The sequence below is a fragment of the Pongo pygmaeus genome, chromosome 20, assembly GCF_028885625.2.
Source record: "Pongo pygmaeus isolate AG05252 chromosome 20, NHGRI_mPonPyg2-v2.0_pri, whole genome shotgun sequence".
NCBI lineage: Eukaryota > Metazoa > Chordata > Mammalia > Primates > Hominidae > Pongo > Pongo pygmaeus.
In genome coordinates, this window is record NC_072393.2 from 4,074,030 (window position 1) to 4,628,136 (window position 554,107).

Below are 554,107 nucleotides of genomic sequence, written 5' to 3' on the forward strand. Positions count from 1 at the left end.
GGAGGGGACCACGAACTCCTGACCCAGGGGGAAGAGGACCTGCCACAAATTGGGAATTTAAACACTCACTGGGCACAGTGGCTCATGCCCGTTAAATCCAGCACTTTGGGAGGTCGAGGTGGCCTGACTGCTTGAGCCCAGCAGTTTGAGACCGGCCTGGGTCACCTAGTGAGACCCCCGTCTCTACAAAAAATGCAAACAATTAGCTGGATGTGGTGGCACACACTTATAATCCCAGCTACTTGGGAGGCTGAGGCAGGAGAATCGCTTGAATCTAGGAGGCAGAGGCTGCAGTGAGCTATCACGCCACTGCATTCCAGCCTTGGTGACAGAGTGAGACTCTGGCTCAGTAAAATAAAATAAACACACTGAGATGCAAGAAGGAAATTGTTTTTATTGCATTGAGGACTTTTCCAGAAGCCTGGTGGACCCACGTCTCCCTCCAGCCCCAAAGGCAGTGCAAGTCTCTACTGATCCCCCACTTCAAGGTGGGTCTCCTCTCCTGCAGGGCCCATGGAGGAGGGGTAGGGTGGGGTGTGGGGGGCCCGGAAGGGAGGCCCTACGGACAGAGGGAGTTCACTCCTGTTTAAGCTGGAGACCAGGGAGGGCCCAGCCTCACCTCTGGACAACACAGCAAGTCAGAGGCTGGGGTGTGGCAGGGGATCAGCTCTCAGCTCCAGGGTGTGGCTTCTTCCCGGAACTGCACCAGAGGCCCCTGGAGCCCAGGGAGGGACCAAGGAGGGCAGGTGCAACCCCTGGCCTGGAGCACAGCTCTCAGAGCCCTGAGGCTCCCGGGGACAGAAACAAGTAACAAAGTGAGACCACGAGAGAAAAAGAATCCACAGTTTCTACAAAAAGCCCCGCCCTCCCCAAGCACCCTGGTCAGCTCGGGACCACCTCGGCCTTCACCCTTTTGGGGGGTCTGTGGGGGGCAGGGCTGGTGGGCCGCTCCCGTTTGGGGCTGGCGGGCTCTGAGCCGTTGTGCTGGGCGCAGGGCTCCTGCTTGGGGCCGGCGGGGATAGAGCCGTTGATCCAGGTGGGTGATTCCTCCTTGGGCTCCAGCTTGGGGGTGGGCGGACGGGGCAGGGGTGGCAGCGCCTTCTCCAGCACACGGGGGCCGTCCCAGGCGGGGATCTCCAGCCCCAGGTGCTTCATGAGCCGGGTCATGACCTCGTCAACGTAGCCATGGATGCGGAGGTCAGCATGGCGGTCCTGCCGGGAGGCGGGATGGGTCAGGCGTGGGGGGCAGAGGGTGCATGGTGGCCCCGGGCAGGGGTGGGCTCAGACACCTACGTGCTTGGTGGGCTGCAGGTTGACGATGACCAGGCGGCCTCCCCGGCGCTTGGTAGCCAGCGGCAGGTTCCCGCTGGGTCGGATCTGCAGCGATGTGCCCAGCGTGATGGACAGGTCGGCGTTCCTGGGGCCGGGGAGCATGGGCTGAGCCTGATGCCCTGCTCCTGCCAACATCCCGAGCCAGCCCTGGGGGCCGGTTCACACCTAGGCCATCTGTGCTCACTGGGGTGCTCAAGGCCAGCCCCACTCCCGTGTCAGCCTTTGGGATCCCACTCCGCCCTCCTCTGCTGTCTGTTGGCAGGGTCATTGATCTGGGCGGGCCCTTAGACACTTCTGGGGAGTATCACAGTGTGGTAAGAGCTTGGACGCCTAGGGTGGGACCCTGGCTCAGTTACCTCCTGGCTGGGCAGCACTGGATAGAGGAGACACCTGGCGGAAGCCTTGGTTTCCTTGGACAGCACCCACCCAGAGCCATGAGGTGGGGGTGTGTGTGTGTGTGTGTGTGTGTGTGTGTGTGTGTGTGTGTGTGTGTGTGTGTGTGTGTGTGTGTGTGTGTGTGTGTGTGTGTGTGTGTGTGTGTGTGTGTGTGTGTGTGTGTGTGTGTGTGTGTGTGTGTGTGTGTGTGTGTGTGTGTGTGTGTGTGTGTGTGTGTGTGTGTGTAGCCCCTGGCCTGGCCCACCTGCCCCAGGAAGCCTCCCCTGACTGCCTCTGAGCCTGAGCCTCAGCCACTGTCCCGTGCTTCTGCCATCGTCCCACCCTGCCCCACCATGGGCTCCCTGGGGGTGGGGGGGTCACACCTGCTGGCCTCATCGGCGAGTGCCAGGTCCCGGTCGGGCAGGGAGTCCTCCCAGTCTAGGATGGTGTCCCTCAGCTCTCCCCTGCAATGAGGAAGCTGAGGAGAGTCCGCAGGGGCTTCGCAGCCTCCCCTGGAGCCCAGGGCAAGGGTGGGGGTGGCTCACCTGCAGGCCCGCAGCCCCCTTGCCTTAGCTACGGTGCAGAGCCGGCCCGTGGCCTTCAGGCCCATCGTGCCCACGACTGTGTCCCGGACATACTGCCTGTGTAAGGGAGGAAGCGGGAGGATGGGGCCAGGTCAGCCCCCGTGGGTGACTCTCGAACTGTTTCTAGGGCGACGTTCTCCCAGGGAGGTGGGGGGTGGACAGGTGACCAGAACTAGCACCCATCGACACGGAACGAGAAGCCTTCCACGAATAACGGGCTGGGATGCTGCTTGGTGCCCGGAGCACAGAAAACAAAGTGGGAAACTGTCCCAGACAAAGGGGCTCGAGAGACAAGACCCTGCATGGATCCCGGACCAGGAGAAACAGGAACAATTGGAGCATGGGGGCGACAGGCCGAGTCTGGATTCGGGATTAGAGAAGGCGACGTCCACTTTACTTTTCCTGACTTTAATAGTTATACAGGGCCGGGCGCGGTGGCTCACGCGTGTCACCCCAGCACTTTGGGAGGCTGAGGTGGGCGGATCACGAGGTCAGGAGTTCAACACCAGCCTGGCCAATATGGTGAAACCCTGTCTCTACTAAAAATATAAAAATTAGCCGGGCGTGGTGGCGGGCGCCTGTAGTCGCAGCTACTCGGGAGGCTGAGGCAGAAGAATTGCCTGAACCCAGGAGGTGGAGGTTGCAGTGAGCCAAGATTGCCCCACTGCACTCCAGCCTGGGTGACAGAGCGAGACTCTGTCTCAAAAAAAAGGAGAAACACAGAGATAAGAAGGCCCCTGTGGCTGTAGGCCCCGGACCACCAAGGGTAGCTGGCTACCACCAGCAGCCAGGAAAACGCAGGACAAATCCTCCTCTACAGGTTGCAGAGGCGCATGGCCCTGCAGACACCTGGATTTTGGACTTCTGGTCCTCAGAACTAACTGCGAGATCAAAAATTTCTATTGTTCTAAGCTGCTCATCTGTGGCAGGTTGCTACAGCAGTGCCAGGACACGGATGTACCCCCCCCAGGAGGGAGGCATGGCCCCCCCAAATCCCTCCAGGAGGAAGGCATGCCCCCCAAATCCCTCCAGGAGGGAGACATACTCCTCATATCCCCCCAAGAGGGAGACATGCCCCTCAGATCCCCCCAGGAGGGCCACACCCCAGTCCCCCCACACCCTCTGGGTCTCTGGGACATCAGCTTCGACCCCACCCCCTCTGGCAGAGCCCGCCCTGAGGGAGGGATGGCGGCTGCATGGCTCACAACGTGCACCTGCCTGGGGGCAGCCTGGCAGAGCCCCCGCCCCTGCACCCAGGTGGCACTCACGTCTTACACTTGGCACATTCTTCCACAAACATGTTCCCGTGAAGCTCTGCCAGTTTGTCCCTGTGGGAAGAGAAGGAAGAGGCTCGATGCTGGGAAGGGCTCCCTGGATGTCCAGGCTTTGGGGCTGGTGCTAAGCCCCTCTCCTCCAGGAAGGCTTCCCAGACTCCTCTCCCACAACATTGATCAACTCCTTCTTTCTGGCTCTTCTAGCTCCTGGCTCCACCATTCATCTGCTGTGCATCTCTGGGCAAGTGGCCCAACCTCTCTGAGCCCAAGGAATCATTAACCCCTGAGGCTGAACCCACCTTAGATAATGGGAAGCCCTTTCCACTCACAAAATGCCCGTCCCCCTCCGAGAGCATATGGGAACCTCTTGATGTCACCAGGTCAGAAGCACAGGAATTCGAATTCCCAGTTTATCATGGAAGAAACCGAGAAAATGAGTGGCCCCGAAGCATGAGATCCAATGCCAGCTTTGTTTCATCTATTTATTTATTTTGAGACAGAGTTTTGCTCTTGTTGCCCAGGTTGGAGTGCAATGGCACAATCTCGGCTCACCGCAACCTCCGCCTCTGGGGTTCAAGTGATTCTCCTGCCTCAGCCTCCTGAGTAGCTGGGACTACAGATGCATGCCACCACGCCCGGCTAATTTTCACCACGCCCGGCTAATTTTTTGTATTTTTAGTAGAGACAGGGTTTCACCGTATTAGCCAGGATGGTCTCGATCTCCTGACCTTGTGATCCACCTGCCTCGGCCTCCCAAAGTGCTGGGATTACAGGCGTGAGCCACCGTACCCAGCCTAATTTTTCCATTTTTAGTAGACACGGGGTTTCACCATGTGGTCAGGATGGTCTCAATCTCCTGAACTCGTGATCCGCCCGCCTTGGCCTCCCAAAGTGGTGAGATTCCAGGCATAAGTCACCACACCTGGCCCTCCTTTGCTTTTTTTTTCTCGAGACAGAGTCTTGCTCTGTCACCCAAGCTGGAGTGCAGTGGTGCCATCTCGGCTCACTGCAACCTCGGCCTCCTGGGTTCAAGCGATTCTCCTGACTCAGCCTCCTGAGTAGCTGGGATTACAGGCACGCACCACCACGCCCAGCTAATTTTTGTATTCTTAGTAGAGATGGGGTTTCACCATGTTGGCCAGGCTGGTCTCGAACTCTTGACATCGTGATCCACCCGCCTCGGCCTCCCAAAGTGCTGGGATTACAGATGTGAGCCACCATGCCCGGCCCCTCCTTTGCTTTTATAAGCAGAGAAAAATCTCTTCCTCACCCCTCACCCCTGGCTGCCGAGCTCCTCGTCTCAACAACTGACCTGGCTGTCACTGGTTGCCCCAGGGGTGAGACCCGGCAAAGAGGGCCACACTTCTATTAGGAAATCAGCCTGCCCCAGAGCACAGGTTCACTCCAGTGTCAGACACGTTTAGTGTCAGATTAACAAAGATGGATATTAAAAACACAACAGGCCAGGCATGGTGGCTCACACCTGTAACCCCAGCACTTTGGGAGGCTGAGGCGAGCAGATCACCTGAGGTCAGGAGTTCAAGACCAGCCTGGCCAACATGGAGAAACCCCATCTCTACTAAAAATACAAAATTAACTGGGCGTGATGGCGCGTGCCTGTAATCCCAGCTGCTAGGGAGGCTGAGGCAGGAGAATCGCTTGAACCCGGGAGGCTGAGCCAAGATCACACCATTGCACTCCAGCCTGGGCAACAAGAGCGAAACTCAGTCTCAAAAACAACAACAATAACAACGACAACAACAACAACAACAAAAACAAACTGCAACTTCTAGACCCTGACAGCTCTCCTCCCCTTAGCCCCATCCCGAGGGAAATTCTGCCACTGGCCCCGTCGGGGACAGGTCTGAGCCACGGGACTCAGAAATCTCCATACACTGGGCCAAGAAAGATCCAGAGAACTCAGGGCTAGAATCTTATAGAACCAGGAAAGGGGACTCTCCCCCCTAAAAACGCAAACACGGTTTGTGGGGCCCCAAGCGCTTTCCTGGGGGCAGGGCCAGGGTGTTACCTGGGGAAGCCTGAGCGCACATGGAGCCCGTCCACGTTCTGGCTGACCAGGAAGTGGAGGAGGCCCACGCGCTCCAGCTGCACCAGCGCCATGTGGGTCTGCGTGGGCCGCGCGCTCTCAAAGGTGGTGTCGAACTTGGGGGCCAGACCTCGCTCCTCCATGGTCCAGACTCCGTGGGGACCCCTGAAGGTGGCAGGCCGGGAGAGATGGACGGGGAGAGGGGAACAGAAAAAGAGACAGAGGGAGAATCAGAGAGGTATAGAGAGAAAGTTGGAGAGAGAGAAAATCAGGAGACAGAGAGAGACAGGGAGACAGAGAGGGAATCAGAAACAGAAATAGAGGGTGAGTTGGAAGAACAGGGAGAGGGGGACAGAACAAGACACAGACAGAGAAATAAAGAGTTAAAGACAAAGAAAGCAAGTCAGAGACAGAATTGGAGAGAGACAGAGAGAGGGAGAGGCAGAGAGAGAGAGATGAATTCACAAGAAGGCAAAAATGACTTATTCTATTCAACCAACACTGCTGCTGCAATGAGCCCTGACGATGCTCATGTGGACCCAAGCCCTGCCCTCCAGAAGTCCTTGATCTTAGGGGAGACAAGTGGACACAGATCCTCTGGCCCCAAGAGTCAAGCCTGGACCAGAGGAGGTACCTGGGTCTGGGGAAGCCCAGTGGAGGTGGGGGCCCTGGGGCACGTGGAAGGGCTTCCTGGAGAAGGCCAAGCAGTTTCTTGAAGGGTGAGAGGGAAGATCAGACAGAAGGGGTAAACAAAGGCCTGGGTGCTGGGAAGAGCCCATGAGTTTAGGAGAAAATGCAAGTGTTTTGGGGGCTGCAGCAGGAGCAGGAGGGGCTGAAGTTGGAGAGGTGATTCAGGGCTGGGGCAGGAAGGGCTTCAGCTTCCAGCACAAGGTATTCAGAACTCTACACTGCCTGGCAATGGGGAGCCACAGCAGGTTACGGAAGAGGAGAAGGAGGAGAAATTCACGCCTTGGCTTTTTTTTTTTTTTTTTTTTTTTTGAGATGGAGTCTGGCTCTGTTGCCCAGGCTGGAGTACAATGGCACGATCTTGGCTGACTGCAACCTCTGCCTCCCGGGTTCAAGCGATTCTCCCACTTCGGCCTTCCAAGTAGCTGGGATTACAGGTGCCTGCCACCACACCTGGCTACGCTTGCAAATATGAAAGACTATATTTCCCAGCATCCCTTGCAGCCAGGTGTGATCAGGTGACAGTGTTCTGGCCAATGGGGTGAGTGGAATGCTGGTTGTGACAAGGGACACATCTTTTTGTTTTGTTTTTAGACGGAGCCTCACTCTGTCGCCCAGGCTGGAGTGCAGTGGTACGATCTCGGCTCACTGCCTCCACCTCCCAGGTTCAAGCGATTCTCCTGCCTCAGCCTCCCGAGTAGCCGGGACTACAGATGTGTGCCACCACAACTGTCTAATTTTTGTATTTTTAGTAGAGATGGGGATTCACCATACTGGCCAGGCTGGTCTGGAATTCCTGACCTTGTGATCCACCACGCCCAGCCAAGGGACACATCTTAAAGGGAGTACCCAGGACACATCCAGGAGGAAAGCAGATGAATGGGTTCTAATTCCCAGATGTGTGTGGCTTGCAGGGAATCCCCTGGCAGCCTGGTGGGCCTTGCCTCGACTTCCCCTGCACACTCACAGACCTGAAGTCGGGGATGCCAGAGGCAGTGCTGATGCCGGCACCCGTGTGGAACACCACATTGGAGGACTGCCAGACCAGCCTCGCCAGTTCCCACACCTTCCGCTCCAGCTCCTCTGGGGGGTCGAAGATCTATGGGGGGAGAGAGCAGATGGAAGGGTCAAAACAGTTCCCCCAAGTGGCAAGGTCACGCACGAGCCACAGACTGAGCTGTCCCTGTCTTGCCTGAGGGAGGAAAATGGACTGGAAAAGGCAGCTTGTCCTCATACCCCTCCTCTGCCTACGACCTTCCATGCCTCCCATCTGCCTTGTCAAAGCCCTAGCCCTCCCCACGGCCCACCAGGCCCTGCACTACCTCCTCTGCCCTCTTCTCCTCCCTCTCCCCGCCTCACTCTGCTCCAGCCACACAGGTCTCCTCCCTGTTCCTCCATCACACCAGGCACAGTCCCGCCTCAGGGCCACACCCTTTAATGCTCTTCCCCCAGATACCCACTGGCTCCCTCCCTCACCTCCTGTAACTTGTGGCTCAGATGTCACTTCAGTGACAGTGACGCCTCCCTTGGCCACCTGGTTTCCATGCAACCCCTAGTCAGTCTCCCTTACTAGAAAGAGGGGTTTTTAATCTGTGTTGCTCCTGGCTGTGGCCTTAGTACCTAGAAAGTGCCTGACCCACAGTAAGTGCTCCATAAATGTTGGTGGAATAAAGTGACTAACAGGCCGGGTGTGGTGGCTCATGCCTATAATCCTAGCACTTTGGGAAGCCAAGGTGGGTGGATCACTTGAGGTCAAGAGTTCGGGCCCAGACTGGCCAACATGGTGAAACCCCACCTCTACTAAAAATACAAAAATTAGCCGGGCGTGGTGGCAGGCGCCTGTAATCTCATCTACTCTACTCAGGAGGCTGAGGCAGGAGAATCGCTTGAACCTAGGAGGCGGAGGTTGCAGTGAACCCAGAATGCTCCACTGCACTCCAGCCTGGGCGACAAACTCCGTTTCAAAAATAATAATAATAATAATAATAAAAGAAAGTGACTAACAGCAACAGTGAAGAGTGGGGCTTCTGGATGGGCGCACACCATCGGCCCTTATTAAATGCATGAGTCAGAATGCATGGGCCAGCCTTATGGAATGGGGCCATCTTCACCTCGTTTGCAGAAAGTTTGGAGATGGAGACCCAGAAGGGAAGTGACTTCCCCAAATTCCCACAGTGCGCGGAGGGGGCAGCCGATCCCTCCACTTCCCCTCTGAGTGGCTGGAGGGATCTTTCTGGCACATTCTGTCCAGGCCCCTCGCCAGGGCAAAACCCTTCCCCATCACCCTCAGGATAAAGTGCTAACTCCCTAGCCTGGCATTTGAGCCCCGTCCTGGCCCGGCTCTGGAAACCTCCCAGGCCTAATCGTTCTCCAGGTGTGTTTATTCCCACCTCCCTGCCTTTGCGCCTGTCGTCCCCTCCTCCTGGAACTACATCCCCTCTCTCCCCGATCAGCCCCGACAGGGTGGCCACAGAGTTGGGCGTGTTCGCGTCCCCCGGCGCGCAGGGGCGTCACTTCCCGCCCCTTCCTCACTGGGAAGTCCCTCCCATTGTCTAGCCTCAGTGCCTCCTGATATTCCCACAATGTCCCCCTGCCGTCCGGCCGCTCCCAGCCCGCGGCCCTGGGGTGCGATGCTCGGGACCCTAGGACGCGCTCACCTCGGGAAGGCCGCACTTGCCCTTGTCCGCGTACGGCGACAGCCCCGCCGCGTAATTCACCGACATCCTCGACTGCCCCACGGGAACAATAAAGTTTCCCTTGTTGAGGCCGCTTCCGCCGGAAGCGGGGCGGGGCGGGGAAGAAGGAGGAACCGCGTTCGCGTCCTGCGCACCCGGCCTCCTACGGCAAGGCGCATGCGCCTCGTGCTGACGCCGCAGGCGACATGGTAACTGCTGTCAGAAGGAAGCCTGCCTCATTGCGTGCCGGTGTTTGTGGGGCTTGGGAAGGGGCTGCACGTTGACCCGGGCGGGAAATTGGGGCGGCCGCCCACGTGAGAGTTCTCCAGTCACCTCTAAAATGAGGGACACAGGCTATCCATGCCCCCACAACTTCTTTTACGGACTAGTAAATTCCATAAGGACAGAGCCGGAAAGCAGGGTCCCCAGTCTAAGGGTTTTGAATGCCACTCAGAGTTATCTGAATATCTCATTTGTGTGTGTGTCTCTGTGTGTGTGTGTGTGTGTGTGTGTGTGTGTGTGAGACGGAGCCTCGCTCTGTTGCCCAGGCTGGAGTGCAGTGGCGCAATCTAGGTTCACTGCAACCTCCGCCTCTTGGGTTCAAGCGATTCTCCTGCCTCAGCCTCCCTAGTAGCTGGGATTACAGGCGCCCGCCACCACACCCAGCAAATTTTTGTATTTTTTAGTAGAGACGGGGTTTCTCCATGTTGATCAGGCTGGTCCCGAACTCCTGACTTCCGCCCGCCTCAGCCTCCCAAAGTGCTGGGTTTACAGGCGTGAGCCACTCTGTCTGGCCAAGTTATCTGAGTATCATCCAACTGGAGGTTCTGCATTCTGTAGGACAGGTCCTGCTCAAGGTCAGTGGGGCTGGTGGCCTGGAGGACTCATTTAAGAATCATGTGTTGAGTACCTACTTTGTACTGGGCACACTGGAGAGCAAAGGTAGTACCATCTATGCCCTAGTGGCTGGGTGTGGACACAAACATGTGACCAGGTAATGGTGACGTGGTGTGGTTGGGATGCAATGGGTGATGCAGAGGGCACAGGGCAGTGAGGGGGCTCACAGGAGGCACCTGACCCAGGCTGGGGGCATCTGGGAGGGCTTCCTGGAGGAGGGGATGTTGCAGCAAAGATCTAAAGAGTGCATGAGCTGGACGCAGTGGCTCACGCCTGTAATCCCAGCACTTTGGGAGGCTGAGGCAGGCGGATCACCTGAGATTGGGAGTTCGAGACCACCCTGACCAACATGGAGAAACCCTGTCTCTACTAAAAATACAAAATTAGCTGGGTGTGGTGGCCTGTAATCCCAGCTGCTCGGGAAGCTGAGGCAGGAGAATTGCTTGAACCCAGGAGGCGGAGATTGCAGTGAGCCGGAGATTGCGCCATTGCACTCCAGCCTGGGCAACAAGCACGAAACTCCGTCTCAAAAAAATAAAATAAAATAAATAAATAAAGAGTGCATGAGTCAGGTAGAGCCGGTTAGGGGTGACACGAAGTACAGAAAGAATGTTCCTGGTGGGGGGAACAGCAAGTGCAAAGGCTGAGAAGAGAGGAAGAGCATGGCTCCTTCCAGAAACTAAAATCAGTCCAGTGATGATAGGGAAGATCGTGGGTGTCTTCCCGCCAGAGCCAGTTGGCCAGCAGGCAGTCCGCTGCCAGCCTGTCTCCTCCCTCGGCTCATCCCCGGCCCCCTGGGGCGGCCGCCTGCTCAGAGCCGATCAGGTGTCAGAGTGGAACGGCTGGAGCTGCTCGTGGCCCAGCTGGGAGTGGGTAACCGGAGCCGGCAGTGGGCACTGTGGCCGGGAGCTCGGGGCACTGGAGCTGCAGGAGGTAGGGGAGGAAGGAGGTGGGAGAGGCCCAGGATGGAGGATCCCCTTATGGCCCCAGGCCCCTGAGCGCTTGTATGTGGGAGAAAGAAGCCGTGCTGGGTCCCAGCCAGGCTGCGGAGCTACCTAGGTACCCTGACACACACATGCACTCGTTCACCCACGCACTTCCCACTTGCCGGCCTGTGCCCTGCCTAGCTTCCTCCAAGGCGGGTGCTCAACATCCCACCCGGCCATCAGGCTCTTCTTATTTACCATCACCTCTTCCAGCAAGCAGCTCCCTAAATTTAGCAGGCATTTCTCCCTCCCCCGAACCCACGGATTGTCTTCTCCTAAGCAGCCTGTGAACTCCTCTGTTGGGTGTCTTATTACCCCCTGCTTTGGGTGTGATTGAATCCTCCAGTCAGAGGTAGAAGAAAAAAGGGTAGGTAGTGAGTGAATGGGTACTGGTGGAGGGGTAAATGAATGGATGGGTGGGTGGATGGATGGGGGGCGAATAGATGGATGGGCGGTTGGGTAGATGTATGGATGGATGGGTGGATTGATGATTGGGTGGATGGATGAATGGGTGGGTGATTGGGCGAACGGATGGAGGGATGGATAAATGGATGGATGGATGGATGGATGGATGGATGGATGGATTTGTGGTTGGGTGGATGGATGGAGGGATGGATAAGTGGATGGATGAGTGGATGAGTGGATGGGTGGGTGGGTGGATGGGTGGGTGATTGGGTGGGCGGATGCATGGATGGATGGATGGATGGATGGATGGATGGATGGATGGATGGATGGATGCTTGGGTAGATGGATGAAGGGATGGATAAGTGGATGGATGGGTGGATGAGTGGATGGATGAATGGTGGGAGTTGGTAGGTGTTTGAGTGGGTAGATGGATGTGTGGGTGGATGGATGTGTGGGTGAAGCCTGATTAAAGGGTGATGAAGAAGCATGAGAACATGAATTGGGTGGGTGAGCTGTGGGTGGTGGCCAGTGGGTGGGTATACAGTGCTTAGGTGGGAGGATGGATGGCCGGGTGAGTGCATAGGTGGTAAATGCGTGGAGGGGTGGCTTGGAGAATTCACGAGTAGGTAGGTGGACAGGTAGAGGCCATCCCAACCCCTACTCCCTGGTAAGAAGCAGATACAGATTCTCCATCACAGAAATCCCTTTCACACATAGGGCCTCACAGTCACACCCCTCAAAAAACACACCCCCTCGAGATAGGCCTGCCTGACCTCCGTGCCTGCACATGCGGAACGTAGAATAGGCCCAGGTGGACAGAAATGCATGCGTGCACACACCCCACACTCACGTCACACACGTGCATGCAGCCATCGCCCCAGACCTCCACCCACTATGGGTGAATTGCTGTCCCATGGAGGTTCCCTCTGACTATGTAGCAAACATGCCTCTGTGCTGAGAGCCCTCAGCCCTGGCTTCAGTCCCCAGGGAGCCCCTGACTGTTGAAAAGGACAGAGTCAGCCCAGACCCTTCCAAGCCCATGGAGCCAGGGCTGAGGCAGAGGAAGAGACCCAGCCAGGGTAGGCGGGAACCCAATTTGGGGAGTTAGATCTCTGCTTGGGAACGAGAGGCAAAGCTGATCAGAGCAAGGGATTTTGGAACTGGGCTTTGAAGGATGAGTAGGAGTTCAGGAAGAAAAAAGAAACCATTCTAGGCAGAAATAACTGCACAGATAAAAGTTAGAAGACCAGAAAAGGCTTGATCTGTTTGGACAACAGGAAATACCAGTGAGATGCATTTATTGAGCCCCTCATGTTTGGCCAGGCTCTATGTAGGGACCGTACTGAAAACTGACCATGAGTTGGTCAAGAAAGGATCATTTCTGTCATTGTATAGATGAGGGAAGTAAAACAGAGAGGGCAAGTAACCTGCCAAAAGACACACAGCAGGTAGGAGATAGAGCAGGTCTGTGTCTTGCTCTAGGAGCCAGGATTGGTCAGGAAGGAGGAAGTGGTCCTTTTGTGGAGGGAGAGGCAACGGACCCTGCCGCCCACCAAGGACTGGTGTCCCTCACCTTACCCCCACCCTTGCCCTTCCTCAGGTGGCCTGGGGAGAGGAGAAACGCAGGGCACCAACCATGAAGACTCTCAGGGCGCGATTTAAGAAGACAGAGGTGAGTGTGAGGCCCTAGATGCCCGATACACCCCTGCAACTTCAGCCTTCTGTCTCCTGGGGCCTGGCTGAAGATCCACCCTTTCATTCCAGTACCCACCTCTTCTCCTTTCCTCTCTGCTGCCCCCTAGCGTCCTGACCTCTCCACTGCTCTCCGTACAAGCTTTCCAGCCTAGGCCTTTGCCCAGGCCCTAGTCCGCTCCCCATGGAATACCTTCTCGCCGCGTTGCCACCTATCAGACCCTCCTCATTCCTCACAATTTGGCCCCAGTACCACCTCCCCATCCAAACTCCGCTCTCCCCGGCCACAGTGACCCCTTGCTTTTCCAAGGACCCACTTTCCCGAGGACCCTGATCTTTTGCTTTGGTGTGTATGTACTCAGCACGTATTTATATAGCAGGCGCTGTTCCAGGCACAGGGGAATCAGCCAGGGAATAGGGCAGGCAAAAATCCTTGCCCTCGTGGAGCCGACCGCTGAGTACGGGAGATGAACACGAAACAAGATAAATAAGTGACAATGTGTATTTTGTGTCGCGAAGACAGACAAAGCAGGAAAAGGGAACTGAAGCATCCAGGGCAGGGGAGGTGGCTGCAGTTTTAAAGAGGGTGGCCAGGGAAGCCTTCCCAGAGAAGGTGATATTAGAGAAAAGATTAGAAAGGGAAGGGGAGGGCTGGGCATGGTGACTCACGCCTGTAATCCCAGCACTTTAGGAGGCCGAGGCAGGCAGATCACTTGAGGTCAGGAGTTCAAGACGAGCCTGGCCAACATGGTGAAACGTTGTCTCTACTAAAAATACAAAAATTAGCTGGGCACTGTGGCGGGCACCTGTAATCCCAGCTACTTGGGAGGCTGAGGCAGGAGAATTGCTTGAACCTGGGAGGTGGAGGCTGCAGTGAGCTGAGATTGTGCCATTGCACTGAAGCCTGGGCAACAGAGTGAGACTCCATCTCAAAAAAGAAAAAAAAAGAAAAAGAAAGGGAAGGGGAGTGGGGGAGAGAGTTTGCAGGAATTGCATTCCAAATGGCTGGAACAGCCAGTGCAAAGGCCCTGAGGTAGATCCACCTGTCTTCTCTTGCATCCGTGTCTTCGGCTATGAACTCCTAGAAAGACATGCTTCTTCCTCCATCATCCCCACTTCCTCTCAGCCCCCTCAAGTCCCTGTGGCGGCCAATTCAGGGCACAGATGGGGAGGATGAAAGTGAGGGCTTTCACTTCAGGGACAGGCAATCAGCCTTCCTGAGCACCTCTTTGTGCCTGGCCTGGGTGGGCAAGCTTGACTTGGAGCCTTTAGTTTTCCTACCATGGGATACAACCTCCCCATTCAGTGTGTCCTGGAGAAATCAGGGAGTCTGCCTGGAGGAGGTGGCGCCAGAGCAGAGCCTGGAAGAATAGGGAGGATTTAGAGAAGTGAAGGCAGGCACGTGAGGAGCGGGGCACGGACCTGTGTGGGTAAAGATTTGGAGGCTAGACCAGGTCTGCTTGATTCACAGGCATAACAGGAAGATTCTCTTGGCAGGAGCAGAGAGTGCGAGTGAGTGGGAGCTCAGGATCTTTGAAAGCCATTTTTGAAAAGCCAAAAAGAGAGGCCTGTGGAACAAGCCTGGATTTCATTTTTTATTTTATTTTATTTTTGAGACGGAGTTTCCCTCTTGTCGCCCAGGCTGGAGTGCAGTGGCTCTATCTCGGCTCACTGCAACCTCTACCTCCCGGGTTCAAGTAATTCTCTTGCTCCAGCCTCCCGAGTAGCTGCGATTACAGGCATGCACCACCATGCCCAGCTAATTTTGTATTTTTAGTAGAGGCAGGAGTTCACCATGTTGGCCAGGCTGGTCTTGAACTCCTGACATCAGGTCATCCACCCGCCTTGGCCTCCCAAAGTGCTGGGATTACAGGCATGAGCCACCGCACTTGGTCCAGTTTTTTTTGTTGTTGTTGTTTTTGTTTTTTTTGAGACAGAGTCTTTTTCTGTCACCCAGGCTGGAGTGCAATGGTGCTATCTCAACCGACTGCAGCCTCCAACTCCTGGGCTCAAACGATCCTCCTGCCTCAGCCTCCCAAAGTGCAGAGACTACAGGCATGTACCACCAAGCTGGGCTAATTTTTATTTTTTGTAGAGATGGGGTCTAGCTGTGTTGCCCAGGCTGGTCTTAAACTCCTGGCCTCAAGCGATCCTCCTACCTCCCACCCAAAGTGATGGGATTACAGGCGTGAGCCACTGCGCCCAGCCAAGCCTGGGATAGAATCAGGTGGCTCTGAGTTCAAATCCTTTCTCTGTCCCTGGTGTCCTGGGTGACTCTGGGGATGTCATTCCCCCTCTGTGGCTTCCTTCAGTTGTTTCGGCTCATTTGATTTGATGTGATTTCATTTATTTTTGAGACAGAGTCTCACTCTGTTGCTGAGGCTGGAGTGCAGTGGCACGATCTCTGCTCACTGCAACCTCTGCCTCCTGGGTTCAAACAATTCTCCTGCCTCAGCCTCCCAAATAGCTGGGACTACAGGCGCCTGCCACTATGGCTGGCTAAATTTTTTGTAGTTTTAGTAGAGACGGGGTTTCACTATGTTGTTCAGGCTGGTCTCAAGCTCCTGACCTCAGGTGATTCACCCGTCTCGGCCTCCCAAAGTGCTGGAATTACAGGTGTGAGCCACTGCACCCAGCCCATTTTATTTTATTTTAAAACTAATTATTAATTATCATGTTCCCATTCATTTCATTATTCATTTTAATTTTATTTAAAACATTTTAATTTAATAACATTGAATTCACTTTTTTTTTTTTTTTTAAGTTTTTCTTTCTTCCTTTTTTCTTGAAGGAGTCTCACTCTGTTGCTCAGGCTGGAATGCAGTGTTGTGATCTTGGCTCACTGCAACCTCCGCCTCCTGGGTTCAAGCGATTCTTTTCTTATGCCGTAGCCTCCCGAGTAGCTGGGACTACAGGTGTGCACTACCACGCCCAGCAAATTTTTTGTATTTTTAGTAGAGACGCGGTTTCACCGTGTTGGCCAGGCTGGTCTCAAACTCCTGACCTCAAGTGATCTGCCCACCTCGGCCTCCCAAAGGGTTGCCATTACAGGCGTGAGCCACCATGCCTGGCCCTAAGTTTTTTTTTTTAAGAAATGGGGTCTCACTATGTTGTCCCGGCTGTTCTCAAACTCCTGGGCTCAAGAGATCCTCCCGCCTCAGCCTCCCCGTAGCTGGGACTACAGATGTGCAATACTGTGGCCGGCTTATTTATTTTCATTTTTGTTGATTTTTGAGCACTATAAAGAACATAAGATGTGCTTTGCAGGTGTCAGCTCATTTAATCCTCACCACCATGTTATGAGGCAGGAGCTTTTATTATCTTCATTTTATAGATAAGGGAGGGAAGCCCAGAGAGGTTAAGACACCTGCTCAAGGTCACACAGCTAGGAAGTGAGACACAAGTCTTCCTCCAGGGCTGCGCTACTATCGACATGATTGGCCTGGAGGTGGGAGGGGAGTGCATTGATTGAAAAGAGAACGGGTGGAGACAGACAGTGGGAGAGAAAGAGGTGAAAAACGGCCCATTGACTGCCTACAAAATGTGGCAACGGGTGAGCTTCATTCACTGTGGAGTGATCCTAAAATTTTTCTTCCCATGTGGAATCAATTCCTCGATTATAGTTGACCCTTGAACAATTACAGCCCACCCCCCTGCACAGTCAAAAATCCATGTATAGGCCGGGTGCGGTGGCTCATGCCTGTAATCCCAGCACTTTGGGAGGCCGAGGTGGGTGGATCACAAGGTCAGGAGATCCAGGCCATCCTGGTTAACACGGTGAAACCCCATCTCTACTAAAAATACAAAAAATCAGCCGGGCGTGGTGGCAGACGCCTGTAATCCCAGCTACTCGGGAGGCTGAGGCATGAACCTGGGAGGTGGAGCTTGCAGTGAGCTGAGATGACACCACTGCACTCCAGCCTGGGCAACAGAGCGAGACTCCGTCTAAAAAAAAAAAAAAAAAAAATCTGGCTCGGCATGGTGGCTCACGTCTGTAATCCCGGCACTTTGAGAGGCAGAGGCGGGCAGATCACCTGAGGTCAGGAGTTCGAGACCAGCCTGGCCAACATGGTGAAACCCCCTCTCTACTAAAAATGCAAAAATTAGCCAGGCAGCCAGGCATGGTGGTGGGCACCTGTAATCCCAGCTACTCAGGAGGCTGAGGAAGGAGAATCTCTTGAACCCAGGAGGCAGAAGTTGCAGTGAGCCGAGGTCATGCCATTGCACGATTGCCCAGCCTGGGCGACAGAGCGAGACTCCGTCTCAAAAAACAAACAAAAAATCCATGTGTAAGTGGACCTGGGCATTCAAACCCATATTTTTCAGGGGTCAACTCCTAAATGCTTTTTTTCCCCAAGCATTCCTCAGAAGTAGTAGCCACTGGTAAACCAAGCCATATGATTGCTTAATTTCCAAAGCATAGTTATATTTAATATTTAAATCAATCTTTCAAGAAGTGTGGGTGGCTAAAAAGAGATGCTTCATTCGGGATGTGGGTGTGTTTTGATATGTTTGCAATGGGAGGGGTCGGGACAAAGTCAAAATTGGATGGGGACAGGATAGGTGTTAAAACCTCAGACGGGTGTGAGGGCCTCTGAGGGTGTCTGGAGCTGGAGAGGCCTGAGGTTGGCCCACAGCCTGGGCTGGAGCTGTTGCAGCAGATGGGAGGCCTGGCTGTTGGTGGGAAGCTGCAGGACCTCCATCCTCCCCTCCCAGAGCACCTCGCCATCCATCCCTCCACCTGCCCTTCTCCAGTTTCGCAGCAGGTGGCCGGAGTCAAGTTCAGCTTTTGTTCAGCAGCCCCGAGGGAAGAAAGCAAACACCCATGACTGCAGGGGCCCGGCCTCCTCCTGTCCCTGGGACCTTGTGTTTCGTGTCTTCTAGCCACTGCTACCCCTCTCCTCCTCTCCTTAGGGCACTCTCCGTGCCTTTCCTGGTCTCTAACACCGGCTTTTTCTTATTTATGTATTTACTTTTATTTTATTTCTTTTATTTTTATTTATTTACTTATTTTTTGGCGGACGGAGTCTCGTTGTGTTGCCAGGCTGGAGTGCAATGGCATGATCTCGGCTCACTGCAAGCTCTGCCTCCCGGGTTCAAGAGATTATCCTCTCTCAGCCTCCCAAGTAGCTGGGACTACAGGCACCCACCACCACACCTGGCTAATTTTTGTATTTTTAGTAGAGACGGGGTTTCATCATGTTGGCCAGGTTGGTCTCGAACTCCTGACCTCAGATGATCCGCCTGCCTCGGCCTCCCAAAGTGCTGGGATTACAGACGTGAACCACTGTCCCCAGCCTATTTATTTATTTATTTTGAGACAGAGTCTTGCTCTGTTGCCCAGGCTGGAGTGCAGTGGTGTGATCTTGGCTTACTGCAACCTCTGCCTCCCGGGTTCAAGGGATTCTCCTGCCTCAGCCTCCCGAGTAGCTGAGATTACAGGTGCCTGCCACCACGTCTGGCTAATTTTTTTTTTTTTTTGTATTTTTAATAGAGTTGGGGTTTCTCCATGTTGGCCAGGCTGGTCTCAAACTACTGACCTCCAGTGATCCATCCGCCTCAGCCTCCCAAAGTGCTGGGATTACAGGCGAGAGCCACTGTGCCCGGCCAACACTGTTTCTTTCTTCAGGGTCCCAACAGTTGGCATTGCTTACTCTGATCCCCCTCGGGCTGTCCGTGGGCCTCAGTGTTTCCATCCATAAAATGGGAGTTACCTGGAGCTGTTCACCTGGGGCCTCACTGACCTCCTGCCTTTATTTTAGGTTTCAGGAAAATCTCCCAAGTGGGAAGATTGGGGTTTCTAGAGATTCATAGACTGCATACATCAATGCTTCCTGGAAAGTCCTCTTTCTCTTTCTGTCTTTTTTTCTTTTTATATTTTTATTTTTTACTTAAGTATGCATTTTTTTTTTTTTTTCAAAGATGAGGTCTTACCATGTTGCCCAGGCTGGTCTTGAACTCCTGGCCTCAAGCGATCCTCCTGCCTTAGCCTCCCAAAGTGCTGGGATTACAGATATTAGCCACCACGCCTGGCCAGGCCTTGTATTTTCATTTTTCACCAAGCCCTGCAAAACCTATAGGTGGTCCTGCATGGAATACAACAGTGACTAAGATAGACAAACATCACTGCCCCTAAGGAGGTGACATTCTAAGGGGAGATCAAGAGGAAACAAGCTGGGCGCGGTGGCTCACGCCTGTAATCCCAGCACTTTAGGAGATCAAGATGGGAGGATCACTTGAGCCCAGGAGTTCGATACCAGCCTGGGCAACATAGCAAGACCCCATCTCTTCAAAAAAATTCAGAAATTAGTTGGGTATGGTGGTGTGTGCCTGTGGTCTCCAGTTACTCAGGAGGCTGAGGTGGGAGGACCACTTGAGCCCAGGAGGTCGAGGCTACAGTGAACGGTGATTGCACCACTGCACTCCAGCCTGGGTGACAGAGCAAGACCCTGTCCCAAAATAAATAAATAAATAGAAATAAAAAATGAGAGTAAACAGAATATTTTTTAAAAGGTATGTAGTATCTTAGGTGGTGATAAGAGGCCCGGTGTGGTGACTCACGCCTGTAATCCCAGCACTTTGGGAGGCCGAGGTGGGTGGATCACTTGAAGTCAGGAATTCGAGACCAGCCTGGCCAACATAGCAAAACCCCGTATCTACTAAAAAATACAAAAATTAGCCAGGCGTGGTGGCGGGCACCTGTAATCCCAGCTACTTGGGAGTCTGAGGCAGGAGAATCGCTTGAATTCGGGAGGCAGGGGTTGCAGTGAGCCGAGATCCTCCACTGCACTCCAGCCTGGGCGTTAAGAGCGAGACTCCATCAAAAAAAAAAAAAAAAGAAAAGAAAAAAAGCAATGGAGGAAAAATATAGCTTAAGAAAGGGCTGTCAGAGAAGGGCTCTTGGAAGAGGCATCTCCAACAGTGGACAGCAGTAAAGAAAGCAGCCATGTGCGCGGTGGGGCAGGTGCTCCAGGCAGAAGGAGCTGCAGAGGCCAAGGCTCAGAGGTGGGACCCAGCTGTTTGAAGGACAAGAAGGAGGCGGCTATGGCAGCATGGATTGCACCAAGGGAAATGTAAATGGAGATGATGGCAGATGCGGTGGCTCACGCCTGTAATCCCAGCACTTTGGGAGGCTGAGGCGAGTGGATCACCTGAGGTCAGGAGTTCAAGACCAGCCTGGCCAACATGGTGAAACCCCGTCTCTACTAAAAATACAAAAATTAGCCAGGCATGGTGGCGGGCGCCTGTAATCCCAGATACTCGGGAGACTGAGGCATGAGAATCACTTGAAGCCGGGAGGTGGAGTTTGCAGTAAGCAGAGATCATGCCACTGTATTCCAGCCTGGGCGACAGAGTGAGACTCCATCTAAAGAGAGAGAGAGAGGGAGGGAGGGGGAGAGAGAGAGAAAGAAAAGAGAAGAGAAGAGAAAAGAAAAGGGAAAAGGAAAAGAAAAGAAGGTAAAACTCCATGAGGTCAGGGATCAGGGACTGGCAGAGAGGGGCTGCTCAGAGAAGGGTTGGCAAATGTTTTCTTAAAAGGCCAGAGGGTAAATATTTTTGGTTCGTGGTGCAGACCAGCCTCCGCTCTGCCATTGCAGCCTGAGAATAGCCTTTGACTATCTACACTTTATTTTTCATACCCTCCATGTGGCATCCACCCATCTGTAAATGAATGGGCAGGGCTTGGCCCCAATAAAACTTTATTTATGGACACTGAAATGTGAATTGTTTTGTTTTGTTTCGAGATGGAGTCTGGCTCTGTCACCCAGGCTGGAGTGCTCTCAGGTTACTGCAACCTCAGCCTCCCATGTTCAAGCGATTCTCCTGCCTCAGCCTCCCGAGTAGCTGGGATTACAGGCGTGCACCACCACGCCCGGCTAATTTTTGTATTGTTAGTAGAGACGGGGTTTCACCATGTTGGCCAGGCTGGTCTTGAACTCCTGACTTCAGGCGATCAGCCCAACTTGGCCTCCCAAAGTGCTGGGATTGTAGGCGTGAACCACCGCGCCCAGCCAGAAATGTGAATTTCATATCATTTTTCACGTGTCAGGAAGGATGATTCTTATTTTGCTTTTCCCTCCCCCCCCAACGACTCACACGTGTAGATACCATTCTCTACGGAAACAAGCAGTGGGCAGGATCTGGGCTGCTGTGAGCAGTTTGCATTTTAAGCTGAGTGAGGTCTCTGGAGGCTTTTGTGCAGGAGAGAAGAGATCTGATGCAGGGTTTTGGAAGCTGCCTCTGGCTGCTGGGGGAGAAGGGACAAGGCGACAAGGTCAGAGGCTGGAGACCAGGAAGGATGCGCCCCAGAGGCAGAACCTGCAGTGATGGGGCTAGACTATGGTGGTGGCTGTGGAAGGGGTGAGAAGGGGCAGAACAGGACACAGCATGCAGCCAGTGGGCTTGGCTGGTGGACCGGGTATGGGGCAAGAGAGAGGTGTCAGGGTGATGCCAGGGCTTGGATGAAGCCTGGAGGGCTGATGGTATCCATGGTGCACCTCAGTGGGCTTCGAGGGGCATTTGATCTGATTGATTGATTGATTGATTGATTGATTTTTTTCAGATGGAGTCTCACTCTGTCTCCCAGGCTGGAGTGCAGTGGTGCGATCTCGGCGTGAGCCACCGCGCCCAGACTTTTTTTTTTTTTTTTTTTTTTTTTAAGAGAGAGAGTCTCACTCTGTCACCCAGGTTGGAGTGCAATGGCACGACTTCGGCTCACTGCAAGCTCCGCCTCCTGGGTGCACGCCATTCTCCTGCCTCAGTCTCCCGACTAGCTGGGACTACAGGCGCCCAGCACCATGCCCAGCTAATTTTTTGTATTTTTAGTAGAGACGGGGTTTTGCCATGTTGGTCAGGCTGGTCTCGAACTCCCCGTCTCAGGTGATCTGCCTGCCTCAGCCTCCCAAAGTGCTGGGATGACAGGCGTGAGCCACCGTGCCTGGCCATTTGCTCTGATCTTGTATGGCATCCGGGAGGACAAGTGTAGGAGACAGTTGGAAACCGAAGCCCTGAGCTGGGAGATCCATTTCGGTCTCTTCTCTGGAGAAGCTTAGAGGACCTCCCCACCCCCAAGGGTGAAAGGAGAGAAGAGTTCCAAGGACACCCTCCTTCCCAAATGTCTGTCACTTTCCATTTTCCTGCCTTGGTTCCCACTCCTCCCTCCTCTTGTCCAAAGGTGTCTAAGAGGGCCGGGCGCAGTGGCTCACGCCTGTAATCCCAACACTTTGAGAGGCCAAGGCAGGTGGATCACGAGGTCAGAGTTCAAGACCAGCCTGGCCAACATGACAAAATCCCGTCTCTACTAAAATACAAAAATTCGCTAGGCGTGGTGTCGCGTGCCTGTAATCCCAGCTACTCGGGAGGCTGAGGCAGGAGAATTGCTTGAAGAAGAATTGCTTGAACCCGGGAGGCAGAGCTTGCAGTGAGCCGAGATCGCACCACTGCACTCCAGCCTGGGTGACAGAGCAAGACTCCATCTCAAAAAAAAAAAAAAAAAAAAAAAAAGTCTAAGAATAATCACGGACCACACCGACATGTAAATGCTCAATGCTCACCTAGCCCTAAGCCAGTGGTCAATGTGTCAATGGAGGGACACTTGCCAATGTTGGGATATCTGTGGTTGTCACAACTTGGAGGCGCTCCGGGCGTGGAGTGGGTGGAGGCCAGGGATGCTGCTCAGCACCCTGCAGTGCCCAGGACGGCCCCACTCTAGAGAAAGATCCAGCCTCAAATGCCCACAGTGCTTCCTTGGTGCCTGTCCTATTATCTGTCTCATTTAACAGTTGAGAAATTGAGAGGGAGAATTTCAGAGAGGGAAAGCGATTAGCTCGAGGTCAAACAGCAAGGATGATATAACCAAACTGAATTCAAGTCCCTGTCGCCTGTCTGCTGGGTCGTTGCTCTGGAAGACCTCGTTTTTGTTTTTTTTGTTGTTGTTGTTTTTGTTTTAGTTTGTTTGTTTTTGTTGTTGTTTGTTTGTTTTGCAATGGAGTCTCGCTCTGTCACCCAGGCTGGAGTGCAGTGATGCGATCTCAGCATACTGCAACCTGTGCCTCCCGGGTTCAAGCGATTCTCCTGCCTCACTTCCTGAGTAGCTGAGATTACAGGCACCCGCTACCACACCTGGCTAATTTTTGCATTTTTAGTAGAGACGAAGTTTCACTATGTTGGCCAAGCTGTTCTCGAACTCCTGACCTCAGGTGATCTGCCCGCCTCGGCCTCCCAAAATGTTGGGATTACAGTCGTGAGCCACCGCGCCTGGCCTCCAGGGCTCCTAAAATGCCAACTACCTGTGCTCCCAGAGTCTCCAGGCCTGCGAATGCTGCATGGCATCCAGTAGGCGCTCAATAAATGCTTACTGCGTGAAGAAGCATCTCCCCCAAGTGTTCATCTGATGCATGTTTGTGGAGCACCTGCCATGGGCCAGGCAGTGGGGACGCTGCAGTGACAGAAAGGAACCCAAGGCCCCTCCTCTACCGGAGGAGCCGCGGGTCCCAGGAGTGGCAGAAATTGACCGGAAATGGCTAGAGAATGTCAGAGCTGCGCCGGGACCAGCTAGCTCTTTCTGTGAGGAACGAGTCACAGTTTTATTGTGCGCTTACTGTATGCTAGGCACTGGTCGACTGAGTGCTGCGCAGGTAGTACCTTGGAATCCTCCCGGTAACCCTCTGTAGTAGGAACTATTTATTATGAAACCCATTTTACAGAGGAGGAAGGTGAAGTCCAAAATAGGTAAGTCTGTTGGCCCAGTCATATAGGTAGGAAAGGCTGGGGCAGGGGCGGGGTGCTGGATTCAAATTCAGGTGTGTAGGATTGCAGCTCCCCATTGGCGAATGAATGAATGAATGAACGAATGACTGAATGAATGAATGGGTGAGCCAATGAGTGAATGAATGAACGAATGGGCGTGCCAATGAATAAGCAAATGAGTGTGGGAATGAATGAATGAATGGTGCGGGAATGAACAAATGAATGAATGGGTGGTGAACAAATGAATGGGTGAGTGAACTAATGAATGGATGAGCCAACAAATGGATGAACAAATGAGTGAGTGAATGAATGCAGGAATGAGTGAATGCAGGAAGGAATGGTGTGAGAATGAATAAATGAATGAGTCATATAAGAATGAACGAATGAACAAATGGGTGAGGCCAATGAATGAATGAAAAGGTGAGCAAATAAACAAATGGGTGAACGAATGAACGAGTGAATGAACGAATGAATAAGTGAATGAACGAATGGGTGAGCCCGTGAATGAATGAACGAGTGGGTGAATGAATGAATGAGTGAATGAATGAAAGAGTGAGCAAATAAACAAATGGGTGGAGGAATGAACGAGTGAATGAACGAATGAATAAGTGAATGAATGAATGGGTGAGTGAATTAATGCATGAAAGGGTGAGCAAATAAATGAGTGAAGGAATGAACAAGTGGGTGAAGGAATGAACGAGTGGGTGAACGAATGAACGAGTGGGTGAACGAATGAACGAGTGGGTGAATGAACGAGTGAATGAACTAATGAATAAGTGAATGAACTAATGAATAAGTGAATGAACGAATGGGTGAGTGAACGAATGAATGGGCGGGCCGGTGAATGAATGAAAGAATGGGCGAACGAATGAATGAGTGAATGAATGAAAGTGTGAGTGGCGAGAGCCCTGCCGGCCGCGTGGCGGTGAGAGGCTGCGGACGTCGCGGGCCCGGAGGCACCTGCGCGCCCTTGGCCGACTCGGAGGAGGCGGAGATGGACGCCCGCGGGTCCCCTGGAGATGCAGCTGGCGGCCTGCGCTGGTGAGGGAGCCGGGCCCCCGGCGCCGCGTCCTCCTCATCCTCTAGGCGACAAGGTCAGGAGGGGCCGGGGCGGCGCCCCCTCCCTCAGCCCCCAGCCCCCTACCTGGGTCTTCCCAGTCCATCCCGTGGGGGAGGGGGCTGGCGAGGAGGGCAAGGGGGAGGGGGCGGCACCAGGGAGGGCGGGACCGGGCGGGCGGGGCGGGGAGCTCCGGCAGCGCCCAGCCCCGCCCTCCGGCCGCTCCCCGCGGTCCCTCCAGCCCCTCCGGCTGCCGCCTCTTCTTGGAAACCCGTGCGCCCCCCGCGCCCCGCGTCCCGGACGCCATGAAGCAGCTGTGTCTGTGCGCAGCCGCCTCCTTCGTGGTAGGGCCCGGGGAGGGGGCGCAGGAGCGGGCGGGGCGCGGGTACCTCCTCTCCCCTCCCTTCCCCGTCCCCGGCTGACCTGGACCCCCCCCGCATTCCAGACCCGGGAAAGATGGGCGGCGTGGGGCAGGGGGAACAGAGGTTGGGGCAGCTTTTGGGGGAATGGAAGAGACATTTGGGGAGACATGTGGACACGTTTTGGAAGACACTTTGAAACAAATGGGGACATTTAGGAACATTTAGAGGGCATTGGGGGGTGCAGTTTTGGGAAAACATTTTGGAGACAGATGGGGTCATTGAGGGGACAACTTGGAAGCTATTTTGGGAGAGCCGATTTTGCGAAGAGGTAATGATTTGGAGAACAGTTTGGGAGAACATTTGAGGGATGTTTTTGGAGGATATTTTTGGGACATGACGGTATCATTGGGAAGGATGGTTTTACAGAACACTTCAGGAATTTGGGGGAGACATTTTGTAATGCATTTCAGGCTACAGTGTTGAGGGGAGAAGCCTTGGGATGTTTAGGGGACAGTGGTGGCATTTCAGGGCAGTTGTGGATAAACAGGGCAGAGGATGGTCCTGAGAGACATTTAAAGGGGACTTTTAGGGGTTCAGATGGGATTTTGGAGGGTAGTTTGGAAAAGACTCATGGATCCGTTTTCTGGCGGCGATGTTGCAGGGGTGGCTTTCACTAAGGGATGAATTGGGGGACAACTTTTTTTGTTGTACAGAGTGGGTCTTGCTGTGTTGCCCAGGCTGGTCTCAAAATTGCTGGGCTCAAATGATCCTCCCACCTCAGCCTCCCAAGCAGCTACAGGCATGAGCCACCATGCCCTGCTGATTGTTTTTATTTTTTGTAGAGACGGGGTCCTACTATGTTGCCCAGGTTGGTCTCAAACTCCTGGACTCAAGCGATCCTCCTACCTTGGCCTCCCCAAATGCTGGGATTACAGGCGTGAGCCTCCGTGCTCAGCCCAGGGAACAACGTTTTGGAAACAGATGCCAGGGGGCTGCTCAGGGGATGATGCTGGTGGTGGGCTTTTGTTGGACAACTGGGGTGATGGGCCTGGGGACAGAAGCTGGGGGCCGCAGGCTTGGGGGACACCGTCTGAGGACCCCTCGCCCAGGACCACCTCCCCCTGCAGCTGCGGTTCAGCCCCACTGACCTTGGCTCCTGCCCGCCCTGCGGCCCCTGCCCCATCCCGAAGCCGGCAGCCAGAGGCAGGCGCCAGGCAAGTGCCCAGGGGCAGGTGGTGAGAGCCCAGAGCCCCTGTCAGGGGGCGTGGGGAGGGGACAGCAGCCAACCCTGCCCCACGCACCTCTGGGCGTGCCCTGCAGAGTCAAGACTGGGGCAAGAGTGACGAGAGGCTGCTACAAGCCGTGGAAAACAACGATGCACCTCGGGTGGCCGCCCTCATCGCCCGCAAGGGGCTGGTGCCCACGAAGCTAGACCCCGAGGGCAAGTCCGCGTGAGTGCCTGCGACCCGGGAGTGAGATGGCTGAGGGGTGGCAACCTTGCGGCTGAACCCTTGTCTCTCACCTCCAGGTTCCACCTGGCGGCCATGCGGGGTGCGGCCAGCTGTCTGGAGGTGATGATAGCTCATGGCACCAATGTCATGAGCACGGATGGGGCAGGTACTACCAGCTGGGCCCCGGGGAGGGAGGAGGAACTGAGCCCAGGTGCCCAGCCTGAGGGTCCAGCCAGACCCTGCTCCCAGGTCTCAATGTTCTCTGCTGAAAAAAGGGGAGGCTCCCTCTGGTGCTCCTCCCCTGCCCCCAGGGAGACACACGGGCATGTTAGGATGGGGCGGCCAAAGATAGAGACTGTGGCTGGCACCGAGCAAAGCCAGTGGACAGCTTGTGGATGGGGAGTGACTAGGATTCAGGTATTGGTTCAGTTGGGTGGGGAAGTAGCTGGCATGGGGAAGTAGCTGGGGCTTGGGGGATAGCTGCAAAGTTTCTGGGGTTTTGTTGTTTTTTCTTTTTTGGGGGGAGGGACAGGGTCTCCCTCTGTCACCCAGGCTTGAGTGCAGTGGGCATGATCTCAGCTCACTGCAATCTCCACTTCCTGGGCTCAAGGGATCCTCCGACCTCAGCCTCCCAAGTAGCTAGGACTACAGGCGCACACCACCATGCCCAGTTAATTTTTCTATTCTTAGTAGAGATGGAGTCTCCCTGTGTTGCCCAGGCCGGTCTTGAACTCCTGGGCTCTAAGTGATCCTTCCACCTCAGCCTCCCAAAGTGCTGAGATTATAGGTGTGAGCCACCATGCCCAGCCTGGGGAAGTTTCTAGAAAGTGACCGAGGCAGAGGAAGAACTGGGGCTTGGGAGATAACTGGGACCATTGGACGAACTAAGCTTTGAGGTGCATCTGGGATGTAGGAGTATCTGAGATCAAGGAAGTGACTGAAGGGAACTACTTGGAGTTTGGAGGAGGAACTGGATTCCTGGGAGTAGCTGAGCTTGCAAAGTATCTGGGGCAGGAGAATAACAAGTAGAGTTTGGGGAATATCTGAGGTATGTGGGATAGCTGGGATCTAGGAGTAGCTGGAGCTGTGGGAGTAGCTTGAGCTCTTGAAGTAGCTGGGTTACAAGGAGAACTTGTATGTATGTATGACTTAACTGGGGACTGGGGAATAACTGAGATAAAAATGTGCCGCCAAAAGGAGTAGCTGGGGCTCAGGAGGCAACTAGGCATGGGGACACCGTCAAACCTGAAGCTTTAGGGCCACAGGCATAGTGGGCAGGGTATATGGAATAGCTGGGGATTCGTGGAGCATCAGACAGGGACAGAGTTGACATTTGGAAGAGGAAGGGTATACGGATTGGCAAGAACATATACAGCAACTGTGAGTTGTGAAGGGCAGAGCTGAAACTTTGGTGTAGTTGACCCTGTAGAGTATCTGGGGACATGGGGAGTAGCTGAGGCACTAGGGCTTGAGGAATAGGTGGGTGTGGACAGTCGCTGAGATGGGATTGTCTGGAATACAGACTAGCCATGGCTTAGAGAGTCTCTGGGTACAGGGAATAGCATGGTTTTGAGAAGTACCTGATGGCCAGGCACAATGGCTCATGCCTGTTAATTCCAGCACTTTGGGAGGCTGAGGTGGGAGGATCGCATGAGCCAAGGAATTCAAGACCAGCTTGGGCAACACAGCAAGACCCCTGTCTCTACAGAAAATACAAATAAATTAGCCAGACATGGTGGCACTTGCTTGTAGTCCCAGCTACTCGGGAGGCTGAGACAGGAGGATCGCCTGAGCCTAGGTGTTCAAGCCTACAGTGAGCTATGGTCACACTGCACCCTAGCCTGGGCGACAGAGCAAGATCCTTTCTGCAGGGAAAAAAAGACAGAAATACTAGGGTTTACGGACTTTGCTAGACACAGAAACTCATCACAAGTAGTTGACATGGCTTGGGGAGCAGCTGGGAGCTACTTGAATACCTGGAGCTCCAGTAAATCTTCTTTCCTTCCCCAGGTTACAATGCCCTCCACCTGGCGGCCAAATACGGGCACCCACAGTGCTTGAAGCAACTACTGCAGGTCATTTACTTTCTTATCTCAGCTACTCCCTTGGCCCCTACTGCTCCTGAGTTCCAGCAATTCCTTGAACCCCCAGATGCTCTATGAATCCTAGATATTCCTTGGGCCCTTTTACTCCAGAACCCTAGCTACTCCCTGGATAACCAGATACTCTCAGACCATCCACATGCTTCTCCTATTTAAGATGTACTCCCAAGCCGGGCGCGGTGGCTCACACCTGTAATCCCAGCACTTTGGGAGGCTGAGGCTGGTGAATTGCCTGAGGTCAGGAGTTCGAGACCAGCCTGGCCAACATAGTGAAACCCCGTCTCTACTAAAAATACAAAAAATTAGCTGGGAGTAGTGGCGTGTGCCTGTAATCCCAGCTACTAGGGAGGCTGAGGCAGGAGAATCCCTTGAACTCGGGAGGCGGAGGTTGCAGTGAGCCAAGATCACGCCATTGCACTCCAGCCTGGGCAACAAGAGCGAAACGCCATCTAAAATATATGTATATATATACTCCCAATGCCAGGTATTTCCTGAGCTCTGTTTCTCCCCAAGCCCTAGGTCCTTTCTTAGCCCCAGACACTCGCGGAGTTCCCAGCTACTCCCCAAATTCCCAGCTGTTTCTCAGCTCCCAGCTATTTTCTTTTCTCGCCAATTTTCATGAAAGTGGAGTCACTTGGGGGCCAGGGAAGGGTGAGGCTGAAGTATAGCAGAGCCCAGGGTGGGGAAGGCAGTCCTAGAGAAATCAGGCAGCAAGAAGGATGGCTCCGCCTCAAAGGACTCGCCCCATCCCCAGGCTTCCTGCGTTGTGGACGTCGTGGACAGCAGCGGGTGGACTGCCCTACACCATGCAGGTGGGTGCAGCCCAGCCCTGCCCTGACCCCGTAGCCCAGAGGGTGCTAGACTTGGGGGTTATTCTACCCAGGGCCCTAGGGACCTGACCTGCTGTGAAGCTTCCTGTCTCCTCCTTTCTTTTTTTTTTTTTTTGAGATGGAGTCTCACCCTGTTGCCCAGGCTGGAGTGCAGTGGCGAGATCTCAGCTCACTGTAACCTGCACCTCCCAGGTTCAAGCAATTTTCCTGCTTCAGCCTTCCAAGTAGCTGGGACTACAGGCACCTGCCACCACACCTGGCTAATTTTTTTGTATTTTTAGTAAAGACGGGGTTTCACCGTGTTGGCCAGGATGGTCTTGAACGCCTGACCTCAGGTGATCCACCCGCCTTGGCCTCCCAAAGTGCTGGGATTACAGGCGTGAGCCACCGCTCCTGGCCTTCCTTTTCTTTTTATGAGATAGGGTCTTGCTCTATTGCCCAGGCTGAAGTACAGTGGTGCAATCATGGCTCACTGCATTCTTGACCTCCAAGGTTCAAACGATCCTCCTGCCTCAGCCTCCCAAGTAGCTGGGACCACAGGCATGCACCACCATGCCTGGCTAATATTTTAAATTTATTTGTAGATACAGGATCTTGCTATGTTGCCCAGGCTGATCTCAAACTCTTGGGTTCAAGTGATCCTCCCACCTCGGCCACTCAAAGTGCTGGAATTACAGGTGTGAGTCACCTCACCTAGCCTCCTCCTGTTTTTTTTTTGACATAGAATCTCCCTCTGTCGCCCAGGGTGGAGTGCAATGGCGCAATCTTGGCTCACTGCAACCTCCACCTCCGAGGTTCAAGCAATTCTCCTGCCTTAGCCTCCTGAGTAGCTGGGATTACAGACCTATGCCACAACACCCACCTAAAATTTTTTTGTATTTTTAGTAGAGACGGGGTTTCACCATGTTGGCCAGGTTGGTCTCGAACTCCTGCTGACTTCAGGTGATCTGCCCGCCTCAGCCTCCCAAAGTGCTGGGATTACAGGCGTGAGCCACCGTGCTGGCCCTTTTCCTTTTTTTTTTTTTTTTTTTTTTTTGAGGTGGAGTCTCGCTCTTTTGCCCAGGCTGGAGTGCAGTGGCGCAATCTCGGCTCACTGCAAGCTCCGCCTCCCGGGTCCACGCCATTCTCCTGCCTCAGCCTCCCGGGTAGCGGGGACTACAGGCACCCGCCACCATGCCTGGCTAATTTTTTTGTATTTTTTAGTAGAGACGGGGTTTCACCGTGTTAGCCAGAATGGTCTCGATCTCCTGACCTCATGATCCGCCTGCCTCGGCCTCCCAAAGTGCTGGGATTACAGGCGTGAGCCACCGTGCCGGCCCTTCTCCTCCTTTTTTATTACCTACTGTATGCCAGGCACTGGAGCCCATCATAAATCCCGGTTACCCTTTGAACCACAGGCTATTAGCCCATTGCACAGATGAGGCTTAATGAGGCTGTCACTTGTCTGCAGCAGATGTCGTAGGGAATCCAGGTCGTCTGACCTCAAGGAGCAGCCGATTGTACTCCTGGTCTTTGTGAGGATGAGGAGAGGTCCCTAGGGTTTAATTTCCTTTGAGGAGCTCCTAGGAGATAGCAGAAAAACCATAGCTCCAGGCAGCTGGTACCCTCATAATCACCAAATCCAAACTCCTTCCCAGAGGGAGGGAAAGGGACGCACCGACTTGAACCAGAACCCAGCCCCCGATCTGTCCGCTGTCCCCGTGAAATTCAGGCATGGCTTTCGCAGACGACTCAAGAAACATCTGTTCTTTCAGAAACTCAGAATAAATTTGGGCTTTTGGGGTTTTAGTCACTGGGTGAGAATTCCCTGCAGTTGGAGTATGCTGCCACCTAGTGGCGGCAGTGCCTCTGGTCACAATATAGGAGCCCGTTGGTTTTTGTCATTCAACAGTTACTGAGCACTTTGGGAGGCCCAGGCGGGCAGATTAGCAGAGGTCAGGAGTTCGGGAATAGCTTGGCCAACATGGTGAAACCCTGTCTCTACTACTAATAAAAAATTAAGGCCGGGTGCGGTGGCTCACGCCTGTAATCCCAGCACTTTGGGAGCCTGAGGCAGGCGGATCACGAGGTCAGGAGATCAAGACCATCCTGGCTAACACGGTGAAACCCCGTCTCTACTAAACAATACAAAAAATTAGCCAGGCATGGAGGCATGCGCCTGTAATCCCAGCTACGTGGGAGGCTGAGGCAGGAGAATCGCTTGAACCCGGGAAGTGGAGGTTGCAGTGAGCCGAGATCGCGCACCTGCACAGCCTGGGCAACAGAGCGAGACCCCCTCTCAAAAAAACCAACCAACCAACAACAACAACAACAACAAACAGTTATTGAGTACCTATTGTGTGTCAGGCACCGTTCTACGTGTTGTAGATAAGGTTTGCAGCAATCAAAACCTCATACTCCCTCAGACACACAGCAGGTATTCAAATAGAGTTTGTTGACTGAAAAACAGATTTTTGTGCTTAATCAGACTGTATGTCAACCTGCTGGAATTCATACCCAGGGGTTCCAGAGACCATGCGCTTGTCTCAACTGCACAGCCTCCTGGGGAGCCTCCCTGTCTCCGCTCTGGTCCTGTGTAATGGCAGTAGGAGGGATCTCTTAAAATATAAATAGACCAGGCACAGTGGTGCACGCCTGTAATCCTAGCACTATGGGAGTCAGAGGTGGGAGGATTGCTTGAGCCCAGGAGTTTGAGACCAGCCTGGGCAACATGGCGAAATCCCATCTCTACTAAAAATATAAAAATTAGCCAGGCGTGATGGCTCATGCCTATAATCCCAGCTACTCGGGAGGCTGAGGCAGGAGAATCGCTGGAACCCAGGAGGCGGAGGTTGCAGTGAGCCAAGATCACACCCCTGCATTCCAGCGTGGGTGCAGAGGGAGACTCCGTCTCAAAAAATAAAAATAGGCCATGTGCGGTGGCTCACGCCTTTAATCCCAGCACTTTGGGAGGCCAAGGCGGGTGGATCACGAGCTCAGGCGATCGAGACCATCCTGGCTAACACGGTGAAACCCCGTCTCTACCAAACATACAAAAAAATTAGCCGGGTGTGGTGGCGAGCGCCTGTAGTCCCAGCTACTCGGGAGGCTGAGGCAGGAGAATGGCGTGAACCCAGGAGGTGGAGGTTGCGGTGAGCTGAGATCAGGCCACTGCACTCCAGCCTGGATGACAGAGCAAGACTCCATCTCAAAAATAAATAAATAAATAAATTAATTAATTAAATAAATACATAAACATATAAACGGGGCCGGGCGTGGTGGCTGCAGCCTATAATCCCAGCACTTTGGGAGCCAGAGGCAGGAGGATTGCTTGAACCCAGGAGTTTGAGACCAGCCTGGGCAATATAGTGACATTCCATTTCCATAAAAAAAAAAAAAAATTAGCCAGGAGTGGTGGTGCACGCCTACAGTCCCGGCGGCAGATTGCTTGAGCCCAGGAGTTCAAGAAAAGCCTGGGCAACATAGCAAGACCCTGTCTCTGAAAAAATAAAATAAAATAAAATAATATAAAATAAAATAAAAATTAGCCAGGCATGGTTGCACATGCCTTGTAGTGTGGGTCTCAGTCCTGTAATCCCAGCCCCTTGGGAGGCCGAGGCAGGAGGATCACTTGAGCTCAGGAGTTCGAGACCAGTCTGGGCAACACAGCGAGACCCCGTCTCTACAAAAAGTAGAGGGAACCACAGTGCTTGGGACTGGCGGTCGGCAGACCTAGATCCTAGATCTGACTCTGCCTCTCACCCCAGTGGGTGACCACAGGCCTGGATGGGCCTCAGTTGCTGCATCTGTAAAATGCAAAACTTGCCTTTGTTACAAATTCCTCAGGGCACGTGGGAATTTCTCATGAAATAAAGGAGCAGGGTCACACCCAGGCAGAAAGTCCCCAGAAAATGTCGAAGTCTCACCCTGTGCCTACTCTTCCCCCTTTTGTTTTCCTTCCTTTCTTTTCTTGGTTTTTGAGACAAGATCTCACTCCGTCACCCAGGCTGGTGTGCAGTGGTGCCCTCATGATTCACTGCAGCCTTGAACTCCTGAGCTCAAGCGGTCCTCCCGCTTCAGCCTCCCGAGTAGCTGGGGCCACAGACACACGCCACCACACCCAGATAATGTTTGCATTTTTTTTTTTTTTTGTAGAGACAGGGTCTCGCTGTGTTGGCCCAGGTTGGTCTCAAACTCCTGGACCCAAGTGATCCTCCTGCCTTGGCCTCCCAAGATGCTGGGATTACAGGGTTGAGCTACCGCACCGGACAACCTTTTCTCTTTTGCAGCGGCTGGTGGCTGTCTCTCCTGCTCAGAGGTGCTCTGCTCCTTTAAGGCACATCTAAACCCCCAAGATCGGGTAAGCTTCTGGGATCTCTTCGGGGAAGATGTTATGCTTGAGGCATGCTGCCACCAAGTGGCAGTATCTCAGGCACCCTTTGAAAGTCTGAGAAAGTCTGAGGTGAAACTCAAGGGCAGTTATATAGGCTTCTGCACCTCCCGGGGGTCAGTTTCTCATGCCATCGCATCCCTCCTCCTCCCTACCAGTCAGGCGCAACACCCCTCATTATAGCAGCTCAGATGTGTCACACAGACCTGTGCCGTCTCCTACTGCAGCAAGGGGCTGCCGCGAACGATCAGGACCTGCAAGGCAGGTGAGCATCTCCCCTCCCAGCCAGTCCACCCTATGCTGTGTGACCTTCGGCAAGACTCTTAACCTAAGTAAGACGATCTAGCCAGCCTCCTCTTCCCAGCCCAGCCTGGGTGCTGAGGTGGGCGTGGGGGCTTGGGGGATGTTCTCATCTCCTCAGTAGCCGCCTCCCCTCGTAGGACGGCCCTGATGCTGGCCTGTGAGGGGGCCAGCCCCGAAACAGTGGAGGTCCTGCTGCAGGGCGGAGCCCAGCCGGGCATCACCGATGCGCTGGGGCAGGACGCGGCTCACTATGGCGCCCTGGCGGGGGACAAACTCATCCTGCACCTTCTGCAAGAGGCGGCCCAGCGCCCGTCCCCACCCAGTGGTATGCAAGCCCCACCTCCCCAATGAATTTGCTTCTTGGCAGCTTCTTGTCACTCCCCTTTTCTTTATCGTGAATAGTTTCAAGGTACCCCCGATTGGCTGCATTCTAGGAGGTCCCAGAGCTTACCCAATTCTACTCAGAACAGTTTCAAGGAGCCCCAGGGCATTTAGAGTAGTCTGGGAGGGGGTCTGCTTCTGCTTTCCTGGGTCATCTGTACAGTAAGAACTTTGCGTGTCCTAAGAAGGGCACCCCCTGCTGGGCAAGGTGGCTCATGCCTGTAATCCCAGCACTTTGGGAGGCTGAGGTGGGCGAATCACTTGAGGTCAGGGGTTCAAGACCAGCTTGACCGACATGGTGAAGCCCTGTCTCCACTAAAAATACAAAAATTAGCTAGACATGGTTCAAGCAATTCTCCTGCCTCACCTTCCTGAGTAGCTGGGACTCCAGGTGCCTGCCGCCTAAGTCCCTCACACCTGGCTAATTTTTGTATTTTTAGTGGAGTTGGGGTTTCTCCACGTTGGCCAAGCTGGTCTTGAACTCCTGAACTCAGGTGATCCACCCGCCTCAGCCTCCCAGAATGCTAGGATTACAGGCATGAGCTACCCCACCCAGCGTATCCTCTCTTTTTAACAGCCCCAAGTCCCTCTCTCAGCACTCTACCCAAGCGCCAGATTTCTACCTTAAACGCCCTGATTCTTGGGGAAATCGGGAGCCCCCTACAAGTCCCTGGGGCCCACCAATGCCCTTCCCGGGCCTGGGAACAGAATGCCTGACCCTGCTTCCCTCTCTCCCCAGCCCTCACAGAGGATGACTCAGGCGAGGCGTCATCTCAGGTATGGACCCCTAAGCAGTGAAGGAGCCCCTCCTCCCTGCATCCACACTAACTTCTCCCCTGCCCCAAGCTCTGTGAGAAGAGAAGGAAGTTAGACCTGGGAAAACCTGTTTGGAAAGAATGCTACCTTCAGGGTATGCTGCCACCAAGTGGTGGCAGTGTGCTCAGCCTAACTCCCAGAACTGGGTGAGAATACTGGGGGGATGGGGCCAAATTATGGGGCTGGGGTGGGAGGGCAGTGGAGACTGAGGTTGTTGAGGGTTGATGTCTTCATGGAAGGAAGCAGATCTGGCCTCTTCCCCTCTTTCAGTTTTTTTGTTTTTTTTTTTCCCCCCAGACGGAGTCTCGCTCTGTCGCCCAGGCTGGAGTACAGTGGCTCGATCTTGGCTCACTGCAACCTCCACGCCCTGAGTTCAAGCGATTCTCCTGCCTCAGCCTCCCTAGTAGCTGGGATTACAGGCACCCACCACAACTGGCTAATTTTTGTATTTTTAGTAGAGACAGGGTTTCACCCTGTTGGCCAGGCTGGTCTCAAACTCCTGGCCTCAAGTGACCCACCCGCCTCGGCTTCCCAAAGTGCTGGGATTACAGGCATGAGCCACTGAGCCTGACCCCTCTCCTAGTTTTTTGTTGTTGTTGTTGTTGTTTGTTTGTTTTGTTTATTTTTTGAGAGATGGAGTCTCGCCCTGTCACGCAGGCTGGAGTGCAATGGCGTGATCTCGGCTCACTACAACCTCTGCCTCCCAGGTTCAAGTGATTCTCCTGCCTCAGTTTCCCTAGTAGCTGGGACTACAGGTGTGTGCCACCACGCCCAGCTAATTTTTTGTATTTTTAGTAGAGTTGGGGTTTCACTCTGTGTTGTCCAGGCTGCTCTCGAACTCCTGACCTCAAGTGATCACCCACCTTGGCCTCCCAAAGTGCTGGGATTACAGGTCTGAGCCACCGCGCTGGTCCCTCTCCCAGTTTTAAAGCATCTCTGTTCCACAGAGGAGTGAAAACGTGTGGGCAATGTGGTCTAGCCGGGGAAAGAACTGAGGGACAGAGAGGAGCAGAGAGTAAAGAGTAAGATCTGGAACTTACAGGGAGTTGGTCTTGTCTGCGTTTTGCTGGGATAAGTAAGGGGGAGGAGGCAGGGGCTGGTTCCATGTTCACGGGAAGTCAGGCCATGGCTGGGGCTGGCTGGGTTGGTTTACTGTGGGGGTGGCTGGCATGGGCACCAGATCGGCCCCCTTCACTCTCTCTCCCCTCCCTTCCCAGAACTCTATATCCAGCCATGGAAAGCAGGGGGTCCCCAAGAAGCGGAAGGCGCCTCCACCTCCCACCAGCATCCCCATGCCGGTGAGAGACGCTCTGGGCACGGGAGGAGGCGTGGGGAGCCCCCAGGCGCAGGGAGGGGCTCTGGCTGAGACCTGGGATGGGGCAACCTTAGGCCCCATCTAAAGGCCGTGGTGGGGAGGGGAACAGGATGATCGAGATGCCTATGAGGAGATCGTGAGGCTGCGGCAGGAGAGGGGCCGCCTCCTGCAGAAGATCCGGGGCCTGGAACAGCACAAGGAACAGAGGCAGCAGGAGGTTAGGAGGCCTCGGAGATTTGGGTGTGGGCCAAGCCTGGGTGGGGTCGATGCAGACATGAAGATCCCCCTACTTTTCTCCCACCTTCCCTCCTCCATCTCTCTCCCTCCCCACCCTGCTGCAGCCACCTGGGCCTCCTCGCTGTTCCTCCAACTCACCAGGCGCAGTCCTGCCTCAGGGCCTTTGCACCACCTGTGTCCTCTGCCTGGAATGCTCTAGCGCAGTCCTGCCTCAGGGCCTTTGCACCACCTGTGTCCTCTGCCTGGAATGCTCTAGTCCCAGATGGCCCCACAGCTCTTTACCTCACCTACTTTATGCAATAAGCTCCTCGCCAAAGACACTTCCCATGCCCACTTTCTTTAAGATTGTAACATCACCCCCAACCGCCCCCCCAGCCAACTCGCTAGTTCACTTTATTTTTTATTGATTTTTGTTTTGTTTTGTTTTGTTTTTGAGACAGAGTCTCACTCTTGTTGCCCAGGCTAGAATGCAATGGTACAATCTCGGCTTATTGCAACCTCCACCTCCCGGGTTCAAGCAATTCTCCTGCCTCAGCCTCCCAAGCAGCTGGGATTACAGGCACCCACCACCACACCTGGCTAATTTTGTATTTTTAGTAGAGATGGGGTTTCAGCACATTGGCCAGGCTAATCTCTAACTCCTGACCTCAGGTGATCCACCCACTGCAGCCTCCTAAAGTGCTGGGATTGCAGGTGTGAGCCACCGCGCCTGGCCTCTTTATTTCCATCTGCAGCACTTACTGCTATTGGGCATGCATCTGTTTTATGTGTGTCCACCCATTTGACTGTGAGCCTGCGAGGGCAGGCATGCCTGGGCCACAGTATGGGCGTCATCAATATTGATTGGGTGAATGAATATTCAAGTGAGTGTGTGAATGAATGGCCAAAACCAGGGTCTGCCCCATAAGAGGCACCCAGTAAAAACTTTCTGGCTGGGCACGGTGGCTCACACTGGTAATCCCAGCACCTTGGGAGGTTGAGGTGGGCAGATCACTTGAGGTCAGGAGTTCGAAACCAGCCTGGCCAACATGGTGAAACCCCATCTCTACTAAAAATACAAAAAAAAATTAGCTGGGCATGGTGGCAGGGGCCTGTAATCCCAGCTACTTGGGAGGCTGAGGCAGGAGAATTGCTTGAACCTGGGAGGCAGAGGTTGCAGTGAGCCAAGATCACACCACTGCATTCCAGCCTGGGTGACAGAGCAAGACTCCATCTCAACAACAACAACAACAACAAAAAAACAAAAACAAACTTGTTGAGTGAATGAGTGGATGGAACGGTGCCTGGCGTACAGCAGGTGCTTAATAAGTACTTAGTAATTGGCCAGAATGGTGCATACTGGCACACAGCAGGCACTTAATAAATACTTAGAAATGAATGACTGGTCAGAATGGTGCATGCTGGCACACAGTAGGTGCTCAATAAATACTGAGTGAAAAGTCAGAACAATAGCTGGCACAAAGTAGGCACTTAATAAATAGGAATGAGGCCGGGCACAGTGGTTCACACCTGTAATCCCAGCACTTTAAGAGGCCGAGACGGGCGGATCACGAGGTCAGCAGATCAAGACCATCCTGGCTAACACGGTGAAACCCCATCTCTACCAAAAATACAAAAAATTAGCTGGGCCTGTTGGCGGGCGCCTGTAGTCCCAGCTACTCAGGAGGCTGAGGCAGGAGGATGGCGTGAACCCGGGAGGCGCAGCTTGCAGTGAGCCGAGATCACACCACTGCACTCCAGCCTGGGGGACAGAGTGAGACTCCGTCTCAAAAAAAAAACAAATAAAATAAATAGGAATGAATGGGGCCCAACATACAGCAGGTGCTCAATAAATATTTAGTAATGAGTGAGCAGGCAGAATGGTGCCTGGTACACAGCAGGCACTCAATAGTAATGAGTGAGCGGGCAGAATGCAGTAGGTGCTCAATAGTTGCACGTGGAATGCGTGAATGTGCATGGAATGGAGGCTACGAAGCAGCAGGTGGGGCAAGGAGGCCTCTTGCCCAGATCCAACCCCCTGTCCCTGTTTCTCCCGTCAGTCCCCGGAGGCCAGCTCCCTGCACAGCCTGGAGAGACAGGTAGGTGGGAAGGTGGGGAGGAGCCGGCCCTCCTGCTGCCCAGCCTTTCCTCCCAGAGGCAGCTGAGCCTCCACTGCTGCTCCCAGGTGCAAGAGCTACAGCAGCTGCTGGTGGAGAGACAAGAGGAGAAGGAGAGCCTGGGACGGGAGGTGGAGAGTTTGCAGAGCCGGCTGTCCCTGCTGGAGGTAGGAGCAGTGATGAGTCAGGGCTGGGCTGGGGCTGGGTGGGGGAACTTCTCTCCTGCAGCAGCGACAAGACAGTCACACCAGTGCATGCACAGCCTCACACACGTGCAAACACACGCACCAGACACATGCACTCACAAACCCACAGTCTCGGCCGGGTGCGGGGGCTCACGCCTGTAATCACAGCACTTTGGGTGGCCGAGGCGGGCGGATCACGAGGTCAAGAGATCGAGACTGTCCTGGCCAACATGGTGAAACCCCGTCTCTACTACAAATACAAAAATTAGCTGAGTGTGGTGGCGCGCGCCTGTAGTCCCAGCTACTCTCGAGGCTGAGGCAGGAGAATCACTTGAACCCGAGAGGCGGAGTTTGCAGTGAGCTGAGGTTGCACCACTGCACTCCAGCCTGGGTGACAGAGCCAGACTCCGTCTCAAACAAACAATCCCACAGCCACGTGTACCCATGCACATTTACAAATGTGCACAGAGAAAGGCCCTTCCTTTCTTCCCCTTCTCCCTCCTTCCTTCCTTCTGTCCTTCCTTCCTTCCTTCCCTCCTTCCTTCCTTCTGTCCTTCCTTCCTTCCCTCCTTCCTTCCTTCCCTCCTTCCTTCCTTCTGTCCTTCCCTCCTTCCTTCCCTCCTTCCTTCCCTCCTTCCTTCCTTCCCTCCTTCCTTCCTTTCCTTCCTTCCTTCTTCCTTCCCTCCTTCCCTTCCTTCCCTCCTTCCTTCCTTCCCTCCTTCCTTCCTTTCCTCCCTTCCCTCCTTCCCTCCCTTCCCTCCTTCCTTCCTTCCCTCCTTCCTTCCTTCCCTCCTTCCCTCCTTCCTTCCTTCCCTCCTTCCTTCCTTTCCTTCCTTCCTTCTTCCTTCCCTCCCTCCCTCTTTCCCTTCCTTCCTTCCTTCATTTTCCTTCCCTTCCTTCTTTCTTCCTTTTCTCCTTCCTTCCTTCCCTTCCTTCTTTCTTCCTTTCCTTTCTTTTCCTTTCCTTTCCTTTTCCTTCCTTTCTTCCTTCCTTCTCTCTTTCCTTCTATCCTTCCCTTTTTTTTTTTTTGGACAGAGTCTCGCTCTGTCACCCAGGCTGGGGTGCAATGGTGTGTTCTCGGTTCATGGCAACCTCTGCTTCCCGGGTTGAAGCAATTCTCCTGCCTCAGCCTTCCAAGTAGCTGGGACTACAGGTGCGCGTCACCATGTCCAGCTAATTTTTGTATTTTTTGAGGGGTGGGGAGGATGGAGTTTCACTCTTGTTGCCCAGGCTGGAGTGCAGTGGTGCAATCTCAGCTCACTGCAACCTCTGCCTCCCGGGTTCAAGTGATTCTTCTGCCTACCGCAGCCTCCTGAGTAGCTGGGATTACAGGCGCACACCACCACGCCCGGCTAATTTTTGTATTTTTAGTAGAAATGGGGTTTCACCATGTTGGCCAGGCTGGTCTTGAACTCCTGACCTCAGGTGAACCGCCTGCCTTGGCCTCCCCAAGTGCTGGGATTACAGGTATGAGCCACCACACTCAGACCCAGAAAGGAGTTTTCTCTAAGCATATGCATCCACGCAGGGATGGATAACCACTCTCTATGCACGTGGCAGAGCATGGTTAACAGCAGGCACACCCACAAACACACAGTTTACAGACACGCAAGAAACAACGTCCAAGAATACATCACCACACACGCATGCATTGCACATGCACCCGTCTCATGCAGTCACACACAGACAACATGCCCACAAATACATACACATGCAACAAATATTTCTTTTTTTTTTTTTTTGAGACAGGGTGTTGTTCTCTTGTCCAGGCTGGAGTGCGGTGGCACGATCATGGCTCACTGCAGCCTTGACTTTCCTGGCCTCAAGTGATCCTCCCACCTCAGCCTCCCGAGTAGCTGGGACCACAGGCGTGTGCCACCACACCTGGCTAATTTTTTTCTTTTTGGAGAGATGGGGACTCACTATGTTGCCCAGTCTGGTCTCCAACTCCTGGCCTCAAGTAATCCTCCCATCTTACAGGCATAAGCCACCAAGCCCCGCCAGTATTTCTGAAAACACACAATTATGCAAACATGTATACATATAGACAATCATACACACAAACACAGAGATCCACAGGCACATTCAAAACACAACCACACACACACCAGACTAAAGCATGAAGCCGGACACGGTGGCTCACGCCTGTAATCTCAGCACTTTGGGAGCCCGAGGCGAGTGGATCACCTGAGGTCAGGAGTTTGAGACTAGCCTGGCCAACATGGGGAAACCCCATCTCTACTAAAAATACAAAAATTAGCCGGGTGTGGTGGCGGGCACCTGCAATCCCAGCTACTCGGGAGGCTAAGGCAGGAGGATCGCTTGAACTCAGGAGGCGGAGGTTGCAGTGAGCCGAGATCACTCCACTGCACTCCAGCCTGGGCGACAGAGCGAGACTCTCTCTCAAAACAAATCAACAAAAAGTCATGCATGTAATCTCACATAGTCACAGGAAGGGAGGGGCCCCAAGGCACACCCACAACACTATACCCACACCTATGGTCACAAAGACAAACCTCCAGCCAGCTCTTTGCATGCCAAATGGATACTGTCGCATCCACCCTCATGCCGACAAACACACCCACAGGTAACCACAGCCTGCCCCGAGGTCCCCTCACCCAGGAGGGAGACGCCCATGGCACACAGACCAGGAAGCTGGGGGATGCTGGCATACACCAGGCATCTGATGAGGAGTTAGTAACCAAAATATGTAAGGAATTAATGCAACTCAATACCCAAAAAACAACCTAGTTTAAAAAATGGGGGCAGGCTCAGTGGCTCACGCTTGTAATCCCAGCACTTTGGGAGACCAAGGCGGGTGGATCACCTGACGTCAGGAGTTCGAGACCAGCCTGGCCAACATGGTCAAACCCCGTGTCTATTACAAATACAAAAATTAGCCAGGCGTGGTGGTACATGCCTGTAATCCCAGCTACTCTGGAGGTTGAGGCGGGAGAATCACTTGAATCTGGGAGACTCACTGGGAATTACAGTGAGCCGAGATCGTGCCACGGCACTCCAGCCTGGGGGCAAAGAAAAAAAAAATGGGGGCAGGCACAGTGGCTCATGCCTGTCATCCCAACACTTTGGGAGGCTGAGGCAGGAGGATCGCTTGAACCCAGGAGTTCGAGACCAGCCTGGGCGACATGATGAGACCGCATCTCTGCAAAAAAAAAAAATAAATAAATAAATAAAAATTAGCCAAGTATGGTGTTGCACACCTGTAGTCCCAGCTGCTTGGAAGGCTGAGGTGGGAGGATTGTTTGAGCCCAGAAGTTGGAGGCTGCAGTGAGCTATGTTCGCACCACTGCCCTCCAGCCTGGGTGACAGAGTAAGACCCTGGCTCCAAAATAAAATTTAAAAAAAAGTGGCACGGGGAGTGGGTGGCAAAGGACATGGAAGGTGCTCACTAAATCCTTGTGGGCCAAATGCAGCCATCTGGTGCTCGTGGGAGACATACAGATATGTGAACAGCCCAGTCCCCACTGGAGTCTTGGTGGGGACACACAGGGGCTGAGAGCAGAACCCCGAGCTGGACTCTGCTCCCTACCCCCAGAACGAGCGGGAGAATACTAGCTATGATGTGACCACCCTGCAGGATGAGGAGGGTGAGCTGCCTGACTTTCCAGGTGAGCCCCCACCTCCCCACGCACTCCCAGCCACCTTGTCCCCTGGGGCCCTGGGAGACGGAGCCTGGGCCTCTGGGTGTGGGGGAGTTTGAAGCTGGGAGGGAGGTTTGCACTCATCCGTTTTTTAAATTCTGCTTGCCTGAGCCTGCCCTGGGGACCCTGATCCACCACTCCAGCCCCCCACCTCCTGTCCCCCTGTGGCCCAGGCCCCCGGGGCCTGACTCTGTGTCCCCCTCCAGGGGCCGAGGTGCTGCTGTCCAGACAACTCAGCCCGTCGGCCCAGGAACGCCTGGCCTCGCTGCAGGAACAGGTGGCTGTGCTCACCAGACAGAATCAGGAACTGATGGAGAAGGTCCAGGTAGGGAAAGTGAGGTTGGGGACAGATCTGAGGACCTAGGGCTGGTTCCCTGAGGTCAGGGTGGGCAGGGAAGGTGGCAAGGCTGCCATGTGTCCCCACGGTCACATCAACTCCTGCTAGACTCCTGCCCCCCACTCCACTCCCCAGATCCTGGAGAACTTTGAGAAGGACGAGACACAGATGGAAGTGGAAGCTTCGGCAGAGGTCATCCCTCTTGCTCTCTATGACTCTCTCCGGGCTGAGTTTGACCAGCTGCGCAGGCAGCACGCTGAGGCCCTGCAGGCCCTGAGGCAGCAGGAGACACGAGAGGTCCCCAGAGAAGAGGGGGCAGCCTGTGGGGAGAGTGAGGGTGCTGGAGCCATGGCCACCAAAAATGGGCCAACCCACATGGAGCTAAATGGCTCAGTGGCTCCAGAAACCAAAGTTAACGGAGCCGAGACCATAGATGAGGAGGCTGCAGGAGATGAAACCATGGAAGCCAGGACTATGGAAGCCATGTCCACGGGAGCCAAGGCCACGGGAGCTGAGGCCACAGGAGCCAAGGGCACACAAACAAAACCCACAGGGGCTGAGGTCAGAGAAATGGAGACCATAGAAGAGGAAGCAAACATGGAGACTAAGCCCACAGGAGCTCAGGCCACAGACACAGAGGCCACGGGAGTGGAGGCCACGAAAACAAAAGCAGAGGAAGCAGAAATGCAGGCCTATGGAGTGGGTGCTGGGCAAGCGGAGCCCCCAGTCACAGGGACCACAAACATGGAGGCCACGGGTTCTAGGGCCACAGGGGTGGAAGCCACAGGAGTCAGTGCCACAGGTGTGGAGAACCCAGGGGTAGAGGCCACGGTCCCGGGGATCTCTGCTGGCCCCATCCTACATCCTGGTGCCGCAGAGGCCTCGGAAAAGCTTCAAGTAGAGCTGGAGACCAGGATCCGTGGCTTGGAGGAGGCGCTCCGGCAGCGAGAGCGGGAGGCAGCTGCGGAGCTGGAGGCGGCCCTGGGGAAGTGCGAGGCCGCGGAGGCCGAGGCGGGCCGGCTGCGAGAGCGTGTCCGCGAGGCCGAGGGCAGCGGGGCCAGCGGGGGCGGTGGCGGTGACACCACACAGCTGCGGGCGGCCCTGGAGCAGGCCCGGGAGGACCTCCAAGACCGGGACTCCCGCCTGCGGGAGCTGGAGGCGGCCTCGGCCTGCCTGGATGAGGCTCGGGCCAGCCGGCTGCTGGCCGAGGAGGAGGCCCGGGGCCTGCGGGCCGAGCTGGCCCAGCGGGAGGAGGCGCGGCTAGAGCAGAGCCGGGAGCTGGAGGTTCTGCGGGAGCAGCTGGCCACGGCCAGGGCCACGGGAGAGCAGCAGCGCACGGCGGCCGCGGAACTGGGCCGGGCACGGGACGCCGCCGAGGCCCGAGTGGCTGAGCTGGCTGCGGCCTGCGAGGAGGCGCGACAGGGCCTGGCCGAGCTGCGGGAGGCCTCCGAGGCCCTCCGCCAGTCCGTGGTGCCGGCCTCTGAGCACCGCCGGCTGCAGGAGGAGGCCCTGGAGCTGCGGGGCCGGGCGGCCAGTCTGGAGCAGGAGGTGGTGGCCACGGGCAAGGAGGCCGCCCGGCTGCGCGCGGAGCTGGAGCGGGAGCGTGTGTGCAGCGTGGCGCTCTCGGAGCACGAACGCATCGTGGGCACCCTGCAGGCCAACGTGGCCCAGCTGGAGGGGCAGCTGGAGGAGCTGGGACGGCGGCATGAGAAGACCAGCGCAGAGGTCTTCCAGGTGAGCAGGGCTGGTCACCACCCGGGCCCCACCCCCATCGGCCACGTGGCGGCCTGTTTTAGCCCCGCAGCCTTGAGGTGTTTTGACCCCATCAGTTTTACTTGAACAGACCTACTTTATTTATTTATTTATTTATTTATTTATTTATTTATTTATTTTTGAGATGGAGTTTCACTCGCGTTGCCCAGGCTGGAGTGTAGTGGTATCATATCAGCTCACTGCAATCTCCTCTTCCCGGGTTCAAGTGATTCTCCTGCCTCAGCCTCCAGAGTAGCTGGAATTACAGGCACCTGCCCCCACGCCCAGCTAACTTGTATTTTTAGTAGAGATGGGGTTTCACCATGTTGGCCAGGCTGGTCTTGAACTCCTGACCTCAGGTGATCCACCCACCTCAGCCTCTCAAAGTGCTGGGATTATGGGCATCAGCCTCCGCGCCTGGCCTTGAACAGACATTTGACCCTGCAGCCATCCTGACCTCTTGGAATTTTCCACTTGTGTTTTCTCTCTTTCTTTCTTTCTTTCTCCTTCCTTCCTCTCTCTTTCCTTTCTTTCTTTCTTCATCCCCCTTCCCTTCCCCCTTCCCCTTCCCCTTCCCTTCCTTTCCTTTCTTTTTTTTTTCAGACAGGGTCTGGGTCTGTCTGAAAAGTCACCCAGTCACCCAGGCTGGAGTGCAGTGGCACAATCATAGCTCACTGCAACCTCCACCTCCTGGGCTCAAGTAATTTCCCCACCTCAGCCTCCCAAGTAGCTGGTACCACAGGTGTGCACCACCATGCTCGTCTAACTTTTTAATTTTTTGTAAAGACAGGGTTTTGCCATGTTGTCCACGCTGGCCTCAAATACCTGAGCTCATGGCCAGGCACCGTGGCTCATGCCTGTAATCCCAGCACTTTGGGAGGCCAAGGTGAGTGAATCACCTGAGGTCAGGAGTTCGAGACCAGCCTGGACAACATTGTGAAACCCCGTCTGCACTAAAAATACAAAAATTAGGTTGGCATTGTGGCACGTGCCAGTAATCCCAGCTACTGGGGAGGCTGAGGCAGGAGAATCGCTTGAACCCGGGAAGCGGAGGTTGCAGTGAGCTGAGATTACACCACTGCACTCCAGCCTAGGCGACAGAGCAAGACTCTGTCTCAAAAAAACAAAAAACAAGAAAACAGTAGCCGGGCATGGTGGCACCTGTGGTCCCAGCTACTTGGAAGGCCGAGGTGGGAGGATCACTTAAGCCTGAAAAATTGAGGCTACAGTGAGCCATGATCTCACCACCACACTCCAGCCAGGAATGCAGCTCCGGAGCAACAGAGCAAGACCCTGCCTTAAATCCAAAATCAAAAGAACAAAGTAGAAGGGTCGTATGAATTCTGGGGTCTAGCCTCATTGGAGTCTTAGTGTCCTGAGAGTCACGCGTGGGCTTGGGCCGCAGGTGCAGCGTGAGGCCCTGTTCATGAAGAGTGAGCGACACGCAGCCGAGGCACAGCTGGCCACAGCAGAGCAGCAGCTACGGGGGCTACGGACCGAGGCGGAAAGGGCTCGCCAGGCCCAGAGCCGGGCCCAGGAGGCTCTGGACAAGGCCAAGGAGAAGGACAAGAAGGTGGGTGCCCCCTCTCCCACACTCAGTCAGGGAGGCATCCACTCAGCAGAGGTTGGGGGCAATCTACAAAGGTCCTCACTGCAAGGGCCTTGGAAAATCAACCCATTTTTCAGAAGGGAAACTGAGGCTCAGAAACGGAAGGGGACCTGGCGTGATCTCGGCTCACTGCAAACTCTGCCTCCCGGGTTCATGCCATTCTCCTGCCTCAGCCTCCCGAGTAGCTGGTACTACAGGCGCCCGCCACCACACCCGGCTAATTTTTTTGTATTTTTAGCAGAGACGGGGTTTCACCATGTTAGCCGGGATGATCTCGATTTCCTGACCTTGTGATCCGCCTGCCTCGGCCTCCCAGAGTGCTGGGATTACAGGCGTGAGTCACTGTGCCCGGCCTCACGCATTACCATTTTTAATCTTCCTGCAACCCTAAAAGCCAGAAAGCTTTTTTTTTTTGACAGGGTCTCACTTTGTCACCTAGAGTGCAGTGGCGCAATCTCAGATCATTGCAGCTTCGACCTCCTGGGTTCAAGCGATCTTCCTGCCTTAGCCTCCTGAGTAGCCAGGACTACAGGTTGCAGATGTGTGCCACCACGCCTGGCTAATTTTTTTGTGTCTTTCTTTTTTTTTTTTTTTGAGAGAAAGTTTCACTCTGTCACTCAGGCTGAATCAGTACAGTGGCATGATTTTGGCTCACTGCAACCTCACCTCCCGGGTTCAAGAGATTCTCCTGCCTCAGCCTCCCGAGTAGCTGGGACTGCAGGCGAGTGCCACCACACCCAGCTAATTTTTGTATTTTTAGTAGAGATGGGGTTTCACCATGTTGGCCAGGCTGGTCTCGAACTCCCGACCTCAGGTGATTCAGCCTCCCAAAGTGCCGGGATTACATGCATGAGCCACCATGCCTGGCCTGTTTTGTTTGTTTTTTTTTGTTTGTTTGTTTGTTTGTTTTTTTTGGTAAGAGACGGGGTTTCGCCATATTGCCCAGGTTGGTCTCAAACTCTTGAGCTCAAGCGATCTGTCTGCCTCGGCCTCCCAAAGTGGTAGGATGACAGGCGTGCGCCACCGCACCTGGTTTCAGAAAGTATTTTTGTCCCCATTTTCCAGATAAGCAAACCAAAGCTTTAAGAGATGAAGTGAGTGGCTCAAAGTCATGCAACATGTCACTGGACAGGAGACGAGACATCCAGAGTCCCAGGCGCTTCAGCATAAAGAATGACCCAGCCTCGACTCACTGTGTGACCTTAGACCAGACACTTCACCTCTCAGAGCTTCAGTTTCGCCTCTGTAAAGGGAGGGAAAAATTGCAGTTAGGATGATGGTTTATCTGTAGCCTGGTTTCTTCCCTTGCGCACTGTGGACATCAGGGCAGGATCATTTCCTGAGCTGGGGCCGTCCTGGGCATTGTAGGGGACTGAGCAGCATCCCTGACCTCCACCCACTCCATGCCAAGAGCTCCTCCACGTCGTGACAACCACAGATGTCCTCACACAACACCCAATGTCCCCTCGGGGGGCAGAATTGCCTCAAGTTGAGAACCCCAGATCTATAGTAATAATAAGGCCCAGCATTTATTGAGTGCCCACTGTTGACCAGGCACAGTTTAAACTTAATCTCTGTGCAGGATCACAGCAACCACTAAGTTAAGATCTGTTGGCTGGGCACAGTGGCTCACGCCTGTAATCCCAGCACTTTGGGAGGCCGAGGCAAGTGGATCACCTGAGGTCAGGAGTTCGAGACCAGCCTGGCCAACATGGCAAAACCCCGTCTCTACTAAAAATATAAACATTAGCCAGATGTGGTGATGGGCACCTGTAGTCCCAGCTACTCAGGAGGCTGAGGCAAGAGAATTGCTTGAACCTGGGAGGCGGAAGTTGTAGTGAGCTGAGATCACACCACTGCACTCCAGCCTGGGCAACAGAGCGAGACTCTGTCTCAAAAAAAAACAGACAAAAACAAAAAAACATGAAAACCAACCTTAGCTTGTGGGTTGTATAAAAACAGGCCGTGTTGGTAACCATAAGCATCTAAAATATAAATAAATAAATACAATTAAAACAGGCTGTGGGCCAGACGTGGCCCTCAGGCCAGAGTTTGCTAACCCCAGGGACGGGACCTTCCCTCAAAAGCCTTTATCCCTGGCCTCTTCCTGCGGCTGCAGAGAGGTCCTCAGCCCCCAGCTCTGGGCTTAGGGTGATCGCTGACAGCACCCGTACCCCCAGATCACAGAACTCTCCAAAGAAGTCTTCAATCTTAAGGAGGCCTTGAAGGAGCAGCCAGCCTCCCTGGCCACCCCTGAGGTGGAGGCCCTCCGTGACCAGGTGAAGGATTTACAGCAGCAGCTGCAGGTAAGGGCTGGGTCGGGCAGGGGCCGGGGACCATCGGGGTGGAGGAGTCCAAATATTTACCAATCAGCACAGCGCAGGTGGGAATCCCAGGAGAGGGGCTGGGGTAGGCAGGTGGGGTCCACATCACATGCACGGCATGGACAGGAAATATTTCCTTTATTTTTTTTGAGACAGGGTCTCACTCCATCGCCCAGGCTGGAGTGCAGTGGCACAATCTCGGCTCACTGCAGCCTCCGCCTTCCAGGTTTAAGCAATTTTCATGCCTTAGCATCCTGCATAGCTGGAATTACAGGCACACACCACCACACCCAGCTAATTTTTGTATTTTTAGTAGAGATGGAATTTCGCCATGTTGGCAAGGCTGGTCTTGAACTCCTGGGCTCACATGAGCCTCCCAGAATGCTGGGATTACAGGCATGAGCCACTGCTCCTGGCCACCCCCCTCCCCGACCTTTTTTTTGGACATAGGATCTTGCTCTATTAGGCTGGAGTGCAGTGGTGCAATCATAGCTCACTGAGCAGCCTCAAACTCCTGGCCTCAAGCAGTTCTCCACCTCAGCCTCCCAAAGTGCCTGGCCATACATAGATATATACATTTTTTTTTTTTTTTGAGCCAGTCTCACTCTGTCACCCAGGCTGGAGTGCAGTGACACGATCTTGGCTCACTGCAACCTCTGCCTCCTGGCTCCCGGGTTCAAGTGATTCTCCTGCCTCAGCCTCCTGACTAGCTGGGACTACAGGTGTGAGCCACCTTGCCTGGGAAATTTTTTGGTTTTTTTTGAGACAGAGTCTCACTTTGTCGCTCAGGCTGGAGTGCAGTGCACGATCTCGGCTCACTGCAACCTCCGCCTCCCGGGTTCAAGCGATTCTTCTGCCTCAGCCTCCTGAGTAGCTGGGACTACAGGCACGTGCCACCACGCCCGGCTAATTTTTTGTACTTTTAGTAAAGACGGGGTTTCACCGTGTTAGCCGGCGTGGTCTTGATCTCTTGACCCTGTGATCCGCCCGCCTCGGCCTCCCAAAGTGCTGGGATTACAGGCGTGAGCCACCGCGCCCAGCCAATTTTTGTATTTTTAGTAGAGATGGGATTTCACCATGTTGGTCCAAGCTGGTCTTGAACTCCTGACCTCAAGTGAGCCACCCGCCTCAGCCTCCCAAAGAGCCGGGATTACAAATGTATGCCACTGTGCCCTGCCATATTTTCATATTTTAGCAGTCGGCCATCAACATACAGGCTTGGGGTGCAAAGGGTGCTTTTTGGTGTGTTTTGCTCGGTGGGGAGGTGCTCCTGCTCTTCTGAGCGCCCCTCCCTCATGCCCACAGGAAGCTGCCAGGGACCACTCCAGCGTGGTGGCTTTGTACAGAAGCCACCTCCTATATGCCATTCAGGTGAGTGGCCCAGCTCCCGGGTGCCCGGCGGCTTTGGGCATACCACTGTTGCTCTCTGGGCCTCAGTTTCCCCTTCTATACAGTGGGAGGCTGGTCCTGGGGAGAGGTTCGTGGCATGTGGGAGCCCCCCTGTGTGCATTTCCCTCCTGGCTGGCTTGGTCTATGGGAGTGGCGGAGGGACTTGGGGCAGCCGTCGGGGGTACACTCAGGGTCTCCCTCTACTCCCCCAACCCTAGGGCCAGATGGATGAAGATGTGCAGCGGATTCTCAGCCAGATTCTGCAGATGCAGAGACTCCAGGCTCAGGGCCGCTGAGAAAGGCCAGGCCTAGTGGCTACACTGACCACACCCACGCGGGGACCTCACCCCCTGCAGGCCCCTTGCAGACCAGCTTCACTTGGCTTCACTTGGCCCTATCCAGGCCCATGCACTTGGAGACCAGCCTGGGTCCCTGCCCGACCATCCCCAGCTGGCTCCATCACCCCATCTGGTCTCTGCACGCACACACTGGTCAGTCTGGACACGGGGCGTGACTGCCCCTCCCCCACCACCGGAGAATCTGTGAGTCCCTGTGTCCTCCACATCCAGACGCCAGCCCAGGAATAAAGGCATTCTGTGCGCAGGATCAACGCGTGCTGTCTGGTTGCTGGGCTTCCATTGCGGGGAGGGGAGGGGGTGGCCCAGAAAAGGAAGCACTCACACCCCTCCCCACCTACCCCATGCCACAGATCAGCCATCAGGATAAACCCCATCTTTTTTCTTTCCTTTTTTTTTTTTTTTTTGAGATGGAATCTCACTCTGTCACCCAGTCTGGAGTGCAGTGGAATGATCTCGACTCACTACAACCTCTGCCTCCTGGGTTCTCGTGATTCTCCTGCCTCAGCCTCCCAAGTAGCTGGGACGACAGGCGCCCACCACCACGCCCGGCTAATTTTTGTATTTTTTCTTTTTTTTGAGATGGAGTTTCGCTCTTGTCCCTAGGGTGGAATGCAGTGGTGTGATCTCGGCTCACCGCAACCTCCGCCTCCTGGGTTCAGGTGATTCTCCTGCCTCAGCCTCCCGAGTAGCTAGGATTACAAGGCACGCGCCACCAGGCCCGGCTCATTTTTGTATTTTTAGTAGAGACAGGGTTTCACCATGCTGGCCAGACTGGTCTCGAACTCCTGACTTCAGGTGATCCACCCACCTCGGCCTCCCAAAGTGCTGGGAATACAGGCATGAGCCACTGTGCCCAGCCTTTGGATAAAGTCCATCTTAATGCAATATTTCAAAAAGGCAAAATGGGTGCAAAAAAAGTGCATGCTGAACTAAGTATGGAAATGTTAAAGAAAGGACGGATTGGCCGGGTGCGGTGGCTCATGCCTGTAATCCCAGCAGTTTGGGAGACCAAGGTGGGAGGACTGCTTGAGCCCAGGAGTTGAAGACCAGCCTGGGCAACATGGGGAAACCCCATCTCTATCAAAAATACAAAAATTAGCTGGGCATGGTGGCGTGCACTTGTGGTCCCAGCTACTCAGGAGGCTGAGGAGGGAGGACCGCTTGAGTGCAGCAGTTAGAGGCTGTTGCACTTCAGCCTGGGTGACAGGGCAAGACCCTGCCTCTAAAAAAAGATTAAAAAAAAAAAAAAAGGAAAGAAAGATACTTTCCTAAATCCTAAGGCTGGCCATGGTGGAAGCCCCCTGCCCCCAGCCTCTCCCTGCCCCTCGGCAACTTCCCCGAAATCCCCACGGGTTTCTTGGCGTTTTTCAGCAGAGGGGAGGTGGGAGTGGGAGTGGGGATCCCCGAGCCTGTCCAGCCTGCCCCTGGGGGTTTCCTTGTTCCTGGGCATACTGATCGCTGGGATATCTGCGGTGGCAGCTGCCTCCCCAGGCCTGTGCTCCTGTGTCTCTCTCTGTCTCTCTTCTCCATGTCTCTGTCTCTCTTTTTTTTTTTTTTTTTTGAGATGGAGTTTCGCTCTTATTGCCCAGACTAGAGTACAATGATGTGATCTCGGCTCACTGCAACCTCCACCTCCCAGGTTCAAGCAATTCTCCTGCCTCAGCCTCCGGAATAGCTGGGATTACAGGCACGTGCCACCACGCCCAGCTAATTTTTGTATTTTTAGTAGAGACGGGGTTTCACCATGTTGGTCAGGCTGGTCTCTACTCCTGACCTCAGGTGATCCATCCATCTTGGCCTTCCAAAGTGCTGGGATTACAGGCATGAACCAATGCACCCAGCCTCCATGTCTCTGTCTCTGTCTCTATCTCTTGGTCTCCATCTCTGTCTCTCTTGCTGTTTTGTCTCTCTGTGTCCCAGTATCTTTGTCTGTGTCTTCCTCGTCTCTCATCTCTGTCTCTCTGTGTTTCTTTTGCTCTGTCTCTGTCTCTCTCATCTCCCCATCTCCCATCTCTCTGTCTCTTTCTATCTCTGTCTTTTTTTTTTTTTTTTTTTTTTGAGACAGAGTCTCGCTCTGTCGCCCAGGCTGGAGTGCAGTGGCAAGATCTCGGCTCACTGCAAGCTCCGCCTCCCAGGTTCATGCCATTCTCCTGCCTCAGCCTCCCGAGTAGCTGGGACTACAGGTGCCCGCCACCACACCCGGCTAATTTTTTTGCATTTTTAGTAGAGACGGGGTTTCACCATGTCAGCCAGGATGGTCTTGATCTCCTGACCTTGTGATCCGCCCTCCTCGGCCTCCCAAAGTGCTGGGATTACAGGTGTGAGCCACCACACCTGGCCTTTTTTTTTTTTTTTTTTGGACACAGAGTCTCACTCTGTCTCCCAGGCTGGAGTGCAGTGGCGCGACCTCGGCTCACTGCAACCTCCGCTCACTGCAACCTCCGCTCACTGCAACCTCCGCTCACTGCAACCTCTGCCTCCCGGGTTTAAGTGATTCTCCCGCCTCAGCATCCCAAGTAGCTGGGATTACAGGTGCACACCAAAACGCCCGGCTAATTCTTGTATTTTTAGTAGAGACGGGGTTTTACCATATTGGCCAGGCTGGTCTCAAACTTCTGACCTTGTGACCCGCTCCCCCCACCCCCCCCTTGGCCTCCCAAAGTGCCGGGATTAGAGGCATGAGCCACCGCACCCAGCCCTCTGTCTTCTTCTCTTATCTCTCTGTCTCTCTTTCTGTGTCTCTCATCTCCCCGTATCTCTATTTCTGTCTTCCTCTCTTGTTTCTGTCTGTCTTTTGTCTCTTTCTCTGTCTCTGTCATCTCCCCATCGGTCTTTTTGTTGTTGTTGTTGTTCTTTTTTGAGACGGAGTCTCACTCTGTCACCCAGGCTGGAGTGCAGTGGTGTAATCTTGGTTCACTGCAACCTGTGCCTCCCAGGTTTAAGTGATTCTCCTTCCTCAGCCTCCGGAGTAGCTGGGATTACAGGCGCCTGCCACCACGCCTAGCTAATTTTTGTATTTTTAGTAGAGACAGGGTTTCACCATGTTGGTCAGGCTGGTCTCGAACTCTCAACCTCAGGTGATCCATCCGCCTCGGCCTCCCAAGGTGCTGGGATTACAGCCGTGAGCCACCGCGCCCCACCATCTATCTCTTGTCTATCCTACTCTCTCATCTCTGTCTCTCTGTGTCTCTCTGTCTCTGTCTCTCATCTTCCCATCTGTGTCTCTCTTTCTCTGTCTTACTCTGTTATCTCTGTCTCTGTGTCTCTCTCATTTCCCTATCTCTGTCTTCCTCTCTTATCTCTGTCCCTCTGTCTCTCTTCCTCTGTCTGCTCTCTGTGTTTCTCTTTGTTTCCATCATTCCGCTGTCTCTCTCTGTCTCTGTCATCTCCCTATCTAGCTCCGTGTCCTCCTCCTCTCGTCTGTCTCTCTGCCTTTCTCATCTGTGTCTCTCTGTCTCTGTCTCTGTCATCTCCCTGTCTCTCTATCTCTGTGTCCTCTTCCTCTCATCTCTTTCTCTCTGCCTCTCTCATCTGTGTCTCTCTCTGTCTCTGTCTCTGTCATCTCCCTGTCTCTCTGTCCCTCTATCTCTGTGTCCTCCTCCTCTTGTCTCTGTCTCTCTTACTCTGTCATCTTTGTCTCTCTCTGTCTCTGTCATCTCCCTGTCTGTCTCTGTGTCCTCCTCCTCTCATCTCTGTCTCTCTGACTCTCTCATCTGTGTCTCTCTCTGTGTCTCTGTCTCTGTCATCCCTGTCTCTGTCTCTGTCATCTCCCTGTCTCTCTATCCCTCTATCTCTGTGTCCTCCTCCTCTCGTCTGTCTCTCTGCCTCTCTCATCTCTGTGTCTCTCTCTCTGTTTCTGTCTCTGTCATCCCCCTTTCTCTGTCATCTCCCTGTCTCTCTCTCTATCTCAGTGTCCTCCTCCTCTCGTCTCTGTCTCTCTGCCTTTCTCATCTGTGTCTCTCTCTGTCTCTGTCTCTGTCATCTCCTGTCTCTCTATCTCTGTGTCCTCCTCCTCTCGTCTCTGTCTCTCTGCCTCTCTCATCTGTGTCTCTGTGTCTCTCTGTCTCTGTCATCTCCCCGTCTATCTCTCTGTCCTCTTCCTCTCGTCTCTTTCTCTCTGCTTCTCTCATCTGTGTCTCTCTGTGTCTCTGTCTCTGTCATCTCCCTGTCTCTGTCTCTCTCTATCTCTGTGTCCTCCTCCTCTCATCTGTCTCTCTGCCTCTCTCATCTGTCTTTCTCTGTGTCTCTGTCTCTGTCATCTCCCTGTCCATCTCTCTGTCCTCTTCCTCTCGTCTCTTTCTCTCTGCCTCTCTCATCTGTGTCTCTCTTTGTCTCTGTCCCTGTCATCTGCCTGTCTCTGTATCCCTCTATCTGTGTGTCCTCCTCTTCTCGTCTCTGTCTCTCTGCCTCTCTCGTCTGTGTCTCTGTGTCTGTCTCTGTCATCTCCCTGTCTCTCTGTGTCCTCCTTCTGTCTTCTTTGTCTGTCTGCCTCTCTCCCCTATTTCTGCCTCTGTGTGTCCCCGAGCCCCTGCCTGCCTGCCTGCCTGGGGTTTCCCCGGCTTCAGGGCAGCGGAAGGAAGGCCAGCAGGACATGCTGTGCTGGGAAAAGCCAGCAGGTCTCCACTTCTCCCTTTCACACCCTCCTCCCACCACCCCCGCCCTCGGGGCCTTCCGAGCAGGGGTGGCCTGTGCTCCCCAGGGGGCTGGGGCTCCTCCACACCCTAATTCATCTCCCTAGCGGCCCCACGAGCCCTGCCAGTGAGTCAGACCTGAAGGAAGTCGGGGAGGGGGCGGGCCTTGACCCTGGGCTGGGCTTTCCCCTGGGCAGGTCCCAAGTCCTCACCTCCCCTCTCAAGTCTCCCACGACATTCCCACCCCCGCTCCTGAGAGCAGAGCTGGCCGCAGCCATGACCCCGCAGCTTCTCCTGGCCCTTGTCCTCTGGGCCAGCTGCCCACCCTGCAGTGGAAGGAAAGGTATGTGGGGCCCCTGGGGGGCTGGGGGGCCCAGGCAGACGGACATGACACGACGACTGGCCTTGGATCATGTCTGGGGTGGGAACTCACACGCCTCCTGTGTGCCCACTGGTGGGATGGGGTTACCCTCCCATTGTACAGATGGAGGAACTGAGGCACAGAGAGGCAGAGTGCTACGTTTGGGGTGGAAGGATGTCACCTTGTGAGTGACAGGGACTGGCAGTCACAGCTTAGAGGTATCCATAGAGCTACACAGACATAGCTACACAGACATGCGAATTTGAGTCACAGACATTCATTTTGTTTCTTTTTGGTTTTGTTTTTTGAGACAGAGTCTCACTCTGTCACCCAGGCTGGAGTACAGTGGCACCATCTCAGCTCACTGAAACCTCCATCTCCTGGGTTCAAGCGAGATTCTCCTCCCTCAGCCTCCCGAGTAGCTGGGATTACAGGTGCCCGCCAGCACGCCCGACTACTTTTTGTATTTTTAGTAGAGACAGGGTTTTACCATGTTGGCCAGGCTGGTCTTGAACTCCTGACCTCAGGTGATCCACCCATCTCCCAAAGTGCTGGGATTACAGATGTGAGCCACCACGCCCGGCTGACATTCATTCATTTTGCACTAGAGAACATTTCCATGTCCTTGAAGACAAAATAGTTACAGCAGGGCATGGTGGCTCATGCCTGTAATTCCAGCAATTTGGGAGGCCAAGGCATGAGGATCACGTGAGGCCAGGAATTCGAGACCAGCCTGGGCAACATAGTGAAACCAGCCCCCACCAATCTGTACAAAAAATTAAAAAATTACCTAGATGTGGTGGCACGTGCCTGTAGTCCCAGCTACTTGGGAGGCTGAGGTGGGAGGATCGCTTGAGCCCAGGAATTGCAGGCTGCAGTGAGCTATGAGTGTGCCACTGCATTCCAGCCTAGGTGACAGAGTGGGATACCTTGTCTCAAAATAATAATAATAATCATAATAATTTATAGGCTGGGTTTGGTGGCTCACGCCTGTAATTCCAGCACTTTGGGAGGCCAAGGCAGGTGGATCATCTGAGGTCAGGAGTTTGAGACCAGCCTGGCCAACGTGGTGAAACTCCCTCTCTACTAAAAATACAAAAATTAGCCAAGCGTGGCAGTACATGCCTGTAATCCCAGCTACTCGGGAGGCTAAGAATCGCTTGAACCCGGGAGGCGGGAATTGCAGTGAGCTGAGGTCACGCCACTGCACTCCAGCCTAGGTGACAGAGGGAGACTCCCTCTCTAAAAAAAAAAAAAAAAAATTACAAAAGAGAGAACACAGTAAAATCTCTCCCTCTTACCCGGGTTCCTCTCTCTAGATGCTTAAACCTCAGCTTCCCTATCTGGAAAATAGGCTAATAGTTCTCACCTAGATGCATTGCAGTGGGGATAAAAGATGACAGATACCTTTTGTCCATGTACCTATTTATTCCGCAAGCCTTTATTAGGCACCTACCGTGTACCTGGTGCTAGCTGGCATTGTGGCAGGAGCCCAGCGCATGGGAGGGCTGTGACAATCTGGGGGTAAACCAGAAGCTCACTCTTTCTGTCTTCCTCCAGGGCCCCCAGCAGCTCTGACACTGCCCCGGGTGCAATGCCGAGCCCCTCGGTACCCGATCGCCGTGGATTGCTCCTGGACCCTGCCGCCTGCTCCAAACTCCACCAGCCCCGTGTCCTTCATTGCCACGTACAGGTCGGAGAGCCTGGAAGGGGGCCTCTGGGACAATGGACTTCCTGGGGAACCCAGAACTCTGACCCTGAGAGTCCTGGGGTCAGGAAAACTGGAGAGCCAGACATCCTGAACCCTAGGCCTGTGGAATTCTAGGGCAGCCCCATCCAATAGAAATATACTTTCTGGGCCAGGCACAGTAGTGCATGCCTGTAATCCCAGCGCTTTGGGAGGCCGAGGTGGGCAGATTGCTTGAGGTCAGGAGTTTGAGACCAGCTTGGGCAACGTAGTGAGACACTGTCTCTACGAAAAATTTTAAAAATTGGTCAGGTGCAGTGGCTCATGCCTGTAATCCCAGCTACTCCGGAGGCTGAGGCAGGAGAATCGCTTGAACCCAGGAGGCGGAGGTTGCAGTGAGCCGAGATGGCGCCATTGCGCTCCAACCTGGGCAACAGAGCAAGACTCCATCTCAAAACAACAACAACAAAAAAAACCTACTTCCTGGGTTGGGCACAGTGGCACATGCCTGTAATCCCAGTACTTTGGGAGGCTGATGTGGGAGGATCACTTGAGGTCAGGAGTTTGAGGCCAGCTTGGGCAAAATAGTGAGACCCTGTCTCTACAAACAATTTTTTAAATTAGCTGGGCGTGGCCAGGCGCGGTGGCTCATGCCTCTAATCCCAGCACTTTGGGAGGCCGAGGTGGGCGGATCATCAGGTCAGGAGATTGAGACCATCCTGGCTAACACGGTGAAACCCCGATCTCTACTAAAAATGCAAAAATTTGCCAGGTGTGGTGGCACGTGCCTGTAGTCCCAGCTACTCGGGAGGCTGAGGCAGGAGAATCGCTTGACCCAGGAGGTGGACGTTGCAGTGAGCCAAGATTGCACCACTGCACTCCAGCCTGGTGACAGTGAGACCCCGTCTCAAAAGAAAAAAGAAAAAGAAAATTAGCTGGGCATGTTGGTACTTGCCTGTAGTCCCAGCTACTCTGGAGGCTGAGGTGGGAGGATCACTTGAGCCCAGGAGTTTGAGACCAGCCTAGGCAACATAGCAATATCCTGTCTGTATTTAAAATAAAAAAAATTAGCTGGATGTGGTGGCACACATCTGTAGTCCCAGCTACTTGGGAGGCCGAGGTGGGAGGATCACTTAAGCCCAGAAGTTTGAGACCAGCCAGGGCAACACACTGAGACCCCCGTCTGTAGAAAAAAAAATGAAAATTAGCCAGGAGTGGTGATGCGTGCCTGTAGTCCCAACCGCTCTGGAGGCTGAGACAGGGAAGATCCCTTGAGCCAGGAGTTTAAGGCTATAATGAGCTAGGATCATGCCACTGCACTCCAGCCTGGGCGCCAGAGGGAGACCCTGTCATGAACGAATGAACGAATGAATGAATGAATGAATGAATGAAGGGATGAATTAATGAATGAATGAAGGGATGAATGAATGAAAGAACGGATGAATGAATGAATGCTGACATCCCAGAAACCTTTAGAATCCGGGACCCTAGCATCTAGCTTGGGTTGTAATCCCCGACCTGAACCATCAAGGGGCACCGTGATGTTGGGGCCCATGCCCCGCCCCCGGGGGGTGGCACGGCCACCACCAGGACCCCACCCCGCGATCCCCATCGGCTGCCCCATCCTGTTCCTGCCTCTCCTTGGGGTCCCGGGTCAGGCCCGGCAGTAGGAGGTGCTGAGGCCACAGGCGCTCCCCGAGGCGCTCAGCAAGCCCCACCCTGTGCAGGCTGGGCATGGCTGCCCGGGGCCACAGCTGGCCCTGCCTGCAGCAGACGCCAACGTCCACCAGCTGCACCATCACGGATGTCCGGCTGTTCTCCATGGCTCCCTACGTGCTCAATGTCACCGCCGTCCACCCCTGGGGCTCCAGCAGCAGCTTCGTGCCTTTCATAGCGGAGCACATCAGTGAGTGGGGGCAGCAGTGGGGGTGGGGGCGGGGCTGCCGTCTCCTTCCAGCTCCCCCCACCCCACCTCCCACCTGTCCTCCAGTCCTGTGGCTGCACCTTCACACTTCAGCAAAAATCTGACCCCTTCTTCTCCCTCCTCTACCAGTACGTGGAGCACCCCCATCATTGACAGCCCAGTCATCCTGAGCCCTGGACCCCACAGTTTGTCCTTCCCACAGCAGCCACCAGGGGGCGCCTGAGAGCACCTGAGCCAGGGCCCGTCCTTCTGCCTACAGCCCTCCATGGCTCCCACCTGCCTTGGGGTCAAAGCCCAAGTCCTTCCTACTGCCCACCAAACCCTGGACAACCTGCCCTGTCCCCTCCACGCCCTCCCCTCCTCCCTGTCTCCGCCTTGCTCACGCTGCTGTAGCCACATGGGCTTCCTTGATGTTCCAACATGCCAGGAATGGTTCTGCCCCAGGGCCTTTGCATAGGCGGTGCCCTCTAGCTGGAACACCTTCCCCAAAATGTCCCCATGACTTATTCCCTCACCTCCTTCGGGTCTCTGTGCATACATCACCTCCTCAGTAAGGCCTCTCCTGAGTAGATTATTAAAAATTGCAAGCCCTGGCTAGGCTCAGTGGCTCACACTTGTAATCCCAGCACTTTGGGAGGCTGAGGCAGGCCGATCACCTGAGGTCAGGAGTTTGAGACCCGTCCTGGCCAACATGGTGAAACCCTGCCTCTACCAAAAATACAAGAATTAGCTGGGCATGGTGGCAGGTGCCTGTAATCCCAGCTACTCAGGGGGCTGAGGCACGAGAATCACTTGAACCCAGGAGGCAGAGGTTGCAGTGAGCTGAGATGGTGCCACTGCACTCGAGCCTGGGCGAGAGAGCGAGACTCTATCTCAAAAAACAAAACAAAAATTGCAGCCACTGCCATTCCTGCACTCCCCAGCTTTCTTCCCTATTCTGTGTGACCTATGGATTTGTTTATTTCCTGCCTTCCCCCTGACGGATTGTGAGTTCCATGAGGACAGGGGTCGGTCAGTTAAGGTCACTGCTTTGTCCCCTCTGTGGCAGCCCCAGGCACACGGTTTCTCAATAAATATTTGTTGGTTGAGCCAGGCATGGTGGCTCACAGCTACAAGGGAGGCTGAGGCAGGAGAATCGCCTGAACCTGGGAGGCAGAGGTTGCAGTGAGCTGAGATCACGCCACTGTACTCCAGCCTGGGTGACAAAGTGAGACTCCGTTTCAAAACAAACAAACAAAATATATATATATATATAATATGTTGGTTGAATGAATGAGTGAATGAATGAATAACTGGACTTACTGTCCCCTGACCCTGCTTCCTGCTTCTCCATCAGTCAAGCCCGACCCTCCAGAAGGTGTGTGCCTAAGCCCCCTCGCTGAGCGCCAGCTACAGGTGCAGTGGGAGCCTCCCGGGTCCTGGCCCTTCCCAGAGATCTTCTCACTGAAGTACTGGATCCGTTACAAGCGTCAGGGAGCTGCGCGCTTCCACCGGGTGAGGAGGATGAGGGGGGAGGCTGGAAAGGGTGGTGCCTGGCAGAGGGAATGGTTTTTACCAAGACCAGCAGGTGTGCTGGGCTCTCGCACATAGCTTGTGATTCTGGGTGCATTGAATAAGAGCAGTCCAGCAATGTGATTCCTAGGCCTCTACCGAAAAGGATGGAAAGCAGGGACTTGCACAAGCCGTTGCACACCCGTTTTTGTTGTTATTATTGTTTCGAGACAGAGTCTCGCTTCTGATCTCAGGTGATCTGCCTGCCTCGGACTCCCAACGTGCTGGGATTACAGGCGTGAGCCACCGAATTGTTCACTTGATTGATTGATTGATTGAAACAAGGTCTCGCTCTGTCACCCAGGCTGGAGTGCAGTGGCGCGAGCTCAGCTCGCTGCAACCTCCGCCTCCCAGGTTCAAGTGATTCTCCTGCCTCAGCCTCCTGAATAGCTGGGACTACAGGCGCCCACCACGCCCAGCTAATTTTTGTATTTTCAGTAGAGATGGGATTTTGCCATGTTGCCCAGGCTGGTCTCAAACTACGGAGCTCAGGTGATCCGCCTGCCTGGGCCTCCCAAAGTGTTGGGAGTACAAGTGTGAGGGCTTCATCTGGCCAGAATTAGCCATTTTAAAGTGAACAATTCTGGCTGGGCAGGGTGGCTCACACCTGTCATCCCAGCACTTTGAGAGGCCAAGTTGGGAGGACTGCTTGAGTCCAGGAGTTGGAGACCAGCCTGGGGAACATAGTGAGACTCCCATCTCTACAAAAAATTTAAACATTAGTTGGGTGTGGTGACACACACCTGTAACCCCAGTTACTGAAGAGGCTGAGGTGGGAGGATCACTTGGGCCTGGAAGATTGAGGCTGCAGTGAGCCGTGTAGGCACCACTGCCTTCCGGCCTGGGTAACAGAGAGAGACTCTGTCTCCCAACTTAAATAAATTAAATAAAATAAAAAGCATGGTTAGGCGAGGTGCAGTGGCTCCTGCCTGAAATCCCAGCACTTTAGGAGGCCAAGGCAGGCAGATCACTTGAGGTCAGGTGAAACCCCATCTCTATTAAAAATACAGAAATTGGCCGGGCGTGGTGGCTCATGCCTGTAATCCCAGCACTTTGGGAGGCTGAGGCGGGCAGATCACGAGGTAAGGAATTCGAGAACAGCCTGACCAACATGGTGAAATCACAGCTCTACTAAAAATACAAAAATTAGCCGGGTGTGGTGGCATGTGCCTGTAATCCCAGCTACTCAGGAGGCTGAGGCAGGAGAATCGCTTGAACCCGGGAGGCGGAGGTTGCAGTAAGCTGAGATCATACCACTGTTCTCCAGCCTGGGTGACAGAGTGAGACTCCGTCTCAAAAACAAACAAACAAACAAAAATTAGCCAGGCATGGTGGCGGGTGCCTATAATCCCAGCTATTTGGGAGGCTGACGTGAGAGGATTGCTTGAGCCTGGAGGCAGAGGTTGCAGTGAGCCAAGATTGCCCTACTGCACTCCAGCCTGGGCAACAGAGTAAGACTGTCTCAAAAAAAAAAAAAAAAAAAAAAAAAAAAGCATGGTTAATATAGTGGGACCAGGGGTAAAGGGAGGTATGGGGTCCTATCCCAGAGGTCCTGGTTTAGTCCCGAGGAGGAGAAAGAGGATTATAGGGATCAGGGCTGTCCTGATGAACCAAGACCCTCATGGGTGAGACATCCACAGGGGCTAGTGTGGTCCAGGAAGGATTTGTGAGAGAGGTGGCTCTGGGGGTCAAACAGACAGAGGCCGGGACTGGGAGGAGCCCACGATGCTATTTGGGGTGGGGCTGCACAAGTGGGGCCAGAGTCCTGGACTGGAGGCTGCAGGGGGCAGGGAGGACTGCAGGCTCCATTGTGTGGTTCTGTGCACAGTGGCCCCTCTCCATGTTCTCGTTCTAGTGACCTGACGCTCTCTCTTCTCTCAGGTGGGGCCCATTGAAGCCACATCCTTCATCCTCAGGGCTGTGCGGCCCCGAGCCAGGTACTATGTCCAAGTGGCGGCGCAAGACCTCACAGACTACGGAGAACTGAGTGACTGGAGTCTCCCCGCCACTGCTGCGATGAGCCTGGGCAAGTAGCAAGGGCTTCCCGCTGCCTCCAGACAGGACCTGGGTCCTTGCCACCCTAAGCCCCGGGACACCTGTTGGAGGGCGGATGGGATCTGCCCAGCCTGGGCTGGAGTCCTTGCTTTGCTGCTGCTGAGCTACTGGGCAACCTCAGATGACCGATTTTTCCCTTTGAGCCTCAGTTTCTCTAGCTGAGAAATTGAGATGTACTACTCTCTCCTTTACCACAGTGCGGGACTGACTGAACTGTCACTGTGAGATATTTTTTATTGTTTAATTAGAAAAGAATTGTTGGGCTGGGTGCAGTGGATCGCACCTGTAATCCCAGTTACTGGGAAACCGAGGTGGGAGGGTGGCTTGAGGCCAGGAGCTCGAGACCAGCCCAGGCCACATAGCAAGACCGCATCTCTAAAAAATTAATATAAAATAAATTAGCCAGGCGTGATGTTGTGTGCCCACAGTCGCAACTACTTGGGAGGCTGAGGTGGGAGGATCACTTCAGTCCAGGAGGTTAAGGCTGCAGTAAGCTGTGATCACACCACTGCCTTCATGTCTGGGCAACAGAGCAAGACCCTGGTTTGTTTGTTTGTTTGTTTGTTTGTTTGTTTGTTTAAATCATAGTTGAGGCCGGGTGCGGTGGCTCACGCCTGTAATCCCGAGGCCGAGGTGGGCAGATCACGAGGTCAGGAGTTCGAGACCAGCCTGACCAACATGGTGAAACCCGGTCTCTACTAAAAATACAGAAATTAGCTGGGCATGGTGGCCCGCGCCCGTAATCCCAGCTACTCAGGAGGCTGAGGCAGGAGAATCGCTTGAACCTGGGAGGCAGAGGTTGCAGTGAGCTGAGATTGCACCACTGCACTCCAGCCTGGGCAACAGAGTGAGACTCCGTCTCAAAACAAAAACAAAAAAATAATAGTTGAAATGAAGACTCCAGCTGAGTATGGTGGCTCATGCCTGTAATCTCAGCACTTTGGGAGGCCGAGGCAGGTGGATCACTTGAGGTCAGGAGTTCAAGACTAGCCTGGCCAACATGGTGAAACCCTGTCTCGACTGAAAATACAAAAATTAGCCAGGCGTGGTGGCGGGTGCCTATAATTCCAGCTATTTGGGAGACTGAGGCAGAAGAATTGCTTGAACCCGGGAGGCAGAGGTTGCAGTGAACTGAGATCACGCCACTGCACTCCAGCCTGGGCGACAGAGTGACTAAGACTCTGTCCGAAAAAAATATAAAGAAATGAAGATTCCTCCCTTCAATTAGATGAGATCCAGCGAAGAATAAGCCCTAAACCAAAGGACACAGACACCACAAATCCCCACTCCCATAGTGTCAGGGCTGGACCAGGGGACATCATGGGCCTGGGGATGCCAGGGTGGGGTGGCAGGGATTCCACCTGGAGTGGGACAGTAGAATCCATTCAGGGGCAGGTGCGGTGGCTCACGTCTGTAATCCCAGCACTTTGAGAGGCCAAGGTGGGTGGATCACAAGGTCAGGAGTTCAAGACCAGCCTGGCTAAGATGGTAAAACCTCATCTCTACTAAAAATAATAATAATAATGCAAAAAATTAGCCAGGCGTGGTGGTATCCGCCTGTAATCCCAGCTACTCGGGAGGCTGAGGCAGGAGAATCGCTGGAACCCAGGAGGTGGAGGTTGCAGTGAGCCAAGATCGTGCCACTGCACTCCAGCCTGGGCAAAAGAGCAAGACCCTGTCTCAAAAAAAAAAAAAAAAAAAAAAAAAATTGGCCGGGCTCAGTGACTCACGCCTGTAATCCCAGCACTTTGGGAGGCCCAGGTGGGCAGATCACGAAGTCAGGAGTTTGAGACCAGCCTGGCCAATATGGTGAAACCCCATCTCTACTAAAATACAAAAAAAATTAGCCAGACATGGTGGCACATGCCTGTAGTCCTAGCTAATCGGGAGGCTGAGGCAGGGGAATCGCTTGAACCTGGGAGGGGGAGGTTGCATTGAGCTGAGATCGTACCACTGCACCCCAGCCTGGCAACAGAGCGAGACTCTGTCTCAAAAAATAAAAATAAAAATAAAAATAAAAATAAAAATTAGCTGGGCTTGGTGGCTCACAACTATAGTTCTAGCTACTTGGGAGGCCAAACTGGCAAAATCGCTTGAGTCCAGGAGGAGGAGGCTGCAGTGAGCTGTGATCGCACCACTGCACTCCATCCTGGGTAACAGAGAAAGACTCCGTCTCAAAAAAAAAAAAAAAAAAAGCCATGCGCGGTGGCTCACACCTGTAATCCAGCACTTTGGGAGGCTGAGGCGGGCAGATCACGAGGTCAGGAGATCAAGACCATCCTGGTGAACACGGTGAAAGCCTGTCTCTACTAAAAATACAATTAAAAAAATTAGCCAAGCATGGTGGCGGGCGCCTGTAGTCCCCGCTACTCGGGAAGCTGAGGCAGGAGAAGGGCGTGCACCCGGCAGGGCGGAGCTTGCAGTGAGCCTTAGATCGTGCCACTGCACTCCAGCCTGGGAGACAGCAAGACTCCGTCTCAAAAAAAAAAAAAAAAAAAAGAGTATTTCTAAAAAATTTAGTAGATGCCAGGCACAGTGGCTTACGCTTGTAATCCCAGCACTTTGAGAGGCTGAGGCGACTGTATTGCTTGAGCTCAGGAGTTTGAGACCAGTCTGGGCAACATAGTGAGACCCCATCTCTACAAAAAATACAAAAGTTAGGCAGGCATGGTGGTACATGCCTGCGGTCCCAGCTACTCTGGAGGCTGAGGCAGGAGGATTGCCTGAGCCCAGGAGGTTGAGGCTTCAGTAAGCTATGATTGTGCCACTGCACTCCAGCCTGGGTGAGACAGTGAGACCCCGTCTCAAAAAAAAAAAAAAAAATATTAATAGGGATGGGGTCTCACCATGTTCTTCAGACTAGATTCCAACTCCTGGTCTCAAGCAATCCTCTCACCTTGGCCTCCCAAAGTACTAGAATTACAGGGCTGATGAGCCACCATGCTCAGTCCATTTTTTATTTCTGACCTGTAAAACTATAATAAATGTGTGTTGGGCAGATGCAGTGGCTCATGTCTATAATCCCAACATTTTGGGAGGCTAAGGTGGGAGGATCACTTGACCCCAGGAGTACTAGACCAGCCATGGCAACATATCAAGACCCTGTCTCTCAAAAAAAAAAATTAAAATTTAGCTGGGCATGGTGGCATGCACTTTTAGTCCCAGCCACTTGGGAGGCTGAGGTGGGAGGATCTCTGAGCCCAGGAGCTCGAGGCTGCAGTGACTACGATCACAGCACCACACTCCACCCTAGGTGAAAAAGCAAGACCTCTCTCAGAAAAAAATATAAATAAATAAAACAAATGTGTGTTGTTTTCAGACACCAAGTTGATGGTCATTTGTTACAACAGCTGTAGGTTCCTCAAGCATCACCTACAATTGCCCCTTTCCATCACTATCCATGGTCAAAAGATAAAGCTGCAACCTTGGCCAGGAGCAGTGGCTCACACCTGTAATCCTAGCACTTTGAGAAGCTGAGGCAGGTGAATCACTTGAGGTCAGGAGTTCGAGACCAGCCTGGCCAACGTGGTGAAACCCCATCTCTACTAAAAATACAAAAATTAGCCAGGCGTGGTGGCACACGCCTGTGGCCCCAGCGACTTGGGAGGCTGAGGCAAGAGAATCGCTTGAACTCAGGAGGTGGAGGTTGCGGCGAGCTGAGATCGCGTCACTGCACTCTAGCCTGGGCAACACAGTAAGACTGCATCTCAAAACAAAACAAAACAAACGCTGCAACCTATATAGTTCAGAGATCTGAAATGGGTTTTCTTTGAAATTCTGGAATCAGGCAACACCTCATTTCATCAAATCGAATTAGCTACTAAAATGCCAGGTGTTTGGTCTAGGTCTTGCTGCCCTCCGCACAGGAAGCCAATCACCGAGGCAACAAGGATTGCCAGGGAGGAAGGCTTTATCCTGCCACTGCAGTCAAGGAGAAGGGGTGGTAAAGTCCCACATCTCCCTGACCAACTAAAATTGGGGAGTTTATATAGCTGGGGAATGGGAGAAAACAAATTCAGGGAGGGTGTTAAGGAAGTAATCTTGATGTCTGATGGGGTCTGGCCTCTCATTGTCTGGATGTGATGATCTGATGAGTTTCAGTTCCTTGCCTGATGGTCAATTTCCTGAGGAAGGAACCGAGATGAGACAAATGTAAGTTTCAAGTTTTAAGACTAGGGAGGATCCATTTCTATGTTTATTCAAATAATCATAAGTATTCGTTTTATGGAACAATTGGACCAGTTTCAGAATGTTTCCATGAGCTGAGCAGACAACATTAGGGGTTCTTTTTCTTTCTTTTTAAAGTCTGTTAAACCTTCCACTTTTTTTTTTTTTTTTCTGAGACAGAGTCATGCTCTGTCGCCCAGGCTGGAGTGCAGTGGCGTGGTCTTGGCTCACTGCAACCTCCGCCTCCCGGGTTCAAACGATTCTCTTGCCTCTGCCTCCCAAGTAGCTGGGACTACAGGCACCCACCATCAAACCCGGCTAATTTTTGTATTTTTAGTAGAGATGGGGTTTCACCATGTTGGCCAGGCTGGTCTTGAACTCCTGACCTCATGATCCGCCCACCTCAGCCTCCCAAAGTGCTGGGATTACAGGCATGAGCCACCATGCCCAGCCAAACCTTCCACTTTTTCAAAGCAGGTTTTATTTATTTATTTTGAGATGGAGTTTCACTCTTGTCGCCCAGGCTGGAGTGCAGTGGTGATCTCAGCTCACTGAAAAAGAGGTTGGTTTTATAGACACAAAAAGGCTGAGTAAAGCAGAAATAGAAAACAAAAAGTGGATTGGTCTTTTCAAAGTTACTTTTCTTGTCAAGTTTAGAGCAAAGGAGACTTTATCGTGCTGGCTAAAACAGACCTGTTCAGGGACTTTTTTTTTTTTTTTTTGAGACAGTCTCACTCTGTCACCCAGGCTGGAGTGTAGTGGCACAATCTTGGCTCACTGCAGCCTCTACCTCCTGGGTTCAAGCGATTCTCCTGCCTCAGCCTCCCAAGTAGCTGGGACTACAGGCGTGTGCCACCTTGCTCAGCTAATCTTTGTATTTTTAGTAGAGACAGGGTTTCACCATGTTGGCCAGGATGGTCTCAATCTCCTGACCTCGTTATCCACCCGCCTCCCAAAGTTCAGGGATTACAGTCATGAGCCACAGTGCCTGGCCTTCTTTTTTTTTTTTTGAGACAGAGTCTGGTTCTGTTGCCTAGGCTGGAGTGCAGTGGCACGATCTGGGCTCACTGCAATCTCCACCTCACAGGTTCAAGCAATTCTCGTGAGTCAGCCGCCTCCCAAGTAGCTGGGATTACAGGCACCCGCCGCCACACCCCGCTAATTTTTTGTATTTTAGTGGAGATGGGGTTTCACCATGTTGGCCAGGCTGGTCTTGAACTGCTGAGCTCAGGTGATCCGCCCGCCTCTGTTCATGGATTTGACTATTCCCTCCCTTTCTCTCTCTCCCTCTCTCTCTCTCTCTCTCTTCCCACTTCCTTCCAGTTCTCGATTTCTTGGAAAACCAGAAAAACAACTTAGTTTCAGCTTGGTGGTGTAAAACTTCTGCCTAAGGGACTTTATTTTGGTTTAGTCTTTTGGGCCCTAGTGCAGGAACTCAGTCCAAACCAATGGCTTCCTGTAAACTTTATTTAACACCGTTCCTTGTCCCATATTATTGCCTTCCCGGTACCAGAAAAAGGGGTCCCTGGCCGGGCGCGGGGGCTTACACCTGTCATCCCAGCACTTTGGGAGGCCAAGGCGGGTGGATCACCTGAGGTCAGGAGTCTCAAACTCCTGTTTGAGTTGCCTGGCCAACATGGCAAAACCCCAACTCTACTAAAAGTACAAAAATTAGCCGGGCGTGGGGGTGGGCACCTGTAATCCCAGCTACTCTGGAGGCTGAGGCAGGAGAATCGCTTGAACCCGGGAGGCGGAGGTTGCAGTGAGCCAAGATCATGCCACTGCACTCCAGCCTGGGCGACAAGAGCGAGATTCCATCTGAAAAAAAGAAGAAAGGGTCGGGCACGGTGGCTCATGCCTGTAATCCTAGCACTCTGGGAGGCCGAGGCGGGAGGATTGCCTGAGCTCAGGAATTCGAGACCAGCCTGGGCAACATGGTGAAACCCCGTCTCTACTAAAATACAAAAATATATATATTAGCCGGGCGTGGTGGTGGGCGCCTGTAGTCCCAGCTACTCGGGAGGCTGAGGCAGGAGAATTGCTTGAACTTGAGAGGCAGAGGTTGCAGTGAGCTGAGCTCGAGCCACTGCACTCCGCCTGGGCGACAGAGTGAGACTCCATCTCAAAAAAAAAAAAAAGAAGAAAGAAAAAGCGGTGCTATCCAGACCCCAAGAGAGGGTTCCTGGATCTCGTGCAGGAAGGAATTCCAGAGGAGTTTCAGAGTGCAAGGAAAAAGGAGGGTTTATTGAAAGCTACTCAGTTGGCCAGGTACGGTGGCTCACACCTGTAATCCCAGCACTTTGGAAGGCTGAGGCAGGTGGATCACCTGAGGTCAGGAGTTCGAGACCAGCCTGACCAACATGGAGAAACCCTGTCTCTACTAAAAATACAAAATTAGCCGGACGTGGTGGCACATGCTTGTAATCCCAGCTACTTGGGAGACTGAGGTAGGAGAATCGCTTGAACCTGGGAGGCGGAGGTTGCGGTGAGCCGAGATTGTACCATTGTACTCCAGCCCGGGCAACATGAGCAAAACTCCTTCTCAAAAAAAAAAAAAAAAAAAAAAAGAAAGCTACTCAGTTACAAAGTAGGGCATCCTCAGAAAACAAGAGGAGGAACACCTTGTCTTTGTTTTAAGGGTTTTTTTTTTTTTTTTTGAGACAGAGTCTTGCTCTGTCACCCAGGCTGGAGTGCAGTGGCACGATCTTGGCTCACTGCAACCTCCACCTCCCAGGTTCAAGTGATTCTCCTGTTTCAGTCTCCTGAGTAGTTGGGATTCAGGCATGTACCACCGCGCCCAGCTAATTTTTATATTTTTAGTGGAGACGAGGTTCACCATGTTGGCCAGGCTGGCCTTGAACTCCTGAGCTCAAGTGATCCTCCCAGCTCGGCCTCCCAAAGTGTTGGGATTACAGACGTGAGCCACTGTGTCCAACCGGTTTTAAGTTTTTCTTATATAGTGGTCTTATCTGTGTGAAAGCTATGTCCACGTGCGGTTGGGCTGACAGCGTGAGAAAATGTAGTACTTTGTCGACTTAAAGAAAGTTATCCTGGCTGGGTGTGGTGGCTCACACCTGTAATTCTAACATTTTGGTAGGCTGAGGCCAGCAGATCACTTCAGCTCAGGATTTCCAGACCAGCTTGGGCAACATGGCGAAACCCTGTCTCTACAAAAACTGCAAAATATTAGCCAGGTGTGGTGGCATCTATAGCTCCAGCTACTCGGAAGGCTGAGGTGGAGGATCACCTGAGCCGGCAAGTGGAGGCCGCAGTGAGCTATGATTGCGTCACTGTACTCCAGCCTAGGTGACAGAGCGAGACCCTGTCTCAAAAAATGTACATACATATCCTTGCCATTTTAGTGCCTAAGTACATTACACCATGACTATAATGATATTTTCTTTCTTTCTTTCTTTTTTTTTTGAGATGGAGTTTCACTCTTGTCGCCCAGGCCGGAGTGCAATGGTGCAATCTCAACTCACCGCAACCTCCGTCTCCCGGGTTCAAGTGATTCTCCTGCCTCAGCCTCCCAAGCAGCTGGGATTACAGGCATGCACCACCACGCCCAGCTAATTTTGTATTTTTAATAGAGACGGGGTTTCTCCATGTTGGTCTGGTTGGTCTCAAACTGCCGACCTCAGGTGATTCGCCCACGTCGGCCTCCCGAAGTGCTGGGATTACAGGCGTGAGCCACCATGGCCGATATCTTTTTCTTTTTTACTTTTCTTTTTTTTTTTCTGAGATGGATTCTCGCTCTGTCGCCCAGGCTGGAGTGCAGTGGCGCAATCTCGATCTCAGCTCACTGCAACCTCAGCCTCCTGGGTTCATGCAATTCTCCTGCCTCAGCCTCCCAAGTAGCTGGGATTACAGGTTCCCACCACCATGCCTGGCTAATTTTTGTATTTTTAGTAGAGATGGGGTTTCACCATGGTGGCCATGGTGACCAGGCTGGTCTCGAACTCCTGACCTCAGGTGATCCACCCTCCTCGGCCTCCCAAAGTGCTGGGATTACAGGCATGAGCCACCGCTCCCAGTGACTATAACGATCTTAAAAGCATATATTGCTATGCGATATCAGGACATCTGGACCTTCCATCGTTGTAGGAGTGTGTCTTCCTAGGCATTTTTAAGATGTTTTCTCAATTGTAAACATCTTATGACCCTGGGTCGTGACTGGCAGCGAATGCGCTTTGTTAATTTTAAGATGGAGTTGATTTTTGGCCAGGTGCAGTGGCTCATGCCTGTAATCCCAGCACTTTGGGAGGCCGAGGTGGGCAGATCACCTGAAGTTAGGAGTTCAAGACCTGCCTGGCCAAAATGGCGAAACCCCGTCTCTACTAAAAATACAAAAATTAGCCAGGTGTGGTGGTGCGTGCCTGTAATCCCAGATACTTGGGAGGCTGAGGCAGGAGATTCACTTGAACCCGGGAGGCGAAGGTTGCCATGAGCGGGGATCGAGCCACTTCACTCCAGCCTGGGTGACACAAAGAGACTCTGTCTCAAAAAAAAAAAAAAAAAAATGGAGTTGATTTTAAAATGGTGTCACCCTGGCTCTCCTATGCGCCTGTTTCCCTAACATTCTGATCATTCCCCATGCCCTGAAATGGTCTTTTTTTGTCTATTGTCTGTCTGTCCCATCAGACAGTGATCCCTGTGAGGATGGGAATCTTGTGTCTTCTCTTTTTTCTTTTTTAAAGTAGCGATGGGGTCTTGCTATGTTACCCAGGCTGGTCTTGACCTCCGGGGCTCAATCACTCCTCCCACTTCAGCTTCCCAAAGTGCTGGGATACCAGAGGTGAGCCACCTTGCCTGGCTGGAGTCTGAGGTCTTGTTCTCTCATGGGTCCGCATTTAGTGAGCAGGTCATCTTGTTAGAGGCATTTGAAGCAGAGCGACTCCATTTTGAGTAGGGGCTGGGTAAAACAAGGCTGAGATCTACTGGGCTGCATTCCCAGACGATTAAGGCATATTGAGTCACAGGATGACATAGGAGGTTGGCACAAGATACAGGTCATAAAGACCTCGCTGATGAAGCAGTTTGCAGTGAAGAAGCCGGCCAAAACCAAGATGGGGACAAGAATGACCTGTGGTCGTCCTCACTGCTACACTCCCACCAGCGCCATGACAGTTTACAAATACTGTGGCAGGCTGGGCGTGGTGGCTCACACCTGTAATCCTAGCACTTTGGGAGGCTCAGATGGGCGGATCACTTGAGGTCAGGAGTTCGAGACCAGCCTGGCCAACATGATGAAACCCTGTGTCTACTAAAAACACAAAAATTAGCCAGGGATGGTGGAACGTGCCTGCAATCACAGCTACTTGGGAGGCTGAGGCAGGAGAATCACTTGAACCCTGAGGTGGAGGCTGCAGTGAGCCAAGATCGCACCACTGGAGGAGGAGGTTGCAGTGAGCCAAGATCGCACAACTGCCCGTCAGCCTGGGCAACAGAGCAAGACTCCTCAAAAGATAAATAAATAAATAAACAATTGCCACAGCAACATCAAGAAGTTACTCTATATGGTCTACAAAAGGGAGGTATGAATAATCCACCCCTAGTTTAGCATATCATCAATACATCACCATAAACATGGGCAACCAGCAGCCCTTGGGGCTGCTTTGTCTGTGGAGTAGCCATTCTTTTATTCATCTACTTTCTAAATAAACTTGTTTTTGCTTTGCACTGTGGACTCCCTGAATTCCTTCTTACATGAGATCCAAGAACCCTCTCTTGGGGTCTGTGTAGGGACCAGCCCCACAGGGTCGGTGGGTCTCTCCCTGTGTGCGGCGACGAGAGAGTGTAGAAATAAAGACACAAGACAAAGAGATAAGAGAAAAGGCAGCTGGGCCTGGGGGACCACTACCACCAATGCGCGGAGACCAGTAGTGGCCCCGAATGTCTGGCTGCGCTGTTATTTATTGGGTACAAGGCAGAAGGGGCAGGGTAAAGAATGTGAGTCACCTCCAATGATAGGTAAGGTCACGTGGGTCACTTGTCCACTGGACAGGGGGCCCTTCCCTGCCTGGCAGCCGAGGCAGAGAGGGAGAGGAGACAGAGAGAAAGACAGCTTACGCCATTATTTCTGCATATCAGGGACTTCTGGTACTTTCACTAATTGACTACTGCTATCTAGAAGGCAGAGCCAGGCGTACAGGATGGAACACGAAGGCGGACTAGGAGCGTGACCACTGAAGCACAGCATCACAGAGAGACAGAGAGACGGTTAGGCCTCCGGATAACTGCGGGCGAGCCTGACTGATGTCAGGCCCTCTACAAGAGGTGGAGGAGCAGAGTCTTCTCTAAACTCCCCTGGGGAAAGGGAGACCACCCCCCCCCCCACCTTTCCCAGTCTGCTAAGTAGCAGGTGTTTTCCCTTGACACTTATGCTACCGCTGGACCACAGTCCACCTGGCAACGGGCGTCTTCATAGACGCTGGCGTCACCGCTAGACCAAGGAGCCCTCTGGTGGCCCTGTCCGGGCATAACAGAAGGCTCGCACTCTTGTCTTCTGGTCACACCTCGCTATGTCCCCTCAGGTCCTATCTCTGTATGGCCTGGTTTTTCCTAGGCTATGATTATATAGCGAGGATTTTTATAATATTGGAATAAGAAGTAATTGCTACAAACTAATGATTAATGATATTCATATATAATCATATCTAAGATCTATATCTGGTATAACTATTCTTGTTTTATATTTTATTATACTGGAACAGCTCGTGTCCTCTGTCTCTTGCCTTGGCACCTGGGTGGCTTGCCGCCCACAGGTCTGGATCTGGACCCCTTTCCTGGAACAATCTGACACAGAGGAAACGTCCATGAAAGGTGGGGAGGAGGCTGGGGAAGGAATGGGATGGGAAGTCCTCTTTAAGGGGAAGGCACAGGTGGGCAATGGAGGGACATTTGGGAGACACTGCGTATGTTTAGGAAGTGGGTTTGCAGCCTGATCTTTAAGTCAATGTCTGTGACTCAAGGGTCCTCCAGGGTCCTCTTAAGTCACCCTATGTGTGGCCCCAGCCCCATGTGAGAGTTGCGGGCACAGGAACGATGTGTGGATTCCCAGAGCCCAGAATACAAGGCAGGTGCATAATACATATTTGCTCAATAAAAGAATGAAGAACAAGGGCTGTCGCGTCGCGCAGCCAGGTCACGTTACAAAATTTTAACGAGCCGCTGCCCGCTTCTAGGGGGCGCAGCACACTATACAAAATTCTCCAATTCCACATGGCTCCCGGAACCCTTATTTCGCGCTACTCAGGTTGCAACTCCGGAGGGAAGACGACGGGACTTCCAGCTTGATAGGCGGGGATTGGAACCAATGAAAGAGGTCTGCTGTGTATGCTGCAGCCAATAATAGAGGCTGAAGGAAGTGACGTTTACGGAAGTAAGGCTTCCGTCGGAAAAGCTTGATAATTACCCAGCCCAACCATTTCTCAGGTGCTTGCGAGGTGATTAGCAGGCAAGGATGTCGGAGCGAAAAGTGTTAAACGTAAGTGTTGGGCGACTGGGGCTTTCCAATCGGAGCAGGACATCCCGGAACTCCGGGAGAGGGAGGAGCTTCCGGAGATCTCCTCTTTGGAACCCTTCTTTTCCAACGGCCTTCCGCGAGATGGGGCTTCCCAGACTCCTCCCCAGACTCCTCCCCATCGCCTTCCGTGGGGGGTGGGCCTTCGCTAAGTCTTCCCTTCTGGGCTGGGGTGTAGCTACTCACCTGTGGGACGTGGCTTGGGCTTTTACCCAATCCCTTCACCAGATAGGGTTTTTCCCGGAGGGAATGATCCAATCATGTTATCTGGGGGCGGGGCTTCCTTAAATACTGGCGGTCGTGTTGTGCCCTCCTCTTTAGGGGCGTGGCTCTGAGAAGCCCCGCCCCACTTGGGGACTGTAGCCAATCGTGTTCTTTGGAGAGGTGTGTGTGTGTTTGTTTTTACTGGGGTCTGGTCATGCAGATACCCTCTGCCTGACAGTGGCCAAGATTCCAGACTCCCAGAAGAAAAGCAGAGGTTCAGTAGAAACTATACTGTTGGCACACTTCTGTTTTTTTGTTTTTTGAGATGGAGTTTTGCTCTTGCTTCCCAGGCTGGAGTGCAGTGGCACGTTCTTGGCTCACTGCAGCTTCTGCCTCCTGGGTTCAAACGATTCTCCTGCCTCAGCTTCCTGAGTAGCTGGGACTACAGGCGCCGGCCACCATGCCTGGTTAATTTTTTGTGTGTTTTAGTAGAGATGAGGTTTCACAATGTTGCACAGGGTGGTTTTGAACTCCTGAGCTCAGGCAATCCACCCACCTCAGACTCCCAAAGTGCTGGAATTACAGGCGTGAGCCACCGCGCCTGGCCCCACGCAGGTCTTTCTAGGAGAGCAGTCCCAGGCTTGCTGTAGGAACTCCTGGGAAACAGGAGCCCTGGGATACAAAGGGAGTGTGAGTATGGATTATGACAGATAACTCCACTGCACCACTGGAAAATAAAGCACTTTGTGTTTGGAGCACCTACTGGGTGCCAGACACTGCAAAGAGCACTTTATCCCCCTTGCCTCAAGGAATGCGTGCAAAGACTCTTGGAGACAGAGGACAATGTGCGCATTTCACAGAGGAGTAAACTGAGCCCTGCAGGTTTCAGCTACTCAGGATTCAGATCCGGGGAGATGAGTCTGTAGGAAACGGATGTAGTATCATGATTGGGAGGCTGAGCTAACAGAGTCCTGGTTTACCCTCTACAGAATTGCTGGGGAGTTGGGACACCTTGGGGAACTCGGTCTTCTGCCCGAACAACAGAAGCGCTAACCAAAGCTTAACCTCTACAAAGGGCAGGGCATCGTGGCTCATGCGTGTAATACCAGCACTTTGGGAGGCCAAGGCAGGTGGATCACCTGAGGTCAGGAGTTCGAGACCAGCCTGGCCAACATGGTGAAACCCCATCTCTACTAAAAATACAAAAATTAGCGGGGTGTGGTTGTGGGCGCCTGTAATCCCAGCTACTGTGGAGGCTGAGGCAGGAGAATCGCTTGAACCCAGGAGGCGGAGGTTGCAGTGAGCCAAGATGGCGCCATTGGACTCCAGCCTGGGCGATAAGAGCAAAACTCTATCTCAGAACAAAAACAAAAACAAACCCTGGCTTTTTAGAGCTTTGTGTGTAGACAGCATTTCATGGGTATTGTCATGACTGGTATTTAGGAGAATTAAATGTGTCCTGTATGACTCCACTGGGAGAGAGTCAGGAAGCTTGTGCCTGGCCTCCCTCCGACTGTACTGAGTCCTGCGAGTCCTCCCTGCCTGTCGCAGAACCTGGGGTGGGCTTGGGGACCCCCGACACAGCTCCCCAGAGCCCCTTCCCTCTGCCATGTCCTGACCCTGCTTCTGAAAATAACTCCCCCAATGTTTCCTTCCTCCCCCGCAGAAATACTACCCACCGGACTTTGACCCATCAAAGATCCCCAAACTCAAGCTCCCCAAAGACCGGCAGTATGTGGTGCGGCTGATGGCCCCCTTCAACATGAGGTGAGCACCCACCGCGTGACCACACACACCAGTCATGGCTGAAGGACGCAGTGCCTGGCATCCACAGAGGTGACTCGTCCGGTGTTGAGACCAGATCACTGGTCCTGGCTCAGACATTGACCATTCCAACCCTCCTTCACCTCACCATTTGGGTTTAAGCTCTGGATCTTTTAGAGCCCCCCAGCCAGTGCCTGCCTTGAGATCATGGTGGTTAGTAAACGTGTGAGCAGAGAGGATAGGACCCCACAGAGATGCAGCCCCATAGATATATTTCAGCTCCTCCAACAGCCAAGCTCGTTCCTACCCCAGGGCCTTTGCACACACTGCTGCCCCTGCTTGGAACTCTCTCCGTCTGCTTTCTTTCTTTCTTTCTTTTTTTTTTTGTTTTTTTTTTTGTTGAGACAGAGTCTTGCTGTGTTGCGTTGCCCAGGCTGGAGTGCAGTGGCGCGATCTCAGCTCACTACAACCTCCACCTCCCGGCTTCAAGCAATTCTCTTGCCTCAGCCTCCTGAGTAGCTGGGATTACAGGCGTGCACCACCACGCCTGGCTAATTTTTGTATTTTCAGTAGAGTTGGTGTTTCACCATGTTGGCCAAGCTGGTCTCGAACTCCTGACCTCAGGTGATCTGCCCTCCTTGGCCTCCCAAAGTGCTGGGATTGCAGGCGTGAGCTACCACACCTGGCCTTCTCCTACTTACACTTGGCAGGCTCCTCTTGTCTGCCATAGGTCATGGCTCCAATCTCACCCCTCCGGGAGGCCTCCATCATCCCCACTCACAGTACCCAGATCTTGCCCTTTGTAGCACTTCAGAATTATTGTATTTCACTAACTCTAAACCCCACACCTTTTCATGCTCTAGCATATCTGAAATCACGCACCTAATGAGGAAAGAGACATCTGGGTCAGTGAAATTTGGTTCATGCCCATGTGTTGTTGGCCTGTCTACTCCTCCCCCTCATTCATTCATTTATTCATTCAACACTCATTTATTGGGCACCTGCTGTGTGCCAGGGTCTGTGCTGAGCGCCAGAAACAAAGTCCCTGGCCTCATGGAGCCCACAGTCTGATGGGAAGTGGAGAACATTGATAGTCAGGCAGGTGCACGGGCCCCGGAAGTCAGGCAGGAGAGAGAGCCCCTGGGGCGGTGGTGCAGGAGGGAGGGCTATAGGTAGCTGGGGTAGTCAGGGCGACATCAGGCAAAATGCTGGTGGCGCTGAGGTCTGAGGATAAAGGGTGTCACCGGCCATGAGACCGTAGGAGCAAAGCCTTGAGCTGGGCCTGAGCTGGGGGTGTTTGCAGGATCAGACAGGAGGCGGGCGTGCTGGGCTGGGGAGCAGAGCCCGGAGTAGGAGGGGAAGAGGGGAGTGGGGCAGCATTTTTCTGTGTGGCATCTTTCCTCCTGGAGGGTGGGGTGCCCCGTAAGCACCAAGATTGCTTCTGGGAGTGCATGACAGGCAGGCCTCACCTACTCAGGGGGCTTCCCAAGCAGGCGACCCTTGGACTGAGCCCCAGGAAGATAATGAATGAGAACACGAAGTTCTCAGGTAGAGGAAATTTGGACACAGGGTGGGGCAGCCTGCCTCGTGAAGGAGGGAGCTCCCCATCGCTGCAGGCAAGCAAGCAGTGATCTTGCAGGATGCCGCAGGGACAGCCTACCAGTGGGAGCCAGAGTCCCAAGACAGCTCACGTCCCTACATCCTGCCCCGCAGGTGTAAGACCTGCGGAGAATACATCTACAAGGGGAAGAAATTCAACGCTCGGAAGGAGACAGTGCAGAACGAGGTCTACCTGGGTCTGCCCATCTTCCGCTTTTACATCAAGTGCACGCGCTGCCTGGCAGAGATCACATTCAAGGTAGATGAGATGGCCAGAAAGGCTGGTCCCTCTCCCCCAGCACACCTCAGATCAGGGCGGGCCCTGGGCTTCCTTACTCCAATCCTCTCCATCCAGGGAATCTAATTGCAGTTTATCCCGAAGAAACAGACAACAGTTTGGGGGAGATGTTCATGGCAGCATTCTATATAAAGGGAAAAAGACAGAAGCAACCTAGATAGAGAATAATAAGAGAATGAGAAGAACAAATTAGCATGCAGGCTGGGCGTGGCTCACACCTGTAATCCCAGCACTTTGGGGGGCCAAGGCGGGTGGATCACCTGAGGTCAGAAGTTCAAGACCACCCTAGCCAACATGGCGAAATGCCATCTCTACTAGAAATACAACAATTACTGGGCATGGTGGCGGACTATAATCCCAGTTACTCGAGAGGCTAAGGCAGGAGAATCGCTTGAAGCTGGGAGGAAGAGGTTGCAGTGAGTGAAGATAGCACCGCTATACTCCAGTCTGGGTGACAGAGCAAGACTCCATCTAAAAAAAAAAAAAAGCCGGGCACAGTGGCTCATGCCTGTAATCCCAGCAGGTTGGGAGGCCAAGGCAGGAAAGAGAGCCCCTGAGGTCAGGAGTTTGAGACCAGCCTGGCCAACATGGTGAAACCCCATCTCTACTAAAAATAGAAAAGTGAGCCAGGCGTGGTGGCTCACGCCCGTAATCTCAGGTACTTGGGAGACCGAAGCAGGAGAATCGCTTGAACCCGAGAGGTAGAGGTTGCAGTGAGCTGAGATTGCGCCATTGCACTCCAGCCTGGGCAACAAAGTGAAACTCCGTCTCAAAAAAAAAAAAGTAGCATGCAATGGAATATTACACAGCCAATAAAAATCACAATTTGACTTTTATTTGTGTACCTTGAGGATTTAAGGAAAGACTGAAGATAACTTAAAATTTTCTCTTCCTATGCTTAAGTACTCTTTGAATACTTTTTTGCCATAAGCTTTTTTCTTTGATTAAAAAAAACATTTTGGGCTGGGCACAGTGGCTCACAGCTATAATCGCAGCACTTTGGGAGGCCAAGGCAAGCGGATCAGTTGAGGTCAGGAGTTTGAGACCAGCCTGGACAACATGATGAAACCCCAACTCTACTAAAAAAAAAATACAAAAATAGGCCAGGCGCCTATTTTGGCTCATGCCTGTAATCCCAGCACTTTGGGAGGCTGAGGCAGGCAGATCATGAGGTCAAGAGATCGAGACCATCCTGGCTAACACAGTGAAACCCTGTCTCTACTAAAAAAAATGCAAAAAAAATTAGCCGGGCGCGGTGGCGGGCACCTGTAGTCCCAGCTACTCGGGAGGCTGAGGCAGGAGAATGGCGTGAACCCAGGAGGTGGAGCTTGCAGTGAGCCGAAATCGCGCCACTGCACTCCAGCCTGGGCAACAGAGCGAGACTCCGTCTCAAAAAAAATAAATAAATAAAATAAAATAAATAAGTAAATAATAATAATAATATTTTGGCGGGGTGCCGTGGCTCACGCCTGTAATCCCAACACTCTGGGAGGCCAAGGGAGGAGGATTGCTTAAAGACAGGAATTCAAGACCAGCTTGGGCAACATAGTGAGATCCCGTCTGTACAAAAAATATAAAAATTAGCTGGGCATAATGGCATGCACCTATAGTCCTAGATACTTGGGAGGCTGAGGCAGGAGAATCAATTGAGTCTGGGAGGCCAAGGCTGCAGTGAGCCATGATTTCACCGCTGTACTCCAGCCTGAGTGACAAGAGTGAGACGCTGTCTGCAAAAAAACAAACAAACAAACAAACAAAACCTTTTTTTGAAATACTTGAAGATTTACAGAAAAGTTCCAAAGATAGTACAGATAGTTCTCACCTACCCCTCACCAGCTTCCCTGCATATTAGCATCTTATATAACCAGGGTACATCTGTCACAGTAACAAACTAAGGGTGGGGCCAGGCATGGTGGCTCACTCCCAGCACTTTGAGAAGGCAAGGCAGGAGGATTGCTGGAGACCAGAAGTTCAAGCCTCGCCTGGGCAACATAGTGAGACCCTGTGCGTGTCTACACACACACACACAAATTTTAATTAAAAAAAGAAACTAAAGGTGGAATGTTACCATTAACATTGTAGGCTGTGGCTGGGCGCAGTGGCTCACGCCTGTAATCCCAGCACTTTGGAGGCCAAAGCAGGAGGATCGGTTGAGCCCAAGAGTTAGAGACCAGCCTGGGCAACATGGCGAAACCCTGTCTCTACTGAAAAGAAATTTAAAAATTAGCCAGGTGTGGTGGTGCATACCTGTAGTCCCAGCTACTCGGGAGGCTAAGGTGAGAGGATTGCTTGAACCCAGGAGGCTGAGGTTGCAGTGAGTGATGATCCTGCCACTGCACTCCAGCCTGGGCAACAGCGCGAGACCCTGTCCCCAAAAAAGCAAAAAACATAGTGTTATTATTAGCATTTAGACTGAAGGTAGATTTCAGTTTTTCGGCTAATGTCACTTTTCTGTTCCAGTGTGTAATTTAAGATACCAGGGTATATTTAGCCTCTCTATTCAATAAACAAAAACAGGGGCATGCTCTATACGTATTTGTACATACTTGTACATGTGATTTATAATCAAAGAAAAGGTGTTAATAAATCACAACATGTGCAGAGCCTTGGAGATTTTTTTTTTTTTTTTTTTTGGAGACAGGGTCTCACTTTGTAGCCAAGGCTGGAGTACAGTGGCGCGATCTCAGCTCACTGTAACCTCAGCCTCCCAGGTTCATGTGATTCTCATGCCTCAGCCTCCAGAGTAGCTGGGGTTACAGGCATGCACCACCTTGCCCTGCCTAATTTTTGTATTTTTAGTAGAGACGGGGTTTTGCCATGTTGGCCAGGCTGGTCTTGAACTCCTGACCTCCAGTGATCCACCCGCCTCACTGGAGAGTTTGTTTGCAATCATGTTGAGGGTAAGGAGTGGAGGCTGCAGGGAGGCAATGGGCAGATGAGAAGAGTCTTAAAGTCCATGCCAGGGAGTTGGGCATTTTTGCCCATGGAGATGGGAGGAGCACTAGGAAGAAATCTCACCAGCCAAAGCAGTAAGACAAGAAAAAGAGAAGGTAGTAGAACCAGTAAAAATCAGAGAGAAGGGGCCCTGATCTGCTGGTGGTACTTTAGAAGATTCCGGTGCCTGGGGATGTAGGAGCTGATGTCTATCCTCCCCCCAGACAGACCCTGAAAACACAGACTACACCATGGAGCACGGAGCCACGCGGAATTTCCAGGCTGAGAAGCTCCTGGAGGAGGAGGAGAAGAGGGTACAGAAGGAGCGGGAGGACGAGGAGCTGAACAACCCCATGAAGGTGAGTCGGGGGCCGTGCAGGTGTTCATGGGCACTGTGTGTGTGGGTGCGTGTGTGTGCCGATGGGTGTGCCTTTCCTGCCTCAGGTCCCCAAGGAAGGAAGATGGGGTGGGGGGCGTGGTTGGTAAAACTTCAAGATGTTCCCAGGAGGCCAGGCAAAGTGGCTCACGCCTGTAATCTCAGCACTTTGGGAGGCTGAGGTGGGAGGATCACTTGAGGTCAGGAGTCCTAGACCAGCCTGGCCAACATGGTGAAACCCTGTTCCTACTAAAAATTTAAAAACTTAACACTGGGCGCGGTGGCTCACACCTGTAATCCCAGCACTTTTGGAGGCCGAAGTGGGTGGGTCACGAGGTCAGGAGTTTGAGACCAGCCTGACCAACATGGTGAAACCTGTCTCTACTAAAAATACAAAAATTAGCCAGGCGTGGTGGCATGCTTCTGTAATTACAGCTACTCAGGAGGCTGAGGCAGGAGAATCTCATGAACCCAGGAGGCAGATGTTGCAGGGAGCCGAGATGGCACCACTGCACTCCAGCCTGGGCAACAGAGTGAGATTCCGTATCCAAAAAAAAAAAAAAAAAAAATTAGTCAAGCATGGTGGCGCATGCCTGTAATCCCAGCTACTCGGGGGGCTGAGGGAGGAGAATTGCATGAACCTGGGAGGAAAAGGTTGCAGTGAGCCAAGATCAAACCACTGCACTCCAGCCTGGGCAGCAAAGCAAGACTCTGTCTCAAAAAATAAATAAATAAAAGAAATTATGTTCACTTACAATAGGACAATTTTGTATTTTCTCAGAAATGTTAAAAGGAGCCAGACATGGTGGCTTGAACCTGTAGTCCCAGCTACTTTAGGGGTTGAGATGGGAGGATCACTTGAGTCTAGGAGTCCAAGACCAGCCTGGGCAACATAGTGAGACTCTGTCTCTACAAAACATTAAAAAATTAGCCAGGTGTGGTGGCTCATGCCTGTAATCCCAGCACTTTGGGAGGCCAAGGGAGGTGGATCACGAGGTCAGGAGTTCAAGACCAGCCTGGCCAAGAGGGTGAAACCCTGTCTCTACTAAAAATACAAAAAATTAGCCGGGCATGGTGGCAGGCACCTGTAATCCTAGCTACTTGGCAGGCTGAGGCAGAGAATTGCTTGAACTCAGGAGGCAGAGGTTGCAGTGAGCTGAGATCATGTCACTGCACTCCAACCTGGGTGACAGAGCAAGACTCTGTGTCAAAAAAAAAAAAAAAAAACTAGCCTAGTGCTTTGGGAGGCCGAGGCAGGCGGATCACCTGAGGTCAGGAGTTCAAGACCAGCTTGGCCAACGCAGCGAAACCCTGTCTCTACTAAAAATACAAAAATTAGCCAGGCATAGTGGCACGCATCTGTAATCCAAGCTACTCAGGAGGCTGAGGCAGGAGAATTGCTTGAACCTAGGAGGCAGAGGTTGCAGTGAGCCAAGATTGCGCCATTGCACTCCAGCCTGGGCAACAAGAGTAAAACTCTGTCTCAACAACAACAACAAAAATTAGGCAGGTGTACTGGTGTGCACCTGTGGTCCCACCTACTAGGGAGGCTGAGGCAGGAGGATCACTTGAGCCCAGGAAGTTGAGGCTGCAGTGAGCTATGATCACACCACTGCACTCCAGCCTGGGAGACAGAGCAAGACTGTTGCTTAAAAAAAATATATATATATACACACACACACACACACACACACACACACACACACACACGTGTGTATATACACGTATATATAAAATAAATTTTTAAATGACCGTGTTCCCTGCTGTCCCCTCCTGCTTCCATATTTCCCATCCATTCTTATCTATTCCTGGACCCACCCACCCCTGCCAAATGTGAGTTTTCTGAGCAAGCCACATCAGAGCAGATATAACATTTTCCATGGCCATGCAGAGCAACAGGGAGGGAAATGAGCCTTGGCAAGGGTTTGGTGTGTGCCTGGCCCTGTCGCACTGCTGTCCGTGTGTGAATTTAGTTACCTCCACACCGACAGCAAGGCGCTCTTACCCTGGTATTAGTCAGCTATTGCTACATCACAGGTTATCCCAAAACTTAGTGACTTAAAACAACAAACATTTATTATCCCACAGTTTTTGAGAGTCAGGCATCCGGAAGCAGCTGAGCTGGATGGTTGTGGCGTGGGGGCTCCCATGAGGTTGCAGTCAAGGTGTTGGCCAGGGCAGTATCATCTGAAGGCTGGACTGGGGCTGGAGGAGCCACTGGCAAACTGGCTCCCTCTACTGGCTGTTGGCTGTCGGCCTCAGTTCCTCACTGTGTGGGGAGCTGCTTGAGCATCCTTACAACATGGCGGCTGCCTAGCCCAGAGCACATGACCCAAGAGTGAGAGCAAGGAGGAAGCCCTGTGCTTTCACGTCCTAGTCTCAGAAGTTACGTGCCGTTATTTCTGTCATATTCCATTAGAGCAAGTAGCTTGTCCAGCCCCTGCTCAAGGGGCGGGGAGTCACCTCCACCCCTTAAATGGAGGAGCATCAGAGAGTTTGTGGACATACTTTTAAACTGTCAGAATTGCCATTTTTCCAAAGGGTAAATACAACAAGGTCACAGCACCAGGAAGCAGGCAGGCAGGATTCAGTCCCAGCCTGCCTGACTCCAAAGCCACTTCTCAGGTGCCTGTGGCCACTGGACTTGCCTCCCTCAGCCTCAGTTTCCTTTTCTGTAAAATGGGGGTTGTGAGGATTAAATGAGATGGCATATGGAAACATCTTAGCCCAGGGCCTGGTGTACAGTAGGTGCTCAGGTTGTCTTTTACAATTTTTCCTTATTATTATTATTTTTGAGATACAGTCTCACTCTGTCACCCAGGCTGGAATGCATTGGCACGATCTCAGCTCACTGCAACCTCTGCCTCCCAGGTTCAAGTGATTTTTCTGCCTCAGCCTCGCAAGTAGCTGGGATTACAGGTGTGTGCTACCACGCCTGGTTAATTTTTGTGTTTTTATTTTTATTTTTATTTATTTATTTTTTTGAGATGGCGTCTCACTCTGCCACCCAGGTTGGAGTGCAGTGGTGCAGTCTTGGCTCACTGCAACCTCTGCCTCCCGGGTTCAAGCAGTTCTCCTGCCTCAGCCTCACAAGTAGCTGGGATTACAGGCACATGCCACTATGCCTGGCTAATTTTTGTATTTTTAGTAGAGATGGGGTTTCATGTTGGCCAGGCTGGTCTCGAACTCCTAACCTCAAGTGATCCGTCTGCCTCGGCCTCCCAAAGTGCTGGGATTACAGGCATGACCCATAACACGCAGTCTGTATTTTTAGTAGAGACAGGGTTTCACCATGTTGGCCAGGCTCGTCTCGAACTCCTGACCTCAGGTGATCCGCTCACCCTGGCCTCTCAAAATGCTGGGATTACAGACGTGAGCCACTGTGCCTGGCCAAATTTTTCCTTATTATTCTTACTGAAAGATGGCACCAGGCCGGAAATCCAGGCCACGTGGGTCCAGCGCCGGCCTCTTTCCACCCCATCCTGCCCAGGGGCTCAGATCCCAGCTCCACCACTGCTCAGCCCCATGTGGTCACTTTCCCTCCCCAGACCTGAGTGTTCTCACCTGTGAGATGGACACAGCGCTGGGCATGGGCAGGGGGTTCCCTGAGCAGGATGGAAACATGGGGGTAGGGGTTCCTGCCGTGGCCCGCGGTAGCCCCCGAGGCCAGACAGGGTTTGCCCCAGGGTGCGATCCCCATGCACTCAGCCCCGCCGCCCCGCGCCCGCCAGGTGCTGGAGAACCGGACCAAGGATTCCAAGCTGGAGATGGAGGTGCTGGAGAATCTCCAGGAGCTGAAAGACCTGAACCAGCGGCAGGCGCACGTGGACTTCGAGGCCATGCTGCGGCAGCACCGCCTGTCAGAGGAGGAGCGGCGGAGGCAGGAGCAGGAGGAAGACGAGCAGGAGACCGCGTGAGTCAGGGCCGGCCCAGCCTAGCCCCACCTTGCTGCCTCTGCACCCGCAGGCGCTGCCTCTGCCCCAGACCCTTCCCCTGCTCTCTGGAGGGTCGCCTTTGCAGGGAGCCCTTTCCCACCGCCCATCTCACTTTCTCCCTTGCGGCGTATGTCTCGGGGGTTCCAGGCCACTGCCGGGCACGGTGACTCAGCACATGGTCGCCCGCATGGCTGTGGTTTGTCACAGCGAGAGGACACAGCAGATTCAGCAAAGGGAAAAGGCATGTGTGGTGTGTAGGGGGCCAGGCCTTTCAGATCCTCTCCTGGTGGAGCTTCGCAGGACGCGTCTCATCCCCTAGCACCAGCCGGGAGGACTCGAGAGAGGCGCCATCACCAGGGAAGCTCCTAGAGACCCAGCGTGGGGTTCCTATGGGGCCTGGTCCCACAGCCCCCGCTGCCTGGCCTATGCCGGGATTCCAGACTCCAGAGGAAAGCAGGGATCACGCATAAACCATGGTGTTTGCAGGAACAGCTGAGGCCCCAGAGCCCGTCCCATCCATGAGGGTGGGAGGCCCCCAGCACAGGCTCCCAGACACCCACCAAGGGCCGCCCTCACCAACCGCCTTCTGAGGACACAGCCTCAGGCCTCCTGGGTGAATGCTTTTCTTTTTCTTTTTCTTTTTTTTTTTTTTTTTTGAGATGGAGTCTCACTCTGTTGCCCAGGCTGGAGTGCAGTGGTGGGATCTCGGCTCACTGCAGGCTCCGCCTCCCGGGTTCAGCCATTCGCTTGCCTCAGCCTCCAGAGTAGCTGGAACTACAGGCGCCCGCCACCACGCCCTGCTAATTTTTTGTATTTTTAGTAGAGATGGGGTTTCACCATGTTAGCCAGGATGGTCTCGATCTCCTGACCTCGCAATCCGCCCGCCTCGGCCTCCTAAAGTGCTGGGATTACAGGCATGAGCCACCGCGCCCAGCCGACGCTCTTCTTTTTCTTTGAGACAGAGTTTTGCTCTGTCGCCCAGGCTGGAGTGCAGTAGTGCAGTCATAGCTCACTGTAGCCTCCATCTCCCGGGCTCAAGCGTTCCTCCTGCCTCAGCCTTCTGGGTAGCTGGGACCACAGGGACACATCACCATGCCCAGCTAATTGTTTTTATTTCTGTAGAGACAGGACCTCGCTATGTTGGCCAGGCTGGTTTTGAACTCCTGGCCTCAAGCAATCCTCCCGCCTCAGTCTCCCGAAGTGCTGGATGATAGGTGTGAGCCCCTGTGGTTGGCTGGTGAATGCCTTTGACGCCGACCACCTCTGAGCCCGCGTGCTGACCCCCTCCTTTCCTGGTGCCTCATCTCCCCTCCCTCCTTTAGAATCTGAGCTGTAAGGACAGGGGCGTGGTGGCGTCTCCTGTGTCCCCAGGGCTTCCAGCAGGTTTGGGTTTATGTTAGATTCCTCGTCAGTGCCTGATGGGTGTGCAGATCAGCGATACCTTGCAGAACAGTGTTGGGAGCCTGCGCTCATCCTGCACCTTCCGGGCGCCAGGCGTGGCTCTAACCTCACTACCCACACAGCCCTGGGGGTCAGTGTGATCTTCATCGTGGAGGGGACTGAGGTCCAGAGAGGTCCAGGCATGAGCCCCACCAAGGCTCCATCCAGACAGGCTGGTTCCGGCATCCAGGCACTTAACCACACCACTGCCCTCAGTGGACACGGAAAAGTTAATGTAAAAAAGTAGAAGGGGCCGGGTGCGGGGCCTCCCGCCTGCCATCCTGCACTGTGGGAGGCCGAGGCGGGCGGATCACCTGAGGTCAGGAGTTCGAGACCAGCCTGGCCAACGTGGCGAAATCCCATCTCTACTAAAAATACAAAAACAAATTAGCTGGGTGTGGTGGCAGATGCCTGTAATTCCAGCTGCTCCAGAGGCTGAGACAGGAGAATTGCCTGAACCCGGGAGGCGGAGGTTACAGTGACCCCAGATGGTACCGCTGAACTCCAGCCTGGGCAACAGAGCAAGATTCCTTCTAAAAAAAAAAAAATTAAAATTAAAAAGTAGACTGGGTGTGGTCGGTGGCTCACGCCTGTAATCCCAGCATTTTGGAAGGCTGAAGCGGGCGGATCACCTGAGGTCAGGAGTTCAAGACCAGCCTGGCCAAGATGGTGAAACCCTGCCTCTACTAAAAATGCAAAAATTAGCTGGACATGGTGGTGCGTGCCTGTAGTCCTAGCTAACATTTTTAATTTTTGTAATGACGGGGTCTCGCTATGTTACCCAGGCTGGTCTTGAACCCCCGGCTCAAGCGATCCTCCCGTCTCAGCGTCCCAAAGAGCTGGGATGACAGGCGTCAGCCACTGCATCTGGCTTCTTTAATCTGTTTTATGTTTAAATAGAGGAAGTGGTAACCACTGGGTTAAGGAAGTCCCAGTGGGTGCTCTGCCGTCACGGAGCTCACCGTGTGGGGAAGGGAGAGGGACAAGGAGACCAATACCCAGGACAACATCCATCTGGGTGAGACAGAAGCCAGGGTGCGTGAGCTTCAATTGTGAGGATGAGCTTCTCAGAGGAAGGACGTCTTGCATTGGGTATTGAAAGGCGAGTAGGAGTTCACCAGGCGAGTGCTTGGAAAAGGGGACATCCCAGGTAAGGGGATTTAGGCCCCTAATTTTTAAAATTCTTTTTGCAGAGATGCGGTCTTGCTGTGTTGCCCAGGCTGGTCTCATGCTCCTGGCCTCAAGCAGTTCTCCTGCCTTGGCCTCTGAAGGCACAGGGATTACAGACATCAGCCACCATGTCTGGCCCCAAGACATTTTTCTAAAAGACATTTTCTTTGAAGCTATATCCCCTGATTAGAGTTCTCACACTGTGGTTCTCGCATAAACCACTCCCAGAATTAGAGACCGGCCTGGCCAAGATGGCGAAACCCCGCCTGTACTAAAAGTACAAAAATTAGCTGGACACGGTGGTGCGTGCCTATAGTCCTAGCTACTGGGTGGGCTGAGGCTGGAGAATCGCTTGAACCCAGGAGGTGGAGGTTGCAGTGAGCCAAGATCACGCCACTGCACTCCAGCCTGTGCAACAAAGACTCCATCTCAAAAAAGAAAAAAAAATACAAAAATTAGCCAGGTGTGGTGGCAGGCACCTGTAATCCCAGGTACTTGGGAAGCTGAGGCAGGAGAATTGCTTCAACCTGGGAGGTGGGGGTTGCAGTGAGCCAAGATTGTGCCACTGCACTCCAGCCTGGGCAACAGAGCGAGACTCCGTCTTAAAAATAAAATGAAATAAAATTTAATAAGGCATAGGGACACACGCCTGTGGACCCAGCTACTCAGGAAGCTGAGTGGGGAGGATCGCTTGAGCCCAGGAGGTTGAGGTTGCAGTGAACTATGATTGTGCCACTTTACCCTCCCTGGGTGACAGTGTCTCTTAAGAAAAAAAAAGTAATCTGCGCTCCCCCTACTCCCTCCCACCCCTGCTCCTCCCACCCCTGCTCACCGAGGACAGGAAGAGGTCTCCAGGCACCCAGGCCCCTCGCCACCCAGCAGGTATATCCCAGGCACTGTTCCCCATACAGAGCACGTCCAAGTTCCCGTCTTCCATCCCACAGGGCCCTGTTGGAGGAAGCCAGAAAGCGAAGACTGCTGGAGGACTCCGACTCAGAGGATGAGGCTGCTCCCACACCCCTGCAGCCAGCCCTTCGGCCCAACCCCACCGCCATCCTGGACGAGGTGAGGGGGGCTGCCTGAGTCCCCAGGGCTCCCAGGTGAACTAGGGACAACTGAAGCCAGGGGTCAGCTTGACTTTTTCTTTTGTTTTTTGTTTTTGTTTTTGTTTTTTGAGACAGAGTCTCGCTCTGTCGCCAGGCTGGAGTGCAGTGGCACAATCTTGGCTCACTGCAACCTCTGCCTCCCAGGTTCAAGCGATTCTCCTGCCTCAGCCTCCCGAATAGCTGGGACTACAGGCACGCGCCACCAAGCCTGGCTAATTTTTTGTATTTTTAGTAGAGACAGGGTTTCACCGTGTTGGGCAGGATGGTCTCAATCTCTTGACCTCATGATCTGCCCGCCTCGGCCTCCCAAAGTGCTGGGATTACAGGCGTGAGCCGCCGCGCCCGGCCAGAGCTTGACTTTTTCTTAAAAGGCCAGTCTGCATCCTAACTGCTGCACTCTATGGCTATAGCCCAAAACAACAATGATCAGGTGGAAATAAGCGGGCGTTGCCTGGTGCCAATAAAGCTTTATTTGTAGGCTGGGTGCAGTGGCTCATGCCTGTAATCCCAGCATTTTGGGAGGCCAAGGCAGGAGGATCGCTTGAGGCCAGGAGTTTGAGACCAGCCTGGGCAACAAAGTGAGACCCCTTCTTTACAAAATTACAAAAATTAGTCATGGGTGGTGGTGCATGTCTGTGGTCCCAGCTACTTGAGAGACTGAGGCAGGAGGACCGCTTGAGCCCAGAAGGTCAAGGCTGCAGTGAGCTGTATCGTTATCACTGAACTCTAGCCTGAGCAAGAGTGAGACCCTGTCTAAAATAAATACATAAAAATTAAGGCTGAGTGCAGTGGCTCACGCTTGTAATCCCAGTTATTCAGAAGGCTGAGGCAGGAGAATCACTTGAACCTGGGAGGCGGAGGTTGCAGAGAGCCAAGATCATGCCACTGCACCCCAGCCTGGGTGACAGAATGAGACTGTCTCAAAAAAAAAAAAAATTAATTTACTAAAACCAGTGGCAGGCCTATAGGTCTGTAATTTGCCAACCCCTGTTTAAGCTGCCGAAAGAAGGGAATGTAAAGAAAGAACATAGGCCGGGCGCAGTGGCTCACACCTGTAATCCCAGCACTTTGGGAGGCCGAGGCGGGCGGATCATGAGGTCAGGAGATCGAGACCATCCTGGCTAACATGGTGAAACCCTGTCTCTACTAAAAATACAAAAAAATTAGCCGGGCGTGGTGGTGGGCGCCTGTAGTCCCAGCTACTCAGGAGGCTGAGGCAGGAGGAGAATGGTGTGAACCCGGGAGGCGGAGCTTGCAGTGAGCCGAGATCATGCCACTCCAGGGTGGGTGACAGAGCGAGACTCCGTCTCAAAAAAAAAAAAAGAACATAGAAGTTTATTTCTCAATCACATAACAGCCCTGGGCTGACAGTCTAGGATTTCGGACAGCTCTGCTCCATGGACCATTCAGGGATTCAGGCTCCTTCCTTCTCCTGGAGCACAGCTTCCCGCGCTGTGGTCACAGCTGGCTCAGAGCACCTTCAGGGTCTGGCTGTGGGAAGGCAAAAGGTGTGTGGAGGACCACCCAGCCTCAGATGCGGCCCACCTCAGTTCTTCTCTCATGCCAGAGGCCACAGCCTAGTCACAAGTCCCCATCTGGCGGCGAAGGAAACTGTGAGACGTATCCTCCAGCTGGTCCGTGCCTGGCTGTGCTGCTAACTAGAATGAAGGGAGGCTGGGCGCCGTGGCTCAAAGTGCTGTAATCCCAGCACTTTGGGAGGCCCAGGCAGGCGGATCATCTGAGGTCAGGAGTTCGAGACCAGCCTGGCCAACATGGAGAAACCCTGTCTCTACTAAAAATACAAAAATTAGCCAGACATGGTGGTACACGCCTGTAATCCCAGTTATTCGGGAGGCTGAGGCAGGAGAATCACTTGAACCTGGAGGCAGAGGTTGCAGTGAGCCGAGATTGTGCCATTGCCCTCCAACAGAGTGAGACTCTATCTCAAAAAAAAAAAGAAGGGAGGAAGGAGTTTTGGCGGATGACCAGCATTTTCCACCACAGCTGACTCATCCAAGGTGGCCTCAGCCACTCTGGTTTGTTCATTGAAGAAGATGGTAAAAGTAGGGGCTCATAAACCAATAACACAGACACACAGAAACGATTGTTTTTGGCCGGGCTCGGTGGCTCACGCCTGTAATCCCAGCACTTAGGGAGGCCAAGGCAGGTGGATCACGAGGTCAGGAGATCGAGACCATCCTGGCTAACATGGTGAAACCCCGTCTCTACTAAAAAATACAAAAAATTAGCCAGGTGTGGTGGCGGGCGCCTGTAGTCCCAGCTACTCAGGAGGCTGAGGCAGGAGAATGGCTTGAACCCAGGAGGCAGAGCTTGCAGTGAGCTGAGATTGCACCACTGCACTCCAGCCTGGGCGGCAAGAGCGAGACTCCGTCTCAAAAAAAAAAAAAAAAAAGAAACGATTGTTCTTTCTTCCTTTTTTGTTTTATTTTTTTGTTTGTTTGTTTGTTTGACACAGGGTCTTGCTCTGTTGCCCAGGCTGGAGTGCAGTGATGCAGTCCCAGCTCACTGCAGCCTCAACTTCCTAGGCTCAAGCAATCCTCCCAACCTCAGTCTCCTGAGCAGCTGGGACCGCAGGCACGCACCACCACGCCTGGCTAATTTTTCTTTTCTTTCTTTTTTTTTTTTTTTAGACAGTTTCACTCTTGTTGCCCAGGCTGGAGTGCAGTGGTGTGATCTCGGCTCACTGCAACCTTTGCCCCCCGGGTTCAAGCGATTCTCCTGCCTCAGCCTCCCAAGTAGCCGGGATTACAGGCGCCTGCCACCAGGCCTGGCTAATATTTGTATTTTTAGTAGAGACAGGGTTTCACCATGTTGGCCAGGCTGATCTAGAACTCCTCACTTCAGGTGATTCACCTGCCTCGGCCGCCCAAAGTGCTGGGATTACAGGCGTGAGCTACTGCGCCTGGCCCCTAATTTTTCAAATTCTTTTTGCAGAGATGTGGTCTTGCTGTGTTGCCCAGGCTGGTCTCACGCTCCTGGCCTCAAGCAGTTCTCCTTCCTTGGCCTCTAAAGGCACAGGGATTACAGACATCAGCCACCATGTCTGGCCCCAAGACATTTTTCTAAAAGACATTTTTTTTGAAGCTATATCCTCTGATTAGAGTTCTCACACTGTGGTTCTCGCATAAACCACTCCCAGAATTCATTGTCTACAACTTCCTCTCTCTTTTTTTTTTTTTTTAATGAATCAACAGAGTAAAGCTACTTTGAAAGCAGTCCAACCTTTTTTGATTTACTCCCGCAGTCTTGTGCCTGTACCTGATTTGATAGCAGATGTTTTATTTGGTTTTACATGATTCACCTTCATCAAGACTGTTCAAACCTTCACCCTAACTTCTATAGGAAGGAATATCTCCACACTTGCATTTTCTTGGTTTATTTTATTTTTATTTTAGAGATGAGGTCTTGCTCTGTCACCCAGGCTGGAGTGCAGTGACGCGATCACAGCTCACTGCAGCCTCCAACTCCTGGGCTCAAATGATCCTCCCACCTCAGCCTCTCAAGTAGCTGGGAGCACAGGTGCATGCCACCACAGCCAGCTAATTTTTAATTTTCTTTTTTTTTTTTTTTTTTTTCAGAGACGAGTCTGTATGTTGTCCAGGCTGGTCTCAAACTCCTATCCTCAAGCTGTCCTCCCGCCTTGGCCTCCCAATCCTTAGCTTAGTTTAACGATGATGAGTACCACCTGTAGAAACAGGTTTGAGAACTAACCTAGGTAACTTTTTTTTTTTTTGAGATGGTCTCGTTCTTTCGCCCAGGCATGGTCTCGGCTCACTGCAACCTCCGGCTCCCAGGCTGAAGCAATTGTCCTGCCTTAGCCTCCTGAGTAGCTGGGATTACAGGCGTGTGCTACCACACCTGGCTAAGTTTTGTATTTTCTTTTTATTAATAAAGAGACAGGGTTTCACCGTGTTGACCAGGCTGGTCTCGAACTCGTGACCTTAAGTGGTCCACCTGCCTCGGCCTCCCAAAGTGTTGGGATTACAGGTGTGTGCCACTGCACCTGGCCATCTGTGCCTTTTGACTTCTTTTCCTCATTTTGACATCAGCCCAGAGCCACGACTTTTTTTTTTTTTTTTTTTTTTTTTGAGACGGAGTCTCACCCTGTCGCCCAGGCTGGAGTGCAGTGGCATGATCTCGGCTCACTGCAACCTCTGCCTCCCAGGTTCAAGCGATTCTCCTGCCTCAGTCTCCCGAGTAGCTGGGATTACAGGCGTGTGCCACCAAGCCTGGCTAATTTCTTGTATTTATAGTAGAGATGGGCTTTCACCGTGTTAGCCAGGATGGTCTCGATCTGACCTCGTGATCCACCTGCCTTGGCCTCCCAAAGTGCCGGGATTAGAGGCATGAGCCACCGCACCCGGCCCAGAGCCACAACTTTAAGGAGGCCTCCCCACCACCTTAGCAGTGGCCGCCCCTCACACCGTCGGCTTGGCACTCAAGGTCTCTGCCCATTCTCCATCCCACATAGCCTGCCCTGGCACTTCCTGAATCACACTGTGGCTTCTCATCACGCCCTTACCCATGCCATTCCCCTTACCTGGGATGCCCCCTTTGCCAAGCACTCGCCTGGTGAACTCCTACTCGCCCTTCAATACCCAATGCAAGACGCCCTTCCTCTGAGAAGCTCATCCTCACAATTGAAGCTCACGCACCCTGGCTTCTGTCTCACCCAGATGGATGTTGTCCTGGGTATTGGTCTCCTTGTCCCTCTCCGTCCCCACACGGTGAGCTCCGTGAGGGCAGAGCACCCATTGGGACTTCCTTAACCCAGTGGTTACCACTTCCTCTATTTAAACATAAAACAGATTAAAGAGGCCAGATGCAGTGGCTCACGCCTGTCATCCCAGCTCTTTGGGATGCTGAGACGGGAGAATCGCTTGAGCCAGGAGTTCGAGACCAGCCTGGGCAACATAGCGAGACCCCGTCTCTACAAACATTAAAAATGTTAGCCCGGCATGGTGGCGTGCACCTGCAGGAGGCTGCGGCAGGAGAATCGCTTGAGCCCAGGAGTTCAAGGCTGCAGTGAGCTATTATTGCACCACTGCACTCCAGCCTGGGCAATAGAGTGAGACCTTCCTCCCCCAAAATTTTTTTTTAATAAATAAAATAGATTAAAGGGTCCCTTTAGTTGCAATTAAGGAGCTGGAGGCCTTTTCTACCTGCCTCTAACTCTTTCTCAAGGCGGCTTCCTCCATTTTCACTCGTTCTCTCAAGTACATTGAGCACCTCCTTGTGCCGGGAACTGTTTGTGGCACCGCAGAGCCAGCAGTGGGGAAGACAGGAGCTCATGGCAGAGTTGGGGAGAGAGTTATAACAGCCAGAAGAGGGCACTGTGAGCGTGGACATGCAGCCTGCGTGTGAGCTTGAACCATGATGGGCTTCTCAGAGGAGGGGTGTCTTGTGTTGGGTATTGAAGGTTGAGTAGGAGTTCACCAAGTGAGTGCATGGAAAAGGGGGCATCCCTGGTGATGGGAATAGCATGGGTAAAGGCTCAGTGTGATTCAGGAAGTGCCAGACCGGGCTATGTGGGATGGGGAATGGGCAGAGGCCTTGAGTGCCAAGCCTAGGGCAGTGGGGAGCCATAGAGGAGTTTAGAGCAGAGGAGGAACTCGGTCAGCGCAGCAGTGGAAGAGTGGGCATGGGGCAGTGAGCAGGGGTTGGGGCAGAGGGGTCAGACTGGGCCCTGGATCCGGGCTAGACCCCCACACCTGTCCCCATCACCTGCAGGCCCCAAAGCCCAAGAGGAAGGTGGAGGTCTGGGAGCAGAGCGTTGGCAGCCTGGGCAGCCGGCCCCCTCTGTCGAGGCTGGTCGTGGTGAAGAAGGCAAAGGCCGAGCCGGACTGCAGCAACGGGCAGCCTCAGGCGGCCCCCGCCCCAGGTAAGCTCACAGAGTTCCCATAGCCGGGAGCAGTTTCTATAGTGGCCTCTAGGTGGCAGCAGCACTCCCTGTGCAATTACGGAGCCTTCATGGGGTCGGTGGGGGCGGCCTGCGACCCCCACAGGACCAATTAGTGGAGTGAGCAGAGAAGGCAGCTGGCTTCTTTTTTTCTTTTTTCTTTTTTTTTTTGAGACAGAGTCTTGCTGTTGCCCAGGCTGGAGTGCAGTGGTGCCATCTCGGCTCACTGCAACCTCCGCCTCCCTGGTTTGAGCAGTTCTCTGCCTTAGCCTCCCAAGTAGCTGAGACTACAGCACCACGCCCGGCTAAATTTTTGTATTATTAGTAGAGGTGGGATTTCTCCACGTTGGTCAGGCTGGTCTGGAACTCCCGACCTCAGGTGATCCACTCACCTTGGCCTCCCAAAGTGCTGGGATTACAGGCGTGAGCCACCGCGCCCGGCCTGTTTTTGTCTTTTAATTGCCTTAGTATGATTTTTCCTAAGGCAATTAAGTCCACAGTGACTGGACTTTGAACTTTGTGCCATTTCCAGTCTTGGCAGCGCACGTTGCTTGCCTGGGCAGGGTTTGCATTGGCCATTGTTCAGAAGCGGAGCTGTTGAGTCCCGGGTGCACAGATGTAAATCTGCAATGGGTCCCATCAGGTGCCATCCAGAAAGGCCAGGCCATTCATATGCTGTCGCCTCTGGGCCTTGCAAACCTGCAGAGGTGGCCGGCCCCGTGCCTTGTCCCTGGCCCGTCTGCTCTGGAGCTGAGATGAGCTAACTCTCCCTCTCCCCCCAGGAGCCCCGCAGAACAGGAAGGAGGCTGACCCTGCACCCCTGACGCCTGGCGCGTCCTCCCTGAGCCAGCTGGGTGCGTACCTGGACAGTGACGACAGCAACGGCAGCAACTGAGCCCTCCCAGGACCCCTCACCAGGTCAAGGTCACACGCCCAGCCTCAGCCACATTGAGGCCAGCATTGCTGGTGGTCAGGGCAGGAGGCCTTGGCATGACCAGAGACCAGACAGACAAGCGCCAGCGTGCTCCAAGCTCATAGGGCCAACAGGGGCCTCAGCCCCAGGAGGTCGCTTCTCTGTGCCCTCACCAGCCTCTCAACACCTCGGGGACCCCTGCTGCTCCTGCCCCCACCTGTCACTGTGCTTAGGGCTGCAACATCCCTGGAGCATCTCAGCTTCCAACACTACTTCAGGGTGGCGGTATTTGGGGCATTGGGCGAGCCCGCCGGCGTCTAGATGGCCTCATCTCTTCCTTCCACAAACTGTCTAGAACCAATAAAAGGAAACCTGCCAACCGCCCGGGCCCCTTCTCTCTCCCAGAGTCTGATGAGGAGGCCCCAGGACGAGGCTCTGTTAGCACAATTTGAGGGTCATTCCACAGAGGTTTGTTTTTTGAGACAGGATCTCACTCTGTTGCCCAGGCTGGAGTGTGGTAGTATATTCTTGACTCACTGCAGCCTTGAACTTCCGAGCTCGGGTGATCCTCCCACCTCAGCCTCGCAAGTCGCTGAGACCTCAGGTGTGTGCCACCATTCCTGGCTAACTTTTTGTATATTTAGTAGAGACTGGGTTTCACCATGTTGCCCAGGCTGATTTTGAACTCATGGGCTCAAGTGATCCTCCTGCCTCAGCCTCACAAAGTGCTGGGGTCACAGGCATGAGCCACTGTAACAGGCATGAGCCCAGATATTTATACTTAGTTGTCGCCTGAGTGTGCCCAGGCTTACCATCTGGGCTTTTTTGTTTTCTCTTCTTTTTTTTTTTCTTTCTTTCTTTACCTTTTTTTTTTGGAGACAAAGTCTCGCTCTTGTCCCCCAGGTTGAAGTGCGATGGCGCGATCTTGGCTCACTGCAACCTCCGCCTCCTGGGTTCAAGCGATTCTCCTGCCTCAGCCTCCAGAGTAGCTGGGATTACAGGCGCCCGCCACCACACCCGGCTAATTTTTGTATTTTTAGTAGAGACGGGGTTTCACCATGTTGGCCAGTCTGGTCTCGAACTCCTGACCTCAGGTGATCTGCCCGCCTTGGCCTCCCAAAGTGCTGGGATTCCAGGCCTGAGCCACCGCTCCTGGCTGGAATTCCATTATTTGTGCCAGAGTTCAGCCTTCGCCTACTGGGGACATTGGGTTCGTTCCCCATAATGTTGCTGCTAAACACAGTGTCACGACAGACCTCCTCGTGGGTGTTTCCTTATGAATGTGGGCAAATACCTCTTCAGAACAGACAGGCAGAAATGGAACTGCCTACTTGAAGAAGGTTCATATTGTTCACTTTAAAAGATTCCAGGCTGGTGCAGTGTCTCACGCCTGTAATCCCTGAACTTTGGGAGGCTGAGGCAGGCAGATCACCTGAGGTCGGGAGTTCAAGACCAGCCTGGCCAAGATGGTGAGACCTGTCTCTACTAAAAACACAAAAATTAGCTGGACGTGGTGGCAGGCACCTGTAATCCCAGCTGCTGGGGAGGCTGAGGCAGAGAATTGCTTGAACCCGGGAGGTGGAGGTTGCAGTGAGCCAAGATCACACCACTGCACTCTAGCCTGGGCAACAGAGGGAGACTGTCTCAAACAACAACAACAAAAAAGATTGTATGGGCTGGGCACAATGGCTCAGGCCTGTAATCTTAGCACTTTGGGAGGCTGAGGCAGGCAGATCACCTGAGGTCAGGAGTTCAAGACCAGCCTGGCCAACATGGTGAGACCTCCCCTCTACTAAAAATACAAAAATTAGTCAGATGTGGTGGTGGGCACCTGTAATCCCAGCTAATTGGTAGGCTGAGGCAGGAGGATCGCTTGAACCTGGAAGGTGGAGGTTGCAGTGAGCTGAGATCATGCCACTGCATTCCAGCCTGGGCAACAGTGTGAGATTCCATCTCAAAAAATAATTAATTAAAAAAAGATGCTACAATTTGCCTTCAAAGGGGCTGCACTCTACATATTCAACAAGGATGGGACTCACTGGCTTTATGAGTAGAAAGCTCTGGCTGGGAAGTTCCCCTCCTCGGCGGGGGCAGCACAGGGAGTCAGCAGAGGGAAGGAAGGAACCTGTGTTTATCAAATGTTCCCTGAGCATTTGGCAGAAACAAAGTTGAGCTCCCACTTCCAACACCCGTTCTTAGTTTAATGTTTTTTTTTTTTTTTTTTTGAGACAGCATCTCACTCTGTCACCCCCGCTGGAGTGCAGTGGCAGGATCTTGGCTCACTGCAACCTCCGCCTCCCGGGTTCAAGCGATTCTCCTGCCTCAGCCTCCAGAGTAGCTGGGATTACAGGCACCCACCACCCTGCCTGGCTTAATTTTTGTATTTTTAGTAGAGATGGGGTTTCGCCATGTTGCCAGGCTGGTCTCGAACTCCTGACCTCAAGTGATTGGCCCGCCTCAGCTCCCAAACTGCTGGGATTACAGGCGTGAGCTACCGCACCCGGCCCCCAAAAAACTTTTATGTGTTGTATATTAAGTTTTACAGTAACATACAAATAAATAGTGTATACCGAAGGTGGTGAAAATAAAGCAGGTGAGTGAATTCTAAGGGGATGCAGAGGGGATGCCTTGGGGGGTGTATTTATTGCCCATCTCTCCCTCTGTTTTTGTTGCTGCATAACAAATTATACCGAAACTGAGCAACTTAAAAACAACAGAGAGCTGGGCGTGGTTTCATTGGGTCTCCTGCTTTAAGGTTTAGCAAGAATGCAATCAAGACAGAGGCCAGGCTGGGCACAGTGGCTCACGGCTGTAATCCCAGCACTTTCAGAGGCCGAGGCGGGCAGATCACTTGAGGTCATGAGTTCAAGACCAGCCTGGCCAACATGGCAAAACCCTGTCACTACAAAAAAGTACAAAAATTAGCTGGGCGTGGTGGTGCATGCCTGTAATCCCAGCTACTTGGGAGGCTGGGACAGGAGAATCACTTGAACCCAGGAGGCAGAGGTTGCAGTGAGCCAAGACTGCACCACTGCATTCCAGCCAGGGGGACAGAGCGAGACTCTGTCTCAAAGAAAAAAAAAAAAAGACACAGGCCCAGGCTGGGGTGTCATCTGAAGGCTCAACTGGGGAAGGACCTGCTTCCAAACCTTTGTGGTTGTTGACAGAATTCAGTCCCTCATGGCTGTTGGCCAGAAGACACTCTCAGTTTCTTACCTACACAGACCTTGTCTGCAGCTTGCGTCTTTGTCCATTTGCTGCTGCTTTCACAGAACACCACAGACTGAGTAAATTATAAACAGTAGAAGTTTATTCAGGCCAGGCACAGTGGCTCACGCCTGTAATCCCAGCACTTTCAGAGGCTGAGGTGGGTGTATCACCTGAGGTCAGGAGTTCGAGACCAGCCTGCCCAACATGGTGAAACTCTGTCTCTACTAAAAATACAAAAATTAGCCGGGCATGGGGCAGGTGCCTGTAATCCCAGCTACTCCAGAGGCCGAGGCAGGAGAATAACTTGAACCTGGGAGGCGGAGGTTGCAGTGAGCCAAGATCGTGCCATTGCACTCCATCCAGCTTGGGCAACAGAGTGAGACTCCATCTCAAAAAAATTGGTGCGTCCCGGCACCCCAAAACCAGCCGGCACATCATGGGTGCTCGCAAATGCGTTGAGGGGGCATCACCCCATTCCCCAATGAGGAAACAGGCTCAGGGAGCCCCAGGTTTCATCTCCTCCCCTCCCACACCCCACTCTTTCATACACCACTGGAATTTTGTTTTTATGTCTTCTTTTTTTCCCTGGAAAGCTTTGTTCTGTCACCCTGTGTCCCGGGGGCAATTCTGCTCTTGGCCCCCAGTTCTTTCCTGAGGGTTCCCAGGGCTGAGGGAGTAGAGGGGCAGGCACAGCCATGCATCGGGCTCTGGCCCTCCTGACTAGTGGGGAACCCCTGCCTGCCCTGCCCCACCTCCCAGGGCCCCCTACCCTCACCCTCTGAAGCCTGCCCTTCCCCCATCCCTGCCGACAGTACCCATTCCCCACCAGCCCGTGTCTGTCATCCTGTCTTCGGGAGCTGTCAGCCTTCATCTGAGATCTCCTCCATCAACTCCTCCGGGGCTGCCTGGCTGCCAGAGCACATCAGAGGGATGGGGAGGAGGGGCAATGGGGGCCCCTTCTACTGGAGCCCACTGCCGCCCCAGCCTGGGCTTACAGGAGAAGAGGGGCCACGCCATTTCCCCAGCTTTTGCCAGTTCCAGTGTGAACTTGGGGCTCCCTGAGCCTGTTTCGTTATCTGGGAATGGGGTGACATCACCCACTCGGTCCACAAACACCCCCCGGGCACACGCTCTGTTGCTGCTCCATTTACAAGTAAGGGAGACTCCTCGACCTCCAGGGTGAGGGAGGGACAGGGCCTGGGTATGAATCTTCAGGCTCTGAGGCTACGCCTTTGGTCACCTGCCCCACTGCAACTTCAAGAGCTAGGCTGTGCCAGCGTGTCAGACTGGAGCCCTGGAAGGGCTGGATTGTGCCTCCCCCATCAGATAGGGGACCCTAGAAGGAAGGCTCGCATCTCCTCCAGCAAACTGGGACCTTGTAAGTTAGTTAGGGCCATGCCTCCTGTGTTGGACTGGGGCCCTTGAAGTTTACACCATACCTCCCCCATTAGACTGAGGACACTTGAAGTTTGGACTATGCCTCCCTCATCAGACTGGGGACTCTTGAAGGCAGGCCTATGTCTCTTCCATTACTCTGGGACCCTTGAAGTCACGGCTATGTCTCCTGCATTAGACAGGGGACCTTTGAAGGCTGAACCTGCCTCCCCCATCAGACTGAAGATAGGTTCATGTCTCCTTCATCAGAGTGGGAACCCCTCAAGGTAGGGCCATATCTGTCCCATCAAATGGAAGCTCCTGAAGTCAGAGCCACAACTCTTCCATCAGACTGGGGGCTTCTGTGGGCAAGGCCATGTCTCTGCCATCAGACCGTAACTTAAGAAAGGCAAAGCTGGCCAGGCGCGGTGGCTCACGCTTGTAATCCCAGCACTTTGGGAGGCCGAGGCAGGCAGATCACAAGGTCAGGAGAACGAGACCATCCTGGCTAACATGATGAAGCCGAGATTGCGCCACTGCACTCCAGCCTGGACGACAGAGCGAGACTCCATCTCAAAAAAAAAAAAAAAAAAAAAAAAGGCAGAGCTGTCTGGGCATGGTGGCTCACGCCTGTAATCCCAGCACTTTGGAAGGCCAAGGCGGGCGGATCATGAGGTCAAGAGATCGAGACCATCCTGGCCAACGTGGTGAAACCCCATCTCCACTAAAAATACAAAAATTAGCTGGGCGTGGTGGCGCACGCCTGTAGTCCCAGTTACTCGGGAGGCTGAGGCAGGAGAATCGCTTGAACTCGGGAGGCGGGGGTTGCAGTGAGCTGAGATCGTGCCATTGCACTCCAGCCTGGGCAACAGAGCAAGACTCCGTCTCAAAGAAAAAAGAACAAAAAACACAGGCCCCAGAATGGATGCAGCTTGAGGACATCACGCTCAGTGAGAGACACCAGACACAGAAGGCCACAAAGTGTGTGATCCCATTTCTATGAAATGTCCAGGACAGGCCCATCCACAGAGGCAGGAAGTGGATTTGTGTTTACCAGGAGCTGGGGATTTGGAGAGATGAGGAGTGACAGCTAAGTGGGTATGAGGTTTCTTTTGGAGGTGACGAAAATGTTCAGGAATTAGGGGTGATGGTCGCACAACCTTGTGGACACAGGAGAAAGCACTGAATTGTACACTCTAAATGGGTGAACTGTAGGATATGTGAGTTATGTTGTTTGGTTTTTTTTGAGATAGAGTCTCGCTCTGTTGCCCAGGCTGGAGTGCAGTGGCTCAATCTTGGCTCACTGCAACCTCCGCCTCCCAAGTTCAGGTGATTCTCCTGCCTCAGCCTCCCGAGTAGCTGGGACTACAGGCGCCCGCCACCACACCTGGCTAATTTTTGTATTTTTAGTAGAGACGGGGTTTTACCATGTTGGCCAGGCTGGTCTCGAGCTCCTGACCTCAGGTCATCCGCTCACCTCAGCCTCCCAAAGTGCTGGGATTACAGGTGTGAGTCACTGCACCCAGCCAATGTGAATTATATCTTTAAAAAAAAAAAAAAAGCAACAAGGCCATGCATGGTGGCTCACTCCTGTAATCTCAGCACTTTGGGAGGCCAAGGCAGGCAGATCACGAGGTCAGGAGTTTGAGAGCACCCTGGCCAACATGGTGAAACCCCGTCTCTACTAAAAATATAAAAATTAGCTGGGCGTGGTGGTGGGTGTCTGTTATCCCAGCTACTTGGGAGGCTGTGGCAGGAGAATCGCTTGAACCCAGGAGGCGGAGCTTGCAGTGAGCCGAGATCGCACCACTGCACTTTAGCCTGGGCGACAGAGCGAGACTCGGCCTCAAAAAAAAAAAAAAAAAAAGCGGCCAGGTGCGGTGGCTCATGCCTGTAACCCCAGCACTTTGGGAGGCTGAGGCGGGTGGATCACAAGGTCCGGAGATCGAGACCATCCTGGCTAACACAGTGAAACCCCATCTCTACTAAAAATACAAAAAATTAGCCAGGCATGGTGGCGGGCGCCTGTAGTCCCAGCTACTCGGGAGGCTGAGGCAGGAGAATGGTGTGAACCCGGGAGGCCGAGCTTGCAGTGAGCCGAGATCACACCACTGCATTCCAGGCCCGGGCAATGAAGCGAGACTCTGCGTAAGAAAAAGAAAAAAAAAAAAGCCGGGTGTGGTGGTGTGCACCTGTGGTCCTAGCTACCAGGAGGCTGAGATGGGAGGATCGTTTGAGCCCAGGATGTTGAGGCTGCAGTGAGCTGTGATTGCAATGCTACACTCCAGCCTGGGCAACAGAGCGAGACCCTGTCTCAAAAAAAAAAAAAAAAGAAAGAAAGAAAAGAAAAATCCAAAGCTCACACGGTTACTTGGCTGATTCAAGGTCACAGGGGAAGATGACTGGACCCCCAGCCTGGATCTCTTTCTCTTCTACCTAATCCTCCTTCCTCTCCCTGCCAGCCTCTCCCCACTCCCCTCCTTGGGGTAGGGTGGGGGTGCAGCCCCAGGAGAAGCCAGCTCCAAAGCACAGGAAAGTCAAATGCCATTTGATTCTGGCCTGGGGGCCTCTAATTGCTATTCCTGACACAGACTGTAATTAGAAGGCCCCTTTCAAATATTTATACCTCAGACGTCTAGTTTTATCCCGCAGGGAGATGACTTGGATTTGATGAGATCTGTCAACAGCTCATCCCTGTGCCCGGGAATTGCCTTGCGGCTGACAGAAAGCAGGACAATTACCCGCTGTGCTCCCTGGCCGCCCCCAGGGACGCAGCCTTGTCGCTGATCTGAAAGGGTGGGGGAAAGCGAGGGCGGCCATGCACTTCAGGAGGGAGGAAGGAGTTCAACAGGTCTGTGTTGGGTGACACAGCCAGTGCAGGGAAGGAGAGGAACAGAAGGGTCTAGACGCCTGCATCCTTCAGGGGCTTTGCCTTGTTGGCTCCAGGCCTCAGTTTTCCCATCTGGATAATGGAGCTCATCGTGGAGAGGAGTTGCAGAACTGATTCCATGAAGAGCACTTTGGGAGGCCGAGGCCGGCGGATCACCTGAGGTCAGGAGTTCCAGACCAGCCTGGCCAATGTGGTGAAACCCCATCTCTACTAAAAATATGAAATTATATAAAAATTAGCTGGGCGTGGTGGCAGTAATCCCAGCTACTCAGGAGGCTGAGGCAGGAGAATTGGTTGAACCCGGGAGGTGGAGGTTTCAGTGAGCTGAGATCGCAACACTGCACTCCAGCCTGGGCGACAGAGCAAGATTCCATCTCAAAAAAATAAAAAGACTCCAGTGCCACCCTAGGCCAGGCCCCATGGCGACGTCCAGGCGGAATCAGCTGTGGAGTGGCTCTGAACAAGTTCCTCCCATCTGTGTGCCTTGGTTTCCCCATCCCTAAAATGAGGAGGCCAGGTGATAACTCGGTCCCTCCTGGAATCCTTCCTAGAGCTGTCTGGGTTTTCCCGTTAGAAACCACATCTTTCAAATAAGGAAAACCAAGACTCAGGGAGTGACAGACCCTGCCCTCAGCCCTGCCGGGCTGACAGGAGGCCCCAGTCATAGCAGTGTTGGTTCTGACTTCTGTCTTGTCCTCCAACTGTCCTCTCCAAGCTATGACCTGTGCCCAACCAGGGGGCTGGCCACAAGAGGAGAGAATCTGGGGTCCCATCCTTCCTGACCGGCCCTCTCTCACTCCAGTCTTTAGGGGGAACTGGGCAAGCCCCCTTATGGGGAAAGAAAAAAAAAGGGTTCCACACTGGAAAATTGGCCGGTGGCTCCCTTTTCCTCTCCCACCCTCCAAACCTCTCAGTGCCCTCACCCTCAGACAACGACAGCTGACAACAGGCAGCCAGTTCAGGCCAGACCCCTCTCACTTCTACCCCTCTTCCCGCCACCGCCTCCCCCACCCCACCCCCAGAAGCCACAAAAGGACAGATGCAGAGGACAGGCGCCAGGCACAGATACCATCTCCCTTCCCCAGGCCAGCTGCCCCCAACCCTCCCCCTGCCCGCAATTAGTCCCCTGGGGCGGGAGCGGGGCATAGAGCAGAGCCCTCCTGGGGGAGGGGAAGCCCGATCCGCACCCTCCCTTCCTTTGCCCCCCTCTTCCTCCTGCTGCCTCAATATCAATTTCAGCCAGTGACCTCTTCACCAATTTCCACACCCCCACTCTCCCGGTCCGTTTCACCGCCAGACATCGGTTCCATTTCAACCCTCACTGGCGGTCATTCCCACCCCCTCTGCTGGTCAATTTCACCCTTTCTGGCGGTCAAGTCCAGTCCCCCATTTCCCGGGCAATTTCCCCCTCCCCTCCTTCTCCCCCTCCCCTCCCCTCCCCAGCGGTGTCACTCCCAGCCGGTCCCCACCTCCCGCTCTCCGCGCTCGCTGCGGCCAGTCTTGGGCGTCCGGGTCAGTGTCCAGCTGCCGCGGCCTCGGCCCCGGCGATTCCCGTCCCCAGCCCCCCTTCCCTTCGCGGGCAGCGGCTCCCTCCCTCCCCAGAACAGCTGAAGGTCTCAGTCACCTCCGAGGGGAGCGCAGGGGGAGCGGAGGGGCGGGGGACGCGGCCGAGGGGAGGCGGGAGAGCCTTGACGCTGCTGCCCGGGACGCGGCCCGGGTCTGGTGGGAACCGGGGCGTCCTCCCGCGCGCCCCCCTCCCCAGCGTCCCACCTCCCGGCGGCGGCGGGGAAAGTCTCTCCGAAAGCGTGAAGGGGGATTGGAGGAGGTTTTTATTTCCCTTTGTGCGGGTGGCTGGGGCCGGATCGAGGCGGCGGGGGCCGCGGGATTGGGGGCTCCCCGCTGAGCCGAGAGGAGCGCGACAAAGGATGCGTCACGCCGGGGTCACCGTCTCCGCGGCCCAACTTTGCGCGCGGCGCCCGCGCCCCTGGGGAGCCCGCCCGCTGCGCTGAGAACCCAGGCGTCCGGGCTGGGAGAGGGGCCGGGAGCGTCCGCAGGTGGCGCTGGCCCGGATCTCCTGACCCCAGGAGGGGATCCCGGAGCTTCCTGGAGGCGGCAGGCGGCCGAGTCACTCCAGGGAACCGCGCTGCCCGCGGAAACTCCGCGCGCCTCCGCGGATGCCCCTCGCCCTAGCCCCCAGAGCGCGGCGTTCAGGGCCCTGCGAGGCCCCCCCTTCCCCCGCGGTGCTTCCCAAGCTGGGCTAAGGCGGGCTTGTCTTCCTCCCTCCTCTGTCGCCTCCTTTTCCTCCCCCTCGTTCACCTTTTCCTTCCCTCTATCCATCCAGAGCCCCGCCAAAGGGCGCACCTGATCTTTCTTCTCCTTCCCTGCTCTTCCCTTCCTCTCCACCTCCTCCTCCTCCTTGGGGAAAGGGGCCCGGAGAAGGGCATGTGGGGCCCCCTCTGACAGTGGCCCGATTGGGGTGACAGGCGCTCAAATGGCCAAGTGGCTACGGGACTACCTGAGCTTTGGGGGTCGGAGGCCCCCTCCGCAGCCGCCCACCCCGGACTACACCGAGAGCGACATCCTGAGGGCCTACCGCGCGCAGAAGAACCTGGACTTCGAGGACCCCTATGAGGACGCGGAGAGCCGCTTGGAGCCGGACCCCGCGGGCCCTGGGGACTCCAAGAACCCCGGAGATGCCAAGTATGGCTCTCCCAAGCACCGGCTCATCAAGGTGGAGGCTGCGGATATGGCCAGAGCCAAGGCCCTTCTGGGCGGCCCCGGGGAGGAGGTGCGTGGCTGGGTGGCCCCAGGAGACTGGGTGGAGGGGAGGCTCAGGATGGGCTCTCTGGATCGTGGAGAGCTTGTTTTATGTGTGATCACAGGGGGGGACTGGGGCACCAGACAGACCCTTCCCAGTCCTCCAGACCTCCACCTGCTTGGGGAAGTCTGTTATTTTTATTTATTTATTTATTTATTTATTTATTTATTTTGAGACAGTCTCCCCCTGTTACCCAGGCTGGAGTGCAGTGGTGGGATCTCGGCTCATTGCAAGCTCCACCTCCTGGGGTTCAAGCGATTCTCCTGCCTCAGCCTCTCCAGTAGCTGAGATTACAGGTGTGTGCCACCACACCCGGCTAATTTTTGTATTTTCAGTAGAGACTGGTTTCACCATGTTAGCCAGGCTGGACTCAAACTCCTGACCTCAGGTGATCCTCCCGCCTCCGCCTCCCAAAGTGCTGGGATTACAGGCGTGAGTCACTGCGCCCGGTGGATATCTGTCCCTTTTCAATGCATAATGCTGGTTGTCCTCCTGCCTCTCTGACTGCCGTGCTTGGTCTCCGGGTCCTCCTCCTCCTCCACGGTCATCCCCCGCAGCCCCCCAGCCCCCTCCTCTCAGCACCCCTTCCTCTTCGAACCTGGTGGGATCTTCCTAAAATAGATCTGAGTGAGTTGCTCCCCTGCTGGGCACCTAAACATCCTCCGGGTGACGCTGCCCTTCCTACCACTATGTTCCCATTCTGCGCAAGTGAAACTGAGGCTCGCAGAACGGCAGTGACTTGGCTAAGGTCTCACGGGGTTCTAGCTTACTAGGATTTGAATCCAGGCCACCGGGTGCAGTAGCTCATGCCTGTAATTCCAGCACTTTGGGAGGTCGAGGTGGGAGGATCACTTGAGCCTAGAAGGTCAAAGCTGCAGTGAGTCACGATTGCGCCACTGCACAATCTGCCTGGGTGACAGAGCAACACCCTGTCTCAAAAAAAAAAAAAAAAAAGGCTGGGTGTGGTGGCTCATACCTGTAATCCCAGCACTTTGGGAGGCCAAGGCAGGTGGATCACCTGAGGTCAGGAGTTCCAGACCAGCCTGGCTAACACAGTGAAACCCCGCCTCTACCAAAAATACAAAAATTAGCCAGGCGATGTGGCGTGCACCTATAACCCCAGCTACTCCTGAGGCTGAGGCAGGAGAATTGCTTGAACCCAGGAGGCAGAGGTTGCAGTGAGCTGACATTGTGCCACTGCACTCCAGCCTGGGTGACAAGAGTAAGATTCTGTCTCAATAAATAAATAAATAAATAAGAAGTAAGACGTTGGTAAGAAGAGCCAGGGACTTGAGGAAACCAGTCAGCCGGGATCAGACTGTGCCTCTTACTTACCAGCTGTGTGTCCCTGAGCAAAACACTAACTGTCTCTGTGCCTTGGCTTCCTTGTCTGGGAAAGGGAGATGGTGTACTTATTACGTGTTGGTATTAAATCCTTGACAATAGTGCACTTAGAAGCACTGAAGTGGGCAAAGGAGGGAGGCAGGTGTCCGTGCTGGGGAAATGGGATTAGGACGGAGGGAAACGTGGGAAGCCAGCCTCTGTCTGCGAGCACTTTTGGGTAACAGACTCCCTCTCCAACCCCCAAAAAGAACTCTTGGAGAGGCTGGGGGTGGTGGCTCATACCTGTAATCCTGCACTTTGGGAGGCTGAAGTGGGCGGATTATCTGAGGTCAGGAGTTCAAGACCAGCCTGGCCAACATGGTGAAACCCCGTCTCTACTAAAAATGCAAAAATTAGACAGGTGTGGTAGCAGGCGCCGGTAATCCCAGCTACTCGGGAGACTGAGGCAGGAGAATTGCTTGATCCCGGGAGTTGGAGGTTGCAGTGAGCTGAGATCACACCACTGCACTCCAGCCTGGGCAACAGGAGCAAGACTCCATCTCAAAATAAATAAATAAATAAGTAAAATAAAAATAAAAACTCAGCTGGGCACAGTGGCTCACGCCTGTAATCCCAGCACTTTGGGAGGCTGAGGCGGGCAGATCAAAAGGTCAGGAGATTGAGACCATCCTGCTAACACGGTGAAACCCCATCTCTACTAAAAATACAAAAAAGTAGCCGGGCGTGGTGGTGGGCGCCTGTAGTCCCAGCTACTCGGGAGGCTGAGGCAGGAGAATGGTGTGAACCCGGAAGGCAGAGCTTGCAGTGAGCCGAGATCCCGCCACTGCACTCCAGGCTGGGTGACAGAGCGAGACTCTATCTCAAAAAATAAGAATGAAAATAAATAATAAATAAATAAATAATAAAAAAATAAAAACTCTTGGAGAGGTGTCAGATGGCCCTGTGGGCAGGCAAGAGGTGCAGCGTCACTTAGCAGGGATGCCCCTCTGAGTCCTTGTCTTTTCCCCTTCCTTCTCTCCGCAGCTGGAAGCCGACACTGAGTATTCAGACCCTTTTGATGCTCAGCCTCATCCTGCACCCCCGGATGATGGGTACATGGAGCCCTATGATGCCCAACGGGTCATGAGTGGTGAGTAGGCAGGGCTTAGGGGAAGGTGACAGGGTCCCAGATGGGAGCAGGAGCTGAACAGTGTCCCTGGCCTCCTAGAACTTCCCGGCAGAGGGGTGCAGCTCTATGACACCCCTTATGAGGAACAGGACCAAGAGACAGCAGATGGACCCCCTTCTGGGCAGAAGCCTCGGCAGAGCCGGATGCCCCAGGAGGATGAACGGCCAGCAGATGAGTATGATCAGCCCTGGGAGTGGAAGAAAGACCACATCTCCAGGGCATTTGCAGGTGCTTCTCAGACCCACACTCTGACATCTGAATGCCCTATCCCTGCATTTCCTCATCTGGTCATGTCTCCTGTTTCAGTTTACAAAGTAGAGTCCAATTACTTGCCACTTTTGTAGTTTGTTAATTCTCACTAGAGTGTGAATGACTGATAGTCCTAAATTCTTTCTTCCAAGACAACCTGCATCTTCCTTGGAAACGCAAACACTTTTTAGAGTGGAATGGAACCTGCTTATCCTGCTCAGTGTGGTGTGGGGAGAGGAATATGGCTTGCTTTTAGAATAGGATGTGGGGCTGGCAGGGGCAGCATTTTTTTTTCTTTTTTTTTCTTTTTCTTTCGTTTCTCTTCCAGGTGGAGTCTCACTCTGTCGCCCAGGCTGGAGTGCAGTGGCGTGATCTTGGCTCACTGCAAGCTTCGTCTCCTGGGTTCACACCATTCTCCTGCCTCAGCCTCCCGAGTAGCTGGGACTACAGGCGCCCACCACCACACCTGGCTAATTTTTTGTATTTTTAGTAGAGACAGGATTTCATCGTGTGACGGGATTTCATCGTGTTAGCCAGGATGGTCTCGATCTCCTGACCTCGTGATCCACCCGCCTCGGCCTCCCAAAGTGCTGGGATGACAGGCGTGAGCCATCGCGCCCCGCCCGGGGCAGCATTTCTTAATAGCTGCTAGTAAACTACAGGTGAATTTCCAGCTGAATTGGATGAGCTTGGACAAGCCTCTGAACCTTAGTTTTCTCTTCTGTAAAAGAGATAATGATAAAATCAGCTTTAAAAAATAAAATAATTGCCGGGCACGGTGGCTAATGCCTGTAATCCCAGCACTTTGAGAGGCCGAGGTGGGTGGATCATTTGAGGTCAGGAGTTCGAGACCAGCCTGACCAACATGGAGAAACCCCGTCTCTACTAAAAATGCAAAATTAGTTGGGCGTGGTGGTGCATGCCGGTAATCCCAGCTACTCAGGAGGAGGCTAAGACAAGAGAATTGCTTGAACCCGGGAGGCGGAGGTTGCGGTGAGCCAAGATCGTGCCATTGCACTCCAGCCTGAGCAGCGAGAGCAAAACTTTGTCTCTAAATAAACAAATACATAAAATAAAATAAATAAAATTTGGACCAGGATGAATTGTGCAAACACGACTTTGCCCCCAGAGTTTTATGACTGGGAGGGTATTTAGAGCTCAGTGCATTGGTTCACCTGTCTGTAGATTGGGGGTGATTTTCTAGTTTTAGGACTTGGCCACAGTCTGGGCTGAATCCCAGAAGGGGTTTAGGGACTAGGGCTCCTCTTTGGAAACTTCTAACCGAGCCGTCTAGCCACGCCCCTTGTGTTCCCTGCCACCAGATTTATAAATAACCGCACCTATTTCTTATGAAGGCCAATAGGTTGCACCTGTGGCCAATCCTGCCCCTGCCTTAAGCCCAGCTCCTGGGCTCTGATAGGTTGTCCCAAGCTGGCCCTGCCTTTCTACCGAGATTCCATTGGCTTGCCCCTGCCCCGCCCCCCAAGGTAGGCTGGACTTAACCCTTTCCTCTCTAAATCTCCTTTCCAGTGCAGTTTGACAGTCCAGAGTGGGAGAGGACTCCAGGCTCAGCCAAGGAGCTCCGGAGACCTCCACCCAGAAGCCCCCAGCCTGCAGAGCGTGTGGACCCAGGCCTGCCCCTGGAGAAACAGCCGTGAGTGGGGAAGCTGAAGGTGGAAGAGCCCCGTTGAACGTATCTGTAGACTCCAATGTATCAGGCAGAAGTTTTTTCGTTTCCCAGATTAGAGGAACTGGGGGAACTTCGATTCATTCATCCACTTACTTCATTTCTTCAGCTAATCTTTACAGGCGCCAGAGCCTGCTGTGTGCCAGGCACCCAGCTAGACACAAAACAGAATCTTATGGGGTCCCTTTTCCTTTGGTATCAAGTTCTGGGTTCAAATTCCTGCTCTCCCCTCCTGGCTGTGTAGTCTGGGGCAAGTCACTTAACCTCTCTGAGCCTCAGGTTCAAACAGAAAAGGAAATTTCCTTCCTTAACTTGGGTGGGGCTTACAGCCTCAGAGCCAAGAGACAGAAATCATTCTCAGCCAGTTCTTGGTTCTTGGGATGGAACCAGGAGACGCAGGATTTTGGTGGGCTCACAGCTCCGTGCTGGGGTGGCACATGAGCCGGGAGACGCTGACTCTGTGTCCTTCCAGTCCCCAGAATCCAGGCCATGTTATCACAGTCACCCCTAAATCTCTTCGGTGGGCAATACAGAACTGGCTATTTAACTCTGAGGCCTAGGGTGTGAAGATTGTTCTCTTTCTCTTTGTCTTCCTCCCTTGCTCCCTCCCTCCCTCCCCGAGTCTTGCTGTGTCACCCAGGCTGGAGTGCAGTGACGCGATCTCAGCTCACTGCAACCTCCATCTCACAGGTTCAAGTGATTCTCCTGCCTCAGCCTCCAGAGTAGGTGGGACTACAGGCGTGCACCACCACGCCCAGCTAATTTTTGTATTTTCAGTAGAGACGGAGTTTCAGTATGTTGGCCAGGCTGGTCTAGAACTCCTGATCTCATGATCCGTCCACCTCGGCCTCCCAAAGTGCTAGGATTACAGGTGTGAGCCACCGCACCCGGCCCTTCCTTCTTCTCTTCTCTTTCTTTTCTTTTCCTTTCCTTTTTTTTTTTTTTTTTTTTTGACAGAGCCTCGCTCTTGTCACCCAGGCTGGAGTGCAATGACACAATCTCAGGTCACTGCAACCTCCGCCTCCCTGGTTCAAGCAATTCTCTTGCCTCAGCCTCCCAAGTAGCTGGGAATACAGGCTCCTGGCACCACACCCGGCTAATTTTTGTATTTTTAGTAGAGACGGAGTTTCACCATGTTAGCCAGGCTGGTCTCAAACTCCTGACCTCAAGCGATGTGTCTGCCTTGGCCTTCCAAAGTGTTGGGAAGACAGGTGTGAGCCACTATACCTGGCCCTTTATTTCTTTCTTTTCTTTTTCTTTTTTTTTTTTTTTTGAGACAGGGTCTCACTCTGTTGCCCAGGCTGAAGTGCAGTGGCACAATCAGCTCACTGTACCCCTGAACTCCTGGGATCAAGCGATCCTCCTGCCTTAGCCTCTCCTTGGGACCACAGGCGTGCCATATGTGCTTATTCTCTTTTCAGATTTCTTTCATTATGAACAACGGCAAAGGCTCTGTTGCTTCTCTGTCTTTGATACCTTGCTTGCAACTGCACACCCCTTTGTGAGCACATTAAAGCAAAACACTAGGCCGGGCACGGTGGCTCACACCTGTAATCCCAGCACTTTGGGAGGCCGAGGCAGGAAGATCATGAGGTCAAGAGATCGAGACCATCCTGGCCAACATGGTGAAACCGCATCTCTACTGAAAATACAAAAATTAGCCAGGCATGGTGGTGCATGTCTGTAATCCCAGCTACTTGGGAGGCTGAGGCAGGAGAATGGCATGAACCCGGGAGGCGGAGCTTGCAGTGAGCTGAGATTGCACCACTGCACTCCAGCCTGGGTGACAGAGCGAGACTTCATCTCAAAAAAAAAAAAAAAAAAACAAAAAAAAAACATTAAGGAAGGGGCTGGGTGCGGTGGCTCATGCGTGTTATCCCAGCGCTTTGGGAGGCTGAAGCAGGCAGATAACCTGAAGTCAAGAGTTCGAGACCAGCCTGGCCAACATGGTGAAACCCCATCTCTACTAAAAATACAAAAAAATTAGCTGGGTGTGGTGGCAGGTGCCTGTAGTCCCAGCTACTCGGGAGGCTGAGGCATGAGAATAACTTGAACCCGGGTGGTGGAGGTTGCAGTGAACCCAGATCATGCCACTGCACTCCAGCCTGAGAGACAGAGTGAGACTCTGTCTCAAAAAAAAAAAAGAAAACAGAAAGGGACAGGACAGGTGGGTGAGGTACAAGATGAAGCACCGCTTTTGTGAAAGTGATTGAAGTTGACAAGGACACGAGGGAGGCTGTGAAGATCAATGTCAGGTGTACGATAACCAGGGCTCCTCTTCAAAAATCCAAGGGTATTGGCCAGGCGCGGTGGCTCAAGCCTGTAATCCCAGTACTTTGGGAGACTGAGGAGGGCGGATAGCCTGAGGTCAGGAGTTCCAGACCAGCCTGGCCAACATGGTGAAACCCCGTCTCTACTAAAAATACAAAAATTAACCGGGTGTGGTGCCGCGCACCTGTAGTTCCAGCTACTTGGGAGAGCTGAGGCAGGAGAATCCCTTGAACCCAGGAGGTGGAGGTTGCGGTGAGCCAAGATTGCACCATTGCACTCCAACCTGGCAACAGAGCAAGACTCTGTCTCAAAAAAAAAAAGAGAAAGAAAGAAAAGAAAAATCCAAGGGAATTGTCCTTCTTCATTTGCCCGGACGCCACAAGCCCATGCACCAGCTGTGACCCAGCAGATCCCAGAGTGTGTTTTTTTGTTTGTTTGTTTGTTAGTTTGTTTTGAGACAGAGTCTCACTCTGTCGCCCAGGCTGGAGTGCAGTGGTGCGATCTCAGCTCACTGCAACCTCCACCTCCCTGGTTCAAGCAGTTCCCCTACCTGAGCCTCCCGAGTAGCTGGGATTACAGGCACCCGCCACCACGCCCGGCTAATTTTTTTGTATTTTTAGTAGAGACGGGGTTTCACCATGTTGGGGAGACTGGTTTCGAACTCCTGACCTCAGGCAATCCGCCCACCTCAGCCTCCCGAAGTGCTGGGATTACAGGGCCCCAGAGTGTGTTTGAAGGGAACGGCCCTTGATGAGACATCTGTCCATACTTGTTAGGTGGTTTCATGGCCCCCTGAACAGGGCGGATGCGGAGAGCCTCCTGTCCCTCTGCAAGGAAGGCAGCTACCTAGTGCGGCTCAGCGAGACCAGCCCCCAGGACTGCTCCTTGTCTCTCAGGTGAGACCTCAGCCTCACAGGGACAAAGGGTCACAGGATTGCATGAGTCACCCTTTTGGGTTAATTCAGAGGGAACGTGAGGGTGTGGCTCCCGCAGCCATTGGGAGGGGCTTGCAGGCCAGTGGGTGGGACTTCTAGGAGAAGGGGTGGGAGTTCTGGGGAGGCCATTAGCTGGTTGCAACTGAGAATGAGCTCCCCATCGCTGGAGGTATACAAGAAGATGGAGTGGAAGGCATCAAGGAGGTCCAGGCCTTGGGTAAGACAAGGAACTAGGTGCCCAAGATTCCTTTGGACTCCCCTTGTCCAAAAATGGAGGTATATCAATTTGTGTCCGTCTGAAGCCAAAATTTCAGGGTGTGCCTGTAAGCGTTTTAGGTTGAGACCCTGTTTGTATGCACTTCCGTCCCTAAAATTCTAAGTCTGTCTAATTATAAACCACTCCTAAGATTCTGCTAGGTGTCTGAGTGCAAGATCTAAAAGCACAAGTTTGGGGCTGAGCGCGGTGGCTCACGCCTGTAATCCCAGCACTTTGGAAGGCCGAGGAGGGCGGATCATTTGAGGTCAGGAGTTTGAGACCAGCCTGGCCAACATGGTGAAACCCCTTCTCTCCTAAAAATACAAATATTAGTTGGGCATAGTGGTGCATATCTGTAATTCCAGCTACCTCCGAGGCTGAGGCAGTAGAATTGCTTGAACCTGGGAGACGGAAGATTATAGGCGCACACCACCATGCCCAGCTAATTTTTTTTTTTTTTAAGACGGAGTCTTGCTCTGTCGCCCAGGCTGGAGTGCAGTGGCGCAATCTCGGCTCACTGCAAGCTCTGTCTCCCGGGTTCACACCATTCTCCTGCCTCAGCCTCCCGAGTAGCTGGGACTACAGGCACCCACCACCACGCCTGGCTAATTTTTTTGTATTTTTAGTAGAGACGGGGTTTCACTGTGTTAGCCAGGATGGTCTCGATCTCCTGACCTTGTGATCCGCCCGCCTCAGCCTCCCAAAGTGCTGGGATTACAGGTGTGAGCCACCATGCCCGACTAATTTTTGTATTCTTAGTACAGACAGGGTTTCGCCATGTTGGCCAGGCTGGTCTCAAACTCCTGGCCTCAAGCAATCCGCCTGACTCGGCCTCCCAAAGTGCCGGGATTACAGATGTGGGTCACTGCAACTGGCCTCTTACTATTATTATTACTTTCTATTTATTTATTTTTTTTGAGACGGAGTCTCGCTCTGTCGCCCAGGCTGGAGTGCAGTGGTGCGATCTCGGCTCACTGCAAGCTCCTCCTCCTGGGTTCATGCCATTCTCCTGCCTCAGCCTCCCAAGTAGCTGGGACTACAGATGCCCGCCACGATGCCCAGCTAATTTTTTGTATTTTTTAGTAGAGATGGGGTTTCACCATGTTAGCCAGGATGGTCTCGATCTCCTGATCTCGTGATCCGCCCGCCTTGGCCTCCCAAAGTGCTGTGATTACAGGTGTGAGCCACCGTGCCCGGCCTATTTTTTTATTATTATTTTTTTGAGACAGAGTCTCACTCTGTCACCCAGGCTGGGGTGCAGTGGTACAATATCAGCTCACTGCAGCCTCTGCCTGGGACCACAGGTGCCTGCCACCACGCCCGGCTAATTTTTGTATTTTTAGTGGAGACAGGGTTTCACCATGTTGGCCAGGCTGGTCTCGAACTCCTGACCTCAAGTGATCTGCCTGACTCGGCCTCCCAAAGTGCTGGGATTACAGGCGTGAGCCACTGCGCCCGCCTAATTTTTAAATGGTTTTTGGTGGAGACGGGGTCTCACTCTGTTGCCCAGGCTGGTCTCTAACGCCTGGCCTGGAGCGAGCCTACAGCCTCAGCTTCCCATATCACTGGGATTACAGGTGTGAGCGACTATACCAGCCACCATACTGCTGTTTGCCAGAGACTGGAGACACACGAGCACCTGGCCCTGGGCACTGTGGGAGGTGGCTTTGGGGATGGTGGCTTTCTGGGTGGGTCCGGGGTGCTCAGGAGTCCCTTTCTCCCTCATCGCCCAGGAGCAGCCAGGGCTTCCTGCATCTGAAGTTCGCGCGGACCCGAGAGAACCAGGTGGTGCTGGGTCAACACAGCGGGCCCTTCCCCAGCGTGCCCGAGCTCGTCCTCCACTACAGTTCACGCCCACTGCCGGTGCAGGGTGCCGAGCATCTGGCTCTGCTGTACCCCGTGGTCACGCAGACCCCCTGACAGCAACCCTCGGCCCCCTTTTGAGTCCTCGGGCCCAGAATTGTATCCCAAAGCCCTCCCATGGCCTAGAAAATAAATAAGTTATTGTTTGTCTTAGTGTCCTTTCTGGGCTGCAGAGGGAAGTGGGATCGTTGACTCCCAGTGGGAAAGCCCTAAGCAGCCCTGGAGAGGGGGATGATGGGCTAATTGAAACCCTGGAGGAGGCCAGGCACGGTGGCTCACGCCTGTAATCCCAGCACATTGGGAGGCTGAGGCAGGCAGATCACCTGGGGTTGGGAGTTCAAGACCACCCTGACCAACACGGAGAAACCCCGTCTCTACTGAAAATACAAAATTTACCGGGCGTGGTGGTGCATGCCTCTAATCCCAGATACTCGGGAGGCTGAGGCAGGAGAATGGTTTGAACCCAGGAGGCGGAGATTGCAGTGGGCTGAGATCGCACCATTACACTCCAGCCTGGGGAACAAGAGCGAAACTCCTCCTTCTCAAAACAAACAAAAAAACCCTTGAGGCCTCGAGGGCCAAGCACATCCCCAGCTCTTTTTTTTTGGGGACAGAGTTGGGATTGGAACCTGAATCTCCCATAGGGAGGGACCAGAATGCAGAGAGCAAGAGACAGAGCGGCGTGGAGCAGATAAAAACCATACTCCATAGAAACCGACAGATACAAAGATGGAGAAACTGAGGGGGGCCAGGCTCTCGGGCCAGCCCCGCTCCCTCCTCCCGGCAGCAGTGGCTTGATCTGCAGAAAGGACATCTGTCCCCATGGAAACAGCAGAAGTAGGGGAGGGGAGCTGGGCCTAGCTGGTGTCACTTCAAGGTGACAGGCAGGCAGGAGACCCGGGGGGCTGGTAAACACCATGAAGCCCCTGACCTCCCCCTTCCTCTCCCCACCTCCAGGCCTGCCTGGGGGTGATGCCAGCTGCGGAGGGGGTCTTCCAGGGCAGGGGACTGTTTGGAAGCCAGAGTACCACTTCCTGCTTCTTGGATTTGTCCCTATAAGGTGGGAGGGGGACTTTGAGTTGCCACAAAGTCCCTTGGCCACAGTGGGCCTCTCCAGCCACCCCTGGGAGCTCTGGGACCCCAGATGACCTGTTAAGTCTTTTTGGTGTGTGTATGTGACAGGGTCTCACTCTACCACCCAGGCTGGAGGGCAGTGACATAATTACAGCTCACTGCAACCTCAACCTCCGGGGCTCAAGTGGTCCTCCCCCCACAGCCTCCCAAATAGCTGAGACATCACAGACATCACAGACACCACAGACATCAGCTGCACCAACACGCCCGGCTAAATTTTGTATTTTTTGTAGAGACGGGATTTCTCCATGTTGGCCAGGCTGGTCTCGAACTCCTGACCTCAGGTGATCCGCCCACCTCGGCCTCCCAAAGTGTTGGGATTACAGGCGTGAGCCACCGCGTCTGGCCTTATTTTTAAATTTTCTGTAGAAATGGAGTCTTCTTGCTCTATTGCCCAGGCTGGTCCTGAACTCCTGGCTTCAAGTGATCCTCCCACCGCAGCTTCCCAAAGTGCCGGGATTAGAGGCGTCAGCCACCGCACCCGATTTCTTCAGATCTTTTTAGCACTCCCAAATCGCCACAAACACCAGCTTTGCTTTCTCTTCACAAGCCTTTATTAAGCGTTCTTGGGGGAAAAGTGGGAGCAAGATCCAGCATTACAGAAATGAGGATGGGGTCTCAGGATGGGGCTGACAGGCTCCCAATCCTCCTGCTTTTTTTTTTTTTTTTTTTTGACATGGAGTCTCACTCTGTCGCCCAGGCTGGAGTGCAGTGGCGCAATCTCGGCTCACTGCAACCTCCGCCTCCCAGGTTCAAGCCAGGCTGGTCTCAAACCCCTGACCTCAAGTGTTCCACCCGCCTCGGCTTCCCAAACTGCTGGGAATACAGGCGTGAGCCACCATGCCTGGCCTCGATTCCCTCTTTTGTGTGTGTACCTATGGGTGGGGTCCTGTTGAGGTCTCCTGGGATCTCTTACTCCTCTCCCACTTTGGGGAACCCTTTTGGCCTCAGCTGCTGGGTGGGGCTTGGTCTAGGAGAGACCCTGACTGTAGAGACGGGGTGGCCAGGCCTGGGGCTGGGGCAGGGTCTCGGTGCCAGGTGCTGCTGGCGGGCGGCCGGTTGCGGGAACGAGGTTGAATAAATGCTCTGGCTTCTCTGGTCCTTCCCCTCTCCAGAGCAGTCCTCACTCTTCTTTGGGGCCCCCCGGGGCCGGTATAGGACGTTGCTGTAGAATGCATCTCCTAGGATGGATGACACAGACCAAGAGGGTCACTTAAGAGAGCCCAGCCCTCTCCAGCTGACCTCTGGGGGATTTGTCTCTTTTTTTTTTTTTTGTAAGATGGAGTCTCACTCTGTCGCCCAGGCTGGAGTGCAGTGGCGCAATCTCGGCTCACTGCAAGCTCCGCTTCCCGGGTTCACACCATTCTCCTGCCTCAGCCTCCCGAGTAGCTGGGACTGCAGGCTCCCGCCACCACCCCCAGCTAATTTTTTGTATTTTTAGTAGAGATGGGGTTTCACTATGTTAGCCAGGATGGTCTCGATCTCCTAACCTCGTGATCCACCCGCCTCGGCCTCCCAAAGTGCTGGGATTACAGGCGTGAGCCACAGCGCCTGGCCTTTTTTTTTTTGAGACAGAGTCTTACTCTGTCACCTGGGCTGGAGTGTAGTAGCAGCGCCATCTCAGCTCACTGCAGTCTCCACCTCCCAGGTTCAAGTGATTCTCCTGCCTCAGTCTCCTCAGTCTCCCTGTAGCTGGGATTACAAGCCCCTGCCACTACGTCCGGCTAATTTTTTGTATTTGTAGCAGAGATGGGGTTTCACTATGTTGGCCAGGCTGGTCTCAAACTCCTGACCTTGTGATTCGCCCGCCGTGGCCTCCCAAAATGCTGGGATTACAGGCGTGAGCCACTGCACCCGGCCGATTTTTTTTTTTTTAATTTCAAACTGTTTTTTTGTTTGTTTGTTTGTTTTTTGAGACAGGGTCTCTCTCTGTCACCCAGGCTGGAGTACAGTGGGGAAACTATAGCTCACTGCAGCCTCCGCCTCCCAGGTTCAAGCAATCCTCACACCTCAGCCTCCCGAGTAGCTGGGACCACAGGCGTGTGCCACCAAGCCTGGCTAATTTTGTTGTTGTTGTTGAGATGGAGTCTGGCTGTGTCGCCCAGGCTGGAGTGTAGTGAGGCAGTCTCGGCTCACTGCAATCTCTGCCTCCTGGGTTCCAGTGATTCTCCTGCCTCAACCTCCCAAGCAGCTGGGATTACACACACAGGCCACCACGCCTGGGTAATTTTTGTATTTTTAGTAGAGACTGGGGTTTACCATGTTGCCCAGGCTGGTCTCAAACTCCTGACCTCGAGTGATCCACCCGCCTCGACCTCCCAAAGTGCTGAGATGACAGGCATGAGACACCATGCACAGCCTAATTTTTAATTTTTTTTTTTTTTTTGAGACCTAGTCTTGCTCTGTCACCCAGGCTAGAGTTCAGTGGCGCGATCTTGGCTCACTGCAACCTCCACCTCCCGGGTTCAAGTGATTCTCCTGCCTCAGCCTCCCAAGTACCTGGTATTACAGGCGTCTGCCACCACACCTAGCTAATTTTTTGTATTTTTAGTAGACACAAGGTTTCACCATATTGTCCAGGCTGACCTCAGGTGATTCGCCCACCTCGGCCTCCCAAAGTGCTGGGATGACAGGCATAAGCCACCGCGCCCAGCAATTTTTAATTTTTTTGTAGAGATGGGATCTTGCTAGGTTGCACAGGCTAGGGGCTTTGTCTCTATTTCTGAAAAACATGAGCACAGGATATAGGAGCCAGGCTTCTCCTCCCTTCATCCCTCCTCCATCCTTCCCCCAGGCGGGAGCACAGATGCAGAGGGTCTTTGTCAAGCAGCTGCAGTTCCCACCTCCTCCGCCCCACCCTCCCTTACCTGGGCTGTTACCTGAGTCCCTTTGCTGGCAGCTGCGGCGGCCCCAGAACCAGGCGCCCAACGCGATCGCGGCCACACCCATGCTTCCCACCCCCAGCAGCACGAAGAGGAATCCTGGGTGGGGGGAGAAGAGATGGTCTAATCAGGAGGGGAAGGGGTGGTGATGGGGGTGGAAGACGCTGGGGGAGGAACACAGGGCAGGGCTCACCTGGGAAGCTTGCGATCCCGTTTCTGTTCTGTGTGGGGTCATCTGCAGAGAAGAAATCTATGTCACGGGGGTGCCAGGCTTCTCCACCCTCCAAGGACAGAGCTCACTTGGGGGGACCTAAGTGTTCCTCCTCCTGCCAGGCTTTGTGGTTTTGGGCAGGTGTTCACTCTGAACCTCTGTTTCCTCTTCTGAAAAATGAGGCTCAGCAGGACACGGTGGCTCAGGCCTGTAATCCAAGCACTCTGGGAGGCTGAGGCAGGAGGATCACTTGAGGTCAGGAGTTCGAGACCAGTGTGGCCAACATGGTGAAACCCCATCTCTACAAAAAATATAAAAATTAGCCAGGCATGGTGGTGGGTGCCTGTAATCCCAGCTACTCAGGAGGCCGAGGCAGGAGAATTGCTTGAATCCAGGAAGGAGAGGTTGCAGTGAGCCGAGATCGTGTCACTGCACTCAAGCCTGGGCGACAGAGCAAGACTCCATCTCAAAAAAAGAAAAAGGAAAAAAAAAAAAGGCCAGGTGCAGTGGCTTACGCCTGTAATCCCAGCACTTTGGGAGACCGAGGCGGGCGGATCACAAGGTCAGGAGATCGAGACCATCCTGGCTAACACAGTGAAACCCCATCTCTACTAAAAATACAAAAAATTAGCCGGGCATGGTGGCGGGCACCTGTAGTCTCAGCTACTTGGGAGGCTGAGGCAGGAGAATGGCGTGAACCCGGAGGCGGAGCTTGCAGTGAGCCAAGATCGCGCCACTGCACTCCAGCCTGGGCGACAGAGCAAGACTCTGTCTCGAAAAAAAAAAGAAAGAAAAATGAGGCTCATCGTCCCTGTCTTGTTGGGTCATTGTGGAAAAACTGCCAACTGGGATTTGTCATCATGAGCTCCGCCATCTTTATCCTGGGATCTATCACTCTCCAGATCCTGTTTGGTTGTTTTTGTTTTTGTTTGAGCCTCTACTCCATGCCACGCCCATTTTATAGACGGGGAAACCGAGGCTCAGAGAGCCTAAGTCACTTGCCTAGGGTCCCCTACCCAGGCGGCAGCAGGGACCAGCTTTGGACAAAGCCCTGTCTCACCTCAGCTTAGAGATCCTAACACTGAAGTTCCTTGAGCACTTACTATGTCTCGGGCCCTGTGCTAAGCATTGTTTTGTTGTTGTTGTTTGTTTTTCTGGAGACAGGGTCGCTCTGTGTCACCCAGGCTGGAGTGCAGTGGCGTGATCATAGCTTACTGCAGTCTCCAACTCCTGGGCTCAAGTGATCCTCCCGACTAAACCTCTCAAGTAGCTGGGACTATGGGTATGTGCCACCATGCCTGGCTAATTTTAGAATTTCTTGTAGAGATGGGGTCTTGCTGTGTTGGCCAAGCTGGTCTCGACCTCCTGGCCTCAAGCAATCCTTCCACCTTGGCCTCCCAAAGTGCTGGGATATCAGGCTTGAGCCACTGCACTTGGATTATAGCAAGCACTTTAGCTATAACTGCTCTAAAGTCACCCCACCAGCTGAGGAAAAACTATTCACTGTATTTTGACAGCAGAGGGAACTGGCACAGAGAGGTCAAGTCACTTGCTCAAGGTCACACAGCAAGTAAATGAAACAGAGGATTGAATCCAGGTTTGTATAATTCACAGGAACCCCAGCTAAAGGCTGTGAATGCCGCAATTAAGATAAAGTCCAGCACCCCAACCCCCTTCTTTTGCAGCCTCTGAGGTTGGCAGGCGATCCCTGGGGGCTGCCAAGCTGCTGTTCAGGATTGGTGGGGTGTGGGGAAGCCAGCTGTGTGGGGCTGGACCCGCGCCCACGCTCCCTGCTCTCTCGCAGCTGCCAACGCACAGCCTGGCGCCTCCACCACCCCGCCTCCTCTAATTGCTAATTGGCCCCTTTGACATTGGAGGGGTGGGGAGAGGTGGGTAACACAGCCATAACACACCCCTCCCTTGAGGCAGGCACGTGTCCCCGCCAGCAGGCTGGTCCTACCAGCTGGAGAGGAACAGGCATCTCTAGGGGCTGAGAGCTGGGTGCTTCATTCTGCCAGAGGGGGCTGGGCAGAGGCCCAGGGCCCACAGGCACCTCTCACAGAGCAGGAGGCAAAGGGCGCATCCCCTTGGGTTTCCCGATTCTGCCCAGGATGGGTCCATAAGTGGGGGACATGGCAAAGGGGACAGTGCATAGGGTGCACCCCTGCCCAGTGCATAACGCTAGACATGTCTTGGCCCTCTCTGGCTTCACCTGGCTCATCTGTAAAATGAGGCGGCTGGCGTTGCTCATCTGGAAAGCTATCTGGAGGGTTTCTTTCAACTTTGAGAGTCTGTGGCTTTTTTTTTTTTTTTTTTTTTTTGAGACGGAGTCTTGCTCTATAGCCCAGGCTGGAGTGCAGCGGTGCAATCTGAGCTCACTGCAACCTCCCCCTCCCGGATTCTCCTGCCTCAGCTTCCTGAGTAGCTGGAATTACAGGCTCACGCCACCATGCCCAGCTACTTTTTGTATTTTTAGTAGAGAGGGGGTTTTCATCATGTTGGCCAGGCTGGTCTCGAACCCCTGACCTCAGGTGATCCACCCACCTTGGCCTTCCAAAGTGCTAGGATTACAAGGATGAGCTACCGTGCCCAGCTGATGGCTTTATTTTATTTAGAGACAGGGTCCCGCTCTGTCGTCCAGGCTGGAGTGCAGTGGTGCACTCATAGCTCACTGCAGCTTCCAGCTCCTGGGCTCAAGTGGTCCTCTTGCCTTAGTCTCCCCAAATGCTGGGATTACAAGCATCAGCCACGATGCCTGGCTGATGACTTTCAATTCTGCATTCTAGAATTATTGGATTGTGGGCCGGGCATGGTGGCTCAGGCCTGTAATCCCAGCACTTTGGGAGACTAAGGCAGGCGGATCACGAGGTCAAGAGATCGAGACTATCCTGGCCAACATGGTGAAACTTCGTCTCTACTAAAAATACAAAAATTAGCTGGGCATGCTGGCACATGCCTGTAATCCCAGCTACTTGGGAGGCTGAGGCAGGAGAATCGCTTGAACCTAGGAGGCAGAGGTCGCAGTGAGCCGAGATTGCGCCACTGCACTCCAAGGCTTGGATGACAGAGCAAGACTCTGTCTCTTAAAAAAAAAAAAAAAAAAAAAAAAAAAAAAAAAAATTTGATATGAAGAATTTAGAGTTTTTTGTTTCTAGGAGTTTGAGACTCAAAAGTCTTAAGATTCTAGCATCCTCCCCACCGCCCCTTCCTCTCCCCGCTGGCTCCCGTACCTGGGTCCACAAAGAGCCTTGTTACGTTGCCCTCAGCCTCCTCCAACTCAGGAATCTCTATGGCCGCCCAGCACACGTACGCCCCGCTGTGGTTGAGGCTCACGGGGTCCAGCTGCAGGGTGAGATGGCTGGGTGCCTGCCAGGAGAGCCGTCCCTGGGGCCCGCAGACCCCCAGGCTGAGGCTGCCGTTGGTGATGTACGGTTGGCACAGGATGGCCCCATCCTTTGTCCACTTAACACGGAGCCGTTCCCAGGCCGGGGCCTGGTCCACCTGGCAGACCAGGGTCGCCTGACTGCCCTGCCTCACCTGCAGCAAGTTGGGCCCCTGCTGCACGCTCAGGCTTGAGGCTCCTTGCAGGGCTGGAGGACAGAAGAGGTAGAGGTGACCTTTCTGACTGTGTGCATGTGAGGCTGTGTGACTCACTCCCCTAGTGAGCCCACAGTCTGGGTTTGAAACCTCACTTGTCTAAGCCGGGCGCAGTGGCTCACGCCTGTAGTCCCAGCACTTTGGAAGCCCGAGGTGGGAGGATTGCTTGAGCCCAGGAGTTCCAGACCAGCCTGGGAACATAGCAAGACCTCATCTCTACAATAAATATTTTAAAAGTAGCTGGGTGTGGTGGCGTGCACCTGTGGTCCCAGCTACTTAAAAGACTGAAGTGAAGGGATCGCTTGAGCCCAGGCGTTCAAGGCTGCAGTGAGCTATGATCGCACCACTGCACTCCAGCCTGGGTGACAAAGCAACACCCTGTCTCTAAAAATTAAACATAAAAAAAAAAAACAAAGAACCTCACTGTCTGTATGAACTTTGGAAGGTCATGTCTTGCTGAGGCTCAACAACCCCATCTGTAAAATGGGTATAAGTTGCTCAGAGCTTGTGGAATTCTGAGATAGTCTCCAGTACTCAGCTACACAAATACCTCCTAGTATTTGCCAGGCCCTATGCTGGGTGTGGGGGACACAGACACAGGCATGACCAAAACAGATGAAAATCCCTGCCCTTCAGAAGCTGACAATCTAGGGCAAGAGAGACACACGAAGTCATGAATGAGAACTGCAATGGGGGAAAGGAATGGCAGTGGCCTCAGCAGACACCAGTGAGGTCAGGGAACATCTATTCCTTGAGAGTAATCAGGGAAGGCCTCCTTGAAGTGGTGACTTTTTTTTTTTTTTTTTTTTTTTTTTTTAGAGTTGTGGTCTGGCTCTATAGTCCAGGCTGGAGTGCAGTGGCACCATCACAGCTCACGGCAGCCCTGAACTCCTGGGCTAAAGTGATCCTCCTACCTCAGCCTCCCAAGTATCTGGGACTACAGGCATGTATCACTATGCCTGGCTAATTTTTTTGGTTTTGTAGAGGTTGGGGTCTCACTATGTTGCCCAGGCTGGTGTTGAACTCCTGGGCTCAAGTGATCCTCCCCCCTAACACCTCCCAAAGTGCTGTGATTGTAGATGTGAGCCACTGTGACCAGCCTTTTTTTTTCTTAAGACCACGCCACTGCACTCTAGCCTGGGCAACAGAGCGAGACTCCATATGTAAGAAAAAAAGACTCCATCTCATTCTGTTGCCCAGTCTGGAGTGCAGTGGCACCATCAAAGCTCACTGCAGCCTTAGCCTCTTGGGCTCATGGGCTGGGTCCTGTGACTCATGCCTGTGATCCCTGTACTTTGGGAAGTCAAGGCCGGTGGATCACCTGAGGTCAGGAGTTCGAGACCAGCCTGGCCAACGTGGTGAAACCCCAACTCTACTAAAAGTACAAAAATTAGCCAGTGTGGTGGTGGGCTCCTGGAATCCCAGCTACATGGGAGGCTGAGGCAGCAGAATCACTTGAATCCGAGAGGCAGAGGTTGCAGTGAGCTGAGACTGTGCCACTGCACTCTAGCTTTGGCAACAGAGTGAGACTCCATAGCAAAGAAAAAAAGACTCCATCTCATTCTGTTGCCCAGTCTGGAAGTGCAGTGGCACCATCATAGCTCACTGCAGGATCAACCTCCTGGGTTCGTGGGCTGGGTGCAGTGGCTCATGCCTGTAATCCCAGCACTTTGGGAGGCCAAGGCGGGTGGATCATCTGAGGTCAGGAGTTCAAGACCAGCCTGGCCAACATGGTGAAACCCTGTCTCTACTTAAACTACAAAAATTAGCTGGGCATGGTGGCGGGTGCCTGTAATCCCAGTTACTTGGGAGGCTGAGGCAGGAGAATCGCTTGAACCCAGGAGGTGGAGGTTGAAGTGACCTGAGATCGTGCCACTGCACTCCAGCCTGGGTGACAGAGCAAGACTCTGTTTCAAACAAAACAAAACGAGGCCGGGTGCAGTGGCTCACGCCCGTAATCCCAGCACTTTGGGAGGCCGAGGTGGGCAGATCACGAGGTCAGGAGATCAAGACTATCCTGCCCAACATGGTGAAACCCCGTCTCTACTAAAAATACAAAAATTAGCTGGATGTGGTGGCACGCACCCGTAGTCCCAGCTACTTGGGAGGCTGAGTCGGGAGAATCGCTTGAACCCGGGAGGTGGAGGTTGCAGTGAGCTGAGATCGTGCCACTGCACTCCAGCCTGGCGACAGAGCGAGACTGTGTCTCAAAAAACAAAACAAAACATTCCTGGGTTCATGTGATCCTCCCACCTCAGCCTCCCAAATTACTGGTATTACAAGTACATGCCACTGTGCCCAGCCTGACCAGAGATCTTAATGGAAAGGCGTAACCAGTGTGAGAAGGAAGGCATTGAGGGGTAAGAGCATTCCAGGCAGTGCACAGCCCATGCAAAGGCCCTGGGGCAGGACTGTGACTGGCATTTTGGAGGAACAGCAAGGAGGCCCGTGTGGCTGGAGCAGAGTGAGGATGGGGAGAGAGAGAGGAAGGGTTGGGCAGGGCCTGTGAGCCTTGGGGTGGCATGGGGAGGTGAAGGAAGTTAAGCAGTTTATGTTTTAATCTAAGTGTGATGGAAAATCAGAAAGCAGGGAATAAATAGTCCAATTTAAGTTTTTTTTGTTTTTTTTTTTGAGATGGGGTCTCACTCTGTTGCTCAGGTGGGAGTGCAGTGGTGTGATCTCTGCTCACTGCAACCTCCGCCTCCCGGGTTCAAGTGATTCTTGTGGCTCAGCCTCTTGAGTAGCTGGGACTACAGGCACTCGCTACCACACCCGGCTAATTTTTATATTTTTGGTAGAGATGGGGTTTCACCAACATGGCCAGGCTGGTCTGGAACTCCTGACCTCAAATGATCCGCCCGCCTCAGTCTCCAATTTAAGTTTTAATAAAAAGACCTTGGTTGGGCGTGGCGGCTCATGCCTGTTATCTCAGCACTTTGGGTGGCCAAGACTGGGTGATCGCTTGAGGCCCGGAGTTCAAGACCAGCCTGGGCAACGTAGTGAGACCCATCTCTAAAAAACAAAAACGGCTGGGCACAGTGGCTCACGCCTGTAATCCCAGCACTTTGGGAGGCCAAGGTGGGTGGATCATGAGGTCAGGAGTTCGAGACCCGCCTGGCCAAGATGGCGAAACCCCGTCTCTACTAAAAATACAAAAAAAATTAGCCAGGCGCGGTGGCGTGCACCTGTAATCCCAGCTACTCGGGAGGCTGAGGCAGGAGAATCTCTTGAACCTGGGAGGCGGAGGTTGCAGTGAACCGAGATGGCGTCACTGCACTCTAGCCTGGGTGACAGAGCAAGACTCCTTCTCAAAACAAAACAAAACAAATAAACAAACAAAAAATGAACAACAAAAAAGTGCAAGCAGCTGGAATTGGAGGAGAGGGAAAGAGGAATGGAGGTTTTCGCCCCAGGAAATGTATGAAGGGCAGCAGCCTTTGTCCTTAATTGGAAACACAGAGGGAGCTGCTGCCGGAGTAGAAAGTTTGCTTTTAGCCGTGAGAAGTCTGACGTGTCTGTTAGACCCCCGGAGAAGGTGAGGTTATGTGAAGTTCCTGGCATTTGAGATGCAATTGCAGAGGAGGGTAGAGACATGAGATCTGGAGAAGGGTATTAGGCAGCTGGAACAGCAGGTGCAAAGGCTCGAAGGCCGGATCCAGCCTTCCCATTGGGGAAACAGAGAAAGAAAAGTCCCCAGGCTAGAGCAAGGGGGAGGGAGCAAAGGCATTGCGGAGGGTGGAGATGAGAGAGGCCAGGCCAGGCCGGTATGTAGGGCAAGGTTTAGATTGTATCCTAGGGGCCCTCAGAGGATCCTTCCTTAATCCTCCAACCCCCATCATGTTCTGAGTCTCGGAGGGAGATGGGCCTTATCTGACAGAGTAGAGAGACTGAAGTTTAGAGGGGCCCTGAGCTGGGGGGCAGGCAGCTGGGGATGACAGCAAGAGTGGGGTTCAGAGGGGAGGAAGGCCCAGATACTCACCCCAGATCTGCACCAGGAGGCCCAGCACCATGCCCGGGGACCCCATTTCTGGCCCATCACCCCCCTCTCCCCCTCCCAGTTGACAGACTTCCTGCCACAATCTCCGCCTCCCGCTGCAGAAGCAGATGCGACACCCAGGGCCAGACAACAGACGTCCGGTGTTCCAGGCTGCTGGGGGCTCCACTTCCTGCCACCTTGTGCCTCAGTTTCCCCAATGCATTTTCTATCTGAAAGACAGTGTACAGACCAGGCAACATGGCTCATGTCTGTAATCCCAGCACTTTGGGAGGCCGAGGCAGGTGGATCACCTGAGGTCAGGAGTTCGAGACCAGCTTGGCCAACATGATGAAACCCCATCTCTACTAAAAATACAGAAATTAGCTGGACATGGTGATGGGCGCCTATAATCCCAGCTACTTGGGAGGCTGAGGCAGGAGAATGGCTTAAACCCGGGAGGCGGAGGTTGCAGTGAGCCAAGATCACGCCACTGCACTCCAGCCTGGGCGACAACAGTGAAACTCCGTCTCAGAAAAAAAGAAAAGAAAGGCAGTGTACGCAAGTGAATGGGGGGAATCCACCCCCATGAGCTTTCTGGAAGGCTCTACATAAACACATCTAGGTACAGGAAGACACAGTGCGAGAGCAGGTGGCTCTGTGGGGGAGGGGTAGGCGGCATAGGCCTGACCGGTGAGTTAAATGACAGGGCCCCTGCCTCAATTATTTTGCTCCCAAAATGTCTTTCTTTTGCTGGGCGCTGTAGCTCACACCTGTAATCCCAGCACTTTGTGAGGCTGAGGTGGGAGGATCGCTTGAGCCGAGTTTGAGATCATCCTGGGTAACATAGGGAGATCCAATCTCTATTAAAAAAAAAAAAAAGATACAGGCTGGGCATGGTGGCCCAGGCCTGTAATCCCAGCACTTTGGGAGGCCAAAGCGGGTGGATCACCTGAGGTCAGGAGTTCAAGACCAGCCTAGCCAACATGGCAAAACCCGGGCTCTACTAAAAATACAAAAATTAGCTGGGCCTAGTGGTGGGCGCCTGTAGTCCCAGCTATTCAGTGGGGTTGAGGCAGGAGAATTGCCTGAACTGGGGAGACAGAGATTACAGGGAGCCGAGATCCTGCCACTGCACTCCAGCCTGGGCGACAGAGTGAGACCCTGTCTCAAAAAAAAAAAAAAAAAATGCAAAACCAGCCCAGGGTGATGGTGCATGCCTATAGTCCCAGCCACTCGGGAGGCTGAGGCAGGAGGACCGCTTGAGCCCAGGAGTTGGAGGCTGCAGTAAGCCATGATTGTGCCCCGTTACTCCAGCCTGGGCAACAGAGTGAGTCCCTGTCTCTAAAAAAAAATTAATAATAATTTTAAAAAGTCTTCCTTTGAGGTTCAGAGAAATAGATTTCTGTTGATAACTTTGGGTCCTATTACATGGCCTGCTTGGGGGTCCCGTGGAGGAGGTTCACAGGCTCTCGAGTTCCTCCCAGCCCTGCACCCCTCACCCCTGATTCCATAGTGCCTTCTGGGAGGAGGTGGTGAACCCACAGACCTCAATGTCTCAGACCCAACTGCAGAGTGACCTCCTTTCTCACTCGGACCTAGAAGGCCTGCATCATACACAGCGTTCCCCTCCACCACAGGGAGGTTCTGCGGTGGCTATGCCTGCACCTCCCCTGCAGACACATACACCCGCCCAGCCTCCCCTACCCACTCCTTCCCCTCCCCAGAACATTCTGAAGCTCCACCCTTCCCCCCACCGTCTGCTGAGGGACCCTGGATAGATTCGGCCCCAGGTCCTTCCAAAGCTGGACACAGACATTCTTAGCTTCCGCACCTGGGCTGGCACGGAGACTTCTGGAGGAGCTGTTGGAACCTGGGGCTTTGTGGGGTGTATAGGAGTTCAGTTGTGACATAGGGACAAATGGAAAGAAGGCATTGGAGGCTAAACACCCTTTTGGGCAAAAGCCTTAGATTTTCAGTAAATGCCAGGCGGGCTAGACAATTTGAGTAGCAACGGATCACCTGTGTGAGTGAACGAGTGGGGAACTGAGTCACGGGAGCACTAGAGATGATTCTGAGGTCCCACGGCAGGGCCAGGGGTCGAGCCCCTTGTCTTCTGATCCAAGGCTCTCTCCAGCTCACATATCACCACCAACACCGCCCAGTGAGCCCCAGGCGCTGGATGTGAGGGCTCTGGGCGAGGACACGGCGGAACTACATTTCCCAGGCGGCCGCGGCGGGCGCGCCTGCGCAATGCGCGCGGTGATGGAGCGCTAACCGGGGGCGCGGCGGCGGCGAGGGCTCGGCGGGCCATTGGCTATCGGCCGCGGCAAAGGCAGCTTGGGGACCCAGCGTGCGCGGGGCCCGCGGGCCGGGCCGGGGTGACCTGGGCTGCAGCCATGGAAGAACAGAGGGTAGGACGGGGTGGGGCAGGGCGGGCCCGCAGGGGCGTCGGGGGCGGGGAAGGGGACCAGGTGTTGCCGCAGCGCCCCCACTCCCTCCCCGCCTCCGCCCCAGCTGCTCTGCGGCCGAGGCCCCACCCCATCGCGACCCCGCCCGGATCTAGCCCCCCTACCTCAGTTTGGGACGCAGCCCTCCCACATCTTGGCTTGGGGCCAGGCACGTGCCTTCTACGCCCCCCCACCCTGCCCAGTATCCCAGTCCCGTCCCTGACCCCCATCCCCCACGCCCTCCCTCCTGGCCGCGGACCAGGCGTCCCGGCCCCCGCCCCACCCCTGGAAGACGCCCCGCCAGCTCCGCAGTGCGGACCCCACCGACCCTGCCCCAGGAAAAAGGAGCAGGTTGGAGCCTGGGTCAGAGCAAGAGGCTCCCGAGCGGGATCCTCCCTCCCAGAATCCCCTGCCCTTCCCCAAGACCTCCCTGCCCCCTCCCCGCTTACCTGGAGCCCCCGCATCCCCGGCTCCCAGGTTCCACCTTTGCCCAGGTAATTTCTTTCTCCTTGCTTATCCTTCTCCCCCAGGTAGGCCCCACCCCTGTTCCGAGGCTAGCCCCTATCCCAGGCTATCCCACCTCCCTGGGGTTTTTCCTTCCACCGAGAACCCTTTCCCCAGGTTAGCCCATTTTCCAGCAGACATCCTTCTCCTCTGGGGTTTTCTGTCCTCAGGCTAGCCCCTCACGCCTCACCTTCAGGATGTAGGTATCGGGTTGTAGCCTTTGTGCTCAAGCATGCCTGGTTCGGGGCCAGGGTCTGTCCCTTCCTGAGAGGTTCTCTGTGAGCCTCAGTTTCCTATCCTGTAATATGGGGTAGCTTAGGGCGCCCAGCTGCTATGGGTGAGTTGTATCAGCCCCGAGCTTTACCTCCTGGCTGGTGCCCAAGCTCAATAGTGTGGCAGCCCCCACATCTCCTCTCTGGATCCTTGGAGGGGAGCGTGGGTCAGGGAGCCTGGCCAGGCTGAGGGGCTCACCTGCCTGCCGTGTGTGTGTGCACATGTGTGTGCATGTGTGTGTGCACGTGCGTGCATTTGTGTACGTATGTTTGTGTGCGTGTGTGTTACATGTGCATACACGTGTGTGTGCCTGTGTGCGCACATGTGTGTGTACGTGTGTGTGCACCTGTGTGTGTCCACACTTCTGGTGGTGCAGGAGGCCCTGAGGAAAATCATCAAAACACTGGCTGTGAAGAATGAAGAAATTCAGAGCTTTATCTACTCCCTGAAACAGATGCTGCTGAACGTGGAGGTGAAGGCGGTGGGGGAGTCCTGGGGAGGTAGGGGTAGGGGAGGAAGCTGGAGGGTGCAGCCTTAGGAACTGGCCCATTGCTGTTGATGCCTGTGGGAGGTCTCAGGTTCCCCCTCTGAACACGGGCTTTGGCCAATTCTGGCTGTTCCAACCCAGGCGAACTCGGCGAAGGTGCAGGAGGACCTCGAAGCAGAGTTCCAGTCCCTCTTCTCCCTCCTGGAGGAGCTGAAAGAAGGCATGCTTATGAAGATAAAACAGGACCGTGCCAGCCGCACCTACGAGCTGCAGGTGAGGGCTGGGGGCATCTTCCTCTCCCCCCACCCCTCCTACTCAACAGAACGTAGCTGGCCTCAGCATCTTCCTCCAAAAACTGGGTGCTCTCGAGTTTCTGATCTCTCCCTAACCCCTCCATACACCTGTACTCTCTCTTTTTTTGAGACGGAGTCTCGCTCTGTCGCCCAGGCTGGAGTGCAGTGGCAGGATCTCGGCTCACTGCAAACTCTGCCTCCTGGGTTCAAGCGATTCTCCTGGGTTCAAGCGATTCTCCTGCCTCAGCCTCCCAAGTAGCTGGGATTACAGGTACCCGCCATCATGCTGCGCTAATTTTCGTATTTTTAGTAGAGATGGGGTTTCACCGTGTGGGCCAAGCTGACCTCAGGTGATCCTCCTGCCTCAGCTTCCCAAAGTGCTGGGATGACAGGCATGAGCCCCCGCGCCTGGCCCATCGGTGCTCTCTCTGAATCCCCTCTCCATCACGTCATCCCCAAGTCTGGCTCAGATCTTCCCCTCCTGTCTTCACTTAGTGCCTCCGGTTTCTCAGCCCTTCCCACTGGCCCCTCAGATCTGAAGGTATCACCTCCACTCAAACACCACCCATGGCTCCCATGGGCTATCACTCAGACTCCAAGCTGGAGTCACACAGGCTGCATCCAGACCTCCTGGGCAACTTCCTGACATCCCAGATTCCTGTCCCCGGGGGAATCTGGAGCCCTGGAGCTCGGGTGTGGCCTGGGCATGTGAGTTTTTGGTTTGTTTTGTTTTGAGACAGAGTCTTATTCTGTCACCCAGGCTGGAGTACAGTGGCACAATCATGCCTCACTGCAGCCTCCGCCTCCCAGGCTTAAGCAGTTCTCCCATCTCAGCCTCCCAAGTAGCTGGGACCACAGGAAGGTGCCACCATGCCCAGCTAATTTTTGTATTTTTTGGTGGAGACTGGTTTTCATCATGTTGCCTAGACTAGTCTTGAACTCATGGGCTCAAGCAATCTTCCTGCCTTGTCCTCCCAAATTGCTGGGATTACAGGCATGAGCCACCGCACCTGGCTCATGTGAGTTTTTTTTTGTTTTGTTTTGTTTTTGAGATGGAGTTTCGCTCTGTCACCCAGGCTGGATCAGTGGCACAATCTCAGCTCACTGCAACCTCCGCCTCCCAGGTTCAAGTGATTCTCCTGCCTCAGCCTCCCGAGTAGCTGGGATTACAGGTGCCCACCACCACACCCAGCTACTTTTTTCTATGTTTAGTGGAGACAGGGTTTCACTGTGTTGGCCAGGCTAGTCTTGAACTCCTGACCTCAGGTCGTCCCGCCTCAGCCTCCCAAAGTGCTGGGATTACAGGCCTGAGCCACCACACCCAGCCTTATGTGTTTTTAGGGAAGGGATTCCCCAGGGATTCTGTTCTGCTCCCGGAGCCCAGCCCCATTTGGTGGGGCGCTCGAGGCTCCAATCTCCATCTCTCACCTGGAGTTCGAGAAGGGCATGGTACCCTGGATTCTGAATGGGGTGGGGAGCCCTCGGGGGGCCTGAGGCAGTAGGGTGAGTTGTCCCCTCCTTTGGTGCCTGGTATCCACAGAACCAGCTGGCTGCCTGCACGCGGGCCCTAGAGAGCTCCGAGGAGCTTCTGGAGACAGCCAACCAGACTCTGCAGGCCATGGACAGCGAGGACTTTCCTCAGGTGGGTGCCTCTGATGCTGCCAGGTAAAGAACAGTGTGCCCAGTCACGTTTGCATTTCAGGTGAACAAGCACATTTTTAGTGTAAATATAGCCCACCCATGCGATAGTTAGCAAAAGCACATACTGATACCAAGAAAGTGTCCAGGCCGGGCGCAGTGGCTATGCCTGTAATCCCAGCACTTTGGGAGGCTGAGGCAGTGGATCACCTGAGGTCAGGAGTTCAAGACTAGCCTGGCCAACACGGTGAAACCCCATCTCTACTAAAAATACAAAAATTAGCTGGATGTGGTGGTGGGCGCCTGTAATCCCAGCTACTTGGGAGGCTGAGGCGGGAGAATCGCTTGAACCTAGGAGGCAGAGGTTGCCGTGAGCTGAGATTGTGTCACTGCACTCCAGACTGGGCAACAGAGCGAGACTTCATCTCGAAAACAAAGAAAAAAGAAAAGAAAAGAAAGCATTCAGGCTGGGTGCAGTGGCTCATGCCTATAATACCAGCAGTTTGGGAGGCCAAGGCAGGAGGATTGCTTGAGGCCAGGAGTTTCAGACCAACATGGGCAACATAGTGAAACCCCATCTCTGCAAAAAATAAAATAATTGGCCAGGCGCAGGGGCTCATGCCTGTAATCCCAGCAGTTTGGGAGGCTGAGGCGGGCCGATCATGAGGTCAGATCGAGACAAGCCTGGCTAACACAGTGAACCCTATCTCTACTAAAAATACAAAAAATTGGCTGGGTGTGGTGGCGGGCGCCTGTAGTCCTAGCTACTTGGGAGGCTGAGGCAGGAGAATGGCGTGAACCCGGGAGGCGGAGCTTGCAGTGAGCTGAGATCGTGCCACTGCCCTCCAGCCTGAGTGACAAAGCAAGACTCCATCTCAAAAAAAAAAACCCACAAAAAAATGAAACAAATCTTTGGGCCGGGCACGGTGGCTCATGCCTGTAATCTCAGCACTTTGGGAGGCCGAGGTGGGCGGATCACCTGAGGTCAAGAGTTTGAGACCAGCCTGGCCAACATGGCGAAACCCCATCTCTCTAAAAATACAAAAAATTGGCCGGGTGTGGTGGTGGGTGCCTGTAATCCCAGCTACTCAGGAGGCTGAGGCAGGAGAATTGCTTGAACCCGGGAGGTGGAGGTTGCAGTGAGCCGAGATCACTCCATTGCAATCCAGCCTGGGCAACAGAGCAAGACTCCATCTCAAAAACAAAAAAAGAAATCTTTGAATGTTGTTCTGTTCCTCTCTCTAGGCTGCCAAGCAAATCAAAGATGGGTAAGACGCTGGGGTCTGGCCCCCACCCCAGTTCCCTGCCCCTGTTGTGAACACAGGGGCCGCCTGGTGAGGGTGTCTCAGCTCAGAGCCCTGGACGGGAGCCCTGGGGAGGGGCCCCCTCGCACCACGGATGACTAGGCCTGGTCCCCCGCGCAACGCCTGCCACCTCCTTCCCGCAGAGTGACCATGGCCCCTGCCTTCCGGCTGTCATTGAAAGCGAAGGTCAGTGACAACATGAGTCACCTCATGGTGGACTTCGCACAAGAGCGGCAGATGCTGCAGGCACTCAAGTTCCTGCCTGGTGAGAGGGGCACGCGCTGGAGGGCCAGGACTTCCAGGGAATGACCTGGGAGGCTAGGAGGCCCTGAAACAGGACCTGGAGTAAGGTGGACGGCCCGGTGTCTGAATTCCGCCGGGGGGAGGTGGAGCTCTGAGAATTCCACGCCCTGTGGGGGGTGGAGTCCTCATGGAGCCCCGCCCCTGGGTGGAGCCATGGGAAGACCCCCCCCCCCACCTACTGTGTAGTGACATCCTGGGAAAACTGTCCCCAGGGATGGAGCTGTGAGAATACCATGTCCTGTGGGGGTGGTTGAGTCCTCATGAAGCCCCGCCCTGGGGTGGAGCTATGAGAAGGCCAAACTCACCAGGTGGGAAAATCCTGTCCCCAGGGGTGGAGCCCTGAGAATAGCACGTCCTGTGGGGGTGGGGTATTCATCAAGTCCCGCCCATGGGTGGAGCCATCAGAAAGCTCCACCCACCAGGGGGTGAGGTCCTGGGAAAACTCTGTCCCCAGGAGTGGAGCCCTAAGAATACCACACCTTGTTGGGGGTGGTGGGGGGGCCGGTGGGGTCCTCATGAAGCCCCGCCCTGGGTGGAGCCATCAGAAAGCCCCACCCATCAGGGGATGAGGTCCTGGGAAAACTCTGCCCCCCGGGGGGGGAGCCCTGAGAATACCATGCCCTTGGGGGAGTAGAGTCCTCCTGAGACCTCCTCCCTGGATAGAGCCATGAGAAGGGCCCACCCACCACACTGTAGCTCTTGGGAAAACCCTGTTTCCAGGGATGGAGCCCTGAGAAGGCCACGCCCCCCAGGAGAAATGGAGTGAGAACCCAGCCTGTCTGTGATGCAGCCCCAAAGAAAGCCACATCCTCATTGGCAGAGATTTTGGAATAATGCTGCCTGTAAATGATGGAATCCCAAGAAAGCTCAGCCCTCCCCCAGCCCGCTGATGGAACCTTAGAGTCTCCATGGCCGGGCGGGGTGGCTCACACCTGGAATCCCAGCACTTTGGGAGGCCCAGGCGGGTGGATCACTTGAGGTCAGGAGTTCAAGACCAGCCTGGCCAACATGGAGAAACCCTGTTTCTACTAAAAATATAAAAAATTAGCCGGCCATGGTGGCTCACGACTGTAATCCCAGCTACTCAGGAGGCTGCGGCAGGAGAATCGCTTGAACCAGGGAGTCGGAGGTTGCAGTGAGCCAAGATCATGCCACTGCACTCCAGCCTGGGTGACAAGAGCAAGACTCTGTCTCTAAAAAAAAAAAAAGTCTACACCCTGCCAAACATGGAACCCCTTTGTGGCCACGCCCCCAAAATTGTCCAACATGTGGTTGGGCGGCCCTGCAGCAAGCCCCCTGCCCCCTGAACCAGGCACAGAATCCTGACCCCCTCTCCCTTCCGTCTTGGTCAGTGCCCAGCGCACCCGTGATCGACCTGGCTGAGTCCCTGGTGGCAGATAACTGTGTGACCCTGGTGTGGCGCATGCCGGACGAGGACAGCAAGATTGACCACTACGTGCTGGAGTACCGGCGGACCAACTTCGAGGGCCCACCCCGCCTCAAGGAGGACCAGCCCTGGATGGTCATCGAGGGCATCCGGCAGACAGAGTACACCCTGACAGGTAAGGGCAGTGTGTGCCAGCTCCGCCCAGCTGTGAACAGCCACCTCTTCCAGCCTCCCGTCTCGCCATCAGTCATTGGGAGCCTTGGAGACCATCCCCAAAGCTCATGGGGTCTGGAAGCAGCCTGGGGAGGCGGATCAGAAATATGAGACAGTGGCCAGGCGCGGTGGCTCATGCCTGTAATCTTAGCACTTTGAGAGGCTGAAGCGGGTGGATCGCCTGAGGTCAGGAGTTCGAGACCAGCCTGGCCAACATGGTGAAACCCTGTCTCTAGTAAAAATACAAAAAAATTAGCCGAGCATGGTATTGGGCACCTGTAATCCCAGCTACTCGGGAGGCTGAGGCGGGAGAATCGCTTGAACCCGGAAGGTGGAGGTGGCACTGAGCTGAGATCGCGCTATTGCACTCCAGCCTGGGCAACAAAAGCGAAACTCATCTCAAAAAAAAATTAATAATAATAATGAATATAGGCCGGGCGCGGTGGCTCACGCCTGTAATCCCAGCACTTTGGGAGGCCAAGGCAGGCCGATCACGAGGTCAGGAGATTGAGACCATCCTGGCTAACACGGTGAAATACTGTATCTACTAAAAAAATACAAAAAATTAGCCGGGCGTGGCGGCGTGCACCTATAGTCCCACCTACTCAGGAGGCTGAGGCAGGAGAATGGCGTGAACTTGGGAGGTGGAGCTTGCAGTGAGCCTAGATGGCGCCACTGCACTCCAGCCTGGGCGACAGAGCAAGACTCCGTCTCAAAAAATAAATAAATAAATAATAATAATAATAATAATGAATATATTTTTCTAGACATGGGATCCTGCCATTTCCCTAGGCTGGTCTCCAACCCCTGGCCTCAAGCAATCCTGCCTCAGCCTCCCAAATAGCTGGGTATCAAGCAATCCCGCCTCAGCCTCCCAAATAGCTGGGTACTGTCCTCGGAGCAGGGAACAAAGCAGACAATAATCTTTTCCCTCCTAGAGCTGGCGTTCTGGATTCACCCTCCAAGTATTTGGGGTCCTCCTTGGCAGTTACAAGAAATTGAAAGCTGTCCAGGCATGGTGGCTCAAGCCTGTGATACAGCACTTTGGGAGGCTGAGGCAAGAGGATTGCTTGAGGCCAGGAGCTGGAGACCAGCTTGGGTAACAAAGCAAGAGCCCATCTATAAAAAAAAAAAAATTTAAAGTTACCTGAGCATGGTGGTCCCAGCTACCAAGGGAGGTTAAGGTGGGAGGATTGTTTGAGCCCAAGAATTGGAGGCTGCAGTGAGCCATGACTGCACCACCGCACTCCAGCCTGAGCAACAGGGCGAGACCCTGTCTCTACAAAACAAAAAGAGAGAAATAAAGAAAAAAAAAAAAAAAAAAACCCGAGGAATCCACCCAGCTGGTGGAGGTAGGGTCTGAAGGGGGAAAGCCTCATGAGATTAAAAAGCCATCCTGGGCCAGGAGCGGTGGCTCATGCCTGTTCTCCCAGCACTTTGGGAGGCTTAGGCAGGTGGATCATGAGGTCACGAGATTGAGACCAGCCTGACGAACATGATGAAAACCTGTCTCTACTAAAAATACAAAAATTAGCTGGGCATGGTGGCGGGTGCCTGTAATCCCAGCTACTCGGGAGGCTGAGGCAGGATAATTGCTTGAACCCAGGAAGCAGAGGTTGCAGTGAGCCGAGATTGCGCCACTGCACTCCAGCCTGCTTACAGAGCGAGACTCCGTCTCAAAAAAAAAAAAAAAAAAAAAAAAAAAAAAGCCATCCTGGCCAGGCATGGTGGCTCATGCTGTAATACCAGCACTTTGGGAGGCTGAGGTGGGTGGATCACTTGAGGTCAGGAGTTCGAGACCAGCCTGGCCAGCATGGTAAAACCCTGTCTCTACTAAAAATGCAAAAAAATTAGCGGGGCATGGTGGCAGATGCCTGTAGTCCCAGCTACTTGGGAGGTTCAGGAGTGAGAATCACTTGAACCTGGGAGGTGGAGGCTGCAGTGAGCAGAGATCGCGCCACTGCACTCCAGCTTTGGCAACAGAGGGAGACTCCGTCTCAAAAAAAAAAAAAAGCAAAAAAAAAAAGCCATCCTGATCCAGGGGAAACCCTGAGGGGCGGGGAGAGGCTGGCTGACGGGTTTAACTATCACCATTCACTAGCTGCTTTTGGGCTGTAATCAGCCGGCTAGTTATCTGTAATTAGCATACATGGTTAATCATGAGCACGCTAATTGCAGAGGGAAAAGTCATCAGCCGCAGGAGCTGCAAACAGCTATTGGCTTATCCTTTGCTTGAGAATCAAAATAAACACACCCCTTTTATTTGTTGTAAATAGGATTCCTCAAATCCCTCCTCCAAGCCCCCCCGCCTTTTGGTTTTGTTTTCTTGTAACTTTGTATTTTGAAATAATTATAGATCCACAGGAAGTTGCCAAAACAACTAAAACAAAAAGTACAGTGAGGACCCATGTAGTCAGCATAATACCCGGGAAATGGACACGGGTGCAGTGGACTCACATTCTACCTTTTTTTTTTTTTTTCGAGAAGGAGTCTCGCATTGTCACCCAGGCTGGAGTGCAGTGGCCTGATCTCGGCTCACTGCAACCTCCGCCTCCCGGGTTCAAGCAATTCTCCTGTCTCAGCCTCCCTAGTAACTGGGATTACAGGCGCCCACCATCATGCCTGGCTAATTTTTGTATTTTTAGTAGAGATGGGGTTTCTCCATGTTGACCAGGCTGGTCTCTAACTCCTAACCTCTGGTGATCTGCCGGCCTCGGCCTCCCAAAGTGCTGGGATGACAGGCGTGAGCCACTGTGCCCGGCCACATTTTATCAGTTTTACACATGCTTATTCGGGTGTGCATATATAACTCCACACAGTTTTCTCCCATGTGTAAATTCATGTCACCACCAACACCACAGTCAAAGTATAGATCTGTTCTGTCACTACAAGGCTTCCAGGTGCTACACTGTATACCCATGGCTTCCTGCCTTTGACAAACTTCCGAGTGAGTGAATTCCCCAGGGCGGAAAGTTGGATTCATGGAAAGCTGTGCAGGAGTGAGGATACTGATGAAAGCAGCTGCCTATGTGGTCGTTTGCAATCCATCTCCTGTTTTGTTGATTGCTTGGAAAGACAGGAGGGTTTGGGTTATTTTATTTTCTTCTTTCTTTCCCTTTCTGTTTTTTCTTTTTCTTTCTTTTTTGAGACAATCTCACTCTGTCACCCAGGCTGGAGTACAGTGGCTTGATCTCGGCTCACTGCAACCTCTGCCTCCCAGGTTCAAGCGATTCTCCTGCCTCAGCCTCCCAAGTAGCTTGGACTACAGGCACTATAGTCATGTGCCCCAATGCCTGGTAAATTTTTTTTTTTTTTTTTGAGACGGAGTCTCACTTTGTTGCCCAGGTTGGAGTGCAGTGGTGCTATCTGGGCTCACTGCAAGCTCTGCCTCCCGGGTTCACGCCATTCTCCTGCCTCAGCCTCCCGAGTAGCTGGGACTACAGGCGCCCACCACCACGCCTGGCTAATTTTTTGTATTTTTAGTAGAGACGGATTTTCACTGTGTTAGCCAGGATGGTCTCGATCTCCTGACCTTGTCATCTGCCTCCCTTGGCCTCCCAAAGTGCTGGGATTACAGGCGTGAGCCACCATGCCCGGCCTTTTTTTTTTTGAGTTGCAGTCTCGCTCTGTCACCCAGGCTGGAGTGCAATGGTGCGATCTTTGGCTCACTGCAACCTCTGCCTCCTGGGTTCAAGCAATTCTCTTGCCCCAGCCTTCCGAGTAGCTGGGATTACAGGCCCCTGCCACCACAACTGCCTAATTTTTGTGTTTTTAGTAGAGACAGGGTTTCACCTTATTGGCCAGGCTGGTCTCTTGGCCAGGCTGGTGTCAAACTCCTGACCTCAGGTGATCTGCCCGCCTTGGCCTCCCAAAGTGCTGGGATTATAGGCGTGAGCCACCGCGCCTAGCCAGTTTTTTGTATTTTTTAGTAGAGACGGAGTTTCACCATGCTGGCCAGGCTGGTCTCAAATTCCTGACCTTATGGGTTCCTCCTGCCTCCACCTCCCAGATGTGCTGGGATTACAGGCGTGAGCCACTGCTCTCGGCCTTTTTTTTTTTGAAAGACAGTTTCTTGCTATGTAGCACAGGCTGGAGTGCAGTGATGCAATCATAGCTCACTGCAGCTTCAACCTCTTGGGCTCACATGCTCCTCCTCCCTTAGCCTCCTGAGTAACTGGGACTACAGGTGTGCACCACCACACCCAGCTAATTTTTTTGGAGGGGGGGCGGAGTTTCACTCTGTCACCCAGGCTAGAGTGCAGTGGCGCGATCTTGGCTCACTGCAACCTCCGCCTCCCGGGTTCAAGCGATTCTCCTTCCGCAGCCTCCTGAGTAGCTGGGATTACAGGCGCCACCCCCCACCCCGCCAATTTTTATATTTTTAGTAGAGATGGGGTTTCATCATGTTGGCTAGGCTGGTCTTGAATGCCTGACCTCACTTCGGCCTCCCAAAGTGCTGACATTACAGGCGTGAGCCACCGCACCCAGACTAATTTTTTATTTTTTATTATTTATTTATTTGAGACAGAATCTCAAATAAATGTGTCGCCCAGGCTGGAGTGCAGTCGTGCAGTACAAATCTCTGAAACAATCACTGTGACAGGGTCTTAAAGCATCCTGATTGGTCTATGTGGGTTGGAGGCGGAGTCAAGTAATCCATAGCCTCTCAGGGAGAGGAAGGCAAGGAATGGTCTCAGGGATAAGATGTTTGTTTATTTTTTATTTTTTATTTTTTTTGAGATGGAGTTTCGTTCCTGTTGCCCGGGCTGGAGTGCAATGGCGTGATCATGGCTCACTGCAACCTCCACCTCCCGGGTTCAAGCGATTCTCCTGCCTCAGCCTCCTGAGTAGCAGGGATTACAGACACGCGCCACCACGCCTGGCTAATTTTTTGCATTTTTAGTAGAGACGGGGTTTCTCCATGTTGGTCAGGCTGGTCTCGAACTCCCGACCTCAGTTGATCTGTGAGCCTTGGCCTCCCAAAGTGCTGGGATTACAGGTGTGAGCCAGTGCGCCCGGCCGGATAAGATGTTTATAAGGTGGTTCTTAGAATGGCGTTGGGAATCACTGTGGGACATGATAGCTTTAACCCATGACTCAGAGTCTCAGGGAATAATACACAGTGTTGAAATGCCTCTCTTGCCTCCCAGGTCTCAAGTTTGACATGAAATACATGAACTTCCGTGTGAAGGCCTGTAACAAGGCAGTTGCAGGAGAGTTCTCTGAGCCGGTGACTCTGGAGACACCAGGTGACTGGATTCCACCCTTGTCCTACCCCTAAATCCATGGTCCCTTCCTCCCACGGCCGCCAGAGACCATGAGAATCCTCGAAGCAGGGTTGCCCTGGCTGCCAGGAAGCTCAAAGCTCCGTCCACAGTTGGCTTCCTTAGCCTGAGTGTGTGCTATAACCCTGTTTTTGTCCTTTGCTTCTGAGGTTTACCCAGTATATCTCAATGGTTTTTATATACAGCCACACACACTCTTTCTTTGCCAAAAAATAGATAAGTCTTCTATAGAGCTGGGGATGAGATTTGAGTAGTGAAGACCGATTCCAGAGCCTTTCACAGTGACACCTTCGCATGCCCTGCTAGGAAGTCCCTCTGAAATCTAGCCTAACTCCCTTGTGCTGTAGCCCAGCCCCTTTTTTGGGATTAGTCCTCCATGGAAGCACAGGGTAGTGCAATTGGCTTGAAAATGCCTCCAGAGGCTGGGCGCGGTGGCTCACGCCTGTGATCCCAGCACTCTGGGAGGCTGAGGCGGGCGGATCACGAGGTCAGGAGTTCGAAACCAGCCTGGCCAATATGGTGAAACCCCGTCTCTACTGAAAATACAAAAATTAGCTGGGAGTGGTAGCGTGCGCCTGTAGTCCCAGCTACTTGGGAGGCTGAGGCAGGAGAATCACTTGAACCCAGGAGGCGGAGGTTGCAGTGAGCCGAGATTGTGCCACAGCACTCCAGCCTGGGCGACAGAGTGAGACTCCATCTCAAAACAAAAAAAAAAGAAAATGCCTCCAGACCTGAGAGGGAGACTTTTAGGCAACAACCCTCGGCCTTTGTGCCTCTGGCTCCATGTTCTGTCCCCTCTACCCTTTGCCATCTTGTCTATCCTGTTGTCTTTCTGCTTGTCCGTCTCTATATCTGTCTCTCTCTGAGCCTTTGTCAGTCTCTTATCTCTGTCTTGGACTCTTGTCTCCTTGGCTCTTTGATTCTCTGTCCCTGTCTTGGTCTGTCTTGGTCACTCTGTCGCTCTGTCTCTCTCTGTGTCTCTCCGGGTTTCCCCATCTCTGTGACTCCCACGTCTGCCCGGCCCCAGCGTTCATGTTCCGCCTGGATGCGTCCACATCCCACCAGAACCTGCGGGTGGATGATCTCTCCGTGGAGTGGGACGCTATGGGCGGGAAGGTGCAGGATATCAAGGCTCGCGAGAAAGATGGCAAGGGGCGGACGGCATCTCCCATCAACTCCCCGGCCAGGTAGCCTGCCCCCTCCCCTCCCTAAGTCTCTGGTGGAGGAGATCAATCTGGACATGGACACAGAGCCCAGTGTGGTCAGAGTTGGGGTGGAGAGGGGACCTGGGGCTGGTGGAACCCAGAGAGGGAATGAGGGGAGAGGAGGTTTTGAGTGGGGTTTTGATGGTTAAATAGGAGTTTCCCAGATGACGGAAGGCACAGGCATGTTCTGACATAAACATGAGGTGCTCGATATATAGATAGAGCCAAATACTGCCAGAGATTGACCCAACATCCACAGTGGCTGGGGTGGACTAGGGTAGCCTTACCATGGGAGAGATAAGTGTTGAACTGAGCCTCCTGAGCCTGCCCACTCCCTGCCCACCACAGAGGTACTCCATCTCCCAAGAGGATGCCCTCAGGTCGTGGGGGACGGGACCGCTTCACCGCTGAGTCCTACACAGTTCTGGGTAAGGAAGGGGAGAAGGAAGGGGAGAGGGGAGTTTTGGGCAGGGGCATAATGGTGGGGGTTGAGGGAGAACCTTTGCCTTTGGCTGCAAAAACAGGCAGCCATGAGCAAAGCTGCTCCCGGAATAACAGGTTGTTCTGGCACTGCCCAAATGGAAATATTTCGGGATAAGGGATTGCTGGGGAAAGCCAGAATTTATGGAGTGAAGGAAAGAGACTCTGGACCAGACAGTGCCTGGGCAGGAGCTCGGGGGCAGTTTTCTGGACTCCATGGAGTATCTGGCACTTGGGGAGTAGCTGGGATTTAGGGAGTAGCTGGGATTTGAGGAGTAGCTGGAAAGAATGGTTGCCTATAGAGCAGCTGGGTTTGGGGGGGAGCTGAAGCCAGGCAGAAGTTTTGGGGGATCACCTGAGGGTATGTGGAGGAGCCAGAGAAAACAGTCTGAAGAGAATTCAGTAGCAGCATAGGAATGATTGGATCCCGTGAAGAAGAAGCTGGAGTTAGTGGACGACGGGCAAGGGAGGAACTGGAGTTTAGGGGAATTGCTACTGTTCAGAATAGAGCTGGAGAAGGAGGCTAAAGTATGAGGAAGTCATTGTGGTCAGGAATATCTAGGGAGAAGGAAGTTAGGGAGTAGCTGGGGTCATGAGGATAAGCTAGGGCCTAAGGGGAAGTTATGGTTCTATGGGGATCTAAATTTTCTTGGGAGCACCTGGGATTGGTGAGAGTTTTAGGGAGAAGTAGAAGATATAGGGAGTTGTCATTGGAGTTGCTGAGATTTGAGAGAGAGAGAGAGAGAGAGATCATCCTTGGGAAAGGGCCTGGACAATTTGTGGTTTGGGGAGTAGCTGAGATCAGGAAGGAGCAGACCTGGAGAAGACATGTGTATAGAGGTTCATCTTGTATCTGGAGAAGAGCTGAGATGTGATAACAAAGATCAGTTGTGATCTGGGAGGGGCAAGAGTATGAGGAGAAGCTGAAGCTCATGGAATAGCTGCATTGGGCGAAGAAGTAGCTGAGATGGCAAGAACTTGGATCTGGGGCCTGGGGAGGATCTCAACTCTGGAGAGAATCTGGATTGTGTACAGAGCTGAAGCCAAGGGGTATCCCAATTCAGAGGGTTCCCGGAGAGTGTGATGGAGGCTTGAGGAACACCTGGATTCCCGGAGGAGCTGAGGCCTGGAGAGTATCTAGCTTGGGGAATGCCTTGGGGAAACTTCTGGCCTCAGCAGTAGCTGAGGCCTGGGAGAACCTGCCTTCCACGCAGAGTTGGGGTCTGGATAGAATCTGGATTCAGAGAGCAAGAGGAGGGAGTCTTGAGTCCTGGGGAGTATCTGGATTCTCTCACAGCCAGGAGCTAGAGGGAGCTTCTAGATTCTGCCAGAGCCGAGAACTAGGGGGAGCATCTGGACCCTGCCAGAGCTGGGAACTAGGGGGAGCATCTGGACTCGAGGAGGACTTGAGGCCTGTGGGAACACTATGAGTCTTCCAGGAACAAGGGTTTGAGGATGATCTAGTTTCTGGGAAGCACTGAGGGGTATTTGGACATGGGGGGAACTGAAGGAAGTTTCTATGGCTTGGAGGAGTCTGGAAGGAGTAGCTTGGGCTTGTAGAGAATCTGAAAGGAGTAACTGAGGCTTGGGGAGTATCTGGGCTTAATAAATTTCTGGAGGAAGTTGATAAAGCTTAGAAGTATCTGGGGGGAATACCCGGGAATCAAGGAATATCTGGAGGGAATAGCTGGGACTAGAAGAGCATGTGGAGGGAATAGCTGCAGCCTGAGGAGTATCTGGGGGGAATAGCTGGGACTGAGGAGTATCTGGGGGAAACAGCTGGCACTGAGGAATATCTGGGGAAACAGCTGAGACTGAGGAGTATCTGGGGGGAATAGCTGGGACTGAGGAGTATCTGGGGGAAACAGCTGGGACTGAGGAGTATCTGGAGGGGAATAGCTGGGACTGAGGAGTATCCGGGGAAATAGCTGGGACCGAGGAGTATCTGGAGGGGAAACAGCTGGGACTGAGGAGTATCTGGGGGAAACAGCTGGGACTGAGGAGTATCTGGAGGGAAATAGCTGGGACTGAGGAGTATCTGGGGAAACAGCTGGGACTGAGGAGTATCTGGAGGGAAATAGCTGGGACTGAGGAGTATCTGGGGGAAACAGCTGGGACTGAGGAGTATCTGGGGGAAACAGCTGGGACTGAGGAGTATCTGGAGGGGAATAGCTGGGACTGAGGAGTATCCGGGGAAATAGCTGGGACCGAGGAGTATCTGGAGGGGAAACAGCTGGGACTGAGGAGTATCTGGGGGAAACAGCTGGGACTGAGGAGTATCTGGAGGGAAATAGCTGGGACTGAGGAGTATCTGGAGGGAAATAGCTGGGACTGAGGAGTATCTGGAGGGGAATAGCTGGGACTGAGGAGTATCCGGGGAAATAGCTGGGACCGAGGAGTATCTGGGGGAAACAGCTGGGACTGAGGAGTATCTGGGGAAACAGCTGGGACTGAGGAGTATCTGGAGAAACAGCTGGGACTGAGGAGTATCTGGAGGGAAATAGCTGGGACTGAGGAGTATCTGGAGGGGAATAGCTGGGACTGAGGAGTATCTGGGGAAATAGCTGGGACTGAGGAGTATCTGGAGGGGAAACAGCTGGGACTGAGGAGTATCTGGGCGAAACAACTGGGACTGAGGAGTATCTGGAGGGAAATAGCTGGGACTGAGGATTATCTGGGGAAACAGCCGGGACTGAGGAGTATCTGGAGGGAAATAGCTGGGACTGAGGAGTATCTGGGGGAAACAGCTGGGACTGAGGAGTATCTGGAGGGAAATAGCTGGGACTGAGGAGTATCTGGAGGGGAACAGCTGGGACTGAGGAGTATCCGGGGAAATAGCTGGGACCGAGGAGTATCTGGAGGGGAAACAGCTGGGACTGAGGAGTATCTGGGGGAAACAGCTGGGACTGAGGAGTATCTGGAGGGAAATAGCTGGGACTGAGGAGTATCTGGGGGAAACAGCTGGGACTGCGGAGTATCTGGAGGGAAACAGCTGGGACTGAGGATTATCTGGGGAAACAGCTGGGACTGAGGAGTATCTGGAGGGGAATAGCTGGGACTGAGGAGTATCTGGAGGGGAATAGCTGGGACTGAGGAGTATCCGGGGAAATAGCTGGGACCGAGGAGTATCTGGAGGGGAAACAGCTGGGACTAAGTAGTATCTGGGGAAACACCTGGGACTGAGGAGTATCTGGAGGGAAATAGCTGGGACTGAGGAGTATCTGGGGAAACAGCTGGGACTGAGGAGTATCTAGAGGGAAATAGCTGGGACTGAGGAGTATCTGGAGGGGAATAGCTGGGACTGAGGAGTATCCAGGGAAACAGCTGGGACTGAGGAGTATCTAGAGGGAAAGAGCTGGGACTGAGGAGTATCTGGAGGGGAATAGCTGGGACTGAGGAGTATCCAGGGAAACAGCTGGGACTGAGGAGTATCTAGAGGGAAAGAGCTGGGACTGAGGAGTATCTGGAGGGGAATAGCTGGGACTGAGGAGTATCCGGGGAAATAGCTGGGACTAAGGAGTATCTAGGGGAAATAGCTGAGACTGAGGAGTATCTGGAGGGGAATAGCTGGGACTGAGGAGTATCTGGGGGGCATAGCTGGGACTGAGGAGTATCCGGGGGGGGGGGGAGAATAGCTGGGACTGAGGAGTATCCGGAGGGGAAATAGCTGGGACTGAGGAGTATCTGGAGGGGAATAGCTGGGACTGAGGAGTATCTGGAGGGGAATAGCTGGGACTGAGGAGTATCTGGAGGGGAATAGCTGGGACTGAGGAGTATCTGGGGGCAATAGCTGGGACTGAGGAGTATCTGGGGGGAATAGCTGGGACTGAGAGTATCTGGGGGGAATAGCTGGGACTGAGGAGTATCGGAAATAGCTGGGACTGAGGAGTATCTGGGGAAAATAGCTGGGACTGAGGAGTATCTAGAGGGAAAGAGCTGGGACTGAGGAGTATCTGGAGGGGAATAGCTGGGACTGAGGAGTATCCAGGGAAACAGCTGGGACTGAGGAGTATCTAGAGGGAAAGAGCTGGGACTGAGGAGTATCTGGAGGGGAATAGCTGGGACTGAGGAGTATCCGGGGAAATAGCTGGGACTAAGGAGTATCTAGGGGAAATAGCTGAGACTGAGGAGTATCTGGAGGGGAATAGCTGGGACTGAGGAGTATCTGGGGGGCATAGCTGGGACTGAGGAGTATCCGGGGGGGGGGGGGGAGAATAGCTGGGACTGAGGAGTATCCGGAGGGGAAATAGCTGGGACTGAGGAGTATCTGGAGGGGAATAGCTGGGACTGAGGAGTATCTGGAGGGGAATAGCTGGGACTGAGGAGTATCTGGAGGGGAATAGCTGGGACTGAGGAGTATCTGGGGGCAATAGCTGGGACTGAGGAGTATCTGGGGGAATAGCTGGGACTGAGAGTATCTGGGGGGAATAGCTGGGACTGAGGAGTATCGGAAATAGCTGGGACTGAGGAGTATCTGGGGAAAATAGCTGGGACTGAGGAGTATCTGGGGAAAATAGCTGGGACTGAGGAGTATCTGGGGGAATAGCTGGGACTGAGGAGTATCTGGGGAATAGCTGGGACTGAGGAGTATCTGGGGAAAACAGCTGGGACTGAGAAGTATCTGGGGGGAATAGCTGGGACTGAGGAATATCTGGTGGAAATAGCTGGGACTGAGAAGTATCTGGGGAGAATAGCTGGATCCCTGAGGAGTATCTGGGAGGAATAGCTCAAGCCAGAGAAGTATTTGGAGGGAATAGCAGAGACTGAGGCATATCTGAAGGGAATCGCTGGGGCCCAAGGAGTATCTGGAGGGAATAGCTGGGACCCAAGTATTTGGAGGGAATAACTGGAGTCCAAGGAGTATCTGGGGGGAATAGCTTGGATCCCAAGGAGTATCTGGGGGGAATAGCTGGGGCCCAAGGAGTATCTGGGGGGAATAGCTGGGACCCTGAGGAGTATCTGGGAGGAATAGCTTGGATCCCAAGGAGTATCTGGGGGGAATAGCTGGGTCCCCAAGGAGTATCTGGTGGGAATAGCTGGGTCCTCAAGGATTATCTGGGGGGAATAGCTGCGATCCTGAGGAATATCTGGGAGGAATAGTTGGGTCCCCAAGAAGTATCTGGGGGGGATAGCTGGGATCCTGAGGAGTATCTGGGAGGAATAGCTTGGACCCCAAGGAGTATCTGGGAGAATTAGCTGGAGCCCAAGGAGTATCTGAGAGGAACAGCTGGGTCCTCAAGGATTATCTGGGGGGAATAGCTGGGATCTCGAGGAGTATCTGGGAGGAATAGCTGGAGCCCAAGGAGTATCTGGAGGAATAGTAGGAACTGAGGAGTATCTGGAGGGAATAGCAGGAACCGAGGAGTATCTGAAGGGAATAGCTGGGCTCAAGGAGTATTTGGGGGAAATAGCTGGGACTCTCAGGAATATCTGGGGGTAATACCTGGGATCCCAAGGAGTATCTGGGGGGAATAACTGGGGCCTGAGGATATCTGGAGGGAATAGCAGGGACAGTGGAGTATCTGAAGGGAATAGCTGGGGCCCGAGGAGTATCTGGAGGGAATAGCTGGGGCCCAAGGAGTGTCTGGAGGGAATAGCTGCGGCCCAAGGAGTATCTGGAGGGAATAGCTGGGGCCCAAGGAGTATCTGGAGGGAATAGCTGGGAACTTGAGGCCTATCTGAAGGGAATAGCTGGGGTTCAAGGGGTATCTGGGGGGAATAGCTGGGAACCCGAGGAGTATCTGGGGGGTACAGCTAGGAACCTGGGGAGTATCTGGAGGGAGCAGCTGTGGTGTAAGGAGCACCTTGGGGGCTGGCCCTTTGTGGAAGGGCGTCTGTGGCCCAGTTCTATCCAGTTGCCTTGCCTACCCCACCTGCCGTGGGCCACAGGGGACACGCTGATCGACGGCGGGGAGCATTACTGGGAGGTGCGCTACGAGCCGGACAGCAAGGCGTTCGGCGTGGGCGTGGCCTACCGCAGCCTGGGCCGCTTCGAGCAACTGGGCAAGACGGCCGCCTCCTGGTGCCTGCACGTCAACAATTGGCTGCAGGTCAGCTTCACGGCCAAGCACGCCAACAAGGTCAAGGTGCTGGACGCCCCCGTGCCCGACTGCCTGGGTGTGCACTGTGACTTCCACCAAGGTGACCCCAAGCCCCAGCTGCCGTCTCTGGCTGCCCCTGCCTGAGTCCCCTCCGTCTGCCCCCATCCCACTTCTGACCGGTCCCACTGTCACTCTCCACCCCCCCACCCCAGGCCTCCTGTCCTTCTACAATGCCCGCACCAAACAAGTGCTGCACACTTTCAAGACCAGGTTCACACAGCCGCTGCTGCCTGCTTTCACGGTGAGCTGCCCTCCGCGGCCCGGGGGAGGAAAGGGTGGTGCTGGGCGCTGGGGTTCGAAGCTGAGCCCCTCCCGCCTCCCCCCGCTGTCCCTCAGGTATGGTGTGGCAGCTTCCAGGTGACGACAGGCCTGCAGGTCCCCAGTGCTGTGCGCTGCCTGCAAAAGCGAGGCAGTGCTACCAGCAGCTCCAACACCAGCCTCACCTAGGCCCCCAGGCACCCACCCAGCTGGGGTGTTTTTGGGGGAGCTGCCGCCAGGCCCAGGCTGCTGGAGCCAGGCACCTTCCTCTGTCACTTGCTGCTTGGAGCCTGAACTCCAGATGGGGGGGTCACCAAGAGGGAGTGGGCACCCTGGCGGGCCCTCTCCCCACCTCACCTCTTAATAAAGGTCAGACACTGGCCAGGCCAGGCCGCGGTGCTGGTTCTTTGGGCCTGGGTGTGGCACTGGGACGTCAGCCTTCCCAGCTGTAAAATGGGCTTTTCTCCCAGGATATGGTGGTAGATTTCACTGAGCTGAGGGTCACTGGGAGTAAATGGGGCCATCCGTAGGCAGACATCTGACGGACCCCTCGTCCCCTAATCCCCCAAGCCAAGCCAGACACATGGGTCCTGGGGTCAGAGTTTTAATCCTGGGAAAAAGAATCTGACCGCTGGGCCATGCCCTGGGACTGGCCCGCTGGTCCCTGGTGTGTCCGAATCAGTGCTCCAGTGCCCGCCTCTTCTCCAGCTTCTTCTGTAGCTCTGCCGTCATGTCTGCCAGCCCTGGGGGTTCAGGACCGGGAGCTGCGGCTGGCTCAGGGATCCCCAGTCCATGCCCAGCACCCTGACAGCCACCCAGGACCAGCTACAGATTTGCAGGGCCCCATGTGACATGATAGTGTGCTCGAAGGCATTAAGAATTTCAAGACAGAGACAGCAGAACCTTGAAAGGCAGGGTGCTTCGGAGTGTGGGGCCTTGTGTGACTGCACGGTCACACACCTGGGAAGCCCACCCCGCACTGACCCCGCAGACCCCTTACCGGCTGTGGGGAAGAGAGGCTGGGCTGAACTGACTGGCAGCTTCCTGGCCAAGCCACCATTAAAGACTTTGGGCTCTGGAAGAGAAGACAGATGAGGCCAGGTGTGGTGGCTTACGCCGGTAATCCCAGCATTTTGGGAGGCTGAGGTGGGTGGATCACTTGAGGTCAGGAGTTCGAGACCAGCCTGGGCAACATGGTGAAACCCCTTCTCTACTAAAAATACAAAAATTAGATGGACGTGGTGGCAGGTGCCTGTAATCCCAGCTACTTGGGAGGCTGAGGCAGGAGAATCACTTGAACCCGGCAGACAGAGGTTACAGTGAGCCGAGTTTGCGCCACTGCCTGGGCAACAGAGTGAGACTCCATCTCAAAACAAAAAACAACAACAATAAAGACAGATGAACCAGGCGCGGTGGCTCACGCCTGTAATCCCAGCACTTTGGGAGGCCGAGGTGGGCGGTTCACGAGGTCAGGAGATCGAGACCATCCTGGCTAACATGGTGAAACCCCGTCTCTATTAAAAATACAAAAAAAAAAATTAGCCGGGCGTGGTGGCGGGCGCCTGCAGTCCCAGCTACCGGGGAGGCTGAGGCAGGAGAATGGCGTGAACCCAGGAGGCGGAGCTTGCAGTGAGCCAAGATTGCGCCACTGCACTCCAGCCTGGGCGACAGAGTGAGACTCCGTCTCAAAAAAAAAAAAAAAGATGAGGGCTGAGGCTGGCCTGCCATCAGGTGAGGGTGGGATTTGGGGGGACCCCAACCTGGCTTGGGTCCAACGGGTGGCTTTGGAAGCTTGGCAGGAGGCTTTGGCAACTTCTTTGGCTTCAGGATGACTGGCCGACTAGAGGAAGCCACTGCGTGAACAAAAGTGTAACGTGTCACATCAGCTGTTAACCTGATTCCCCAGCCCCCAGCTCTCAAGAGCTCTGTTCCCCACTCACCGTCTTGGTTCTCATAGTCAACAGCTGGGGCATCTCCAATGGGGGTCACGTAGTTCTCTTCCTGGTTCGGTAGTGGGGGCAGTGGGGGTAACATGGGCAGCTTGTCCTGGCTGGACACAGGCACAGACGCAGGTGACAGCGGCTTGGGGCCACCTGTGCAGGGTGCAGGACCTGATGGGGAAAGGTGGTCACTGTCAAGACCCACGTCATACAGGGACACCTGGCAGGTGGGGGGGGGGGGGTCTGTGTGCATGCCTGGAGACAGGCATGTGTCCCTGTGTGTCTGTGTGTGTGCCCATGTATAAGTCTGTGTCTGGGCCGGGTGCGGTGGCTCACGCTTGTAATCCCAGCACTTTGTGAGGCTGGGGTGGGCGGATCACCTGAGGTCAGGGGTTCAAGACCAGCCTGGCCAATATGGTGAAACCCTGTCTCTACTAAAAATACAAAAATTAGCTTGGCGTGGTGGCAGGCTCCTGTAATCGCAGCTACTCGGGGCTGAAGCAGGAGAATCGCTTGAACCTGGGAGGGAGAGGTTGCAGTGAGCCGAGATTGCACCACTGCACTCCAGCCTGGGTGACAGAGCGAGACTCCGTCTCAAAAAAAAAAAAAAAAAAAAGGTCTGTCTTTGTGTGGCATACACATGTACACTAATTGAATCTGGATAAGTTAAATCAAAGTGCAAGGTTTGTACACACACGCCTGTTGTGTGTATACGTGTGTGACTGCACGCCTGCTGAGGTAGCTGCTTTAGTCCTTGTCTACATGAGTGCGTTTTGCCCATGTATCTACATGTGTCCGATTTTGTGCCTGTGCATGGACGCGTCTGCATTTATGTGTACACATGTGATTGTGGCATGAGACAGGTGTATCTGTGCTACATAGCATATATATGTGACTGGAATTGGGGGACACATGTATTTATGCATGTGTGGATCTGTTGTGCCCACACAAGTGTGTGTCACCTTCTGGCTAGGCAGGTGGCCACAGTTCATGGATCATGCATGTGTGATGTGTGTGTGGATGTGGCACTTGGGGGTCCTTGCATACACCCAGCCCAGGGAAGACCAGACAACCCACGCTACATTCCTTTCTAGTGTGTTCTCTGCCTCCTCTTCCCACTCCATAAACAGGACCGATTTCCACCTCTTTCCCAACACCCACCCGGATTCCCGGTCCCTGGGGGGCTACTGCTTCTCCGGGTGTACCCTCTGACCCCTCAATGCCCATTTCTACCTAAGAAGATCCTTTGGGACCATCTGCAAAGACCCACTCTTCTGAGAAGCTTTCCCTGCTCTGCCCCCATCTTCTCCCGAACTCTAGGCACCTCCCCCGAGCCCAGGTGTTTCCTCCACCCCAAATTCAACTCTACAGGATGAGAGTGTCTGTGTTTAGCTCTGTCCCAAGCTGGGACCCCTGCCCCTTCCCCCCCACACACACCCTGACGGCAGGGTCTGAGTCATTTCTGTCCCTGCAACTTTGGGAACAACATCAGATACAAGAGGTGCAGCCACCAAAGTGACTGAGGGGGCGTGGCTGAATGCGGGGTCCTCGATCCCTCCCACCTCGGCCCGCGGGAAGGGGGCGTCACCTGGGCCCGGGGCGGAGGGCGCCACCCACACATTCTCGCCATTCTCCTTATCGGCTTCCACGTAGCCTGGAACAGAGAGGGCGGCCTGGAGGAAGCGCGGTGGCCAGGGGCGGCCCGGTCCGTCCGAGCGGGGGCGGGAGAGGTGAGGACTGGGCCCCCGAACTCCCCGAAGGCGCACCCACCTAGCACCTTCTCGTAGTCCTCGTCTAACAGGAATGGCACCAGCGCCTTTTTGGTGTGCGACACGAAATAGTTGACCACGGCGTCCAGGGAGGTGCAAGAGAACTGGGGGCAGATCGGGGAGCGGTCAGGCTGCTGGAGAAGGGACGCGGACCCCACAAAGGCACTTCTAGGGACTCTGGCCCAACGCTCACCGGCTCTTCCACATCGATCACGTACTTGGGGCCCTCCCGCTTCACCTTGTAATGCCGGACCACGTGCGTCCTGCACCAGGATAAACCGAGTGAGTGGCTGGCTCAGCCCAGGCTCCCACACCGCCCCCCAGGGAAGGCCCCGCCCCAACTCCAGGCTCCGCCCCCAATAGAAACAGGTCCGTACTGGCTCCGCCCCCACAGAAGGCCCCGCCACTGACTGGTTCCACCCCATAAAGGACCTAAGCCCCCCTGACCTCCCGGAGAACTGACTGCCCGATCCCAGCACTGCTTCCAGCGGGGAGCAGGCCCGACCGACCCACCCCCACAGAAGACCCCACCTCTAGTCTTGGCACCACCTCCAGGGAGGGACCAGGCCAGACTGACAACACCCTAGGAAAGGTCAGCCCCTAATTCTGGCACCGCGCTTAGGGAGAACCAGGCCCTAAAGACCCCGCCCCAGGTAGGCCCCACCCCCTGTAATGGCTCCACCCCCAGGCACCGACTCTACCTTCTACACCGCCTTGCCCAACCCGGGACTGGGCTTGAGAATTTGGCATAAGGCTCTGACTTCGCCCCCAGGGTGGCTCCGCCTCCATAGCCCTACTCAACTTCCAAAAAGGATCACGGCCATGACTTTCCCCATAGATCCTGACTCTGCCCAAAGAGCCCATTCCCACCCCTGGATTTGACTTCATCCCCTCCAGTGGCCCAGACCTGGGCCCTGCGTACCTGACGTTCCGGAGAAGCCGACCCTAACCCAGGAGTCTGACTCCACCTACAGGGAGTCCCAGCTCCTAACCCAAGACCTGGCTCTTCCTGCAAAGGAGTCGGCCTGGGCTCTACCTTCTTCCCTAGGCATTAACCCCATACCTGGGGCAACGCCAGCCTCAGGATCCCAGGCCCCCGGAGCTCTGATCCCGCCCCCAGCCCTCCCTGCCCAGCTCTGACTCCGCCCCCATGCTCCCCTGCCTAGCATTGACTCCACCCGCCCCCAGCCCGCCCAGCCCAGCTCTGACTCCGCCCCAACACGCCCAGTGTAGCTCTGACTCCGCCACCAGTGTACGCTGCTCAGCTCTGACTCCACCCCCGCCAGCCCGCCCAGCCCAGCTCTGACTCCTCCCCCAGCCCGCCCATCCCAGCTCTGACTCCTCCCCCAGCCCGCCCATCCCAGCTCTGACTCCTCCCCCAATCCGCCCAGCTCAGCTCTGGCTCCGTCCCCCAGCCCGCCCATCCCAGCTCTGACTCCTCCCCCAATCCGCCCAGCTCAGCTCTGGCTCCGTCCCCTGGCCTACCCACTAGCGGGTCGGGCTCCGCCCCTGCTTCTGACCACGCCCCGGCGCCCACCCTCCTTCCACCCTCCTCCCACCCACGGCTCCCGAGACGCGCATGCGCACCCATTGTGCATCTGCCGCGTGGTGACCGACACGCCGTCAGCGCCGTCCCCGCTGGGCCGCAGCAGCAGGTTCCCGCACTCGGGGTAGCGCTCCAGGAGCAGTTGTGCCTCCAGCCGGCTCACCTTCAGGAAGCACCTGTGGCGGGCCGCGTCACCCACTCGGGACCCGGGAGACCAAGTCCGCTCTTCCGCACGTAAACCCCGCCTCCTCTGAGACCCAGCCCCATCCCCATCCCCTAGGCCCAGGAGACCCTGCCCTGCTCTCCAGACCCAGGCCCCTCCCACGGAGACCTAGTCCGGCCTTCCAGGCTCCTAGTTTTTGTGTGTTTTTTTTTTTTTGAGACAGGATTTCGCTCTTGTTGCCCAGGCTGGAGTGCAATGGCGCGATCTCGGCTCACCGCAACCTCCGCCTCCCGGGTTCAAGCGATTCTCCTTCCTCAGCCTCCTGAGTAGCTGGGATTACAGGCATGCGCCACCAGGCCCGGCTAATTTTTGTATTTTTAGTAGAGACGGGATTTCTCCATGTTGGTCAGGCTGGTCTCGAACTCCCTACCTCAGGTGATCCGGCCGCCTCGGCCTCCCAAGGTGCTGGGATTACAGGCGTGAGCCACTGCATCTGGCCGGGTTTTTTGGGTTTTTTTTTCTTTAGAGATGGGGTCTCGCTATGTTGCCCAGGCTGGGTCTTGAACTGGGTAAAAGCAATCCTCCCGCCTCGACCTCCCAAAACGCTGAGATGACAGGCGCGAGCCACCGCGGCCAGCCAGGCTCTTAATTCTGGCCCCAGAGATGCAGCTCCAACCCCTAGGGAGACCCAGCCCTGCCTTGTAGGCACCTAGAGCCTCCCCTGGAGATCCTGTCCCGCCCTCCAAACACCTAGACCTTCCTGGAGGCCCTGCCCGCCTCCCTAATCACCAAGAACCGCGCACAAAGACGATGCTCCGCCCCCCATCCAGGCCCCGCCTCTAGGGTCCCGGCTACCCTCTCCGACAAATAACTCCTCCCCGGAGACGAAGCATCACCTTCTAGACACCTAAACTGACCACCCCCAGACCCTGTCCCCACTCCTCAGGCCTAGGCCCCGCCTCTGAAGACCCTTCCAGTCCCCTAGGCCCCTAGACCCGCTCCTGGAGATCCTGCCCTGCCTCCCAGCATGGGCCATAACTTCCCCTCCCCCTCCCCCAACCCCCAGCCCCAATGCAGTCCTCATGCAAAATCCAAGACCCAACTCCAGGGGACCCAACTCACCGCCCACCCTCAGCCACACACCCACCTCCCGTCCCCATCCTGCAGCCCCTCGGGACAGGCGGGACACTCACGAGGGTGTCTCCAGTGCACGGCGCGCCTCCTCTTTGGCCAAGACTTCAGACATCATGTATAGGTGCCCAGGAAGCAGGGTCAAGTCGGTCGGGACACGGAGCTGAGGGGCGATCGAGGGACAGTGACTGCACCTGGCCGGCCGGGAATGGACGGCTGTGCCCAAGTCACAGAGTGGCAAATTGAGGCCAGAGCTCAGAACAATGAACTCTGACACCTTAGGGGGCAAAGAGGGCTTCGAGGGGGTTGCAGAGGAGTGTTGAATGAGAGTAGATGCTGGGGCCAGGTGTGGTGGCTCACGCCTGTAATTCCAGCACTTTGGGAGGCCGAGGCGGGCAGATCACCTGAGGTTAGGAGTTCGAGACCAACCTGGGCAACATGGCAAAACCCCATTTGTACTAAAAATACAAAAAATTAGCCGGGCGTGGTGGCAGACACCTGTAATCTCAGCTACTCGGGAGGCTGGGGCAGGAGAATCACTTGAACCTGGAAAGGCGGAGGCTGCAGTGAGCCGAGATCACGCCATTGCACTCCAGCCTGGGTGACAGAGTGAGACTCCGTTCCCCACTCCCCCACCCCACCAAAAAAAAAAAAAAAGAGTAGATGCTGGAATCTAGGGTCTCAAAGTAAAGTCTGCAGGGGCCAGGCAGGTCTCAAACTCAATGGCCTGCCAGGGTGAGGCAGGAAACAGGTAAATCAGAGGGAAATCAGGAAGGTAGACTAAAATTTCCGGTTGATAAATGATGTCAGCTAATTTTTTTTTTTTTTTTTTTTGAGACGGAGTTTAGTTCTGTCACCAAGCTGGAGTGCAGTGGCGATCTTGGCTCACTGCAAGCTCCGACTCCCGGGTTCAAGCAATTCTCCTCCCTCAGCCTCCCGAGTAGCTGGAATTACAGGCTCCCGCCACCACACCCAGCTAATTTTTGTATTTTTAGTAGAGACAGGGTTTCACTGTGTTGGCCAGGATGGTCTTGATCTCCTGACCTCGTGATCCGCCAGCCTTGGCCTCCCAAAGTGCTGGGATTACAGGCGTGAGCCACCGCTCCTGGCGGATGTCAGCTAATTTTTAAAAATTTAGCACTCTGTGGTTGGACATGGTGGCTCACATCTATAATCCCATCACTTTGGGAGGCGAAGGAGGGTGGATCGCTTGAGCACAGAAGTTGGAGACCAGCCCGGGCAACATAGTGAGACCCTGCTCTACAAAAAATTTTTAAATTAGTCAGATGTGGTAGTGTGTGTCTGTATCCCAGCTACTTGGGAGGCTGAGGCAGGAGGACTACTTGAGCCTGGGAGTTGGAGGCTGCAGTGAGCTATGATCACACCACTGCACTCCAGCCTGGGCAACAGAGACCCTGTCTCAAAAAAATAAAATAAGAAATACGGCTGGTCGCTGTGGCTCACGCCTGTAATCCCAGCACTTTGGGTGGCCAAGGCGGGTGGATGACTCAAGGTCAGGAGTTCGAGACCAGCCTGGCCAACAGGGTGAAACCCCATGTATACTAAAAATACAAAAATTAGCCAGGTGTGGTGGCGGACGCCTGTAATCCCAGCTACTTGGGAGGCTGAGGCACAAGAATTGCTTGAACCGGGGAGGCAGAAGTTGCAGTGAGCTGAGAACGCGCCATTGCACTCCAGCCTAGGCAACAGAGTGAGACTTAGTCTCAAAAAAATAAAATAAAATTTTGGCCAGGCACGGTGGCTCACGCCTGTAATCCCAGCACTTTGGGAGGTTGAGGCGGGCGGATCACGAGGTCAGGAGACAGAGACCATCCTGGCTAACACGGTGAAACCCCGTCTCTACTGAAAATACAAAAAAATTAGCCGGGCATGGTGGCGGGTGCCTGTAGTCCCAGCTACTCGGGAGGCTGAGGCAGGAGAATGGTGTGAACCTGGGAGGCGGAGCTTGCAGTGAGCGGAGATCGCGCCACTGCACTTCAGCCTGGGCGACAGAGCGAGACTCCGTCTCAAAAAAAAAAAAAAAGAAAGAAAAAGGAGGCTTTTTGAGGAGATCTGGAGAATGGGAGAGAGGGCGCAGAGAGCCACTACTCTTACCTCCACCACCGTTAAGATGAAGCCTTTCCACATTTCCCGACACTCCAAGGTCTCTACCTAGCAACAAAAGAAAGGAAAGAATCCATGTCAGTGAGCCTCAGTCTACTCATCAATGAAACTGGACTAGGGAAGAGTCCCTGCTTCAAAGGACTGTTTTCTTTTTTCTTTTTCTTCTTCTTTTTTTTTTGAGACGGAGTCTCATTCTTCTGTCGCCCAGGCTGGAGTGCAGTGGCGCGATCTCAGCTCACTGCAACCTCCACCTCCCAGGTTCAAGTGATTCTCCTGCCTCAGCCTCCTGAGTAGCTGGGACTACAGGCATGCACCACCTCTCCCAGGTTTTTTTTTTTTTTTTTCTCTTAGACATGAGGGTCTCACTTTGTTGCCCAGGCTGGTCTTGAACTCCTGGGCTCAAGCTATCCTTCTGCCTTGGCAACCCAAAGTGCTCAGATTACAGGCGTGAGCCACCATGCCTGGCTGATACTATGATTTTTGATGTTATTATATCAACATTTGAAAAACATAGATGAGGCTGGATGCAGTGGCTCACTCACGCCTGTAATCCCAGCACTTTGGGAGGTCGAGGCGGGAGGATCACTTGAGCCTAGGGGTTCAAGACCAGACTGGGTAACATAGCGAGCCCCCGTCTCTACAAAAAATAAAATATTAGCCAGGCATAGTGGCATGTGCTTGGCTGAGGTAGGAGGATTGCTTGAGCCTGGGAGGTCGAGGCTGCAGTGAGCTATGATCTCACTACTGTACTCTAGCCTGGGCAACAAGCAAGACCCTGTCTCAAAATAAAATAATAGAAAAACATAGATCAGCTGCCAGACCTCTCATGCTCTAAACCCTCCCATAGGCCAGCCACCGTGACTCACGCCTGTAATCCCAGCACTTTGGGAGGCCTAGGTGGGCGGATCACTTGAGGTCAGGAGTTCGAGACCAGCCTGGCCAACATGGTGAAACCCCATCTCTACTAAAAATACAAAAATTAGCGTCACGTGGTGGCACACGCCTATAATCCCAGCTAGTCAGGAGGCTGAGGCAGGAGAATCACTTAAACCCGGGAGGCAGAGGTTGTAGTGAGCCAAGATTGTGCCACTGCACTCCAGCCTGGGCGATAAGAGCGAAACTGTCTCAAAAAAATAAAAAATAAACCCTCGGCTGGGCGCGGTGGCTCACGCCTATAATTCCAGCAGTTTGGGAAGCCAAGGTGGGTGGATCAACTGAGGTCAGGAGTTCGAGACCAGCATGGCCAACATGGTGAAACCCCGTCTCTACTAAAGATTCAAAAAATTAGCCAGGAGTGGTTGTGCGTGCCTGTAATCCCAGCTACTCGGGAGGCTGAGGCAGGAGAATCACTTGAACCTGGGAGGCAGAGGTTGCAGTGAGCCAAGATCTTGCCATTGCACTCCAGCCTGGGTGACAGGGCGAGACTTGGTCTCAAAAAAAAAGATAATAAAATAAACCCTCCCATAGCACCCAGCTCCTTTGGGGTCAAGATCTAAGTCTTACCCAGGACCCACAGGGCCCTGTACTACCTGCCCCTTCGTGGTTGGCACAATGGAGGGTAGGAGCATTTGAGCATCGTCTGCCAGCACCGCCCCTCCGCACCCCTCCACCAAGGGGCCTACCTTGAACTTGATCTCCTGATTCCGGAGGATCAGGCTGAAGTGGGTGCCAGGGTCATGTGAGCTTCCCCGGGGAATCTCATCTTTGAGTTTCTCAAATGCTCCCAGGTTGAGCTTCTCCACGTGCTGGGGGCACAGAAGCAGGGGGTCTGGGCACCAGTTCCTTGGCCTCCAGGCCCCCTGGATGATGTAGCAGCCACCTTGACCACACCATCCACATTGTCTGCTTGGTCTCTGGGGTCAAGGGAAGGCCTGCTCTGGAGCCTCCATTCCCATCCTTACCTGGAAGTCCCGATTGCTATTGTAGAAATAAATGGTGAGACCCTGGAGGCCTGCCCAGAACTTCTTGTAGTCCTAGGGACCAGAGGTGCAGAAAGAAGAGGTGAGCGGCCAAGCTGAGTGCCTCTTATATACTCAGTCCTGCCTTGGGGCCTTTGCACTGGTTGTGCTCTCCGCCCCACGCTGCCCCCACATCTTTATCACCTCCCGCCTTGAGTTTCTGATCAAATGTTGCCTTCTTAGGGAGATCCCATGACCCAGCTTCTGGGTATCTGTTTTCCTCTGAGAAAGGACCAGAAGGAACCTTGATGTGATGAGGGATTCAGAGCAACCCCCGCCCATCTATAGAGATGGGGGCTCTAGGGGTAAGTTAACTAACTGGTTTAATGGTGTCCCATCCATCTTCCATCATCCAGCTACGCACTAGCCATCTATCATCCATCTGTCCATCCGCCCACCCACCCATCCACATATCCATCCATCCAATTATTCATCCATCCACCCACCCATCTATCCACCTACCATTCACCCATCCACTCATCCATTCGTCTATCTATCCATCCACCCACCATCCACCCACTCACCCATCCATCCATCACCCCCATCCATTCATCTATCCATCCACCCACCATCCATCATCCATCCATCCACTCATTCATCAATACATACCTCACCCAGCATCCATCCAGTCATCCATCCACCCACACATCCATCTGTCCACCCATCCATCCACCCATCCATCCATCCCTCCATCATCCATCCATTCACCCCCCGTCCATCATCCATCCACCCACTCATCCATCCATCCATCCATCCATCCCTCCATCATCCATCCATCCACTCACTCATCCATCCACCCACTCATCCATCCATACATACATACATCCACTCATCTATCAATGCATCCCTCCATCATCCATCCACCTACTCATCCATCCATCATCCATCCATGCATTCATCCATTCACCATCTACCCACCCACGCATCTGCCCGTTCATCCATCCATACATCCATCCACTCATCCATCCATACATCCCTCCATCATGCATCCACCTATTCATCCATCTATCATCCATCCATCATCCACCCACCCACCCATCTGCCCACTCATCCATCCATCCACTCACCCATCCATCCATCCACCCACTTGTATATGCACTTATCCATCCACCCACACATCCTCTCAGCCACCATCAAGCCCACATTTATTCACCAAGCCTCCACTCATCCCCCCATCTACCCATCCACCTGTCCCTCCATAGACACATGCACAGATACACACATGCATTTACCTAACATTTACTGAAGGCTTTTTATGTGCCAGCCCTGCTCCAGGCACTGGGACTAGAGCAATACAGGATTAAACAGCGTATTGCTTCATTATGTACCCACGATGTGCTGTTGGGCAAGTTATTTGAGTTGTCGTTGTCTGTTTCCCCAGCTGTAAAATGGTGATAATAATGGTGCCAACTCTGGAGGATCTCATGAGAATTAGGTGACTTTCCACATGGGAAGCACCGGGGCCTGCGTTGAGTCAAGTCCTCAACATGTGAACTGTGACTACAGCCCTAACTCCCTATTTCAGAAGACAGAAAACTAAGGTTCAAAGATTAAGTCACTTGCATAAGGCCTGGGAGTAAGGAAAGTGTGGAGCCGGGATTAGAACCTGGCTGGGTCTTCTGAATTTGGGCCCATAATCTTTTTTGTTTTGTTTTGTTTTTAAGAGACAGAGTCTTGCTCTGTCACCCAGGCTAGAGTGCAGTGGTGCGATCTCGGCTCACTGCAAACCTCCACCTCCCGGTTCAAGCAATTCTCCTGCCTCAGCTTCTCAAGTAGCTGGGACTACAAGTGCACACCACCACATCCAGCTAATTTTTGTATTTTTTAGTAGAGATGGGGTTTCACTATATGTTGGCCAGGCTAGTCTTGAACTCCTGACCTCAAGTGATCCGCTGGCCTCGGCCTCCCAAAGTGTTGGGATTACAGGCGTGAGCCACTGCACACAGCCTTTTTTTTTTTTTTTTGAGACAGAGTCTCACTCTGTCACCCAGGCTGAAGTGCAGTCGCACCATCTCAGCTCACTGCAACCCCCCTGCCCCGGTTCAAGCAATTCTCCTGCCTCAGCCTCCCAAGTAGCTGGGATTACAGGCGCATACCACCACGCCCAGCTAATTTTTGTATTTTTAGTAGAGATGGGGTTTCACCATGTGGCCAGGCTTGTCTTGAATTCCTGACCTCAAGTGATCCTCCCACCTTGGCCTCCCAAAGTGTTGGATTACAGGCGTGAGCCACCACGCCGGCCCCCATTATCTTTCTTTCTTTTTTTTTTTTTTGAGAGCAGTCTTGTCCCCCAGGTTTGAGCGCAATGGCTTGATCTCGACTCACTGCAACCTTCGCCTCTTGGGTTCAAATGATTCTCCTGCCTCTGCCTCCCAAGTAGCTGGGATTAAGGTGCCTGGCACCATGCTCGGCTAATTTTTGTACTTTTTAGTAGAGATGAGGTTTCACCATGTTGGCCAGGTTGGTCTTCAACTCGTGACCTCAGGTGATCCGCCTGCCTCGGCCTCCCAAAGTGCTGGGATTACAGGCGTGAGCCACGAGCCCGGCCTCCCCATGATCTTTCTTAACCGCAGTGATCTACTGCCTCTGAAGGGTTTGTTGGGAGTATTTGGATGTATGGAGGTAGAAGGAAAGTCCACTCCACTACAGGTAAGGGAACCTCAGGGGCAGAGGCGGGGACATAGGCAGGGAGGAGCTGGGGGTGTTTGTTTTGATCTGTATCAGAAAATGAGGCAGGCGTGGTGGCTCACACCTCTAATCCCAGCATTTTGGGAGGCTGAGGCAGGAGGATCACTTAAGGCCAGGAGTTTAAGACCAGCCTGGGCAACATAGCAAGACCCTATCTTTTTTTTTTTTTTTTTGAGACGGAGTCTCGCTCTGTTGCCAGGCTGGAGTGCAGTGGCACGATCTTGGCTCACTGCAACCTCTGCCTCCCAGGTTCAAGTGATTCTCCTGCCTCAGCCTCCAGAGTAGCTGGGATCACAGGCACGCACCACCACGCCCGGCTAATCTTTGTATTTTTAGTAGAGATGGGGTTTCACCATGTTGGCCAGGCCGGTCTCGAACTCCTGACTTCAGGTGATCCACCCGCCTCGGCCTCCCTAAATGCTGGGATTACAGGTGTGAGCCACTGCGCCTGGCCAGCAAGACCCCATCTTAAAAAAAAAAAAGGGTGGGTGCGGTGGCTCATGCCTGTAATCCCAGCACTTAGGGAGGCCGAGATGGGTGGATCACCTGAGGTCAAGAGTACAAGACCAGCCGAGCCAACATAATGAAACCCTGTCTTTACTAAAAATACAAAAATTAGGTGTGGTGGTGCGTGCCTGTAATCCCAGCAACTCGGGAGGCTGAGGCACAAGAATCACTTAATCGTTTGAACCTGGGAGGTGGAGGTTGCAGTGAGCCAAGACGGTGCCACTGCACTGCAGCCTGGGCGACAGAGTGAGACTCAGTCTCAAAAATAAATAAATAAATAAAAATTAGCCAGAAGAGGCGGTGCATGCCTGTGGTCCCACCTACTCAGGAGGCTGGGGCGGGAGGTTCACTTGAGCCCAGGAGTTTGAGGCTACAGTGAGCCATGATCGTGCCCCTGCGCTCCAGCCTGGGTGACAGAGCAACTCTGTCTCTAACAAAAAGAAAGAAAGAAAATGAATATGTGGCATGGGGAAGGAGAGGTAGGGCCTCACGGGGAACGGAGGGGCTGGGACTTTATTCTGAGGAAGACATAAGCACACACACACACACGCACGCACTGTCCATGGCAACTATCTGTCCTGTGGAATGTGGCCCCCACTAGCTCTTACTGTCCTCACATGTCACCTGTCCTGGCCAGCAGCTGAGGTTCACGGAGTTTGTCCTGGGCTGGCAGAGGGAGGAAGCTCGGGAGTCAGAGGACTCCCTGTTTCCAGGAGGAAGTCCCTGATCTTGTTTGTATTCAAGAGAGTGAATGAGAGACAAAAGCAAAGATTGAGACAAAGAGAGAGAGAGACTGAGACAGACATCGGGAGAGACAGACGGGGCCAGGGGGAGAGAAAGAGAAAAAGAAACCAAATTCAAAGACATACGGAGACAGAGACAGACGCACAGAGAGGCAGATGGCCGGAACCCACACCAGCCCCCCAGCACGTGTCCTGCCCCATCCAGCACCCACCCTGCCCCCCTTGGCGAGTGGGGAGACTGGGACTCAGAGAGGTGCCACAGCTCCCCATGGTGGCCCAGCAGGGCCAGCCCCCGCCTCCCCACCTTACCCGGTCACAGGGCCCCTTCTTCTCTAGAAAGCTCTCATAGTAGTGTGAAGGCAGGACACCCTTAGGCTTGGGGACACGGGGTGGCCTCAGGGCAGAGGCCATGATGGGGCCAGGGTCTTCCGCCTGGCCTCTCCTTCCAGTGGGTGTCCCAGCTGGGCCGGGAAGCTGAGAAACAGGTTTCAGGGGAGTTTCCTCTGTCAGCCTGTCAACTCCCTCCCCTGCTAGGGTTGGGCAGAGGCTGAGCCCAGCAGGTCTAGTGATCCTAAGGAAATCCCCGCCTCTCCGGTGTGGAACTGAGAACGGAGAGAATGTATAAGTCTACTTGAATGGGAGAATAATCTTCGCTATATCTGCAAAGACAGAGACATGGTCTGTCTCTTCATTTATTTATTTATTTTTCCTATTTTGAGACAGAGTTTCACTCTTGCCCAGGCTGGACTGCAGTGGTATGATCTTGGCTCACTGCGACCTCTGCCTCCCGGGTTCAGAGACTGAGTCCAAGCTCAGTCTCCTGACTAGCTTGGATTGCAGGTGACTGCCACCACGCCTGGCTAATTTTTGTATTTGTGGTAGAGATGAGGTTTCACCATGTTGGCCCAGGCTGGTCTCGAACTCCTGACCCCAAGTTTTCTGCCCGCCTCAGCCTCCCAAACTGCTGAGATTACAGGCATGAGCCACTGCACCTGGCCCTTTCTCTCACTTTGATGGACCCGAATGATTACATTGGGCCCACCTGGATAATCCACGATAATCTCCCTATTTTAAAAGTCAGCTGACTAGCAACTTTGATTTCATTTGCAAGTTTTCTTTTTTAGATTGTGTCTCGTTCTGTTGTCGATGCTGGAGTGCAGTGGCACGATCATAGTTCACTGCAGCCCTGACCTCCCAATCTCAAGTGGTCCTCCTGCCTTAGCCACCCGAAGAGCTGGGACTATAGGTGGGCACCACCACACCCAGCTAATTTATTTTCCTTTTTTAAGGATGAGTTCTCACTATGTTGCCTAGGCTGGAGTACAGTGGGGCGATCATGAGTCACTGTAGCCTCGACTTTACAGGCTCAAGTGATCCTCCAGCCTCAGCCTCCAGAGTAGGTGATACTACAGTTGCACGCCACCACACCTGGCTAATTTTTTTTTTTTTCTTTTTTTTGAGACAGAATCTTGCTCTGTAGCCCAGGCTGGAGTGCAGTGGAGCGACCTTGGCTTACTGCAACCTCTGCCTCCCAGGTTCAAGCAATTCTCCTGCCTCAGCCTCCCGAGTAGCTGGGATTATAGGCGCGTGCCACCATGCCCAGCTAATTTTTTTGTATTTGTATTTTAGTAGAGATGGAGTTTCACTGTGTTAACCAGGATGGTCTTGATCTCCTGACCTTGTGATCTGCCTGCCTCGACCTCCCAAAGTGCTGGGATTATAGGCGTAAGCCACCGTGCCCAGCCCTCAGGCTGGTCTTGAACTCCTGGGCGCAAGTGATCCTCCAGTCTAGGCCTCCCAAAGTGCTGGGGTTACAGGTGTGTGCCACTGTGCCTGGCGTCTATCTTTAATCTTCAAATCCCTTTGCCATGTATCCTAACATATTCACAGATTCTGGGAATTAGGGCGTGGATATCTTTAAGAGACCATTATTCTGCCTACCACAGCTTGTTTAATATGGTGGACAATTGATTAATTTTGAATACTGAACCAGTCTTGGGTCCCTGGAGTAAACCCCACTTGTCATGGTGTATAATTCACTTTATATATTGTTGAATTCTACTTTGTAATATTTTGTTAAGGATTTTTGCGTGTCTTCCTGAGGGATATGGGGTGTAGCTTGCTTTCTTTGTACCGTCTTTATCTGGTTTTGGTATCAGGGTCATAGTTCCATAAAATGAACAGGGAAGTGTCCCCTTCAATTTTCTGGAAGAGATTATGTGAAATTGGTGTTAATTCTTCTTTGAACCTTTGGCAGAATTCCTTAGTGAAAACATCTGGGTCTGGAGATTGCTTTTTTGGGAGTTTTTAAATTACAAATTCAATTTCCTTAATAGTTACCAGGGCTAGACTTTGTATACATAGCAGAACCGGTGTTCTAGAAACCACAGAAAGGCCGTGGGACTGTGGGCAATGTGTTCATCCACTGAACTGTCTGATAAAGTTGATAGTATCAGCTATACTAAGTAAGGTCAGAGAGTTCGTTTTTGTTTTGTTTTATTTTGTTTTTATTTTTTTTTTCAGACAGGGTTTCGCTCCTTTTGCCCAGGCTGGAGTGCAGTGGCATGATCTCGGCTCACTGCAACCTCCGCCTCCCGGATTCAAGTGATTCTCCTGCGTCAGCCTTAGGAGTAGCTGGGATTACAGGCGCCCGCCACCACCCCCGGCTAATTTTTTTGTTTTTAGTAGAGATGGGGTTTCACCATGTTGGTCAGGCTGGTCTCGAGCTCCTGACCTCAAGTGATCCCAAAGTGCTGGGATAACAGGCGTGAGACACCGTGCCCAGCCAGGGTGGTTAGTTTTTATTGCAGTTGTCTAAGGCAATGTGGAGCGACAGAAGGATTTACAGCATGAGCGGAGGGCAGGGTGCGGTGGCTCACACCTGTAATCCAAACACTTTGGGAGCCCAAGTGGGAAGATTGCTTAAGGCCAGGACTTGGAGACCAGCATGGGCAACATACTGAGATCCCCTTCTTTTACAAAAAAATTAAAAATTAGCCAGGCATGTTAGCCATGCCTGTTGTCCCAGCTACTCTGGAGGCTGAGACAAGAGGCTCATTTGAGCCCAGGAGGCCAAGGCTGCAGTGAGCCATGATTGCACCAATGCACTCCAGCCTGGGAGACAGAGCAAGGCCCTGTCTCGAAAAGAAAAGAAAATAGGCTGGGCGCAGTGGCTCACACCTGTAATCCCAGCACTTTGGGAGGCTGAGGCAGGTGGATCACCTGAGGTTGGGAGTTCGAGACCAGCCTGGCAAACATGGTGAAACCACTTCTCTACTAAAAATACAAAAATTAGCTGGGTGTGGTGACGTGCATCTGTAGTCCCAGCTAATCGGGAGGCTGAGGCAGGAGAATCGCTGGAACCCGGGAGGCGGAGGTTGCAGTGAGCCAAGATCTTGCCACTGCACTCCAGCCTGGGTGACAGAGAGACTCCATCTCAAAAAAAGAAAAAGAAAAAAAAAAAAAAAGAAAAAAATAATAATATGAGAGGGAGGTGGTAATAGGTGCATTTTAGAAAGAGCCCTCCGGGGCAACGGTGGAAGACCGACAGGGTGGGGCACGAGTTTGGAGGCCTGAGACCCACTGCGATGGCCACGATTCGGGTGCAAGAGGCTGGAGGTGTGGCTCAGGGTTTTGGAAGGCAGGGGACGGAAAAAACCAAACAGAAAGTGCATAAGGACTTGGGGAAATAAACTGCGGCCGGTTTGGGCTATACTGTCTGGAGGCCTTGGGGATGCCCGTTGTTGGCTGGACGGTCAGGGTGGGGCCCCTAAAGGGTGCCTAGGCTGGACAATAATAACAACAACAACAATAGTTCACATGTACCCAGCTCTTGCTCTATGTCAAGTCTTCTTCCTGAGAACATTCCCGAGCACCCTGGAGGGCCTCCCCCACACCCCTACTGTCCAGTTCCCACTTCCCGACTGCGGTCTGGGCAAAGCCACCCGCATCTGAGCCCATCCCACGGCGTCCCGGAGCTTTAGGAAGTCCCCATCCCGGACTTTCAGCCCTGCCAGGGACTGAGGGAAATCCCAGCGCCTGGGCTCGGGGACGAAGGTCCCAGGGCAGGGTCGGGGATGAAGTTCCCGAAACAGGGTAGGGAACAAAGGCCGGGGCTGCACTGATCTGGGGCGCAACCAGCCCGGCCCTGCCTCCTGTTCCGCCCAAGGGTATGGAGGGCCGGACTCGGCTGACCTTATACCCGGAGCTGATTGGCTGGTGAGTCCAGTCCCTGCCTCTGATGGTTTGCGCTCAGAACTAAGGGTTTCTACTGATTGGTTTACATGGACGTCTGCCCATTGGTCAAATCCGAGTTGGTGTAATCAGATAGTTAATACGGATTGGTTGGTGCGAGAATCCAGTAGCTTGCTATCGATTGGTTGAGGGTGAAATAAATGGGACTCTTATCATTGGCTGGCGGGTTCCGCTACGGTCCAATCATGGAATCAGTCGAGGGCCGCCCCGGGAGGGTGGGAGTTAATTCTTTAGAGACTGAGGCCGGCTTGGGCGCTTTGGCTGCACCTGTGTCTGCGCGAGGCTGTTCCCAATTGGAGTCCGCATTGTTCCCCCGGACCTCAGTTTCTCCCCTGGTCCCAAAGGCCGAGGCCTCTGAGTTCCTCAAGTGCGGTGACCGCAGGTCTCAGCTTCTCCTCTCCTTGCAGCAGGCTGAGCCACTCGCGCACCCGCCCCAGGCTTCCACCTTGCAACCTATATCCCTGGACAGCGAGGCCTCAGTTTCCCATTCGCACCAATGAGCTCCCGGTCACCACCCCGTCCCCATGGAGCGGTGCTTCAGGCCTCAGTTTCCCGAATGTTCCCAGAGGGCTGAGTTCCCGATCTCTCCCTCGCGTGGGCATCCCCGAGGCCTCAGTTTCCCCGCCTACCCCAGCGCGCCGAGCCCTTCCCCCGACCCCGTCGACGGCCAATGGTTGGGGCGCCCTTCCCCTCCTCGGGGCGGGGCCGCGTCACGTGCTGGGAAGCCGGAGTCTGGGGCTCCGGGCGCGGGGAGGCGCGGCCATGGCAGGTACAGCGGGCCCGGCGGGGCGGAGGCGCGGGGCGCGGGGCTGCAGAGCCGGGGGGCGCGCGGCCTCCCTGCAGCCTCTCGCTGTCCGCAGCTCCGGAGCCACTGTCCCCGGCGGGCGGCGCGGGCGAGGAGGCGCCGGAGGAGGACGAGGACGAAGCGGAGGCCGAGGACCCCGAGCGGCCGAATGCGGGAGCCGGCGGCGGACGCAGTGGCGGCGGCGGCAGTAGCGTCAGCGGAGGAGGAGGCGGCGGCGGCGGCGGCGGCGGCGGCGGGAGCGGGGCGGGGGGCTGCGGCGGGCCGGGGGGCGCGCTCACCAGGCGCGCGGTCACGCTGAGGGTGCTCCTCAAAGACGCGCTGCTGGAGCCCGGCGCCGGGGTGCTGTCCATCTACTACCTGGTGAGCACCCCGCCTCCCTCGTCCCATCGCGGCTCGGGCAGGAAGGGGAAACAGGCCCGGAGCTCCCTTGCTGCAGGACAAGCTTCAGTGTAGGGAGGGGAAACTGAGGCCCGGAGCTCCCTTGCTGAGGGACGAGCCCCGGTGTGGCGAGGGGAAACTGAGGCCCGGAGCTCCCTTGGCTGCAGGAAGAGCCCCAGTGTGAGGAGGGGAGACTGAGGCCTGGAGAGCTCCCTTGCTTTAGGACAAGCCCCAGTGTGGGGAAGGGAAACTGAGGCCCAGAGCTCCTTTCCTGCAGGAGGAGCTCCGGAGGAGGGAACACTGAGGCTCTTGTTACGGGACAAGCCCCATGTGGAGGAATCTGAGGCACAGATGGGTCCTTCTCTTGGGGAGGATGTAGATTACCAAACACCCCATCCCACAAAGCAGACCTCTCTGAACTCAGGCTCAGAGAAGAGCCGCCACCCGCGCAGGGTCAGATGGGCAACACCCCGGCCTTCCTGTGGTTTCCCAGCCGTGAAATGGAATATTTCCCCACCGTGGGAAAATTAGGGGAGGGTTAAATGAATAAAGCCCTCAGCAGGCGCCTGCCACATGGTAAGCACTTTATCTGTGGTAGGTATTATTACTTTTTTTTTTTTTTTTTTGAGACAGAGTCTCGCTCTGTTGCCCAGGCTGGAATGCAGTTGCGCGATCTCGGCTCACTGCAACCTCTGCCTCCCGGTTCAAACGATTTTCTGCCTCAGCCTCCCGAGTAGCTGGGACTACATGTATGCGCCACCACGCCTGGCTAATTTTTTTTTGCAGTTTTAGTAGAGACGGGGTTTCACTATATTGGCCAGGCTGGTCTCGAACTCCTGACCTCGTGGTCCGCCCGCCTCAGCTCCCAAAGTGCTGGGATTACAGGCATTAGCCACCATGCCCGGCATTTTTTTTTTTTTTTTTTTTTTTTTTTTGAGACAGAGTCTCACGCTGTTGCCCAGGCTAGAGGGCAGTAGCATGATCTCGGCTCACTGCAACCTCTGCCTCCCGGTTCAAGCAATTCTCCTGCCTTAGCCTCTTGAGTAGCTGGGATTACAGGCACCCGCCACCATGCCTGGCTAATTTTTATATTTTTAGTAGAGATGGGGTTTCACCATGTTGGCCAGGCTGGTCTCAAACTCCTGACCTCAGGTGATCCGACCGCCTCAGCCTCCCAAAGTGCTGGGATTACAAGCGTGAGCCATTGCACCTGGCCCTGTATTATTACTATTACTGTTGTCATTATTGTTTGATTTGTGAATGGTAGCATATTATTCACCTGGTGAACGGGAGTTTCTGGATGGAGCAACTGCTGAGTGTTGCATCCTAGAGACACAGCAGTGATCAAGACAGACAGACCCTATCCCCGATCTTAGGGGTTTCTTGGTTATGGTGGGCGGGGTGCAGATACCTGCCAGGCAGCTTCGTGCAGGCTGATCAGGTGTGTGGGAGTGGACTCCCAGGCACTGAGGAGGCCCTGCAGCCGGCCTGAGAGGCATTCCTGGAAGCCCTGTAAAGGCATGTCTCAGGGAGCATGGGGCTGGGGAGGACCCCCGGGAGAGAGGGCATGGTGGGTGTTGGTCCTGGGCCCAGCCAGGTGACTGTTACTGCAGGGGAAGAAGTTCCTGGGCGACCTGCAGCCAGACGGAAGGATCATGTGGCAGGAGACCGGGCAGATCTTCAACTCACCCAGCGCCTGGGCCACCCATTGCAAGAAGCTGGTGAACCCTGCCAAGAAGTCGGGCTGTGGCTGGGCCTCTGTCAAGTACAAAGGCCAGAAACTGGACAAGTACAAGGCCACCTGGCTCCGGCTGCACCAGCTGCACACGCCTGCCACTGCTGCTGATGAGGTACGTGCTGCAGCCTCCTCCAGGAAGCCACCCAGGTCACTGTGGAATGAGGGGTGCCCAGCCTGACATAGCTCTCTCCGGAGGAGGTATTATAGTAATATATACAAACACGGATGGAGCCCTTACCACGTGACATGCCTCCTCCATCCCTCCAGGGCTAGGGTGGAGAGAGGGGACATGGGAGCTTGGGCTTTGAGGGATGAGCAGGAGTTTGTCAGAGCAAGTCGAAGGGAAGAGCTTTCTAGAAGGATGGAATGGCATGTGCAATGTCATGTAGGCAAGAAGAAAGACCTGCTGGTGTCGTGGGTGGCTGAGGGGGCTGGAAATGATGGCAGGGACCAGAGGGGCACTGGGGGAACTTCAAATGCTATAATAATAGATGTTCCCTGAGCGTTCACCAGCCGAGTGAACTTGGCCAAGGACCCTTTGTGTGCCTTAGTTTTTTTCTTTTTTTTTGAGACAGGGTCTCACTCTGTGGCCCAGGCTGGAGTGCAGTGCCCCCATCTCGGCTCACTGCAGCCTTCACCTCCTGGGTTCAAGTGATCCTCCCACCTCAGCCTCCCTAGTAGCTGGACTACAGACACATGCCACCATACCTGGCTAATTTTTGGATTTTTAGTAGAGATGAGGCTTCACCATGTTGCCTAGGCTGGTCTCCTGGCCTCCAGCAGTCCTCCCACCTGGACTTCCCAAAGTGTTGGGATGGCGGGCGTGAGCTACTGTACTGGCCAGTTTTTTTTTTTTTTCTTATGTGAAATGGAGATGTTAGGCCAGGCGCAGTGGCTCATGCCTGTAATCCCAGCACTTTGGGAGGCCGAGGCAGGCAGATCACGAGGTCAAGAGACCGAGACCATCCTGGCCAACATGGTGAAACCCCGTCTCTACTAAAAAGACAAAAATTAGCCAGGCGTGGTGGTGCACACCTTTAGTCCCAGCTACTTGGGAGGCTGAGGCAGGAGAATCACTTGAACCTGCAAGGCAGAGGTTGCAGTGAGCCGAGATCACACCACTGCATTCCAGCCTGGGGACAGAGTGAGACTCCATTTCAAGACAACAACAACAACAAAAAAACCCCAAAATGGAGATGGTACCAGTGCCCATGTGTGGAATCTGTAGGGCAGGCAGGACAATGAGGCAGGAGCAGGTGCTGTAGTCTTGTGGCAGAATCTTGTTTTTTTTTCTGTTTTTGCTCTTACGGCCTTCATCTGATTGGATGGGGCCCACCCATAGTATCAAGAGTAATGTCCTGGGGGGAGGGAGGAGGGATAGCATTAGGAGATATACCTAATGCTAAATGACGAGTTAATGGGTACAGCACACCAACATGGCACAGGTATACATATGTAACAAACCTGCACGTTGTGCACATGTACCCTAAAACTTAAAGTATAATAATAATAAAATAAAAAATAAAAAAAAAAGAAAGCAGGAAAAAAAATGAGTAATGTCCTTTCTTCTTTTTGTAGGTATGTTTTTTTTTTTTTTTTTTTCCGAGACGGAGTCTCGCTCTGTCGCCCAGGCTGGAGTGCAGTGGTGCGATCTCAGCTCACTGCAAGCTCCGCCTCCCAGGTTCACACCATTCTCTTGCCTCAGCCTCCCGAGTAGCTGGGACTACAGGCGCCCACCACCACGCCCGGCTAATTTTTGTATTTTTAGTAGAGACGGGGTTTCACCATGTTAGCCAGGATGCTTTCAATCTCCTGACCTCGTGATCTGCCCTCCTTGGCCTCCCAAAGTGCTGTGATTACAGGCGTGAGCCACCGCGCCCGGCTGCCTGTAGATATGTTTTTATAAACTTTTTTTATGTATGAAGTTTATTGCATGAAGGAGTTAACACTAGTCCATGTTAAAAGCAGACCACAAATGGTTACGTTATACAAGCTGTGAGGTTTTTAAACTTGTGACAAAGGACAGAAAGGAAATTCTACTCATTGCAAGGAAATCCTCACTTAAGCTTCAGTGAGCCACAAGCACTTAAAACCCATGAACCTGCCCGGCGCAGTGGACAAAAAATACCCATGAACCTGCCCAGCATAGTGGCAAAAATCCCTTGACCCTTCACATGATCCTCCTTAGCCAGTCCAGTCTCTACGAGGAACTGGCAAATGTTCTTGCACTGGTCACTCTGTAGCTGAATTACTTCTTCATATTGTGGTCTTTTTTTTTTTTTTTTTTGAGACGGACTCTTGCTGTGTCTCCCAGGCTGGAATGCAGTGCCACGATCTCTGCTCGTTGCAACCTCCGCCTCCCGGGTTCAAATGATTCTCCTGCCTCAGTCTCCCGAGTAGCTGGGATTACAGGCACCCACCACCACACCTGGCTAATTTTTATATTTTTAGTAGAGACAGGGTTTCACCACGTTGGCCAGGCTGGTCTCGAACTCCTGACATCAGGTGATCTGCCCGCCTCCGCCTCCCAAAATGCTGGGATTACAGGCGTGAGCCACCAAGCCCAGCTGACTTATCCATATTCTGGATGCTCAATTACAGTATCATTGCAGGCAGGCAAATTGCAAATTTCTTTTTTTTTTTTGAGACGGAGTCTCGCTCTGTTGCCCAGGCTGGAGCCCAATGGCGCAATCTTGGCTCACTGCAACCTCCTCCTCCCAGGTTCAAGTGATTCTCCTGCCTGAGCCTCTTGAGTAGCTGGGACTACAGGCGCGCACCACCACGCCCGGCTAAATTTTATATTTTTACTAGAAATGGGGTTTCACCATGTTGGTCCGGCTGTTCTCAAACTCCTGACCTCGTGATCCGCCCCCCTTTTCGGCCTCCCAAAGTGCTGAGATTATAGGCGTGAGCCATTGCACCCCACCTAAATTTCTTCTTAAACACCTTCACTAGTTTCTTTTTATCGTACTCATCACTGATCTCTTGCAGGACAGTGGTAAGCGTTTTCCCGCCATTTTTCTGTTGAATTTTTTTTTTTTTTTTTTTTTTTTTTGAGATGGAGTCTCACTGTGTCACCCAGGCTGGAATGCAGTGGTGCAGTCTTGGCTCACTGCAACATCTGCCTCCCGGGTTCAGGCAATTCTCCTACCTCAGCCTCCCAAGTAGCTGGAATTATAGGCACCTGCCACCAGGCCTAGCTAATTTTTGTATTTTTAGTGGAGACGGGGTTTCACCATTTTGGCCAGGCTGGTCTTGAACTCCTGACCTCGTGATCCACCTGCCTCAGCCTCCCAAAGTGCTGGGATTACAGGTGTGAGCCACCGTGCCCAGCCTCTGTTGAATTCTTATATGGATACAGTCCTCAGTGCCAGCAGGAAGCAGGTCATCACTGTTACTTGCATCAGCAGAGGGGTCGAAAGAGTGGAGGTTCTGGATAGTGGACAAAAGATACAATTCTGTTTTTGAGATGGAGTCTCGCTCTGTTGTCCAGGCTGGAGTGCAGTGCTGTGATCTTGGCTCACTGCAACCTCCCGTTCCCAGGTTCACGCAATTCTTCTGCGTCAGCCTACCGAGTAGCTGGGACTACAAGGGCGCGCCACCACGCCCAGCTAATTTTTGTATTTTTGCACGTTTATTAGAGATGGGGTTTCACCATGTTGGTCAGGCTGGTCTTGAACTCCTGACGACCTCAAGTGATCCACCCGCTTTGGTATTCCAAAGTGCAGGGATTACAGGCATGAGCCACCGCAGCCAGCCACGATTCTTTGCTTTGGTGGGGACGGCCTGTGGAAGGCAGTGGTGGCGGGAGAAGGCGAGTGGGAGGGATGGAGAATCAGGAAGTGAGGGTGCTCAAGGGGAGGCTGCCGAGTCCTCAGTGGCTCAGTGACTGGGTCTATTTTTTTTTTTTTTTTGAGATGGAGTTTCGTTCTTGTTGCCCAGGCTGGAGCGCAATGGCGTGATCTTGGCTCACTGCAACCTCCGCCTCTTGGGTTCAGGCGATTCTCCTGCCTCAGCCTCCCGAGTAGCTGGGATTACAGGCACCCAACACCACGCCTGGCTAATTTTGTATTTTTAGTGGAGACGGAGTTTCTCCATGTTGGTCAGGCTGGTCTTGAACTCCTGACCTCAGATGATCCGCCTGCCTCGGCCTCCCAAAGTTTTGGGATTACAGGCGTGAGCTACCAAGACCGGCTGGGTCTGTTTGTAAATTTTTTTTTTTTTTTTTTTTTTGAGACAGTCTCACTCTGTTGCCCAGGCTGGAGTTCAGTGGTGAGATCTCGGCTCACTGCAACCTCCACCTCCTGGGTTCAAGCGATTCTCCTGTCAGCCTCCTGAGTAGCTGGGATTACAGATGCCCACTACCATGCCCAGCTAATTTTTGTATTTTTAGTAGAGATGGGGTTTCACCATGTTGGCCAGGCTAGTCTTGAACTCCTGACCTCAGGTGGTCTGCCCGCCTCTGCCTCCCAAAGTGCTGGGATTGCAGGCATGAGCCGTGGAGGCTGGTCAAGAGCAATGTCCTTTCTGAAAGTCACGTTACTGTAGATGTGAATCACATGTAACAAATGCCATCGCAGTAATGCCTAGATCAGTGTTCCATTAAATTCCCAGGCACTCTTGCCTAGCTAAGATGACACAGGAAACCATTCTTTCAGTATGTATTCAGTTAGTGGCCAACTGCGTGCAAGGCCTGTTTTAGGCACTGAATATAAAGCAGAGGGCAAAAAAGTCAAAAATCCTTGCCTTTGGGTGGGAGTTGTGGGGGAGGAAGGTAGTTGGTGGGGGGAGGGCTTCATTGAGAAGGTGACATTTGAACAGAGAACTGAAGGTGGGGAGGGAGGGAGGGAGCTATGAGGACTTCTGAGAAACAGCCCCTGCAAAGGCCCTGGGGCACGCCTGTGCCTGGTGTGTTGGAGGAACAGCGAGGAGCCTGTATGGCTGCAGCTGAGTGAGTAAGGGGGAGAGAAGGAGGTGGGGAGGATGGGAAGGGGACAGGGCAGGTCATGCGGGGCCCTGTGGGTTATGGGGAGAACTTGGGCTTTGACCTAGAGGAAGGTGGGAGCCACGGAGTGTTGCAGGCAGAGGAAGGACAAGGTCTGACTGAGGTGCTCACAGGCGTTCTCTGGTGGCTGCTGTGGGGACTAGACTGTCGGGGGTTAGGGTGGGATCCAGGGACCAGGGCAGAGGTGAGTGAGCTGGTCCAGGTGAGGGATGATGCAGTGGCCCAGGCCGGCCGTGGAGCAGGGAAGAAGTGGGCAGGTTCCAGGTATTTTTGGAAGTGTATCCGCCAGGTTTGCTGATAGATCAGATGCTGGAGTCCTGAGCAAGTGGGTGGATGGAGCTGCCAAAATTGGGGGATGTGGGAAGGGCAGATCTGGGGGTTCAGTGGGGCCCAGCATGGCTGTGTTGAGTGTGACCCTGTGAGTCCCCCACATGGAGACACAGAGAGGCAGCTGGGCCCTGAGTCTGGAGCCGGGCAAGGCCTGGGCTGGAGACAGGACCGTGGGCAATGTCAGGCGTAGACGGGATTTGGAGCCCTGAGAGGGGACGAGGCCACCTGGGAGGGGTGTGGAGGGAGGAGGCCTGAAAACCCAGCCTGGGGCCAGCAACGGAGACAGGGGAGGTGAGAGGGAGCCAGGCGAGCGTGGGATCTGGGGGTCGTGTGAGGACCGTGTCCCAGTAGGTAGGAGGATGTGCTGGGTCAGATGCTGCCAAGAAGGTGACGAGGACAGGAACTGAGATGTGACCCAGAGAGGTCACCTCCACAAGGGCAGTTTAGGACAGAACTGGAGGAGAGGTTATTTTTAATTTGTATTTTTTTAGACAGAGTCTCGCTCCATCACCCAGGCTGGAGTACAATGGTGTCATCTCAGTTCACTGCAATCTCCGCCTCCCGGGTTCAAGTGATCCTCCTGCCTCAGCCTCCTGAGTAGCTGGGATTGCAGGTGTGTGCCACCACGCCTGGCTAATTTTTGTATTTTTAGTAGAGATGGGGTTTCACCATATTGGCCAGGCTGGTCTCGAACTCCTGACCTCAAGTGATCCACCCGCCTCAGCCTCTCAAAGTGCCGGGGTTACAGGCGTGAGCTACTGCGCCCGGCTGGGAGGAAAGGTTACTGAAAAACATTAAAGTCATCTATGTATGGTGCTAGCTCGCTCAATGAACGGAGCATCTAGGTGTATGCTAAATGCTTTGTGTGCATGATTTCATTTCACCCTGATGCCATCCCCATGGAGGTGGAGGTCATTGTGCCCTTTTACAGATAAGAATAGAGTTGGCGGCCGGGCACAGTGGCTCACGCCTTTAATCCCAGCATTTTGGGAGGCCAAGATGGGCAAATCACAAGGTCAGACCATCAAGACCATCCTGGCTAACACGGTGAAACCCCATCTCTACTAAAAATACAAAAAATTAGCTGGGCATGGTGGCACGTGCCTATAATCCCAGCTACTCGGGAGGCTGGGGCAGGAGAATCACTTGAACCCAGGAGGTGGAGGTTGTAATGAGCCGAGATCACGCCACTGCAGTCCAGCCTGGGCGACAGAGTGAGACTCCATCTCAAAAAAAAAAGAATAGAGTTGGCCAGGCGCGGTGGCTCACACCTTTAATGCCAGCACTTTGGGAGGCTGAGGCGGGTGGGTCACTTGAGGTCAGGAGTTTGAGACCAGCCTGGCCAACATGGCAAAACCTCATCTGTACTAAAAAGACAAAAATTAGCCAGGCATGGTGGTGGGCAACTGTACTCTCAGCTACTCAGGAGGCTGAGGCAGGAGAATGGCTTGAGCCCGGAAGGCAGAGGTTGCAGTGAGCCAAGATCGCGCCACTGCATTCCAGCCTGGGTGACACAGTGAGACCCTGTCTCAAAAAAAAAAAAAAAAAAAGTTCAGAGAGTTTAAACCCATTTACGGCTGAGGTTGCAATTCTTTGAATTTTTGCAATCAAACCTTGGCGATGACTTTGAGCAGTAGGATATAAATAGCTCCCATATGCTTAGCATTCCAATAATGGAACACTAGGCATAAATGGCTATGGTGCTCAACAAAGGTTGCAGGGCTTGTATTATAAAATGCGAGGTCAGCCGGGTACGGTGGCTTACGCCTGTAATCCCAGCACTTTGGGATGCCGAGGTGGGTGGATCACCTGAGGTCAGGAGTTCGAGACCAGCCTGACCAACATGGAGAAATCCCGTCTCTACTAAGAATACAAAATTAGCTGGATGTGGTGGTGCACACCTGTAATCCCAGCTACTCAGGAGGCTGAGGCAGGAGAGTCACTTGAACCTGGGAGGTGGAAGTTGCAGTGAGCCAAAATCGCACCACTGCACTCCAGACTGGGCGACAGAGGGAGACTTCGTCTCAAAAAAAATAAATAAAAAATAAATTACAAATAAATAAATAAATAAAATGTGAGATCTTAGCTTAAGGCCTTCTCTGCTCCCTCCCTCTAGTGGTCATCTGGGGCAATGGCACCTACGGCTTAGGCCAAAGGGCTGGGGTGGGACTTAGTAGGGAGAGTGGGGGGCACCCAGCTAAGGGTCCCACCGCTGTCCCTGACCCCTAACTCCTCCAGAGCCCGGCCAGTGAAGGGGAGGAGGAGGAGTTGCTGATGGAAGAGGAGGAGGAGGACGTTCTGGCGGGGGTCTCAGCAGAGGACAAGAGTCGGAGACCACTGGGGAAGAGCCCTTCAGAGCCTGCCCACCCGGGTGAGAGGCATGGGGAGGGGAGGCAGGACAGGGGCAAGTACAGCTCAGGTTGGGGAGGAGACTGGGGAGAGGTTGGGCCTTGATCTTCTCCTAGGGCCCCCAAGATGGAGACATGGAGAGTCAGCTGGGCCCTAAGTCTGGAGCCGGGCGAGGCCTGGGCTGGAGACAGTCCCACTGCCCAATTTTACTCGCTGCCTGACTTCTCAAGCTCAAATGCTGGATTTTATTTTATTTTATTTTATTTTATTTTATATATTTATTTATTTTTTTGTGATGGAGTCTCCCTCTGTCGCCCAGGCTGGAGTGCAGTGGCTCAATCTCGGCTCACTGCAACCTCTGCCTCCCGGGTTCAAGCGATTCTCCTGCCTCAGCCTCCCAAATAGCTGGGACTATAGGTGCCAGCCACCACGCCTGGCTAACTTTTGTATTTTTAGTAGAGATGGAGTTTCACAATGTTGTCCAGGCTGGTCTTGAACTCCTGACCTCAGGTGATCCACCTGCCTCGGCCTCCCAAAGTATTGAGATTACAGGCGTGAGCCACTGTACCTGTTTTTTTGTTTTGTTTTTATGAGACAGGGTTTTGCTCTGTCCCCCAGGCAGAGTACAGTGGTGCAATCATGGCTAACTGCAGCCTCAACCTCCTGGGTTCAAGTGATCCTCTCACCTCAGCCTCTTGAGTAACCGGGACCACAGATGTACGTCACCACGCCCGGCTAATTTTTGTATTTTTTTTCAGAGACGAGATCTCATCATGTTGCCCAGGCTGGTCTTGAACTCCTGGACTTGAGCAATCCTCCCACCTCAGCTTCCCAGTAAAAAAAAAAATTTCTTCTTTGTAGATAAGAGTCTCACTCTGTAACCCAGGCTGGAGTGCAGTGGTGTGATCACAGCTTACTGCAGCCTCGACCTCCCATGCTCAAGCGATCCTCCTGCTTCAGCACTGGGATTATAGGCATGCACCAGCACACCCAGTGGCCACCTAGTTTGTTCTAACTTGGGCTGGGGAGGGACTGACCCTGCCTTTTTCTCTCCCAGAGGCCACAACCCCAGGGAAGCGGGTGGACAGCAAGATCCGGGTCCCGGTCCGCTACTGCTTGCTGGGCAGCCGTGACTTGGCCAGGTCAGACTCACCCCAAGTTCTGCCCCTGCCCCAGCTCACCTGGATCTCTTGCTGGTCTTGGGGTAGCAAGGGCAGGGGTGGGGGGTGGGACAGAGCCTCAGATCCTCAGAGCTGTGGGGTGGGGGGAGTCAGTGTGGGGCGAGGGAAGAGCCTGGGGGTTTCTGAGACTGTGCGACCCTCCTGGCCCCTACAGGAACCCCCACACCCTGGTGGAAGTAACATCCTTTGCAGCCATCAACAAGTTCCAGCCGTTCAACGTGGCTGTTTCCAGCAACGTGCTGTTCCTGCTGGTGTGTGGCCCACCTTGTCCAGGGGCAAGGGGCTCCCAAGCCTGGGCAGGGGCCTGGGGATCCCAGTCGGTGGGCAGCGGGCAGGGCTCCCCTGCGTATCAGCTCCATGACAGCTGGGACCTTGTCTGCTTTGTTTGCTACTGGTACACTGTGAGTGCTCAATAAATGTATGAAGGAGGGTGCATGGCCAGGCGCAGTGGCTCACACCTGTAATCCCAGCACTTTGGGAAGCTGAGGCAGCGGGTCACCTGAACTCAGGAGTTCGAGACAAGCCTGGGTAACATTGAAACCCTGTCTCTACTAAACATACAAAAATTAGCTGGGCGTGGTGGTGCACACCTCTAATCCCAGCTACCTGAGAGGCTGAGACAGGAGAATCGCTTGAACTGGGGAGGCAGAGGTTGTGGTGAGCTGAGATCGTGCCACTGCCCTCCAGCCTGGGCGACAGAACAAGACTGAGTCTCAAAAAAAGAGAATAAGGACACAGGCTGGCTCCAGTGTTGGGGCAGGGCCACAGCCTGAGCCAGTCTTTTGCCGTCCCTCCCTTCCCCAGGACTTCCACAGCCACCTGACGCGGAGTGAGGTCGTGGGTTACCTGGGGGGCCGCTGGGACATCAACAGCCAGAGTGGGTATCCAGGGCCGGGTGGGCGAGGGCGTTGGGGGACCGGGGTCACGAGGTCACAGCCGCCCCTCCCCACAGTGCTGACGGTGCTCAGAGCCTTCCCTTGTCGGAGCCGGCTTGGGGATGCAGAGACTGCAGCTGCCATCGAAGAGGAGGTGAGGGGCTACCTGGGAGGTGGCATTCTGGGGAGGGTTGGGAAGGGACATAGCTGTCCTGGCGACTGCCCAGTGGCTGGCAGTGTCATCACCCAGCAAGTGTGCAGGTGAGCATGCCTGTCTCTGTGCCCAGGACCCCATGGTGAAGGATGAAGAACACTGCTTTTTTTGTTGGTGTTTTTTTTTTTTTTTTTGAGACGGAGTCTCTCCTGTCACCCAGGCTGGAGTGCAGTGGTGCGATCTCAGCTCACTGCAAGCTCTGCCTCCCGGGTTCACGCCATTCTCCTGCCTCAGCCTCCCGAGTAGCTGGGACTACAGGCGCCCACCACCATGCCCAGCTAATTTTTTGTATTTTTAGTAGAGACGGGGTTTCACCGCGTTAGCCAGGATGGTCTCGATCTCCTGACCTCGTGATCCGCCCACCTTGGCCTCCCAAAGTGCTGAGATTACAGGCGTGAGCTACTGTGCCCGGCTAATTTTTTGTATTTTTAGTAGAGACGGGGTTTCATCATGTTGGTCAGGATGGTCTCGATCTCTTTACCTCGTGATCCGCCCACCTCAGCCTCCCAAAGTGTTGGGATTACAGGGGTGGGCCACCGCACCTGGTCAGGATGGTCTCAATCTCTTGACCTCGTGATCTGCCCACCTCGGTCTCCCAAAGAGGTGGGATTACAGGTGTGAGCCACTGTGCCCGGCCTTTTTTTTTTTCTTGAGACAGTCTCGCTCTGTCGCCCAGGATGGAGTGCAGGGCGCGATCTTGGCTCACTGCAACCTCCACCTTCTGGATTCAAGTGATTCTCCTGCTTCAGCCTCCTGACTACCTAGGATTACAGGTGTGCGCCACCATATCCAGCTAATTTTTGTATTTTTAGTTTAGACAGGGTTTCACCATGTTGGCCAGGCTGGTCTCGAACTCCTGACCTCGTGATCCACCTGCGTCAGCCTCCCAAAGTGCTGGGATTACAGGTGTGAGCCACCGCGCCCAGCCTAAGAGCACTGCTTTTGGATCTCCTAGCCCTGGTGCTGAAACCTCGCCAGCCCCCTCCCCTCTCAGAGCCTTGGTTTCCTTGTCTGTAAAATGAGCGGCTTCAATGAAAGGCCATCAGATCCAGGCGCCGGGGGTTCACACCTGGAATCCCAGCACTTAGGGAGGCCGAGGCAGGAGGTTTGCTGGAGCCCAGGAGTTCAATACCAGCCTGGGGCCACAGCAAGACCCCGTCTCTACAAAAGATAAAAAAAATTAGCCAGACATGGTGGTATGCACCTGTAGTCCCATCTATTTGAGAGGCTGAGGCAGGAGGATGGATTGAGTCCAGGAGGTTGAGGCTGCAGTGAGCCGAGATGGCGCCACTGCGTTCCAGCCTGGGTGACAGAGCAAGACCCTATATCTAAAAAAAAAAGTGAAGGGCTGCCAATATTGAATGCTCAGTGCCAGGCCTCATCTTTTAAACACTACTCGTAAGTGCCAGCTGCTATTCTTTTTTTTTTTTCCTTTTTTTTGAGACACGATCTTGCTCTGTTGCCCAGGCTGGACTGCAGTGGCATAATCATGGCCCACTGCAGCATCAACTGCCCAGGTTCAAGATCCTCCTGCCTCAGCCTCCATAGTAGATGGGAGTACAGACACGCACCACCACACCTGGCTAATTTTTGTATTTTTAGTAGAGAAGGGGGTTTCTCCATGTTGGCCAGGCTGGTCTCCAACTTGTGACCTCAAGTGATTTGCCTGCCTCAGCCTCCCAAAGCACTGGGATTATAGGCGTGAACCACTGCTCCCAGCCTAGTTTTAACTATTTGTTGAGTGCTTACTGTGTGGCGACCATTATTCTGTAAGCTGGGCTACAGCACTGAACAAAACGACTTTCGTGTCCTGGCTTTGTGACAGGGTGCATCTTTTATATTAAAAGATGTACTTGTTGGCTGTCTCTCCAGCTCCCACTGGCCTCAGTGGCGGTGGGGGCAGGGCCTGTCTTGGTCATCACTGTGTCCCCAGGCCTGATACACAGCAGGAATTCGTTCAGGGCTGGCCGGCCACATGAGCTCACTAGAGCCATTCAAGCCCCTGTGCCCCCTGAGCTGTACCTCTGTCCCCAGATCTACCAGAGCCTGTTCCTACGGGGCCTGTCCCTGGTGGGCTGGTACCACAGCCACCCGCACAGCCCAGCGCTGCCATCTCTGCAGGACATCGACGCACAGATGGACTACCAGCTGCGGCTGCAGGGCTCCAGCAATGGCTTCCAGCCCTGCCTCGCCCTGCTCTGCTGTACGTGGGATGGGGCTATAGGGGGAGCAAGGAGGGGGGATGCTGGGCCAGCCAAGCCTCCCAGGCCCAACCCCTCTCTCCCTCTCTTCCGCCAGCCCCTTACTATTCTGGCAACCCAGGTCCCGAGTCCAAGATCTCGCCTTTCTGGGTGATGCCTCCTCCCGAGGTAGGTGGGGCTGCTGGGAGAGCCTGGGGGGCCCGGGAGCACCGGGGCATTTGGGTCACGACTAGGCAGGGGCCCCTGGTTCCAGGCTCCACTGGAGAGTTGGGGCCCCAGTTTCTCCGTCTATGAAACGGGGACGTGACTGCTGCCCTGCCCATATTTTGATGAGGTCCTGGGTGTGGGGCCTCGGTGTGTCGTTGGCTGCTTAGTACAAAGTGGGCTCCCTTCGTGACCCTGCCTGGCTCCATTCCCCAATCCTGCCCTGAAGTCAGAGGTCAGCCCTGGAAGTCATTTCAGGGCCCTGGCTCTCTTCTGGGCCTCTCCCGGAGTAAGGATGCTACCTTGCCTCCCTGGTGCCACCACCAGGTGCCAATCCTGGTGCAGAGCTGAGCCGGGGTGTGCACTCTCCCGTTCCCAGCCCGGGCACTGCCAGTTGTCCCCAGCTGCCATGGGCTGGGGGCTGGTGAGGCTTCTCTGACTGGTCTGTGTCCCTGCCAGCAAAGGCCCAGTGACTATGGCATCCCCATGGATGTGGAGATGGCCTACGTCCAGGACAGCTTCCTGACCAATGACATCCTTCACGAGATGGTGAGCTCGCTGCGGGGCGGGCAGGCAGGGGCTGGCAGTGCGCAGGTGGGCACACAAGATGCGTTGGTCTGCTTCCCACTGGTGGGCTTGGGAAGCTATGGCTGGTGGCGCCTTTGGGGCCTGGGTTACGGCTTCTTCCATCACTCAGGACAGAGTCCCAGGCCCTTGCCAGGGCCCCTCCAACTTCTGCCCTCCCTCACCTCCCCACCTGCTGTTATCCAAGGCACTGGCCTCTTCTGCCAGGCTGTCCAGTAGAGAAACCCCAGGGACTCTGGGTGGTAACTGGATGAACACTTAACAATTGTGTGTTCAGCATGCATTTAAAACACAAAACTGAGGCAGACATAGTGGCTCACGCCTGTAATCCCAGCACTTTGGGAGGCTGAGGCGGGTGGATCACCTGAGGTCAGGAGTTCGAGACTAGTCTGGCCAACATGGCGAAACCCTGTCTCTACCAAGATAGAAAAGCTAGCCAGGAGTGGTGGCGGGTGCCTATAGTCCCAGCTGCTTGGGAGGCTGAGGCAGGACAGTCTCTTGAACCCGGGAGGTGGAGGTTGCAGTGAGCCGAGATCACGCCACTGCCCTCCAGTCTGGGCCACAGAGTGAGACCCCATCTCAAGGAAAAAACCCAACAAAACCTAAACTAGTTCGTCAAACCTGTGACCTCACAGGTGTCACTGCTGGGGATGAGGCCGAACCAGGGGGCAACGTCAGGCCCGTGTGGTTCTGGAGAACTGGGCTCAGTGAGTGCAGGTCCAGGTGGACCTCTCGTGGCAGCCACTTGGGCAACGCTGCTGCCTCCCCCTTGAGAGCGCCCTCCTGCACCTAGGCTAGGTGAGCCCTCTGGCTAAGGTCACTCATGATCTCTTTGTGGTTGGTTTGTTAGTGACTGGGGTCATGTCATGTCTCAGGGCTGCCTGAGACTGGAACCCCAGGAGAGGGGCTGGTGGACCTCCAGCTTGGAGGGAGCCTGGGAGTCCATGCTCCTCTGTCTTGTAGATGCTGCTGGTGGAGTTCTACAAGGGTTCCCCCGACCTCGTGAGGCTCCAGGAACCCTGGAGCCAGGAGCACACCTACCTCGACAAGCTTAAGGTGAGCCCCAATTCCCCGCAGACCTCCTAACGGGGCCCCAGGAGAGGCCCCCTGGGCAGCCTAAAAGGTGGCAGCAATGAGCCCCATGGGCCCCAGGGGCCCGGGACAGCCCAGCTGGCAGACTGTGCCTGACCCTGGTCACCCCGTGGCCACCCCAGCAGGGTGCAGGCCAGATTTGATTGGACGGTGGAGCTTTAAGCTCCAGTAGTGCCGGATGAGGTCCTGGCCGCCCCTGAGCGTCTTAAGGTAGTAGTTCCTGGTTTCCCTCCACCTGGCATAGGAAGGGGCTCATTCTGCTCAGTCTCGGCTAGCTGTGGAAGCTGTGGTGTCCCCATGGGTGTCTGGAACCCAGGCAGGGAGGGGCTGAGGTGGGGGCAGGATCGGGAGTGTGCAGGTAAGCCCCACCCCTCCACACAGCATCGCTGCCCCCGGGAGCCAGGCCCTCGGTTACATACTGCCCCATTGGGTAAGCAGCAGGCTGTGCTGCGGGACCCCAGCCCTGTGCCTCGGTCTCAGGGGGGCTCAGTCAGGATGCTGGACTTGCATGGAGGACTGTGAGGCGCAGGGCTGGCTAGGACCCCCGGGCACAGCCTGAGGCCCAGCCCCCTCGTTTCAGATCTCCTTGGCCAGCAGGACGCCCAAGGACCAGAGCCTGTGTCACGTCCTGGAACAGGTGTGCGGCATCCTCAAGCAGGGGAGCTGAGCCTTCCAGGGCAGGGTGGGCTCCAGTTGTCTTGAGGGTCTGGATGGGCTCAGGTAATAAAGAAACGGAAGCAGCAGCCAGCCACGCTGGTCTCCCCAAGGCTGGGGTGAGGGTGGTTGGGTGCCCAGGCTGGTACCATCACCTCTGCTTCCTCACTTCCAGGGCAGGGCATCAACCTCCAGGGCACCCCTCAGCCCCTGTACCTGGGAACTGGCACAAAAGCCCCAGGGCCAGTCCCACCCACCTTGGGCTCTGGAGCACCTGGGGTGCTGGAGGGACCTCCTGGGGTGTGTGTGGCTTTGGAGCCGGCCCCTCAGGAAGGCGGTGGGTGGCAGGCCCACCTCTGTACCAAGACAAGGCAAGGGGCTGTAGAAAGAGACATTTAATACTTCTGTTTACAAAATTCAGGCATACATTTCAGTTTGCCCTGGACCGTGCCCAAAGCTGTGTGCTCATCTCTGCACCCCTCATGTACTTCTGATGAGGTGGGTGCAGGGCAGAGCAGAGCCTGGGGTCCAGAGGCTTCACTGGACCACAGGGGGAGGGGAATGTGAATGTGGCCTGGCCCAGAGGACCCCCCTATTTCATCGATTTTGGATTGGGCGATAGAGGAAGCAGATGTCGGGGCTGCCTGCCTTGGTCTAGAGGAGATGGCTGGGGCCACTTCCCACAGGGTGGGGTGGCAGCGGCTCAGCAAAGGGAGGCCTGGCCACCAGGGGCTGGAACATTCGCTCACTGGAGCCTTTGTGCTTGGCCCTCGGCAGCACGGCTGTGGTCCCGTGTGAGGTGTGCTGGGGGGTGTGTGGGTGGCTGGTGCTGGCAGCTTGTGCCAGAGTGACACAGGCCTCCCTGGGCTTGGATGGGGGCAGTTAAAAAGCTGAAAAGGTACTTGGCTTTCTGAGGGTGGGGCTTGGGAGGCAGGGCCCTGCGGGAGACCATGTTCTCTGTCCTCGGGCAGATACCAGCTGGCCTCTGTCCCCAGACTGCAAGCTGACAGCAGGCCGGGGAGGCGGTGAGGCCCTCTGCCCTGGCCTTGGGGAGAAGGACTGCATGTGTGAGGCAGGGGTGCATCGGCCCTGGAGTAAGGCCAGGGCCCATCGCCAGCACCAGGCTGGGAGGGGATTTAAAACCAGGGTCCTATCTCTGAGCCACCCCGCGGGGACGCTCGATCCCATCCTGTTAAGGCTGCGGGACTCGAGGGTAGGCAGTGAGCCGGGCCCCCGTCGGGTCAGGACGGAGGTGGAGGCTGCCCCAGAGGAACATTAGTGTTTCTAAGAGCACCTTAGTGTTGCCCCGCCTCGGCCAGCTGGGCGAGGAGTTGGGGAGCAGGGGAGGAGGCTGGCGCCATGGAGTGGGGAAGGGAGCCGTCACCGTTGGGGGTCAGCGCTAGTGTAAACAGGCATCCCCCTGACCCAGGTGTGGGGCCCTGCTCAGGGAGTACCTCAAGGGCCGGGGCCCAGGTGGCGCCAGCAGGCTCAGACACCGCCCTGGCAGCAGGGGTTCCGTGGAATGCAGGAGACCCAGCAGGGGTGCCGGCCAGTGTGGACGGAGGGGCGGGGCGGGGGCACTGGCGAGTCACTGCGGCAGGGGCACAAGCACCTCCACGTAGCTGAGCGGGAAGAAGCCTGACTGGCCGTCCAGCATGCCCTCGTACCAGTTCTCGTCGATCTGGTTCGTCAGCGTGATGACGTCGCCCTCACGGAAGCCCAGCTCCCCGTCGTTCTCGGGCTCGAAGTCATACAGCGCCTTGCAGCTCGGCTGGTCCAGGGGTGCTGGGGGTGGGAGCGGGCTGTGGGGCTGGGGCTGTTACACCTCACCCCGCCCAGTCTGGGGTCTCAGACCTGCTGTGACCTGGAGCGTGTGGGTGGGCATGGGCCTCCCCTCTGCCCTGCCTGGGCCATCCCCTGCCCCTTCTGGGGTCTGGCCTCTACTGCCACCCAGGAGGGAGGAGGGGAGAAGCTTGGTAAGTGGTCACCAAAGCTACTCCTGGGAGGTGCTGGGGATACCCAGTGCTGCTGCAGTGACAAGGAATGACCAGATGCCCTCAGCCCTTGTAGCCACCACATAGCCTAGAGCTGGGCTAGTGCCCTTGGCAATCCCTCATTCACACTGTGAGGCTGAGACCCAGAGGGGTGGCGTCTTGCAGGCTGTGGGGCCTGTGCCCCCCACTGCTGCCCGAGCCTGGCTCCTCCCTGCTTGAGATGGGCAGAGAACAGGGCAGGAGGAGAAACACCCTCCCCGAATGGCCGACAAGGGAGCACTGAGGTTGAGGCGGGCCTGGGAACACTCACGCATGCTCCGGCTAGGGGTCCGGATGGGCTTGTCGGAAGATCGGAAAGATGATGAAGCTAAACACAAGCAAAACGAGGAGGCTGCGGGCTCAAAACGGTCGGGCAGGGCCCCTTCTGCAGAAGGCTGGGGCCAGCCCTTCCCGTCTGCCTTGGTGGTCCAGATGGAGCAGGGCTGAGAGCTGCACCCAGGAGTCTGGCGCTCAGAGACCCAGGGCAGGGCCAGCCCTTGGCCACTCCCACCCGCTGGCATGTGCCTCCGCGAGAGGGCTCCATGCCCCATTACCTGCAATCTTGGGGGCTGTGGTGCAGGGGAAGCCCCCGTTGGACTGCTCAGGCTCTCCAAGGTCAAAGGGCTCCCGGGGCTTGGGCTTATACTCCCGCTTAGGGCGTGAGGAAGCTTCCCGCATCCTGTGAAGGGAGAGGCGTGAGTGGCCCGAGCCTGTGTCACGGCCGAGGCAGCCCCACTCTTGTATTTATACTGCTGCCTAATCACCTGGCCTGGGACTGCAGGAAGAGGCCGGCAGTGGGGTCGTGACACATGGACCTGGGACACAGCTAGACTGGGATGTCTACCCAGAGGGCCTCCAGCCTGGACCAGCCCCACCTTGCAGGCATCTCAGAGATTGCCAAGCAGCTGGGGCCTGCCACAGCCTCTACCTACAACACCCCCAGTCACATTTCCCTGCCTCCTCCCCCCATTCCCCACCACAGCCGGTGCCCCACATACGCCTAGGCCCCTGAAGCAGGTCTGGCCTCTGCGTTCAGGGAGGGGAGGCTGGGTGTTCCTGTGGCAGCAGAAAAGTGCAGCCAGGGAGGGAGTCTCCAGGGCCTGCATCTGGGGCAGGGCTTGGTGTAGACTCAAGAGTTCTCAGAGCCCCGGCTCCTCTGACCTCGCGGGCCCCCAAGCCATTCCACTCAGTCCCCAGGAAGAATCCAGGATGCTGCTCTGCCATATGCTCACCCCAGAGCGAGGTGTGCTGCCCACTTGCGCCGGCAGAGGGCGCATGGCAGCCCAGGCTCTGTGGCGAGACCAAGGCCCTGGGCTCACCTGCGCTTGAGCTTCTCGGCCAGCTCGTCCAGGATCTGCACGGCCTGCCGGTGGTAGTCCAGCTGTGCGTCTACCAGGGCCGAGAGCTGACTCACCTGCTCGATCTGTGGGGACAGTAGGGCTCAGGGGCTCCTGCCAGCGCCACTGTCCTGTGCCTTCCCTGACTCCCGAGGTGAAGCCACAGGAGGCAAGGGGGCTGAGAGGGGACAGGGGACTGGGGCCCGTACCCTCAACCTCCCCTGCTGCAGCGGCCAGGTTGGTGGCGTCTCTGTCCTCCAGCTCCCTTGAGGCACCACCCCGGCCTCCCAAGGGCATGGGGCTTGTCAGGATGTGACACCCCCAGCTACTCACGTCCGTCTCCAGGAGGTTGTGCATGCTGGTTTCTGCCACCTCCTTGGACTCCTCGAACTTCTCCAGCGCCTGGCGTAGCTCCTCATCGGGGATCTTGCCCTGCCGCTTCTTCTTGTAGTCAAAGTCCAGGCGGCGGCCCTCCAGTTTCTTCAGGTGGTGCTGGAGACAGTGGGGGACATGGGTCACACCAGTAGTGGCCAGAGGTCCGCCCCACGCATGGCTTTGACCCACTGTCCCTGCACCACCGGGGATCCTGCCTGCCTAAGTGAGACCCAGAGGGCAGTGCCGAGGCTGGAGGTGAGGGTGGCAGGAATGGGGCTGCCCCATCCAGCAGGGGAAAGGGACAGGCCCCGGGCTGGCGCAGGAGCAGCACCTGGATCTCCTTCAGGTCTTTCTCGCATAGGTTCTGGAGGGGGTCAATGAAGTTCTGCTTGACCTCTATGTCCAGGGAGTCCTTCACCTCTGCCAGGCGCTTCATGGACTCGCCGGCATCCAGCAATGCGTCGCCTGTGGAGAAGTGGTGGGGGAAGCCATCATACCGGGCCTGGAACCACTAGACCGAGACACTCCTCAGCCTTTGTTTTTGAAACAGCGTTTCACAGGCTGGAACGCAGTGGCGCTGTCCCAGCTCACTGCAGGCCTCAAACTGGGCTCAAGCCATGCTGGCACCTCAGCCACCCAAGTAGCTGGGACCACAGGCGTTCACTCCCACACCTGGATCCTTTCCAACTTCTTTGAGATGAAGTCTCGCTGTTGCCCAGACTGGAGTGCAGTGGCATGATCTCAGCTCACTGCAACCTCTGCCTCCCAGGTTCAAGCAATTCTGTCTCAGCCTCCTGAGTAGGTGGGATTACAGGCGCCCGCCACCACATCCAGCTAATTTTTGTATTTTTAGTAGAGACGGGGGTTTCACCATATAGACCAGACAGACTGGTCTCGAACTCCTGACCTCGTGATCCGCCCGCCTCGGCCTCCCAAAGTGTTGGGATTACAGGCGTGAGCCACCGCACCCGGCTTTTTTTTTTTTTCTCCCCCACAATCTTGGCTCACTGCAACCTCCACCTCCTGGGTTCAAGTGATTCTCCTGCCTCAGCCTCCCGAGTAGCTGGGGTTACAGGCATGCGCTACCACACCCGGCTAATTGTGTGTGTGTGTGTGTGTGTGTGTGTATGTATATATATATATATATATTTTTTTTAGTAGAAGCGGGGTGGGGTTTCTCCATATTGGTCTTGCTGGTCTCGAATTCCCGACCTCAGGTGATCCACCTGCCTCGGCCTCCCAAAGTGTTGGGATTACAGGCGTGAGCCACCACACTCGGCCCCAACCCAACTTCTAACAGCCCCCCACACTCTAGGCCTAGGGCCTGGAAATTGGAACTCAGAGCAAAACAAAGGATCCTAAAATCCGAATCGATGCTGGACGTTAAACCAGCCCCTCCCGTGCTCCTAAAAGGGCCCAGGTTTGCCCTTAACAGGTGGAAGGACAGATGCTGGAGGGTCCAGGCCCCGGGGAAGCAGCTGGCTTGAGTTGGGGAACGTCTGGAGCTACAGGAAGGGGCCCCATCAGCTGCTGGCCAGCGCTGGATGGGTTAGTCTGTGCAGTCTCCTGCGCCTCTGCAGCTGGAAAGCTGTGGGGGCCACTGTGCGTCCCCGGCACTCAGCACACGCAGGGCCTGGGCCTAGGCCTGGGCCTGGACCTGGACCTGCCCTGCCTGTGTTGAGGCGTGGCCTCCAGGGACAGTGGGCGTGGCTTCCAGAGAGCACCACTCACCAAAGTTGGACTCGCCGCCCAGCTCCTTCCCGTGGCGGATCATGCACTCGCCCAGGAGCCCCTCCGACTGCGGGTAGCCGGGGTTCTTCACCTGGCCCCGGATCTTGGACACCGTGTTGAGCATGGTCAGCTTAGCCCGCGAGGCTGGGATAGGATGGCCAGGTGGGTGTGGGCTGTGAGGCCTGCACTCCTCTGCCCCGGCAGGCTGCAGCCCCCACATCCCCTCCCCACCCTTGCTACCTGTGCCTGTGGACAGTCTAGCCCGCACAAAGCACAGTGGAATCCCCAGAGGGTCCCTTCCCTGCTCCTGCTAGCCTCGAAGGAGCCGGCAGCGGGTGGAGAGGTGACCAAGCTCCTCAGGGGGCAACAACACCTCCTTCCAAGGGCTGCTTCTCTTGGAACATGGCTATGACCCCTCATCTGGGGAGTGCCAGGGAGGAGGCGCAGCAGTGATGTGCAGCGGGGGGTGGCTGAGGCCAAGGCTCCCGGGGTGGGTGATAAGCCGTGTCCCTTCCGCTGGCCGCTCAGGTCTGCTCCTGCCAGGGCCTGAGTGGACACTGCTGGGTGTGCGTCTGCCCCCTGTCCACGGCCTCCTATGGAGCCAGCATCTGGGTTTTCCTTGGGGAAAGGCCTGTCTCTCAGCCAGGGAGACCCAGTCCCAAGCCCAAAAGGTGAAGTCCAGGCCAGGGGCACTGGGGAGGGGCGGCCAATACAAATGGGTCCCACAAGTAAGCTGGGGGAGAGGCTCCCTGCCAGGACTGCTGGCTGGAAGAGGGGTTTAAGGCTGGGACAGCCCTAAGGAACCAGTCGGCATGAGAGTGAAGCCAACAGAGGGGCTGAGCTGCTGGTTGAGGTGGAAAGGCAGCATGCAGCACCAAGGATGGCCTCTGCACCCCGGGATCCAGCTGTGCCTGAAGCCCACCACCCATGAGCCTGGTGGTTCTGTCATCCCCTACGTTCCCTCTGACACAGAGGCCAGACGGCCTGGGGCAGGCCCTGGCAGTGGCTGGAGCACCCACCTGGGTTGGGCTGCAGGTACTCGATGGTCCTGGCCAGCACTTCTGCCACCGCCTTGCTGGTGACATCCACCTTCTGTGGAGAGAAGCAGCATATAAGACTCCACAGCCACTGGGGGCCCAAGGCACACAAAGCCCCCGCTGCTGCACCGCCTCCTGCCCTAAGAGCCCATACCAGGACCCCCCAACCCCCTCTCCATGTCTTCAGCTCAGCCATGTCCCCACAGCTGCCTGCCCAGGGCAGGGGAGAGAGCTGGTGCCCGTCAAGTCCTGCTGACGAGGCCCCCACACCACCCCATCTCTCCACGCCTGCCGGGCCCCATCACTCCAGACCCAGGCCCATCAAGGTTGGCCGCCTCCACTATTCCCGGCAGAGGTCAGGCCCCGGCAGTGCCACCACCACACAGAGCACGCAGTTTCTTCCTCACCTTCTCCATCTCTTTGAAGTCATCATCCAGCTTGGTCCCCTCGGCCCCTCCGACCTTCTCACTGACCAGCTAGAGGACAGAAAAGGGGAAACGCTGTGAGCCCAGGGAGAGGAGGAAGAAGAGGACAGGAGGCCCTGAGTCGCCTTCCAGCCACATCACATCCACAGCTGAAGGCAGGAGGCCAAGTGATCAGGACATACACCTCAGGCATTGCCGTGGGCACCCCAGGGCCACAGACTGCCTGCGGAGCAGGGTGGGCCTGCAGGGGGAGGGGGAGGGTGGCCTGCCCACCTGTGTGTGTCCCGACTGCCACTCACATGCCCACTGGGGATCCTGCCACAGCAGGCCCCATCTTGGCCACGGTGGAGTCCAGAGCCTCAGCCTGAGAACACGTCTCAGAAGACACTGCTTCCAGAAGTGCCTACACAAACATCCCCACAGATAGCAATGTGGGGATCTGCCCCCATCCTTGAGTATGTGGGGTCTACTTAAAAAAAAAAAAATCCTGCCAGCTTGGCTGGGAGAGGCAGCAAGAGCTGACAGTTACAAGAAGAGGTACAGGCGGCCGGGCAGGGAGGCCACCACTCTCCTGTGCTCTGGTGCCCGTGTCTGCAGGATGGGACAGCCCGGCCCTTGCCCCACGTGGACACTGAGTTTCACAAAGCAGTCAACACAGGCCTGGCACACCTCAGTCCTCACGGCTCTCAGCTGCGGTGAAAGCGATGACAATGACAGGCACTTAACAGCGTCTCTTTCCTCGTGTGGTGGGAAGGCAGAAGCAAGCACTGAATTCCCAAACCACGCTCTCTGACAGTGCCTGGGATGCGAAAAACAGCCCTGAAATGTCCCATGGAACGTGGCAGGAGCCCCTGAACCCCAGCACCGCTGTCTGAGCTGTCTGAGCACAGGCGTTGCTTTCTTCACCCCACGCATCCCATGTGTGCCTGGCGCCAAGGGATGCCGCACAGAGTGAGGACGGACAGTGTGAGGCCCTTCCCAGCACACAGTGCTTCATGAAGAGCTGAGTGGCTGCCAGGCCCTGTCACAAATGGAGGCTCCCAGAGGGAGGCCGCCTGAGGTCACACACTTGGCCCTGCCCTCTGGGGGCCAAGTGTCACAGGGTGTGCCATCTCTGAAGTCATCGGCAAATTTAACGTCCCGGGTCTGATCACTTGTGTGAAGACGTGCACATACGGCCCGGGCAGGAGAGCGAGGTGTTGTGTGCCGTGGGCTTGTGACTGTTGACATGGGCCATGGCCTGCGCCCCTGGTGCTCCCCAGGTCTGATTGGTGCTTGCCTGCCCTGAGCTGTCACAAGACGTGGCCAAGGGATGCCACGAGTGTCCGTGTGGTGCCACATTGCGTTGGCTGTGTGGCGCTGGGGGATGTCCAGCAGGGCAGTCAGGAGTTCAGGACCCAGCCTGGGAGGAAGTGACCCAAGAGCAGGAAGTGCGGGGGTGGGAGAAGCTTGAGCCTGGGGCTCTGCCCACGCCAGGCACCTGGTGTACCCTCTAGCCCATGCCTGGAGGTCACAGCCCAAAGGCACCATGAGTGCAAATGCCCCCAACCCCAAGTTCTGCAAAAGGTAGCCTGCCCGGAGTACACTGCTGGTCTCGTGTCCTGGCAAACTGCCCAAAAAGACACCAGCCCCTTTCCCAAGGAATTCCCAGCCCTCCTCCAAGGCTTGGCTCTGGAAGCCCCCACACCACAGGACTGACCTCACCCACGCATCGGGACCCTTTCTGTCCACCTGCCTTCATGTGCGGGGTGCACGGGGTGTGCTGGGCATTCAGTGAGCACAGGACTCACAGGCCCCATGCCTCTGACCCATCCCTTTCCTGCCTGTGGGTTGGTGGCTCTCAACTCAGCCACACAGCACCTTGGAAGCTTCTTAAAAATCCCCTCGTCGGCCGGGCGCAGTGGCTCACGCCTGTAATCCCAGCACTTTGGGAGGCGAGGTGGGTGGATCACGAGGTCAGGAGATCGAGACCATCCTGGCTAACACGGTGAAACCCCGTCTCTACTAAAAATACAAAAAAATTAGCTGGGCGTGGTGGCGGACGCCTGTAGTCCCAGCTACTCAGGAGGCTGAGGCAGGAGAATGGCGTGAACCCGGGAGGTGGAGCTTGCAGTGAGCAGAGATCTGGCCACCGCACTCCAGCCTAGGCGACAGAGCAAGACTCCATCTCAAAAGAAAGAAGAAAAAAAAAATCCCCTCATCACACCCACCGCGGGAGGGCTGGGCTCTGGCACAGGTGAGAGGCAGGAAATGTCCCTTGCGGGGCAGGAGAGTGGGGCTGCCCTCCATTTCTGCTGAAGGTGTTAGGAGGAAGGAGCCCGCCCTCCCTAGGTGTTTTTGGGGCGTTCCACTCTATTTCCTGGGACAGTTTCACTTCTTTTGATTGTGGCGAGAGAGGGCGTGCTCAGAGCCAGCGGCTGCCGGAGAGGGAAATGAGTGGCTGATGTGAGACTGGACTCTTCTGGGAAGCTGGGAGGAGAACTGAAGCCAGCGGGCTGCGAAACCACACCTTCTGGGCCAAGGCCACCCCAGCCCCACGACCTGCCCAGGCAGGACCCAGTGTGCAGGCTGGCAGGAGTGGCTCCGTCAGGGCCTTTTCCCAGCCCCCTGCCTCACGTAGGGCAGGAGGAGAGGCCCTACCGGCGAGGACCACATCCTGCCTCTGAGGGGAGGGGCTGGGGACTCGCCATGGCACCAAAGACCCACCTGGTGGCCTCTGGCTCTGGCCCCGGCCCCACCTGCCCATCTCACCTGGGAATCCAGGACCCTGCCTTCCTGAGCCCCAGGATGACTTCCTGAACCCCCACAACTGCCTGACTCCTCGCACCCCTGACACCCGGGAGGCTGTGCCCTAACTACCTGGGTCCCTCTGCTCAGCTCCAGCCAAGTCCCTTGTGGTGACTGATGGTCCCCCATGGGCCAGGCACTGGGCAGGGGACATGACCCTGTAAGGCCCCTTCTCTCCAAGGCTTACGGGCTAGAAACCAACACAGATGAACACAGGGATGAGCAGCCACAAGGGAAACATGGGAAAAGCAAGGCAGCCAGGCCACATGCAGCACCGGCTGCAAGCGCGGAAACCAAGCGTGGGCTCCTGCCCGCCGGGGCCCTACTCACTGCGGCCTCCACATCAGCACTGCTGAGCATGGAGGGGACCGAGAGTCTGCGGCAGAGCCGGGCGCCACGGGGAGGCTCACCAGAGAGCGCCTCTGGGCTCACTGTCAGGAGCGAGTGTTCCTAACCCTGGTGCCATCTGCCAGGCACGAGCTGCCTGTTGTGGGGCAGCCAGCCCCAATGCCCCCACATCAGAGACCCTGCCGGTGGGGAGGGAGGACTGAGGCCATGGTCCCAGCAGTCCATTCCTGCCAAGGGAGACTCTGCAGGCTGGTTCTAGCCCCGACTAGCGCGGCGGACTCAGCAGTGGTAATGACAGCTCCGCACTCGAGTCTATCCCATACCCACAAGGCTCACCTCGTGTTCCCACCCCGCATGGCAGGAAACGGAGGAAAATACGGGGCCACTCAGTAGCCAGGGACCCAACAGGGCTCAGGTTTGAGACCACCCTCCGCTGACTGAACCTGCATCAGGGTGGCAGGGTAGGTGGGGGCCCCCTCCCCACTCTCCCACAGGGCCCCACCTGGACGGGGTCAGAGGACCAGCTGCAAACCCCGAGTGACCAGCCGCAGGCCCCACAAGGGCTGCCATCCTGAGAGCAACACCAGCGCCTTCTCTCCCTATTCCTGGAACAAACACAGGCCGAGCCCAAGAGGGAACACTCTCCAAGACTCTGCCCCTGCTTCAGATGCCAGCTGGCCTCCCACAGAGGCTGTGACATGTCCCCGCCTGGAGCAGGGGGAAGTGAGGTTTGGCCAACCCTGCCAGGTGAGGACCAGGGCTGAGAAGTCACTATGGGAGAGGCCCCGGCTCAGTCAGGCCTGGCAGTGGCCTCTGGGAAGGATCCCACTGTTGCCTGCCGGACATTTCCCCAGGGCTTGGCAAGACTGGCTTGTGGGCTTTCAGATCTTTGCCCAGAGATACCCAGCGGAGACCTGCCCACTCCATGCTCATGCATCCACCTGCACCCGCCACCTGCATGCCTCATGCATTTTCTGCCTGACCCTGTACTCTGTCACCTGTGAGCCAGGAGCCTGGGAAGTGAGCAAGCTGGACTGGACATGAAGACGGGGTTTTGTCCCAGAGCATGGGACTCTTGTCCCCCTGGGAGAAGGGGGCTATTCCTTTGAAGCCTGGCATTCATTAGAGTTTAGACCTTTGGGTCTCTTTGGAGGGGAGCAAGGGATGTGACACACAGAAGAACAGAGAATACATGGTGGAAAAATACAGAAATGAACTGTGAAGACGCTGTGGACTGAGAGTCAGGGCAGGGCTGCCGTAGGCAGGAGAATTCCAGGTTTTACCCAGAGGGGTGTGGGCAGCTGCCCTGTGCCCGGCAGGCACAGCCGATGGGCGGCCTTGGGATTTAAACATCTCAGCGGGGAAACCTGATCCACATAGCACGGAACACAAACGTTCGTCTCAGGCTTGGTGCCCCAGCAGACAATCTGCTCTGATGAATTAACAGGGCTTTGGTTTTTTTTCTCTTTTAAGGAAGAAAGCCAGCATGGGGGAGGGCAAGGGAGGGCTGCTGTGGCCCAGCCTGCAGGGATGCACCACATTTGCCCGCAGAGGGGTCGGCCCCAGGGTCCTCAGGTCTCACTGGCAGTCATGCTGTGGCGCTCGGTAATTTCCAGGTTCACAGCAGAGGTCACCGGTCCTCCCTCAGCTGGGCAGCGGGTCTCTGGCTGGTGTCTGCCTGCCCGTCAGCATCGGTGGTGCTGTGGTGCTGCATGCTGTGCTACAGAGCCATCTCCGTGTCCCTCCCTGCAGTCCTCCTCAGCGGAATCTGTGAGCGCACAGACCACAGGGGCCTTGCCCAGTGCCAGGCACAGAGCGGAGAAATGGCAGGTGGGCACGGCTGGTCAACCACAGGGAATACCTGTGACAAGGCCTCATCTTTTTGTTTTTCTTTTTAAAGAGGCAGGGGTCTCACTATGTTGCCCAGGCTAGCCTCGAGGGCCCAGGCTGGTCTCGAACTCAGCCTCAAGCAATCCTGCCTCGGCCTCCCAAGTGCTAAAACTACAGGCATGACACGGTGTGCCTGGCCAAGGCCATATATTTACAGGACTAGGGGACAACAGCCCCAGGACAAAGCATGGGTTGGGGAGCTGAGGACCATAGGAGGGGGTCCAGGCCCAGCCACTTGCAGGACCAGGGACAGGGCAGGCAGGACACACGGAACAAGAGCCACTATTCACAGTCCCATGTGCCAGTCCCCATGCTAGGCACTCTGTGCCCGGCCCCCAATGTCACAGAGGAGGAAGCTGAAGGGGACGTGGAGGAGGTGAGTGCTCAGCCCCTCCTCACAGTGGGCGCAGTTCTAACACTGCAGCTGTGTTCAAGGCCTGGTCGGCCACGGAAAGGGGTGAAGCCAGGGTAAGGCCTGCAGAAGCAGCAGAGTCCTGATCGGACCTCTGTGCAGAACAGCTGAAATGCAGGGTTGGGGTGGAGGCCCCAGGGATGGACGCAAGGATCCCTGCGGCGTAGAAAAAGCCCTGACACGGGAAGAGGGCAGGGACAAAGGATGTAGGGATGTATCATATCTGTATGTCTCTGAACCCCTTTCCAACTGCAACGCCCTTCCCTGCTGGCCCAACACCTGGGAGCCACTGCCCAACACACATGGCCACCTCGAGTCCATCACAGCTTCTTTCCCATGAGTCAAAAAGTCGAAGACGCGCACAGCCTGGAGGCGGCCTGCTGCCCGGCGACACAGGAAGCCACTGGCCTTCGTGTCCCCTTTTCCATGCGTGCTCCCAGGCTCCTGGCTTGCTGATGTGTCTGTCTGTCCCTGCTGGAAAACTTCAGTGGCCCCAGTGGCACGGGGACTCTCTGGACCTGAGGCCCTTGCGTGCTGACTATGAAAGCTCGCCTATCTACAGGGGCGGCGCTGGCTGCAGGCAGCTCTGAGCTTTCCCGTGACAGTAAGCGCCTGGCATGGGCGGGGTTGTGGCCCATGGGCTCCTGGTCTGGGAGCCTGCAGGGCATCCCCAGGTGAAAAGCAGGAGTAGTCATTCCTGCACATGCGCAGGGACGAGGCCGGGAGGGGGAGGGAGACGAGCAGTGGGAGGGGGCCACAGGAACACCACAGGTGCCAAGTGACCCTCACGGGTGCCAGGTGATCCTCATGGCCCGGCGGCAAGGAATCAGATGGCAGAAACCCACTCTCCAGCCCAAGGGAAGATGGAGGGAGGCTCTGCCTTGGGACTGACTGGGTCATCACCCACTGTGTGTGATGCACGGAGGGAAGGGTCCCGACAGCCGGGACTCCCCTCAGCATCTGGGAGTTCTGAGAGCCCTGGATTTGCCACTGTCCTTCGAGCTTCCAGCCTCTCAGTAGAGATCTCCCCTCCTGTCCATCAAGGCTGAATGGTTTTTAAAAAGCAGCCTTTGGGAACAGAGGCGCTGAAAACAATGAATCAGGACAAAGTTTCTGAAATCATTTTCCCACGGAAACCCCAAAACAGACGCTGCCACCATGGCCAGATTGGGCACCCAGGGACAGCCACAGACCCACCTCTGTGGCGGGTCAGGGGCCCCTCTGGGAACCAAGCTCTGGCAGGAAAAGGACAGTGGCTCTGGAAGCCCCAGGCGTCCTCTCAGCCAAAGGGGCAGTCCCTTGGGCCTGGGCTGGCAACCGAGATACCGGCTCTGGACTGGAACCAGAATGGGCTCTGCCTCAGACCAGGCCACAGAAGGCCCCCCGGGAGCCCGGCCTCCCCACGGCCCCCAGGCTGTGGGGACAGGCCTGCCGCAGACTTCCTGGCCAGAGGTGGGGCTGGGTGCCATGGTAGGGAAAGAGAGCCAGACATTGGGGGCCATGGTGAGGCCCGGCCACCGCAGTCTAAATCGCCTTGGGGGTGCGTTTCTGCCAACTGTGGTGCTGGCCATTCATGCCATCTCTCAGGCTGTCTTGGGCCCTGCCCTGCCTGGCTCCTGGCTCTTGGAGCTGGAGAAAGGACTCTCAGGTTGGCAGAGAGCGATAAATGCTTTGCTGTGTGTGCGGCAGTGAGCCGATGTCATTTGAAGTCACAGCCACTGCTCTCTTGCCTGGTACATGAAAATGAGGGGGAGAAAAAAACTTAGGCAAGAGAAATCCTCCAGATGGGCCCTGGGGGCCCCATCCAAGAGTCTGAGGCTGACATATCAGGGGAACTGGAAGCAGAGAGGGAATCAGCCACTGGAAAGAAGTCACGCAGACGAAGTGGTGACGGCCACGGTAGGGAATTGCTCAGTGGCGGCCACAACACAGTGGCAGCCGGGAGCCAGGGGGCAGCTCTGTCATCATCCCCGAGAGAGAAAGGGGACAGTCAGGCCTGGTCTATGATGGTCTGGTGGCTGGAGGCTCTGTGAGGGCAGCCCCAGGGCCGGAAGGACCTCTCCTGTGCTGACAGCAAAGTCACCAGCGGGAGTCCAGCCCACAGTGCCTTTCTGATGAGGCCTCCAGCTCTGGCTGCTGACTTTAAACTCTAAGGAACCCTGTGCAGGGCCTGCATCCCGGAAGGCCTCCACCAGCCCGAACCCGGCCTGTCCGCCCTAGATGGGGCAATCAGCGTTTCTCCCCGGACAGCCTCCTCCCTGGCCTCCTGGCCCTCGTCTGCATTGAGAGGCTCGGCCTCTGGTCTGCATGCTGCCCTTCCCGTGCTGTGGCCTTGCAGCCCGGCCTCTCCCCTGCTGTCCCCCTTGGCTCTGGCCTGGCCCCTGAGCCTTGACTTCTGCATTTCTTCTGTGAGGGTCTTTGGAGCGTGGGGGCTCCGGGTCTGTGCCCTTAGTCCAAGTTGCAGGCCAGTCCCCAGAGCATGGGGCTACGTCTTGCTCTCTGCCACAGCCACCCCCTGCCCCATACCAAGTCGCCCTGGGGACAACCCTCACTGGCCCTGTCATTGCCCCCACACCCTGGGCAGTGCCTGGCACTCAGGAGACACCCATGAACATTATGCTCTTGGTCAGGGTCCCGCACCCCAGCCTCTCCCTCACGTCCCAGACGACCTGGAGCTGTGGTACAGGCCTCTGAGATGAGGGCTAGGGAATCTGAGTGCAAGGCTGTAAGAGGGGAGTGAGGGATCAGGTGGACTTGGGTGGTCGCTCAGGGCCTTTGCCTGCAGATCCAGCCCCAGTTGTGACAAGGCTGGGAAGGCGCCTTGGCCCTGGCTGAGGGAAGGGCCTCCTCCCTGAGGTGACTCAGCAGTCCTTGGAAACGCATGCCGAGGACGCACCCTGCCTGGCCCAGCTCCACATGGGTGTGGGGGAGGCTGCGGGCTGTGCCTGGTGGCCGTATGGGGCCCAGGCTGGCCAGCACTGCCCAATGATGGGGGCTCCCTCACAGCCCGTCTGGCAGAAGCCATGGGCCACACGCTGTCCCAGCACATGGTGGTAGGGCGGTGACCTGGGCTCGGCTCTAATGACTGGCAGCCCTGGGGCTCCCATCACCACTACCAGTCTGCCCAGGAGGCAGCAGAGCACTGAGCCCGACCTGCTCCCCTCGGGCACCTACGAGACCCACCTGCCCCTCCATGCGTGCGGGAGGAGGGGTGCCCTCTGCTGTGGAAAGCTGGGACCTACTGTCTGTGGTGTGAGGCCGACCCCACAGAGCTCCAGGACAACCCCGAGAGGAGTGGACAGAGCCAGCCGGGCCCTCCAGCCCCCACCTGGCCCAGCTGCCGCCTCTGGGCAGATGTCTCCACTTGATAAACAGGACGGCTAAGGGCCTAGGAGGGACACGCCTGGCCCAAGGCCAGACAGCAGGGGTGGCTAAGAAGGTCAAGGGATCCCCACTGCAGGCCCCACCAACCCTGGCTCTGCCTGGAATGCAGTTGGGGCAGGTGGAAGGGGAGGGGCAAAGCCCCAGGGCTGGGAGAGGAATCTGGGAGTAGGTGGGGAGCTCATGCTACCTTCCCAGGAGATGGGAGGACAGGCCTGCCAACCAGGGGGCTCAGCTATGTGGGACACACGCTCTCATCCTTGCCCCTGCACAGGGTTTCATCCAAACATGGAGACGCCAGTGAGTGCCCGGGGCTCCTCTCCCAGGAACAAACCACACCCGGAGCTCCAGCCCGAGCGAACACATCTATATGAAAATCAGCCTCGTGCATCATGCATTGTAATTTCTCAGCTTGGGGACCAGGCAGGAGGGCTGTCTGACATACAACTGGTAAAATCGGTTTCCGATGAAAACTTATAAAAGGAAAAAGCCAACCCACAAACAAATGAGGCGATAAATCCCCTGAGGCTCCGCCTGGCAGGGAAACACCAGCTCTGCAGCACTGAGCACAGGCTGGTGTTCCCATTGGGGGCAGCGTGGAGGATCTGCGTCCAGGGGGCAGAGTGTGATGACATCACCCACGTGCACAGGAACGATAAGGCTTTCTTAAAAAAGGATCTTTTCTCAACAGCGGAGCTGAGGCAATGCATAGCCCTGCAGGGAGAGACTGGAAACGGTGCTTGGAGAGAGAACTGCAGGGCATGGTGACAGCAGTGAGAGGCTGTAGGTGCACAGATCTCAATGAGGGGCCGTGAGTTCCCTCACTCCCTGAGAGCTGAGGCGACTTGCCTGAAAGCCCAGAGCTCTTCCTGAGACATAGAAACCATCTTCACCATCTCTAAGATGCCTTCCATTTCTGAAGGACTTCCATTTCTTCGTGACTGTGGGCCACCATGGGCATGAGTCATCTGTCACCAGAGCCTGGTGTCCCTGTGCAGGTGTGCCAGGTGGGCAGAGGAGACAGGTGAAGGCACATTCCTCAGCACCCGCTCACAGCTCTGCCCACCGCGCATTCTGTAGAGAACCTCAGCGCCCTCCTCCCTGCTGGCAGCCAGGCAGGGATTTAGGTGGTTTCCGTTTGGCCTCCAGTGCTTGCCTTTCCCGTGTCCTATCTGCCCAGACCTCAGACCTCAGAGAAGCCTCCTCCCACAGGAAGCCCTCCTGATTGATCCCCATCACTGGTCTCCTCACCTTCTCCCAACACACCATTGATGCCTCCTCTCTCGTGTGCCTGCCCCTTCACACTTCATCTTACACCCCCATCTGCCTGGGCGGCCCCCCTATCCCCCCTCAGAGCTTTTGCTCTCACTGTTCCTTCTCCCTCACTGAGCCTCCCTGGATCTTCCCATGCTGGGTCTTAGCCACCAGGGCTCTGTCCATCCAAATGTCCCCATGGCTGTAAGGCTGCCCCACCCCGCCCCACCCTCCTGCTATCCTCACGAGGCCCTGCATTCCTCTTGCTTGCTTGTTTGCGGGTCCCCTGCTGTCCCGTCTCAGACACAGGAAGCACTCTCCAATGCTTAGCGCCCTAGAATGAAGGACCCCGGGCAACCTCTTGGGGGTCCTCGCCGCATCCCACCCCTTGACAGCAGCTAAGCTCTGGGGGCAGCAACCCCCCGCAGTGACCCGGAAGGCAGCCAGATGATACTCCTCCCACCACCTTCCTTTTTGCGGCTCGTGGACAGTTCACCTGGGCTGATACTGATGGAGGCCACCAGGCCCATTCCCAGCCTGGAGCTGGCTCCCTCCCCAGAGAGCTGCAAGGTTGAGAAAACTTGCAAAGAACAAAACGTGAGCTAGGCAGGCTGAGCCTGACTCACATCCTGGGGACCCAGCTCCCACATTTGGGCAGTTTCTTATCCAGGAGGATGCCCGGGAACAGTGACAGGTCTGAGGTCTGGGCGGATAGGACACGGGAGAGGCAAGCACTGGAGACCAAACAGAAACCACCTAAATCCCTGCCTGGCTGCCGGCAGGGAGGAGGGCGCTGAGGTTCTCTACAGAATGCGCGGTGGGCAGAGCTGTGAGCGGGCGCTGAGGAATGTGCCTTCACCTGTCTCCTCTGCCCACGTGGCACACCTGCACAGGGACACCAGGCTCTGGTGACAGATGACTCATGCCCATGGTGGCCCACAGTCACGAAGACTGGTTTTCTGAGGTGTGGCTACCAAAAGCACCCAGGCCAGAAGTCATCCCGGGTGGCACGGGGCAGGGCAGGGGGTGGTGAGAGGCGGTCAGCAGCTCTGCACAGCCAGCCGCGCCTGTGCACTGGGGCCCTCTGCGAGCATTAGGTGCCAGCAGCTGTCACCTTGCAATGGCCACTCCTGCCCCCTCGCCAGGTCACGTGCACTGGCTCTGGCGCATGGGTGCCCCTGGCCGCTCAGAGGCACCGCCTGCTCCTTATGCTCCTTACACAGTGATGTCGGTGGTGGAAACCCGGGCTGGGAATCTCATAATTGCTGACCACGGCCTCAGCACAGACGAAGCAGGCAAATGGCCCGAGTCCCCCCACCATCTCCCCTGCAGCGAGAAGAGTGCAGCCTCTCCTCTCTGAAGACTTGCGTTTGGGTCCCGGGCCTGGGAGATTCTGGCGGGTGCAGCCTGCTTCCCAGGGCCCCTTCTGCCCCGCTGTGGCTCATCGTCCTTGGAGGGACACCACTGGGGACAGGCTCTCGTCGCCAACCCACCCCAAGTTCTCCGTCCTCAAACACAAGCTTCCTGTCAGCGGGGCCGGGCACGGGGACAGGGCTGGCAGAGGCAGCACAGGGCCTGGCACCCAGGTGGCGTCAGTCACTGAGTATATGTTGAGATAATAAATACTATTTGTTGAAATAACAAATAAATAAGAAGCGGCCCTGCCCTCGGGAGCTCAGGTGTGCCAGTAACACGTCAGAACAAAGGTGTGCCGTGAGGCCACGAGGCAGGCAGGCTGACGTGGGATGAGGGTGCCTGGATGGGCGACACCGGGACTGGATGTGGTTCCAGCTCTGCCGTTCGGGGCTGTGACTCCGAGCAGGAACGCAAACCCCTTTGAGCCTTGGTTTTCTCAACCATCTCAGGCGTGGATGTGCTTTAGAAACTACACACCACCAGGCCAGGTGCGGTGGCTCACACCTGTAATCCCAGCACTTTGGGAAGCTGAGACGGGCAGATCACCTGAGGTCAGGAGTTTGAGACCAGCCTGACCAATATGGAGAAACCCCATTTCTACTAAAAATACACAAATTAGCTGGGCATGGTGGTGCATGCCTGTAATCCCAGCTACTCGGGAGGCTGAGGCAGCAGAATCGCTTGAACCCGGGAGGCGGAGGTTGCAGTGAGCCGAGATCGCGCCATTGTACTCCAGCCTGGGCAACAAGAGCGAAACTCCCTCAAAAAAAAAAAAAAAAAAAAAAAAAGAAACCACACACCACCCTACGATCCTAGGCTACTGTGCACTGAGCAACTGAGTCCCGAGGAATGATGGGTGCGGGGCCGGCCAGGGGTTTCACCTCTGCCCCGTGACACTGCCTCTGAGCCCAGTTTTTCTGGAGCAAGAGGCTTCATGCAGGCCCTTAAGAAGGAGGAGAAAAGGAACACGCCTTACCTGAGTCACACCCATCTCCAAGGGACCCTGGTGAGGCACTCACAGGACCACACACACCAGGAAAAACTGTCTACAGCTGGCTGATTGTGCACGAACTCTCATGTTGCGCCCAGAGCGCCTCCAGATCAGCCACAGTTAAGTCCCAGTTCCGAAACGCTCACAGCACGGGACATAATTGTCAATGGCCACGACACAAATTCTGAGGTTCTACTGGCGGACGAGGGCAGGAGGAAAGAAGCAAAGGACCGCTGGGCTTGGTGGTTCATGCCTGTAATCCCAGCACTTTAGGAGGTCAAGGAAGCAGATCACCTGAGATTGGGAGTTTAAGACCAGCCTGGCCAACATGGTGAAACCCCAGATATGGTGGCTCATGCCTGTAATCCCAGTTACTTGGGAGGCTGAGGCAGGAGAATTTCTTGAACCCAGCAGGTGGAGGTTGCTGTGAGCCAAGATCACACCACTGCACTCCTGCCTGGGTGACAGAGCAAGATGCTGTCTCAAAAAAAAAAGAAAAAATAAATAAAGAAGCAAAGGACCAAGAGAGAAATGACTCGACTTAAAAAGAAGGTTGGTAGAAAATTCCCCACACCCCTGACACACACCTGCTGCTGTGTCACACCCCAGACAGCTGCCACAGCCTCTGTGCCCCCCTCCTGTTTCCCAATCAACCTGCGTTCCTGTCTTCCTACCAGGTGGGAACTCGGCACGGCTGCCCATCCTGAATGCAACTCCTTCCCTGGGGATGTCCCGCCCTCCCTGCACCTCTGCACACCCAAGCTCTTCCTGCCTTTGAGAACGTGCCTCTGTGCATGAGCGAGCCTGTGGCCATGACTGTGATCCCTCACTGCCAGGATGGCTGCTGCTGCGATGTCAACACAAAGCATGCCGCAGCCCTGCCTTGTGCTTACTTGTATTTCGGGGGGAAAGCAGCCCTGCCCCACAGGGCTTGCTTCTCTATTGTCATCGCCCCAGAGGACAAGGGACTGGTGCTGCCACTTCCTGAGCTACGAGCAGTAAGAATATTCAAATCTCTCCCACCCTGCCATCATGCTCTGGTAGCCAGGCTCCTCCCAGGGTGGCTTCCGCTCCCCTGGAAGGACTGGCCCCACGGATGCTGCCTGGGCTCAGGATGGAGGAGAAGGACACAGCAGGGCAGACCCACGCTGCTTGGGCCCCAGTGCTGGGGGCCTCCCTCCAACACCTGCCTAAAGGATGCCCAAGGCAGGGCTCTCTCCCTGCACCGGAAACTCTCCCTCCTTTCCTGGCTTCTTCCTACATCCAAATTCTACCCATTCTTCAAAGCCACGGTCTGGAGCCATCACTGAGGTCCAAGTCAGGCTGAACGAGTATTTACCTGTGCCAGGTACAGTAGAAAAGGAAAGACACAGAACCCAGGCTCGCACACACACAAGAACCTAAGGCCCTACGACAGACAGGGCGCCAGCGGGGAGGGGCCGCTTCCTCCTCGTGGGGAGGGAGCCAGGGTGAGGCATGAAGGTGGCGGCCGTGGCCGTGGGCTTTTAAGGATGGGTGGGATCTGGGAGTATGCAGGAGAGAGGGGCATGACATGGGCCTGCAGCAGTGAGGCTGGCTTGGAAACATGCCCAGAACAAGGTTTGGAAGTGCCCGTTTTGAAGATGTAGGAGGGCGTCACGGGTGGGTATCTGGCTCCAGCTCCTGGATTGGAAAAAACGTGCCGTCAAACTCAGGAATTGTCAACTGTCTTCAGGACAGTCGGTGGTTTTGAACATGATCTGCTCTGGTGTTTCTGGGCTGTGTGGTCCCCTCAGGCTTAGACGGGCAATAGCATGTTCTGTGTAAACCTGAACGAGGGGACGGTTTTCAAAATCCAAGTTAAGTAACAGGGACTGAATTTTCTATCAGTCCACTAGCTTTTAAGTCACCAAGGTGGGATTCCAGAGACCAGGGAACAACTTCTGTGAAGTTGAAGATTAGTTCCACAGAGTGTCACAGCCAAGGAAGGCTGGATGGAACCCCAGCTCTTAGCAGGGCACCTCAAGCCGGCATGGCAAAGCGAACCGGTCCTATTTTCTTGTTGATTTCAGGGATGAGAGCTAACAGGAAAAAACAACTCTGTCTCCCCACCGACCTCCTCTCCCTCTCTCTGTCCCGCCTCTCTGTCCCCCCGCCTCTCTGTCCCCTTTGCCTCTCTGTCCCCGCCTCTCTCCATCCCCCCAGTCTCTCTATCCCCCGCCTCTCTCTCTTCCCCTGCCTCTGTCTCCCCTGCCTCTCTCTGTCCCCCTGCCTCTGTCTCCCATCTCTCTGTCCCCTCTGCCTCTCTCTGTCCCCCTTTGTCTCCTCTCTGTCCCCCGCCTCTCTCTGTCTCCCATCTCTCTCTGTCCCCTCTGCCTCTGTCTCCCATCTCTCTCTGTCCCCTCTGCCTCTCTCTGTCCCCCTACCTCTGTCTCCTCGGTCTCTCTGTCCCCTCTGCCTCTCTCTGTCCCTCTGCCTCTCTCTGTCCCCCTGCCTCTCTCTGTCTCCCATCTCTCTCTGTCCCCTCTGCCTCTCTCTGTCCCCTCTGCCTCTGTCCCCCTACCTGTCTCCCCTCTCTGTCCCCTCTGCCTCTCTGTCACCCTATCTCTGTCTCCCCTGTCTCTGTCCCCTCTGCCTCTCTGTCCTCCTGCCTCTCTCCCCTGCTTCTGTCTCCCCCGCCTCTCTCTGTCCCCCTGCTTCTCTGTCTCCCCTTGTCTCTCTCTGTCCCCCTGCCTCTCTGTTCCCCCTGCCTCTGTCTCCCCTGTCCCTCTCCGTCCCCTCTGCCTCTCTCCATTTCCCCTGTGTCGCTGTCTCCCCCAACACGCTTTTTTTTTTTTTTTTTTGAGACGGAGTCTCGCTCTGTCGCCTAGCTGGAGTGCAGTGGCGCGATCTTGGCTCACTGCAAGCTCCGCCTCCCGGGTTCACAACATTCTCCTGCCTCATCCTCCTGAGAGGCTGGGACTACAGGCACCCACCACCACGCCCAGCTAATTTTTTGTATTTTTTAGTAGAGACGGGGTTTCACCGTATTAGCCAGGATGGTCTCGATCACCATAACAAATCGCCACAAACCTAGTGACTTATAGCCACACACGACGTCTTCAACGACACATTAAAGCAACACAAAGTCTTCACTAGGTCAGACCCTGACAGGGATCACCCCGGGCTAAGATTGAGATGCTATGAGCTGCACCCTATTCTGAGGGTTCTGGGGCTTTCCTGCCTTTTCCAGAATCCAGAGGCCACCCACATCCCTCGGCTCACGGCCCCCTCCTCCCTCCATTGTCACAGCTAGCAGGCGCTGGCCCCTCAACAGCTATCTCTGTTCTCTCTTCCGTTGTCTCAGCTCCCTCTGACCACAGCAGGGGAAGGCACTCTGCTTTCTGAGGGCCTTCTGATGGGACTGGGCCCTTGTGGATAAGCCAGGATAATCTCCCACCCCCAGGTCTGTACCCTTCGTCCCATCTGCAAAGTCCCCTTTTCCATGTAAGGGAACAGTCACAGTTCCAGGGGTGGAGGTGAGGGGCAGCCATGGGGGGTGCTGTCCTGCTTGCCACAGGAGCTCATCACTTCTTGTTATTCGTGGCAGCTCTGTTCTAGAAAGTTACGTCAAGCACACAGTTGGCCAGTACTGAGCCACTGTTCAGAGGGGAAACACACAGCCAGGTTTCTGTGAGCCTGTGGTCACAACATGTTCATCAAATGCTCACTATATAACCCAGTTTTGTGTATTTCATTTTTTCTTTTTGAGACAGAGTCTCACTCTGTCGCCCAGGCTAGAGTACAGTGGCACAATCTTGGCTCACTGCAACCTCCGCCTCCCAGGTTCAAGTGAGTTTCCAGCCTCAGGCTTCTGAGCAATTGCGATTACAAGTACACACTACCACGCCTGGCTAATTTTGTGTTTTTAGTAGAGGCAGGGTTTCACCACGTTGGCCAGGCTGGTTTCGAACTCCTGACCTCCAGTGATCCACCTGCCTCAGCCTCCCAAAATGCTGGGATTACAAGCATGAGCCACCACGCCTAGATTTTTTTTTTTTTTTTTTTTTTTGAGACCGGGTCTTGCTCTGTCACCCAGGCTAGAGTGCAGTGGCGTGATCATGGCTCACTGCAGCCTTGACTTCCCAAGCTCAAGCAATCCCTCTGGCCTCAGTCTCCCGAGTAGCTGGGACTACAGGCGTGCATCACCACACCCAACTACTTTTTTTTTTTTTTTTTGGTATTTTTGTAGAGACGGGGTTTCACTTTGTTGCCCATGCTGGTCTCAAACTCCCAGGCTCAAGCGATCCTCCCGCCTCAGCCTTCCAAAGTGCTGGGTGACAGGCATGAGCCACTGCACCTGGCCTTTATGCGTATTTCCTTAGTTCATATTTACTGTAATTCACCCACACTGAACTCATGGACACGGTGCTATCACTCCTGCCTGAGAGAACTGCTCTCACACATGGTTTCTCTGTGAGGCTCATCCCAGCCTCCTGGCACTGAGGAACACGAGATGGCGCTGCTGCATGATGCTGGGGCCATTCTCAACAGCGAAATCCCCAACAAAATCCACAAAAATGTGAGAAACACGGCGCTAACAGCCTGCAAATCCATGCCGGAACACAGCGTGACAGCCAGGAGAAGGCAGTGTGGCTTTGTTTGACCTCGGCTAGGAACATATGCACTGGGTGACAAATATTTTGCTGCTCTGCACTTGTCTGCAAAGGACCGCAAGAGGAATGATTTGGGGCTACAAATAAATCTTATCAAGTAGGTGAATTTGCACAGGGAGCACGTGAGTCCTGGCCCGAGCTGCCCTCTGCGACAAGGCTGGGTGCTAGGCGCTTTCTGTGAGCGCGGCCTCACTGTACACAACAAAACTGAAAACGCGGGCTCCAGAGGAATTTACAGGCTGGAGGGGATGTTACATCCGTGAGGAGGACGCCCAGCAGAAGCAGAGTCCTCAGAGCTGATGGCGCAGGAGCCCCCCAGTTCATCCCGCTCCGGACCACACAGAGCTAACCCTGAGCTGGGAGCCTCCTCCCCGCCCACTTGGCTTCCTGGCCAAGGCCCCAGGCACATACAGCATGGTGGAGCAGGGTTGAAATAACACTTTACGAGTGCGCAACACATGATATTGCTAGCCACAGGTCCAAGACTTTCGGTCATGCAAATTGAACAGGTTGTTTTTTTCCAGGTGAGGACTGCTGAAAACCTATGTGGCTATTTTTCTTTTTTTGAAGGCAGGGTCTCGCTATATTGCCCAGGCTGGAGTGCAGTGGCTATTCATGGGCATAGTCATCAAGCACTACAGCAGATGATCATATTAAGCAAGGTACCGCACTGGAGAAGCTCTCAAATGCATGCCACAGGGGACCGCTCACTGCCAGGCTGTGTGAAAATGCAGAAACTTGGAGACTCTTAAATGTCCACTGGCTGGAGAACGGATAGACACACTGTGGAATAATCACAAGGGAAAGCCACACAGCTGCGGATGCAAGCGAAGCCTCATGTGTCAGTGTGAACGGTACTCACAAGCAGTGCTCAGCCTAAAAGTAGGGTGACCAGGTGCGATGGCTCACGCCTGTAATCCCAGCACTTTGGGAGGCCAAGGCAGGCAGATTGCTGGAGCTCAGGAGTTCGAGACTAGCCTGGCCAACATAGTGAAACCCTGTCTCTACTAAAAATATGAAAATTATCTGGGTGTGGTGGTTGGTGCCTGTAACCCCAGCTACTCGGGAGGCTGAGGCAGGAGAGTTGCTTGAGCCTGGGACACGGAGGCTGCAGCGAGCTGAGATCGTGCCACTGCACTCCAGCCTGGGTGATGAGAAACTCCATTTCAAAAAAAAAAAAAAAACTAGGGTACAAGAAACCAAGTAAGAAAGCACGTGATCCTGTTGACAGGCAGTGTAGACTGCCGCACAACCCCGCATGTTTTGGAGCGGTGAACACACACGCAGTGAAGGCGCGCCTGCCCTGCTCTGGCTTCATTTGGGTGGGGTGGTGGGCACCTGGTCATCAGCTGGTCATTCTTAGGTGTCTTTCTGGATCTGAAACCCTTTATGATACAACCTTCATGAGGTGCCTGAACAAGGGAGGTGCCCTGTGCCACATATTGGTGCCGACCAGCGTGCGGCCCAGGGAACGTGTTCTGAATGCAGTAAGAGGCAACCCCTCCTGGAAGGAGGGCGACCCCCCACCGGCTCCTCCGACAGCCGAGTGGACTTGTGGGCTCCAGAAACATGATTGCAGCAGGCAGACCAAAGGTCTTTCTCCTGCCCTCCCTCCCAGCAGCACTCTTTCCTTCCGGGCCCCAGAGACCCTCCCTGGCTGTGCAGCTGCCCACTATGGAAGCCTCAGCCAGTCTAGAGGTGGCAAAGGGACCCCACTCTACAGAAGGGCCTGCTCTTGCCTTCTTCTGACAGGCACAGAGTGCTCTGGGGCTAGCCGGGGAGGCTGCTGTGGGAAGGCTGGGAGTGGGAGAACACTGGAAAAATACACAGGATTCTGCAAGTATGAAATACAAATGTAAAAGCTAGGGTACAGCGCAGCATTCCAGCGGCCTCCGAGCCAGCCTCTGCAGTGGGCAGCACATACCTCCCAGACACCCACACTACGCTCAGCCAGGGGTCCGACAGCTCCAAGGCTCCTCGTGGGTGGAACGCTGACTTGACCAGAGTCAGCAAGAAGCAAGATACTCTGCAGTTCTGGGCGTTGTTCTTCCTAAAATAATAGCAGGGATTCCCAACCTCAGAGAAAACCATCAGAGGCCTCAGGAGAGGATGAAGATGATCTTATGCCAGGGTGGGTGAAGGTTGGGAGATGGGGAAATTCCAGCCAGGTCCCTGGGCTGCCCTCTTCTGAGCCACAAAGGCTGGCCTTGAAGGGCCAGGGCTGCCCATCTGTTTCAAACAATCAGGACTCTGATGAGTGAGGCTGTTAGGCTGATGGATGCCTGCCTGAGTCAGCTGTGGGGCCTCATCCCACAGAGGCGGGTGGCAGGGGATTGCAGCGAGGGCGGGCAGAAAGTTCCCAGAGCTTCCTTCCGCAGGGGGCTTCCTGAGAATAAGGGTCTCTGCTTAGTGCTGGGGCAGAGTCCCGAAATGACAGCAGAAAAACAATCAGTCAGCAGTTCTGCTTCCAGCATGCAGGGCTGGATGGGGGTGTCCTGGAGGAAGATATTTGCATTACTGCTTGGGTGATGTTTGGGAACTTTTTTTTAATTTCTTTTTTTACTTTTTTTTTTTTTTGGAGAACAGGGTCTTGCTATACTGCCCAGGCAGATCTCAAACTCCCGGGCTCAAGCGCTCCTCCTGCCTCTGCCTCCCTCAGAACTGGGATTACAGGCGTGAGCCACCGTGCCCAACAATGTTTGGGAACTCCCTAAGAATGCTGACTGCTGGGTCTCCAGCTTCCATGCCTTTCCCCAGGCACTCAGGACCTGGCTGTTACCAACCCATCAGCCCTCTTTCCTGAGCCTGAATCCCAGTGTGCAGGATCCCCCGATCCTAAGAGGCGAGACTGCAGAGGGCATGGTGGTGAGCCCCAAGGGAAAAGGCAACGTGCCTTCCGTGAGGCGTTTCCCACAGCGTGGCAGCTAACACAAGCATAAGGCACATGAATCACGTGGTCAGAACACGACTCTGCTGCAATTCCTCTTCTGTATTTCTTTTTCTTTTTCTTTTTTTGAGATGGAGTCTCGCTCTGTCGCCCAGGCTGGAGTGCAGTGGCGCAATCTTCGCTCACTGCAAGCTCCGCCTCCCGGGTTCACGCCATACTCCTGCCTCAGCCTCCCGAGTAGCTGGGACTACAGGCGCCCGCCACCACGCCCAGCTAATTTTTTGTATTTTTAGTAGAGACAGGGTTTCACCGTGTTAGCCAGGATGGTCTCGATCTCCTGACCTCATGATCTGCCCGCCTCAGCCTCCCAAAGTGCTGGGATTACAGGCATGAGCCACCGCGCCCAGCCCCTCTTCTGTATTTCTTATTCTGGCAAGGAGGAACTTCCAGGTGGGCACTACTATAGTATAGGCTTTGTTGTTGTTTTTTTTCTTTTTTAGGCAGGGTCTTGCTCTGTTGCCCAGGCTGGAGGGCAGTGGCACGATTATAGCTCACTGCAGCCTCGAACTCCTGGACTTAAGTGATCCTCCCACCTCAGCCTCCCAAGTAGCTGGGGCTACAGGTGTGCACCACTATGACTGGCTAATTTAATTTTTTGTACAGACGGGGTTTCATCATGTTGCCCAAATGGGCTTGAACAACTGGGCTAAAGCAATCCTCCTGCCTCAGCCTCCCAAAGTGTTGGGATTACAGGCAAGAATCACCACGTCCAGCCTGAACAGCTCTTTCACAAGAGAGCACACCTCAGGCTCAGGGGTGGGGTATCCAGCAAGATTTTACTCCATTGTTTTGTTGCTGTTGTATTTGTTATTCCACTTACTGTGTGGGGTTTTTTGTTTGTTTTGTTTTTGAGACGGAGTGCGGTGGTGCTATCTTGGCTCACTGCAACCTTCACCTCGCAGGTTCCAGCGATTCGCCTGCCTCAGCCTCCCCAGTAGGGGGGATTACAGATATGCACTACCACACCCGACGAATTCTTTGTTTTTTTGTTTTTGTTTTTTTGAGACAGAGTCTCACTCTGTCGCCAGGCTGGAGTGTACTGGCTCACTGCAACCTCTGCCTCCTGGGTTCAAGCAATTCTCCCGCCTCAGCCTCCTGAGTAGCTGGGATAACAGCCATGCGCCACCATGCCCAGCTAATTTTTGTATTTTTAGTAGAGATGGGGTTTCACCATGTTGGCCAGTTTAGTCTCAAACTCCTGACCTTGTGATCCACCTGCCTCGGCCTCCCAAAGTGCTGGGATTACAGGTGTGAGCCATCGTGTCCGGCCTATTCCAGTTAGTGTTACTGAGCAAGGAAAAATACCGCGATCCCCTTTAAAACACATTTTAAAAGTGATAAAATAAAAGTAATTTAAGAGGAAAGAAGCCGAATCAACTAATGGGTTCAAGCTGAAGGACAGGCGATGAACCCGGGCTGTTGGTTCAGGGCATCACCACTGGCCAGCTGTGTGCTGTGGTCTGAGAGTCGTGGGAGTGTCATGTTTGAATGCTGGGACAGGGGATGCAGGCTTAGAAGGCAGGTACAGAGAGGGGCAGCGGAAGCACAGGAGACAGCAGGCTCAGAGACAGAAGGGGCCGTCCACAGGGAGAAGTGGGAGGAGCCGCAGGGCCTACTGTGGCAATCAGAGAGAAGTCACTGCAGCGACTAGGCACAGAGGCCAGGGAGAGAGCTGCAGGACGGGTGGCCAGGCCCAGCCATGGCAAAAGCCCTAAGAATCTTGGCAAACATGGCTGGGGAGCCGGTTTCTGGAGGCTGGGAGTGGTTTAGTTTGGGGATGCATTCAAGCCAGGGAACCACCAACTCTGAGCAGACCGGCCCAGCTGGGCAGCAGCAGGTACATTTCAGCCTGGCCTCGATCAAGGGGGGAAGCAGGTGTCTGGGCTCGGCTTCCTTGGGACCCTGCTCAGGCAGGCTCCAGGTCAGAGACTGCCTGTGACACAGTAAGGCCCTCTGACCCGGCCAAGTTCAGGTGACTATCAGCTGCAGCCCTGGAGCTGGACACACACCCTAAACCACAGGAGACACTATCAGAGCTGCTGATTTTTCAGAGCAGTCAGACCTGTTCCCAACCGAGTTCTCCGAGGCCTTGCCAGCCACCTGCCTCCCTGGTGCTCTGACACGGCCTGGTCAGATGCCTGGCCAGCGGACCAGGGGCTGCTGTTGAGCCACCACCAGGGACACCACAAGGGCCCTGTGGAGGACAGCCCCTCACTCTGAGAAGGAGCCCTCTAGCTCAGCCTCTGCAGGGGGCATCTCTGGTGACCTCATCAGCAGGCCAGTGCCCAGAAGAACATGGCCCATCACACATGCCCGAGCATAGCCCAGCCTCAGGAGCTGCCGTCCGATGGGAGGAGAGCACCTCACACAAACACCAGGGTGTGGCATGTGGGTGGGGGACCCCAAGGCCAGAAGCTCCAAGGGCTGAGAACTCAGTTCCCACATGCAGCCCCGGAAGATGCCAAGGATAAGGGGAGATAGAAACGCGTTCGTTACAGGGCAGACAGGAAGTAGAGAGAGAATGATGTTGGGAGGTAGGAGAGGCCGGTGACATGGACAGGAGGCAGGAGAGTACAGGGCCCCACACAGGGTGGGCAGGAGGGGCTGACTGTGTGAGTTCCCATGCAGGGGAAGAGCAGCATTTAAACCTGGGACCAAGGCAGGGGCTCCAGAAGCTCCCGAAAGTCGGCTGAGAGCTTGAACTGTACCCTGGGCCAGGTGGAGCCGCGCTTCTCCTCTTCCTCTAGGGTGTGCTCACACAAACCTGACACGCGGCCATCCGCTGTAGGGTGGGGGCCACGGTGGCCCATCCGTCCTTCCATGTGATATTTACCGGCTCCCTGGGGCAGGCCAGCCACTAAACCGAACACTGGGGATGCAGCAATGAGCAGAAATGCCTGGCTCCGGCGGCAATGGGCTCATAATCCAGCGGCAACGGCAATGGAATAATCACTCCCGTCGGCATGAAACCATGTGGGGATCTGTCCACTCGGGGGCCAGGGCAGAGGAGACGCACGTTCCCGTCCCAGGGAGGGGAGTGGGCCCACTCACCCCATGCCCTTGCTGGCCAGATGCCATCTGGATTCTGAGTATCTGCCATGACCACCGCCCCTACAGATGGTGTCACACGCAGCATGACTCCTGCTGGGTGCTTCGTCCCCTCACCCAGGTGTGGAACTGCGGCCCGCCACGCGGGAGCCCTCTCCCAGGCGGTCAGTGGGCCGCTGCTGAGTCAGGTCCAATGGAGGAAACAGTCCATCTATTTTCCTGCTGTGGTGAGGAGGTCTCCCCGTGACCCTGCTCTCAGGGCCTGGTCAGCAGGTTTTTCTAGGAGTGGAGAGGAAAAGGAAGACAGGGCCGTCCTCCCAGAGCCTGAGTTCAGGGAGCCCTGGGTACTGCTTAACAGGAAATGAGCAGAAACGCACCAAGCTGCAGTGCTCAGGAAAAGTGCTTGCCAAATCCAGCCCTGCAAAAGGCGAGAGATAGAGAAAGAAAGAGACAGGCAGGCAGACAGACAGGAAGAAGGCGTGGAGAGGAGAGACAGAGAGAGAGAGGAAGAGGAGGTGAGAGGGCAAAAGAAGGGAGAGACAGAGAGAAAGACAAGGGAAGAGTGAGAACAGAAAGAGAGGAAGAAGAGGGGGGAGAGAGAGAGAGAGAGAGGAAGGAGAGGAGGGGAGAGAAGGGAGAGAGGGAAACCCGCTGCAGCCCTGGCCACCACATTCTTCCATCCACTTTCCAGGGACAGCTTTGAAAAAGAACCAGAAGAGACCGCCCCCTGACACTTCAGCTCACACATTAAAAAGCCATTAGAGTTGGAGAGCTCAAGTCTGGCTGAGATGCCTCCAGAGCCTGTTGAGCTCCTGACACCCACCCTACCCCCACCCCAGGGCAATGCTTCCCCTTCCAACCCTCCCAGCACTTAGAGACCTCAGGGGCTTGGAAAGGTGAAACATGGAGGCCACTCTGAGCTTCTTCTCTAAGCTCTGCCCCCGGCAGCGCTGAAACCTGCAGCTGCCTCCGAAATCCTATTGGGGACGTTGGCAGCATGCTCCAAATTAAACACGACGTTTCCCCAGATCAGATCAGTTGCAAAACACTGGAGACAATCGCAGAGGAGGAAAAGGGCTAAGGCAGCAGTGAAGGCTTGGCTGTACCCTAGGCTCCTGGATCAAAGTCCACTGGACACAGAGACATGGGCAGGTCTGAGCGGGATGGGCCTCAACCTGCAGGTTTCTCCTCTGAGGAAAAAATGCAACAGACACACACACAGACACCTGAGAGGCCCAGCAGCCAGCTCAGACCTCAGGTGCACTCCGCACACGACAGCGGCCACCCCTGGGTGGCCAGCGGTGGGGTGAGCAGTGTCATGTTCTCTGTGTGATTGATAGGTCTGGGGTCTCAAAATGTGACAGCCCCCAATGTCTTCAACTGAGCGGCATAAGGTGAGACACCTCATCTCGCACTCGCAGGCTGTTATTAGGGGCACCCAGAATATAATTAAGTACTGCAGAGCTGGGCTTTAACACACACCCAGATAAGCAGGGCGATCAGCACCCACGGAGCCCCAGCTGGTCTTTGGTGAACACGGGATTCTGCGTCAGAGACAAACTTTTGGCCGAACTTTCAGCCCTTGACTTGTTCCGGGGCCTAATGTACAGCAGTCATGGGTGGCAGAAATCGGAGTCTGATGACCCCTTGGTCCTGGTTTGTTAAGAACGGGAAAACGCAGGATGCTGCTTGGTTACAAAGTGCCCCGTGACCACCAACAGCCAACCCTGTGAAGGCGGCCAGGTGAGCCAGGTTTCACAGACAGGCCCGTGGAGCAGCGGGGTGTAAGGAGCCTCTAGCTTCCTTTGGGGAAAGGCAGTCTCAAACCTGTGTCTGCACAGCCCAGCCGGCACACAGCTCAGGCCTCCACACAGCTGCTGGTTCCACCCGACTGCAAGCCAGAAACAGAGCGGAGTGGGGAGAGTGAGCCCCGCCTGTCCCAGGGTGGCCCAGGGTCCACGCCGCCGGCTCCAATGCCTCAAGGCACACACTAGTACATGCCACACGTTCCTGGATTCAGTCACCAGAGCTTCCTGCAAGAACGGACTTAACCCCGTTCCCATCATACGTGGACATCACAAAGCAAAGTCCCTTCCTACATCTGTTGCCAGCACCACCCCGAGGGAGAGGGGGCTTCCGGAGGTCAGCCTGCAGCTGCTGGACTCACCGGGCTTGTCCCGGGCACAGCCTCTGAATCACCAACGCCAGCCCTTACCAGCCCACACAAAAGGGCCTCTGAATCACCTGTCGCTCCCAGCACAAGGGTATACATTTTTATCTGTGCCAAGGTGAAGGGGTTATGAACCCCATATTTTTGTATCTTAAGATTGTTCCCACTGGCTCACACCTGTAATCCCAGCACTTTGGGAGGCCAAGACAGGGAGATCACTAGGTCAGGAGTTCAATACCAGCCTGGCCAACATGATGAAACCCTGTCTCCACTAAAAATACAAAAATTGGCCAGCTGTGGTGGCACACGCCTGTAATCCCAGCTACTTGGGAGGCTGAGGCAGGAGAATTACTTGGACCCAGGAAGCGGAGGTTGCAGTGACCTGAGATCGGCCCACTGTACTCCAGCCTGGGACAGAGCAAGACTCCGTCACACACACACACACACACACACACACACACACAAAGATCATTCCATGTTTATGGCTTAACAAGTCAAGCACTTTGGTAGGAAAACCAAGAGTGGCCCCACAAAGTGAGGTTCTAAGAAAGAGGTCAGGGCCGGGCACGTGGCTTATGCCTGTAATCCCAGCACAATGGGAGGCCAAGGCGGGCGGATCACCTGAGGAGTTTAAGACCAGCCTGGCCAACAAGGCAAAACCCTGTCTCTACTAAAAATACAACAATTAGCCAGGCATGGTGGCAGGCACCTGTAATTCCAGCTACTCAGGAGGCTGGGTCAGGAGAATCGCTTGAACTGGGCAGCAGAGGTTGCAGTGAGACAAGATCGTGCCACTGCACACCACCTTGGGAGTGGAGACAGAACAAGACTGCATCTCAAATACAAAAAATTTTTAAAAATCATAATAACCTGGGCATGGTAGCTCACACCTGTAATCCCAGCCCTTTGAGAGGCTGAGGCAGGAGGATCACCACCTGAGGTCAGGAGTTCAATACCAGCCTGGTCAACACAGCAAAACCTCATCTCTACTAAAGATACAAAAATCAGCTGGGCGTGGTGGCACATGCCTGTAATCCCAGCTACTTGGGAGGCTGAGGCAGGAGAATTGCTTGAACCTAGGAGGCGGAGGTTGCAGTGAGCTGAGATTGCGCCACTGCATTCCAGCCTGGGCAACAGTGTGAGACTCCGTCTCAAAAAAAAAAAAAAAAAAACCAAAAAACAAAACATAATAAATAAACTAAAAAGAGGTCAGGGCCAAGCAGAGTGGCTCACGCCTGTAATCCCAGCACTTCGAGAGAATGAGGAGACAGGTTCACTTGAGTCCAGGAGTTCAAGACCTGGAGTGGTGGGGTTTAAGGAGCCTCCAGCCTAGGCAACATAGTGAGACTCTGTCTCTACAAAAAATTTAAAAATAAATAAAAATAGGCCGGGCACAGTGGCTCACACCTGTAATCCCAGCACTTTGGGAGGCCAAGGCAGGTGGATCACGAGGTCAGGAGTTCGAAACCAGCCTGACCAACATGTGAAATCCCGTCTCTACTAAAAATACAAAAATGAACTGGGCATGGTGGTGTCTGCCTGTAATTCCAGCTACTCAGGAGGCTGAGGCAGAAGAATTGCTTGAACCCAGGAGGCGGAGGTTGCAGTGAGCGGAGATCGCGCCACTGCACTCCAGCCTGGGCGACAGAGCTAGACTCCGTCTCAAACAAATAAACAAACAAAAAATTTATATTAAAATTAAAAAAATAAATAAAAATAAAAATAGGTCAGAACAAGCAGTATCGTTGACATTCTGAAACATCAGCCATGTCCCAGACACTGCTTACTCTGACCTACAGCCCCCCAGTAGGTGGGGCCTAGGATCCCCCAGCAGACAGTCCTCCCCCAACCCCCCGGCCTCTCCTTTTCTCCTAGGCACAAACCCAGGGCCTAAGGAGCATCAGGCAGATTTCAAAGCTATGGGAGGTGACGCTTGTGAATGTTCCTCCTAGCTCAGTCTGAAGCAATCTTTCCGTTCAAATGTTCAAACCCTCTCCCTCCTTTCAGGCAAAAAAAAAAAAAAAAAAGCCAGCATTCCAGGCAGCTGCCAGCTCTATCCCTAGTTACACTCTCAATCTCACACAGCCTGGCCACAAGATTTATCAGGAAGCCGGTTAGCAGCTTAAGCCTGGAAATAATGTCACCCAAACCCCCGGCACACCAAGGGAACTTCTGAGAGCAGCTCTCGCTGGCGGCGTTCTTTCACCCTCCTTAGTCCCCCAGTTCTGGCTGCGCACAGATGCCGGGAGGCTCTTGAGGGAGTCGGCGTCACACAGGCAGAAATGAGGGAACCAGGGAGATGGGACCATGACAGACGGCTATTTCTTTTACTGCTTTCTTCCAAATGATTCAACTTTCCCCAGCTCAGACCCTCAACTAGTCTATGGCCAGTTCATGACAAGAAGTAAAAACTCACAAACTGCCCACTCAAGCCCAAACCAATTTTGAACAAGTTCCCGAAAGGTTTCGCAGGGAGATGAACTAGCCTGGAACCCACTAAGATTCTTACCATTATCACCAATGAGAGACCAGAAACTCAGAACCAACAACACAGCCTCGCCTGCTAGAAAGTAAGTTTATTTCTTCCAGCACTCTCTCCCGCATCCTCCTGGCCTGTTTCTCAATTTAGAAAGGCCACTGTGAGAACCCTTTGAAGTCTAGAGCCTGCTTTAAAGCAGGGTTTCTTAAGCTCGACTCTACTGACGTAGGGCTGGAGAATTCTTCCTTTGCAGCGGGGGGAAGCTGTCCTATGCATTGTAGGATGCTTGGCAACCATCCCTGGCCCCTAGCCCCTCGATGCCATGAGCATTCTCTCCCAAAGTTGCGATAACAACTGTCTCTGACATTGCCAAGCGGAGGAGCGAGGAAGGGGTCTGTCCCGTCCCCTGCCGACAGAGCTGATGGGAGCGTGCCTCTCCTTCAGGAGCCCCGATGCCTGTGGCTCTCAACTATTAAATCAAGTTCCAGCAAAGAATTGGAAACCTTTAAGCTGTGTATGAAAACATTGTGTGTAGCACTGGAAACTGTCCCTTTTCTAAGTCACTGTAAATGGTGTTTTTTTTTTTGAGACAGGGTCTGGCTCTGTCTCCCAGGCTGGAGTGCAGTGGTACAATCAGGGCTCCCTGCAGACTTGATCTCCCCAGGCACAAGCAATAAAGGTTCCTCGTGATCAGCTGGAAGGTATTTTTGAATTAAAGGTTCACACTGAAGAACCTAAGTGGATGGTGGCATTTGGGGCCAGCAGTGAAAGTGTTTCCTCTAAAATAGTTCCCTACACAGCGGCAGACATGGCTATTTTGAGATTCATATATGTTCTGTGTTTCTCTGTGAACCATGTTTCAGTCTTTGTTTCTGTCATCATATGTAAGGGAAGTTCCATAGAGACTACATCACACAAAACTGACATTGTTAATTACCAGAAAAGACAGGTGCTCACCTTTTGAAGGCTTATTAATACATATATGGTTGCCACAATACGTATATATGATAAACAGTATACGTATACATACAAGTTGTTTAGGCCGGGCGCGGTGGCTCACACCTGTAATCCCAACACTTTGGGAGGCTAAGGCGGGCAGATCACGAGGTCAGGAGTTCAACACCAGCCTGACCAACATGGTGAAACCCCATCTCTACTAAAAATACCAAAACAAATTAGCCAGGTGTGGTGGCGCACTTGTAGTCCCAGCTACTCGGGAGGCTGAGGCAGGAGGATCGCTTGGACCCGGGAGGCGGAGGTTGATCACAGTGAGCCAAGATTGAGCCACTGCACTCCAGCCTGGGCGACAGAGCGAGACTCCGCCTCAAAAAAATATATATATACAGTTGTTACAATATGTATATGATAAATGGTGTACATTTACACATAAAATGTTTATGGTGGATCTAGCTCCCCCCTAAAAAAGAAGCCCAGATACTGAAAGACACTCGAGTTTTCCTAAAGACTTGAGGGTGGGCTCGACCTTGGGGTCTGGATGCTGAGTTTTATGTAAATATCTACCTGTGGGGCGGGGTGCCATGGCTCACTCCTGTAATCTCAGCACTTTGGGAGACTGAGGCAGGTAGATCACCTGAGGTCAGGAGTTCGAGACCAGCCTGGCCAACATGGTGAAACCCCGTCTCTACTAAAAATACAAAAAAATTAGCAGGGCATGGTGGTGGGTGCCTGTAGTCCCAGCTACTCGGGAGGCTGAGGCAGGAGAATTGCTTGAACAGGGGAGGCGGAGGTTGCAGTGAGCTGAAATCGTGCCATTGTACTCCAGCCTGGGCAACAAGAGAGAAGCTCTGTCTCAAAAACAAGCAAACAAACAAAAACAAACTACACATATGGCTATCTGTGTTTAGCAAACTAGGAAAATCTTTTATTTTATATTTTACTATTTTTTTTTTTTTTTTGAGACGAAGTCTCGCTCTCGTCCCCCAGGCTGGAGTGCCTCCCAAACTGCTGAGATTAAAGGCGTGAGCCACCACACCCGGCCAAACTAGGAAAATCTTAAGAATGGCTCAGCAGGGATTTTTTTGTTCCTTTGTTTTGGTATAATTATCCTCATTTTTTTTCCCAAATCTTCAAGCAGGGTTTGGAAATTTTGGTACTATTGACATTTGGGGCCAGGTAATTCTTGGGGGCAGTGGGGAGATGCTGCCCTGGGCACCGGAGGATGTTAAGCAACATCCCTGACCTCTACCTACTAGTAGCCAGCAGCACCCCACCAAGCTGTGACAACCAAGAAGGTCCCAGACATTGTCAATGTCCCCTGGAGGACAGAACTGGCCCTGTTTTACAGGAAGATAAATGTCCCCTAATCCTTTTGTGTAAAAGGGGGAATGTTTTTACCCTTAGACCGGATAAGCAAGACCAGCTGAGACCTACTGGTATAAAGCATACTGCCTGTTCACATGGTGAGAACTCAATAAATGTTCGTATCACTACGTAACAAGAGATCCCGAGAGATGTCACTTTCCAACAGGCACAGCAGAGGGTGAAAGAGTTGTTATTATACTAAAAACAAAAAAAGAGACACAAATAGTTGGATACGTCCAGATAACAGCTGAGATGTCAGAGGGAACCATGGCAATGATCGCAGAAGAGCATGGAACGCAGCCAGGGTGACTTACGAGCACGACTCAAGACAGAATTGACCAGGAGGCCAAGACGACAGCCCCGATGGTGGGCTGTGGCCATCGTGCTTTGGGACTAGGCCTCAGGATGTGGAAACAGGCAATCCTAAGCCCAGCTAACACCACACTGTCCTTTCCAGGCTTCAAGGCGCCATTCACAGATCTGAACGCAGGTCATCCTCCTTCCCTCGAGAGAGACAAAGTCCTGGTGGCCAGCACAAGAGGCCTGGCTCATTCCTCCAAAGAGGGTGTCAGCTCAGGACAATATGGGCACAGGCCCTGATCGCTGGGAGTGGGGGTGGTGGCTTCCAGAGACCTGTCTATAGCAGGGAACAAAGTGGCCCAGGAATTCCTCCAAGACCTCTGAGGACATCTTTCTTGCTAGGGAGCGGTACTCTATGGTGCTCTAACCAAGCAGGTGAAGGTCTGACGCCTGCTGGGCGAGGTCTAACCCAGGGCCAGGCCATCTGATTTCAAACTGCTGGGGCAAGGGGGTGGGGCTGTTCTCAGCGACAACCCTAAAATTCGTCTGGATTAAATCTTTCTCCAGGGTTTAACCATCATCTGGGGTCTAGACCCTAATTATCTATATCCCTAGACAACTACTAGGGTTGTTACTTTTTTCATTTATTTTTTGAGACAGGGTCTCACTTTGTTGCCCAGGCTGGAGTGCAGTGGCCCGATCATAGTTCACTGCAGCCTTGAACTGCTGGGTTCAAGTGGTCCTCCTGCCTCAGCCTCCCAAGTAGCTGGGACTGCAGGTGCACATCACCACACCTGGCTAACTTTTTCGTATTTTGCAGAGATGAGATCTCCCTATATCGCCCAGGCTGGTCTTGAACTCCTGAACTCAAGGGAATCCCAGTATGTTGGGAAGCCGAGGCAGGCGGATCACCTGAGGCCAGGAGTTCGAGACCACCCTGGGGCACATGGAGAAACCCTGTCTCTGTTAAAATTACAATAAGTAGCCGGGTGTGGTGGCGCATGCCTGTAGTCCCAGCTACTGGGGAGGCTGAGGCAGGAGAATTGCATGCACACAGGAGGCGGAGCTTGCAGTGAGCCGAGATTGCACCACTGCCCTCCAGCTGGGGCGACAGAGCGTGACTCCGTCACAAAAAAAAAAATCCAAGAAGTGTGGAGTATGGTCTAGTACAGTAGTCCTGGGGGACAGGGAAGGAAGGGAGGAAGGAAAGAAGAGAAGGAAGGGAGCGAGAGAGGCAAGGAGGGAGGGAGGAAGGAAGGAAAGAAGGAAGGAACGAAGGGAGGGAAGGATGACTGATTCTATTCCTCAGGGGACACAGGGTGATGTCTCAAGATATTTTTGGTTGTCACGACTTGGGGGTGCTCCTGGCCCGGAGTGGGCGGAGGCCAGGGGCGCTGCTCAGCACCCCGCAGTGCCCAGGACGGCCCCACCACGGAGAACAATCCAGCCCCAGATGTCAACAGTGCCGACGGAGAGGGAGAAATCCCGCTCCAGTGTGATCTCCAAGTAATGAAAAACACAGCACACAGGATTCTGTGGCATATGCTATCACAGTGTACGTGTTTTTAAAGGAAAGGTACACACGTATCTTAGGAAAGGGACATACGGAGTCGATGACAGTCGCTTGTCTCTGGGGAGAGGGACTGGCTGCCCGAGGAGCAGAGAAGGGAAACTGACTTCTTCTACCTTTTCAACTTTGTACCTTGCCCATCCACAGGATTTTGAACATAACTGCTTTAGACGCAACTTTTCCCTGGCTCTGGGTTATCTGGCTAGAGTCCTGTGTCGACAGCCTCGGGACTCCTCTCTTCCCCTTCTCTCCCCGCACCCCGCCTTTGCAGCGGAGGGAAGGAGGGGAGAGGTCCGCGTCCCTGGGCAGCCCAGGGTGCCTCTCCCCTCCTCCCAGGAGCTCTGTCCCCGCTTCTGGAGCCCGCATGGCGGGCAGGGCCTGGGCCACCTCGTCGCCCCCGTCCGTCCCTTGCTCTTCCCACCTGGAGGCGGACACGCGCCAACGTCCCCACCTCGGTCCCCCCGGCCCCCTCCCGGGCCAAGTCGGGCCTGGCTCCCTCATTCGGGCAGCCCGGGGCCCGGAACTCGGCCCCCGCCTGGGCCTGCGCTCACCTGGCTCGCCTTGTAGAACTGCTTCTTCAGCCCCGCCACCGACATGCTGCCGCCCGCCGCCGAGCCTCCCGCCCGGACCGCGCCAGCGACAGGCTCCCGGGCGCCGCCGACCCTCTGCGCGCCTCAGCAGTCCCCGTCGGCGCCGCCTCCGCCACCCGCTTGCCAGCTCCGCGCCCGCCCCGGCGCCGCCTCAGCCGCTCGCGCGCCCGCGCGGCCAGGATATTACATGGCAACCGCACGCTTCCGGTGCCGGCCCCCGCGCGCGCCCCCGGCCCCGTCTGCGCAAGCGCGCCCTCTGCCGGCTGGAGAGCGCACGTGCACATTGTCTACCGCGGGAGAGGCCGCCTCTGTCAGTGAGTTGAGCGGGGCGAGCCTAGAGGGGCCGTAGCAGGTGCAGCGCCCCCTGGAGTCCTGGAGGTGACCCTAACGTCTTGGGAAAGGCGCTTAGTTTAAACCTGGCCAGGGAGGTTGGGAAGTAGAAGGGGCCCCTGCTTACGATTCTTCAGATTCCTGTTTACTCATCTTAGCTAAATCCAGTTCGTCTAAGTATTCAGCTCCCTCCCATTTTTTTTTTTTTTTTTGAGACAGAGTCTTGCTTTGTCTCCCAGGCTGGAGTGCAGTGGCATGATCTCGGCTCACTGCAACCTCCGCCTCCCGGGTTCAAGCGATTCTCCTGCCTCAGCCTCCCGAGTAGCTGAGATTACAGGCGCGCACCACCATGCTAGGCTAATTTTTGTATTTTTAGTAGAGACAGGGTTTCGCCATGTTGGCCAGGCTGGTCTCGAACTCCTGACCTCAGATGATCCAACCACCCCCCCCAACCAATTCAGCCTTCCAAAGTACTGGGATCACAGGTATGAGCCACCGTGCCCGGCCACCTCTGTTCCTCTCTCTGTGTCCTGTGTTCATCCATTCAGTTGCCCACGTGACACATCTAGACATCTAGGTCTGTCTTCATGCCTTGACCATACTTTCCACCAGTCCTCCCCTCCAATTCTTCCTTGGCATGGCAGCCAGAAAGATGCTTCTAGAATGCAATTCAGGGCCAGGCGCGGTGGCTCACGCCTGTAATCCCAGTACTTTGGGAGGCCTAGGTGGGGAGATTCAGACCATCCTGGCTAACACGGTGAAACCCCGTCTCTACTAAAAAATAGAAAAAATTAGCCGGACGTGGTGGCGGGCGCCTGTGGTCCCAGCTACTCGAGACTCCGTCTCGAGAAAAAAAAAGGAAAGAAAGAATGAAAGAAAACCTGTTTCTACACTCACAGGCTGACACTGAAGTTCTCTGTTTTGTGTGAGGCTTTTAATCTGCTTGATCTACACAGTTCAATTAAATATTTATACATTCACTCAAACATTTATTGACCTGGTAAATATGATCAGTTACTAACAGGTCCTGGGGTTCCAGTGAGAAATGAGTCCTACCCTCGCCAGAACTAATGACAAACGCAGAAATTAATTCATTAGTCAAATAACAAACTAATAAATAGACACAGCTGTAATTGCTTTAAGAAAAAGAACAGTGTTGTTGTAGGCACTTGATCTTGTCAGGGTTGGGGAAGAAAAGGCTTCCTGGGGTGCCGATCTAAGATCTGAAAAGTATATATTAGCCAGGAAAAGAGCTGCGAAAAGATTGTTCTAGGCAGAGAAAACAGTATGTGCCAATTTCCTGAGGATTAAACCATAAACGATCCATTTTGTCCATTTCGTTCACTCATTCTACATGTTATTTACTGAATATCAAATACTTCCGAAGCGCTCCCCAGACTTCGTTTTATTGTTCTTGTAGAAAGCAATTTATAATTTTAATTGCTGTTGCTATATCTAGCCGATGTCCCATTAGGATAAACTCAAAACTCCAGGTTCCTCATCTAAATCCCACTTTCAAGTTGTCATCTGCGCCCTGCGTAAAATCTTCTCCTGGTGACGTTAAGAGCCTGGGCCTCCCTCCTCTTAGGGACTATCCCACGCGATCAGCCAGTCGCAGCACAGAGCAATGAGCTTGACACCTCCTTCCTCCAATCGCAGGGCAGCTCCTCCCAGCCAATGACAGGCCGCCGAGGGGAAGCCCCGTCCCTCGTGGGTATATCAATGGGCGAGCCCTGGGAGGAATGGAAGTCACGGCTCTCGCGAGGATGCCCCCGGCGCCCCTCAATTCCCGAGGCGGGCCGTCACGTGATCGGGCTCGCCCAATTGGCGCGCGGACTGCGGGGGTCGCCGCGGTTCCCGCCAAATACGAGCGCGGCGGCCGCGGCGGCAGCGGCAGCGGCAGCGGCGGCGCGGGCGGGAGGGCGAAGAGCAGCGGCCGCCTGAGGGGAGCCCGCGCCTCCGCCGCCTGAGAGGAGGTCGAGCTGCCGCCGGGGCGATGCTGGAGGAGCCTGAGTGCGGGGCGCCCGGCGCCAGGGGAGCCGCTGCAGGTCGGTTCGGGCCCGCGCCGAGGGGAAGGGGGGGCGCGGCGCGCGGCCTGGACGGGCCCAGGAGGCGATGGGAGGCGGACGGGCCTCCCGGCGCCGAGCCTGGCCCTGCGGGCCGGGCGTTCACCCCCTGGGGCCTTCTCATCCCCAGCGAGGGCCTGGCGTCCCCAAGGGCACCCTTCTTGACGTTAATTGTTGTAGCCGCGACCATATTGTTTGTTTCCGGCGCTTTTGCGTCAGTTCGTCCCTCCAGAGCTCTCTGGGGCGGTGGGTCGGAGGGGCTGAGAGGGGAAACTGAGGCCCAGGGAAGCGAAAGGGCTTGCCCTGCAGGTTACTGGATGCGTTTGTGTCCCTTGACCCTGTTGGACCTTGCAGCGGGTGGGGAAGCTGAGACCCAGGGTCTCACGGGCTCGGGGACCGGTACTGAAGCCTCTGCGGGTCGGGTTAAGCCCGGGTAAGAAGAGGCCCAGATGGTAGAGATGGCCAGGAGGGTGGGACTCCCGAGTTCTTGCTCCTTCCTGATATGCACCATGACTTCCTCCTCCGTGTGCCTTGGAATGGGGTCTTTGGAGCCCACCACAGGCCTCCTGAAACGTGGGAGGGTGAACCAAGGAAGATCAGACTGTCCCTCTTCCTTGCTGGACTCTGCATTACAAAACGCTTTGGCAGCACTTGGCATTACGCTTTGGCACATAGTAGATGCTCAGTAAATAACGTGAACGAATGAAGGGCTAGAATGGACGCCAGTCCAGTTTCTCAGCCTCAGCAGTGTTGATATCTGTTGCCGTCCTGGGCACGGCACTGCATGGTGTTAAGCCTCCCATCATCCCTGGCCTCCGCCTTTTGCAGGCCAGTAGCAGCCCCTCTACCCATACCTTAGTAACAACCAGAAATACCATTGCCCTGTGTCCCCTATGCGGCAGATTCCCCCTTGGCTGAAAATCATGGCTGTAGTTCCTTCTAGCCTTTGGGATTTCACGGAGACATAAAATTAATATAAAGTTGGTACTGTCGTGGAGCTGTGATGTTTTAAGTCAGGATGTTTAACTTTATTTATTTATTTATTTTGAGACTGAGTCTTGCTCTGTTGCCCAGGCTGGAGTGCAGTGGCATGATGCCGGCTCACTGCAACCTCTGCCTCTCTGGTTCAAGCGATTCTTCTGCCTCAGCCTCCCGAGTGGCTGGGATTACAGGCCTGCACCACCATGCCTGGCTAATTTTTGTATTTTTTAGAAGAGACGGGGTTTCACTATGTTGGGCAGGCTGGTCTCGAACTCCTGACCTCAGGTAATCCACCTACCTTGGCCTCCCAAAGTGCTGGGATTACAGGCATGAGCCACCATGCCTGGCCAGGATATTTAACTTTAAAAAAAAAAATTGCTACTCGCTAGGGCCATACTATCATGAAAGGAAAGTATATTTTAGTGCCAAATAAAATTAGAAAGGATGTAATCGCAGAATAAAGAGCAGTTAGTAACTTTATACACACATATGTGTTAATCGTGTTGTGTATCTTTGGATCTCTGGATTGGGAGTGTCCCGTTTTATATACAGGATTTTTTAATGAGGGGCGTCCTGTTTTTAATGAGGTTGTTTCTGCTCCACTTGCACCAAAGCTAGTGACTCAAAGCCACACAAATAGATCTTTGTGATTGTCTTGAAAATAAAGTTAAGTGACTAAAAATCATATCCTTCAGTTAGGGGGTAGAAATCCATGTCTTTTGGTAACTGGAAACTTGAGAATTATACTGTCTTTATTTCTTTGAAGTGGCTAGAAAGGAAACATGAATTTTCTCAGTACCTTTTCTTATTCACTAAGCTGGCGCGGTGGGTGAGGGGTGGTTTCATGTATGGACGATGGAGTTTTTTAGGAAGCCCCAGTCTGCTTTTAAAAAATACTCACCTTTATGAAATGCTTACAAAACATACATAGATTAACCAAAATAACTAAACTAGGTTTTTCCAAGCCAGATCTCCTGGTAAGTGTGAGCTTCCTGAACTTACTCCGTTTAAGGTATTTATCTAAAGACTCGGTTCTATTTATGGTCACTGCTGCATCTGCTTTGATATATTAGATGATTTTCTTGAAATTTTTTTTGCAGGAAAATATTCTGTCTTATCATCTCTTGACAGCACTTCAGCTCCTGCCTGGCAAGCTCAAAGTGCTTTAAATTGTGGTACCTTCATGAATTCTCTTTAAAAAGAAAAGGATCCCTTTTCTAATTTTACAGATTTGGTGGTGGTGTGGGGGCTTGGGTTGGAGGAAGATGTTTGGGGATCATGTGAATGAAGTAGGTAATCCAGTGTTTTCTCTCGTCCCTACTTTTACTCATTCCACTTTCATTTCATGAAACAGTTCCTGTTACTCTCTTAGTTGGCTTTCTAATTTATTCCAGACCCTAACCAGGTACCATAGGTGCAGCATGGAACAAGTCCTTCTGCTGTCATAGAGCTGGCATTTTATTTCCGGAGAGACGTAATAAACACGAAAGTTTCAGATTAAATGCCACAAAGAAAATAAAACAAGACCTGACAGTGTCTAGGGTAGGATTTCTCAACCTATTAACATTTTGAGGCCAGGCGCCGTGGCCAGCACTTTGGGAGGCCGAGGGGGGCAGATCACGAGGTCAGGAGTTCGAGACCATTCTGGCTAACATGGTGAAACCCCGTCTCTGCTAAAAATACAAAAATTAGCAGAGCGTGGTGGCATGTGCCTGTAGTCCCAGCTACTTGAGAGGGTGAGGCAGGAGAATCGCTTGAATCCAGGAGGCGGAGGTTGCAGTGAGCTGAGACTGTGCCATTGCACTCCAGCCTGGGCGACAGAGTGAGACTCTGTCTCAAAAAAAAAAAAAAAAATTTTTTTTTTTTTGGCCCATGTAATTCTTCATTGTGGTGTGCTGTGCTGTGTATTGCATTGTGGGACATTTAGCAGAATCCCTGGCCTCTGCCCACTGGATGTGAATAGCATCCCTTCGAGCCCTCCCTGCATCATGACAACCAAAAACATCTCCAGACTGTGCCAAATGGCCCCCGAGGACAGAGGGGTCAGAATTGCCTCTACCTTGTACATAAGGCTCTACATATGTATTTGCTAACTTGATTATTTGCAACATTTAACAATTTACCCTTTGACACTTTTATTTGCAGCCATGGATTGCAAAGATAGACCAGCTTTTCCAGTTAAGAAGTTAATACAAGGTAATTATTTGGAAATGGGTTAAAGAGTTGTTGGTAGTTTATAGTCTTCCTTGTCTCTTGTTGGAGACCTCAGTGGAAGCCTGGAGCTAGAGGGGAGAGAAACAGTCCTTCAGACCAGGAAGCTGGGAAAGTGCTTTTCACGCAATAATGTCTCGTGGGGTTCCCACAGGTAAACCCTGAGACCTCCACTTAATGCACAATTGGCGTTTTGTAACTTGCAGCTGGGGAGCTCTCCTGTATGTTGTAGGGAGCTTAGCAGCAACCCTGGCCTCTTCCCACTGGATGCCAGTAAGTGCATCCTCCAAGTCGTAACAACCAAAAATATCTGTATACATGGCTGATGTCCCTGGGAGGTAGAACTGCCCCCGCAGAGAACCACTGTTGTCCTGGAAGATAAATGCTCCCAAATCCTTCTGCGTAAAACGGGGAGTGTGTTCACCCTTGGGCCAGATGAGTGATTGGATTGTAATTTTTTTTTTTTTTCTTTTTGAGACAGAGTCTCGCTCTGTTGCCCAGACTGGAGTGCAGTGGTGCAATCTCTGCTCACTGCAACCTCCGCCTCCCGGGTTCAAGCAATTCTCCTGCCACAGCCTCCCAAGTAGCTGGGATTACAGGCGCGTGCCACCACACCCAGCTAATTTTTGTATTTTTAGTAGAGACGAGGTTTCACCATGTTGGCCAGGATGGTCTCGATCTCCTGACCTTGTGATCCCCCTGCCTCGGCCTTTCAAAGTGCTGGGATTACAGGTCTGAGCCACCGCACCTGGCCCAGATTGTATTTTTAGAAACTACAGTTTTGGGTTTTTCAAACTTGGGCTGGGTGCAGTGTTGCATACCTGTAAAAGCAGCTATTTGAGGGGCTGAGATGGGAGGATTGCTTGAGTCCAGGAGTTCAAGTCTGCAGTGAGTTATAATCACACCACTGCTCTTCAGCCTGGATGACAGAGGAAGACTCTGTCTCTTAAAAGAAAAAAATGGGGAAGCCAGACTGCTGGGCTCACACCTGTAATCCTAGCACCTTGGGAAGCTAAGGTGTGCAGATTGTCTGAGCTCAGGAGTTTGAGACCAGCCTGGCCGACATGGTGAAACCCCGTCTCTACTAAAATACAAAATAGCTGGGCATGGTGGGGGGCACCTGTAGTCCCAGCTACTCAGGAGGCCGAGGCAAGAGAATTGTTTGAACCCGGGAGGAAGAGGTTGCAGTGAGCCAAGGGTGCGCCACTGCACTGCAGCCTGGTGACAGAGCAAGACTCTGTCTCAAAACAAACAACTCCCCCCACCCAAAAAAAAACCAAACAGGTTTTTATTTGGTCTATTACATGATGAAATAGTTAATAAAAGATGCATTGGCATTGAAGTAAGTGAACGTGGGTTCCTTGGGAAGTTCACTCCCCAAAGTGTTTCTGTGTCCCTAACCAGCCCGAAGTCTGGCAGACTCTGGGAGAACAGTTTGATTGATGAGAAAAGTCTGACAGAGCCCGGGGTGCGGAGGCCAGGAGGAAAAACAAAAAACAAAAAACAAAACCCTGTCCACAAATGTGTCTGTGTATTTTCTACTTGAGAACCAGATGCAGTTATTATCAAATGAGATTTTCACCCATTATAAATAAATTTGGAATATGAACTGCATCTGAAATAAATATCTCTTGAAATTCTGGCGATGGCTCTGCTAAAAGGCTTGTCAGAATTTTTTTTTTTTTTTTTTTTTTTTTAATTAGGATGTTGAAGCGGGGCATGGTGACTCACACCTGTAATCCTAGCACCTTGGGAGGTGGAGGCGGGCAGATCATCTGAGGTCAGGAGTTTGATACCAGCCTGGCCAACATGGCGAAACCCCGTCTCTACTAAAAATACAAAAATTAGCTGGGTGTAGTGGTGCATGCCTGTAATCCCAGCTACTTGAGAAGCTGAGGCAGGAGAATAGCTTGAACCCAGGACGTGGAAGTTGCAGTGAGCTGAGATGGCGCCATTGCACTCCAACGTGGGTGACGAGCAAAACTGTCTCCAAAAGAAAAAAAAAAAGTAAAATTAGGATGTTAGAAAAGGATAGAATGAACAGATAGCACCCCCCCCCACCCCTTCTGTTTTTTAGTCAAGGTCTGTTTTACCCAGGCTGTGGTGTAGTTGCACCATCATAGCTCACTGCAGCCTCTACCTCCTGGGCTCAAGCGATCCTCCTGCCTGAGCCTCCCAAAGTGCTGGGATTATAGACGTGAGTCAGTGTACCTGGCTTCAGATAGCCCCCGCCCCGTCTTTTTTTTTTTTTTTTTCTTTTTTCTTTTGAGAGTTTCGCTCAGGTCGCCCAGGCTGGAGTGCAGTGACGCGATCTCGGCTTACTGCAGGCTCCGCCTCCTGGGTTCACACCATTCTCCTGCCTCAGTCTCCCGAGTAGCTGGGAATACAGGCGCCCGCCACCTCGCCCAGCTAATTTTTTGTACTTTTAGTGAGACGGTGTTTCACCCTGTTAGCCAGGATGGTCTGGATCTCCTGACCTTGTGATCCGCCCGCCTTGGCCTCCCGCACCTGGCTTTTTTTTTTTTTTTTTTTTGAGAGGGAGTCTGTCTCTGTCACCCAGGCTACAGTGCAGTGTCGGGATCTCAGCTCACTGCAACCTCTGCCTCCCGGGTTCAAGCGATTCTCCTGCCTCAGCCTCCTGAGTAGCTGGGATTACAGGCGCATGCCACCATGGCCTGGCTAATTTTTGTAATTTTAGAAGAGATGGGGTTTCACCGTTTTGGTCTGGCTGGTCTCAAACTCCTGACCTTGTGATCTGCCTGCCTTGGCCTCCCCAAAGTGCTGGGATTACAGGCGTGAGCCACCGCACCTGGCCCAGATAGTCTGTTTTTAAACTTTAAAATTATCCCCCACCCCCGTGTCCCAACAAGTCAGTAATTTTCAAGCTCATGAGTGGTTGTAACTTTAAACGTTCACTAAAGATGGCTTTCTGTCTTTGTTTCAGCCCGTCTGCCATTTAAGCGCCTGAATCTTGTCCCAAAGGGGAAAGCCGATGACATGTCAGACGATCAGGGTACTTCTGTGCAAAGTAAAAGCCCCGATTTAGAGGCCTCTTTGGACACCTTGGAAAACAACTGTCATATGGGTTCTGACATAGACTTTAGACCGAAACTTGTCAATGGGAAGGGTCCCTTAGATAACTTTTTAAGAAATAGAATCGAAACCAGTATTGGCCAGAGCACAGTCATCATTGATTTGACAGAGGACTCGAATGAGCAGCCAGACAGTCTTGTGGACCACAATAAACTAAATTCTGAAGCTTCTCCCTCCAGGGAGGCAGTAAATGGCGAGCAAGAAGACACTGGGGATCAGCAGGGGTTGTTGAAGGCCATTCAGAACGACAAGTTGGCATTTCCTGGAGAGACCCTTTCAGACATTCCTTGCAAAACAGAGGAGGAGGGTGTTGGCCATGGTGCAGGGAGGAGAGGTGACTCCCAGGAATGTTCGCCACGGAGCTGTCCGGAGCTGATGAGTGGCCCGAGAATGTGCCCCAGAAAGGAGCAGGACAGTTGGAGTGAAGCTGGGGGCATCCTGTTCAGAGGGAAGGTGCCCATGGTGGTCTTGCAGGACATCTTGGCTGTGAGACCACCCCAAATCAAGTCCCCTCCAGCCACACCCCAAGGCAAGAACATGACCCCTGAGAGCGAGGTGCTGGAATCTTGCCCCGAAGAAGACTCTGTACTCAGCCATTCGTCGCTGAGCTCTCCCTCTTCCACCAGCTCGCCCGAGGGGCCACCTGCTCCCCCAAAGCAGCACAGCAGTACCAGTCCCTTCCCCACTTCCACGCGCTTCCGCAGAGTGAGTACCTCCCATGGAGTCCCTGCACATCAGTGCTCACGGATCTCAGAGTGCTATCAGTCTCCACCGGGTCACCCAGGTGGTTTGTGGCAGAGTGAGCAGGGCCACAGGCTGGGTCCTGGGACTCGACACGGAGTTCTTCCTGGTATCAAAACTCACAGTGTTCAGTTCTGCATTCGTTGTGATGCGCCTGGGACTTAATTCATCAACAGTGTACCTGGTGTACTGTGTGGATAATACCCTGCCGTTTTGCCTTCGTTGTTCACATCTAATCAGTGATAGCTTAGCCGTTTAAAGGAATTAGGATCTGAGCTGGCGCTGTAACCCCTCATTTCAGATTCCACGTCCAGCTTTCTCTGTGCCCTTCCTGTCCAAGCATAGAACTGTAGGGGCAGGGCTGCAGAGGCACTGAGCACCGAAGTGGCAGTGAGACGGCAGGAAGCATGACTTGGGGAATTCTGTAGGGTCAGCACAGCCACCCATCTTAAAAACCTTACCTGGGGCCAGGCACAGTGGCTCATGCCTGTCATCTCAGCACTTGAGAGGCCGAGGTGGGAGGATTGCTTGAAGATCACTTCAAAACCAACCTGGGCAACATAGACACCATCTCTATGAAAAAAAAAAATATTTTTATTTTTATTTTTTTTTGACAGAGTCACTGTCACCCAGGCTGGAGTTCAGTGGCATGATCTCGGCTCACTGCATCCTCCACCTCCCAGGTTCAAGCGATTCTCCTGCCTCAGCATCCCTAATAGCTGGGATTACAGGTGCACACCACCACACTTGGCTAATTTTTATATTTTTAGTAGAGACAGGGTTTCACTATCTTGGCCAGGCTGGTCTTGAATTCCTGACCTCAAGTGATCTGCCCGTCTTGGCCTCCCAAAGTGCTGGAATTACAGGCGTGAGCCACTGCACCCAGCCCTGCAAAAAAATTTTTTGAAGTTATCCGGGCATGGTGGCACATGCCTATAGTCCCAGTCACCTGGGAAGCTGAGGCAGGAGGATCACTTGAGTTGAGGAGCTGGGAGGCTGCAGCGAGCTGTGATCACACCGCCGCGCTCCAGCCTGGGTGACAGAGCAAGACCCCATCTGGAACCATTTTTAAGGACCCCATGAGGGGGACTTCTGCATGGTCTGTCTCTGTTACTGGTTTTTTATTAGCACAATGGTGTCCTTAAGGTCTTAGGGACCAAACTGATAAAATCACGAGTCCCACGGTGTGTTTAGTGGTGTCTTTTTTGATTTTATAATTTTTTACTTTTTATCTTAAGTATGTAGAACCAGAAGAAACAGTGCCTTTTTATGTTTTTGGTTTTGTAGCACTTTTGTTTGTTCATGCTGGGTCTTTATATGAGAGTAGATCCTGAGATAGGTCATTTAATCTGTACCTGTAAGCAGGTACAGTAGACCACCTGGACCATAAACCACCAACCTTGTTCGCTTTCGGGATTTTGAGCTCTAAGGAATCATTTATTTATTTATTTATTTTTGAGACAGAGTCTTGCTCTGTCACCCAGGCTGGAGTGCAGTGGCGCCATCTCAGCTCACTGCAACCTCCGCCTCCTCGGTTCAAGCAATTCTCCTGCCTCACCCTCTCAAGTAGCTAGGATTAGAGGCACCCGCCACCATGCCCAGCTAATTTTTGTATTTTTAGTAGAGACGGGGTTTTGCCATGATGGTCAGGCTGGTCTCAAACTCCTGACCTCAGGTGATCCACCCGCCTTGGCCTCCCAAGTTGCTGGGATTACAGGTGTGAGCCATCGTGCTTGGCCAAGACCATTTATTTTTCGAATGACTTCATTTCTTGTCTTTCACCTGAGAAGATGCAAAAGAAAAAAATGGCTTCCTCTTTAGGTTTATGAAATGTTGTAAAAATGGAGCAAATCTTTTTTTTTTTTTTTTTTTGAGACATGGTCTCACCCTGTCGCCCAGGCTGGAGTGCAGTGGCATAGTCTCAGCCTACTGCAACCTCCACCTTTTGGGTTCAAGTGATTTTCCTGCCTCAGCCTCTGAGTAGCTGGGATTACAGGTGCCCACCACCACTCCTGGCTAATTTTTGTATTTTTTCAGTAGAGACGGGTTTCACCATGTTGGCCAGGCTGGTCTCAAACTTCTGACCTCAGGTGATCCTCTCACCTCGGCCTCCCAAAGTGCTGGGATTACAGGCATGAGCCACCACCCCAGTCTTCTACTTTTTTTTTTTTTTTCATATGTGCTGGTTTGTTATATAGGTAAACTCTTGTTGTGGGGGTTTGTTGTACAGATTATTTTATCACTCAGGTACTAAGCCTAGTACCCTCTTCTAAGTTACTAAATGTGCCAGACTGGCATGTACACATTTCAGCTTCTACCTAAGCCACCACTCAGTCTCCCAAAATCAGAGTTGAAGTCTCTCCCCTTTGGCCATCCTGTAGTGTACATTCGATCACTTGAATTTCTTCCAGGCTGCTGCCGCTTTGCAAAATTTTGTCCTGTGATGTGAGCCATTTAGCAAGAACAGGACACATGGCTGGGCGCGGTGGCTAGACACATGGCTGGGCGCGGTGGCTCACACCTGTAATCCCAGCACTTTGGGACGCTGAGGCGGGTGGATCACCTAAGGTCGAGAGTTCAAGACCAGGCTGACCATCATGGAGAAACCCCGTCTCTACTAAAAATACAAAAAATTAGCTGGGTGTGGTGGTGCACGCCTGTAATCCCAGCTACTCCAGAGGCTGAGGCGGGAGAATCGCTTGAACCCTGGAGGCAGAGGTTGCGGTGACCTGAGATCGTGCCATTGCACTCCAGCCTGTGTAACAAGAACAAAACTCCGTCTCAAAAAAAAAAAAAGAACAGGACACAAGTACATGTTTCCATTAAGTTTGTTTCCATGTCCACAGCTTAGTCTGCAAACTGGGAAGTCCCCTCGTTGGGCATCAGGGTGACACAATCCTGCCCGCTTTCTAAAACAACTGAGCACATGAACCCAGTGTGCAACATTTAGGAAACTCTGCATTTAGGATGCTAGATCTTGTTCTGAACACAGGCTCGAGGTTTTGGGATGCACTCGAAGGCAATATTATCCCAACTTTTCAGATAATTTACAAGTGGTAAAGGCTTCAGGCTGGCCCAGAGCCTATGGCAGAAAGCGGCCACAACCACCCCCAGAGGGCCTGTCAGTCACCGAAGCTATGAGGGAAGCGATTATCCGGGAGGCCTCCGCATGCCCTGATGGCAGGGCTCCCTGAGATCCCAGCTGGGAGAGACTCCATCCCCAACCCCTACTTTATCTCCAAACCTTTAAGGAGTCCTTCATTTCTGGTTTGGTTGGTTTGCTTGCTTCATAGTTGGTACCTAACTCTTTTTTATTTTTTATTTTTTTTGAAGCGGAATCTCACTCTGTTGCCCAGGTTGGAGTGCAATGGCGTGATCTTGGCTCTTGCAACCTCTGCCTCCTGGGTTCAAGCAATTCTCCTGTCTCAACCTCCCGAGTAGCTGGGATTACAGGCACGCGCCACCAAGCCCAGCTAATTTTTGTATTTTTAGTGGAGATGGGGTTTCACCATGTTGGACAGGCTGGTCTCGAACTCCTGACCTCGTGATCCACCCGCCTCGGCCTCTCAAAGTGCTGGGATTACAGGTGTGAGCCACCGCGCCTGACCAATTGGTACCTAACTCTTAACACCTTTCCTTGCCGTGAGGTCTGAGCCACCCCCTGCCCACAACCCCTGTTCCTCTAGGGAATACACTGTTTTTTGCACTTTACCTCCCTACCAGCAGCTCTTTCCAGATTGCAGGGGCGAGCTGGTGGGAAGCTTGCAGATTGTTTTGCACTGCCGTGTAATCTGTGTGCTTGTCACTGGGGTCTGTTCTTCTTGAGTTGGTACAGTGAAATCTGCATTGAGAGTCCCAGGGCAGTCATTGCCACTGTACTTTGTGGGCTGGCTTGCCTTCTTTATTTTTTCTTCTTTAAAATAAAAGAAAATGGGAGTTTGTTCCGATACAGATCCTGCTGTCCCTTTGCGGGGAGCTTCATGGCGTGTTGTTGTTTGTTTTGGTTTTTGTTGTTGTTTTAGTACTGCAGGATCTGGAGAATCTCACTTTGGAAAAACAATGATTTAGAAAGATCCCCCTTTAGATACTCCCAGGGTCCTTTGAATAGCTGAAGTGTTCCTTTTTAGTATTAGAGTTTTCTACCATGTGGGAAAGAACCATTTCTGAAGTTTGCAATCAGACTTGTAATTTAGCCTCTTCTGTTAGTGATCGAGATGATTATTCCACAAATGATCATGTTGGTGCAGTTGTGTTACTGGAATCTTTGGCTTGCTTCTGTGCCCAGATGCTGGAACTTCTTTCCATATACTTGAAATTACATTTGTAATAAATTCTCCATGTTTAAAAGAAATACTGGTCTAGGTGCGGTGGCTCATCATGCCTGTAATCCCAGCACTTTGGGAAGCCGAGGTGAGAGGATTGCTTGAGCCTAGGAGTTCGAAACCAGCTTGACCAACATGGTGAAACTCCGTCTGTACAAAAAATACAAAAATTAGTGGGGCATGGGGGTGCACACCTGCAGTCCCAGCTCCTTGGGAGGCTGAGGTGGAAGGATCACTTGAGCCAAGGAGGCAGAGTTTGCGGTGAGTCATGATTGCACCACTGCGCTCCAGCCTGGGCAACAGCCAGACCCTGTCTCAAAAAAAAAAAGGAAAAAGGAAAAAGAATGGAAACCTTGAAGCCCTCTGTTCTCCCAGGAGGTTGCCATTATCATCATCATCATCACCTTGTGTTTTTCTGTGTCCTGCATATCCAGAGAGATCTCTAGGAAACACCCAGTATCATTTTGTTTCCTTGTGTAGGACATATACTGTAAATGTCTGTCTTTGTTACTCAAGGGTGTCTTAGATGTTTTTTATACTGGGATGGAAAGATGGAGCTCTTTTTAACTGGTGCGTGATAGCCCATGGTGTGGACATGCTGTATGTTACGGAGTCGTCTTCTCAGTTCTGCTGTTTCTGTGCTTGGTTTTCACAAAATGATTGTTTCCTTGAGCTTCCTTCTACAAGTGGCCTTGGGCTGTTAAGGAGAACGAGCTCTTGGTAGCTGAAGGCAATGTGTGTTCTTATTTTCCCAGCTTGCACTCTCTCATGCTTGGGCCAATTGGAGGTTTCTCTTTTCCCCCCTGCCTCCGCTCCCCTGCTGTTAGGTTTTAGCCGCTTATCTGGTCTGGGCTTAGAAATTAGATACCCTTTAGTATAAAATCAGAGTCCGTAGGCTCTGAGAGGATAATCTGAGAAACGGTGCAGGAATTTTCATGCCCACACATAGTGAGCTCTGTCGCGACTCCTTGGGATTGTCGGTTTTTGTGTTTGGGCTTCCTTCTGGAATCCTGGATCACGTTTTTGGCAGTTGAGGGTGCTGTCTGACCGGGCTCCAGCTGGGTAGAATGTGGGAGCGCTGCATAGAATTTTGAGAGTGAGATCTAGAAACACTTGGGTCAAATTTCAAGAAGATAAAGTTCTGTCAGACTTCAAGGTCCATCTGAGTGTTTGGCAAAGCAAAAAAGATACCAGTTTTAAATTAAGCAGTAATTGCTCTTTTTTGGTTGTTGGATATTACTGAGCGGGCTCTTGCCAGTCACATCAAGTCTATTATCCCTGGACTCACAGCAGAGGAGGGGAGCATTGTAAGAGGTAGGAGATTCTGCAGCTGAGCTTCAGGTATGGGCAAGACTAAGGAACTGAGTTCCCCACCACCCCAAGACCACATTCCATATTATAATCTCTGAACACAAAGGGCAGCCCTGGAGAGCTGCGGCTCCCATATTCTGCAGTTAAATCCCTCAGTGGGGGTGAGGCACACAGCCTTGGCAGGCAGAGTGGATGCTGGAGAGACAGATGCTTTTTCTGCAGCATTTGGTGAGGCTGCCTCGGGCTGGCATTTCTGTTGCCACGTTCTCAGCAAAGACTGAACACCCTAGCCTGATCTCGGTGGTGAAAGAGCTCCCGCCAACACAGGCAGCCTTCTCACAATGGCTCGGCCTTTCCCTAAAGAAAGGTTTAGTCCAGAAAGGACTCAGTGGGACCCAGGTGGAAAGGCTGTCTTGAGCTCATTCATCTGAAGTTTTTATTCTGTGAGAGGTCCTAGTCAGGGGTTCAGCTTTCCCAGATAAATCACTGTTGGCCGGGCGCAGTGGCTCACGCCTTTAATCCCAGCACTTTGGGAGGCCGAGGCAGGCGGATCACAAGGTCAGGAGATCGAGACCATCCTGGCTAACACGGTGAAATCCTATCTCTACTAAAAATACAAAAAAATTAGCCAGGCATGGTGGTGGGCACCTATAGTCCCAGCTACTGGGCAGACTGAGGCAGGAGAATCGCTTGAACCCGGGAGGCGGAGCTTACAGTGAGCCAAGATGGCGCCACTGCACTCCAGCCTGGGCGACAGAGCGAGACTCCGTCTCAAAAAAAAAAAGAAATCACTTACATAATTTTGTTGACCCATCAGACCATTGCCAGGAAAATGGGCCTTTGGTTTTTCAGTTCAACTTCAGTCTTACACTGCAAGTCTGCAATGAACGCGGAGAATTATTTCTTCCCACTCTTAAGCCTCTCTTCCCATTGCTCTTCACTTCTACTAGTTTGGTTTTCAGGATTCCCTGCCCTGGTGGGAGATAGCTTAGGCCAAAGTCCAGACTCCCTGTTCGTCTTCCTCCCTGGGACCATTTAGGTGGATGGTGAGTCACACCATGGATCCTATTGGTAATTCCTAGTAGCTCGTGCTCAGTTTGAAGGTAGGTGATAGAAAATATTGTGCCCTAGAATGTAGAAGTCCTAGACAATCCCAGCAAGTTTCCCTTTTGTCTTAAGCTTTCACTCCACATTCTAAAAAGCAGAGTTGGCTGGGCGCGGTGGCTCACGCCTGTAATCCTAGCACTTTGGGAGGCCAAGGCGGTGGATCACCTGAGGTCAGGAGTTCGAGACCAGCCTGGCCAACGTGGTGAAACCCCCATCTCTACTAAAAATACAAGAATTAGCCAGGTGTGGTGGCACACGCCTATAATCCCAGCTACTCAAGAAGCTGAGGCAGGAGAATTGCTTGAACTTGGGAGGTGGAGGTTGCAGTTAGCCGAGATCGTGGCACTCACTGCACTCCAGCCTCTGTGACAGGAGTGAGACTCCATCTCAAAAATAAAATTAAAATAAAAAGCAGAGTTGAGCTAGACAGAATGTAAATTAGTGGTGCACAGGAAACCAGCCTGGAGACATGTTTTACTTGATTAATTTAGTATCTTTTTATTTTTTTTTTTTTAAGACAGTCTCACTCTGTCACCCAGGTTGGACAGCTCAGTGCAACCTCAACCTCCCGGGCTCAAATGATCCTCCCACCCCAGACTCCTGAGTAGCTAGGACTACAGATGTGCACCACAACACCCGACTAATTTAAAGCTTTTTTTAGAGACAGGGTCTTGCTTTATTGCCCAGGCTGCTCTTGAACTCCTGGGCTCAAGTGATCCTCCCGCCTTGACCTCCCAAAGTGCTGGGATTACAGGCATGAGCCACTGTGCCCATCTGTGTCCATTTTTAAACACCTAAAAAAATTCACATGAAATTCCTAATAGCTACTCTTGGAGAAATTGGAAGGATCAGCAAACAGGGATCTATATTCCTGTAAGAGCTCCATCCCCTTTGGACAGGCAGGTCCTCTCTCATTTGCTACAAATCCATCCTCTCCCTGTCGCCCAGGCCAGCTGTCACTTTTTTTTTTTTTTTTTTTTTTTAAGACAGAGTCTCACCCTGTTGCCCAGGCAGGAGTATGGTGGCGCGATCTCGGCTCACTGCAACCTCCTTCTCCTGGGTTCAAGCGATTCTTCTGCCTCAGCTTCCTGAGTAGGTGGGATTACAGGCACCCGCCACCACACCTGGCTAATTTTTGTATTTTTAGTAGAGATGGGGTTTTGCCACGTTGGCCAGGCTGGTCTCGAACTCCTGACCTCAGGTGATCCGCCTGCCTCAGCCTCCCAAAGTGCTGGGATTACAGGTGTGAGCCACCGCGCCCAGCCTTGTCCGTTGCCTTTATTTCTGAGCTTGCCTTGTTTTTCTTGTGCATGGCGTGCTTCACCCATTTCTTTATCTGCCTCCATCGTCTCCCTTGTTATCTAATCCCAGATACACACATGTGTGCACACTTACTGGAGTTTGTGACCCTACTATGACATTTTGGTTCTGTTGGTGGAAAAACTGATCACCTGGAAAGGTTTCTCTTTTTCTCGAAGCAGTTGAAATAACCCATGTTTAAAGATAAACGTCTTCTGTTTCAGATAACTAAGAAATTCGTCAAAGGCTCTACAGAGAAGAACAAGCTCAGACTGCAAAGAGTAAGACATTTTCCCTGAAATAGAAAATTAACCTGCTGTGCTTTTTGCATTAAATAGTAAGCAAAGCCCTTTGGAGTTCCTTTGGTCTAGTTTTTACATTTTCCCCAGCCTTCTCTGACCATCATTTTGATTCCTGCTTCATTTTAAGTACTTGGCTTCATGGTTTGTAGATTGTGTCATTTTTTGCTTTGCTGAGTGAGTCCTAAGGTTTTGTGTGTGGCCTTTTCTAAGCTTTTGTTAATAGTACTAGCACTGTCTTAATGGTTCAGCATCCCATCGTAGCTTCAAATTACCTTCCAAAAACCCAGTCCATTTCCTTGTAGTCCTGTCTCTTTTTTTTTTTTTTTTTTTGAGATGGAGTCTCGCTCTGTCACCCAGGCTGGGGTGCAGTGGTGTGATCTCGGCTCACTGCAAGCTCTGCCTCCCGGGTTCACGCCATTCTCCTGGCTCAGCCTCCCCAGTAGTTGGGACTACAGGCACCCACCACAACGCCTGGCTAATTTTTTGTATTTTTAGTAGAGACGGGGTTTCACCATGTTAGCCAGGATGGTCTCGATCTCCTGACCTCATGATCCGCCCGCCTCGGTCTCCCAAAGTGCTGGGATTACAGGTGTGAGCCGCCGCACCTGGCCAGTCCTGTCTCTTTCACTTATTCCTAAGTGCTGTAACATCTGAATAGACTCTACACTTGATGGGTGACTATCCTTTAGTGACTCTCTGCTTAGTCTCCTATTCTGTGGGGGACATCACCACATTTTCCACACAGCAATGCAGGGGGCTTTTGTTCTGTTTTGTCTTTGAGGTGGAGTCTTGCTCTGTCACCAGACTGGAGTGCAGTGGCACGATCTCGGCTCACTGATTTTTATTTTTATTTTTATTTTTGTATTTTAGTAGAGATTGGGTTCACCATGTTGCCCAGGCTGGTCTCAAACTCCTGAGCTCAGGCAGTCCGCCCGTCTCAGCCTCCCAAAGTGCTAGGATTACAGGCCTGAGCCACTATGCCTGGCCGCAGGGGGCTTTTTACTTATTGCTTAAAGGTTAGAGAAATTGAACATCATGTCATACCGAAACAAACCAAAACTCCAGGGAAGACCTCTGGGCTTTGCCTATGCAGTGCCAGCTCACAGGAGGGGCCTGGTGACCATGGGCTCTGCATTTACTGAGTGTTTCCTGAGCTCCCTGATGTTCACTGGGCGTTTCCTGAGCTTCCTGACGGCCACACTGAGTTTTTGTGGGTCAGATTTGGGGTTGATTTTTATTTTATTACTTTTTTTTTTAAATTGAGACGGAGTCTGTGTTGCCCATGCTGGAGTGTAGTGGTGCAATCTCGGCTCACTGCAGCCTCTACCTCCCGGGTTCAAGCGATTCTCCTGCCTCAGCCTCTCGAGTAGCTGGGATTATAGGCACAAGCCACCATGCCTGGCTAATTTTTTGTATTTTTAGTAGAGACAGGGTTTCGCCATGTTTGTCAGGCTGGTCTCAAACTCCTGACTTAGGTGATCCACCCACCTTGGCTTCCCAAAGTGCTGGGACTACAGGTGTGAGCCACCACGCCCGGCCTGATTTTTATTTTTACAGTTTATCTCATTCTTTGGAACAAGAGCACTTTTTAAGCTGATTGGAACCTCCGAGTCCCACACACCAGGTTGGGGAGCAGAGAAAATATCCAACAGCCGCTGAAGAAATCTGATTCACCTGCAGTTTCTAGAAGCCTTCTATTTCCTGCTTAGCAACAGGGTGGGAGACTCTTCTCCACCCAGTTATGTTTATAGTCTCCTTGTTCAGTCCAGACGGTCACCTTCCTCATGTGTCTCGTATATCAGATGCAGTCACACAGGACACTGGAAGGAAATGCACATCAGACATCTTCCAGGCCGTGTCTCTGTGGCTTTTGTTGAAGCTACCAGAGATGTATTGGAACACATTTAGAATATTTCCTTAGAGACAAGGGCAGATACTCCTAACCCAAACTGAAAGCTGACCTGTCAGGCTCCAGACATGTGGGAAGCCCATATTGGATGAGAGGTGGTCCTCATGCAGTGTTAGGAGCGGGCACCTGTGGAGCCGGGCAGGTGAGCGTTTTTTTTTTTTATTTTGAGACAGAGCCTCACTCTGTTTCCCATGCTGGAGTGCAGCGGCGTGATCTTGGCTCCCTGCAACCTCCGCCTCCCAGGTTCGAGCGATTCTCTTGCCTCGGTCTCCCAAGAAGCTGAGATTACAGGCGCGTGCCACCATGCCCAGCTAATTTTTGTATTTTTAGTAGAGACGGGGTTTCACCATGTTGGCCAGGCTGGTCTTGAACTCCTGACCTCAAGTAATCCACCTGCCTCAGCCTCCCAAAGTGCTGGGATTACAGGTGGGAGCCACTGCGCCTGGCTGAGCATGTTTAACGTTGAACTTCAGATTACGTAATGACTGAGTGTCCCAGGCCACTGCCAAGTCTTTGGAATGAGGAACGTAGTGATGAAGTGTTACTTCCTTAAAGAATTTGAAACAAGGCTGGGCATAGTGGCTCGCCCCCGTAATCCCACACTTTGGGAGGCCAAGGTGGGAGGATTTCTTGAGCCCAGGAGTTTGAGACAAGCCTGGGCAACGTAGTGTCTCTACTAAAAAGAAAAAGAATTCCTGGGCTGGTTGCAATGGGTCATGCCTGTAATCCTAGCACTTTGGGAGGCTGAGGTGGACAGATTGCTTGAGCGCAGGAGTTTAAGATCAGTCTGGGGAACATAGTGAGACTCCATCTCTACAAAAATTAGCCAGGTGTGGTGACGGGTGCCTGTGGTCCCAGCTACTCAGGAGGCTGAGGCAGGAGGATTGCTTTGAGCCCAGGACGGAGGTTGCAGTGAGCCAAGATAGCATTGCTGCACTCCCTCCAGACTGGGCACTAGAATGAGACTGTATCTCCAAATAAATAAATAATTTTTTTTTGTTTTGTTTTTCAGACAGAGTCTTGCTCTGTCACCCAGGCTGCAGTGCCGTGGCGTGATCTTGAACTGCCTTGTGGGTTTAAGCGATCCTTGTGCCTCAGACTCCTGAGTAGCTGGGACTATAGGTGTGCGCCACCACATTCATCCAAATTTTTTGTATTTTTGGAAGACTTGGGGTTTCACCTTGTTGGCCAGGCTGGTTTCAAACTCCTGGCCTCAAGCAGTTTGTCTGCCTCGGCCTCCCAAAGTGCTGGGATTATAGGTGTGAGCCCCCTGAGCCCAGCAGGATTGTGTTTTAAATGAATCTTATATTGAATTGCCCACAAGTACCGGGACACAGGGCTAATTCTTAACATTTTTCTCATGATGGAAGGAATCATAATGGATTATGAAAATCACTTCTGTGGCTGGGTGCTGGGGTTCACGCCTGGAATTCCAACACTTTGGGAGGCTAAGGCAGAGGGACTGTTTGAGGCCAGGTGTTCAAGACCAGCCCAGGCAACACAGCAAAACCCCATCTCTAGGAAAATTAGAAAAATAGCTGGGTATAGTGGCACACGCTTATAGCCCCTGCTACTCAGGAGCCTGAGGTGGGAGGATCACTTGAGCCTGGGAGGTCGAGGCTGCAGCCAGCTATGACTGCACCACTGCACTCCACCATGGGTGACAGAGTAGACTTCGTCTCAAAAAAAATAAAATCACTTTTGTGTAAAGTTGTTGACTGGAGGCTCCTCCTGGAGCTGGTCTCTGAATTCTTATTTATTCATTTATATTTTTAACTGAGTCTCACTTAGTTGCCCAGGCTGGAGTGCAGTGGTGTGACCTCAGCTCACTGCACCCTACGTCTCCTGGTTCAAGTGATTCTCCTGCCCCAGCCTCCTGAGTAGCTGGGACTACGGGTACCCGCCACCACGCCTGGCTAATTTTTTTTTTTTTTTAAAGATGGAGTCTCACTCTGTCGCCGAGGCTAGAGTGCAGTGGCACCGTGTTGGCTCACTGCAACCTCCGTCTCCTGGGTTCAAGCAATTCTTCTGCCTCAGCCTCCCGAGTAGCTGGGATTACAGGCGCCCACCACGCCTGGCTAATTTTTTTTTTTATATTTTTAGTAGAGATGGGGTTTCACCATCTTGGCTAGGCTGGTCTCGCACTCCTGACCTCAGGTGATCCACTTGCCTCGGCCTCCCAGAGTGCTGGGATTACAGGCGTGAACCACCACGCCCAGCCAATTTTTGTATTTTTAGTAGAGACAGGGTCTCACCCTGTTGACCAGGCTGGTCTCAAACTCCTGACCTCAGGTGATCTACCCACCTCAGCCTCCCAAAGTGCTGGAATTACAGGCGTGAGCCACCATGCCTAGCCTTGGTCCCTCAATTCTGTTCATCCCGTCCAGGCCCTGCTGTCCTCCATGCTGTTAACCGAGTTTCCTCCTGGGAGTTGGAGGGAGGGCCACCTGTCACTTGCCACACTGTCTTGTAGGATCAGGAGCGTCTGGGCAAGAAGCTCAAGTTACGTGCAGAAAGGGAAGAAAAGGAGAAGCTGAAAGAGGAGGCCAAGCGGGCCAAGGAGGAGGCCAAGAAGAAGAAGGAGGAAGAGAAGGAGCTGAAGGAAAAGGAGAGGCGGGAGAAGCGGGAGAAGGATGAGAAGGAGAAGGCGGAGAAGCAGCGGCTCAAGGAGGAGCGGCGCAAGGAGAGACAGGAAGCCCTGGAGTGAGTGTCCTCGGAGGCCGTGCTGGGCCCGCCTCCCTGCTGCTGGATTCCGCTCCTGGCCACTCTGATGGGGCCTTTCCACTTCACAGGCACATGGCGGCTCCCTTCAGTTCCTTCCCATTTCTCTTGCGTGAGGTGCCTGTGGGGACCTGATGTGGGAGTGGTGGAAAGCAGCTCCCTGCTCTTTAGTGCTCCCCCACGTCCAACTCACCCTGGGCCCCTTGTCTGTGCTGTGACCATCCTTCCAGTTCCCAACCAACTTAGGCATTTGCATTGCAGGATTGTGGGTTTTGTCTGTGCTAATTGTGCTCTGACTGGCTAAAGTTTTTTATATATATTCTAGTCACAGGAAGAATTTTATTGACTCTTTTCCATTTTTATTGTGAAGGCTATGTAAAAGCCTTATACTAGACATGAAAATAACTTATATTCATTTAATGTAAAATGAAATACTTGCCATATACTAACAGTTGAGTGCTGCGGTCCCTTCCAGAGCCAAAGCAGAGTCGGCTGAAATGTCATTTGCTGTCTCACAGGGCTAAACTTGAGGAAAAAAGGAAAAAGGAAGAAGAGAAACGGTTAAGAGAAGAAGAGAAGGTAGAGCGTTTCCCACAGAGCTTCCCCATCCCAGCCCGTTGGAGAAGCAGATGCCCAAAGTGGAATTCTTGCCACAGCTGTCACCTAATATTCTCTTGGTTTGGGGAAACCAAATGGCGCCCACAGGGAGGGCGAGTCTGTCTAGATGCGTTCTTGTTGCTTCTTCTCAGTGCTGGCTGTCACATGCCTACTAGCCCCGCAATCCTGGCACTTCTACCCACAAGGGCGACTTGGACATTTTGAGATTAGCTGGCTCGGTTGCGGGTCCGTGGGTTTTGAGAGCTGAAAATCACAGTAGTGCCTTCAAGCTAAAATGCTTAACGTTCAGTTCTGGGGGCCTTTGCATGTTTCGCAACACGTGCTGTTCCTCTTCCTCTCCTCTTTCTCATCACCATCTCTTAACATCACAGCGCATTAAAGCAGAGAAGGCCGAAATCACGAGGTTCTTCCAGAAACCAAAGACTCCACAGGCCCCCAAGGTGAGCAGCCAGCTGCCTTTGCTTTTGGGTTTCAGCTCTGCTAGACTTTTCCTTTCTGAAAATGAAAGGGTCTCTCCCCAGCCAGCTTCTCTCATTAGGAGGGAGGGAGCCTGCGGTGACCTAGGGCACTTCCATTTCTGGTAAAGTCTTGAGGCTCAATATTTTGTCGTTCGCTTTGTCCAAAAGAGGTAAAAAGTGGCATATCTGGTTAAACAGTGCTGTTTTCAGAGGTTACTTCATGAATAATTTTGTGTTAGGCGTAAGAGAAATTCACCATGTTTTTACCCTTGGGAAACTTACGCTTAAGGGAGCACGTTTGGCTGTAAAACAACAGTAGAATTCACAAAGGTTTACTTTCCCTGCCTGGCGTTGGTCACCTGGCATCTCAGACCTTCTGAGCCACCATCTGTGCATGGAAACCGCAGCCCTCCTTCCCCTTCACCCAGAGGGAGCCCATCTCCAATGTTAGGGGTCCTTCAGTGCCTTTCCCTGCTCCACTCACTGTGTTTATACACATGTGTACTTAGCTATCTCAGATTTGTGCCATGTCGCCACATTTAGATGTATTTCATTCTTTTTAATGTATCTGGCCTTTATATTTTGAGGCACGGTCTCACTGTCACCCAGGCTGGAGTGCAGTTGCACAATCACAGCTCACCACAGCCTTGACCTCTCAGGCTCCAGTGATCCTGTCACCTCAGCCTTCCCGAGTAGCTGGGACTACAGGCATGTGCCACCACGCCTGGCTAATTTTTTATTTTTATTTTTTTTGAGATGGAGTCTCACTCTGTTACCGAGGCTGGAGTACAGTGGTGCGATCTCAGCTCACTGCAATGTCCACCTCCCGGGTTCCAGTGATTCTTCTGCCTCAGCCTCCCAGGTAGCTGGGATTACAGGCACACGCTACCACACCTGGCTAATTTTTGTATTTTTAGTACAGACTGGGTTTTACCATGTTGGCTAGGCTGGTCTTGAACTCCTGACCTCAGGTGATCCGCCCGCCTCAGCCTCCCGAAGTGCTGGGATTACAGGCGTGAGCCACCGTGCCTGGCCTAATTTTTAAATTTTTTTTGTAGAGACTGGGTTTTGCTATGTTGCCCAGGCTGGTCTCGACGACCTGGCTTCAAATGATCCTCCAAACCTTGGCCTCTCAAAGCACTTGGATTACAGGTGTGAGTCCCTGCACCTGGCCTGTCCTTTTATTTGTATGTTGAGACATTTGATAGCAATTGTATATCCTGAAGGTGCACAATGTGACATTGTTGTACCTACACATCCTATCGCGACAGCCAGAGATCCACATCATGTATTTTCACTGCCGCATAATACTTCATAATGCAATGATATGGTTTCTCTTTTTTTACAAAAATTATTTATTTATTTAGAAACAGAGTATTGCTCTGTCACCCATGCTGGAGAGCAGTGGCGCCATCTCTCGGCTCACTCTAACCTTTGTCTCCCGGGTTCAAGCAATTCTTCTACCTCAGCCTCCCGAGTAGCTGGGATTGCAGGTGCCTGCCACCACGCCCAGCTAATTTTTTGTGTTTTTAGTAGAGACAGGGTTTCACCATATTGGCCAGGCTGGTCTTGAACTCCTGACCTCAGATGATCTGCCCATCTCAGCCTCCCTAATTTTATTTTTAGTAGAGACTGGGTCTCACTGTGTTGCCAGGGCTGGTCTCGACCTCCTGGTCTCAAGCATTTCTCTCGCTTTGGCCACCCACCGTGCTAGGATCACAGGCATGAGCCACAGAGCCTGCCACTATCTCAACCTGTTTGCCCCTCGGTGGTGTGGGGGGGGGTCCCTGCGCATGTTTCTCTGCACACATGCATTCCTCTGGGACAGCCAAGTAAGCATGAGTACACCTCTAGGACGAAATAGCATATTGCTGAAGCGTCATGAGCCATGGCCAGAGTGCGTGCCAGATGGGAAACTCAGATGTACATTCCCAGCGATGTGTGGAAATTTCCACCCCATTCTCTGCTATCACTGCAATTTTTATGGGATTAGTTTTCTTTTAACTTTGCCAGTCTGATGGATTTAAAAAAATTGATATTGTTTTACTTTCCATTTTTACTTGACTCTTGGTGCAGTTGAGCCTCTTTTTCTGTTCGTTTGCCATTTTAGTTCTTCTATGACTTGCCAATTCCTATTTTTTTACCTATTTTTCTACAGGATTTTCTTTTTTTTTCTTTGCCTGATCTGTAAGTTTTTTTTAACATAGTCTAGTATTTCATCCTCTGTGATATTTCGTCTCAGCCTGTTATGTCTTTGTTTACAGTCTTTTTTTTTTTTTTTTTTGAGACGGAGTCTCGCTCTGTTGCTGAGGCTGGAGTGCAGTGGTGCCATCTCGGCTCACTGCAAGCTCCGCCTCCCGGGTTCACACCATTCTCCTGCCTCAGCCTCCCAAGTAGCTGGGACTACAGGCGTCTGCCACCACACCCGGCTAGTTTTTTGTATTTTTAGTAGAGACGGGGTTTGCACCATGTTAGCCAGGATGGTCTCGATCTCCTGACCTCGTGATCTGCCTGCCTCGGCCTCCCAAAGGGCTGGGATTACAGGTGTGAGCCACCGTGCCCGGTATTGTTGTTTTTTGTTTGTTTGTTTGTTTTGAGACAAAGTTTTGCTCTTGTTGCCCAGGCTGGAGTGCAGTGGCATGATCTCAGCTCACCACAACCTCTGCCTCCTGGGTTCAAATGATTCTCTTGCCTCAGCCTCCCAAGTAGCTGAGATTACAGGCATGTGCCACCACGCCCAGCTAATTTTGTATTTTTAGTAGAGACGGGGTTTCTCCATGTTGGTCAGGCTCGTCTTGAACTCCTGACCTCAGGTGATCCGCCTACCTCGGCCTCCCAAAGTGCTGGGATTACAGGTGTGAGCCACCGCACCCAGCTACAGTGTCTTTCATTATACTGAAATTTCTCCTTTTGGCCAGGTGCGGTGGCTTATGCCTGTAATCTCAGCACTTGGGGAGGCCAAGGCGGGTGGATCACCTGAAGTCAGGAGTTTGAGACCAGCCTGGCCAACAAGGTGTCTCTACTAAAAATACAAAAATTAGCCGGGCTTGGTGGTAGGCGTCTGTAATCCCAGCTGCTCATGAGGCTGAGGCAGGAGAATCACTTGAACCCAGGAGGCAGAGGTTGCAGTGAGCCGAGATGGCACCACTGTACTCCAGGCTGCGCAATGAAGCGAGACTCCATCTTAGAAAAAAAAGAGAGGAGTTGTGATCTTTCAAAAAAAAAAGACCCTGTCTTTTTTTTTTTTTGAAAAGGAGTCTTGCACCGTTGTCTAGGCTAGAGTACAGTGGCGTGATCTGGGCTCAGTGCAACCTCTGCCTCCCGGTTCCAAACGATTCTCCTGCCTCAGCCTCCTGAGTAGCTGGGACTACAGGTGCCCACCACCATGCCAAGCTAATTTTTGTTTTGTTTTGTTTTTGAGATGGAGTCTCGCTCTATCCCCCAGGCTGGAGTGCAGTGGCACGATCTCGGCTCACTGCAACCTCTGCCTCCCAGGTTCAAGCAATTCTCCTGCCTCAGGCTCTGAAGTAACTGGGACTACAGATGCATGCCACCATGCCCGGCTAATTTTTTGTATTTTAGTAGAGACCAGGTTTCACTGTGTTGCCCAGGCTGGTCTCGAAGTCCTGAGCTCAGACAATCCACCCACCTCGGCCTCCCAAAGCGCTACAATTACAGGCGTGAGCCACCGCACCTGGCCTAATTTTTGTATTTTTAGTAGAGATGGAGTTTCACCATCTTGGCCAGCCTGGTCTCTAACTTCTGACCTCATGATCCACCCGCCTCGGCCTCCCAAAGTGCTGGGATTACAGGCATGAGCCACCACGCCCGGCCTAATTTTTGTTTTTAGTAGAGATGGGGTTTCACCATGTTGGGCAGGCTGGTCTGGAACTCCTGACCTCAGGTGTTCCGCCCTCCTTGGCCTCCCAAAGTGGTGGGATTACAGGCATGAGCCACTGCCCCCGGCCTTTTTTTTTTTTTTTTTTTTTTTTAAAGTGAGGTTTGTTGAGATATAATTTACATCCAATAAAATACACTCTTTTCAGGACATTTGTGTTGACAGATTACAGGGCCAGCTAACCATAATGAAGATAAACCCTATTTCCATCACTCAAAACAGCTCCCTTGTAGTCTGTCCCCCCACCGCCGGCCCTTGAGACTGCCAATCTGCCCTCTGCCGTGTAGCTCTGGAAACTCGGCTCTGTGGACCCACACAGTGCCTGGGCTTTTGAGTCTGCCTTGGCCTTAGCCTGGATGAATCCCACCAGCACCCTGCTGTGTGCGTCCATGGTGCCTCCTTTCTCCCATTGCTTGAAGACCCCATCAGGTCTCTTCTTGATTTCAGACCCTGGCCGGCTCCTGTGGGAAGTTTGCCCCCTTTGAAATTAAAGAGCATATGGTCCTGGCCCCTCGGCGTCGGACCGCTTTCCATCCAGACCTCTGCAGTCAGCTAGACCAGCTCCTCCAGCAGCAGAGCGGCGAGTTCTCCTTCTTGAAAGACCTCAAAGGCCGGCAGCCCCTGAGGTCCGGACCCACCCACGTTTCCACCCGGAATGCAGATATTTTTAACAGGTCAGAGCCTGAGGAGGTCGGCCTTCACCCACTAGTGATACTGTAGGCCAGCATGCTGACCCTGGGGTCCCTGGGGTGGGAGCTCTGGGTCCTTCTGTTGCTTGCCTCCTAGTGCCCTCAGGCCCTGGGCTTCAGTGCTGGCTCAGGCCTCTCTCCATCTGGCCTTCCTGTAAGCTCCTGAAGTCTTCCTCTCCTTGTCTTCCCAGCTCCTTGTGGAGGAATCTTATTTCCCTGCTGGTCTCCAGTGAAGGATACCCCCCAACACCCCGCTCTTGCAAATCTCCTCGTTCCAAAGAACCTCCCTTGCTAAAAATGCTCTGGGGCTGCACCTGGGCAGCCATCCTCCCTCTCTCCCTGCAGGCTGCACCCTCCTCCATCTGTCCCTTCAGTCCATGTTCCTGACCTTTCTTTGGGGACAGGCAGTGCTGCTTTTTAACAAATGCCCATCTTTCTAGAATTGTTAGCCAGCTTCACAGGGAGGTTCCCAGGAGGTTTGTGAGCAGGTCTGTAAGGTGGCGTGATCCTGAGCCTGGGGTTTTCCTTCTCAGTGATGTCGTCATCGTGGAGCGTGGGAAGGGCGACGGCGTTCCCGAGAGGAGGAAGTTTGGCAGGATGAAGCTCCTGCAGTTCTGTGAGAACCACCGGCCGGCCTACTGGGGTACCTGGAATAAGAAGACGGCACTCATCCGCGCGCGAGACCCCTGGGCCCAGGACACGGTGAGCCAGCCCCAGAGTGCCTCCGTCCCCGCACCTCCTCACTCTGCCCCTTTCTTCCAGCCCCAAAGGCAGTTGTGAGTCCCATGTGTTTCTTTTCTCAGAAGCTCCTGGACTATGAGGTGGACAGTGATGAGGAGTGGGAAGAAGAGGAGCCTGGGGAGTCCCTGTCCCACAGTGAGGGGGTAAGGATGTGCCCCAGCTGTCTTCACTCAAAGACGGCTTGTGTTTGAGTCCCTGTCCCACAGTGAGGGGCTAAGGACGCAGCCCAGCTGTGTTTACTCACTGACAGCTGGTGTTTGACCTGCTGTGTGGTCTGAAACCTGAACACACCTCAACATCGAGACTTCCAGCTTCTCTCAAAAAATCTCATCTGGCAACACTCGCCCAGGTGGCTGCTGGGGATGGGAGCCCGTCCGCATCTGCACTGTGGCCCCACAGCCCCTTCTTGCCTCCTGCCGGCCTGCTGCACACCGTTTCCTCCTGACTGCCCAGCTGCTGTGACCTAGTGGGCTTTCTGCCGATGCTCACCGTGTCTGTCGGGAGGCCATGCAAAGCAGATGTTCACAGCTTTACATTTTTTTGTTTCTTTAAGAGGGAGTCTCACTCTATCACTCAGGCTGGGGTGCAGTGGCACGATTTCGGCTCACTGCAACCTCTGCCTCCCAGGCTGAAGTGATAGTCCTGCCCCAGCCTCCAGAGTAGCTGGGATCACAGGTGCGTGCCACCACGCCCAGCCAAGATTTGTATTTTTAGTAGAGACAGGATTTTACCATGTTGGCCAGGCTGGTCTCAAACTCCTGACTTCAGATGATCTGCCCACCTCAGCCTCCCAAAGTGCTGGGATTAGAGGTGTGAGCCACTGTGCCTGGCCTACTTTGTTTTTAATAAGGCACACACTCTGCTTTTCTATCTGATGAACTCTTTTTTTTTTTTTTTCTCCTTTTGAGGATGATGATGACGACATGGGAGAGGATGAAGATGAGGATGATGGTTTCTTTGTGCCCCACGGGTACCTGTCTGAGGACGAAGGTGTGACAGAGGTGAGGGAGTGAAGGGGGAGGTCACTGGCTCAGCATAAGTTCATTTCCGGACTGGTGCTCAGTGGCTTGACCTGGGAGGGTGACGGGGGTCCCAGCCCAGCCATACGAGATTTGGACTGCATTTCAAGCGTGCATGCTCACTCGTGGGAACAGCTGGGCCTGAACTTGGTATTACCTGGGAGGGTGGCAGACGTAGGAGGAACTTGCAAGTGAGGGGAGCCGTAGGAGCAGACACCCTGGTGAGGGAGCATGGCCATGGTCTGTGGGTTAGAAGGCTGGAAACCACCCGAGCTGACATACAGTCAGCATGCAGCAAGACGTGTGCATTGTAACTGTTGAGTTTGATGACATAACAATCAAGTGAATGTGGGCAACCACCGCCCGAAATGAAACAGGACTTCCCTATCTCTCCAGAAGATTGCCCACATCTCTGCAGGCGAACCTGCCTGCCACCCCTTTCCAGATTCTGTAAGGTTGTGGATCTTTCTTTTTTTTTTTTCTTGAGACAGAGTCTCATTCTGTTACCCAGGCTGGAGTACGATGGCCCGGTGTTGGCTCATTGCAACCTCTGCCTCCTGGGTTCAAGCAATTCTCCTGCCTCGGCCTCTCGAGTAGCTGGGATTACAGGCGCATGCCACCACACCTGGCTAATTTTTGTATTTTTAGTAGAGACGGGATTTCATTATGTTGGCCAGGTTGGTCTTGAACTCCTGACCTCCGGTGATCCACCCACCTCGGCCTCCCAAAGTGCTGGGATTACAGGCGTGAGCCACTGAGCCCGGCAGGAACTTACTTTCAAGCAAGTTGTTTTTGGGCCTGTTTTGTTTTGAAGGCCTGTCGTTTGGGAAGTGGGGATTTGGTGGGACTGTCTCATGGTTGGACTGGAGGCCTAGGCATTCCTTGTGCATATCTGACCACCGAGGCCTGAACTGTCAGTCAGAGAATGGTCTCAGGCCCTGCATGTGTCTGCCAGATGCCTGGGCCATGTGGGTAGACACCCAACCCTGTTAAACGGCTCCACGATCACACATTCACCAGAAAATTCAGAGGAGTGTTAAAAGAGGCCTTATGGGTGAGTTCAGAAACATGTGACGCTCCCAAAGGAGACCAGGTGTGAATTACTCCATCTGGAAGAGGGGCAGCCAGCGCATGGTGTGCTCTGCCCTGGCCCTGACACTGTGGGAAGTTTTGCGCCCCTATCCTTTCCTCTTGCCCCCCAGCCGGCTGGAGACTGGATCCTCAAAAGAGTGCCCGGGCATAGGGGAGCAAAAACCCTAAATAAACTTCTGCTTTCTAACCCACAAGGAGTGTGCCGACCCTGAGAACCATAAGGTCCGCCAGAAACTGAAGGCCAAGGAGTGGGACGAGTTCCTGGCTAAGGGGAAGCGCTTTCGCGTCCTGCAACCTGTGAAGATCGGCTGCGTGTGGGCGGCTGACAGAGACTGCGCAGGCGATGACCTGAAGGTACTGCAACAGTTCGCAGCCTGCTTCCTGGAGACCCTGCCCGCCCAGGAGGAGCAGATGCCCAAGGCCTCCAAGCGGGAGAGGAGAGATGAGCAGAGTGAGTGTGGGCGGGGCCAGGCCACCCACCTGTTCCTGGGCCCAGCTAATTCCAGGGCTGAGGGCAAGAGTCACAGGCTAGTGGGTCCATCTTGCAAATGTTCTTTCCACAAATAACAGAGGCCAGCCCTTTTCCTGTACACATCCGTACGTTCGATGATGTCCCTAGCAGCAGAACGAGGCAGGTCCCTTAATTGGCTTGTTTTATCAACCAGGACACAGGCACAGAGAGTGCTGGAGTGGGGGCTGTGCTTTCTCAAAAGCCAGGGAGGGGCCGGGCACAGTGGCTCACGCCTGTGATTCCAGCACTTTGGGAGGCCAAGGTGGGAGGATCGCTTGAGCCTAGTGCTTCGACACCAGCCTGGGCAACATGGCAAAACCCCATCTCTGCAGAAAATACAAAATTACCTGGGTGTGATATCACGCACCTGTGATCTTAGCTACTCAAGAGGCTGAGGTGGGAGGATTGCTTGAGCCTAGGAGTTTCAGACTATAGTGAGCCATGATCCTGCCACTGCACTCCAGCCTGGGTGACAGAGCAAGACCCTGTCTGAAAAAAAAACACTCAAAAAACTGGGGAGGAACCATGGCACACAAGGAGAGCAGGGCAGTCATTTAGGTAGGAACAGCAGGCATTTGAAGTCAGCCCTGGCAACACACATGCCTGGCCAAGGCTCACTTCTGGGCAGGTGCGTGGTTGCTGCCCTGTCTTAAAACCACCCTGATGAGGCCACCTATACCCGAAGCTGGCCATGCCCTGAGCCTCAATGGCAATGAGCTGTGTGTGTGTTTTGTTTTTTGGCTTGTGGTGATGGGTGGCTCCCCAAGCCTCATGCCCACGCATGTTCCCTCCTGCCAGTCCTGGCCCAGCTGCTGCCGCTCCTGCACGGCAACGTGAACGGGAGCAAGGTCATCATCCGGGAGTTCCAGGAGCACTGCCGCCGGGGACTGCTCAGCAACCACACCGGCAGCCCGCGGAGCCCCTCCACCACCTACCTGCACACCCCTACTCCCAGCGAGGATGCCGTCATCCCCTCCAAGTCCCGGCTCAAGCGGCTCATTTCCGAGAACTCAGTGTACGAGAAGCGGCCCGACTTCAGGATGTGCTGGTACGTGCACCCGCAGGTGCTGCAGAGCTTCCAGCAGGAGCACCTGCCTGTACCTTGCCAGTGGAGCTACGTGACCTCGGTGCCCTCGGCCCCCAAAGAGGACAGTGGCAGCGTCCCCTCCATGGGGCCCAGCCAGAGCACTCCCGTCTCGCTGAAGAGGAAGTCAGCGGGCAGCATGTGCATCACCCAATTCATGAAGAAGCGCAGGCACGACGGCCAGGTGAGGCGGGGTGGGCAGGTGGGGGCCTCTGCAGGGCTTTTCTTTTTTTGTTTGTTTTTTGTTGTTTTGTTCTGTTTTTTTTGAGGCGGAGTCCTGCTCTGTCGCCCAGGCTGGAGTGCAGTGGCGCGATCTCAGCTCACTGCAACCTCCTCCCTCCTGGGTTCAAGTGATTCTCCTGCCTTAGCCTCCTGAGTAGCTGGGATTACAGGTGTGGCCACCACGCCTGGCTAATTTTTGTATTTTTGGTAGAGACAGGGTTTCACCATTTTGGTCAGGCTGGTCTCGAACTCCTGACCTCATGATCCATCTGCTTGTCCTCCCAAAGTGGTGGGATTACAGGCGTGAGCCACCTCACCTGGTGTTTTTGTGTTTTTTAAATAACTTTACTCTTAGAGCAGTTTTAGGGTCACAGCAAAATCGATTGGAAGGTACAGAATGTTCCTATACACCTCCTTCCCCAAAGCCAAGCCAAGCCACCCAACATCACCTTCCAGAATGGTGCATTGGTTACAATCAGTGCACCTCAGGCCAGGCACTGTAGCTCACGCCTGTAGTCCCAGCACTTTGGGAGGCCGAGGCGGGAGAATCACTTGAGCCTGGGAGTTGGAGACCAGCCTGGGCAACATGGCAAAACCCCATCTCTATAAGAAAAAATTTTTAAATTAGCCAAGCGGTGGCGTGCACCTGTAGTCTCAGCTACTCAGGAGGCTAAGGTGGGAGGATTGCTGGAGCCTAGGAGATTGAGGCTGCAGTGAGCTATGATCATGCCACTGTACTGCAACCTGGGCGACAGAGCAAGACCCTGTCTCTAAAAATACATAAAATGCACCTTCGTTGATTTATCACCACCACTAGGGTTTGTTGCTGGTGTTGAGGGTTCTGTGATTTGAATGAATGTTGGGTGCTGTGCGTCTACCTTTATTGTTCTAAACAAAGAGGCCTCTCCCCGCTGAAAGGCCCCTGTGCTCTGCCTGTCCAATCCCCTGGAAATCACCAACCTCTCTATCTCCGTGGATCGGCCTTTTCCACATTGCCCTGTAGCTGAAATCACATCGCGTGTGGCTCCTTTGACTTGGCAGTATGCATTGACTGTTCCTCCATGTCTGTTCATGGCTTGATAGCTCATTTTTTTTTCCACACTGAATAATATCCCATGTGGTAGCATTTTTATTTTTGTTCAACGGTTCTTGAATTTTGCATTCAAGCACAGTTATTAAGCACTTACTGTGCTCCAGGCACTCTGATTGGTCTCTCAGACACAGGTATATGCAGAACACCGCCCGGTGTAAGGCACAGACAGGAGCCTGTAAGGGTGAATGGCTGTGTGATTCCAGCCTTATGGGTGCCTCGGAGGCACAAATGCCTGGAGCTGTGGGGTGCGTGATGGGGGCACTGCTTGGTCTTAAGAAACTCATGCCCAGAGAGCTAGTGGCCCCTGGCACCCACCCCGGCCATAGATCGGCTTTATTAACGTTCATTGCATACTTTTTGTCTTTACCACACAGTGTTCGGAAGTGAGTTTTTGTTGTTGTTGTTGTTGGTTTTTTTTTGTTTTTGTTTTTGTTTTTGTTTTTGTGACAGTCTCGCTCTGTCGCCCGGGCTGGAGTGCAGTGGTGTGATCTCGGCTCACTGCAAGCTCTGCCTCCCGAGTTCACGCCATTCTCCTGGCTCAGCCTCCCGAGTAGCTGGGACTACACGTGCCCGCCACCACGCCCAGCTAATTTTTTGTATTTTTAGTAGAGACGAGGTTTTACCGTGATCTCAATCTCCTGACCTCATGATCCGCCCGCCTTAGCCTTCCAAAGTGCTGTGATTACAGGCGTGAGCCACCATGCCTGTCTCGGCCTTTTTTTGAGTCAGGGGTCTTACTCTGTTGCCTAGTCTGTAGTGCAGTGGCGTGATCACCACTCACTGCAGCCTTGACCTCCCCAGGCTCAGGCGATCCTTCCACCTTAGCCTCCTGAGTAGCTGAGAGGAGGGACTACAGGTGCATGCCACCACACCCAGCTAATTTTCTGTAGAAACAGGGTTTCACCATGTTGCCCAGGCTGGTCCCCAACTCCTGGGCTTAAGCAGTCCCCCTGCCTTTGCCTCCCAAAGTACTGAGATTATAGGTATGAGCCACTGTGCCTGGCTCCCTGAGTTTGATTTCTAATATCTACACTTAACGCAGATCTATCTGTCCCTGTGAACCTTGGGCTTTCCTTCGAGGCCACGATCTGATGGAGTTACAAGTTTTCAGAGACTTGGGACAAGGAGCAAGACAATGGATAACCCCCGGCCCCAGCTTGCATCCTCTTCTCTGATGTTAAAGGTGGTCGTTGGCCAGGCACAGTGGCTCACGCCTATAATCCCAGCACTTTGGGAGGCCAAGGCGGGCAGATCACCTGAAGTCAGGAGTTCGAGACCATCCTGGCCAACATGGTGAAACCCTGTCTCTACTAAAAATACAAAAATTAGCTGGACATAGTGGCAGGCGCCTGTAATCTCAGCTACTCGAGAGGCTGAGGCAGGAGAATCGCTTGAACCCAGGAGGTGGAGGTTGCAGTGAGCCGAGACCACACCATTGTACTCTAGCCTGGGCAACACAGCAAGACTCTAGTCCCCCGAAAGAAAAGAAAAGGTGGTCGTTAGGGGCAGGGAGGCAAGAGAAATGGCTCCTGAGATGATGCTCAGCCATCTCCCTGCTGCCAGCACACAGCCATAGGCCTTGATATGCTGTGAACCTCCCTTAGCTGTCACAGCAGGAGGGGCCATCATAACATCCCAAAGGGTCCAGGGCTACGACTGAAACTGTTCCTGGCACTCCCTAGAGCCTCTGTCCCTGTACAGTGTGTCATGTGCATAGCTCCCCTGGCTCTGTGGAGGCGGCTTGGCGCCGTGGGGAGCTCAGTGCGTTGTGAGCTGGGGCCGCAGGAGTCCCCCACACAGAGCTTTGCTGGACGCATTCTTTGTTCAAGGCCTGTGTAAGCAGTGCCTTTCCCTGGTCACCTGAACAGCTTTAGAGGGAACCGGAGCTCCCCAGCCTGAAAATGATCGGGGTGGGAAGGTACTATCTGGTTGTGTCACTATGCAAGCAGTTTTCCAGGGCCTTTGCGGATCAGCCCTCCCTTGGGAACTCCTGTGTCCCTCAGATGTTCCTTCGGGGTCTCCTCATGCTCCACACAGTAGTCCAGGCCCTGGACGGCCTCCTTCCCCACCCCTCTCCACTGATTTGATGCAGCAGCTGCCTCTCCCAGTTGGGATGCAGTGCCCTGTCCCCGGTCCTCCCAAACACTGCTCTTGCTCCCTGTCAACATGTGGAACCCACGTTTCCCCACCCAGAAAATGGCGCCCTGAGCCCCATGTGCCCAGCACCACATGAGTTACTGTGCTTCGGGGGCAGTGAGTGCCTGGTTATCATCTCTAACCACGAGGAAAGAGGGGTGCACCCAGTTTAACTAGAGTGGGTCAGAGAGGTTGGGTGGGCCTTGGAGTCAGCAAAACACAGCATCTCACCTGCTAATGGATGGCAGTGGTGGCCGCATGTGTGTGATCGGTGGCCTCTGCTGTGTGGCACAGGTGAGGGCCTCCTGGGGCTCAGCAGTGCAGCGAACGCACGAAGGTCACACGTGAAGGAATGGAGACCCGGGCCCAGCTTGATGCTTAACCCCCACCCCTGAACCTCCTGCAGTTTGGGACATAAACGTCCCTGGGGAGCAGGGCCTGGTCCTGTGTTTTATTTCAGAGCCTGTGTGGGGAGGAGCACACAGGTGGGACCCAAAGGTGGGGCTGTGGAAGCACATGAGCCCGGATGGGACATGTGCCCTGGCATCCTCTGGTTTTTTTTGACAGGGTCTCACTCTGTTACCTAGGCCAGAGTGCAATGGTGCAGTCACAGCTCACCACAGCCTCCACTCCTGGGCGCAGGTGATCCTCCTGCCTCAGCTTCCTAAGGAGCTGGGAGTATAGAGGCACGTGCCACCATGCCCAACTAATTTTCAAATATTCTGTAGAGACAGGGTCTGTGTTGCCCAGGCTGGTCTCCAACTCCTGGGCTCTAGCAATCCTCTCTCCAGCCTCCTGGCATTTAATAAAGCTGCTGACTGATGCTTCTGCACCCAAGGGGAGGGATAAGCCATTCATCTGCAAGTGGTATACATCCATATTTTTTACTGGGTTACACTTTTTTCCCAATTTGAAAGTTTTCGTCTTTTTTTTTTTTTTTTTTTTTTGACGGAGTCTCGGTCTGTTGCCCAGGCTGGAGTGCAGTGGTGCAATCTCAGCTCACTGCAAGCTCCGCCTCCTGGGTTCACACCATTCTCCTGCCTGAGCCTCCCAAGTAGCTGGGACTACAGGCGTCCACTACCACGCCCAGCTAATTTTTTGTATTTTTTTTAGTTAGAGACAGGGTTTCACGGTGTTAGCCAGGATGGTCCCGATCTCCTGACCTTGTGATCTGCCCACCTCGGCCTCCCAAAGTGCTAGGATTACAGGCGTGAGCCACCGCGCCCGGCATCTTTTTTGGTTGTTAAATTAGAAACAGGGTCTTGCCCTGTTGCCCTTTATTATTTTAGGTTCGGGGTACATGTGCAGGTTGGCAAACTCACGTCACGGGGCTTTGGTGTATAGATGATTTATTGGGTACTAAGGTATTTTTTCTGAATTTCTCCCTCCCACTGTCACATAGGCCCCAGTGTCTGTTGTTCCCCTCTTTGTGTCCACATGTTCTTATAAGTGAGAACATGTGATATTTGGTTTTCTGTGCCTGTGTTAATTTGCTGAGGATAATGGTTCCCACCTTCATCCATGTTCATGCAAGAAGAGGTTTTTTTTTTTTTTTTTTTTTTTTTTTTTTGGTAGATACTGGGTTCTGCTGTGTTGCCCAGGCTGGTCTTTGAACTCGTGGGCTCAAGCAGTCCACCTGCCTCGGCCTCCCAAAGTACTGGGATTACAGACCTGAGCCAGGGAGTCTTTAAATCTTTTCATTTAGAGCTCAAAAGAGATATTCATAAGGCATTCTGACCTAGTGGGGTGAAGTGCCATGTATCTGTGAAGCCCTAGGACACCTCAACTCTTTGGGCCTCCGTTTTATTTAAAATTTTTAAAATACAAGGAAGGATGTGTTTGCCCTTGCCAACAAAACATTATGTGATCAAAATAAAACAAGCAGCATAGATGGCCGGGTGTGGTGGCTCATGCCTGTAATCCCAGCACTTTGGGAGGCCGAGGTGGGTGGCTCACAAGATCAGGAGATCAAGACCATCCTGGCTAACACGGTGAAACCTGTCTCTACTAAAAATACAAAAAATTAGCCAGGCGTGGTGGTGGGCACCTGTAGTCCCAGCTACCCGGGATGCTGAGGCAGGAGAATGGCGTGAACCCAGGAGGCAGAGCTTGCAGTGAGCCAAGATCGTGCCACTGCACTCCAGCCTGGGCGACAGAGCGGGATTCTGTCTCAAAGAAAAAAAAGAAGCATAGATGGCTGGGTGCGGTGGCTCATGCTTGTAATCGCAAAACCTTAGGAGACCTAGGCAGGTGGATCACTTGAGAGGCCAGGAGTTCGAGACCAGCCTGGCCGACATAGTGAAACCCCGTCTCTAAAAATAGAAAAAATTAGCTGAGCATGGTGGTGCACGCCTGTAATCCCAGCTACTTAGGAGGCTGAGGCAGGAGAATCACTTGAACTCAGGAGGTGGAGGTTGCAGTTGAGCCAAGATTGTGCCACTGCACTCCAGCCTGGGCAACAGAGCAAGTCTCCGTCTCAGAAAAAAAAAAAAAGAAAAAAAAGGCACAGATGTTATTGACACCATCTTCATCCCATGTAGTCGCTAAACGTTTTCCTGACTCCTGTTTTCTGTAGTCTGCACTCCTCCGTGTCTGTGTTTAGCAGTTGCAGTGCTGCTGGCGAGATGACAGCTGTCCCCGTGAAGCAAGCTGCCGGCAGCTTTCAGCACAGCGGGACTCGGTGTTATGTGTTAAATCCTGTTTTCAACCTAGAGGGTGAAGAGTGGTGATTGCTCTGAAAAATTTTGGATCCAAGAAAAGCCTAGTGTGTCAACACGTCTCTTGTGTGGAGGGAGGGCCCAGTGACTTGAGGTGGCTCTGAAGGAATTGGCATGTTCCTTTTGTTTAACGTCCCCAGACACCTCCAGATCAGAATGTCCCTCCTCAGCAGTCTACAGGGGACTCTTAGACTCTTCTTTGCTTAACTATTCTTTCAAAAAGGTAGTTGAAAATGGCAGTAGGCCAGGCTCGGTGGCTCATGCCTATAATCCCAGCACTTTGGGAGGCTGAGGCAGGAGGATCACTTGAGACCAGGAGTTCAAGGGTGCAGTTACCTATGATTGCACCACTGCACCCCAGCCTGGGTGACAAAGCAAGACTGTTTCTCCTGTGTCCTCACAGGGTCAACCCATGCTGCCTGGGGAGAGGGACAGCCTGGGCTCCCAGCCACTGAAGAGAGGATCCAGGACGGGAGCCCCTACCCAGGAATTGATGAGGCTACGATAGGAACCCAGTCTGCCTGGCCAGGCGCTGTGCTCTTACATGACAGCCCACGAAACCAGTCTATGGCCTGACCGTTGTGTTGCTGTGCGGTCACTTTTCTAGGTTTTTGTAGAGGAAGAATTCCTGGAATTTTTTGAGGACTATCCTCCCTACTGAAATAAGTGTGGCTGTCTGTCCTGGGATAGGCTTGTGTTCATGCACGGAGAGGGTAAGCACTGATGCGGAGGCTCATGGTGGCCTCTACGCATCCTGTCTTTCTCCTTCGGTGAAAGCAAATGGAAACAGCTCAAGAATCTTACTAGAGCCAGGTGCGGTGGCTCACGCCTTGTCATCCCAGCACTTTAGGAGGCTGAGGTGGACGGATGACTTGAGCCTAGGTCGAGACCAGCCTGGGCAACATAGTGACACCCCCTTGTCTCTACTAAAAAAAAAAAAAAAATTAGCTGGGCGTGATGGCGGGTGCCTGTAGTCCCAGCTTCTCAGGAGAATGATGTGAACCCAGGAGGCGGAATTTGCAGTGAGCGGAGGTCTGTCTAAAAAAAAACAAAAAAGTAATTCACAAGTCACAGTCATCGCTTCACGTCAGGGACGTGTTCTGAGAGGTGTCCTCAGGCAATTTCATGGTTGTGCTGATGGGCTAGGTTGCTCTTACACATCCTAGATGGACAGCCTGCCACATGCCTGGGCCGTGTGGCACATAGCCCAGGGCTCCTGAGCTGTGGACCTGTGCAGCAGGTGACTGACTGCTCAATCCTGCAGGCACTTGTAACCCAGTGGTATTTGTGTCTTTAACATAGAAAAGGCACGGCAAAGGCCAGGTGCGGTGGCTCACGCCTGTAATCCCAGCACTTTGGGAGGCTGACATGGGCGAATCCTGAGGTCAGGAGTTCAAGACCAGCCTGGCCAACATGGTGAAACCCCATCTCTACTAAAAATAGAAAAGATTAGCTGGGTGTAGTGGCGGGCACCTGTTAAAAAAAAAAAAAAAAGAGGCACAGCAAAAATATAGTTGTGGCTGAGGCAGTAGCTCATGCCTGTAATCCCAGCACTTTGGGAGGCGGAGGCTGGGCGGATCACTTGAGGTCAAGAGTTCAAGACCAGCCTGGCAACATGGTGAAACCCCATCTCTACTAAAAATACAAAAATTAGCTGGGTATGGTGGCAGGTGCCTGTAATCCCAGCTACTCAGGAGGCTGAGGCAGGAGAATCGCTTGAACCTGGGAGTCAGAGGTTGCAGTCAGCCAAGATCGCACCACTGCACTCCAGCCTGGACATACGGCGAGACTCTGTCTCAAAATATATATATATTAAATAAATAAAAATACAGTTTTCTGTAATCCCAGCACTTTGGGAGGCTGAGATGGGTAGATCATAAGGTCAGGAGTTTGAGACCAGCTTGACCAACATGGTGAAACCCCGTCTCTACTAAAAATACAAAAATTAGCTGGGCGTGATGGCATGCACCTGTAATCCCAGCTACTCAGGAGGCTGAAGAACGAGAATCGCTTGAACCCGGGAGGCGGAGGTTGAAGTGAGCTGAGATTGTGCCACTGCACTCCAGCCTCGGTGACAGAGTGAGACTCTGTCTCAAAAATAAAAAATAAAGGCCGGGCACGGCGGATCGCGAGGTCAGGAGATTGAGACCATCCTGGCTAACACGGTGAAACCCCGTCTCTACTAAAAATACAAACTGAGTATGGTGTCAGGCGCCCGGAGTCCCACCTACTTGGGAGGCTGAGGCAGGAGAATGGCGTGAATCCAGGAGGCGGAGTTTGCAGTGAGCCCAGATCGTGCCACTGCACTCCAGCCTGGGCAACAGAGCGAGACTCCATCTCAAAAAAAAATAAATACAGTTGTAATCTGATGGGGCCACTATCAGGTATGCGGCCTGTCACTGACTGTAAATTATTCTGCAGTTGGCAATGATGGCTGTTTTTGGAGATCTGAATCCAGTTCATTTGAGGGAACGCCCAAGGTTCTCTGGTTGTGGCCTCTTGAATAAACCTCTCACATTTGGACAGTTTGTTACCAAATTGGGTTCTGGATGTTGGTTTCCTTCAGTGTTGGGGGTGGGAGGAAGGTGTCACGCCTGCAGAGGCCCCCCTTACCGCGCCGGCACCAGGGTAGCTGCTGCCTGCAGTGCTGATGGCCATGTACCCTGTCTGTCCAGATTGGTGCTGAGGACATGGATGGCTTCCAGGCAGACACGGAGGAGGAGGAAGAGGAGGAGGGCGACTGTATGATCATGGATGTCCCGGATGCTGCGGGTGAGAAGGGCTGTAGATAGTAGAACACACTGGTGAGGTGGGCGCTGGAGGTAAACCTCAACAGAGAAGGGATGGGGCTGCCTAAGACTAGCTCCATTGTGAGTGGCCAGGAGGGCTTGCAGCTGGAAGTGGCTCCTGCCCTGCCACATCCTCGGGTGGGCGGGGACGTGGGTGCTGACCATGCCAGGCACTGTTCTGGCCGCAGAGCCACAAGGGCCTGTGCTGGGAGTCTCAGGTGGTTGTGACGTTAGATGGGGGTCAGGGAAAGCTGCACTTAGGCGGCAAGGGAGGGCGAGGTGGATTTCAGGAGCACTCACCAAAGAGGAAGTGCAGAGGCCCTGCAGCAGGCTGCGTGGGAGGAGTGTGCTCGGGTGGTGGGGGGCAGGCAGGGTCAACCTGAGAGCAGGTAAGCAGGTCACCTCTAGAAGAGGCACAACACCCCAGCCTCTGCCTGTCCCCACTGTCAGGTGGAGAGTCCCGCCCTGGGGTTGTTGCAGGCCCCATGAGGCAGCAGGGTGGGGTCTTCCCCCAGGGAGCCCAGAGGGCCCAGCCAGCTCAAGACCCTCCTTCTCTTGCCCTGCAGAGGTCCAAGCCCCGTGTGGAGCCGCTTCTGGAGCTGGGGGTGGTGTGGGGGTGGACACCGGCAAGGCCACCCTGACCTCGAGCCCACTGGGCGCATCCTGAGAGCAGGGGTGACGTATGTAGAACGCTTAGGGTGTCCTCCCCACGGAGCAGATACTTGAACCGACTCGATTCCTGTGTAAAGAGCACTTTGTCCTGCTTCACGGACCTCCCCAAGGTGTGCAGAGTTCTATATAGGATGCTGGATTAGTTCCTTTGATATTTGTAAAAATTCCCCCAAGAGGTGCATATGAATCTGCCCTTTAATAAAGCATTATTGAGATTGCTGGCCTATTGGGGAAGCCTGCGGGCACAGGAGCAGGCGTGGAATCCAATACTTGTAAATGAATTGAAGCGCCAGGACCACCCACCTGGCCACGTGCGCGGGCCCCTGGACCTAATGAGGCAGTGTATAAACTTATTCTCTAGCCCTGAGCTGCTCTGTCTGTCTTTTCTGAGAACATCGTGTTTCTCTGAGAGTGCACCTTGCCCGTGGCCCGGCCCCATGTGGTGCCTGGTGTCTGGGGCCAGCCTTGTGCCCTGCAACAGCACCGTCCCATCTGTTTGTCACTAAGTCATCCTTATACCAGGCTGATGTGGGTCGAGGTGCGGGTTTTTCTGCATGTGCTTCTGTCCAGCGATCCCTCCTGCCCTGGGTTGGGGGGTTAGGAGGGGGTTTTCCCAGAGACCTGCTGGGGTCACCTTCCTGAACCCAGAGCTGCTGGGAGCCGAGTTTGGCTTCGAGTCTGAGGCTTTGTGAGAGCCCACCCCAGGTCAGGTGCATCTTTTGCAAGTGCTGGAGCTAGGAGGTGACCTCCTCCCCGCCCCAGGTTGAGTGGGCTTTATCCACACTGTCCCTGAGGGAGGAAAGGCTGACAGCCGCAGTGGTACTGAGCAACTCAGAGCACACACAGCCACGGGGAGGGTCACGCTCACCAGCCCTGCTCTTCCCAGCCACACCCCACCTGAAGTTCTAAGCTTCCCTTCAGGGAACCCCATGTGGGAAAAGTGTCAGCTAACTCCACCCACCCAGTCAGGGACGGCAGGGGGCCCGGGCCAGGCCTTCCTGCTGGGAAGCAGGATTTGGCTGTGCCTGAAGCAGAGGCTGCCCCTGTGCCGCACCTTTGATGAGCTTTACAGGGGCTCCCGACAACCCGGAGTCAGGTCCTAGGGCCTGCAGGACGCAGGACTGGAGTGACAGCCTCCGTTCTCAACAGGCCGGGTGTCCACACCAGCTGGGGCAGTGCCGGGGGTGAGGGAGGGACCAATGCAAGGTCAGGGGCACGAGCACAGGCCCCGGGCACCTCCCCCAGGTGCAGACCTGCATCCCCAAATCAGCTGTGGGGCCGGGGCACACATGCCTTCCACTTGCAGGGCAGAGTCCCTGTGTCTCCTGGGGCTGCTGTACCACAAACCTGGTGGCTTAAAGCAACAGTCACCATCTCACAGCTTGGGGGTCAGAGTGCACACATGCCTCGCCAGGCTAACATCAAGCTGTGGGCAGGACCAGGCCCTCCTGGAGACTTTCCCAGTGCTCAGAGGTGCTGCATCCCTCAGCTCGGGGTCCCTTCCTCCACCTTCACAGCCATGCACAGCCTCTTCCAGTCTCTCTCTGATTCACCCTCCTGCCACCTCTTGTGAGGACACTGGGTCCCGGACCACCCAGGATCATCTCCCAGCTCGAGATCTTTCATCATACCCGCCAAGCCCCTCTTGCCAGGTGAAGCTGCGCATCTGCAGATTCCAAGAATAGGATGTGGCCGTCTCAGGACACCCTGTCCCTCTGGCCACAGGGAAGCCAGGCCTGTGACAGCACTCACCTCCCCTGCAGGGACTGGGCCTTTGTGGGCACAGCACAGCCTCCCCTAGTGCACGGGACTTCCTCCCCAGGCGGGTGGCTCATCGGGCACTTGTGGCCAGGCGCTGGCCTCAGAACAGGTATCCACGTGGTCCCGCCTTGACAGGGAGCCACGCCCAGCCCCCACACCGTCCGCTCTGCAGCAGGTGAGCCTGCCCTGTGTCCCACGGTTTCAACGGAGCACCAAGAAACTATATTCAAACACCTTGTTTATTTGGGCTTATGATTTACTAACTGCAAGTCTATGTGTGGGAAGGCCAGCGTCCCCTCCTGCCATCATCACCCACATCCACAGAGCAGCCCTAGCGCCAGGTGCAGCCACTGCCACCCACGGCACACGGGAACGGGACCCATGCTGCAGGCCTGCTCTCCTGCCCAGGGAGATACCACGTGTGTCTGCCCGGCAGCTTCGTGACACAGTTACCAAGCAGCTAGGGGGGCTTAGACTTGGTGGCCCCAGGCCTCTCCCTCGGGGGCTTGGGTGCATCTCCACAGCCCCCAAGGGATGGGGGCTCTGCCACGGGGCCCAGTTCCACAGCTCCATGGCTGGCGCCCCTCCCGTGCCCATGGGGCAGAGCCAAGTATTTCCAGAGGTGGCTTGGAGGCCCTGGGGTGGCGGGGAGAGGAACAGGGAGAGCATGAGACCGACCCACAGGGCTGAGGCCAACCCTGCTTTTATTTCACGAGAGCTTCTCGATGGCTGACAGGAGCTCGGGTTTCAGGATGGAGTCCGGCTCGGCCCCCGCGGCCTTGATGTCCTCCAGCACAGCCATGTCCCACGAGAAGGTCAGGAGGGCAGAGGGCACCTGCGGTAGGGGGAGGCCGTCACTCTGTCTCCATGTGGCAGCGCAGTGGAAGGACAGAGCCGAGCAGTCGGCCCTTGCTGCGGCAGGGAACTTAGCAGGCAACCTGGGCTCGGGGATGCCCCGGCCTGGAAGCCATCTCAGCTGGTGGAGGCTGTGGCTTGCACCCAGGCCTCCTGCCCTCTCCCTCCGGGACTCCAGGACCTAAGCCTAAACCTACTGCGCTAGCTAACGCGCGTCACCGCTCCCATTTGACGGGGAAACTGAGGCGTGGAGTAGTTATGAACTCGCTCAAGGCCCTGCTGCCAATAAGTGGGAAAGCGGGATTCAAACCCAGGGACCTGCCCAGGCTCCCTGCTCTTGGAGGGGGTGGGGGGGGGTCTGTGCTGGTCCCAGGAGAACCTGCAGAGGCATTGGGTCAGCAGTGCTCCTGCGGGCCAATACTCACCAGCCCGCACTCGTTCAAGGCCAGGTTCTCGTCCTCGGACAGCTTCTGCCCTCCCGAGGCCAGCAGCTCAAAAGGCAGCCAGTCGCTCTGCAGGGCCTCCCGGACGAACCCGTACACCGCCCCCAGCCGCTCCCGGGCGTAGAAGGTCCCTGGGGAGTGGGGGAGTCAGAGCGGGTGGGGCCCAGGGCCCCCTACCAACCCGAGCCGCCCTCCCCGGGCATCACCGGTGCCCACCCTGCAGGAGGCAGCCATCGGGGAGGCGCACGCGCAGCAATGTGTAGGTGTACTTGCGCAGCCCCCGCTGCTCCTCCTTCTCCCGCATGGCCTTGGTCCGAAGCACACTCAGCCGCTCCACCGCGTCGGACCTGCACACGCAGGCCGGGTCACGAGGGCTGGCCGGGGTTCTCCCACCCCGCCCCACCCGACTCTGCTCCGCGGACGTCAGGCCCACCTGAGCCTCTGCTCCCGCTTGATCTCCTCTGCTGTGAGGTTGAAGAAGTCCCCGGGCAGTTCGAACTGCGAGGCCAGGGGCGAGGGCTGGAAGACACGGCGCTGCCGGTCCAGCTTGGCGCGCACGGGCTCCGCAGCCAGCAGCTGTTCCTTGTGCCTCTCCAGGCTCTGGGGCTGGGCCAAGGTGGTCTCGCTCAGCACGTAGAACTCCTCAGGGTCCTCTACAGCGCGGCAGGACATGGGTGTCATTGTGCAATGGAGAGACCCCCAAGCCGGGCCCTCCTGTCCCAAGGCCCCTCGTCCCCATTCCCTACTCAGCCAGGCCCTGTCCGCTTACCCTGATCCTGGATGGGAAGCAACACCTTCTGGAACCCAATGGCCTCAAAAAACTCGTGGGTCCCTTCCAGGCAGTTAATGCGCTCCTGGAGGTGGAGATGGTGGTCACTGGGGGCCCCTGGCTTCCTCCATGGCCTGGCCACGCCCCACCCAGTCCAGGGGCCTGGCTCTCAATACTGGGAGCAGCTGTCGACCCCTGGATGGGGCCCAGCCCTGGGGGTGCCTCAGTGCTGGATGCAAACCTGCTTTTCTACAGTGGGAGCTGTGGAGTCTCCAACAGCTCTGCACAGAGGAAAAAGTCACAACCAGGCACGAAGAGTGAGGCTGAGGAGCCAGATACTGCTGGGGCCTGATGCGAGGCTAACGCCGGCCAGGGCCCCAGTCCCTGCCATTTCCCCCAGAAGAACCAGACATCTGGTTTGCATGAAAAGCCTGCCCAGAGTCGACATGTTCCCAAACAAGCCCAGCTGAAGAGGAAAAGGATGCAGGTGAGGAGAGGCAGAATTTGTTGGTTTGGGGTGACTGGTGCATAGAAGTCTTGCTCTCTATCTTGTCCTGCTACCTTCTACTGGCTGAACCCTTCACTGCTTGTGGCTCAACTCTCGCTAGCTCCTCCAGGGAGCCCACTGCCTGGTGTAGGCCACCACCAGCTCCTGCAGGCCGGCTGCCCCCACCCCCAGCCTGGGCCCCAGGGGCCAGAAGGCACGCCCACCTGAAACACCTTGTTCTGCAGCTTGATCTTCCGGTACTTCTCCTCCTCGGGGTGCAGGTGGATGTTGTCCAGGTACCTGGGGTAGGTGGAGAAGGTGAGTGGGGCACAGCCCAGGCTGCCCGCCCGGCCTCTCTGTACCTCCTGCCCCAGGTAACAGCAGCTCAGCCACACTTGGCCTCTAGTCAGAGGAAAGAAGCGGCCCAGTGATCCGAGGGCAGCAGACCATCTCCGGGTGGAAGGCACACCTTGGACACCCCACGGAGCCCACCCCTGGTGCCAGGAGGAGCCCCACGGAACCCCTCACCGTCCCAGCAGCCCTGGAAGGGCACAGTTAATCACAGTGGTGGGGGAGCCACAGTGCCGAAAGAGTGGAGAGCCAGAACCGAAGGGCCGCAGCACCAGCAGGGGCCTCCTGCGGGGTGCTCCCTCGGGGCTGGCGGGCAGCGTGGACTTCCAGGCCTGTCCCCAATCCTGAGACTCGGGGAGTGGGGTGGGACCCTGCCTCCTCCACATGCTCCCCGAGTGATCCCCAAGGAAACCAGGGTGGGGAACCCCTGATTCCTTAAACACCTTCAGTTTGCACATGGGTAAACTGAGGCCCAAAGAGGCCCAGCCCTTTGGCTGAGGCCTCTGGGTGGAGCTGCCTCACTCTTGGCCTGTGCTCCTTCCTGACCCACCTCAGCAGGTAATGAGGGGGCCAGAGGGGGTGACAGCCCCAGTGGGAGGGGTGCTGGGATGAGCTGGAGGGGCCAGGCAGGGCAAAGGGGCCACACGCTCACTTGGCAATGGTGTCCACACCCAGCTTCACCCGGTCCTGGTCTTTGTTGAACGTGTAGATCTTCATGATGGAGGCGGCCACTGGGTCGGTGGAGAAGTACTGGGAGGAGGGAAGCAGGGAAAGCCGCTCACTGAGAGCCGGGGCCACACGGCCCTCCGCTGCCCAGGTAACAGGGACAGGAAGAGGAAGGCAGAGCAGCGGCTTGGAGCAGCCCCAGCTGTGCACTCATCACAAAAGGAAAAGAGAGACCCTCGAAGACCCTAGCCCTGCCCACACCCCAGGGCAGAGGCGACGCAGCCAAGACCGAGCAGAACTCAAGTCTCCCCTTCGGCCTTCTCAAGGCTAGATCCATGGGACTTGGAGGCCACTGTGACGCGACAGAACTTTGCCTCACGCTCTGGCTTTAGAACTCAACCTCAGTGCTGAGATCCACCAAGGCCACCGCCACTTACAGAACCTCCCACCACCATGGACGCCCCATCCCTCCTGATCTCGCAGCCCCATGATGGACGTTCTGGAACCACTCCCGGGCCTCATGTTTACAAAGAGACCGAGAGGCCCCTCGTCCAGGGTCACAGAGATGGCAGGTGGCAGAGAGGACACAAATGAGTCTGCAGCCCTCAATGTCTGAAACTCAATGGCTGGAAGACGGATACCCCCAGCCCCTGCCCCTCCCTGAGGTCCCGCCTATGTTACCCGGGGAGGGGAGAAGTCACAGCTGGAATTCTGGGGGTTTCCCAGAGCCAGCCCTGCTGACTGCGAACAGCGTCCCAGCATGGAGAGGCTGAGAACAGGTACCCTAAGACCTGGAAAAGATTGGGGCACAAATCTACACTCGGCACACCCACCACACACGGCCACACCCAGAGAGCCATCCATGGCCTGGGAAGCAGGGCTGCCACCCGCACCTCCCTGGGCTGCCCAGATGAGGGCGGGTGAACAAGAGGGCAGCCCAGGGCCACGTGTCAGGATTCGGGCCACCTGCCCAGGCAGCCCAGAGCTCCACCCACCACTCCCCACCCTCAACTGCACAGCAGGGTCCCTCAGCAGCCCCCTGCATCACACAGACCAATGACCCACACACTGAGCCGGGGCTCATGCCAACTGAAAATTGGGACCCGGCCCAGTCTGCCGGTTTAGTTGCTGAGGTGATGTGGGGAGCGGGGCAGAGCACGCGGATGCAGAGAGGCAGAGCTGCCAGATGGGCATGTCCCCAGGACAACAGCTTCCTCGGGATCAGAGCGCCCAGGACAGCACACCAGCCAAGGGAAGGGTGTCAGCTCCAAAAGCGGGCCTCAGGCGTTTTGGGCGACTGGCCGCCAGGCTTAGGTCAGGAGCTGGGTACATGCACAGACAAGGGACGAAGGAACGGCGACCAGGAAGGAGTCCAAATCCACACAGGAATGTACTTTGTAAGAAAGGTGGGATTTCACAGCTGTAAGCAAAAGACAGGTGCTCTCGACAGGTGGGGCTGAGAAGAAAACTGAGCCAAGATCTAAAAAAAAAAATTACATCAGCTCCACCCCACCATGTTACATAATAACATGCTCCAGCTGGATCAAAGCTTCAACCATGGAAACAAGCAAGCAGTCAAGGAGAAGCCAGAAGAAAAGCACTGGAGGCCGGGCGCGGTGGCTCATGCCTGGAATCCCAGCACTTTGGGAGGCCGAGGCAGTCGGATCACGAGGTTAGGAGATCGAGACCATCCTGGCCAACATGGTGAAACCTCATCTCTAAAATATAAAAGTTAGCCGGGCGTGGTGGCGGGCGCCTGTAGTCCCAGCTACTCAGGAGGCTGAGGCAGGTGAATCGCTTGAACCCGGGAAGCAGAGGTTGCAGTGAGCCGAGATTGCGCCACTGCACTCCAGCCTGGTGACAAAGCAAGACCCTGTCTCAAAAAAAAAAAAAAAGGACTAGAGAGGCCACAAAAGAATTCTCTCAGCGTGGAAATGAGGAAGGCGTTTCTAAGAATGGCCCCAAACCCAAAAGCCATGAAATACGACTAACACATTTAATTATACAGAGATCAAAAAATCCTACACAGCAAAGTGACCATAAGCAGAGCCAACATATAAGCAACTAGAGGGAAATATGTGCAACTCGTATCATAGGCAAAAGCCTAAATTGCCTAATATGTAAAGAGTGCCGCTGGGCGCGGTGGCTCCCGCCTGTAATCCCAGCACTTTGGGAGGCCGAGGCGGGTGGATCACGAGGTCAGGAGATCGAGACCATCCTGGCTAACACGGTGAAACCCCGTCTCTGCTAAAAATACAAAGAATTAGCCAGGCGTGGTGGTGGAAGCCTGTAGTCCCAGCTACTCGGGAGGCTGAGGCAGGAGAATGGCATGAACCCAGGAGGCGGAGCTTGCAGTGAGCAGAGACTGCGCGCCACTGCACTCCAGCCTGGGCGACAGCGAGACTGTCTCAAAAAAAAAAAAAAAAAAAAAGAGTGCCTACAAATCACTAAGAAAAAGACAAACTATCTACTAAATAATGTAGAAAGGACGCATTCTCATATGAAAGATGGCCAACCCAAAATAAGGAAAGTGCAAATTAACTCTATCCTGAGATGTTATTTTCACTTGTCAACAGGCGTAAAGACCAATGTTTGGTGATTTACAGTATGGTGAGAGAATGGGGACACGGGTGCTTTTGCACACACTGTTGGAGTGGGTGTGAATCTGGAGAGTCTATGGAACTGTTACTATATATATATATATATATATATATATATATATTTTTTTTTTTTTTTTTTTAGATGAAGTTTCGATCTTGTCACCCAGTGCCCAGGCTGGAGCTCAATGGCATGATCTCGGCTCACTGCAACCTCCGCCTCCCGGGTTCAAGCGATTCTCCTGCCTCAGCCTCCTGAGTAGCTGGGATTACAGGCACCTGTCACCACACCTGGCTGATTTTTGTATATTTAGTAGATACAGGGTTTCACTATGTTGACCAGGCTGGTCTTGAACTTCTGACCTCAGGTGATCCACCTGCCTCGGCCTCCCAAAGTGCTGGGATTACAGGCAAGAGCCACCGCGCCCAGCCACTGTTACTATTTTCTGAGAAAGGGTCTCACTTGTCACCCAGGCTGGTGTGCAGTGGCATGATCATGGCTCACTGCAGCCTCTACCTCCCAGGCTGAAGCAATCCTCCCACCGCAGCCTTCTGAGTAGCAGGGACTACAAGTGCACATCACCATGCCCAGCTAATTTTTTTGTTTGTTTTTGGTAGAGACAGGGTTTTGCCATGTTGCCCAGACTAAAGCCGAAGTTTCTGAGAACCTATTGATGGTGTTAAGTGAGGACTTGCTGTATTGGAAAAAAAAAAAATGCTGGAGAAGTTCTTTCTTTCTTTTTTTTTTTTTTTTTTTTTGAGATGGAGTTTTGCTCTCGTTGCCCAGGTTGGAGTGCAATGGCGCTATCTCGGCTCACCACAACCTCCGCCTCCCGGATTCAAGCAATTCTTTTGCCTCAGCCTCCCAAGTAGCTGGGATTACAGGCATGTGCCACCACGCCCGGCTAATTTTGTAGGAAGTTCTTTCTGTACTGAAGCAAACAATACATAACCTTTTATGAAAAACAAAACCAGGCCACGCGTGGTGGCTCACGCCTGTAATCCCAGCACTTTGGGAGGCTGAGGCGGGTGGATCACTTGAGGCAAAAGTTCGAGACCAGCCTGGCCAACATGATGAAACCCCATCTCTACTAAAAATACAAAAATTAACCAGACATGGTGGCAGGCGCCTGTAATCCCAGCTACTTGGGAGGCTGAGGCACGACAATTGTTTGAATCCAGGAGGCGGAGATTGTAGTGAGCTGAGAATGCGCCATTGCACTCCAGCCTGGGTGTCAGAGTGAGACTCCATCTCAAAAAAAAAAAAAAAACCTAGTTGGGAGAGAGGAGATATGGACGCATACACAATGGTGTGCCTGGATTTGGGGTATCAGAGGAGGGGCTTCACTACTAGCAGTGGCCTCTGGGGACTCTGGGAGGGATCTGTACCACCTGGGCTTCCGATGGAGGGTGGCTCAGGCACAGGAAGCTACAGGTTGGGGCAGGAGCACACAGGGTGCCACTCACCGAGAGAATGGCCTCCTTGATGCGGGCGTCCCGCTGGTCCTTCCTCAGGGTGGCCCCAGTGAGCGGACAGGTGAAGTACACGCCAGGCACGGCCAGGTGGGCGGAACCTTCCTCTCTCGGCTCAGATACCTGGGGCGGTAAAAGCGTCCAAGTCTGGACTGTGGACAGAGGCCACCCTGACCCTCGCCAAGCACCACAGTCCTGAGTGTGGCCCGTAGAACCAGACATCTCCAGCCCCCATGCTGTCCCTTCCACTTGGTGGCCATGGGAGACACCCTGGCCAAGTGACTGGATCCCTGAGTCTGTTCCCTAGTATGTCAAATGTCTCTGTGGGGTCTGCTCAGAACTAAACGAGGTAAGGAACGGAAAGCACGGAGCAGCTTCTGACACGCAGGAAGCACCCAGCAGATGGCAGCTGGGCTCCTGCTGGTCCTGTCCCCAAGCTGGTGAGGAAGGAGCTCTGTGTGGGCGTCTGCGGGCACAGCGCCCTGGACAAGGCATGACTTCTGGGCCTCCATTTCTAGGCCATCTCTAAGGTCCCTGCGTGCTAAAATTCACTGAATCCTCGAGGGTCAAGCTGCTTAGAACTCCTTTCAGCGGAGCTCTCAAGGCCCACCTCCTAGAGGAAGGCCTCCCTGATTCCACCTGTCTCCACAGAGCCTCTTGACCTCCAAGGCAGGCAGGACTAGGCAGTGCTAGGGGACAGGCTCTGAAACCACAAACTGGCTCTGGTCCTGCCTTTGCTGGTCCTGGGGTGTAGGAGAGAGGACAGCTGGTTTCACCTCTCAACCCCGGTTCTCTTTTTGAAGTGGAAACTGTAACTGCATCTACCCTTAAGGGGTTAAGGGGAGGGAGCGATGGGCTCATGTACCTGAGGCCCACTTCTCCAGGCCTGAGCCGGCATCCTCAGCTGCCGAGCCCTGAAGGTCCCGGACAACACCGTGTTCCACCACAACCTGCCTCCACCTTGCAAGGCAAGGTTTCCCAACAGCCCTTGAGCCCCAAGGGCAGAGGCTACATCTCCCCCGTGACACAGTCAAGCTGTCCCCACCCCTTGGCATGGGACAGTGCCACCAGTGGCTGTTCTTACCACGTTGGTCCCTGGGGCCTCGGGACTCCCGCTGACGGTGGCTTCGGCTTGAAGTTCCTTTCTCACTGGAAGGCGGCCCAAGAAGGAGAGGCAGAGACGGGATGGTGAGCACGCCTCTGTCCTGGCCTGAGCCCCCTCATTCCTGGGGTGGGCCTGTGGGCCACGCACACCGCCCCAGCCTGCTCCTGCTGGAGGTCAGGCTGGAGGTCCCCTGCAGGACTTGCTGTGCAGCCACCCCTCAGCCTGAGCAAGCACCCCACTGCCTGGGCAGCCCCTGTTTCTGCTCCAAGTCTCTGCTCCCACCCCCTCCCCAGGAAGCTGCCCTTCCCCCAGCACCTGCCCTTGATGAGCCGCTCCCCAGGGTGACCCTCACACCCGCACGGTTGCTCATGTGACTTCTGCATCCAGGGCCAGGCAACAGGGCCAGGAACCTCAAACAGCCCCAACCTGGGCCCGAGGAGGGCCATATCTCACCCTGGTTTCGGATGGTGTCCTGCGACGTGGGGCCCCAGGCCCGGGACTGCTTCTGCTCCAGCCGGGCTAGGGCGGCAGCGGCCGCCATCTGTGCCTCATTGGTGGGTCCCTGGCGGGGCGGCCTGGGGGCTGGCTGGTTGGGCTTCTCTTTGTGGGCCTTTTCCCTGGGAACAGACCGAGGGAGAGAGTGTGTGTCCTCCCGAGGTGGCCGGCAAAGCTGATGTGCAGTCACACAGAGGAGCTTCTGCCCCTCCCCAGCTCCTGCCACCAGCACCATCAGCCAGACGTGTCCCTCCCTATGTGGGCCAGGACACCTGGTTCCCAGGGGCCACCTGCAGCCACCAGATGGTTCTACTGCAGGCGGAAGAGCCCCTGGAGGAAGGAGATGCTGGTTCCACTCAGCTCTGCACCATCGGGCAAGTCCTGCCCCCACTGGCCCTCAGCGTCCTCATCTGTAAAATGGGATGACAGCACCCCTCCTGAGGTGAAGGCACCTTGACATCCTCAGTGCTTTTTTTCTTTTTGAGATAGGGTCTTGCTCTTTCACCGAGGCTGGAGTACAGTGGCACGATCATGGCTTACTGCAATCCTGAGCTCCCAGGCTCAAGGAATCCTCCCGCCTCAGCCTCCCAAGTAGCTGGGACTTAGAGGCAAGCATCATCATGCCTGGCTAATTTTTCTATCGAGACAGGGTCTCGCTATGTAGCTCAGGCTGGTCTTGAACTCTTGGCCTCAAATGATCCTCCCACCGTGGCCTTCCAAACTGCTGGGATTACAGGCATGAGCCACAGCACCCAGCCTGCATCCTCAGGAACTGAGGAGACTCAAGGGGTGTCACATCCTCCCTCCCTCCCTGCTGTAAGAGTCTCCACCTTCAGGTCACAGCTTCGTTTGCTGAGCACCTACTGTGTGCCGGGGACCCTGCTGGGAGCTGGTCAGCTTGGTTGGTTTACTCCTCCTAAAAAGCTGCCAAGGAGGCCTCACCATCCCCTGTTCCCAAACCCAAGAGGGACAGGAAGTCCGGGCAATGTGCCCCATGCCATGCCACCCTTGTGGCGGGACCCTGGGGTCAGCGGACAGCAGAACCAGACTCGCCCTGGCCACTCCATGCCAGGCCTAGGGCTGTGCAAGTACGAAGAGCTCATGGACTCGTGGCTCCACCCTGTTGAGCCCTACACCAAGGAGAGTTCCATAACCCACTTGGCACAGTGACCTGGCAGAGAAGCCTTGCGGAGAAGCCCTTTCTCCCAACCTGCTCAGACGCGTCTGTCTCACCCGTCTCCTCTCAGGCCCCTCCCGTGAACTTACGGGCTGCGTCACTTTCTGTGCCGTAGGTCTATTAAAACCTTCCGGGAGGCTAGGCTCTCAGTTCAAGCCCTATACTCCTCTGGCTCTGCTTAGATACCCGGGCAGCCCTCCCTCCTCGTCCCACCCCTGCCTATCTAGTCCTCCCACAGCTGAGCATCTTGGGTGGAAGAGGAGATGACTCATGAAGACCCACCCTGGCCTCATCCAATATCTAGGTCTTTCCAACAAAATGGCATTTCCCAGGGCACCTCACCCCAACCACTCATGGACCCTGCCCCCCTGGGCAGCCACAGGGACCCTTCCGGAACCTCAGCCAGGGAGCGTCAGCATCACTCCACTGCACAACGCCCTCCCACTGCAAAATCCTAAAGCTTCCCTTGGCCAGAGAGCCCTTCCCGGCCAGGCCCACTGCCCTCCCATGGCCTGTCTCCCCTGGGCTCCCCGCAGTTCTTCCCACACCCCAGCTGCTCCCCACTGCAGGCCCCTGCACTGTCTGCACCTTCTGCCCAGAATGTTCTCCAGGGGGGTGGCAGGAGGACAGGGGGTCTGGAAAGGGCTAGAGCTGTGGCAGGGAGAGAAGGAGGGGCAGATTTCCCCGCAGCTGAGTCTCACTGTGTCCTGGGAGAGGCCTTCCCAAACCCCCTGATGGCCCCTGCCCGCCCTCCTTCGAGGCCCTGGGCACTCACCCCAGCACTCATCGCCTCAGCGCTCAGCCGAGGTCTGTTGGTTTATCTGTCCATCAGCTCCCCCTAGAAGGTGAGCCCTGGGACAGCAGAGGCCTTCTCCTGTCCACCACTGCAGCCTAAAACAGGACTTGGCGCCCACCCACCCCACACACCCTGGATATCCAGTTTCGCTCCAGAAGGGACCTCCGCACCCCTTCCTTTCCCAACCTTCCCCTCTCCGCCCAGGCTCTGGGCTGACCCAGCCATCACCCCGATACCCTGCATCCTTCCTATCGTGCCCAGTCCCAGTGGCCCCAGCACCCCCTACCCACTATTGGTTGAATCAATGAAGGGCTCCCCCGATGTGCCCACTTCTCACCCTGACCCCTCTCCCTCCCTCAGCCTTTGCTCTCCTGCTCTCCCCCAGGAACCCTGACGTCCTCACTATGCCCCTACCTCCATCACCACCCCACTGCCCCGTGATTCCTGACCCCCAATTCCTGCCACCTCCCTGCCTCTCCTCCCACCACCTCCCAGGCCCCACTCCTTCACAATCCCTTCCATTATTGCTTACACATCCGTGCCCCGGCTGCCTGACTGACTTCCTTCCTCGGTCCCTCTCCATCAGTCCCCACCACCCCCTGGCCAGCCAGCTCCCTGCAGCGGCCCCAGCTCTCCAGTTTCCATTTTCTCAACCCAACAGCCCTCAGCCTTGCACCTTCCCTAGCTCCACTTCTTCCCCGGCCCTCCACCTGCCCTGCCAGCTGGCTCAGCCCTGCTCAGGCCCTTCTCTCCAAGTCCTCCCTAGACAATCCGGAAGCCTGCCCGGCACCTATCTCCTTTCCCCTCCTCTCCCACTTCCATAATCCACTTGGCACAGTGACGTGGCAGAGAAGCCCTTTCTCCCAACCTGCTAAGACGCGTCGGTCTCGCCCGTCTTCTCCTCTCAGGCCCCTCCCGGGTCAGAGTCCATGTGTCAGAATCCCTCACCTCCACTCTCCTCACACACCTTCCTCAGCCCCTCCTCTCAATTCGCCAGGACATCCCAGGTCACTGACGACGCTGCCCACCCCGGCCTCCCTGGCCTTCCAGACTCTTTCTAGTCTCCCATCAGCCTCCCACGTGCTTCAGATACCAAATTCAGAACCCCTCCTCCCATGGATGCCTGAAAACAACTCTCCCCCACCCCAAGCCACAGCTGTGCGTCCTCCTCCAAGCCCAGCTCCCATCCATGGTCACCTAGATTCCCCCAAATCATCCCGGCCTCTTCGGGACCAGCCGGGTCCCCAGACCTCTCCCTCACCACCCGGCTCAGGACTCATCATCCCGTTTTCCCCCCAAGGTCGCTCCACTGACGCCCAACTGCCTGCAGCCCCCCTCGCCCTAATCCCCCGCCACTGCCTCGGACCCTCCTGCGGCCCCGCCCCCGAGACCTCCCGCCCCGCCCCCGAGACCTCCCCTCCCACCCCGCCCCCTGCGCTAGTTCCCCTCCCCTCGCCTCTCCCGCCCCGCCCCCGGGTCATGCCCGCCCCCTCCTGCCCCGCCCCCAGATCGCTCTCCCATCCCCCTGACGCCCACCCTCGGCCCGACTTTCCCCGCCCCCGGGGCCTCGCCCCCTCCCCTGACCCTCGGCTGCCGCTCCCAGCCCCTCATCCTCTCCGATCTCCCGAGCCGCCCAAGGCCCAGACCTGTCTCCCCGGCCGTCCCCGCCCCGCAGGGCCTCAAGCCCCTGCGTTCCTCACGCACCCCACGGACTCTTTGAGCTTCTGACCGGGTCCCGCGCTCTTGAACTTGATGTCGGCCTTGAACTCCTGAAAGAATTTCTTCATGGTGGCGGCTGGCCCGGCGGCGGGGGGCCGCGGGGGCGGGGGGCACGGGGCCCAGTCAGGGAGGGGGCCGCCCGAGACCAGCCACCGGAAAAAAAATACCGCGCCGCCGGAAGTCCCGCCTTCCCCAGGCCGGCCACGTGACAATCGGCTGGCAGTGCCTCTCTAGCACTCGGTGTCTCGCTGGCCAAGGGCGGCCGCTCTGTACGCTGGAGCCGCGTCTCTGTGGTTCTTCCGGACTCCGTTGCCAAGGCGACGAGTGCGCCTCTGGATTGGAGACAGTGCATTCCGTGGCGCTCCCCAAACGGTGACAAACGGTGATAGGACAGGGACAGACCAACTGAACCTCGCAGAGAAAGCACTGGGCCCTATCCCTTTCGCTGCTCAACCTAAACTAGGCGCGGTGGCTCACGCCTGCAATCACATCACTTTCGGAGGCTCACGCGGAAGGATTGCTTGATCCCAGAAGCTGGAGACCAGCCTGGCAACATGGCAAAACCTCGTCTCTATAAAAAAATAAAATAAAATAAAATAAATTAGCCGAGGGTGGTGGCGCGCGCCTCTCAGCCACTTGGGAGGCGGAGGCGGGAGGATCGTGTGAACCCAGGAGGTCGAGGCTGCAGTGAGCTGTGATCAAGACACTGCATTCCAGCCTGGGCGACAGAGAGAGACCCTGTCTCAAGCAAAACAAACAAAAATCCAACCTTCTCTGTCTCCCCAGAGCTTACGTGATAAAATCCCAATTCAATGTGGGGTATTGGAGGCCCACACGATCTAGCCTGTTTTGATCCCTGAAGCCCCCCCCACCACCACCACCACGTACCCTAGGTAGGAGCTGTTTAAGAGGATGCACCTGGGCCGGGCGCGGTGGCTCATGCCTGTAATCCCAGCACTTCGGGAGGCCGAAGCGGGCGGATCACGAGGTCAGGAGATCGAGACCATCCTGGCTAACACGTGATACCCCGTCTCTACTAAAAATACAAAAAATTAGCCAGGCGTGGTGGCGGGCGCCTGTAGTCCCAGCTACTCGGGAGGCTGAGGCAGGAGAATGGCGTGAACTCGGGAGGCAGAGCTTGCAGTGAGCCGAGATCTGACCACTGCACTCCAGCCTGGGCGATGGAGCGAGACTCCGTCTCAAAAAAAAAAAAAAAAGAGGATGCACCCAATTGGGACCTGGAGATTGGGGATCCACTTTGGTGGACACCAGTTAATAGTGGCGTACTTTGGTCTGTGCAATCCGCAAAGAAGATAGATACACAAAGTGACAGTTAAAACAAGCCACAAAAAATGAGAGTTGGGGGTCAGACATGGTGGCTCACGCCTATAATCCCAGCACTTTGGGAGGCCGAGGCCGGCGGATCACTTGCGATCAGGAGATTGAGACCAGCCTGGCCAACATGGTGAAAGCCTGTCTCTATGGGCACCTGTAGTCCCAGCTACTCAGGAGGCTGAGGCAGGAGAATGGCATGAACCCGGGAGGTGGAGGTTGCAGTGAGCCAAGATCTCACCATTGCACTTCAGCCTGGGCAACAGAGGGAGACTCTGCCTCAAAAAAAAAAAAAAAAAAAGGAGTTGGAATGAGATACACAGAGACTGATGGAGGAGAAGCCTCCAGGTGAGGAAACAGCCCACCCCAAGACTGAAATTGAAATATCATGGGTTGGACGGGTGGCTCAGGTCTGCAGTCCCAACATTTTGGGAGGCCAATGTGGGAGGATTGCTTTAGCCCAGGAGTTTGAGGCTGCAGTGAGCTAGGATCACGCCACTGCACTCCAGCCTGGGCAACAGAGCCAGACTCTGTCTTATTTAAAAAAGAAAAAAAGGCCGGGCGTGGTGACTCACGCCTGTAATCCCAGCCCTTTGGAAGGCCGAGGAGGGTGGATCACGAGGTCAGGAGATTGAGACCATCCTGGCTAATACGGTGAAACCCTGTCTCTACTGAAAACACACACACACACACAAAATTAGCCGGGCTTGGTGGTGGGCGCCTGTAGTCCCAGCTACTTGGGAGGCTGAGGCAGGAGAATGGCGTGAACCCAGGAGGCAGAGCTTGCAGTGAACCGAGATCGTGCCACTGTGCTCCAGTCAGGGCAACAGAGCGAGACTCCGTCTCAAAAAAAAAAAAAAAAAAAAAGGAAAAAAATTGGGCTGAGTGCGGTGGCTCACACCTGTAATCCCAGCACTATGGGAGGCCAAGGCGGGTGGATCACTTGAGGTCAGAAGTTCAAGACCGACTCGGCCAACATAGCAAAACCCCATCTCTATTAAAAATACAAAAATCAGCCGGGTGTGGTGGTGTGTGACAATAATCCCAGCTACTTGAGAGGCTGAGGCAGCAGAATCACTTGAACGCAGGAAACAGAGGTTGCAGTGAGCTGAGACTGCACCACTGCACTCCAGCCTGGGTGACAGAGCAAGACTCTGTCTCAAAAATAAATAAATAAAGTAAAAAAATAAATAAATAAAAGAAGAATACGGTGTAACCCAAACTTCAATCTTTCTGATCTCCAGTCCCCTATCTATGAAATGGGGATAAGAATAACACTCCCTATAGATTGTAGGGGTGATCATGTGATTAGAAAGTTCTCAGTATGCCGGGCACAGTGGCTCATGCCTGTAATCCCAGCTAGTCAGGAGGCTAAGGCAGGAGAATCACTTGAACTTGGGAAGCAGAGGTTGCAGTGAGCCCAGACTGCGCCACTGCAATCCAGCTTGGCAACAGAGCAAGACTCCGTCTCAAAAAGAAAAGAAAAGAAAATTACAGCTCATTGTTGTGAATAAGGAATTGTATACCCTATAAATCAAATAAAGGTACAACACTGGGCCAAAGTCACACAGCTAGAAAGTGGCAGAGACCCATCCCACTTCTCCAGGAATAAAATCCTATGGGGTTCCTCAGCCTGGTCTAAGGAGGTCCTAACATTAATAGGCCCTAATAAATTTCTATTTCAGGTTCTAAGTATTCTGAGGGTTTCAGAAACCCCGTTTCTTGTTATCGCCCACCTTTCCACCTCTGCCTCAGTTACCTGGAAGTATTTCCAGCTCACCGCTGGGCCTTTGCCTAGGCATTCTCCTTTACTAGAAGGGACTTCTCTTCCTTTGCCTAACTCAATCCTCTTCCACCATGACGCTCTCCTGGACTATCTTCCTCATGTCAGATGAGGTTATGAGATTAAATAATTTAACATTTCTGCCAGGAGTGGTCAGTGGCTCACACCAGTAATTCCAGCACTTTGGGAGGACAACATTTATTTTTCTTTTCTTTTCTTTTTTTTTTTTTTTTGAGACGGAGTCTCGCTCTGTCGCCCAGGCTGGAGTGCAGTGGTGCAATCTTGGCTCACTGCAAGCTCCACCTCCTGGGTTCATGCCATTCTCCTGCCTCAGCCTCCCGACTAGCTGGGACTACAGGCGCCCGCCACCACACCCGGCTAATTTTTTGTATTTTTAGTAGAGACAGGGTTTCACCGTGTTAGCCAAGATGGTCTTGATCTCCTGACCCTGTGATCCGCCCGCCTCGGCCTCCCAAAGTGCTGGGATTACAGGCATGAGCCACCGTGCCCAGCTTTCTTTTTTTTTTTTTTTTTGACAGGGTCTTACTCTCCTCCCCATGCTGGAGTGCAGTGGCACAATCATGGCTCACTGCAGCCTAGAACTTCTGGACTCAAGCAGTCCTCCCCACTCAGCTTCCCAAGAAGCTGGGACTGCAGGCATGTGCCACCACACCCAGCTAATTTTTTTTTTTTTTTTTGAGACGGAATTTCGCTCTTGTTGCTCAGGCTGGAGTGCGATGGTGCGATCTCGGCTCACCACAACCTCCATCTCCCGGATTCTCCTGCCTCAGCCTCCCGAGTAGCTGAGATTACAGGCACCCGCCACCATGCCTGGCTACTTTTTTGTATTTTTAGTAGACACGGGGTTTCTCCATGTTGGTCAGGCTGGTCTTGAACTCCTGACCTCAGGTGATCCGCCTGTTTCAGCCTCCCAAAGTGCCGGGATTACGGGTGTGAGCCACTACACCTGGCCTCCAGGTAATTTTTTAAAACTTGTTCAGTTTTGCGCAGCGGCTCACGTCTGTAATCCCAGAACATAGGTTGGGCCAAGGGAGGAGGATTGCTTGAGCCCTGATGTTCAAGACCAGGATGGGTAACATAGTGAGACTTTGTTTCTACTAAAAAATAAAAATAACGGGCCAGGCACAATGGCTCACACCTGTAATCCCAGTACTTTGGGAGTCTGAGGCGGGTGGATCACAAGGTCAGGAGTTCAAGACCAGCCTGGCCAACATGATGAAACCTTGTCTCTACTAAAAATAAAATACAAAAATTAGCTGGGGGTGGTGGCAGCACCTGTAATCCCAGCTACTCAGGAGGCTGAGGCAGAGAATCGCTTGAACCCGGGAGGCAGAGGTCGCAGTGAGCCAAGATCGCACCACTGCACTCCGGCCTGGGCAACAGAGCAAGACTCTATCTCAAAAAATAGAATAATAATAAATAAAATAAAAATAACACCCTGGGCAACATGGCTAAGCCTTGTCTCTTCCAAAAAAAAAAAAAAAAAAAAAAATCAGTGCTGGTTGTGCGTCCCTTTAATCCAAACTACTTGGGAGGCTGAGGCATGAGAATTGCTTGATCCTGGGAGGCAGAGGTTGCAGTGAGCCAAGATCACGCCACTGCACTCTGGTTTGTGAGACTGTCTCAAGGAACAAACAAACAAACCAAAAATTAGTGAGGCATGATGGCACGCACCTGCAAGCTTCACCTACTTGGGAGGCTGAGGCAGGAGGAGATCCAGACCATCATGGCTAACATGGTGAAACCCCGTCTCTACTAAAAATACAAAAAATTAGCCAGGCGTGGTGGTGGGCGCCTGTAGTCCCAGCTACTCCGGAGGCTGAGGCAGGAGAATGGCGTGAACCCGGGAGGTGGTGCTTGCAGTGAGTGTAGATCGCACCACTCCACTCCAGCTTGGGCGACAGAACGAGACTCCGTCTCAAAACGAAAAACAAAAAACAAACACACACCAAAAAAACCATTAAAAGATAAATTCGGCCGGGCATGGTGGCTCACGCCTGTAATCCCAGCACTTTGGGAGGCCAAGGTGGGCGGATCACGAGGTCAGGAGATTGAGACCATCCTGGCTAACACGGTGAAACCCCATCTCTACTAAAAATACAAAAAATTAGCCGGGTGTGGTGGCGGGCGCCTGTAGTCCCAGCTACTCAGGAGGCTGAGGCAGGAGAATGGCGTGAACGTGGGAGGCAGAGCTTGCAGTGAGCCGAGATCCTGCCACTGCACTCCAGCCTGGGCGACTGAGTGAGACTCTGTCTCAAAAAAAAAAAAAAAAAAAAAAAAAGATAAACTCAAAGTAAACAAATAACAAATAACTGTTTTAATTTTAAAAATGAAATTTGTATTATACTGATGGGGTCTCGCTAGGTTGCCCAGGCTGGTATAGATCTCCTGGTCTCAAGTGATCCCCCTCAACCTCCCAAATCACCAGGATTAGTGGTGTGAGCCACCTCGCCCAGCCTTTGATTGTAAAGCTGTTGGAACGTTAAATTCTTCTTCTTATTATTATTTTTGAGACGGAGTTTTTGCTCTTGTTGCCCAGGCTGGAGTGCAATGGTGTGATCTCAGCTCATTGCAACCTCTGCTTCCTGGGTTCAAGCGATTCCCCTGCCTCAGCCTCCTGAGTAGCTGGGATCACAGGCACACGCCACCACGCCCGGCTAATTTTTGTATTTTTACTAGAGACAGAGTCTCACCATGTTGGCCAGGCTGGTCTTGAACTCCTGACCTTGTGATCCACCCACCTTGGTCTCCCAAAGTGCTGGGATTACAGGTGTGAGCCACCGTGCCTGGCCAAAAAATGTTTTATACAGATGTGGTCTTCCTATGTTGCCCATGCTGGAGCACCACTACAGTGGCCATTCACAGGTACAATCATGGATCACTGCAGCCCAGAACTCCCAGGCTCAAGTCATCCTCCCACCTCAGCCTCCCAAGTAGCCGGGACTACAGGCATGAGTCACTGCACCTAGCTTAACCATTGCAACCTCCGCCTCCTGGGTTCAAGTGATTCTCTTCCCTCAGCCTCCCGAGTAGCTAGGATTACAGGCACGTGCCACCATGCCCAGCTAATATTTGTATTTTTAGCAGAGACAGGGTTTTACCATCTTGGCCAGGCTGGTCTAGAACTCCTGACCTCCTGATCCACCTGCCTCAGCCTCCCAAAGTGCTGGGATTGCAGGTGTGAGCCACCGGGCCCTGCAATTTTTTTTTTTTTTTTTAGAAAGAGTCTTGCTCTGTCGCCCAGGCTGGAGTGCAGTGGTGCAATCTTGGCTCACTGCACACTCCAACTCCCGGGTTCACACCATTCTCCTGCCTCAGCCTCCCGGGTAGCTGGGACTACAGGCGCCCGCCACCCCGTCCAGCTAATTTTTTTTGTATTTTTAGTAGAGATGGGGTTTCACTGTGTTAGCCAGGATGGTCTCGATCTCCCGACCTCGTGATCTGCCTGCCTCGGCCTCCCAAAGCGCTGGGATTACAGGCATGAGCCACCATGCCCGGCCATTAACCACTTTTAAGTGTACAGTTCGGTGGCCTCAAATACATTCGCATTGTTGTGCAACCATTACAGCAATCATTACATTTCACTTAGTGAAACGTAAATTCTCCCTACTTAAGTAATAACTACCCACAACCCCTGGTAACCTCTAGTCTACTTTTCGTCTCTATGAATTTGACAACCCTAGGGACCTCTTATGAGTGGACACGTAGAAGACAGTACTTGTCTTTTTACGTCTGGCTGATTTCATTGAGGATATCGTCTTAAGGTTTGTCTACGTTGCAGCCTGTGTAACAAATAGTTTTTAAACAATACTGTAGGCCGGGCGCAGTGGTTCATGCCTGTAATCCCAGCAATTTGGGAAGCCGAGGCTGGTGGATCACTTGAGGTCAGCAATTCGAGACCACGCTGGCCAAGATGATGAAACCCCGTCTCTACTAAAAATACAAAACTTAGCCAGGTGTGGTGGCACACACCTGTAATCCCAGCCACTCGGGAGGCTGAGGCAGGAGAATCCCTTGAACCCAGAAGGTTGAGATTGCAGTGAGCTGAGATTGTGCCACAGCACTCCAGCCTGGGTGACAGAGACTCCGTCTCAAAAAAAAAAAGATATTGCACCAGCCTTGGCAACATGGTGAAATCCCATCTCTCTAAAAAAAAAAAAAAAAAAAAATTAGCCTGCCATGGTGGCACACACGTTTAGTCCCAGCTACTTGGGGGACTGAGGCAGGAAGATTCCTTGAGCTCAGGAGGTCAAGTCTGTAGTGAGCCAAGATTACACCACTGCACTCCAGTCTGGGTGACATAGTGAGACTATGTTTCTCAAAAAAAAAAAAAAAAAAAAAAATTGCATGGGGCCGGGCAAGGTGGTTCATACCTGTAATCCCAGTACTTTGGGAGGTCGAGGCAGGAGGGCTGCTTGAGCTCAGGAGTTTGAAACCAGTCTGGGTAACAAAGTGGGATCCCAGCTTTATAAGAAATTAAAAATTAACCAGGTATGCTGGCACATATCTGTAGTCCGAGCTACTCAGGAGGCTGAGGCAGGAGGATCACTTGAGCCTGAAGGGTAAAGGCTGTAGTGAGCCGAGATCATGTCACTGCACTCCAGCCTGGTCAAGAGAGCAAGATCCTACCTCAAAAAAAAAAAAAAAAATTGCTGGCCGGGTGTGGTGGCTCATGCCTGTAATCCAGCACTTTGGGAGGCCGAGGCAGGTGGATCACGAGGACAGGAGATCGAGACCATCCTGAGAGGCCAACATGGTGAAACCCCATCTCTACTAAAACACAAAAAATTAGGTGTGCTTGGTGGCACACACTGTAGTCCCAGCTACTCGGGAGGCTGAAGCAGGGGAATCGCTTGAACCCAGGAGTGGAGGTTGCAATGAGCCAAAATCGCGCCACTGCACTCCAGCCTGGTAACAGAGCAAGACTCTGTCTCAAAAAAATAAATAAGCCGGGTGTGGTGGCTCACGCCTGTAATCCCAGCACTTTGGAAGGCCGAGGTGGGCAGATCACGAGGTCAGGAGTTCGAGACCATCCTGGCGAACACGGTGAAACCCCAGCTCTACTAAAAATACAAAAAAAAAAAAAAAAAAAATTAGCCAGGCGTGGTGGCGGGTGCCTGTAGTCCCAGCTACTTGGGAGGCTGAGGCAGGAGAATGGTGTGAACCTGGGAGGCGGAGCTTGCACTGAGCCGAGATTGCACCACTGCACTCCAGCCTGGGCGACAGTACGAGACTCTGTCTCAAAAAAAATAAATAACATAAATAAATAAATAAATAAATAAATAAAATAATAAATAAATAAAAATGCATGGGAGATATTTATACTAAGAAATCATTCAGCCAGATGTTGTGGCTCATGCCTATAATCCCAGTACTTTGGGAGACTGAAATGTGAGGATCTCTTGAACTCAGATGTTCTAGATCACCTTGGGCAACATAGTGAGATGCTGTCTCTAAAACAAACAAAATCATGTGATGTGTATATGCTCTTCAGATGTAACTTGACACCCTGAATTTTAACTGGAAATTCTAACTATAGCCCTTGTCAATGTAGCAGGCTAAAGGATCTTTTTAAAAAAAAAATGGCTTTGGCCGGGCGCGGTGGCTCACAACTGTAATCCCAGCACTTTGGGAGGCTGAGGCGGGCGGATCAGAAGGTCAGGAGATTGAGACCATTCTGGCTAACATGGTGAAACCCCATCTCTACTAAAAAATACAAAAAAATTAGCCAGGCGTGGTGGCGGACGCCTGTAGTCCCAGCTGCTGGGGAGGCTGAGGCAGGAGAATAGCGTGAACATGGGAGGCGGAGCTTGCAGTGAGCAGAGATGGCGCCACTGCACTCCAGCCTGGGCGACAGAGCGAGACTCCGTCTCAAAAAAAAAAAAAAGGCTTTATTTATTTTTTGAGATGGAGTCTCTGTTGCCCAGGCTGGAGTGCAGTGGCATGATCTCAGCTCACTGCAACTTCCGCCTCCCAGGTTCAAGTGATTCTCCTGCCTCAGCCTCCCGAGTAGCTGGGATTACAGGCGTGCGCCACCATGCCCAGCTAATTTTTTTGTATTTTTAGTAGAGATGGGGTTTCACCATGTTGGTCAGGCTGGTCTTGAACTCCTGACCTCGTGATCTGCTGGCCTTGGCCTCCCAAAGTATTGGGATTACAGGTGTGAGCCACCATGTCCCGTCTGTTTATATATATACATATATATAAAATATATATGTATATATATATTTTTTTTGAGACAGAGTCTCTCTGTTGCCCAGACTGGAGTGCAGTGGCACCATCTCGGCTCACTGCAACCTGCACCTCCTGGGTTCAAGCAATTTTCCTGCCTCAGCCTCCTGAGTAGCTGGGATTATAGGCACCTGCCACCACGCCTGGCTAATTTTGGTATTTTTAGTAGAGACGGGGTTTCACCATCTTGGCCAGGCTGGTTTTGAACTCCTGACCTCGTGATCCACCTGCCTCAGCCTTCCAAAGTGCTGAGATTACAGGCGTGATTTATTTTTAATACGGACAGTCTTGCTATGTTGGCCAAGGTGGTCTCAAACTCCTGGCCTCAAGCAATCCTCCCGCCTCAAGTGCTAGGATTACAGGTGTCAGCTACCATGGTCACCCAGCTTTATTGATATATAACTTACATACCATCAATTTCACCTCTTTCAGTATATAATTCGGTGAAGTTTATCACGTATTTACAGAATTGTACAACCATCATCACAATCTAAATTTAGAAAGCTTGCATCATCCTAAAAAGACACCTCAGGCCAGGCTTGGTGGCTCACACTGGTGGATCACGCTTGTGGCTCACTTTGGGAGGCTGAGGCAGGCGGATCACCTGAGGTCAGGAGTTCGAGACCAGCCTGCCCAAAATGGTGGCATGCACCATCACTCCAGGCTAATTTTTTGTATTTTTAGTAGAGACAGGATTTTACCATGTTGGCCAGGCTAGCTTCAAGCTCCTAACCTCAGGTGATCTGCCTGCCTTGGCCTCCAAAAATGCTGGGATTACAGGCATCAGTGACTGCGCCTGGTCAGCCTTCTTAAAGGCCATATCTCCAATATGGTTCCATGGGAGGTCTGTGCTTCCACATACGCATTTGGGAGGATGGTACAAAATTCAGTCCCTAGCAGCTAGGAATGGAATTGCTGGGTCATATGGTAAGTCTATGTATTTTCTTTTTGTTCTTGTTTTGAGACAGAGTCTTGCTCTATTGCCCAGACTGGAGTGCATTAGCACAATCTCGGCTTACTGCAACCTCTCCCTCTCGGGTTCAAGCAATCCTCCTGCCTCAGCTTCCCCAGTAGTTGGGATTGCAGGCATGCGCCATCAAACCTGGCAAATTTTTTGGTAATTTTAGTAGAGACAAAGTTTCACCATGTTGGCTAGGCTGGTCTCAAACTCTTTTTTTTTTTTTTTGAGACAGAGTCTTGCTCTGTCGCCCAGGCTGGAGTGCAATGGCGCAATCTCGGCTCACTGCAAGCTCTGCCTCCCGGGTTCACACCATTCTCCTGCCTCAGCCTCCTGAGTAGCTGGGACTACAGGTGCCCGCCACCAAGCCCAGCTAATTTTTTGTATTTTTAGTAGACATGGGGCTTCACTGTGTTAGCCAGGATGGTCTCGATCTCCTGACATCGTGATCCACCCGCCTCGGCCTCCCAAAGTTCTGGGATTACAGGCGCGAGCCACCGCACCCTGCCACTCTTTTTTTTTTTTTTTTTTTTGAGACAGAGTCTTGCTCTGTTCCCAGGCTAGAGTGCAGTGGCGCGATCTTGGCTCACTGCAAGCTCCGCCTCCCAGGTTCAGGCCATTCTCCTTCCTCAGCCTTCCGAGTAGATGGGACTACAGCCCGCCACCACGCCCGGCTAATTTTTTTTGTATTTTTACTAGAGACGGGGTTTCACTGTGTTCGCCAGGATGGTCTTGATCTCCTGACCTCGTGATCCGCCTGCCTCGGCCTCCCAAAGTACTGGGATTACAGGCGTGAGCCACCGCGCCCGGTCCGTCTCAAACTCTTGACCTCAAGGGATCTGCCTGCCTCAGCCTCCCAAAGTGCTGGGATTACACGTATAAGCCGCGGCACCTGGCCTATGTTTAATTTTTATTTTATTTATTTATTCTTTTGAGACGAAGTCTAACTCTGTTGCCCAAGCTGCAGGGCAGTGGCGCAATCTCGGCTCACTGCAACCACCCCCTCCGGGTTCAAGTGATTCTCCCTGCCTCAGTCTCCTGAGTAGCTGGGACTACAGGCACACGCCATCATGCCCAGCTAATTTTTGTTTTTTAGTAGAGATGGGGTTTCACTATGTTGGCCGCCCTGGTCTCAAACTCCTGACTTCGTGATCTGCCCACCTCAGCCTCCCAAAGTGCTGGGATTACAGGCGTGAGCCAGCGCGCCCAGCCTGTTGTATTTTTTTGAAACAGGGTCTAGCTCTGTTGCCCAGGATGGAGTGCAGTGGTGCCATCTCAGCTCACTGCAACCATTGCCCCCCTGGGCTCAATCTATCCTCATGCCTCAGCCTCCCAAGTAGCTCAGAGTAGAAGTGTGCGGATCATGCCCAGCTAATTTTTATATTTTTTGTAGAGATGGGGTTTAACCATGTTGCTCAGGCTGGTCTCGAACTCCTGGGCTCAAGCGAATTTTCCACCTCAGTCGTGCTGGGATTACTGGTGTGAGATGCCACACCAGGCCTTACGTTTAAGTTTTAAAGAAATGGTCTTTGTTGATCCATATTTCACATGCATAGGGATGTTTTTTGAGACTAAAGTACTCTCTTTGTATCCTCTGATCAGATCCCCCCAATAGTTTCCCAAGAAGTTAAAATAAAACCCAAACTTCTCATTTATGTTTGTAATGTATTGTGATAGGTCCTCTATGGACCCCTTCAGCCCTCCAACTTTATCTGTTTCCCTCTACTCACACACAGTCATCCCAGGATCAGACAGGTTTTTTGTTGTTGCTATTGTTGTTCTTGTTTTTGCTTGTTTGCTTTTTCTTTTCATTTCTTTTCTTTTTTTTTTTTTTGAATCAAAGTCTCACTCTGTCACCCAGGCTGGAGTGCAGTGGCATGATCTTGGCTCACTGCAACCTCCGCTTCCCTGGTTCAAGCAATTCTCGTGCCTCAGCCTCCCGAGTAGCTGGAATTACAGGCGCCTGCCACCACGCCTGGCTAATTTTTTGCATTTTTAGTAGAGATGGGGTTTCACCATGTTGGCCAGGGTGGTCTCGAACTCCTCACCTCAAGTGATCCACCCGCCTCAGCCTCTCAAAGTGTTGGGATTACAGGCATGGGCCACCGCGCCCGGTCTCGTTTGTTTTTTGCAACAGAGTCTGGCTCTGTCACCCAGGTTGTAGTGTAATGGTGTGATCTCGGCTCACTGCAACCTCCGCCTCCCAGGTTCAAGTGATTATCCTGCCTCAGCCTCCCAAGTAGCTAGGAGTATAGGCGCCCACCACCACGCCCAGCTAATTTTTGTATTTTTTCTAGAGATGGGATTTCACCATGTTGGCCAGGCTGGTCTCGTACTCCTGACCTTAAGTGAGGATCAGACGCTTGTTTTTGCTCTTCCCTCTGCTCTTCATGCCCTCCCAGGGCTCGCCTCACTATCGTGTCCAACTTCTATTCATTCTCCCAGTGTCTGGTTAAACTCACTTCATCCAGTAACCCTCTGTGATCTCCCCAGGAGAGAAGAAGTCGTCTCCATTATTCAGCTTTTTTTCCTCAAGCACCCTGGTTCTTTTTAGTTCTTACCATGGATCCTAATTACAAAAAACAAAACAAAACAAAGCACCACAACATCAACAAATTTTAAAAGTTAACATTTCTTGGCCCTGTTATACTTGATTCCTGGAAGGTAAAGTTATAGCTTCTTTTTTTTTTTCCGCTCTGTCGCCCAGGCTGGAGTGCAGTGGCGCGATCTCGGCTTACTGGAACCCCCACCTCCTGGGTTCAAGTGATTCTCCTGCCTCGGCCTCCTGAGTAGCTGGTATAGGTGCGCGCCACCACGCCCGGCTAATTTTTGTATTTTTAGTAGAGATGGGGTTTCACCATGTTGGCCAGGCTGGTCTCAAACTCCTGACCTCGTGATCCGCCCGCTTCGTCCTCTCAAAGTGCTGGGGTTACACGCGTGAGCCACCGCGTCCGGCCGAGTTATAGCTTCTAATACTTCCTGTATTTCCTGTTGCCGGGCTCAGTCTAGAGCAGGGTCCTCACAATCCTATAAGATCTTGTAAGATCGGTACCATTATGGGCCCCATTTTCCAAGTGCAGAGAGTGAAGCCCAGGACTATCAAGTGACTCGGCCCCATGGTATTCAGTACATTTTTCTTGAATGAATGAATATGTCTGGGTGGCGTTTTGGGGCCCTGGCATATAGTAGGTACTCAGTTAAGTTTTTAACTAAGTGAAGAAATAACTATTTTGTGCATTTTGTGGCTGTTTATACTAAGAGCTCTCCCAGAGCCTGCCCCTTCCTCTAAGCCCCGCCTCCTCGAGCTGGCAATCGCCCGTCCCTGTTTTATGTTGTATCGCTCTTCTTTGGATAGCCAATGGCCGACATTCCCGCTGAAGCCCCGCCTCTTGTGATGGCCAATGCCTGCTCTCTACCTTGAGGCGCTTCTCTTGTGGTATCCAATGGCTTGCATCTCTACTTTAAGCCCCTCCTCCTGAGCGGGAGGGGCTGTCAATGACCCGCCCCTTGCGTTGACTGATTGGCCTTCTTTTCTGCGGTATCCTATGTTCTGCCCTCCTTATATCCCCTTCTCTTGTGGAGGTCTATGTCCCGCCTCTTTCCCTTAAGCTCCACCCCTTCACTCTCTTAGCGCCTCTGTTCGTCTCCTCCCACCTTTCCCTTTCACCTCCCATAACCTCCCATTAGAGTCTCTGGGTTACGCCCCTTGGGTCTGTCCGTTATCCAATCCCGTTAACCGCTGTGCTCCAACCTCTGTTCTTATTGGTTGCCTGGCTTCTCTGTCCCCTGCACGTGGTCCTGAACGACGGCTTTGCCGGCCCGTGATGGCCGGAGGGCTGAACTTCCGTTGGCGCAACGCCCAATAAGCGCGCGTCGGCAGGGTGCCCAGACAGCCGCCCCCGCCCACTCGGCGTCCCGCTCCCGCCCCCGGCTTCGCCTCCCGCTGCCGCCGCTGCTGCCGCCGCCGCCGCCGCAGCCGCTACCGCCGCTGCAGCCGCTTTCCGCGGTCTGGGCCTCCCGCCGTCAGCATGCCACACGCCTTCAAGCCCGGGGACTTGGTGTTCGCTAAGATGAAGGGCTACCCTCACTGGCCGGCCCGGGTGAGGCCGCGCGGGAGATGGGGCCGGTGGGGGGGGGTGGGGCAGCGGGGGGCCCCGGGCCGGAGGCAGGCGCGCACTGGAGGGCAGGGGGTGTCCTGGGCCTGAAGGAGCTGCGCCCCGGGGGTCTGGGGGTGTCCGAGGCCTGCAGGAGCCGCGCCCCGGGGTCTAGGGATCCTGGGCCTCAGGGAGCCCCGCCCTCGGGGCCTGGGGGTCCTGGGCTGCAGGGAGCCGCGTTCTTGTGGTCTAGGGGTGTTCGGATCCTGCAGGACCCGCGGCCTGGGCCTGCAGGAGCCCCTCCCGGGGTCTGGGGTTCCTGGGCCTCAGGGAGCTGCGTCCTGGGGTTCTGGAGGTGTCCAAGCCCTGCAGGAGCTGCGCCCCGGGGTCTGGGGGCCCTGGGCCTCAGGGGGCCGCACCTAGGGGTTCTGAGGGTGTCTGGGGCCTGAGAGACTCTCTCCCTTGGGGTATGGGGGTCTTGGGGCTCAGAGAGTCGCTCCCTGGGAGTCTGGGGGTGTCCTGGGCCCGAGGGAGTCGCACCTTGGGGGTTTGGGGGTGTTTGGGGCCTGAAGGAGCCGCGCGCCGACGGTATGGGGGTCCCGGGTCCGAGGAAGCGGTGCCCTGGGGGTCTGGGGCCTGATAAATTCTCACCCTGGGGGAATGGGGGTCCTGGACCTGAGGGAGCTGCGCCGTGGGGGCCTGGGGGGTGTCCTGGGCCCGAGGGAGCCGCGTCTCGGAGGTTTGGGGGTGTCCAGGGCCTGAAGGAGCTGCGGCGCCAATGGTCTGGGGGTCCTGGGCCTGAGGAAGCTGCGCCCTGGGGGTCTACGGTTGTCTAGGGCCTGAGAAACTCGTCCTGGGGGTCTGGGGCTTCTGTGCCTGAGGGAGCTGCACCCTGGGGATCTGGGGGTGCCCTGGCCCAGAGGGAGCCAAGCCTTGTGTGTCTGGGGGTGTCCAGGGTGCCTCAGGGAGCCGTGCGCAGGATGTCTGGGAGGGTCTGGGACCTGAAGGACCCTCGCCTGAGGGCCTGGGGATCCCAGGCCTGAGGGCTCAAGGTTCAAGTTTGAGCAGAGCTGCAGAACTTGAGATTTGGGGTCAGATATGATGGGGACTGAATTATTCCCTTGTGGGTCCTGGAGAAGTCCAGTTTTGAGGGGCTGGGGGGCCGAGGGCCATGTGCCAGGGTCCAGGGTTGGAGGAGGCAGTCACGGGGGAAGGTTGAGGGTCAAGGCTAAGGGAAGCTGGGGCCTCTGAGTGGGGGGCTGGGGGTGGGGGAATGGGGCTGGGGGCTCTGTTCACGGGGTCACTGGGACTCGGGGAACTGGACCTTAGAATGAAGTCGGCATCGGGACTGTTGGGGGACCCTGGGGATTGGTCCCCTGTGGGAAGGAGGATGTAGAAGCTGGTTTTGGAGGGACTTGAGGGTGGGGTGGTCCAACCCCAATGCTTGAAACGGAGACAGGCCCGGGCCCAGGGAGTGGGAGCGCATCTGAGGGAAGGGGGCTGGCCGAGGGGACCTTGGATGCCCCTTTGGTGGAAGCTGGGGTCCCGAGGACCTGGATAGTCCCAGGTGTCCTGGCCTGAAGGATGTTCCACACCTTGGAGTCCCAGGTGTGGAGGGGGGTGAGTTCCAGGCCGTGAGAGGGACAGGCCAGCGGGAAGCAGGGACCCCAGGCTATTGTCATCCCCAGGTCTTAGGGCTGAGTCTCCCAGGGCTGAGGTTGGTGGAATTGGCCGGGCAGGACTGAGGAATTTGGCATTGGGGGTGGAAGCCTGGGGCAGCAGGGAGGGGCTGTGGAGGGGGAGACCAAACGGTGCTCTGGACCAGAACCAGCCCAGGTCCGAAGCTGGCAATGCCGCTGGGATGGGTGGGCCTCGGAGGACCGTGGGCGGGTCTTGGGTGAGGCCGGAGAGAAGCGGGGCTGTGAGGCATGCCGGGCTGGTCCTCGGGTGGACTGAGTTTGGGATGCTTCTGGCGGGAGAGGGATGCTGGGCCCGGCGGCCCATGGCCGAGCCCAGGGGCCAGGGACTCTGATAAAGTAGCTCCGAGGAGACCCAAGCGAGAAGGAAGCTGGGTGAGTGGGGCAGGGAAGATCAGGAGCCCCCTAGAAGCTGGAGACGTGGATGGGGAAGGAATGCACTGGGAGCGGAGAAGCCACTCCAGCCTGCTGTGCTCGCGCTGACTTTCTTGGGGGAGACCAGAGCAATGCAACTTTACAGGCACTTCCCTCCCTTTCCCAGCTCTCTTCTTCCCAGAGCACTCGCTTTTCTCTCCCCCGTCCCCGCTTCTCCAGCCTGCTCTCCTAGCCCCAAACGTTTCCAAGCACCTGATTGGAAGTGAAGGGGCTGTTAGCCTCCTGTGGGGAGGTGACTGACAGCTGCCGGAGCCCATGGGCCTGCAGGGAGAGGGTGGGACTTCCTGGATGCTCAGGGCCGTTTCTTGTAGCCCACCCCCCACCCTCTGCATCCTTGGAGCTGCCAGCTGCAGCCTCTGGGGGACCGCCCTGTGAGCCCCTCTTTGCGGGAGGGGTCCCCAGGGAAGGTCCTGGGAGTCCATAGACGCTGAGCTTGGCCCCACCCCCTGGTTGCTTCAGAGGGCCGGATCTGGCTTTGCTCAGGTAGAGCACCTGCCCTGGAGCCAGCTCTGTCCCTGGGGCCAGCTCTGTCCCTGGGGTAGGGGGAGATCTCTCTGGGTGGGGCACAGCTTTGCAGTGGAGGGTACACAGAAGAATGCAGCTTCCTATCGGGAAGGGGCTGCTGCTTCCTGAGTTGAAGGCTCCCCTCTTCCCAGTGTGATTTGCCCCAAGTAACTTGGCTGATTTCTCGGTGATTTCCTGGGTCGGTGGGTAAAGCCACCCCCTCACTGGCCTCTCACTGCAGATTGATGACATCGCGGATGGCGCCGTGAAGCCCCCACCCAACAAGTACCCCATCTTTTTCTTTGGCACACACGAAACGTAAGTGTCCCCTGCTGGGGCTTGGTTTTCTCCTCTGGTGCCTCCCGGGGTGGCCTCACTCACCTGGGACTGGCTCCCGTTTCCCTTCTCCAGAGCCTTCCTGGGACCCAAGGACCTGTTCCCCTACGACAAATGTAAAGACAAGTACGGGAAGCCCAACAAGAGGAAAGGTTTCAATGAAGGGCTGTGGGAGATCCAGAACAACCCCCACGCCAGCTACAGTGCCCCTCCGGTGAGTACCCGGGGTGGAGAGCCAGCGTGAAGGGTGCTTCTGAGGCAAGAAGGGGCCTCCAGTTAGGGTCTCTCACCTGGGCACTGTGGACACATGGGGCTCGATCGTTCCCTGTGGTGGGGCATTCTGGGCCCTGCAGGTGCTGAGCAGTGTCCCTGGCCTCCACCTACTCCATGCCAAGGCCACCCCCACCCCATTCATGGTGATGACAGATGTCCCCAGACATTGCCCAGTGTCCCCTGGGTGGAGGGGAATGGGACAGAATCAGCTCTGGCGAGAACCCCTGCTGTAGAATCAGTCCAAGTTTCTTTTTTTTTTTTGAGACAGAGTCTCGCTCTGTTGTCCAGGCTGGAGTGCAGTGGCGCGATCTTGGCTCACTGCAAGCTCCGCCTCCTGGATTCTCGCCATTCTCCTGCCTCAGCCTCCCGAGTAGCTGGGACTACAGGTGCCCGCCACCACATGCAGCTAAGTTTTTTGTATTTTTAGTAGAGATAGGGTTTCACTGTGTCAGCCAGGATGGTCTCGATCTCCTGACCTCGTGATCTGCCCTCCTCGGCCTCCTAAAGTGCTGGGATTACAGGCGTGAGCCACTGTGCCCAGCATTTTTTTTTTTTTTTTTTTTTTTTGAGTCTTGCTCTGTTGCCCAGGCTGGAGTGCAGTGGTGTGATCTCGGCTCACTGCAACCTCTGCCTCTGTGTCCAACTGATTCTCCTGCCTCAGACTCCCGAGTAGCTGGGATTACAGGTGCCCACCACCATACCCAGCTAATTTTTGTATTTTTGGTAGAGACAGGGTTTCACCATATTGTCCAGGCTGGTCTCGAACTCCTGAACTCAGATGATCCACCCGCCTCGGCCTCCCAAAGTGTTGGGATTGCAGGGGTGAGCCACTGCGCCTGTCCAGCCCGAATTTCTAACAGAGTGTTCTCATAGCTCTCATAAAACCTTTTATTTTCTTAGGAAAAGATTTTTTTCTTTTGAGAACAGCCCCCTCTTTCATTGTTACTGCCAGATTTTAGAGGAGTGAAAAGGCCGTAGTGTGTAGACGTGAGCGTTCTCAGTCAGGTGGAAAAAAACACCAAGAATCAGATGACATCTCATTGGCAAATGAGTGTCTGGAAATAGTCAGGGAAAGGAAGGAATTTAGAAAAGTGGAAGGCAAATGGCTAAAAGGCCCGTGGGAGGATGGGAGAAAGGTGCCTTACTCTGAGTATTTTGGGGTGAGGTGGGGAGTTGGGGAACTGGGCTGGGGTTCTTTCCTCTGCTTTAACCACACTGCTTTTGAGGTTTCTGTGAGAGGCTGGGGGCCGGGGGGCTAGTAGCCCAGGCTTAGCAGGGGCGGTCACAAAGTTGGCGTGGGGCCCAGGGAACTGACCACAAGCTAGGGAAAGCTTGGCCATTAGGGAAGAAAAGGACATCCGAGGTGGTCTGAGCGGAGCAAGGCAGGAGGGGCCCAGCCTTTGGCTTTTGCGAGTGGAGGATGGAGTCTCTTCGTGGTTCCTGGTCCTGCTTGAGAACCTGGGGTCTTGAGGCGGCCTGTCTGTGCCTCTCCTTCGTCTTGGCCTGGGCTGGGTGGTGCTCGCGAGCATTTGCTCCAGGATCCGCAGACGTTTCGGTGGTGACACCTGCCACGCACACGTGCCACGCTGGGGACCAGGAACAGGGATGAGTCAGGCATAGTCCTTGCCTTCTGGGAGCTCATGGTCCAGAATTGAGGATTCACTCAACAGATGTCCCTTGAGCGCCGAGGATCTGGCAGCCCCTTCTCAGGGGGCCGGGGCCCACTGATGTTGCATGCTGAGGGTATTTTACTTTAACACCCACGGTGTGTCTAGGAGACAGGTTTCCCTGGTTTCATACTTGCCATCTTTTCCCCAGGCTGTGCCTGTCCCCAGCCTGGAAGGATAGGTCGGAAATCTTTCAAGGTAGCTGTTTCAGGAGATCTTTTTCTGGCCCCAGGTCAAGTTCTCTTTGGTTCCGTCCTGAGCTCATTACCTCCTGGTGAATCATCACACCATTTAATATTTATTGGACACCTACAGCTTGCTAAGCACTGTGTGGAGGCCTGTCTTCAAGGAAAGGAAATTAAACAAGCCCTGTACAGATCCCCCAAGATGAGAAGTAGCTTTAGTTGAGGCTACTGCTGCTCTTAGCTTCTCTGGCCCATCTATGCTTCTAGATGGAACGTGTGTTTAAGATGCAGATTCCTGGCTGGGCACTGTGGCTCACGCCTGTAATCCCAGCACTTGGGAGGCTGTGGCTGGTGGATCACGAAGTCAGGAGTTCAAGACCAGCTTGACCAAGATGGTGAAACCCAGTTTCTACTAAAAATACAAAAATTAGCCGGGCGTGGTGGCAGGCGCCTATAATCCCAGCTACTCGGGAGGCTGAGGCAGGAGAATTGCTTCAATGCGGGAGGGAGAAGTTGCAGTGAGCCAAGATTGTGCCACTGCACTCCAGCCTGGGCAACAGAGCGAGACTCCGTCTCAAAAAAAAAAAAAAAAAAGATGCAGATTCCTGGGCCATTTTCCTAGAGGTGTAGATTTAATTGTGTAAGATGGGAGCCCTGAAGTTTTTCTTGCCGAGTTTTGTCCTGGATGCTGCTTTTTTTTCTTTTCAGACGGAGTCTCGCTCTGTCGCCCAGGCTGGAGTGCAGTGGTGTGGTCTTGGCTCACTGCAACCTCCACCTCCCGGGTTCAAGCGATTCTCCTGCCTCAGCCTCCCGAGTAGCTGAGATTATGGGCGCCCACTACCATGCCTGGCTAATTTTGTATTTTCAGTAGAGACGAAGTTTCACCATGTTGATCAGGCTGGTCTTGAACTCCCTGACCTCAGGTAATCCGCCCGCCTTGGCCTCCAAAGTGCTGGGATTACAGGTGTGAGCCACCACACCCAGTCCAGGCTCATTCTTTTAACAGCCTTAGTGCAACTAGTAATGCCACCAAGAGCAGACAGGAAGGCCTGGGTCCCATCCCCTCGCCAAGCCAGTAGGTGAAACGTGGCAGCTTGGCCTGGTTCCACTTGTATCGCCTTTTGGTCCTCACAGTAATCCTCAGAGTGGCTCAGGTGGGTAGTTTGTTTGGTTTTTTTTTTCAGACAGTGTCTCACTCTGTCGCCCAGGCTGGAGTGCAGTGGTGCAACCTCGGCTCACTGCAACCTCTGCCTCCTGGGTTTAAGCGATTCTTCTGCCTCAGCCTCCCGAGTAGCTGGGACTACAGGCGTGCGCCACCACGCCTGGCTAATTTTTTGTATTTTTAGTAGAGATAGGTTTCACCATATTGACCAGGCTGGTCTCGAACTCCTGACCTCATGATCTGCCCGCCTCAGCCTCCCAAAGTGCTGGGATTACAGGCGTGAGCCACCGTGCCCAACAGCGGGAAGTATTTTTTCCATTGAGTAGATGAGCAGAATGAGACTCAAGGGGTTGCTCAGATGGGCCAGGCATGGTGGCTCACGCCTGTAACCTCAGCACTGTGGGAGGCCAAGAGGGGCAGATCACTTCAGGTCAGGAGATCCAGACCAGCCTGTTCAACCTGGCAAAACCCTATTCTACTAAAACTGCAAAAATTAGCCAAGCTCACGCCTGAAATTCCAGCACTTTGGGAGACTGAGGAGGGGTCACCTGAGGTCAGGATGTCAAGACCAGACTGGCCAACAAAATGAAACCCCGTCTCTACAAAAATACAAAAATTAGGCCGGGTGCGGTGGCTCATGCCTGTAATCCCAGCACTTTGGGAGGCCGAGGCGGGCGGATCACGAGGTCAGGTGATCGAGACCATCTTGGCTAACATGGTGAAACCCTGTCTCTGCTAAAAAAAAAAAAAATACAAAATGTTAGCCGGGCGTGGCACCTGTAGTCCCAGCTACTCTGGAGGCTGAAGCAGGAGAATAGCATGAATCCGGAAGGTGGAGTATGCAGTGAGCTGAGCTCCGGCCACTGCACTCCAGCCTGGGTGACACAGTGAGATTCCATCTAAAAAAAAAAGAAAGAAACCCCGCCTCTACCCAAACTACAAAAATTAGCCAGGCTACGCCTGTAATTGTAATCCCAGCACTTTGGGAGACCAAGGAGGGTGGGTCACCTGAGGTCAGGAGGTCAGACCAGCGTGCCAACACAGTGAAACCCCGCCTCTACGAAAATATAAAAATTACCCAGATGTGGTGGTGGGCACCTGTAATCCCAGCTACTCTAGATGCTGAGGCCGGGGAATCTCTTGAACCCGGGAGGCGGAAGTTGCAGTGAGCTGAGATTGTGCCACTGTACTCCAGCCTGGGCGACAGAATGAGACTCTGTCTAAAAAAAAAAAAAAAGTTTGCTTAGATGCCCAGAGGGACCCAGCTGGTGTCTGAGGCCTTGTAGACCTAGGCCACGGTTTCTCAGCATCAGTACCTCATAACAGAGTATAGCAGTGACAGTTGGGGCCAGGTCATTCTCTGGCATAGGGTCTGTCCTGGGCATTGCAGGGTGTTGAGCAGCATCCCTGGCCCCTGCTCACTCCATGCCAGGAGCGCCCACTGGTAATCTTGATGACCAAAATGCCTCTAGACATTTGACCTAGAAGGATCCCACCTAATACATCCTTGTTGCTTGGTAGATGAAGAGGTAGAGAGACCTGCCCAGGGTTCTCAAGCTTGTGAGCAACAGAGCTGAGCTGGGGTCAGAAACCAGGGCCCGCAGTTCGCAGGCCCCTCGACTCCCAGATCCCCCGACTCCCTGGTCCCCCAGCTCCCAGGCTGGCATTCTTTTCCTTCTGGCTGGTATAAGCCAGGGGCAGGCCCTGGAGGATGGGGGCCCTGGGGAATAACCTCTTAGAAGTGGGAGTTGCGAGGCGTAGTGGCTCACACCTGTAATCCCAGCACTTTGGGAGGCCGAGGCAGGTGGATCACCTGAGGTCAGGAGTTTGAGATCAGCCTAGCCAACGTGGTGAAACCCCATCTCTACTAAAAATGCAAAAATTAGCTGGGCATGGTGGCGGGTGCCTGTGATCCCAGCTACTCGGGAGGTTGAGGCAGGACCATCACTTGAACCTGAGAGGTGGAGGTTGCAGTGAGCTGAGATTGTGCCATTGTACTCCAGCCTGGGGGATAGAGTGAGACTCCATCTCAAAAAAAAAAAAAAAAAAGAAGTGGGAGCTGCTCACTGCAAGCTCCACCTCCCAAGTTCAACAGCCTGTTGTATCAGCGGGTGGGCCTGGGAGCCAGGCCTGGCTCTGCCCTGTGCTCACTGGAATCTTGACCACTGACATCCCCTCTGTGAGCCTCAGTTTCCTTATTTTTTATTTATTTATTTATTTTTTTAGACTGAGTCTCCCTCTGTTGCCCAGGCTGGAATGCAGTGGCATGATCTCGGCTCATTGCAACCTCCACCTCCCGGGTTCAAGCTATTCTCCTGCCTTGGCCTCCCTAGTAGCTGGGATTACAGGCATCCACCAGCAAACCCGGCTAATTTTTGTCTTTTTTTTTTTTTTTTTTTTTTGAGACGGAGTCTCACTCTGTCACCCAGGCTGGAGTGCAGTGGTGCGGTCTCTGCTCACTACAAGCTCCGCCTCCTGGGTTCACGCTATTCTCCTGCCTCAGCCTCCCGAGTAGCTGGGACTACAGGCGCCCCCCCCCCCCCCCCCCGCCCACCACGCCTGGCTAATTTTTTGTATTTTTAGTAGAGACAGGGTTTCTCCGTGTCAGCCAGGATGGTCTCGATCTCCTGACCTCGTGATCTGCCTGCCTTGGCCTCCCAAAGTGTTGGGATTACAGGCGTGAGCCACTGCGCCTGGCTTTTTTTTTTTTTTTTTTTTTGAGGCAGAGTCTCTGTCACCCAGGCTGGAGTGCAGTGGTGTGATTTCAGCTCACTGCAATCTCTGCCTCCCAGGTTCAAGTGATTCTCATGCCTCAGCCTCCTGAGTAGCTGGGACTACAGGCGCCTGCCACCAGGCCCGGCTAATTTTTGTATTTTTAGTAGAGACAGGGTTTGGCCATCTTGGCCAGGCTGGTCTCGAACTCCTGACTTCAGGTGATCCACCTGCCTCGGCCTCCCAAAGTGCTGGGGTTACAGGCATGAGCCACCACGCCCGGCCTGTTTTATTATTATATTTTTTCCCATTGAGATAACTTCACCATTTTAATCATTTAAGAGTATACTGTGCAGTAGCTTCTAGTACATTCTCAGTGTACCATTCCTGCTAATTCCAGGATATTTTCTTTTTTTTGAGACAGAGTCTTCGCTCTGTTGCCCAGGCTAGAGTGCAGTGGTGCGATCTTGGCTCACTGCAAACTCCGCCTCTGGGGGTCACACCATTCTCCTGCCTCAGCCTCCCGAGTAGCTGGGACTACAGGCACCCGCCACCACGCCTGGCTATTTTTTTCTATTTTTTGGTAGAGACGGGGTTTCACCGTGTTAGCCAGGATAGTCTCCATCTCCTGACCTTATGATCTGCCAGCCTCGGCCTCCCAAAGTGCTGGGATTACAGGTGTGAGCCACTGCGCCCGGCCCAGGATATTTTCAACGCTCCGCAAAGGAATCCTCTACCTGCTAGGTATCCCCCCAGTTCTCTTCTCCCCCCAAGCCTCAGGCAACCATGGATCCACCTTCTGTCTCTCTGGATGGGCCTATCCTGGACATTTCATAGAAATGGAATCACACACTGTGTGGCCTTTTGTGTCTCACTTCTGTCAGCTGAGTGTGGCGTCCTCAAGGTTCATCCATGCTGTGGCCTGGGTCAGAGCCTCGTTTCTTTTCATGGCCAAGTCATATTCTGTCCTATTGTTATACCACATTTGTTTATCAGTTAACGGACATTTGGGTTGTTTTCAGAGAATGCGGCTTTTAAAAATCTCAATTTTGGCCGGGTGCTGTGGCTCACACCTGTAATCTCAGCACTTTGGGAGGCCGAGGTGGGTGGATCACGAGGTCAGGAGATCGAGACCATCCTGGCTAACACGGTGGAACCCCGTCTCAACTAAAAAAATACAAAAAAAATTAGCTGGGCGTGGTGGCTGGCGCCTGTAGTCCCAGCTACTTGGGAGACTGAGGCAGGAGAATGGCATGAAGCCATGCCATTCACTGCAGGTGGAGCTTGCAGTGAGCCGAGATGGCGCCACTGCACTCCAGCCTGGGCGACAGAGCGAGACTCCGTCTCAAAAAAAAAAAAAAAAAATCTCGTGGGGTGCGGTAGCTCACACCTGTAATCCCAGCAGCTTGGGAGACCAAGGTGGGAGGGTTGCTTAAGCCCAGGAGTTTGAGACCAGCCTGGGCAACATGGTGAAACCCCGTGTCTACAAAAAAAGAAAAAAAAAAACAAAAACATTAGCCAGGTGTGTTGGCGCAAACCTGTAGTTTCAGCTACTCAGCAGGCTGAGGTGGGAAGATCACCTGAGCCCAGGAAGTTGAGGCTGCAATGAGCCGTGATTGCACCACTGCACTCCAGCCTGGGTAACAGAGTAAGACCGTGTCTCAAAAAAAAAAAAAAAAAAAAAAGCCACGAAAACTCAATCTCTCTCTGTCTTCTTAAAAAAAAAGCAGTTATTTAGAAAAGAAGTGACCTGAAATCACTCAGTCAGGTGTTCCACACTGGCAAGGCTGGCCTGTGTGCTGCTTGGTGCCTCTGCTGGGAGCTGTGGCAGCACAGCTTGAGCTTGTTGTAACCGCGTGGACTTGTCTGTCTCCTGGGTAGACCATGAGCTCCCCGACAGCAGGGACTGCATTTCAGCTGTTTCTATCCCCAGCGCCCAGCACAGAGCTGGGCACATAGCAGGTGTCCCATGATGTTTGTTGGAGGATCTAGCAGGTGTCCCATGATGTTTGTTGGAGGACCTAGCAGGTGTCCCATGATGTTTGTTGGAGGACCTAGCAGGTGTCCCATGATGTTTGTTGGAGGACCTAGCAGGTGTCCCATGATGTTTGTTGGAGGACCTAGCAGGTGTCCCATGATGTTTGTTGGAGGACCTAGCAGGTGTCCCATGATGTTTGTTGGAGGACCTAGCAGGTGTCCCATGATGTTTGTTGGAGGACCTAGCAGGTGTCCCATGATGTTTGTTGGAGGACCTAGCAGGTGTCCCATGATGTTTGTTGGAGGACCTAGCAGGTGTCCCATGATGTTTGTTGGAGGACCTAGCAGGTGTCCCATGATGTTTGTTGGAGGATCTAGCAGGTGTCCCATGATGTTTGTTGGAGGACCTAGCAGGTGTCCCATGATGATCACTGAATGAATAATGAGGCTGAAGCAGGAGAATTGCTTGAACCTGGGAGGCAGAGGTTGCAGTGGGCTGAGATCGTGCCATTGCACTCCAGCCTGGGCAACAAGAGCGAAATTCCGTCTCAAAAAAAAAAAAAAAGAAAAAATCGCAATCTCTGCTGAGCACGGTGGCTCATTCCTGTAATCCCAGCACTTTGGGAGGCTGAGGCGGGCGGATGATGAGGTCCAGAGATTGAGATCATCCTGGTCAACATGGTGAAACCCTGTCTCTACTAAAAATACAAACAATACACCTGGCGCTCATAGATTTTCCTCCCACAAGCATGAGCCACCCACGGCCTAACCCTTCATCCTCCTCTTCACCACCTCCACCCGCTTCTCTGTGCCCCATATGGGTATATGTCAGCTTCTTCCGGTTCCCAAGGGGACCTTCATTGGTGCCATTCCTGCTCTCTGGAACGCCGCTAGCTCCTGCCCCTTCCCATGCGTCTGACAACTCCTCTGTGAAAATGTCACATCCTCCGAGGGGCCTCCTCGATCACTCAGTGCTAAACACTCTCCTCTCTCTCTTTTTTTTTGAGACGGAGTCTCACTCTGTCGCCCAGGCAGGAGTGCAGTGGTGTGATCTCGGCTCACTGCAACCTCCGCTTCCTGGGTTCAAGCAATTCTCTGCCTCAGCCTCCGGGGTAGCTGGGATTACAGGCGCCTGCCACCACGCCTGGCTAATTTTTTTTGTATTTTTAGTAGAGACAGGGTTTCACCATGTTGGCCAGGCAGGTGTTAAACTCCTGACCTTGTGTTCCACCCACCTCGGCCTCCCAAAGTGCTGGGATTACAGGCGTGAGCCACCGCGCCCGGGTTCTCTCTCTTTTACAAACAGGGTCTTGCTCTGTCACTCAGTCTGGAGTGCAGTGGTGTGATCACAGCTCACTGCAACCTCTGCCTCCTAGGCTTAAGCGATCCTCCTGCCTCAGCCCCTTAAGCAGCTGGGACCGCAGGCCCACACCGCCACACCTCGCTAATATGTGCATCTTTTGTAGAGAGGGAGTTTCGCCATGTTGCCCAGGCTGGGCTTGAACTCCTGGGCTCAAGTGATCCTTCTGCCTTGGCCTTGCAAAGTGCTGGGATTACAATCGTGAGCCACCAGCCCTACTCCTCTCTGAATCCTCACAACCATACGCCCGTGTTTTCTTCCTGCGTGTCACCACCATTTGGAATTGTCTATGTTTAAATGGCAATGTTCAGGGTCTCCCGCTAGAAAACCAGCTCCCAGGGGCAAGGGAGATGCCACGGTCACTTCTGTGTTCTTGATGCCCCCGGCCCAGTGCCCGACACTCATGACTGCTCAGCAAACGTTGGCTGAGTGTGTGACCTGGTCACGTGCCTGGCACATAAGAAGAATCAGATAGGTGTTTGTGATTTCTGTGGCTGTCACTGCCTGAGCAGGCATTTTGAGTGTAGGAGAAATAGCAGTGCCTGGACGTTAGAAGCCCAGAGGTCTTGTCCTAGCTTGGCTTCCTCCTCCTCATAATTGAATGACTTAAAAAAAAAAAAAGAACCATTTTGTTTCTTTTTTTATTTTTTTGAGACAGAGTCTCACTCTGTTGCCCAGGCTGGAGGGCAGTGGCGTGATCTCGGCTTACTGCAACCTCCACTGCGCGGGTTCAAGTGATTCTCCTGCCTCAGCCTCCTGAGTAGCTGGGATTACAGGCACATGCCACCACACCCATCTAATTTTTGTATTTTTAGTAGAGATGGGGTTTTGCCATGTTGGCCAGGCTGGTCTCGAACATCTGACCTCAGGTGATCTGCCTGCCGCAGCCTACCAAAGTGCTGGGATTACAGGCGTGAGCCTCTGCGCCCGGCCAAGGCAACCATTTCTGGACCTCTTGGCATGGTCTTGGCACTGCCTTAGGTGCTCCTCCTCCCACATCCATGCTTTTCTGGTTACAGGCCTCTGAGGTCAAAACTGAGCCATCCCCATTGTCCAGAAGTGGTCACTGAGGCACAGAGAGGTTGAAGTCACTTGCCCCAGGTTTAACCCGGAAGCCCGGGGCCCAACCCTAGTGCCCACCATACACGAATCCATCTCACTCTCCTGCCTTCGTTCTCCGGCCCTTCCGGGCCTTGGTTTCCCCATTTGTAAAGCCAGGAGACAACACGCCTGCCATTCAGGATCCCACGTGTGGTTGCCATCCTCTGGGTCACAGTCCTGATGGGGAAATCCACCCATGACTGGTAGTGACGCGCGTTCTCTGCCCCGACTCCCACAGCCGGTGAGCTCCTCCGACAGCGAGGCCCCCGAGGCCAACCCCGCCGGCGGCAGTGACGCTGACGAGGACGACGAGGACCGGGGGGTCATGGCCGTCACAGCGGTAACCGCCACAGCTGCCAGCGACAGGATGGAGAGTGACTCGGACTCAGACAAGAGTAGCGACAACAGTGGCCTGAAGAGGAAGACGCCTGCGCTAAAGGTAGGGGAGGACCAAGGAGGACTGGCCCTTCATCCCCTCGCCCTGATGTCTGGCCTGGCAGCTTGCTCTTCCTCCCCTGCCTTTTTTTTTTTTTTTTGAGACAAGGTCTTACTCTGTCGCCCAGGCTGGAGTGCAGTGGCGGGATCTTGGCTCGCTGCAACCTCCGCCTCCCAGGTTCAAGCAATTCTTCTGCCTCAGTCTCCCCAGTAGCTGGGATTACAGGCACCCACCACTGCGCTTGGCTAAGTTTTGTATTTTTAATAGAGACGGGGATTCACCAGGTGGCCCAAGTTGGTCTTGAACTCCTGACCTCAGGTGATCTGCCTGCCTCGGTCTCTCAAAGTGCTGGGATTACAGTCTTGAGCCACTGCGCCTGACCTCCTTTCTTTTTTTTTTTTTTTTTTTTGAGACGGAGTTCCCTCTGTCACCTAGGCGGGAGTGCAGTGGCACCATCCTGGCTCACTGCACCCTCTGCCACTGGGTTCCAGCAATTATCCTGCCTGAGCCTCCCCAGTAACTGGGAATATGGGCACTGCCATCACACCCACACCTGGCTAATTTTTTTTTTTTTTTGAGACGGAGTCTCATTCTGTTGCCAGGCTGGAGTGCAGTGGCACGATCTCAGCTCACTGCAATCTCCACCTCCTGGGTTCAAGCGATTCCCCTGCCTCAGCCTCTGAAGTAGCTGAGATTACAGGCATCCACCACCACGCCTGGCTAATTTTTCGTATTTTAGTAGAGACAGGGTTTCACCATGTTGGCCAGGCTGGTCTTGATCTCCTGACCTCATGATCCGCCCGCTTCGGCCTCCCAAAGTACTGGGATTACAGGCGTTAGCCATGGTGCCTGGCCTGGTCCCTTTCTTTAATATAATTGTTTTTCAGTATGCATTTTTTAAAAATTGAGTTATAGTCCATACACCATGAGATTCATCCTTCCTGAATATACACCTCAGTGGTTTTTAGTGTGTTCACGGCATTGTGCAACCATTACCATTATTCCAGGAGATTTCTGTCACCCCAAAAAGAAACCTGGTCCCCATCAGCTGATCCTCCACAGCCCCTCCTCTGGCCCCTGGCACCCACACATCCCCTTTCTGCCTCTGTGGAGGGGCCTGTCCTGGACATTTCATAGAAATGGGATCACACACTGCATGGCCTTTGTGTCTGCCTTCCTTCACCAAGCATGACGTCCTCAGGGTGCATCCACGTTGCAGCTCGGGTCAGCTCCATTTGTTTTATTTATTTATTTATTTTGAGACGGAGTCTAGTTCTGTCGCCCAGGCTGGAGTGCAGTGGCATCATCTCTGCTCACTGCATCCTCCACCTCCCGGGTTCAAGCAATTCTTTTGCCTCAGCCTCCTGAGTAGCTGGGATTACAGGGGCCCGCTACCACGTCCGGCTAATTTTGTATTTTTAGTAGAGATGGCATTTCTCCATGTTGGCCAGGCTGCTCTCGAACTCCTGACCTCCTGATCAGCCTGCCTCAGCCTCCCAGAGTGCTGGGATGACAGGCGTGAGCCACCGTGCCTGGCCGCCTCCCTTCCTTTTCCTGGCCGGGTCAGATTCCGGTGTGTGGAGGGAACACAGTGTGTTGATCCACACGTCGCTGGCCATTTGGGTTGTTTCCACTTTTGGGCCTTTCCAGATCAGGCTGCCGTGAACGTTTCTGTGCAGGATTTTGTGCAGATGTGTGTGTTCCATTCTCCTGGGTATATTCTCTGTCCTGCCTTTTGACCATTTCTCACTATTTGGGTGTAGAAACAAAGGACCAGATTCTAGCAGCAAATTCTTTTGATAGAGTCACGTGTACTTTGTATTATTTTTTGATTCTAAAATGATAAACCATATTTATAGTAGATAACTTGGAAAATGCAAAGAACATAGAGAATTTAGAAAAAAATACCTGTAGTATATGAGGGGTTTCTGAGCCAAGCAAGGATTATTTCTTTTTTTTCTCTTTTTTTTTTTTTGGGTGGGGGGATGGAGTTTCACTCTTGTCACCCAGGCTGGAGTGCAATGGCGTGATCTCGGCTCACCGCAACCTCCGCCTCCCAGGTTCAAGCGATTCTCCTGCCTCGGCCTCCTGAGTAGCTGGGATTACAGGCATATGCCACCACAGCCAGCTAATTTTGTTTTTCAGTAGAGGCGGGGTTTCTCCATGTTGGTCAGGCTGGTCTGAAACTCCCGACCTCAGGTGATCTGCCCACCTCGGCCTCCCAGAGTGTTGGGATTACAGGCGTGAGCCACCGCCCCCGGCCAAAATTAGCCATTTTTAAGTGTACCGTTCAGCAGCATTAAGCATATTCATGTGGTTGTGCAACCATCACCACCATCATCTGCAGAACTTTCTCGTCTTCCCAAGCTGAAATGCTGTCCCATGAAACACTCACTCCCACCCCCGTCTGCAGCCCTGGTGCCCCCCATCCTACTTTCTGTCTCTGTGAGTCTGATGACCCTGGGGACCTCCTATAAGAGTTTGTCTTTTTTTTTTTTTTTTTTGAGACGGAGTCTCGTTCTGTCGCCCAGGCTAGAGTGCAGTGGCGCAATCTCGGCTCACTGCAACCTCTGCCTCCTGGCTTCACGCCATTCTCCTGCCTCAGCCTCCCAAGTAGCTGGGACTACAGGCACCCATGTCCTACATGGGACTATGCCACCATGCCCGGCTAATTTTTTTATATTTTTAGTAGAGACGGGGTTTCACCGTGTTAGCCAGGATGGTCTCGATCTCCTGACCTCGTGATCCACCCGCCTCGGCCTCCCAAAGTGCTGGGATTACAGGCGTGAGCCACCGCGCCCGGCAAGAGTTTGTCTTTTTGTGATTGGCTTCTTTCACCAAGCATGTCCTCAAGGTTCAAGATCCCTGGTTTGATCAGGTTCTCACAGGGTTCCTGGCCCTCCAGAGAGGTTCCAGAGCTCAGCTCTCGTGGGCGGTGGGCAGTCAGCTGGGGGCTTCCTGCCAGGAGCACGGCCTTCCCGTCACTGAGCATTCAGGCCGTTCCCCTTCCAGATGTCGGTCTCGAAACGAGCCCGAAAGGCCTCCAGCGACCTGGATCAGGCCAGCATGTCCCCATCCGAAGAGGAGAACTCGGAAAGCTCATCTGAGTCGGAGAAGACCAGCGACCAGGTGGGCCGGTGGCTCCTTGGGAGGGCAGGGAAGCGCAGTGGCTGCCAGTGGGCCCCAGTTCAGCTCACTTCTCTCCCCCAGGACTTCACACCTGAGAAGAAAGCAGTGGTCCGGGCGCCACGGAGGGGCCCCCTGGGGGGACGGAAAAAAAAGGTAGCGTGCACTTGACTTTGTTTCCCATGCCCACTCGTGGGGCACCTCTGCGGTCTCCAGCGCTGTCCCCAGGGCAGGGGTGGGCCATTTCTGGAGGGGGTGGGACACGGACTGCAGGGGACCCCAGGGGACCGCGTCTGCCCTGAGCGTGGCACCTCGTTATGGCCACACTGCCTCCAGGAGCCCACCATCCGGTTTGGAAAGGGGCATTCTGGGATGTTGGCATCAGAAGGGAGGGAAGCAGTCCTGAGCGTGCATGAGTGAGAGAGCGAGAGAGCGAGAGAACGAGAGGGAGACGGAAGAGAGGAGAGAGAGGTGTGTGCCGGTGTGTATATGAGCGGATTGTGTGTGTGTGTTCTGTCTCTGTGTACATGTGTCCACGTGCGTTTGTGTGTGTACTTGTGTGTATGCATGTTTGTGACCATGTACGTGTGTATGTGTGCAGTGTGTGTGGAGATTGTGCATGTGTGATGTGTGTGTCGTGTGTGCACGTGTCGTGCCTGTGTGTGTGTTTCTGGTGCCTGTGTCCCTGTGCCTGTGTGTGTGTGTGTGTGTGTGTGTGCGCGCGCGCTGTGCCTCTCCTCTGTGTCTGTGTGTTGTGCCTTTGTGTTCCCATGTGAGTATATGTGGTGCCTGTGTGTGTGCATGTGTGTCCCTGTGTGCATACTGTGTTCATGTGTCTGTGTGTTTGTGTGTCCGTGTGTGTGTCTGTGTGTGTTGCATTATGTTTTGCTGTATGTGTATAGTGTTTGTATCTGTGTGTGTGGTGTCTGTGTTGTGTGTGTTTGTGTGTCTGGTGTGTCCGTGTGTATGGTTTGTGTGGTATGTGTTTTGTCTGTGTGTTATCTGTGTATGGTGTGTGTTTTGTGTGTGTGTGTTTGGTGTGTGTCTGGTGTGTGTGTGTTGTGTGTATATGGTATGTGTGTTGTCTGTGTGTGGTGTGTGGTATGTGTGTGGTGTGGTATGTGTGTTGACTGTGTTGTCTGGTGTTTGTGTGTCTGGTGTGTCTGTGTGTATGGTGTGTCTGGTGTGTGTGTTGTCTGTTCTGTGTGTCTGGTGTGTGTGTTATATGTGGTTTGTGTGTTAGCTGTGTGGTGTGTGTGATATGTGTGTCTTTGTGGTGTGTGTGTTGTCTGTGTTGTGTTATCTGTGTGTGTGGTGTGTGTGGTATGTGTTGTCTGTGTGTTGTCTTTGTTGTGTGTGTCTGGTGTGTGTGTGTGTGGTTTGTGTTGTGTATATGGTGTCTGTTGTATGTGTGTTGTGTGTGGTGTCTGTGTGGTGTGTGTATCTGTGTTTGTGTGGTGTGTGTATGGTATGTGTTATCTGTGTGTGTGGTGTGTGTGTATGGTATGTGTGTTATCTGTGTGTGTGGTGTGTGTTGTCTGTGGTGTGTGTCTGGTATGTGTGTTATCTGTGTGTGTGGTGTGTATGTTGTCTGTGTGTTTGTGTAATGTGTGTGGTGTGGGGTGTGCGTGTTGTGTGTTGTCTGTGTATGGTGTATGTGTGTTGTCTGTGTGTGGCGTGTGTGTGCTGTGTGTCTGGTATATGTGTGGTCTGTGTGTGTGTGTATTGTATGTGTGTTATCTGTGTGTGGTGTGTGTGATGTCTGTGTGTGTGGTGTCTGTGTGGTGTCTGGTGTGTTTGTGTGTGTGGTGTCTAGTGTGTGTGGTCTGTGTGTGGTGTGTGTTTTATCTGTGTGTGTTGTACATACGGTGTGTGTTATCTGTGTGTGGTGTGTGTATGGTGTGTGTGTTATCTGTGTGTGTTTTCTGTGTATCTGTGTGTGTAGTGTATGTGTGTAGTGTGTTATCTGTGTGTGCTGTGTATGGTGTGTGTTATCTGTATCTGTTGTGTGGTGTGTGTGGTGTGTTATCTGTGTGTGGTGCGTGTGTTGTCTGTGTGGTGTGTGTGTTGTCTCTGTGTGGTGTGTATGTGTTGTATGTATGGTATGTGTGTTATCTGTGTGTGGTGTGTGTTATCTGTGTGTGTTATCTGTTTATCTGTTGTGTGTGGTATGTGTGTTTGTGTGGTGTGTGTGTCTGTGTGTGGTGTGTGTGTGGTATGTGTTGTCTGTGTCTGGTGTGTGTGTTGTCTGTCTGTGGTGTCTGTGTGTGTTGGATGTGTGTATGTGTTGTGTGTATGGTGTGTTATCTGTGTGTGTGGTGTGTATGTGTTTGTGTGGTGTATGTGTTGTCTGGTGTGTGTGGTGTGTTATGTGTGTGTGGTGTCTGGTGTGTGTGTTACCTGTGTGTGTGGTGTCTGTGTGGTGTGTATGGTATGTGTGTTATCTCTGTGTGGTGTGTTGTCTGTGTGTGTGTTGTGTGTGGTGTGTGTGTTGTCTGTGTGTGTGGTGTGCGTGTTCTGTGGGGGGGCGTGTGTGTGTGGTGTGTGTGTTGTCTGTGTGTGATGTGTGTAGTGTGTGTGGGGGTGTGTGTAGTGTGTATGTGTGTGTGGTGTCTGTTGTGTGTGTAGTGTGTGTTATCTTTGTATTGTGTGTGTGGTGTGTTTTATCTGTGGTGTGTGTGGTGTGTGCTGTGTGTGGTACGTGTGTGTTGTCTATGTGTGGTGTGTGTTGTCTGTGTGTGGTGTGTGTTGTCTGTGGTGTGTGTGTCTGTATTGTCTGAGGTGTGTGGTGTGGTGTGTATGTGTTTGTATGTGTGGTGTGTGTTGTCTGTGTGTGGTGTGTGTTATCTGTGTGTGTGGTGTCTGTGTGTGTGGTGTCAACTGTATGTTGTCTGCAGTGTGGTGTGTGTTGTCTGCGGTGTGTGGTGTGTGTGTTGTCTGTGTGGTGTGTGTTATCTGTGTGTGTGTGGTGTGTGTATCTGTGGTGTATCTGTGTGTGGTGTCTAGTGTGTGTGTGTAGTCTGTGTGGTGTGTGTTGTCTGGTGTGTGTGGGGTGTGTGTGTGTGGTGTCTTGGTGTGTGTTATGTATGTTTGTGTGTGTGGTGTGTGTGGTGTGTATCTGTGTGGTGTGTGTTGTCTGTGTGTATGTGGTGTATGTATTGTCTGTGGTGTGTGTGGTGTGGTATGTGTTATCTGGTGTGTGTGTGGCATGTGTTATCTGTGTGGTGTGTGTTGTCTGTGTGTGTGGTGTGTGTTGTCTGTGTGGTGTGTGTGTGTTGTCTGTGTGGTGTGTGTGGTGTGGTGTTATCTGTGTGTGTGTGTGGTGTCCGTGATGTGTGTGTTGTCTGTGTCTTTGCAGTGTGTGTGGTGTGTGTGTTATCTGTGTGTGTGTGGTGTGTGTTATCTGTGTGTGGTGTGTTGTCTGTGTGTGTGGTGTCTGTGTTTGTGGTGTGTATCTATGTGTGTGGTGTGTGTTGTCTGTGTGTGTGGTGTGTGTGGTGTCTGTGTTTAGTGTGTGTGTTATCTGTGTGGTGTGTGTGTTGTCTGTGTGGTGTGGTGTGTGTTATCTGTGTGTGTGGTGTGTGTTGTCTGTGTGTGTGGTGTGTGTGTTGTGTGTGGTGTGTGTTATGTGTGGTGTTATGTGTGGTGTGTTTGTGTGTGTGGTGTGTGTGTGTGGTGTCTGTGTGGTGTGTGTGTCTGTGTGTGGTGTGTGTGTTATCTGTGTGTGTGTGGTGTGTGATATCTGTGTTGTGTGTGTTGTCTGTGTGTGGTGTCTGTGTATGTTGTGTGTGTTTGTGTGTGGTGTGTGTGTGTGGTGTCTGTGGTGTGTGTGTGCGTGGTATGTGTGGTGTGGTGTGTGGTATCTGTGTGTGTGGTGTGTGGTGTGGTGTGTGTTGTGTTTATGTGGTTTGTGTGGTGTGTGTTATCTGAGTGTATGTATGGTGTGTATCTGTGTGTGTGGTGTGTGGTATCTGTGTGGTGTGTGTGGTATCTGTGGTCTGTGTGGTGTGTATCTGTGTGGTGTGTGTTATCTGTGTGTGGTGTGTGTGGTGTGGTGTGTGTTATCTGTGTGTGGTGTGTGTGGTGTGGTGTGTGTTATCTGGGTGTGGTGTGTGTGTGGTGTGTGTGTTATGAGTGTGTATGGTGTGTGTTATCTGTGGGTGGTGTGTGTGGTATCTGTGTGATGTGTGGTGTGGTGTGTGTGGTGTGTGTGGTGTCTGTGTGTGGCGTGTGTGTTTGGCAGGGTACTCGGGTGGAGGCGGTAGAGCACAGCAGCTTGTCTGATGTGGCCTCCGCACAAGATTTTGCACAAAGAAAAGATGTTCCCACTGGGAAACCCGGGGTTCTGATGTACTCGCTTCACGGAGGAAGATGAGGTGAAGGGCCAGCAGCTGCCCAGCGCGCCCGGGGCCGCCTGGGATCCCGGTTTTCACTTGGGGTACAGGTGGGTTTTGTGGGTCGGAGGGGATTCGGAGCTGGGCCCTGAGCCGAGGCCGGCAGAGCCTGGCGGCTGCGGGGGTGCAGGAGCCTCCTCTGGCCTGGTGCGCCCCGCTTCTCACGGTGGGGCTCCTGATGCTCACGCCTGTCCCTGCTTCTCCCCAGAAGGCGCCGTCAGCCTCCGACTCCGACTCCAAGGCAGATTCCGACGGCGCCAAGCCTGAGCCGGTGGCCATGGCGCGGTCGGCGTCCTCCTCCTCCTCTTCCTCCTCCTCCTCCGACTCCGACGTGTCTGTGAAGAAGCCTCCGAGGGGCAGGAAGCCAGGTAGGGCCCTCGTGCTCGCACATCTCTTGGCCTGGCCCCTGCCGGGGCGCTCCCAGGCAGTCCCCTGGTCACCTTGGAGCCCTGGAAGGAAGGTCACCCCCTCCTCCTCTTCCTGTAGCCGAGAAGCCTCCCCCGAAGCCGCGAGGGCGGAAACCGAAGCCTGAACGGCCTCCGTCCAGCTCCAGCAGTGACAGGTGGGTGCTGGAGCTGGGGTCCCCTCTGGCGGCTCCTCCATCGGCCGAGGGCCAGGGCGGGCTCCCGAGGGAGGAACGGAGGTCCCCAGCCGCCCCCTCCACCTCCAGTGACAGCGACGAGGTGGACCGCATCAGTGAGTGGAAGCGGCGGGACGAGGCGCGGAGGCGCGAGCTGGAGGCCCGGCGGCGGCGAGAGCAGGAGGAGGAGCTGCGGCGCCTGCGGGAGCAGGAGAAGGAGGAGAAGGAGCGGAGGCGCGAGCGGGCTGACCGCGGGGAGGCTGAGCGGGGCAGCGGCGGCAGCAGCGGGGACGAGCTCAGGGAGGACGATGAGCCCGTCAAGAAGCGGGGACGCAAGAGCCGGGGCCGGGGTCCCCCGTCCTCCTCTGACTCCGAGCCCGAGGCCGAGCTGGAGAGAGAGGTGAGCCGGGAGGGCGCCGGGAGTCCCTGCCTTCACTCCACACGTTTATCGAGCATCTACTAGGTACGAGGCAGTATCCCAGGTTCCGGGACACTGTCAGGAAAGCAGTGCGTGGGTCCAGAAACTCCTGCCCTGGAGGAGGGGACATTCCCGGGAGGGAGGGGGCCGGGCTTGGTGGCTCACGCCTACTATCCCAGCACTTTGGGCAGCTGAGGTGGGACGATTACTTGAGCCCAGCTCGAGACCAGCCTGGGCAAGATAGAGAGACCCCGTCTCTATAAAAACCTTAAAAAATTAGCTGGGCGTGGTGGTGTGTGCCTGTATAGTCCCAGCTGCTCAGGAGGCTGAGGCAGGAGAATTGCTTGAGCCCAGGAGTTGGAGGCTGCAGTGAGCTGTCATCAATCCACTGCACTCCAGCCTGGGCCACAGAGCAAGACCCTGTCTCAAAACAAAACAAGGGAGGGAGGAGCTGTACAGATGACATGCGGGTAGTGCGTGCTGTCCGGAGTTTTCAGTGCTAAGGAGAAGGGTAAAGTGGGGTAGGGGGTTTCTCTTTTAAATAGGGTAGACCCTGAAGGTGTGAGTAGACTCCAAAGGCTTGCGTTTGGGTTTAAGTAAAAGGTTCCGAATGGGCCGGGCACGGTGGCTCACACCTGTAATCCCAGCACTCTGGGAGGCCAAGGCGGGCGGATCACGAGGTCAGGAGATCGAGACCAGCCTGGCTAACACGGTGAAACCCTGTCTCTACTAAAAATACAAAAAAATTAGCCAGGCGTTGTGGCAGGCGCCTGTAGTCCCAGCTACTCAGGAGGCTGAGGCAGGAGAATGGCGTGAACCCGGGAGGCAGAGGTTGCAGTGAGCCAAGATGGTGCCACTGCACTCCAGCCTGGGCCAGAGCAAGACTCCGTCTCAAAAAAAAAAAAAACGAAAAAAACAAAAGGCTCCGAATGAAGGGAGGGGATCTGTGAAGACTCCTGGGAGGGGACACATTCTAGGCAGGAGAAGCAGCTCACACGGAGGCCCAGAGGACTGTGCCTGGCATGCTGGAGGAACAGCGAGGTGGCCTCTGCGGCTGGAGCGGAGGGAGGAGGGGAGAGAGGGAAAAGGGGGTGGTGGGGAACGGACGTGGCAGGCCGGGTCGGGCCATGGGGGCTGCAGGGAGGATTTGGGCTTTGACCCTGAGGGAGGTGGCAGCCATGGAGGGCACTGGACAGGGGAGGGATGGGCCCTCCCTCGGGTGCTCTCAGGTGCTCTCTGGCTGCCATGGGGTGCAGCTTACAGGTGAGCGTGGGAGCAGGTAGGAGGCCTCCTAGGGTGGTGATTGTCGGGCCTCTCCTATACCATGTGTTGTGCTGCCGGCCCTGTCACACCCTCTACCCTTGTGGAGATTCAGGCAGTGTGGCCTGAATCCAGTGTCTGACCTAGACTGAGTGCCTGGGGCCCACATGCTGGTGCCCCTCAGCCAGGCCTGCCTTCTTTGGGGAAAGCAAGAACAGCGCCATGTTCTCTCTGTCACTCCCTTCGTCACGGAAAGGGGACCGAACTCCTGGTGCAGGAGGCGTTTCAGCCACAGCCCAGTACTGCTGGGCAGGAGGAGTGAAGGGGGCTGTTCCTCCACTGGATGGGGCCTGGGCTCCAAGAACCCCACGATCCACTCAGGACTGGACACTGGGTCCTCCCTCCCCTCCCATCCTGCCCCAGCACCTTCAAACAGTGTGGAGGGTGGCAGAAAGGGTCGAGCTGCATCTCCTGGTAGTGGGATGGGCTAGGGGTCTGGGTAATCCCCTCTTCCCACTGCTCCAATGCGCCCTTCCTGACTGCTGTAGGCCAAGAAATCAGCGAAGAAGCTGCAGTCCTCAAGCACAGAGCCGGCCAGGAAACCTGGCCAGAAGGAGAAGAGAGCACGGCCCGAGGAGAAGCAGCAAGCCAAGTGAGCCCTCCTCCACCCCCTGCACACCCTGGAGGCCCCACACCCCGCATCACCCCACAACCCTCACCCCTCACAGGGGCAGCCTCACCTCTGAGTTCAGCCTTGGAGCCGGACCCGGTTGAAGTTCCTGGTCCTCGGGTTGTGTGGGCTGCGTAGGAATTGCTGCTGTGGGAGCGGGATCTTTGCCCAGCCCAGGGGTCTCCTCTGGGGTGATCCCGCCTCCAGAGACACTGGGCCACGTCCGGGGACATCTGTGGTTGTCATGACTCGGGGGTGCTCCTGGCATGGAGCGGGTGGAGGCTGGGGACGCTGCTGAGCGCTCTGTAGTGCCCAGGACGGCCCATCCCAGAGAACAGTCCATCCCCAATGTCCACAGAGCAGAGGAGGAGGGAGAAACTGCACCCCGGCCTAGGGGTTTGCATCTTGGTCCCCCTGTGGTGGGGAGACAGAGCCCATCTCCCAGCTCACTTTCTTTTTTTTTTTTTTTTTTTTTTTTTGAGATGGACTCTTGCTCTCGCTCTTTCGCACAGGCTGGAGTACAGTGGTGCGATCTCGGCTCACTGCAACCTCTGCCTTCCGTGTTTCAGCGATTCTTCTGCCTCAGCCTCCCGAGTAGCTGGGATTATAGGCACCCGCCACCACGCCCAGCTAATTTTTGTTGTTTTAGTAGACACAGGGTTTCACCATGTTGGTCAGGCTGGTCTCGCTCGATCTCCTGACCTCGTGATCCGCCTGCCTCGGCCTTCCAAAGTGCTGGGATTACAAGTGTGAGCCACCGCGCCTGGCCCCAGCCCACTTTTTTTTTTTTTTTTTTTTTCTTTTGAGACGGAGTCTTGCTCTATCGCCCAGGCTGGAGTGCAGTGGCGCCATCTCAGCTCACTGCAACCTCTGCCTCCTGGGTTCAAGCGATTCTCCCGGCTCAGCCTCCGAAGTAGCTGGAACTACAGGTGCGTGCCACCACGCCTGGCTAATTTTTTGTATTTTTAGTAGAGACGGGGTTTCACCATGTTGGCCAGGATGATCTCGATCTCCTGATCTCGTGATCCACTCGCCTCGGCCTCCCAAAGTGCTGGGAGCCGTCGTGCCTGGTCCCCCAGCCCACTTTCTAAATGGCATCTGGCCTTGGGTGGACAAACCTGCCCATGAGAATTTGGCAGGCGGGTATGGCAGTGGTGGGGTACAGAATAGCACATGGCACCAAGCCTCAGCAATGGGCCTCCCTCCTGCATGCGTGTCACCCTTGAGGGCCTTTTCCTAGCTCGCTGACTCTGGTAGACAAAGCCAGCCCTTGGCCACGTGAACGAGGAAAAGAATCCCGGGATTTCATAAGAACCCGGGAAAAGGCTTGTATCTTTGGGCAGCTCGAGCCTGTGGCTGCCCTGGTCTGCCCTAGGCCTAGGCTGTGGCAGGGCCTCCCCGCCTCCCGTTTCCCGGCTTAGCTCCCAGGGCCTCCCAAAGGTTTCCTTTGCAGTGGGTTTGGGTTCACCCCCTCGGGCGCCAGCCCCTCAGTGGCAGAGTGCTGGTGACGGGGCCTGACTGAGGGGAGCACTTCTCCACAGGCCCATGAAGGTGGAGCGGACCCGGAAGCGGTCCGAGGGCTTCTCAATGGACAGGAAGGTAGAGAAGAAGAAAGGTGAGGCCTGGCTGCCCAGCACTGCCCACACTGAGTTCGCTGAGGGGAACGGGGACAGCCGTGGCATGGCCGGGCTGTCCCGCCTGTCCCTAGAGAGGATGCTCAGCACATCCTCGGCCGACCTGGCCGGTGGTGCCTTCAAGGGTGGGGGCTGAGCCTGCAGACCTGGGGCCCCCATGACAACTCCTCCAGAGGCTCTCAGGCTCCTGCCCTCGAGCAGCTGGCCCCCTGTGGCCCTGCCTGGGCCTACACAGTGCTCTTTCTCCTGGCCCAGAGCCCTCTGTGGAGGAGAAGCTGCAGAAGCTGCACAGTGAGATCAAGTTTGCCCTAAAGGTCGACAGCCCGGTAAGACCCTCAAGGGCCTGTGAGCCAGGCAGTCCCCGCTGCCACATCCCTGCCAGGCTCCCTTAGATGTCTCGGGAAACTGAGACAAAGCCGGGGTCTTGCGGGTGGGTGGGCCGGGAGTCTGTTCCAATTGCTAGTGAGCACATGGGGTCTCCTGGCCAAGGGCCCTGGGGGAGCTGGTCCTGACATGCAGCACCCAGCTTTCCCGGCAGGCGGTGCGTGGAGGCCCCCAGGACCAACCCCCACGTACCTGGGACCCCAAGTATCTGCCTGTCCCTGGAGTTCCTCGTCAACTGGTTGGGGGCTGGGGGGAGCTGTTCTGCAGATTCAGCTTCCCTCAAGGAGAGCCCAGGATGTCTTCCTCCGCCCATCGGGGCCCTGGGACCACTGGGGATCCCTCGGCCAGGCCGTCTCCCTCACTGCCACCCCACCCTGCAGGACGTGAAGAGGTGCCTGAATGCCCTAGAGGAGCTGGGAACCCTGCAGGTGACCTCTCAGATCCTCCAGAAGAACACAGACGTGGTGGCCACCTTGAAGAAGGTATGGCGGGAATCAGAGGCGCAGGGTGCAGGCGGGGAAGCTGGGAGCAGGTGCCTGCCCAGGAGCCCAGGCCCCAGCGGGTTCCTGTTGGGGCAGCCCTGGGTCAGTGAGGAGGCTATGGGCTGCCGGGTAGAAATGCCCGGTGCTTGCCAGGCGTGGTGGCTGTAATCCCAGCACTTTGGGAGGCCGAGGCAGGAAGATCATCTGAGGTCAGGAGATTGAGACCATCCTGACCAACATGGTGAAACCCCATCTGTACTAAAGATACAAAAATTAGCCAGGCATGGTGATGGGCACCTATAATCCCAGCTACTCAGGAGGCTGAGGCAGGAGAATCACTTGAACCCAGGAGGCGGAGGTTGCAGTGAGCTGAGATCGCGCCACTGCACTCCAGCCTGGGTGACAGAGCGAGACTCCGTCTCAAAAAAAAAAAAAAAGAAAAAGAAAAAAAAGAAATGCCTGCTGCACAGAGCTGTGCTCACGGGAGGGGCGCATTGCTGGGGCGGGGGGCTCAGAGCCGGGGCTAGGGCCGCTGCACTTGGGTGAGCCAGGCCTCTTCTCTTGGTGGCCAGATTCGCCGTTACAAAGCGAACAAGGATGTAATGGAGAAGGCAGCAGAAGTCTATACCCGGCTCAAGTCGCGGGTCCTCGGCCCAAAGATCGAGGCGGTGCAGAAAGCGAACAAGTCTGGGATGGAGAAGGAGAAGGCCGAGGAGAAGCTGGCCGGGGAGGAGCTGGCCGGGGAGGAGGCCCCCCAGGAGAAGGCGGAGGACAAGCCCAGCACCGGTGAGGGGCGGGCGGGGTGGGCCCTGAACCTCGGTCTCCTCAGCTGAAGAAACAGATGCTTTGCAGAACATTCCAGAAGGGGAGCACAGCTCTGGTCTCTGCCCCAAACCCGCCAGAGTGTCATGTCCTGTTGGGGTCTCTGTGCAGACCCAGCTTTAATCCCCGGGGCAGCCAGTGAGGGGCATTCAGGTCCTACCGTGTGCCAGGCAGCCAGCGTGCGGGCAACTTGGGGCTCACGCCAGAGGGGTGACGGGGACAGTGCATGACAGCACATGCCTCCACCATCTCCAACCCTGGGACGCCCAGAGAGGGGGTGGCTCTGTGCAGCGGGGGCAAAGAGTGGGGCATTGTTCAGAGAAGCAGTCGGTGGAGGCTCGGGGGCGAAGGCCTCAGGTGCCCTTGCTTGCCTGGTGGGCCGACAGGAGACAGGGTGTGACCCTCGGGGCTGCTGGCTGTGGGGCTACTGGGCTGACATGGCCCCATCACGGGTGCTCAGAGCAGCCCTTTGGAGATGGGATGGGTGAGCTTGGGATGGGACTCTGCGGCCCAGGGGGCAGCCGAAGGCTAGTGTCTTTTTTTCTTTTTTCTTTTTTTTTCTGAGATGGGGTCTCGCTCTGTCCCCCAGGCTGGAGTGCAGTGGTACAATCACAGCTCACTGCAACTTTGACTTCCTGGGCACAAGCCATCCTCCACCTCAGCCTCCTGAGGAGCTGGGATTGTAGGCCTACACCACTATGCCCTGCTAATTTTTTTTTTTTTTTTTTGAGACGGAGTCTTGCTCTGTCCCCCAGGCTGGAGTGCAGTAGCGCGATCTCGGCTCACTGCAAGCTCTGCCTCCCGGGTTCACGCCATTCTCCTGCCTCAGCCTCCCGAGGAGCTGGGACTACAGGCACCCACCACCACGCCCGGCTAATATTTTGTATTTTTTAGTAGAGACGGGGTTTCACTGTGTTATCCAGGATGGTCTCAATCTCTGGACCTCATGATCTGCCCTTCTCGGCCTCCCAAAGTGCTGGGATTACAGGCGTGAGCCACCGCGCCCGGCCAGGACCTGCTAATTTTTGTATGTTTTGTAGAGACAGGGTTGCTGGCATGTTGCTCAGGCTGGTCTTGAACTCCTGGGCTCAAGTGAGCCTCACATCTCGGCCTCCCATGTGCTGGGATTGTGAGCCCCCGTGCCCGACCTCATCTTCATTTGTCTTTCCCAGGCTGCTGTGGGCTTTTCTCAGGGCTGCCCATGTTCCCTCATTTCCTGGGCCCCCAGTTCTCCAGGCCACTGTGGCTGGGGCTGGGGCTGGCTGCAGGATCCTGTGTCAGGACCTTCCAGACTGGACGGCAGGTGCCGGGGTCCATGTGGATGGGCATGCGTCACCCATGGCTCAGCTTGGCCCCTGGTCCAGTCCTTGACAGGGAAGGGTTCTGGGGTTCCCCGCTGGAGCCCAGCAGTGTCCTGTGGCCCCTCCGTCCCACCCAGATCTCTCAGCCCCGGTGAATGGCGAGGCCACGTCGCAGAAAGGGGAGAGCGCAGAGGACAAGGAGCACGAGGAGGGTCGGGACTCGGAGGAGGGGCCAAGGTGTGGCTCCTCTGAAGACCTGCACGAGTGAGTGTCCCGGGCTGTGGGGTTTGGCCTCCTGAGCGGCAGCGGTGTGATGTGCACCCTGTGTCCGAGCCGCTCGTCCTGTGCCAGTCCCTCTGGGAAGGGTCCCAGGGATGTTGTCCCCACTCGGGCCTCCCACCCACACAGCTGACCCCAGGACCCCGCTGGCTGGCACTTCCTTCCGGCGGCCCCCACAGAGGCAGCTCCAGGGCTTTGAGCTGCCTGCCCCCGGCCTCCTGGGAAGGTGGCTTCTTGCTGAGCCTCCAGGGTGGCCCAGGTAGGCCCTGAGCACAGGCACCCGGCCATCTGACAGTGCCAGCGCCCATCACTGTGGGCTGCTGTCTGGTACAAGGCTCAGTGGAGCCACTTGCTTACCCAGCAGCTGCCTTGTGCTAGGCCTGGCTGGTGCCAGCCTGGGGACCCTGGAGATGGTTGTGGTCTCTAGTGGCAGAAGACAGGCAGATAGGAGGGCGGCACTCGAGCCTCAGGTGCCACAACGGGGGTACACTCCTCGGTGCCCGTCCCACCCAACCGCCCTACAGGCAGGGCAGGGGCGGGAGGGCATCCTCACACCGCCTTTGCTGTTCCCACCAGCAGCCTACGGGAGGGTCCCGACCTGGACAGGCCCGGGAGCGACCGGCAGGAGCGCGAGAGGGCACGGGGGGACTCGGAGGCCCTGGACGAGGAGAGCTGAGCCGTGGGCAGCCAGGCCCAGCCCCCGGCCCGAGCTCAGGCTGCCCCTCTCCTTCCCCAGCTCACGGGAGAGCAGAGCGGAGAACTGTGGGGAACGCTGTGCTGTTTGTATTTGTTCCCTTGGGTTTTTTTTTTCTGCCTAATTTCTGTGATTTCCAACCAACATGAAATGACTATAAAGGGTTTTTTAATGAAAAAAGAAATCACTTTTATTGGCTTGGTTTTCTAGCAGTGCTCATGCAGTGGGGGCCTGAGCTGGGGAGCAGTCGGCAGCATCACTGGGCCTGTTTGGGACTGGGTTGAGCCATCGGGCCACCGTAAGAAGCGACTAAAAGGCACTCTGGGCCCAGCCCAACCCTGAAAGGCCGGTGGCGGGAGAGCTGGGCAGGAAGAGACAAGAGGAACAAACCAGGGCATCTAAGCTGTGCTGCCTGCGCCCCGCCCCTCACCCACGAGGCTGGGGGGTTTGATGCTTTCCGCATCTGGCAGCCCAGGGTCCAGGCAGGTGAGCAGGTCAGATGTGGGGAGGGCGAGGGCCCCCGAGGCTAGGCTGGGAGGGTGGAGACCAGGCCTTCCCTGAGGGCCACTGCTAGCTGACAGTAGTCTCCAGCGTTCAAGGAACATGGGCCTCAGGGGCCAGCCTCGACTCACCCCAGCTCTGTCACCCATGCACCGTGTGACTTTGGACAGGTTGCCCTCCCACTCGGGGCTTCTCTTTCCTCCTCTGCATAAGGGACTGTCACGTGGGCACGGTCCCTAGCAAGTCACCCCGTGCTCCGAAGTTGCTCATTCCACAGTGGCGTCTCGTGTTTGTCTTCCTGCCCAGCGTAGCCGAGTTGCCTCCGTCCCAGTAAGAATTAGGCTGTGGTGTGGCGGGAAGGGACTTCCTGAGCTGCAGCCGCATGCTTGGTTGGCTGGACGTGAGCTGCAGTCACTGTGCCTGATTTCTGCAAATGGCTGTGTCTGGCATCCTAGCCTCCGATGGCCATGGGTGTCGGGCAGAGGAGAAGGCTCGGGAAGGCTCCGGACCCGTCCCCTCTCACGGCCTGTCACCTGAGGCTGTCCCTGCCGGGCCAGCTTCCCTGTTTCAGAGCTGAGCTGAATGCCCCGGCCCCTCACGGCCCCTGGTGCGCACGGTGACCCCCGGGGGCCAGCAGCCCCTCCACCCTTCCTCCCCCTGGGTCTGGGGTTGCTGGGCTCGTGTCCTAGGAGAGCATGGAAAGGGGACAGCAAGGTTCTCTTACCGGGCGAGTGGGGATATGGCTTCCTGGGGAGGCCGGGCTGAACGGCTCCTCCCCGCTGGACTGAGTGCAGCCACGGCACTTCTCACACCCGACCTGAGCCTGCCAGCCTCCACGACCTGGGCCAGCCTGAGAGCACGGGGTCAGGCGGCCTTGCCTGGCGGGTGGGTCCGCTGCCGCCAGTGTCTCTGATGCCTGCAGCCTCCCCAGCCCCGGTTCCTCTGCAGCCCGGCACTTGGGTGGGCCTGAGGACCCAGGGGGAGTGTGCGGCAGAGGAGGGGCTGTTTCACAGGCACGCAGCCTCTGTGGCTGTTCCCAGCCCTGTCTGATCCCTCCATAGGGCACAGTTCCCCTGCGGGGAGGTCCTTTGTCTGTGTTCTCCAGGGGCAGCCGCTGGGCCCAGCCTCCCCAGGGGCCTCAGAGCCCCAGGTGCCCGGGACAGGCCTGTGGTGGGCGGCTGGAGGCAGAAGCAGCCTGTTTGCTTGTTTTTGCACCCCCCCACCCCCTGCAAACTACGCAGTCTCAAGCCAGGCTGGTGCAAAGCCCCAGCTGTGGCTGCTGTGGCTCCTGGCAGCTTTGTCCCCACCGTGAGGCCACCCCGAGGGTCAGCAAAGGCAGTAGCAGCCTGCCTTGGGATGATGATGACAGTGTCACATTTTCTAGTACCTTCTACTATGAGGGAATGTGGTTCTTAAGACCCTCAAGGTGTGCTAAGGCCAGAGACCCACTTTCAGCATGAGGACGGAGCTGCCCGGAGCCTGGGATGCCACAGCATTGCCTGCACCGCTGATAGCTGGGGGCCCATGCTGCAGGACTGGAAGAGCCCTGCTAGATATAAAAGGGTTGCTAGCCGGGCAAACGGATGCCCTTCCAGGCTGGGTACGCTGCTTTTTCTCTTTCCTAATTGCAGTGCTCGCTTGGGGACTTCAAGGGAAGGCTCTTGGCTGGCGGTCTGAGTGACCCCAGGCTCCGAGAGGGGCAGGCAGCGCTGGGGAGGAGGTGGGAGGTGCAGGCAGGCCCGGAGCAGGGCGTGGGGTGGCTCAGTTCAGAAGGTCACTGCCTCCGCAGCCTCTCGGTGCTCAGCCAGCTGCAGCCCCAAAGGTCTAGGGCTTTAGGGAACCGATCCAGGGTTGGGGGCGGGGAGAAGGTTCTGAGGCAGCTCCTCCCTGGGCAGAGCAGGGCGACTCCACGCTGGGCCTGCAGGCTCCTACAGCTGCTGCCCGCCAGGGGGCAAGGTGAAGGGCCCTACCAGCCAGCTGAGCGGGGGGTTGTGCTGTAGGCCCTCCAGCAGCTGCTCTAACCCCTGCCACGCCTGGTGCACACCCTCGCGGCTCTGCACCAGCCGATCTGCAGGCAGCTCCTCCACAGAGCCGGCCGAGGCCACGATGCCATAGAGCGCACAGAGGCTGTGCCGCGCCCGCCCCACCGGCTGCTGGAGCTCGGCGGGCAGGCCCTGGAGGCTGGAGGCCAGGCCACTGTAGGCCGTGTGCAGCTGCCGGAGAAGGCCGCAGACCCTGGACAGAACCCCGGCATCCCGCTCCTGTGGGAGGAAGGCGCAAGGTGAGTGGAGACCCATGGGCAGGGTTGGGGGATCCTAGCCCTGTGCCAGACCCACCTCCTGGACAGCAGCGTCCTCCACACTGGCACCTGAGCCCTGGTCCAGACACGGCTGCCCTTCAGTAGCCTGCTGTGCCTTTTCAATCTGGAGAGAGAGTACAGTGGGGAAATGATGGCTTCTTGGCAAATGACCTTTCACAACCCCCACCTCCCCTTCCCCCAGGGACCTGGGCACATTCACAGTCCTGGGAGAAAGGCCACGAGTTCCAAGTCAGTTGTATCACAGTGGGCGTGTTGTCTTGCAGAAAGAGGCAATAGTTCCAACTTCCCCATGAGGTCATCAGGGGGTGCACATAACAGTGTCTGTGGGGTCATGTCACTCCTCACCCCTAAACCTGTGGCTGCCCAGTGCCCTTAAGATAAAACCCAGCTCCTCACCATGGCCTTGGTGGGCTGGCCCTGGGACACCTCTGGCCTCATCTCCCATGGCACCCCACTGCTGTCTCCACTGAGGCCACACTGGCTCCGTTCTGCCCTCCGGCCACTCCAGCAGGCTCCTACCCCAGGGCCTTTGCACACACTGCCCACAGCCCACAGCCTGCTTCCTGGGCCCTTCACAAGGCCCGCGTTCAGCCTCAGCTCCAGGTGACCCTTGGTGAGACCTTCCCGGCCCGTGGTGTGGCAGCCCCAGTCCCTCCCGTCACATCTGCCCCTCTCCTCGGGGGCACAGCGCGCGGCTTTGGTGTTCATTGACTTGGTGTTTATCCGCCCCTGGTGGGGGAACGCTCAGGACTCTGTCCTCGTTGTTGCTGTGTCCCCAGCACGTGGCACCCATGCCCTGCCACCCAGTCCACAGGGCCCTGTCTTCCTCATCATCTCAATGGCTGGTGGGGATGCGGCACGCTGTCAAAATATTGATTCCAGACTGCTGTCGCCCTCCCAGCCCTCGCCATGCCAGTGCTGCAGACCTGAAGCCAGCTGCGTATGCAGACGCATCCCCTCAGTGCCCACCAGGCATCTCCCCTCACCCTGTCCAAGCCCAGACTCCTAATATCCGCTCTGCAACCCGTGCAGCCTCCCCTCAGCTCCCCCCTGCTCTCCTTGTCTGCTCAGGTTACAAGCCTCAGGGGTCTCTTGGGGTCTTCTCTCACCTCCCACATCAGACCCGGGCAGCTCTGACTTCGAAACACCCAGAGCCCAGCTACTTCTCACCACCACAGCGTGACTCCTGAGGCCCAGCAGCACTTGCCTGGGTTTACGTCCCACTGTCTCCGCCTCTGGCCCTCGCCCCCGCCCCCGCCCAGTGGCCTGAACTCCCCATCAGAGCGATCCTTTTAAATGAAACCCACTTTGGATCAGGCCGCTCTGCCCAGAGCCCTCCAGGGCTCCCAACTCCCTTGGGGTCGAAGCCCAGGTCCGGCCCAACCTGCCCCGTCCCCTCCTGACTTGGCTCCAGCCTCCCAGGCCTCCTTCCTGTTCCTCCAACACGCCGGGACAGTCCTGCCCCAGGGCCTTTGCACGGGCCGTGCCCTCTACTCAGATCACACTCCTGCCCATTCTGACGCACTCCCTCTCTGTCCTTTAGACCTGACTTCAAGTGTCCCCTCTTCAGGGTGACCAGCCCCAGCACAGCCACTTCCTTATCCTGGTACATGTTCCATTTTCCAAGCATCATCCAATGCAACGCCCTATATATTCATCTGTGAATTGTCTTCCCCAACGATGGCGCCCCCCCTCCCCAACTCGAGGGCAGGCCTGGATATTCAAGGCCTTCAGTAGCACTGAAAGGAACAAGTGAGGCATGATGAGTCACACACCACATCCCATTTCCCAGCCCAGCATCCTTCGCGTGTGGCCCTGAGCAAAGCTCTTCTCTGCCTGTGGCCTCCTCCCCTTCTGAAAAGCGTCTGGGCCGAGTTCTCGCCCAGGCTGCTTTGCTGTGAGGATTCAAAGGTGGGAAAATGCTTTGTGATCAGCTGCTTGCAGCGCGCCGCGAGGGTGGGCCCGTTCCTTCATTTCTCCGTGGCGTTTACAGGAACGCCTTCCAACTGCGCCATTGTACCGCGTGCCAGAGGCACGGCAGCGGCTGTGCACCTGGGGGTGGCCACAGTGACGTGAGGGGTCCCGAGGGTCCCTAGGACAGACTTGCCCTCGGCACTGTGGACGCTGGAGCCGGATGGTTCTCTGGGGTGGGGCCACCCTGGGCACTGCAGGGTGCTGAGCAGCGTCCCTGGCCTCCACTCTCTCCCCACCGGGGGCTTCCCCCGGTTGTGACAACCACAAATGTCCCCAGACATGGACTAGTGTCCCCTGGGGGCAGGTCATCTGCACTGAGAACCCTGGGTTAGACCCTCAAACTGAGGCTTGTCACAGACCCCGGATGTTGATTGAAAACACAGTGGCCTGGGCTGCATGCCAGGAATCCTGACCGAGGGCGGCATCTCGAGGTTCTCACAGCCCGCCGGGGTAGGACTGCTGTCCACCAACATGTAAAACCTGTGACTGCTGGGCACGGTGGCTCACGCCTGTCATCCCAGCACTTTGGGAAGCCAAGGCAAGAGAATCGCTGGAGCCCAGAAGCGCAAGACCAGCCTGGGTTACATAGGGAGGCCCCATCTCGATAAAAAATTTAACCAGGTTTGGTAGTGCGCACCCAGAGGCTGAGGCAGGAGGATCACTTGAACCCAGGAGTTTAAGACCAGCCTGGGCAACATAGCAAAATCTAATCTCTACTAAAAATATAACAACAACAACAAATATTAGCTGGGCGTGGTGGTGCATGCCAGTTGTCCAGCTGCTTGGGAGGCTGAGGTGGGAGGATCTCTTGACCCCAGTAGGTTGAAGCGGCAGTGGGTCATGATCAAGCCACTGTAGTCCAGCCTGGGTGGCAGAGCAAGACCCTGTCTCACTGTCTCAAAAACACAAAACCATAGAGCAGTCCTGTGAGATTCTGCCTCCCGGGACGCACAACAGCTTCTAAAGAAAACGTTGGCCTTCAGGACTGGGGAGGGGGAGACTGGAGGCCAGGGACGCTGCTCAGCTCCCTGCAGGGACCAGGATGACCCCATCCCAGAGAATGATCCGGCCCCAACGTCCAAAGGGGAGAACCTAGGCCAGAGGAAAAGAGCGGGGCCAGTGGGAGGGGTGGACAACTCTGGCCAGGGTGCGTGACCCCTGGATGCATCCGAGTCATGTTACATTGGGTCCTTTCCTGCGTGCGTTGCAACCCCAGGCCCTGTGGGCTCCCTGGATCCCATCCCCAGCTTCACTTTCCCCAGCCACAGCACCGCCTTTCCGCTCCCCGAACACACCCAGCTTGCTCCCCGGTAGCTTGCTGTCCTGTCCCTGCTTTCGGGGGCTTTGCACAGCTGTCTCCCCATCGGTCAGCACAGGTCCCAGAGGGACGGCCTTCCTACCCAGCCCACATCCTCCTCTGCACACAGATGGTTTTGCTGTCTTTGTGTCCCCACCGTCTATTTTTTTGAGACAGAGTCTTGCTCTGTCGCCCAGGCTGGAGTGCAGTGGCACAATCTTGGCTCACTGCAACCTCTGCCTCCCGGGTTCAAGTGATTCTCCTGCCTCAGCCTCCCAAGTAGGTGGGATTACAGGTGCCTGCCACCACTCCCGGCCAATTTTTGTATTTTTAGTAGAGACGGGGTTTCTCTGTGTTGGTCAGGCTGGTCTCGAACTCCTGACCTCAAGTGATCCACCCGCCTTGGCCTCCCAAATCGCTGGGGTTACAGGTGTGAGCCACCGCGCCCAGCCTACCCGCTGTCTTTAAGGATCTGATCGAGTTCCATCCCCCTTGCTGGGAGGCAAGCCCCATGAGTACAGACCCATGACCATCGGTGACACTGACGGCATCATCTCCCAGGCGCTCAGTCAGTATCTACAGCTGGGTGAGTCCTGGGCAGGGGTTCTAAGAAGTGCCCTGGGGATGGGGCAGCAGCAGGGGGAAGCTCTTACCAGCCTGAAGCAGTCGTGGAGCTGGGCCAGAGTGTCCCTGGCTTGGAACTGGCCATGCTGCAGGTGGCTCACCGCGTGTTCAAATGCCCGCTGGCGGAAGCTGGGACCCAGGTCACCTAAACGAACAAAATAGCTCCCCTGTTCCGCCGACAGCACCTTTGGCCCGGGCTGGGAGGCAGCCAGCTGAGCTGGAAAGGAAGGTGCACTGCTCAGTCCCGGAAGCCCCTCAGGGCGTCAGGGCTTGGGCTTTATAAAAGTTAAGTGAGGGCCGGGCGCGGTGGCTCACGCCTGTAATCCCAGCACTTTGGGAGGCCGAGGTGGGCGGATCACGAGGTCAGGAGATCGAGACCATCCTGGCTAACACACTGAAACCCCGTCTCTACTAAAAATACAAAAAATTAGCCGCGCATGGTGGCGGGCGCCTTTAGTCCCAGCTACTCGGGAGGCTGAGGCAGGAGAATGGCGTGAACCCGGGAGGTGGAGCTTGCAGTGAGCCGAGATGGCGCCACTGCACTCCAGCCTGGGTAAGTTAAGTGAGGCCAGGCGCAGTGGCTCACGCCCATAATCACAGCACATTGGGAGGCCAAGGCGGGTGGATCACCTGGGATCAGGAGTTTGAGACCAGCCTGGCCAACATGGTGAAACCTTATCTCTACTAAAAATACAAAATAATAATAATAATTAGCCGAGTGTGGTGGCAGGCGCCTATAATCGCAGCTACTCGGGAGGCTGAGCAGGAGAATCGCTTGAACCCAGGAAGTGCGGAGGTTGCAGTGTGCTGACACTGCCACTGCACTCCAGCCTGGGTGACGAGCGAGACTCTGCCTCAAAAATAAATAAGTAAAAATAAAAGTCAAATGAAGCTGGATGTGGTGGCTTATGCCTGTAATCCCAGCACTTTGGGAGGCTGAGGCTGGAAGATCACTTGAACCCAGGAGTTTGAGACCAGCCTGGGCAACATAGAGAGACACAAAAAAAATACAAAAAAATACATAGCTGGGCATGGTGGTCCTAGCTATTTGAGAGGCTGGAACAGGAGGATCACTTGAGCCCAAGAGATTGAGGCTGTAGTGAGCTGTGAACGCACCACTGCACTACAATGTGGGTGACAGAGCAAGACCTTGTCTAAAAAAATGAAAAAGGGCCGGGTGCTCTCACGTGTAATCCCAACACTTTGGGAGGCTGAGGCAGGAGGATCGTTTGAGCCCAGGAGCTTGAGACCAGCCTGGGCAACATAGAGAGACCCCCATCTGAAACAAACCAAATACATACTTTTTTTTTAAAAAAAAGTCAAGGGCCCAGCTGGGCACGGTGGCTCACGCCTGCAATCTCAGTACTTGGGAAGCTGAGGAGGGCGGATCACGAGGTCAAGGGATCGAGACCATCCTGGCTAACACGGTGAAACCCTGTCTCTACTAAAAATACAAAAAATTAGCCAGGCGTGGTGGGGTGGCGGGCGCCTGTAGTCCCAGCTGTTCGGGAGGCTGAGGCAGGAGGATGGCGTGAACTCAGGAGGCGGAGCTTGCAGTGAGCCGAGATCATGCCACTGCACTCCAGCCTGGGTTACAGAGCGAGACTGTCTCAAAAAAAAGTCAAGGGTCCGCTAGCAGCTGTGCCTGCCTCAGGGACCCATGAACCCAGGCATCCCCTCACCTTGCTCCTCTGCATTCATGGGGTGGAAGATGTCCCCCAGCCCCTCCAACTCATTCCGCAGCAATGCCAAACGTGGGGCTTCTTCGGGGCCATGTGTGGTGGCCAAGGGCCCCGTGTCCTCCCTGCGTGGGGCGGCCCCTTGGGTGAACGTCGCCACGTCAGTTGCAAGGCCCTTGGTAGTGGCTGCGGCTTCCCAGGCAGGCTCTGGGCCTACACTGAACACATCTGGGGGCCTGGAGACGCCAGAGAACGGGGCCTCTCGGGGGCTCAGGGCAGTCTGCTCCCCACCATTGTCTGTGGTCCTGGAACTGGTGAGTCCACCCCAGGAGGTGGCCTGGGTACTAGGTAACCAATTCTGGAAGGTGCTGAGGCCAGTGTGGATGGCCCCTGTCGCCACGTTCCCCGACCCCATGAGCCCAGCGGACACTGCGTCTTGGGTTCCGGTCAGCACTGTCTTGGTGGTGTCCAGGCCCCCCTGGACGGCGCCTTTGGCCATGCTCATGGCACCGGTAACCCCACTGCAGACAGTGTCCTTGGTACCCATAAGCACAGCCTTGGAGGTGTCCACTCCAGTCTGCACGGTTCCTTTGGCCACGTTCACTGACCCCATGACTCCAGTAGTCACTGCATCCTTAGTGCCACTCAGCACCGTCTTGGCTGTGTCCACACCTGTCTGGATGGTCCCTTTGGCCACGTTCACGGCACCAGTGACTCCACTGCAGACGGTGTCCTTGGTACCGGTTAGGACAGTCTTGGTGGTGTCCATGCCGGTCTGGACAGTCCCTTTGGCCAACTTCACAGCCCCTGTGAGCCCAGTGGACACGGTGTCTTTAGTGCCAGTTAAGACAGACTTTGTAGTGTCCAGGCCCCCCTGGACGGCCCCTTTGGCCACATTTGCAGCACTGGTCACCCCACTGCAGACGGTGTCCTTGGTACCGGTTAGGACAGTCTTGGTGGTGTCCACGCCAGTCTGGACAGTCCCTTTGGCCATCTTCACAGCCCCTGTGAGCCCAGTGGACACGGTGTCTTTAGTGCCAGTCAGGACAGACTTCGTAGTGTCCAGGCTCCCCTGGACGGCCCCCTTGGCCACGTTTGTGGCACCGGTTACCCCACTGCAGACGGTGTCCTTGGTGCCGGTCAGCACAGTCTTGGTGGTGTCCATGCCTGTCTGGATGGTCCCTTTGGCAACATTCACTGCCCCCAGGAGCCCAGTAGTCACTGTGTCCTTAGTGCCAGTCAGCACAGTCTTGGCTGTGTCTACACCCGTCTGGACGGCCCCCTTGGCCACATTCGCTGCCCCCGTGAGCCCGGTGGACACTGTGTCTTTCGTACCCATGACCACAGACTTGGTAGTGTCCAGGCCCCCCTTGACGGCCCCTTTGGCCACGTTCACGGCACCAGTCACTCCACTGCAGACGGTGTCCTTGGTGCCAGTTAGGACAGTCTTGGTGGTGTCCATGCCGGTCTGGACAGTCCCTTTGGCCAACTTCACAGCCCCTGTGAGCCCAGTGTACACGGTGTCTTTAGTGCCAGTTAAGACAGACTTTGTAGTGTCCAGGCCCCCCTGGACGGCCCCTTTGGCCACATTTGCAGCACCAGTCACCCCACTGCAGACGGTGTCCTTGGTACCGGTCAGCACAGTCTTGGTAGTATCCACGCCGGTCTGGACAGTCCCTTTGGCCAAGTTCACAGCCCCTGTGAGCCCAGTGGACACGGTGTCTTTAGTGCCAGTCAGGACAGACTTCGTAGTGTCCAGGCCCCCCTGGACGGCCCCTTTGGCCACGTTCATGGCACCGGTCACCCCACTGCAGACGGTGTCCTTGGTACCGGTCAGCACAATCTTGGTGGTGTCCACGCCTGTCTGGACGGTCCCTTTGGCAACATTCACTGCCCCCATGAGCCCAGTAGTGACTGTGTCCTTAGTGCCGGTCAGCACGGTCTTGGCCGTGTCTACACCTGTCTGGGCAGCCCCTTTGGCCACGTTCACAGCACTGGTCACCCCACTGCCAAGGGTGTTCTTTGTACCTGTCGCGATATTTTGGGTCGTTTTCAGCCCAGTTTGCACAGCCCCCTTGGCCACGTTCATGGCACCGGTGACTCCACTGCAGACGGTGTCCTTGGTACCGGTTAGGACAGTCTTGGTGGTGTCCACGCCGGTCTGGACAGTCCCTTTGGCCAACTTTACAGCCCCTGTGAGCCCAGTGGACACGGTGTCTTTAGTGCCAGTCAGGACAGACTTCGTAGTGTCCAGGCCCCCCTGGACGGCCCCCTTGGCCACGTTTGTGGCACCAGTCACCCCACTGCAGACGGTGTCCTTGGTACCGGTCAGCACAGTCTTGGTGGTGTCCATGCCTGTCTGGACGGTCCCTTTGGCAACATTCACTGCCCCCATGAGCCCAGTAGTCACTGTGTCCTTAGTGCCGGTCAGCACGGTCTTGGCTGTGTCTACACCCGTCTGGACGGCCCCCTTGGCCACATTCGCTGCCCCTGTGAGCCCAGTCGACACTGTGTCTTTCGTACCTATGACCACAGACTTGGTAGTGTCCAGGCCCCCCTGGACGGCCCCTTTGGCCACGTTCATGGCACCGGTCACCCCACTGCAGACAGTGTCCTTGGTACCTGTTAGAACAGTCTTGGTGGTGTCCATGCCTGTCTGGATGGTTCCTCTGGCCAAGTTCATGGCACCAGTTATCCCACTACAGACGGTATCCTTTGTACCTGTTGCGATATTTTGGGTTGTGTTCAGCCCAGTTTGCACGGCCCCCTTGGCCACATTCGCTGCCCCTGTGAGCCCAGTGGACACCGTGTCTTTCGTACCCATGACCACAGACTTTGTGGTATCCAGGCCCCCCTGGACAGCCCCTTTGGCCAAGTTCATGGCACCGGTCACCCCACTGCAGACAGTATCCTTGGTACCGGTTAGGACAGTCTTGGTGGTATCCATGCCGGTCTGGATGGTTCCTTTGGCCACGTTCATGGCACCGGTCACCCCACTGCAGACAGTGTCCTTGGTACCTGTTAGGACAGTCTTACTGGTGTCCACACCGGTCTGAATGGTTCCTCTGGCCACATTCACTGCCCCTGTAAGCCCAGTGGACACAGCATCTTTGGTGCCGGTCAGCACAGCCTTGGAGGTTTCCACGCCAGTCTGGACAGTCCCTTTGGCCAAGTTCACTGCCCCCATGACCCCAGTAGTCACTGTGTCTTTGGTGCCGGTCAGCACAGTCTTGGCGGTGTCCACACCGGCCTGTACGGTCCCTTTGGCCACATTCACTGCCCCCGTGAGCCCAGTGGACACTGTGTCCTTGGTGCCGGTGAGGACAGCCTTTGAGGTTTCCAGACCCCCTTGGACGGCCCCCTTAGCCATGTCCATGGCTCCTGTGACCCCACTGGACACCGCCTCCTTGGTGCCCGTGAGTGCAGACCGAGTGGTGTCCAGGCCTCCCTGGACCACTCCCTTAGCCGTGTCCACCATGCTGGCCACCCCGGAGGACGCGGCATCCTTGGCCCTGGACATCTTGGAACACACCAGGTCTTTGGCCCCAGACACCATCTCCTGAGAAAGGACACAGGTGGATCGAGAGAAGGACTGAGAGGCGTACTCCACCCCAATATCCGCCAGCCCAGCCCCTTAGTGTGCTTTGGGGCAAGGAACTGCAGGCACCCAGAGGCCCCACCTCCTCAAAAAGCGAGCTGCTTCCTCCTCACCCCGACCCCAGTCAGCCAGACACTCATCGGGCTGTGGCGTGGCACCCTGGCTCTCCGGGATGAAGTCCTCATGAGCTCGCAGCGCCAGCCTCTTCCATTCTCACGCACCCCTTTCCCGGCTGCAGGCAGGCTTCGTCCATGACAGCACGTCCCAGACTCGGACTCAGCCAAGGTCCCCAGGCCTGGACTCAGCGCAGGTCCTACAGTTACGTTTCTGTTCCTCTTGCTTATTCTCCATTCATGGCAAATGTTGAGCCTGGTGTCTAGTGACACCAGGGAGACCAAATTGCTTATTAAAATCATTATATCCAGGCTGGGTGTGATGGCCGATGCCTGCAATCCTAGCGTGCTGGGAGGCCAAAGTGGGAGGATCACTTGAGCCCAGGAGTTTAAGATCAACCTGGGCAACCAAACAAGACCCAGTCTCTACAAAATTTTAACAGTTGGCTGGGCGGGGGGCACACCTGTGGTCCCAGCTACTTGGGAGACTGAGGTGGGAGGATTGCTTGAGCCCAGGAGGTTGAGGCAGTCGTGAGATATGATCATACCACTGTACTCCAGCCTGGGCAACAGAATGAGATTCTGTCTCAAAAATAATAATATATGCCTGTAATCCCAGCACTTGGGGAGGCCGAGGCGGGCAGATCATGAGGTCAGGAGATCGATACCATCCTGGCTAACACAGTGAAACCCTGTTTCTACTAAAAAATACAAAAAATTAGCCGGGCGTGGTGGCGGGGGCCTGTAATCCCAGCTACTCGGGGGGCTGAGGCAGGAGAATGGCGTGAACCCGGGAAGGCGGAGCTTGCAGTGATCCAAGATCGCGCCACTGCACTCCAGCTTGGGTGAAAGAGCGAGACTCCGTCTCAAATAATAGTAATAATAATAATAATATATTCAGGCTGGGCACAGTGGCTCACGCCTGTAATCCCAGCACTATGGGTGGCTAAGGCGGGAGGATTGCTTGAGCCCACAAGTTTAAGAGCAGCCTGGGCAACGGTGAGACCCCATCTTTAAAAAAATAAAAACAGGCCGGGCGCGGTGACTCATGCCTGTAATCCCAGCACTTTGGGAGGCCGAGGCAGGTGGATCACCTGGGGTCAAGAGTTCGAGACCAGCCTGACCAATATGGTGAAACTCTGTCTCTACTAAAAATACAAAAATTAGCCAGGCATGGTGGCAGGCACCTGTAATCCCAGCTACTCTGCAGGCTGAGGCAGGAGAATCGCTTGAACCCAGGAGGCGGAGGTTGCAGTGAGCCGAGATCGTGCCATTGCACTCCAGCCTGGGTGACAGAGCGAGACTCTGTCTCAAAAATAAATAAATAAATAAATAAACACAAGAATGAAGGTGATGATGACCTAGGAGTTCTAACACTCAGGTGTACCTGTGAGGTGCTGTTTTTGTTTGTTTTTTGAGACAGAGTCTCACTCTGTCACCCAGGCTGGAGTGCAGTGGCGAGATCTCGGCTCACTGCAGTCTCCGCCTCCTGGGTTCAAGCAATTTTTCTGCCTCAGCCTCCTGAGTAGCTGAGATTACAGGCGTGCACCACCATGCCCAGCTAATTTTTGTATTTTTAGTAGAGATGAGGTTTCACCATGTTGGCCAGGCTGGTCTCAAACTCCTGAGCTCAATTGATCCGCCTGCCTCAGCCTCCCAAAGTGTTGGGATTATAGGCGTGAACCACCGTGCCCAGCCAAGGTGCTATTTTAATTCAGTAGTTTTCAACTGGGTGATTCTGCCCCCAGGGGGCACTGGGTGATGTCTGGAGACATCTGTAGTTGTCACAACTTGGGGAGGCTCCTGGCATGGAGTGGGTGGAGACCAGGGATGGTGCTCGGCACCCTGCAGTGCCCAGGATGGCCCCACCCCAGAGAATGATCCAACCCCAAATATCCACAGTACTGAGGTTGAGAAGCCCTGAAATTGTATTATCAGAACCCATCTCCCCACAGCTTTGGCTCAGGTGGGCACCTTGGGCTCTGTAGTTGGAGAGACCCAGGTTCAAGTCCCAGCTTTTTACCCTCTCCTGCCCCCGACACTTGCTGTGTGGCCTTAGGCAAGCCACATGCCCTCTTCTGAGCTAATATCCTCGTCTGGAAAATGCTGATTAAAACAGATCCTCTTGCCAGGCACCGTGGCTAATGCCTGTAATCCCAGCACTTTGGGAGGCTGAGGTGGGTGGATCACCTGAGGTCAGGAGTTTGAGACCAGCCTGACCAACATGGTGAAACCCCATCTCTACTAAAAACACAAAAATTAGCTGGGCATGGTGGTGAGCACTTGTAGTCCCAGCTACTCAGGAGGTTGAGGCAGGAGAATCGCTTGAACCTGGGAGGCAGAGGTTGCAGTGAGCTGAGATCGTGCCACTGCATTCCAGCCTGGGTGAAACAGCGAAACTGCATCTCAAAAAATAAAAGTATAAGAAATAAAGTGCTTACGCTGCTGTCGCTTTGGTCTCATCTTGCCAGGCACAGCCCTGTGTAGACTGGAAACTTACGTGATTAGAGTGGGGTAGCACTGCACCCATTTCACAGATGTGGAAATAGAGGCTCAGAGGGGAAGCTCCGCCTGGGATCCCCAGGCTGTCTGCCTTCCTTCAGGCCCACAGCAGCCCCCCAGATAGCAGGAACTGAAATGTCCCAGGAGGGGGCACCCCCAGGGCTCCTGCCACATCAGACCCTGCGCCCTGCACATCCTCTCACCTTTTCCGAAGGTTGCAGCTCCTTCTCCGTCCATGGGGCCGTCTGCTCTGGGTGGGCAGCCACTGTGGGGACGGGGGCCGGTCAGGGAGGGCGAGGGATGCAGTTAGAACCATCTACCCAGCTGCCCATTGCGCAATAGCCAGGCACAGCCTGAAAGGTCAGGAATACTTCAGCTACCCCGCCAGGGACAGCAAGAGGTGACATCCACGGCTACCAGCCAGACCTGGTCACCCCCCAACCCCGCTGGGGGCTCCCCCCAAGCCTAGGGCCACTGTTCGCTGAGGCAGGGCTCCGTGGAACTTCCTCTGCTGGGTGCTGGACACCCACCCTGAGTCCAGGGGTTCACATAGCCTGGGATGGGGGAGCAGCCCCTTGCCCTGCCCGCCCCGCCCCCGCTGCAGCTGCCTGCTGCCTATCGCCAGGCCAAGGTATGTGGAGCAGAAGTCAGCTGCCTGGGGCTCTGGGCCCAGAGGGAGGCCCAGCTCAGGCAGCCGCCCCAACCGTGGGTTCCCTGTCACCGTCCCTGATCGCCCAAGCTGAGCCACAGGAGGCTGGGGAGCCCCTGGGCTGTGTGACCCCAGGGGAGCTGTTGCTCCTCCCTGGGAGTCTGGATCTCACTCTGATGAGCTCAGATGGGCAGAGCACCCAGCCTGGGCCATGGTGCATCATAAACGGGGTGCAGGGTGGGGGAACGGCCGAGGGACTGAGTGGGGGGCATTGCAGGGAGACAGGCTGGGTTGAAAGCCACCTTTGGCCACTCACCCCCCATATTTATGCCTCAGTTTCCCCATCCGCCACAAGATGTCCTAGTGTCTGATGAGAGCACACAGACAAATATGGAGGGCTCCCCAAATGGCTGGAAGTCCCTGCCCGGGGAGCTCCTTCTCCCAGGTCCATGTGTAGAGTCCCCCGACGCCCCCAGCTGGGCCGGCCACTCACCCTGAGCCTGTGGTTGAGCAGCCTCGGCAGCAGGCACTCCTGTGGGATCAGCGGCCGGCCGGGCTCTCGCCGAGCTATGCGCATTGGCCATCAGGTTCCGGGCAGAGCTGAAGCCAGGCAGGGACCCAAAGAAGCTGCCCAGGGTCTGCATGGGGGTGGGGGGTGTGCAGGATGAGCGGGCCAAGCCTCGGCAGGGACGGGTCGGAGGAAGCATCGATCGATCAGCCCAATGCCGACCCGGCCCCTTGCTCCCGGGTGACCTCGGGAAAGTGTTTCAGCCACTCAGCCTCAGTTTCCACACCTGGACAATGGGCAGACTCAGCCTGCCTCCCAAGCACAGAGGAAAAGATCGTCTACCCGATCTCCAAAGACCTTTTCCTTCTAGGATCCCCACTGCACAGATGGGGAAACTGAGGCTCAGAGAGGGGCGGAGCTGAGGCCGGCCCAAGGTCACTCGCTGGGGAAGGTGTCGAGGTCTGCGTGGGTGCCCCGCTTCCAGCTTGGGTCAGAAAGGAAGGGGTATCATGGTTCCCAGACCGCCCCTGCCAGCCCACCAAGGAAGCACCTGTCTAGACTCGAGACCCCAGGACTGTGGAGTTCACCTTCTCCGGCTCTGGGGCATCTCCAGGCCCCAGCAAGAATCTGCCCCCCATTTCCTCTCTTTACCTTGCCCTTCGGTTTGGGGGGATCCTGTCTCCCTTCGTCCGGAGCAGACATAGTGAGAACGTGAGAAGCTGGAAGGGGGCAGAGAAGGCGCGTGAATGGGGGTTCCCCAGCCTCCCATCCCACACCCACTCCCCACCAAAAGCCTGAGCAGCCCCCGACACCCACCTGCAGGCCTGGCCTCACCCTGGTGTCACTGAAGCAGACGCGGCCCCGCTTACCTGCACTGCGCGGGGTCCCCTGGAGGACGGACCGGCCTGGCTGGCAGCTGGCTCTGCCCTCAGCTCCCTGGCCTTATAGGGTCCGGGGCAGGCGCAGGCCCAGCCAGCAGGGGCAGGCGGCCAATGGGCCCAGGGGAGGTGGCCTGGATGGTCACGTGGCCACCTGCCCAGCCCAGCGTGGGCCCAGGCCCAGCACCTTTCCCCTGTTCCCTGCCCACAGCTTGCATCAGGCTGAGTGGCTCACAGGTCAGCTGGGCTCCCCTCCCGGGCCCCTGAGGGACTGCCTGTGTGCCGTCCTGCCTCCAGTTCCATCCACGAGGTGGGTGTAGTTCAAATCCCTGCTGCGCCAGGATGCCTTGGCCGGTTACCATCTTTGTGCCTCAGTTTTCTCTCTCGTACTCCGCACCACGTCCCGTAACGTCCAGCTTCTTCTCTGCTCTCATCTCCCCAAGCTTCCTCCTTCGCTTGCTTCATCCCAGCCACACAGGCCTCCTCGCTATGCCTCCAGCGCACCTGGCACTGTCCTGCCTTAGGGCCTCTACACGGGCTGTGCCCTCTGCCTGGAACACCTTCCCCGCAGGTTCCCACAGGGCACCCTCTTCCGCCCACAGAACAGTGCCTGGCATACATTTGGTGCTTAATACACGTTTGGCTCAATGGAGCAACACAGAGAGTGATTGTGAGCCTCTGTGTGATCGTGAGCCTCTGTGAGATGAGGTCGTGCATTGAACAAATGCTACTTTCGCGTTACCCAGGCAGAAGCGGGGTCTTGGGGTCTCGGCAAGGAGCAGGGGCTGTCCTCAGTGTGGAGGGGAGCCCGTCACTCTCCGGAAGGGACTTGGGCCAAAACGCAGACCAAGATGGAGCACCAGCCAAGCTGGGGGCACCCTAGGAGTGGAAACCCAGCCTGGGGGGCTTGGGCCAACCCAGGGAGGCTCCCTGGAGGAGGTGTCCTGTTCCAGGAAGTGGTGAGGACGGGATTCAAACCCAGACCCGGAACCTTCGTGCTGAGCCCAGCCTATGTGCTGGGCTGTCTGTGGGTGGGTGGGCAGAGGAATGGCCGTGATGCCCACCCTGGGCTGTGTCCCCCTCCTACCTGACCCTGAGATAGGATTCCTAGCCCTGTGTTATTGGGGGTGAGAGGGCAGACCCCATGGGTGGCTCTGGGCACTGGGCTGGGAGGAGGGAGGGTCCAGCCACAGGATCTGATGATTCCCAGGCCGTCTGTCTCCTTGGAGCCGACACTGTGTTTGCCAAACAGTGGGGGAACAGAAGGGGGGGTGTCCCCCAACCTCTCCTACCAGCCAGTGCTTCCCAAGGGTGGCTGGGAGAGCTCTGGGTGCCCCTCCCCTTCCCAAAGGGCGGCCACAGCCCAGTGTGTGGGGAGAAAAAATTAAAAAGTGATCATAAACATCCCAGCCAGGACCTACCGCTTCTCTGCCCAGCACCCTCCATGGCTCCCACCTTCCCTGGGGTGGGAACCCGGGGTCAAAGCCCAAGTCCCCTTCCTACAGCCCACTAGGCCCTGCATAACCTGCCTCGTCCGCTCCCCACCTTCCCCTCCTTCTGCTCCTCACTCTGCTCCAGTCACATGGGCCTTTTCACTGTTCCCATAACACGCCAGGACAGAGGAGTCCCTCAAAGACACACGTAACTGTGCCTGCTTAACCCCGCGCACACCCTGCCTCAGGGCCTTCGGGCGGGTTGTTGCTTTTGCCTCCAGCACCCTTTCCCACACCCCTCACCTCCTTCCAGATTTTTCCTCAAACATCACTTCCTCAAAGAGGCCTTCCTGGGTCTCCTCTCCCTTTAAAAAATATATACCTCAGGCCAGGTGCCATGGCTCACCCTGTAATCCCAGCATTTAGGGAGACCCAGGCAGGAGGATTGGCTTGAGCACAGGAGTTTGAGACCAGCCTGGGCGACAGAGCGCGATCCCGCCTCAAAAGAAAAAAAAAATTATATCTATGTCCCGTGACCCTGCCTCAAAAGAAAAAAAAAATATATATATATATATAATTTTTTTTTTCTTTTGAGGCGGGGTCGCGCTCTGTCGCCCAGGCTGGAGTACAGTGGTGCGATCTTGGCTCACTGCAACCTCTGCCTCCCGGGTTCACACCATTCTGCCTCAGCCTCCCGAGTAGCTGGGACTACAGGCACTCGCCACCACACCCGGCTAATTTTTTGCATTTTTAGTAGAGACGGGGTTTCACTATGCTAGGCAGGATGGTCTCGATCTCCTGACCTCGTGATCCACCCGCCTCGGCCTCCCAAAGTGTTGGGATTACAGGCATGAGCCACCGTGCCCGGCTGCCCAAAAAATATTTTTAAATAAAAATTAAATGAATTAATGGGCCAGGCACGGTGACTCATGCCTGTAATCCCAGCATCTTGGGAGGCCGAGGCAGGTGGATCACCTGAGGTCAGGAGTTCGAGACCAGCCTGGCCAACATAGCAAAACCCTATCTCTACTAAAAATACAAAAATCAGCTGTATGTGGTGGCGCACGCCTGTAATCCCAACTACTCGGGAGGCTGAGGTAAGAGAATCACTTGAACCTGGGAGGTGGAGGTTGCAGTGAGCCAAGATCGCACCACTGCGCTCCAGCCTGGGTGACAGAGTGAGACTCCTTCCCCGCCCCCCAAAGAAAAAGAAAAGGAAGGGAAAGGAAAGGAGAGGAAAGGAGAAGAAAGGAAAGGAGAGGAGAGGAGAGGAAAGGAAAGGAAAAGAAAAATCCCAGGGCTTAGCTGAACCCATTCTCTTTTCCTCACCTCTGCTCCAGTGAAACTGATTTCCCTACTGCTATGCCTTTCCCTAAGCTGTTCCCTCTGCCAAAATGCCTATCCCTGTGTGCTGTTCTGATCATCCTCAACAGGCCTGGCCCTGCCAGGAGCCCCCAGCCTCATGTGGGAAGAGAGGGCAAGGCTGCCTGTGGCTATAAGTCAAGATGGAAAGGGCAAGAAACCTTGAGAAGGTGGCCTGTGGAGGACCAGAGAAGGGAAGTATCTGGCTGGGATGGAGTCCAGGAAGCCTTCCTGGAGGAGGCGGTGGCATTGAGGCTGGGCCTTGAGGATGTATGAGATGTGTCCGAGGGACGGATGGGGGGTGGGAAGGGTATTCCAGGTGGCCGCACAGCCTCAGCAAAGGCCCGGAGGTGGGAATGTGCTCACTTCAATGGGAAGAGAGCAAAGTATCCAGGTCAGGCTGGAGGAGGAAGCTGGAAGGTGAAGAGTTTGGTCTGTGGGCAGTGGGACCTGTGGGAGGTTCCAGAACAGGAGCAGGGAGGTAGATTTGGCTGGTGGAAGTGGTTGGAGATCCCAGAGCTCCCCTCTGGACCATGTCCCAGGAAAGTCAGGGGCCACCCTGACCTCACCATACCAACCAAGCTGTGGTTTCCCAACACCCCGCCCAGCCCCAGGGGAGTCGGAAGAGCAGCCAGGAATGTGGTCAGAGGACAGGAGGGACCCCTGAGACCAGCCCGTGGCCCTTGCCCTGCCTCTGTCTTCCCATCCTGGCCAGTGCAGCTGGAAAGACCACAGCAAGACCAGCTCCTGCAGGACCAGGAGGTGGAGAGAGAGCTGCCCCATCTGACTCCTTCCCCGTCTTTTCTGCTCCCTGCAATTTCCACGAAATTCACCTGTACACCAAGATGAGAACAGCTTCCATGCGGCCGAAAGGGCAATGCTCTTGTTTATTTTTAGAGACAGGGTCTCGCTCTGTTGCCCAGGCTGGAGTGGAGTGGTTACCAATCAAAGCTCACTGCGACCTCAACTTCCTAGGCTCAAGCGATCCTGCTGCCTCAGTCTCCTGAGTAGCTGGGGCACAGGCTCGCACCATGTGTAATTTTAAAATTTTTTTGTAGAGACAAGGTCTCCTATGTTGCACAGGCTGCTGTCAAAACTCCTGGGCTCATGCAATCCTCCCACCTCAGCCTCCCAAAGTGCTGGGATTACAGATATGAGCCATGGTGCCCGGCTAATTTTAAGTGGTAATGCTTACCCCACGTGGGCTGGGCAGTAACGGTGGATCCAAGACAGGATGACAGGCAGGTCAGAGAAGCACCATTCTTCTAGATCTTGAACTCTGGCTCTACACACCCCCATCTCCATGTCTCTGCAGTGACACACCTCCGTGGCCCCCAGCCCCCTGGGACTGAGACCCACCCTGGCTGGAACACACACATGGGCCTTTCAACAACAAAAAGGACCTTTATTCTGGGGGCAAATCCCAAACAGCAAAGCAAGTGGGTATGGCAGGCTGAGCAGCACAGCCCATAGGCAGAGGAGGGCTCACTTTTCAAAGTTCCAAATCGGGCAAAATGTGTGTTTCCCTGGAAAGTATTTTTTAAAAACATTTTTGAGATAGAGTCTTGCTCTGTCACCTAGGTGAGAGTGCAGGGGCAAGATCATGGCTCACTGCAGCCTCCAACTCCTGGGCTCAAGCAGTCCTCTCACCTTGGCCTCCCAAAGTGCTGTGATTACAGGTGTCAGCCACCACACCCAGTCAGGGCTCACTTTTCAAAGCCCCAAACAGAAGGCATTGGGCAAAATGTATATTTCTTGGGGAGGCTGTTAGTATTTTTTGTTAGATGGAGTCTCGCTCTGTCACCCAGGCTGGTGTTCAGTGGTGCGATCTCTGCTCACTGCAACCTCCATGCCTCTTGGGTTTAAGCAATTCTTCTGCGTCAGCCTCACAACTAGCTGGGACTACAGGTGCACACCACCACACCTGTCTTTTTTTTTTTTTTTTTTTTTTTTTAAAGTAGAGACAGGGTTTCATCATGTTGGCCAGGATGATCCCGAACTCCTGACCTCAGATGATCCACCTGCCTCAGCCTCAGCCTCCCAAAGTGCTGGGATTACAGGCGTGAGCCACTGTGTCCAGCCTCTTGGAAAGATTTGGATTAGCTTCATGGAGCCGGGGAGCAGGACATAGGTGAAGAACCCAGCTTGTGGCTCAAGTTGGCCTGAATTGGGTTCGAGGCCCTGATCCCCCGGGCCTCTTTGTCCGTGTGTTCAAGGAAAAAATGCGAGAGTCCAATACCAAAAAGGTGGTCAGGGATCCTGAGTTGGGCCTGATTCCAAAGAAGGGTCAAGGCCAAGGCCTCGTGCTTACGTGTGGCCACCAGGGGGCAGCAGGGATCGGGGGGTACAGGTGGCCATTCCCCACCGCCTCCACTGGCCCTGGGTCAGAAGTCCAGCTCGGGCATCAGGGTGTGCTTGACCGGGCAGCTGGGGGTCTCGGGTTCCTGCTCGCAGATGTCCCCGGCAACACCCATCCCGTCCCCGTCCCTATTCCCATCCCTGTGCTGGGCCTCCCAGGCTCTCTGCTGGGCCGGCCAGTCCAGGTGCGCCCAGCGAGGGTCAGGGCCCCCGATGACCTCGTCCACCAGGTCTGCCAGGTCGGGCAGGGGCTCGGGTCGCTCCACAAGGATGGGCGCGAAGGGTCCCACCAGCCAGGGCAGCGGCACGGCCTGCACCACCAGCTCCAGCAGCTCGTCCACACAGGCGTGCGCGCGGGCCACACGACCCCGGCCCTCGGCCAGCGCGGCCGCTGGCACGTCCCCGAAGCAGCGGGCATCAGCGAAGGCGGTCTGCAGGGCGTCCACGCTGCGCCGCACCTCAGCCACCTTCTCCTGGGCGCCGGGGGGCAGGCCCCGCACACTGGACTCCAGCGCCTCTACCGTGCCCTGCAGCTCTTGGGTCAGGCTGCGGGACAGCACCAGTGTCTCCAGTTCTGCCTGCAGGGGGCGGGGACCTCAGTTTCCCCTATGGACGCCCAGGAGGACTGCTGTCCTGCCTCGGTTTCTCTGATGGACCCACAGTGGGGCTGTCAACCTGTCTCATAGACCTGTCCCCCATAGACACAGAACGTGACCCAGCCCTGACTCAGTCTCCTTCATAAACACACAATGGGGCCGGGCGCGGTGGCTCACGCCTGTAATCCCAGCACTTTGGGAGGCTGAGTCGGGCGGATCACCTGAGGTGCGGAGTTCAAGACTAGCCTGGCGAACATGGCGAAACCCCGTATCTACCAAAAATACAAAAATTAGCTGGGCGTGGTGGTGGGCACCTGTAGTCCCAGCTACTTAGGAGGCTAAGACAGGAGAATCGCTTGAACCCGGGAGGCGGAGATTGCAGTGAGCTGAGATTGCGCCACTGCACTCCAGCCTGGGCGACAGAGTAAGACTCCATCTCAAATAAATAAATAAAAATAAAGTGGAAAGTGGAGAGATGGTTTCTAGGCTATAGGTTCAGGGAGAGAATGCGGAGGGAGGGAAAGAGAGAAGGAGCGGGAAGCCAGGGACTACTGCTTGCTTGGGCCAACACCCCCCTCTCCCCCCACCTCCCTCCATCTCAAAAATAAATAAATAATAAAATAATAAAACTCCATCTCAAAATAAATACATAAGTAAAACACACAATGGGACTTAAACCTGCCTAAATTTCCCCCCACGGACACCTCAACTAGCTGAGCTCAGCACTTGGTTTGAGATAGCTTGAGCTGGGTACCCAGCAGTACTGGGCTGACCCACAGTCCGTCGCTCCGCCTCTTCCTCTGCAGCCTGGTGGCAGACACCACCTCACCTGGCACTCCTGCAGTCTCACCTGGCTCCGGCGGCAGCTCTCCAGAGGGTGCTGGCCCCATTCCCCCCACAGCTCGTGCACCTTCCCAGGGCGGGCCGGGATGGTGGGGGTCACCCCACACTGCATGTGGTCTATCTGCAAGGACAGAAATGGTGGTCTTCAGAGCTGGGGGATCTGGGGGTGGGGGTGGGGTCCAGGACCACTGATCTGGCCTCAGTAAGCATTTAGGAGACCAAGGCAGGTTGTGCAGGACCGTGGGGAAGCCTTGGGCTTGGACCCCAAGGGAGGTGGGAGCCATAGAGGGCTGTGGGTAGAGAAGGGACGGACCTGACTCAGGGGCTTACAGGTGCCCTCTGGTGGCTGTTGCGGGGAAGGAAGAGCTGAGGATGGGAGGATTCTGATGAGGAGGGCACCAGAAGAGGAAGGCTCTCTTCTGACCTACCCTAACTTGCTATAAATTCCAGCTTCTCCTTCCCCTCTTCCACAAAACCCCTCCCTGACTCTCCAGGCAGAGCCATGACATCCCTGGGTTCCTCCAGGCCCGGGTCCCCCAGCCCTGAACACACGCAGCTGGAGACAGCTGCACTCAGCTCCGCCTCCCGCTTCAGGCTAGCACGGGATCCAGTATTCAGCTGGCACTCAATCCATACTGATTGGCCTGCATCCCGGAGCAGGGGCGGGCAGCGGGCTCTCACCAGCTCCAGCGTCTCCTGCAGCTGGGCCAGGGTGTCCTGGGCACGGTGTTTGCTCTGCCTCAGTTTCCCCAGAGAGTGCTCGTAGGCCAGGTGGCGGATCCGCGCTGACAGGGATCCGAGGCGCACAAAGTAGCCCTGCTGTTTCCTCTGATCCTCCACCGAACCCACTTCAGGGCCTTCAGCCTCAGCCGCCAGTGCCGCTGGAGGACAGGATTCGGGGACAGCACGGGGTCAGCACAGCCACCCCCTCCACATCTGCTCACCCACCTCTGGGTACAGAAGCCACAGGTTCCCACATTCACAGTTCCCCTTGACTGACATCAACCCATTTGGTCTTCCCCAAACCCTAAGATGTAGGCACTATGGTGGGCCCTGTTTTACACAGGAGGAAAACTGAGGCAAAGGAGAGGTGAGATCCTGCAGGATACAAGAAGCAGACCCAGACTGGAACCCAGGCACGTTGGCCCCAAACTGCTTAACCATTTTTTTTTTCTTTGAGACGAAGTCTCGCTCTGTCCCCCAGGCTGGAGTGCAGTGGCACTATCCCAGCTCACTGCAACCTCTGCCTCCCAGGATCAAGCGATTCTCCTGCCTCAGCCTCCTGAATAGCTGGGACCACAGGCGTGCACAACCACACCCGATTAAGTTTTGTATTTTTAGTAGAGATGGGGTTTCACCATGTTGGCCAGGCTGGTCTAGAACTCCTGAGCTCAATTGATCCGCCTGCCTCGGCCTCCTGAAGTGCTGGGTTTACAGGTGTGAGCCACCGTGCCTGGCCTACTTAACTATTCTTTTAAGCAGCCTTTTAAAAATACAGGTTGGGTGCAGCGGCATGCACCTGTAATCCCAGCACTTTGGGAGGCCGAGATGGGAGGATTGCTTGAGCCCAGGGAGGATTACTTTGAGACTAGCTTAGGTGATATAGCAAAACCCTGTCTCTAAAAAAGAAATACGGAAATTAGCCAGGGCTGGGCACAGTGGCACGTGCCTATAGTCCCAGCTGCTTGAGAAGCTGAGGCAGGAGGATCAATTGAGCCCAGGAATTGAAGGCTACTGTTAGCTATGATCACACCACTGCCCTCTAGCCTGGGCAACAGAGCAAGACTCCGTCTCAAAAAAAAATTAAAATTAAAAAAAATGAATGAAAAATAATAAAAAAAGAGAAAATACACACAAGATATGGTGGAAAAAAATAAAAAGAATATATCATAGTCCAGGCACAGTGGCTCACACCTGTAATCCTAGCACTTTGGGAGGCCAAGGCAGGGGGATCACTTGAGCCCAGGAGTTGGAGACCAGCCTGGGTGACAGAGCAAGACCCCATCTCTAAAAAAATTTTTTTTTTTTTTTTTTGAGATGGAGTCTCGCTCTGTCACCCAGGCTGGAGTGCAGTGGCACAATCTCGGCTCACTGCAAGCTCCACCTCCCAGGTTCACGCCATTCTCCCACCTCAGCCTCCCGAGTAGCTGGGACTACAGGCGCCCACCACCACGCCCGGCTAATTTTTTGTATTTTTAGTAGAGACGGGGTTTCACCATTCACAGGATGGTCTTGATCTCCTGACCTTGTGACCTGCCCAACTCGGCCTCCCAAAGTGCTAGGATTACAGGCATGAGCCGCCACTCCCGGCCTAAAAAAAAAATTTTAAATCAGCTGGGTGTGGTGGTGTGCACCTCTAGTCCCAGTTGTCTAGGAGGATGAGGCAGGAGAATCACTTGAACCCAGGAGGCGGAGGCTGCAGTGAGCCAAGATCACACCACTGCACTCCAGCCTGGGCGACAGAGCGAGACTCCATTTCAAAAAAAAAAAAAAACAAACAGTGGTTGGGCGTGGTGGACTCACGCTTGTAATTCCAGCACTTTGGGAGGTCAAGGCAGGCGGCTCACCTGAGGTCAGGAGTTTGGCCAACATGCGAAACCCCATCTCTACTAAATATACAAAAATTAGCCGGGTGTAGTGGTGGGTGCCTGTAATCCCAGCTACTTGGGAGGCTGAGGCCGGAGAATCGCTTGAACCTGGGAGGCAGAGGTTGTAGTGAGCTGAGATCACAACACAGCACTCCAGCCTGGGCAACAGAGTGAGATTCCGTCTCCAAAAAAAAAAAAAAAAAAAAAAAATTTCAGGAGTGCCTGGCACACAAGAAGTGCCTAATCAATGCCTCACTGCCTTTTTTTTTTTTTTTTTTTTTGAAACAGAGTCTCGCTCTGTCACCCAGGCTCGAGTGCAGTGGTGCGATCTCTGCTCACTGCAAGCTCTGCCTCCTGGGTTCACGCCATTCTCCTGCCTCAGCCTCCCAAGTAGCTGGGACTACAGGCGCCCGCCACCACGCCCGGCTAATTTTTTGTATTTTTAGTAGAGATGGGGTTTGCACCATGTGAGCCAGGATGGTCTCGATCTCCTGACCTCGTGATCGGCCTGCCTCGGCCTCCCAAAGTGCTGGGATTACAGGTGTGAGCCACCGCGCCTGGCCGCCTCCCTGCTTTTCTGCTAAGGTGGGGGTAAGCCCATACATTCTTCCAGTGCTGTAAGGCCAGAGTTGGACATTCACATGGTCTCCAGGGCCAGGCAGGTACCAAAAACCATCAAAGTAGATATGACGTAAACCACTGGGGACTAGTGGAGCTGAGCAAACCATCTGAAGGGGCAGACAATATTCTGGCTGTGTCTAGTTTTTCTTTTTTTTTTTTTTTGAGACGGAGTCTCGCACTGTCGCCCAGGCTGGAGTGCAATGGCGCGATCTTGGCTCATTGCAACCTCCACCTCCTGGGTTCAAGTGATTCTCCTGCCTCAGCCTCCCAAGTAGCTGGGAATACAGGCACCCGCCACCACGCCTGGCTAATTTTTTGTATTTTTAGTAGAGACGGGGTTTCACTATGTTGGCCAGGCTGGTCTCGAACTCCTGACCTCATGATCTGCCCACCTTGGCCTCCCAAAGTGCTGAGATTACAGGCGTGAGCCACTGTGCCTGGCAGTGTGTCTAGTTTTTCAAAACAGGCCAAGAATCGGGACATGTAATGTAAAATCTGGTTAAATGCATGCAAAAAATGAAAATATTTAAAACACGTTGCACAGGCATTTGGGGGGCCACCAGTTTGGGACCTCAAGTCTAAAAGCCCTATATGCCCTTAGGGTCTCGGTGTTCTGACTCCTGGCAGGATGCAGGTTGAGGGGCCGTGGAAGTGAACGGGAGGGAGGACAGGCCTGGTTTTGAGTTGTATGTTTCCTGCTGATCTGCTGTGTGACCTTGGGTGAGTCTCAGACCTCTCTGATCTGTACCATGGGGGGATGGGGACGGGGCAGGACTCAGGGGTTAGGGTTGAGGGTGTCGTCCTCACCGAGCTCTTCCTCTGTCATGGGCAGGAAGTGATCCACGAGCTCCTCTGATTTTTCTAGCACAACATCCATGGCATGGCTCATGGAGCGCTTCAGCTCCACGCTCCAGCGCCGGCCCCGCCGGGCCAGGTCCACCACACCCGTGACACTGCTGGCCACCGCGTCCTTGGCCGAGGTCACCACCTGGAAGGAAGGGCCCCCCCACTCCAGGCACCGCGGGACTCCAGCTCCATTTCTGCCACCCTAGTTCCCTGGGGCTGGGACTCAAAGATCCCTGGACTTCTTCCTGGCTCCGTGTCTCAGTTTCCCCTATAAAATGGGTGATAAAACCTTTCTCTCACAGATGGTGTTGAGGGAGTTACCCGCCCTTACTAGCAATACATATATATACACACATATATATACATATATACGCATATATACACATATACGTATATACATATATACACATATACGTATATATACATATATACACTATACAGATATACATATATACACTATACAGATATACAAATATACATATATGTATATATACATACACACACACACATATATATATATGTTGCAGTTATTTTAACCTGGCTGTTTTTTCTCGAGTCAACTAAAAGCCTGGCTGGCACCATCCCTCCCTCCCTCCCGCCTCGAGTCTGGCATGCCCCCACTGGAGGTCCCCACATCTAGTCGTCCGGGGTACCGTCTCCGAAGGTTGCTGGAGAAAGGGAAGCTTCTCCTCCAGCTTGTCCAGGCCTCTGCAGGCGAGACTGTTCATGGTGGCCACTGAAGGGAGAGAGGCGTGGAGTGAGACTCGGGGAGACACAGAGGGAGATAGGGACGCAGTGAGAGTTGTAGACGGAGGGAATGCTAGAGAGAGAAGCAGAGACAGAGAAGGAAGGAGACCAGGAGAGACAGGGAGAAACGAAACAGAATGATGGAGACGAGACCCACACCAGGAGATGGACAGGCTTCCTGAGACCTTACACCAAGAAGCCGCTTACACCAAAGATGCTGGGGCAGACGCCTGTGGCTCCTGGATAGAGAGTCTAGGAGAGGGAGATAGGGAGAAGGCCTAGACCACAGGGGGACCTGGCTGCCTCCCTAGGTAAGACCGGGGGCCCTGAGGGTGTGGGTAGGCTGCTGGGTTGGGCACTGCCTCCTCTGCCCTCCTGCCTGGGCCCTACCACCCTGTTCTCCCAGCACCAAGGCGACTTTTCAGCCATGCCCAGCTCAGATGGCCCAAAGGACAGACTCAAGGTCACAGAAGCTGGCTGAGAGGGAGGTGAGGAGGTGCTGGGCTAGGACCCTCAGGTGACCCTCTTCCTGGGTCAGACTAGAGGCCAAGGATCCTATAGTCCCCCGCCTGTCATCGGCTCAGGGGTCCACAGAGATGTGAGAACTACAGAGCAGAGGCTGCGGGGCTTAGGACAGGCAGAGGCAGGCGCAGAGGGGAGGGGGCCTGGAGAGACAGATGGACCCAAGGCACATCAGGCCAACAAACGAGGGGGGACAAGGAGACAGATGGAATAGGGACAGAGAGGAGGGGCCCCACCAGTAAACAGGTAAGGGCAGAGGGCCAGGGGATCAGATTTATTTATTTATTTTGAGACAGTCTAGCTCTGTCACCCAGGCTGGAGTGCAGTCGTGTGATCTCGGCTTGCTACAACCCCTGCCTCCCAGGTTCAAGCGATTCTCCTGCCTCAGCCTCCCATGGAGCTGGGATTACAGGCACCCACCACCATGCCCGGCTAATTTTTTGTATTTTTAGTAGAGATGGAGTTTCACCATGTTGGCCAGGCTGGTCTCGAACTCCTGACCTCAAGTGATCCACCTGCCTCGGACTCCTAAAATGCTGGGATTACAGGCATGAGCCACCGCACCTGTCAGGGGATCAGTTTTGTTTGTTTTTTTTTTTTTTTTTTTTTGAAATGGAGTCTCACTCTGTTGCCCAGGCTGGAGTGCAGTGGTGCGGTCTTGGCTCACTGCAACCTCCGCCTCCCAGGTTCAAGCAATTCTCCTGCCTCAGCCTCCTGAGTAGCTAGGATTACAGGTGTGCGCCACCACACCTGGCCAAGTTTTGTATTTTTAGTAGAGACAGGGTTTCACTATGTTGTCCAGGCTGGTCTTGAACTTCTGACCTTGTGATCCAACCTCCTCGGCCTCACAAAGTGCTGGGATTACAGGCATGAGCCACCACACCCAGCCAGATTAAAAAAAAAAATTTTTTTTTTTGAGATACAGGGTCTCGCTATGTTGCTCCGGCTGGTCTTGAACTCCTGGCCTCAAGTGATCCTCCTGCCTCGGCCTCCCAAAGTGCTGGGATCATAGGCATGAGCCACCACGCCTGGCTGGTGATCAGATTAAAGAGGGACTTAAGTGAAGAGATTGAGGAGAGGTGGCATGGCAGTGGGACAGGTGGCTAGGCTGAAGATGACCCCCAGGAGTGTAATGCAGATAGACCAAGGGGGATGGGACGGTTGGCGGTGGGGGCAAGCCACAGCTCCCAGGGACATGGGCCGGGGCACTCACGCTGGGGCTGCAGGTGCTCGAGCAGCGGCTGGGCGTGGTCCAGGGCACGGGTGGTCAGGCCGCACACGCAGTTCTCAGCCAGGCGGCAGGCGGAGCCCAGCAGCGGGTGCCTGTCCTTGGCCGCGCTGTAAGCATCGCAGACTGCGGTGCACGTGGCCCTGACCAGGGGCAGAGCCACCACACGCTGCACCACGTTCTGTGGGAAGGGTCGGCATCAGGGGGACCCTGGGGAAAGTGGGGCCCCAGACACACCTCAACCTACTTCCCCTCTCTGGGCCAGGACGAGGGATGGTAGAGTGGAAGGATGGAGTACTGAGCACCCCGCCACGTAGATGCGGTGAAGATAAATGTGGATGTGAGAATGTCACGGTTCCTGCACTCACAGGCTCCTCTTCCCATGGCGTACACAGAGCATTACAATTTTGTTTGTAATGGGGTTTCACTCTTGTCACCCAGGCTGGAGTGCAGTGGCACCATTTCGGCTCACTGCAACCTCCTCCTCCTGGATTCAAACGATTCTCCTGCCTCAGCCTCCCAAGTAGCTGGGATTACAGGCACCCGCCACCACACCTGGCAATTATAATCATTATTTAAGAGGGAGTCTCGCTCTATCGCCCAGGCTGGAGTGCAGTGGCGCAATCTCGGCTCAGTGCAACCTCCGCCTCCCGGGTTCAAGTGATTCTCCTGCCTCAGCCTCCCGAGGAGCTGGGATTACAGGGATGTACCACCATACCCGGTTTTTTTTGTTTTTTGTTTTTTTTTGTTTTTTTTGTTTGTATTTTTAGTAGAGATGGGGTTTCTCCACGTTGGTCAGGCTGGTCTCAAACTACCGACCTCAGGTGATCCACCTGCCTTGGCCTCCCAAAGTGCAGGGATTACATGCGTGAGCCACTGCGCCCAGCCAATTTTTTTTTTTTTTTTTTTTTTTTTTTTTTTTTTTTTTAGTAGAAACAGGGTTTTACTATGTTGGCCAGGCTGGTCTCGAACTCCTGACCTCAGTTGATCCGCCCGCTTGGCCTCCCAAAGTGCTGGGATTACAGGCATGAGCCACCGCACCCAGCCTGACCTGTGCAGTTCAAACCCATGTTGTTAAAGGGTCCACTGCGATCTGTCTGCTCGAGGGAGGAGACGTTAGAGTCTGGGGGTTCAGAGCACTGCCCCTGGAGCACAAAGGCCTCTGTTCACTTCTGGTTCAGCTGCCTGCAAGTTGTGTGAACTTGGGCAAGCCACTGAACTGTTCGGTGCCTTGGTTTCCCCATCTATGAAATGGGTTACTAGGGTTGTGATGGGTGTTCAAGGAGCCAATATACATGAAACGGTTGGAACTGTGACCGATACAGTGATTGCTGCTCTTACTGTTGTTGTTACTGAGGGCGCCATGATGGTGGATGTGGAGACAGAAGGATACAGGTGGAGACCCAGGGATCAAAGGAGAGGGAAAGGGTTGGGTAGGGGCCACAGAAGCCAGCTGCGTGTCTTTGAGAGCCACTCCCCTCCCAGGGCCTCATTAAGCCCCCACTAGGAAATAGACCATCCCCTCCATGGACCAAAATATATTATGACTCAGGTTTTCCCAGCAAGGAGAGGAGTGGGGCGGGATATCTGGCCTGAAACACTCCTAGAAGGGACTGTCCCACACAATTCCTTGTGTCCCCGCTTCATGGGAGGGGCAGCCCTCACCTGCTGGTCCTGCTCCCACACACTGGGTCTGGGGATCTGAGCCGCCTCGTCTTCAGACATCGTGCTGCAAACAGGGTCACCCTGCAGGGCAGGATTGAGTACGGGGAGCACCTGCCCAGGCGTGAGATCCTGTCAAATTGGGCTCTGTGACTCAAGCAACTCTCAAACCTCTTGGGGCCTCAATTTCTTCATCTGCATAATGGGGCACTCTGTGGGGCTCAGACAATGCATGCTCAGAGCTCTGTACACAGAAGGTGTCCAATAATGAGCCTCTGGCAAGGCAGGGTTGCCGGAGTGACTCGAAGCATGGTCTCTGAGGTGAGAAAGACCTGGGTTCAAATGCTACCATTAATTGCGGTGTTATTTTTATTTATTATTTTTTTAAAGACAGAATCTCTCTCGCCCAGGCTGGAGAGCAGTGGCGCCATCTCAGCTCACTGCAATTTCCGCCTCCCAGGTTCAAGTGATTCTCCTGCCTCAGCCTCCCAGTTAGCTGGGATTACCCACGTGCCACCATGCTCGGCTAATTTTTGTATTTTTAGTAGAAACGGGGTTTCGCCATGTTGCCCAGGCTGGTCTCAAACTCCTGGGCTCAAGTGATCCGCCCGCCTCGGCCTCCCAAAGTGCTGGGATTACAGGCATGAGACACTGCACCTAGCCAGCTGTGTGATTTTTGGCAAGCACCTTCACCCCTCTGGGCTGTTTCCTGTTTTGTAAGATGGGGGAGGTCCCTGCTCCCCCTGCGGCCCCTGCCTGGGCCCAGAACTGCCCCAGCACCCCAGACAGCTGGAGGTGGTAGCTGCTGGGTCCTAGTCCACTCAAAGCTCATTTGACAGACAGGGCAACTGAGACACGCAGCAGGTCCATGCTGGTCCCAAGGTCACGCAGTCAGCTAGAGTTAGAATGGGGAGCTCGACCTCGGGCCTCAGACTTGCGGCCTGCGATCCCTCCGGTTGCCACCCCGCGTCCTCTGAGGCCTGGTCCTCGCCCAACTGGGTCCTGAGCTGGGGCCAACTGGGCCAAGGGTCCCAGCCACCTGCTCTGGCCGGTCGTACCCGTCCCACGCCGCCGGACCTTCGCCCAACCACCCTATCTGGAGCTCCTCTCCTGAGCCCGGGGGGCGCTCCTGGACGCCGCCCTTAGGGCACTCACCTGGGCGCGAGCGGCTTCAGACCCCAGGTGTCTCCGCTGACCCCAGGCTCAAGTCTCCGCCCCCCCCCACCAGTCCCGCCCGCCCCTCTTATAGCTGCTCTCGGAGTGGGGGGGGGGCCTCCGGAACTGACCAATGGGGAGAGGCCGTGCGGGGGCGTGCCCAGGGGGCGTGGCTCCAGGCTTCCCTCGCCCTCTCCTTGAGCTAGCCCAGTGCCCTACGGTTGCCATAGCAATTCGGGAGCGCTAGATTCAAAAGATTGAGCTATTATACTTTCCCAGACCAAGTCTGGCCACCTGTCACCCTCACTGCTGTTGCCATAGAGACAGTCCATGCGATCACAGCCCCCATAGCCCTGAGTGACCTTGGCCAACTCGCTGATGACTTTTCTTATTAATTATTATTATTTATTGATTTTTGAGACTGGGTCTTGCTCGGTTGTCCAGGGCTAGAGTGCAGTGGTGTGATCACAGCTCACTGCAGCCTTGCCCTCCCAGGCTGAGGTGATCCTCCCGCCTCAGTCTCCTAAGTAGCTGGGACCACAGGCACACACCACCACGCCCAGCTAACTTTTAAAACTTTTTGTAGAGACGAGATGTCCCTGTGTTGACCAGGCTTGTCTTCAATCCCTGAGCCCCAAGTGATCCTTCCACCTCAGCCTTCCAAATTGCTAGGATTACAGGTGTGAGCCATTGCACCCAGCCTCTTTTTATTTCTTAATCTGCCCCTTAACTAAGCCAGAAGCCAGGCCTGCCCTTTCCCTAGGATCCCCATTTCACAGATGAGCAAGCTGAGGCTCAGAGATCATAAATCACTTGCCCTGCATACCACAGCAAGTGAGGGATCCTATTCCTTTTTTTTTTTCTTTTTTTTTTTTTTGAGAAAGAGTCTGACTCTGTCGCCCAGGCTGGAGTGCAGTGGCGCGATCTTGGCACACTGCAACCTCTGTCCCCTGGGTTCAAGTGATTCTCCTGCCTCAGACTCCCGAGTAGCTGGGATTACAGGCACCCGCCACCACACGTAGCTAATTTTTTATTTTAGTAGAGACGGGGTTTCACCATATTGGTCAGGCTAGTCTTGAACTCCTGACCTCGTGATTTGCCCGCCTTGGCCTCCCAAAGTAGTAGGATTACAGGCATGAGCCACCGTGCCCGGCCAGGGATCCTGTTCAAACCCAGCCCTGCTGGACCCCAGATCCCTGCCTTTTCATTGCTGTGCCTGGAATGACCACAGATGTAGGCATGGTCTTTTTATTTTTATTTTTATTTTTGAGACAAAGTTTCACTCTGTCGCCCAGCCTGGAGTGCAGTGGCGTGATCTTGGCTCACTGCAACCTCCGCCTCCCAGGTTCGAGTGATTCTCCTGCCTGACCCTCCCGAGTAGCTGGTATTACAGGCATGTGCCACTATGCCTGGCTAATTTTTGTATTTTTAGTAGAGACAGGGTTTTGCCATGTTGGCCAGTCTGGCCTCGAACTCCTGACCTCAAGTGATCTGCCTGCCTCAGCCTCCCAAAGTGTTGGGATTACAGGCGTGAGCCACGGCGCCAGGCTGCATGGTCATTTTTTAGGGAGCTGGGAAAACTGGACGTGCTCCCAAGCCCCAGGGTCTCCCAAATCTGATTGCAGCCCCGACATGGCCAATGCTGTATCAGCAGGTGGGCCCAGGACCCTGCCCATCCCTTCAGCCCCATCCCGCCCCTGCAACCTTGCCCGGGGCAGGTGCCCCCTTAGATGATCTCAGGCCAGCGTGACAAATTGTTTGGAGACCTGGGCAATCTGGTTTAACTTAAACCTTCTCCTAGGACACAAGCCCTGGCAGAAATCCACTGGTAAAATGACACCCAGGCAACGGTCAAGGCTTTATTTGCAGTTAGGTCCCAGGATGGGGGAAGGGAGAGGAGAAGTCACAGGCCATTGATCCCAACTGTCATCCCCTAGGGAGACCATATCCCACACCCCTGGGCCTGGGCCATGCCTCTTTTCCTCCTTCACCCTGGAGTCCTAGGAAGTTGATTTGACAAGATGCTAGGAACACAATGAAAGCCAATTCATCCGATCCAGTTTTCAAGGGTTATTTATTAAACCCCTTGGTTCTGACCCCAAGCTAAAGGGACTCAGCACCAGACCCTGCACTCAGAGAGCCCCCTGACTTGGGGAAGACAGAGTCAGAGAAGGGCAGCCCCAGTGTGGCCAGGGCTCAGCTGGAAGGAAGGACAAGGGGCTGGGAGAACCCAGAGTTCAAGAGATCTGGGAAACAGGGAACGGCATTCCAGATGGAGGGCACACCTTGGACATGGGTAAGGAAAGCCCATCGTGTGTTCTAGGACGCATGGGTGGGTGAAACGGGGTCCCAGCCACTATGGACAGCCCTGAGTCTCACCTGTAAAAGGCAGGATTCTTTGTTTTTTATTTTTATTTTTTTGAGACAGAGTCTTGCTCTGTCACCCAGGCTAGAGTGCAGTGGCGCCATCTTGGCTCACTGCAAGCTCCACCTCCCAGGTTCATGCCATTCTCCTGCCTCAGCCTCCCGAGTCGCTGGGACTACAGGCGCCCGCCACCATGCCCGGCTAATTTTTTGTATTTTTAGTAGAGACGGGGTTTCACTGTGTCAGCCAGGATGGTCTCGATCTCCTGACCTTGTGATCTTCCCGCCTCAGCCTCCCAAAGTGCTGGGATTACAGGCATGAGCCACCGCGCCCGGCCAAAGGCAGGATTATTTGCTAAGTGGGTTGCAGTGTTCTACCAGACCCCCCACCCTCAACCCCCAGCCCCCGGTTCTCACTCGGACTCGGCCACTGCCAGGAGCGTCTGGCCCTTCACGGCTTCAGGCCCAGCACAGCGCGTGTCATTCTGGGAAAACATCTTGTCTTTTTGGGCCTGAAGCCAACGATAGAGGTCGCTCAGGTTCTGGTCACAGATCCAGGGGTTGCCGGAGATGTCGAAGCCATCCCTCATGTCCCGGTTTGGCTGCCCTAGGGATGCCCAGAGCCCCTCGGGCACGCTGGCCAGCGAGTTATTGGAGAGGTCCAGCATGTCCAGCTGCCGCAGGCCCTGGAAGGCACCGGCTGCCACCCTGGCCAGCTTGTTGCCGTTCAGGAAAAGGTAGCGCAGGTCCGGCTGGGGCAAGAGGAGATCCTTTCCCAGTACTTGTAATTTGTTGCCTTCTAGATGTAGCCGTTCTAATTGCAGCGGACCCCTCAGGAGGTCAGGTGGCAAGGTCTCCAACTGGTTCTCCCCAAGGTCAAGGGTGCGCAGGAGGGTGAAGTTGGCCAGCAGCCCCGGGGGCAGTTTCCGGAGGCGGTTCCCAGACAGGTCCAGATGCCCCAGAGCTTTCAGGCCGTGCAGCCACGAGGCCTCTAGGACCTCCAGCTGGTTTTCTTTCAACACCAGGGTGTCCAGGGCGGCTGAGGCCTGGAAGAGGCCCGGGGGCAGCCCGGTCAGGGCGTTTCGGGTTAGATCCAGCACCCTCAGCCACGGCACTGGCCGCAGGAATTCGGGCGAGAGGCTTTCCAGCCCGTTGCTGGAGAGGTGCAATTCTTGGAGCTTAGAGGCGCCCTGGAGGAGGTTGCCTGGCAGGTGGGTCAGGTTGAAGAATTCCACGGCCAGGTGCACGGTGTCGGCTGGCAGGTAGCTGGGGATGTCGGCAGGTGGTTGACAGGAGATGGAGCTGCCACGGTCTGAGCGGAACACCTGGCAGTCTTTGGGGCTCAGGGTGACCCCCCAGGCTGAGGCTGCTAACAGCAGCAGCAGGAACAGAGTTCTAGAAAGATGGGGTTGAATGCCCCCTGGGCTGCAGGCAGTAACAGAAGATGCTTACTAAACCACAGTGAAAATACACTCAGCTAGGTGAAAATACACCCGCAAATCTGCCCACTTCTTCCCATCTCTGCGACTAGCAGCCTGGACTATGCTGCCTTATCTCTTACCTGGACTAGGGCAATTGCTTCCTCCTCCTCTTCCAGCTTCTAGCCTCACCCCCACAGCTGCCAGAAGTGGCCCCTGTTCCAGGGAGAATTATAATTCTAGGAAAGTTGAGTTTCTGAGTGTAACTCCTGCATAACATGAATACACTTCCCCATCACCAGCCTAGCCCCCATGAGCTGTTAATTATTCACAGTCCAACTTGCTAGTTTCTTCTGATCTGGCTTATTTTCTGGGTCAGTCCTTGTCTACCTGGCTCTGTGTTTTGATGTGAACTCCTATTCATCCTTCAAAGCCCCAGCTCCAATGCCCTCTTTTCCATGAAGACTTCTCTGCTCTGGGATCCTGGTCTTTCTGTCCAGCCTTGACCAATTGGGTGCTTGGAGGAAGACAGATGTTCAGGTTCACGTTTTTGAGACAGAGTCTTGCTCAGTTGCCCAGGCTGGAGGAAATTGGCATGAACATAGCTCACTGCAGCCTCTGAACACAAAAAGTGTGTCCTGCTTTGGCCAGGTCTGAGGGTGGGCATTTGGCCTTGGGAAGCGGTGGTTTACACTTAGCACCATAACCCTTGGAAGCTTGGGGCTTCCCCTCCTCTTCCAGGGCTTCCCTGGCCCGGCAGCCATCAGACATGGTCTGGACAGCCTTGCTCACTGTGGCCCCAGGCCTCTAACAAGAAGCCTCCCCCGGCTCCCTGCTGCCCATGCGCACCTGGGCTTCTGCAGGGATGGATGTGTGTGTGTGTGTGTGTGTGTGTGTGTGTGTGCCGTGTGTGTGCCGTGTGTGTGTGTGTGTGTGTGTGTGCCCGCGCGCGCGCACCAGTCTTTCTGTCACAGTTAAGGTTGATCTGTGCCAGCCACCAGGCCTGTATCTGCTCCCTGTGACTTCTCTGGGTTAGCTGGAATGTGCTGTATCTCCGCATGGCCTGGCGTTCAAACCTGCCTAGGACAGGTAGTGTGGGGACCTACCTTTTGGGTCGCTGTCTGCTCCAAGGGGACATGGTAGCTCTTCTCTTTTGCTTCTGGGTTGTCCTGGTCTGCGGAGGTGGCCTTATACCTGCCTGGACTGGGGGCAGGGGAACCAACCCTGGGGAAGTCCCCACCCCCATCCAGTTCCTGATAGGGGCTGAGCCTAAGCCAGGCAGGGGAAGGGGAGGGGTCAAGATTACAAAATTGCTTCCTGGAAATTGTTTCCTGTTCAACCCCTTTTTGACTCTGCTTCTAAAACCCAGGTTTTTCTTTCCCTGTTTCCTAATTTTTGGGGGCATCCAAGAGTCTCTCTAGTTGCATCCTCACTTCCCCCAACCCATAGTTCAAGGATCAAGGTTTGCAAGGCACCATTCCTGGAGACAGGGACAGCTCTCTGAGCAAGAAGAGGTATTTACCATAAACTTGAGCAACCAGGAAGCTCACTGAAAAGAACAAAAAAACTCTTGTCTTGACTTCATGGTATGTTGATATTGCTTTTTTTTAAATGAAGTCATTTTAAAAATACAATCCAATAGTGAGTAATGCCAAAAGTCTCTCCGGTCCTTAGACAGTGGCTTGGGAGGAACCAAACCTGATTCTGAATTCTAGCTCTGTCATGAACACCTTTGCTTTGTGACCTTTGGCAAGTGACTTAAATTTTCTTGGCCTCAGTTTCCCCATCTGTGAAGCTGAACTCAAATCTCCAAGGTCTCCTTCTGCCCTTTTTTCTCTTCATCTGAATCTGACATCCATGCTATCGTTTCCATTCTTCCTCATTTCCTATTAAATGCATTTGGAGGCTACAAATTTCCCTTTGAGAATAGCTTTGGCTGCATCTCATGGACTTGGCTATAGAGTGCTTGCATTCTTGTTGAGTTCTAAATATTTAGGTATGATGGTGTCACCTTTATCTGCACCTATGACTCTTTTTTTTTTTCTTTTTTTTTTTGAGACAGGGTCTTGCACTGTCGCCCAGGCTGGAGTGCAGTGGCGCGATCTCCGCTCACTGCAAGCTCCGCCTCCCGGGTTCATGCCATTTTCCTGCCTCAGCCTCCCGAGTAGCTGGGACTACAGGCATGCACCACCATGCCTGGCTAATTTTTATATTTTTAATAGAGACAGGATTTTGCCATGTGGCCCAGGCTGGTCTTGAACTCCTGAGCTCATGTGATCCACTGGCCTCAGCCTCCTAAAGTGCTGAAATTACAGGCGTGAGCCACCATGCCCTGTCATTGTTTTTTTGTTTTTTTTTTCTGAGACAGCATTTCGCTCTGTTACCCAGACTGGAGGAGTGTGGTGCAATCATAGCTAACTGTAGCTTTGACCATGGGCTCAAGGCCTCCCAAGTAGCTGGGACTACGGGCATGTGCCACCATGCCTGGCTAATTTTTTTTGAGATGGAGTCTCCCTCTGTCACCCACGCTGGAGTGCAGTGATGCGATTTCGGCTCACTGCAACCTCCACCTCCTGGGTTCAAGCAATTCTCCTGCCTCAGTCTCCCAAGTAGCTGGGAATACAGGCACATGCTACCATGCCCGGCTAATTTTTAAAATTGTTTTATATGTTACCTAGGCTGGTCTCAAACTCCTGGGCTCAAGGAATCTTCTCAGTCTCTCAAAGTGCTGGGGTTATAGACGTGAGCCACTGCACTCGGTCTGTCTTGTGCCCTGCCCTGTCTCCAGAGCCCAGCCGTTAGTTGGTCTTAATCAACATGGACTGAGAGGAAGCAAGCTTGTGAAATGTAGTGACACAGTAACAAAACGATCCCTTAAAATGAAATCAGATCACATCCCTGCTTAAAACTCTCTGATGGCTTCTTGTCTCACTTAAAACAAAATTCATAGGGCTGGCTGGGCGCAGTGGCTCACGCCTATAATCCCAGCACTTTGGGAGGCCGAGGCAAGCAGATCACCTGAGTTCAGGAGTTCGAGACCAGCCTGACCAATATGATGAAACCCCGTCTGTACTAAAAATACAAAAATTAGCCGGGCGTGGTGGCGGGTGCCTGTAGTCCCAGCTACTCGAGAGGCTGAGACAGGAGAATTGCCTGCACCTGGGAGGCAGAGGTTGCAGTGAGCCGAGATCGCGCCACTGTACTCCAGCCTGGGTAATAAAGTGAGACTCTGTCTCAAAAAAAAAAAAAAAAAGAAAGAAAAAGAAAAAGAAAAAGAAACTGGCTCCTATGCAGATGAAGATGGGGACCCCGACATCTCCATGTTTCCACACTCAGCTCCCCAGATTTGTTTTGACCCAGCCTTTTTTTTTTTTTTTTGAGACAGAGGCTCGCTCTGTCACCCAGGCTGTAGTGCAGTGGTGTGATCTCAGCTCACTGCAACCTCTGACTCTCAGATTCAAGTGATTCTCCTGCCTCAGTCGGCCGAGTAGCTGGGATTACAGGCACCCGCCACCAAGCCTGGCTAATTTTTTGTATTTTTAATAGAGATGGAGTTTTGCCATGATGGCCAGGCTGGTCTCGAACTCTTGACTTCAAGTGATCCACCCACCTCGGCCTCCCAAAGTGCCGGGATTACAGGCATGAGCCACCGCGCCCGGCCTGGCCTTGACTTTTGAGGGTGCCCCCCACCCATGCCACCCCCAGGAGGCAGAGCAGAGCCAGAGTCATCGGGGCCGGTGGTTGTAAACAGAGTTTTATTCATGGGGAGGGGGCTGGGGGAGGCAAACTCCAGAGAGGGCAGAGGACCCAGCCAGCCACGTGGCATGCATGGCCAGCTGGAGGTCAGAGGGGGGAGGTCACAAGGGGACGGGTGGCATGGGATTCTCTCACCACCCTGGGGCCGTATTTACAGAGGGGCCCCACCCACCTTCACCGCCCCCCAGGCCCCCAAGCCCTTTAGACAGCTGCTGCCGATGTGAATTCTGGGCAGGCCCTCCCCGTGTCCCCTGCCTGAAACCCCGGCATTGTCCCCTCTTCCCTCTGCAGAAGGGGGGTTCAAACTCCTAACCGGCACCTCGGAGGCCCCCGGCCTTCTGGAAGCCCCAGCGTCGGCTCAGCCAACGCCCAGGCCGCTGGGGCCACCATGATCGTCACTTGTGGACACACACCCTGCACGCGTGGCCCACTTGACACACACGCCCACAGCAGCCCTCGCTGGCACGCACACGCACGCCCACCTCCCCGGCCCCTTGCACACGAACACGGCACGCACACGCACGCACACCCACACACGCCAGGGGCCTGGGTCGGGGAGGGACCTTTCCAGGGGTGGGGGAGGGCTTGGGTCTGCAGCTGTGGCCCCCCATTCCCCACCGGCGTCCAAGCCTCCCCTGCCTGCCGCCACCCCGAGAACGGAGTTGTGCAATTGGTTAGAAAACCGCAAAAGAAACCAAAACTGCAAAAAAAAACCCCAAAACCTACGCGCATAAGGTCAACCTCAAATCCATAGCAAAGTCCTCCCGCCCACCCACCCCCAAACCGTCTCAGCGTCCTGCGGCCCCGGGTCGGGGGAGGGCGAGCTGGTTGTGCTTCCTTGTGGCGGAGGGGGCCCCCCACTCCGCGGGTGGGTCGCGGGGGGGGCTTGAGCACCCACTCGGAGTTGCCCCGGGCCCCGGCGTTCTGGCACCGTCTCTCGCTCCTGGTTCCCGCGGCTGGCACTGCCAAGGCATCGGGGGGCCCCCGGCCTAGGGCACGGGGGGCGCAGTCCTGTCCGCCCCCCCATAGGGGAGGAGGTGGGCCAAGTCTGTGCCGGGCCGGGCGTGGCAGCCGCGGTGGCGGTCCCCAGGCCGGGCCTCGCCGCTGTTGAATGTGTGGGTGCGGCGCAGGGTGGCGGCCGGAGGGGCGTGGGGACCAGGTGGCCTCCTCAGGCTGCCCGTCGGGGGCGGGCTCCAGGGCCGCGGGAGGCCATCGGCGGCTGAGGCTGGGTCCAAGGGGCCCGTGGGCGCCGACACCACCCGCCGGCGGTCCGGGCTGGCGTGGGGGGTGAGCGGGAAGTCGCCGTGGGAGGCGCGGCCGGGCCGGGCAGCATAGAGGCGGCCGTCGGTGGTCGGCTCCCCAGGCGCGGGGGGCTGCTCGGGGGCCCGGGCGGGCGCCAGCAGCAGGAGGGAGGACGAAGCGGAGGCCGGGAGCAGGGGGTGGCCGTGGTCCCAGGCGCGGGGGCCCAGGGCGTGGGGGTGCGGGTGTGGGGTGGGCAGGCGCTTCTGCGGCAGCGGCGTCTGCTCGGGCGTGGGCAGCAGCCCCGAGTCCAGGTCGTGGGGCCCGCCCTGCAGCAGCGTGGCCTTGGCCCAGCCGTTCTGCATCAGGGGCGCCAGCAGGGCCTCGGGGGGAACCCCGGCGCCACCGCCACCGCCTCCGCCCCGGCCCCCGGGACCCTGCGCCCTGCGCTCGCCCAGGCGGCTGACGCTCAGCACCGCCTCGCCCGCCCCGTGCGCCAGGATGGCCTCCTTGTCCTTGCGCCGGGCCAGCTCCCGCCGCTCACGGAGGCCCACGAACCAGCCCACACTGAAGCCGGACACCACGGCTCCCACCACGAAGGCCGCCACCGACGACGTTACCAGCAGGTTCACCGACACCAGCCCCGCGCGGTCCTCCGAGAGGCTGGCCCGCAGGAGTCCTGGCCGGGGAGCACAGTGGGGTTAGCGGGGCCGGCGGGGTGGCCCTGGGCATCCCTCCTACCTCCTCGGGCCCTCTGTCCTCTTTTTTATTTATTTATTTATTTATTTATTTATTTATTTATTTATTTTTGAGAAGGAGTCTTGCTTTGTGTGCCAGGCTGGAGTGCAGTGGGGCAATCTCGACTCACTGCAACCTCCACCTCCCATGTTCAAGTGATTCTCCTGCCTCAGCCTCCCGAGTAGCTGGGACCACAGGTGCCGCCACCACACCTGGCTAATTTTTGTATTTTTAGTAGAGATGGGGTTTCACCATGTTGGCCAGGCTGGTCTCGAACTCCTGACCTTGTGATCCACCCACCTCTGCCTCCCAAAGTGCTGGGATTACAGGCGTGAGCCACCACGCCTGGCCTTATTTTTATTATTTTTTAATTTTTTTGTTGTTGCTGTTTTGAGACAGTCCCCCAGGCTAGAGTGCAGTGGTGCAGCTCACTGCAACCCTGCCTCCAGCTACCTGTTTGTTTTATTAAAAACAGGATCTGGGCCAGGCATGATGGCTTACACTCGTAATCCTAGCATTTTGTGAGGCTGAGGCGGGCAGATCACCTGAGGTCAGAAGTTTGAGACCAGCCTGGCCAACAAGTGAAACCCCATCTCTACTAAAAATACAAATTTTAGCCGGACATGGTGGCGTGTGCCTGTAATCTCAGCTACTCGGGAGGCTGAGGCAGGAGAATTAACTGAACCCGGGATGTGGAGGTTGCAGTGAGCTGAGATCACACCACTGCACTCCAGCCTGGGTGACAGAGCAAGACTCTGACTCAAAAAAAAAAAAAAAAAAAAAGACAGGTTCTCCCTCTGCTGCCCAAGCTGGAGTACAGTGGCTTGATCACAGCTCACTGCAGCCTCCACCTCCCTGGGCTCAAGCGATCCTCCCGCCTCAGGCTCCCAAGTAGCTGGAACTACAGGCATGCACTGCCACATCTGGATTATTTTTGGGTTTTTGTTTTAGAGACAGGGTTTCACTATGTTGCCCAGGCTGGTCTCCAACTCCTGACCTCAAGTGATCGTCCTGTCTTGGCCTCTCAAAATGCTGGGATTAAAGGCAGGAGCCGCCGTGCCTGGCCCCTTCTGTCCTATTGAAGTTGGTCTGTCTGCCTTCTGTTGTCTCTTCGTCCTTGTCAAAGCCTGTCTGTTTCTTGGTGTCTCTGTTCTTCCCCTGTCTCCCTCCCCAATAAATGAGATGAGACCACCCCATGACTTTCTTTTCTTTTTTTGAGAGGGAGTCTTGCTCTGTCTCCCAGGCTAGAGTGAAGTGGAGTGATCTTGGCTCACTGCAAGCTCCGCCTCCCGGGTTCACGCCATTCTCCTGCCTCAGCCTCCCAAGTAGCTGGGACTACAGGCGCCCGCCACCACGCCTGGCTAATTTTTTGTATTTTTAGTAGAGACAGGGTTTCACCGTGTTAGGCAGGATGGTCTAGATCTCCTGACCTCGTGATCCGCCCACCTCGGCCTCCCAAAGTGCTGGGATTACAGGCGTGAGCCACCGCGCCCGGCCCACCCCATGCCTTTCTAAAGTTCTCTGATGGAGTCGTTTCCCCACCCACCTCCCGGAGGATTCGAGGGTCCTCCAGCCTCCTCCCTCCCCTCCCCCATGGTAGTGGGGGATGGGGGTCTTAGCCTGCCATCCCCCCGACTCACCTGTGCAGTCCCCTAAGCCTGAGGTGCTGGCCCCGGACACGTCCTGCTCAAAGGCGGCTCTAATGGGGAGAGGAGGCACCGTCAGCAGAGGCCCCTCTCACAGTCAGAGATCAGGGGGATCCTGGATCATGGGCGGGTCTGACACACCCTCCACCCACCTTCCTTTCCCGCAGTACCTGGTGCCCGGGCTGAGGAAGATGCAGGAGCCGTCGGGGGCCCACCCGCAGTAGGGGTCCTGACTGCCGATACAGTTCCTAGAGCAGACCAGGGACCGAATGGGACAAGTGTCCAAGTCACTTACACAGCCCCAATGGTGATGGTGACCTGTGGGCCCTGTTCCAAGCACCTGCCTCTTTATTTTTATTTTAATTAATTAATTAATTTATTTATTTATTTATTTATTTTTGAGACTGAATTTCGCTCTTGTTATTTATTTATTTATTTATTTTTGAGATGGAATTTCACTCTTGTCGCCCAGGCTGGAGTGCAGTGGCGGGATTTTGGTTCACTGCAACCTCTGCCTCCCGGGTTCAAGCCATTCTTCTGCCTCAACTCCCCAAGTAGCTGGGATTACAGGCACGCACCACCATACCTAGCTAATTTTTGCATTTTTATCAGAGACTGGGTTTCACCAGGTTGGTCTTGAACTCCTGACCTCAAGTGATCTACCCGCCTTGGACTCCCAAAGTAGTGGAATTATACGTGTGAGGCACCACGCCTGGCGTTTATTTTTAAATTTAAAAAATTTTTTTATTAAAGTTTAATTTTTTTTTTCTTTAAGAGACAGGGTCATGCTCTGTCACCCAGGCTGGAGTACAGTGGCATGATCATAGTTCACTGCAGCCTCAACCTCCCAGGCTCAAGTGATCCTCCTGCCTCAGCCTTCTGAGTAGCTGGGACCACAGGTGTGTGCCACCACACCCAGCTGATTTTTGCATTTTTTTTTTTTTAGAGACAGGCTCTCACTATGCTGTGTTGCCCAGGCTGGTCTCGAACTCCTGGGCTCAAGGAGTCCTCCTGCCTTGGCCTCCCAAAGTGCTGGGATGACAGGCGTGAGCTACCAAGCCCAGTCCCTCCTCTTAATAGCAACTTCTGGAGTCCTTAGAACAAATCTGTGTGCAGGGCATTGTTCACTCCCCATTTTACAGATACGCAAACTAAGGCTCGAGAAAGTAAATGTTTGCCCAAGTGGCAGAGCTGAGATGGGAGCCCAGGCATCGTGCCAGAGGCTGTGCCCTTGGACTCGGAGCTACTGGGTCATTGTTGCAATAACGGCGGGCAGGAAGCAGGGTCCTCTGCATTGAAGGCTCACGTGGAGTACAGGTGTGTGCCAGCACTGGCATGCATCCTAGCTTTCCTCCCATTTTAGACACAGGGGAAGAGTCTCCACCCTGGTCCCTGGTTCTCCTTCCCCTGCAGTCTCCTCCTGGCAGCAGCCACCAGAGGGCACCTGTAAGCACCTGAGTCAGGGCCAGTCCCTCCTCTGCCTGCAACCCTACATGGCTCCCACCTCCTTCAAGGTCAAAGCCCAAGTCCTCCCCGAGGCTCACAAAGCTCTGCACAAACTGCCCCGTCCCCTCCCATCCCCTCCCCGTCCTCCTCTCCTCCCTCTCTCCCACTTGCTCACTCTGCTCTAGCCACACCGGCTACCTTGCTGTTCTTCCAACACACCAGGAGTGGTCCTGCCCCCGGGCCTTTGCACAGGCCGTGCCCTCTGCCCAGCTCAATGACTAGGACATCATTGGGCTTTTGACCGGAACCCAGCTCTCCCTCCCTATGCCCATCCTCCGTTGCTTCCCGCCCACGGCCGGCCTGGGGTGGACACTCACTTCATACACCCCGAGTACTGCTGGCAGCGAGCCACGGGCACTCGGACCACGCAGCGGGGGAAGGCAGCCAGCAGGCCCCCCGAAGCTGCATCCAGCTCCAAGCTCAGCAGCCGCTGCCCTGTCTCACCACTGCCGGGCCGTCCACACCTGGGGACAAGCAGAGTGGTGAGGCTGAGGGCATCTCAGCCCATCTCTCCTCCTGCTGGCACCCCTTCCCCACCTTTGCCCGGACTTACCTGTCTGGCCGGTAGGTCTCAAACTCCTCCAGGAAGACACTGAGCCCAGACGTCCCTGAGGTGCTGGCATTGGGCCGGACGAGGAACTTGAGGACCGTCCCCGCCTCGGAACCCAGGAAGACAACGGTCTGGTTGCCCCAGGGGCCGGCTCCCACGTCCACAGCCACTCGAGTCAGCTGGTGCCTGGGGGACAGGGCAGGGGAGGGTCAGGCTGGCCCCATATCACCACATGCCACCAACACGGACATAGGCATAGTTACACGGGTGCATACAGACGCTGACACACCAAAACATGTGACAGCAATAAATGCGTGTGTGCATGGATGCTGGGGACACGGGTGATCACACAGGCACGTGGGCACACTCGCCGTTTTTTGAAACATAACCCCAAACCAGGCTCTCCTCAGCCCTGTCTCTTTGGTTGAGATGGAGTCTCACTCTGTCACCCAGGCTGGAGTGCAGTGGCGCAATCTCAGCTCACTGCAACCTCCGCCTCCCGGGTTCAAGCGATTCTCTTGCCTTAGCCTCCTGAGTAGCAGGGACTACAGGCGTGCGCCATCACGCCTGGCAAATTTATGTTTTGTTTTGTTTTGTTGAGACAGAGTATCGCTCTGCTGCCCAGGCTGTAGTGCAGTGGCGTGATCTCAGCTCACTGCAACCTCCGCCTCCTGGGTTCAAGCGATTCTCCTGCCTCAGCCTCCCAAGTAGCTGGGACTACAGGCACACACCACCACACCCAGCTGATGTTTTTTTTTTTTTTTTCTGTATTTTTAGTAGAGACAGGGTTTCACCATTTGGCCAGGCTGGTTTCAAACTCCTGACCTCAAGTGATCCTCCCGTCTCAGCCTCTCAAAGTGCTGGGATTACAGGCGTGAGCCACTGTGCCCAGCCCCGCTTTCTCCTGATATGTATGTGTGTCTGTATACCTTTCAGTCTCTTTCTCTCTTTGTCTCTCTTCCCTATCTCTGTCTCTTTGGGTGTCTGTCTCTGATTGCCTCTCTCCCTGTTTCTCTGTCTCTCTCCCCGTTTGTTCTCCTGGTATGTGTCTGTCTGTCTACCTCTTTTTTTTTTTTTTTTTTTTGAGATGTAGTCTCCCTCTGGCCCCAGGCTGGAGTGCAGTGGCGGGATCTCGGCTCACTGCAACCTCCGCCTCCCGGGTTCAAGTGATTCTCCTGCCTCAGCCTCCCGAGTAGCTGGGACTACAGGCGCCCGCCACCACGCCCGGCTAATTTTTTGCATTTTTAGTAGAGACGGGGTTTCACCATGTTAACCAAGATGGTCTCCATCTCCTGACCTCGTGATCCGCCTACCTCGGCCTCCCAAAGTGCTGGGATTACAGGCGTGAGCCACCGCGCCCGGCCAATTTTTGTATTTTAAGTAGAGACGAGGTTTCTCCATGTTGGCCAGGGTGGTCTCGAACTCCTGGCCTTAGGTGATCTGGCCTCCCAAAGTGCTGGGATTACAAGCATGAGCCACCGTGCCCAGCCCCATCTGTCACCTCTTGATCCCTCTCTGTCTCTCTTTGTTCTCTCTTTCCTAGTGTCTCTCCATCTTTCCCTCTCTGTCTCTGTGTCTCCAGCTCTCTGGGCAGCGCGGGAAGCCATGGGCTCAGCTGTGTTGAGCATCTGGATCCTCTCACCCTCAATCTACCTCATCCTGTCTCCCCTCACCACGCCCTGCCCCTCCAGGACCGACCTCATCAGGGTCCGCACGATCCAGGGCGCGTGGCCCAGCGAGGGCACCGCCTCGTCCATCAGAGGGTGGGTCTTGACAAAGTTGAGGATGTCATCCGGCAAGGCGCTGGAGGCATTGTACTGCATCCCGGGGGCTGCACAGCACCCGGGCCTGGGGGTGACAAGGGTGTGGTCAGGACGAACGTAAAGGTCCTCATAAAGGGGCTTGATTCACCAGAGGTACCCATTGCTTTGCCGAACGGCCCTCAGTTTTTTTGTTTGTTTGTTTTGTTTTTGAGACGGAGTCTCAATCTGTTGCCCAGGCTGGAGTGCTTTGGCTCACTGCAACCTCCACCTCCTGGGTTCAAGCGATTCTCCTGCCTCAGCCACCCGAGTGGCTGGGATTACAGGCATGTGCCATCATGCCTGGCTAATTTTTGTATTTTTAGTAGAGACAGGGTTTCGCCATGTTGGTCAGGCTGGTCTCAAACCCTCGACCTCAGGTGATCTGCCCACCTCAGCCTCCCAAAGCGCTAGGATTACAGGCGTGAGCCACCACACCCGGCCTCAGTTTTTCCCAACTGTATAATGGGTACAGCTGAACTCAGCATCAGCTAAATAACCACCAGGAAGCCCCAGCCCTTGGCCCTGGGGATCAGGACCTCATCCAGACACGTGACTCAGGATGGAGGGGGTTCTCACCGGGGTCGAGGCACCTGATCCTCTGGCACCGGTGTCCAGATGGACTCGGGGGACTTCTGCTCTCGGAAGCGGCCTTCAAACACAGCCGCCACCTGTGTCATGTCAAAGGCGCAGACAGCCGACCCAGGGATGCTGAGGGGTTGGGATGAAAGAGTTTGGTGAGCCCAGTGGGAGGCCCCATCTCGGACAAGCGCGTGCAGGAGCCTCTGTCTGCAGGAGCCAGCGAATCTTCAGTCTTCCTAGGCCAGAGATGTCCCCTGTCCCTCCCACATCTGTCCAATGCAGCCACTCCTCCTAAGTAACATCTCAGATTGGACCACATTTCAGGGTCTACGAGGCCACCCCTGTGCAGGCCCCCATCCCTGTTTAACTGGATGTCCTGCCTCCCCAGTGCCACTGTTAGAACCCACTCCCCAGCAGGCTTTTTTTTTTTTTTTGGAGACCGAGTCTTGCTCTGTCACCGAGGCTGGAGTGCAGTGACGTGATCTCAGGTCACTGTAACCTATACCTCCCAGGTTCAAGCAATTCTCCTGCCTCAGTCTCCCGAGTAGCTGGAATTACAGGTGCCCACCACCACACCCAGCTAATTTTTGTATTTTTAGTAGAGATGGGGTTTCACCATGTTGGCCAGGCTGGTTTCAAACTCCTGACCTCAAGTGATCCGCCCTCCTCAGCCCCCCAAAGTGCTGGGATTACAGGCGGAGCCACCGTGCCCAGTCCACAAGCAGGCTTTTAAAAAATGCAAACCTTGGCCGGGTGCGGTGGCTGACGCCTGTAATCCCAACACTTTGGGAGGCCGAGGTGGGTGGATCACAAGGTCAGGAGTTTGAGACCAGCCTGACCAAAATGGAGAAACCCCGTCTCTACTAAAAATACAAAATAAGCTGGGTGTGGTGGCGCACGCCTGTAATCCCAGCTACTAGGGAGACTGAGGCAGGAGAATTGCTTGAACCCAGGAAGCAGAGGTTGCAGTGAGCCAAGATCGCGCCATTGCACTCCAGCCTGGGCAACAAGAGTGAAACTCTGTCTCAAAAAAAACCAAACCATACCAAAAAAAAAAAATGCAAATCTGATCTCATCCCTCTTGCTCTTCACTGTTCCACGGCTCCCCAGTGCTCTCAGGGAAAAAGTCCAGGTTTCTGCCTGCGCCCCACAAAGCGTTGCCTGATCCATCCCATCACTTCCCTGCCCTCCTGTTGTGCATTCTCCCCTAGTTCCCACACAGACTCTCTTGCGATTACTTAAATATACTGAACTCACTGCAGCCTCAGGACCTTTGCATGTGCTGTTTCTTCAACTTTGAACACTCTTCCCTCTTCCTCCATCTCACACCCAAAGCCTAGCTCCAGTGTCCCCTCCTCCAGGAAGCCCTCCCTGCTCCTCTCCCCAAAGGCAGAGGATGAGGATACCTTTGGCCCAGTTCTGACCAAAGGGTCTTAGAGGGTCAGTGTCAGCTTGTCCCACCCCAGCCTGGGGCTGAGGCCTCGCAGAGGTCTAATCCAGTGGTGCCCAACCTAGGACCCAGGGCATATCTGAGGAGTGAATGCAGGCCCTCTCTACCCATGCCCAGCAAATGCTCCCAGTTCGCTCCTATTGGTGGGCGCTGACCTGTTGCTGGGCGTGGAAAAAACGGCCAGGACCACGGGCCGGCCCCCGAGGCTGACCACGCCCGTGACAGCCTGCAGCACGTTGAAGTAGAAATGGGAGTCTCCAGGCACAGAGCAGTTGAGCCGCGCCTTCAGGAAGGATGTCCACTGCTTCTCCAGCACGCGGGGGGAGCCTCCCACATCGTTCTTGCACACTCGGGCCACGCGGGACACCACCACCTGGGCGTGACAGTGGACAGATGGGGGCCTGAACTCTGTGTCCCAGGAAGGCCTGCTCACAGGCTGTGCCACCCACCACCCAAACTGGGATGGAGGAGTCTGACCCTGGCTCTGGTGGGACCCTGGCCAGTCACCATTCCTCTCTGGGCACTGGCTTCCCTGGCAGAAATCCCCGGTGGGAATGTCAATGATGATAACAGCAACAGTGACAACCATAATCATCACTGTTTCCACGAAGACCCACATTTTACTCTCACATCTCTTACACTCTTCCCGAGCGGGGCCTACTGATATCCCCCCATTGTACATATGGGGACACTGGTAAGAGGCACGGATAAAAGGAAGTGACTGGTCCAAGGTCACAATAGTAGTTAGTGGCAGTCTGTGCACTTCAGCACTGCCTGGTTGCCTGGATGGATGGATGAGTGGATGAGTAGATGGATGGACGATTACAATGGAGGGATGAGTGGGTGGATGGATAAATAAATACATCTGAAAAAGGATGATAGATAATGGAAGAGATGGTGAAGGAGGACGAGGTAATCAAGCAATTGGTAGATAAGTAGATGGATGGGTGGGTGGATGGATGAACAGATGGATGGAGAGAAAGCCAGGTGAATGGACTGGATGGATGCATGGATAGGTGAATAAGTGGATGAATGAATGGATGGGTAAGTGGGTGGGTGGATGGATGGATGGATGGATGGATGGACAGATGGATGGATGGGTGAGTTGGGTGGGTGGATGGTTGGATGGGTGAGTGGATGGATGGATGGATGGATGGATGGATGGATGGATGGATGGATGGATGGACGGATGGGTGTGTGGGTGGATGGGCAGATAAATGCATGGATAGATGGGTGGGTGCATAGATGATGAGTGGGTGAATGAGATGGATGGATGGATGAGATGGAAGAATGGATGGATTGGCAGATGGATGGATAGATGAATGATGGATGGATGGATGGGTGGGTGGATAGGTAGATGGATGAATGGATGGGTGGATGGATTGGCAGCTGGATGGATGGGATGGATGGATGGATGGATGGATGGATGTGTGGATGGATGGATGGATGGATGGATGGATGGATAGGTGGGTGGGTGGGTGTGTGGGTGGATGGGTAGATAAATGGATGGATGGGTGGATGGGATGGATGGATGGATGAATGGATGGATAGATGATGGATAGATGGATGGCTAGATGGATGGACTGATAGATGGATAGGATGGAAGGGTGGCTGGATGAATTGATGGGTGGATGGATGCATGGAGAGATGGATGAGTGCACGGATGGATGGTAGTGGGTGGATGAGTGAGTGGGTGGGCAGATGAGTAGATGGATGAATGGGCTCATGAAAGTGTGGGTGGGCTGAAGAACAGGCAGATGGGTAAGCGGGAGGGTGAGCAGGTAGACAGATGGACAGGGGACGAAGGATGGATAAGTGATTGTGGCTGGGTGGGTGGACAGGTGAACAGCAACAGCACCAGGTGTATCTGACTTCCAACTCAAGTCCCTCGTCAGGGCTGAGTGCTCCACGGCTGCTCCGTAGATGTCTTCAGCCTCAGGGCCTGATCATGGCTGGAAAGGAGGCCCTGGGGACCAGAAATGGAGGGCAGGACCCTCTCACCCCATGCAGGGATTCATGGATCCACCTCTGCCCCCTCACTTCGCATGAGCAGAGCCTCTCAACTTCATGTCCCACTGTACCGGCCTCACCTTTTCCAGGTAGTTAAACTCCATCGCAATCTCCCGGAAGAAGAAGTAGACATGGCTGCCCCACTCCACCGCATGGACAAAGTAAGGCTCTGCAGGACAGGAGGAGTCAGAACTCAGCCCCTGACATGACAAAGGGGGTTTCTGGGGCTAAGAACTCACTGGCTTTTATGGTGAAGGGGGGACCTAGGCTGGTTACCCAGACAATATAAAACAGACTCGAAGTTTGGTATTTTGCAGGGGGAAGGGAGGTCAGAAGCCTAAAATCGCTGTGTCTCTTGCTGCAAATGGCAACATCAACTATTTTTTGTTATCTTCCTCCCTCATGTGTTGAAGAGCTGAGTCCTGCTATATCTTTTCTGTGGTTCCATTTTGGGCTTCTAAGCCACCCACTTCCAGCGGGTTCTACTTTAGATCCAACTAAACTTGTTCCTCTAGCTTTCTAGTCTTCAAAAAGGCCAACAGATTCCAAAGAATGTGGTGGAAATCTCCCCACCAAGCTCCTCTGGGACTCTTATTCTGGTGGGGAGATTTGATGAATGTCAGGTTCTGGGCCCTGCCAGGTCTGGGCCCACTGCCCTTCCTGGTCTCACCTTTGAACCACTTGGAGTCGTGTTTCACGGTGCGCAGGGTGGGCCTGTCCCCGAGGCTGCGGTAGATGACAGCATCAATGGCTAGGAAGTCGGTAACAGTAGCTGTGAAGAGCATCCCGTCTGGATGGGGTGGGTGGGGAAGGCAGGCAAGAGATGAGACCGCAGAGGTCAGGGGCTGGGTGGGTCGAAACTTGATTTTCTGAGACTGAGTCCTGAGCCTAGGGGAGCCCCTGTCTCCAGGCTGAGCCCTGATCCCATCCAAGCCCCACCTCCATCCAAGCCCTGACCTTAACTGAGCCCCTGACCCCGGCTAAACCCCAAACCCCAGTGAGCCTCAATCCCAGCTGAGCCCCAAACCTGGGCTGAGAGTCTGCCCATGTCACAGCTGGGACAAGTGGTCATCCAGCTGCCTTCTAAACGACCCAGACGCTGGAGTAGAAAACGCCAGGTCTTGCCTGTGGCTGGGGCTGATCACATGGAGGTTGGGGGGGGTACTTACCAGAGAAGAGGGCAACATTGGCGTGCTTGGGGTCGTACGGGCAGCGGGCCATACCGCTGATATTGTCTCCGACGGGCTGCAGGGTGTCTATCTGCAGGGACCATGGGGCCTGAGTGACAGATCTCCTGACCCCGCCTAGCAGCCCCTGGCTCCCTCAGCCCCCCACTCCAGGGGGAATCCTGATCCACCATGGATTACTGTGTGACCTTGGCCACTCACTTAACCTCTCAGGGCCTCAGTTTACTGATCTGTAAATGGGTTTAAGAGTCAATCCCTAGTTAGACCTGTAACTGGCTCACTGCCTAAGTAGCTACGGCTTCCCTGGCGCCCCGTACAGGCCTCGTTTGGACAGCGCTGACTCCTCTTGAGCTCAGGGGGAGAAGGCAGGGAGAGTATATCCAGGAAGGCTTCCTGGAGGAGGTGACACGGCCTGGGGAAAAGCCATGGCCAGCGGAGGTCGGGCGAGCAAAGGCCTGGAGGTTGGACCTGGGGCGCAGGGAGTCTGAAGACTCACGCTGTAGTTGGCGCACACCGGGTTGAAGGCGTTGGAACCGCATACAAAGAGCGTGGACTCGTCCCGAAGGAGCAGCACCTTTACGAAGTTTCGACACTCGCCCTGAGATGGGGACAGGAGGAAGTTGGGAGCGCGATGTGGGCGTGGTCATGGTCATGGGCGTGGCCAGAACCTGAATTGTGTGGATGGAGGGCCGGTCTCTTGTGGGCGTGGCCGAGGCTTGGGCCCTCCTTGGGGCGTGGCCAAGACAGGGGCTGAACCTAGGACTGGCTGGGGACACGGTGCGGCCCAGACAGGGAAACAGTTTGTATCAGCAATGCAGGCAAGGCCAGGATGGTGTGCATGGTCAGACTGTGGGCAAAACCATGGCAACAGCAGAGTCCTAACCTGGGATGGAGGAGAAGGATCCGCCCTGGGTGTGGTCAGGGCTGATTGGGGTGGGGCATGGTCGTGACCAGAACTAACTGGGGCTTGGTGGGCATGGTTATGGCTGATTGGGGCCAGGTTGGGAGCGTGGCCAGAGCTGGTGGGGTGGCCATGGCCTGAGCTTATTGGGACGGGCCGGGGGCGTGGGGGGTGGGCAGGGCTGACAGGGGAGGGGTCGGGATGGGGACCTGATCGATTGGGTGGGGTGTGAGCGATTGGGTGGCGTGTGAACATGGCCTGGGCTTGTTGGAACGAAGCTGGGGGTGGTGGTAGGACTGACTGGGGCACAGGTGTGGGCATAGCCAGAACTATTTGGGGCGTGGTTATGGCTAATTGTGGCTAGGTTGGGGGCCGGGCTAGGACCAATTGGGTGGGGACGTAGACGAGGCCTTGGCTGTTTGGGGGTGTGGACAGGGCTGGCGGTTGGGGCGTGGCCAGGGCTGACGGAGTGGGCGTGGCCTAACCTGATTGGGGCGGGGCATGGGTAATGCCAGGGCTGATTCGCAGTGGCGGGGACCGAGCAAGGGCCAACTCACCTCCTGTTTGCCCTTCATCCGACACACGTTTATGTCGCTGGGGTTAGATCTCCAGGTCAGCTTCTGCAGACAGAGAGAGCTGGTGAGGGAGTACCGGGTCCCAGCAGCTCTAAGTGACCCCGCCGTGCAGAGCCGAATCCACCCAGCTCCACGGCGCAGTGCCGCGTTCCCCTGGCCCTACCCCTCCATTTCCACCTGCACCCCTTCCTCACCCTCTGGTACCGCAGCTCCGTGGACGTGGGGGGCTCCAGCTCTACCCGGTAGAGGTTGTCCCTGGGGGAGGGGTATAGTTAGTGAGACATGGGGGCTCCACCACCCTCTCCCGTTCCATCCTTCCCACTGCCAATGTGGTGTGCACTCGGGGGCACGCAGGGACATGCCAATGCCTCTGACACGAGCAACTCCAGCGCCGACCACACCCCCCCTAAGGGCCCCAGCAGGCCTTCATATCCTGCATTCCACCTCCTGCCCGACACGCCCTACGGATTGCCCCCAACGCCATGTCCCATGGCCTTAGGTCAGGTGCCCCACTCGGCGCCTCCCAGGCGCCCACCAGGCTCTCTCCCCTCACACCCTTGCCGAGGAAGCCGCCCTGCTCAACGTCATTGGTGACCTCGTGTAGTTAAGCCCAGTGGTCACTTCTGCATCCTCCTCATCCTCTCCAAAGCATCTGATCTGTCCGATCTCTCTCCTTCCTGGGAAGCCCATCCCTAGAAGCCCCGTAATCTCACACTCGCTTCTCCCCACGACAGCTTCCACCTGGTCCAGCCTCAATCATAGCCAGCCTCGACAGCCCAGTCCCCTCCACCCTGGTCCCCTGGATTCCAATCTCGCCCCCTCCCAGAAGCAGCCACCAGAGGGCGCGTGCGAGCACCTGAGTCAGGTCCAGTCCTTCCTCTACCTACAACCCTCCGTGTCTCCCACCTTCCTCCGGGTCAAAGCCTAAGTCCTCCCAATGGCCCAACAGGCCCTGCACGACCTGCTCCATCCCCTCCCTGCCCTCACCTCCTCTCTCTCTCCCCCTCGCTCATTCTGCTCGTCACACAGGCCTCCTCGCTGTCCCCAGCAATACCTGTCCCCAACGAACAGCGTCCTGTTGACCCGCAGGACTCGCTGGATGTTGAGGTCGTCAGCACCTTCTGCGGGGGTCAGGCGTCCGGGCCCGCTGCCCACAAACACGGGATAGTGGTTCAGGTCTGAGTGAGGGGGTGGAGAGGGGTGTGAGCAAGGGCTGGGGGTGAAGAGAGGGTGGCCTAAGGTCATGCCCCTTCTAGGGGTGGCTCCTGGACCGGTTGAGTCCCCCAGTGGGCGCAGCAGACCCAACTGGGAACGCAGATACTCCCACGGGACTCCACCCCCGCCCCAAGACACCCCCAGACTCACAGTCCCTGGGGGCCACGCTGAGCGGCAGCGGCTCCTCAGGAAAGAGGCCGTGGGCACCCCCCAGTAGCAGCAGCAGAAGCAGCAGGGCCGAGCGGGGAGGGGACGCTCGCGGGGTCTGCATGGCGAGGGCCAGGCGACAGGAGGTGACGCCTGCGGGCAAGGGGCGGCGAGGTGAGCGGCCTGCAGTTCCGCTCGCGGCCACAAGACGGCGCGCGAGAGCCGCAGACGCTCCTTCAAATCCCAGAAAAATTCCCCACGGGGATAATAATTAATAACAACAACAATAATGGCAATAATAATAATACACAGCACCGATTTAATTATCAGAACAACTTCATGGCCACGTGTGCGTGAAAGCCCAGAAAACGACTTCAAACAAAACTGCATTCGGTAATTTAAAACTAATAGTAATTATTATAATAATGGATACAAATATCCTAAAACATATATTTAAAAATGCAATCTCAAAATACATGCATAAAAATACTTAGAATTAAAACACAAAATATTAAACTCAAAAGCTAAAAAAAAAAAAGAGTCAAAGGCTCTTGGAATTTTATAAGCCACAAGCTGGCTGTATGCGGTGGCTCACGCCTGTAATCCCAACACTTTGGGAGGCCGAGGTGGGAGGATCATCTGAGGTCAGGAGTTCAAGACCAGCCTGCCTAACATAGCGAAACCCTGTCTCTACAAAAAAATACAAAAATTAGCCAGGCATGGTGGCCTGTGCCTGTAATCCCTGCTACTGGAGAGCTGAGGCAGGAGAATCCCTTGAACCCAGGAGGTGGAGGTTGCAGTAAGCCAAGATCGCACCACTGCACTCCAGCCTGGGCAACACAGCAAGACTCCATCCAAAAAAAAAAAGCCACAAGCTGGGAATGACAGTACTACATAACTAAAGAATCACAGAATATTCCCCATGCTAAGGGCCTCTGCAACCCTGGTAGGTCTGACCTCCTTCCCAAATCCAGCCTTTTCATCCTCCGCTTGCACACCTCCATGACAGGCACCTCACTACTTCTCAAGGGGGCCTGCTTCCCACTCCCATTCAAGGTAACTTTGCAGATACTTCTAGGTGTGTGGAGTGGAGACCCTCTCCCATCCAGGTAATGACATGGCGGCGGAATTCACCCTCTGAACCCCCGCCCTCCATGCTGAAGGTCCCAGTTCAGGGCACCCCCTACCAGAAAGGGGTACAGTCCAGGTCCCGGAGCCCTGAATGAGAAGCTCAGCAGCCTCGTCCTTCTGGGAAGTATTGGGCAAGCTCTGTGCCCATTTCCCTGTCTGAGCAGCAGGGGTATCCCCCAGCCCTGCCCTGGCCTTGTGGCTCAGGGATTCTGAGCCCCCGGAGGTGAAGGTGATTCGCGACGATCGGCCCTGGGGTGCCTGCCTCCTCCAAAAACAGGAAGACCTTGCATAGCGCGGCTGGACTTCCTCTCCACGACCCTGAGCTTCCAGGATTTGTGACTCAGCGAACACCCGGATTCCACGTGTGTTCAGGGTACGGCCCTGTTTCCTTCAGAGTTTCCTTCCCTGCCGCCTCCCCTGCTCTACAACCCTGTAGCTCCCAGGGACCCGAGTCCAGCCCCAGCCTCTCCCTGGGATTCAAGGCCCCTGACCGCAGACCCCTCTTCCGCCTACCTGCCCCTCATGCCACGGGCCTTTCTAGCCCCTACCCCAGAACCTTGCTAAGAGCCCTGTCTGCCCTGTGCCTTAAAAAAAAAATGGCTAAAATATATATAACATAAAAGCTGTCATCTTAACCATTTTCATTTAACTATTAGTATTATTATTTGAGACAGAGTCTTGCTCTGTCGCCCAGGCTGGAGTGCAGTGGTGCCATCTCGGCTCACGGCAACCTCCGCCTCCCGGGTTCAAGCAATTCCCCTTTCTCAGCCTCCCAGGTAACTGGGACTCCAGGTGCACGACACCACGCCCGGCTACAGTTTTTTGTATTTTTAGTACACATGGGGTTTCACCATGTTGGTCAAGCTGGTCTTGAACTCCTGACCTCATGCAATCCACACACCTCGGCCTCCCAAAGTGCTGGAATTACAGGTGTGAGCCACCGTGCCCAGCCTCCTTCATTCTTATTATTTTTTTGAGATGGAGTCTCGCTCTGTCACCCAGGCTGGAGTGCAGCGGCATGATCTTGGCTCACCGTAATCGCTGCCTCCCGGGTTCAAGCGATCCTCCCGCCTCAGCCTCCCAAGTACCTGAGACCACAGGCACGTGCCATCACGCCCAGCTAATTTTTGTACTTTTAGTACAGACGGGGTTTCACCATGTTGGCCAGGCTGGTCTCGAACTCCTAACCTCAGGTGATCCGCCTGCTTCCGCCTCCCAAAGTGCTGGGATTACAGTTGTGAGCCACGGTGCCTGGTGGGCCCTTAACTGTTTTTAAGGACACACAGTTCACAGGCATTAAGAACATCCGCATAATTGTGCAACCACCACCACCACCATCTCCAGAACTTTCTCAACTTCCCAAACTGAAATTCTGTCCCCATGAAACACTCACTCCTCACCCCCCTCCCCAGCCCCTGGCACCTCCCATCCTACTGTTTCTCTGAACCTGATGAGTCTAGGACTTCCTAGGAGTGGGGTCACACAGTGTTTGTCCTTTCGTGTCTGGCTTCTCTCACTGAGCGTGATTGCCTCAAGATGCATCCACACTGTGACCTGTGTCAGGGTTTCCTTCCCTTTTTTTTTTTTTCTTTTTTTGAGACAGAGTCTCGCTCTGTCTCCCAGGCTGGAGTGCAGTGGCACGATCTCAGCTCACTGCAACCTCCACCTCCCAGGTTCAAGCGATTCTCCTTTCTCAGCCTCCCAGGTAGCTGGGACTCCAGGTGCATGCCACCACGCCCGGCTAATTTTTTTTTGTATTTTTAGTACACACGGGGTTTCACCATGTTGGTCAGGCTGGTCTTGAACTCCTGACCTCATGCAATCCACATACCTCGACCTCCCAAAGTGCTGGGATTACAGATGTTAGCTACCGTGCCCAGCCTCCTTCATTCTTATTATTTTTTTGAGATGGAGTCTCGCTCTGTCACCCAGGCTGGAGTGCAGTGGCATGATCTTGGTCCACCGCAATCTCCGCCTCCTGGGTTCAAGCGATCCTCCCACCTCAGCCTCCCGAGTACCTGGGACCACAGGCGGGTTCCACCATGCATGGCTAAATTTTGTAATTTTAGTACAGACGGGGATTCACCATATTGGCCAGGCTGGTCTCGAACTCCTGACCTCAGGTGATCCACCCGCCTTGGCCTCCCAAAGTGCGAAGATTACAGGTGTGAGCCATCACGCCCGGCTACCTTCTGGTTTTTTGACAGTAGCCATCCTAATTGGTGTGATATGGTCTGTCTTTCATCTTGTGGTTTTTTTTTTTTTTTTTTTTTTTTTGAGACGGAGTCTTGCTCTGTCGCCCAGGCTGGAGTGCAGTGGTATGATCTCCGCTCACTGCGAGCTCCGCCTCCCGGGTTCACACCATTCTCCTCCCTCAGCCTCCCCAGCAGCTGGGACTATGGCTCCCGCCACCACCACACCCGACTAATTTTTTGTATTTTTTAGTAGAGACAGGGTTTCACCATGTTAGCCAGGATGGTCTCAATCTCCTGACCTCGTGATCCGCCCACCTCGGCCTCCCAAAGTGCTTGGATTACAGGTGTGAGCCACAGCACCCGGCCTCATCTTGAGTTTTATCAGAACAATATTTAACTCTAGAAACTATTTCTTTAAACATTGTTTTAACAGGGTCTGGCTTGTTGCCCAGACTGGAGTACAGTGGCACAATCACCACTCACTGCAGCCTTGAACTTCCAGACTCAAGCGATCCTCCTGCCTCAGCCTCTCGAGTAGCTGGGACCATAGGTGCGCACCACCATGCCTGGCTTTCTTTTGGGGGGCAGGGGGGAGGGAGCAGTGGGGGGAAGAGTCTCACTCTGTGGCCCAGGCTGGAGTGCAGTGGCTCACTATCGGCTCACTACAACCTCCACCTCCCAGGTTCGAGTGATTCTCGTGTCTCAGCCTCCTGAGAAGCTGGGATTACAGGTGTGCACTGCCACGGCCAGTTAATTTTTTTATTAATTTTGTAAAGCACTTTGGGAGGCCAAAGCAAGAGGATTGCTTGAGCTCAGGAGTTTGAGACCAGCCTGGGCAACATAGTGAGACACCCCCTCACAATTCCTACAGGAAATAAAAAATTAACCAGGCGTGGTGGCACATGCCTGTAGTCCCAGTTTACTTGTGATGCTGAAGCAAGAGGATCGCTTGAGCCCAAGAGTTCAAGAATGCAGTGAGTTATGACTGGTCCACTGTACTCCAGTCTGGGCGACCAAGTGAGACTCTGTCTCAAAAAAATAAAATAAAATAACAACAGGTCGGGCACGGTGGCTCACGCCTGTAATCCCAGCACTTTGGGAGGCCGAGGCGGGCGGATCACGAGGTCAGGAGATCGAGACCATCTTGGCTAACACGGTGAAACCCCGTCTCTACGAAAAACACACAAAAAATTAGCCGGGCATGGTGGCGGGCACCTGTAGTCCCAGCTACTTGGGAGGCTGAGGCAGGAGAATGGCATGAACCCGGGAGGCGGAGCTCGCAGTCAGCCGAGATCGCGCCACTGCACTCCAGCCTGGGTGACAGAGCGAGACTCTGTCTCAAAAAAAAAAAAAACAAAAAACAAACAAAAAAAACACCTAGCAAACACAAAGCACTTGCTAGGTGCCAGGCATTGTCATAAGTACTTAAATTAACTCATTTAATCTTCACAACACCCCCAAGGGGTGAGTGCTTTTTTTTGGAGACAGAGTCTTGCTCTGTGGCCCAGGCTGGAGTACAGTGGCATGATCTCAGCTCATTGCAACTTCGGCTTCCCAGGTTCAAGCAATTCTCCTGCCTCAGCCTCCCCAGTAGCTGCAATTACAGGCATGTACCACCACACCCAGCTAATTTTTGTATTTTTAGTAGAGATGGGGTTTCACCATGTTGCCTAGGCTGGTTTTCTACTCCTGGCCTCAAGTGACCCACCCTCCTCAGCCTCCCCAAGTGCTGGGATTACAGGCGTCAGCCACCGCACCCAGCCTGGTGAGTTCTCTTAATAGGCCCCTTATACAGACAGAGAAACTGAGGCACAGAAAGGTAAAGTCATTTGCCCAAAGTCTGGACCAGCGGAACCCACAGATCCTGCTCAATTTTACTTATTTCGATAATAACACACAACTGAACCCCAAATGTTTATTGTGGGGAGTCCAGACCACTTCACAACGAACCCCATCTACTTAGCTTCGGTTTACCCCCTCGATCTGGGGTTACCCGAGGCCTGTGCGCCTCCCCCTACCCCCAAGACCATCTGCTTCTCTCCGTGAAACTCGAGGAGCCTCTGCCAGCAGCCGCTCGGCGCCTGCCTGCCCGGAAGCGGCCCCACCACCTGCCACGCTGCGGCTGCCGGACACCTGGTCATAGGGAGCCACGGGGCTGGCGGATGCACCCTGTGGCGTGCGGGGTTCTCCGGAGCACCCGTGCACCCACATGTCTGCGTGCCCCAGGGGTTGGGGGGCTCCTCCCTGCAACCCTGGGGACTTGCATGTACTCTGTGGGGGTGCCTTGTTGGGGGAGAGGGGCCGCAAAGAGCAACAGCTCCCTCCAGGAGGCCCCCGGCTGTCACTCCAGCTCTGCAAACACGAGCCCACTGTGCAGATGTGGAAACTGAGGCTCAGGAATGGAAACGTCCTCGGGGACCCCGTAGTTCAGCTTCTCTTCCTGGGAGCTCTGTCCTCTGGCAGCCCCCCATGCCGCACACTCGCCAGCTTCACTCCCGCCTTTCTGTCCCGCCCTGCACCCCCCTCAACCGCCAGTTCTCCACCTCTCTTTTCCCTCGACTCACGCCCCTCTTGGGCGGCCTTGTCCAGTCTTGGGGCTCAAAACCCCGTCTATATCCGATGACACCCACAGTCCTGACTGTAGCCAGGCCTCCCCCAGCTCCGGATTCGGGGTACAGCTTCCCCTCAGCCGCTCCAGGCACGGGGCTCATGAAGTCTCACCCTCAGCCATGCTGGGCACGACCCCAGAACCGCGCCGCCCTAGCTACTGTCACCCCGTCATGGGCCTGAATTTCCTGGGGGAACTCTCCCCCAACCTTCTCTCCTCCAGGCCGGCGTGTCGGGACTGTTCTTGGCCCCTGAGGCTTCGGTGTAAGTGTTAGGATCCAGTTGTGAGTTCCAAGACAAACAACAAATAAAACAAAAACCCTAATGGGGTTCTCGCTGGAGTGGCACCGAGGCTACCGATCCAATCGGGGTCAACGGATGGTCGATGTCCCCCGACCCGGCCCCACTTCTCCTGCGTCCTCCGTCTCAGCTGATGGCTTAGGACACACCTGGAGCTCATCCTGACTTCCCCGCCACACCCCATTCCACCAGCCTCACAGCCAGCATTAGCCACCCCTGCGGCCTCTGCCTTCGAGTTTAGGCAGATCTCTCACCGCTTCCCGTCGGTATCGTGGCCACTCGCATCCCCGCCTGCCTGGCCCAGCTCAGCCCAGTCCAGTCCCCTCCGCCCGGATCCCCAGGCTGTCCTTCCCGAAGCAGCCACCAGAGAGGACGCCTCTGAGCACGAGTCAGGTCCCGCCTCTCCTCTGCCCTTACCCCTCCATGGATCCCACCTGCCTCCGGGTCAAAGCCGGAGTCTTCCATGCAGCCCACCAGGCCCTGTACGACCTGCCCCGTGCCCTGTCTACCCTCCCCTTCTCCCTCTCTCCCACCCATCACTGGGCTGCAGCCACACGGGCCTCCTTGCTGTTCCTCCAACAGGCCAGGCATGGTCCTGCCCTAGGGCCCTATCCCAGGCTGTGCCCTCTGCTTTGTGAGTTCCCCCAGATACACACACAACTCACTTCCTCACTTCAGGTCATCTAAGAGAGGCTCCCCTTCGACCTTCCTGGAACCCACATGCCTCTGCCCTCCCCACGTTATGCCCTCCTCCCCTCCCCCATCACACTCAGGCCCGTGTGCTGCTGGGAGTGTGGGTCTCAGAACAGCAGCAGGGGCACCACTGTCAGAAATGCAGAAACCCAGGCCCAGGCCCGCTCACCCAGGGCTGCACCTCAGCAAGATCCTGCAGGGATCCACGTGCATCACAAACTCTGAGAGGTGCAGCTTCATGTGTGGATTCCCCACATAAAATAATCGCCTGGGGCCGGGCACGGTGGCTCACGCCTGTAATCCCAGCACTTTGGGAGGCCGAGGCAGGCGGATCACAAGGTCAGGAGTTTGAGACCAGCCTGGTCAATATTGTGAAACCCTGTCTCTACTAAAAATAGAAAAATTAGCTGGGCACAGTGGCATGCACCTATAGTCCCAGCTACTCAGGAGGCTGAGACAGGAGAATCGCTTGAACTTGGGAGGTGGAGGTCGCAGTGAGCTGAGATTGCACCACTGCACTCCAGCCTGGGCGACAGAGCGACACTCCATCTCAAAAAATAAAAAAGAAAAAGAAAAAGAAAAAAATAATGAGGCCGGGCATGGTGAGCCACGCCTGTAAGCCCAACACTTTGGGAGGCCAAGGCCCCCCCACCGGTAGATCACCTGAAGTCAGGAGTTCAAGACCAGCCTGGCCAAGATGGTGAAACCCCATCTTTACTAAAAATAAGAAAAATGAGCCAGGCGTGGTGGTGCGCCCCTGTAATCCCAGCTACTTGGGAGGCTGAGGCAGGAGAATTGCTTGAACCCAGGAGGCAGAGGTTGCAGTGAACCGAGATCGTGCCATTGCACTCCAGCCTGGGCGGCACAGCAAAACTACACCTCAAAAAAAAAAAAAATAATAAAACAATAATAATAATAAATAAATAAATAAATAAAACAATCACCCACCTATGGGACTGTTCAGAGCCCATCTACCTCGCCGCACTGGAAACCCCTTGAGGCAGGGCGGGTGTGTCTAGGCAAATGACAAGTGCCCCAACACCACTGGGATTCAGTAATTGCTGGGCCGGGTGTGGTGTCTCATGCCTGTAATCCCGGTGCTTTGGGAGGCCAAGGCGGGAGGATCACTTGAGCTCAGGTGTTTGAGACCAGCCTGGACAACATAAAGACCCCATCTCTACAAAAAATGCAAAAATTAGCTGGGCATGGTGATGTGTGCCTGTGGTCCCAGCTACTTGGGAGGCTGAGGTGGGAGGATCACTTGAGTCCAGGAGGTTGAGGCCGCAGTGAGCTGCGATTGCACCACTGCACTCTGAGTGACACAGCAAGGCCCTGTCTCAAATAAAATAAAATAAAAATAATTGCTTGTTGGGGCCGGGCATGGTAACTCACACCTGCAATCCCAGCACTTTGGAAGGCTGAGGTGGGTGGATCACCTGGGGTTGGGAGTTCGAGACCAGCCTGGCCAACAAGGTGAAACCCTGTGTCTACTAAAAATACAAAAATTAGCTAGGAGTGGTGGTGCACACCTGTAATCCCAAGCTACTCGGGAGGCTGAGGCAGGAGAATCGCTTGAACCCAGGAGGCGGAGGTTGCAGTGAGCCGAGATCACGCCATTGCACAATCACGGCAACCCGGGAGGCGGAGGTTGCAGTGAGCAGAGATTGCGCCATTGCCTGGGCAACAGAGTGAGACTCTGTCTCAAAAAAAAAAACAAGACCCCAGTGAACCAGGGGCACCATCGACAAGCCATCCTGCCCCACCCTGCTCAGCCCAATCTCACCGGCTGGTTGGGGAAACTGAGGCCCAGACAGACAACATCGGCAGCTGAAGAAGTCCCAGAAGAAGAGCTTTGGCTCCAGAACCACAGAGCCCAGGTTCAAACCCCGGCTCTGCCTCAGCTGTTTGACCGCAGACAGTCACTTCCCTTCTCCAGGCTTCAGTTTCCCCATCTCTGTACACTGTGGGTGATTTAAAATTCAACCCTAAAGCACCTCCATGAGGAAGAAAGAGTGTAATCTGAACCAATATGCGGCAGGTGAAATATGTTTTTTTCTACATTTTTTTGTTTCCTGATAGCTGGTCTGTAGCTAAAATTCTTTTTTTTTTTTTTTTTTTTTTTTGAGACGGAGTCTCACTCTTTTTGCCCAGGCTGGAGTGCACTGGTGAGACCTCGGCTCACTGCAACCTCCACCTCCCGGGTTCAAGCGATTCTCCTGCCTCAGCCTCCCGAGTAGCTGGGACTACAGGCACCCGCCACCACGACTGGCTAATTTTTTTTGTCTTTTTAATAGAGAGAAAGTTTCACCATGTTTGGCCAGTCTGGTCTTGAACTCCCGACCTCAGGTGATCCGCCTGCCTCAGCCTCCCAAAGTGCTGGGATGACAGGCGTGAGCCACCGTGCCCGGCCCTTTTTTTTTTTTTTTTTTTTTTTGCTTTCTTGCCTGAGCAGGGAAGTTTTACTTTCAATCTACCTTGAATCCTTCTTGCTTCCAGAAGCTGGCTTGGTCCCTGGCTCTGTCCCAGGGGGCATTCCTAGCCTGGGTATTGAGCTGTCCTTCAAGGGCAATGCCCATTGTCCTCTCTGGCCCCAGCACCACCCCAGCCATCCCTTTACTGCGTATCCCAAGCTCAGCTCTGACCCTGCTACTCCCCTGCTCAAAGGCCTATCATGGCTCCCCAGTGCCCCACAAAAGAAGAACCAATTTTGTTTGTTTGTTTTGAGATGGAGTCTCACTCTGTCGCCCAGGCTGGAGTGCAGTGGCACGATCCTGGCTCACTGCAAGCTCCGCCTTCTGGGTTCACGCCATTCTCCTGCCTCAGCCTCCCGAGTAGCTAGGACTACAGGCGCCCGCCACTGCGCCCAGCTAATTGTTTGTATTTTTAGTAGAGACGGGGTTTCACCATGGTCTCGATCTCCTGACCTTGTGATCCGCCTGCCTCGGCTTCCCAAAGTGCTAGGATTACAGGCGTGAGCCACCGCACCCGGCCTAGAACCAATTTTTTTTATACCTTAGTGTTCAAGGACATCTCCTGCCCTGAGAATGACTTGAAGCTTCTTCTTGCCCTCACCTACTATCAGGCATTTCCAGCCCCTCCCTGCGGATCTCGGCTCAGGCTGTCCCCTCTGCTGGGGAACCTTTTTAGCCTTCTCAAGGCCCCGCTGCCCTCCCAACGAGCCAGATATAGTAACCTCACTCTCTGTCCTCCAAGCCCTACAGCTGACTCCTGCTCACCAGTCAAGGTGATGCATGTGTCCCCCCCTCCAGGAAGCCTTCTCTGACTGCCTTGGCTGGGCCTCAGTTTCCCTGGGTTCCCCCAGCCACAACCACCCTGCCCTCATCTTCACTCAACCGCCAACCTGGAAGCAACTGCGTCCAGCTCTGGCTCCCTGTACCCCAAATTGGAAGTCATTCACTTACTCATTGGGTTAGTAATTATTGGGCGCCAGCTGTATGCCAGACACATGTGTTCCGGGCATGGGGACACAGCCGTGACTGAGACAGCTACAAAGCCGTACCCTTATGGGGCTCCCAGTCCCATGGGGAGACGGGGGTATGCTACACATGTCAACCAATATCGGAACTCGGTAGCTTCTGACAATAATAAGCATGACCATAAAAACATGAGGAATGATTACAGGAGGGGACATCTGAGCTGAGGCCTGAAGGTCGAAGGGGAGACCCCGTGACAAGGTGAGGAAGGTGCTCCAAGGGGAAGGAACTGCAGAGGAAAAAGCGTGGAGACTGGGACCACTAGAGGAAGAGACAGAAGGTCAAGTTGGATGGGGAGGCTGGCATGTCACAGAAAGGACTCCTGGGGCTCTCCCCTTCACTCAGACACGACACTCAGCCTCATTTCTTGTTTGTTTCTAAGGACAGGGTCTTGCTCTGTCGCCCAGGCTGAGTACAGTGGTGCCGTCATAGCTCACTGCAGTCTCAACCTCTCAGGTTCAAGCAATCCTCCTGTCTCAGCCTCCCCAGTAAGCTGGGATCATAGGTGTGCGTCACCACGCCCAGCTCATTTTTGTACTTTTTGTAGAGACGGGGTTTCGCTATGTTGCCCAGGCTGGTCTTGAACTCTTGGCCTCAAGTGATCCTGCCACCTCGGCCTCCCAAACTGCTGGGACTACAGGCATGAGCCACTGTGCCCGGCCAGACTCTTTTTTTTGTTGTTGTCCATAAAACACACTAGCTCAGGGCCTGGCACACAGGCGTTCACTTTAGGTTAAATGACCTTGCTGTGTGACCTTAGGCCAGCTACACGCCCTCTCTGGGCCTCTCTGTTCCAAGATAAAAGACAGTGATCCCAGGCAGACTTGGAGCCTCCGTTTCTCCATCTGCCACAGCACAAGGGATGGGGGTGGGATGTCTGTCTCCAGTTCCATACAAGGAGCTCCCTATCGTCCCGGCCACCCCAGGATTCTGGCTCCGGGGCCAGCGTCCCCCGGGGGATCGAGTAACCTGGTCCCGGCAGCCGGGCCCCAGGGCCGTCCAGGTCTGGTTACGGGCTCTGCTTACAGCTGCCCCTCCAGCTGCCTCGGTCGCCCCCATCACAGCCCAGCCAGGCTCTGGGGCTGTCTAGGAACTTGGCAGGAAGGCTGGAGGGAGTCCCTGGGGCCCGGGCATGAGGGGTGGGGCAGAAGAGAGAGGCCCCCATGTCCCCCATCTTACTGGATGTCGGTTAACTCATCCCTGCCCAGCCTGGGAGGCGGCTTATGAGCCTCCCCTTCACTTTTTTTTTTTTTTTTCTGAAGCAGTCTCGCTGGTGTTGCCCAGGCTGGAGTGCAGTGGCACAATCTAGGCTCACTGCAACCTCTGCCTTCCGGGTTCAAGCGATTCTCCTGCCTCAGTCTCCTGAGTAGCTGGAATTACAGGTGCATGCCACCACACCTGGCTAATTTTTGTGTTTTTAGTACAGATGGGGTTTCACCATGTTGGCCAGGCTGGTCTTGAACTCCTGACCTCAGGTGATCCGCCCAACTCGGCCTCCTAAAGTGCTGGGATTACAGGTGTGAGCGACTACGCCCGTCCTAAGCCACTGCGCCTGGCCTCCCCTCCACTCTTTTTTTTTTTTTGAGACAGAGTCTAGCTCTGTCACCCAGGCTGGAGTGCAGTGGTGTGATCTCAGCTCACTGCAAGCTCTGCCTCCCGGGTTCATGCCATTCTCCTGCCTCAGCTTCCCGAGTAGCTGGGACTGCAGGCGCCCGCCACACACGTCCGGCCAACTTTTTGTATTTTTAGTAGAGACGAGGTTTCACCATGTTAGCCAGGATGGTCTTGATCTCCTGACCTTGTGATCCGCCCGCCTCGGCCTCCCAAAGTGCTGGGATTACAGGCGTGAGCCACCGCGCCCGGCCTCCCCTACACTCTTGACCTTCCCTCCCGAGTCCTCAGTTCTCAGAGCCTGTTTCTCCATCAGCGAACCAAGCTGATAACCATCCACATCGGCTTCTCATGAGGGGTAAATGAGCACCCCATGATAGGTGCTTAATTAACTGTTGTGACTGCTGTGCTGCCTTGGGTTAGAACCCTCCCATCTCTGAGCTTGTTTCCGCCTCTGAAAGATGAGGATAAAAATATTGGCTCCACAAGGGCAGGGGTCTGTCTCAGTTACTGCTGTAACCCCAGTGCCCAGCATGGGGCCTGGCACACAGTAGGTGCTCAACAAATCAGCTGAATGAATGTCCCAGGAAGAGCCCCCACTTATAAAATAGTTCCAAGGAGGCTGGGCGAGGTGGCTTACACCTGTGATCCCAGTACTTTGGGAGACTGAAGCAGGAGGATCTCTTGAGGCCAGTTCAAGACCAAACGGGGCAATACAGCCAGACCCCATCTCTAAAAAGATAATAATAATTAGCTGAGTGTGGTGCGACATGCTACTTGGGAGGCTGAGGTGGGAGGATCACTAGAGCCCAAGAGGTCAAGGCTAGAGTGAGCTGTGATGGCCTCACTGCACTCCAGCCTGGATGACAGCCTGAGAGCCCTGACTCAAAAAATAATAATAATGATGATGATAATAATTTAAAAATAAAACAGTCGCCAGGCACAGTAACTCACGCCTGTAATCCCAACACTCTGGGAGGCTGAGGCAGGCAGATCACCTGAGGTCAGGAGTTCGAGACCAGCCTGGCCAACGTGGTGAAACCCCCGTCTCTACTAAAAATACAAAAATTAGCCGGGCATAATGGCGGGCGCCTGTAATCCCAACTATTTGGGAGGCTGAGGCAGGAGAATCGCTTGAACCTGGGAGGCGGAGGATACAGTGAGCTGAGATCATGCCACTGTACTCCAGCCTGGGCGACGGTAAGACTCCATCTCAAATAAATAAATAAATAAATTAATTAATTAAAATAGTTGCAAGGATATGTTCGTTCCAGACTTCTTAAACACCTACTGTACACCAATATGGCTGGAGACTCAGCCATGCTCAGGGTTGTGCGTGTCCAGGGCTTGGCACAGAGCAGAGGATGGGACTCTACCCTGAGCTGCCTTCCACATTCAACTCACAGCAGGCCAGGAGAGAAGGAATTCAAGATCAGATTCAGGAAGGCTGCACCTACTATGCGCCATGCTTTTCCCACATATGAACTTATTTCTTGCCGGCATCAACCCTCAGAGACCAGCACCCTCATCCCTGTTTGCAGATGGAAAAACTGAAGCTCAGAGAGGTTAAGCCATTTTGCTGAGGTCACATAGCACATAAGGGTGCCATGGATGCAAACGTGATCTTGCTTCTTGCTGACATTTTTTTTTTTTGAGACAGGGTCTCTGTCACCCAGGCTGGAGTGCAGTGGTGTGATCTCAGCTCACTGCAACCTCAACCTCCCAGGCTCACCCGATCCTCCTGCCTCAACCTTCTGAGTAGCTGGGACTACAGATGTGCACCACCACACCCAGCTAATTTTTTGTATTTTTTGTAGAGAGGGGGTGTGATACCCAGGCTGGTCTTGAATTTTGGGCTCAAACAATTCTCCTGAGTCAGCCTCCCAAAGTGTTGGGATTAAAGGCGTGAGCCACTGTGTGAGGCCGCCTCTTGCTGACATTTTCCAAGTGCTCACAATGTACTACCTGCCCATAATGGTGGCACACCCTAAATTTTTTTTTTTTTTTTTTTGAGACAAAGTCTTGCTCTGTCACCCAGGCTGGAGTGCAGTGGCACGATCTAGGTTCACTGCAACCTCCTCCTCTCAGGTTCAAGTGATTCTCCTGCCACAGCCTCCCAAGTAGCTGGGATTACAGGCACGCGCCACCAAGCCCGGCTAATTTTTGTATTTTTAGTAGAGACGAGGTTTCACCATGTTGGTCAGGCTGGTCTCGAACTCCTGATCTCTAGTGATCCACCCGCCTCGGCCTCTCAAAGTGTTGGATTACAGGCGTGAGCCACCGCATCTGGCCAGCTGAAATATTTCACAGATAAGCAAGCAGAGACCCAGAGAGAGGCTGTCCCTGTCCCCAGGCCACTCGGGAAGCTAGGGTGTGGGAGCCCAGGCAGAACCTCTAGTGAGGACATGGATGCATCTCCGGGGAGGGGGCTCCCAGGTAATTAATTTTAATCACTGTTTTGAAATTGGGCCACCAGGAGGCAAGTCGGAAACAGTAACTTGTAATTAGGAATGGGTGGGGGGGGTTTGCAATGACCGTTCAGAGGAAATTAAAGTGTCATTTATACCCAGCAGGTAATTAAGGGACCCAGGAGGGGGTGGCTCGAGGGGGCTGGGGCTCCAAGGGAATCCAGGCTGGGGTGTCGAGCACCCACAGATTCCCAAGCAGGTTTGGGGACGGATAGGTCCTCCCTTCAGACCCAATTTGAAGTACAGAGGGGTGGGTCCTGAGCTTGGGACCCGGTTGTGGGGTTCAGAGGGGAATAAGGCTCTGTTATAGGGACTCCACTTAGGGAGGAAGAAAGATGGCCCGGCCTTTGGGGGCTTGATCTAGGGGCAGAAAATGAGGAGCCCTTCCCCTCCAACTTGGGGTTCTGGGTGCCCTTCCCTGAACTGCTGAACTCCTCCCCCAGAATTCCTCCAGTCTCTGCCCCTCCCCAGAGGCTGGGGATCCCCAAGTGGCCAGGACCAGTGTGAGAGGCCTGGAGGGGGCCCCGCTGAGAGAGGTGGTGGGGAATGGGGGTGGGGGTCTCAGGGAGTGCCAAGTGCTGCTGGGAACGGAAGACCTGGCGAATGAACTTGAAGAAGACAAAGGCGGGAAATAGGTCCCAGGGGAAAGGCCCCGGGGTCAGAGCGGACCACAAGTCCTGGTGAGTCAGGGCTCAGGAATGATGGAGGGGCTGGCAGAGTGACGTGGGCGCTGGGGGATGGGGCTTGAGAACCGTCAGACTGTGGAGAACAGTGTTCAAGGGGAAGGGGCCCCCAGTTTGCTGGGTCATCTCAGGGAACCTGTCACCCCCATCTGTGCCTCATTGCTCCCCAGAGCCTGAGGCTCTGACCTTCAAAGAGGGACAACAGCGAACACTTACAGGGTGCCTACCCCGTGTTCCCAGCCCTGTCCCTCACTTAGCCCAGCAGGGTAGGTGACAGGGGTTCTTCTGACCATTCCATAGGCGGGAAAACTCAGGGCCAGGGTGGGCAAGGGATGGGGCCAAGGTCGCACAGCCCGGAAATGGCCAAGCTGGGATTTGAACCCAGGCCCAGGAGTCCAGACGCCGTGCTCTTAACCACAGCACTGCCCTGCCCCCAGAGAAAGGGGCTTTCAGCCTCTTCACGTCCATCTCAGCAAGTTTTGTGGGTGACTCCAAAAATCTGTCCCCTATCCATCCACTTTTTCCCCCTCTATTACCCTTGCCTGGCTGGCCCCCATCAATTATTATTACCAGGACCTGGTCCTCAATTCCAGCCTCGCTCCCGTCTGTCTTCCCCAAAGCTGCCACCAGAGGGCACCAAGAGTCAGGTCCCGTCCCTCCTCTTCCCGCAGCCCTCCATGGCTCCCACCTCCCTGGGGGTCAAAGCTCAAATCCTCACTGCAGCCCACCAGGCCCTGCATGACTGGCCCTGTACTCTCCTTGCGCTTCCCTCCTCCCACTCTCCCCTCTGCACTCTGCTGCAGCCACACGGGCCTACTTGGTGTTCCTCCAACACGCCAGGTGAGGTACTGCCCCAGGGCCTTTGCACGGGCCGTGCCCTCTGCCTGGAGTGCTGCTTCCCAAGATCTCTGCATGACCAGCTCCTTCTCGTCTTCTAGGTCTCAGCTCAAATGTCACCTCCTCAGAGACACCCTCCCCGACAGCCTCAGTGAACACAGCCCCGCCCTTCTCAGCCACTTGCAAGATAATTGTCTTCAGGGCACTGACTATACCTGATTTACCTCGCCCTTTCTCTAGTTAGTGTCTGTGCTCCCCTGCTCCCCCCCCCGCCCCGCCCCGCCCAGCTGGGAATTCGACAAGGGCCGGATGCAGTAGTCTGCCTTGGTCATTGCTGGGTCTGTGGCACCTGGCACTTAATAGGTGCTCACTAAACATCAGTCCACTTGTTAAATGCAACCAGTGCTCCCACAGCTCCAAATGAGATCATGGCCAGAAGCTCCACGTTTCTGCTTTGCAAGGTTGTTCCTTTTTCTGGAGTCAGAAACCCAACAGAACTATATTTGGCATTTTGCCTGCATCCTCTTGTTTAAATGGTCAACCCTAAGGGAGGCAGAATAGCAACCCCTGTTTTACAGATGGGGAAACTGAGGCTCAGAGAGGGGGCATGAGTGAGTGAGAGAAGAAATTGATTCAATCTCAAGTCAGTCTGATCCAAATGCTATGGCTGCCTATACGGGCGATAATTCAGAATGGCTACTTCAGCTTCCCCAGGGGCTCTGAGTCCATGGCCTTCAGGGGAGGGAGGTTCTTCTGCAATCATCAGAAAACATATGGCCGCCCCCTAGTGAACTCCTGAACATCCATCATGGCCCTAGCTACAATGCCCCTTCCTGGTACATCTTCCCTGATCCATGAGGCAGGGTACAGCTTTCCCTAGCCCCAGTTGCTCCCTCTGCCCTAGCCCTGAACCCGAGTAGCACAGGGGGCCAGTGCCTGCCCCTGTTTCTCTTCCTCTAGCCTGGAAGCCCTCCAACTAGACAGAGGAGTTAAAGTTACCTCTCTGGGATCCTAGCATCACCCAGCACAGCACATGGGGGCCATCTGGCAGCATTTGTTGACTGACTGATTGACCTAATTGCCTGGAACCAGGCCCACCTGGGAACCCACAATCCTCCTCTGGGTTCTTGTATTTGGGAAGCTCCCTCCTAGGTCAGCCCTTGGAAGGCTGGCTTAGCTGGGCCATGGTGCATCCTGGGAAATGTAGTCTAGAGTGGGCCTTACCTCCCGGTGGGGCCGTGGGGTGGCCACCTTTGGACCCTGGGGCCAGATGGAGAAGGGGCATTGAGGGTGGCAAGTAGTGGGGCCCCATGTCCCTGCCAAAGAGTCCTAAGGGTGGTCCCCGGCCTCCCAAGTCTCTTACTTTTTCTTTTTCCTTTTTTTTTTTTTTGAGACGGGGTCTTGCTCCGTCCCCCAGGCTGGAGTGTAGTGGCACGATCTGGGCTCCTTGCAACCTCTGCCTGCTGGGTTCAAGCGATTCTCCTGCCTCAGCCTCCTGAGTAGCTGGGATTACAGGCGTGTGCCACCATGCCTGGCTAATTTTTGTATTTTTACTAGAGACGGGGTTTTGCCATGTTGGCCAGGCTAGTCTTGAACTCCTGGCCTTAAGTGATCCTCCTGCCTCGGCCTCCCAAAGTGTTGGGATTACAGGCATGAGCCACTGCACCCGGCCTCATGAAACTTTCTTGTTTTTTTTTTTGAGACGGAGTTTTGCTCTTGTTGCCCAGGCTGGAGTGCAATGGCGCAATCTCAGCTCACTGAAACCTCCGCCTCTGGGATTCAAGCGATTCTCCTGTCTCAGCCTCCCGAGTAGCTGGGATTACAGGCACCTGCCACCATGCTCAGCTAATTTTTTTTTTAGTAGAGACGGGGTTTCACCATGTTGGCCAGGCTGTTCTTGAACTCCTGACTTCAGGTGATCCTCCCTCCTCGGCCTCCCAAAGTGCTGGGATTACAGGTGTGAGCCACCGCCACTTTCTTACTTGTCCTAATGTCTGCCACTTCACCTGGATGTCCCTGGGGGAGAGGTGATGAAGGACTGTGATAATGAAAGAGGATTGCGTGCCTGGGTTCCTATGGCCACACATCCGTGGCCAGCACCACCGTTCATGATGGTGAAGGTGTCTAGGGTTAAGGGTCTGTTTTGGGATAATTCAGCCAGAGGACATGGGGCTGGTGGCTGGGGCCTGAGTCCTGGGCTGCTTTGAGCCTCAGTTTCCCTACTGCTGCTACATGAAGACAGGGAGGGAAGAAACGCACCACCATGGCCAAGAGAAAGCCACAGCCCAAACCAAGTCACCGCTGGGTTTTGGAGGAGTCACAGCCCGAGAGCCCACAACCCCTTAAATACCTGAGAATCTCAGAACCCTGGTATCTTAAACACGGCAGCAGTTCAGAAAACCCACAGTACCTGGAAATTGAAAAAACAAAAAAAAAAAAATCCAGGAGATCACTTGGGCCTGACCAATATCAGGATTATTTATCCAGGATTCTGGAAAGACAGCCGTCCAACCCCTCTGGCCTGCCTCCCACGAGGGGCGGCTTACCACTCCTTCCAGCAACGCATTTGGTTTCCAAGGAGCCTGTCTCCTCATAGCTACCCTTCCTCAAGATCTGAAATGTGACTCATGCCTCCTCTCCCTGCTCTATAACCTTCCATGGCTCCTTATTGCCCTTGGGATAAAGTTTGCTCCTCGGCTTGGCATTCAAAGCCACTGCCTACCTCATGGTCCTCTTAAATAGTCTAGCCACTCAGGGCTCCTCCAACATACCCCACTGTGATGATCCTTGCTGTTCCCTCTGCCTGCAATGCCTGTCCCCCTCTCCTCCTGGCAGAATCCTTCTCCTTCAAGCCCAGTCCCAGTACTCCCTCCTCCAGGCGGCCTTCCCTGCTCCCACCTCTCTTGACCACTGCCCTGGAAGTTTTTCCCTCCAGCATCTCCCTTTCTGGGCCCACAGGACAGGGCCACGCCCAGGGTCAGCTCGGGACACCTTCCTTCCCAGGAGACGGGCGGTGACCAGCAACATCCTTCAGTCCCCAGGGATCCAGCTCACCTGTCCTGCAGGCTGACGTCATGGTCACCTTTCCAAGGGCAGTTTGATTTCTATCTTCCAGGCCCAGTCCTGGTAACCCCAGCAAACTCCGGACGCCAGCCTGGTGTGGCCACTGCAGAGGACATGCCACATCTCCAGCCCCTTCTATGCCCATTGGTCAGAGGCGAGGACTGAGGTCTCAGGGGGAAAGGCCCCTCCTGGGGGGACTGGATACCTAGGCTTGGAGACAACTCACTTCAAAGCAGAGGAGGCGACACGGACCCTAAGATCCTGTGGGGGCTCAGCCCCAGTGGAGTCTGGTGGGGGAACCAGAGGCAAAGTGGGACAGGCACAGATCAAGGCAGTCTCAAGCGACCCCTCTCTACCTCACCTCCCCCCACTCCAGTCCAAAACCAAAGCGCATCTCCTGGGAAGACTGAAGCCCAGAAAGGACTAGGGACCAGCCTGAGGCCACACAGCCAAGCGCCTCCTCTCAAAGCTCCAGGTCTGAATCCTGCATAGCCCACAGTCAAGGGGAAGAAGGGAGGAGCAGAGCTTCAAGGCAACCCTTGGGAGGAGCTGGGATGCAGGAGGGCTCTTGGGTTTCAACGGCTTCCTCAGGCCTCAGTTTCCCCGCCTGCTGTTGGGAATGGGCCGGTTCAGAACAGACAAGAGACTGACGCCAGGCTGTCACCTACCCAGTATCCGAGGCGTCTCTGTGTGGGTGGCAGTGACTCCCAGACAACTTCCCGGAGAGTTTAAGGCCCCTCCCAGGTGGGTTCCAACTCAGCCTTGGCCCCAACCGTCCCCCACCACCCACCCCACAACCTGTGCTCTCCCTATGTAGAGTTTAAAGCAATTGTTCAGGTACATCCTGAAGTCCTGCCCCTGAAAGAAACTGGTCTCCTGGGATGTGGGAAAGGGTTTAGGGGCAAGGGGGATGCCCCAGGGGTCCTGAATTTTTATTTTGGAGAGGGAATTTGGACCTTCTCACAAGCTGAAGGAACACAGAAAAACAGAAATGCAATTTTGCAAGTGGGGCAGGGGCCCCCTTCAGTCACCACAGCCATGAGTCCCTCTCTCCCTCCTTAAACCCAAACCCAGAACCCCAAAGCCTCAGAGTACCCCAGTAACTCCAAGTCCCCGTTCCGCTCCAGTCTAGGGGACAAAGATGACAGCCTCAGGTAGAGGATGTCAAAGACCTCAGCGAGAGAGAGAGGGCCACATGGGGGCGGGGGCGAGGGTCTGCGAATCCCTCCCCCAACCCCAGGACTCCTGCAAACGCTCCTAGCTCCAGCATTAACCCGGCCGGGGCAGAGGTGGGGGTTCATGACAGTAGCGCCCCCTCTGGGAGATGCCCCAAACTCGGAGAGCGCCCAGAGGCGGAGAGCAGGAGAGGAGGGCACGTGACCCCCACCCCGGGGACCAATCAGCGCCCGCGGGAGGGGGCCACACTCGGCGCCCCCCACCCATCCCGGCGCGCTTGGAGATAGACGTTTTCTTTGTCCTTTTGTCAGCTCTTGGGGGGCCCCGAACCCCCAGGCCCCCACTGCAGCGGGGGGGATCCGGACCGGCCGGCCCTCCCCTCCAACACCATTGCGACCCCTGCCCCGCGGCCTGGACCCGGGACTCGTCCTGTTCTGGGCTGGACAGGAGGCCGGAGAGGACTCGGGCGCCCAAGGTGCGGCGGCCGGACGCGAAGTGGGGCGGAGGGGCCTCCCGGTGCCAGGACCCCCACACCAGCCCCGGGTCGCCTCGACTTGGCTCTCAGGACCCCGCCCCCCAACGCCACCCCCAACCCCCGACCAACAGGCCCCCTGCCTGCCCCGAACCCCCCACCTGGGCCCCAATCCAGCTCCCCAGCGGCGCAGCCGCGAGCCTCATTATTGTGTCTCCTCCGAGCCCCCCCCAGGACAAAATCTCCACCCGCTGCGGTGCCGACAGAACCCCCAACCTAGCTGTACATACAGGCCCCCAGTCAACAATCCAAGCGCCCCCCCCACGTTGCGGTGCCATTAGACACCCCCATAATGGAGCCTCAGGGAGCGCCCCAGGCCAAAATCCAGCCCCTCCAAAGCGATGCCACAGGACCCCCACTGGACCCCTCCATACGGCCAGTGACCCCCTCTCCAATCCGGTCCCCTCCCCAGTTGTGTGGCTGAGAGATTCCCCCCCTCGTTCTAGCGCTCCCCAAAACCCCTCCCTGGCCCCAAATCCGTCCCCTCCCAGTGGCAGGGCCCGCAGGCCCCCCAGTCCTAGCGCCTGACCCGGCCACCCCAGCCAGCCTTTCGGCCCCCCCAGCTGCGTGCCGACAGACGCCCCCATCCCCGCGCCTCCCCCAACCCCCTCCGCAGACGCCCCGGGGCGCTTACCTCTGAGCCGCGGCCGCCGCGAGTGCGCGGGCGGGAGGCGCGAGGGCGGGAGGGCGCGGGCTGGGGGGGTCCTTGCGCGCACCTGTCCCGGCCGGGCCGCTCAGCCCGGCATCCCCGGCTGGGGAGGGGGGCTGGGGGCGCGCGCTCTCCCCGCCCCCGGGCCCGCGGCGCTGCGCTGGGGGAAGGGGCTCAGCCCCGGCCCCCCGCGCGATGGCGTCGGCTCCGGGGGGGGCGCTGCGCGGCGGCCGGACCGGGGGCGCGCCGCGGCCGCATCTCCTCCGCCCGCCGCGGCCGCCGCTGCGACTCGCGGCTCTGCCACCTCCGCCCCCCCTTTCCAGCAACCCCCCACCTCCCCAAAGCCGGGCTGGAGCCGCGCAAAACCCGGCCCGGAGCAACCGCGGCGCGGAGCGGAGGGCGGAGCCGGTGGGTGGCGTTTGGGTGAGTTGTGGGGGGAGGCCTAAGGGGGTCACCCTGCTTTGGTCCAGGCGGTGGACTTATTAATTGAGCCGCCCCAACTTCCTCTCCTGGTCCCCTCTGTTCAAACTCGCATCCCCAGGATCCAGCCCCAATCACACCCAGCCCATGGGGTCAATGAGGCTGTCAGGAACCCTGCGGTCTGGGTGGCCCCCTTCATAGAAGAGATCATTTCTTCAATCCACAAGTATTCCATTTAGCAACACTCACTAGACACTTCAGGAAACTGAGGCACAGGGAGGTCTTGTCCAAGGTCACCCAGTTAGAGAGCCTCAGGGGGTTTTGGACCTGAGCAAACTGGCTGCAGAGATCTCCATGATTCACGACTCCCGGACCTGCCCCTCTGTCGCCAGCGCCCTGTGGGACCTGGCCCAGAAAGGAGTTTTTCGAGGACTGCAGGTTCCCCCATGAATTTGAGACCCCAGGACAGATCCTGGAGGTTTCAGAAATCTTCCTGTAACCTTCCCGACCCTTCGAATGAATTCAGGACAGCAGGGGCTGCTCTCCGTGCCTCAGTGCCCCTCCCTGTCCAAAGTACCTCCCCATGTGGATGTGATCCTCTACGTCTCCCCCACTGGACTGAATGCTGTCCTGGTCGCCCTGGCCTCTCTCCATACAGTAGGTGCTCTGTAAACACTTATTTTTTCTTGTCTTTTCTGTTTTTCTTATCTTTTTCTTTCTTTCTTTGAGATGGAGTCTTGCTCTGTCACCCAGGCTACAGTGCAGTGGCATGATCTTGACTCACTGCAGCCTCCGCCTCCCGGGTTCAAGCAGTTCTCCTGCCTCAGCCTCCTAAGTAGCTGGGATTACAGGCGACTGCCACCATGCCTGGCTAATTTTTGTATTTTTAGTAGATATGGGGTTTCATCAAGTTGGCCAGGCTGGTCTCGAACTCCTGACCTCAGGTGATCCGCCCGCCTCAGCCTCCCAAAGTGCTGGGATTACAGGCATGAGTCACCGCGCCCAGCCTCTTTTCTGTTTTTCTATAATTTAGATAGATAATAGAGAAATGGGGGAGAGGGGATAGATAATTTTTTTTAAAATTTTGTTATTATTATTTGTAGAGACCGGGGTCTTGCTACATTGCCCAGGCTGGTCTTGAACTACTGGCCTCAAGCGATCCTCCCACCTTGGCCTCTCAAAGTGCTGGGATTATAGGCATGAGCCACTGAGCCCAGCCAACACTTTGTTGTTATGTAGCTTGTGACTTTTCTTGCACACTTACTGAGTGCTGGGGCCACTATGCCCCATCCCTGGCTCCACGCCATCCAGGGGGTCCAGACAGCTTGTGCACTGGCTTCCAGCAGCCACTCAGTGGGGACTGGGTATCAGGACTTGAAACCTGCTCCCCAGGCCACCCATGGCAATCTGCAGGCTCCCTGGCCCCCATGGAGACAGCCCAGGTCTTCCAATTCCTGGGCATGTTCCCAGGGCCATCCTGGTGACCACAAACCTCCGGGAGCAGCCAGGCCTTCCTGCCCGTGGTTTTGCCCTTCCCGCCTTCCAGCCGCCCCAGCATCCCAGGCAAATCAGCCAAGGCACCTGCTGGTGTCCAGCCCCCACCCCACCCTGTGTCCTGCCCACTGGGGGCCACTGAGGCCTGCTCCACAAGGGAGGGGGCCGAGCCCCGGCTCCGAGGCTTGGGGTCTAGAATCTGCGTCCTCCCACCTACACTCCCTTCCCTGCGCTGTGCCCAGCCCCTGGCATCCCCTCCCTCTCCTGCCTTCTTGGCTGTGCCCAGCTGGGCAGTTCTGCACCCTAGTCATTCAGCAAACATTTATTGAGCACCTACTGTGTACCAGATACTGGACTGAGCTGTCAACAAGACAAATCTGCCCTGTGCCTTTTGTCTAGCCTGGGGATACAGAAACCAGTGGGCACAGAACTACAGGCTGAGACAGACTGGCTGGAGGTCCAGGAGGACCTCGAGGAGGTGGCATGGAGGCCTTAGAGGGACCATAGATCCAAGCAGGGGGGTGGGGGTAGGGGTGTGCAGGGAGGGCGTTCTAGGCAGAGAGACCTCGGGGACAAAGGCCTTGAGGGAGGCCCCACCCCCACCGGTGGCTCAGCTGCCACCCAGGCTTCTGCCACCATGAATGGGTCTTTCATGTCCTGGACCGGGGCAAGGTCAGGCCGGGCCTCTCCCTCCTCCCGCCCAGGGCTCCTGGCTGTCTGAGCCCTGACCTGGAGGACAGTGGCAGGATGGGCCAGGGAGGCCCAGGGAGGGGCGGGGCCTCGCCCGAGGTCACCAGAGCCAGCAGCGCCCTCCCAGCCGTGGGATTCTGAGCAAAGCCCCGCCCTGCTGGGCCTCAGTTTCCCTGGCCTGGGCGGGCGCGTTGGCAGCGCAGCGCTCCCGTCCTGCTCCGACCGGGTGGATTCCAGTGCGGGTTTTGCGGGCGCCCGCGGCCACCGACACCTTCTTCCCAGTGCGGCCCGGGCTGCGGCCCCGGGTCCGAGGAGGCCCGGGGAGACCCGGAGGAGGTCAGAAGGCCTTCAGGGCCCCCGGGATGGGATGAGGCTGAGCCTAGCCACTTACTGCCGGCGCCTGCGAGGAAGGGAAGCCCCGCCCCAATGCCTGCGCGCCCCCATCAGGACCACTAGCCTCGTCGCCCCGCTGTGTGACTCCCGGGGGTCCCTGGCCCTCTCTGGGCCGAGCTGGAGTCAGGCTCACGGGCAGCCGCTCAGAGAAGTCGCCTGGGTCCCATCCCTTCCCCAAACGGCCCCCCGCCTCAGTTTCCCCGGCCAGGTGCAGGCCCTCTTTAACCCCAGGTTGGGGGGTCCTCGCTGCTAGGTTGCACCCCGGGTCTCCGCTCAGGCCAGGGAATCCCCTGGGGGCTCCGAAAGGGCAGCTCCGATTGGCTGGGGCCACGTGTGACGTCAGAGCCTCCCCGACGCCCCCTCCCCTAGAGGCAAGTGGGGGCGGTCGCGGCGGGGGAGGGTCCCGGGGTCCGAGCGGATTCGGGGTGTACCCCCAGCTCAAGTCGGCAGCTGGGCCGCGCAAACGCGATTCTCCTCGGACAGATTTTTCCCTCGTCCCAAATCCCTCTCCGGCCCCCCCAGAACGGCAGCTGCTCAGGCGGCAGATGCGCCGGCTAAATCCGCCCAGCTGGTCCTCCGCGGAGCTAACCGCCTGGAGCCCCGGGGCTGGGGGAGTGGTGGCCGCATGGGCCTGACCCTTCCTCGCTCCCTGTTCTTTGACCCCTGACTCTTCGCGGAATGGGGCAGGGATTCTGTTGAGGACCCTTTCTCAACCTCCAATTCTCTCCTGGAGCTGCTGAGAGGATTTGGGGGAGTCTGGCGCCCAGAGAGGGTGGAGCCCTTTCCAAAAACCACACAGCATCCCTGGGCCTGCTGCCCAAAATATGCCTTGTGTTGCGCATATATTAATAATTATGATGATGACGTAACATATTAGGCCTCTGCTATATGCACCCCCACGATTCTAGGACTATTATGCTATTACTCCATTTTCAAAAGTGGAAACTGAGACCCAGAGAGCCGTGACTTGACTGATCCCACAGCCAGGAAATGGTGGAGCCAGGATTTGAACCCCAGCTTTTAAGAAGAAGGTGCCGCTGTCCTGGAAGAACTCTCAGGACAGCATTAGTGTCTCAGGGATCCCCCTAATTGGAGGGGTCTTAAGGCAAGTGAGTGTGACCTGGGGTGAGTGAGTGGGGTATCTTAGACCTCTTCCCTGCCCCCTGCCTGGTGCCCCTGAGCCTGACACGGACTGCCTCCCCACCTTGCTTCTTCAGCCTAATCATGATTGTCACTGAAGATCCAGGAGGGCTTCCTGGAGGAGGAGGCAGCTCCATTCTGAAATGCCAAGGGTACAGCTTTATTGGGACAGCCAGTGTCTCTGAATATGTAGGTTTTGCACAGAGCTTGTACTGCCCCAGGGCCTGTACACTGCCTGTCCCTTCTGCCTTGTGCACTCTTTCCCTAGATGTCCAAATAGCTCCTTTCCTCACCTACCCCAAATCTCAATTCCAATGTTTCCCCAGCCTCCCCTCATTTCAGTAATCACTCTGCAGTGAGCTAGGATTGCACCACTGCACTCCAGCTTGGATAAGAGAACAAGACCCTGTCTCTAAACTAAATACATAAATAAAAATAATTCCCCTCCTCATCCCTCTTTACCCTGTTTTGATGGCTTTGCTCAACTTTTCACCAATAGGACTTTCTCTTATGCATTTACTCGTTTCTCTTCCAATCCCTCCCCAAGACAGTCAAGTTCCCAGGTCTGTCCAGGACTCCACTGTGTCACGAGGCTTAAAACAGCGCCAAGCACACAGTAAGCACTCAACACATGTGGCGAATGAATGAAAGAATGAATGAAGGAATGAATGAGTGGGAGTCTGAGATTTCAACGGGGCTTGCCTTCATTGTATCAAAGGGGAAACTGCGGCCCATTGATCAGAGAGTGAGACCAGAGTCACTTATTTTTCTCTTTAGCAAAACAGGACATAATGGTGGCCACCTCCCCAGTATGCAGCAGAGGTATCCAGGGAAATAATAACCTCAGAAGCACTTATTAAGCACCTACTGTGTGCACTGCACAGCTCCAGGTGCTTTACACATTTTGAATGGAGACAAGGACTCCAACCCAGAACCCAGGACGCCTGGTCCCTACACCTCGCTGCCTCCCTCTCATTGAGAGAGGGGTTATATATGCAAGCTCCGGGTGCACAGGAGAGCTTCAGCCAGGGAGGCAGTGGTCCCCACTGTGCCTGAGACCCCCTCTGCAGCCCCTCAGACCCTGGGCCCGAGGTTCAGGCTGTGTGTCTGGCTGGAGCTAACAGCACCACGCTTGCACGCGGGAAACACTAAATTAGAGACGGAAGCAGCGGAACCTGCCGCCCGATTTATAAATCGAAATTAGAGCAATTACAAGGCTTCCTCCTTCTCAGAAACTGAGAAATCCCCCAGAAAGGCCCGTGTGTGTCCTGGATTGGCCCAGAACCCCCTCCCCCAAGGCATCATCTGCATATGATGCAGTGACAAATGAGGCAGTGGCATCCTGGTCTCCGTAACAGGGAATTTCTGGGTGGAGCGAGGGCGTCCAGGGACCTTCAACCTCCCTGGGGTCTGCCCTTGGGTATAGATAGGAAACTGAGGCATGGGAGGTGAGTGTCATTTGGGCAGGGGCAGGTGTCACATTCTCCGCTTTCAAAATCTCTCCTCTGGCCGGGTGCGGTGGCTCACGCCTGTAATCCTAGCACTTTGGGAGGCCGAGGAGGGCTGATTGCCCGAACTCAGGAATTCGAGACCAGCCAGGGTAACATGGCAAAACCTCATCCCTACTAAAAACACAAAAAATCAGCCGGGTGTGGTGGTGCATGCCTGTAATTGCAACTACTTGGGAGGCTGAGGCAAGAGAATCCCTTGAACTTGGGAGACAGAGGTTTCAGTGAGCCGAGATGATCGTGCCACTGCACTCCAACCTGGGCAACAAAGCAAGACTCTATCTCAAAAAAAAAAAAAAAATTTCTCCCTTCCACTAGATCTCCCTTCCCCTAGGCTTCCCATTCCAGCCTAGTGAGCACACCCAGCTCACTCCTGCCTCGGGGCCTTGGCACTTGCTGTTCCCACTGCCTGGAAGCTGTTCCCCACCAGCGTTCCCTTCTCTGAGAGGCCTTCCCTGATCATCCCAAGTTGGAGGGGACGGCTCTTTTCCACCCCCTGTTTTCTTTTCTCTAAAATCAGTGATGGGGTAGTGAGCTGCCTGTCATCAGAGGCAAGCAAGCAGACAGTGGACTGGATGTGATCTCTGCAGCTCACACACTGGCATCTATCCCCCAGCTTTACCACTCACCAGCTGTGAACAAGTTGTTTAACATGAGAACATTCCAAAAGATGCCGGGGCCTAGGACGGACGCCATGGCTCATGCCTGTAATCCCAGCACTTTGGGAGGCTGAGGTGGGTGGATTGCCTGAGTTCAGGAGTTTGAGACCAGCCTGGCCAACATGGTGAAACCCTGTCTCTACTAAAAAATATATAAAAATTAGCCGGGCGTGGTGGTGCGTGCCTGTAATCCCATCTACTTGGGAGGTTGAGGCACGAGAATGGCTTGAACCTGGGAGGCAGATGTTGCACTGAGCCGAGATCATGCCGCTGTACTCCAGCCTGGGCGATAGAGCGAGACTCTGTCCCCCATTAAAAAAAAAAAAAATGCTGGAGCCTGTCACATAGTTGGTGCTTAATAAAGGTAAGTAATCTTCTCCATGGGAGGTCCTGAGATTCTTGCTTCTTCCTCTTGGTGATTTTTCCTAATCTTCATCCTCTCTTGGAAGCTGTGGGAAGGAGCTTTGATGCCGTTACAGTTGTGTAGGGCATTGTCAAAAGAGAAATGAAAACAGATGACCAGAACAGATCCTGGCACCCATGTTCACAGCAGCGAAAGGGCAGAAGCAAACCAACTGCCAATGAACAGATACATGGATCAACATAAGGGGGTCCATGGACACAGTGAAATACGATTCAGGCATCACAGGCTTCAGATGTGGACACATCTTGAGGACGTCACACTCAGTGAAATAAGCCAGACGCAAAAGGCCAAATCCAGTGTGGTTCCACTCCTAGAAGAAGGTCCCTGGAGTCATCAGATTCATAAAGACAGAAAGTAGAATGGAGAGTGCCAGGGGCTGGGGGTGGGGTGGGGAGTGAGTGTTTCATGGGGACAGTTTCAGATTGGGAAAAGGAGAAAGTTCTGGAGAGGATGGAGGTGATGGTTGCACAACCACGTGAATGTGCTTAATGCCGCTGAACTGTGCACTTAGAAATTGTTAAAATGGTGATTTTTCTGTGATGTGTGTTTTACCACATTTTTTCTTTTTTCTTTTTTGAGACGGAGTCTCACTGTGTTGCCCAGGCTGGAGTGCAGTGCACGATCTCGGCTCACTGCAAGCTCCGGCTCCCGGGTTCACGCCATTCTCCTGCCTCAGCCTCCTGAGTAGCTGGGACTACAGGTGCCCGCCACCGCGCCCGGCTAATTTTTTGTATTTTTAGTGGAGACAGGGTTTGACTGTGTTAGCCAGGATAGTCTCCATCTCTTGACCTCGTGATCCGCCCTCCTCAGCCTCCCAAAGTGCTGGGATTACAGGCGTGAGCCACCGCGCCCAGCCCACATTTTTTCTTTAAAGATAGAAAGAAAACCAAAACTGGTATGCAGAAAGGGTGGCAAGATCCAAGCACAGAAAAAAAATGTATTAAAAAATACAATATGGCCAGGCGTGGTGGCTCACGCCTGTAATCCCAGCAGTTTGGGATGCCGAGGCAGGCAGATCACCTGAGGTCAGGAGTTCGAGACCAGCCTGGCCAACATGGCGAAACTCTGTTTATACTAAAAATACAAAAATTAGCCGGGTGTGGTAGCAGGAGCCTGTAATCCCAGCTACTCGGGAGGCTGAGGCAGGAGAATCACTTGAACCCGGGAGATGGAGGTTGCAGTGAGCTGAGAGACTCGGTCTCAAAAAAAAAAAAAAATTAGCCAGGCATGGTGGCAGGTGCCTGTAATCCCAGCTACTTGGGAGGCTGAGGCAAGAGAATCACTTGAACCCGGGAGGTGGAGGTTGCAGTGAGCCGAGAGACTCCGTCTCAAAAAAAAAAAAAAAAAATTAGCCAGGCATGGTGGCAGGTGCCTCTAATCCCAGCTACTTGGGAGGCTGAAGTAGGAGTATCACTTCAATCCAGGAGGCAGAGATTGCAGTGAGTCAAGATCATGCCATTGCATTCCGGCCTGGGCAGCCGAATGAGACTCTGCCTCAAAAATAAATAAATAAATAAATAAATAGAAATAATAGCAACAGCAGAAACAGGCAGTGACGGTGGAGGGTGTGTGTGTGAATGACCTCAGCTAGTGGCAGTTCGTCATTGCCACTAGGGCCAGCCACACAGGTGACACTGACAGCGTGCAGAGAGGCCATCAAAGGTGTCGAGCTCAGATCATACCCTTCCCTCCCCACCAGGGGCCTGCTCAGCCTCGGCTACAAAACCTCCGACACCTTCAGGAAGCAGAACTGAGCCCTGGGGGGGCTTGCCCCTTGCTGGCCTATTATTCAGCTAACTCTATTGAGCACCTACTGTGTACCAGGCTCTACTAGGCAGTGCGGGGGACACAGTGATTGAGCAATACACAAATGGGCCCTCATCTTGGCAGAGTTCGGAGATCAGAGGAGAGGATTCACTCATTTTATTTTAGTTTTTAGAGATACGATCTCATTCTGTGGCCCTGGGCTGGAGTGTGGTGGCCTGATCATAGCTCACTGCAGCCTCCAACTCCCAGGCTCAAGGGATCCTCCCACCTCAGCCTCCCCAAAGTGCTGGGATTACAGGCATGAGCCACCACGCCTGGCCTAGCGGAAAGATTTTAAACAGGTAGTCAGGGAAGGCTTCACCAAGGAGGTGATATCTGAGCAGAGACCTGAAGAAGAGGGGGTAGAAAATCATGCAGTGGCCGGGCAAAGTGGCTCACGCCTATAATCCCAACACTTTGGGAACCTGAGGCGGGCAGATCACTTGAGGTCAGGAGTTCAAGGCCAGCCTGGCCAACATGGTAAAACCCTGTCTCTACTAAAAATACAAAAATTAGCCAGGCGTCGTGGCACACACCTGTAATCCCAGTTACTCAGGAGGCTGAGGCAGGAGAATCGCTTGAACCCGGGAGGTGGAGGTTGCAGTGAGCAGAGATCGTATGTCTAAAATCGTATTGCCAGCCTGGGCGACAGAGCTGTCTCGATAAATAAATAAATAAAAAATCATGCAGGTACCTAGGGAAAGAATGTAGTAGGTGGGTGGGCACAGCCCATGCAAAGGTCCTGGGGCAGGACCGTGCCTGGCATGTTGGAGGAACAGTGAGGAGGCCCGTGTGGCTGGAACAGAGTGAGGAATGGGAGGAGGGGAGGGCAGGCAGGTAAGGGGGCTTTTGGAATTAATTCAGCTCCTCTAGGGCGCCAAGCTCTACCCTGCCTCAGGGCCTTTACATGGGCAGTTCTCTCCTTTTGGCCTTCTGCCTCCCTCTCCCCCCAGGTTGACCTGGTCAACCCGTCCTCCTTCATTCCCAAGGTAAATGTCTCAGTTTGAATCCCACACACCCGACTGGGAGCCCAAGGACCGGGCCCAGAACTGTCCAGGCCAAGGTGATGTCCAGCACTGACCAACATAGAGTTGGCATACAGTAGGCACTCAATAAGTGTCTGGTAAGGTTCAGGAGACTGTCAAGGAAGCCTCCCTGCCCCTGCCCTGCAATGATGGTGAGGCTGGTGGCCCTCCTTATCTGGACTCAGTTTTCCCTTCCAGAAGATTTCAATAGGCTGCGTCCAGGATGGAGATGGGAAGGTCGCTCCTCTGCTCCAAAAGCATGGTGGGGGACAGGTCCCTCTGCAGTCCGTCCCCAGCCTGCTCTGCGCCTGCAGGGGGAACCTGCCTTGCCCTCTCACCTCACCCCTCCAGGCCTCTCTCCTTTCGTCTCTGTCTCTAGGTCCATCTCACCGTCTGCTTCCTTATCTCTCAATCTTGCTCTCTCACTGTCACTGTCTCAGTCTTTCCCCTGGGTCTCCAGTTTTCTATCCCCCCATCCCCGTCCCCACCCCAGGGTCTAGAGATTTGCTCATCTTTGGGCAAAGCCTGGAGCCCAGGAAGGAGGAGGGGGTAGGGGAAGTTCCAGATGCTCCTCAACCCTCACCAGCCTAAGTGTGGGTGGGTCCCCAAGGAACCTGGGCTAAGACAGCTCTACCCCCTCCCCAGCTTCTTCGGGGATCCCCAAGGCCAGTGGGGAATTTCTAGGGAGAAATAAACATCCGTGTCATTTACATAAAATCTGCATCAATTAGCATATCGATTACAAGAGTCTACAGAACCAGGCAAGCCGTTTGCAAGGAAAATAGTAACTTTAATGACAAATGAGGCCGGCAGTTTCTCCATGGAAGCGACTTGTCACACTTCCACTCTGCTTTACAGATGGAGAAACTGAGGCCCATGGAGGTGAGTTCCAGAGAGAGAGAGGGAGATAATCTAGGCCGGCAGGGTCTCTGCCCTCTCCAGGCATTTGCAGACAGATAATGAGGAAACAAGTAATTGGCTAAAATGATTTCAGATTATTATAAGGACCAGGAAGAAAAGAAATGAAGGAGGCCAGATGTGGTGGCTTACGCCTGTTATCCCAGCACTTAGGGAGGCCAAGGCGGGTGGATCACCTGAGGTCAGGACTTCGAGACCAGCCTGGCCAACATGGCAAAACTCCGACTCTACTAAAAATACAAAAAATTAGCCAGGTATGGTGGCATGCACCTGTAATCCCAGCTACTTGGGAGACTGAGGCAGGAGAATCATTTGAACCCGGGATATGGAGGTTGCAGTGAGCCAAGGTCATGCCACTGCACTCCAGCCTGGGCAACAGTGAGACTCCATCTCAAAAATAAAATAAAATAAAAAATAAAACAAAATTGCCAGGCATGGTGGCATGTGCGTGTGGTACCAGCTGCTCAGGAAGCTGAGGCAGGAGGATCGCTTCAGCCAGGGAGGTTGAGGCTGCAGTGAGCTGTAGTGGCACCACTGCACTCCAGCCTGGATGACAGTGCGAGACCCTGTCTCAAAAAAAAAAAAAAAAGAAAGAAAAGGGAAAATTAAAAAAAAGAGAGAAAATGAAGGGCAGCGATTCTCTGGGGGCATCAGGGAGGGCCTCTCTGAGGAGGTGACATGGAGCTGAGACCTGAAAGAGGAGTAGGGGCCAGATGGGGAGGAAATATACATATATGAAGAGCGAAGAATGAAGGAGGACTCCAAACTCTTTCCCTTCCATCCCCCTCCCCACGTGTTCTTCATCCTCTCCAATCATTCCCATCATCCTTTGGGCTCAGCTCATATCATCTCCTCCAGGAAGCTCTCCTTGACTGCCCCAACTAAGTCAGCCTTGTTCCTGCCAGCTTCCCAGAGCCCAGCACAGGGCAGAAGCCCTACATGTTCCCCAGGAGACAGAGAGAAGATTCCCTGGTTCTGGGGACTGAAGATTTTGACAAGCTGGTAATGCGCACCTCTGGTCAGAACCACGTCTGCAGAGGAAAGACCCATTCATATCCCTCTTTTCTCGCTGCTTAGTAGGGGAGGAGAGGGCAGAGGAGGTTGAGTTTCTTGGGGGAAACTGGGGTGCCATCAGCTGTTCCCCTCCACTGCCTCCCTGTAGGGGGTCCCTGGGGTCGAGGGCTTCAGCCCGGCTCCTGGGGTGGGAACCCAGCCAAAAAAGATCTGGAGTGGGAGAGAAGGAAGACTGAGAGGGGCCAGGAAAGTGTCTATTTTTCCTCCTGCAGCTGTATTTATAGATTCCCTTTGATGTCCCAGCGTTGGGCTGACCTGGTTCTTGGCTGCAGTAGGAGAAAGACAGGTTCTCAGAGTTGTTTCTAGAAGTTGGGCAGGCAGTGGGAGGGTGGGTCCTCAAATGAGGAGAGCTAGGTATGCAACAACTGGACCCCTGAGCTTGGAGGGGGTCTGGGATGGGGGGAGGCAAGGAGCTGGCCTCAGTTTCCCTGTTTGCAAAATGGGGATTTACATGTCTCTTCCAGGTTCAGTTCAGTTAAAGAGAAGAGAAACTTAAAAAAAAAAAAAAGACATATATGGTTCTCAAAAAGTTGAGACTGGGCAACATAGCAAGACCCCCATCTCTACAAAAAAAATTTGAAAAAAATTAACAGGGCATGGTGGTGCTTGCTTGTAGTCCCAGCTACTTGGGAGGCTGAGGCAGGAGGCTTGCTTGAGCCCAGGAATTGGAGGTTGCAGTGAGCTATGATTGCACCACTGCATTCTAGCCTGGGCAACAGAGCAAGGCCCCGTCTCTAAAAATAAAGAAAGAAAGAAAGAAAATAAATGCTGAAAACTTGAGTCACCCAAACGTCAAGTAAGCACATGTCCATGATTCATTAGCTCATTACTCAGGGAACCAATAAAATGTTGAGGCTGGTTCTAAGAGTATTTGAGGAACTAGGTATCTATGGATATTTTTTTTTTTTTTGAGATGGAGTTTTACTTTTGTTGCCAGGCTGGAGTGCAATGGCGCGGTCTCAGCTCACTGCAACCTCCGCCTCCCTGGTTCAAGCAATTCTCCTGCCTCAGCCTCCCAAGTAGCTGGGATTACGGGCACCCACCACCATGCCTGGCTAATTTTTTGTATTTTTATTAGAGACGGGGTTTCACCATGTTGGCCAGGCTGGTCTGGAACTCCTGACCTCAGGTGATCCGCCCACCTCAGCCTTCTAAAGTGCTGGGATTACAGGCGTGAGCCACCGTGCCCAGCCCAAGATTTTTTTTTTTTTTTTTGAGATGGAATCTTGTCCTGTCGCCCAGGCTGGAGTGCAGTGGCGCGATCTTGGTTCACTGCAACCTCTGCCTCCCAGGTTCAAGCAATTCTCCTGCCTCAGCCTCCTGAGTAGCTGGGATTATAGGTGGGTGCCACCACGCCCAGCTAATTTTTTGTATCTTTAGTAGAGATGGGGTTTCACCACGTTGGCCAGGCTGTTTTTTTTTTGAAAAGGAGTCTCACTGTCACCCAGGCTGGAGTGCAATGGTACGATCCCGGCTCACTACAACATCTGCCTCTTGGGTTCAAGTGATTCTCCTGCCTCAGCCTCCCAAGTGGTTGGGATTACAGGCATGAGCCACCGCGCCCAGCCCAAGATTTTTTTTTTTTTTTTTAAGGGAGAATGTTAGATTAAGATCAGGCTAGATACAAACCAATTAATGGTCTATATTTCAGTAAAGCCCTAGTTGGGGTTCTCTTTTCTACCAGACAGACAGAAATGATCAAGTTAACTGTAACTTCGCGGGGCCTGAGCTCTCATCACATGGCCAAGTCACAGATAAGCACATGCTCCCACAGCAAGGTTCCAACAGAACTTCCTGCAGTGACAGAGGTGTTTGAAATCTGTGCTAACACGGTAGTCAGCAGCCATGTGGCTATTCAGCACTTACACGGTGACTTGAGGCTGAGTGCAATGGCTCATGGCTGTAATTCCAGCACTTTCAGAGGCCAAGGTGGGTTGGGGGATGGCTTGAGCCCAGGAGTTTGAGACCAGCCTGGGCAACATAGCAAGACCCTGTCTCTACCAAAAAAAAAATAAAAATTAGCTGGGCGTGGTGGTGTGTGTCTATAGTCCTAGCTACTTGGAGGCTAAGGTGGGAGGATCGCTTGAGCCCAGGAGGTCGAGGCTGCAGTGAGCTATGATTGCACCACTGCACTCCAGGCTGGGTGACAGAGCGAGACCATGTCTCAAACACACAGACAAAAAACGGTGACTTGAGCAGTGAGGAATTGAATTTTTAATTTTATTTCATTTTAATTGACAATTTAATTTATTTTTGAGACAGGCTGGAGCACAGTGGCGCAATCTCGGCTCACTGCAGCCTCCATTTCCTGGGTTCAAGCGTTTCTCCTGCCTCAACCTCCCAAGTAGCTGGGATTACAGGTGCCGGCCACCACGCTTGGCTAATTTTTTTTTTTTTTTTTTGAAACGGAGTCTCACTCTGTTGCCAGGCTGGAGTGCAGTGGTGCAATCTCGGCTCACTGCAAACTCTGCTTCCCGGGTTGAAGTGATTCTCATGCCTCAGCCTCCCAAGTAGCTGAAACTACAGGTGCACACCACCACACTCAGCTAATTTTTGTATTTTTAGTAGAGACAGGGTTTTGCCATGTTGGCCAGGCGGGTCTCAAACTCTTGACTTTAAGTAATCCACCTGCCTCAGCCTCCCAAAGTGTTGGGATTACAGGCATGAGCCACCTCGCCCAGAGATTGTGGTTATTATTGATTGGATTATTTTGCGCTGTAAATTGGGTAACCCCTCTCTTCATACCTTAGTTTTCACATCTGTGAGATGGGGTCAGTAATACTTGGGAACACGGAGAGCTGTTACAATAATAGAGTTTATTCATGAAAAGACTTTTTTTTTTTTTTTTTGAGATGGAGTTTCGCTCTTGTCACCCAGGCTGGAGTGCAGTTGCATGATCTCGGCTCACTGCAACCTCTGTCTCCCAGGTTCAAGCAATTCTCCTGCCTCAGCCTCCCGAATAGCTGGGATTACAGTCACGCACAACCATGCCTGGCTAATTTTTGTATTTTTAGTAGAGACAGGGTTTCGCCATGTTGGCCAGGCTGGTCTCGAACTCCTGACCTCAGGTGATCCACCGTCCTCAGCCTCCCAAAGTGCTGGGATTACAGGCGTGAACCACCATGCCTGGTCTAATTTTTTTTTTGAGACAGGGTCTCCTATCACCCAGGCTGGAGTGCAGTGGCACAATCATGGCTTTCTGCAGCCTCAAACTCCTGGGCTTAAACCAACCTCCAGTGTCAGCCTCTCGAGTAGCTGGGACTACAAGCATGTGTCATCATGTCTGGCTAAAATTTTTATTTTATTTTATTTTTGTAGAGACAGGGTTTCGTCATGTTGTCCAGGCTGATCTGGAACTCCTGGCCTCATGTGATCCTCCTGCCTTGCCTCCCAAAGTTTTACAGAATTACAAAGAATTCACCAATTCTTTGTAATTTGTAAAAAAAATTTACAAAGAATTACAGGCCTGAGCCACCACGCCATCTTCTTAGTATTATTATTGGTGGAGACGACCAGAGATGTTGGCTAAATTTCCCAAGGCCACACAGCCAGGCAAGGCCAGAGCTCGGAGTTGAAGCAAGGTCTTTCCAGTGAAGGCTGGGAGCAGTGCCCGGGCTCTCTATGGGGTCAAGAGGGATGGCGTCGGGCCTCTGAGGACCCGGCGCCCAGGCTCCAGGGTTAAGCCCGTGTGGCAGCTGAACTTCCGCGGACCTGTCCCTCTAAAATCCCTGGGAAGCAAAGCATCAGGCGTTCCGGAACAGGCGCCTGCTCCTGTTGGGCTGGCGCACACATGGAGAGACAGCTGGCAGGGGACTGGTGGGCCAGGGAGGAGGGGCCTGGGGGGAGAGGGGGCCTTGGCCGGGAGAAGAGGTCAGGAGCTGTTCCAACCCACCCACCTCCAGATGGGAGCCAAGCGCCTTCTCTTTCGCATTCTCTAACGCCTCTCAATTCCTTCATCCACTTTTGACAAATATTATTCAGCACCTACTGTATGCCAGGTGCCCTCCTGAACCCTTTAGTTGAGTAATATGTCAGGAGTCCCCTTTACAGATGTGGAGGTCAGGCTCAGAAAGCACTGGCCACTTGACCTGGACAAACAGCAAGAAAACGGCTAAGCTGGGATTGCCAGCCAGGGCTCTTGGTCCTGCCTCAGGGCCTTTGTACTGGCTCTTTCCTCTGCCCAGAGCACAGGCGTGAGCCTGCCCTGTGAATGGGTTTTTTTTTTTGGAGACAGAGTCTCGCTCTGTCTCAGGCTGGAGTGCGGTGGTGCGATCTCGGCTCACTGCAACCTCCACCTCCCGGGTTCAAGCAATTGTCCTGCCTCAGCCTCCCGAGTAGCTGGGATTACAGGCGCCCGCCACCAAGCCCGGGTAATTTTTGTATTTTTAGTAGAGACAAGATTTCACCATGTTGGCCAGGCTGGTCTCGAACTCCTGACCTTGTGATCCGCCGGCCTCGGCCTCCTAAAGTGCTGGGATTACCGGCCTGAGTCACCGTGCCCGGCAGCTAATGCATTTCTTTAGCCCTCAGGTTAGATCACATGTCCTGCGGAAAGCCTTCAGGGAGCCACCATAAACTCCCGTGCGCCCCCCAGCTAGGCCCTCTGACCCTCATCACCGCAATGACCACCTCCCCCACTGAACTGCGAACCGCATTGGGGGCGAGGCTGGCTCTGTCGGGGTCACATATCCCTGTATCCCTGGCCCCTAGCACAGGTTTGCAGAGTTCATGACTGTAGGTACTAGACGCTTGCTCTATACACGAATGAAAGCACGAAGGGATGAAGTCAGAATCTCTGCCCATCGCGCACTTCCATGCTGGGGGAACTCCAGCTCAAGGATGAGGAGTCGTGTGCTGAGGTCCACGCTGGGATCTGAAGGGGTCTTCATGGAGGACGGTCCTTCTGGCAGGGTCTCTACTCAGGGGAGCCCAGCCCGGGACTGGTGTGCCGGGCAGGGTGGGGGGTCTCTGTAGGGGGAGTCCCTGCAGAAGGGGCTGGAAATGCGCGGGGCGGCCCTGAAAGGTCGAACCTGGAGAGCTTTGTTGCTCAGATGAGGAAGGGCCAGGGAGGCCACCATGGACCAAAGGGTCACGTTTCTATTCTTCCTGGCCCAGAATGGACAGCCCCAGAAGAAGCTGACAGTCGGGGTGCGCCCCGCAAGGGGAGGAGCTGAGGGGCGGGGCTGAGAGAGGAGGGGGCTGAGGAAGGAGAGGGGGCTGAGAGAGGGGAGGGGCTTAGAGGGGACGGGTGAGGGAAGAGAGGGGGCTGAGAGAGGGGAGGGGCTTAGAGGGGAGGGGTGAGGGAGGAGAGGAAGCTGAGAGAAGGGAGACGTTCCGAGGGGAGGGGTGAAGGAGGAGAGGGGGCTGAGAGAGGGGAGGGGTGAGGGAGGAGAGGAGGCTGAGAGAGGGGAGGGGCTTAGAGGGGAGGGGTGAGGGAGGAGAGGGGGCTGAGAGACGAGAGGGGCTGAGAGAAGGGAGGGGGCCGAGAGAGGACGGGGTTGAGAGAGGGGAGGGGCTGAAAGTGGTACAGCTGGGAGGAGAGGGGCGGGGCTGAGAAGAGGGGGCGAGGCGGGAAGGGGCAGGGCTGAGAGAAAATGGGTGGGGCTGAGAGGAGAGGGGCGGGGCTCGGAGGCGGGAGGAGTTGTGGGGCAGGGCTGAGTGGGGCGGGGTTGAGAGAAGAGAGGAAGCTGAGGTTGGGGAGGGGTGTGGAGAGGGGAGGGGGCTCTTCGAGGGGCGGGAACAGGGCTCAAGGAGGCTGAGTGGGGCAGAGGGGGCCGCCTAAGTTCTGTCCTCCCCTGGGGCCCCAGGACACAGGGTCAGGAGTGTATCAAGTCACAGGGTTTCTGACCATCCAGAAACCTGACCGCGTGCGTCCCCGGGGCTCGGGGTCGCCCCTCTCCCATGCTCTATCTCCCTCCCTCTCCTCGGGCCCTCCTGGCTCCCTCTGACCTCCCCACCGCCAGTCAGCTGTGTCTGTATTTAGAGCGCTGCAGGTCTGTGTCGCTTTACTTCCGAAAGGGATTTTGCATCTCTTAGTGCTGCCTTGAGAACCCCCCACACCTGTTGCGGCGCGAGCCTGTGCCATGGGGAGGGGGTGGTCTCGCTTCTGGAGCCACTGTCGGGGAGGAGGCTCAGCTGCCTCCCCTCCCCGAGAACCTTCTCCCTTTGTGCACCCCCTCCCCTCTGAGCCCCTTCTCTAAGTCCCCATGTCCCCCTCCCGTCCCGGAGCCCCCTTCTCTAAGTTCCCCCGGCCCTGCCCCCCGCCCTCTCGGAGCCCCCTCTCTGCACGCCAACTCAGAGCCGCCTCGTTCCCAGGCTCCCCAAGGCCCCGAGCCCTGCCTGTCCCCCTCCTCCCCTGGCCTGTCCATTGTCCCGGTGAGGGGGTCCTGGAGGCTGGGCGGGCCGGGGTCTGCATGCAGGGGGCGGGAGTCGCCTGCTACCCAGTCGTCTCTGGGCAACGCTGGCAAACCTCACGCCTAGACACAGAGGCTGCGCTGTTCTCTGGGAGGGGACAGGGGGCACAAGGTGACTGGGGAGATGCTGAGGGTGACGGCTGTGGATGTGAGTTTTCAGGCAGGGGGTGCCAGAGGCAGCTCCAACTGCTCCAGGTGGGAGAAAGTTTCGAGAGCGTGGCCATGGGAAACGTTGTCCCCCTGCTGTCCCCACGGCGACCCCCAACTCACTTGACATCCTTCCTTCCTCTGCAGGCCCTCCTGCTCTGCCCCATCCCACAGTGGGGTCTTCCATGCCTGCTCTGATATGTTCATCATCACAGCCTTCCCAATTGGATTTTACAATTAAACCCACTCTACAGATGAGAAAACCAAGGCCCAGAGAGCATTTGGTGATTGAAGCGGTGAGGAAACCACATTTTTGGGGCTGTGGCCCAGGACGCGAGCCCCGGCTCTCCTGTTTTCTCTCCACATGACCTAACAGCTTCTCTGAGCCTCAATTTACTCATCTGTACCGTGGGCAGATGGTGGTACCCATTTCCTGGGCTGTTTTTACTGTGTGGGGAATAAGATGCTTAAACAGTCTAGGGTTCAAACTTGGGTGCCAGTTACCAGCTGTACAACTGGTCAGGCCATGTTGCCGCTCTGTGCCTCAGTTTCCCCATCAATAAAATGAGGTCTATAATAGCATCTACTTCATAAAGTGGCTGTGACAGTGAAAGTTAATTCTAGGCCGGGCGCGGTGGCTCACGCCTGTAATCCCAGCACTTTGGGAGGCCAAAGTGGGCAGTTCGCTTGAGGTTAGGAGTTCAAGACCAGCCTGGCCAACATGGTGAAACCCCGTCTCTATTAAAAATACAAAAATTAGCCGGGCATGGTGGCGGGTACCTGTAATCCCAGCTACTCAGGAGGCTGAGGCAAGAGAATGGCTCGAACCTGAAAGGCGGAGGTTACAGTGAACCGAGATCGCACCACTGCACTTCAGCCTGGACCACAGAGCGAAACTGTCAAAAAAAAAAAAAAAAAAAAAAAAATTAATTAATTCTAGTGCATACTGGCTTGTAGGAAACCCTTTATAAATGTTATTGTTACTATATTTTTTCCTTCTGAGTTTGTGCCTTTTTTCTTTTTTGGTGATAGGGTCTCCCTCTGTCACTCAGGCTGGAGTGCAATGGAGTGCTTTCAGCTCACTGCAGCCTCCAACTCTCAGGCTCAAGTTATCCTCCTGTCTCAGCCTCCCGAGTAGGTGGGACTACAGGCGTGTGCCACCACACCTGGCTGTTTTATTTTCTTGTAGAGACAGGGTCTCACAATGTTGCCCAGACTGGTCTCGAACTCAGGCTTAAGTGATCCTCCCGCCTCAGCCTCTGAAAATGCTGGGATTCCAGGCATGAGCCTCCACACCTGGCTTGAGTTTGTGCTTTCTTTGAGGTTCAGAGAGGCTTGTGTGTGGGGAGGTCATCGTCCCAGGCCCTTTCAGGCCCTGAGGCTTGGAGTCAGGGATTGAGGGTGTGAGATGGTTCCCCGGGGTAACTCTATCTGGGAACCCCATGCCTGTTGAGTGATATAGCAGATTCCCCTGCCGTACCCTGTCTCCCCTGCCTGGACTGTGTGGACCACCCAGGGCTCCTGATGGTGAGGACTCTGAGTCTGCCCCTGTCAGGATAATTGCCAGAGGGTGCACAGAGCAAAGCCTCCATAACCCCCACCCTGGACTGTGACTCCCTGGGTGCAGAGGGAGTGCAGACCCTGTTTTCTGCACATAAACAGGTGCACCTGGTGGGTCCTCACCTGAGGCTGCTGGGCCAGCAGCCCCCTAGCTCTCCCGCTACAAGCAGAGGGGAGAAGGGGTATAGCTACCCCCTCTGCCTGCCACAGCAGTCACCAAGTTTCCCGCCAGCTGCTCCCTTCTCAGAGTTCACTGGGCATCAGCCTGTCAGGCACCCACAGCCATGCCCTACCTCCTGGGGTTACCATAAACATACATTAACAGCCCCAACCAGCACTTATTGAACCCTATATGCAACATGTGTAATTGCATGCAATCCCCCCCAACAGTCCTCAAGGAGGCAGGTGCTATTATCAGCCTCATTTTATAGATGGGAAACAGGCTCAGAGAGGTTCTGCCACTTGGCCAAGGTCACACAGCAGGGGAGTCACAGATCAGGGATTCAAACTCCAGGCTGCATTCTTTATTTTTTTATTTTTTATTTTTTCTGAGACAGGGTCTTACTCTGTTGCCCAGGCTGGAGTGCAGTGGCTCGATCTCAGCTTACTGCAACCTCTGTGTCCCGGGCTCCGGTGATCTTCCCACCTCAGCCTCCTGAGCAGCTGGGACTACAGGTGTGCACCACCGCACCTGGCTAATTTTTACGTTTTTTTGTAGAGACAGGGTTTCTCCACGTTGCCCAGGCTGGTCTTGAACTCCTGGGCTCAAGCAATCCTCCCACCTCGGCCTCCCAAAGTGTTGGGATTACAGGTGTGAGCCACCGCACCCAGCCCAGGCTGCACTCTTAACCACCACCGTTGGCTGTCTGTCACAACAAATAACAACTGTGTGTGGCCTGAGGCCACTGTGCAAGGCTTGGAGGTCTGTGCTATCATCAGCCTCACTGTGCAGAGGAGGAAAGCGAGGGCCAGAGACAGGGAGGGCCTGGCTCAAGGGCACAAAGCAGGCAGGGGGAGGAATAAAGATGAGCATAAGGGTTAGCCTGCCTCTGAGTGAATGAGTGCAGAGGTAGAGAGGGAGTGAGGGTGGATGGATCGGTGGATGGATGGGTAGAAAGGTGGTGAATAGGGGCTGGGCGTGGTGGCTCACGCCTGTAATCCCAGCACTTTGGGAAGCTGAGGTGGGCAGATCACCTGAGGTCAGGAGTTCAAAACCAGCCTGACCAACATGGTGAAACCTCGTCTCTGCTAAAAATACAAAAATTAGCCAGGCGTTGTGGTGGGCACCTGTAATCCCAGCTACCTGGGAGGCTGAGGCAGGAGAATCACTTAAACCCAGGAGGCAGAGCTTGCAGTGAGCCGAGACCGTGCCATTGCACTCCAGCCTGGGCGACAGAGTGAGACTCCATTTCAAAAAAAAAAAAAAGGTGGTGAATGGATGGGTGATTAGATAGATGGATGTATGGATGAGTGAATAAATGAATGGATGGATTATGGAAGGATTATGGATGAATGGATGAGTGGGTGGATAGATGGATGGATGGATGGATGAATAGAGAGGTGGATGGGCAGGTAGGTCAGTAAATGGATGTATGGATTTGTGAGATGATAGTTGTATGGATGATGGATAGATGGATGAACAGGTGAATGTATGCATTATGGGTGAGTGAATTGATAAATGGGTGCAGGTATGGATTATGGATGGATAGATGGATGGATGGATGGATGAATAGAGAGGTAGGTGGGTAGGTAGGTGGGTAAGTGAATGTATGAATTTGTGAGAGGATGGATGTATGGATTATGGATGGATGGATGAACAGGTGAATGTATGGATTATAGGTGGGTGGATTGATAAATGGGTGCCGGTATGGATTATAGATGGATGAATGGATGGATGGATGAGTGGATGGATGAATGGATTATGGATGGATGATGGATGGATGGATGGGAGTGGGTGCATGGATGAATGGGTAGGTGGATAGATGGATGAGTGAATGGATGGGAGGGTGAATGGATATATGGATTATGGGTGGATGAATGGGTGGGTTAGTGGATAAATATATGGATTATGGATGGATGGATGGATGAGTAAATGGATGTATGGATGGGTGGATAGATGTGTGGGTGGGTGGATGGATGGGTGAGTGGATGGATATATGGATTATGGATGGATGGATTTGGATAGATGGATGAGTGGATGGGTGGGTGGATGGATGGGTGGGTGGGTGGATGGATGGATGGATGGATGGATGGATTGATGGGAGGGTGCATGGATGGGTGAGTGGATGGATATATGGATTATGGATGGATGGATTTGGATAGATGGATGAGTGGATGGGTGGGTGGATGGATGGATGGGAGGATTGATGGGTGGGTGGATGGATGGATGGATGGATTGATGGGAGGGTGGATGGATGGGTGAGTGGATGGATATATGGATTATGGATGGATGGTTGGATAGATAGATGAGTGGATGGATGGACGGGTAGATTGATGAGTGGGTAGATGGATGGATGGATTGATGAGTGGATGGATGGATGGCTGAGTGGATGGATATATGGATTATAGATGGATGGTTGGATAGATGGATGAGTAGATGGATGGATGGATGGATGGGTAGATTGATGGGTGTGTGGATGGATATATGGATTATTGGTGGGTGGATGGATGGATGAGTTAGTGAGTGGGTATATGGATTACTGGTGGATGGATGGATGGATTGTTTTTCACCCTTCCTCTGTAGGGAGCTCTAAGCTTGGTTCACACAGCAGATGGGGTGAGAGGGTGGTGGGTGGGATAGACACTACTGGAGTCAGTTCCAAGTAGGTAGAGAAGGATTCTGGAATCAATTCCAGGGCAGCATCTAAGAGAGCATCCAGCCATTCACTCCTTCAGCAAACACGTATTGAGCACCTGCTGCATGCCAGGTGCTCTTCTAGGCACTGGGCGTCTGTCCGGCAGGGAACGGAGCAGACAAAATCCCTCTCCTGTGGGGCTGACAACTTCAGGAGGGCGTGGGGGGTGTGAGAGTCCCATTGGAGGAGATTTAGGAGGGAACAGAAAACGGGGAAGTGGAGACAGCAAGTGTTGATGGCTCTCGGAATTTTACTATAAAAAGAACCAGGCCGGGTGCAGTGGCTCACGTCTGTAATCCTAGCACTTTGGGAGGCTGAGGCGGGTGGATCACTCTAGGTCAGGAGTTCGAGACCAGCCTGGCCAACATGGCGAAACCCCGTCTCTACTAAAAATACAAAAATTAGCTGGGCGTGGTGGCGTATGCCTGTAATCTCAGCTACTCAGGAGGCTGAGGCAGGAGAATCGCTTGAACTTGGGAGGTGAAGGTTGCAGTGAGCTGAGATCACACCACTGCACTCCAGCTGGGGCAATAGAGTGAGACTCTGTCTCAAAACAAACAAACAAAAAATCATTACCCTAATGTGGGTTATTACCAGTTCCTGATGCTTCAGGCAATTCTCCAGTGGCTCCAGAGTCTGTCATGCCCTTGTCCACAAAGTTAAAAGTGACAGCAGGCCTGTAATCCTAGCACTTTGGGAGGCCGAGGTGGGCAGATCATGAGGTCAGGAGATTGAGACCATCCTGGCTAACACGGTGAAACCCCGTCTCTACTAAAAATACAAAAAATTAGCCGGGCGTGGTGGCGGGCGCCTGTAGTCCCAGCTACTCGGGAGGCTGAGGCAGGAGAATGGTGTGAACCCGGGAGGCGGAGCTTGCAGTGAGCCGAGATCGTGCCACTGCACTGCAGCCTGGGTGACAGAGCGAGACTCCATCTCAAAAAAATGAAAAACAAAACAAAACAAAAAAAGTGACAGCAGGCAGCCAGGGCCTCACAACCCAAGGTCTAGTCCCAAGGGTCTCCATGTAGACGTTGATTTTGATTTTAATGTGTCAGTTTCAAAGCCCTGGAGGCTGCAGTTTCTTGCATCTCAGCCCTAGAGGAGTAATGAGACTTCTCCAGGGAGAATGAGAAGCTGGAAACCGCTTCAAGAAATCGGGTTACTGAGGCTGGGACAGGCCTGATGAAGGCTGGGAGGTGGGAGACCCCTGTCTGGCCTATCCCACCTGCCACTTTATAGATTATGTGTGACAGGGGCAGCACCCAGGAGCCGAGCTGAATCCTTTCAGCTAATGGACTTTTATGGAGAGCACAGCAGGTGCAAAGGCTCTGGGGCCACATGGAGCAGGAACTGTTACAGAAATGGTTACAGGTTCCTGAATTAGCCCATTTTCTTTTCGTCTCAGAGCCTCATTTACCCCATCTGTGAAATGGACATAAGAGAACCTACCTCTCGAGCGCCTCTGCCCGGGCGGCCCCGTCTGGGAAGTGAGGAGCGCCTCTGCCCGGGCGGCCCCGTCTGGGAAGCGAGGAGCGCCTCTGCCCGGCCGCCCTGTCTGGGAGGTGTACCCAACAGCTCCGAAGAGACAGCGACCATCGGGAGCCGGCCATGAGGACGATGGCGGTTTTGTTGAAAGGAAGAGGGGGGGAAGTGTGGGGAAAGGAAGGAGAGATCAGATTGTTGCTGTGTCTGTGTAGAAAGGGGTGGGCATAGGAGATTCCATTTTGTTCTGACTAGGAGAAATTCTTCTGCCTTGGGATGCTGTTGATCTATGGCCTTTCCCCCAGCCCCATGCTCTCTGAAACATATGCTGTGTCAACTCAGGGTTAAATGGATTAAGGGCGGTGCAAGATGTACTTTGTTAAACAGATGCTTGAAGGCAGCATGCTCTTTAAGAGTCATCACCACTCCCTAATCTCCAGTACCCAGGGGCACAAACACTGCAGAAGGCCGCAGGGTCCTCTGCCTAGGAAAACCAGAGACCTTTGTTCATGTGTTTATCTCCTGACCTTCTCTCCACTATTATCCTATGACCCTCCCATATCCCCCTCTCCGAGAAACACCCAAGAATCATCAATAAATACTTCATAAATTAAAAAAAAAAAAAAAAAAAAGAGAACCTACCTCTCTAAGTTGTGTGCATATGTTTTCACCACGTTCAGACTGTGTGTGTGTGTGTGTGTATGTGTGTGTGTGTGTGTGTGTGTTACCTGTGTCCTCCCCAAAACACTTTAACATTCACTTATTTTTTTTCCTGGGAGTCAGGGTCTCTCTGTCACCCGGGTTGGAGCACAGTGGCACAATCACAGCTCACTGCAGCATTGAACTCTTGGGCTCAAGCAATCCTCCTGCCTTAGCCTCCTGGGTAGCTAGGACCACAGGCATGTGCCACCATGCCTAGCTAATTTTTAATTTTTTTTTAGAGGTGGGGTCTTGTGGTCAGGCGCGGTGGCTCATGCCTGTAATCCCAGCACTTTGGGAAGCTGAGGCGGGCAGATCACTTGAGGTCAAGAGTTCGAGACCACTCTGGACAACATGGTGAAACCTGTAATCCCAGCTACTCAGGAGGCTGAGGCAGGAGAATCACTTGAACCCAGGAGGCTGAGGTTGCAATGAGCTGAGATCCTGCCACTGCAATCACTCCAGCCTGGGCAGCAGAGCAACACTGTCTTTTTTTTTTTTTTTTTAAGATGGAATTTTGCTCTTGTCACCCAGGCTGGAGTGCAATGGCACGATCTCGGCTCACTGCAACCTCCGCCTCCTGGGTTCAAGCGATTCTCCTGGCTTCAAGTGATTCTCCTGGCTCAGCCTCCTGGGTAGCTGGGACTACAGGCACCCGCCACCACGCCCGGCTAATTTTTGTATTTTCAGTAGAGGCGGGGTTTCACCATTTTGGCAAGGCTGGTCTCGATCTCCTGACCTCGTGATCCACCCACCTCAGCCTCCCAAAGTGCTGGGATTACAGGCGTGAGCCACTGCGCCCGGCCCGCAACACTCTGTCTTAAAAAATAAAATAAAATAAAATAATAATAAAAAAAAGGAGATGGAGCCTTGTTATTGCCCGGGCTTGTCATGAACTCCTGGCCACAAGCAATCCTCCCCCCTCGGCCTCCCAAAAGTGCTGGAATTACAGGTGTGAGCCACTGTGCCCAGCCCCAACGTTCACTTTTTTTAAAATTAGGTTTACTCTCTCTCACCATTTGAATGTCAGCTCTACAAGGACAGCAATCTGCGTGTTCTATTCACTGCTGAAACTGCTCAGCCTGGCATACAGTAGGTGCTCAATACTTGTAGAATGCGTAAGTAATAACCTCCACAGAACACCAAGTACAGGCTAGAGCCGGGCTTCAGCATTTCCTAGGCATATATTTATTTAATTACCCCAAGAAGTCCCATGAGAAAGGTAGTATTAGAGGCTGGGCGCGGTGGCTCACGCCTATAATCCCAGCTATTTGGGAAGCTGAGGCGGGTGGATCACCTGAGGTCAGGAGTTCGAGACCAGCCTGGCCAACATGGCGAAACCCCGTCTCTACTAAAAATACAGAAATTAGCCAGGTGTGGTGGTGGGTGCCTGTAATCCCAGCTACTCAAGAGGCTGAGGCAGGAGAATCACTTGAACCCAGGAAGTGGAGGTTGCAGTAAGCTGAGATCACGCCACTGCACTCCAGCCTGGGAGACAGCGAGACTCTGTCTCAAAAACAACAACAAAAAGTTAGTAGTATTAGGATTCCATTTTATAGATGGGAAAATTGAGGCATAGAGCTGTTAGATTTGAGCCCCCCCACTCCCCTCTCTGCCCCCCACTCCCCTCTCTGCCCCCCACTCCCCTCTCTACCCCCCCACCACCCCAAGTCCAGCCCCTATGTGCTACCACCTCTGGCTCTGGACCTGTGGGTTTGTCAACACGTGTTCTTGGCATGACCAGGTGCAGGAACATCACACATACCAGGAGCTTGCACGGGTCTGGGGTGGGGCCACATCAGCCTCCGGAACCTGAGCCTGCAGGGCAGCGCGTGCCCCAGTCCCGGGGGCCACGGGAGGCAGCGCGTAGGTAGAGGCAGCGGGCCCAATCTCCACGCCTTGTTCCCTCTCCGGGAGCCGGCTTCCCCCCGCCTGCCTCGGCCTGGACCCGGCCCAGCTGCTGACCTCGGGAACTCGAGTGCCCCCAGGGACGCAGACAATCAATTAGAATTGGCAGCGCCTGCCTAAGTAAAAGGCCTGCTTTAATGAGGAGGCCGTGGCGCTGCTGTGGGTGCAGGCCCTGGGCTGAGCCCGGCGCGGGCTGGAGCTGCGGGGTCACGTGGCCACCAGGGCCCACCTGCCTGTCACAATTATGAGTCCCCGTGTGTGAGCTCATTATGTTTATCATTAGGCCAGGGCTATTTACAGATCGGGGAGAGCAGCCCCTGTCATGCAAGCCGCAGACATTTATTGAGCACCAACTGTGTGCTAGGTCTTGTGCTGGGTTCGAGGAAACAGTAGGGGCAAGATGCCCTCCAGTGGGGGCCAGGGGAGGCATCAGGGTGGGCTTCCTGGAGGAGGCAACACATACACTGAGATTGGAATGATGACTCAAAATTCGGTCCTGAAGAAGGGAAGGGAAGAGGATTGTCGAGGCCTGGTTAAGAATGAGGCCAGGTGCGGTGGCTCACGCCTGTAATCCCAGCACTTTGGGAAGCCGAGGCGGGTGGATCACCTGAGGTCAGGAGTTCCAGACCAGCCTGGCCAACATGGTGAACCCCAAATCTACTAAAAATACAAAAATTAGCTGGGCGTGGTGGCGGGTGCCTGTGATCCCAACTACTCGAGAGGCTGAGGCAGGAGAATCGCTTGAATTCGGAAGGTGGAGGTTGTGGTGGGCAGAGGTTGTGGTGAGCCGAGATTGCACCATTGCACTGCAGTGTGGGCAACAGAGCAAAACTCCATCTCAAAAAAAAAAAAAAAAAAAGAATGAGTCCAGCCTGGGTTGTGGCGGGGCTCCTACCTGTAATCCCAGTGCTTTGGGAGGCTGAAGTGGGAGGATCACTTGAGGCCAGGAGTTAAAGACCAACCTGGGCAACATAGTCAGACCACCATCACAAAAAAAAAAAAAAAATTAGCCAGGTGTGGTGGCGCACATCTATAGTCCAGCTACTTGGGAGGCTGAGATGGGAGGATTGCTTCAGCCCAGGAGGTCGAGGCTGTAGTGAGCTATGATTGTGCCTCTGCACTCCAGCCTGGGTGGCAGAGTGAGACCCCATCTCAAAACAAAAAATTGAATTAGTTCCCATGTACGGGTTGTCCAAAGCAAGATAACACAGCAAAGGACCATGAAGCCTGCAGATGGAATTTCATTTCGAGGTCCTGAATCAATTACATCTGCAAAGACCCTATTTCCAAAAAAGCTCATATTCTGAGGTTCTGGGTGTGTATACTTTTTTTTTTCAGACAGGGTCTCACTCTGTTGCCCAGGCTGGAGTGCAGTGGTGTGATCTCGGCTCACTGCAGCCTTCACCTCCCAGGTTGACGTGATTCTCCTGCTTCAGCCTCCCGAGTAGCTAGGATTACAGGCAGCTGCCACCCTGCCCGGCTAATTTTTGTATTTGTATTTTTATTACTTATTATTTTTTTCCTGAGACCAAATCTCACTCTGTCGCCCAGGCTGGAGTGCAGTTGTGTGATCTTGGCTTACTGCAACCTCTGCCTTCTGGGTTCAAGCGGTTCTCCTGTCTCAGCCTCCCGAATAGCTGGGACTACAGGCGTGTGCTACCACCCCCAGCTAATTTTTGTATTTTTAGTAGAGACAGGGTTTCATCATGTTGGCCAGGCTGGTCTCGAACTCCTGACCTCAAGTGATCCGTCCGCCTCAGCCTCCCAAAATGCTGAGATTATTACAGGTGTGAGCCACCGCGCCCGACCTATTTATTTATTTATTTTTGAGACGCAGTCTTGCTTGTCACGAGGCTGGGGTGCAGTGGCGTGATCTTGGCTCACTGAAACCTCTGCCTCCAGGGTTCAAGCGATTCCCCTGCCTCAGCCTTCCAAGTTGTTTGGACTACAGGCGTGTGTCACCATGCCTGGCTAATATTTTTTTTTGTATTTTAGTAGAGACAGGATTTCTCTATGTTGGCCAGGATGGTCTCAATCTCCTGACCTCATGATCCGCCTACCTTGGCCTCCCAAAGTGCTGGGATTACAGGCATGAGCCATCGCGCCCGGCCTTTTATTTTTATTTTTATTTATTTATTTATTTTGAGATGGAGTTTCACTCTTGTTGCCTAGACTGGAGTGCAGTGGCACAATCTCAGCTCACTGCAACCTCTGCCTCCCAGGTTCAAGTGATTCCCCTGCCTCAACCTCCCAAGTAGCTGAGATTACAGGCACTCACCACCATGCCTGGCTAATTTTTGTATTTTTAGTAGAGACGGGGTTTCACCATGTTGGCCAGGCTGGTTTCTATCTCCTGATCTCAGGTGATCCACCTGCCTCGGCCTCCCAACATGCTGGGATTACAGGCATGAGCCACCGCACCCAGCCTATTTTTTTTTTTTAATTAATTTTTTTTCGAGATGGAGTCTGGCTCTGGCTAATTTTTGTATTTTTAGTAGAGACAGGGTTTCACCATGTTGGCCAGGCTGGTCTCAAACTCCTGACCTCAAGTGATTCGCCCACCTCATCCTCCCAAAATGCTGAGATTACAGGCTTGAACCACCGTGCCCAACCGAGGTGTATGTATTTTTTTTTTTTTTTTTTTTGAGACAGAGTCTTGCTCTGTCGCCCAGGCTGGAGTACACTGGGATGATCTTGGCTCACGGCAACCTCTGCCTTCCAGATTCAAGCGATTCTCCTGCCTCAGCCTCCCGAGTAGCTGGGACTACAGACGCATACTGCCACACCCGGCTAATTTTTTGTATTTTTAGTAGAGACGGGGTTTCACTGTGTTAGCCAGGACGGTCTCCATCTCCTGACCTCGTGATCCACCCGCCTCAGCCTCCCAAAGTGCTGGGAGTACAGGCCTGAGCCACGGGTCCCAACTGAGGTGTATGTAATTTTTGAATTTATTTTCGCAGGCAGGCACTACTCAACATGGTACAATGTGTGCTTGTTCCAATCTGCCTCCTGCTCTGGAATGTCAACTCCAGGAGGGCAGACTTCTGTCTGTCTTGAACGCCACAGTGTTCCCTGTACCTCAAATACTGTTTGGCACACAGTAGGCACTCAATACATGTTTGTTTATTCCGCAAACAACTATGAAGCACCCACTGTGTTGTTCTCACACGGAGATGGAACTTTTCATGCTCCGAGGAGTTGGGGCAAGGAGACAGAAGGACAAGTAGGAGCCACGGTGACTGCGATTTCCGTTTTTTTTTTCTGCAGCCTCGGGTGCCAGCAGCAATAACACAGGACCTCTAGGCAGAGGAAGAGAAGAGGTGCTGAGGGAGGCAGGGTTTCTGCAGGGGGGCAGAACCCCTGGGGATCAGGCCAGGGAGGGGGGAGTCCTGCTGGAGTCCCTGGGGTCCCCAGCAGAGAGGCTGGCTGGCTGCCCTGCCCTGGCCTGGCTGCTTTTTCTGGGTTGGACGGGAAGGGCTGATACCGCCAGAGGAGGGCAGGGTGGAGGCGGGGAGGGGGCCTGCACCTGGACCCAGGAAGAGGTGGGGGAAAGAAATGGAGCCTGGGAAGGGGAGACAAAGGAGGTGAGGAGAGAAAGAGAGAACCAAAGACAGATAGAAAGATACCCACACAGAGAAGCTGAGCTGGGGTCAGACAGATAAAAGACACAGAGAGACTCACACAGAAGGTGACAAAGATAGAAACACAGAGAGATGGACAGAGACAGTCAGAGATAAAGGGAGACTCAGAGAGACAGAGGAGACCCACAGAGATACAGACAGAGATACAGACTCAGAGAGATAGAGACAGAGACCTAGAGAGAGAGAGAACAAGAGAAAAGAGAGATAGAAAGAGATAGAGATAAAAGGAGACTCAGAGAGATGGAGAATCAGAGAGAGAATTAGCCGGGCCTGGTGGTGGGTGCCTGTGATCCCAGCTACTTGGGAGGCTGAGGCAGGAGGATCACTTGAACCCGGGAGGCGGAGGTTGCAGTGAACCGAGACTGCACCACTGCCTTCCAGCCTGGGAGACAGAGGGAGACTGTCTCAAAAAAAAAAAAAAAAAAAAAAAGAGAGAGCGAGAGAGAGACAGAGAGACAGAGAGGGAAAGAAAGACAGGGATAAAGGTAGATTCAGAGACAGAGAAAACAAGAGAAAGGAGACCAGCAGAGATCAAAAGAGGTAGTCAGAGATAAAAACAGACTCGGAGAGACCTAGAGACAGAGAAACACAGAGACAGAGATCTAGAAAGAGAATGGGGAAGAGGCAGATAGATAGAGGCAGGCGAGAGGCCCCTAGCCCGTCCCCCTCCCCAATTTTCCTCTCTGGGGCACCCCTGGGGTCTGGAGCTCTAACACTGTCCTGGTCCCCACCCCTCCCCCTGGCTGGTACTTCAGACCCCCTCCACAAACTGGCTGAGTGCCCCCGGTCCCTAACTCAGGTTCTTCTCAGCTCAGAGCTCCGGGGCTCAGCCCTGAGACCTGGGTTCAAGATCCGAATGCCCAGTGGAGCCAGAGTCTGATCCCAGAGGCAGGGACACCATTAATCCTGGAAAGAGGGCACCCCCTCCACCCAGGCCTGAGCTGAGAGCGGGGAGGCTGCCTATATGAAGCCCCCACTTCATGCTTCCCACAGGAGAGGTTCACCCCATTTCACATGGGAGGAAACTGAGGCTTGGAGAAAGATGGGATTGTGGAGAGGTACACATTTGTTCATCCAGAAAACATGCACTGAGATGGGCGCAGTGGCTCATGCCTGTAATCCCAACACTTTGGGAGCCCGAGACGGGCAGATCACCTGAGGTCAGGAGTTAGAGACCAGCCTGATCAACGTGATGAAACCCGTCTCTACTTAAAAATACAAAAATTAGCCGGGCGTGGTGGTGGGCGCCTGTAATCCCAGCCACTCAGGAGGCTGAGGCAGGAGAATCGCTTGAACCTGGGAGGCAGAGGTTGCAGTGAGCGGAGATCATGCCACTGCACTCCAGCCTGGGTGACAGAGTGAGACTCCGTCAAAAAAAAAGAAAGGAAAAGAAGAGTGAAAGAAGGAAAGAGGAGGGAAAGAAAGAAAAAGAGAGAGAGAGAAAGAAAGGAAAGAAAGAAAGAGGAAGGAAGGAACGAAAGGGAGAGAGAGAGAAAGAAAGAGAAGCTGGGTGTGGTGGCTCACACCTGTAATCCCAGCACTTTGGGAGGCCAACGTGGGTGGATCACCTGAGGTCAGGAGTTTGAAAACCAGCCTGACCAATTAGTGAAACCCCATTTCTACTAAAATTACAAAAATTAGCCGGGCGTGGTTGCAGGCGCCTATAGTTCCAGCTACTTGGGAGGCTGAAGCAGGAAAATGGCGTGAACCCAGGAGGCGGAGGTTGCAGTGAGCTGAGATCATGCCACTGCCCTCCAGCGTGGGTGACAGAGCGAGACTCCGTCTCAAAAAAAAGAAAGAGAAAAAAATGAGTGCAGGAAAGAAAGAAAGAATTCTGGGTATAATATAAGTGACTCAAAAATATTTCAATTTTTCAATTTGTATCTTTTTTTTGAGACAGAGTTTCTCTCTTGTTGCACAGGCTGGCGTGCAATGGCGCGATCTCGGCTCACTGAAACCTCCACTTCCTGGGTTCAAGCAGTTCTCCTGCCTCTAGCTGGGATTACAGGAGTGTGCTACCACGCCCGGCTAATTTTGTATTTTTAGTAAAGACAGGTTTTACCATGTTGATCAGGCTGGTCTTGAACTCCTGACCTCAAGTGATTCACCTGCCTAGGCCTCCCAAAGAGCTGGTATTATAGGCATGACCAATTGGTATCTTTAAAAGATAAGGAGGACTATGCAGAAAATGTTAACAATGGCCAGCCGCGGTGGCTCACGCCTGTAATCCCAGCACTTTGGGAGGCTGAGGCAGGTGGATCACTGGAGGCCAAGAGTTTGAAACCAACCTGGCCAACATGGTGAAACGCCATTTCTAATAAAAATACAAAAATTAGCCCGGCCTGGTGGCAGGGGCCTGTAATCCCAGCTACATGGGAGGCTGAGGCAGGACAATCACTTGAACCAGGGAGGCAGAGATTCCAGTGAGCCGAGATCGTGCCATTGCACTCCAGCCTGGGCAACAGAATGAGACCCTGTCTCAAAAAAAAATAATAATAATTAAAAAAAAATTTTTTTTTTTTAGATGGAGTCTTGCTCTGTCGCCCAGGCTGGAGTGTAGAGGCACGATCTCGGCTCACTGCAAACTCTGCCTCCCGGGTTCACGCCATTCTCCTACCTCAGCCTCCTGAGTAGCTGGGACTACAGGCATGTGCCACCATACCCGGCTAATTTTCTGTATTTTTAGCAGAGACCGGGTTTCACTGTGTTAGTCAGGATGGTCTCGATCTCCTGACCTCGTGATCTACCCGCCTCGGCCTCCCAAAGTGCTGGGATTACAGGCGTGAGCCACCTTGCGCGGCCAACAATAATTTTATACTATCAGCAAATATCTCATCAGCCTCAAATTTCTAATTATATCAAAAGTGTCATAATTTTTTTTACAGTTTGGAGCATGATCCGAATATAGTTCACATATGTATTTGGTTGATATGTCTTTTTTTTTTTTTTTTTTTTTGACCAAGTCTTGCTCTGTCGCCCAGACTGGAGTGCAGTGGCCCGATCTCAGCTCACTGCAAGTTCCAATTCCCTGGTTTACGCCATTCTCCTGCTTCAGCCTCCTGAGTAGCTGGGACTACAAGTGCCCGTCACCACGCCCGGCGAATTTTTCGTATTTTCAGTAGAGACAGGGTTTCACCGTGTTAGCCAGGATGGTCTTAATCTCCTGACCTCGTGATCCACCCGCCTCGTCATCCCGAAGTGCAGGGATTACAGGTGTGAGCCACCGTGCCCGGCTGGTTGATACGTCTTAAAGTCTCTTTTAGCCTATAGGTTCCTGTCCATCTCTTTCTCTTCTTTTTTTTTTTCTTGTAATTTATTTGCTGATGATGCATTATTTTATTTTAGGTGTATTCAAAAGAACATACACATGGATTTTGTTTATTCTTTGTTGTTTCTATGTATCCAATACGACAGTCTATGTCTTTTAAGCAATCAGTTTAATTCATTTATATTTATTGTGTTTGCCAATATATTTGGCTTTATTTTCATCACTTTCTTTGACTGTGTTTTATAATTAACATGAATTTTTTTCTGCTGCTTCCTTTTCACCTTCTCTTCAACCTCCTGCTGAATTTGTCAGATTTTCTTTGTTCCTTCTCTTTTTTTTTTTTTTTTTGAGACAGAGTTTCGCTCTTTTTGCCCAGGCTAGAGTGCAATGGCATGATCTTGGCTCACTGAAACCTCCGCCTCCCAGGTTCAAGCGATTCTCCTGCCTCAGCCTCCCAAGTAGCTGGGATTACAGGCGCCTGCCACCAAGCCTAGTTAATTTTATATTTTTAGTAGAGATGGGGTTTCACTACATTGGCCAGGCTTCAAACTGTAAAAAAAATTAGGTCTCAAACTCCTGACTTCATGTGATCCGCCTGCCTTGGCTTCCTAAAGTGCTGGGATTACACGCATGAGCCACCGTGCCCGGCCCAAGCCCAGCCAATTTTATATTTAAAGTAGAGATAGGGTTTTACCATGTTGGCCAGGCTAGTCTTGGACTCCTGACCCCAGGTGATCCGTCCACCTCGGCCTCCCAAAGTGTTGAGATTGCAGGCATGAGCCACTGAACCTGGCCTTCTTTGTTCCTTTCTTATTGCCTCTCATGATTTGGAAATTATGCATTCCATTTCTGCCTTTGAGCAGTCACCCTTACACTCTTACCATGTATACTTAGCTTACCATAACTGGAAGTTAATCAACATCTCTTTGTTCCTCTGAATGAGGCAAGGACTTCAGATGTGTACATACTGGAGCATTCCTCCACTCTGCATGTCACTTTTATCCCATATTTGAGTTCTGCCTTGGCCCCCCCAAAGATGGAGATGAGGACAGGCGGTGGTGTGTGCCCATGTGGGTCACCACTCTCCCGGACGAATGGCAGATGTGGAGATGGATTCCAGAGACCCTAACTGTCTGTGTGAGTTCAGGCAGGTTCTGCATTGCGCCTCAGTTTCCCCATTTGTAGGACAGCACTGAGTCCCTCTAGGGCTGATATCTGAAGACTGTGAGCTCCCACCCTCTCCCTTCTTCCCACCACTCAGGATGACCAGAGTGCAGGGGCCTCCGGTTACACTGCAGATAATGAGGGGCCTCTGTCGCTAGGCCCACCACAAAATGAGCTTGCAGGAGAACGTGACAGCTAATGTCATTATTTACTTCACTGAGCTAAATAATCTAGGGAATTGCTCATCAGGGCCTGATAATTTGATTGGATTTCATGCACAATTAGGCCTTCAGAGCTGAGGCGTTAGTTGGCGAGTTCAGGGAAGACACCAACCTCCCTGCCGGAGAGGCTCAAGGTGAGGGGACAACAATGGGGGTCCCCAGCCGCAGGAAAGGGTCAGGAGTGCAGGCCAGAGGAAGGCCTGAATTGGCCAAAGTCAGCGGATCCAGCCTAGGCTGGAGCTGGAGACCCACCAGTCATAGTCAACTTGACATTGCTTACTTACGAGTTGGTTGATATTAGCAGAATTATTATTATTATTATTTTTTGAGATGGAGTCTTGCTCTTTTGCCCAAGTTGGAGTGCAGTGGCGCGATCTCGGCTCACTGCAAAATCTGCCTTCCAGATTCAAGCGATTCTCCTGCCTCAGCCTCCTGGGTCACTGGGATTACAGGCACCTGCCACCGAGCCCGGCCAGGAGAATGATATCAAGGGAGGAACAACCATAGTGAACACAGTTAGGTTTGGTCACTTTTGCTTGAGATGTTTATTTTTCTTCTTACATGAAAGAATTCAAGATGACCCCTTAAAATCTAAGTCAGGGCCGGGCTCAGTGGCTCACATCTGTAATCCTGACACTTTGGGAGACCGAGGGGGGTGGATCACCTGAGGTCAGGAATTTGAGACCAGCCTGGCCAACATGGTGAAACCCCATCTCTACTAAAAAATACAAAACTTAGCCAGGCGAGGTGGCAGGTGCTTATAACCCCAGCTACTCTGGAGGCTGAGGCAGGAGAATTGCTTGAACCTGGGAGGCAGCGGTGGCAGTGAGCCAAGATCATGCCACTGCATTCCAGCCTGGGCAACAGAGTGAGACTTCATTTCAAGAAGAAGAAGAAAAATCTAAGTCAGATCTGTCCTTCTTCTGCCTACAGCCCTCTGGCTCCCACCTCCCTCCAGGTCAAAGTTCAAGTCCTCCCAGAGGCCCACCAGGCCCTTCAGAACCTTTCCTACTCCCTTACTGCCCTCCCCTCCTCCTGCTCTTCTCCTCGTTCACTCTGCTCCAGCCAGACGGGCCTCCTCACTGTCCCTCCAACACCAATACACCAGGTGCGGTCCCGCCCCAGGGCCTTTGCGTGGGATGCACCCTCTTCCCAGAACAGCTGTGCCCCCAGATCCCCTCAGAGTTGTCTCATTTTCCTGTTCTAGGTCTCAGCTTAAATGTCACCTCCTCAGAGAAGCCATCCCTGGCTAAAATAACCTCATCCCCACCATTTGCTGTGACATCATCTTGTTAAATTATTATCTAGGTTCAGCACCGCAATCCAAAAATCCAAAATCCAAAATGCTCCAATTGAAAATGCTTTGAGCGCCCATGGCTCGTTGGAGCGTTTCGGATTTCGGATTTTCAGATTAGGGACGCTCAGCTGGCAAGTATAATGAAAATATTCTGAAATCCAAAAAAAACCCCAATCCAAAACACTTCTTCACCATGGAAAAATGCTTCTGTTCCAAAGGTTTTTTTTTTTTTTTTTTTTTTTTTTGAGATGGAGTCTCGCTCTGTCACCCAGGCTGGAGTGCGATGGTGTGATTTCGGCTCACTGCAACCTCTGCCTCCTGGGTTCAAGCGATTCTCTTGCCTCAGTCTCCCAGGTAGTTGGGATTACAGGTGCCTACCACCATGCCCAGCTAATTTTTTGTATTTTTAGTAGAGACGGGGTTTTGCCATGTTGGCCAGGCTGGTCTTGAATTCCTGACCTCAGGTGATCCACCTGCCTCGGCCTCCCAAAGTGCTGGGATTACAGGTGTGCGCCACTATAATTTTGTATTTTTAGTGGAGATGGGATTTCACCATGTTGGCCAGGCTAGTCTCGAACTCCCAACTTCAGGTGATCTGCCTACCTCAGCCTCCCAAAGTGCTAGGATTACAGGCATGAGCCACTGCATCCAGCCATCCCAAGCATTTTGGATAAGGGATTCTCAGCCTGTTTTATCCCAGGGATCAGTGTCTGGTGCCCCCACTCTCTTCCCAACTCTGAGCTCCCCAGGATTGTCCCTCTGTCCCAGCCCTGACCCCTTGGTCAGTGTCCAGCTGTGTCCAGTTTTACTTCTCCACAGCCTGGTGGCTCCTCATGAGCCAAACCAAGACGGAGGACTCTCTGGGCCCCAATGCCTGTATTTTGGGGTACATGACCCTGGAGGCCTTTCCTGCCTCATCTCCATCCTATCCCCTCCCCAGCACCCATTCCAACATGAGCCACAGGACGATCTTGCCATGTCCAAGTGCACTGACTTTATTTCACCCCCACCCGGCCTTTGCACATGCTGGTCCCTCTACCAGAAACGCTTTTCCCCAAAGCCTTTGTTCCTGGCAATCAATTGCCTTCAATAGCTTTGCTTCCAGCTCCTCTTTCTGAGCCTCTCTGGCTACTGCCCACCCAGTTCTGGGTTCCTTCCACCCCAGCCTGACCATGAGGGGCTGTGGGGTGGACTCTGGGAGACCCCGAGGCTCCAGCACTGGCCAAGACTGGCCCGAATACCCCATGATGACTGCTAAAAGAACCCTCAAAAGCTACTCAGGCAACTACGATCCGAACAGCACTCTGAGTGTCTAGGGCTGGCCACATCTCTCTCCCTCTCTCCCAGTTCTCCACGATGACCTCTCCATCTCTCCTTATCTCTGTGTGTATCTCTGGGTCTCTGCACATCTCTCTGTGTTTACATCTCCCTCTCTCCCTCTCTCTCTCCCTCTCCCGCCTTTCTCCCTCTGTTTCTCTCTCTTTCTCCTGTTCTCTTTCTCTCTCCCTCCTCTTTCCTTCCCCCTCTTTCTCTCTCCCCCATCTTTCTCCTTCTCTCTCCTCACCCTCCCCCATCTCATTCTCTCTCCCCCACTCCCTTTCTCATTCTCTCTCTCTCCCCAGCCCTCTCTTTCTCTGTCTTCCCCCGACCCCCAACCTGGGTCTCTCTGCTTCTGTATCTTTTTGTCTCTGCTGCTCCCATGGGGCACCTGCTTCACCCACCACCTTCCTCCCCACCCCTCCCTCTCCTCCGCTTTCTCCCTTCCCCACGCCACTGTGGATCCAGCACTGGCTGGGCACAGGGGGATGGTCTGGCCTTCCTCCCCCGCCCCTCCTGTCTCTGCCTCTCCTCTCACTCTCCCTCTCCTCTGACTCTGCCTCTCTTCTATCTCTGCCTCTCCTCTGACGTTCTATTTCCGTCTCTCAGGCTCTGGCTGCACATCTCCCCCAGGGCTGCCAACCTCTGGGCTCCACACTCTCCTCTCTCCTGTGGCACCCCCCTCTCCGCTACTTCCAGATCCCCCACCTGCTCCTGCCTCCCAGGTACTGAGGCAGAGATGGGAGATGGAGTTTATGAGTTTTTCTGAGATGGGGTCTCGCTCTGTCGTCCAGGCTGGAGTGCCTCATAGTGGTGAGATTATAGCTCACTGCAGCCTCGAACTCTTGGGCTCAAGCAATCCTCCTGCCTCAGCCTCCTGAGTAAATGAGACTACAGGTGCCTGCTACCATGCCAGCTAATTTTTAAATTTTCTGTAGAGATGGGATCTCGTTACATAGCCCAGGCTGGTTTTGAACTCCTGGCCTCAAGGGGTCTTCCCGCCTCAGCCTCCCAAAGCGTTGGGATTCAGGCCTGTGCCAGAACACCTGGCCCAGGGAGATGGAATTCAAATGGATTTTAAAGCTTCACCTTCTCCCTGGCTGGCTGGGGAGGAACAGAGAGGGAAAGGGGCCTCCCCGAGGTCATACAGCACCTGGCCTGGGACCCCCTGCAGCTTTGAGTGGGAGTCCCCACAGGCCTCCGGATTTAAGTTCAGCAGCCCAACCCTTGCTGAGTGATTGGGGGCAGTCAACGCTGCATCTCGGAGCCTCAGTGTACTCCTCTGTGTAGCAACAATGGCTGTGCCACCTCCATGGGTGACAGTGAAGCCAGCCAACATAGGGAAGGTGCTTCTGACTTTAGAACACGGGAAATCAGAATCATGGGAACTACTGGAGACATCTATTCCCATTCCCAGGAGGTGGCCGGGCGCTGTGGCTCACTCCCAGCACTTTGGGAAGCTGAGGCGGGTGGTGAAACCCCATCTCTACTAAAAATACAAAATTAGCTGGGTATGGTGGCGCATGCCTGTAATCCCAGCTACTCGGGGAGCTGAGGCAGGAGACTCACTTGAACCTGGGAGGCGAAGGTTGCAGTGAGCTGAGACCGTGCCACTGCACTGCAGCCTGGGCAACAGAGTAAGACTCTGTCTCAAAAAAAAAATTATATATATATATTCCCAGGAGGCGGAATGGGAGGATGGGAGGTGGGGAGGGGCCAGCTTTGTGTGAGACCCTCATCCAGAGGGCAATTTTGTTCTGAGAGAGTGCCCAGGGGTGCACGGACTTGGGGTGAGGCGGCTGGGAAGAGCTTGTCTGTTTCACCAAGAAATAAGTGTGAATGCGGGGAGATGGGGGTGGAGAAGAGCACTGGGGTTGCCTAGCAACAGAGATGAAGCTGACAGACAGGATGCAGACCTGCTGTCCAGGGTCTGGGGGGTTTCAAGAAAGTGGGGGGCGCTGATATTTGGGATCTTGTGTTTTTCTGGCTGAGAAGGTATCCCCACCATGGCCCTACAAACTTCAGCAGAGTTGACCCCAGACTCAGGGGTCTTAGGGACCCCGGAGCCTAGAACAGAGATTCAGTGGTAGCCGGAGATTCATGTACTGGGAAAAGAAGCAGTGGAGACAAAAGCAGCCTTGGTTTGCTTTCCAGTCCCGGCCCTGACAGAGATATTGATGGCTGAGGAGAACCGGACTGCCATTTATGAACTTCTCTTTTTTTTTTTTTTTTTTCTGTGACTTGAGTTTTGCTCTTGTCGCCCAGGCTGGAGTGCAATAGCACGGTCTCGGCTCACTGCAACCTCCGCCTCTTGGGTTCAAGTGATTCTCCAGCCTCAGCCTCCTGAGTAGCTGGGATTACAGGCGCCCACCACCATGCCTGGCTAATTTTTGTATTTTTAGTAGAGATGGGGTTTCACCATGTTGGCCAGGCTGGTCTCGAACTCCTGACCTCAAGTGATCCGCCCGCTTCAGCCTCCCAAAGTGCTGGGATTACAGGTGTGAGCCCCCGTGCCCGGTCTATGAACTCCTTTTTAAGGAGGGAGTCATGGTGGCCAAGAAGGATGCCCACCTGCCTAAGCACCCAGAGCTGGCAGACAGGAACGTGCCCAACCTACACGTCATAAAGGCCAAACAGTCTCTCAGATCGCGAGGTTATGTGAAGGAACAATTTGCCTGGAGACATTTTTTTTTTTTTTTTTTTTTTTTTTTTTTTTTTGAGATGGAGTCTCGCTCTGTCGCCCAGGCTGGAGTACAGTGGCGCATCTCGGCTCACTGCAACCTCCGCCTTCCGGGTCCAAGTGATTCTTCTGCCTCAGCCTCCTGAGTAGCTGGGACTACAGGCACCCACCACCATGCCTGGCTAATTTTTGTATTTTTAGTAGAGGCGTGGTTTCACCATGTTGGTCAGGCTGGTCTCGAACTCCTGACCTTGTGATCCGTCCGCCTCAGCCTCCCAAAGTGCTAGAATTACAGGCGTGAGCCACCATGCCTGGCCGACTGGAGACATTTCTACTGGTACCTTACCAATGAGGGTATCTAGTGTCTCCATAATGACCTCCAGCTGCCCTCAGAGAGTGTGCCTGCCACTCTATGCCGCAGCCGTCCAGAGACTGGCAGACCTTGGCCTAAACGTCTGGAGGGTGAGTGCCCTCCAAGACTCCCAAGATGGGAAGCTGACAGAGACCCACAGGTGGGGCCCTGTGCCCCCTGGTGCTGGCCAGGAAGCCAAGGCTGGGGCTGGGCCAGCAACCGAATTCCAGTTTAGAGGTGCATTTGGTGGTGGACATGTTCAGCCACCTCGGTAAAATGGGAGAGGATTGAATAAACTTACAGCCAGAAAAACAAACAAACCAACAAAAATCAGACTTGGCCCTGTCTTCCCGGCAGTTCCATCCTCATGGCTGGAAACATATAAAATGTGTTTGTTTTGAGACAGAGTCTCACTCTGTCACCTAGGCTGGAGTGCAGTGGTGCAATCTCTGCTCACTGCAACCTTCACCTCCTGGGTTCATGCCATTCTCCTGCCTCAGCCTCCTGAGTAACTGGGATTACAGGCATGTGCCACCACACCCAGCTAATTTTTGTATTTTTAGTAGAGACGGGGTTTCACCATGTTGCCCAGGCTGGTCTCAAACTCCTGACCGCAGGTGATCCACCCACCTTGGCTTCCCAAAGTGCTGGGTTTACAGGTGTGAGCCACCGTGCCTGGTCGGATTCTAGATTTTAGATTGGTCAGTCTGGTCCCAGCTGTTGGGGGCGGGACTGGAGAAGGTGGGAGAGGCTGGGGAAGGGCCCTTGGGCAGAGGGGAGCGAGGGATGGAGATGAGGCAGGAGATGGGACCTATGTAGAGGGCAGGGCAGGAGGTGAGTTTGATGCCTGCCTGAGGCTGGGGCTTTGGACCTTCCCCTCTAGGCAGCCCTGCCTCTGGAGCTGTTTTTGAGTTTTCTGCCTTCCCCATCCTCTGAATTCCCCTGTCTCTCCCCGCCTCGCTCCCTCTGCTGCCCGTGATGAAGAATGGAATTATATTTTTATAACTTCTTGTTTTTCCTGAACCAAGTTCCATGTGCACTGGGCTAAATTTAAAAAGCGGATGGATGGAGAGATGATCATGTTCACTTTCACTCCCTTGGAAAAAAATAAACGCCTTGATTCAGGTGCCATTTCCCTCGGGGACGCTGGGGGCGGGGTGGTGGCCTTTCTGCTCACAAGTGACAGGGCTGGACAGAGATAAGTCAGACCTGGATTCCAGCTGCCTCCTTCCGGAAGCCTTGCCTGACCTGTGCCTGAACCAGGCCCACCCCTCAGATCTTCTGATGCCCTGGGCATCCCCCAAAACAGCCCTGGTCACCCTGTGCTGGAACTGCCTGTTTGCTTGTTCTCTCTGCCTGGTCCTCCTTTCCCATCCCTTTTTTTTTTTTGAGACAGAGTCTCGCTCTGTTGCCCAGGCTGCAGTGCATTGGCGCGATCTTGGCTCACTGCAACCCTGCCTCCCAGATTCAAGCAATTTTCCTGCCTCAGCCTACCTAGTAGCTGGGATTACAGGCGCACACCACCACACCCATCCTTTGCCATCTTTAGGGCTAGCTTCTCAACCTTTAGGGCTCAGCTCCAATGCCAATGTTACCTCCTCCAGGAAGCCCTCCCTGACTGCCCTGACTAAAGAAGCTACGAAGCTGTTTTCTATCACATCATCAACATCTTCTTCTTCTTTTTTTTTTTTTTTAATGAGACAGGGTCCCCTGTTGCCCAGGCTGGAGTGCAGTGGCATGATCACAGCTCACTACAGCCTCGAACTCCTGGACTCAAGCAATCCTCTTGCCTCAGCTTCCCCCGTAGCTGGAACGTAGCTAGCACACCACCATACCTGGTGCTTGTATTTTCTTTCCTTCTTTTTTTTTTTTTTGAGACGGAGTTTCGCTTTTGTTGCCCAGGCTGGAGTGCAATGGCACAATCTCCAGCTCACCGCAAGCTCCGCCTCCCGGGTTCAAGCCATTCTCCTGCCTCAGCCTCTCGAGTAGCTGGGATTATGGGCATGTGCCACCACACCCGGCTAATTTTGTATTTTTAGCAGAGATGGGGTTTCTCCATGTTGGTCAGGGTGGTCTCGAACTCCCAACCTCAGGTGATCCACCCACCTCAGCCTCCCAAAGTGCTGGGATTACAGGCTTGAGCCACCGTGCCCGGCACCTGTATTTTCTTTAGAACATTTTTTATCACCCGGAATTCTCTTAGGCTAATATTTGTAATTTGTTAAGCACAGTTAAGGAAAGTGGATCTGGACTGCCTAACCCTTTCCAAGTCCCAACTACAGGCTGGCCCCTGCCAGCCTGTCCCTGTAGCCTTCATTTTCACTCTCCCTGCATTATTCAGTCACCACCCAGCAAACATGTTTTAAGTGACTACTGCACTAGACCGTGTATCTGATGGCTCCTAGTCCTGCCCTGGTGATTACAATCACCCAGGGAGTTTCAAATTCCAACCAACACCTTCCATCCCTCCCCTCCACTGGAGATTCTGAATGAATCGGTCTAGAGCTGGGGGGTTGGGAATAGGATTCAAGTGTGCCCTCAGGACATAGAACGATTGCTGTAGTTTCCTTTTCTCTCTCTTTTTTTTTCCGAGACAGAGTCTCGTTCTGTTGCCCAGGCTTCAGTGCAGTGGTGCGATCTCGGCTCACTGCAACCTCCGCCTCCCAGGCTCAAGTGATTCTCCTGCCGCAGCCTCCTGAGTAGCTGGGATTACAGGTGCATGCCACCACGCCTGGCTAAGTTTTGTATTTTAAGTAGAGGCAGGGTGTCACCATGTTGGCCAGGCCGGTCTCAAACTCCTGACCTCAAGCATTCCTCCCACCTCGGCCTCCCAAAGTGCTAGGATGACAGGCGTGAGCCAACGTGCCCTGCCTCTGCAATAGGTTTTCTTATCTCCCAAAGGCCGTGCTCACTGCTGCCCCCAAGCCTTTGCTGAAGCTGGTCCCTCTGCTGGAACACACTCCTACTTCCTCTCTACCTATTTAAATCCTCCATAACTTTCTTTGTTATAAACATTTTTTTTTTCTAATTTTGAGGAAAGTAAAAAGGAAAGACAAGTGCAAAGACAAATATAGCAAGCACCTGTGTTTCCTCCACGCAGGACCAGCAGTGCTTAACCCTTCTCATATTTGCTTCAGGCCTGTTTTTGTTTTGTAAGTAAGAATGGAAATACTAGAAGTCAAGGTACAGTGGCCTTTGACCTCCTCCAGTCACGCATTTTTCTACTTTCTTATGTGTATAAACTCTCACCCATCTATCCACGAACGTGACTAGCGTAATTTTGCACACTAAAAATAAATCTTAATATTCTCATAAGGTACATATCATCCTGCAATTTGCTCTTTTCACTCAATATTTTATTTTATTAATTTTTTAAATATTTATTTTATTTATTTATGGATTTATTTGGAGATGGAGTTTCATTCGTGTTGCCCAGGCTGGAGTGCAGTGGTGTGATCTTGGCTCACCGCAACCTCCCACTCCCGGGTTCAAGTGATTCTCCCGCCTCAGCCTCCTGAGTAGCTGGGATTACAGGCACACGCCACCACTCCTGGCTAATTTTTGTATTTTCAGTAGAGATGGGGTTCCTCCACGTTGGCCAGGCTGGTCTCCAACTCCTGACCTCAAGTGATCCACCTGCCTCGGCCTCCCAAAGTGCTGGGATTACAGGTGTGAGGCACTGTGCCCCACTCTGTCAATGAACTTTTAGGTTAATTCCTGGTTTTGGATTTTGTTTTAGAGATGCAGTCTTCCTATGCTGCCCAGGCTGGAGTGCAGTGGCTATTCACAGACACAATCATAGCACACCACAGCCTCGAACTCCTGGCCTCAAGTGATCCTCCTGCCTCGGCCTCCCAAGTAGCTGGGACTAACACCGCACCCCATTCTATTCCTGGTTTTTAATATTACAAATGCTGCTACTATGAAAAGTCCTTTCCTCTCTCTTTATGCACTTGGCAAAGTATTTCTCTAAGAACTATGACTAGAAATGGAATCGCTGGAACATTGGATGTGTGCGTGGTTTACCTGACTATTTAATGCCCAAGTGCTTTCTAGGATTAAGCTACAACCGATAACTGTGGAAGCTCCCCTTCTTTCATTTTTTTTTTTTTTTTTTTTGAGACTGAGTCTCGCTCTGTTGCCCAGGCTGGAGTGCAGTGGCGCCATCTCGGCTCACTGCAAGCTCCGCCTCCCGGGTTCACGCCATTCTCCTGCCTCAGCCTCCCGAGTAGCTGGGACTACAAGGCGCCCACCACCACGCCCTGCTAATTTTTTTTGTATTTTTAGTAGAGACGGGGTTTCATCCTGTTAGCCAGGATGGTCTCGATCTCCTGACCTCATGATCCGCCCGCTTCAGCCTCCCAAAGTGCTGGGATTACAGGCGTGAGCCACCAGCCTTTTTTTTTTTTTTTTTTTTTTGAGATGGAGTCTTGCTCTGTCACCCAGGCTGGAGTGCAATGGTGCAGTCTTGGCTGCCTGCAACCTCCGCCTCTCAGGTTCAGGTGATTCTCCTACTTCAGCCTCCCGAATAGCTGGGATTACAGGTGCCTGCCACCATGCCTGGATAATTTTTGTATTTTTAGTAGAGACGGGGCTTCATCATGTTAACCGGGCTGGTCTTGAACTCCTGACCTCAGGTGATCCACCTGCCTCGGCCTCCCAAAGTGCGGGGATTACTGATGTCAGCCATTTCACCTGGTCGTCTCCCACGGTTTTGCTGATACTTGAAACCTCGAGTTTTTCAGGCTTTCTCTTCAAATCTCCCCCAGTCTATTGCGGCCTTTTTGGACCCTCCAGGCTCCTGGGTTTTGCCGCAGGGCCACCTCACTGCACTCATGGTGCTAGGCACCCTCGCCCACAGTGCACCATCACCACCCAGTTTGAGCATGAAAGAACCAACTGTCTCTAGCTTCAGACTCTTAACAATTGGAAGTGGAACCTGCCAGGCACTGCAGCTCATGACTGTAATGCCAGTACTTTGGGAGGCTGAGGCAGGAGGATCTCTTGAGGCCAGGAGTTTGAGACCATCCTGGGCAACATAGCAAGACTCCCGTCTCTACAACAAATATATAATAAAATAATAAATTGGGAGTGACTCTCGGGTCCTAGCGCTTTCCCCCCATAGCTATTCCAGAAATTCCAAGATCGTACACATTATGCAGAAAAGGTGCTCATCAACATTCTTTTGCCAGTCATTAAAACAACCACTCCCATAATAACAACAAAAAAGAAAAAGTGGCCGGGTGCGGTGGCTCAGGCCTGTAATCCCAGCACCTTGGGAGGCCGAGGTGGGCGGATCACTTGAGGCCAGGAGTTCAAGACCAGCCTGGCCAAATGGTGAAACCCTGTGTCTACTAAACATACAAAAATTAGCTGGACATGGTGGCACATGCTTGTAATCCCAGCTACTCAGGAGGCTGAGGTAGGAGAATCGCTTGAACCGGAGAGGCAGAGGTTGCAGTGAGCAGAGATTGTGCCACTGCACTCCAGCCTTGGTAACAGAATGAGACATTGTCTCAAAAAAAAAAAAAAAAAAAAAAAAAAGGCGGGGCATGGTGGCTCACGCCTGTAATCCCAGCACTTTGGGAGGCCAAAGTGAGTGGATCACGAGGTCAGGAGATCGAGACCGTCCTGGCTAACAGGGTGAAACCCCGTCTCTACTAAAACTACAAAAAATTAGCCGGGCGTGGTGGCGGGCACCTGCAGTTCCAGCTACTGGAGAGGCTGAGGCAGGAGAATGGCGTGAACCCGGGAGGCGGAGCTTGCAGTGAGCCGAGATCGCGCCACTGCACTCCAGCCTGGGCGATAGAGCGAGACTCCGTCTTAAAAAAACAAAAAACAAAAAAGGAAAATTACTACCCAGGCTCATTGTCAAGTGCAATGAATGTTACAGCTCGAGGTATGGTTGCATCCAGGAACTCGACTCATGACATTAGCAATTTTTCTCTTGCCATCTCTCAACTCTGCTTTCTTCTGCGCTGGCTTCTCCCAGCCTCACCCCCGAGATGGGCTCCCCTTTCTTAGTGGCAAGGATGCCACTCAGTGGCTCCAAACTCCATCCTCCCAGCTCTATATCCTGCGGGTAGGGACACAGAGCCTCCTCTTCTCATTCTCACTGGCTTAGTCCTGAACCAATCATAGCAACCCCCAGAAGAGGTAGTGCTCTGATTGGCCAGGACAGCTGGGGGAGGGTGGAGTCAGCTAACTACTGAGACCAGAAGTGGGGAAAGGGCTGCTCCCCAAGGAAAATTGGGGTTGCTGGTTGCTAAGGAAGAGAGTCGGCAAAACCAACTGTGATTGCCACTAGGAAACTCAAGGCAAAGGATTCTCAAATTCTTTTTTTTTTTTTTTTGAGACGGAGTCTCACTCTGTCACCCAGGCTGGAGTGCAGTGGCGTGGTCTCTGCTCACTGCCACCTCCGCCTCCCGGGTTCAAGTGATTCTTCTACCTGAGCCTCCCGAGTAGTTAGGATTACAGGCTCGCACCACCATGCCTGGCTAATTTTTTTTTTTTTTTTTTTTTAGTAGAGGAAAGGGTTTCACCATGTTGGCCAGGCTGGTCTTGAACTCCTGACCTCAGATGATCCGCCCACCTCGGCCTCCCAAATTGCTGGAATAACAGGCGTGAGCCACCGCGCCCGGCCTCCTTGGGGTTCTGAGTTCTCCGACGCTAAAATCAAGGCGACTGCAGGATTGCATTCCTTCTGGAGGCTCTAGAAGAGAACTACTTTCCTTGCTTTTCCAGCTTCTAGAGGCTTCGTTTTTAATTTAATTTAATTTTATGTTGTAGAGACTGGGGTCTCTCTATGTTGGCCAGGCTGGTCTCAAACTCCTGACCTCAAGGGATCCTCCTGCCTTGGCCTCCCAAAGTGCAGGGATTACAGGCGTGAGCCACCATGTCCAGTCTTCAGAGGCTTCTTGCATTCCTTGGCTCGTGGCCCCTTCCTCCATCTCCAAGCCAGCAAGGGCTGTTGGAGTCTTTCTTAAGCCACCTCGCCCTGGTTGTTCCTGTTATTGATCGGTCTACTTCTCTGAACCTGGCATACCTGCTTCCTTCCTTTTTTTTTTGACAGAGTCTCCAGAGTCTCGCTCTCTTGTCCAGGCTGGAGTACAGTGGTACGACCTCAGCTCACTGCAGCCTCCGCCTTCTGGGTTCAAGCGATTCTTCTGCCTCAGTCTCCCGAGTAGCTGGGACTACAGGTGCGAGCCACCACACCTGGCTAATTTTTTTTTTTTTTTGTATTTTTAGTAGAGATGGGGTTTCACCATATTGCCCAGGCTGGTCTGGAACTCCTGACCTTGTGATCCACCCGCCTTGGCCTCTCAAAGTGCTGGGATTACAGGCATGAGCCACTGTGCCGGGCCCCATCTTTTTTTTTGGTTTGGTTTGTTTTTTTGAGATGGAGTCTCACTCTGTCACCCAGGCTGGAGTACAGTGGGGCAATCTCGGCTCACTGCAACCTCCACCTCCTGAACACAAGTGAGTCTCCTGCCTCAGCCTCCAGAGCAGCTGGGATTACAGGTGCCCACCACCACACCCGGCTAATGTTTGTATTTTTAGTAGAGACAGGGTTTCACTATGTTGGCTAGGCTTGGCTCAAACTCCTGACCTCAGGTGATCCACCCGCCTCGGCCTCCCAAAGTGCTGGGATTACAGGCATGAGCCACTGCGCCCAGCCTCCTGCTTCCTTCTTATAAGCACCCTGTGATTGCACTGGGCTTATCCGGATAATCCAGGATCATCTCCTCATCTCAAGATCCTTAATGTAATCCCATTTGCAAAGTCCTTTTTGCCAATTGAGGTACCATATGCATAGGATTTGGGAATTAGGATGTGGACATCTTTGGACGGGGAGGTGTCAATGTTCTGCCAAGCACAAGGGGCCATAAGGAGGAACAGACATGGGTGCATTTGTTTATTTCACAAACATTTATTGAGCACCTACTGTGTACTCACCTGTTCTAGGTCCTGAGAACACAGCAGAAAACAAGACAGGCCGGATACAGTGGCTCACGCCTATAATCCCAACACTTTGGGAGGCAGAGGTGGGCAGACCACTAGAGGTCAGGAGTTGAAGACCAGCCTGGCCAACATGGTGAAGCCCCGTCTCTACTAAAAATATAAAAATTAGCCGGGTGTGGTAGCAGGCGCCTGTAATGCCAGCTACTTGGGAGGCTGAGGCAGGAGGATCTCTTGAACCCAGGTGGCAGAAGTTGCAGTGAGATCATGCCACTGCACTCCAGCCTGGGCAACAGAGCGAGGCTCTGTGTCAAAAAAAAAAAAGGCCATGCGTGGTGACTCACACCTGGAATCCTAGCACTTTGGGAGGCCAAGGGAAGAGGATCACCTGAAGTCAGGAGTTTGAGACCAACCTGGCCAACATGGCAGAAACCCATCTCTACTAAAAATACAAAAATTGGCCGGGCGTGGTGGCTCACACCTGCAATCCCAGCACTTTGGGAGCCAAGGCGGGCGGATCATCTGAGGTCAGGAGTTTGAGACCAGTCTGGCCAACATGGTGAAACACTGTCTCTACTAAAAATACAAAAATTAGCAGGGTGTGGTGGTGGGCGCCTGTAATCCCAGCTGCTTGGGAGGCTGAGGCAGGAGAATTGCTTGAACCCGGGAGGCGGAGGTTGCAGTGAGCACAGATTGTGCCATTGCACTCCAGCCTGGACAATAAGAGCAAGACTCCATCTCAAAAAAATATATAAATAAATACTAAATACAAATACAAAAATTAGCCGGGCGCAGTGGTGCGCACCTGTAATCCCAGCTGTTCAGAAGGCTGAGGCAGGAGAATCACTTGAACCTGGGAGGCAGAGGTTGCAGTGATCAGAGATCACACCACTGCACTCCAGCTTGGGCAACAAGAGCGAAACTCCGTCTCAAAACCAACAACCAACAAAAAACAAAACAAAATATGACTTCAGAGAGTGTTTGGTGTGGTATGAAATAACATGGAAGCCTAGTTGCACAGTGACCCCTTTGAATATCTGTTCTGTCTTTCTCAAGTCTCAGTTGGGTCCTGCCAGGGGCGAGGGGTCCAGGGAGTGGTTGTAAGTCTCTCCCACCTGTGATTCCTTCCGTCACTACGGGATCCATTTAAGTCAATCAGAATAAATTATATTTTCAGTTACCTTCAATCTATGGTGAGAGAAGGTGATTTTCCTTTCACCTTTGTGATTTAAAAAAAAGGATTTATTTTTTATTTTTATTTTTTTAGAGACAGGGTCTCATTCTGTCACCCAGGTTAGAATGCCATCACAGCTCACTACAGTCTGAATGTATTGGTCTGTTCTCACACTGCTATAAAGAACGTCCCAGAGATTGGGTAATTTATTTATTTATTTTTATTTGTTTATTTATTTATTTATTTTGAGACGGGGTCACACTCTGTCGCCCAGGCTGGAGCGCAGTGGCGAGATCTCGGCTCACTGCAACCTCCACCTCCCGGGTTCAAGTGATTCTCCTGCTTCAGCCTCCCAAATAGCTGGGACTACAGGCGCTTGCAACCACGCCCGGCTACATTTTTTGTAATTTTTAGTAGAGATGGAGTTTCACCATGTTGGCCAGGATGGCCGGGATCTCTTGACCTTGTGGTCTGCCCACCTTGGCCTCCCAAAGTGCTGGGATTACAGGCGTGAGCCACCATGACTGGGTAATTTATAAAGGAAAGAGATTTAATTGACTTGGTTCCTCATGGCTGGGGAAGCCTCAGGAAATTTACAATCATGGTGGGAGAGGAAGCAGCCACCTTCTTCACAAGACGGCTGGACAAAGGAGAAACTTCAAACACTTATCAAACCATCAGATCTCGTGACAACTCACTCACTATCACGAGAACAGCTTGGGGAAACTGCCCCCATGATCCAATCACCTCCCTCCCTCGACATGTGGGGATTACAATTCAAGATGAGATTTGGGTGAGGACACAGAAGCAAACCAGATCACTCGGCCTTCCAGGCTCAAGTGATCCTCCCACCTCAGCCTCCTGAGTAGCTGGGACCACAGGTGTGCACCACCACAACTGTGGTCTGGCTAATCTTTGTATTTTTTTTTTTTTTTTGTAGAGATGGAGTCTTGTTATGTTACCCAGCTTTGTCTGGAACTCCTGTCCTCAAGCGATCCTCCCGCCTCAGCCTCCCAAAGAGCTGGGATTACAGGCGAGAGCCACCGTGCCCGGCTAAAAGAGATTTTTAAAATACATTGACTGATATTTCAGATGTGAGGTTTAAAGGAAAATAGATAACTGTGGATACGGGAAAATTGAAGAAAAGATGAGAAGCCATTGGCACAGATTTGGGAAGCGTTACTTGTCTCTTACAAATGGGGAAACAGAGGCCCCGCCGTGACTGTGACTCACCAGCTGCGCTGAAGGTCTTTCTTCAGGAGGAGAGATGAAGGCAGCTAGAAAAGGTTTCATCGGTTGGCTGCGGGGGCTCACGCCTGTAATCCCAGCACCTTGGGAGGCTGAGGCAGGCGGATCACTTGACGTCAGGAGTTCGAGACCAGCCTGGCCAACATGGTGAAACCCGTCTCTACTAAAAATACAAAAGTTAGCTTGATGTGGTGGCATGAACCTGTAATCCCAGCTACTCGGGAGACTGAGGAAGAGGAAGGAGAATCGCTTGAACCCAGGAGGCAGAGGTTGCAGTGAGCCGAGATCACGCCATTGCACTCCAGCCTGGGCAACAGAGCAAAACTCCGTTCCAAAAAAAAAAAAAAAAAAAAGCGTTTCATTAGCATTCCCCTATCCCTCTGTGAGTGGTTTTCTCCCTCTCCGTTGCTCATCCCGAGCTGATTAGAGCAAGTGCTCTATGAAGATCTCCAGGGAACAGCATCCCAGGCTATGGGCACCATGCGTGCAAAGGCCCTGGGGCAGGAACACACCTGGCATGTTGGAGGAATAGCAAGGGGGCAGGTGTGGCTGAAGTAGAGTGAGAGAGGGGTAGAGAGGCAGGAGGGGAGGGCAAGGAGGGGACGGGGCAGGTCGCGCAGGCCCTCATGGGCTGCATGAAGGACTTGGGTCTTGACCTCGAGGGAGGTGGGAGCCATAGAGGGCTGTGGACAGAGGAGGAACAGGACCTGAGTCAGGTGCTCACAGGCACCCTCTAGTGGCTTTGCAGAGAATGCACTGAAGAGGCAGGGCAGTGGCCAAGGAGAGAGCAGTCCAGCTCTCAGCACATGCTGTGTGTCTCCGGGGCAAGAGAAGTCACACTCTGGGCTCATTTTCCTTATCAGCTAAAAGGGGAACTTTAACAGCAGGCAGAGACTCAGACAATGAGCAGAAGGAGCTCGCTGCCTGAGATTCAGGCCAGGCGTGGGGCTGCTGAGTTAATACTTTTAACAGGTCAGGATTCTGCTCACCACACTCCAGGAGGTGGGAAGATGAGGTCGGCCACACCCCCAGCTCAGGCTCTGATGAAGTCACTGGGACAGATGGGTAAGTGTGAGGACAGCTGTGGGAATATTTCCCACCTGCGCCCTGTGCCTCCTGCAAAGATGTAGATGAGCAAATCAGCCGGCATTTCACAGTCAGACACAGCTCTCAGCACACCGCGCTGTCTAGGAGCCCTTCCTGCAGGAAGCCCTCCCGGATTGCCTGGGCCCTGTGGGGTCTCCCTGGAAGCTGTGGCGGAGGTGGGGGGCATTTCAGGGAGATAAGGAGCAGAGAGGCTGGCCAGACCGAGCCATGGTGGGGAAAGACCGGGCGGAAGACAGAAGGGCTCCATGGGTGAAGGGACGTGCTGGGCAATGAAACACATAAGTCTGATTTGAATCCTGACCCAGATTCCCACTTGCTTTGTGGACAAGTCTGCTCCCCTTCCTGGGCTTTGTTTTCTCAACCACAAATTGAGAAAAGAAATCTCATTTGATTGCTTAACACTCATTTAAGTGAGCACCTACTGTGTGCCAGGCCCTGTTTTGGGCACCAGGAACATGGCAGGAGAAAAATGGGCCCAGACCTGCTCTTCCAGGACTCTCAGTCCAGTAGAGGACCTGAACATATCACCCAGCTGTTAAAATACAAGGTGTTAGGGCTGGGCGCAGAGGCTCATGTCTGTAATCCAAGCACCTTGGGAGGCTGAGGCAGGCAGATCACTTGAGGCCAGGAGTTCAAGACCAGCCTGGACAACATAGTCAGACTCCACCAAGACGGGTGGTGGGGAGAGAGAGAGAGGAGGGAAGGAGGGGGAGAAAGAGAGAGAGAGAGAGAGAGAGAAAGAAAGAAAGAGAGAAAGAAAGAAAGAAAGAGAGAAAGAAAGAAAGAAAGGTCCTTTCCTAGTCTAGAGGGGCTTCAGGCACAGTTTGATCAAGAGGCCCCAGTATTTAGTCTCCTTCCCGGACTTAGCTCTGTTCTCCTCCCCTAGCTTCTGCCACAAGGCAGATCTCATACCAGTCCTTAGCAGATCCCAGCTGGTATTTCCCCAGGCTGGTGCTGCCTCCTCTGTAGTTCTGGACTAAGCCCCGGGGCTGGCTCTCATCAGCCCACACTGAGTCATGTCCTGTAGCAGCTGCTCAGAACCACAGACATATCTCCCTGTTTTGGAGCATTCTCTCTGCCCAGAGCTAAGGTTCCTGGGAGTAGTCCTTTGTCAATGCTGGTTGAACATGGGGGGATAAATACCCCAGCTTTTCTGATCTCTGGGTGCGGCAATTCTCAGCTGTTTTCTTTTTCCTTTCCTTTTTTTTTTTTTTTCAGACAGTCTTGCTTTGTCACCCAGACTGGAGTCCTGTGGCACAATCTCGGCTCACTGCAACCTTTGCCTCCCAGGTTCAAATGATTCTCCTGCCTTAGCCTCCTAAGTAGCTGAAACCACAGGCGCTCACCACCACGCCTAGCTAATTTTTGAATTTTTTGTAGAGGCGGGGTTTCACCATGTTGGCCAGGCTGGTCTCGAACTGACCTCAAGTGTTTTGCCCGCCTTGGCCTCCCAGAGTCCTGGGATTACAGGCGTGAGCCACCGCGCCCGACTGCCGGTGTCTTATTGAGGCCGTCAGCCAATGCAAGAATGCTGAGTCCCAGCACCCTGTATCTCTGAATCTGCTACGATCACTGCACCCATCTTCCAGATGCAGTCACTGAGGTTCCAAAAAGTGAAGTTTCCTTTCCTGCCCGGGATGACTAAGGACTCTCTATCCCCAGGGGCAGCAGAAGATCGGGCTGCCCTCTCCCCAAACACACCCACCCACCCACAGGGGCACACACGCGCCTTCTACCTCCCCAGACACCCGGCTGACACAGGCTGGCGTCTGCACGGCTGACACTTGTAAATCCACCCTCCCTCGGGGGCAGGCTGGCTCCTTCTCTGGCAGCGGGAAGATATAGGGAGTTGGTTTAGTGGGTGGGGGAAAAGGAGTGCGCCCCTGACCCCACGCCCAGCCCCTGACCCCAGGGAGGGTGACAGCCCCTCCCTCTCTTCCAGTGACCTTGGGAAAGTTCCAGGAGGCCCCCGGGCCTGGACTTTGAGAGGTGAGCCCTCCAGCAAGATTCGCTCCCTCCTTCCGTCCCTGCTCTGGGCTCGCCCACCCACCCCCTTTCTCAAGTGGCCTTGGAAAGGGTCTTGCAGAGACAGACAGATGGGCTGGGGACAGATGGCGGACGTGTAGGAGTTACCATTGGGAGAGGGGGAAGGGGGAGGGGAGTGCGTTCTGGCCCCCAGGACGAGTCCCCCAGGCTCCTGCAGAACAGAATAAGCCGCCTCCTCCAAGCCCCTCAACTGGGATCTCATCGGCCCCCCGCAACCAGGGTCCCATCACCCCACAAGCGGAGTCCAATCCCCCAGCCCAACCAGGGTCTCATCATCCCCGCAAACGGAGTCCCATCGCCCCCACATTCAAGGTTCCATAGCTCCCCCAACCGAGATCCCATGGCACTGGGCCGGGGCAGAGGCCCGGAGAAGGGGGTCACTAGCTGCAGGTTGCACAGCCCGGCAGGGTGCGAGGCCTGGCCTCGGGGTGCGGGTGACTCTGGTGAGTCTAGGCTCCGGGGAGACTTGGGCCTGGAGACCCCGCCCCGCACGCAGATCCCGCCCGCCCCGGCCGCCGGTTCCGGGGAAGCAAAGGCGCCGCCAGCCCGGGCTGTGGACAGAGCGCGCCCTCTGCCGGGCATGATCGGAAACGGCGCGGCGGCGACCCCCGGGACCCTCGGGACTCCGGACCCGACTCCCACCCGGCTGAGCTTTACCGGGTTATAGAGCCCCCAGCTCTGGATCGATCTCCGACCTCCTACGGAACCGCGACACTGGCCTGAGCTCCCGCCTTGGGCTAAACCTCAATCCCAGTAGAACTGGGACCTGGGCTGAGACCCCAACTTTGGATAGAGCCTCTGATCTGTCTTTGAGCCCTGGCCCTGGGCCAAGCCTCAAACTCAATACAGTCTCCATCCGCCTGAGCTCCCAACTCAGGGCTGAGCCCCCCTCTAGGCTGAGGTCTGACCCGGAATAGAGTCTGCGACCCCGTCTAAATCCCGACTCTGGGCTGAGCCTGGACCCGCGACAGAGCCTCCGACTCTAGGCAGAACCCTGACCCTGGGCTGCACCCTTACTGTAGACAGAGCCCAATCCCAGCAGAGGCCCTATTCTCACTGAGCCCCATCACCCAGTGAGCCTGCATTCTTGGCCAAGATCATCCCTCCCCCACCCCTACACACCCCACTGAACCCCAGCCCTCCCGAGTCCCAACCTTCTTATCTGATATAGAAAAGAGACCAGGTGTGGTGGCTCTTGCCTGTAATCCCAGCGCTTTGGGAGGCAGAGGCAGGAGGACTGCTTGAGGCTAGGAGTTCGAGACCAGCCTGGGCAACATAGTGAGACACCCCCATCTCTATTAAAAAATATAAAAATTAGCCGAACTTGGTGGTGCACACCTGTGATTTCAGCTACTTGGGAGGCTGAGGCAGAAGGATTGCTTGAGTCCAGGAAGTTGAGGCTGCAGTGAGCTGAGATTGCATCACTGCACTCCAGCCTGGGTGACAAATCGAGACCCTGTCTAAAAGAAAGAAAGAAAGAAAAAAGGCGAAATCACACTAGGCTCAGATGCCTCCAGTCCTCCTGCCCTGATGGGGAGACCCCCTTGATGCTGGGGTTGAGAGAGGAGCTGTACACACCACACCAAAGTCAGACCTAATCAGGTCCTAATCCCATCTCTGCCTCACCTGGCTGTGTGGCCTGGAACCCATCCCTTCCTCCCTCTGGAGTTCCATTTCATCATCTGTGAAATGGGACAGTCACTCCTGACTACCACCTTGTGCCTGTGTGACCTCAGGCAACTTACTTCCTCTCTCTGGGCCTCAGTCTCCTCCTCCAAAATGAAATAAGAAGGTGTTTTGTTTTGTTTCTTGAAACAGAGTCTCGCTCTGTCGCCCAGGCTGGAGTGCAGTGGCGCGATCTCGGCTCACTGCAACCTCTGCCTCCTGGGTTCAAGTGATTCTTGTGCCTTAGTCTCCCAAGTAGCTGGGACTACAGGCGTGCACCACCACTCCTGGCTAATTTTTTCATATTTTTGTTTTTTATTTTTTGAGATGGACTCTTGCTTTGTAGCCCAGGCTGGAGTGCAGTGCCACGATCTCAGCTCACTGCAATCTCTGCCTCCGTGGTTCAAGCAATTCTTGCACCTCAGCCTCCTGAGTAGCTGGGACTACAGGCATGCACCACCACACTCAGCTAATTTTTTGTGTGTTTATTTTATTTTTTGAGATGGAATTTTGCTCTGTCGCCCAGGCTGGAGTGCAGTGGCCCGATCTTGGCTCACTGCAACCTCCGCCTCCAGAGTTCAAGCGATTCCCCTGCCTCAACCTCCTGAGTAGCTGGGATTACAGGCATGTGCCACCACACCCGGCTAATTTTTGTATTTTTAGTAGAGAGGGGGTTTCACCATGTTGTCCAGGCTGGTCTCAAACTCCTGACCTCAGGTGATCCGCCCACCTCGGCCTCCCAAAGTGCTGGGATTACAGGGGTGAGCCACCGGGCCCAGCCAATGAGATATTTAACTTACTTTTGCCTCCTGAGGCCTGTGCCTCGGTCTTCCTGAATCCCGTGTGCAGGTCAGGACACACAACAGGCCCTCAACAATTTGTTGTCTGGCTTCCTGGAGGAAGAAGCTGCGAGGTTGCTATGGGCTCCCTAGGCCCTAGCTGCAACCGGGACCCAGAGTTGGGGCTGCAGAGCGGAAATGGTGCTGCAGGGGACCTGGGAGCAGCTCCAGGGCCTGGTTCCCAGGACTCACAGCTGCATCCTCCCCGGGGGACCCCAGCTGGCGCTGCGCAGCCGGGAGACTCCTGTGTGTCCTGCAGGTTCATTCCTACGGAAATCGAGGCTGGACCTGGCGATCCTCTGATGGTGTCTCCAGGAGCCCTCCACCTCACCCCAAAGATTTATCTATAGCCCCACAACCCTGGGTTAGATTCATCCCTTCTGGTGGCACAGAAATCTGTATTTTTAAATTTTTAACTTATTTTGTTCTTCTTCTTTTCTTTCTTTCTTTTTTTTTTTTTTTCTGTAGAGACAGGGTCTCCCTAGGTTGCTCAGGGTGGTTTCAAACTCCTGGGCTCAAGGGATCCTCCTGCCTTGGCCTCCCAAAGTGCTGGGATTCCAGGCATGAGGCACCACGCCTAGTTGGAATCTGCATTTTTAAATGGACTCTCAGATCTTTCTGACGCGAAGGGTTCCCCGAGGACGTACTTTGAGAAACATGCTTCTGCCGAAATTCCTATTATCCAGGTGGGTAAATTAGCCCCAGGAGGAAGGGGCCCGTGCAGAACCACGTGGTTGGTCTGTTTTGCCTTTTAGCTCTCTGGTCTCTTCCTGTTGGTGTCTCTGTGCCTCCCTCCCCAGGTTCTCTGTCTGTCTCGTACTCTTATCTCTTCCCTTTTCTGTGGCCGGCACCCCCACGACGGCCTCGCCCCCGCATCCGGGCCCCTTCGCGATTCCGGAGGAATCCCCCAGAGCCGCCTGACCCCGCCCCAGGCTCCGCCCCTTCCCCCCACTTCCCCCTCCGGGCGCAGTGCCCTGCTCCCATTGGCCTTTTCGTACATTGCCCGCCCTGTCATTGGCTAATCCGGAGCGCTCGGCCCGCCCCCCCATGCCTGGCAACTCTCCGGTCCCTTCCTTGCGGGCGGGGCGAGTGGAGGGCGTGGCCTGCCGAGGGGCGAGGCGAGTGGAGGGCGGGGCCGCGCTGCCCGCCCCGCCCCGGCCCTGGCCCCGGCTCCGGCGCTGATCCCACCGCCGCGGCAACGGCCCCGGCCCACGGAGGCGGCTGGACGGACCCCCGACGGTTGGACGTACGGACTCTGCTCCGAGAGCAGGTGAGCTAGCAGTGCCGGGGCGCCCCCCATTTCAGCGCATCCCGGGGGACACCTGGCCGCCCTCTGTCTCTCCCGCCCCTTAATGCTTCTGCATCCCACCGCCTGTCCGTCTGCATTCCTGCCTCAGTTTCCCTCTGTCTCTCTGTCACTCTCGCTATATAGGTTAGGGGGAGACAGGTTGAGTCTCAATTGCCCCCCTTGGCGTGGGGCTGTGCTCTGGGACCAGCACCCCCATCCCCCATGTAGACTCTAGTGGACTCTGCCCCCTTTAACTGCAGGGCCGCAGGTGCTCAGGCCAGATTCCAGAACCCTGAGGGCATTCCAGGGGGTGGGCAGCTGGGCCAGCCGTGCGGAGGTGGGCATGACTGTAGCTTCTAGCTAAACCAGGCATCGGTCCAGGCATCGGTGGCGGGGAGCCAGGCCTAGGCCAGCCCGGGCCCACCCAGACTGGCCCCTAACGAGCTCCCAAGTGGCCTGTGGTGCCTTGGCCTCAGTTTTGCCAGCTGTGAACTGGGACCGTCGCTGCTAAGGTAATTGGCAGGTGATCTGAAGGACATCTGTCGCCTCCTGGCCTTTTCTGTGAAGTCGAACTACGCCCATTTCCCGGGATGGTAAACTAAAGCCTAGAAAGAGGCCAATGCTTCCAATGTTTGGCCAGGGAAGTGGGGACAGAGGCAGGACAGAATCTGTTTTCTCTGCATCCTCACACTTCCTAGCACCTTCTCTATGGTGGGGGGAAGGGCTGGTGGAGGAGCAGCCCCAGGTGTAAACAGGCCGCCAGAGTTTATTTCCTGAGCCAGTCCCAGCTCAGCTGGGGGCGATGAACGCCTTGGGAGGCCCCAGCGGGGCCAGCCCAGTGGTGGCGGAGCTTGGACCAATCTAGGTTTGAGCTCTGCCATCCGCATGATATCTTGAACCAGTTTTTCAATTCTGCGGAGCCTCAGTTTCCTCATCTGTAAGACAGGAGTGGGTCATAACTCCCCGAGTTGAGGGCTGCTGGGGGATCAGATGCAGGAATATAGGCCCTGCTCATAACCTGCCTGACTCTCGCTGTGGCTCTGCCCCAGTCACACTGGCCTCCTCCTGTTCCTCCAACACCCCAGGCAAGGTCCTGTCTCAGGGCCTTTGCATGGGCTGTGCCCTCTGCCACTACGGCAGGTCCGAGGGCGCCAACTTTGAAACCTAACAAGCTCCCTGGTTGGGCCGGGCCCAGGACCTGCACAGGCAAGGGCTGGGAGGGGCAGAGGAGGGGCCGCTCAGGGACGCTGTACCTATGGAAACGGTGAACAAAGGGCTGTCTCCAGCCACACAAACACCTGGGTGAATCGGGCACTAGCCAGAGGCTGCAGCAGCCTGAGATACAGGTGGTGGGTGAGTGCCTGGACCCCTGAGGGGAATACGGGGCGGGGTGGCTTGAACCCCGCTCTGATGGTGGCGCGGCTCTGCAGACGGGTGCAGGTCTGAGGTCCCGAAGTATGGCCCCTCCCGCTGTGTGGCCTTGGACCGACGGTCAGGTGCCTCCAGAGCCTCAGTTTCCTCATCCCCGTTTCCCCAGGGGTCAGCCCAGGTGGGCGAGGGGTCTTTTGATTGCTTGACAATTCAGTATGGTGGGGTTCCGGAGCCCTCAGTGTCCCTGTCTGTCCAATGGGGCCACAAAAGGGTACCTTGAGGACAAAACTCCAGCCATTGACAGGGAAACACTCCTCCCAGAGAGACGTCAATGCTAAAAAATGACTCACACTTGCCCAGGTACAGCCTCAGGTGTTACAGCCGGGGAGCGGGGCAAGGAGGCAGAGTGAGAGGCAGGAACAGCCCAGTTCCACAGCGTGCCTGCCCCTTCCCAGCATCTCCCGACACCCCTCAGCAGATGACCTCCCTGGAATCACACCCGCTCGAGCTTTGACGCAGGGACCTCTGGCAGAGTTCTTGGGATCTTGTAAATCCCCAGCTTCTAGGCCTCAGTTTCCCCATCTGTCCAATGGGGCTGGTCATCTCCTTTTTCTTGTAGGGCTGAGATAACTGGGGGGAAGGAGGGTGCTTTGAGGGGTGGGGGAGATTCAGCAAGACATTGTTAAAAGCCCGAGGAGGGGATTACAGGACACAGTGCTTCTAGAAGCTTCCTAAGGCTTCGATCCTTCCCCTCTGGGGTGGGCTCTGGGAGAGAGGAGACTTGAACCCCAAATGTGCCATTGACTAGGATGAGGAAAGGATTGCACTAGGTTAAAGGCTGGGTTCAAATTCTGATTCTGCCACATCACTGCTTTATAAACAGGCAAGCTCCTGACCCTCTCTGACTCAGTTTCCCTATAACCAAAAACTTGCAGGTCCATCTAGAGAATTTCTCAGCCTGGGCAACATGGTGAAATCCTGTCTCTACTTAAAACAAAGAAAAAAAAATTAGCCAGGTGTGGTGGCGTGGGCCTGTAGTCCCAGCCACTCTGGAGGCTGAGGTGGGAGGATCACCTGAGCCCAGGGAGGTTGAGGCTGCAGTGAGCCGAGATCATGCCACTGCACTTCAGCCTGGGTGACAGGAGTGAGACCCTGTCTCAAAGAAAAAGAAGAGAATTGGCTGGGCGCCGTGGCTCACGCCTGTAATCCCAGCACTTTGGGAGGCCGAGGTGGCCAGATCACCTGAGGTCAGGAATTCGAGACCAGCCTGGCCAAGAGGGCAAAACCCTGTCTCTACTAAAAATACAAAAATGAGCCGGGCGTGGTGGTGGGTGCCTGTAATCCAGGTACTCAGGAGGCTGAGGCAGGAGAAACACTTAAACCCAGGCAGCAGAGGTTGCAGTGAGCTGAGATCGCACCACTGCACTCCAGCCTGGGTTAACAGTGTGAGACTCCATCTCAAAAAAAAAAAATTAAAAAATATACACATAAAATAAATAAAATAGATGGGGGATCTGGGAGGGCCTCCTGAGGAGGGGCCATGTAAACCCAGACCTGGATGAGAAGAAAGCAGCAGCCATGTGGAGACCTGGGAGAAGAGCAGCTCAGGCAGAGGGCACAGGTTGTGTAAAGGCCCTGGGGCAGGATAGAGCCTGGCATGGTGGAGGAGAGCAAGGAGGCCCACGGGGCTGGAGCAGTGAGGAGGAGCAGAGAGGGAGGAGGGGAGGGCAAAGAGGGGATGGGGCAGGGTGTGCAGGATCTTACGGGCTGCCAGAACACTTGGCTTTGACCCCAAGAGAGGTGGGAGCCATGGAGGGTGGTGGCAGGGGAAGGATGGAACCTGACTCAGGTACTCACAGGCACCCGTTGGCTGCTACAGGGAGGATAGACGGGGGGCATGGGGATAGATGGTGCCGAGGGAAGAGGATGGAGGCTGTGGGGGAGATAAGAAGCGGCTTGCATTAGGCCAGGCACGGTGGCTCATGTGATCCCAGCACTTTAGGAGGCTGAGGCAGGTGGATCACCTGAGGTCAGGAGTTGGAGACCAGCCTGACCAACATGGTGAAACCCCGTCTCTACTAAAAATACAAAAATTACCCAGGCATGGTGGCGCGTGCCTGTAATCCCAGCTACTCAGGAGGCTGAGGCAGGAGAATCACCTGAACCCAGGAGGCAGAGGTTGCAGTGAGCTGAGATCGCGCCACTGCACTCCAGCCTGGGCAACAGAGCGAGACTCTGTCTCAAAAAAAAAAAAAAAAAAAAAAAAGAAGTAGGTTGCGTTGGGACACATTTAGGGGCTGGATGCACCTCCTGCCAGGTGATCCTAGGCTTCTCTGCACTGTAAGAACCTATTGCTTGGGCTGAGGCAAGCCTGTCCCCTCCTCTGCAGAGTCATGGGCTGTGGGTACCTGATAATTCATGTTTGGCCCTCAAACCCTTTCTCCAGTGGAAATCTGGCCACCGTGGAAAGTGTCCAGGCTCCCCGCCACAACCCAGCAGGCAGCTGGCCCCTGCCCATCCATGGGGTGGTCCTGAGGGTTCTGGGGAACCCAGTTTGAGAACAACTGATGTCACCCCCAACTTGGGCCAACAGATTCTCCTCTCTCTTTTGCCATAACTAAAATGGACACTGGCCAAGTGTGGCGGCTCACGCCTGTAATCCTAGCATTTTGGGAGGCCGAGGCAGGAGGATCGCTTGAGCCCAGGAGGAGACCAGCCTGGCCAACATGGCAAAACCCCATCTCTATTAAAAATACAAAACTTAGCCAGGCATGGTGGCAGGTGCCTGTAATCCCAGCTATTTGGGAGGCTGAGGCAGGAGAATTGCTTGAACCCGAGAGGTGGAGGCTGCAGTGGGCTGAGATCGCACAACAGAGCGAGACTCTGTCTCAAAAAATAAATAAAAAATAAAATTGGCCGTTCACGGTGGCTCATGCCTGTAATCCCAGCACTTTGGGTGGCCGAGGCGGGCGGATCACCTGAGGTCAGGAATTCGAGACCAGCCTGACCAACATGGAGAAACCCCGTCTCTACTAAAAATACAAAATTAACCGGGCGTGGTGGCGCATGCCTGTAATCCCAGCTACTTGGGAGACTGAGGCAGGAGAATCACTTGAACCCAGGAGGCAGAGGTTGCAGTGAGCTGAGATCACGCCATTGCACTCCAGCCTGGGCAACAAGAGTGAAACTCCGTCTCAAAAAAATAAAATAAAATGGACACTGGCCAAGTGTAGCAGCTCACGCCTGCAATCCCAGCACTTTGGGAGGTCAAGGCGGGAGGATCACTTGAGCCCAGGAGTTCGAGACTAGCCTGGGCAACATAGCAAGACGCCACGTCTACAAAAAAAAAAAAAATTAACCAGCTGTAGTCCCAGCTACTCAGGAGGCTGAGGTGGGAGGATCACTTGAGCCCAGGAGGTCGAGGCTATAGTGAGCTATGATGGTACCACTGCACTCCAGCCTGGGCAACAGAGTAAGACCTTATCTTAAAAAAAAAAAGTGAATAAATAAAAATAAAATGGACACCGGCTTGCAAGTCTTGAGTCATGGATTTTTTTTTTTTTTTTTTTTTTTGAGATAGAGTCTCACTCTGTTTCTCAGGCTGGAGTGAAGTGGAGCTCACTGCAACCTCCGCCCCCCAGGTTCATGCGAGTCTCGTGACGCAGCCTCCCGAGTAGCTGGGATTACAGGCGTGTGCCACACATTTTGCTAATTTTTGTATTTTTAGTAGAGATGGGGTTTCACCATGTTGGCCAGGCTGGTCTTGGACTCCTGACGAGGTGATCTGCCCGCCTCGGCCTCCCAAAGTGCTGGGATGACAGGCGTCAGCCACCGCGCCCAGAGTGTGAGTCATGGGTCTTAAAGGGCCTGGTGCAGTGGGACCCTGGGAGTTGGTGGGATGAGGCCTGGGATCACTGGCCTCAGTGGGAAGAGGCCTGAGGCCTCCCTGGGCCCCCGGAGTACAGCCCGGGCTGAGACAAGACAGATGGAGTGGCTGGTGTGGCCCTGTGGAGCAGATCCATCAATTATTGACACTGTCTGTAAGGGGCATGAAGAATTCATGGGACAGGGGTGGGAATGGCAGGGACTTGTGACATAATTGCAGCCAGCTCACCAGAGCCACCTCCTGTGTTTTCAGGAATTTTGCCATCTGGTAGTTAAACGCAGCCATTATTTAACGTGGGAGAATATAAACTTATAGTTAAGGCTGGGTGTGGTGGCTCCCACCTGTAATCCCAGCAATTTGGGAGGCCGAGGCGAGTAGATCACTTGAGGCCAGGAGTTCGAGACCAGCCTGGCCGACATGGCCAAACCCCATCTCTACTAAAAATACACAAATTTGTATTTTTGTACAAATACAAATACACCAGCCGGGTGTGGTGGCATGCACCTGTAGTCCTAGCTACTTGGGAGGCTGAGGCTGAGGCAGGAGAATCGCTTGAACCTGGGAGGCAGAGGTTGCAGTGAGCTGAGATTTGGCCACTGCACTCCAGTCTGGGAGACAGAGCAAGACTCCATCTCAAAATACGTACAAACAAACAAACAAACATACATACATACATAAACTTATAGTTAAATAAAGTACATTTAAGCCAGGGGTGGTAGCTCACGCCTGTAGTCCCGGCACTTTGGGAGGCTAAGGCAGGAGGATCTGTCGCAAAAAAAAAAAAAAAAAAAAAATATAGGGAGCAGGGGAAGAGTCAAGGGAACCAGGGAGTTGGTGCCTGGTCACCCATTTTACAGATGGGAAAGCTGTCCCCGTGCATGGGGCTTGCCAAGGGTCACAGCAGGGAGACCTCAGAGCTGTGGATGGACCTGGACAGAGGCTGTGGACAGGGCTGAGGCCTCCTGGCTGTTCCTGTAACAAGCGTGACACAGCCCTGCCCCAGGGCCTTTGCACAGGCTGTGCCCTTTGCCTGGAGCATCTTCCCGCAGACCCTATCATTGCAGGCCCAGTTCAACCGGCCCAGTCCCTCCCTAGAGAGGCCCTCCTGGTTACCCTGAACTTCATCCCTCACCCCCATGGCCCATATCTCTCTTCCTGAAATTAACTTGTTTGTTTCTATTTATTGGTTACTGGCACCTCCTCCTTCCAGCAGGGGAACAGTTTTTGCACCCAGGCTGGAGTGTAGTGGCGCAATCTCGACTCCCTGCAACCTCTGCCTCCCGGGTTCAAGCGATTCTCCTGCCTCAGTCTCCCGAGTAGCTGGAATTACAGGTGCTCGCCACCACTCCCGGCCGACTTTTTTTTTTTTTTTTTTTTTCAGTTGAGTCCAGGTCTCACTATGTTGGCCAGGCTGGTCTTGAACCCCTGGCCTCAAGTGATCCTCCTGCCTCTGCCTCCTAAACTGCTGGGATTACAAGCATGAGCCACCGCACATGGCCAATCATTGTTTTAAAGTGTACAATTTATAACCAGAAAGTTATGTGACCATAAATTTCTGGAATCTCTAATTCCAGAACATTACATTACCATTCACCCCAAAAAAACCTGGTTCCCAATTTAGCAATCGCTTTCCATTTTCCCCTCTTCCAGTTTCCAGCACCCGCGAATCCGCTTTCTGTCCCTGTGGACAGGCCTCTCCTGAACTTTTTTTTTTTTTTTTTTTGAGATGGAGTCTCGCTCTGTCACCCAGTCTGGAGTGCAGTGACGCGATCTCGGCTCACTGCAAGCTCCGCCTCCCGGGTTCACGCCATTCTCCTGCCTCAGCTTCCCGAGTAGCCGGGACTACAGGTGCCCGGCACCGCGCCCGGCTAATTTTTTGTGTTTTTAGTAGAGACGGGGTTTCACCGTGTTAGCCAGGATGGTCTTGATCTCCTGACCTCGTGATCCGCCCGCCTCGGCCTCCCAAAGTGCTGGGATTACAGGCATGAGCCACCGCGCCTGGCCCTTCCTGAACATTTCATAGAAGTGGGATCACACACTGTGTGGCCTTGTGTGTCTGGCTTCTGTCACTGGGAATGATGTCCTCAAGGTGCATCCACGCTGGAGCTTGTGTGTGAGCCTCGCTCCTTTTATGGCTAGAGAACATTCCATTGCTTGGACCGATCTCATTGTGTTTATTCATTCACCCATTAATGGACATATGGACATTTGAGTTGCTTCCACTTGCAGGCTACCCCGGGTCATGCTACTGTAAACCATCACGTGCAAAACAAGTGTTTGCGTGCTGTATGCTTGCGTTTCTCTTGGGTAGATCCCCCAAAGTGGAATTGCTGGGTCCTATGGTAACTGTGTGTTTAGATGTCTGAGGAGCCGTTGGACTGGGTTTTTTGTTTTGTTTTGTTTTTTGTTTTTTGTGACGGAGTCTCGCTCTATCACCCAGGCTGGAGACCTCGGTTCACTGTCACTGCAACCTCCACCTCCCGGGTTCAAATGATCCTCCTGCCTCAGCCTCCAGAGTAGCTGGGATTACAGGTGCCTACCACCATGCCCGGCTAATTTTTTTTGTATTTTTAGTAGAGATAAGGTTTCACCATGTTGGCCAGGCTGATCTCAACTCTTACCTCAGGTGATCTGCCCACCTCAGCTTCCCAAAGTGCTGGGATTACAGGTGTGAGCCAGTGCATCTGGCTTTTTTTTTTTTTTTTTTTTTCCTTTTGAGACAGGGTCTTGCTCTGTTGCTCAGGCTGGAGTGCAGTGGTGTGATCATAGCTCACTGCAGCCTTGACCTCCTGGGCTCAAGCGATTCTCCCCATCTCAGCCTCTCGAGTACCTGGGACCACAGACTTGTGCCACCATGCCTGGCTAATTTAAAAAAATTTTTTTTTGTAGAGATGAGATCTCGCTATGTTGCCCAGGCTGGTCTTGAACTCCCCAGTTCAAGCAATCCTCCTGCCTTGGCCTCTTAAAAGTGTTGGGATTACAGGTGTGAGCCACCTCGCCTGGCCCAGATGATTTTGTAATGAGGAGGCAGCTTGGGGTCTAGAAGGCCAGGGCCTTAGCAAGGCAGGGATGGGATCTGTTTTGATGCCTGCTGTATACCTGGTGCCTCTGTGGTCTCTTCTGCAAAGCAGGCAACCTGGCCAGTACCAGGGGGAATGACGAATAGGCACACGTCACTGGCTCCGGACACTGGGGTTTGGTTATAAGCTTCTGCCCCAGGACAGCTGGTGCTCCATAAATGCTCACTTAGCCACTGAATGGGTGTTAACACCTGAATCCCAGAAGCTGTAGCGGGCTGTGTGTGCTTGTGACGATGGCGGGGTGCCCTGGCATTTGGAGGGCGATGCCCCTAGGCCGCAGGACTCCCTAGGAAGGGCCCTGCCGTGTAAGGGCTGATGTGGCCGCTACACCGTCTCCCGCAGGAAGGAAGAGCCAGGTTTATTTTGTTCCTCGGCCTGTTCCCCTGGGAGAGAGTCATCCTCCTGTCTGGCTGCCTGGATGGGAGCGTTTCTGGCAGAACAATGGCTCAGGGAGGAGGAAAGGGAAGGCCATGCAGCTGGGCCACCCCAGGTGTCAGCAGGTCCCGGGGCTGCCCCGGCCGTCTTAGGAGTGTGGGGGCCAGGAAGGGAGGCCACAGCTGCTTGCCCCCCCGTCCCTCTTCCTGTTGGCCTTGCAGGGGGCGGGGGTTGCTCTTGGGAGCCCAGGCCCTTCCTGAAGCTGTAAACAGGCTTGACTCCCCTCCAGAGTCAACTTCTTCAGCCTCAGGACTCGCAGATGGGAAAGTCAAGGCCCAGAGAGGAGCACAGCCCTGCCTGGGGTCACAGAGCTCCTGAGATGGGCAGAAAGACGTGGGCTCCAGGGCCGATGGGGTCCAGGGGCCTCATCCCCAGATGCAGAGAAAGGCCTTTTCCTCTTCGAGTCCCCTCGGTTTATTCATCTATGAACTGGGGAGGCTGGACCCAGAGGCTCAGGAGTTCCCTCTTAGAATCCGCAAACATCCTTTTTTTTTTGAGCTAGAGTTTCGCTCTTGTTGCCCAGGCTGGAGTCCAATGGTGTGATCTCAGCTGACTGCAACATACGCCTCCTGGGTTTGAGTGATTCTCCTGTCTCAGCCCTCCAAGTAGCTGGGACTACAGGCGCCGACCACCATGCCCAGCTAATTTTTGTATTTTTAGTAGAGATGGGGGTTTCACCATGTTGCCCAGCCTGGTCTCGAACTCCTGACCTCAAGTGATCCACCCGCCTCGGCCTCTCAAAGTGCTGGGATTACAGGTGTGAGCCACCACACCCAGCCTGTGTGTCTTTTTTTGTTTTGTTTTTGAGACGGAGTCTCGCTTTGTCACCCAGACTGGAGTGCAGTGGCGTGATCTTGGCGGCTCACTGCAAGTTCCGCCTCCCGGGTTCAAAGTAATTCTCCTGCCTCAGCCTTCTGAGTAGCTGGGATTACAGGCACATGCCACCACGCCTGGCTAATGTTTTGTATTTTTAGTAGAGACGGGGTTTCATGGTGTAAGCTAGGATGTTCTCAGTCTCCTGACCTCGTGATCCTCCCGCCTCGGCTTCCGAAAGTGCTGGGATTACAGGTGTGAGCCACCGCGCCCGGCCAGCTTTTTTTTTTGCACAGGGAATCTCACTGAGATAGAACTGGGTCTGCAAGTTCCCAGAGCTGAGGTGGGCACGGAAGGGTGCAGTTCCAGGCAGTGGTTGCAGCCTCTCGTCCAGAGGAAGCTCACAGCTTAGGGGGCATTGCAGTTTGGTCACAAGCTTCTGCCCCAGGGCAAAGTTAGTTCCAATCTTCCCCATATTTCAGATGGGGAAACTGAGGCACGTTGTTGTTAAGTTGCTTGCTGCAGAGGCCAGAGCTGGGAGCAGGCCCTAAATATCAGGGTTGCCTTCTAAGACTCACGGCCAGTTGAGGGCGTTAGGTGGGGAAGGCAGAGGGAGTTGGGGTTCAAGGGTGTTGAGAGCCAGTGGTTACTGTATTGCTGTGTGGCCTTGGGGAAGTGGCTTAGCCTCTCTGAGCCTTTGTGGTCTCTTCTGCAAAACAGGCAACCTGCTTAGTACACGGTGGCGATGACAAAGTGGGCACACATCGCTGACTCAGGGTCTGCCACGTGGCACTGAGTCAACAGCACCCCTCTTCTGGCCTAGGCCTGCGCAGAGCCAGGGTCTGGTGACCGAAGTCGGAGGGCAGGGGCGGCACATCCAGTAATTCCTGTGCCTGCCCTGACCTCAGAGGGCGGCCGAGGGTTTGGAACTTCTCCCGGAGTCTGAACTCACACAAAGACCGGCTTTGTGGGGGCTCCTGGGGTAGGTGGGTGCCCACATGGCATTCCAAGGCTGGCAGCCTGGCGCTGGGGTGGGAGTGGAGGCTGAGCAGGGCCTGGGGCAGTGAGAGAGACCGGGGGTGGGTCTCAGGCCCTCCCTCCTCCCCCAGTTCTTCCACACTCCCCTCTTCATTCAGCAGATGTTTCTGGAGTCTGCAGGGACGCCGTGGATAAGGAATTGGGCCCATGATCTCCCCTGCAGCCTGGGGTGAGGCAGACCAGTTGGGGTGCAGAGCCGGGGAGCAGAGGAGCAATGCGGATGCCTGGGGCACCTGCGGCTCAGAGGAGGCAGAGACTTGGGGGCCAAAGTGATGGGGATATATAGGAGTTTACCAGGGAAGAGGCAGGGGCTTGGGGGCCAGGCTTTGCGGGGTGTATAGGAGTTCACCAGGGAGGAGATGGGGCCTTAGGGTATTGAGGTCCACAGGGAAGACTCAGGGCTCCAAGTGAGGTGTGGGGCTTGGTCCTGGGAGCTTTGAGGAGCTGTCAGCTGGTTCTCAGCAGGTAAGGGCTATGCCCTACTCTGAGATTTACGAAGAATTCCGGAGCTGCAGGAAGGAGGTGGGTGGAGGGGCAGCTCCAGGGCCAGGGAAACTGGGCAGGCTACAGGGCAGGGTGGATAGAGAAAAGGAGCACAGGGACAGGGGGATGGTTCTGCAGTCAGAGGCCTGGCCCTTGTGCCTCGAGAGCTGGCCAGGCTCTCACCTTGGACACCTCCCCTGTCCCAGCCTGGACGGGGGCTGTCCGAGTCAATGTTTCCCTGTTGGAGGAATCATCGGAGCCGTGCCTTCCCAGAAACCCCACAAATGGCCCCCTGTGAACCCATCACCCCCTGGCTCACTCGGGGCTGAAGGCCTTGGACATGCCTGTTATAAACCCTGTTGGGGGCCGGGTGTGGTGGCTCACATCTGTAATCCCAGCACTTTGGGAGGCCGAGGCGGGCGGATCACAAGGTCAGGAGATTGAGACCATCCTGGCTAACACGGTGAAACCCCGTCTCTACTAAAAATACAAAAAAAATTAGCTGGGCGTGGTGGCGGGCGCCTGTAGTCCCAGCTCCTCCGGAGGCTGAGGCAGGAGAATGGCGTGAACCCAGGAGGCGGAGCTTGCAGTGAGCTGAGATCGCGCCACCGCACTACAGCCTGGGCGACAGAGGAAGATTCCATCTCAAAAAAAATAATTAAATAATAAATAAATAAATAAATAAATAAATAATAAATAAACCAACCCTGCGGGGGCAGTGGGACTGGAGGCACTGCCATAGTAACGGGGCTCCTCCACCCTGAACAGCCCGGGGTCTGGGGCTCACTTGGAACCCCACCTCATGGAGCTGTGGGGTGAGGGTGTGGAGTGTTGAGCTGGACCTAGAGGGATGGAACGGAACCCCCTCTAATAATCACCTTGAGCCCCTTCTCAGCTCATAGTAAGGATATGATGGGTTTGAGGGCTGGTGTCAGGCCCTACAGATAGTGGGCTTTGGAAAGGCCTTCTCTGTTTATAATAATAATAATAATAAATAAAAAATAAAAATTTTGATTTTTTTGTAGAGATAGGGTCTTGCTATGTTGCCCAGGCTGGTCTCAAACTCCTGGCCTCAAGCAATTCTCCCACCTTAACCTCCCAGAGCACTGGGACCACAGGCATGAACCACAGGCTTGAATTACAGGCTGCAGTGCGGTGGCATGGTCTTAGCTCACTGCAACCTCCGCCTCCCGGCTTCAAGGGATTCTCCTGCCTCAGCCTCCCAACTAGCTGGGATTATGGGCGCCCACCACCAAGCCTGGCTAATTTTTGTATTTTTAGTAGAGACGGGGTTTCACCATGCTGGCCAGGCTGGTCTCGAACTCCTGACCTCGACCTCAGGCGATCCGCCCGCCTTGGCCTCCCAAATTGCTGGGATTACAGGCGTGAGCCACCGTGCCCGGCGACACTTTTTAAAGAAACAAATTCCGTTAGGCCCTCTGGGGTCTGTGGTGGTGTCACCTCTTCTGTGTGAGTGCCCCAACGTGCAAAACTGAGGAGTGGTCTGTGTTCCCCGCAGGCCATGGACACCTTCAGCACCAAGAGCCTGGCTCTGCAGGCGCAGAAGAAGCTCCTGAGTAAGATGGCGTCCAAGGCAGTGGTGGCCGTGCTGGTGGATGACACCAGCAGCGAGGTGCTGGACGAGCTGTACCGCGCCACCAGGGAGTTCACGCGCAGCCGCAAGGAGGCCCAGAAGATGCTCAAGAACCTGGTCAAGGTGGCCCTGAAGCTGGGACTGCTGCTGCGTGGGGACCAGCTGGGCGGTGAGGAGCTGGCGCTGCTGCGGCGCTTCCGCCACCGGGCGCGCTGCCTGGCCATGACGGCCGTCAGCTTCCACCAGGTGGACTTCACCTTCGACCGGCGCGTGCTGGCCGCCGGGCTGCTCGAGTGCCGCGACCTGCTGCACCAGGCCGTGGGCCCCCACCTGACCGCCAAGTCCCACGGCCGCATCAACCACGTGTTCGGCCACCTAGCCGACTGCGACTTCCTGGCTGCGCTCTACGGCCCCGCCGAGCCCTACCGCTCCCACCTGCGCAGGATCTGCGAGGGCCTGGGCCGGATGCTGGACGAGGGCAGCCTCTGAGCCCCGGGGACGCCCGACCGCGCCCCTCGCGCCTTTTGGGGCTCTCCTGCTGGGCGCGGGTGGGGTTTGTGGGTTTTTTTCCACCTCTTTTCTCTCAATCAGACTCGGCCAAACTCCCCTAGACAGGTGGGTGACCTGTCCCCTTTTGAGAGGATGCTGAGGCATCTGTAGCAGCTGTTTCAAACACCGATGTCACCTCTCCTCCTGGCCCCCGCCCAATGGGGAGAGGAATTCGGGGCCCTACTCTGGGGATCACCTTCCACCCGTTTGTACTTTCCGGGCCACACCGACCCCTGGGTCGCTTGATGTAAAAGCCAAAAGCTGCTGCTTCCCACTTGGATCATGTCACCTGGGATTTTCATCTCCTCGCACAAGGACTAGGGGTTCACATGGTGAACTGGGGGAAGGGAAGTGTTAGGGGGCAAGTCGCGGCACCCCCCATCCATAAACTCACGTCCTAACCCCCAGGACCTCAGAAGATGATCTGATTTGGAAATAGGATCATTACAGATGGAATTAGTTCAGATGATCTCATCTTGGAGTAGGGTGGGCCCCAATTCAAGGACTGGGCTCCTTAAAAAAAGGGGGCCTGGGGCAGGGTGCAGTGGCTCACGCCTGTAATCCCAGCACTTTGAGAGGCTGAGGTAGGCGGATCACGAGGTCAGGAGATTGAGATCATCCTGGCTAACATGGTGAAACCCCATCTCTACTGAAAATACAAAAAATTAGCTGGGCATGGTGGCACATGCCTGTAGTCCCAGCTACTCGGAGGCTGAGGCAGGATAATCACTTAAACCAGGAGGAGGAGGTTGCAGTGAGCCGAGATCGTGCCACTGCACTCCAGCCTGGGTGACAGAGCAAGACTCTGTCTCAAAAAAAGGAGAGGGGGATTGGGGCCAGGTGCAGTGGCTCACTCCTATAATTCCAACACTTTGGGAGGCTGAGGCAGGAGGATTGCTTGAGCTCAGGAGTTCAAGACCAGCCTGGGCAACATGGTGAGACCCTCGTCTCTACAAAAAAAAATTATCGTGGTGGGCCGGGCGTGGTGGCTCACACCTGTAATCCCAGCACTTTGGGAGGCTGAGGTGGGCAGATCACAAGGTCAAGAGATCCAGACCATCCTGGCCAACATGGTGAAACCCCATCTCTACTAAAAATACAAAAATTAGCCGGGCATGGTGTTGCACGCCTGTAGTCCCAGCTACTTGGGAGGCTGAGGCAGGAGAATCACTTGAACCTGGGAGGCGCAGGCTGCAGGGAGGCAGAGGTTGCAGTGAGCCGAGATCGCACCACTGCACTTCAGCCTGATGACAGAGCGAGACTCGTCTCAAAAAAAAAAAAAAAAAAAAAATTACTGTGGTGGTGCACACGTATAATCCCAGCTACTTGAGCGATGACGAGGGAAGATCACTTGAGCCCAGGAGTTAGAGGCTGCAGTGACCGATGATCATGCCACTGCACTCCAGCTTGGGTGAGAGTGGGGCTCTGTCTTAGAAAAAAAAAAAAAAAGTATTTGGACACAGACATGCATGCAAGGAGGGCCAAGGATGCCGGCCACCACCAGGAGCTGGGAGAGGCCCGGGGCAGATCCCCCTCAGCCTTGGAGGGACCTAGACCTGGCCACACCTCCATCTCAGACTTGCGGCCGAGAACTGAATGAGAATAAATGTGCGTGAAGCCCCTCAGTCCACAGGATGTGGTCCTGGAAGCCCCCACTCAAGAAGGCTCCAGTGAATGCTGGCACTTTCAGCCAGGATGCCTCCATGAAGCTGGAGACCCCTGCCCTGGGTCGGGAGGGGAAACTGCTCCAATCCAGGGACTGCCACGTGGGAGGGGACGGAGCGTGCCCCCCTCCCAGGGGTGAGGGGGGACCCACCTGAGATGTGTGCACATTTTATTTATTTATTGTTTTGAGACAAAGTCTCGCTGTGTCACCCAGGCTGGAATGCAGCGGTGAAATCTCGGCTCATTGCAGCCTCTTCCTTCCAGGCTCAAGTGATCCTCCCACCTCAGCCCCGGATAGCTGGGACTACAGGCGTGCACCAGCACACCCGGCTAATCTTTGTATTTTTTGTAGACAGAAGGTCTCACCATGTTGCCCAGGATGGTCTCGAACTCCTAGGCTCAAGCGACCTACCTACCTCGGCCTCACAAAGCGTGCACATTGTAATATCATGATTTCATGTTTGGAGAATCAGCAACCAACCAGCCAACCATGTTGCTTTTATAAGACAGACCCGAGAAAGCAAAGCTCGGCTGTCGTCTTGGCTCTGGTACCACCCGCAAGATGCGGGCGATTCTCAGCTCGGGTCGTGGAGGCGTGGTGTGGGGGAGTCTATTTGCCATCTTTGTTTGTCAGCAGGGGGCATGGGTTCTCAAAGGTTGCAAAATGGTGCTGCAGGTCAGGAAGGTTATTTTGGGTGCCTGTGGGGGAGGTGAAACGAGGTCCCATGACTGTTTTGCAGAACCTTGTCTGTGGAGGGTAGAGGTTGCGGCAAGGGCCTGTGGGCCTTACTTGGTGAGAAGGTAGGTCTAGCTGGCTCCATCCAGTATTTGAGACATCTGGAATTTGCCTGCATTTAAAACCAAGAGATCACACACACCCATCCAGATTTGGAGTTTCTTGAAAACTCGCCAGTCCGGCCGTCTGAGCCTGCACTGACGCCTGGTGAAGCTGTGCAGGGGCCGCCCCTCTCCCTTTCCCCTCTCCCTGGCCTGCTGCACTCACTGATAGGAAATTCTGACCCCAGACTCGGAGCAGCCTTCCCGTGGTTCGGTTTTTGCTTCCACGAAAAAGCCAAAGGCCTTGGCCAGAGAGCCAGCTGTTCCTACCTCTACCCGACGCTTCCAAGGCAACCTTCTCCACTTATCTTAGGCCGAGAGACAGATCTTCAAGAACGTACATGGATTCTGATTTTCTCACGAAGTCCCAGTGGAACCCTGTGCTGTTGAGACATCAATGTGCAAAACTCTCCATGTCCCTGTTGGGCTGTCCAGCCAGTCTGGACTCTTGTAAATTTGAGATTTAATTAAAGGAAACAAACCAAATAGAACTACGGAACAATTTAAATAAAAGCACACACCAGCCTGGGCGCAGTGGCTCATGTCAGTAAATCTAGTGCTTTGGGAGGCTGAGGCAGGAGGATCACTTGAGCCAAGGAGTTCCAGACCACCCTGGGCAACATAGCGAGACCCTATCTCTAAAATATATATATATATAAGGCCAAGTGCAGTGGCTCACGCCTGTCATCCCAGCACTTTGGGAGGCTGAGGCAGGCAGATCACCTGAGGTCAGGAGTTCAAGACCAGCCTGGCCAAGATGGTGAGACCCCATCTCTACTAAAAAGTACAAAAATTAGCTGGGCGTGGCAGGGGGTGCCTGTAATCCCAGCTACTTGGGAGGCTGAGGCAGGAGAATCATTTGAACTTGGGAGGCGGAGGTTGCAGTGAGCTGAGATAGTGCCACTGCGCTCCAGCCTGGGCAACAGAGTGAGACTTGGTCTCAGAAACAGAATAAAAAAATAACAAATTATAGCCAGTCAGGGTGGCATGCACATGTGGTCCCAGCTATCTGTAAGGATGGCTTGGACCCAGGAGGTTGAGGCTGCGGTGAGCTGAGATCGCACCACTGCACTCCAGCCTGGGTGATGGAGCAAGATCCTGTCTCAAAAAAAAAAAAAAAAAAAAAAAAAAGCACACATATGCACACGTAGGGTCAGAGGGGAAGCTCCTGTGTGTCCCAAGATGCCCTGATGTGTGCTGGTGCATCAGGCCACCCGGGCATCATCCTTGACAGTCAGGGATCTGGAAGCTGTGGGCGAATCCCAGCTGACCAGGAGAGAGTCCCCCCGCCTTGGCCAGGGTACTAGTGGTGGGCACTGTTTCCCACGGCCTTTTCTGCACAGAGGCCCTGGCAACCCTGTCGTGCTCATCTTCTGGGCCCTGTGGAGCCTCAGAGTCGAGAGCTGGAAAGGATCCTGGCCCTGGCAGGGGGGTCTTCAGACCTCAGAGCACTGTCATTCTTGGTCTAGGGGCCCTTCCCGCTGACGTGTGCGGCTGTCAGGCCTTTCCTCAAGTGGTGGCATCAAGTGTGTACTGGGAAGTCAAGGCTGGCTGGTTTTCTTTTTTTTGAGACAGGGTATCACTCTGTGGCCCAGGCTGGACTGCAGTGGCAAGATCTTGGCTCACTGCTGCCTTGGACTCCTGGGTTCAAGCGATTCTTCCTCCCTCAGGCTCCTGAGTAGCTGGGATTACAGGTGTGCACCACCACACCTGGCTAATTTTAAAATTATTAATTTTTTGGTAGAGATGGGGGTGTCTTGCTATGTTGCCTAAGCTGGTCTTGAACTCCTAGTGTCAAGCGATTCTCCTGCCTTAGCCTCTCGAAGTGCTGGGATTTATAGGTGTAAACCATCCTGTCTGGTCTGTTTTTTTTAGTCACTGTTGCAACCCAGCTTCAAAAAACTAAGGGAGGCTGGCCACAGTGGCTCATGCCTATAATCCCAGCACTTTGGGAGGCCGAGGGAGGTGGATCGCTTGAGCCCAGTTCGAAACCAGCCTGAGCAACATGGCAAAACCCTGTCTCTATCAAAAGAAGATGCAAAAATTAGCCGGGCATGGTGGCGCATGCCTATAGTCCTAGCTACTTGTAAGGCTGAGGTGGGAGGATCGCTTGAGCCCAGGAGGTGGAGGTTGCAGTGAGCCGTGATTACACCACTGCACTTTAGCCTGGGTGACAGGAGAAGACCCTGTCTCAAAAGAAAAACAAACTAAGGGAAACCAACGCCCCAGACTGTGGAGAGCAGGTCGGCCTTGGAACATCCTCCTGCGCTGGGGCCTGTGGCAGCCACAGGAACCCGAGTGTGAACTGACAGCATGTGAGGGGCCCGGGGACAGCGAGTGCCAAGGGGGGAAGGGGGCAAGTTCACATAAAGCCACCTTGGGATCTAGCGCTTTGATGCTTGCAGGGAAGTCCCACCCAGAGACACCGCCCACCCGCCCACGGTGGGGCAGTGTCAGCCACGTCTGAGCCCCTGATCTGCAACGGCCAGCCGGGAGGGCCCAGGCTGTGGGGCTGCTTTTTAACGTTCTTATTTATTTAAATATGAAAAAACATTTCATCTCTTCCCAGTTCATCTGAAAGGAGGTCCCCTGGGTAAACATAGGAAAGCAGTTTTGCAGGCTCATGAAGGACGCTCGACTGGAGGTCGGGGGGAGCATGGCTGCTTTCCCCAGCGTGGCCCCCATGTTCCCCACCCTCTTTGTGACCTGGATCTGCAATCCTGAGTCCAGAAGAGCTCAGCAAGAAGTGGGAACTGAGAAGCTGTTGGGAGCCAGGAGGGCCCTGGGCCCTCTGTTCTCTGCCCCAGGGCTTCAGCCACCCTGCAAGCCCCTCCAGACAAGGCAACGTCAGCCCAGGTAGAAAACTTGAGTCCCTCCTAGAAAACCAGTGATGTGCTGGCCCTTTCAGGGCCACAGGCCCCTTCTGCTTCACGGGAGATGAGAAGGCGCCGCCCGCAACAGGGCTGCTGGTCACAGCTCAGTACGCGATGCCTTGGCCACAATCACCAGCTTGGACAGCTCGGCCTTGAATGCCCCGGGCCTGTGAGCCACTGCAAGAAAGAAACACGTGGTTGGGCCCTCAATGTTGAAAATTCTCAGAAGTCCTGAGGATTTGGGGTGGGGCCCGTGGTGGGGGCTGAGCAGGGAAGGGGAGCAGTCTCCAAAGCAGACTCCCATGTGAAAAGGCCCCAGGCACTGAAAGTCTTATGGGTGACAGACAGGAAAACGGTGATGTGGAGGGTAAGGTCGGTGGGGCTAACATAGATGGCAGGCAGCCACAGAAAGACCTGAGGTGGGAAGAACCCTGGTCATTTGTGCCATGTTGTCAAGAAGAGACACAGAAAGGGGCCAGAAGAAGCCCAAGAAGGAGATGATCCCGGCCTGAACAGGATGCAGGGTGGGTCAGGCTGCAAGACCTCCTGCTCAGTGGGTGAACCTGTCTGAGGCCCTCATGACACTTCTCCAGCAGGGTCAGAACTCTGGCTTCCACTGCTTCACCCAAGTCTCCTGGCCCTACCTCCTGTGTCCACTCCCTTGCCTCCCACCCTTGCCCCAGCTCGGCGCCTCCGATTCCTCTTTCTGCTTAGCATTGGCACCATGCAGCTGAATGTGGCTTGAGGACACCGGTGCTGCTCAAGCAACCGAAGAAGGATCCTGATGTTTCCCAGTGACCCCTGCAGCCTCCCCTCGGCATGCCACGGGTCCCTACCTCAAAGCCCTGATGGTTTCTACTTTATTTATTTATTTTTTTAATGTTATTATTTTTTTTTTTGAGATGAGAGTCTTCCTCTGTTGCCCAGGCTGGAGTGCAGTGGTGCAGTCTTGACTCACTGCAACCTCCTGCTCCTAAGTTCAAGAGATTCTCCTGTCTCCGCCTCCTGAGTAGCTGGGATTACAAGCATGTGCCACCATACTTGGCTAATTTTGGTATTTTTAGTAGAGACGGGGTTTCACCATGTTGGCTAGGCTGGTCTGGAACTCCTGGCCTCCCAAAGTGCTGGGATTACAGGTGTGAGCCACCATGCCCAGCCCTTTTTATTGTTTTTGAGACAGAGTCTTACTCTGATGCCCAGGCTGGAGTGCAGTGGTGCGATCATAGCTCAATGCAGCCTCGACCTCCTGGGCTCAAATAATCCTCCCGCCTCAGCCTCCTGAGTAGCTGAGACTACAGGTGTGCACCACCATGCCCGGGTAATTTTTTTTCTTTTTGAGACGGAATCTTGCTGTTTTCCAGGCTGGAGTGCAGTGGCACGATCTCAGCTCACTGCAACCTCCACCTCCCAGGTTCCAGCAATTCTCCTGAGTAGCTGGGATTACAGGTGCGCACCACCACGCCTGGCTAATTTTTTGCATTTTTAGTAGAGATGGGGTTTCACTATGTTGGCCAGGCTGGTCTTGAACTCCTGACCTCAAGTGTTCCGCCCGCCTCGGCCTCCCAAAGTGCTGGGATTACAGGCGTGAGCCACCGCGCCCAGCCTAATTTTTAAAAAAATTTTGTAGAGACAGCGTCTCGCTATGTTGCTCAGGCTGGTCTTGACCTCCTGGGCTCCAATGATCCTCCCACCTTAGCCTGCTGGGATAACAGGCATGAGCCACCGCGCCCAGCTAAGATAAAGTTCTATCTTTATCTTAACACAGCAATACCCGTTCATGGACACACTGCAGCAGCTTTGTGCCACAATGGCACAGCTCAGACAGAACCCACAGTGCCACAAAGCTGAAGATATTGACGAGGTGGCCTTTATAGAATCAGTTTGTGGATGCCTGGTCTACAGTCTCCAGGACCCCTATGGCTGACTCCCCTCTCCAAACCACCCCGATTGCCCACCCTTGGATGGGGGTGGCGTCACCTCTACCCCATCCCCATCTTTCTGTACCTGCTGTTTTGGTCACTTCAAATTCCTCAGTTTTCAGGGGGACATCACTTTCCCTTTCAAATGCGGCTTTAGACTGAAAGAGAATGAGTGGAAACTTTACCAGGGCCATTTCAATGCTCATCATTAGGAAAACGATTCAGTTTGCTTTCCAGAGAAGCACAGACTAAAGCTTTGTACTTTTACTAGAGAGGGAGAGGAGACTTTTTTGTTTTTGAGCCAGGACCTCACTCTACTGTCCAGGCTGGAATGCAGCAGTGCAATCATAGCTCACTGCAGCTTCAAAGTCCTGGACTCAAGTGACCCTCCTGCTTCGGCCTCCTGAGTAGCTGGGACTACTGGTGCATGCCAACGCGCCTGGCTATTTTTTTTTTTTTACTTTTGGTAGATATAGGGTCTTGCTATGTTGCCTAGGCTGGTATCAAATTCCTGGCCTCAAGCAATCCTCCTGCCTCAGCCTCCCAAAGTGCTGGGATTACTGGCGTGAACTGCTGCGCCTGGCCCGGAGAAGTCTTTTCTGGCATATACAAAAGAAGCCAGCAGCAACAGGTTACCAAACCCCCGTGCCCCAGTGCCTCCTGGCCTGGGGGCGTCTGTGTGCCAGGTTCCTGCAAGTTACATACCCTACCTCTGCAGGATTCGCTGTCCCCTCTCCTCCCTGTCCCCATGGAGCCCTCTTCTGGCAGGACATCTCACAGCTGCCCCAGTGCACAGAAGCCCCACCCGGAGCCTGCCCTGCCCCAAGATACTCACGTAGGCCATGGCGTACTCGATCTCAGCGCCCTGTACCTCCGCCTTGAACTGTGTGAAGTACAGATAGGACTTCCCCTGGGGCCTGCAGAGGAAGGGGGGCGAAGGAGTCAGGCCAGGCCTGCTGGGTCTGGGACTGTGTGCCCTGGAAGTAGCCCCGCCAGGGACTCAAGCTGGGGTCAGCAGGTCTCGTGCCTGCTTCTCAACATGGACGCCATTCCCGAGCACCTGCTGACTGGGAAGGACGGATGGGGCCCTCTCAACAGCAGACCCTCTTTCTTTTGTGCCAGAATGTTTTTTTTTTTTTTTGGGGGGAGGCAAGTCTCACTCTGTTACCCAGGCTGGATGGCAATGGCACAATCTCACTCACTGCAGCCTCTGCTTCCTGGGTTTAAGTGATTCTCCTGCCTCAGCCTCCCTTGTAGCTGGGATTACAGGCACCCACGACCACACCCGACTAATTTCAGTATTTTTAGTAAAAACAGGGTTTCATCATGTTGGCCAGCCTGGCCTGAACCCCGACCTCAAATGATTCGCTCGCCTCGGCCTCTCACAGGGCTGTGATTAGAGGCATGAGCCACTGTACCTGGCCCCTTTGTGCCAGAATGTTCTTGCAGCTCATTCACAGATATGCCTCTCTCCCCTGTGGGCTGGGAGCTGCTCTGGGACAGGACCCCATGTCCATTCACTGCACATGGCTTCTCGGGTGCCGACAGCAATCCAGGTACTGCGACGGGGACTGGGCCTGGGCAACGAGAGGCCAGTAAAGGCTTCCTAGAGGGCGTCGACTAGGAAGTGCAGGAGTTAACTAAGAAGTGGGGAGGATCATCTGCCCAGGTCTCTAGGAGGCTGCTAACGGGGGCTTCTAAGGAACTGGAGTGGCAGAAGGTGCCTGAAGGTGACAGCAGGGGATGATGGCATCTCTGGCGTGAAGAGTGTGATGGGGATGGAGGGGCAGCAGGGGGGCCATTTCCGTGGAAGCCCTGGCTGGGGTTCTATGTGCATGGGTGGGGCGGGGGTATCCAGGGAGCCCTAGATTCTTCTTTAAGCCCTAGCACTGCCAACAGGCCTGGTCAGGGAGGATCCAGTCACTGTCTGAGATGAGGAGGCCTGGAGTGGCAGGTCTCCAGGGCTGAGCATGCCCCTGGTGAGCTTTTGTGGGGGGTTGGACAGGAGGATTCAGGCTCAAGGTGAGCCCAGCTACCATCCGAACTGCTCCGGACCTGCACCTGCCCAGATGCCCTCTGGGGAGCTGGCACTCAGGGGTCCATGCAGGGCGGTGGCCTGCAGACAGATGATGGCGACCGTGGGCTTCCCCAAGACTACAGGGCGGCCTCTGCAGGGTCTCTCTGGGCTGATGGGGCCTATCTCCTCTCAATGACCCTGCTGATGCCTCCTGGGGCCTTGGCCTGCCCATGACGCAGCCAGTCCCATGGAGTGGGTGAGAATCTCCCCAGAAACAACCGGCTGAACACCTGCTGTTTGTAAAGTGCCCCGCAGGGCACGGCGGGACAACGCCCACACGAGGCAGCAAATCACACCCTGTCCTTCAATTAAACGTCACCACTCCCCGATCTCCGCCTCCCATTTGTCAACATGCTTTAACCTGACTGCAGTGGTGGAGCTATAGCTTGGACTTCTCCCTCCAAAGTGTCTATACAAAATAAATGCTCAAGAAATACCCACCGTTTGGGTTGAGACATTCTGGGCCAAGGATCAGGGAAGAAGGGACAAGATTCCTGAAGCCCCCTGACCCCCTCCCCATCGGGGGGCCTGATGGCTTCCTTCCCTTCATGATGTTGCCCAGATCGAGCTGGGATCTAGGCAGTGGGGTTACGAGAATGAGTGCGGCAAGTGGAGCCGGGATAAGCCCATAAACCGTGAGCCTGACAGAGGATGGCGGCAGGGGCAGAATCGGGCGGTGTCTGGGGAGACTTGGGGAGGGGCTGCAGACCCAGATGTGTGTGTGTTCGGGCAGGTGGAAGAGAGTGCACAGCTTTTGTCTGATTCCCAGATGTCTGCACCCCAAGAAGGCTATGAGCCATCAGGCTGGTCCTTCAGAGAACATGCTGGTAAAGACCTGCCTGAGGGGAAACAGCTGGGGCCCCTTCTGGCGGGACACACTCCTTGGGAGATAGCATCATCCAAACCTCCACAGCCACTACCCCAGAGACTCCCACACCTGTCACCTGCCTAGCTCGTCCCCAGCCCAGACCTGCACCAGCTCTGCCAAGTCCACCAGGACTCTGCCCAGCACCTTCCTCCTCCTCCTACCCAGCTAGCTGATTCCACAGCCTCCAATCTGTGCCCTCCCCTCCCACGCCATCCTCATTCTACAGCCTCCAATCTACTCTCCCCCACCCACCCCCAATCCTCATTCTACAGCCTCCAATCTACTCTCCCCCCCCACCCCCAATCCTCATTCTACAGCCTCCAATCTACTCTCCCCCCCACCCCCAATCCTCATTCTACAGCCTCCAATCTACTCTCCCCCACCCACCCCCAATCCTCATTCTACAGCCTCCAATCTACTCTCCCCCCCACCCCCAATCCTCATTCTACAGCCTCCAATCTACTCTCCCCCCCCACCCCCAATCCTCATTCTACAGCCTCCAATCTACTCTCCCCCCCCACCCCCAATCCTCATTCTACAGCCTCCAATCTACATTCCCCACCCACGCCCAATCCTCATTCTACAGTCTCCAATCTACTCTCCCCCTCCCACGCCATCCTCATTCTACAGCCTCCAATCTACTCTCCCCCCCCACCCCCAATCCTCATTCTACAGCCTCCAATCTACTCTCCCCCTCCCACGCCCAATCCTCATTCTACAGCCTCCAATCTACTCTCCCCCTCCCACCCCCAATCCTCATTCTACAGCCTCCAATCTACTCTCCCCCCCCAACCCCTAATCCTCATTCTACAGCCTCCAATCTACTCTCCCCCTCCCACCCCCAATCCTCATTCTACAGCCTCCAATCTACTCTCCCCCCCCACCACCAATCCTCATTCTACAGCCTCCAGTCTACTCTCCCCCTCCCACGCCATCCTCATTCTACAGCCTCCAATCTACTCTCCCCACCCACCCCCAATCTACTCTCCCCACCCACCCCCAATCCCCATTCTACAGCCTCCAATCTACTCTCCCCCCCACGCCCAGTCCTCATTCTACAGCCTCCAATCTACTCTCCCCACCCACCCCCAATCCTCATTCTACAGCCTCCAATCTACTCTCCCCCCCTACCCCCAATCCTCATTCTACAGCCTCCAATCTACTCTCCCCAGCCCACCCCCAATCCTCATTCTACAGCCTCCAATCTACCCTCCCCACCCACCCCGTCCTCATTCTACAGCCTCCAATCTACTCTCCCCCTCCCACCCCCAATCCTCATTCTACAGCCTCCAATCTACTCTCCCCCCCACCCCCAATCCTCATTCTACAGCCTCCAATCTACTCTCCCCCACCCACCCCCAATCCTCATTCTACAGCCTCCAATCTACTCTCCCCCCCACCCCCAATCCTCATTCTACAGCCTCCAATCTACTCTCCCCCCCCACCCCCAATCCTCATTCTACAGCCTCCAATCTACTCTCCCCCCCCACCCCCAATCCTCATTCTACAGCCTCCAATCTACATTCCCCACCCACGCCCAATCCTCATTCTACAGTCTCCAATCTACTCTCCCCCTCCCACGCCATCCTCATTCTACAGCCTCCAATCTACTCTCCCCCCCCACCCCCAATCCTCATTCTACAGCCTCCAATCTACTCTCCCCCTCCCACGCCCAATCCTCATTCTACAGCCTCCAATCTACTCTCCCCCTCCCACCCCCAATCCTCATTCTACAGCCTCCAATCTACTCTCCCCCCCCAACCCCTAATCCTCATTCTACAGCCTCCAATCTACTCTCCCCCTCCCACCCCCAATCCTCATTCTACAGCCTCCAATCTACTCTCCCCCCCCACCACCAATCCTCATTCTACAGCCTCCAGTCTACTCTCCCCCTCCCACGCCATCCTCATTCTACAGCCTCCAATCTACTCTCCCCACCCACCCCCAATCTACTCTCCCCACCCACCCCCAATCCCCATTCTACAGCCTCCAATCTACTCTCCCCCCCACGCCCAGTCCTCATTCTACAGCCTCCAATCTACTCTCCCCACCCACCCCCAATCCTCATTCTACAGCCTCCAATCTACTCTCCCCCCCTACCCCCAATCCTCATTCTACAGCCTCCAATCTACTCTCCCCACCCCACCCCCAATCCTCATTCTACAGCCTCCAATCTACCCTCCCCACCCACCCCGTCCTCATTCTACAGCCTCCAATCTACTCTCCCCCTCCCACCCCCAATCCTCATTCTACAGCCTCCGATCTACATTCCCCCCCAACCCCTCATTATACAGCCTCCAATCTACTCTCCCCCCCGACCCCATCCTCATTCTACAGCCTTCAATCTACTCTCCCCCCCAACCCCAATCCTCATTCTACAGCCTCCAATCTACTCTCCCCCTCCCACCCCCAATCCTCATTCTACAGCCTCCGATCTACATTCCCCCCCCAACCCCAATCCTCATTCTACAGCCTCCAATCTACCCTCCCCCCCCACCTCATCCTCATTCTACAAAGCCTCCAGTCTACTCTCCCCCCCACCCCCAATCCTCATTCTACAGCCTCCAATCTACCCTCCCCCCATCCTCATTCTACAGCCTCCAATCTACCCTCCCCCCCACCCCATCCTCATTCTACAAAGCCTCCGGTCTACTCTCCCCCCCCACCCCCAATCCTCATTCTACAGCCTCCAATCTACCCTAGCCCCCATCCTCATTCTACAGCCTCCAATCTACTCTCCCCCGCCACCCCATCCTCATTCTACAGCCTCCAATCTACTCTCCCCCACCACCCCCAATCCTCATTCTACAGCCTCCAATCTACTCTCCCCCCCACCCCCAATCCTCATTCTACACCCTCCAATCTACTCTCCCCCCGCACCCCCATCCTCATTCTACAGCCTCCGATCTACATTCCCCCCCCCACCCCCAATCCTCATTCTACAGCCTCCAATCTACTCTCCCCACCCACCCCATCCTCATTCTACAGCCTCCAATCTACCCCCCCACCCACCCCCAATCCTCATTCTACAGCCTCCAATCTACCCACCCCACCCACCCCGTCCTCATTCTACAGCCTCCAATCTACCCTCCCCACCCCACCCCCAATCCTCATTCTACAGACTCCAATCTACCCTCCCCACCCCACCCCCAATCCTCATTCTACAGACTCCAATCTACTCTCCCCACCCACCCCATCCTCATTCTACAGCCTCCAATCTACTCTCCCCACCCCATCCCATCCGCATTCTACAGCCTCCAATCTACCCTCCCCACCCACCCCATCCTCATTCTACAGCCTCCAATCTACCCTCCCCACCCACCCCGTCCTCATTCTACAGCCTCCAATCTACTCTCCCCCCCACCCCCAATCCTCATTCTACAGCCTCCAATCTACTCTCCCCCCCACCCCCAATCCTCATTCTACAGCCTCCAATCTACTCTCCCCGCCCCACCCCCAATCCTCATTCTACAGCCTCCAATCAACTCTCCCCCGCCACCCCCAATCCTCATTCTACAGCCTCCAAAATACATTCCCCCCCCACCCCCAATCCTCATTCTACAGCCTCCAATCTACTCTCCCCCCCGACCCCCAATCCTCATTCTACAGCCTCCAATCTACATTCGCCCCCCACCCCCAATCCTCATTCTACAGCCTCCAATCTACTCTCCCCCCTCATCCTCATTCTACAGCCTCCAATCTACCCTCCCCACTCCATCTTCATTCTACAGCCTCCAATCTACATTCCCCCCCCACCTCACCCCATCCTCATTCTACAGCCTCCAATCTACCCTCCCCACCCACCCCTTCCTCATTCTACACAGCCTCCAATCTACCCTCCCCTCCCACCCCATCCTCATTCTACAGCCTCCAATCTACCCTCTCCACCCACCCCATCCTCATTCTACACAGCCTCCAATCTACTCTCCCCACCCACCCCAATCCTCATTCTACAGACTCCAATCTACTCTCCCCACCCACCCCAATCCTCATTCTACACAGCCTCCAATCTACTCTCCCCACCCACCCCAATCCTCATTCTACAGCCTCCAATCTACTCTCCCCCCCCAACCCCGAATCCTCATTCTACAGCCTCCAATCTACTCACCCCCCCACCCCCAATCCTCATTCTACAGCCTCCGATCTACATTCCCCCCCCACCTCCAATCCTCATTCTACAGCCTCCAATCTACTCTCCCCACCTCACCTCATCCTCATTCTACAGCCTCCAATCTACTCTCCCCACCTCACCCCATCCTCATTCTACAGCCTCCAATCTACTCTCCCCCACCACCCCCAATCCTCATTCTACAGCCTCCAATCTACCCTCCCCACCCCATCCTCATTCTACAGCCTCCAATCTACTCTCCCCACCCACTCCGTCCTCATTCTACAGCCTCCAATCTACCCTCCCCACCCACCCCGTCCTCATTCTACAGCCTCCGATCTACATTCCCCCCCCACCCCCAATCCTCATTCTACAGCCTCCAATCTACTCTCCCCACAAACCCCATCCTCATTCTACAGCCTCCAATCTACTCTCCCCACCCACCCCATCCTCATTCTACAGCCTCCAATCTACCCTCCCCACCCGCCCCGTCCTCATTCTACAGCCTCCAATCTACCCTCCCCACCCACCCCGTCCTCATTCTACAGCCTCCAATCTACCCTCCCCACTCCATCCTCATTCTACAGCCTCCAATCTACTCTCCCCACCCACCCCATCCTCATTCTACAGCCTCCAATCTACCCTCCCCACCCCATCCTCATTCTACAGCCTCCAATCTACCCTCCCCACCCACCCCATCCTCATTCTACAGCCTCCAATCTACCCTCCCCACCCCATCCTCATTCTACAGCCTCCAATCTACCCTCCCCACCCACCCCGTCCTCATTCTACAGCCTCCAATCTACTCTCCCCACCCCACCCCATCCTCATTCTACAGCCTCCAATCTACTCTCCCCACCCACCCCCTCCTCATTCTACAGCCTCCAATCTACCCTCCCCACCCCACCCCATCCTCATTCTACAAAGCCTCCAATCTACTCTCCCCACCCACCCCATCCTCATTCTATAGCCTCCGATCTACATTCCCCCCCTACCCCCAATCCTCATTCTACAGCCTCCAATCTACCCTCCCCACCCACCCCGTCCTCATTCTACAGCCTCCAATCTACCCTCCCCACCCACCCCATCCTCATTCTACAGCCTCCAATCTACCTTCCCCTGCACCCCCAATCCTCATTCTACAGCCCCCAATCTACCCTCCCCACCCACCCCCAATCCTCATTCTACAGCCTCCAATCTGTGCCCTCCCCACCCCATCCTCATTCTACAGCCTCCAATCTACTCTCCCCACCTCACCCCATCCTCATTCTACAGCCTCCAATCTACTCTCCCCACCCACCCCATCCTCATTCTACAGCCTCCAATCTACTCTCCCCACCCCATCCCATCCTCATTCTACAGCCTCCAATCTACCCTCCCCACCCACCCCGTCCTCATTCTACAGCCTCCAATCTACCCTCCCCACCCACCCCGTCCTCATTCTACAGCCTCCAATATACCCTCCCCACCTCACCCCATGCTCATTCTACAGCCTCCAATCTACTCTCCCCACCCCATCCCATCCTCATTCTACAGCCTCCAATCTACCCTCCCCACCCACCCCGTCCTCATTCTACAGCCTCCAATCTACCCTCCCCACCCACCCCGTCCTCATTCTACAGCCTCCAATCTACCCTCCCCACCCACCCCATCCTCATTCTACAGCCTCCAATCTACTCTCCCCACCCCATCCCATCCTCATTCTACAGCCTCCAATCTACCCTCCCCACCCAGCCCATCCTCATTCTACAGCCTCCAATCTACTCTCCCCACCCACCCCGTCCTCATTCTACAGCCTCCAATCTACTCTCCCCCCACCACCCCCAATCCTCATTCTACAGCCTCCAATCTACTCTCCCCCCCCACCCCCAATCCTCATTCTACAGCCTCCAATCTACCCTCCCCACCCACCCCGTCCTCATTCTACAGCCTCCAATCTACTCTCCCCCCCCACCCCCAATCCTCAATCTATAGCCTCCAATCTAGTCTCCCCACCCCACCCCATCGTCATTCTACAGCCTCCAATCTACCCTCCCCACCCACCCTGTCCTCATTCTACAGCCTCCAATCTACCCTCCCACCTCACCCCATCCTCATTCTACAGCCTCCAATCTACTCTCCCCACCCACCCCATCCTCATTCTACAGCCTCCAATCTACTCTCCCCCACCCACCCCCAATCCTCATTCTACAGCCTCCAATCTACTCTCCCCCCCACCCCCAATCCTCATTCTACAGCCTCCAATCTACTCTCCCCCCCACCCCCAATCCTCATTCTACAGCCTCCAATCTACTCTCCCCCCCCACCCCCAATCCTCATTCTACAGCCTCCAATCTACTCTCCCCCCCCACCCCCAATCCTCATTCTACAGCCTCCAATCTACATTCCCCACCCACGCCCAATCCTCATTCTACAGTCTCCAATCTACTCTCCCCCTCCCACGCCATCCTCATTCTACAGCCTCCAATCTACTCTCCCCCCCCACCCCCAATCCTCATTCTACAGCCTCCAATCTACTCTCCCCCTCCCACGCCCAATCCTCATTCTACAGCCTCCAATCTACTCTCCCCCTCCCACCCCCAATCCTCATTCTACAGCCTCCAATCTACTCTCCCCCCCCAACCCCTAATCCTCATTCTACAGCCTCCAATCTACTCTCCCCCTCCCACCCCCAATCCTCATTCTACAGCCTCCAATCTACTCTCCCCCCCCACCACCAATCCTCATTCTACAGCCTCCAGTCTACTCTCCCCCTCCCACGCCATCCTCATTCTACAGCCTCCAATCTACTCTCCCCACCCACCCCCAATCTACTCTCCCCACCCACCCCCAATCCCCATTCTACAGCCTCCAATCTACTCTCCCCCCCACGCCCAGTCCTCATTCTACAGCCTCCAATCTACTCTCCCCACCCACCCCCAATCCTCATTCTACAGCCTCCAATCTACTCTCCCCCCCTACCCCCAATCCTCATTCTACAGCCTCCAATCTACTCTCCCCACCCCACCCCCAATCCTCATTCTACAGCCTCCAATCTACCCTCCCCACCCACCCCGTCCTCATTCTACAGCCTCCAATCTACTCTCCCCCTCCCACCCCCAATCCTCATTCTACAGCCTCCGATCTACATTCCCCCCCAACCCCTCATTATACAGCCTCCAATCTACTCTCCCCCCCGACCCCATCCTCATTCTACAGCCTTCAATCTACTCTCCCCCCCAACCCCAATCCTCATTCTACAGCCTCCAATCTACTCTCCCCCTCCCACCCCCAATCCTCATTCTACAGCCTCCGATCTACATTCCCCCCCCAACCCCAATCCTCATTCTACAGCCTCCAATCTACCCTCCCCCCCCACCTCATCCTCATTCTACAAAGCCTCCAGTCTACTCTCCCCCTCACCCCCAATCCTCATTCTACAGCCTCCAATCTACCCTCCCCCCATCCTCATTCTACAGCCTCCAATCTACCCTCCCCCCCACCCCATCCTCATTCTACAAAGCCTCCGGTCTACTCTCCCCCCCCACCCCCAATCCTCATTCTACAGCCTCCAATCTACCCTAGCCCCCATCCTCATTCTACAGCCTCCAATCTACTCTCCCCCGCCACCCCATCCTCATTCTACAGCCTCCAATCTACTCTCCCCCACCACCCCCAATCCTCATTCTACAGCCTCCAATCTACTCTCCCCCCCACCCCCAATCCTCATTCTACACCCTCCAATCTACTCTCCCCCCGCACCCCCATCCTCATTCTACAGCCTCCGATCTACATTCCCCCCCCCACCCCCAATCCTCATTCTACAGCCTCCAATCTACTCTCCCCACCCACCCCATCCTCATTCTACAGCCTCCAATCTACCCCCCCACCCACCCCCAATCCTCATTCTACAGCCTCCAATCTACCCACCCCACCCACCCCGTCCTCATTCTACAGCCTCCAATCTACCCTCCCCACCCCACCCCCAATCCTCATTCTACAGACTCCAATCTACCCTCCCCACCCCACCCCCAATCCTCATTCTACAGACTCCAATCTACTCTCCCCACCCACCCCATCCTCATTCTACAGCCTCCAATCTACTCTCCCCACCCCATCCCATCCTCATTCTACAGCCTCCAATCTACCCTCCCCACCCACCCCATCCTCATTCTACAGCCTCCAATCTACCCTCCCCACCCACCCCGTCCTCATTCTACAGCCTCCAATCTACTCTCCCCCCCACCCCCAATCCTCATTCTACAGCCTCCAATCTACTCTCCCCCCCACCCCCAATCCTCATTCTACAGCCTCCAATCTACTCTCCCCGCCCCACCCCCAATCCTCATTCTACAGCCTCCAATCAACTCTCCCCCGCCACCCCCAATCCTCATTCTACAGCCTCCAAAATACATTCCCCCCCCACCCCCAATCCTCATTCTACAGCCTCCAATCTACTCTCCCCCCCGACCCCCAATCCTCATTCTACAGCCTCCAATCTACATTCGCCCCCCACCCCCAATCCTCATTCTACAGCCTCCAATCTACTCTCCCCCCTCATCCTCATTCTACAGCCTCCAATCTACCCTCCCCACTCCATCTTCATTCTACAGCCTCCAATCTACATTCCCCCCCCACCTCACCCCATCCTCATTCTACAGCCTCCAATCTACCCTCCCCACCCACCCCTTCCTCATTCTACACAGCCTCCAATCTACCCTCCCCTCCCACCCCATCCTCATTCTACAGCCTCCAATCTACCCTCTCCACCCACCCCATCCTCATTCTACACAGCCTCCAATCTACTCTCCCCACCCACCCCAATCCTCATTCTACAGACTCCAATCTACTCTCCCCACCCACCCCAATCCTCATTCTACACAGCCTCCAATCTACTCTCCCCACCCACCCCAATCCTCATTCTACAACCTCCAATCTACTCTCCCCCCCCAACCCCGAATCCTCATTCTACAGCCTCCAATCTACTCACCCCCCCACCCCCAATCCTCATTCTACAGCCTCCGATCTACATTCCCCCCCCACCTCCAATCCTCATTCTACAGCCTCCAATCTACTCTCCCCACCTCACCTCATCCTCATTCTACAGCCTCCAATCTACTCTCCCCACCTCACCCCATCCTCATTCTACAGCCTCCAATCTACTCTCCCCCACCACCCCCAATCCTCATTCTACAGCCTCCAATCTACCCTCCCCACCCCATCCTCATTCTACAGCCTCCAATCTACTCTCCCCACCCACTCCGTCCTCATTCTACAGCCTCCAATCTACCCTCCCCACCCACCCCGTCCTCATTCTACAGCCTCCGATCTACATTCCCCCCCCACCCCCAATCCTCATTCTACAGCCTCCAATCTACTCTCCCCACAAACCCCATCCTCATTCTACAGCCTCCAATCTACTCTCCCCACCCACCCCATCCTCATTCTACAGCCTCCAATCTACCCTCCCCACCCGCCCCGTCCTCATTCTACAGCCTCCAATCTACCCTCCCCACCCACCCCGTCCTCATTCTACAGCCTCCAATCTACCCTCCCCACTCCATCCTCATTCTACAGCCTCCAATCTACTCTCCCCACCCACCCCATCCTCATTCTACAGCCTCCAATCTACCCTCCCCACCCCATCCTCATTCTACAGCCTCCAATCTACCCTCCCCACCCACCCCGTCCTCATTCTACAGCCTCCAATCTACTCTCCCCACCCCACCCCATCCTCATTCTACAGCCTCCAATCTACTCTCCCCACCCACCCCCTCCTCATTCTACAGCCTCCAATCTACCCTCCCCACCCCACCCCATCCTCATTCTACAAAGCCTCCAATCTACTCTCCCCACCCAGCCCATCCTCATTCTATAGCCTCCGATCTACATTCCCCCCCTACCCCCAATCCTCATTCTACAGCCTCCAATCTACCCTCCCCACCCACCCCGTCCTCATTCTACAGCCTCCAATCTACCCTCCCCACCCACCCCATCCTCATTCTACAGCCTCCAATCTACCTTCCCCTGCACCCCCAATCCTCATTCTACAGCCCCCAATCTACCCTCCCCACCCACCCCCAATCCTCATTCTACAGCCTCCAATCTGTGCCCTCCCCACCCCATCCTCATTCTACAGCCTCCAATCTACTCTCCCCACCTCACCCCATCCTCATTCTACAGCCTCCAATCTACTCTCCCCACCCACCCCATCCTCATTCTACAGCCTCCAATCTACTCTCCCCACCCCATCCCATCCTCATTCTACAGCCTCCAATCTACCCTCCCCACCCACCCCGTCCTCATTCTACAGCCTCCAATCTACCCTCCCCACCCACCCCGTCCTCATTCTACAGCCTCCAATATACCCTCCCCACCTCACCCCATGCTCATTCTACAGCCTCCAATCTACTCTCCCCACCCCATCCCATCCTCATTCTACAGCCTCCAATCTACCCTCCCCACCCACCCCGTCCTCATTCTACAGCCTCCAATCTACCCTCCCCACCCACCCCGTCCTCATTCTACAGCCTCCAATCTACCCTCCCCACCCACCCCATCCTCATTCTACAGCCTCCAATCTACTCTCCCCACCCCATCCCATCCTCATTCTACAGCCTCCAATCTACCCTCCCCACCCAGCCCATCCTCATTCTACAGCCTCCAATCTACTCTCCCCACCCACCCCGTCCTCATTCTACAGCCTCCAATCTACTCTCCCCCCACCACCCCCAATCCTCATTCTACAGCCTCCAATCTACTCTCCCCCCCCCACCCCCAATCCTCATTCTACAGCCTCCAATCTACCCTCCCCACCCACCCCGTCCTCATTCTACAGCCTCCAATCTACTCTCCCCCCCCACCCCCAATCCTCATTCTATAGCCTCCAATCTAGTCTCCCCACCCCACCCCATCGTCATTCTACAGCCTCCAATCTACCCTCCCCACCCACCCTGTCCTCATTCTACAGCCTCCAATCTACCCTCCCACCTCACCCCATCCTCATTCTACAGCCTCCAATCTACTCTCCCCACCCACCCCATCCTCATTCTACAGCCTCCAATCTACCCTCCCCACCCACCCCGTCCTCATTCTACAGCCTCCAATCTACCCTCCCCACCCACCCCGTCCTCATTCTACAGCCTCCAATCTACCCTCCCCACCCACCCCGTCCTCATTCTACAGCCTCCAATCTACCCTCCCCACCCCATCCTCATTCTACAGCCTCCAATCTACCCTCCCCACCCACCCCATCCTCATTCTACAGCCTCCAATCTACTCTCCCCACCCCATCCTCATTCTACAGCTTCCAATCTACCCTCCCCACCCACCCCATCCTCATTCTACAGCCTCCAATCTACCCTCCCCACCCACCCCTTCCTCATTCTACACAGCCTCCAATCTACCCTCCCCTCCCACCCCATCCTCATTCTACAGCCTCCAATCTACCCTCTCCACCCACCCCATCCTCATTCTACACAGCCTCCAATCTACTCTCCCCACCCACCCCAATCCTCATTCTACAGACTCCAATCTACTCTCCCCACCCACCCCAATCCTCATTCTACACAGCCTCCAATCTACTCTCCCCACCCACCCCAATCCTCATTCTACAGCCTCCAATCTACTCTCCCCCCCCAACCCCGAATCCTCATTCTACAGCCTCCAATCTACTCACCCCCCCACCCCCAATCCTCATTCTACAGCCTCCGATCTACATTCCCCCCCCACCTCCAATCCTCATTCTACAGCCTCCAATCTACTCTCCCCACCTCACCTCATCCTCATTCTACAGCCTCCAATCTACTCTCCCCACCTCACCCCATCCTCATTCTACAGCCTCCAATCTACTCTCCCCCACCACCCCCAATCCTCATTCTACAGCCTCCAATCTACCCTCCCCACCCCATCCTCATTCTACAGCCTCCAATCTACTCTCCCCACCCACTCCGTCCTCATTCTACAGCCTCCAATCTACCCTCCTCACCCACCCCGTCCTCATTCTACAGCCTCCGATCTACATTCCCCCCCCACCCCCAATCCTCATTCTACAGCCTCCAATCTACTCTCCCCACAAACCCCATCCTCATTCTACAGCCTCCAATCTACTCTCCCCACCCACCCCATCCTCATTCTACAGCCTCCAATCTACCCTCCCCACCCGCCCCGTCCTCATTCTACAGCCTCCAATCTACCCTCCCCACCCACCCCGTCCTCATTCTACAGCCTCCAATCTACCCTCCCCACTCCATCCTCATTCTACAGCCTCCAATCTACTCTCCCACCCACCCCATCCTCATTCTACAGCCTCCAATCTACCCTCCCCACCCCATCCTCATTCTACAGCCTCCAATCTACCCTCCCCACCCACCCCATCCTCATTCTACAGCCTCCAATCTACCCTCCCCACCCCATCCTCATTCTACAGCCTCCAATCTACCCTCCCCACCCACCCCGTCCTCATTCTACAGCCTCCAATCTACTCTCCCCACCCCACCCCATCCTCATTCTACAGCCTCCAATCTACTCTCCCCACCCACCCCCTCCTCATTCTACAGCCTCCAATCTACCCTCCCCACCCCACCCCATCCTCATTCTACAAAGCCTCCAATCTACTCTCCCCACCCACCCCATCCTCATTCTATAGCCTCCGATCTACATTCCCCCCCTACCCCCAATCCTCATTCTACAGCCTCCAATCTACCCTCCCCACCCACCCCGTCCTCATTCTACAGCCTCCAATCTACCCTCCCCACCCACCCCATCCTCATTCTACAGCCTCCAATCTACCTTCCCCTGCACCCCCAATCCTCATTCTACAGCCCCCAATCTACCCTCCCCACCCACCCCCAATCCTCATTCTACAGCCTCCAATCTGTGCCCTCCCCACCCCATCCTCATTCTACAGCCTCCAATCTACTCTCCCCACCTCACCCCATCCTCATTCTACAGCCTCCAATCTACTCTCCCCACCCACCCCATCCTCATTCTACAGCCTCCAATCTACTCTCCCCACCCCATCCCATCCTCATTCTACAGCCTCCAATCTACCCTCCCCACCCACCCCGTCCTCATTCTACAGCCTCCAATCTACCCTCCCCACCCACCCCGTCCTCATTCTACAGCCTCCAATATACCCTCCCCACCTCACCCCATGCTCATTCTACAGCCTCCAATCTACTCTCCCCACCCCATCCCATCCTCATTCTACAGCCTCCAATCTACCCTCCCCACCCACCCCGTCCTCATTCTACAGCCTCCAATCTACCCTCCCCACCCACCCCGTCCTCATTCTACAGCCTCCAATCTACCCTCCCCACCCACCCCATCCTCATTCTACAGCCTCCAATCTACTCTCCCCACCCCATCCCATCCTCATTCTACAGCCTCCAATCTACCCTCCCCACCCAGCCCATCCTCATTCTACAGCCTCCAATCTACTCTCCCCACCCACCCCGTCCTCATTCTACAGCCTCCAATCTACTCTCCCCCCACCACCCCCAATCCTCATTCTACAGCCTCCAATCTACTCTCCCCCCCCCACCCCCAATCCTCATTCTACAGCCTCCAATCTACCCTCCCCACCCACCCCGTCCTCATTCTACAGCCTCCAATCTACTCTCCCCCCCCACCCCCAATCCTCATTCTATAGCCTCCAATCTAGTCTCCCCACCCCACCCCATCGTCATTCTACAGCCTCCAATCTACCCTCCCCACCCACCCTGTCCTCATTCTACAGCCTCCAATCTACCCTCCCACCTCACCCCATCCTCATTCTACAGCCTCCAATCTACTCTCCCCACCCACCCCATCCTCATTCTACAGCCTCCAATCTACTCTCCCCCACCCACCCCCAATCCTCATTCTACAGCCTCCAATCTACTCTCCCCCCCACCCCCAATCCTCATTCTACAGCCTCCAATCTACTCTCCCCCCCACCCCCAATCCTCATTCTACAGCCTCCAATCTACTCTCCCCCCCCACCCCCAATCCTCATTCTACAGCCTCCAATCTACTCTCCCCCCCCACCCCCAATCCTCATTCTACAGCCTCCAATCTACATTCCCCACCCACGCCCAATCCTCATTCTACAGTCTCCAATCTACTCTCCCCCTCCCACGCCATCCTCATTCTACAGCCTCCAATCTACTCTCCCCCCCCACCCCCAATCCTCATTCTACAGCCTCCAATCTACTCTCCCCCTCCCACGCCCAATCCTCATTCTACAGCCTCCAATCTACTCTCCCCCTCCCACCCCCAATCCTCATTCTACAGCCTCCAATCTACTCTCCCCCCCAACCCCTAATCCTCATTCTACAGCCTCCAATCTACTCTCCCCCTCCCACCCCCAATCCTCATTCTACAGCCTCCAATCTACTCTCCCCCCCCACCACCAATCCTCATTCTACAGCCTCCAGTCTACTCTCCCCCTCCCACGCCATCCTCATTCTACAGCCTCCAATCTACTCTCCCCACCCACCCCCAATCTACTCTCCCCACCCACCCCCAATCCCCATTCTACAGCCTCCAATCTACTCTCCCCCCCACGCCCAGTCCTCATTCTACAGCCTCCAATCTACTCTCCCCACCCACCCCCAATCCTCATTCTACAGCCTCCAATCTACTCTCCCCCCCTACCCCCAATCCTCATTCTACAGCCTCCAATCTACTCTCCCCACCCCACCCCCAATCCTCATTCTACAGCCTCCAATCTACCCTCCCCACCCACCCCGTCCTCATTCTACAGCCTCCAATCTACTCTCCCCCTCCCACCCCCAATCCTCATTCTACAGCCTCCGATCTACATTCCCCCCCAACCCCTCATTATACAGCCTCCAATCTACTCTCCCCCCCGACCCCATCCTCATTCTACAGCCTTCAATCTACTCTCCCCCCCAACCCCAATCCTCATTCTACAGCCTCCAATCTACTCTCCCCCTCCCACCCCCAATCCTCATTCTACAGCCTCCGATCTACATTCCCCCCCCAACCCCAATCCTCATTCTACAGCCTCCAATCTACCCTCCCCCCCCACCTCATCCTCATTCTACAAAGCCTCCAGTCTACTCTCCCCCCCACCCCCAATCCTCATTCTACAGCCTCCAATCTACCCTCCCCCCATCCTCATTCTACAGCCTCCAATCTACCCTCCCCCCCACCCCATCCTCATTCTACAAAGCCTCCGGTCTACTCTCCCCCCCCACCCCCAATCCTCATTCTACAGCCTCCAATCTACCCTAGCCCCCATCCTCATTCTACAGCCTCCAATCTACTCTCCCCCGCCACCCCATCCTCATTCTACAGCCTCCAATCTACTCTCCCCCACCACCCCCAATCCTCATTCTACAGCCTCCAATCTACTCTCCCCCCCACCCCCAATCCTCATTCTACACCCTCCAATCTACTCTCCCCCCGCACCCCCATCCTCATTCTACAGCCTCCGATCTACATTCCCCCCCCCACCCCCAATCCTCATTCTACAGCCTCCAATCTACTCTCCCCACCCACCCCATCCTCATTCTACAGCCTCCAATCTACCCCCCCACCCACCCCCAATCCTCATTCTACAGCCTCCAATCTACCCACCCCACCCACCCCGTCCTCATTCTACAGCCTCCAATCTACCCTCCCCACCCCACCCCCAATCCTCATTCTACAGACTCCAATCTACCCTCCCCACCCCACCCCCAATCCTCATTCTACAGACTCCAATCTACTCTCCCCACCCACCCCATCCTCATTCTACAGCCTCCAATCTACTCTCCCCACCCCATCCCATCCGCATTCTACAGCCTCCAATCTACCCTCCCCACCCACCCCATCCTCATTCTACAGCCTCCAATCTACCCTCCCCACCCACCCCGTCCTCATTCTACAGCCTCCAATCTACTCTCCCCCCCACCCCCAATCCTCATTCTACAGCCTCCAATCTACTCTCCCCCCCACCCCCAATCCTCATTCTACAGCCTCCAATCTACTCTCCCCGCCCCACCCCCAATCCTCATTCTACAGCCTCCAATCAACTCTCCCCCGCCACCCCCAATCCTCATTCTACAGCCTCCAAAATACATTCCCCCCCCACCCCCAATCCTCATTCTACAGCCTCCAATCTACTCTCCCCCCCGACCCCCAATCCTCATTCTACAGCCTCCAATCTACATTCGCCCCCCACCCCCAATCCTCATTCTACAGCCTCCAATCTACTCTCCCCCCTCATCCTCATTCTACAGCCTCCAATCTACCCTCCCCACTCCATCTTCATTCTACAGCCTCCAATCTACATTCCCCCCCCACCTCACCCCATCCTCATTCTACAGCCTCCAATCTACCCTCCCCACCCACCCCTTCCTCATTCTACACAGCCTCCAATCTACCCTCCCCTCCCACCCCATCCTCATTCTACAGCCTCCAATCTACCCTCTCCACCCACCCCATCCTCATTCTACACAGCCTCCAATCTACTCTCCCCACCCACCCCAATCCTCATTCTACAGACTCCAATCTACTCTCCCCACCCACCCCAATCCTCATTCTACACAGCCTCCAATCTACTCTCCCCACCCACCCCAATCCTCATTCTACAGCCTCCAATCTACTCTCCCCCCCCAACCCCGAATCCTCATTCTACAGCCTCCAATCTACTCACCCCCACACCCCCAATCCTCATTCTACAGCCTCCGATCTACATTCCCCCCCCACCTCCAATCCTCATTCTACAGCCTCCAATCTACTCTCCCCACCTCACCTCATCCTCATTCTACAGCCTCCAATCTACTCTCCCCACCTCACCCCATCCTCATTCTACAGCCTCCAATCTACTCTCCCCCACCACCCCCAATCCTCATTCTACAGCCTCCAATCTACCCTCCCCACCCCATCCTCATTCTACAGCCTCCAATCTACTCTCCCCACCCACTCCGTCCTCATTCTACAGCCTCCAATCTACCCTCCCCACCCACCCCGTCCTCATTCTACAGCCTCCGATCTACATTCCCCCCCCACCCCCAATCCTCATTCTACAGCCTCCAATCTACTCTCCCCACAAACCCCATCCTCATTCTACAGCCTCCAATCTACTCTCCCCACCCACCCCATCCTCATTCTACAGCCTCCAATCTACCCTCCCCACCCGCCCCGTCCTCATTCTACAGCCTCCAATCTACCCTCCCCACCCACCCCGTCCTCATTCTACAGCCTCCAATCTACCCTCCCCACTCCATCCTCATTCTACAGCCTCCAATCTACTCTCCCCACCCACCCCATCCTCATTCTACAGCCTCCAATCTACCCTCCCCACCCCATCCTCATTCTACAGCCTCCAATCTACCCTCCCCACCCACCCCATCCTCATTCTACAGCCTCCAATCTACCCTCCCCACCCCATCCTCATTCTACAGCCTCCAATCTACCCTCCCCACCCACCCCGTCCTCATTCTACAGCCTCCAATCTACTCTCCCCACCCCACCCCATCCTCATTCTACAGCCTCCAATCTACTCTCCCCACCCACCCCCTCCTCATTCTACAGCCTCCAATCTACCCTCCCCACCCCACCCCATCCTCATTCTACAAAGCCTCCAATCTACTCTCCCCACCCACCCCATCCTCATTCTATAGCCTCCGATCTACATTCCCCCCCTACCCCCAATCCTCATTCTACAGCCTCCAATCTACCCTCCCCACCCACCCCGTCCTCATTCTACAGCCTCCAATCTACCCTCCCCACCCACCCCATCCTCATTCTACAGCCTCCAATCTACCTTCCCCTGCACCCCCAATCCTCATTCTACAGCCCCCAATCTACCCTCCCCACCCACCCCCAATCCTCATTCTACAGCCTCCAATCTGTGCCCTCCCCACCCCATCCTCATTCTACAGCCTCCAATCTACTCTCCCCACCTCACCCCATCCTCATTCTACAGCCTCCAATCTACTCTCCCCACCCACCCCATCCTCATTCTACAGCCTCCAATCTACTCTCCCCACCCCATCCCATCCTCATTCTACAGCCTCCAATCTACCCTCCCCACCCACCCCGTCCTCATTCTACAGCCTCCAATCTACCCTCCCCACCCACCCCGTCCTCATTCTACAGCCTCCAATATACCCTCCCCACCTCACCCCATGCTCATTCTACAGCCTCCAATCTACTCTCCCCACCCCATCCCATCCTCATTCTACAGCCTCCAATCTACCCTCCCCACCCACCCCGTCCTCATTCTACAGCCTCCAATCTACCCTCCCCACCCACCCCGTCCTCATTCTACAGCCTCCAATCTACCCTCCCCACCCACCCCATCCTCATTCTACAGCCTCCAATCTACTCTCCCCACCCCATCCCATCCTCATTCTACAGCCTCCAATCTACCCTCCCCACCCAGCCCATCCTCATTCTACAGCCTCCAATCTACTCTCCCCACCCACCCCGTCCTCATTCTACAGCCTCCAATCTACTCTCCCCCCACCACCCCCAATCCTCATTCTACAGCCTCCAATCTACTCTCCCCCCCCCACCCCCAATCCTCATTCTACAGCCTCCAATCTACCCTCCCCACCCACCCCGTCCTCATTCTACAGCCTCCAATCTACTCTCCCCCCCCACCCCCAATCCTCATTCTATAGCCTCCAATCTAGTCTCCCCACCCCACCCCATCGTCATTCTACAGCCTCCAATCTACCCTCCCCACCCACCCTGTCCTCATTCTACAGCCTCCAATCTACCCTCCCACCTCACCCCATCCTCATTCTACAGCCTCCAATCTACTCTCCCCACCCACCCCATCCTCATTCTACAGCCTCCAATCTACCCTCCCCACCCACCCCGTCCTCATTCTACAGCCTCCAATCTACCCTCCCCACCCACCCCGTCCTCATTCTACAGCCTCCAATCTACCCTCCCCACCCACCCCGTCCTCATTCTACAGCCTCCAATCTACCCTCCCCACCCCATCCTCATTCTACAGCCTCCAATCTACCCTCCCCACCCACCCCATCCTCATTCTACAGCCTCCAATCTACTCTCCCCACCCCATCCTCATTCTACAGCTTCCAATCTACCCTCCCCACCCACCCCATCCTCATTCTACAGCCTCCAATCTACTCTCCCCACCCACCCCAATCCTCATTCTACAGACTCCAATCTACTCTCCCCACCCACCCCAATCCTCATTCTACACAGCCTCCAATCTACTCTCCCCACCCACCCCAATCCTCATTCTACAGCCTCCAATCTACTCTCCCCCCCCAACCCCGAATCCTCATTCTACAGCCTCCAATCTACTCACCCCCACACCCCCAATCCTCATTCTACAGCCTCCGATCTACATTCCCCCCCCACCTCCAATCCTCATTCTACAGCCTCCAATCTACTCTCCCCACCTCACCTCATCCTCATTCTACAGCCTCCAATCTACTCTCCCCACCTCACCCCATCCTCATTCTACAGCCTCCAATCTACTCTCCCCCACCACCCCCAATCCTCATTCTACAGCCTCCAATCTACCCTCCCCACCCCATCCTCATTCTACAGCCTCCAATCTACTCTCCCCACCCACTCCGTCCTCATTCTACAGCCTCCAATCTACCCTCCCCACCCACCCCGTCCTCATTCTACAGCCTCCGATCTACATTCCCCCCCCACCCCCAATCCTCATTCTACAGCCTCCAATCTACTCTCCCCACAAACCCCATCCTCATTCTACAGCCTCCAATCTACTCTCCCCACCCACCCCATCCTCATTCTACAGCCTCCAATCTACCCTCCCCACCCGCCCCGTCCTCATTCTACAGCCTCCAATCTACCCTCCCCACCCACCCCGTCCTCATTCTACAGCCTCCAATCTACCCTCCCCACTCCATCCTCATTCTACAGCCTCCAATCTACTCTCCCCACCCACCCCATCCTCATTCTACAGCCTCCAATCTACCCTCCCCACCCCATCCTCATTCTACAGCCTCCAATCTACCCTCCCCACCCACCCCATCCTCATTCTACAGCCTCCAATCTACCCTCCCCACCCCATCCTCATTCTACAGCCTCCAATCTACCCTCCCCACCCACCCCGTCCTCATTCTACAGCCTCCAATCTACTCTCCCCACCCCACCCCATCCTCATTCTACAGCCTCCAATCTACTCTCCCCACCCACCCCCTCCTCATTCTACAGCCTCCAATCTACCCTCCCCACCCCACCCCATCCTCATTCTACAAAGCCTCCAATCTACTCTCCCCACCCACCCCATCCTCATTCTATAGCCTCCGATCTACATTCCCCCCCTACCCCCAATCCTCATTCTACAGCCTCCAATCTACCCTCCCCACCCACCCCGTCCTCATTCTACAGCCTCCAATCTACCCTCCCCACCCACCCCATCCTCATTCTACAGCCTCCAATCTACCTTCCCCTGCACCCCCAATCCTCATTCTACAGCCCCCAATCTACCCTCCCCACCCACCCCCAATCCTCATTCTACAGCCTCCAATCTGTGCCCTCCCCACCCCATCCTCATTCTACAGCCTACAATCTACTCTCCCCACCTCACCCCATCCTCATTCTACAGCCTCCAATCTACTCTCCCCACCCATCCCATCCTCATTCTACAGCCTCCAATCTACTCTCCCCACCCCATCCCATCCTCATTCTACAGCCTCCAATCTACCCTCCCCACCCACCCCGTCCTCATTCTACAGCCTCCAATCTACCCTCCCCACCCACCCCGTCCTCATTCTACAGCCTCCAATATACCCTCCCCACCTCACCCCATGCTCATTCTACAGCCTCCAATCTACTCTCCCCACCCCATCCCATCCTCATTCTACAGCCTCCAATCTACCCTCCCCACCCACCCCGTCCTCATTCTACAGCCTCCAATCTACCCTCCCCACCCACCCCGTCCTCATTCTACAGCCTCCAATCTACCCTCCCCACCCACCCCATCCTCATTCTACAGCCTCCAATCTACTCTCCCCACCCCATCCCATCCTCATTCTACAGCCTCCAATCTACCCTCCCCACCCAGCCCATCCTCATTCTACAGCCTCCAATCTACTCTCCCCACCCACCCCGTCCTCATTCTACAGCCTCCAATCTACTCTCCCCCCACCACCCCCAATCCTCATTCTACAGCCTCCAATCTACTCTCCCCCCCCCACCCCCAATCCTCATTCTACAGCCTCCAATCTACCCTCCCCACCCACCCCGTCCTCATTCTACAGCCTCCAATCTACTCTCCCCCCCCACCCCCAATCCTCATTCTATAGCCTCCAATCTAGTCTCCCCACCCCACCCCATCGTCATTCTACAGCCTCCAATCTACCCTCCCCACCCACCCTGTCCTCATTCTACAGCCTCCAATCTACCCTCCCACCTCACCCCATCCTCATTCTACAGCCTCCAATCTACTCTCCCCACCCACCCCATCCTCATTCTACAGCCTCCAATCTACCCTCCCCACCCACCCCGTCCTCATTCTACAGCCTCCAATCTACCCTCCCCACCCACCCCGTCCTCATTCTACAGCCTCCAATCTACCCTCCCCACCCACCCCGTCCTCATTCTACAGCCTCCAATCTACCCTCCCCACCCCATCCTCATTCTACAGCCTCCAATCTACCCTCCCCACCCACCCCATCCTCATTCTACAGCCTCCAATCTACTCTCCCCACCCCATCCTCATTCTACAGCTTCCAATCTACCCTCCCCACCCACCCCATCCTCATTCTACAGCCTCCAATCTACCCTCCCCACCCACCCCATCCTCATTCTACAGCCTCCAATCTACTCTCCCCACCCACCCCATCCTCATTCTACAGCCTCCGATCTACATCCCCCCCCGCACCCCCAATCCTCATTCTACAGCCTCCAATCTACCCTCCCCACCTCACCCCATCCTCATTCTACAGCCTCCAATCTACCCTCCCCACCCACCCCATCCTCATTCTACAGCCTCCAATCTACTCTCCCCACCTCACCCCGTCTTCATTCTACAGCCTCCAATCTGTGCCCTCTCCACCCACCCCATCCTCATTCCGCTCAGGCTTCAATCTGCGCCCCACCCCCAACCCCCAACTCCATCCTGGCTGGTGCCTGGAGGGGCTCCCTGCCTCAGCCTGCCTCCTTCAGCCAGAGGGATCTGAGCTCCACATGTTCCTGCAGGGAGCCCTCTGGAATAGGACTCAGCCAGGAAAAGAAATGACGCTAACAAAGGCCTCAGCACGGATGAGCCTCGGGGACGTCACGCTCAGTGAGAGAAGCCAGACACCAAAGGCCACACAGGGAAGGTTTGACCCCATTTCTATGCAATGTCCAGGACACGCCCATCCACAGAGACAGGAGGGGATGCGTGGCTGCCATGTGCTGGGAAGGGGAATGACTCTGATGGGAACAGAGTTTATTTTCAGGGATGAAAATGTTCTGGAAGCAGAGGTCTGGCTGCACACCTCTGAGAAAGTACTGCATGCAGCTGAATTGTGAGCTTAAAGTGCTGTGTTTTATGGAATTTTGTCTTAATTTTTAAACATTGCCAAAAAGGGCCAGGCATGGTGGCACATGCCTGTAATCCCAGCTACTCCGGAGGCTGAGGGAGGAGAATTGCTTGAACCCAGGAGGCGGAGGTTGCAGTGAGCCAACATCGCTCCACTGCACTCCAGCCTGGGCAACAGATGGAGACTCCATCTCAAAAAAAAAAAAAAAGAAAAAAAATTGCCAAAAAGCCCTTTGGTGAGTTCGTGTCACCCTTAGGGGAGGGTGGAGCCCCTTGGGGCCTTCCTGGGCCCTGGCCGACGCTCCGCACCCTCTGAGCTGCTTCTCCTTTTCCTGGGACCTTGCCCCGCACAAGCTCCCCCCGCAAGACCTTCTGTCTCTGCATCACTGCACTTCCTTGGGGAGCACTCCCGCCCCAGCGACCCTGCCACCTCCCACCTGCACATCCATGAGTCTCCCTGCTGGCCTGTCTTCCCCTCCAGGGGTGCAGCCCCCATCTGTCTGTCTGTCCTCGTCCCCTCTTGTTCCCTGCCTTCGGAAGCAGCTCCCGAGGCCACAGGGCAGGCCAACGGCAGCCGGAAATGCCATCCCCACCCCGAGTCTCACCTCCAGATGGTGCAGGTGAAGTGCTGGTGGTCTTCGCTGGTCCCCAGACTCATCTGCCATTGCTGGGGAGAGAAGACAGCGCGGGTCAGGCCCGGACACACAGCTGCTCTCGGAGACTTCTAGGTGTGCCTCTGATTCTACAGTCAGGCCACCTCTTCTGTACCTCCCAATTCAGGGGCTGGCCACTAAATCCCCTGACCCGCCCTCCTGGTAGCCTGGGGTTTGCTGTCCATCTGTGATCAGGGAGCCTGCCTGCACCACATCCTTCCCATAAAAGTGGTGCCTCTAATGAGAACTACCCCAAAGTGGCTCCCAAGGATGGGGAAATAGGAACAACGTTTTTGTTTGTTTGTTTTTGTTTTTTTTGAGATGGAGTCTCTCTCTGTGGCCTGGGCTGGGGTGCAGTGGCACGATCTCGCCTCACTGCAACCTCCACCTCCTGGGCTCAAGCGATCCTCCCACCTCAGCCTCCCAAGTAGCTGGGACCACATCCAGCTAATTTTTGTGTTTTGCAGAATCACTGTCTTGCCATATTGCCCAGGCTGGTCTCAACCTCCTGGCCTCAAGCAATCCTCCCACCTTGGCCTCCCAAAGTGCTGAGATTACAGATATAAGCCACCACGCCAGGCCTAAGAACAACTCTTAAACATATAAAAAGATGTCCAGGCCGGGCGCGGTGGCTCACGCCTGTAATCCCAGCACTTTGGGAGGCCGAGGCAGGTGGATCACAAGGTCAGGAGATCAAGACCATCCTGGCTAATACGGTGAAACCCCATCTCTACTAAAAATACAAAAAAAAATTAGCCAGGCATGGTGGCGGGCACCTGTAGTCCCAGCTACTCGGAAGGCTGAGGCAGGAGAATGGCGTGTACCCGGGAGGCGGAGCTTGCAGTGAGCTGAGATCGCGCCACTGCACTCCAGCCTGGGCGACAGTGAGACTCTGTCTCAAAAAAAAAAAAAAAAAAAAAAAAAAAAAAGTCCCATATCATTTATGAAAAATAAAGAAATGCACGCTGAATTACAGTGAGATACCTTTTTCTCACAGGTTAGAAGGGCAAAAGCCCCCCTGTCTGCTAACACACCATATGGGTGTGAAAACCAAGGCTATCCCAGGTCGTCGGTGGAGCTGCAACAGGTACAAGCGAAATGGAAAATGCAGGCTGGGCATGGTGGCTCATGCCTGTAATCCCAGCATTTTGGGAGGCAGAGGTGAGATGATCACTTGAACCCAGGAATTCAAGACTAGCCTGGGCAACATAGCGAGACCCCCATCTCTAATATGACTGGCATCTTGCAGGATGTTACCACTGGGGAACCTGGTAAAGGGTACGTGGGTCTCTCTGTAGGATTTCTTACAAGTGAACGTAAACCTACCATGATCTCAAAACATACAGTTTTACTTTTTTTTTTTTTTGAGATGGAGTCTCGCTCTATCACCCAGGCTGGAGTGCAGTGGTGTGATCTCGGCTCACTGCAACCTCTGCCTCGCAGGTTCAAGCGATTCTCCTGCCTCAGCCTCCTGAGTAGCTGGGATTACAGGCACGTGCCACCACGCCCTGCTAACTTGTATTTTTAGTAGAGATGGGGTTTCACCATGTTAGCCAGGCTGGTCTCGAACTCCCGACCTCAGGCGATCCACCTGCCTCAGCCTCTCAAAGTGCTAGGATTACAGACATGAGCCAACGCGCCCGGCCCAGTTTTACTTTTAAGAAAATGGACTTAGGAATCCGACTTCTGGGTGGTTTTCCTGAAGATGTAACTGCACTTGTACAATGAACCCTGGCCAAGGTTATTCACGGACTGGGTTGGAAGTAACCCTCAATCCATTAGTACAGGGCTGTCAACTCCACACGTCCACGCAACTGAAGCGCTTTACATAGGATACAGAAAAATCTCTAGGAGGCCGGGCGCCGGTGGCTCACACCTGTAATCCCAGCACTTTGGGAGGCCAAGGCAGGCCGATCATTTGAGGTCAGCAGTTCAAGATCAGCCTGGCCTACATGGTGAAACCCATCTCAAGGTGTTCACCAGACTAGGCTCTCACTGGTAGCTCAAGGTCCTCTTCCAAGCTCTTGTAGTTGTGGCAGATTTCAGTTCCTCTCGGTTGCGGGACTGAAGTCTTCATTTCCTTGCTGCCAGCCAGAGGCTGTTCTCAGCTCCTAGAGGCCGCCTGTATTCCCTGCCCTGAAGTTCCCTCAAGGGCAGCAGTGGCATATGTGTCCATGTGCTTCAAATCACCTTTTTTTTTTTGAGACAGAGTCTCGCTCTACTGCCCAGGCTGGAGTGCAGTGGCACGATCCTGACTCGCTGCAACCCCTGCCTCCTGGATTCAAGTGATTCTCCTTCCTTAGCCTCCCAAGTAGCTGGGATGACAGGTGTGTGCCACCATGCCCGGCTAATTTTTGTATTTTTAGTAGAGACGGGGTTTCACCATGTTGACCAGGCTGGTCTTGAACTCCTGACCCCCGGTGATCTGCCCCACCTCGGCCTCCCAAAGTGCTGGGATTACAGGCATGTGCCAACACGCCCGGCTTTTTTTTTTTTTTGAGACAGAGTCTCGCTCTGTCACCCAGGATGGAGTGCAGTGGCGCGATCTTGGCTCACTGCAAGCTCCGCCTCCCGGGTTCACGCCATTCTCCTGCCTCAGCCTCCCCAGTAGCTGGGACTACAGGCGCCCGCCAACACGCCTGGCTAATTTTTTGTATTTTTAGTGAGACGGGGTTTCACCGTGTTAGCCAGGATGGTCTCGATCTCCTGACCTTGTGATCTGCCCACCTCGGCCTCCCAGTGCTGGGATTACAGGCGTGAGCCAGCACGCCCGGTTCGCCCAGCTAATTTTTATAGTTTTAGTAGAGACAGGGTTTCACCATGTTGGCCAGGTTGGTCTGGAGCTCCTGACTTCAGGTGATTTGCCAGCCTTGGCCTCCCAAAGTGCTGGGATTATAGGCATGAGCCACCATGCCTGGCCCAAATCATCTTTACTGGCTCTTCTGCCACCAGCTGGAGAAAACAGCCAGCAAGGAAACAGGGACCTTGGTCCCTGAACCACAAGTAACTGAATTCTGCCAACTAAGAGCTTGAAGGAGAGGATTCTTCTCTCAGCCTAGAGACTTTTTTTTTTTTTTTTTTTTTTTGAGACAGGGTCTTGCTCTGTTGTGCAGTAGCACAATCATGGCTCACTACAGCCTCGACCTCCTGGGCTCAAGCAATCCTCCCACCTCAGTCTCCCAAGTAGCTGGAACCACAGGTGCATGCCACCACGGTCAGCTAATTTTTTTATTTTCTGTAGAGACGAGGCATGAGCCACCATGCCTTGCCTGTGATACCTTTATTTATTTATTATTTATTTTTTGAGACAGAGTCTCGCTCTGTTGCCCAGGCTGGAGTGCAGTGGCACAATCTTGGCTCACTGCAACCTCCGCCTCCTGGGTTCAAGTGATTCTCCTGCCTCAGCCTCCTGAGTGGCTGGGAGTACAGGCATGTGCCACCATGCCCAGCTAATTTTTGTAATTTTAGTAGAGATGGGGTTTTGCCACGTTGGCCAGGCTGGTCTCGAACTCTGATCTCAGGTGATCTGCCCGCCTCAGCCTCCCAAAATACCTTGAGTTTGGTTTTATGAAGCACACAGCTGAGCTGACCCAGACTTCTGAACTACAAAGCTATGAGATAATAAATGGGTGCTGTTTTAAGCCCCTAAGCTGTGAAAACTTCTTGCACTGCATATAAAATACAACATCCCAACAGATGCTCATGGGAATTGCAGACTCCCATCTCCCATCCCTCCTTTTGTCCAGACATTTGCTTTCTCTGTGGACTAATGACAGCAGAATCTGTCATCACTATTTAATGCCAATACTCTCCCTTTTTATTGGTTTAGGAAGAGTCATTCAATGAGTGTAAGGTGATGTAGGTGAGACCCAACCCTACTGTCTGCTACAGAACATCTCCATACAACAATGAACACTGTCACAGTAAGCTAGAGGGAATTTTGAACAACTCACCTCATTGGTCCCTCCTTGAGAGGCGTAAGTGAACATACATGTATATTTGTCCTAGAGAATGGAAGAAAAAAAAAGGTTTGGTAGAAGGAAATTTTTATTTTGTTTAAGAGATGGGGTCTTGCTGCCACCCAAGCTGGAGTGCAGGGGCACAATCACAGCTCACTGCAGCCTCGAACTCCCAGGTTTGAGTGATCCTCTTGCCTCAGCCTCTCAAGTAACTGAGACAATAGGTGCACAACCACCACACCCGACTAATTTTTTTTTTTTGAGGCAGAGTCTTGTTCTGTCGCCCAGGCTGAAGTGGGATGATCTCAGCTCACTGCAACTTCTGCCTCCCAGGTTCAAACGATTCTCCTGACTCAGCCTCCTGAGTACCTGGGATTACAGGCACCTGCCACCACACCTGGCTAATTTTTCATATTTTTGTAGAGATGGGTTTTGCCATGGGACCTGGGGACCTTGGACAAGTGAAAACTTTTCTGAGCCTCTATTTTCTCTCTGTTTCTCTTTTTTATCTGAAGCATTTTCTCATCTGTAACTTGGGCCTAACATATAAAGGACTTGGCATCACACCTAGCTATAAGGAAGTAGTCAACAAACTGGCCTGGCACGGTGGCTCACGCCTGTAATCCCGTCACTTTGGGAGTCTGAGGTGGGCGGGTCACCTGAGGTCAGGAGTTCAAGACCAGCCTGGCTAACATGGTGAAATCCCACCTGTACTAAAAATACAAAAATTAGTAGTCCCAGCTACTTGGGAGGCTGAGGCAGGAGAATGGCATGAACCTGGGAGGCAGAGGGTGCAGTGAGCCAAGATCGCACCACTGCACTCCAGCCTGGGTGACAGAGTGAGGCTCCATCTCAAACAACAACAATTATCCAGGTGTGGTGGCACACGCCTGTAATCCCAGCTACTGGGGACGCTGAGGCAGGAGAATTGCTTGAACCCAGAAGGCTGAGGATGCAGTGAGCCGAGATCCCGCCACTGCACGCAAGTCTAAAAAGAAATAGTCAAAAAACAGTTAAAGATACCGTTATTACAGGCGGGTAGAGGGAGGCTGAAAGGGGAAGGGCCCGGCCTCACACCCTCGGTGAGGGGGGACCTTGTGCAATGGAAGGAAGGAGAACTTCCTCCCTCGTCGGAGCTGCAGCGACTGATTTGCTTCAGGCCCAGGAGGGCAGATGCCCTTTAGCCTCCTGCCGCTCCCATCACTGACCCCTCCCCACCTCTGCGTCTGGAGGACAGGGCTGCCTGGACACTTTAGGCAGGGGACAGGTGACAGGTGATCACGCCCCCTCAACGCCGCCGGCGCCCACAAGGCCCCGCTCCCTATGAGTTCAGTCCTGCCCCAGTGATGACCCCGGCCTCACGGTCCCGCGCCCCCGACTCAGCCTTCGACCCTAACAATCCGCACCCTTTCTTCAGTACCCACCTCCGCGGTCCGCGCCCCCTCCTCAGGCCCCGCCCCCAATGCTCCGCGCCCCCTCCCCGGGCCTGCCAGCTCTCAAATATCCGGGACGGCGGTGGCACGTACCCCCGGGCCCACGTTATGGGAGAAGGAGTGCACGACGCCGCCGGGCCGCACGTCAAACGCCACCGTCGTGGGCTCGGACACCGCCTCCGCCGGCCTCAGCGCCACGGCCCCTAGGAGCAACGCGGCCCACAAGCTCGCGCCGACGCCGTTCCACCCTCCGCTGGGCGCCGCCATGTTGGACTAGGGTCCTCAGGGCAGGGACCGGCGGACGGGGTGCGGCGAGGGACACGTGGAGCGCCCGCTGGAGGACACGTCGGCGTCGGCTGTGCCACGTGACCCGGCACGCCCCGCCCTCTCCCCCGCCCGGGGCCACCATCTTGGGGGCGGGACTTTGCCGAGGGGGCGGGGCCGCCGAGGGGGCGGCCTCGTAGCCTAGGGACCCTGCGTAGCCCGGCGATCCTTGGAGGGTCCCTCAGGTGGTAATGGAGTTCGTTTTGGGGTCTCAGGGTCCCCCACCAGCCGTGTGACTGACTGCAGCTCTTTCAGTTAGGACATGTACAGGGAGTGAGGGAAATCGAAGGTCACCATTAGGCGAACTTCTCATAATCGTTGCAGCCAAGATGTGTGTGCATCGATATTCAAAATTAGCAGAGGGAAAGTAGGATGAGAAGCAGGATACTTGCTTTTGTTTCTCTCTTGTTGCCCAGGCTGGAGGGCAGTGGCGCGATCTCGGCTCACCGCAACCTCTGCCTCCCAGGTTCAAGTGATGCTACTGCCTCAGCCTCCCGAGTAGCTGGGACTACAGGTGTGCACCACCACGCCCGGCTAATTTTTGTATTTTTAGTAGAGACAGGTTTTCACCATGTTGGCCAGGCTGGTCTTGAGCTCCTGACCTCAAGTGATCCGCCTGCCTCGGCCTCCCAAAGTGCTGGGATTACAGGTGTGAGTCATCACGCTCGACCAGTCTGTGTAATAGGATTATGTGGGTGTTCACTTCCTGGCTTTGATAACCTGGCTTGTCCTAGGGGTTACAGACGATGTTCACATTAGGGGGAGTTGGATGAAGCGTATCAGGAAACCCTACAGTTTCTGCAGATTTTCTGGGAGGCAAAAATTATTTCAAAATAAAAAGTTAAGAAGAAAATAATCCCTACCTCAAGGAATTGTTGGGAGGATTAAGTGAGGGAATTAAGTTCCCACACCGGGACGAATGAACTGAGAATTATAAATTCTAGCTATTGCTATCATTAGATCCCAGGTTTTCAACTAGAGAAGGAAGTCATTCTTTGGTTACAAATGGCTTAACATTTCAAGAAAACACCAGTGGCCAGGCCTGGGGGGTCAAGAATTAAGCTGGTGTTTCTAGTCCTTCCCAACTGGAAAAAAACAGAATCCAGAGAGAAAATGTCATAGATGACTCCTAAGATGGGTTATAATTCACCTTTTGAGGAATTAAATCACTCTACTCCACAGCTATGGAGGGTGGTGAGCCCCAGGGAGGTGAGAAGGATACCAGTGGAGGCTGACTCCTCTGCCAATGACAGAAGTCCAAGCCAGCTGCCTTTCTGCAGTGGCAGCCTGTTCTAAATTGGGATACCTGCTCGCGTTAGGAAATTTATTGGCCAGGCGTGGTAGTTCATGCCTGTAATTTCAACCCTTTGGGAGGCCAAGGTGGGTGGATTGCTTGACCTCAGGAGTTCTAGACCATTCTGGGCAACATAGTGAGACCCCCATTCCTATATATATATGAATATATATATGAATATATATGAATATATATATGAATATATATGAATATATATATGAATATATATGAATATATATATGAATATATATGAATATATATGAATATATATATGAATATATATGAATATATATGAATATATATGAATATATATGAATATATATATGAGTATATATGAATATATATATATGAGTATATATGAATATATATGAGTATATATGAATATATATATGAGTATATATGAATATATATGAGTATATATGAATATATATGAGTATATATGAATATATATCTGAATATATATGAATATATATCTGAATATATATATGAATATATATCTGAATATATATATGAATATATATATCTGAATATATCTCTGAATATATATATCTGAATATATCTCTGAATATATATATCTGAATATATCTCTGAATATATATATCTGAATATATCTCTGAATATATATATCTGAATATATCTCTGAATATATATATCTGAATATATCTCTGAATATATATATCTGAATATATCTCTGAATATATATATCTGAATATATCTCTGAATATATATATCTGAATATATATATGAATATATATATCTGAATATATATATGAATATATATATCTGAATATATATATGAATATATATATGAATATATATATGAATATATATATATGAATATATATATGAATATATATGAATATATATATGAATATATATGAATATATATATATGAATATATATATGAATATATATATATGAATATATATATGAATATATATATATGAATATATATATTTATTTTAAGATGTTTTAAGATTATTTTTTAAAGATAGCCGGGCATGGTGGTGGGCGCCTGTAATCCCAGCTACTTGGGAGGCTGGGGCAGGAGAATCTTTTGAACCCAGGAGGCACAGGTTACAGTGAGCTGAGATCATGCCACTGCGCTCCAGCCTGGGTGACAGAGCAAGACTCCGTCTTAATAAATAAATAAATAAACAAACAAACAAATCTCTTCCTCCATGCAGCTGTCTGTTCCGGACCCATGAGACACTGTCTCCATAAACTGGACAAGCACAGTGCAGCCCTGTTCCTTAGGTGAGTGACACAGCACAGTTCCACTGATGGAGTCCCCATTACCTTACCACGGTGTTCAACTTTCAGCCTGTTACCATGAAGGATTCGATGTATGGCCGAGCTCTGCTGCTAACAAGGAATTTCAGTTGTGAGCTGTTGGGAGTCTGCTACGGAACCCAGGCAGGTTGTGCGTATGCGTGTGCATGCATGTGTGTGTTCTTTCCAGAAAGGTTTCAGCCCCAAGTTTCACCCACCCACCACAAATCATCACACTAAAAGGATTAAAAGAAAAAACAAGGCTGGCCCCAGTACTTTGGGAGGCAGATCACTTTGAGCTCAGGAGTTTAAAAACCGCCCTGGGCAAGATGGCAAGACACCGTCCCTACAAAAAAAACAAAAACATTATCTAGGCATGATAGCTTGTGCCTGTAGTCCCACTTACTTGGGAGGCTGAGGCCAGAGGATCACTTGAGCTATGGAAGCAGAGGTTGCAGGGAGCTGAGATTACACCACTGCACTCCAGCCTGGATGACAGAACGAAACCCTGTGTCCAAAAAAAAAAAAAAAAAGAAAGAAAGAAAAAAAAAAGAAAACAAGGCTGGACACGGTGGCTCTTGTAATCTTAACACTTTGGGAGGCCAAGGTGGGAGGATCACTTGAGCCCAGGAGGTCGAGGTTGCAGTAAGCTGTGATTATACCACTGCATTCCTGCCTGGATGACAGAGGAGCAAACAGCAAATTATTCCACAGATCCCACTAATCATGATATGAAATCTGTCAGTCCTAAAGGACAAGATTCGATCACACGAATATCAGATTTTTTATTTATTTTATTTTTATTTGAGACAAGGTTTTGCTCTGTTGCCCAGGCTGGAGTGCAGTGGTAGTTTCAGCTCCCCACAGCCTTAACCTCCTGGGCTCAAACGATCCTCCCACTCAGCCTCCCAAGTAGCTGGGATTACAAGGCATGCACCACTCACCCAGCTATTATTATTTTTTTGTAGTGATGGGGTTTATGCCACGTTGCTGTGGCTGGTCTCAAACTCCTGTGCTCAAATGATTCGCCCACCTTGGCCTCCCAAAGTGCTGGCATTATAGGTGTGAGCCACTGTGCCTAGCCTCCTTTTTGTGTGTGTGTGTGTGTGTGTGTGTGTCTGAGACAGGGTCTCACTCTGTTGCCCAGGCTGGAGAAATCTCCTCAGCTCACTGCAACCTCCTCCTCCTCCAGGGCGCAAGCGATCCTCCCACTGCAGCCTCCTGAGTAGCTGGGACTACAGGTGTGCACCATCACGCTGGGCTAATTTTTCAATTTTTAGTAGAGATGGGGTTTCACCATATTGCCCAGGCTGGTCTCAAACTCCTGGGCTCAAGTGATCTGCTGGCCTCAGCCTCCCAAAGTATTGTGATTACAGGCGTGAGCCACCGCACACGGCCTTTTTTTTGAGGCTGATCTCAAATGCCTGGGCTCAAGCCAACCTCTCGCCTTGGCCTCCTGATTAGCTGCGATTACAGGTGGAGGCCACTGTGCCTGAGTCCCCTAAATATCATTTTGTACTGAAATTTTTTTGTTTTTTATACTTCCTTTTTGATGTTGTTGTTTTTTTTGGAGACTAGGGTCTTACTCTGTCACCCAGGCTGGAGTGTAGTGGCATGATCACAGCTCACTGCAGCCTTGACCTCCCGAGACTAAAGTGATCCTCCAGCCTCAACCTCCTGAGTAGCTGGGACTGCAGGCACACGCCACTACACCCAGCTAATTTTTGTTTTTGTAGAGCCAGGGTTTCGCCATGTTGCTCAGGCTGGTCTCCAACTCCTGGACTGATGCAATCCACCCATCTTGGTATCCAAAAGTGCTGGGATTACAGGTGTGAGCCACCATGCCTGGCCTCATGTTTTTTTAAGCCCCCCTTTTTTTTTAAAAAAAAAAGTGGAAATTTCCAAAGGATGGAGCAAGTGGATAAGCAGGGCAGTCCATCCCTGCTGTTAGAAATGGAGCCCACATGCCCGCACATTGCCAACAGGGTCTGCTGTGTGTCTTGGCTGCTGGGACGATGTGAGGAGGGCCTTGGCTTGTCGTAGTCCTCAGGGTGCAGAGTCTCAGGTAGAAAAGGAGGTGTTGGCCGGGGGAGGATCCAGCGTGGAGGATGCTGTAATTTGGGTTGTGCTGAGGCTCTGGGGAGCCCGGGGGGCCAGACCAGGCCACACATGACAGCCAGAGCTGAGTCCCCGGAGACCGGTAGACCTTCCTAGACCAGCGAGGACAGGACTACCCTCATCAGGTGGCTGCAGCCATCCTCTTTGGGTCAGTCTGATCAGGCCATGGTGCCCAGGCAGCCCCAGCACCCCAGCAGTCCCTGCAGATGGCAGCGCCCTTCTGCCGTGTCTTGTCTGTTGCCCCCCAGAAGCCCCTCCCACTCAGGAGCCCCAGGACTTAGAAGGAACCTCAGGCAGGTGACATGTTTCCATCTGGAATCGTTTAATGTGTCTACTTCTTCCACGCATAGTTATAAAAGAATAAGAATCGACAAAAATATTTTCTTTCCATAATATGTAGAGGTGGTTTGTTTCTTTTTTTTTTTTTCTTTTCTTTTTACTTTTTTTTTTTTTGCCCGCCCCTGGCAGAGCTCTTGGCAGGGAGGGAAGGTTAGGCGGAAGTATAACCCTGAGGTGGGGATGGTTCAGCTCCCAACCCCGGAACCCCTGGTATGTACGGGCCAGGCAGACACATGTGGCCGGGCGGCTAGGCTGGGGAGGGGACAGCCGCCACTGACCAGCAGAGCGTGGAAGTTCGGTGCGTTTCAGTGCCTGCCTGAAAGCTTGGGGACAGGAGGGCTGTCCACAGGTGGTGCCCCCCGCGGGCCCTGGCCGCTTCTCCTGTGGGGCCCGCATGACCCTCTGCTCGGACTTGGGAAGAAATGGAGCCTACCAGGTGCTGGGTTGCAACCCCGCTGCCCGGTGTGGACCCCGAGTCTAGATTTAGGCACCCCTTGCTTTCTGTCTTTTATTTTTTATTTATTTTGAGACAGAGTTTCGCTCTTGTTGCCCAGGCTGGAGTGCAATGGCACAATCTCGGCTCACTGCGACCTCCACCTCCCGGGTTCAAGCGATTCTCCTGCCTCAGCCTCCCCAGTAGCTGGGATTACAGGCACGTGCCACTGCACCCGGCTAATTTTTTGTATTTTTAGTAGAGACAGGGTTTCCCCATGTTGGCCAGGCTGGTCTTGAACTCCCAACCTCAGGTGATCCGCCCGCCTCAGCCTCCCAAAGTGCTGGGATTACAGACGTGAGCCACCGCGCCCGGCCTGTCTTTTAAATAATTATGAAAAATATCCCCTCAAACAAAACAGAAACATCAAGTGGGGGAGGCTGGCGGGGGGCTGGGGACAGGCAATTGCATGCTTGGGTGCTGGGGACGGTGGCTGGCCGGGCCAGGGGACTGAGAGGTCACAGGGAGCCCCAGGCGGAGGGCAGCCCGCTCCTCTGAGTCTCTTCTGGCCTCTCCAGTGCCCATCAGCGTGTGACCTCCTCCGCCCAGAAGGCGGGGAGAGGAGGGGCTGGCACGAGACCACCATCTCTCTGTCTCGGCAACCAAGAAGCAGCGGACATAAAACCCAGGAGCATTTAAAAAAGGATAAAAGGCGTCGGGGCGGTGAAGGCAGCGGCTCCAAGGGGCTGGCCAGCGTGGGGCGGGACAAAGTGCCTCACTGGGGCCGGCGGGCCACTCAGTCCCTCCCGCCTGGTTCCCCGCGGAGGCTGCAGCCACTTGTGCTGTGATGTGGCGGCTCCCGGTGGGCAGGCTCAGAGGTATTCCTGTAGAAAGTGCAGCAACGTGACTTCATAGTGCTCGCCCGACTCGGGGCAGCGAATACTGTGTCTCTCGTTGGGGTAGATCTGCGGGGAGACAGGAGGCAGGGCTGGGGGGCGTGGCTGGACCACCCCCGTGTCCTAGGCTCCTCCCTTATTCTGGCTCAGGGCATCCGGGAAGGCGCAGGTGCTCTGAGGCCCATGGATCTGGGTTTGAATCCCACCTCGGCTGTTGACTTGCAGTGTAACTCTAGGCCCTTCTCAAAAATGGGGTGAATCCGGACCTCACAGTCTTTGGGAGGGTTTGGTAAGACAAAGTTTACAAAACGCCTTGCGGTGTGCACTTGCACAGAGGAAAGATTTAGGAAGAAACCGTTTGCCTCTTTCCCCCAAACCTGCTGACGGGCGACCAACTCATCTCTGTGGAGGTGGCTGAGGCTTCAAGCCTCAGGGACATCTGGTGCCCTGGTCTCGAGCCATTTCCACTTTACCAAAAGGCATGTGACTAGCTCTGGGCCTTAGGACAGCTGCCTTTGAGGATTTGTGAAGCATTTTCTGGGTCCTCTTAGGGCCCAAGGGGGATCAAGCCAAGAGGCAGGCAGTAACATGGAACTCCCCAGGCTCCTGAGACCTGGCCCAGCCAACGCCAGGCCCGGGGGTGGATCCACACGGGGGTGCAGGTCCTGCCTCTGGCCACGAAGGAGGGCTCTTGAGGCACTGACGGACAACCCCTATAGCTCCCCACTGCCCCCTAGGGGTTGGTAGGACCAAGGCATGAAAATAACCCCACGTTCTCCACAAAGAACCCTGGGGCTGGCCGGCAGCAGGGGCAGGTGGCCCATCTACGCCACCTCCTGCCAGTGAGATGGGTTTCTGAATCATCCCCTCCTTGCCAGGCTCCTGGTCCCCACCATTGCCCATCACCCTGGGAATGCACCAAGCCACCCACTGGTTTCCCCTTCTCTACTCTTTCCTTCTTTAATCCATCCCTGGATGAATCACGAGTTTGATGACACTGTCCCCAGCCTAGACCTCTGCAAGGACTTGCCAGTCTGACATCAAGACCAGCTTCCAGGTCCTGCTGCCCCAGGCACTTCAAGGGCCCACTCCTTCCCCAGCCTGGGCAGTGGCACTCCCTGGGGCAGACTCTGCTGCCCTTGCCACCAGCCATATGCACATGTGCCCATGCCTTTATGCCACTAGGGGTCCCAGCTGCCTGGTTACTTTTTCCTCTTGGGCTAAGAGGGCAGAGAGAGGGTCTGTCTGGCTTCCCAATGAGCTTCCAGACCAAGCCCAAGGCCCAGCATGTGACAAATGTGATTTGTGCATAAAGAAGGCCTGGGGCCACCAGCTGCCTGGCCCAGATGTTTTGGGGTCACTGAAACAGAAGGTGAGGTGCACTCTATCTGTCCCACCCAATGCCATGTTCCCACCCCACAGCCTCTCTCATCTCATGTTCTACTTCCTGTGGGGAGGCAGTGAGACAGGACCCTGGGCCCACCCTGTGTGCTGAATGCTTTTCTTTCTTTTTTTTTTTTTTTTTTTTTCTTTTAAGACGGAGTCTCGCTCTGCCGCCCAGGCTGGAGTGCAGTGGCACAATCTCGGTTCACTGTAACCTCCGCCTCCCAGGTTCAAGCGATTCTCCTGCTTCAGCCTCCCGAGTAGCTGGGACTACAGGCGTGTGCCACCACACTCGGCTAATGTTTGTATTTTTAGTAGAGACGGGGTTTTGCCATGTTAGCCAGGCTGGTCTCAAACTCCTGGCCTCAAGTGATCCACCCGCCTCGGCCTTCCAAAGTGCTGGGATTACAGGCGTGAGCCACCACGCCCGGCCTGAATGCTTTTCTGACAGACCTTGTTTGGCCCCAGCAGCCTTCGAGGAGGCCGAGTTATCATGTCCGTTTCAAAGACGGAGAAACGAGGTGCAAGGGTGACTGCTGTCCCAGCTACCTGGCCCCTGGGAGGGCAGTGGGCTCGGGTCTCAGGCTGGGAAGAGACATCTGAAGTTCCATTCCAGCCCCGCCTGACATCACCCCCTGGGCTGCTTGGGATGTGGGGTGTCGGTGGGGGGCACCGCCAAGAGACCAGCTCATCACCCCACAAGGCGGCTCTGCCTCCCTCCTGCTCTGCGGCCCCATTTCCCTGCTCTGTTGAAAGGCAACAGGACGCTCCCCACAGGACAGAGCATACGCCCAGGAAGTAGAAACTGTCTGCAGTCCACAGGTAATAAAACCTGGCCCTCTTGCCTCCAAGATACCTCCCGAATCTCTCGCCGGAACAACTATGGACCACGTCCCACTGTGCCCCACAGGCCGTCCACAAAGCAGCCAGAGAAATGTGGGTCAAACGGCAAGCCGCCCAACTCTATGCTCTGCTCACAAGCCCAGGTCACCTCCCACCACCCTCAGCTGGAAATCCAGCCGAAGCCCCGCCCCCACTGAGGCGCTGCCCCTCTATAGCAGAAGCTCAACCCTCCTTACTGACGCCCCCCCTCCTCCACAGCAGAAACCCCACCCTCCTCACCGCTGGGGCCCTGCTCCCCCACGGAGCCCCACCCTCTTCACCACTGAGGCCCTTCCCCACACCGAGGCCAACCATTTACTGCAGAAGCCCCACCCACCGTAACACTGAAGCCCCGTCCCTCTGCAGAAGCCCCACCCTCCTCGCCATTGAGGCTCCGCCCACAATCATGCCCACCCCTTAGCGCAGAAGCCCCGCCCACCTAGACTGAGCCCCACGTTGCTGCCAAGGCTCCACCCACTCCCCCACTCTCCTCCCGCTCGGTCCCCCAAGCCTGGCTGGCTCCACTCACTCTAGCACCCTTCACTGCTGCCTCCTCAGGGAATGCTTGGCCCCAGCCCCTTAGTAAGGAGCCTGCTAGGGCCTTCAGCACTCAGCGGTTTCTTCTACGCAATTTCTCAGTTTCAAATAAAGCCCGTCTGCGGGGCAATTTCGGTAAGGGTTCCTCCCTCCATTAGGCCCGGAGCAGGGGTGGGTGTGGCAGCCCCCGACCCCGTGCTCCCAGCACCGAAGGCAGGCGGAACCCTGAGCTGTCAAGACAGGACTGATACATCAGTGGCCCTGGGAGCTGGGAGGGCGGGGACATAGGGCTGTGGGGTGCGGGGCTGGGAGCCCCAGATCCCCCAGGGAGCCCCTGATCACAGTGGGAAGCCACCCCGCCTCGTCCCACCCCCTACTCCCAGGGATCTGTCGGCTTGCGGAGGGGCCGAAGCCCCCAAGAGCCACCCACCTGGAGCTGGTAAGGTTTCCCTGCTCGGATCAGTTGGGAGACGAGGAAGTTTGTGTGGAAAAAGTGCACGTTTTCGTCCAGGAAGCCGTGGAGGATAAGCAAGCGGTTGGGCCTGGAAAACAGAGGGTGAAGGGTCTGAGGCCAGGGGTTGTCCGCGGGGTAGGAGGGGTGCGGATCACAAGGTCAGGAGTTTGAAACCAGCCTGGCCAACATGGTGAAACCCCGTCTCTACTAAAAATATATTTGAAAAAAATTAGCCAGGCATGGTGGTAGGTGCCTGAAATCGCAGCTACTTGGGAGGCTAAGGCAGGAGAACTGCTTGAGCCTCAGAGGCAGAGGTTGCAGTGCGCCGGCCAAGATCGCGCCACTGCACTCCAGCCTGGGAGACAGATGGAGACAGTGTCTCAAAAAAAAAAAAAAAAAAAAAAAAAAGATCAGCTGAGTGTAGTGGTGCGCCTGTAAGTCCAGCTACTGTGCAGGCTGAGGCAGGAGGATCACTTGAGCCCAGGAGGTGGAGGCTACAGTGAGCTATGATCATACCACTGCACTCCAGCCTGGGTGACAGAGCAAGACCCCATCTCTAAATTAAAAAAACAAAAACAAAAATAAAAACCCAGGCTGGGTGCAGTGCCTCATGCCTCTAATCCCAGTACTTTGAGAGGCCAAGCTGGGTGGATTGCTTGAGTCCAGGTGTTTGAGACCAGCCTGGGCAACATGGCAAAACGTCATCTCTACAAAAATATTTAAAAGTTAGCCAGGCGTGGTGGTGCAGACCTGTGGTCCCAGCTGAGCCTGAGGCAGGAGGATCACCTGAACCCTGGGAGGGTGCAGTGAGCTATTATCAAAAAAAAAAAAAAAAAAAAAATGCTGGGCATGGTGGCTTACACCTGTAATCCCAGCATTTTGGGAGGCCAAGGCAGGTGGATCACTTGAGGCCAGGAGTTCAAGACCAGTCTGGGCAACATGGTGAAACCCCATCTGTACTAAAGATACAAAAATTAGCTGGGCGTGGTGGTGCACGCCTGTAATTCCAGCTACTGAGGAGGCTGAGGCACCAAAATTGCTTTAACCCGGGAGGTGGAGGTTGCAGTGAGCTGAGATTAAGCCACTGCATTCCAGCCAGGATGACAGAGTGAGACTCTCTCAACAAAACAAAACAAAAACCCACTTAGGTCTGCTGCTTTCTGTGGTCTGGAGTGTGGCCTGGGCTACTAGTGAGGCCAACACGCAGCCTTACCAGAATTGGCTGCCTTAGCCCTTCCTGTCCGATACGGGAGCCAGTGGCCACACATCGCCATTGAAATTCCAGTTTACATTCATCCAAATTAACTGAACTATAAACCCATTGAGACAGAGCACAGATCAGTGGCTGCCCCGGGACAGGGAGTGACTGCTAAGGAATGGGAACAGGGTTTGACACTGGAGTGCTGGAAAGGTTCTGGAACCACTGCAAATGCACTGAGGGCTGCTTTAAGGTGACTTTTAGGTTCTGTGAATTTCACCACAATAAATTATTATTATTTTGTGAGACAGAGTCTCGCTCTGTTGCCCAGGCTGGAGTGCAGTGGTGCGATCTTAGCTCACTGCGACCTCACCCTTCCAGGTTCAAACAATTCTCCTGCCTCGGCCTCCTGAGTAGCTGGGATTACAGGTGTGTGTCACCACACCTGGCTAATTTTTATATTTTTAGTAGAGATGGGGTTTCACCGTGTTGGCTAGGCTGGTCTTGAACTCCTGACCTCAAGTGATCCACCCACCTCAGCCTCCCAAAGTGCTGGGATTACAGGTGCGAGCCACCGTGCCTAGCCTATTATTGTTATTGTTTTTGAGACAGTTTCTCTCTGTTGCCCAGGCTGGAGTGCAGTGGCATGATGTTGGCTCACTACAAACTCCACCTCCCGGGTTCAAGCGATTCTCCTGCTTCAGCCTTCCGAGTAGCTGGCATTACAGGTGTGTACTACCACGCCCAGCTAATTTTTTGTATTTTTTTGTAGAGATGGGGTTTCACCATGTTGGCCAGGCTAGTCTCGAACTCTTACCTTAAGCAATCCTTCTGCCTTGGCCTCCCAGAGTGCCCAGGCAGACTTTTTTTTTTTTTGAGTCGGAGTTTCTCTCTATCGCCCAGGCTGTAGTGCAGTGGCGCTATCTTGGCTCACTGCATGCTCCACCTCCCGGGTTCATGCCATTCTCCTGCCTCAGCCTCCCATGTAGCTGGGACTACAGGTGCCCGCCACCACACCCGGCTAATTTTTTGTATTTTTAGTAGAGACGGGGTTTCATCTTGCTAGCTAGGATGGTCTCAATCTCCTGACCTCATGATCCACCCACCTCAGCCTCCCAGAGTGCTGGGATTACAGGCGTGAGCCACCGCGCCCGGCCCATGCCCAGGCAGATTTTTAACCCCCTAGGCGACTGCATGGGACTCTGGGGAACATTTTCTGGAGACGTGCCAGAAAATGGGAACACTGTTTTCTCTCCATCAGAGAATAAGACCCATGTCAAAAGCATAAAATGGGACATCTGAGCTGGTCCCTGGCCCTGTGGACATCCATGTCCAGAAGCACAAGACAGAGGCTGCGATGGGGCCTCCGGCAGGATGCAGGGAAGTGGGGGAGGCTTGCCTGTGAAAAGCAGTGACTCGAATTCCCTCATCTTTCCCAGGGCAGGGCTGGGAGCCTCCTTCCCCAGACAAGCATCCCCGGGTGCCCCTTCCTGCAAGGTGCAGTGAGGAGGGAGGGTGGGCTGGAGGGACTGTGAGGCACATGCAGGCAGACGCCACCACAGGAGCACAGGGGGGAGGTGGGAGCATGGCCTGAGGCTCCCTGGGCGGGGCCAGCTGGGGCAGGAGGGCACCCTGATGGAGACAGCTGGTGCCCGGGTGCAGGAGAAGCCTGGGGGAGGAGCGCAGGGCAGGGCGGCGGCCTTACTCATTGGGCAGCTTCTCCACGTGCAGGGCCACGGAACCCGCCTCATAGCCATGCTGGTTGTTCTCAGGGACGTCCATGTAGCGCTCAGTGTACCCTGTGTCGTAGGCCATCCAGACGGTGACCGGGGCACCCGCGATGGCCACCTGAGGGACACAGCAGACAGATGGGGGCAGAGAGAGAGAGAGAAACAGGCGTCGGGTCCTACAGCCAGCATCAGCCGCTGTCCCGGGGCCGCCCTGGAGCCCGTGAGGAGCGCTCATGCACATGGGGCCGGCAAGGGAGGGGCCCTCAGACCGCGTGGCCCCCGTGGACGGTGCGTGGCTCGGGGGTGGGCAGGGCGCCACAGGCGGGCAGGTGCGGCCCCTCCCCGCCGCCGCAGAGGGCCGGGTCCCACTGCCCGTCTGCCTCCTCCTCCTCCTCATCGCCGCCGCCCCGCAGTGCCCTGACTGCCGCCGGCCTGGGGCCCCCCCGCCGCTCTGCACACCATGCCCCACCTCTGCCCATCCGAGGCCGGGGTCCCGGGCTCAGCCTCCCACAGAGAGCTGCTGGCGGGGTTTTGTGCAGCCGGATGCCATCCTGCGGTCGGCGGTGGCGGGCAATGAGGAGGGGGGCTCGGCCCCGTGGGGCTGCTGCGGGGAGAAACAGCCACGTGGCAAGGCCCCTGCCGAGGCGCCTCCCCGGTGGGTGGGCTCCGGGTGGCGCGGGCGGTGGGCAAACGCGGCGTAGATGGGGAAGAGGGCAGGGAGGGGTGTGGCTGAGGCCGGCCAGGGGTGGGACCCACCTTGAACACCTGGGGCTTGTGGATTAGCCCCATGAGCGAGAGGAAGCCCCCGTAGGACCAGCCATGGATGGCAACTCGGCTCAGGTCGATGAAGCCATACTTCTCGGCCACGAACTGCAGGCCCTCCACCTGGTCCTCGATCTCCACCTGGCCCTGAGGGATGAAGCCGGGCACCTCTTAGTGGCCTCCTCCCGGTACGTCCCTCCCCTGCAGTGACACCTCTGCTCCTTTCAGGGCGTCTCTCCCCCTTGGATGAAAAGTGGCTTGCTGGAAGCCCCCTGTCCCTCCAGGCCCTGCCAACCCTGCCTGCTATCTGGGGGTGGCTGGACAGATCCAGCAGCCATCTTGCTCTGCCACCTCCCAGGCGAGTGGCTCTGGGAGCCACGTCCCCTCTGAGGGCCTCAGTTTGCCCATCCCTAATAAAGGGACATGAACAGGAAGAGGACCCATTTTCCAGAGGGCACGAGGAAGAAAAAGACAGGGGTGCCCAGGCATGTGCAAGGGCACAAAGAATGGCTGGTGCCATCACCGCTGTCACTACCAGCCACATCCCCACCATCGCCACTGCCACGATTTCAATGCTGGTGTCCCCTCTGAAGTCCGTGCTGAGATCACTACTGCGGCCTTCAAGCGACTGAGCCATGGGGCCCACTCATGTGAATGGGATGGGGGCCCTTATAAAAGGGCCTGATGGAGGGAGGTCACGCCTTTTCCACCCCTTGCAATCCCTCTGCCGTGTAGGAAGCAGCACAGGGCCTCTCTGGAGGGTTTGCCAACCAGGCATCCTCGTGGGAACAGAGAGCAGCCCTCCCCGACACAGCCCTGCCTTGGCCTTGGACCTCCCAGCCTCCAGAACTGTGAGAGATTTTCGTTCTTTATAAATCCCCAGGCTGTGGGGTTTTGTTCCAGCAGTGCAAAGGGGCCGAGATGATCGCCATCACCACCGTCATCATCGCCAATGTCGGCACAACTTGCCTCTGTCCCTGGAGGGCGCAGCCCAGAGCTGAGCAGCAAAGCATACGTCCCCTTTTGTTCTAAAAGGCCGCCTCATTGAGCCTGTGTCACCCCAGCCAGAAGTGCCCTTCTGCGGGTGGTATTCCAGAGCCGCTCCCATGCCCCGCACCCACACGGCCCAGGGCTCCCTTCCTGAGACCGGAAGGACCCAGAGCAACAGGGAGGAGTTGTTACCATTTGGTTTTTCAGGGCCCCTTCGAACCGAAGCCCTCGCTGACAGGAGCCCCTGCCGTCAATCACAACCACGGCATAGCCCAGGGAGGCCAGTGTGTTGAGCCGCAAGTACTTGATGCCTTTGAAGGAGTTATTCACCAGCTGCACCTGTGAGGAGGTGAGGGGCAGCAGTCCAGCAGGAGATGCCGGGCAGGACGGGCCGGGCAGGGGAGATGCCGGTGGGCTGGGGACCGGGCCGGGCTGGGGCCTTAGAGCCTAATGAAGGCACTTGTGCCCCGGAGGCTCTGGATGGACACCTGGGAGTGGCAAGGCGGGAGGGGCCCACACTCGGGACCCTGCTAGGGAGAGGGAAGGGCCACTGTCAGGCTCTTTCTCAGCTGGGCCTCTGCCCCAGTCCTGCCTGGAACAACCACTCTGGCATGATGGACATTGGGGTGGCTCATTCTCGGGTGGGGCCATCTGGGCACTCCGGGGTGCTGAGAAGCCACTCCAGGCCAGGAGAACTCCCAGTGGTGATGAACCACAAAGTACCCAGACATCACCCCGTATCCTCTGTGGGAACAGAGCTGCTCTGGGTAAGATGTGCGCCTAAGATGGTCCACCTGCCAATCTGCTGCCTGCTCTTGACCCCTGCTCCAGGAATTGGGCCCAGGGCCCGTGGCCACCTCCATACCAACCTGGAGACTAGGGGACTTCCTAGAGGAACAGGGGAGAGTCAACAGGCGGAGGGGGGAAGGGGAGGCCATCCAGGAAGGGCAGGGAGCGTGCAAACGGGCACAGAGAAAGGAGAGTGAGGGGCCCTGAGGACCCTGTATAGTCAGGGCAGGTGGGGTGGCCTGGGGCACCAGGCAGGTAGCCGGGGAGCCTCCTCTGGTTGACCGTTCTACAGCTGGCACTTGAGTGGGGATGGGGAGTCCTCGGGTGGATGGTGGGGTGGGGGTCTGGGGAGCAGGTGTGCACCCACCTGGGGGCCTCCATACACAAAGAGGACGGTGGGGTGCTTCTTCCCCGGCTGCAAGGCGTGGGGCTTGTAGATCATGCCGTAGAGCCGCACATCCGAGCGCGTGTGGAAATGGAAGATCTCTGGAGGCACGTAATCCGGGGGGCAGCCTGCAGGAGACAGGGCGGCTAACTGGCTGTCCGGGGAAGCCACATCCGGCCGACACCCTTGTTCTCCTGCCCACCCCAAGCCTCGGAGGGTGGACCAAAGCACCCCCTCTTTTCCTGGGCTTCCTGAGAGTTGATAATTGAAAAAAACTTTTTTTTAATTAAAATGAGATTTGTACGGTTTTTGTAGAGACGGGGTCTTGTCTCCCTGTTGCCCAGGCTGGTCTTGACTTCCTGGCCTCAAGTGATCCTCCCACCTCGGCCTCCTGTGTAGGGTCACTGCTGTTTTTGCAAAGCAACAGGATGGTGGGCGTTTTTCTGTTTCTTTTCTTTTTCTTCTTTTTTTTTCAAGACAAAGTCTTGTGATCTTGGCTCACTGCAACCTCCGCCTTCCTGGGTTCAAGAGATTCTCCTGCCTCAGCCTCCTGAGCTAGGATTATAGGTGCACGGCACCACGCCCGGCTAATGTTTTTGTATTTTTAGCAGAGATGGGGTTTCACCATGTTGGCCAAACTTGTCTCGAACTGCTTGTGGTTTTTTTTGTTTTTTTTTTTGAGACAGAGTCTTACTCTGTCACCCAGGCTGCAGTGCAGTGGCACGATCTTGGTTCACGGCAACTTGCACCTCCTGGGTTTGAGCAATTCTCCTGCCTCATCTTCCCAAGTAGCTGGGATTACAGGTGCTCGCCACCACGCTTGGCTAATTTTTGTACTTTTAGTAGAGATGGGGTTTCACCATATTGGCCAGGCTGGTCTCGAACTCCTGTCCTTAGGTGATCCACCCACCTCTGTTTCCCAAAGTGCTGGGATTACAGACATGAGCCACCACACCCAGGCATCGAACTCCTGACCTCGGGTGACCCGCACACCTTGGCTTCCCAATGTGCTGGGATTACAGGCGTGAGGCACTGCACCTGGCCCAAAGTTTTTTCTTTAAATAAACGTATGTAGGTAAATTTTGGTGGGGTAATTTATAGGAAGATGAGTAAAGGGTACTACAGGTCTAGGGGTAGCAGAAGTTTAATGTGGAGGGCCAGATAGCAAATATATTGGGCTCTGGGAATTGGGCGTGGTGGGACACACGCTCTGGGCCGTGTCTCTGTGTCATCTGCTGCAGTAGTGCTAATGCGGCCACAGACCACAGAGGGACTGCACGTGGCTGGATTTGGTAGCAGCTGGCCTGCTCGTAATGCAGGCAGTCTTCAAATGTGACACAGATTGGGAGTTTTGGGAAACAGTGCCTCGTTCCCCAGGGCACTGAGGTTCTGGTCTCTGCCCCCACTGCTAGGCTGGGTGCCCTGCTGAGCCCCTTCCCCTCCCTGACCCATCTCCTCATCTGAAGCCAGGGCTCCAGCTCCTGGCGGTGTCGGTGCGGACAGGATGGTGAGGACTGGGCTCTGAAGGGAGGCCTGGGATCTGTTTCTGCTCAGGGGTGAGGGCATCACAAAATGCTTTCTAGCCCACCGAATACCCCACATATGCTGGAAATTCGTTGTGTCTAGAATGTTCTGGAAACCCACCAACACGGCAGAGACAGGGCCAGGGTGGGTTGTCCTTGTACTGAGTGATGCCTGGGAGCCCAGCAGTGTGCTGACCCGCTGGTTTTCATCCTACACTCTGTATATACAGTTTCGTTGATAAAGAAACACTTCATGGTGATACGCTAACCTGTGTGACGGAGCCAGCACTGGAACCCGGAGTCACCAATGAAGGGTCCTGGCCAACTTCCAGGTTCTGGGCAAGGTGTCAGGTTGCCTCATTTCCTGAGGCCCCCCTGTGACTGACCCCTTGCTCCTTTTCCTGATAAAGGCCCCGGAGTGTCGGCTCTGAGCAGGTGCTGCTGTGGGCGGCAGCCTCTGGGCACAGGACACCATAAAGGGCCCTCTGCATGCCGCTGTGGCCAGGACTCCAGGGTCCTGGAGAAGGGGAAGTGGAAAGCCTGATAACTACGGCGGGTTTCAAACCAATGTGGGTGGACCCTGGCATCCCGGCCACCCCTGCATGGACCACCACTGTTCAAAAGGTTTTTGTTTTTGTTTTTTTGTTTTGTTTTTTTTTTTTTTTGAGACGGAGTCTCGCTCTGTTGCCCAGGTTGAAGTACAGTGGTGCAATCTCAGCTCACTGCAACCTCCGCCTCCCAGGTTCACGCCATTCTCTTGCCTCAGCCTCCCGAGTAGCTGGGACTACAGGCGCCCACCACCACGCCCGGCTAATTTTTTGTATTTTTAGTAGAGATGGGGTTTCACTGTGTTAGCCAGGATGGTCTCGATCTCCTGACCTCGTGATCCACCTGCCTCAGCCTCCCAAAGTGCTGGGATTACAGGTGTGAGCCACCGTGCCCGGCCCAAAATGTTTTTAATTTTTAATTTTTGTTAGACTCAGGGTCTTGCTCTGTTGCCCAGGCTGGAGTGCAGTGGTACAATCACACTTCACTGCAGCCTCCAACTTCTGGGCTCAAATGAGCTCCCCCATCTCAGTCTCCTGAGTAGCTAGGACTACAGGTGCACACTACTACACCCGGCTAATTTTTAACATTTGTGTAGAGGGGGTTCTTACTATGTTGCTCAGGCTGGTCTCAAACTCCTAGGCTCAAGCAATCCTCCTGCCTTGGCCTCCCAAAGCATTGGGATTACAGGCAGGAGCCACTGTGCCCGCTGATGAAAATGTTTACTTGTCACCTGCCCACTACCCTGGGAGCTCCCAGTGACAGGGTCTGTGTCTCATTGGTTACCATTTTGGCAGGGGGTTGGCACGGAGCTGCATCCCTGCCGGGTTCTGTGCAGTCCGGACCTTTACTGCAGCTCGGACCCAGGACCGTCTCGGACGGCAGGGGCTGCGGCTTATGTCCTATGATGAGTTCCCGGATGTCTGGAGGGGCCTGGGTGCTGTGGGAGGCCAAGCAGGCCGGCTCCAGGCCTCTGCCTCTTACCCCAGAATGGGGCCCTTGTCCCGTTTTACAGCCGGGTGGGCAGAGGCTCCCGTGGGGCGGGGCAGGGGCTACTCACTGGCTGCCTCCATCATGCTAGCCCAGAAGCGGGGCTGCTTGTGCAGGGGGTCGTCGTCGGGGCCGCTCAGCTTGTAGACGTGCACGCAGGGCGGCGTGCTCACGCTGCTGTAGTGGCTGACGAACATGTCGAAGTTCTGGGGGTGGAATGGGGTGATGAGCTCCACGGGATGCCGCTGCGCCCTTTCCACTGGGTGCCGACCGCAAATCCGGGGTAGCTTCCCTCCCGCCCGCCCCCATCCCTCTGCCCCTGCCTGTCATGAAACCTCAAAGCTCCACCCACTGCTGCAAGGGGGGGTACCACCGCCATCGCCCCATTCTGCAGAGCAGGAAACTGAGGCCAGGACGAGTCTGTCCCCCAGCCAGGGGCCCGTGGACAGTCACTGACCCCTGGATCTGCTGAGGGCTCTGCCACTGCACAGGCCTGCACATTTGCTGGCTCCACAGCTGGCAAACTGCAGCCGACTCATGCCCTGGACGAGGGGTGGCCCTCTGCATGGCCACCGCCTGACATTCTAGAATGTTCTGAGAGGCTAAGGGCCATATCCCACTGCACACAGAGCGGCAGAGCCCAGGCTCAGCAGACGGGCACTGGGGGGCTCCAGCACTTACTACCCTGGGAGTGGCGGTGGGTAATTCCCTCCCTTCCCTGCCCTACCCAGGAGGCCGGGGTGGGCACCACCTGCTCCAAGGCAGCTATGAGAATGTGAGACCATGAGAATGACCCCAGTGCTGTGCCCGGCCATCAGGGACTGCTCTGGCTGGGAGCTGTTGGACGGGCACAGGACGGTGCCGTGAGGCTGGGCGGTCCCACCTGGCTCATGGAGCAGCTGTGGGAGAAGCCGGGCGTGGTGAGGCGTACGATCTCGCCGGCCGCCTCATAGCTGACCACGTAGAGGTGGTGCTCCAGCGGTGTGTCCTTGGTGCCCTGGAAGTACACCAGCTTGGTCTCCTCATTGACCCAGATCTGCAGGGGGACAGGGGGTCCTCGTGATGCATCCCAGATGCCCCTGGGCCCACGCCCCTCTCCATGCCCCATAGGAGTGGGCCTCACGTTCCTCGGACTGGGGACGCACGCTGTTCTCGCCCAAGTCTGGCTTTAGGGCTGGAGATGAACCGTCCCTGAGAGATGCGCTTATCTGGCCCCGTGGGCTAGGAGCAGCCCCTGGTCAAGCTGGGAACTGCGCGTCCTCAGGTGGGACCTGGAGCCTGCGCTCCACCCCCAGACAGCTCTTTCCCGGCTTGAATTGGGAGGGCCCACCAGAGCCAGGTGGGAAGGCCAGGGAGGGCACCGTGCCCGAAACAGAGGCTCAGGGAAACCCGGCAGTCCCCAGCCTGGTCAGCCATTCCTCCGACCCAGGTGTTTGGGTTCAGAAGTGGCAGGGCCCTACCTTCCTGTGGGAAGCCCCAGTAGGCCCCGAAGTGGTGTCTCCTGGAGGAGCGGGAGGGCAGCCTGCACTGCGTGGAGCAGCGGGGCCCCTCCTTCACCTGCGCTGGGACGCTAATGGTCTTGAAACAACTGCTGCTGCCTGGGAGCGAGCAGGCTTTGGCTGATGCCTGGAAAGGAGCCGGGAGGCCTCAGAGCCCCAAGGGAGGAGAGGGCATCGCCCCTGTGCCCAGGGCCTGAGAGGCCGGTGGAGGCAGCTGGAGCATGGGGTGACCAGGGACCCCAAGACGTGAAGAAACTGAGGATAAGTGGTCTCCCGGGACAGCGGGGCACAGGCTTCCAGTGTGGGGAGCATCGTGCCCCACAACAAGGCAGCTGGACGCATGGCCCCGGATGGCCTGCAGAGGACATGCTTCCTCTTTCATGATTTCTAAAAGGCTTCCAATGTTTTTCTTAATTTCAGGGTGAAAGGATAAAGCACGTGAATGGCACAACGTTCAAGATGAGACGGGGAGGTGATGAAATGATTGGCTTGTGTGTACGGTAGACACCGTGCTGAGGCCTGCAAACTGCTGTAAAGCAGGGTTCTCACAGGTCTGTGTGCGTGTGTGTGCACGCACGTGTGAGTGTATGTGTGCGTGTGTGTGAGAATGAGTATATGTGTGAGAATGTGTGTGTGTGTGAGAGAATGTGTGTGAGTGTATGTGTGTGTATGCACATGCGTGTGTGAGTGTATGTGTGTAAAACACACATGTGTGGAGCAGGGGAAGGCTGCGAGGAGACCCTGGTACCTTGGAGCCGTGCCTCGCCAAAACCTCCCATTCACCACTGGTCAGAGCAATCTCTTCCTTAATGGGGCACTTAAATTCATCTGGAAAGAAAGAAAGAAGGGAGGTGAAGCGGCCTGGGAGGTGATGCAGGCGCCCAAAGGCACCCAGGTCAAATTCCACCCAGGCAGACTCGCCATGGAGCCACTGAAACCCTGGCTTGCCGTGAACTCAGACGCCAGCACAGGCCACTGCGTCAGACCTGCCACATGGGCAAGGAAGCCTGCGGGGCCTGTTCCTGCCATGTGGATGGACGGCCCAGTGTTTCCCACGAGAAACCAGGAGACCCGTGGCTCACTCCTGTAATCCCAGCACTTTGGGAGGCCGAGGCAGGAGGACTGCTTGAGGCCAGGAGTTTGAGATCAGCCTGGGCAACATAGTGAGACCCTGTCTCTCCAAAAAAAAAAAAAAAAATTAGCCAGGCGTGGTGGCGTGTGCCTGTGGTCCAAGCTACTTGGGAGATTGAGCTGGGAGGACTGCTTGAGCCAGGAGGTTGAGGCTGCGGTGAGCTATGATCACACTACTGCCGCTCCAGCCTGGGCGACAGAACAAGAACCCATCTCAAAAAACAAAACAAAACAAAAAAAAACAGGAAGAGAAACCAGGAATCTGGATTTTCACTGGAATTTCCCAATTTTAGAACCCTCCAAAGGCCACATGACATCTGTGTGTGGCCCGGGTTTGGGCGGGGGGTGGGGCGGGAGTGTGGGGGAGGAGCCAACTGGGCCCATGACCTCTTAGGACACATTAGGACTTTGTAAAACCAGATTTTTTTTTTTTTTTTTTTAAAGACGGAGTCTTACTCTTGTCGCCCAGGCTGGAGTGCAATGGCGTGATTTCGGCTCACTGCAACCTCCGTCTCCTGGGTTCAAGTGATTCTCCTGCCTCAGCCTCCCGAGTAGCTGGGATTACAGGCGCCTGCCACCATGCCCAGCTAGATTTTGTATTTTTAGTAGAGAAGGGGTTTCACCATGTTGGTCAGGCTGGTCTCCAACTCCTGACCTCAGATGATCCACCTGCCTCAGCCTCCCAAATTGCTGGGATTACAGGCACGAGCCACTGCACCTGGCCGACTTTTTTTGTGGGGGCGAGGGGGTACAGACAGGGTCTTACTATGTTGCCCAGGCTGGTCTTAAACTCCTGGGCTCAAGCGATCCTCCCACCTCAGCCTCCCAAAGTGCTGGGATTCCAGGTGTGAGCCACATCCCCGGCTGGAACAAGACACTGGTGAAAGCGCTAGGGCTAGAGACCAAGGCTCTGCTGGTTTTATGATTGCTTTTTTGGGGGATAGAAGGGTTGATCTCGTTTGAATTTTCACCAGGTAAAGAATGACAGTGCGGGGTGCATCATGGCACACAGCAGAAACACAATGAGATGGTTTGTAACTGAGGGCTCACTGTCCTTTCTTAACCTTTTAGGTCTAAACAAGCTACTGCAAACGTGTCTGTTGGGAGCACGGGAGGGCAGATGTGGTTTCCCTGGCGTAGAGATCTGGGTGTGGTTACTTGTGGCATCGGGGCCTGGGGAGGAGAGGGGTTCCCACCCAGCCCCAAGACCCAGGCTCCTGCCCGCATCCCGATGTGTTCCTTCTGATGCAGTGTCACTTGGGGTCACCTCCTCGCCATGCAGCTGCCGTCTAGGAGATGCATGGTGTGTGCTGGGGGCTGAGCAGGGTGCTGGGAAATCTGGTGTGCCCACCTCACAGGCCGGGGGTCTCTGGGGGCACTGCAGCAGCCTGGAGGGTCTGTGCCCCTGAAGAGTGGCAGCTGCGGCTGGCTCCACTTGAGACCACATTTGAAACGTGAGCGCTTGGGCCGGCCCATTTTCCCACAGGGGGCAAAATGAGCATTTATATGAAATCCCAATGCCAGGTGGTGGTGGCTGAGCCAGCCAGACAGAAAGCGAAACACCAACGAGCCGAAGACAGCTCCCCTTCGAGACGATTAGCCAGTAAGTCTGCACTGGCCGCATCCCACCCAGGAGGACCCCGATGCTGGCCTGAGGGAGCTGTCACCCCCCGGTCTGCATCATACTCAGCTCCGTGGCAGCCTACAGCGTCACCCGTCCCTGGCTCATTCGCCCCTCAGCTCCTGCACTCCTGGACGCCTCGCTCCCTGGGGTCTCTGTCTCCTGTGTTGGGGGACGCCTTGGCTGCTGTGTGGGCTCTGCCCCCAGAGGGCACCGGACCACATCTAGGGACATCTGTGGTTGTCACAACTGGAGGCGCTCCTGGCATGGAGTGGGTGGAGGCCAGGGATACCACTTGCTGCACAGGATGGCCCCGCCCCAGGGAACCACCCGGCCCCGGCGTCCATGGTGTCGCTGCTCTAACTTTGAAGAGCCTGGGCCGGGCTCCTGGACCACCCCGCCTCTCTATCCAGATGTGACCCTTGGGAGCTCTGTCCCATCCTGAGGCTGACACTGTCAGTGTGCAAGGACACCCGCAATCCCACCAGCAGTCTTGGTTCCCTGAGCTCCAGGCACGGGAACTGGCCCATACAGCATCTCCACTACCGGGTACCTCAACTTGAACACGTCCAAACCCGACTGGATTTTTTCTCTCCTAGAACAGTCCTTCTCTGAGTCTGTCTTAGACTGGACCTGCGGACCCCTCCGGGCATCCATGCCTCCTCCCTCCTCTCTTATCCCCCACCCTTTCCACTGCAAACGGTGTGGACTCAGCTGTCAAAGCACATCCAGAATCAGACCCACCAGGACAGCTCAGCCACTGCCATGACAGCAAGCCTGTTGCCTCTCCCGGCCCCTAGGCCCGTGTGCAAGCTGCAACCAGAGGAGTCATCTGAAACTGAGGTGAGGGAGACGACTTCCTATTTCTCTCGGGGTCAAAGCCCAAGTGCTCCTAGAGGCCCAGCAGGCCCTGCACCATCTGCTCTTTCCCTCCCCACCCTCTCCTCCCTCTCTCCCCCTCCTCCCTCTGCTCCAGCCACAGGGGCCTCCTCCCTATTCCTCCAACATGCCAGGAACAGTCCTGCCTGCCCCAGGGCCTTTGTACGGGCTGTGGCTCTGCCCAGAGCCGTGGTGTGGACCCCTCACCTCCACAGCATGCTCTCCAGAGACGTCCTCATGCCCTCCCGTTGTAGAAAGAAGGCTCCTCACCCTCAAGCCTCTCGCCCGACTGCATTTCCTTCCACCATGCGCCATCACACCAGAGGCAGCGCCTCTAACTGTTTCTGGAATACTGCCTCCTCCACTAGAAGGTCCCAAGAGCAGGGATTTTCCTTTTTCTTTGTTTACAATGAACAATTCCATCACTACTACCTACAGCAGGAGCTGGCAAATGTTTCTACAAAGGGCTAGACAGTAAATCTTAGCCTTGCACAACCGTTTCTGCTGGGACTACCCAGTTCTGCTGCTGCAGCACAAAAGCGACCACAGACAGTCTCTGTAAACAAGTGGCTGTGGCCCAGTGCCAATAAAACTTTATTTATGAACACAGGTGATAGGCCGGATTTGACCTGCAGCCATAGGTGGCCAACCCCTGGTTGTGCTAAGGGCCTGGCACAGGGGAGGTGCTCAGTAAATCTGCTGCCTGAATAAGCCAACAGCTGGGTGCTCTAAGCCTTGCCAGATCATGACCAGTCACTGGGGAAGGCTGGCTTCCTGCCGATCCCTGTCCCTTCTCCTGCAGGGTGTGCTTGCTGAGTGGGGGGGCCGATCAATGAACAAACAGCACATTGAACCACACATGACTAACGCGATGAGTCGACAGCATTCGTCAGGCTCTGCTCACCTTCCCCGGGGCTGAAGGGCTCACTCCAATCGTAGCCCTGGGATTTTAAAACAGCGGTGACTTTGTACAAATGGCAGAAGCCGGTCTTGCATTCATTGGCGCGGAGAAAGCAGAGCTCGTCATCTCCCTCTGATTGGGGGAAGGGATAGAAGATGTCATGAACCTGTCCGGAAAGCAGATAGAAGATGCGTCAGAAGGTGTGGGTGGCCGGGCATGGTGGCTCACACCAGTAATCCCAGTAGTTTGGGAGGCTGGGGCGGGAGACTTGCTTGAGCCCAGGAATTTCAGAGACCAGCCTGGACAACATAGTAAGACCCCACCTCTAAAAATAAATAAATACATTAGCCAGGCATGGTGGTGCAGGCTTGTGGTCCTAGCTACTCTGGAGGCTGAGGTGGGAGGATCACGTAGGCCCAGGAGGTCAAGGCTGCAGTGAGTCATGAGCACACCACTGCACTCTAGTCTGGGCAACGGAGCAACCCTGTCTCTAATTAAAAAAAAAAAAAAAATAGATGAGGGGAGAGGCTCCAATGGCTGCCAGACTCACCAACCCCCCCAGACCCTCTTCCCTGCCAGCCAGGGATGGCCAAGGCCTGAGCTCACTTCTCCACACAAGGGCAAACCCCACCCACCATTGGCGCTCAGCCTTCTAGGACGTGGGGGTGGGGACAGTGTGACTCCAGGGCCCAGGCGGGCACACAGCCAGCGCTTGCCCCGCTTACATTGATCCAGACGTTGGTGACCTCTTCATACACCACATATGGCTGGACGTTCCTGGGGACGGCTCTGGCGGAGGCTAGCCGCTGCTCCTCATTCTCTGTGCTCGGGATGAACAGGGCCGGTGGGAGGAGGACGAGCTGGAGCCACTGCTGGGGCCGGTCCAGGAACATGGCCCAGGCGCTGAGGGGGAAGAAGGGGGGGAAGATGAGAGGGAAGCTGGGAGCCTCAGTGGCCTGCAGAGAGAAGCTGGGGACGCAGCGTCCAAACCCGTGTGGAATCAGGGCTGGGCTTCCTGCGCTGGCTTCAACTGCACTTGTCAAAGTAACCCTGCAGCACCCACAGGCTTACTTCCTGGCACATGCTTAGGGGAGGACAGGATGGGTGACAACATTTCATGATCCAAATGTTCCGGAAACAATGGCCTAAGTCTCACAGCGGCAAGCTCTAATAGTTTCTCCTCTTCACTGACTCCTCGGCCCACAGTTGCTATCCTTTATTTCATAGCTTGCTTTATTTTATTTCTTTCTTTCTTTATTTATTTAATTTTTTGAGACAGAGTTTCACTCTTGTCCAGGCTGAAGTGTAGTGGCGCAATCTCAGCTCACTGCAGCCTCTACATCCCAGGTTCAAGCGATTCTCCTGCCTCAGCCTCCCGAGTAGCTGGGATTATAGGCGCCTGCCACCATGCCCGGCTAATTTTTGTATTTTTAGTAGAGACGGGGTTTCGTCATGTTGGCCAGGCTGGTCTCAAACTCCTGACCTCAGATGATCCGCCAGCCCCAGCCTCCCAAAGTGCTGGGTTTACAGACGTGAGCCACTGCACCTGGCCTAAATGAACAATTTTTAAACTTGAATTTATTTTAAGAGGAGATGTCAGTATTCTACGTGGAATAGCAGCACCTCCACACAGAGAGCAACAAAAACCAAACCAAAGGGAAGCATCACAGGGACATAAAATACTAACTAGAGTGGGTGCCTGGGCTCAGGCCTGCAATCCCAGCACTTTAAGAGGCTGAGGTGGGCAGATCGCTTGAGCCCAGAAGTTCGAGACCTGCCTGGGTAACATGGCAAGACCTTGTCTCTACAAAAAAAAAAAAAAAAAAAAAAAAAAAAGTCCAGGTGCAGTGGCTCACGCCTGTAATCCCAGCACTTTGGGAAGCCGAGGCGGGCGGATCACAAGGTCACGAGTTTGAGACCGTCCTGGCCAACATGGTGAAACCCCATCTCTACTAAAAATACAAAAATTAGCTGGGCGTGGTGGTGCGTGCCTGTAATCCCAGCTACTCGGGAGGCTGAGGCAGGAGAATTGCTTGAACCTGGAAATCGGAGGTTGCAGTGAGCCAAGATCACGCCACTGAACTCCAGCCTGGTGACAGAGCAAGACTCCGTCTCAAAAAAAAAAAAAAAAAAAAATTAAAATATTAGCTGGGAGTGGTGACTCACACCCACAGTCCTAGCAAACATACATATGGCAGCAGCACATAATACAATTCATTGTTAACATTCCATTGGAGGCATTAACCAATGCAATTAGAAAAGTGAACACACTTAGAGGCATAGGAATGCAAAAGCAAGACCCTCATCTCTACAAAAAATACAAAAAATTGGTCAGGCGTGGTGTCGAGTACCTGTAGTCCCCTCTACTCAGGAGGCTGAGGTGGGAGGATTGCTTGAGCCTGGGAATTCGGGGCTGCAGTGAGCTATGATTGCACCACTGCACCCCTGCCTGGGCCACAGAGTGAGACTCTGTCTCAAAGGAAAAAAGAAAGAAATCCTAACTAAAGCCCATGGGCCTCCCAAAGCACTGAACCTGAAGTCTGTTAGAAAGAAGGCCCAGGCCAGGCATGGTGGCTCACACCTGTAATCCCAGCACTTTGGGAGGCCAAGATGGGAGGACTGCTTGAGGCCAGGAGTTTGAGATCAGCCTGGACAACATAGCAAGACACTGTTGCTTCAAAAAATAAAAATATTAGCCAGGCATGGTAGTTCTTGCCTGTGATCCTAGCTACTCAGGAGGCTGAGGTGGGTGGAATGCTTGAGCCCAGGAGTTCAGGGGTGCAGTGAGCTATGATTGTGCCACTGCCCTTCAGCCTGGGCCACAGAGCAAGACCCCATTTTTTTTTTTTTTTTTTTTGAGACAGAGTCTCGCTCTGTCACCCAGGCTGGAGTGCAGTGGCGCGATCTCGGCTCACTGCAAACTCTGCCTCCCGGGTTTACGCCATTCTCCTGCCTCAACCTCCCGAGTGGCTGGGACTACAGGCGCCCGCCACCATGCCTGGCTAATTTTTTGTATTTTTAGTAGAGACGGGGTCTCACTGTGTTAGCCAGGATGGTCTTGATCTCCTGATCTCGTGATCCACCCACCTCGGCCTCCCAATTTTTACAAAAAATATAAAAGGAAAGGAGGCCCAACAAGTGTGTAGGGCAAGGGAAGCAGTTTTTCTGTGCAACAGACCCAGATACAATATACTTTCAGCTTGGTGGGTCATAGTTTCTATCACAGTTACTCAATTCTGCCACCGACAGTCTGCAAACGAGTAGGCGTGGCTGTGTGCCAACACAACTTTACGCATGGACACTGAATGTGAATTTCATGTGACTTCCATGTGTGATAAAATCTTCTGTGGATCCCCTCCCTTCTGCCCCCCAATCATTTAAAAGTATAAAGGCCGAGGCAGAGGCAGGCCAATCACCTAAGGCCAGGAATTCGAGACCAGCCTGGTCAACATGGTGAAACCCTGTCTCTATTAAAAATACAAAAATTAGCCGGGAGTGGTGGCGGGCACGTGTAGTCACAGCTACTCGGGAGGCTGAGACAGAAGAATCGCTTGAACCTAGGAGGCAACAGCTGCAGTGAACCGAGATCATGCCACTGCACTCCAGCCTGGGCAAGACAGTGAGACTCCAACTCCAAATAATAATAAATAAATAAATAAATAAAAGTGTAACTGCCATTTTGAGCTCATGGGATGTATAAAAACAGGTGGACAGCTGGGCATGGTGGCTCATGCCTATAATCCCAGCACTTTGGGAGGCCAAGACAGGTGGATCACAAGGTCAGGAGTTCAAGACCAGCCTGGCCAAGATGCTGAAACCCCTCTCTAAAATACAAAAATTTGTATTTTTGTCTCTACTAAAAATACAAAAATTAGCTGGACATGGTGGCGGGTGCCTGTAATCCCAGCTACTTGGGAGGCTGAGAGGCAGGAGAATTGCTTGAAGTCGGGTGGCAGAGGTTGCAGTGAGCTGAGATCGCGCCACTGCACTCCAGCTTGGGCGACAGAGTGAGACTCCATCTCAAAAAAAAAAAAAAAAAAAACCAGGCAGAGGCTGAATTTGCCCACTGGGGTTTGGGGCCCCCGTTTAGGGAGGTGGTAGAGTTCTCTCCTCGACATGGATGGGAGGCTGGGGAGTGAGTACAGGGGAGCACCTCTAATTTGTGACTCAGTTTTTCTGAGCCTGAGGTCTGGGGAAACCTGAAATCCCCTCTGTAGGTCTCCTCCACACTCCGTGTAACTGAATCAGCATGTCCTAGTGGCACTAACACTGGGACTCATAAGCCCAGTGTTTCATCCTCAGACTGGCTGAGGTCAGGAGGGCCCTTTGGACACTGGTCTGAGGCCTGTCCTGGCAGTTGCACTGCGGGAAGACGTGAGCAGATGGAAGGAATGGCACGGAAGGCCAGGAGGCGGCTTTGGTGGCTGCCCAGGGCCCAGGGCCCCACAGGTGAGTTTCTTGGGTTCCGGCTGGAGACACTCACTATTTGCCGTCCCGGGTCCACCCGGCCCTGGCGATGTACTCCACCTTAGGGAACAGCGAGCTGAAGGGCTGCACCAGCTCCTTCTCCTGGGTCGAGACGATCTGAAGGGAAACAGGTCTGGGTCATGCCCTGGCCTGCCCGGCGCTGCTCGGAGGAGAAGGTCACTGCGCTGGGTCCCATCGTGTCCCCCCCAAATTCATATGCTGGAGTCTCAGCCCCCAGAACCCCAGAACGTAACCTTCTTTGGAAATGGGGCCACTGGAGATGTACTGAGTTAAGACGAGGTTGTGTGGATGAGGGTGGGCCCTGATCCAGCATGACGGCTGTCCTTACAGGGGGACACGTGGACAAAGACACATAGAGGGAGGCCGTCTTGAGAAGAGATACAGGAAGCAACGGCACCAAGAAGCCATGGAAAAGGAGCCACCTGCCAGCAACTTGATGTTGGACATTGTCAATTTCGGCCGTGTAAGCCTCCCAGTCTGTGGTCCTTTGTCATGGCCCAAAAAAACGACTACACCCAACAGGGGCAGGTGGGCTGGGCGAGCCAACGGCAGCACCCCAGCAGGTGCCTGGACCCAAAGGCTCTGGTCTGGGCTGTCCCTTAGAGCCAGGTGGCTCTGGGCAAGCACAGTCCCCGGACCCAGGGCTTCCCCACGCTTAAACAGGGCTGGCACGGCGTCTCCAGGGTATTGAGAAATAGGGGACCTGGGGCTTCCTCGTGCCTAAATCGGGCTGGCACAGCATCCCTGGAGGATCGAAGGGAGAAACGGCAGCAGGGCCTCCAGCTCTACCACTTGAGTGGGTCACCAGCCCCACATCCCCAAGCCAACTTGTTTGATTGGCATCACCCAAGCCCACCTAAGGACTCTGCACGTCTGAGAGTGCAAGGAGCCACTAAAACAGCCTGGCGGGGCCGGGTGCAGTGGCTCACGCCTGTAATCCCAGCACCTTGAGAGGCTGAGGCAGGTGGATCACTTGAGGTCAGGAGTTCAAGACCAGCCTGGGGAACATGGCAAGACCCCATCTCTGCAAAACCCACAATTAGTTAGGTGTGATGTTAGATGCCTGTAGTCCCAGCTACTCAAGAGGCTGAGGCAAGAGGATTGCCTTGAGCCTGGGAGGTTGAGGCTGCAGTGGGTCATGATTGCGCCAGTGTACTCCAGCCTAGATGACAGTGAGACCCTGTCTCAAAAAACAAGAACAAACAAGCAAAGCAAAACCCCAGCCTTAGAGGGAGGTTTCACGTGGATCACTGGCAAAGCCACTCAGACTGATCACCTAAAATCTGCCAGAATGCTCCTGTCAAGAATGCAACAGAAGGCCGGGTGCGGTGGCTCACACTTGTAATCCCAACACTTTGGGAGGCTGAGGCGGGCAGATCACGAGGTCAGGAGATCGAGCCCATCTTGGCTAACATGGTGAAACCCCGTCTGTAATAAAAAATACAAAAAATTAGCCGGGCATGGTGGTAGGTGCCTGTAGTCCCAGCTACTCAGAAGGCTGAGGCAGGAGAATGGCATGAACCCGGGAGGCGCAGCTTGCAGTGAGCCGAGATCGCACCACTGCACTCCAGCCTGGGCGACAGAGCGAAACTCCATCTCAAAAAAAAAAAAGCATGCCAAAGAGGTCTGGAGAGGTCCTAATCACATTATGTCATTTTTGCAAGAGCACACAAGGGCCTCCTTGGTTTGTCCCAGCCCTTCCATCCTCTGGCGCAGGGGAAGGGAGGGTTTCTCTAGATGCCTGGTCTCCCCATCGTCATCTGCTCTCCTCTGCCCCAGCCTCTTTGGCCCAGGGCTCTGTCTGCGAGTTCTCCAATGTGGTTACTTAACTTCCTGACACCCTTCTGGGTCTTATGAGATTTGCAACTTCTGAGAGAACTGATCAGTGTGGGGCTATTGGGGGTCCCCAGGGAGGGTAGGGATGTGAGAGAAGGGAGGGATATGCTGGGCTGCAGGGGGTGGCTGGGGAGGAGGGGGCCGAGGGAGATGTGGTCACAGATATGGTCTGCTGGTGACCTCCTTGCTGCGGGGTGATGATGCCTTTTGCTGCCTGATGGCGCCTCCAGGCTGTGGTGTCCTTTGAGATGACCCCCAGGTGATAAGGACCCTGTGTACTAGATCTGACGAGGTCAGGGGGATGGGGATCCAGAACCCGTCTCCAGTAGCTGACGGGTCCAGTGAACTGACCCGAGGATCTGCCCAAAATGCTGGAGGAAACACCCCATCTGAAGTTGGCGTCCCCCAGCCATCTGCCCCACAGAGTTCTCTGTTCTAGAAACTTGGAGAGAGGGCAGCTCTGGATCCACACATCACCCACTCCCGGGGTAGCCTGGGAGCACCTGCTGCGTCTGTCCTCACAAGACCCCTGCCCGGTGCTTGTTCCTTACCGCGGGCGTGGCCTCGAGTCTCAGGACCCACTCTGTGAGGTAGGGAGGCCAGCTTGCCACGCCGCATTCTAGCGCAGGCCCAGAGACACACAGGGAAGGCCCATGGCTAGGTGGACCAGGCGGCAGGGCTGGGGCCTGGGGAGTGCCCCCACAAGGGAGGTGAGTGACCTGCCCATCTACCCAGCTGCCTACCCGGCTCCTCCCCACGTCATCTAGAAGATTATCTAGTATGCAGCAGGCCCCCTTACCTTGCCCTGGCTGTCAGTCTGGAACTCGGCCAGTTTCAAGGCAATCTTGGGATTCTTGCTGCCTGCAAAAACCGAAGTGAGGTGAACACCAGGCAGGCATCACCCGTGTGTGCCGAGAGCCGGCGCGGGGGGCCTGGGCTGTGGGGTGACATCCACAGAGAGGTGTACAATTGGAGTGGGGGAGGCAGGAGAAGCCAGGTGTCCCACGGTCTGTCTGCAGGCACATCGTCCTGCTGGAACAGGCATGACACCCCTCAGGCGGGGACCTTCTGACTTTGGGCCTGGATCGCATTCCCGACAGTGACGCGGCATCTGGCTTTCTCATTTAAGAACACGGGCCGCACCCTGTGCTGAGAGCTGGGGCTTGTAGGAGCCGCAGACACCAGGAAGACACCATCCCTGCCTTGGGAGAGCTCCAGAGCAGACGGTGAAGCCCGAGGCATCACAGTGAAACCGACAACGTGACAAGTGGGGTGTGTCCCATGCAAAACCAGGGAGCCCGTGTGACAGCCAGACCTGCGCCCTCGGGAGGCCAATGGCGACAGAATAAGGGACCCAAGAGGCTTCTGAAGAGTGGGACTTAGTTCAGGCTCCAAAAGAGGGCGCGGGCCACAGCAGAGCGGAGAATGCTTATTTTTTTGGCTAGACCTACGAGAAACTCAACTCCAGCCCTCGTGGCTCTGGCCTCCAGGGCAGGTGACTTCTCTGAGCCTGTTTCCTCATCTGTCAAACAAGGGGGAAAAGACTGACTTAGCTCATTTGCAGTGGGAGTTGGAAAGACCCCACAGGAAGCTTCCATCTAGCACGGCACAGAGCAGGCACTCGCGGAGTACGGGCAATAACGATGCTCTTATATGGTCCCATGGGGGTTGCAAACCCAAGGCCTGAACGTGGAATCTGCGCTGCATGTGTGTTCTGTTTGGCTCCAGAGATATTTTTAAATAATTGGAAAGATGTTTAAGAATTGGGAGTGGCCGGGCGTGTGGCTCACGTCTGTAATCTCAGCATTTTGGGAGGCTGAGGCGAGAGGACCACTTGAGGCCAGGAGTTCGAAACCAGCCTGGGCAACAAAGCAAGACTCCATCTCTACAGAAAATTTAAATATTAGCTGGGCATGGTGGCACACACCTGTAGTCCCAGCTACCTGGGAGGCAGAGGTGGGAGGATCACTTGAGCCTAGGAATTGGAGGCTGCAGTGAGCTGTGATTGTACCACTGTACTCCTGCCTGAGCCACAAGGTGAAACCTTGTCTCAAAAACAAACAAACAACAAACAAACAAACAGACACCACTATAGTGTGAGGGCCAAATCCAGCCTGCCTTCTGTTTTTGTATGGCTGAAAATCCTTCTTTCGTTCTGAGACGGTTAAGAAAACAAACAAAACAAGAGCGACATTTTCGCTAATATGAAAATCATATGTATCTCAAGGTGAATTATTTGTAATCCAAACTTCGGTCAAGTTTCCTTGGCACACGGCTACGCCCATTCCTGCACATGCCGCTTTTGTGCTCCAGCAGCAGGGTGGGGCAGTTGCAAGAGAGCCTGCCTTCACCTGGCCCTGGAAGCCTGAGATACCTGTGCCCTCGCCCCTTCCAGAGACGGCTTGCCCACCTCTGAGCAATGTGATCAGGAGGCCACAGTAAGCCAGGAGAAAGGGGCGGCCCCTGCAGGGCGGAAGCCTTCCTTCTACACCCCCATAGATGCCCAGAGCATACACATGCAGCTCAGAGGGCCTGGGGGACAGTGTACCTCACCAGGCATGCCCCAGGTGCCTCAGATCCCTGGCCCGGCCCCTCACATGTACCGGGCACTCACCTGTCCTGGGGTACCGATATGAGTCCGTCTTCCTTTCTTCTAGTGCAGGAGAAGGGACGTGAATGACCTCCACCTCGGACTCATCGACTTCCTCATATAGGATTCGCAGCGTCTTGAGGCCCTCTGAACCTTGGGTGGGGTGGCGGGCAAACTGCTGAGGATGCCAGAGGCAGAGTCCCTGCCATCAGCCCATCCCCTTCTGCAGCACCGGGGCCTGAAGATGGGCACCGTGGGCTCTGAAACCAGAACCCCAGCTCTGCCATTCGCTAGACCTTATGCCAGTTCCAACTCTCTGGGCCTCGGTTTCCTCCCCTGGGCAGTGGGAAGCAGAGCAGGGCTATTCCCAGCATGAACTGGCATGGGAAGTGGCCACGTGGGGTGTAAGGGGCTGAACTGTGTCCCCTCTTAGGGCAACAGTGATGTCTATAGTCGTTAAGGAACTCTCTAGGTATTGGTATTGACAGACGGTGGAGGTGGTTTGAGGTGAAAGGAGTAAAGGGCAGGAAGGACACGGCCTGTGATTCCAGGAGGAAAAGCACGCCCGGGAGCATGTTGAAAAATGGAAGGGACCTACCTTCCCAGGAGGCTGTGGGGCACCACCAGTACCCAGTGAAGCGGTCGAACTCTTCCTGTATGACGAAGGTGGCCACGCCCGCAGACTTGGGGTCATCCAGGACATTGGATAAACCTAGGGGGAGGGACAGAGAGCATCAACAAGGGGTGAGCAGCCTGCTAACACTGGGGACAGCCAGGGGCTCAAGGAGAGCATGAGAGAGAGGGAGAGAGAAGGAGGGGAGAGGGAGGGAGGGAGAGGGATGGAGAGCTCGGAGCCGACTGCTTTCAAGCAGGGCTGCTCCACCCCACACTGTGGACACTGGGGCCCTCTTGGTCTCTGGGGTGGGGCCGTTCGGGGCACAGCAGGGTGGTGAGCAGTGTCCCTGGCCTACACTCACCCCCGGCACGCCAGGAGCACCCCTGCCCAAGTGTGCCATCTAAAAACGTCTCTGGACATCGCCGAGTGGCCAGGTTTGGAAAGTGGGGCCCGGGCTTATGGGAAGGAGAGGTAGCGATCAGTGACTTGAAACCAAGACAAGGAAGGATGGGGTCACTTCTGATGAGCAGAGGAGTGGAGAGAACACGCAGGAAGCAGGTGAGATGTGGCCTTGACTTGATGGGGCTGGACAGGCAGAGTGGAGGGGAAGGTGTGCAGGGGCAGAAATGCCAGGGGCGCCTGGAAGAGGGTCTAGAGCACCATGGCTGGGCTGACGCCTGCAGCAGAAAACCACAGAGCGGCCGGGTGCGGTAGCTCATGCCTGTAATCCCAGGACCTTGGGAGGCCGAGGCAGGTGGATCATTTGAGGTCAGGAGCTCAAGAGCAGCCTGGCCAACATGGGGAAACCTCGTCACAACTAAAAATACAAAAAAAAAAAAAAAAAAAAAATTAGCCAGGTGTGGTGGCGGGCACCTGTAATCCCAGCTACTCGGGAGGCTGAGGCAGGAGAATCACTTGAACTCAAGAGGCGGAAGTTGCAGTGAGCCAAGATCATGCCACTGCAGTCCACCTGGGCACTCCCACCTGCACTCCCACCTGGGCAACTGTACTCCCATCTGGGTGAGACTCTCTCAAAAAAAAAAAAAAAAAAAAGAAAGAAAGAAAACTACAGAGCGGCAGGGACGCCAGGACCTCCTGGGAGACACGGTAGGCCACAGAAGGTCTGCACGGGAGGGTGGCTTGTGAGGGGTGCGTGCAGGAAGACCCTGGCTGTGGGGGCAATGGGGCCTTTCTGGAAGCTGGCCAGGTGGCTATGGTGGCCGTGCAAAGGAGGGGCTGGCCCCACCTTGGTGGCAGAAGGTCAGCCGCCGCTCCTCGCCTGTCTCGATGTTGGCCACCCACAGGTCGCTGTTATTGATGAAGGAGAAGAAGGCAGGGTCGGCAGGGCAGATTTTGGGGTCCATCCGGGGCCCTGAGCACTGGGTCTTGATTTCCAGCGGTTTCATAGGGGACACCTGAGGACAGAGACGCCCAGCTCAGGGGGAGGGGCCCTCCACGCCACCCCCGCACGCAACCAGGGCCGGGGCTCACCATGAAGCCGTTCTTGCCGCCGTCGCGGCAGTGGAAGAGGCTGTTGCTGGCCTGGAAGAGGAAGAGGCCGCTCTCGCTGTGGAAGTCGTAGGAGGTGATGCCGAAGACCCCCAGGCGCTTCCGCTCCCTCAGCAGCTCCTCCTCCCGAGAATAGACCCCATGGTGGGGCGTGGCCTGGAAACACACAGGGGACAGGGGGCAGCGTCAGTGGGCAAAGAGGATCTCCCACTGGCCAGGGCAGAGATCCTCGGGCTGGGGCATTCCCAGGGAATCTGACTTCGGGCCTCGCCAGAGAGAACTTCCTGTGCTGGGCAGAACTGGCTGCCGGAGCCCCTGACACAGTGGGTGGCCAAAGATTGCCAGCGAACCTGGCCCTGCAGGACTGGGTGAGTGTCCTAGGAGGTGGCAGGGGAGACTCTGGGGCCAGAAGCCTCCTCACTTCCTGAGCTCCCTCCCCATAGACTCTCTCCATAGCAGATGGGGGCCCCTGGGAGGGGCTGTCCCTGCCCCACACCACCGGAGTGCTCTCTCCAGGTCCCTAGTGCCATTCTTACAGACTCCCCACCCTCCTACCCTGTTCACAATCCCTTCCCATCAAGAGCTTTCAATTTCGTAATCCCAGCACTTTGAGAGGCCGAGGTGGGCAGATCATGAGGTCGGGAGTTCCAGACCAGCCTGGCCAATATGGTGAAACCCCATATCTACTAAAAATAGAAAAATTAGCCGGGTGTGGTGGCGCACGCCTGTAGTCCCAGCTACTCGGGACGCTGAGGCAGAAGAATCGTTTGAACCAGGAGGCAGAGGTTGCAGTGAGCCGAGATTGCGCCACTGCACTACAGCCTGAGTGACAGAGCGAGACTTTGTCTCAAAAAAAAAAAAAAAAAGCAGAATCAAAAGCAAAATTACCCCTACACTCTGTGGAAAGCAGTGTAAATACGAGGACACTGGCTTGGGGACTCAGAGACAGGCCAAAGTGAGGGCCAGTGAACCAGTGGTGGAGAAAGTGGGAGTGTCACGATCTCAGCCACACTGTTAGATATCATTATTGTTACATTGTTATGTTTATGTTGTTACTATGTTATAATGTTATGTTATTTTTATTGTTATATTGTTACTATTTTAGAGACTGGGATTCGCTGTCTCCCAGGCTGGAGTGCAATGGTGAGATCATGGCTCACTGTAGCCTTGCCCTCCTGGGTTCAAGAGATCCTCCCATCTCAGCCTACCAATTAGCTGGAACTACAAGGCGAGTGCCACCAGGCCTGGCTAATTTTATTTTTTGTAGGGACAGGCTCTTGCTGTGTTCCCCAGTCTGGTCTCAAATTCTTGGGCTCAAGCAATCCTCTTTCCTCGGCCTCCCAATCATCAAACACAAAAACACGCCAATCAATGCAAAAGGCATTTTTCCTCCCTCAACCATCCCCAGAGCGCCAACACTGGATGAGATTAATGATTAACCAGTCTCTCTAAAAGGGCCTCAAGCCAAGTTAATTCCCAATCTTTGGTGATGCCGTTCAAAGGAAGAGATGCTTTTGGTAAGAGTTTCTCTGTCGCTTGAGTACAGGTGGTCAGGGGGAGGAGGGAAGGCTCACCCGCCAGAGTCCACAGAACGGAAGGTTTGTGGGAACTCATGGCCGGTGGGGCGGAGAGGTGACCGAAGGCATGTATGGCCTGTGGGGCTGGCCTTTGCCACCTCCTCGCCCACGGTAGGGCCCACGCCCAATAGCACAGCTCACCTGGAAATGATCCAGCATCTGCTTCCAGGACAGGAGCAGCAGAGCCTCTTTCCGGACCTTCTTGGGAATCTCAGAGTAGAGAAGGGAGTTCTCTCGGCTGCCATATGGCATTCCTAAAGGGAGAAAGGAAACACCCAGAACGGGTACCCTGGCTCAGGATGGGGAGACGCCCTCAGCCTGCAGCTGGGCCCAGCTGGTTCTCTCTGCTTCTAGAACATTCTGCCAGGCTGCCGGCGGGACAGCCCTCCCCGGAAAGCTATGGATCCTGGGTTTGCGTAAGTAGGCAGTAGGGCCTTCCACCTGAGATATTTCTGCTGAATCTCATGGCCTGAATTACCGAAGAAACAGCACACAAGAGGCTGGGCACAGTGGCTATTGTTTGTAATCCCAGCATTTTGGGAGGCCGAGGCGAGAGGACTGCCTGAGCCCAGGAGTTTGAGACCAGCCTGGGCAACATAGCAAAGCCCCGTCTCAAAAAAAAAAAAAAGAATAAAATAAAATAAAATAAAAAAGAAAGAAAAATAAATCGCACACAAGAGAACAAGAAGGGCAGTCAGGAACAAACATCCAACTCTCAACAGGTTGGGTTCGGCTCTCCAAGGCCCTTCTTTACCAAGGCTTTTGCAGAGGACAAGAATTTAATATAGGATTAGAGGGAGGGCAAAACCATCAAAAAGGAATGAGGGCCAGGCGACATGGCTCACGCCTGTCATCCCAGCACTTTGGGAGGCCGAGGCAAGCAGATGATTTGAGGTCAGGAGTTCGAGACCAGCCTGGCCAACATGGTGAAACCCCATCTCTACTAAAAACGCAAAAATTAGCCGGGCGTGGTGGCACGCGCCTGTAATCCCAGCTACTTGTCAGGCTGAGGCAGGAGAATCACTTGAACCTGGGAGGCAGAGGTTGCAGTGGGCCGAGATTGCGCCACTGTAGTCCAGCCTGGGTAACAGAGCAAGATTTTGTCTCAAAAAAAGGGAATGGAGAAGCGTGCACCTGGTCCAGTATTTCCCAACCTCGCCCCTAATTACATGTGGGCCTGGACCATCCGCCGGGGTGGGGCTGTCCTGAGCACTGCGAGGCTCTGAGCAGCATCCCTGTCCTCCGCCCACTCCATGCCAGGGGCACCACACAGTCGTGACAACCACACATATCCCCAGGCATCTCCCAGTGTCCCTTGCAAGGGCAGAATCACCCTGACCTCAAACCACTGATTTAATCGAAGCTTCTGTAGAAAATGACGGTAGTGAAAGCTGCCAAGTGACGGTTTTGGGTGGATTACGCGAGGTAAGAAACGTAAAGCTCTTGGCACAATGTGTGTGACCCTCTGTGAAATCAGCGTATTTCATCAGTAAGCTGCGGCTTTCCACATAGCGTGTCTCTGGGCTTGGGATGGGTCTTACTGTGGAAGGCGCAATCACGTCCTTAGTGGCAAATAAAATAACTGTGTATTTTCCAAATGGTCATGTCTTAGATTTGCTGGATGACAGTACAATTGTCATTAGAAAAGGGAATGGCAGAAGCAGGATGGTAATCCCTGGGAAGCCTCGGTTTCCCCTCTCCATGCAACACCACTGAAAAACCAGGACAGGGCTCCTCCAAGCATAAAGCTGTCCAGTAGCCCACAAACGTGACATGACTAACGACAAGTCGCAGACAGCCCAGAGCCCTGGCCCCTCCTTGCTCTACTTTCAACCCTGAGTTTCTCCAGGACGAAGCCTCGGATTGGTGCTGTCCTGTCCTCTTTTCAGGACCTCCTCATACTCGCTTTTTTTTTTTTTTTTGAGACACAGTCTCGCTCTGTCGCCCAGACTGGAGTGCAGTGGCACGATCTTGGCTCACTGCAGCCTCTGCCTCCCAGGTTCAAGCAATTCTCCTGCCTCAGCCTCTCCAGAGTAGCTGGGATTACAGGCGCCTGCCACCACACCCGGCTAATTTTTGTATTTTTAGTAGAGATGGGGTTTCACCATGTTGGCCAGGCTGGTCTCGAACTCCTGACCTCAGGTGATCCGCCCACCTCGGCCTCCCAAAGTGCTGGGATAACAGGCATGAGCCACCACACCCAGCCCTCGCTTGCTTTTAAGA

At 54.6% G+C, this 554,107-nt stretch overlaps 20 protein-coding genes and 1 pseudogene across 56 annotated transcripts in view; 10 read left to right on the forward strand and 11 right to left on the reverse strand.

Moving 5' to 3' along the window:
* Window positions 1-374: 374 nt before the first annotated feature.
* SIRT6 (sirtuin 6) lies at window positions 375-9,082 on the reverse strand. Of its 7 annotated transcripts, none has more exons than XM_054464466.2 (8): window positions 8,957-9,082; window positions 7,271-7,398; window positions 5,595-5,777; window positions 3,560-3,619; window positions 2,253-2,348; window positions 2,091-2,171; window positions 1,294-1,417; window positions 375-1,212 (listed from the first exon to the last, which is right to left on the reverse strand). In XM_054464466.2, exons 1-8 carry the CDS (start codon window positions 9,020-9,022, stop codon window positions 883-885), a joined length of 1,068 nt encoding a protein of 355 aa, XP_054320441.2. In that variant the 5' UTR covers window positions 9,023-9,082; the 3' UTR covers window positions 375-882. The 7 variants fall into 7 exon arrangements, with proteins under 7 accessions (XP_054320441.2, XP_054320442.2, XP_054320443.2 ...); XM_063658665.1 differs by having other exon boundaries at window positions 1,164-1,212; window positions 1,294-1,377; XM_054464467.2 differs by lacking the exon at window positions 5,595-5,777.
* A 1,371-nt stretch (window positions 9,083-10,453) lies between these two features.
* On the forward strand, window positions 10,454-50,886 carry ANKRD24 (ankyrin repeat domain 24). Of its 8 annotated transcripts, none has more exons than XM_054464472.2 (22): window positions 10,454-10,804; window positions 12,863-12,934; window positions 26,250-26,336; window positions 26,443-26,573; window positions 26,651-26,739; window positions 28,584-28,648; window positions 29,430-29,487; window positions 33,774-33,844; window positions 34,033-34,139; window positions 34,315-34,502; window positions 35,298-35,335; window positions 36,592-36,672; window positions 36,799-36,906; window positions 38,966-39,004; window positions 39,091-39,189; window positions 42,764-42,836; window positions 43,076-43,194; window positions 43,342-44,940; window positions 46,364-46,531; window positions 48,748-48,873; window positions 50,197-50,262; window positions 50,499-50,886. In XM_054464472.2, exons 1-22 carry the CDS (start codon window positions 10,481-10,483, stop codon window positions 50,574-50,576), a joined length of 3,786 nt encoding a protein of 1,261 aa, XP_054320447.2. In that variant the 5' UTR covers window positions 10,454-10,480; the 3' UTR covers window positions 50,577-50,886. The 8 variants fall into 8 exon arrangements, with proteins under 8 accessions (XP_054320447.2, XP_054320449.2, XP_054320448.2 ...); XM_054464477.2 differs by lacking the exon at window positions 10,454-10,804 and adding an exon at window positions 11,130-11,224; XM_054464473.2 differs by lacking the exon at window positions 26,250-26,336 and having other exon boundaries at window positions 10,704-10,804.
* Window positions 50,887-55,446: 4,560 nt separating this feature from the next.
* Window positions 55,447-64,539, forward strand: EBI3 (Epstein-Barr virus induced 3). The gene is made up of 5 exons (XM_054466103.2): window positions 55,447-55,613; window positions 57,192-57,324; window positions 59,046-59,224; window positions 60,579-60,736; window positions 62,675-64,539. Exons 1-5 carry the CDS (start codon window positions 55,547-55,549, stop codon window positions 62,825-62,827), a joined length of 690 nt encoding a protein of 229 aa, XP_054322078.1. The 5' UTR covers window positions 55,447-55,546; the 3' UTR covers window positions 62,828-64,539.
* An 8,987-nt stretch (window positions 64,540-73,526) lies between these two features.
* YJU2 (YJU2 splicing factor homolog) lies at window positions 73,527-96,577 on the forward strand. Its single transcript, XM_054465276.2, has 9 exons — window positions 73,527-73,837; window positions 74,271-74,501; window positions 76,408-76,508; window positions 78,219-78,363; window positions 81,561-81,695; window positions 85,444-85,625; window positions 89,202-89,322; window positions 95,115-95,265; window positions 96,066-96,577. Exons 2-9 carry the CDS (start codon window positions 74,478-74,480, stop codon window positions 96,176-96,178), a joined length of 972 nt encoding a protein of 323 aa, XP_054321251.2. The 5' UTR covers window positions 73,527-73,837; window positions 74,271-74,477; the 3' UTR covers window positions 96,179-96,577.
* An 8,578-nt stretch (window positions 96,578-105,155) lies between these two features.
* SHD (Src homology 2 domain containing transforming protein D) lies at window positions 105,156-116,379 on the forward strand. Its single transcript, XM_063657483.1, has 7 exons — window positions 105,156-105,182; window positions 106,154-106,458; window positions 108,856-108,961; window positions 109,040-109,228; window positions 110,780-110,903; window positions 113,984-114,103; window positions 116,132-116,379. The coding sequence occupies exons 2-7, from the start codon at window positions 106,162-106,164 to the stop codon at window positions 116,316-116,318; spliced, it is 1,023 nt and encodes a 340-aa protein (XP_063513553.1). The 5' UTR covers window positions 105,156-105,182; window positions 106,154-106,161; the 3' UTR covers window positions 116,319-116,379.
* A 1,556-nt stretch (window positions 116,380-117,935) lies between these two features.
* TMIGD2 (transmembrane and immunoglobulin domain containing 2) lies at window positions 117,936-128,114 on the reverse strand. Its single transcript, XM_054465512.2, has 5 exons — window positions 128,065-128,114; window positions 123,719-124,078; window positions 120,471-120,512; window positions 120,275-120,376; window positions 117,936-118,576 (listed from the first exon to the last, which is right to left on the reverse strand). The coding sequence occupies exons 1-5, from the start codon at window positions 128,108-128,110 to the stop codon at window positions 118,308-118,310; spliced, it is 819 nt and encodes a 272-aa protein (XP_054321487.1). The 5' UTR covers window positions 128,111-128,114; the 3' UTR covers window positions 117,936-118,307.
* A 2,188-nt stretch (window positions 128,115-130,302) lies between these two features.
* Window positions 130,303-150,626, forward strand: FSD1 (fibronectin type III and SPRY domain containing 1). 2 transcript variants are annotated; one of them, XM_054465509.2, is made up of 13 exons: window positions 130,303-130,472; window positions 131,662-131,757; window positions 131,914-132,045; window positions 133,606-133,707; window positions 134,949-134,971; window positions 135,151-135,272; window positions 136,663-136,872; window positions 142,061-142,159; window positions 143,223-143,382; window positions 143,749-143,828; window positions 149,770-150,021; window positions 150,134-150,222; window positions 150,318-150,626. In XM_054465509.2, exons 1-13 carry the CDS (start codon window positions 130,458-130,460, stop codon window positions 150,426-150,428), a joined length of 1,491 nt encoding a protein of 496 aa, XP_054321484.1. In that variant the 5' UTR covers window positions 130,303-130,457; the 3' UTR covers window positions 150,429-150,626. The 2 variants fall into 2 exon arrangements, with proteins under 2 accessions (XP_054321484.1, XP_054321486.1); XM_054465511.2 differs by having other exon boundaries at window positions 130,309-130,472; window positions 149,770-149,930.
* A 201-nt stretch (window positions 150,627-150,827) lies between these two features.
* STAP2 (signal transducing adaptor family member 2) lies at window positions 150,828-165,339 on the reverse strand. 3 transcript variants are annotated; one of them, XM_054462948.2, is made up of 13 exons: window positions 165,118-165,338; window positions 160,814-160,885; window positions 160,535-160,657; window positions 158,904-158,960; window positions 156,851-156,951; window positions 155,536-155,670; window positions 154,142-154,211; window positions 153,950-154,052; window positions 153,768-153,833; window positions 152,180-152,350; window positions 152,000-152,092; window positions 151,240-151,314; window positions 150,828-150,982 (listed from the first exon to the last, which is right to left on the reverse strand). In XM_054462948.2, exons 1-13 carry the CDS (start codon window positions 165,217-165,219, stop codon window positions 150,918-150,920), a joined length of 1,233 nt encoding a protein of 410 aa, XP_054318923.2. In that variant the 5' UTR covers window positions 165,220-165,338; the 3' UTR covers window positions 150,828-150,917. The 3 variants fall into 3 exon arrangements, with proteins under 3 accessions (XP_054318923.2, XP_054318924.2, XP_054318925.2); XM_054462949.2 differs by lacking the exon at window positions 153,768-153,833 and having other exon boundaries at window positions 150,834-150,982; window positions 165,118-165,339; XM_054462950.2 differs by lacking the exon at window positions 160,814-160,885 and having other exon boundaries at window positions 150,834-150,982.
* A 4,410-nt stretch (window positions 165,340-169,749) lies between these two features.
* On the forward strand, window positions 169,750-186,762 carry MPND (MPN domain containing). Of its 3 annotated transcripts, none has more exons than XM_063657377.1 (13): window positions 169,750-169,831; window positions 169,923-170,227; window positions 171,859-172,095; window positions 179,557-179,689; window positions 180,725-180,809; window positions 181,003-181,099; window positions 181,653-181,725; window positions 181,801-181,877; window positions 183,972-184,140; window positions 184,236-184,306; window positions 184,802-184,891; window positions 185,563-185,725; window positions 185,891-185,979. In XM_063657377.1, the coding sequence occupies exons 1-12, from the start codon at window positions 169,825-169,827 to the stop codon at window positions 185,698-185,700; spliced, it is 1,482 nt and encodes a 493-aa protein (XP_063513447.1). In that variant the 5' UTR covers window positions 169,750-169,824; the 3' UTR covers window positions 185,701-185,725; window positions 185,891-185,979. The 3 variants fall into 3 exon arrangements, with proteins under 3 accessions (XP_063513447.1, XP_054318920.2, XP_054318922.2); XM_054462945.2 differs by lacking the exon at window positions 185,563-185,725 and adding an exon at window positions 186,600-186,762 and having other exon boundaries at window positions 169,751-169,831; window positions 185,891-185,983; XM_054462947.2 differs by lacking the exons at window positions 181,653-181,725; window positions 181,801-181,877; window positions 185,563-185,725 and adding an exon at window positions 186,600-186,762 and having other exon boundaries at window positions 169,751-169,831; window positions 185,891-185,983.
* Window positions 186,763-187,053: 291 nt separating this feature from the next.
* Window positions 187,054-226,336, reverse strand: SH3GL1 (SH3 domain containing GRB2 like 1, endophilin A2). Of its 2 annotated transcripts, none has more exons than XM_054462951.2 (10): window positions 226,112-226,336; window positions 193,594-193,662; window positions 193,169-193,241; window positions 192,150-192,293; window positions 190,750-190,883; window positions 190,377-190,535; window positions 190,026-190,129; window positions 189,261-189,385; window positions 188,978-189,034; window positions 187,054-188,458 (listed from the first exon to the last, which is right to left on the reverse strand). In XM_054462951.2, the coding sequence occupies exons 1-10, from the start codon at window positions 226,154-226,156 to the stop codon at window positions 188,262-188,264; spliced, it is 1,107 nt and encodes a 368-aa protein (XP_054318926.1). In that variant the 5' UTR covers window positions 226,157-226,336; the 3' UTR covers window positions 187,054-188,261. The 2 variants fall into 2 exon arrangements, with proteins under 2 accessions (XP_054318926.1, XP_063513448.1); XM_063657378.1 differs by lacking the exon at window positions 226,112-226,336 and adding an exon at window positions 216,723-216,764.
* Window positions 226,337-228,319: 1,983 nt separating this feature from the next.
* CHAF1A (chromatin assembly factor 1 subunit A) lies at window positions 228,320-268,649 on the forward strand. 2 transcript variants are annotated; one of them, XM_063657379.1, is made up of 15 exons: window positions 228,320-228,528; window positions 231,673-231,723; window positions 234,683-235,536; window positions 243,836-243,892; window positions 248,296-248,525; window positions 249,062-249,122; window positions 249,533-249,601; window positions 253,965-254,191; window positions 254,740-254,908; window positions 255,013-255,090; window positions 255,856-255,948; window positions 257,254-257,509; window positions 258,368-258,837; window positions 267,497-267,593; window positions 268,177-268,649. In XM_063657379.1, the coding sequence occupies exons 1-15, from the start codon at window positions 228,477-228,479 to the stop codon at window positions 268,275-268,277; spliced, it is 2,865 nt and encodes a 954-aa protein (XP_063513449.1). In that variant the 5' UTR covers window positions 228,320-228,476; the 3' UTR covers window positions 268,278-268,649. The 2 variants fall into 2 exon arrangements, with proteins under 2 accessions (XP_063513449.1, XP_054318927.2); XM_054462952.2 differs by having other exon boundaries at window positions 228,321-228,528; window positions 255,010-255,090.
* A 1,615-nt stretch (window positions 268,650-270,264) lies between these two features.
* Window positions 270,265-283,542, reverse strand: UBXN6 (UBX domain protein 6). 3 transcript variants are annotated; one of them, XM_054466122.2, is made up of 11 exons: window positions 282,962-283,542; window positions 279,243-279,406; window positions 278,769-278,833; window positions 277,679-277,807; window positions 273,601-273,698; window positions 272,822-272,897; window positions 272,111-272,195; window positions 271,775-271,994; window positions 271,558-271,688; window positions 271,324-271,472; window positions 270,265-270,878 (listed from the first exon to the last, which is right to left on the reverse strand). In XM_054466122.2, the coding sequence occupies exons 1-11, from the start codon at window positions 283,042-283,044 to the stop codon at window positions 270,753-270,755; spliced, it is 1,326 nt and encodes a 441-aa protein (XP_054322097.2). In that variant the 5' UTR covers window positions 283,045-283,542; the 3' UTR covers window positions 270,265-270,752. The 3 variants fall into 3 exon arrangements, with proteins under 3 accessions (XP_054322097.2, XP_054322099.2, XP_054322100.2); XM_054466124.2 differs by lacking the exon at window positions 282,962-283,542 and adding an exon at window positions 282,126-282,540; XM_054466125.2 differs by lacking the exon at window positions 282,962-283,542 and adding an exon at window positions 281,237-282,095.
* A 13,566-nt stretch (window positions 283,543-297,108) lies between these two features.
* On the forward strand, window positions 297,109-327,468 carry HDGFL2 (HDGF like 2). Of its 4 annotated transcripts, none has more exons than XM_054466112.2 (16): window positions 297,109-297,401; window positions 300,273-300,349; window positions 300,443-300,581; window positions 311,043-311,243; window positions 314,253-314,369; window positions 314,451-314,522; window positions 318,969-319,128; window positions 319,247-319,322; window positions 319,431-319,740; window positions 321,567-321,670; window positions 323,230-323,303; window positions 323,578-323,648; window positions 324,087-324,188; window positions 324,761-324,974; window positions 326,449-326,575; window positions 327,167-327,468. In XM_054466112.2, the coding sequence occupies exons 1-16, from the start codon at window positions 297,330-297,332 to the stop codon at window positions 327,264-327,266; spliced, it is 2,016 nt and encodes a 671-aa protein (XP_054322087.1). In that variant the 5' UTR covers window positions 297,109-297,329; the 3' UTR covers window positions 327,267-327,468. The 4 variants fall into 4 exon arrangements, with proteins under 4 accessions (XP_054322087.1, XP_054322089.1, XP_054322090.1 ...); XM_054466114.2 differs by having other exon boundaries at window positions 327,170-327,468; XM_054466115.2 differs by having other exon boundaries at window positions 297,213-297,401; window positions 318,972-319,128.
* On the reverse strand, window positions 327,456-343,980 carry PLIN4 (perilipin 4). Of its 2 annotated transcripts, none has more exons than XM_054466110.2 (8): window positions 343,866-343,980; window positions 343,701-343,768; window positions 343,035-343,179; window positions 342,096-342,157; window positions 335,683-339,238; window positions 334,030-334,217; window positions 330,122-330,208; window positions 327,456-330,046 (listed from the first exon to the last, which is right to left on the reverse strand). In XM_054466110.2, the coding sequence occupies exons 2-8, from the start codon at window positions 343,749-343,751 to the stop codon at window positions 329,714-329,716; spliced, it is 4,422 nt and encodes a 1,473-aa protein (XP_054322085.2). In that variant the 5' UTR covers window positions 343,752-343,768; window positions 343,866-343,980; the 3' UTR covers window positions 327,456-329,713. The 2 variants fall into 2 exon arrangements, with proteins under 2 accessions (XP_054322085.2, XP_054322086.2); XM_054466111.2 differs by having other exon boundaries at window positions 327,483-330,046; window positions 343,919-343,980.
* Window positions 343,981-348,048: 4,068 nt separating this feature from the next.
* Window positions 348,049-359,952, reverse strand: PLIN5 (perilipin 5). Of its 5 annotated transcripts, none has more exons than XM_054466120.2 (8): window positions 359,889-359,952; window positions 358,737-358,817; window positions 357,057-357,252; window positions 355,228-355,310; window positions 354,536-354,716; window positions 351,201-351,400; window positions 350,527-350,640; window positions 348,049-349,658 (listed from the first exon to the last, which is right to left on the reverse strand). In XM_054466120.2, the coding sequence occupies exons 2-8, from the start codon at window positions 358,794-358,796 to the stop codon at window positions 349,107-349,109; spliced, it is 1,386 nt and encodes a 461-aa protein (XP_054322095.2). In that variant the 5' UTR covers window positions 358,797-358,817; window positions 359,889-359,952; the 3' UTR covers window positions 348,049-349,106. The 5 variants fall into 5 exon arrangements, with proteins under 5 accessions (XP_054322095.2, XP_054322093.2, XP_054322092.2 ...); XM_054466118.2 differs by having other exon boundaries at window positions 358,737-358,847; XM_054466117.2 differs by having other exon boundaries at window positions 358,737-358,865.
* Window positions 359,953-361,945: 1,993 nt separating this feature from the next.
* Window positions 361,946-364,881, reverse strand: LRG1 (leucine rich alpha-2-glycoprotein 1). Of its 2 annotated transcripts, none has more exons than XM_054465773.2 (2): window positions 364,777-364,881; window positions 361,946-363,677 (listed from the first exon to the last, which is right to left on the reverse strand). In XM_054465773.2, the coding sequence occupies exons 1-2, from the start codon at window positions 364,806-364,808 to the stop codon at window positions 362,666-362,668; spliced, it is 1,044 nt and encodes a 347-aa protein (XP_054321748.1). In that variant the 5' UTR covers window positions 364,809-364,881; the 3' UTR covers window positions 361,946-362,665. The 2 variants fall into 2 exon arrangements, with proteins under 2 accessions (XP_054321748.1, XP_054321749.1); XM_054465774.2 differs by having other exon boundaries at window positions 362,200-363,647.
* Window positions 364,882-367,408: 2,527 nt separating this feature from the next.
* On the reverse strand, window positions 367,409-404,679 carry SEMA6B (semaphorin 6B). 2 transcript variants are annotated; one of them, XM_054465265.2, is made up of 17 exons: window positions 384,159-384,350; window positions 382,975-383,124; window positions 382,664-382,787; window positions 381,804-381,864; window positions 381,592-381,654; window positions 380,630-380,731; window positions 380,116-380,206; window positions 379,617-379,736; window positions 379,027-379,115; window positions 377,092-377,309; window positions 375,484-375,615; window positions 374,804-374,953; window positions 373,109-373,291; window positions 372,873-373,019; window positions 371,220-371,297; window positions 371,044-371,102; window positions 367,409-369,344 (listed from the first exon to the last, which is right to left on the reverse strand). In XM_054465265.2, exons 2-17 carry the CDS (start codon window positions 383,093-383,095, stop codon window positions 368,416-368,418), a joined length of 2,667 nt encoding a protein of 888 aa, XP_054321240.2. In that variant the 5' UTR covers window positions 383,096-383,124; window positions 384,159-384,350; the 3' UTR covers window positions 367,409-368,415. The 2 variants fall into 2 exon arrangements, with proteins under 2 accessions (XP_054321240.2, XP_054321239.2); XM_054465264.2 differs by lacking the exon at window positions 384,159-384,350 and adding an exon at window positions 404,396-404,679 and having other exon boundaries at window positions 367,410-369,344.
* Window positions 404,680-462,109: 57,430 nt separating this feature from the next.
* Window positions 462,110-476,645, forward strand: TNFAIP8L1 (TNF alpha induced protein 8 like 1). 3 transcript variants are annotated; one of them, XM_054466395.2, is made up of 2 exons: window positions 462,110-462,273; window positions 474,917-476,645. In XM_054466395.2, the coding sequence occupies exon 2, from the start codon at window positions 474,920-474,922 to the stop codon at window positions 475,478-475,480; it is 561 nt and encodes a 186-aa protein (XP_054322370.1). In that variant the 5' UTR covers window positions 462,110-462,273; window positions 474,917-474,919; the 3' UTR covers window positions 475,481-476,645. The 3 variants fall into 3 exon arrangements, with proteins under 3 accessions (XP_054322370.1, XP_054322371.1, XP_054322372.1); XM_054466396.2 differs by lacking the exon at window positions 462,110-462,273 and adding an exon at window positions 462,578-462,803; XM_054466397.2 differs by lacking the exon at window positions 462,110-462,273 and adding an exon at window positions 463,565-463,644.
* Window positions 476,646-480,555: 3,910 nt separating this feature from the next.
* On the reverse strand, window positions 480,556-514,755 carry MYDGF (myeloid derived growth factor). The gene is made up of 6 exons (XM_054466399.2): window positions 514,486-514,755; window positions 512,954-513,004; window positions 508,953-509,014; window positions 483,670-483,751; window positions 482,920-482,992; window positions 480,556-481,092 (listed from the first exon to the last, which is right to left on the reverse strand). The coding sequence occupies exons 1-6, from the start codon at window positions 514,657-514,659 to the stop codon at window positions 481,013-481,015; spliced, it is 522 nt and encodes a 173-aa protein (XP_054322374.1). The 5' UTR covers window positions 514,660-514,755; the 3' UTR covers window positions 480,556-481,012.
* A 4,950-nt stretch (window positions 514,756-519,705) lies between these two features.
* The window catches only part of DPP9 (dipeptidyl peptidase 9), a 50,472-nt gene continuing 16,070 nt past the window's right edge, over window positions 519,706-554,107 (reverse strand). The window contains exons 5-22 of one of the 3 annotated variants that reach the window (XM_054466405.2): window positions 552,026-552,138; window positions 550,290-550,463; window positions 550,045-550,213; window positions 548,781-548,894; window positions 548,207-548,335; window positions 546,392-546,453; window positions 543,752-543,852; window positions 539,994-540,171; window positions 539,272-539,434; window positions 535,485-535,564; window positions 534,121-534,273; window positions 533,308-533,443; window positions 530,161-530,306; window positions 529,197-529,343; window positions 528,009-528,161; window positions 527,228-527,370; window positions 524,301-524,412; window positions 519,706-521,137 (exon numbers count right to left, since the gene is read on the reverse strand). In XM_054466405.2, coding sequence (XP_054322380.1) covers window positions 521,045-521,137; window positions 524,301-524,412; window positions 527,228-527,370; window positions 528,009-528,161; window positions 529,197-529,343; window positions 530,161-530,306; window positions 533,308-533,443; window positions 534,121-534,273; window positions 535,485-535,564; window positions 539,272-539,434; window positions 539,994-540,171; window positions 543,752-543,852; window positions 546,392-546,453; window positions 548,207-548,335; window positions 548,781-548,894; window positions 550,045-550,213; window positions 550,290-550,463; window positions 552,026-552,138 — 2,366 coding nt within the window. In that variant the 3' untranslated portion in view covers window positions 519,706-521,044. Of the gene's footprint in view, window positions 521,138-524,300; window positions 524,413-527,227; window positions 527,371-527,721; window positions 527,857-528,008; window positions 528,162-529,196; window positions 529,344-530,160; window positions 530,307-533,307; window positions 533,444-534,120; window positions 534,274-535,484; window positions 535,565-539,271; window positions 539,435-539,993; window positions 540,172-543,751; window positions 543,853-546,391; window positions 546,454-548,206; window positions 548,336-548,780; window positions 548,895-550,044; window positions 550,214-550,289; window positions 550,464-552,025; window positions 552,139-554,107 lie in introns of those variants that run through there. The other 2 variants (XM_054466400.2, XM_054466403.2) reach the window with 2 other exon arrangements.
* Window positions 529,379-530,096, forward strand: LOC129021210 (uncharacterized; annotated as a pseudogene).

Coding starts and splice junctions, on each gene's coding strand:
- FSD1 (XM_054465509.2), top strand. Junction 133,708..134,948: donor ACAGCGAGGACTTTCCTCAG/GTGGGTGCCTCT, acceptor TCCTCTCTCTAG/GCTGCCAAGCAAATCAAAGA. Junction 150,022..150,133: donor GCACTGTGACTTCCACCAAG/GTGACCCCAAGC, acceptor CCCCCACCCCAG/GCCTCCTGTCCTTCTACAAT.
- HDGFL2 (XM_054466112.2), top strand. CDS start 297,330: ATGCCACACGCCTTCAAGCCCGGGGACTTGGTGTTCGCTAAGATGAAG. Junction 300,350..300,442: donor TTCTTTGGCACACACGAAAC/GTAAGTGTCCCC, acceptor TCCCTTCTCCAG/AGCCTTCCTGGGACCCAAGG. Junction 324,975..326,448: donor GGAGGACAAGCCCAGCACCG/GTGAGGGGCGGG, acceptor CGTCCCACCCAG/ATCTCTCAGCCCCGGTGAAT.
- YJU2 (XM_054465276.2), top strand. CDS start 74,478: ATGTCGGAGCGAAAAGTGTTAAAC. Junction 81,696..85,443: donor AGCTGAACAACCCCATGAAG/GTGAGTCGGGGG, acceptor CGCGCCCGCCAG/GTGCTGGAGAACCGGACCAA. Junction 89,323..95,114: donor CCACCGCCATCCTGGACGAG/GTGAGGGGGGCT, acceptor CATCACCTGCAG/GCCCCAAAGCCCAAGAGGAA.
- SIRT6 (XM_054464466.2), bottom strand. CDS start 9,022: ATGTCGGTGAATTACGCGGCGGGGCTGTCGCCGTACGCGGACAAGGGC. Junction 7,399..8,956: donor GCAAGTGCGGCCTTCCCGAG/GTGAGCGCGTCC, acceptor CTCCCCCCATAG/ATCTTCGACCCCCCAGAGGA. Junction 5,778..7,270: donor TCTGGCATCCCCGACTTCAG/GTCTGTGAGTGT, acceptor TGCCACCTTCAG/GGGTCCCCACGGAGTCTGGA.
- ANKRD24 (XM_054464472.2), top strand. CDS start 10,481: ATGTTCCTGGTGGGGGGAACAGCAAGTGCAAAGGCTGAGAAGAGAGGA. Junction 10,805..12,862: donor GGGCACTGGAGCTGCAGGAG/GTAGGGGAGGAA, acceptor GCCCTTCCTCAG/GTGGCCTGGGGAGAGGAGAA. Junction 48,874..50,196: donor ATTTACAGCAGCAGCTGCAG/GTAAGGGCTGGG, acceptor TCATGCCCACAG/GAAGCTGCCAGGGACCACTC.
- CHAF1A (XM_054462952.2), top strand. CDS start 228,477: ATGCTGGAGGAGCCTGAGTGCGGGGCGCCCGGCGCCAGGGGAGCCGCT. Junction 243,893..248,295: donor ACAAGCTCAGACTGCAAAGA/GTAAGACATTTT, acceptor ACTGTCTTGTAG/GATCAGGAGCGTCTGGGCAA. Junction 249,123..249,532: donor GGTTAAGAGAAGAAGAGAAG/GTAGAGCGTTTC, acceptor TTAACATCACAG/CGCATTAAAGCAGAGAAGGC.
- MYDGF (XM_054466399.2), bottom strand. CDS start 514,659: ATGGCGGCGCCCAGCGGAGGGTGGAACGGCGTCGGCGCGAGCTTGTGG. Junction 509,015..512,953: donor CTCAAGGAGGGACCAATGAG/GTGAGTTGTTCA, acceptor TTCTCTCCCCAG/CAATGGCAGATGAGTCTGGG. Junction 481,093..482,919: donor TGAAGTGACCAAAACAGCAG/GTACAGAAAGAT, acceptor TCTTTCTTGCAG/TGGCTCACAGGCCCGGGGCA.
- SH3GL1 (XM_054462951.2), bottom strand. CDS start 226,156: ATGTCGGTGGCGGGGCTGAAGAAGCAGTTCTACAAGGCGAGCCAG. Junction 190,536..190,749: donor AAGACCTGAAGGAGATCCAG/GTGCTGCTCCTG, acceptor CACTGTCTCCAG/CACCACCTGAAGAAACTGGA. Junction 189,386..190,025: donor GCCGAGAAGCTCAAGCGCAG/GTGAGCCCAGGG, acceptor CTCCCTTCACAG/GATGCGGGAAGCTTCCTCAC.
- TMIGD2 (XM_054465512.2), bottom strand. CDS start 128,110: ATGGGGTCCCCGGGCATGGTGCTGGGCCTCCTGGTGCAGATCTGGG. Junction 120,513..123,718: donor AAGGCTCTTTGTGGACCCAG/GTACGGGAGCCA, acceptor TCTTCTCTGCAG/ATGACCCCACACAGAACAGA. Junction 118,577..120,274: donor CTGCCAGCAAAGGGACTCAG/GTAACAGCCCAG, acceptor CATCCATCCTAG/GAGATGCATTCTACAGCAAC.
- MPND (XM_054462945.2), top strand. Junction 180,810..181,002: donor GGCAGCCGTGACTTGGCCAG/GTCAGACTCACC, acceptor TGGCCCCTACAG/GAACCCCCACACCCTGGTGG. Junction 184,892..185,890: donor ATGACATCCTTCACGAGATG/GTGAGCTCGCTG, acceptor TCTGTCTTGTAG/ATGCTGCTGGTGGAGTTCTA.
- SHD (XM_063657483.1), top strand. CDS start 106,162: ATGGCCAAGTGGCTACGGGACTACCTGAGCTTTGGGGGTCGGAGGCCC. Junction 109,229..110,779: donor CATCTCCAGGGCATTTGCAG/GTGCTTCTCAGA, acceptor TCTCCTTTCCAG/TGCAGTTTGACAGTCCAGAG. Junction 114,104..116,131: donor GACTGCTCCTTGTCTCTCAG/GTGAGACCTCAG, acceptor CTCATCGCCCAG/GAGCAGCCAGGGCTTCCTGC.
- LRG1 (XM_054465773.2), bottom strand. CDS start 364,808: ATGTCCCCTTGGAGCAGACAGCGACCCAAAAG. Junction 363,678..364,776: donor AGCAGACAGCGACCCAAAAG/GTAGGTCCCCAC, acceptor TACTGCCTGCAG/CCCAGGGGGCATTCAACCCC.
- TNFAIP8L1 (XM_054466395.2), top strand. CDS start 474,920: ATGGACACCTTCAGCACCAAGAGCCTGGCTCTGCAGGCGCAGAAGAAG.
- SEMA6B (XM_054465265.2), bottom strand. CDS start 383,095: ATGCAGACCCCGCGAGCGTCCCCTCCCCGCTCGGCCCTGCTGCTTCTG. Junction 381,655..381,803: donor CGGAGCTGCGGTACCAGAGG/GTGAGGAAGGGG, acceptor CTCTGTCTGCAG/AAGCTGACCTGGAGATCTAA. Junction 369,345..371,043: donor AGGCTTAGGGGACTGCACAG/GTGAGTCGGGGG, acceptor CTCCCCGGCCAG/GACTCCTGCGGGCCAGCCTC.
- UBXN6 (XM_054466122.2), bottom strand. CDS start 283,044: ATGAAGAAATTCTTTCAGGAGTTCAAGGCCGACATCAAGTTCAAGAGC. Junction 277,808..278,768: donor AGGCCCCAGGGACCAACGTG/GTAAGAACAGCC, acceptor TTACCGCCCCAG/GTATCTGAGCCGAGAGAGGA. Junction 271,473..271,557: donor CGATGGCTGCCTCCTGCAGG/GTGGGCACCGGT, acceptor CCCACTCCCCAG/GGACCTTCTACGCCCGGGAG.
- PLIN4 (XM_054466110.2), bottom strand. CDS start 343,751: ATGTCTGCTCCGGACGAAGGGAGACAGGATCCCCCCAAACCGAAGGGC. Junction 343,180..343,700: donor CCCCCAAACCGAAGGGCAAG/GTAAAGAGAGGA, acceptor ACCCCCATGCAG/ACCCTGGGCAGCTTCTTTGG. Junction 342,158..343,034: donor TGCTCAACCACAGGCTCAGG/GTGAGTGGCCGG, acceptor CCGTCCCCACAG/TGGCTGCCCACCCAGAGCAG.
- EBI3 (XM_054466103.2), top strand. CDS start 55,547: ATGACCCCGCAGCTTCTCCTGGCCCTTGTCCTCTGGGCCAGCTGCCCA. Junction 57,325..59,045: donor TCCTTCATTGCCACGTACAG/GTCGGAGAGCCT, acceptor CACCCTGTGCAG/GCTGGGCATGGCTGCCCGGG. Junction 59,225..60,578: donor TTTCATAGCGGAGCACATCA/GTGAGTGGGGGC, acceptor CTTCTCCATCAG/TCAAGCCCGACCCTCCAGAA.
- STAP2 (XM_054462948.2), bottom strand. CDS start 165,219: ATGGCCTCTGCCCTGAGGCCACCCCGTGTCCCCAAGCCTAAGGGTGTC. Junction 160,886..165,117: donor AGAAGGGGCCCTGTGACCGG/GTAAGGTGGGGA, acceptor TCTGGTCCCTAG/GACTACAAGAAGTTCTGGGC. Junction 150,983..151,239: donor GCCTCTCTTCCCCACAGCCG/GTAAGGGGTCTG, acceptor CTGAACCCCCAG/GGCTGGCAGACATGACGGCA.
- PLIN5 (XM_054466120.2), bottom strand. CDS start 358,796: ATGTCTGAAGACGAGGCGGCTCAGATCCCCAGACCCAGTGTGTGGGAG. Junction 357,253..358,736: donor TGTGGGAGCAGGACCAGCAG/GTGAGGGCTGCC, acceptor CCCTTCCCACAG/AACGTGGTGCAGCGTGTGGT. Junction 354,717..355,227: donor TCCAGCAACCTTCGGAGACG/GTACCCCGGACG, acceptor CCTTCCTTCCAG/GTGGTGACCTCGGCCAAGGA.